The sequence below is a fragment of the Scyliorhinus torazame genome, chromosome 5, assembly GCF_047496885.1.
Source record: "Scyliorhinus torazame isolate Kashiwa2021f chromosome 5, sScyTor2.1, whole genome shotgun sequence".
Taxonomy (NCBI): Eukaryota; Metazoa; Chordata; class Chondrichthyes; order Carcharhiniformes; family Scyliorhinidae; genus Scyliorhinus; species Scyliorhinus torazame.
In genome coordinates, this window is record NC_092711.1 from 120,609,762 (window position 1) to 121,096,719 (window position 486,958).

Consider the following 486,958-nt stretch of genomic DNA (forward strand, 5'->3'; position numbering starts at 1 on the left):
TGCCAGTCTTCATCCAGGTACTTTTTAAAGGATGTGAGGCAACCCGCCTCTACCACCCTCCCAGGCAGTGCATTCCAGATTGTCCCCACCCTCTGGGTGAAAAGGTTTTTCCTCAAATCCCTCCTAAACCCCCTGCCCCTCACCATGAACTTGTGTCCCCTTCTGACTGACCCTTCAACTGAGGGGAACAGCTGCTCCCTACCCACCCTGTCCATGGCCCTCATAATCTTGTACACCTCGATCAGGTCGCCTCTCAGTCTTCTCTGCTCCAATGAAAATAACCCACGCCTATCCAACCTCGCTTCACAACTTAAATGTTCCATCCCAGGCAACATCCTGGAGAATCTCCTCTTCACCCCCCTCCAGTGCAATCACATCCTTCCTATAATGTGGCGACCAAAACTGTACACAGTACTCCAGCTAATAATAATAATGATAATCTTTATTAGTGTCACAAGTAGGTTTACATTAACACTGCAATGAACTGGGCAGCACGGTGGCGCAGCGGATTAGCACTGCTGCCTCACGGCACCGAGGTCCCAGGTTCAATCCTGGCTCTGGGTCACTGTCCGTGTGGAGTTTGCACATTCTCCCCGTGTTTGCGTGGGTTTCGCCCCCACAACCCAAAGATGCGCAAGGTAGGTGGATTGAACACGCTAAATTGCCCCATAATTGGAAAAAAATGAATTGGGTACACTAAATTTATTTAAAAAAAACACTGCAATGAAGTTACTGTGAAAATCTCCTCGTCGCCACAGTCCGGTGCCTATTCGGGTACACAGAGGGAGAATTCAGAATGTCCAATTCACCTAACAAGAAGTCGTTCCCCATTTAAAAAATAGTCTGCCTCGATTATTCTTTCCAAAGTGCATAACCTCACACTTTTCCATATTCTATTACATCTGCCACTTCTTTGCCCACTCTCCTAACCTGTCCAGGTCCTTCTGCAGCCTCCCCGCTTCCTCAACACTTACCTGTCCCTCTACACATCTTTCTATCATCTGCAAGCTTAGCAACAGTGCCCTCTGTTCCTTCTTCCAGATCGTTAATGTATTGAATAGTTGTGGTCCCAACACTCACCCCTGTGGAACACCAATAGTCCCCGGCTGCCATCCTGAAATAGACCCCTTTATCTCCGCCTGTCAACTAATCCTCTAACCATTCCAGTACCTTGCCCCGAACACCATGGGTTCTTATCTAATTTAGCAGCCTGTTGTACGGCACTTTGTCAAAGGTCTTCTGAAAACCGAAATGGATCACATCCACTGGCTCTCCTTTGTCTAACTTCCTTTTTACCTCCTCAAAGAATTCTAACAGGTTTGTCAGGCATGAACTCCCCTTGATGAAGCCGTGCTGACTCAGTCCTATTTTGCCATGCACTTCCAAGAACTCCGTAATCTCATTCTTAACAATGGACTCTAAAATCTTATCAATAGCCAAAGTCAGACTAACCAGCCTATAATTTCCCATCTTCGACCTCTTTCCTTTCTTAAACTGGGGTGTTACATTAGTCATTTTCCTGTCCCCTGGGAGCCCCTTGAACATAGAACATAGAAAAATACAGCACAGAACAGGTCCTTCGGCCCACGATGTTGTGCCGAACCTTTGTCCTAGATTAATCATAGATTATCATAGAATTTACAGTGCAGGAGGTCATTCGGCCCAGCAAGTCTGCACCGGCTCTTGGAAAGAGCACCCTACCCAAAGTCAACACCTCCACCCTTTCCCCATAACCCAGTAACCCCACCCAACACTAAAGGCAATTTTGGACACTAAGGGCAATTTATCATGGCCAATCCACCCGACCTGCACATCCCTGGACTGTGGGAGGAAACCGGAGCACCCGGAGGAAACCCACGCACACACTGGGAGGACATGCAGACTCCGCACAGACAGCGACCCAAGCCGGAATCGAACCCGGGACCCCGGAGCCACGAAGCAACTGTGCTATCCACAATGCTACCATGCTGCCCCCTAAGAACAAATTAATCTACACTGTATCATTCTACCGTGATCCATGTACCTGTCCAATAGCTGCTTGAAGGTCCCTAATGTTTCCGACTCAACTACTTCCACAGGCAGTGCATTCCATGCCCCCACTACTCTCTGGCATCCTACCTCTGACATCCCCCCTATATCTTCCACCATTCACCTTAAATTTATGTCCCCTTGTAATGGTTTGTTCCACCCGGGACAAAGTCTCTGACTATCTACTCTATCTATTCCCCTGGTCATTTTATAAACCTCTATCAAGTCGCCCCTCATCCTTCTCCGTTCTAATGAGAAAAGGCCGAGCACCCTCAACCTTTCCTCGTAAGACCTACTCTCCATTTCAGGCAACATCCTGGTAAATCACCTTTGCACCTTTTCCAAAGCTTCCACATCCTTCCTAAAATGAGGTGACCAGAACTGTACACAGTACTCCAAATGTGGCCTTACCAAAGTTTTGTACAGCTGCATCATCACCTCACAGCTCTTAAATTCAATCCCTCTGTTAATGAACGCTAGCACACCATAGGCCTTCTTCGCAGCTCTATCCACTTGAGTGGCAACTTTCAAAGATGTATGAACATAGACCCAAGCTCTCTCTGCTCCTCCACATTGCCAAGAACTCTACCGTTAACCCTGTATTCCGCATTCATATTTGTCCTTCCAAAATGGACAACCTCACACTTTTCAGGGTTAAACTCCATCTGCCACTTCTCAGCCCAGCTCTGCATCCTATCCATGTCTCTCTGCAGCCGACAACAGCCCTCCTCACTATCCACAACTCCACCAATCTTTGTATCGTCTGCAAATTTACTGACCCACCCTTCAACTCCCTCATCCAAATCATTAATGAAAATCACAAACCACAGAGGACCCAGAACTGACTCCAGTGAATCCTGAAGGATCACCATCAATGGCTCCACAACCTCCGCAGTTATCTCCTTCGGTACCCTGGGGTTAGTCCATCCAGTCTGGGTGATTTATCCACCTTAAGACCTTTCAGCTTCCCCGGCACCTTCTCCTTCAGTGATGGCCACTACACTCACCTCTGCCCCCCGACTTTCTTTCCTCCACTCCCAGTTTTCCCTTTCCCTCTCCTCTGTGGGACCGCCCTCCTTGCCCCTGGATTTGGAGCATCTTGGAGCACTGTTGGAAGTACTGCTCCAGTGCTTTTGAGGTGCCTCCTCGTGGTTTTTCAAGTTTCTGAAGCCTTTAGAGGGTAGAATGAGTGAGGGGTAGCCAAAAGCTCATGGAAAGCAATGGCATGCAGTTTCACCATTGCTGCAATTACAATTGATGACCCAAGCAGCCAATGGCCCATCCCACTGAGAGCAAAGTGTGGAGGGGAACTCATCAAGGACAGAGAGTCAGTCAGTGCTCACTGGAGGGAACATTCTGAAGAACCCCTCGACCGAGACTCTGTCTTTGACTTTAACGTCCTCAAATCCATTCCCCCGATCTGGAGCGGAGTGAAAAAGCCATTCAACAGCTGAAAAACAACAGGGCCTCTGGAGCAGAATGAATCCCTGCTGAAATTCTGAAGCATGGCGGTGTTACACTCCTGGCATAGCTACACAATCTCATATTCCTCACCTGGGAAGATGGATGCATGCCGGGGGATCTCAAAGACACTGTGACTATATTCAAGAGAGACCAGTCTGATTGTGGTTACTGCTGTCTGCCACAGAGAAGATCACTGCCAGGATCCTCCTCAAAGATCTCCTCTTCGTGGCCAAAGAGCTCCTTCCAGAGTCACAGTTAGGTTATCTTCCTTCACGAGGCACCAAAGACATGATCTACACTACTTGACAAATCCAAGGAAAATACAAGGAACAGCACCAATCGCAGTTCTTGGTCTTTTCTGACCTCACAAAAACGCTTTACACCGTCAAAGTGATTATTTATTCAGTATGTTCTTCAAATTTGGCTGTCCTCAGAAATTGGCCACCATCCTCCGCCTGCACAATGATGACACACAATCCATGATCCTCATCAATGGAAACACCCCAGACACTATCTCAGCGAAGACTGGGATCAGATAAGGCTGTGTCACTGCACCAACCCTCTTCCCCGTCACGGTAGCACAGTTGTTAGCACTGTTGCTTCACAGCACCAGGGACCTGGGTTCGATTCCTACTTGGATCACTGTGCGGAGTCTGCACGTTCTCCCCGTGTCTGTGTGGGTCTCCCACACGTCCTGAAAGATGTGAGGTGAATTGTAAGTGGAACTGGACATTCTGAATTTTCCCTCAATTTCCCCGAACAGGCGTCAGAGTGTTGCATTAGGGGATTTTCACAGTACTTCATTGTAGTGTTAATATAAGCCTACTTGTGACAATAATAAAGACTGTTATTATTATTCTGTATAAACTCCAACCCTGTTATAAGAAATTAAATTCTGAATAAAAATCAAGTCAAATCAGTTTGTGTTAATCATAGTTAATCGCTGCAGTGTTAATGTAAGGCGACTTGTGACACAAATAAAGACCATCTCACCTCCAGCAAATTACCCATGGGTGTGGAGATAATCGACAGGACAGGAAACCGACACCACCTTCAAAACAAAACCAGAATCAGTTCAACCTTAGACATTAAGCTCCAGTCTGCAGATGCCTGATCTGTTTTTCAATCCATCCATCTCCCTTGATTCTATAACCATTAATACACTTGTCTCACAAACTTCAATCAGTCTCAGTTTTTATAGTTTCTATTGACAGAATCTGAACAGATTTCCAGATTTCACTATATTTTCTGTGACGTGATTTCTGATATTGCTCCTGAACAGCCCAGTCTCAGTTAAACATAAGAACATAAGAACTAGGTACAGGAGTAGGCCATCTGGCCCCTCGAGCCTGCTCCGCCATTCAATGAGATCATGGCTGATCTTTGTGGACTCTGCTCCACTCTCCAGCCCGTACACCATATCCCCGAATCCCTTTATTTTTTAGAAAGGTATCTATCTTTTTCTTAAAAACGTTTAAAGAAGAAGCCTCAACTGCTTCACTGGGCAAGGAATTCCAGAGATTCTCAACCCTTTGGGTGAAGAGGTTCCTCCAAAACTCGGTCCTAAATCTACTTCCCCTTATTTTGAGGCTATGCCCCCTAGTTCTGCTTTCACCTGCCAGTGGAAACAACCTGCCTGCATCTATCCTATCTATTCCCTTCATAATTTTATATGTTTCAATAAGATCCCCCCGCATCCTTCTAAACTCCAATGAGTACAGTCCCAGTCTACTCAACCTCTCGTCATAATCTAATCCCCTCAACTCTGGGATCAACCTAGTGAATCTCCGCTGCACTCCCTCCAGTGCCAATATGTCCTTTCTCAGGTAAGGAGACCAAAACTGAACACAATACTCCAGATGTGGCCTCACCAACACCTTATACAATTGCAGCATAACTTCCCTAGTCTTGAACTCCATCCCTCTAGCAATGAAAGACAAAACTCGATTAGCCTTCTTAATCACCTGTTGCACCTGCACACCAACTTTTTGCGACTCGTGCACCAGCACACCCAGGTCCCTCTGCACAGCAGCATGTTTTAACATCTTACCGTTTAAGTAATAATCCATTCTGCTGTTATTCCTCCTAAAATGGATAGCCTCACACTTGGCAACATTGAATTCCATCTGCCAGACCCGAGCCCATTCACCTAACCTATCCAAATCCTTCTGCAGACTTCCGGTATCCTCTGCACTTTTTGCTTTACCACTCATCTTAGTGTCGTCTGCAAACTTTGCCACATTGCACTTGGTCCCCAACTCCAAATCATCTATGTAAATTGTGAACAACTGCGGGCCCAACACTGATCCTTGAGGGACCCCACTAGTTACAGGTTGCCAACCAGAGAAACACCCATTTATCCCCACTCTCTGCTTTCTGTTAGTTAACCAATCCTCTACCCATGCTACCACTTTACCCTTAATGCCATGCATCTTTAGTTTATGCAGCAACCTTTTGTGTGGCACCTTGTCAAAAGCTTTCTGGAAATCCAGATATACCACATCCATTGGCTCCCCGTTATCTACTGCACTGGTAACGTCCTCAAACAATTCTACCAAATTAGTCAGACACGACCTACCCTTTATGGACCCATGCTGCGTCTGCCCAATAGGACAATTTCCCTCCAGGTGCCCCGCTATTTCCTCCTTAATGATAGATTCCAGCATTTTCCCTACAACCGAAGTTAAGCTTACCGGCCTATAATTACCCGTTTTCTGCCGACCTCCTTTTTTAAACAGTGGTGTCACGTTTGCTACTTTCCAAACCTCTGGGACCACACCAGAGTCTTGTGAATTTTGATAAATTATCACTAGTGCGTTTACAATTTCCCTAGCCATCTCTTTTAACACTCTGGGATGCATCCCATCAGGGCCAGGAGACTTGTCTACCTTTAGCCCCATTAGCTTGCCCAATACTGCCTCCTTAGTGATTACAATCATCTCAAGGTCCTCACCTATCATATCTTTATTTCCATCAGTCACTGGCATGTTATTTGTGTCTTCCACTGTGAAGACTGACCCCAAAAACCTGTTCAGCTCCTCAGCCATTTCCCCGTCTCCTATTATTAAATCTCCCTTCTCATCTTCCAAAGGACCAATATTTACCTTAGCCACTCTTTTTTATCTTATATATTTGCAGAAGCTTTTACTATCTGCTTTAATGTTCTGAGCAAGTTTACTTTCATAGTCTACCTTACTCTTCTTTATAGTTTTTTTAGTAGCTTTCTGTTGTCCCCTAAAGACTTCCCAGTCCTCTCGTCTCCCACTAATTTTTGCCACTTTGTATGTTTTTTCCTTCAATTTGATACTCTCCCTCACCTCCTTAGATATCCACGGTTGATTTTTCCCCTTTCTACCGTCTTCCTTTTTTGTCGGTATGAACCTTTCCTGAACACTGTGAAAGATCGCTCGGAAGGTTCTCCACTGTTCCTCAACTGCTTCACCATGAAGTCTTTGCTCCCAGTCTACCTTAGCTAGTTCTTCTCTCATCCCATTGTAATCGCCTTTGTTTAAGCACAAAACACTCGTGTTTGATTTTACCTTGTCATCCTCCAACTGTATTTTAAATTCCACCATATTGTGGTCGCTCCTTCCAAGAGGATCCCGAACTATGAGATCATGAATCAATCCTGCCTCATTACACAGGACCAGATCTAGGACCGCTTGTTCCCTTGTAGGTTCAATTACATATTGTTCCAGGAAATTATCCCGGACACATTCTATAAACTCCTCCTCAAAGCTGCCTTTACCAACCTGGTTAAACCAATCGACATACAGATTAAAATCTCCCATGATAACCGCTGTACCATTTCTACATGCATCTGTTATTTCTTTGCTTATTGCCTGCCCTACCATCCTGTTACTATTTAGTGGCCTATAGACTACTCCTATCAGTGACCTTTTCGCCTTACTATTCCTGATTTCCACCCAAATTGATTCAACCTTGTCCTCCATAGCACCAATATCATCCCTTACTATTGCCCGGATGCCATCCTTAAACAACAAAGCTACACCACCGCCCTCACCGTCCATTCTATCCTTTCGTATAGTCTGATACCCTTGGATATTTAACTCCCAGTCGTGACCATCTTTTAACCATGTTTCATTAATGGTCACTAAATCATAGTCATTCACGATGATTTGCGCCATCAACTCATTCACCTTATTCCGTATACTACGAGCATTCAGGTAAAGTACACTTATGCTGTTTTTTATGTCTTTGTTATGAATCCTAACACCTTGATCAGTAACTTTTCACAAATTATTTTTCCTCTTACCCTTTCTCCTAATTTTCCTTGTCTTTGAACCCATATCTCTACATAATAACCTGTCACGTAACCTGCTGCCTTGCTCTCCATTAACTATTATACTGTCCATAGCGTTACCCTTCCCTTCCCCCCAACTTGCTAGTTTAAAGTCCTTGTGACCAACCTATTTATCCTATTCGCTAGAACACTGGTCCCAGAATGGTTCAGGTGAAGACCGTCCCAACGGTACAGGTCCCTCCTGCCCCAGTACTGATACCAATGCCCCATGAAATGGAATTCCTCTTTCCCGCACCACTCCTTTAGCCACCTGTTAACTTCCCTAATTTTCTCAACCCTATGCCAATTGGCACGTGGCTCGGGTAGTAATCCAGAGATTATAACCCTGGAGGACCTGTTCTTTAATTTAGTCCCTAGTGTTTGATAATCCCCAAACAGGTCCTCTTTCCTAGTCTTACCTATCTTGTTAGTCCCAACGTGGACCACAACAACTGGATCCTCCCCCTCCCTCTCCAAAATCCTTTCAAGCCGATCAGAGATGTCCCTCACCCTGCAACATACCATGTGGGACTCTCGATCTGGCTTACAAAGGATGCCATCAATCCCCCTAATTATAGAATCCCCTACAACTACCACTTGTCTTTTTGCTCCCCCCTCTTGAATGGCTTCCTGTACCACGGTGCAGTGGTCAGTCAACGCATCCTCCCTACTCTTCCTCATCCACACAGGGAGCAAGTACCTCATACCTGTTGGACAAGGTCAAGGGCTGAGGCTCCTCAACTCAGGATCCCCCTACATGCCTCCCTTGCAGTCACACCACTCTGTCCCTGACCACTGACCGAATGAACAGTACTTATTCTACCGGGTGTGACTGCCTCCTGAAACAAAGCGTCCAGGTAATGTTCCCCCTCCCTGATGTGCTGCAGTGTGTGTAGCTCGGTCTCCAGCTCATCAATTCTGAGCCGAAGTTCCTCGAGCAGCCAACACTTGCTGCAGATGTGGTCACTGACGGTATCAATGGGATCCACCAGTTCCATCATCATACTGCAACAGCACATCACCTGTCCAGCCATATTCAACTAGTTAATTAATTTAAATAAATTTTTTTTTTAATAGAACCTCAAGGATAGACCCGAAAACCAACCAAAACACAGCCCTCTCTCGCCACTCACCTAAACTCAGTCACTCACTGAGTTCCAATCAGCACTCAGTCACTCACCTAAGCTCAGATGCACTCTGTTCCAATCAGCACTCAGTCACTCACCTAAACTCAGATGCACTCTGTTCCAATCAGCACTCAGTCACTCACCTAAACTCAGATGCACTCTGTTCCAATCAGCACAGTCACTCACCTAAACTCAGTTGCACTCTGTTCCAATGAGCACTCAGTCACTCACCTAAACTCAGATGCACTCTGTTCCAATCAGCACTCAAGTCACTCACCTAAACTCAGATGCACTCTGTTCCAATCAGCACTCAGTCACTCACCTAAACTCAGATGCACTCTGTTCCAATCAGCACTCAGTCACTCACCTAAACTCAGATGCACTCTGTTCCAATCAGAACTCAGTCACTCACCTAAACTCAGATGCACTCTGTTCCAATCAGCACTCAGTCACTCACCTAAACTCAGATGCACTCTGTTCCAATCAGCACTCAGTCACTCGCCTAAACTCAGATGCACTCTGTTCCAATCAGCACTCAGTCACTCACCTAAACTCAGTTGCACTCTGTTCCAATCAGCACTCCGTGTCTAAAGGCACTCCTGCCACACCTTTTGTATCCTGCCTGATTTCCGATGAGCCAATAGGCCCGTTCCAGGAAGTGAAGTCTCCAACTGCCACTCGACCTGTAACTAAGCACTTTTAAATATGCACTCACCTCTCCCAGCAACCCTGCAGCCTGTGGCCTGCTCCAGGAACTGAAGTCTCTTTTAAATATGCACTCACCTCTCCCAGCAACCCTGCAGCCTGCTCCAGGAACTGAAGTCTCTTTTAAATATGCACTCACCTCTCCCAGCAACCCTGCAGCCTGTGGCCTGCTCCAGGAACTGAAGTCTCATTTAAATATGCACTCACCTCTCCCAGCAACCCTGGAGCCTGTGGCCTGCTCCAGGAACTGAAGTCTCTTTTAAATATGCACTCACCTCTCCCAGCACCTCTGCAGCCTGTGGCCTGCTCCAGGAACTGAAACAAATAAATATCACTGATTTGGACATTTAAATGGTGACAATTGTTTTACTCTTAACTGGTTATGTAACAACATTTCAAAAACATAATCATAATTTGAGTAAAACACTGCGGAAGCTGAAAATGTGAAGTGAAAACAGAAAGTTGTGGAAATCATCAGCATATTTGGCAGTTTCTGTGAAGAGAGAGAAAGAGAGTTAACATTTCCAATCCAATCTGATTCTTCTTCAGACTGAGAGTTTGCAACATTGTGATTTCATTTGACAAACATAATGAATGTGAACTTTGTGGTTCTTACAGATATCTGGCTGTAAATCTGATTTCAGACCTTCCTCTGAACACTTTTCAACCTCAGCTCCAGCATGTTGTCCTTCACGTAAGACCCGGATAGAGAATCCCGCCACAAGATGGCGACGGCCGCCGGGTGACCCAGGAGTTGTCACCGGGGAGGAAACCCGCCCACAGCTTCTTCCCGTACTAAGATGGCCGCCCAAGCGCTCCGCTCCAAGAACAAAAGACCCGACTTCCATTCCTAAAATGACGGAGATCGCCGGTTGCTCTCGGGCCTGTCACCGGGGAGGAGGTCCCGCCCACACCCTTCTTCCCGAACCAAGATGGCTGTCCCAGCGCACCGCGCCAGGAACAAAAGACCCGACTTCGTTTCCCAAGGTGGCGGCTGGTTGCAGGGTCAATCCAGACCCGGATTACCTTCTTCCTATTGGTCGTGACCCGCCGTCAATCACTCCCCAGCCATTGTGAGCTGGAGCACGCGCAGTGTGAAAATGAAGCTGGATTCAGGCGGGTGTGAAGGCCCCAAAAACCCCCAATAAGACCCGTTGATTTTATTGTCAGTCTGCAGACAGGAGCTGGAGAACTGAACCCAGGCAGAGGAGAGGGAGGGAGAAAACTGGGAGTGGAGGGAAGAGATGGTGAGATGGGTTTGGATTTCAGCCCAGGGAGGAGGGTGAGTGTGTGGGACGGGGATTTACAGCTTTGGGGGGAACAAGAGAGGGAAAATTGTTCCAGAGAAACTAGAATTGTCTGTTCTGAATTTATATCCTGGACTGACAGTGATGACTTTTGTAAACTCCTTTTATAGGATGTTACAAGCGGAGGATTGGCCGACAGAAAACTCAAACCAAACATCAAGATCTGACAGAGTCACTCAATTCTTTAGAACCTGAATATCTTTGAATGTGGAAGGAGTAATGTTTGTCTGTTCAGTTTGTGGGGAAAGATTTTAAACATCAGTGTTACTGGAAAAGCACCGAGACACACATACACAGTGAGTGTTCCAGTAAACTGACTGTGGAAAGAGATTTAACCAATTACATAGACAGAAAAACCATCACACCATTCACAGTGGGGAGAAACCATACATGAGTTCTGTGTGTGGACGAGAGTTCAACTTGGCATTCAACCTGGAGAGACACAAGGACACAGGCACCATGGAGAAACCGTGGAAATGTGGGGACTGTTGGAAGGGATTCAGTAACCCTTCTGAACTGGAAATGCATCGATGCAGTCACACTGTGGAGAGGCCATTCACCTGCTCCACCTGTGGGAAGGGATTCACTCATTCATCCAGCCTGCTGACACCACCAGTATGTTCACACTGATCAGACACCTTTCAAATGTTCTGACTGTGAGAAGAAAAGTATCTGTTAAGACACCAATGCATTCACAGTGAGGAGAAGTCTATATGGGTGGAACTGAAAAATAAGAAGGGAGAGATTACCTTGATAGGACTGTACTACAGGCCCCCAAATAGTCAGCGGGAAATTGAGGAGCAAATATGTAAGGCGATTACAGATAGCTGCAAGAAAAATAGGGTGGTAATATTAGGGGACTTTAACTTTCCCAACGTTGACTGGGACAGCCATAGCATTAGGGGCTTGGATGGAGGGAAATTTGTTGAGTGTATTCAGGAGGAATTTCTCATTCAGTATGTGGATGGACCGACTAGAGAGGGGGCAAAACTTGACCTCGTCTTGGGAAATAAGGAAGGGCAAGTGACAGAAGTGTTAGTGAGGGATCACTTTGGGACAAGTGACCATAACTCCATTAGTTTTAAGATAGCTATGGAGAATGATAGGTCTGGCCGAAGAGTTAAAATTCTTAATTGGGGCAAGGCCAATTTTGATGGTATCAGACAGGAACTTTCAGAGGTAGATTGGGGGAGACTGTTGGCAGGCAAAGGGACGGCTGGTAAATGGGAGGCTTTTAAAAATGTGTTAACCAGGGTTCAGGGTAAGCACATTCCCTTTAGAGTGAAGGGCAAGGCTGGTAGAAGTAGGGAACCCTGGATGACTCGAGATATTGAGACTCTGGTCAAAAAAAAGAAGGAGGCATATGACTTACATAAACAACTGGGATCAAGTGGATCCCTTGAAGAGTATAGAGATTGTCGAAATAGAGTTAAGAGGGAAATCAGGAGGGCAAAAAGGGGACATGAAATTGCTTTGGCAAATAATGCAAAGGAGAATCCAAAGAGCTTCTACAGATACATAAAGGGAAAAAGAGTAACTAGGGACAGAGTAGGGCCTCTTAAGGATCAACAAGGACATCTATGTGCAGAGCCACAAGAGTTGGGTGAGATCCTGAATGAATATTTCTCATTGGTATTCACGGTGGAGAAAGGCATGGATGTTAGGAAACTAAGGGAAATAAATAGTGATGTCTTGAGAAGTGTGCATATTACAGAGGAGGAGGTGCTGGAAGTCTTAAAGCGCATCAAGGTAGATAAATACCCGGGACCTGATGAAATGTATCCCAGGATGTTGAGGGAGGCTAGGGAGGAAATTGCGGGTCCCCTACCAGAGATATTTGAATGATCGGCAGCCACAGGTGAGGTGCCTGAAGATTAGAGAGTGGCGAATGTTGTGCCCTTGTTTAAGAAGGGCAGCAGGGAAAAGCCTGGGAACTACAGACCGGTGAGCCTAACGTCTGTAGTAGGTAAGTTGCTAGAAGGTATTCTGAGAGACAGGATCTGCAAGCATTTAGAGAGGCAAGGACTGATTCGGGGCAGTCAGCATGGCTTTGTGCGTGGAAAATCATGTCTCACAAATTTGATTGAGTTTTTTGAGGGGGTGACCAAGAAGGTAGATGAGGGCAGTGCAGTAGACGCTGTCTACATGGACTTTAGCAAAGCCTTTGACAAGGTACCGCATGGTAGGTTGTTGCAGAAGGTTAAAGCTCACGGGATCCAGGGTGAGGTTGCCAATTGGATTCAAAATTGGCTGGACGACAGAAGACAGAGGGTGGTTGTAGAGGGTTGTTTTTCAAACTGGAGGCCTGTGACCAGTGGTGTGCCTCAGGGATCGGTGCTGGGTCCACTGTTATTTGTGATTTATATAAATGATTTGGATGAGAATTTAGGAGGCATGATTAGTAAGTTTGCAGATGACACCAAGATTGGTGGCACAGTGGATAGTGAAGAAGGTTATCTAGGATTGCAACGGGATCTTGATCAATTAGGCCAGTGGGCCGACGAATGGCAGATGGAGTTTAATTTAGGTAAATGTGAGGTGATGCATTTTGGCAGATCAAATCAGGCCAGGACCTATTCAGTTAATGGTATGGCATTGGGGAGAGTTATAGAACAAAGAGATCTAGGAGTACAGGTTCATAGCTCCTTGAAGGTGGAGTCGCAGGTGGACAGGGTGGTGAAGAAGGCATTCGGCATGCTTGGTTTCATTGGTCAGAACATTGAATACAGGAGTTGGGACGTCTTGTTGAAGTTGTACAAGACATTGGTACGGCCACACTTGGAATACTGTGTGCAGTTCAGGTCACCCTATTATAGGAAGGATATTATTAAACTAGAAAGAGTGCAGAAAAGATTTACTAGGATGTTACCGGGACTTGATGGTTTGAGTTATAAAGAGAGGCTGGATAGACTGGGACTTTTTTCCCTGGAGCGTAGGAGGCTTAGGGGTGATCTTATAGAGGTCTATAAAATAATGAGGGGCATAGATAAGGTAGATAGTCAACATCTTTTCCCAAAGGTAGGGGAGTCTAAAACTAGAGGGCATAGGTTTAAGGTGAGAGGGGAGAGATTCAGAAGGGCCCAGAGGGGCAATTTCTTCACTCAGAGGGTAGTGAGTGTCTGGAATGTGCTGCCAGAGGTAGTAGTAGAGGCGGGTACAATTGTGTCTTTATAAAGCATTTAGATAGTTACATGGGTAAGATGGGTATAGAGGGTTATGGGCAACAGGGACTAGCTTAATGGTAAAAACTGGGCGGCATGGACTGGTTGGGCCGAAGGGCCTGTTTCCATGCTGTAAACTTCTATGATCTATGATTCTAAGAGCAGCACGGTAGCATGGTGGTTAGCACAATTGCTTCACAGCTCCAGGGTCCCAGGTTCGATTCCCGGCTTGGGTCAATGTCTGCGCGGAGTCTGCACGTTCTCCCCGTGTGTGCGTGGGTTTCCTCTGGGTGCTCCTGTTTCCTCCCACAGTCCAAAGATGTGCAGGTTAGGTGGATTGGCCATGCTAAATTGCCATTAGTGCCAAAAGTGCCCTTAGTGTTGGGTGGGGTTACTGGGTTATGGGGATAGGGTGGAGGTGTGGGCTTGGGTAGGGTGCTCTGTCAAAGAGCTGGTGCAGACTCGATGGGCCGAATGGCCTCCTTCTGCACTGTAAATTCTATGATTCTATGAAGCCATTCACCTGCTCTGTGTGGGAAGGGATTCATTCCGTCACATCACCGACTGAAACACCAATAAATTCACTGTGATATAAAACCTCTTCAATGTTTTGACTGTGGTCATAGCTTTAATAGCAGCAATGGACTGATGATACACCAGCGAATTCACACTGGGTCAGACCGTTCATCTGCCCCGAGTGTGGGAATGGCTTCACTGACTCACAATGTATGCTGAAACACCAGTGACTTCATGAGTGTCTGCGGGGATTGGATTTGGCTGTTTTTGCTGCTGTCAATCAGATCCAGGACTGAGATGTATGGGTTAATCCTGAGGTGTGTAAGAAACACACCCCAGTCACTCTCTTCCATGAATCAGAGCTTCTAGATAGAGTCAGAAGGCTCCTTTACAACTGTGGGATTAATGACGAATGCTGGAAACTTAAGATTTTAATCCGGGAGTCAGAGTTTACGCAAAAAGGGGGTCCAAGTCATTGGTGATTTTAAACCAGGTTATGAAAAAACAACAGTTTAGATACAGTACACCAGCTAAATTGACAGAAAAGACATGCGACCAATAACAGGTGAGAATTATTTACTGGTCCCGGATCAGGAGGATGCCGATCTCCGGGGCGGAGGTGACTGTCTCCTCAGAATGGTTTACTGATCCCGGAATCCGACACTGGGACAGATGGAGCTGATCTCCGGGCGGAGGTGACAGTCTCCTCGGAATGGTTTACTGATCCCGGAATCAGTCACTGGGACAGATGGAGCTGGAGGTGACAGTCTCCTCAGAATGGTTTACTGATCCCGGATCAGACACTCGGACAGATGGAGCTGATCTCCGGGGCTGAAGGTGACAGTCTCCTCGGAATGGTTTACTGATCCCGGATCAGTCACTCGGACAGATGGAGCTGATCTCCGGGGCTGGAGGTGACAGTCTCCTCGGAATGGTTTACTGATCCCGGATCAGACACTCGGACAGATGGAGCTGATCTCCGGGGCTGAAGGTGACAGTCTCCTCGGAATGGTTTACTGATCCCGGATCAGACACTCGGACAGATGGAGCTGATCTCCGGGGCTGGAGGTGACGGTCTCCTCGGAATGGTTTACTGATCCCGGATCAGACACTCGGACAGATGGAGCTGATCTCCGGGGCTGGAGGTGACCGTCTCCTCGGAATGGTTTACTGATCCCGGATCAGACACTGGGACAGATGAAGCTGATCTCCGGGGCTGGAGGTGACGTTCTCCTCGGAATGGTTTCCTGATCCCGGATCAGACACTGGGACAGATGGAGCTGATCTCCGGGGCTGGAGGTGACAGTCTCCTCGGAATGGTTTCCTGATCCCGGATCAGACACTGGGACAGATGGAGCTGATCTCCGGGGCTGGAGGTGACGTTCTCCTCAGAATGGTTTACTGATCCCGGATCAGACACTCGGACAGATGGAGCTGATCTCCGGGGCTGGAGGTGACGTTCTCCTCGGAATGGTTTACTGATCCCGGATCAGACACTCGGACAGATGAAGCTGATCTCCGGGGCTGGAGGTGACAGTCTCCTCGGAATGGTTTACTGATCCCGGATCAGTCACTCGGACAGATGGAGCTGATCACCGGGGCTGGAGGTGACAGTCTCCTCGGAATGGTTTACTGATCCCGGATCAGACACTGGGACAGATGAAGCTGATCTCCGGGGCTGGAGGTGACGGTCTCCTCGGAATGGTTTACTGATCCCGGATCAGACACTCGGACAGATGGAGCCGATCTCCGGGGCTGGAGGTGACAGTCTCCTCGGAATGGTTTACTGATCCCGGATCAATCACTCGGACAGATGGAGCTGATCCCCGGGGCTGGAGTCTCTTGTGTTCTCCTTCCTCTGGATCCAGTCAGTGTGTTTGGTGTTAGTCTGAATCCAGCACCGATCACTTTGAAAATCTTTCCTGTCCAAAGTGATTTTCCTGTCGAACCGTTTTAACCTTTACTCAGACAGTTGGTTTATATTTGGGTCGTCAGATCCAACCTTCTCCAGTTTAGAAATCTGGTTTCAGGGTTTGTGACAGAGAGAACAGGCCTGTGCTGTGTGTGTCACCCAGCAAGCTGCTGTGGAAGCTTTGTTACTGAGAGCCAGCGAGAGCTCATTCTATTCACAGTCAATGAATTTCTGACATTTTATAAACGTTATTGGATGGTGAATTTTTTTTACAATTTGCTGTCCAATCCGAGATTGGTGTAAAACTGTGATCTGTTCCTGACTGAAGGTGAAGTTTCCAGCTGAGAATCTTCGGTCTGAAGTTTCCGAGTGTTTTTGTGACATTCCTGACTTTTCCAATGTGAGGCAGTGACAACAACAACTGGCATTTACCCAGCAACAGGTTAAAATGTCGGAGACCCTTCACAGAGGGACAGAAGCTGGGTGGAAAAGGTAAGGAGACAGGTTTAGTGAGAGGCTTCCAGCCCTTAGGACCTCGGTGCCTCTGCCAATGGTGGAGTAAAGCTAGTTAGGGGTGCTGAAGTGGGGGGCGAGGATTTTTTCTTTGATTGTTTTATGGGATGTGGACGTCACTGGAAAGGCCGGGATTTGTTACCCATCCCTAATTGCCCTTCAGCTAAGTGGCCAGCTCGGTACAAGAGTTAACCACATTGCTGTGGGTCTGGTGTCACATGTAGGCCAGACCAGGTCAGGAGGGCAGATTTCCTTCACTGAAGGACATTTGTGAACCAGATGGGTTTTCCCAACAATCGATGATAATTGTATCGGCCGCTGAGACTAACTTTAGAATTCCGGGTTTATTCATTGGATTTGGGATTTGAAGCCGTGTCTCCAGAGCACTAGCCTGGGCCTCTGGATCACTAATCCAGTGACATTACCACGTTGCCACCTTCTCCCCTAATAGGAGGAGTGAGGGAGCTTGGAGGGTTGTAGGGCTGGAGGAGGTTCCAGAGACTGTGTCATGGAGAGAGTGGCTGCCTCCATGGAGCTTCAAGCACGGCTCTGAAATGGGTCGGTGTAGGGTAGGTCATGACCTCGGCCATGCAGGAGATGTCTGCTGCCTTGAACAGGATGACAGATACTGTCAACATGTCACTGATCTCCCCCAAGCTGGTCAGCAGCAGAGTGGGAGGAATGATGTGACGCTGGTCCAGAAGAGGGATGGTGGAGGAAGGAGACATGGATCTGGGAACTCCACTCAAAGAGATCCCACCTTAGACCCATTCCCCCCCCACCCCCCAAATCCACAGGCAGTACCCAACACGCCGCCCCGTCTCCAGCTGAATCTGCCCTGCACAGGTACAGATGGATCAGTCTGTCCCAGAACCCTCAGGGGCTCTGAAACCCAGAGGGTGGAGACCACAAGCCTCTGGACAGTGAGAGCAGGGATGTGAGCAGCCTGTCTCTACCTCTGCTGAAACCACACAGGATGCACCAAGTAGAAGCAACAGAAAGGGCCTGGCTCCAAATTGTAATTCACCAAGTGTCTGAAATGGGGGTTTGACAAGATATGAAGTTTCTTTATTTAATAATGATGCACAAACTGTATTGACTGGAACCACTTCCAGCTCTTGTCCGTTCTTACATCCCGGGGCCAGCTCAGCCTCTCACCGAGTTCATGCTGAATGTGAATCCAGGCTGGGGGCCATTGGCTGGCTGTGCAATGGGAGGATGAGTGGGTGAAGGAATGTTCAGTGAACAGGGAGGGGGAGGGGGGTTGGTGCTGCTGGTGGGAAGTGTTCATTCTGAAGGAGTCCCACTTGAAACAGAGACCATTCATTTCTCACTTTGAAATGATTGAGCTGCAGTCTTTCCCCATTCTTGTTCAGTTTTTCAATATTTATTTATTTAAATCTCGACTGAAACATATTCTTGTTATGACCCTGAGATCCAGAGGATTTTAAATCTGTTAAAGTCAATCCCCATCGAGTACACAGGACTCAACTGGTCCGAACTTTTTGTGTCATAAATTGTTTTTAAACTAAATTTAGCATACCCAATTCATTTTTTCCAATTAAGGGGAAATTTAGCGTGGCCAATCCACCTATCCTGCACATCTTTGGGGTGTGGGGGCAAAACACACGCAAACACGGGGACAATGTGCAAACTCCACAGACAGTGACCCAGAGCCGGGATCGAACCTGGGACCTCGGCGCCGTGAGGCAGCAGTACTAGCCACTGTGCTACCCCTTTTATGCCATAAATAAACAAAGATCTTACAAGATGTTTATCAGAGAATTGTTTTTATCTGAGACCAAGGATGGTCAAACTCTGTCCCAAAGTTTAGATATGGGACTTGAGCCTGGGCTATGGGGTCCACGAACATGGAGCATCATTCCCCGATGTCCTTCATCCCCGATTTTAATCACATCCCAAATGGGGCAGCCGTCAGCTGCCTGGATCCTAAGCTCGAGAATTTCGGCCATAAACATCTTCACTTTTCCACTTCATTTTCCACCTTTAAGACTCCCCTCATAACCAAACTCTCTCACCAAGACTTTGGTCATCTGACCCAATGTGTCCTCATGTTCCTGTGAAACTGCTTGGCACATTTTATTGTGTTAAAAATCTCAATGTGTACACAAGTTGTTATAGTTCAGTGAGATCTGATCACTTACTGAGAGTGAGTCTGTATAAATGTAACTCAGATAGACACAGTTTGTGTTATAGTTCAGTGAGATCTGATCACTGAGTGAGTGAGTGAGTCTGGAAAAATGTAACTGAGATACACCCAGCTTGTGTCATAGTTCAGTGAGTGAGTGCGTTATTTGTTAGAATGCGTGAGAGGAGTGCGATTGAGCCAAAGCCTGAGTCACCAGTTTAAGGCCAGGAGGAGAGAGAATCTGGAGAGGGGAAAAGAATCAGGAGGAGACTGGAGACTGAATCTGGAACAATGAGCAGAGAGGGAGGGGTGTGTGTCTGTGTGGGACAGAGATTCATAGATTTGGGAGAATGTACCATAGAAACTAGAATGGTCTGTTCTGAATTTCTATCCTGCATTTCCACCAAAAACCTCTGTAAACTCCTTTTATGGGAGTTAGAGGGAGAGGATTTGCAGACAGAAAATTCAAAGTCAAAATCTTGAGATCTTTCAGAATGATTTAATTTCATTATGAAAGCAGGAATGTTTGTTGTCTGTGGCAAATTATTTAAATCAGAATTGTGACTGAAAAATCACCGGGATACAAACACACACTAAAGAGACGGAAGTTCATCACAGGGTCAAACATGACATCAAGTCTGGTTTAGTGTCAGACGTTACCAGGGAGAGGAATGGAGTTGGTAGCTCGGGAATTCAAACAATGACTCCACAGAAGGGGAGAGAGCTGGTGGTGAGGTAGAGCTGGGAGCTATCAGTGTAAATGTGACAACTGACACTGTGTCCAGATGGTGCTATTGTGGGGAACATGTGGATGAGAAATAAGAAGAGAAACGTCTGGATCCTTTGGGAACACCAGAGGTAACTGTGGGAGTGGGAAGACATTACAAGTGATTCACTGGCTCTGATCAGATGCAGAAGAATGGACCCAGGAGAGAGCAGCCGCACCCAGCTGGGTGACAGTGGAGAGGTGACGGAGCAGAATGGTGTGGTCGACCTTGTCAAAGGCTGCAGACAGGCTGAGGACAGAGGGGAGAGTTTATCTTTGTCACAGTCACAGAGGATGTTATTTGTAACTTTGATAAGAGTTGTTTCAGCATGGTGACAGAGCAGAAACCTGATTGGAGGGATTCAAACATGGCATTCTGGGAAGAATGAACAGGGATTTGGGAGAGGTGAGGGGTGCAGGCGATGGGGCAGTAATTTGTAAGGATGGTGGAGTCAAGGGCTTGCTTTTTGACAAGGGTAGAATGATGGCAGAAGGGGAGGGACAGTACCTGATAGAGAAAAGATTCAACAAAGTCAGTGAACATGGGAAAGTTGGGTGATCAGTTTTGTGGGAATAGGGTCGATGGAGCAGGAGCTGGGTCTCATGGACAAGATGAGCTCTGAGAGGGCATGAGGGGAGATGGGAGAGAAACTAGAGAACGATGTGGATTCAGGGCTCGGGAAAGGATGAAATTTAGAGACAGTTTGGTCCGGTGGGCTCGTGGAAGGGAAGCAGCAGAGGCAGCTGATCGGATTTACTCAATCTCAGTCACAAAGAAGCTCCACAAGCTCCTCACTCTTCTTGTAGGAGGTGAGAATGGAAGAGACAGGGGAGAGCGAGAGAACGTCAAAAGGAGCAAACTTGTGTCAGAGATATTAAAAAGTTTCAACACACTGCGTATTTAACACAAATCTAATTTATTTGACTTTTAGCCAGAATATGAGTCCCTGTAAGTGGCTGCAGTTTATTTCCATCAGCAGAACCAGACCCCAATGAACACGGTCCAGTCCTGGGTGTGATTAACGGAAAATTGCAATCACTGTAGTTATTTATGAACTCGCTGATGTCTAAACAGGCTGGATGAGGTTGTGAAAGCGTTCCCACACTGGGAGCAGGTGAACGGCCTCTCCCCAGTGTGAACCCGCTGGTGGGTCAGCAGGTTGGATGACTGAGTGAATCCCTTCCCACACTCAGAGCAGGTGAAAGGTCTTGTGCCAGTGTGAATTCGGCGGTGGTCGGTGAGTTGTGATGATCGTCTGAACCCAGTCCCACAGTCAGAGCATCTCAATGGCTTCTCGTCAGTGCGAACACGTTGATGGTACATCAGTTCCCAGGAACTTTTAAAGCCCTTCCCACAGTCTGAACATTTAAAAGGTCTCTTGTCTGTGTGAACTAGGTGGTGTCTCAGCAGGGTGGATGAGGTAGTGAATCCCTTCCCACACTCTGAGCAGGTGCAAGGCTTCTCCCTAGTGTGAATTCGCTGGTGTGTCAACAGCTGTGACAACTGAGTGAATCCCTTCCGACACTCGGAGTAGGTGAAGGGTTTGTCCCCAGTGTGAATTCTCTTGTGCGCCAGCAGGTCAGATGACTGAGTGAATCCCCTTCCACACTTGGAGCAGATAAGCGGCCTCTCCCCGGTGTGAATCCTCTGGTGTACAGTGAGTTGGGATGATCGCCTGAACCCAGTCCCGCAGTGAGAGCACCTGAACGGTCTCTCGTCAGTGTGAACACGTTGATGGAGCATCAGTTCCTGGGAACTTTTATAGCATTTCCTGCAGTCTGAGCATTGAAATGGTCTGTCCTCTGTGTGAACTCGCTGGTGTCTCAGCAGGTTGGCTGAAATAGTAAAACTCTTCCCACACTTGGAGCAGGAGAACGGTTTCTCTCCAGTGTGACTGCGTCGATGTGTTTCCAGCTCTGATGGGGAAATGAATCCCCTCCCACAGTCCCCACATTTCCACGGCTTCTCCCCAGAGTGACTCCGCTTGTGTCGACAGGCCTGATGTTTGTCTGAAGCCTCGTCCACACACAGAACACGTGTACGGTTTCTCCCCACTGTGAATGGTACTGTTTCCTTCCATGTTCAAAGTATGATGATATTCACGTTACGGTAAATGGAGCAACTGGTGCTGATCCTGATGTGATGAAGTTTCCCGACTGCCAATCCTCCCCTTCCAATGACCTGTGAACCGGATTTAAAACGAAAAATAGGGAGTGAAAACACAAAGGCAGGTTGTGAAATTGAGTTGAATGAATCGGGTCATTTGTGGGGCTGGCACCAGGAAAATGTGACCATGAAAACTGCTGGATTATTGTAAATACACAACTGGTTCATTAATGTCCTTCAGGGAAGGGAACCTGCCAATTGGTCTGAATCTACGCTAGACTCTGACACTCTGCGAGAAGGAGAGAGAAAGGGAGTGGTAGAGGCTGAATGATTGAAACAAGTATTTAATATATCTTCAACATGAGCAGAACTTTGACAGAATCTCCCAAGCCATTCTCCACCACCTCGTAGGAGCAGGGTAGCAGGAATATGTGAACACCATGATTTCCAAGTTCCCCTCCAACTCGCACACTTATCTGACATACAGTACTGGATGGATAAAGCCATTGTCTTCATGCCCAGTTATAAACTCCACTCCCTCACCGCCGACTCCATCTCTCTCCCTGGGAACTGTCTGACGCTGAATCAGACTGTTCACAATCTCTGGCATATTTCACCCCAAGCTGTGTTTCTGTTCACACATCACTGTCACTGCCTATTTCCACTCAGTAACGTTGTCCAGTTGTGTCCCTGTATTAGTTCCTGTGCTGCTGAAACTCATCCATTCCTTTTGTTTCCTCTAAACTGGACTATTCGAATGTGGGTCTTGTCGATCTCCCAGATTCAACTTCACAGGAACTGGAGGTCATCCAAAGCTCAGCTGCTCCTGCCCTCACTCACACCAGGTCTTGTTCACCATCACCCCTGTGCTCCCTCACCTGCATCGTGGTAATTGCCAGTCCGACAGTCGTCTGGGCTCATTTAATTCTGACCCTCCCCCGGCTCCAGTTCCTCTCCTGTGCTCACAATCCCCTCTCTGAGCTGCCTGATCTCCTTCAGTCCATCTCCACCAGCTGCACTGAGCATGCTCAGAATACAGCACAGCCCTGCGTCCTCACCCTGGGTTCCATTAGTCACCGATAGGGGACTTTCTGACAGATTGGGAATTCTGGGTAATCTCACCGCCATCGAGATCAATCAGTGAACAGGCAAATGTTTTCTCCAGTTGATAAAAGGGAAGATCCATGGATGAGGGGGATAGTGGACAGGAAGCAGAATCAGAGGTTCAGACATTGTACTGAAAACTCACAGCATAAACACATTAATCTGATAGATCACTTCCACATGAGAAGACAGCAGTGGGAAGCCTCTTGAGATTCTGGTCCCTTCCCAGTCAGTAATTACTGGAGCTGGGATACAGAAAAGAGTCGGAATAAATTCAGGGATTTATTTGTTCAGTTTTACAAATGGGTCTGGAGTCACATTCAAAGTTTGTGCAGACTGTGAGTACCTGGCTTTATTAACCCTCCCTTTCCAGAACTTGGGGGAAGGTGTCTGGTATTCAGGTCAAATATTACAGGAACTAATTTAAAGCTTGTGTCATCATTTATGCTTTATAATTACGGGTCATGACTAAAGCATTCGTGGGAACTATTTCTTATAACAGGGGTTAGTTAATAAAGCAGACTGGGTCTGAGCTGCATAAACAGAGGTGTTCAGCACAAAAACAAGAAATTATAAAGTCCTGGTTAGAGCACAACATTATATCCAGCTCTGGTCACCAGTCCTCATGAAGGATATGAGGATCCTGAAATAGTGCTGAGGAGATTCAGGATGGTTCCAGGAGGGAAGTTAGCGGCAAGGTTAGGTTGGAGAAACTGGGCTGGTTCTACACAGAGCAAATGAGATTGGAGGTGTACAAAATTAATACAGGCATAGATCAGGTCGATAAAGAAAAGCTGTTCACATTAGCTGATGGTGCCCGAGATGCAGCGGGGAATATGAAGAAGACCTTTTTTTACACAGAGTGATAACCTGTATCTCACAGCCCTGGAGGGTGGTGGAAGTGGAAATGATTCATCACTTCACAAGAAGAAGGATGATATACTATGCGACTTTTATCAAGGATTTGGCTGCACGCTGGACGATTGCTTCATATTTTAATTATCTGTCCCACTCCCACACTGACCTCTCTGCCCTTGGCCTCCTGAACTGTTCCAATGAAGCTCAAAGGGAGCTTGGGGAACAGCAGCTCATCATTCCATTCAACACTTTACAACCTTCAGAACTCAGCAGTGAGTTCAGCAGTTTCTGCAGCAACAGAGGTTTCAACATCTGGAACTCTCTCCCTGAAAAGGTGCCAGAACCGGATTCTATGTTTAGAATGTGTCTGCTCGTCCGAGATTCCCCAACCAGTGGAAATGGTTCCTCTCTATCTACCTCGTCAGTTCCAATTAACATCCTGCACACTTTGATCAATTCCCTTTTAATCTTCTAAATTCAAAGGATTACAACCCTCATAATAAGGTGGCAAAGGGGTTAGGGAGGGGAAAGATATAATTAATAGCACAGTGCTAAAGATTGTGCAGGGACACAGGGGACTGGGGTTTCTAAGTGCTTTTATCTCTGAAGTGACAGGATATATTCAGAGAGTAGTTAGCAAAGCAGTTCTGTGGAAAGATAATTTAGATCCGAAAATTAACTCTGATATTCTCTCCTCCACATTGCTGGAGGATGTGCTGACGAAAGGGGGACTGGAGAAGGGGGTAGTGTCAGTGGTCTACTGAGCTATTTTGGAAGAGGAGAAGGCACCACTGGAAGGCAAAGTGATCAAAGCAAAGTGCAAGGAAGAGTTAGGAGAGGATATGGAGGAGGGGTTCTGGTGTGAGGTGCTCCGGAGGGTGAATGCCTCCACCTTGTGAGCAAGGTTGGAGCTGATACAGCTGAAATGAAAATGAAAAATTAAATGAAAATCGCTTATTGTCACAAGTAGGCTTCAAATGAAGTTACTGTGAAAAGCCCCTAGTCGCCACATTCCGGCGCCTGTTCGGGGAGACTGGTATGGTAGTATACAGAGCACACCTCACGAGGGCGAGGATGAGCCGATTCTTTGAAGGAGTTGAAGATGTGTGTGAACGCTGCGGAGAGGGGGGGGGGGGGGGGGGGGGGGGCACGTCGCCATATTTGGGGTAGGAGGCCATATTTGGGGTGTTGGACCGGCCAGAGTTGGAGGCACATGTTGTAGCCTTCGCCTCATTGATCGCCCGAAGACGGATCCTGATAGGTTGGAGAGCAGCCTCTCCACCCTGGCGTGGCGGGGGGTCTGTTGGAATTCTTGACTCTTGAGAAGGTTAAGTTTGATCTGAGGGGAAGGACATATAGGTTCGACAATTCATGGACATTATTCATTATGCACTTCCAAGAACTGGATAACATCAAACATTAGCTGGGAGGGGGGGGGGGGGCAATGGGTGTTAATGGGGGATTCCTGATTCCTTTTTGTCAGTTTGTGTGAACGTGTGGGTGAATGTTTTGGGTTTGGTGGGAGGATGGGATTGTTGTTATTGATATGGGGATTGACATATTTGTTACTGATTATTGTTTATTGTTGATGGGTGTAAATTTGGGAGAAAATGCGAAAAAGGAGAATAAAGAAATATTTTTTTAAAACTCTGATTCTCTCTTCACAGATGCTGTCAGATCTGCTGAGTTTATCCAGAATTGTCTGTTTTATCTCAGATTTCAAGAACCCACAGTATTTTGCTTTTATTAAATTAACTCTTGAGCTGATTAATGGTGTTAATGAGCACAAAATAGAAGTTTTACTGCTTTATAAAGCTCTGATAAGGCCACAATTTGAGTATTGCGTCCATTTTTGGTCACCACTCTTCAGGAAGAATGTGAAGGTCCTTGAGAAGGTGCAGAAGAGATTTTGCAGAATGGTTCCGGCAGAGGGGGTTGAGGAGATTTAATTCAGATGTAGAAGATTCTGATGGGTTTCGGTAAAATAAGACAGAAAATCTGTTCCCATTCACTGGTTGCACAATAACTCAGGGACATATTCAGGTTTTGTAAAAGATATGGGGGATGTGAAGGGGACCGATTTTACAGTCAATGGTAATGACCCTAAAGTTGCGGCTGAGGGGAGGGCAGAAATGGACACGATGAATATTTTCAAAAGGAAATTGGATAAATATTTAATGGAAACCTGCGAGGATTGAGGGATGGAACAGGGGAATGGGACTGACTGGACTGCTCTTGCGAACTAGCATAGACTCACTGGGCCGAATAGCCTCCGCTGTGCCACAATGACTATGACTACTTTCTGTAATCTCATTGTATAATTTAACTTTGGGATTCAGCAGCGGCACAGTGGTTAACACTGCTGCCTCAAAACGTCAGGGACCCGGGTTCAATTCCAGCCTTTGTTGGAGTTTATACATTCTCCACTTATCTGCATGGTGCTCCGGTTTCCTCACTGTTATAACCTGCCTACTGACGATTGGCTGGGGACTAATGATTATCCCACAATCCTATGGGAGTATGAACTTCCCCAATGAGGGGGGCGGAGAAACTCCTACTTTAAATAAGCTGGCCAGTCCAGGAACCAGGAGGAAGGAGAAGGTAGCAAGGGAAGTTACTGCTATGTATATATTGTTATAGTAAATAAACTTTATTATTTTGTATCCTTAAAACTCGTGCTGGATTCTTCATGGCCCTTACAAAACTGGCGACGAAGGTAAAAGTGAATAGCTGTCTACACTGCTGAAGCCACCTCCCTGGATTTTTGTTGGATACAGGTTGGAAGTTGTTTTCTATTATACCATGCCTCTGTACGGACGTTTGGATGTTTTTGATGCTGCGCTGGAAAGCTGGAACCAGTACACGCAACGGATGCGTTACTATTTCCGGGCAAACAACATCACTGAAAACGAGCGCCAGGTGGTCATATTGCTCACCGCCTGCGGGCCGCATACGTTTGGGGTGATTAGGAGCCTTACGTACCCAGCTGCGCCGGACACCAAAACGTTTGACGAACTTGTGAATATAGTGGGGCAACACTTTAACCCAACCCCGTCCACGATAGTCCAGCGTTACCGGTTTAATACCGCTGAGAGGACCCCTGGAGAATCCCTTGCCAATTTTTTATCCAGGCTACGCGGGATTGCGGAATACTGTGACTATGGTGAGACCTTGTCAGAAATGTTACGCGATCGTTTGGTTTGCGGTATTAACAATGCGGCCACCCAGAGAAAGTTGTTAGCGGAGCCAACATTGACTTTTCAACAGGCAATACAAATAGTCTTGTCCCGAGAGAGCGCAGAGCGAGGAGTACAGGAGCTACAGGGAATGGAAGTGCATGCCTTGGGGCGAAACCCTTTCCGCCCAAAAACGTCCCCCCGCACTCCTGCGGTACCTTGGGCGAGGCAACGACCAGACCGACGCCAGTGGCCATCGGACATTCCTCCCCAAAGGGAGCCTTCTCCAGAGCCAATGGATGAGGAGCCATGTCCGTGTCAGACTTGTAGGCGCCGACCCCGTCGCGGACGGCGGTCCTGGGGACGCCAGAGGAGCCGTCGTTCCGACCGAAACTGGGACCAGCCCAGGGGCCGTAACTGGGACCAGCCCGGAGGCCGTACCTTCCATGTGGATGAACCTGCGGCGACCACTCCTGAGGACGTGGAGACGGAGGACGACTGCCTGCAGCTGCATTGTGTGGCAGCTCCCCGTGTGGCCCCCATTAAGGTGACAGTACGGGTCAATGGCCACCCGCTGGAGATGGAGTTGGATACTGGCGCAGCGGTCTCCGTGATCGCCCAGAGGACATTCGACCGCATCAAGCAGGGTATACAGACCCTTACACTAACTGACTCACAGGCCAGGTTGGCCACCTACACGGGGGAACCACTGGACATTGCAGGAACTACAATGACCCCTGTGGTCTATGGACGCCAGGAGGGGCGTTTCCCACTTATCGTGGTGCGTGGCCATGGGCCCAGCCTGTTGGGTCGGGACTGGTTGCGCCATTTGCGGTTGCAATGGCAGCACATCCTCCAAACAGTTTCTGGAGGGTTGACTGAGGTGCTAGGACGATACCCAGAGGTATTCCAGCCTGGTCTGGGGAAAATAAAAGGGGCCGTAGCCCGTATCCAAGTTGAACCAGGAGCCACACCGCGCTATTTCCGGGCGCGCCCAGTGCCTTACGCTTTGCTCGAGAAGGTAGAAGGGGAGCTCACTCATTTGGAGAGTTTGGGTATTATCAGGCCTGTCCGTTTTGCTGACTGGGCAGCACCAATTGTGCCAGTAATGAAGCCAGATGCCACAGTTCGCTTGTGTGGCGACTATAAACTTACAGTGAATACAGTTTCCCGACTCGACCGATACCCAATGCCTCGCATAGAGGATCTCTACGCGAAACTTGCAGGCGGACTCTCATTCACAAAATTAGATATGAGTCACGCCTACCTGCAGTTGGAGCTGGACCCTGCCTCCCGACCATATGTAACAATTAACACACACCGGGGCCTGTATGAATATACACGGTTGCCCTTTGGAGTATCCTCTGCCTGCGCAATTTTCCAACGTGTTATGGAGGGCATTTTGAGAGGTTTACCACGTGTGGCTGTCTATCTAGATGACGTGTTGATTACAGGGACGTCGGAGCAAGAGCATTTGGAAAATCTGGAGGCTGTCCTTAAACGCCTTTCGGAGGCTGGAGTCCGTTTACGTCTCACACAGTGCATATTTCAGGCAAAAGAAGTAATCTACCTAGGTTATCGGGTGGATCGCGAGGGTCTGCACCCCGTCGCAGAGAAGGTGCGTGCAATTCAACATGCCCCCACCCCGACTGACGCTTCGCATCTTCGTTCTTTTCTCGGTCTCGTAAACTATTACGGGAAGTTCCTCCCCAATCTGGCAACTACGCTGGCCCCCTTACACCTGCTGCTAAAGAAAAATCACACCTGGGTTTGGGGTCAGCCGCAAGAAACCGCTTTCCGGCGGGTAAAGCAACAATTGTCGTTGTCTGGGTTACTAACCCACTATGATCCGGGAAAGCCTTTGCTCGTCACATGTGATGCATCCCCGTATGGTATTGGGGCTGTCCTGTCCCACAAGATGGAGAACGGGGCCGAGCGACCGATAGCTTTCACCTCCCGCACATTGACTGCAGCGGAGAAGAAGTACGCGCAGATCGAGAAGGAGGGCCTGGCAGTGGTTTTCGCGGTGAAACGCTTCCACCAGTATGTGTACGGCCGCCATTTCCCTATCGTGACTGATCATAAGCCCCTGCTGGGACTCTTCAGAGAGGATAAGCCGATACCGCCCATTGCTTCTGCACGGATCCAGCGCTGGGCTTTGTTGCTTGCTGCATATGAGTATTCTCTGGAGCACAAACCAGGTACGCAGATAGCAAATGCCGACGCACTGAGCCGATTGCCTTTATCGACCGGCCCCATGTCGACCCCCACGACCGGTGAGGTGGTCGCAACCCTAAATTTTATGGACACCTTGCCTGTCACGGCATCACAGATCCGTGAGTGGACCCAGACGGAGCCAGTCCTGTCAAAGGTTCGGCACATAGTCCTGTATGGTGGGCAGCATAGACAGCTCCCAGGCGAGTTACGGGCATTTTCCTCCAAGCTGTCAGAGTTCAGCGTGGAAGACGGCATCCTCTTGTGGGGGACGCGTGTGGTTGTCCCGGAAAAAGGCCAGGAGCTGATATTATCAGACTTGCACAATGGGCATCCGGGCGTGACCAAGATGAAAATGTTGGCCCGGAGTTATGTCTGGTGGCCAGGCCTCGACACCGACATTGAGAAGGTGGCCCAAAACTGCTCCATTTGCCAGGAGCATCAGAAGCTTCCGCCGGCCGCGCCCCTACATCACTGGGAATGGCCTTGGGCACGCTTACATGCAGATTTCGCAGGCCCTTTTCAGGGATCCATGTTCCTTCTACTAATTGACGCCCAGTCCAAATGGCTGGAGGTGCATAAGATGCAGGGGACAACGTCCTGCGCAACAATTGAGAAAATGCGTTTATCATTTAGCACGCATGGCCTCCCCGAGGTGCTGGTCACGGATAATGGCACTCCATTCACGAGTGAGGAGTTTGCTAGGTTTACAAAGATGAAAGGCATCCGCCATATCCGCACTGCCCCTTACCACCCGGCTTCAAATGGGTTGGCAGAGCGTGCAGTGCAAACATTCAAAAGAGGCCTAAAGAAGCAGTCTTCCGGATCAATGGACACGAGACTGGCTCGGTTTTTGTTTACGTACAGGACCACCCCCCATACAGTGACTGGGGTAGCTCCCGCAGAACTCCTAATGGGCCGGAGACTTCGCACCCGCCTTAGTATGGTCTTCCCGGACATTGGCGCAAAAGTACGCCGCACACAAGAACGGCAGGGACCGGGATTGTCTCAGCATCGTCCGATTCGGCAGTTTGCGCCCGGTGACCCAGTATTCGTGCGGAATTTTGCTGGTGGTGCCCAATGGGTTCCTGGGGTAATCTTTCGCCAAACGGGCCCTATATCGTACCAAGTGCAAGCCCAGGGTCGTCTCCAGCGAAAACATGTAGACCACGTCCGGTCCAGAAGATCATCCCCGCAAAAGATTCCCCGCCCCCGGAGCTCAGTTCAACAGCGGCAAAGACCAGAAACAAGGGAAGGTAGTCCTCCAAATCTTCCACTGGTGCCTCACTCAAAGCCTGCGCAGGTCATGACGGGACCGAATGGGGACAGAGACGCTGACATGACGGAGGCAGCAGACTCTGACTCCGAGATGGAGACACAGGATGAATCAGAGGGGGAATCCTCGGGTCCACAGGCCGTGGATGTACAACCGCGCCGTTCATCACGGAAGCGCCGGTCTCCGTCTCGTTATACGCCGCCTGATCCAGCGCCGCGTGCAAATGGCGTCCGGCCTGCGGCCAAACGAGTTTGACGCCTCCCTTCGCCAGGGCCTACGGTGGATTCCTTGGACTTTGGGGGGGAGGGATGTTATAACCTGCCTACTGACGATTGGCTGGGGACTAATGATTATCCCACAATCCTATGGGAGTATGAACTTCCCCAATGAGGGGGGCGGAGAAACTCCTACTATAAATAAGCTGGCCAGTCCAGGAACCAGGAGGAAGGAGAAGGTAGCAAGGGAAGTTACTGCTATGTATATATTGTTATAGTAAATAAACTTTATTATTTTGTATCCTTAAAACTCGTGCTGGATTCTTCGGGGCCCTTACAAAACTCACCATCCAAAGATGTGCAGGTTAGTGGATTGGCTATGCTAAATTGCCTCTTAATGTCCAAGGATGTGCAGTTCAAGTTCTGGGTTATGCGTATAGGGTGGGGTGGATGGAGGAAGCATAAATGGGTAGAGTGCTCATTTTGAAGGGTTGGTGCTGGCTGCCCGCCCCCCGCACTGTAGGGATTCTATGATCACTCAAGGAAATCTGTGCCCTGCACTCCCTCTGAGGCCATTCTATTCTCCCAAAGTTTGTTGCCCAGAGTTGAGTTTTCGAGGTGTGGTCGAACCAGGGTTTCTGAATCTCTGGGTTTTTCCAGTCACACTGGGACCTGGAATCTTCTTGCACAGACAGAACAGATAAATATTTTACCTTGCACACTCAGATGCTGCTAATATTCAGGTTCTGATGTATCACTGACTCTGTCAGATCACAATGTGATGCTTGGTTTGAGTTTCCCATCGATCAATGCTCCACTTTTAACTTCCTGAAAAAGAAAGTTACAAAAACCTTCAACTGTTAGTCGAAGATATAAATTGAGGAGACATAAAAATTGTCTTGGTTTGAGTTTGCTGTGTGTAAATCCTCCCCTTCTAACCCCGTGTAAAAGGAATTTCCAGAATCCATCACTGTCAGTTACAACATTCTCTCCTCCTGCTGACAGGCCGAGGAGGACTGCGCATGCGCCCTGCTGCAATATGGCTGCGGTTATTCTGGGTCTGTGATGCAGAGCAGCCCAACAACGTCCTTTGCAAACACAGGATCAGGAGCTTCTTATTCGGGGTTTGAGGCATTCATGCTGTGTTTATGAGGCCCCCCCCCCCCCCGGCACTCCTCTGTCTCTTCCCCCACACCTCGTGGCCCCGTGACTCAGTTCACCGGATCATTGCTCCCCTCGTCGCCCAAGTCCAGGCACGTACCGCACTGCGCATGCCCCAGTCAGAGACCGCACTGCGCATGCCCCAGTCAGAGACCGCACTGCGCATGCCCCAGTCAGAGACCGCACTGCGCATGCCCCAGTCAGAGACCGCACTGCGCATGCCCCAGTCAGAGACCGCACTGCGCATGCTCTAGTCAGAGACCGCACTGCGCGTTCTCCACTTACAGCTTGGTGGTGCGCCTGCGCAAGAAGCTCCAGCGGGCTGAATAGGACACAGTCTTCCACGCGGAGAATGCTGGGTCTTTATCCAACCATTAAAATGCAATATTGATCAATCGAATTTGTTGCTTTGTGATCCGATTTCGATTGGAGCCACATGCTAAGATGTCACATTATTAAATTAATTGATACAGCAACCAAAGTGCATGATACTAAATGGGCGGCACGGTGGCATAGTGGCTAGCATTGCTGCTTCACCGCGCCAGAGACCCGTGTTCAATTCCGGCCTCGGATAACTGTGGGAAGATTGCAGTTTCTCCCTGTGTCTGTTTCCTCCGGGTGCTCCGGTTTCCTCCCACAGTCCAAAGATGTGCAGGTTAGGTGGATTGGCCCTGATAAATTGGCGTCCAAAAGGTTAGGTGGGTCACCAGGTCGGGTGAAGGCGTGGAATTAACTGGGGTGCTCTTTCCAAGGGCTGGTGCAGACTTGAATAGCCTCCTGCTGCACTGTAGGTTCTATGATTCTTCCTCCAGTGTGACTGAGCTGTTATGTCAGCAAATAGGATGACGAGTGAATTCATTTCCACATTCGCCTTGGACCCAAGATGGCGCCGGAGCGTGGCGACTCTCTGTGAGCTCTACCAAACAGATCCTCTTTTTACATCTTTTATAATCGTACTAAAACTAATTGAACACTAACATTATCACTAATCTTTACTCCTGTATGCTTCACCCAATGCCCGTGTCTATATATTTACATTGTGGACCTTGTGTTGCCCTGTTGTCCCCTTTGGGGGCCTTCTACAGCAGGATTTAGATTGTCTGGAGACTTGGGCGGAGAGATGGCAGATGGAGTTTAACCTGGACAAATGTGAGGTAATGCATTTTGGAAGGGCTAATGCAGGTAGGGAATATACAGTGAATGGTAGAACCCTCAAGAGTATTGAAAGTCAAAGAGATCTAGGAGTACAGGTCCACAGATCACTGAAAGGGGCTACACAGGTGGAGAAGGTAGTCAAGAAGGCATACGGCATGCTTGCCTTCATTGGCCGGGGCATTGAGTATAAGAATTGGCAAGTCATGTTGCAGCTGTATAGAACCTTAGTTAGGCCACACTTGGAGTATAGTGTTCAATTCTGGTCGCCACACTACCAGAAGGATGTGGAGGCTTTAGAGAGGGTGCAGAAGAGATTTACCAGAATGTTGCCTGGTATGGAGGGCATAAGCTATGAGGAGCGATTGAATAAACTCGGTTTGTTCTCACTGGAACGAAGGAGGTTGAGGGGCGACCTGATAGAGGTATACAAAATTATGAGGGGCATGGACAGAGTGGATAGTCAGAGGCTTTTCCCCAGGGTAGAGGGGTCAATTACTAGGGGGCATAGGTTTAAGGTGAGAGGGGCAAAGTTTAGAGTAGATGTACGAGGCAAGTTTTTTACGCAGAGGGTAGTGGGTGCCTGGAACTCACTACCGGAGGAGGTAGTGGAGGCAGGGACGATAGGGACATTTAAGGGGCATCTTGACAAATATATGAATAGGATGGGAATAGAAGGATACGGACCCAGGAAGTGTAGAAGATTGTAGTTTAGTCGGGCAGTATGGTCGGCACGGGCTTGGAGGGCCGAAGGGCCTGTTCCTGTGCTGTACATTTCTTTGTTCTTTGTTCTTTTATGTATTTTTATTTTATTTTCTTTAATGTACTAAATGATCTGTTTCAGCTGCTCATAGAAAAATACTTTTCACTGTACCTCAGTACATGTGACAATAAACAAATCCAAATCCAAAGAACTTTGTGGTGGGATTTTACACCTGAGATTGAAGCTCAGTCAGTGATTTTAAACCCTTCTACTAATGAGTTCCACATTCTTAGCACTGTTCAGTTAAAGAAAAGCAAAAAAAACTACAGATAATGGAAATCTGAATTAACAACAAAAATAATAATCTAATAATAATATTTATTAGTGTCACAAGTAGGCTTACATTAACACTGCAACAAAGTTACTGTGAAAATCCCCTAGTCGCCACACTACGGCGCCTGTTTGGATACACTGGAGGAGAATTTAAAATGTCCAATTCACCTAACAAGCACGTCTTTTGGGACTTGTGGGAGGAAACCGGAGCACTCGGAGGACACCCATGCAGACACGGGGAGAACGTGCAGACTCTGCACAGACAGTGACCCAAGCCAGAATCGAAATACTCAGCAGATCTGCAGTGTCTGTGGAGAGGGAGACATGGTTTACATTTCATGTCCAAGGTCTTTCATCAGAACTACACTGCATCAGCACAGATCTGAAAGATCAACTGTTTCTGTTCAATTTTGGACACTAAGGGCAATTTATCATGGCCAATCCACCTAACCTGCACATCTTTGGACTGTGGGAGGAAACCGGAGCAGCCGAAGGAAACCCACGCACACACGGGGAGGATATGCAGACTCCGCACAGACAGTGACCCAGTGGGGAATCGAACCTGGGACCCTGGAGCTGTGAAGCAATTGTGCTATCCACAATGCTACCGTGCTGCCCTCGAATCTCGTGATTCGTAGTCAGGCGCGTTATCCATTGCGCTGCTGGCCCACAGGGGAATGACATCGTTACATCTGGTCCAATAGGTCACACAGACTGTTTATCCCAAAGTGTTTAACAACTCTCGGGATTCTCTCAGGACCCCCCTCCTCCCTCTCCCCTCCCCCCTCCCTCCCCTCCCCCCTCCCTCTGCCCCCCCTCCCCCCTCCCTCCCCCCCCTCCTCCCCCCCCTCCTCCCCCCCTCCTCCCCCCCCTCCTCCCCCCCTCCTCCTCCCCCCCTCCTCCTCCCCTCCTCCTCCCCCCCCTCCCCTCCCCTCCCCCCTACCCCGGCGGATTGGATCGGAGTCGCTGTTGAAATTTTTGGCAATGTAAAATACACCAATGCTGTTCCCAGCGTGGAAGGTCATTCCCGAAAAACAGAAAGAATGAGCTGCCAGTTCTGGGATCATGTCCAGCGTCTGTTTGTGGGGAAATGCAGTTGGTGAATGGCCACGCTTGGACAATACTTACCAGGACAAATAAGTTTAAGTTTAAATTTGGAAATTCCCAGCTCCTTTCTGTCTGCAGGTATTTCCCGCTCTGAGCTGCACAATGAACAACAAACCACACCGATAAAACTAACTTTTATTTCCTGTCCGTTCAACTGGTTTCGGTGCCGGCGATGTTTGTGGACAAACTGCAGCTTCTGTATATGTTTCCCCCGCTGCATTTATTCCCCTGGAATTGATACTCATTTTCTGTTTTCATCAAATGTCCGAACGGTGTAAAGTTGTGATGATGTCCACCAGACGGCGACATGGTCACATGTTTCCTCCTGATCAAATACCCGCCACAATATCCACATTAATGTGCTGTCTCAGTCAATGGTCCCTCTGTTTTCGAACATACGAACAGATTAAATAGAAGCAGAAGTTGGCCATTCGGCCCCTTCAGGCTGCTCTGCCATTCAATAAGATGTGGAGATGCCGGCGTTGGACTGGGGTGAGCACAGTAAGAAGTCTTACAACACCAGGTTAAAGTCCAACAGGGTTGTTTCGAATCACTAGCTTTGGGAGCACTGCTCCTTCATCGGGTGTGTAAAGAGGTGGGTTCCACAACCATATATATAGACACAGTCAATGATACAAAGACTCGCATTCAAAGTATCATCTTGCATCAGTGACTGTGTCTATATATGTGGTTGGGAAACCCACTTCTTCATTCACCTGAGGAAGGAGCGATGCTCCGAAAACTAGTAATTCGAAACAAACCTGTTGAAATTTGACCTGGTGTTGTAAGACTTCTTACTATTCAATAAGCTGGCTGACCTGTTTGTGTTTCGAATTCCACATTCCCATCATGCAAAGATACGAAATTTGATTCTGTGATACTAATTGGTCTGTTTTATAGAATGACACACACGGGAGCACATACTAATGGATGAGATAGAAGCAGAAGTCAGCCATTCGGTCCCTTCAGCCTGTTCTGCTATTCACTAAGACCACGGCTCATCTGTTTGTGTTTCCAATTCCACACTCCCATCATGCAAAGATACGAAATTTGATTCTGTGATACTAATTGGTCTGTTTTATAGAATGACACACACGGGAGCACATACTAATGGATGAGATAGAAGCAGAAGTCAGCCATTCGGTCCCTTCAGCCTGTTCTGCTATTCACTAAGACCACGGCTCATCTGTTTGTGTTTCCAATTCCACACTCCCATCATGCAAACATACAAAATAAGCTTCTGTGATACTGAATATTCTGTTTTCTAGAATGATACAGCACATGTGCAGAGTTCGAAAGAAGCTCAATAAACAGGAGAAACAGCAGCGCCTCTTTCCACTGGGCTCAATACAGCTTTCACACTCAGAGCGTGTTCAACAGTCTCGCACTGTAAATGCTGCCTCCAATTTGTTTGCCTTTACATCGCAGATTTGGGTTTGAATCTTGTTTCCACTTGTTCTTTGTGTCCAGGCGGCAGTTGTTGATCAATCTGCCATCGACAGCTCCTCCAGATACATAGAACATAGAACAGTACAGCACAGAACAGGCCCTTCAGCCCTCGATGTTGTGCCGAGATTGTCCGAAACCAAGATCAAGCTATCCCACTCCCTGTCATTCTGGTGTGCTCCATGTGCCTATCCAATAACCGCTTGAAAGTTCCTAAAGTGTCCGACTCCACTATCACAGCAGGCAGTCCATTCCACACCCTAACCACTCTCTGAGTAAAGAACCTACCTTGGACATCCCTCCTATATCTCCCATTCTGAACCTTATAGTTATGCCCCCTTGTAACAGCTACATCCACCTGAGGAAATAGTCTCTGAACGTCCACCTATCTATCCCCCTCATCATCTTATAAACCTCTATTAAGCCACCACTCACCCTCCTCCGCTCCAAAGAGAAAAGCCCTAGCTCCCTCAACCTTTCCTCATAAGACCTATCCTGCAAACCAGGCAGCATCCTGGTAAATCTCCTTTGCACCCTTTACAATGCTTCCACATCCTTCCGAGAGTGAGGTGACCAGAACTGCACACAATACTCCAAATGTGGTCTCACCAGGGTAATGTACAGTTGCAGCATAACCCTGCGGCTCTTAAACTCTTTAATAAATGTGAACACACTATAGGCCTTCTTCACGGCTCTATCCACTTGAGTGGCAATCTTCAGAGATCTGTGGACATGAACCCCAAGATCTCTCTGTTCCTCCACATTCCTCAGAACCCTGCCAGTGACCCTGTAATTCGCACACATCTTTTGTTTCTTTGTTTCTTCCATTGCTCTAACAGGGGGCTGGCACAGACACAGCGGCCCGAATGGCCTCATTCTGTGGTGTAATTATTCTCTGATTCGATGCTAACCTCACCCTGTGGCCAGGGAACCCTAGACCTTTTCTCAGTTAATCTCCTGACTCGCCCCCTATCAGAGCCCTTTCCTGTTGTTCTGTTTGCTCCCTCCGGGATTTCACTTGCTTCTAATTTTCTACATTTCTAACCTGTCCCGGTTTCAATGGAAGGTCATGGAGGTGAAAGATGAATTTTGTTTCCCTGTCCACAAATGCTGCCTGACTTCCCGAGTTTACCCAGCATTTTCCGCAGATATCTGATTGGCTGTGGATGACAATGAAAGTATATCTTGGTTCAATCAGCTCATTCTTACCAGCTCGTTGGTCTCGGGGTAAGATTCTCGCTTCGGGGGTTGTGCTGCACAAAAATGTGAGAGGTCCCGGGTTCAAATAGTGGACGAGCCCTTTGATATTATTTTCTGATGGTCAAGCGACACGTTTTGTTCATTACTTTGCGGCGCAGACGGCGGGATTCATTCACATTTGAGAAGCCGAGCTCACACTGCAGGGAGCCAATACGTTCCCGAGAAAATTGATACATTTTCGAAAAGCTTGACTATGTGAGTGGACATTCACTTATCTCCATTCACTAATCCAGGTGACTCCATGGTGGTGGATTCAGGCAGCTCTCTGTCTGTTTCATTTTATCCATTCGGGGATGTGAACCTCGCTGGCTGCTCCAGTATTTACTGCCCAGAACTATTTGCTATTGAGAAGGTGGTGGTGAGCTGCTTCTTGAACCGCTGCAGTCCATTGGTGTAGGTACACCCACTGTGCTGTTAGGGAGGGAGTTCCAGGACTCTGTCCCAGTGACAGTGAAGGAACAGCCGATATATTTCCCAGTCAGGATGGGGAGTGGCTTTCAGGGTGTCGGGTCTTGGGTTTGAAAGGCGCTGTCTAAGATGCCGTTGGTGAGTTCCTGCACCCATCCAGGCAAGCGGAGAGTATCCCATCACACTGCTGACTTGCGCCTTGTAGATGGTGGGCAGGTTTTGTGGAGTTAGGAGGTGAGTTACTCGCTGCAGTATTCCCAGCCTCTGGCCTGCATTTGTCGCCATTGAAGGAACTGTTAATATTTGTGCCGAGTCAAAATATGAGCATTTATATCCCTGCTCAGTGCGCCGGGAATTTTCAGCACTTCTGCTTCTCCTGAATGCATTTTGAGGTACATGTCAGAGCAAATGACACGTGCTTGTAAGATATTGTATTCACGTAATATTGGACAGTGGATTCACTGGGGGAGTGGTTGGTGGTTGAATAGTGTAATTGTCTCTGGACCAGTAAAGCAGAGAACCAGGCTGCAGCTCTGGGGACCGGGGGTCCACGCGGCAGATTAACTCAGTGACTCAATTCAAGGGCAATTCGGGATGGGTGTAAATGGATAATGAAAATGTCAATCATGTAACATTTCCACGCACGGAAACCAATGGGTTTTGACAATGTTTCTGTGCGGGTTTAAACCGAGGGCCTTCAAGCAAACCTGATAATCACTACACTACAGAAACAGGGAACAGCGCTCAGCGCACTGACCGAGAATAGTAAACTGTGCGTCCTTATTGCACTGAAGAACCTTCTATTGTCAGAGTACGATTCAACTGAAAACTTAGGCAAGTGGCAGAGAAATCGATCCGACATTCGAATCATAAAATGTCAGCACATTAGAAAACCATTCAGAGTTAACACGTGTGAACTCTCTGACTGCGATTCCTGTCAGTCTCCATCACAGAGTATTTTGCAGGGTATCATTTGAAACTTTGCGGGTGTAAGATAATGTATTCGCTTAACTATTGAACAACAAATAGCAAGGATACAACTCATCTGCAAATTTAGACGAGTAACGTCAATAATGTTTCGAATATGGGACATTTGGTGTGTGAGGGGAACGTGTTAACCAGTACACTGAAAAACAGCTGACTGACAATGAGCCCATTGGACTGGTGTTTGGAAAATGTGTTGTCTTGTCTGTAAACGTGATAAAACTCTAACAAAAATATAGACATTGAAATGAGCAAACCGATTAGTCTCAATGTCCTTTTCTCTTTCTGTGATCTTGAGGATTCTCTATTCCAATTATTCTTCCAATTTGCTTTTGAAAAAGGAGTTTCTGCAGAATCCTTGCTCAGTTTGATTTAATGACAACGTTCCCCTGGTCCAATGACCAGAAGATTTGGACACGAAGATGATAAAGATTGCGATATAAACATTACGGAATCATGCAATTGGTTTCATATGAAATTTACAAAAGTGTATTTTTCTGCTGAAGCATCTCATTATTATTTCTAAGTTGATAACAGAATCTAATTACATTTGATCTACATCCTGTTTACAGAGTCTGGCTATTAGAGAGGGAAAGGATTTGTGAAGCTGATGTCATGTGAGTGTGCCTTTAAGAATTGGATGCTGAAGAAATGTACCTTTAACAGATGAAGCTGATCATATTACTGAAGTGATGTCACGGGGGGGGGCGGGGAGATGAGCTCACTTCTGCTTTTGGTTTCAGTTTGAGAAAGCAGTTTGGGTGTGTCTGTGTGTTTCCAGAGAGCTGCAGGAAGAAAAGCAAGGTGCTGGAGCTGAAGTCAACCAAGCTGATATATCTCTGCCATCCAACAGAAAATATATATATTAACTGTGACCTGGTTTGTTACTGTTTTGAAGGTTTGAAGCCTTTTGGATGTTTGAAGGAACATTTTGAAGGATTATTTAGTGTTGTATTATTTTCGGGGTTATCTTTGAAGTAAGGGGTGTTAAGGGATCCAATGTTTATTTAAACGGTTAAGTTGAGTTCATGGAATAAACATTGTTTTGTGTTAAAAACCACGTGTCCATAATTGTTATATCACACCTGGGAAATAAGCTGGGTGCTTCAAAAGCAACAATCCATTAAAGGGGGAAGTTGGTTGAACTCCATGATACATTTTGGGGTTCTGAAAACACCTCGCCCATAACAATTGGGGCTCGAGGGGGATAAAAGCCTATCTATTGGATTGGCTTTTGTGAACTTAAAGACAGTGAAGGATTGTTGCTTTTTCGGTGTGGTATTTTAGTTTAAGTGGGGAGAGTGTTGTGAACAATTGCTCTTTTGGAGGCTTAGAGGTTTTGGGGGGTGGACACGGTGACACGTGATACCTTACGGACAGAGACTAAAAACAGACTGTTAGGTTTGGCAAAAGCATTGCAGTTAACACTGCCTAGCAAAATACGAAAAGATGAGATACTTAACGCGGTATCTGCGCATTTACATTTGCCTGTGATACATTCTGACTCATTAGATATGACAAAGCTCCAGTTGCAGATTAAGCAATTTGAACATAAAAAAGAATTAAAGCAACTTGAACATGAAAAAGAATTAAAGCGGCTTGAATATGCAATGAAAGAGAAAGAAAGAGACAGAGAGGAAAAAGAAAAGGAGAGAGAAGAAAGAAACAAAGAAAGAGATAGAGAGGAAAGGGAAAAAGAGAGTTTGAACTTCGGAAAATGTCTCTGAAACATGAAAATCAGGTAAAATTGGCAGACACAAAGGGACACGTACAGTTGGAGGAGATGGATAAGGATAATGAGACAGAGCATCATAGTCGAAGACGTGGTGGGGATCTATTTAAATATGTTCAAGCATTGGCAAGGTTTGACGAGAAGGAGGTAGAAGCCTTTTTCATTTCATTTGAGAAGGTAGCTAAACAAATGCAATGGCCACAGCACATGTGGGTATTAATGATTCAAACAAATCTGGGAGGTAGGGCTAGTGAAGTGTTTGCATCACTACTGGAGGAGGTATCTGGAACATATGAGGAGGTGAAGAAATCCATCTTAAGCGCATATGAGCTAGTGCCTGAAGCTTACAGGCAAAGGTTTAGAAATTTAAGGAAAGAATTTGGTCAAACATACATGGAGTTTGAAAGGCTCAAACAAAGTAATTTTGAGAGGTGGATAAGGGCTTTGAAAATAGACCAAAATAGAAAATAGCTCTCAGAGAAATTATACTTTTGGAGGAGTTTAAAAATTCAATTCCTGATGTAGTGAGAACTCATGTGGAAGAACAGAGGGGTAAAACTGCGAGATTAGCAGCAGAAATGGCAGATGATTATGAATTAGTTCATAAATCAAGGCTTGGTTTCCGACATCAGTTTTAGCCGGTGAGGGATAGAAACTGGGGACATGAGAAATACTCAAGTGGTAAAGGTAAAGGTGATCTGATGGGAAACAATAAAGAGAGTGTACCTCAGTGACTGGGGGGAACGGGACCGGGGCGGGGAAGTGAGGATTGTTTCCCGTGCTTAGAACGGCGGGGGAGAGCCTGTGAATGGGGAGCGGGAGAGGAGGGTGTGCCACACAATGGGAGGAGTCGAACGGGAGGTGGGAGTGGCCGGGGTCAGCAGGAGTCACCTGACTTGCGGAAGTGCAATGGGGGGAGTAAACCAGCTAGGATGGGTCCTAGCCGGGGGGGGGGGGGGGAATCGAGTTGCTGCTGCTAAGATCAAGGAGGAGCTGGAGCGAGTGGGGTGGGTCAAGACGGGGGTATGCCGCTGTGGGGAACGGGCCGGGTGTGGGGTGCGGGCGCGTGGCTGGCCGGGGAGGGGTCATGGCTAGTCGGCGGGGGAAGGGGCGGGTAGCCCCCTAATCCGGCTGATAACCTGGAATGTAAGGGGACTGAATGGGCCGGTTAAGTGGGCCCGCGTGTTCGCGCACCTGAAGGGGCTCAAGGCGGATGTGGTTATGCTCCAGGAGACACACCTGAAGGTGGCAGACCAGGTAAGACTGAGGAAAGGGTGGGTAGGTCAGGTGTTTCACTCGGGGCAAGATGCCAAAAATCGAGGGGTGGTGATCTTGGTGGGAAAGAAGGTTTTATTCGAGGCGTCGAGCATTGTGGCAGATAATGGCGGTAGGTACATAATGGTAAGTGGTAAATTGCAGGGAGAGAGGGTGGTACTGGTCAATGTGTATGCTCCGAACTGGGACGATGCAGGTTTTATGCGGTGTATGTTGGGTCGGATCCCAGACTTGGAAGTGGGGGGCCTGATAATGGGGGGAGATTTTAACACGGTGTTGGATCCAGCACTGGATTGCTCCAGGTCTAGGACGGGTAGGAAGCCGGCGGCGGCTAGAGTGTTGAGGGGATTTATGGATCAAATGGGAGGGGTGGACCCTTGGAGATTTGCAAGGCCGGGGGCTAGGGAATTTTCATTCTTCTCACATGTCCATAAGGCTTATTCTCGAATCGACTTTTTCATTTTGAGTAGGGCGCTGGTAGCGAGAGTAGAGGATACCTAGTATTCGGCAATAGCCATTTCGGACCACGCCCCACATTGGGTGGACTTGGAGATGGGGGAGGAGAGGGACCAGTGCCCGCTGTGGCGCTTGGAGGTGGGGCTGTTGGCGGACGATGAGGTGAGCGAGCGGGTCCGAGGAAGTATAGAGAGGTACTTGGAGACCAACGACAACGGGGAGGTCTGAGTGGGGATGGTGTGGGAGGCACTGAAGGCGGTGGTGAGGAGAGAGCTGATTTCCATCAGGGCCCACAAGGAGTGGAGGGCGCGGGGGGAGAGGGAGAGGCTGGTGGGGGAGATGGTGAGGGTAGACAGGAGGTATGCGGAAGAACCTGAGGAAGGATTGTTGAGGAAGAGGCGCAGCCTCCAAGCCAAATTCGACCTGGTGACCACCAGGAAGGCGGAGGTGCAGTGGAGGAAGGCCCAGGGGGCGGTCTACGAGTATGGGGAAAAGGCAAGCCGGATGCTGGCGCATCAGCTTCGGAAGCGGGACGCAGCTAGGGAGATCGGGGGAGTTAAGGACAGGGGAGGGAGCGTGGTGCGGAGTGGGGTTGGCATCAATGGGGTCTTCAGGGACTTTTATGAGGAATTGTACCGATCCGAGCCCCCACGGGAGGAGGGAGGGATGGGCCGTTTCCTGAACCAATTGAGGTTTCCAAAGGTGGAAGAGGGACTGGTGACGGGACTGGGGGCCCCGATTGGGCTGGAGGAGCTGATCAAAGGGATAGGAAGCATGCAGGCGGGGAAGGCACCGGGGCCGGACGGTTTCCCGGTCGAGTTCTATAGAAAATATATGGACCTGTTGGGCCCGCTGTTAGTTAGGACCTTTAATGAGGCAAGGGAGGGGGGGGCGTTACACCCGACGATGTCCCGGGCACTGATCTCCTTGATCCTGAAGCGGGACAAGGATCCCTGTAATGTGGGTCTTCCAGACCGATTTCCTTGCTAAATGTAGATGCCAAGGTGCTGGCGAAGGTCTTAGCCACGAGGATTGAGGATTGTGCGCCGCAGATCATCCATGAAGACCAGACGGGGTTTGTGAAGGGGAGACAGTTGAACGCGAATGTGCGGAGGCTTTTGAACGTTATCATGATGCCAGCGAGGGAGGGGGAGGTGGAGATAGTGGTGGCAATGGACGCTGAGAAAGCCTTCGATAGGGTAGAGTGGGGGTACCTGTGGGAGGTGCTGAAGAGATTCGGGTTTGGGGAGGGGTTTGTCAGGTGGGTCAGGCTGTTGTACGAGGTCCCGATCGCGGGTGTGGCCACAAATAGGAGGAGGTCCGCGTACTTTCGGTTGCACCGAGGGACGAGACATGGGTGTCCCCTGTCCCCCCTGCTCTTCGCACTGGCGATTGAACCCCTGGCTATGGCACTGAGAGAGTCGAGGAACTGGAGGGGATTGGTGCGGGGTGGGGAGGAGCACAGGGTGTCGCTTTATGCAGACGACCTGCTGCTGTATGTGGCGGACCCGGTGGGAGGAATGCCAGAGGTAATGAGGATGCTTAGGGAATTCGGGGACTTTTCGGGGTACAAGCTCAATATGGGGAAGAGCGAGCTGTTCGTAGTTCAGCTAGGGGACCAGGAGAGGGGGATTGGTGAGCTCCCACTAAAAAGGGCGGAGAGGAGTTTCAGATATTTTGGGGTCCAGGTGGCTAGGAGCTGGGGGGCCCTGCATAGGCTTAACTTTACAAGGCTGGTGGAGCAAATCGAGGAGGAGTGCAAGAGGTGGGACGCGTTGCCGCTGTCCCTGGCGGGTAGGGTGCAGTCAATCAAAATGACTGTGCTCCCAAGGTTTTGGTTCCTGTTCCAGTGCCTCCCCATGTTTATCCCGAAGGCTTTTTTTCAGGCGGGTTAACAGGAGTATAATGGGGTTTGTGTGGGCACGAGGGACTCCGAGGGTGAGAAGGGTGTTCCTGGAGCGGAGTAGAGATAGGGGGGGCTGGCACTTCCCAACCTCTGTGGGTACTACTGGGCCGCCAATGCGACAATGGTGCGCAAGTGGGTGATGGAGGGGGAGGGGGCTGCATGGAAGAGGCTGGAGACGGCGTCCTGTGTGGGTACGAGTCTGGGGGCGCTGGCGACGGCGCCGCTGCCGCTCCCTCCAAGGAGGTATACCACGAGCCCGGTAGTGGTGGCAGCCCTCAAAATTTGGGGGCAGTGGAGGCGGCATAGGGGGGAAGTTAGGGCCTCGGCGTGGACCCCATTACGGGGGAACCACCGGTTCGCCCCAGGAAGAACAGGTGGAGGGTTTTCGGGGTGGCACAGGGCAGGCATACGAAAGTTAGGGGACCTGTTTGTGGACGGGAAGTTCGCGAGCTTTGGTGAGCTGGAGGAGAAGTACGGGCTCCCCCCCGGGGAACACCTTCAGGTACTTACAGGTAAGGGTGTTTGCCAGACAGCAGGTGGTGGAATTCCCACGGCTACTGCCACACACAATACAGGACAGGGTGCTCTCGGGGGGGTGGGTGGGATTGGGGAAGATCTCGGAAATTTACCAGGTGATGCAGGAGGAGGAGGAGGCCTAGGTGGTGGAGTTGAAAGGGAAGTGGGAGGAGGGGTTGGGAGAGGAGATCGAAGAGGGGACGTGGGCAGATGCCCTAGGGAGGGTGAACTCATCCTCTTCATGCGCGAGGCTCAGCCTCATACAGTTTAAGGTGCTGCACAGGGCACACATGATCGGGACAAGGATGAGCAGGTTCTTTGGGGGTGAGGACAGGTGTGTTAGGTGCTGAGGGAGCCCAGCAAATCACACCCATATGTTCTGGGCATGCCCAGCGCTGGAGGAATTTTGGAAGGGCGTAGCGAGGACGGTGTCGAGGGTGGTAGGATCTAGGGTCAAACCGGGCTGGGGGCTCGCAATATTTGGGGTGGCAGAGCAGCCGGGAGTGCAGGAGGCGAAAGAGGCTGGAATTCTGGCCTTTGCGTCCCTGGTAGCCCGGCGGAGGATTCTCCTTCAGTGGAAAGATACGAGGCCCCCAAGTGTGGAATCCTGGATCAGCGATATGGCAGGGTTCATTAAATTGGAGAGGGTGAAATTCGCCTTGAGAGGGTCGGTACAAGGGTTCTTTAGGCGGTGGCAACCGTTCTTAGACTTTCTGGCTGAATGCTAGACATTGGTCAATGGCAGCAGCAGCTCGGGGGGTGGGGGTGGGGTTTACTTTATTTTTGTTTATGTTATTTACACTGTAAGGGTCTGAGGGGGTGTATACACCTGTTGTCTTAAGTCGGGGTGTTAATGTTAATTTATTATTTAGGTACGGGGGGAGGGGTTTGGGGGGTTGCTTTTTTAGATTGTGTTTTGTACTTACCCCTGTTGGGTTCTTTTTTCTTTCTCATTTTGTTATTGATATTTTATGAAAACCTTTAATAAAAATTATTTTATTAAAATAAAAATAATTTATTTGTATGGGTAAAGTTTACTCACGAAGAGCAGGTAAAGAGGTCACAATTTTAAGAGATACAGGGGCTAGTCAATCTTCAATGGTAAGAGATGAGGAATGATGTAGTTTGGGAAGAATGTTGCCAGAAAAGGTGGTGATATCTGGAATTCAGGGTGAGAGGAGGAGTGTTCCATTATATAAGGTAAGGTTGGAAAGTCCAGTGAAGATTGGTGAAGTGGTAGTAGGAGTAATAGATAAACTATCTTGTCCAGGAATACAATTTATCTTGGGTAATGACATAGCTGGATCGCTGGTGGGAGTGATGTCTACTGTGGTTGACAAGCCAGTGGAAAATCAGACAACTGAAGGGTTGAAGTCGAAAATCCAGGGATTTTTCCGGGTTGTGTAGTAACAAGGTCGCAAAGTCACAGGTTAAGACAAGAGGAGAAATCAAAGAGTGAAGATGAAGTTCAAGTGCAATTATCAGAAACGATTTTTGATCAGATGGTTGAAAAAGAACAAGAACAGGTGGAGAATGAGGTGGGTATTTTTAATTCAGGAAAATTGGCGGAGTTACAACAGAAAGATGTAGAAAAAAAACGGATATATCAGAAAGCATATACAGAAGAGGAATCTGAGAGTATACCAGAGTGTTATTACCGTAAAAATTATGTCTTGATGAGAAAATGGAGACCTGTACATATGTGGGTGGATCAAAAGTGGGCAGAGGTTCATCAAGTAGTATTGCCGGTAGGGTACAGACAGGAGGTGTTGCGAGTTGCACATGAGGTACCAGTGGGAGGTCATTTGGAATAAGGAAAACTCAAGCTAAAATCCAGAAACATTTTTGTTGGCCTGGACTACATAAAGATGTAGTTAAATGTTGTCAATCATGTCATACATGTCAAGTGATAGGAAAACCTCAAGTAGTGATAAAACCAGCACTTTTAATACCCATTCCAGCATTTGAGGAACCTTTTACGAGGGTCCTCGTCGATTGTGTAGGACGGCTTACTAAAACAAAAAGTGGGAATCAATATCTTTTGACTATAATGGATATATCCACTAGGTTTCCAGAGGTCATTCCAGTATGTAATATTACAGCTAAAAGGATTGTGGAGGAGTTACTTAAATTCTTTACTAGATATGGACTACCCACAGAAATTCAATCGGATCAAGGATCGAATTTTACTTCAGAGTTATTCAAAGAAGTTATGGATAGCTTAGGAATAAAACAACTTAAATCAACTGCGTACCATCCAGAATCGCAGGGAGTGTTAGAAAGGTGGCATCAGACATTAAAGACAATGTTGAGGGCATATTGTCAAGATTATCCAGAGGATTGGGATAAAGGAATCCCATTCGTATTGTTTGCAAATTTAGTCCTTTTGAACTAATTTTTGGTCATGAGGTAAGAAGACCACTTAAATTGATTGAGGAAAAATTGATGAGTGAGAAATCGGAAATTACACTATTGGATTACGTCTCAAATTTTAGGGAACGATTAAATAGAGCAGGTGAATTGGCTAGACAACATTTGAAAGTTGCACAAAATGTGATGAAACGGGTAGCGGTCAAGAAATCCAAAGTTCGTAGTTTTGCCAGTGGGGATAAAGTTTTAGTGTTATTACCAGTGGTAGGTGAGCCTTTAAAAGCTAGGTTTTGTGGACCATATCAGATTGAAAGGAGATTAAGTGAGGTGAATTATGTGGTAAAAACACCAGAAAGAAGGAAGATTCACCGAGTGTGTCATGTGAATATGCTTAAAAGGTACTTTGAAAGGGAAGGAAAGAAAAAGGAGGTTTTAATGATTCTAACTCAAAGTGACGAACCAAATCCAGATGACTGTGAATTTGACATACCTCAAATTAAATTGGAAAATGAGGATGTTCTTAAAAATTGGGATGAATTGTTAAGTTACCTTTCAGAGGAAAAAAGAACTGACCTGAAAGAGTTATTTATATCACATGGGCAAGTTTGTAGAGATAAATTGGGAAGTACTGAAATGGCTATACATGATGTAGATGTGGGAAATGCTGTTCCTATCAAACAACATCCATATAGACTTAATCCTTTAAAATTGGCACAGGTTACCAGATCGTCGATGTATACTGCACAATTGGGTAATCCTGAAACGACTGTATTAGTCTCTTAAATGTTGCTGGTGCGTTTTTCATGCCAAATGGCATAACTTTGAACTGGTATATACCATCTGGAGTTACAAAAGCTGAAATTTCCTTTGCCCTTTCAGATAAAGGTACTTGACAGTAACCTTTCAGTAAATCCAATTTGGAAATAAAAGCAGATTGTCCCACTTTCTCAATGCAATCCTCCAAATGTGGGATAGGATAAGAGTCCGTTCTTGTAACTGCATTTACCTTTCTATAGTCCACACACAACCGTTGGGTACCATATTACTGAAGTGATGCCACACAACGGAGCTGAGTTCACTTCTGCTTTTGGTTTCAGTTTGATAAAGCAGCTACGGTGTGTCTGTGGGTTTCCAGAGAGCTGCAGGAAGAAAAGCAAGGTGCTGGAGCTGAAGTCAACCAAGCTGATATATCTCTGCCATCCAACAGAAAATATATATATTCTGTGACCTGGTTTGTTACTGTTTTGAAGGTTTGAAGCCTTTTGGATGTTTGAAGGAACATTTTGAGGGATTATTTAGTGTTGTATTATTTTCGGGGTTATCTTTGAAGTAAGGGGTGTTAAGGGATCCAATGTTTATTTAAAATATTAAGTTGAGTTCATGAAATAAACATTGTTTTGTGTCAAAAACCACGTGTCCGAATCAGAAGACATGTTGTTGGCACGGACCATCCGTAACTTCAGCACTTCCTTGATCGGCAGGTCGCACTATGAGGAAGGCCCAGGAAAGAACTTGCCATTTTCTGTGGAGAACAAGTGGCGGCTGTTGGCAATGATGTCAGTATTCTTTGGCTCTGGCTTTGCTGCCCCATTTGTTTTAGTCTGGCACCAAATGCTCAAGAAATGAGACTACATTATTCAGTGGAACTCCATCTCAACTGTCATGTGATATCTGCTGAGCAGCTTAAATTGTCATGAGGGAATCTGCTGTCAATCTTTCCAGTGAGATGCTCTTGTAAATAACATTATAACAAATTTAAAAAAAAAACACGTGTCCATAATTGTAATATCACACCTGGGGAACAAGCCGGGTGCTTCAAAAGCAACAATCCATTAAAGGGGGAGGTTGGTTGAACTCTATGATACATTTTGGGGTTATGAAAACACCTCGCCCATAACACTGAACAAAGCCCTCTAGAGATCACTTTGCTGATTTACTTTATTAGATTTCAAATGAATTATGAAATGTAGAAAAGTCCGCCCAGCAAATATCTCAGGGTGAAATGATTTCCTCTCATTCAATAATAACATTATTCTTATGTTCCTCATCAAACACATTTAGTCAGTATTTGTTCCATTATTCAAAACTTGATATTATTTGATATTTATCTCCTCGTGTGTAATTGAGACTCTCTGAAATATACAACATTGAATTGCAAACATGAATGACGAAGAAAGTAAATCGAGTCACTGGGTAATACAAGTTCCCTTGTGTTCATCTGAGATTGACCACAGTCAGTTTTTAAACACAATCAAATATCTTCACAGGTAGGAGATTAAAGAATGATATGTTTATTATATTTGACCCTCTTTGTTCTGGGTATGAAACATTCTGCAGCCTAAATCCCGTTCGTGAAAGGAGGGATGACAACAAATCCATACTGAGCCTGGATTTCCTCATCTCCCTGAGTGGCTGTTCCTGTTTCTCCACCACAAAGCCCGATTTTCAAAAAGGTGTTTCAGTTAAATCTCTGCCATTTCCTCTAATTCAGTTAGAGTATCATTTGTCTCTGTCTGTATGAGCACACATTACTATTGGATCTATTTCAGATGGTGATTAAAAATGTTAATCTACACCCGTAAATCCATTAAATTCTGTTGTGAGATGAACACACAGCGAATGTCCGAACTGTGTCAAAATGGGATCATCTTTTTCTGATCTTTGCTTCTTCAATATTCACTACCTCCGACTTCTCTGAATGAAGTTTGAGGCCGAGATGAGACCAAATATATATCTAATATATGGGATTCAGATGACATGCAGAAACAATCGCATGTTATCCAAACTTCCCTCAAACTAAGTGGGAAATATTCAATGTTCCTGCCCAGTTTTGAACAGAGGACCTTTCGCGGGGTTAGATGAGCGTGATAACCACTACACTACAGAAACAGGCGGCAGCGGAGCAGCCAATGGACCTGTGCTATGTTCAACTGCAGTGACTTGCTGCAGCTTCTGATGGTTAGGCTGAGAGGCCATCTCACTTATTACTCTCCTCCACATGTTTATTTCTAGCAACATTTTCATTACTTCCTGTTAGGGGATATTTTCTGATACTGGACTATGATATAAATTATAGGTGGCCCTGTAACTATATTTGTGCTCCACTATTACTTTTGAATAGTTCTGATGAGACAAAAGGTGCTCATTGGCGTCAATGCCCGTTTATAAGAGGCGACTTGTAGAATTAGTGTATACACAATGCTTGTAAATATCAGAAAGGACACAAAATGACTGTGAGCTGATAAAGCAATACTAAAGACACAAAATGGCCGAACTAGCCACATTCCTGAACAATAAGTTACATACTGTGTAAACTGCCTCATGAGAGCCAAGCGTGAGTACTTATAGGGAGTATCTCAACAGCTGCTGATAACAGCTTCACAGAACAAGGAATGCAATATATGAAAAATGAAAATCGCTTGTCACAAGGAAGCTTCAAATGAAGTTACTGTGAAAAGCCCATAGTCGCCATATTCCGACACCTGTTCAGGGAGGCTGTTACAGGAATTGAACCATGCTGCTGGCCTGCCTTGGTCTTCTTTCAAAGCCAGCGATTTAGCCCTGTGCTAAACAGCCCCTGTTATATCCATAACAGATCAAGGTCTCCAGCTGTGGACAGGACATATCCTTGTGTTAGTTTTGAGCGACTTCTGAATTAAGTTAGGGGCGGGTAAGACAACACCCACTTTACCATATATGTGATAACTGGGATGCTAAGAAAATTGATTGACTGCATGTAATGAATTGTGACGCAAATATAGTTGATTGATTGCATGTAAATGAGAATACAACTAATTCCACCCCTTGAATCTGTGTATTAACCCAATGCGAACCAGAGCTCAAGTGAGAAAGAGTATTGCGAGGCTGCATAAGATCTTTCTCCTAGATCTGAAATAAGACTGTTTCTTTACTTACTCAAACAGGCCTTCGTGTGAATATTTTCACCTCTAACACTTCCATTGACCTCTCTACCCTCACCATTGTCTCCCCCCCCCCCCCCTCCCCACACACACACACACCACTTGGGCAATCTGCTCCCTGTTCCTCGTCTTCCTCTGACACACTGCTTACTTTAGTTCTGCCGTTAACACTATCTAATCTCTTAACATGCCACTATCAGCACCTTTCTTAGCCTTGTAAGAAGTCCCTCAACATCAGGTTAAAGTCCAACAGGTTTGTTTGGAGTCACTAGCTTTCAAAGCGCAGCTCCTTCATCAGGTGAGTTTCTTAGCCTTGATCACCCCCATTTACATTCCTTTTCTTTCTGTCCAAGACATTTTAGTCATTCTCCACCTATTGCTGGCCCTCTATCCAGTCCCAATTCTCCACAAAACCTCTGCTCCCCACACCATCCACCACCTCCGCCCCCGCCCCACCCACAATAGTCTAAATTATGACTCTGTTTCCAGTTCTCCAGCTTTCTCCAAAGCATCACCCACACTCAATGTCAGCTGCCATCTCTCTCCACAGAGGCTGTCAGACCTGCTGAGATTGTCCAGTATTTTCTGTTTTTGTTTCTGATTGAAGCATCCGCAGTAATTTGCTTTTATCTTACAATTAGACATGATTGACACAGTTATTATGTTCATCTGCATCTGTCAATCCATTATATACTGTTGTGGATGAACAAACTGCGAATCGCCGAACTGTCTTAAAGCAGGGAAAACTTTATCAGCTCATTGCTTCTTGAAAATTCAGTACTTCAGACTTTACTGAATCAATTTTTGTGGCTAATGTGAGACTAAATCTCCTATTCCTCCAACATACAAGATTCAGGTAATATTCAGGGACAAACATATGTGTGCAAAGTTTTCCTCAGACTAAATGAGAAGCATTTAATGCTTCTGGCAGTTTCGAACCAGGCACCTTTCACGTATTAGCTGATTATGATAACCTCTATGCTACAGAAACAGCTGGCAGCACAGTACCCAATGGACCTGTGCAACGTTCAACTGCACAGTATTGCCGCAGCTTTCAATGATTCGGCTGAGAGGCCAGGTCACTGATTACAAGAAGACAACTGTTTCTTTAAAACATGTGTCTCAACTTGTAAAACCATAAGATATAGAACTTATATTGAACTTTAGCATTTGTTCAGCAAATATCTAATGGAACATTGCTCTCTGTTCAATCATTAATGCCTCATTCTTATCTTCCTGCAGTAAACTTCCACCAATTTTATTCAATATTTGTTTCAGTATTCAATGTTGAACATCAGTATATTTATTTGTTCTATATGACTTCATTTTGAATTGAAGTCTCGCGTCTTCACTCTGAGTAACTCTGAAATGCACCATGGAATTGCAAACTTGACTCACCAAGAAACGTGGGTCACTGGGTCATACAAATCCCATGAATCTTTGTTGAGATTGTGGCCATGATATGGAGGGGCTGGCGTTGGACTGGGGTGGGCACAGTAAGAAGTCTTACAACACCAGGTTAAAGTTCAACAGGTTTGTTTTGAATCACTAGTTTTCAGAGTGTAGCTCCTTCCTCTTCACCTGAGGAAGGAGCTGTGCTCCGAAAGCTGGTGATTCTTAACAAACCTGTTTGACTTTAACCTGGTGTTGTAAGACTTCTTACTTTGTTGAGATTGACCGCAGACAGCTTTTGAATAAAGTCAAATATTGTTATATGGAAGATAATTCCAAATTATGTGTTGCTTATATTTGACCCCTCTGTGTTTTGGTGTGAAACATTCTGCAGCCTAAATACCGTTCATGTATAAGAAAGGAGGGGTGACAGCAAATCCGTACTGAGCCTGGATTTCCTCATCTCCCTGAGTGGCTTTTCCTGTTTCTCCATCATTAAGGCCGAATCTTTCAAAAATGTGGTTCAGTTAAATCTCTAATTCAGTTACAGTATCGTTTGTGTCTGTCTACATGAGCATACATTACAAGTAGATATGTTTGTACAGTGAGTAAAATATTAATCTACATCTACAAAGCCGTTAAATTCTTTTGTGAACTGAGCAAACTGCCAAGATCCACACTTTGTTTTTTCATGTATGGAACGATCTGTCTGGACTGTACGCAGAACAATACTTTTCACTGTACCTCGATACATGTGACAATAAATCAAACCAATCAAAGAGACAGTTTTGTACTAGTCTACAAATTGAACAGTGAGCCTTTTTAAACCTTATTCATTCTTTTTTTTTTTTAATGTAAAAAATTTAGAGTCCCCAATTCATTTTTTCCAATTAAGGGTCAATTTAGCGTGGCCAATCCACTTACCCTGCACATCTTTGGGTTGTGGGGTCAAAACCCACGCAATCACGGGGAGAATGTGCAAACTCCACACAGAGTGACCCAGAGCCGGGATCGAACCTGGGACCTCGGCACCATGAGGCATCAAGGCTAACCCACTGTGCCACCGTGCTGCCCAACCTTATTCACTCATGGGAGGTGGGTGTCACTGGCTGGTCCAGCATTTACTGCTCATTCCAATTGCCCTTGAACTGCGTGTCTTGCGAGGCAATTTCAGGGGGCACTTACAAATAAACCACAATATTGCTGTGGATCTGGAGTCACGTGTAGGCCAAGCCACGTAAGGAGAGCAGATTTCCTAAAGGACATCAGTGAACCAGATGGGTTTTTACAACAATTATAGAACATAGAATTTACAGTGCAGAAGGATCCCATTCAGCCCATCAAGTCTGTGCTGGCCCTTTTGGAAAGAGCACCCTGCCTAGGCCTACACTCCCACCCTATCCCCGTAACCCCACCCAATCTTTTTGGACACTAAGGGCAATTTAGCTTGGCCAATCCACCTGACCTGCATGTTTGGACTGTGGGAAGAAACCGGACCACCTGGAGGAAACCCACGCAGACACGGGGAGAACGTGCAGACAGTGACCCAAGCCGGGAATCGAACCTGGGACCTTGGAGCTGTAAAGCAACTATGCTAACCACTGTGCTACCGTACCCTCCGTTCGACTGTGTCAACATTAGACTTTTAATTCAAGACTTTTATTGAATTTCAATTTCAATATCTGTCATAGGCAAATTCGATCCCAAATCCCTAGAACATTAACCTGGGTCTCTGGATTACTAACCCAGTAACAATACCATTCCGCCACTGCCTATTCCACATACATTTGACAGAATACGACATCTAGTGTTGTGGTCTGTGATCTTGTCTACAGAACTGCTGGTGACGTAGCCAGAACAATGATTTATTAATGTACACGTGGTAATGCTATACAGATCAAGTTATCACAGAGTCACATTAGACTCTCTTGGAACTACCCTGATATGCGACTGTCCTCACGTACGCCTTACAACCTTCTGCTGGTAGCCGGATGTTCCCCGACTGATGTCTGACACCACCTGGTGGGAGGTCACACTGCTGAGTACATGTAATATTATATACAGGCTTATCACCACATCTCGTAACTTCTCGAAATTATCGAGTAATTTAGTTTTCAAACAAATTCTGATAGCTCTGCAGTTTCTGGAAACATTTTGGTTGATCGTGTTATTTTTCTAAACTAAACATCTCGTCTTTATAATATAATTACCTCATACACCAAGTCACTAATGATAATCAATGTTCATTACTGAATAATCATGAATTTAATTTATTTATTTTGCTATGAAATCGATACATTGTTAATATAGAAAAGGTACAGAAGGTGAACTGGCTGTCGGAAGCCACCTTAGAGGTATAAAAGGGCTTCCTTGACCTTGTTACTAATGACAGTGAATAACACTACGAAAATAACAATTTTAAAACTAAATGTGATTACAGATGCGCATTTACAGCTTCCTACATTACAACAGTGAATATGTTTCAAAAGTACTCCATTGGCTTTAAAACACTTTAAGAGGTCCAGTGAGAGGTTTTATAGAAATGTACATTTGTTCTAATTGTTTGCAAATTAGGAAATATTACACTCCGTGTCCTCACCAAAACCATTGATAAACATTGAGTCTTAATTTTGTGTAATAACCACGACACTGACACCATTTTAAATACTGTGAACCTCCAGATATAATATCCACAAAAATACAGCCAGTTGTTGCGGTTTGCAATGCACTGTCTATAAATGGTGCTGGAATCTCATTGGACTGTAACTTCCAAAGGGAATTTGATGCAGTCCGAAAAAGAAAACAAAATAGTCGAACTCTGGGATTAAATGGATCGCTGTACAAAGAGCTGACACGGGGAAAATGGGCCAAATAGACTCCTCGGTGCTCTAGCAGCCGTGTGTACATGTAAAGCGAGTAGTAATGACCTGGAACCTACTGCCTATGAGGGTAGGAGATGCAGAGATGATGGAAGGATTTCAATCGGAAATTGGACAGGCACTGAGAGAAATAAACCCACAGGGATTTGGGGAAAGAACGGGGCAATGGGCAGACTGGCTTCCTCCACAGGGAGACGACATGGTCCCAAAGGGCTGAATGGCCCCATTCCCCACCCTCCAGATGCTGTGATCTCAGGAGAGAAATTCAGCTGCTCCAGTCACTCCAACTAACTGGAGTCCCTCCTCTCTGGTGCCATTCTCGTAAATGTCCTCTACACCCTCTCGAAGAACTTCACATTTTTCCTAAAGTGTAGGGCCCATATATAGGCTTCCATTCCAGAGGGATAGAATTGAAAAGCACGGAGGAAATGTCCAACTTGTTTAGAACCAGGGTTCGACTACACTGGGAGCACTGTCAACATTGGTGATCTCCATTTAGAAAAAGGAAATAGAGGCACTGGAGAAGGTGCAACAAAGATTCATAATATACAGAACTGAGAGCATTTAACACTCAGGAAAGGCTGGGGCTGCTTTTTTCTGGAAAAGAGAAGACTGATGGGTGACCTGATGGAATCTTTAAGATTATGAAGGGATTCAATAATCCAACATGAATTTCAGGAGAAACCTCTTTACCAGCGAGTGGTGGGAATCGGGAACTCACTACCACAGCGAGTGATTGAGGTGGGAACTCACTACCACAGCGAGTGGTTGAGGTGAACAGCATGAATCCATTGAACAGGAAGCTAGATACATACATGAGAGAGAAAGAATAGAAGGAGATGCTGATGGGGGGGGAGCTATAGAGGGGTGAGTGGAGGATCATGTGGAGCATCAATACTGACACAGACCACGGCTAACCCCAGCCGGTATGGGAATTTAACCTGTCACTCAGCTCGAACCAGCCATCCAGCCAACTGAGCGAACCGATCCCAGTGTAAAACTGCAATAATTCCTTAAATATTGTTGATTGCCTGACTCCCACTATACTATTTAATGTAGTTTCCCAGTGCACCTCAGACAACGTGCCCCTCATACCCTGATAGTTTTCTTCTGTGAGAAGCTCCATGATAAATTAAACAAAAGAACCGTGTAACCAGCATAGCCCATCTTCATGGCAATAGGCATGATTTTGGCAGTTTCCAAACAGAAATGGTAATAAAACATCTTCTAACCTCCAAACCCCCTTTCACTTTTTGATCCTTGTGAAATGTGCAACCAGATATTCACAAGAAGGCTCAGAGAGAATCAGCCCAGTGGGAGTGAAGTCATGAGACAGGCCAGTCCAGCAGAAAGAAACCCTCTGACCCTCCCCATTGACCAACAGAATGAACAAAATGCAGTCCTGGATGTTATTGAGAACAGAAACAATAACAGCAGAATCCAATCCCTGTAATCAGTTGTGAACCTGTCGGTGTCTCAGAAAGTGCGATAAATTACAAAATCCCTTCGCACATCGAGAGCAGGTGAACGGCCTCCTCCCCAGTATGAACTCCCTGGTGTGACTGCAGACGGCATAACCGAGTGAATCGCGCAAATAGACGTAAACGGGTGTGAGATAATGGGGATTATGGAGACATGGCTGCAGGGTGACCAGGGATGGGAATTGAATATATTCAGTATTTGGGAAGGACAGACAAAAAGGAAAAGGCAGTGGAGTGGCAGTGCTGGTCAAAGAGGAAATTAATGCAATAGTGAGGAAGGATATTAGCTCCGACAACGTGGAATCTGTATGGGTAGAACTGAGAAACACCAAGGGGCAAATAGTTAGTGGGCGTCGTATACAGACCCCAAACTGCAGTGGTGATGTTGGGAATGGCATAAAACAGGAAATTAGGCTGATTGTAAAAGTTTCTATAGGAATGTAAAGAGAAAAAGATTGATGAAGACAAATGTAGGTTCCTCACAGTCAGAAACAGGAGAATGTATAATAGGGGACAAGGAAATGGCTGAGCAAATAAATACATAATTTGGTTCTGTCTTCACAAATCAGATACTAGAAATGTTAGGGAATGCAGGATTTAGTGAGAGGGAGGAACTGAAGGAGATCAATATGAGGAGAGAAATGGTGTTGGGGAAATTGATGGGATTGAAGGCTGATAAATCCCTAGGGCCTGATAATCTGCATCCCAAAGTTCTTAAAGAACTGGCTCTAGAAATAGTGGATGTATTGGTGGTCATCTTCCAGGATTCTATAGACTCTGGAACAGTTCCTGCAGATTGGAGGGTGGATTATGTAACTCACTATTTAAAAAGGAAGAGAGAGAAAACAGGGCATTATAGACCAGTAAGCCTGACATCGGCAGTGGGGAAAGTTCGAGAATCCATGATCAGCATGGATTTATGAAGGGGAAACCATGCTTGACAAATCCACTGGAATTCTTCGAGGGTGTAACAGGTAGAGTTGACGAGGGGGAGCCAGTGTATGTGGCATATTTGGACTTTCAGATGGCTTTTGACAAAGTCTCGCATAAGAGATTAATGCGTAAAATTAAAGCACATGGGATTAGGATATTGGGATGGATAGAAAACTGGTTGGCAGACAGGAAATAAAAGAGTCAGAATTAATGGGTCTTTTAAAAATTGGCAGGCAGTGACTAGTGGGGTACCGCAGGGATCGGTGCTAGGACCCCAGATATTCACAAGATATATTAATGATTTTTCTTTTTAAATTTAAAGTACCCAACTTTTTTTTCCAATTAAGGGGCAATTTAGTGCGGCCAATTCACCTACCCTGCACATCTTTGGGTTATGGGGGTGAGACCCGCGCACCGAAGGTTGACCAGACTGATTCCTGGGATGGTGGGACTGACGTATAAGAGATTGAATCAGTTAGGATTGTATTCACTGGAGTTCAGAAGAATGGGGGATCACATAGAAACCTATAATATTCTAACAGGACTTGACAGGGTAGATGTGGGAAAGATTTTCCCGATGGTGGCAGTGTACAGAACCAGAGGTCGCAGTCTAAGGATACGGGGTAGACCATTTAGGACAGAGATGAGGAGAAATTTCTTCAACCAGAAAGTGGTGAGCCTGTGGAATTTGTTACCACAGGAAATAGTTGAGGCCAATACATTATATGTTTTCAAGAAGCAGTTAGATACCAGCACTTAGGGCGAAGGGGATCAAAGGATATGGAGGGGGAAGCGGGATTGGGCTATTGAGTTGAATGATAAGCAATGATCATAATGAATGGCAGAGCAGGTGCTAAGGGCAAAATGGCCTCTTCCTGCTCCTATTTTCTATGTAATCCCTTCCCACACTAAGAGCAGGTGAATGGCTTCTCCCCAGTGTGAATTCGCTGGTGTGTCTGCAGACTGGTTAAATCACTGAATCCCTTCCCACACTGAGAGCAGGTGAATGACGTCTCCCCAATGTGAATTCGCTGATGGCTTCGCAGACTGGATAACCTAGTGAATCCCTTCCCACACTGGGAGCAGGTGAATGACGTCTCCCCAGTGTGAACTCGCTGATGGCTTCGCAGACTGGATAACTGTGTGAATCCCTTCCCACACTGAGAGCAGGTGAATGACGTCTCCCCAGTGTGAAGTCGCTGATGGTTCCGCAGGGTGGATGAAGTTCGGAATCTCTGCCCACACTGAGAGCAGGTAAATGGCTTCTCCCCAGTGTGAACTCGCTGGTGTGCCTGCAGGCTGGATAACTGAGTGAATCCCTTCCCACAATGAGAGCAGGTGAACGGCCTCTCCCCAGTGTGAACTCGCTGATGGATCCGCAGGTTGGGTAAATCACGGAATCCCTTCCCACACTGAGAGCAGGTGAATGGCCTCTCCCCAGTGTGAACTCGCTGGTGTGTCTGCAGGTTGGTTAACTGTGTGAATCCCTTCCCACACTGAGAGCAGGTGAATGGCCTCTCCCCAGTGTGAATTCGCTGATGTCTCTGCAGGCTGGATGAATCAATGAATCCCTTCCCACACTGAGAGCAGGTGAATGGTCTCTCCCCAGTGTGAACTCGCTGGTGTTTCCGCAGAGTGGATGAATCAAAAAATCCCTTCCCACACTGAGAACAGGTGAATGGTCTCTCCCCAGTGTGAACTTGCTGATGTCTCTGCAGGGTGAATGAATCAATGAATCCCTTCCCACACTGAGAGCAGGTGAATGGTCTCTCCCCAGTGTGAACTCGGTGATGTCGCCGCAGGGTGGTGGAATCAAAAAATCCCATCCCACACTGAGAACAGGTGAATGGTCTCTCCCTAGTGTGAACTCGCTGGTGTGACTGCAGGTTGGATAAAGTATGGAATCCCTTCCCACACTGAGAGCAGGTGAATGGCCTCTCCCCAGTGTGAAGTCGCTGATGTCTCCGCAGGTTGGATAAAGTATGGAATCTCTGCCCACACTGGGAGCAGGTGAATGGCTTCTCCCCAGTGTGAACTCGCTGGTGTGACTGCAGGCTGGATAAATCAATTAATCCCTTCCCACACTGAGAGCAGGTGAATGGTTTCTCCCCAGTGTGAACTCGCTGGTGTGCCTGCAGGTTAGATAACCGAGTGAATCCCTTCCCACACTGAGTGCAGGTGAACGGCCTCTCCCCAGTGTGACTGCGTCGATGAGTTTCCAGCTCAGATGGGAATCTGTATCCCTTCCCACAGTCAGCACATTTCCATGGTTTCTCCATGTTTTGCATCTCTTCGTGTCTCTCCAGATTGGACAATCAGTGGAAGCCTTGTCTACACACAGAACATGTGCACTGTCTCTCCTCACTGTGAATCTTGTGATGTTTTTTCAGGCTGTGTAATAGTTGAAGCTCTTTCCACAGTCAGTTCACTGGAACACTCTCACTCGGGTGTGTGTTGTGTGGGTCTCGGTGCTTTTCCAGTCACACTCACGTGTAAAATCTTTTGAAGCCGACAGATTGGACAAACATTTCTCCTTCTCGCCGATGATATTCAGAGCCCGATGATATTCAGATCAGAAGGAATCGTTTGAGTTTGTCCTGAGTTTGATGTAATGTTTGAGACTTCTGTCTGCAATTCCTCCTCTTCCAATATCCTTTAAAAACAATTTATAAAAATTATCATTGTTGGTGCAGGATAGAAATTCGGAGCAGACAATTCTAGTTTCGGTGGAACATTATTTCCTCTCTTGTGTTCGTGCTTCTGGGTTAGAACATAGAGCATACAGTGCAGAAGGCCATTCGGCCCATCAAGTCTGCACCGACCCACTTAAGCCCTCACTTCCACCCTATCCCCATAACTCAATAACCCCTTCTAACCTTTTTGGACACGAAGGGCAATTTAGCATGGCCAATCCACCTAATGTGCACGTCTTTGGACTGTAGGAGGAAACCCACGCAGACACAGGGAGAACGTGCAGACTCCACACAGACAGTGACCCAGCGGGGAATTGAACCTGGGACCCTGGCACTGTGAAGCCACAATGCTATCCATTTGTGTTACCGTGGTGCCCGTTGCTGTAGAATAAAGGAGGCAAGAGCTCTGCTTCTCCACAAACACCTTTGTTTCTTTGATCCAACTTCACACACACAAATCTCCAGGAACAAATAGTGCCACCTGTAACCCCTTTATGTATCAGTGACTTCTATTGGATAATTGACATCAAATTAGTATTTAATTGGAAAGTCCATTCCCAACATCTTGTTCGCTAAAGTCTGTAAATCTCCACCCCACACTCTCCCTCCAATCTCACTCTGCTGTATCAATTACTCACCCTCCCAATTCTCCTGAAGGTGCTGATTCATGTTGATTGACAGGTCCAAGCTCAGCTCACCTCACTGCTTCCTGTCCAGGACACAGAGATTATAATAGAAGCAAGAGTAGGCCATTCGGCCCACCGAGTCTGCTCAACCATCCAACACTGTTTAGCACAGGGCTAAATCGCTGGCTTTGAAAGCAGACCAAGGCAGGCCAGCAGCACGGTTCGATTCCCGTAACAGCCTCCCCAAACAGGCGCCGGAATGTGGCGACTAGGGGCTTATCACAGTAACTTCATTTGAAGCCTACTTGTGACAATAAGTGATTCTCATATCATTTCAATGAGACCCTTGGCTGATCTACCTCAGCACCATTTCCCACTGAGGCTCCACATTCCTCTGGGGTAGAGAATTTCAAAGCTTCACCACATCCTCGAGTGAAGAGATCCCTCCTCATCTCAGCTTTCTCTCTATTTTCCTACCTGTTCCCCATAACCCTTAACTCCATTGTCATTAAAACATCTCTGTCAAACTTGTGCTTCAATATATTCAATGACTCCCAGATACAACTGGTCCCTGTGGAAGAGAAATCCAAAGACTAACAACCCTCTGAGGGAAGAGATGACTGGAAATCTATAACGTAGCTACAGTCTTGTATTACAAGCCTGAAATAATAATATGTTTACTTTATTACAAAACGATAAATAATACATCTAATCTGTACCATATAACAACACTAGCCATATCTCTGTCCATTATTAATTGACTGTCCCCTGAAATGTCAGCCATCGCCTGGGGAACCCACCCTTTAATTGTGAACATGAGAAAAGAGACAATCCTTTTTTAAAATAAATTTCGAGTGACCAATTATTTTTTCCCAATTAAGGTGCAATTTAACGTGGCCAATCCACCTACCCTGCACATCTTTGGGTTGTGGAGGTGAGACCCACACAGATATGGGAAGAATGTGCAAACTCTACAAAGTGACCCGGGGCGGGCATCGATACCAAATCCTGTGCCATAGGCAACACCCCTGAGCACTGTGCCACCATGCTGCCCCTAGGGTTGTGTGTTTCTGACATGCGTCTTTGTGTGACTGGGTTGTGGAGGTGAGACCCACACAGATACGGGAAGAATGGGAGGTCAAGTACCCAGGACAAAGTAATGCAAGTTGTCTCCATTCTGAGCAATGTTGAATGAGCTTCCCCCAGTAATTGAAAATGTTGCCCCCTACAAACATGGCGGCTGCACATGCGCTCTACTGCACATTGTCCCGAGTAAAGATGGCGGTTGTTATCCCGAACCGATCACTGCATCCTCTCGGCCCCGCTCCGTGAAACGGGAGAACTAGGAAGTAATTTTTCCAGGTATGGGCTTGCACAACATGTTTAGAAAGCTTTTCACCCACCAGCCAGATCTATCGCTCCCGCGTTCCAGAATATTCCTCTTACCCTTTGTGGATCCGAAATAAAAGCTTCTCTCCATCACCATTACCTGCACTGCGCATGCTTCAATCGAAGTCCCACCCACCATCATGCACTCCGATTGCTTGGAGGACCATCCACTCCCGCTCGGTCCTCCAGTCCCGCCCCCTCTTCCTATTGGTCCGGAGCTGTTGTCAGTCACTCCCCGGGCATTGTGATGTGGAGCATGCGCAGTGTGGCTCATGTCAACGGACTGACGTTTGTTTGTCTCATCTTCAGGGGGAAGGAGGCGGATAAGCGGAGGCAGCATTAGGGGCAGTGGGTGGGAGGGGAGGGGAGGCCTCAACACCCCCAATAACAAACTAGCGGCACCGCCTCAACACCCAATACAACGGCAGCTGCCGCTTTCTCCCGGTGCCAGTCCCCAGTGGACAAATGTGGCTTCAGGAAGGAAATGCAGCAATGGATTTGTTCAGGAGAAATTATCTTTCACTCACTTTACTGATCCTGGAGCAGTAATTGATTTTGAAAACTCCTTTTACACTGGGTTAAAAGGGGAGGATTCACAAGAGGGGAAAGTCAAACGAAACATCACTGAGAGCAGGTCCAATTAATCAGGACCTGGGTATTATCGACCTTTGAGTTTAAGCATTGAGTTGTTACCACTGTGTTAAAAAAAAAGTTCTTCCCCACATTCCCTTGTATCTCTTTACATAATCTCAAATCCATGTCCCATAAACCTTTTGTGGGAACAGCTTTTCTTTACCTATCTCATCTAATCTATTAAGGATCCAGATCTTCAGAGCACCCTACGTGCTCTCATCCCACGTACTCCCCGCATTGAAGATCTCTACTGCCTCCCAAAAATGCACAAGGCCAACACACCAGGCTGTCCTATCATTTCAGACAATGGGACCCTGTGTGAGAATCTCTCTGGCTACATCGAGGGCATTTTGAAACCCATCGTACAAGGTACGCCCAGCTTCTGCCGCGACACGACGGACTTCCTACAGAAACTCAGCACCCATGGACCAGGAACATTCCTCGTCACAATGGACGTCTCGGCACTCTACACCAGCATCCATCATGACAACGGCATTGCTGCAACAGCCTCAGTACTCAACTCCAACAACTGCCAATCTCCAGACGCAATTCTGCAACTCATCCGCTTCATTCTGGATCACAACGTCTTCACCTTTGACAACAAGTTCTTCATCCAGACGCACGGAACAGCCATGGGGACCAAATTCGCACCCCAATACGCCAACTTCTTAATGCACAAGTTTGAACGACCTACTCATCGCACAGGACCTTCAACCAACGTTATACACCAGATACATCGATGACATTTTTTTCCTTTGGACCGAATCACTGAAATGACTACACAATGACATCAATAAGTTCCATCCAACCATCAGACTCACCATGGACTACTCTCCAAAATCAGTTGCATTCTTGGACACATTTGTCTCCATCAAGGACAGTCACCTCAGCACTTTGCTTTACCGCAAGCCCACGGATAACCTCACGATGCTCCACCTCTCCAGCTTCCACACTAAACACATTAAAGAAGCCATCCCCTCTCCGTATACACAGGATCTGCTCAGACGAGGAGGAGCGTAACAGACATCTACAGACGTTGAAAGATGCCCTCGTACGAACGGGATATGGCGCTCGACTCATCGATCGACAGTTCCAACGCGCCACAGCAAAAACCCGCACCGACCTCCTCAGAAGACAAACATGGGACACAACTGACAGAATACTCTTCGTCGTCCAGTACTTTCCCGGAGCGGAGAAACTACGACATCTTCTTCACAGCCTTCAACATGTCATCGATGAAGATGAACATCTTGCCAAGGTCATCCCCACACCCCCACTAATTGCTTTCAAACAACCGCGCAACCTCAAACAAACCATTGTTTGCAGCAAACTACCCAGTCTTCAGAACGGTGACCACGACACCACACAACCCTGCCATGGCAATCTTTGCAAGACGTACCAGATCATCGACATGTATACCACCATTACACGTGAGAACACCACCCACCAGGTACGCGGTACATACTCGTGCGACTCGGCCATAGGTGTCTACCTCATACGCTGCAGGAAAGGATGGCCTGAAGCGTGGTACATTGGCGAGACCATGCAGACGCTGTGACAACGAATGAACGGACATCACGCGACAATCACCAGGCAGGAATGATCCCTTCCAGTCGGGGAACACTTCAGCAGTCAAGGGCATTCAGACTCTGATCTCTGGGTAAGCGTTCTCCAAGGCGGCTTTCAGGACGCGCGACAATGCAGACTCGCCGAGAAGAAACTTATAGCCAAGTTCGGCACACATGAGTGCGGCCCTAACCGGGACCTGGGATTCATGTCACATTACATTCACCCCCACCATCTGGCCTGCAAAATCCTACCAATTGTCCTGGCTTGACACAATTCACACCTCTTTAACCTGGGGTTACCCCATCTCTGGATCTGTAAAGATTTAATCACCTGCTAATGCTCGCATTCCAAGCATTGTCTGGCATCTTTGAATCTGTCTATATGTATGTTTCTGGAACATACCTCTTCATTCACCTGAGGAAGGAGCAGCGCTCCGAAAGCTAGTGATATTTAAACAAACCTGTTGGACTTTAACCTGGTGTTGTAAGACTTCTTACTATGAGAAACTTGTACACCTCAATCAAATCTCCCCTCAATGTACTTCATCCGAAGTTTCTCCAACCTAACATTGCAACTATAATCCCTCATTCGTGGAATCATTCTGGTAAATCTCCTCTGCTCCCTCTCAAGGACCCTCCTATCCTGCGTACTGTGTGGTTATCACTGGTTTGCACAGATCCAGATGTTCTGTCTTCCTGTCCATGATGTCATCACGCACCAACAACTGCGCAGTGACATCACCCCCGTGCCTCAGGTACTTCTTCAACTAGGAGATTTTTCTCTGACTCCAGAGCTTCTGCTATCTTTCCAGCTGCGGGCTCCAGCAGGAGAGTTTAAAATTGAAAACTGAAATTGTTCTAATGGTGAGTATTTTTGTCCATTCCTCTATAATTTAGAACGTTTAGTGCTGTGCCCTGTTCTCTGTGAGAGTTTTCATAGCTCTGGGGCTGGTGTGACTCCTTTACTGTGTGTCTGAATCCATGTTCATCAATTGCTCAGATTCACCTCTGCCCTCCCTCACCAGCTCTCTGTCATGGTCGAACATCCTCTGTCTCTAATAATGAGTGTAATTTAGCTGTGTTCAGTATTTTACTGATACGCTAATGAGACAAACAAGCGTCTGTCCCTGGAGATGAGCCGCACTGCGCATACTCCAGATTACAAGGCCTCGGGAGTGATTGACGGCAGCTCCGGGCCAATAGGAAGACTGGAGGAATGAGCGGAATGGATGGTCCTCCAACCATTCGGAGTGAGTGAGGGTGGGTGGGACTTCGATTGAAACATGCGCAGTGCGGGCAATGGAGACGGAGAGGTTTTATCTCGGATCCACAAAGGGTAAGAGGAATATTGTGGAACGCGGGAGCGATGGATCTGGCTGGTGGGTGGAAAAGTTTTCTAAACATGTTGTGCAAGCCCATACCCGGAAAAACCACTTCCTAGTTCCCGTTTCACGGAGCAGGGCCGGGATGACGCAGTGATCGGTTCGGGATAACGACCGCCATCTTTACTCCAGACAGTGAACAGTAGAGCGCATGTGCGGTCGCCATGTTTGTTGGGGGCAACATTTTCAATGACTGGGAGAAGCTTATTCCACATTGCTCAGAATGGAGACAACTTGGCCAGCAAACTGCATTACCCTTTGTCCTGGGTACTTGACCTCCCATTACCCCGGTTTACACAGACCCAGATATCTAATTGCTGATCAGAGTAGCAACAGAGAAATAAAGAAACAAGCAAATTCTGCTCTCTGGATCCCACTAACCCAATGGATATCTGACCCCAAGTGCGGCTCTGTTCAGTCACACGGAGACCCATGTCAGAAACACAACCCTAGGGGCGGCACAGTGGTGTAGTGTTTAGCACTGTTGCCTGTGGTGCTGAGGATCTGGTATTGATGCCGTCCCTGGGTCACTGTCTGAGTGGAGTTTGAACATTCTTCCCGTGTCTGTGTGGGTCTCACCTCCACAACCCAAAGATGTTCAGGGTAGGTGGATTGGTCACGCTAAATTGCCCCTTAATTGGAAAAAAAAATTGCGTACTCTAAATTAATTTTTTTCAAAAGAAAATCTTTTCCTACACACAGAACAAACAACATTTCTTCTTCCACATTCACACGCCAATGATATTCAGGTCTGATGACTGTAAAATCTTGATGTGAAGTTTGATTTGAGTTTCTATCTGTAAATCCTCCCCTTGTAATATCCTGGAAAAAGAAGTTTATAAAAGTCATCACTAGGGGCAGGCACAGTGGCTCAGTGGTTAGCCGAGGACCCGGGTTTGATCCCGGCCCCGGGTCACTGTCCGTATGGAGTTTGCACATTCTCCCCGTGTCTGTGTGGGACTCACCCCACAATCCAAAAAGATGTGCAGGGTAGGTGAATTGGCCTTGCTAAAATTACGCCTCAATGAGGAGAAAGAAAATTGGGTAATCCTAACATTTTTTAACTAAAAATAAACAAAAGCCATCATTGTCAATCCAGGATAGAAATTCTGAACAGACAATCCTAGTTTCTCCGGAACATTTTTCCCCGTCCCACACTCTCCCTCCTCCCTGGGCTGAAATCCAAACCCATCTCACCATCTGCACCATTTCTTTCCTCCACTCCCAGTTTTCTCCCTCCCTCTCCTCTGCCTGGGTTCAGTTCTCCAGCTCCTGTCTGCAGACTGACAATAAAATCAATGGGTCTTATTGGGGGTTTGGTGCCTCCAGCGGGTGTTTGTGAATCCTCCCCGCCCACCTGCCAGGTTTTCCTTCCTTGCCAGAGATCAGAGTCCTCATTGATGATTTGAGCCCATACTGGAACCACACGAATTGGGAAAAAAATATTTTCATGCAGGTTAGGGGCTCCACAAAGTGTTTCCAACTCCTCCTACCCATCTCCTTAACAGGTTGACACATTTATTTGTCTGACACAAAGAATGGTCTCTGATCGCACCATGGTTAGCACTGCTGCCTCACGGTGCCTAGGACCCCGTGTTCGATCCCGGCCCTGGGTCACTGTCCGTGTGGAGTTTGCACATTCTCCCCGTGTTTGCATGCGACTCACATCCACAACCCAAAGATGTGCAGGGTAGGTGGATTGGCCACGCTAAATTGCACCTTAATTTGGAAAAAGTAATTGGTCACTCGAAATTTATTTTAAAAAAGGATTGTCTCTTTTCTCATGTTCACAATTAAAGGGGTGGGTTCCCCAGGAGATGGCTGACATTTCAGGGCAATTAAATTAATAATGGACAGAAATATGGCTAGTGTTGTTATATGGTACAGTTTAGATATATTATTTACTGTTCTGTACTAAAGGAAACAAATTTTTATTTCTCGACTTGTAATATCAGACTGTAGCTACGTTATAGATTTCCAGTCACCTCTTCCCTCAGAGGGTTGTTAGTCTTTGGATTTCTCTCCCACAGGGACCAGTTGTTCTGGGGGTCATTGAATATATTGAAGCACAAGTTTGACAGATATTTTATTGACAATGGAGTTAAGGGTTATGGGGAACAGGTAGAAAATAGAGTGAAAGCTGAGATGAGGCGGGATTTCTTCACCCGAGGATGTGGTGAAGCTTTGGAATTATCTACCCCAGAGGAATGTGGAGCCTCTGTCATCAAGTATGTTCAAGACAAATATTGAAAGATTTCTAGATATTGAAGATATAGAGGGATATGAATTGTGTGGGAAATGGGGTTGAGGTAGATCGGCCAAGTTTGAATGGTTGAGCAGACTCCGTGGGCCGAATGGCCTACTCTTGCTCCTGTTATAATCTGTGTCCTGGTCCGGAAGCAGTGAGCTGAGCTTGGATGTGTCAATCAACATGAATCAGCACCTTCAGGAGAATTGGGAGGGTGAATATTAGATACAGCAGAGTGAGAATGGAGGGAGATTGTGTGGGATGGAGATTTATAGACTTTGGAGAACAAGATGTTAGGAATGGACTTTCCAATTCAATACTAATTTGATGTCAATGATCCAGTTAGAAGCCACTGATACATAAAGGGATTACAGGTGGCACTATTTGTTCCTGGAGATTTGTGTGTGAAGTGGGATCAAAGAAACAAAGGTGTTTGTGGAGAAGCAGAGCTCTTGCCTCCTTTATTCCACAGCAACGGGCAGCACGGTAACACAAGTGGATAGCACTGTGGCTTCACAGTGCCAGGGTCCCAGGTTCAATTCCCTGCTGGGTCACTGTCTGCGTGGAGTCTGCACGTTCTCCCCGTGTCTGCGTGGGTTTCCTCCGGATGCTCCGGTTTCCTCCCACAGTCCAAAGACGTGCAGATTAGGTGGATTGGCCATGCTAAATTGCCCTTAGTGTCCAAAAGGGTTAGGAGGGATTATGGGGATAGGGTGGAAGTGAGGGCTTAAGTGGGTCGGTGCAGACTTGATGGGCCGAATGGCCTTCTGCACTGTATGTTCTATGTTCTAACGCAGAAGCTCGAACAGAAGAGAGGAAATAATGTTCCATCGAAACGAGAATTGTCTGCTCCGAATTTCTATCCTGTACCAAAAATGATAATTTTTATAAATTCTTTTTAAAGGATATTGTCAAACTCATGACAAACTCAAACGATTCCTTCTGATCTGAATATCATCGGGCTCTGAATATCATCGGCGAGAAGGAGAAATGTTTGTCCGATCTGTCGGCTTCAAAAGATTTTAAACGTGAGTGTGACTGGAAAAGCACCGAGACCCACACAACACACACCCGAGTGAGAGTGTTCCAGTGAACTGACTGTGGGAAGAGCTGCAACTATTACACAGCCTGAAAAACCATCACGCCATTCACAGTGAGGAGAGACAGTGCACATGTTCTGTGTGTAGACAAGGCTTCCACTGATTGTCCAATCTGGAGAGACACGAAGAGATGCAAAACATGGAGAAACCATGGAAATGTGGGGACTGTGGGAAGGGTTACAGATTCCCATCTGAGCTGGAAACTCATCGACGCAGTCACACTGGGGAGAGGCCGTTCACCTGCACTCAGTGTGGGCAGGGATTCACTCGGTTATCTCACCTGCAGGCACACCAGCGAGTTCACACTGGGGAGAAACCATTCACCTGCTCTCAGTGTGGGAAGGGATTAATTGATTTATCCAGCCTGCAGTCACACCAGCGAGTTCACACTGGGGAGAAGCCATTCACCTGCTCTCAGTGTGGGCAGAGATTCCGTGCTTTATCCAACCTGCGGAGACATCAGCGACTTCACACTGGGGAGAGGCCATTCACCTGCTCTCAGTGTGGGAAGGGATTCCATACTTTATCCAACCTGCAGTCACACCAGCGAGTTCACACTAGGGAGAGACCATTCACCTGTTCTCAGTGTGGGAAGGGATTTATTGATTCATTTACCCTGCGGAAACACCAGCGAGTTCATACTGGAGTGAGGCCATTCACCTGCTCTCAATGTGGGAAGGGATTCATTGATTCATCCACTCTGCGGAGACATCAGCGAGTTCACACTGGGGAGAGGCCGTTCATCTGCTCTCAGTGTGGGAAGGGATTCCTTGATTCATTCACCCTGCAGAGACATCAGCAAGTTCACACTGGGGAGAGGCCATTCACCTGCTCTCAGTGTGGGAAGGGATTCAGTGATTTATCCACCCTGCAGACACACCAGCGAATTCACACTGGGGAGAGACCGTTCACCTGCTCTCAGTGTGGGAAAGGATTTACTCAGTTATCCATCCTGCAGACACACCAGCGAGTTCACACAGGGGAGAGGCCATTCACCTGCTCTCAGTGTGGGAAGGGATTCCGTGATTTACCCAACCTGCGGATCCATCAGCGAGTTCACACTGGTGAGCGCCCGTTCACCTGCTCTCAGTGTGGGAAGGGATTCACTCAGTCATCCAGTCTGCAAACACACCAGCGAGTTCACACTGGGGAGAAGCCATTCACCTGCTCTCAGTGTGGGCAGAGATTCCGAGCTTCATCCAACCTAAGGAACCATCAGCGAGTTCACACTGGGGAGAAACTGTTCACCTGCTCTCACTGTGGGAACGCATTCAGTGATTTGTCCAGCCTGCAAACACACCAACGAATTCACACTGGGGAGAGGCCGTACACCTGCTCTCAGTGTGGGAAGGGATTTATTGATTCATCCATCCTGCAGAGACATCAGCGAGTTCACACTGGGGAGAAGCCATTCACCTGCTCCCTCTGTGGGAAGGGATTCACACAGTTATCCAGTCTGCAGACACACCAGCGAGTTCACACTGGGGAGAGGCCATTCACCTGCTCTTAGTGTGGGAAGGGATTACATCGCAAATAGGAGCAGGAAGAGGCCATTTGGCTCTTTGCGCCTGCTCCGCCATTCATTATGATCATTGCTTATCATCCATAGCCTAATCCCGCTTTCCCCTCCATATCCTTAATTAATAATCTTTCTTGTCACAAGTACTCTTACATTGAAATGAAGTTACTGTGAAAAGCCACATTCCGGCGCCTGTTTGGGTACACGGGACGAATTCAGAATGTCCAACTTACCTAACAGCACGTCGCTCGGGACTGGCCGGAGGAAACCGGAGCACCCGGAGGAAACCCACGCAGAAACGGGGGGAAAGTGCAGACTCCACACAGACAGTGACCCAACCTGGAATTAAACCTGGGATCCTGGTGCTGTGAAACCACAGTGCTAACCACTGTGCTACCATGCTGCCCTTTGATCCCCTTCGCTCTCAGTGTTATATCTAACTGCTTCTTGAAAGCATATAATGCTTACTATTTCCTGTGGTAACAAATTCCACAGGCTCACCACTCTGAAGACATTGCTCCTCATCTCTGTCCTAAATGGTCTACCCCGTATCCTCAGACTACAACCTCTCGTTCTGTACACTCCCACCATCGGGAAAATCTTTCCTGCATCTACCCTGTCAAGCCCTGTTGGAATATTATAGATTTCTATGAGATCCCCCATTCTTCTGAACTCCAGCGAATATAATCCTAACTGATTCAATCTCATACGTCAGTCCCACCATCCCAGGAATCAGTCTGGTAAACCTTCGCTGCACTCCCTCTAGAGCAAGAACATCCTTCCTCAGATAAGGAGACCAAAACTGCACACAATATTCCAGGTATGGCCTCGCCAAGGCCCTGTATAATTGCAGCAAGATATTCCTGCTCCTGTACTCTAATCCGCTCGCAATTAAGGCGAGCATATCATTTGCCTTCTTTACCGCCTGCTGTAGCTGCATGCTTACCTTCAGTGACTGGTGTACGAGGTTATCCAGGTCTCGTAGCACATTCCCCTCTCCTAATCTATGGTCATTCAGACAATAGTCTGCCTTCTTGTTTTTGGTATCAAAGTGGACAACCTTGCATTTCTACAAATTAAACTGCATCTGCCATTCATTTGCCTACTCACTAAACTTGCCCAAAACACACTGAAGGATCTATGCATCCTCCTCAGAGCTCACCCCGCCCCCACACGCAAAGTGGTGTCACCTGCAAATTTGGAGATATTGCATTTTGTTCCCTCATCTAAATCGTTAATATATACGGTGGTGCAGTGGTTAGCACTGCTGCCTCACTGTGCTGAGAACCAGGGTTCAATCCTGCCTGGATCACTGTCCGTCTGGATACAAGTGTCTCCGTGGGTCTCACCCCCATAACCCAGGATAGGTGAATGGGCCACGCTAAATTGCCCCTCAATTGGGAAAAAGGAATTGGGTACTTTAAATTTTTTAAAACATCATTAATATATCTTGTGAATACCTGGGGTCCTCGCACCGATCCCTGCGGTACCCCACTAGTCACTGCCTGCCAACTTGAAAAAGACACATTAATTCCTACTCTTTGTTTCCTGTCTGCCAACCAGTTTTCTATCTATCTCAACACACTACCCCTAATCCCATGTGCTTTGATTTTACACACCAATATCTTATGCGGGACTTTGGTCAAAAGCCATCTGAAAGTCCAAATATACCACATCCACTGGCTCCCCCTCATCAACTCTACCAGTTACACCCTCGAAGAATTCCAGTCGATTTGTCAAGCATGATTTCCCCTTCATCAATCCATGCCGACTATCCGATCCTGCCACTGGTTTCTAAGTGCTTTGCTATAAAATCTATGAGAATGGATTCTAGAATTTTCCCCACTGCCGATGTCAGGCTTACTGGTCTATAATTCCCTGTTTTCTCTCCATATCCCTTTTTAAATAGTGGAATTACATAAACCGCCCTCCAATCTGCAGGAATTGTTCCAGAGTCTCTAGAATCCTGGAAGATGACCACCAATGCATCCACTATTTCTGGAGCCACTTCTTTAAGTACTTTGGGTTGCAGATTATCAGGCCCTGGGGATTTATCAGCCTTCAATCCCATCAATTTCCCCAACACCATTTCTCGAATATTGATCTCCTTCAGTTCCTCCCTCTCACTAAATCCTGCGTTCCCCAACATTTCTAGTATCTGCTTTGTGAAGAAAGAAGCAAATTATGTATTTCCTTGCTCACCCATTTCTTTGTCCCCTATTATACAATCAGCCTAATTTCCTGTTTTATGCCATTCCCAACATCACCACTGCAGTTTGGGGTCTGTATACGATGCCCACTAATTATTTTGCCCCTTGGTGTTTCTCAGCTCTACCCATACAGATTCCACGTTGTCAGAGCTAATATCCTTCCTCACTATTGCATTAATTTCCTCTTTAACCAGCACTGCCACTCCACTGCCTTTTCCTTTTGGTCTGTCCTTCCTAAATACTGAATATATTCAATTCCCATCCCTGGTCATCCTGCAGCCATGTCTCCATAATCCCCATTATCTCACACCCGTTTATGTCTATTTGCGCAATTCACTCGATTATGCCGTCTGCAGTCACACCAGGGTGTTCATACTGGGGAGAGGCCGTTCACCTACCCTCAATGTGCGAAGGGGTTTTGTAATTCATCGCACTTTCTGAGACACCGACAGGTTCACAACTGATTACAGGGATTGGATTCGGCTATTATTGTTTCTGTTCTCAATTACATCCAGGACTGCATTTTGTTCATTCTGTTGGTCAATCAGGATGGACGGAGGGTTTCTTTCTGCTGGACTGGCCGGTCTCACGATTTTGTCTCCAGTGGGCTGATTCTTTCTGAGCCTTCTTGCGAATATCTGGTTGCACATTTTACAAGGATCAAAGAGCGAAAGCGTGTTTGGAGGTTTTAAGATGTTTCATTCTCTTTGGAAACCCCCCAAATCATGCCACATTGCCATGAAGATGGTCTATGGTGGTTACACAGTTCTTTTGTTTAATTTATCTTGGTGTTTCTCACAGAACAAAACTATCAGAGCATGAGGGGCAAGTTGTCTGAGGTACACTGGGAAACAACATTAAATAGTATGGTGGGAGACACGCAGTCACTAATATTTAAGGAATTATTACAGATTTACACGGTGATCGGTTAGCTCAGTTGGCTGGATGGCTGATTTGTGCTGAGTGACACCAACAGTTCAGGTTAAATTCCCATACTGGCTGAGGTTAGCCATGGTCTGTGTCGGTATTTATGCTTCACATGATCCTCCACCCACCCCTCTACATCTCCCCCATCAGCATCTCCCTCTATTTCTTTATCCCTCATGTATGTATCTAGCTTTACATATTCATGCAACTCGCTGTGGGAGTGAGTTCCACATTCTCACCACTCGCTGGGTAAAGAGGTTTCTATTGAAATTCCTATTGGATTATTGAATCCCTTCATAATCTTAAAGATTCCATCAGGTCACCCATCAGCCTTCTCTTTTCCAGAAAAAAGCAACCCCAGCCTTTTCTGAGTGTTAAATGCTCTCAGTTCTGTATATTATGAATCTTTGTTGCACCTTATCCAGTGCCTCTATTTCCTTTTTCTAAATGGAGATCACCAATGTTGACAGAGCTCCCAGTGTAGTCTAACCCTGGTTCTAAACAAGTTGAACATTTCCTCTGGGCTTTTCAATTCTATCCCTCTGGAATGGAAGCCTATATATGGGCCCCACACTTTAGGAAAGATGTGAAGTTCTTAGAGAGGGTGTAGAGGACATTTACAATAATAATCTTTATTATTGTCACAAGTAGGCTTACATTAACACTGCAATGAAGTAACTGCGAAAATCCACTAGTCGCTACACCCCGACGCCTGTTTGGGTACACAGGGAGAATTCAGAATGTCCAATTCACCTAACAAGCATATCATTCGGGAATTGTGGGAGCACCCGGAGGAAACCCACGCAGTCACAGGGAGAACGTGCAGTCTCCGCACAGACAGTGATCCAAACCGGGAATCAAATCTGGGACCCTGGTGCTCTGGAGCAACAGTGCTAACCATTGTGCTAGAATGGCACCAGGGATCAGTGACTCCAGTTAGTTGGAGTGACTGGAGCAGCTGAATTTCTCCCCTGAGATCACAGCATCTGGACTGTAGAGAATGAGGTCATTCGATTCTTTGAGACCATGTTGGCTCTCTGTGGAGCAATCCAGTCTGTCCATTGCTCCGTTCTATCCCCATATCTGTGCAGGTTTATTTCTCTCGGTGCCCGTCCAATTTCCGGTTGAAATCCTTCTGTCGTCGCTGCATCTCCCACCCTTCGAGGCAGTCGGTTCCAGGTTGTTACCACTCGCTTTACATGTACACAAGGCTCCTGGAGCACAGAGGCGTCAATTTGGCCCATTTTCCCCGTGCCAGCTCTTTGGACAGCGACCCATTTAATCCCAGAGTTCGACTATTTTGTTTTCTTTTTCAGAATGTATCAAATTATCTTTTTGAAGTTACAGTCCAATGAGACTCGAACACTATTTGTAGACGGTGTATTCCAAGTCACAATAATTCGCTGTATTTTTGAACAAATAGTTGTGCTTATGGTTTGTCTGGGGTTTCGCAGAGTATTCAAAATGGTGTCAATGACATGGTTATTACACAAAATTAAGACTCAATCTTTATCAATGATTCTGGTGAGGACACCGAGTGCAAGATATCCTAGTTTGCGGACAATTAGAACAAATGTACATTTCTATAAAACCTCATTTCCACTGGAGCTCCTAAAGTGTTTTAAAGCCAATGGAGTACTTTTGAAATATATTCACTGTTGTAATGTAGGAAGCTGTAAGTACGCATGTGGAATCATATTCAGTTTTAAAATTGTTATTTTCATAGTGTTTTCATTGCCATTGGTAACAAGGTCAAGGAAGCCCTTTTATGCCTCTAACATGTAGCTTCCTGCAGCCATTTCGCCTTCTGTACCTTTTCTATATTAACTATGTATTGATTTCATGGCAAAAATACAATAATTACATTCATGATTATTCAGTAGTGAACATTGATTATCATTAGTGAATTGGTGTATTAGTTAATTATATTGCAAAGACTAGATCTTTACTTTAAAAAATAATACTATCAACTAAAATGTTTCCAGAAACTGCAGAGCTATCAGAATTTGTTTGAAAAACTAAATTACCTGATAATTTTGAGAAGTTACAAGTTGTGATGATAAGCCTGTATATAATGTTACATGTACTGGTTTAGCTCCGTGGGCTAGACAGCTGGTTTGTAATGCAGAACAAGGCCAGCAGCACAGGTTCCTTTCCCATACCAGCTTACCCGAACAGGCGCCGGAATGTGGCGACTGGGGGCTTTTCACAGTAACTTCATACATGTGACAATAGAAGATTACTATTATTACTCAGCAGTGTGACCTCCCACCAGCAGGTGGCGTCAGACATCAGTCAGGTGATATCCATCTACCAGCAGAAGATTGTAAGGCGTAAACGAGGACAGTCGCATGTCAGTGTAGTTCCAAGAGAGTCTCATGTAACTCTATGATAACTTGGTCTGTATAGCATTCTGATCGTTACCTTACCACGTGTACATTAATAAATCATTGTTCTGGCTAAGTAACCAGCAGTTCTGTAGAATCATTGCAAGACAAGATCACAGAACACAACACTAGACATTATATTCTGCCAACACTGTGGGCTAGGCATTGGAGTAATGGTATTGTTACTGGGCGAGTAATCCAGAGACCCAGGTTAATGCTCTGGGGATCGGGGATCGAATCTGCCGATGACTGGTGGTGAAATTGAAATTTAATAAAAGTATCGATTTAAAAGTCTAATGATAACATTCTTGATTGTTGTAAAAACTCATCTGGTTCACTAATGTCCTTCAGGAAATCTGCTCTCATGTGGCCTGGCCTACACGTGACTCCAGATCCACAGCAATGTTGTGGTTGATTTGTAAGTGCCCTCTGAAATAGCCTCACAAGACACGCAGTTCAAGGGCAATTGGAATGAGCAGTAAATGCTGGCCCAGCCAGTGACCCCACCTCCCATGAATGGTTTTTAAGAAGACTCTTTTCAATTTGAAGATTAGTAAGAAACTGTCCCTTTGATTTGATTTGGTTTATTGTCACGTGTACCGAGTACAGTGAAAAGTATTGTTCTGCGTACAGTCCAGACAGATCGTTCCATACATGAAAACACAAAGTGTGGATCTTGGCAGTTTGCTCAGTTCACAAAATAATTTAATGGCTTTGTAGACGCAGATTCACATTTTAATCACCATCCGAAACATACCTAATGGTAATGTGTGCTCATATGGACAGACACAAATGATACAGGAACTGAATTAGAGGAAATGGCCGAGATTTAAATGAACCACGTTTTTGAAAAATTCGGTCTTCATAATGAAGAAACAGGAAAAGCCACTCGGGGAGATGAGGAAATCCAGGCTCAGTGCGGATTTGCTGTCACCCCTCCTTTCTTATACATGAATGGTATTTAGGCTGCAGAATGTTTTTTTTTAATTTAGAGTACCCAATTCATTTTTTCCAATTAAGGGGCAATTTAGCGTGGCCAATCCACTTACCCTGCACATCTTTGGGTTGTGGGGGTGAAACCCACGCAAACACGGGGAGAATGTGCAAACTCCACCGGACAGTGACCCAGAGCCGGGATTGAACCTGGGACCTCGGTGCCGTGAGGCAGCAGGGCTAACCCACTACACCACCATGCTGCCCCGGCTGCAGAAAGTTACACACCAAAACACAGAGGGATCAAATATAAGCAACACATAATTCTCAATTCACTTCCATTTAACTATATTTTACTTTGTTTAAAAGCTGTCTGTGGTCTAATCTCAACAAAGATTCATGGGATTTATATTACCCAGTGACACGCTTTCTTTTGTTGGTCAGTTACATTTGCAATTCAATGGTGTATATTTCAGAGTGAAGCATCGAGAGTTATTCAATTCAAAATGAAGTCATATATAAGAAATAAATATACTGAGGTTCAACGTTGAATAACGAAACAGGTATTGAGTAAAATTGGTGGAAAGTTTCTGTAGGAAGATAAGAATGATGCATTAATGATTAAACAGAGAGCATTGTTCTGTTAGATATTTGCTGAACAAATGCTTAAGTTCAATATAAGTTCTATATCTTACGGTCTTACAAGTTGAGACATCTGTTTTAAAGAAACAGACGTCTCCTTGTAATCAGAGACACGGTCTCCCAGCTGAACCATTGAAAGCTGCAGCAAGACTGTGCAGTTGAACATTGCACAGGGCCATTGGGTACTGTGCTGCAAAGAGGTAGGTTATCACAGTCAACTAATATATGAAAGGTCCCCGGTTTGAAACTGGCAGAAGCATAAATGCTTCTCATTTAGTCTGAGGAAAACTTTCCACACATACATTTGTCCCTGAATATTAACTGCATCTGGTATGTGAGAGGAATAGGAGATTTAGTCTCACATCAGGCACAAAAATTGATTCAGTAAGTCTGAAGTGCTGCATTTTCAAGAAGCAATGAAATGATAAAGATTTTCCTGCTTTGACACCGTTCCGATATCAGCAGTTTGTTCAACCACAACAGAATTTCATGTGTTTAAATATGCAGATGAACATAATAACTGTCTCAATCATGTCTAATTGTAAGATAAAAGCAACTTACTGCGGATGCTTCAATTGGAAACAAACAAGAAAATACTGGACAATCTCAGCAGGTCTGACAGCCTCTGTCGAGCGAGATGGCAGCTGTCGTTCCGAGTCTGGGTGACGCTATGTCAAAGCTGGAGACCTGGAAATAGGGTCAGATTCAGACTATTGTGGGTGGATGGGAAGGGGGTGGGAGGGGCGGGGGGGGCAGGGGATTCGTAGAGAAGTGGAGCTGGATAGTTGGCCAGCGATAGGTGGAGAATGACTAAAATGACTTGGACAGAAAGAAAAAGGGAATGTAAATGGGTAATAAAGGCTAAGAACAGTGCTGAGAGAGGCACGTTTAAGAGATTAGAATCTTAACAGCAGAATAAAAGTAAGCAGTGAGTGAAAGGAAGACTAGGAACAGGGAGCAGATTGTCCAAGTGGGGTGGAGGAGGAGGGGGGGGGGGGGACATTGGTGGGGGGAAAAACTGATCGATGGAAGAAATGAAAATAAGTTGCTAGAAATAAATATGTGGGGAAGGTAGGGGAGAGTAATAAGTGACATGGTCTCTCAGCCTAACCATCAGAAGCTGCAGCAAGACACTGCAGTTGAACATAGCACAGGTCCATTGGCTGCTCCGCTGCTGCCTGTTTCTGTAGTGTAGTGGTTATGTTCATCTAACGCCGCAAAAGGTCCTCCATTCAAAACTGGGCAGGAACATTGAATACTTCTCGCTTAGTTTGAGGGAAGTTTGGATAACATGCGTTTGTTTCTGCATGTCATCTGAATCCCATATATTAGATATATATTTGGTCTCATCTCGGCCTCAAACATCATTCAGAGAAGTCGGAGGTAGTGAATATTGAAGAAGCAAAGATCAGAAATGATTATCCCATTTTGACACAGTTTGGATATTCTCAGTTTGTTCAGTCCACAACAGAATTTAATGGATTTATGGATGTAGACTAACATTTTTAATCACCATCTGAAACATATCTAATGGTAATGTGTGCTCATACAGACAGAGACAAATGATACTCTAACTAAATTAGAGGAAATAGCAGAGATTTAACTAAAACACCGTTTTGAAAATCGGGCTTTGTGGTAGAGAAACAGGAAAAGCCATTGAGAGAGATGAGGAAATCCAGGCTCAGTGTGGACTTGCTGTCACCCCTCCTTTCTTATACATGAACGGGATTTAGGCTGCTGAATGTTTCATACCCAGAACAAAGAGGGTCAAATATAATAAACTTATCATTCTTTAACCTCCTACCTGTGAAGATATTTGACTGCGTTTAAAGACTGATGTTGCCAATCTCAAATGAACTCGACAGAACTTATATTACCCAGTGACTTGATTTATTTTCTTTGTCAGTCATGTTTGCAATTCAAGGTTGTATATCTCTAAGAGAGTCTCAATTTCAGACGAGGACATAAATATCAAATAATATCAAGTTTTGAGTAATGGAACAAATACGGAGTAAAATTGACGTTTTTCGAAGGAACATAAGAATGATATCACTGAATGAGAGGAAATATTTGCTGGATGGACATTTCTACATTTCATAATTCATTTGAAATCTAATAAAGTAAACTACTTCAGCAAAGTGATCTCTAGAGGGCTTTGTTAAGCTTCACAAATCCCTCTCTAATAATGATGTGGAGATGCCGGCGTTGGACTGGGGTGAGCACAGTACGAAGTCTTACAACACCAGGTTAAAGTCCAACAGGTTTGTTTCGATGTCACTAGCCTTCGGAGCGCTGCTCCTTCCTCAGGTGAATGAAGAGGTATGTTCCAGAAACATATATACAGACAAATTCAGTTGCCCTCTCTAATAGACAGACTGTAAACAGGATGTAGATCAAATTAATTAGATTTTATCAACTCAGAAATAATGACAAGATGCATCAGCAGAAAAATATACTTTTGTAAATTCAGTATGAAACAATTGCATGATTACATAATGTTTACATTGTAAACTACACCATCTTCATGTCCAAATCTTCTGGTCATTGGACCAGGGGAACGTTGTCAGTAAATCAAACTGAGCAAGGATTCTACAGAAATTCCTTTTACAAAAGCTAATTGGAATAGAGAAACTTCAACATCACAGAAACAGAGAAGGACATTGAGACAAATCGATTTGCTCTTTTTCAATCTATATTTTTATTCGACTTTTATCATTTTTACAGATAACACAACATATTTTCAAAACACCAGTCCAATGGGCTCATTGCCAATCAGCTGTTTTTCAGTGTACTGGTTATCACGTTCCCCTCACACACCAAATGTCCCATATTATTATTCAAAACATTATTGACGTTACACATCTAAATTTGCAGCTAAGTTGTATCATTGTTATTTATTGTTCAATAGTTAAACAAATGCATTACCTTACACCCACAAAGTTCCAAATGATACTCTGCAAAATACTCTGTGATGGAGAATGGCAGGAATCGCAGTCAGAGTTCACCCGTGTTAGTTGTGAATGGTTTTCTAATGTGCTGTGGCATTTTATGATTCTCATGTCAGACCAATTTCTTCACCAATTGCCTAATTTTCAGTCAAATTGTACTCCCACAATAGAAGGTTCTTCAGTGCAATGAGGACGCACATTTTACTATTCTCGGTCAGTGCGCTAAGCACTGTTCCCTGTTTCTGTAGTGTAGTGATTATCATGTTTGCTTAAAGGCACTTGGTTTAAAACTGCACAGAAACATTATCAAACCTCATTCATTTCCGTGTGTGGAAAAGTTACATTAATAACATTTTCTTTATTCATTTACACCCATCCTGAATTGCCCTTGAATTGGGTTGCTGAGTTAATCTGCTGTGTGGAACCCCAATCCCCAGAGCTTCAGTCTGGTTCTCTGCTTCACTAGTCTAGAGGTGGAGATGCCGGCATTGGACTGGGGTGGGCAGGGTAAGAAGTCTTACAACACCAGGTTAAAGTCCAACAGGTTTGTGTCGAATCACTAGCTTTCGGAGCGCAGCTCCTTCCTCAAGTGAATAAAGAGGTGGGTTGCATAACCACATAGAGACAAAGTAAATGAAGCATGACACTTTGAATGTGAGTCTTTGCAGGTAATTAAATCTTTACAGGTCCAGACAGTGCAACTGAAGAGAGGGATAACCACAGATTAAAGAGATCTGAATTGTCTCAAGCCAGCACAGTTAGTAGGATTTCGCAAACCCAGGCTAGTTGGGGGAGATGGGGGGGGGGGGGGCGGTGAATGTAATGCAACATGAATCCAAGGTCCCAGTTGAGGCTGAACCCATACATGCGGAACTTGGCGATACTGTGTTGTCGGGCGTCCTGAAGGCCGCGTACCTAAGCCCACACTCCACCCTATCCCTATTATCCAGTAACCCCACCTAACCTTTTTGGACACAAAGGCAATTTAGCATGTCCAATCCACCTAACCTGCACATCTTTGGACTCATGTCCGGGCTATCACTAAGACTGCCTGTTTCCACATACGTTACATTATCCAGCCTCCCTCCTGTGTCTGTGCGCCTGGGGCTGAAACCTCAGTCATGCCTTTGTCATGTCCCGATTCGGCAATTCCATTACACACCTGGCTGCTCTCCCACATTCTACCTCTGTAAACGTAAAGCCATCCAAAAGTCTGCTACCCATGTCTTAATATGCAGCCAGTTCCTTTCCCCAATGATCTCTGTGCTCCGAGACTTGCATTCACTCCCAGTCAATTCTGTTCCTCGTTTTCAAATCCCTCCATGGCCTCATCTCTCCCAATCTCTGCAATCTCCTCCAGCCCCAAAACCCCCTGAGATGTCTGTACAGCTCTGATCCTGGACTCTTGTAAACCCCCGATTCTAATTACTCCGCCATGGTTTGAAGTTCCCTCGGCTCCAAGCACTGAATTCCCGCCCTAAAGCTCTCTGTCTCCACCTCACTTACCTCATTTATGACTCTTTGAAACTCGCCTCTTTGTCCAAGTTTTTGGTCACCTGTCCGAATATCTCCTTTTGTGTCTGGGTGTCTCACTTTGTTTTATAATGTTGCTGTGAAGTTGACTGGGATGATTTATGATGTTAAAGGTGTTATATAAATAGAAGTTGTTGTTGTTGACTGTAACTCTGACCTCCTGCTTTACAAAATCCCATTGGTTTCACAACTAACTCTATCTCTGATGTTTTGCCCCCTGCGGATTTGCAGCTGCTATAAAGACGGCGGCCGTTAACTCAGGCCTGTCACCGGGAGCAGGCCGCAGCTGTCCCCCCCGCTCGATGCAAACCCGGGCCCGGAAACTCCTTGTTGGGGTTTGGAGTCTGCACCGGGTTTCTCTGAAACCTCCAAGCCTGGTACATCATCGGCATTGCGCATGCTCCAGTTCACAATGCCGGGGCGTGATTGACTGTTGCTCTGGACCAATTGCAAGAGAGGAGCCGATCTGGAGGACCCAGCAGATCAGTTGGTCCTCCAACCAATGGGAGTGAACGGGGGGCGGGGCTGAGCCCGGTCTTACACGTTGACTGGAGCATGCGCAGTGCCGATGACAGTTCAGAATTCAGGCGGTCGGGTGGAAATCCTCAGCCGGTCAGATCCCGTGCGGTAAGTCCTCAGGGAAGGATCGGGCCGGCGGGTAGATCGGGAGGCCTCATGAACACTCCGTGTCGACCCCAAGCTCCGAACACCAAGTTTGGATACGGCAGTTCAACCGGCGAAAACTGCTCGGGCTTTTCCCCGAGACAGGCCCGAGTGGCCGAAGAGAGCCCCGGCTTTGCTCCGCCTCCCATTCACTCTAATTGGTTGGAGGACCAGCCGCTCTTGTTCGGTCACCCAGCTCCGTCCCCTCTTCCTATTGGTCCGAACCCGCTGTCAATCAGTCCCCGGGCATTGTGAGCTGGAGCAAACCCTTCACCATCATTGTCAGCTCCCTGGTTTGCAGCTGCGGAGCTTCTCCCTCCCGGGAACAGGCCCAGGTTAACGGGCACCATCCTGCTTCAGACACTGGAGGATGGTTCACATCAGAGGATGGGGGAGGGGGGACAAGAAATAAGAACTTACACTTTGCACTCAAATCAATGAGGACTCTGATCTCTGGCAAGGAAGGAAATCCTGGTAGGTGGGTGGGGAGGATTTACAAACCCGCACTGGAAGCCGCAAACCCCCAATAAGACCCATTGGGTTTTATTGTCAGTCTGCAGACAGGAGCTGGAGAACTGACCCCAGACAGAGGAGAGGGAAGGAGAAAACTGGGAGTGGAGGAAAGAAATGGTGCAGATGGTGAGATGTGTTTGGATTTCAGCCCAGGGAGGAGGGAGAGTGTGTGGGACTGGGATTTACAGCTTTGGGGTACAAGAGAGGAAAAAATGTTCCAGAGAAATTAGAATTGCCTGTTCAGAATTTCAATCCTGGACTGACAGTGATGGCTTTTTTAAACTCCTTTTACAGGGGGTTGTAATTGTAGAATTTGCACACAACAAACTGAACCCAACAGAAAGGTTTGTCTCTTTGCGAATTCTATCCTGCATTGACAGTGATGTCTTTTGTAACATGAGAGATGACAGCAATCAGGAAAGATTAATTGGAGTGGGCCCTTTTTTCAATCGACAGCAAAAATTAAGCAGTGACCTGCTATAAATCTTTTAAATTATCAGTAGTTTGGAGAGGGGCGATGTGAGAGATTGACTATCAATAAACAACAATTCATAAATACAAGATAGTTACGAATAAATCCAAGCGGACAATACAGACAAAATTATTTATCACAGGTTCAGAATGTGCAACTCATTACCATGGAAATGAGTTGAGAAAAGTGCTGAGATGTTTTCAAAAGGAAACGGGACAAGCACATGAGAGAAAATGGAATCAAAAATCAGCTGAAAAGCTGCGATGAGATAGGTGTGTGACAGTCGGAGATGTGTGCCGAGTATTGAAAGCAGCAGAATCTGTGACAGAATGGCTTGTTTGTGTCTTATATATTCACAGTATTTCAATGTAATCTCCTTTTACAGAATATTTGCAGATGCAAACATCATGTCGAGATCTGACAGTCACTTGATTCATCAGGACCGGCCTTTCAACGTCTGTTTTGTCTTTCGGAAAAAAATTCAAAAATCACTGTGATTGGAAAAGCACCAAGACACAGACATCTAAGTAATTTTCCACAGGTAGCTGGAACTGAGCTTTAACCAATCACACAGCATGAAATTAAATTGCATCAGGGAGACACCGTACTCAGGCTTCAACTGATGATCCAAGTTGAAGAGACATAAGGACATTTGCACCAAAGGAATCAAGAAGCAGCAAAAGGACATTCAGCCCCGTGAGCCTGTTCCACCATTTAATAACATCACGGCTGATCTGATAGTGACCTCAAATCTGCATCCCACCTGCACCTGATAACTTGTCGATAACCATGGAGAAACCGTGGAAATGTGGGGACTGTGGGATGGGATTCAATTACCCATCTGAATTGGAAACTCATCGACGTATTCACACTGGGGAGAGGCCATTCACCTGCTCTGTGTGTGGGAAAGGATTCACTCGGTCATCACACCTCCTGACACACCAACTTGTTCATACGGATCAGAGACCGTTTAAATGTGCTGACTGTGAAAAGAGCTTTAAAAGCAGAAAGGATTTACTGTTACATCAACGCACTCACACTGGGGAGAGGCCATTCACCTGCTCCGTGTGTGGGAAGGGATTCACTCTGTCATCCGAACTCCTGAGACACCAACTTGTTCATAATGATGAGAGACCTTTTAAATGTGCTGACTGTGAAAAGAGCTTTAAAAGCAGAAAGGATTTACTGTTACATCAACGCACTCACACTGGGGAGAGGCCATTCACCTGTTTGGAATGTGGGAAGGGATTTCATGATTTGCCAAACCTCCGGGCTCACCATCAGATCCACTCTGACCAGAGACCGTTTAAATGTGGTGACTGTGAGAAGAGCTTTAAAAGCAGAAAGGATTTACTGAAACATCAACGCACTCACACTGGGGAGAGGCCATTCACCTGCTCCGTGTGTGGGAAGAGATTCACTCAGTCATCCCACCTCTGGACTCACCATCAGGTCCACTCTGACCAGAGACCGTTTAAATGTGCTGACTGTGAAAAGAGCTTTAAAAGCAGAAAGGATTTACTGTCACATCAACGCACTCACACTGGGGAGAGGCCATTCACCTGCTCCGTGTGTAGGAAGGGATTCACTCTGTCATCCCACCTCCTGACACACCAACTTGTTCACACTAACCAAAGACCGTTTAAATGTACTGACTGTGAGAAGAGCTTTAAAAGCAGAAAGGATTTACTGATACATCAACGCACTCACACTGGGGAGAGGCCATTCACCTGCTCTGTGTGTGGGAAGGGATTCACTCTGTCATCCTACCTCTTGACACACCAACTTGTTCATACTGATCAGAGACCGTTTACATGTTCTGACTGTGAGAAGAGCTTTAAAAGTAGAAAGAATTTACTGTCACATCAACGCACTCACACTGGGGAGAGGCCATTCACCTGCTCCTTGTGTGAGAAGAGATTCACATGTTCATCCTACCTTCTGATACACCAGCGAGTTCACACTGGGGAGAGACCGTACACTTGCCCCGTGTGTGAGAAGAAATTCACTCGGTCATCCTATCTGACTTCACACCAACTTGTTCACACTGATCAGAAACCTTTTAAATGTTCTGATTGTGAAAAGAGCTTTAAAAGTAAACTGAATCTGCTGAAACACCAGCGAGTTCACACGGAAACAGAATCATAGAATTTACTGTGCAGAAGGAGGGCATTTGGCCGATCGAGTGCACTGGCCCTTGGAACGAGCACCTTACTTAAGCCCATACCTCCAACCTAACCCATAACTCCACCTAACCTTTTTGGACACTAAGGGCAATTTAGCATGGCCAATCCATCTAACCTGCACATCTTTGGACTGTGGGGGGAAACCGGAGCACCCGGAGGAAACCCATGCAGACACTAGGACAACGTGCAGACTCCGCACAGACAGTGACACAAGCCGGGAATCAAACCTGGGACCCTGGAGCTGTGAAGCAACAGTGCTAACCACTGTGCTACTGTGTCACCCAAACATGGGAGCGGTACTTGGGAGAGGTTGTTCAACCACTCCGTGCGTGGGAGGAGATTCACTCAGTCAAACAACCTGAACAGACATCAGCAAGTTCACACACAACAGTAGGGTTTGGATTCAACTGTTGTTGCTGCTGTTAGTCACATCCAGGACTGAATGATGCCTGGACGTCTGTTTCCAGTGGGGCTCCACAGTTTCCGGTATATATCAATGATTTAGACTTAAATGTATGCACCACGATTATACAAAAGTTGCTCATGTGTTTTAGACAATGAGGGAGAAAGCCATGGACTGGGTCAGGTGGACAGAAAAATGGTGAATGGAAATTTAGATAATGAGGGGTTAGGAACACACTTCAGTTAACTCCCGATTAAAATAAGGTCACTTCACGATAATGGAACTGATTGGTGGGGAAGCTACAAATAATCCTTTTTTTTAAATAAAAAAATTCAAGAGTACCCAATTATTATTATTTTTTCCCAATTAAGGGGCAATTTAGCCTGGCCAATCCACCTAACCTGCACATCTTTGGGTTGTGGGGGTGAAGCCCATGCAGACACGTGGAGAATGTGCAAACTCCACACGGACAGTGACCCAGGGCCGGGATTCAAACCCGGGTCCTCAGCGCTGTAGTCCCACTGCTCCACGTGCTGCCCTAGCTACAAATAATTCTAATAACTTTATTGAACAGTTCTCAAATGGAAAGGCACTTGACCACATTAAAACTAAGGATTTGCAATAGATGTTTGATCTAGCAAGTCATATTGAAGGCAAGATTATAAACAGAGGGCATTCATTTAAAGTGATTAGAAAGAGACGCAATGCTGAGCAAGGCTAGGAGAGTGGGCAAAGAAGTGGTAGATGGAATATCATGTGGAAAAGTGTGAGGTTATGCACTTTGGAAGGAGAAATGGAGGCATAGACTATTTTCTAAATGGGAAAATGCTGAGGAAATCACAAGCACAAAGGGACTTGGGAGACCTTGTTCAAGATTCTCTTCCGGTTAATGTGCAGGTGCACTGCAGCCTCACGGCGCCGAGGTCCCAGGTTCGATCCCGGCTAGGGTCACTGTCCGTGTGGAGTTTGCACATTCTCCCCGTGTTTGCGTGGGTTTCGCCCCCACAACCCAAAGATGTGCAGGGTAGGTGGATTGGTCACGCTAAACTGCCTCTTAATTGGAAAAAATGAATTGGGTACTCTAAATTTAAAAAAAGTTTAATAAAAAAGGTTAACGTGCAGGTTCAGGCGGCAGTTAGAAAGGCAAATGCAATGTATTCATGTCGAGAGGGCTAGAATACAAGACCAGGGATGTACTTCAGAGGCTGTATAAGACTCTGATCACACACCATTTGGAGTATTATGAGCTGTTTTGGGCCGCATATTAAGAAGAATGTGTTGGCCTTGGAAAGGGTCCAGAGGAGGTTTACAAGAATGATCCCTGGAATGAAGAGCTTGTCATATGAGGAACGATTGGATTGGATTTGTTTATTGTCACGTATACCAAGGTACAGTGAAAAGTATTTTTCTGCGAGCAGCTCAACAGATCATTAAGTACATGGGAAGAAAAGGGAATACAAGAAAATACATAATAGGGCAACACAACATATACAATGTAACTACATAAGCACTGGCACCGGATGAAGGATACAGGGTGTAGTGTTCATGAGGTTGAGGACTCTGGGTCTGTACTCGTTGGAGTTTAGAAGAATATGGGGGGTTTCTTATTAAAACTTACAGGATATTGCGAGGCCTGGGTAGAGTGGACATGGACAAGATGTTTCCACTTGTCGGAAAAACTAGAAGCAGTGGACACAATCTCAGACTAAAGGGCGATCCTTTAAACAGAGTAAGAAGTCTCACAACACCAGGTTAAAGTCCAACAGGTTTGTTTCGACTCACTAGCTTTCGGGGCACAGTTACTTCCTCAGGTGATGAGGAGGAATTAAAACAGATGAGGAGGAATTTCTTCAGCCAGAGGGTGGTGAATCTGTGGAACTCTTTGCCACAAAATGCCGTGGAGGCCAAATCACTGAGTGTCTTTAAGACAGAGATAGATAGGTTCTTGATTAATAAGAGGATCAGCGGTTATGGGGAGATAGCAGGAGAATGGAGATGAGAAAAATATCAGCCATGATTGAAAGGTGGAGCAGATTCGATGGGCCGAGTGGCCTAATTCTGTTCCTACGTCTTATGATGCGAAGAAAAACATTCTGTGCTGCATGTGGGATCATGAATGCACTGCTCGAAAATGTGGTGGAGGCAGATTCAATTGATGCCTTGAAAAGAGAATTGGACAACTATCTGTTACTATCAGATCAGCCATGACCTTATTAAATGGTGGAGCAGACTGGGCTGAATAGCCAATTCCAGCTCCTTGCTCATCTGTTCGTATCTTTTGAGGAGAAAAATATCTGCAGAGTTCAGAGCCAATGACAGCGGATTGTGTCTGTTGCAGAAAGTTGGCACGATACAATTTGTTGAGTGCCTTTGTTTTGTGCTGTCACCTTTCTATGCCTCTGTGTTATGAGGGAAATGCAGTGCACCAATGCAAGAGAGGCAGATTGCTCTCTCGATTTGGATTGGATTTGACTTTTGTCACGTGTACCCAGGCACAGTGAAAAGTATTATTCTGCGAGCAGCTCAAACAGATCATTTCGTACATGAAAAGAAAGTAAACTAAGAAGAAAATACATAATAGGGCAACATAAGGTGCACAATGTAAATATATAGACAAAGTAAGAAGTCTTACAACACCTGGTTAAAGTCCCACAGGTTTGTTTCGAATCACAAGCTTTCAGAGCGCTGCTCCTTCCTTACGTGAATGGACAAAGGCATTGCGTGCAGCATACAGGATTGGATTGGATTTGTTTATTGTCACATGTACTTAGGTACAGTGAAAAGTATTTATCTGCGAGCAGCTCAACAGATCATTAAGTACATGAGAAGAAAAGGGAATAAAAGAAAATACATAATATGGCAACACAACATATACAATGTAACTACAAAAGCACTGGCATTGGATGAAGCATACAGGGTGTAGTGTTCATGAAATCAATCCATAAGAGGGTCATTTAGGAGTCTGGTGACAGTGGGGAAGAAGTTTTTGAGTCTGTTCGTGCGTGTTCTCAGACTTCTGTATCTCCTGCCCGATGGAAGAAGTTGGAAGAGTGAGTAAGCCGGGTGGGAGGGATCTTTGATTATACTGCCCGCTTTCCCCAGGCAGCGGGAGGTGTAGATGGAGTCAATGGATGGGAGGTAGGTTCGTGTGATGGACTGGGTGGTGTTCACGACTCTCTGAAGTTTCTTGCGGTCCTGGGCCGAGCAGTTGCCATACCAGGCTGTGATGCAGCCTGATAGCATGCTTTCTATGGTGCATCTGTAAAAGTTGGTAAGAGTCAATGTGGACATGCCGAATTTCCTTAGTTTCCTGAGGAAGTATAGGCGCTGTTGTGCTTTCTTGGTGGTAGCGTCGCCGTGGGTGGACCAGGACAGATTTTTGGAGATGTGCACCCCTAGGAATTTGAAACTGCTAACCATCTGCACCTTGGCCCCGTTGATGCTGACAGGGGTGTGTACAGTACTTTGCTTCCTGAAGTCAATTACCAGCTCTTTAGTTTTGCTGGCATTGCGGGAGAGATTGTTGTCGCTACACCACTCCACTAGGTTCTCTATCTCCCTCCTGTATTCGGACTCATCGTTATTCGAGATCCGGCCCACTATGGTCGTATCGTCAGCAAACTTGTAGATGGAGTTGGAACCAAGTTTTGCCACACAGTCGTGTGTGTACAGGGAGTAGAGTAGGGGGCTAAGTACGCAGCCTTGCGGGGCGCCGGTGTTGAGGACTATTGTGGAGGAGGTGTTGTTGTTCATTCTTACAGATTGTGGTCTGTTGGTCAGAAAATCGAGGATCCAGTTGCAGAGTGGGGAGCCAAGTCCTAGGTTTTGGAGCTTTGATATGAGCTTGGCTGGGATTATGGTGTTGAAGGCGGAGCTGTAGTCAATAAATAGGAGTCTAATGTAGGAGTCCTTGTTTTCGAGATGCTCTAGGGATGAGTGTAGGGCCAGGGAAATGGTGTCTGATGTGGACCCGATTGCAGCGGTATGCGAATTGCAGTGGATCAAGGCGTTCTGGGAGTATGGAGGTGATGCGCTTCATGATTAACCTCTCGAAGCACTTCATTACGACTGAAGTCAGGGCCACTGGTCGGCAGTCATTGAGGCACGTTGCCTGGTTCTTCTTTGGTACCGGTATGATGGTGGTCTTCTTGAAGCAGGTGGGGACCTCGGAGTGGAGTAGGGACAGGTTAAAGATGTCCGTGAATACCTCTGCCAGCTGGTCTGCGCAGGCTCTGAGTGCACGACCAGAGATCCCGTCTGGGCCCGTCGCCTTCCGAGGGTTCACTTTCAGGAAGGCCAATCTGACTTTGGAAGCTGTGATGGTGGGTATGGGTGAATTATGGGCTGCTGGGGCACTCGCCAGCGGATTGTTGGTTACCTGCTCGAACCGAGCATAGAATGCATTGAGTTCAGCGGGGAGTGGTGCGCTGCTGCCAGAGATACTGTTCGGCTTCGCTTTGTAGCCCGTTATGTTGTTTAGTCCTTGCCACAACCGCCGAGAGTCTGTCTGTGACTCTAGCTTGGTTTGATATTCTCTCTTGGCATTCCGGATGGCTTTGCGGAGGTCGTACCTGGATTTCTTGTATAGGTCAGGGTCGTCTGCCTTGAACGCCTCAGATCTGTCCTTCAGTAGGGAGTCAATCTCGTGATTGAGCCATGGTTTCCGGTTGGGGAATGCACGTACTGCTTTCTTTGGCACGCAGTCGTCCACACATTTGCTGATGAAGTCTATGACGGTGGTGGCATACTCATTTAAGTTGGTCGCTGAGTTCTTAAATATGGACCAGTCCACTGTCTCTAAGCAGTCACGTAAGAGCTCTTCTGTCTCCTCGGACCAGCACTGCACAACCTTCTTAGCTGGATTCTCCCACTTGAGTTTCTGCTTGTATGCCGGGAGGAGCACCGTCTTATGGTCTGAGTTCCCAAAGTGCGGCCGGGGGATGGAACGGTAGGCGCCCTTGATTTTTGAGTAGCAATGGTCAAGAGTGTTGTCGCCCCTGGTGGGACAGGAGATGTGCTGGTGGAATTTTGGCAGTACACTCTTGAGGTTGGCCTTGTTGAAGTCTCCAGCCACGATGAACAAGGCCTCCGGGTGTTCTGTTTCGTAGTTGTAGTATTAATGTAGTGTAGTGTAGTGTAATGGAGTGTAGTGTCAGACTTTTGTATCTCCTGCCCGATGGAAGAAGTTGGAAGAGTGAGTAAGCTGGGTGGGAGGGGTCTTTGATTATGCTGCCCACTTTCCCAAGGCAGCAGGAGTTGTGGATTGAGTCAATGGATGGTGTTGTTGAAAACTCACCACTATTCTTAGAATTCCCCCTATACCAAAAAGGGTCGATATTCTAAATGGTGAACAGGGATTCTCACTCCCTGACTCCGATGCAGGCTTCAGTCGGTGCTATTCAGGTCAAACTATGTTTTCAAGTTATCCCCCGGTATAACCCATGCCTTCACAGAAGATTTCATCTACTTACCACTTAGTAGCATCGATCCTGGGTCCTGCATTGCTAAGTAAGTAAAGTAGACTCTGGAATAACCATTGTTTCAGGTTAAAACTTTTAAGTTATTTTATTATTATATTTATTTCTTTTAAAAGCTGCAATGACTGTCTTCACAGAAAGGTAAAAAGATCTTGCTTCTGGATCCTTCTGGTTGTTTGAAGGGACCTTCAGGCCCACCTTGACAATCAGTCTTTTTACATTCTTTTGGTCTTCTTCAGATGTATTCGCTGTTCTGCTTGGTTGCTATGTCCTATCTTTCCCATGTACCGAGCTGTGAGATCTGGCTCTGCTGGCTGTGTCTGAGCTGACTCTGCCTCCTCTTTAAATTCTGGTCTTCCTTAGATGTATTAGCTGTTTTAGCTCGGCTACTTTGCTTTGTCCCTTTCCCATGACCGAGCTGACTGTAAGCTGACTCTGAGCTGCTTGTTGCTTCTCTCCTGGACTTCCTAATCTCCTGTCCCCTTTCTCAGGGTTTATATACATTTCTAACAGTTATTAAGTTTTTATGACTTTATTGTAAAGTAACTTTTATTTCACTTGGATTGTAAAAGGTACCTTTAATCTGAATTTTTCTAACACGACTAAGTATTCATTTTGGGCATGACCTCAGCTCATAGATCTGATTACAGTCTTCTTTTGTGATGTTCAAAATGCTTTGAGTTCAGGAGGTGTTACCTTTAATTCCTGTCATTTCTATAGTTTTATTTTCCAATTGTGTCCCCAGCTCATAATTTTGACTTTGATTTTGGCTTTAAATTATGTTTCTCGTAGACTGATAGTCTCCAATTTTCTTTAATTTACCTGGTGTTAGCAGAATTTCATACCTATATATTTTTCTATCTGCTGATTTTACTTCAATGAAGGTGTGAATGATTGCTTTTAGCTCTATGCTAAAATCCACTCGGTTATGACTTGAAAGGTTTACATTTATCACCTAACTCAACTGAAACCCTCATCCATGCTTTTCCAGATGCTTACTAAGATGGTTAATTTCAATGAAGGTGTGAGCCATTGTTTTTAGCTTCATACAAAAATCCTGTTTGTTTGGAAGAAGGAATCTGCATTTTATAATCCTGCTCTTTCCAGCTGTTGTTAACCCTTTGTGGGATCTTTCCCTGTATCCTCTCATGTTTCTCTCAGACCAGATATTGCCAGACTTCCATGTTTCAAATGACACATCTTTCCATATTTTCAATTACAATGCGAGGCAGGTTTTTGTGATGGACTGGGCTGTGTTCACTACTCTCTGAAGTTTCTTGCGGTCTTGGGTCGAGCAGTTGCCATACCAGGCTGTGATGCAGCCAGATAGGATGCTTTCTATGGTGCATCTGTAAAAGTTGGTAAGAGTCAATGTGGACATGCCGAATTTCCTTAGTTTCCTGAGGAAGTATAGGCACTGTTGTGCTTTCTTGGTGGTAGCGTCAATGTGCATGGACCAGGACAGATTTTTGGTGATGGAAACCCTGTGGCCCAGTGCAGGAGGGGCTGGTTGTTGGCCAGTGTGAGCTGAACATACAGGGCTGGATAAAAACTAAGGCAGATGTCAAGACCCTTGGAGTGAAAACAGGCCTGGAGGGAGTGGGTCAAAAAACCTGGAGAGTTGCATTTTGCATGAATCATGAGTGTGACCCAGTCACGATTATGAAAAGTAAACAAACCTATCACTGGTTTGATGAGATGATATACCGTGTCCCAGGTGTTGTAAATACTGTACATACTGTAGATCAGCCTGCTTGCTGCCCATGTCAAAGTGATATCAGAATAATGTGCTTCTGTATTAAATAAAGTATCCAAACCTCTCATTGTGCTTCATGCTGTTTTTCAGTTAAAAGTGCAGTGTAGATTAGTGTCTGATTGGCTGAAGCTGCCCCCACCCTAATTGCTGAGAGGCAGTTATCTGGCAGTCACCTGAGGCCTGTTTAGGGGCACAAAGGTACACATTGTATTCTTCTCTTTGAAGTTTTAGTGTGAGCCATCCTATAGTCTGTATAAAAGACAGACAGAAAGCGCACATTAGTAAGCATTGCGCTGGTCAAGGAGACACAGCCTGAGTGAGAGAGATACAGACCGAGTGAGAATTTGGTAATTTGGTGCAGTGAGGTAATTCTGTGAAGAGTGCGAGAAGGTGCTTTTTCCCGACTGTTTTGTTCTCTCTCTTTCTTCGGGCCTAATTTCGGGAGCCGTTCGGAGGAGGAGGAGCAGTCTCTGTGAGTATAAAAACCTAACGGTAACTTCCTGTTTTCCAGTTGTTTTTTTTTCTCCAAAAGTGATGTCAGAGGGAAGCTGTGATCTGAGTGGTTGATAGCAAATCTGCCCCAAATTTAAAGAAAAAACACAGCTAAACTCATAAACTTAAATTAAACTAATTAATTAATTAGTGATGGCTGGTCAGGTGATGTGCTTGAGCTGCTTGATGTGGGAGCTGGCAGATCCCATTGCGAGCTGCAGCGACCACATCTGCAGTAAGTGTTGGCTGCTCGAAGAGCTCCGGCTCAGAGTTGATGAGCTGGAGTCTGAGCTTCAAACACTGAGGCACATCCGGGAGGGGGAGACTTACCTGGACACTGTGTTTCAGGAGGCAGTCACACCTGTCAGAGTAAGTAGTTTAAATCCTGCCAGTGGCCAGGGACAGCAGGGTGTGACTGCAAGTCAGGCAGGTAAAGGGAACCAGCAGTCAGGAACTCAGGAGCCTCAGCCCTTGACTCTGTCCAACAGGTATGAGGCACTTGCTCCCTGTGTGGATGGCGAACAGGGCTGCAGGAAGGATGAGTCAGCTGACCAAGGCACCATGGTTCAGCAGGCCATTCAAGGGGAGAGAGTAAATAGGCAAGTTGTAGTTGTAGGGGATTCTATTATCAGGGGGATAGACAGTATCCTTTGTGAGCAGGATAAAGAGTCCCGCATGGTATGTTGCCTGCCCGGTGCTAGGGTGCGGGACCGGCTTGAAAGGATACTGGAGAGGGAGGGGGAGGATCCAGTTGTTGTGGTCCATGTCGGTACCAACAACATAGGCAAGTCTAGGAAAGAGGACCTGTTTAGAGATTATAAAGAGCTAGGATTCAAATTAAAAAACAGGTCCTCAAGGGTCATAATCTCCGGATTACTGCCCGAGCCACGTGCAAATTGGCATAGGGAGGCAAGAATCAGGGAAGTTAACACGTGGCTGAAAGAGTGGTGTGGGAAAGAGGGGTTCCTTTTCATGGGACACTGGCATCAGTTTTGGGACAGGGGGGACCTATACCGTTGGGATGGTCTCCACTTGAACCGAGCTGGGACCAGTGTTCTGGCGAAAAGAATAAATAGGGTGGTCAATAGGACTTTAAACTAAAGATTGGGGGGGAATGGAAAGTCAGGGAACCAAGAGGTGAAGTAATCAGTGGGAAGCGTAGCTGCTTAGGAATACAAAAAAGCACGAAAAGACAAAACTCAGGAGAAGTTACGATAGTCCCCATCCCACAAAATATGACAGTGTATGGAAAGGCTCAGTAAACCAAGGTCCACCACACTAAGAAAACAAAAAGGGACGGTCAATAAAGAATTAAAGGTGCTATATTTAAATGCGCGCAGTGTACGGAACAAGGTAGATGAGCTTGTGGCCCAGATTGTGACTGGCAGGTATGATGTGGTAGGCATCACAGAGACATGGTTGCAGGGGGTTCAGGACTGGCATTTAAACATCCAGGGATTCACAACCTATCGAAAAGACAGGGCGGTGGGCAGAGGGGGCAGGGTTGCCTTGTTAATTAGGAATGAAATTAAATCAATAGCACTAAATGACATAGGGTCAGATGATGTGGAGTCTGTGTGGGTAGAGTTGAGGAACCACAAAGGCAAAAAAACCATAATGGGAGTTATGTACAGGCCTCCTAACAGTGGCCAGGACCGGGGGCACAAAATGCACCACAAAATAGAAAGTGCATGTCAGAAAGGCAAGGTCACAGTGACCATGGGGGACTTCAATATGCAGGTGGACTGGGTAAATAATGCTGCCAGTGGACCCAAGGAAAGGGAATTCATTGAATGTTTACAGGAGGGCTTTTTGGAACAGCTTGTGATGGAGCCCACGAGGGAACAGGCCATTCTGGACTTAGTGTTATGTAATGAGCCAGACTTGATTAAAGATCTTAAAGTAAGGGAGCACTTAGGAGGGAGTGATCATAATATGGTCGAATTCAATCTCCAATTTGAAAGAAAGAAGGTAGAATCAGATGTAAAGGTGTTACAGTTAAATAAAGGTAACTACAGGGGCATGAGGGAGGAACTGACGAAAATCGACTGGGAGCAGAGCCTAGTGGGAAAGACAGTAGAACAGCAATGGCAGGAGTTTCTGGGAGTAATTGAGGACACAGTACAGAGGTTCATCCCAAAGAAAAGAAAGGTTATCAGAGGGGGGATTAGGCAGCCATGGCTGACAAAGGAAGTTAGGGAATGCATCAAAACAAAAGAGAAAGCCTACAATGTGGCAAAGAGTAGTGGGAAGTCAGAAGATTGGGAAGGCTACAAAAACAAACAGAGGATAACAAAGAGAGAAATAAGGAAAGAGAGGATCAAATATGAAGGTAGGCTAGCCAGTAATATTAGGAATGATAGTAAAAGTTTCTTTAAATACATTAAAAACAAACGGGAGCCAAAAGTTGACATTGGGCCGCTCCAAAATGACGCTGGTAATTTTGTGATGGGAGACAAGGAAATAGCTGAGGAACTAAATAAGTACTTTGCGTCAGTCTTCACAGTAGAAGACATGAGTAATATCCCAACAATTCCGGAGAGTCAGGGGGCAGAGTTGAATATGGTAGCCATCAAAAAGGAGAAAGTGCTAGAGAAACTAAGAGGTCTAAAAATTGATAAATCTCCAGGCCCAGATGGACTACATCCTAGAGTTCTAAAGGAGATAGCTGAAGAAATAGTGGAGGCGTTAGTTATGATCTTTCAAAAGTCACTGGAGTCAGGGAAAGTCCCAGAGGATTGGAAAATCGCTGTTGTAACCCCCCTGTTCAAGAAGGGAACAAGGAAAAAGATGGAAAATTATAGGCCAATTAGCCTAACCTCGGTTGTTGGCAAGATTCTAGAATCCATTGTTAAGGATGAGATTTCTAAATTTTTGGAAGTGCAGGGTCAGATTAGGACAAGTCAGCATGGATTTAGTAAGGGGAGGTCGTGCCTGACAAACCTGTTAGAGTTCTTTGAAGAGATAACAAATAGGTTAGACCAAGGAGAGCCAATGGATGTTATCTATCTTGACTTCCAAAAGGCCTTTGATAAGGTGCCTCACGGGAGACTGCTGAGTAAAATAAGGGCCCATGGTATTCGAGGCAAGGTACTAACATGGATTGACGATTGGCTGTCAGGCAGAAGGCAGAGAGTTGGGATAAAAGGTTCTTTTTCGGAATGGCAACCGGTGACGAGTGGTGTCCCGCAGGGTTCAGTGTTGGGGCCACAGCTGTTCTCTTTATATATTAACGATCTAGATGACGGGACTGGGGGCATTCTGGCTAAGTTTGCCGATGATACAAAGATAGGTGGAGGGGCAGGTAGTATGGAGGAGGTGGGGAGGCTGCAGAAAGATTTAGACAGTTTAGGAGAGTGGTCCAAGAAATGGCTGATGAAATTCAACGTGGGCAAGTGCACTTTGGAAAAAAGAATAGAGGCATGGACTATTTTCTAAACGGTGACAAAGTTCATAATGCTGAAGTGCAAAGGGACTTGGGAGTCCTAGTCCAGGATTCTCTAAAGGTAAACTTGCAGGTTGAGTCCGTAATAAAGAAAGCAAATGCAATGTTGTCATTCATCTCAAGAGGCTTGGAATATAAAAGCAGGGGTGTACTTCTGGAGCTTTATAAAGCATTAGTTAGGCCCCATTTAGAATACTGTGAGCAATTTTGGGCCCCACACCTCAGGAAGGACATACTGGCACTGGAGCGGGTCCAGCGGAGATTCACACGGATGATCCCAGGAATGGTAGGCCTAACATACGATGAACGTCTCAGGATCCTGGGATTATATTCATTGGAGTTTAGGAGGTTGAGGGGAGATCTAATAGAAACTTACAAGATAATGAATGGCTTAGATAGGGTGGATGTAGGGAAGTTGTTTCCATTAGCAGGGGAGACTAGGACCTGGGGGCACAGCCTTAGAATAAAAGGGAGTCACTTTAGAACAGAGATGAGGAGAAATTTCTTCAGCCAGAGAGTGGTGGGTCTGTGGAATTCATTGCCACAGAGGGCGGTGGAGGCCGGGACGTTGAGTGCCTTTAAGACAGAAATTGATAAATTCTTGATTTCTCGAGGAATTAAGGGCTATGGAGAGAGAGCGGGTAAATGGAGTTGAAATCAGCCATGATTGAATGGTGGAGTGGACTCGATGGGCCGAATGGCCTTACTTCCGCTCCTATGTCTTATGGTCTTATGCCCAGCATCTTGCCTAACTGTGGATCTTCTGTTTTGCTAACTGGGAAATAGAATCTTCCTGTTTACTAATTGCTCTCTATGGCGGCTGTGTTTCCCAGAATCCCCCACGCTGCAGAAAGTTCCCGATCAGTGAGTGTATGAGGCCAGTGCGCAGGTGCAGTGTGGGTGTGTGCTCTGAGCATGCTCAGTGTCAGTCATGGTGAGAGAGTGAGGAGGAGCTGGGTTGAACACAACAGTGAGCTGTACCCCTGTGAGAAGGGCATCTCCCAGTCTCTGTTTGACTCTCCTCCAGCTTCCTGTCATGGTTGAGTTGGACAAGGAACTCTCATCATTTGAGCTGGAAAAGGCCATTGCTGAGCAAGCAGAAAGGTGTCCGGCAAGGATGGAATTCCAGCTGAACTGCTCACACAGAAAGTCCCATCGACTGTCACACCTTCCTGCCCTCTCCTTTTGGGCTGTGAGTCTGGTCCACGGAACATGTGTGATGCAATAAAAACAGCAGTGACAGAGGAGACAGCATCAACTACAGGGACATCTCGCTCCTTAGAGTCAGGGGAAGACCTTCACTTGGGTGATGTTTAAAAGATTCATCTACTTGCAGACTGAGTGTATCCAGAAGCACAGTGCGGTTTCTGTGCTGACAGATCTACAGTGAACATGATCTTCTCCATACACCAGCTACAAGGGAAGAGAACAATTGGGATTTGATCTAAAGTGTCAGTGCTGAGGAAGTGAAATGTTCTAATTACTGAGTGAAAGTAAACCTTTCAGTGTGAATCACAATTTACTGGTACTATTGGAAAAGGCACCAAAACGTTTCAATCTCTGAAGATAAACTTCAGCCTTGAAGTTATGTTTCGGAGCTCACAAGCTGTGGGAAGCTTTGCGAATGTTTCCTCTTCCCTTTTGTAAACAAGCAGAGAAGTTAACCCTTTACCCTGACAGCACGGCAACAATTTGAAATAAAGACTTTGACTTTTAAAGATTTGGCTTCATCCCATTTGTCGGGGTCATATTCCCGCGCAGATCATTGCGGGCGGGATGGAAATTTGCCGAAATATTGTTTTTTACAATCCTAATCTTTGTCACAAGTAGTCTTACATTAACACTGCAATGAAGTTACCGTGAAAAGCCCCTTGTCAGCACATTCCGATGCCTGTTCAGGTACACAGAGGGAGAATTCAGAATTGTTATGTGAGTGTACCTTTAAGAACTGGGTGTTTATCAAATAGCTGTAGTGAAAGACAGACAGCCCAGCTCCACCCACACTCTGATATCACTGCAGCTATTTGATAAACACTCATTTCTTAAAGGTCGAGCTGGTCTTCCAACCAATCGGAGTGAATGAGGGGCGGGGCTGATCTCGGATCTCCCTCATTGGCTGAGACTATGTATCATTTTGAGTTCTTCCCATTGGCCACATGGGCGCGGGTTCCAAAATCTCATTTCCTGCCTGAGCGATGCCGACCAATGGGAGAATTTGGAAGACTGGATGGACTCTGGTCCTCCAGCCAATCAGACTGCGGGCTTTGTGTAAGTGAAGATTGAGCTTCACACAGACTAAAAGTTCTTCCTGTGTCAAACCTCTGAGTAAAACACTTTCCACTTCAATGGACTTTAAATTAGAGTCCATTCACCCTTCTACAGAACTGTTACAACAAGGAACAACAAACGTTAACTCTGTTTCTCTCACAACAGATGTGGCACAGTGGTTAGCACTGCTGCCTCATAGCGCCAGCCACCTGGGTTCAATTCCGGCCTTGGGTGACTGTGGAGTTTGCACATTCTCCCTGTGTCTGTGTGGGTTCCCTCCGGGTGCTCCAGTTTTCCCACAGTCCAAAGATGTGCCGGTTTGGTGGATTGGCTTTGCTAAATCGTTCCTTAAGAGTCTAATGATGAAGTGGGGTTATGGGGAGAGGTTGGGGGAAGTGCGCCTGGGTGTGGAGCTCTTGTGTAGCGTTGGTGCAAACTTGATGGGCCGAGTGGCCTCCTTCTGCACTAGGGATTCTATGATGCTGCCAGACCTGTTGAGTTAATCTAGCATATTCTGTTTTTACTCTATATTGCACACCTTTTCAATCCACTAATTATATTTATTGAACCACTGTACCATCAACTACCAGGAGCAGTGTGTTGATGTTTCAGCTATTCCGGCCTTGGGTGACTGTGTCGAGTTTGTACCTTCTCCCCGTGGCAGCGTGGGTTCCCTCCGGGTGCTCCAGTTTTCTCCCACTGTCCAAAGATGTGCAGGTTAGGTGGATTGGCCTCGCTAAATTGCCCCTTAGTGTCCAAAGAAATGATGTGGAGATGCCGGCGTTGGACTGGGGTGAGCACAATACGAAGTCTTACAACACCAGGTTAAAGTCCAACAGGTTTGTTTCAATGTCACTAGCTTTCTTTCCTCAGGTGAATGAAGAGGTATGTTCCAGAAACAAATATATAGACAAATTCAAAGATGCCAAACAATGCTTGGAATGCGACCATTAGCAGGTGATTAAATCTTTACAGATCCAGAGATGGGGTAACCCCAGGTTAAAGAGGTGTGAATTGTGTCACGTCCCGAAAGATGTGCTTGTTAGGTGAATTGGACATTCTGAATTCTCCCTCTGTGTACGCAAACAGGCGCCGGAGTATGTTGACTCGGGGCTTTTCACAGTAACTTCACGTAGTGTTAATATAAGCCTACTTGTGACAGTAATAAAAATTATTATTCTGTGTTTGGGTATTTTAAGGAGCAGGTAGAACCTCCTTGGTTCTACCTGTTGTCCCCTCAGATATTCCCATCTGTTTTTGGTTAATGTGTCTGGAGTCTGGGTTCTTCCAGTCCGTCTCCAATTCTCCTTCCTGTCTCGGGCATATGGGTCAAGGTAGTTTTGTGTTGTGAGTCATGTTGTTTGGTTGCCTGTCTGTCTCCAGCAGGTATTGTTGTCTCTCGATAATGACTGTGCTACTATCCTTGTCTTCTGGTTATGAACATATCCGTGTTGGAGCCAAGTTCCCGGATTGTCTGTCTTTCTCTCCGGGTGAGATTCTGATTGTCTCTTGTATTTCACGACTGTGACAGGGCAGACACCAGATTGAAGGGATTCAGACATGGGAGTTCTGGGAAAGATCGGCAAGGATTTGGGAGGTGACAACATGTTCAAAGAGTTTGGAGAGAGGTTGAAGATGGGGCAGTAATTTGTAAGGATGGCAGGGTCAAGGGTTTGTTTTATTGAGGAGGGGGTGATGATGGCAGATTTGAAGGACAGAGGGACAGTACCTGAAGAGAGGGAAATGTGGACAATATCCGTGGACACATGGTAGTTGACTGATCAGTAGTTCAATGGGAATAGGGTCCATGGAGCAGGAGCTGGGTCTCATGGACAAGATGAGCTCTGAGAGGTGTGTTAAACCTCCACTTCCAGTATCCTGTAAATTTACAGAAACCTCACTGTCAGTTTAGGATCGAAATTCACAACATTCTCTCCTCGCCAACTTTGATTAAATGTATTCCTGGAGGTTTGATCACATGACCTGCCCCCATCCTCCAGCCATTAATCGGTCAACACATCCATCCTTGTGACACACTGCCTTCCTCGGCCAATTGGGAAGCAAAAGGACTCATTACCTTACAGGACAGTGATTGACTGTCAGCCAATCAACCTTTATCCCATTTTCAATATTTTTATATCCACTGAAGAGAAATGTTCAAAAATCTTTACTGTCCCAATGATTTCCCAGACACCCAGACATGAATCTCACCAAGGCAGAAGGTAAAATTTGAATTCATTGAAAGTTTACTGATGACTATGAAACGATTGTCGATTGTTGAAAAGACCCATCTGGTTCACTCCTGTCCTTCAGTGCAGGAAATCTTCTATCCTTACCTGGTCTGGCCTACATGTGATTCCAGATCCACAGTCAGCTGGTTGACCCTTAAAATGCTCTCTGAGATGCCTTCAGTTCAAGGGCAATTAGTGCTGGGCAGTGAATGCTGGCCCAGCCAGCGACACCCACATCCCGTGAATGAAGAAAAACATCTGCCATCCTTACCTGGCCTGGCCAACACGATTCCAAACCACAGCAATGTGGTCGACTCTTTAAATGCCCTCCGAGATGGCCGAGCAAGCCACTCGGTTCCAGGGAAATTAGGGATGGGCAATAAATGTTGGCCCAGCCAGTCACTCCCGCAAATGAATAAAATAAAATCCTGGAGACTCCAGTCAGTCAATCCGGGAGAGTTGGCATCCGGTCCAGGCACACAGAGCACAATAATAATAATCACTTATTGTCACAAGTTGGCTTCAATGAAGTTCCTGTGAATAGCCCCTAGTCGCCAAATCCCGGCGCCTGTTCGGGGAGGCTGGAACAGCAATTGAACCCGCGCTGCTGGTCTTGTTCTGCATTTACAAGCCAGCTGTCTTAGCCCACTGTGCTAAACCAGCCCCTTCCCTGCGGCACCTTGTCCTCTGTAAAGATGGCGGCCGGTAACCCGGGCCTGTCACCGCTCAGCTCTCACTCTGTTCGGTGCTGTTTAAGACGGGACCATTAACATTTTACTCGGGAGTTGAAGCCTCCACGGGGTATTTCTGAAGCCTCCCGGCTCACTCCGCAGCTTCTATTGCTCCCCGGCCACCCACCGGCTCCAATCCTGGAAGTCGCTCGATTGTTTCTTTCCCGCTCCTCGCACCGTCAGCGACAATCTGAACTGTGTATGGGCCGGTCACAGCCCGAACAGCGCATGCTCCAGTCACAGCCGGACTCTGCGCTTGTGCGAGGAGCTTCTGTCATGTGGATAGAGCACATTCTCAGCTGCTACACATGTTGGGTAATAAACCCTTCCATTGAAATGGATATTTTTGATATAAATTATGCTTTGCGAACTGATTATGTAGCCACCTGGGTTGGCCACTTCCCTACTTAAAATGGAGATCCGCAAAGAATGCAGGGAAATTCAGTCAAGCCAGGAAACAAACTAGCAGGTGCAAAGTTTCCTGTGTAATAGAACTTGCAGAAACCAACAGCCATCTGCATATTAATGAGCGATCCCCGGGAACAATTGGAAACATTTAAGGGAAATAAGGCCAAGCCAGACTCCTCGGCGCCAGCAGGAGCCAAGTCAAAGGAAGGCCAACGGACACTCAGGAACCACCCAGCGATCAGGGTACAGCTCCAGTATGGAGAAATCGATCCAAATGATCGGAACGTAGTCCAATCACTTGTAACCAGGTACGGGGTCGGCCCCGAATGGCGCAAAGCCCCTGGGGACTATGAAGTAGGGTCCCCAAGTTCAATTCGTCCTTCTTGGCAGGGTCACTCAGCAGCTCAAAACAACCCTTGACCGTGACCTGCCTAGCTGCCACACCAACCAAGTAAGTCTCCAGTCAACGCACGCTACGAGATAGGCGCTCCTAGCTACCAGTCTATACCAGCTTTGACTCCTGCAGACTCAGAAACGAACGAAAGGCAATTTGTTCCCCTGACCTGGTGGGCCAGTTCCAAAGCTAAGTATAGGCCTCTTAGTGTTAGAGATAGTCTAGCAAGTAGAGTTTATGCATGAGTAGTGATTGACTGTGTGTAATAAATGTGTTTTGATTTGAAACTTACCAACTGGTGTATTGATTTATTGATCAGCACTTGAACTTGAACCTTGTGGCAGTATCATAAAGATACCTGGCGACTCTAGAGCAAACGTTATAGAAACAGCAAATTAAGTAAAGACACAACGGGCAACAAATTAAGAGCCAACCAAAGTTAGTAACATGATTACGATTCGCAACATTGGGCCAAGGCAACACCCACACCCCAAGAACAAATAAAGGAAAGTTGGCAGTTAGAAAGGCAAATGCAATGTTCGCATTCATTTCAAGAGAGCTACAACACAAGATGAATGGGGATGAGAAACATATCAGCCATGATCGAATGGCAGAGCAAACTCGAAAACACGATGGGCTGAATGGCCTAATTCTGCTTCTCTATCTTTTTTTTTTAATGAGGGGATCTCATAGAAACATTTGTAAATAAATTGTTGGAATCCAACCCAGACCTGGATACAGATTAATTGATTCTTGGAGGAGACTTCAATTGTGTTCTGGATCCTAAATAGACTGGTCCAAGCTGATTCAACCACAACAAAAACATGAAAAATTAATGAAACCAGACGGACCACCCGGCATCGACCCAGGCACCAGAAACGACAACGGCAAACCCAGCAAAAGATTTTTTTAAACTATTCCCATCAGTAGATTGTAAAAGGATTATGGGACACAGATTTAAGATTGTGAACAAGATCTACAGGGGAGATAGGAGGTAGACATTTTACGCAGTGAGTGATAATGATATGGAACTCAATGCTTACACACAAAGGTCGATAATCTCCAGGTCCTGGTAACTTGAACAGTGGTGTTCGAATTTGATGTGAGGACTGGTTGTGAGTTTGCTGTCTGCGAATCTCTTTCTAAGCCCCTGTGAAAGAACAGTAAGAAGTCTTACAACACCAGGTTGAAGTCCAACAGGTTTGTTTCAAACACTAGCTTTCGGAGCACTGCTCGTTCCACAGATGAATTAAGAGGTATGTTCCAGAAACACATGTGTAGACGAATTCAAAGATGCAAGACAATGCTTAGAATGTGAGCATTTGCAGGTAATTAAGACTTTACAGATCCAGAGATAGGTGAAAGAGGTTTACAGAGGCATCACTGTCAGTCCAGAAATAAAATTCAGGAAAGATAAACATTTCTCCTGGTTTGAGTTTGCTGTGTGTAACTCCTCCCCTACTAATCCCCTGTAAAAAGAGTTTCCAAAATTAATCACCGTCAGTCCAGGATAGAAATTCACAACATTCTCTCCTCCTGGTCCCTGGTCCAGTATGACTGCTCATGTCCCCCGCTGCACACTGACCCTCTTGTCATCAGCAGTCCCTTGATTTTGTGAATTTCTGCCCTGGGTCTTCATGTAGCCGAATAGAGCCGCAGAGCTTTGAATACATGGGACAGAATGTCTAATAAGACAGTGAAATCCGGAGAGCAGGATTGGCTTTCTTTCCTTTCCATCTCTGCCACCGCTTTGCATCATCAGTAAGACATTGGGACTCAAAGGCTAATGCAGTTTGATGGACAGGTTGTCTCCATTCTGAACAATGGGGAACAAGCTCCTCCCACTCATTGAAACATTACCCCGGCAAAGATGACAAATACGCGCATGCGCCCTGATGCACATCCAATAAAGATGGCGGCCATTAACCCGAGCCGAACATGAGGAGCTGCAGCCCCGCTCTGTACAAACTGGGTACCGGAAACTCTTTTCCGAGGTTTGCAGCTTACAACAACTTTACACAACGTTTCCGTCCACTCCCGCGATCTCTCGCTCCCTCCATATTGTTAAACGCCTCTCACCAATTTCGGATCTGAAGAAGACGCTCTTCTCCTTCGCTATGACCCACACTGCGCATGCTTCAATCACAGCGGGCCCCGCCCCTCGTTCACACCGATTGGTTGGAGGACCAGCCGCTCCCAGTCAGTCCTCCAGTCCCACCCTCCTCTTCCTATTGGTCCGGAGCTGCCGTCAATCACCCGGGCACTGTGACGGTTCCAGGTGGTGAGAGCGCCCACAGACTCAGGCCGCCTCGCGGAGCTTCCTGGATGGGGTGGAACAGCGGCTCGGTCCCCATCACTCCCGGTCCCCGAGGGAAGGGGAGAGGACTGGTTCCGAGTACTGCGACCAGTCGCACTTCAAGACAGCGGTCGAGCTGCAGAGATGCTGCATTAAACTGCAAAGCCTGCCGTCGGCGGTTGGAGTTTGCGGAATGGAGGAAGGAGGGCAGCTAGATATGCTGCTGGAAGCGGCAGGTCGGATTGGGGCCAGGGTTGGAATTCCCACGGACGACCCACCGCCTGCAGCCCGGGGTAGGTTGCTGCTGTTCCTGGAGTTTCTGGGGGTTTGACCCCCTTGGACGGTTGGGATAGACTCTGGGACTTTCCTGCCTTTTACTGACTGTTGCCTACTTTGGAGCGACCCTGGCCGTTGCCATTGGAGGACTTTGAGGACATGTTGCTCTTTGTGAATTTCGGCTAAGCCTCTTGGGCCGAAGGTCACGACATGGAACGTGTAATTTGATTAACTTTTTTGGATTTTATGATGTACTAATACTGAGCTTTTGTGATGGATTTTGTTTTATTTTCTAGTCTAGGACATACAATTCATTTTTCTTTTTCCTAATGTTAAACCTTTTCATTTTCCTAATGTTAAACTGCTCTGCCTCCGAATGGTCCCGTGCCGTTGGGCGGGGTCCAGGAAGGGGGGCCCTCTCTCCTCTGCCGTACCCGGATCTGGCTCTCTATGGTGGTCTGTGCTCCTAGCGGGGGAGCCTTTCCTCCGGTGTGTCGACTGCCGGGCGGGGTGGAGGGGGGTTGGTGAGCGGGGATTGGACTAGCTGCTTGCTGGCTTTCTGGCAAGTGGCTTAGCACGGTTGTTACAAGTTTTGACTGAGAACCCCTTGGGTAACAGGGGGTGATTACACACCTTTCTGGGTGGTTTCTTGTGTTTAGTGGGTGTTTCCGACATGATACTGGTTATTGTTGTATGACTGTACTGTTGTTGAATTGTTTTAGTGTTGTAAGACCAGGTTGGTTTACTATTGTTTGCTCTGATTGCGTTGTTGGACCGCCCAGCTTACCAATGGCCCCTTGCCGGTTGAGTGGGTTTTCTACCACGCCCGGATGTGACTCTTTCCAGCGGTCTGTGCTCCTTGCGGAGGGAGCCTTTCATCCGATGTGTAGACGGGGGAGGGGCAGCAGAGGTAGGGGTTGAACGAAGCAGCCACTTGCTGGACCTTTCTGGCAGGCGGCTTGGCCGTTGATTGCGTTGAACTGGGGACCCCTTCTTTGGGGGGGGGGTGACGAACAGGGGGGATTGAGTATGGACATGGGCGGTTCTCCGCAATCAGTAAATGTTTCTTTTCTGTTGGCTTTGTCTGTACTGTCTTTGTGTGTGGATGGATTTCTGGTAGTGTTTTCGTATCTTGTAATGGTTTTCCTTGTTATATCATGGTTGAAATGTGTCACATTTTGTGTTTGGTGATTGGTTTTACCCTGTTAATCTTTTAAGGCCTGGTGCCTGGTGATTGGTTTTGATATGTCACTGTTAAGATGTATTGAAGTCTTGTGCCCTGTGGGTCATATTTGTTCTAAAACGGCCGTATTGCATCGGGGCCTTGTGCCTCGTGACTGTTTGTGTTATGTGGCTGTTAGATTGTTACTTTGAACTGTACTTGGGCCTTGTGCCTTGCTGCTGGTTGTGTTCAGTGATTGTTAAATCGTTATCTCGAAATGTATTTCGGCCCTGTGCCTCGCAGCTGTTTGTGTTAAGCGACTGTTTGATCGTCAATTTGAAGTGTAATAAGGCCTGGAGCCTTGTAAATTGTCTTTGTCATAACTGTGACCAGAATAAAATATTCACAGGCTCAGGCTGACTCGCTGACTGTTCAATAATAACAGTGAGAGTCTCAGTGGGACAATCAGACAATAATAGTGGAGATGGGGCCCAGGGAATAAACAGCAAAGGATTCCCTCACGTTGAGAGGAACAAACACTGTGTCTGTTCCAATAGGTCAGGCTGCAGTGTGTGAGTGAACACATCTTTGGATCCAGTGTAGAATCATAGAATCCCTACAGTGCTGAGGGAGGCCATTTGGCCCAGTGAGTTTACACCGACACTCTGAAAGATCACCCTACCATGGCCAAACCCCCACCCTAACCCCGTAACCCCACCCAGGGACAATTTAGCACAGCCAATCCACCTAACCTGCACATCTTTGGACTGTGGGAGGAAATCTTCGCAGCCACGGGAAGAATGTGCAGACTCCACACAGACAGTGACCCAAGGTCAGAATCAAACCCAGGTACCTGGTGCTTGAGGCAACAGTGCTAACTACCGAGCCACCCCCATAACTCTGTCATGATTAGTCAATAACCTGCCTGTTATTCCAATTCTGATGTCTGTTACTGTCACTATTATTATTAGACAACAACCTATCTGATATTCTAATTCTGGTGTGTGTTACTCTGTTACTGTTATCATCAGACAATAATAGGATTTTCATTTCATTTCAACTGAGCAACAGCAGCAGCAACAGAGAGAGAGCAGCAGCCACTTTTCACCACAGCAACAACCTCACAACACCAAAGTCTGCACTGGGAGCCAGCTTCGGATTGGCCATGCTAAATTGCCCCTTAATTGGAAACAAATAATTGAGTACTCTAAATTTATAATTAATAATAATACTCACCTCTGTCACAATTTCAGTGTTTTCAAGTTTACAATCTCCTGCTGCAACCTTCGGCTGGAAAGATATCAGAAGCTTTAGAAGCAGCTGTCAAAGGAAATTACAATGGTCAGAAATGTTAGTCAAGGTTAGAAATTAAGATCAGACAAACATTTATCTTAGTTTGAGTTTACTGGGTGTAAATCCTCCCCTAACCCCCGGTAAAAGGAGTTTCCAAAATCCATCACACTTCGAGTCTAGGATAGAAATTCCAAACATTCGCTCCCCCTGTTGCCAGTCCCAGGATTATTTAATGTGGGTTCTACTTGCTTTGGAGGCAGTTCAGTGAAGTTTCACTAGTCTGATTCCTGGGATGGGAGAGTTTTGTTTTATGGAGCAAGATTGAGCCTGGAAGTTATCTTTGGCAGCACGGTAGCATAGTGGTTAGTACAATTGCTTCACAGCTCCAGGGTCCCAGGTTCGATTCCCAGCTTGGATCACTGTCTGTGTGGAGTCTGCATGTTCTCCCCGTGTGTACGTGGGTTTCCTCCTGGTGCTCCGGTTTCCTCCCACAGTCCAAAGATGTGTAGGTTAGGTGGATTGGCCATGCTAAATTGCGCTTCGTGTCCAAAATTTCCCTTAGTTTTGGATGGGGCTCCTGGGTTACGGGGATAGGGTGGGGATGTGGGCTTGGGTAGGGTGCTCTTTCCAAGAGCAGGTGCAGAGTCGATGGGCCGAATGGCCTCCTTCTGCACTGTAAATTCTATACATTGTATACAGTTTTACACTGAGATAAGGAGAAAGGAGCTGGTTTAGCACACTGGGCTAAATCGCTGGCTTTTAAAGCAGACCAAGGCAGGCCAGCAGCACAGTTCAATTCCTGAACCAGCCTCCCAGAACAGGTGCCAGAATGTGGCGACTAGGGGCTTTTTGCAGTAACTTCATTTGAAGCCTACTTGTGGCAATAAGTGATTTTCATTTCATTTCTCAACTGTCTTCTTTCAGAGGGTCATCAGTCTGTGGATAAAAGCAAATTACTGCGGATGCTGGAATCTGAAACAAAAACAGAAAATACTGGACAATCTCAGCAGGTCTGACAGTATCTGTGGAGAGAAAAGGGAGCTAACGTTTTGAGCCTGGATGACGCTTTGTCAAAGCTGAGTTTGTGGAATTTCTTTCCCAGAGAGCAGTGGCACTGGATCACTGAATATGCTCAAAGTTAAGTTAGTCCTTTTTTATACACTGGGTTGACAAGGTTTTTTGGGAAGGCAGGAAAATGTAATTAAGGGTACATTCGAATCAGCCAAGCCTTTATTGAAGGGCAGAGCAGGGTCAACAGGCTGAATTGCCTAATTCTGCTGCTAATTCTGATGTTATTATTCTTCTGTTCTTCAGATTGCCACACATGGTCCTCTGGAGGGGCCTGTCAATCATCGAGACAATGATTTTCTCTCCTGGTCACCAGGATACGGAAGCACCGCCTCTGTTACGTCATCAAGATGACCCCTCAGCCGCTCTGCTGAACAAAGATGGCGGCCGTGTAACTGGGCCTGATACAGGACAAAAGCTCCGCAGCTGCAAACGCAGGATTTGCAGGAGGTGTTTATGAAGCCTTCACTGCCTCCCCACCCCGACTCCCGGCTCCATTCCTCCCTCCGCCTCACCAACTCTCACCGCCCAAATCAACCACTCCCGCACTCGCAGACCTCCGAGCAAAGTGACATTGCGCATGCTCCAGATACGCCCAGCGTTGCGACTGCGCACTGGGCTCCTGTGGAGTGAATAGGGCACATTCACAGACGCAGGGAATGTTGGGTAAGAACCATTGACAACGCAAGCAGTTAATACAAAATAACGTGATTACCAATAAAATAATCAAACAAATTATCAATGCATATTCTGCTATTCTTCATTTCTCAAAATAATTAAATGCTGCTCTCCTGTGGAACAGTGCAGAACTTAAGGTTTTTTTCCCCAATGGATCCTTCCTCTCCTCCCCAGAAGATGCAAATTCTTGTTGGGTTCAATCCCAGAATCAGTATTTCCTCCATATTCTTCCCTCTTGCTCGTGATACTGAATGTTCAGTGTTATCTAAAATGATCCAGCACTGATGGAAGTCACCCGTACATCATGTCTGTACTGACTCTGTACAAGAGCTACCACTTTTCCTGGTTAAATTCAATCTGCCACTATTCTGCCCATATAACCAGCCCATCTGTATCATCCCATAATTTAAGGCTTTTGCCTCACTAGTTTCCACACCAACAATTTTCCATCTGCAAACTGATCGATTGTACCTTCACATATTTCAAATCCTCGATTTTATATATAATTACGATTGATGGCTGAGGATGCACGATGTCTCCATCAGCACCTGAACCTTGTTTCCTTCCTGTGAGACAATCAAAAGCTTTAATAACTCTGGAGAAACAATGCTGAAAAAGCTGATGTTCTGGCCAAGGCTAATAACTGGGTGCTGCCTTGCCTGTCTCTGAATGTACTCCACTCCTGCCTGTTCACTCCCCACTTATGTAATAAACATTGACCGTAATGACTGGCAAGAGTTTGCTGCCAATCAGTCACTATCATGACAGCGTGCCCATCAAACTGCATCACTATGACGGTACGATAGGACAGTGGTTAGCACTGTTGCTTCACAGCACCAGGGTCCCAGGTTCGATACCCGCTTGGTTTACTGTCTGTGCAGAGTCTGCACATTCTCCCCGAAAGACTTGCTTGTTAGGTGAATTGGTCATTCTGATTTCACCCGAACAGGCGCCGGAGTCTGGCGACTAGGGGATATTCACAGTAACTTCATTGCAGTGATAATGTAAGCCTACTTGTGACAATAATAAATATTGTTATTATTACTTTTGAATTCCAATGCCTCAATGAAGAGGCAGAGAGAGATCTCTGCCAAAGATTTGCGGGTCGAGAAACACCTTCTCCAATGTCAGAAAGACACACAAGAAAACACATGACCCTGAGTAGATGTCATCCTCGAAATGAGGTACAGCCGACAACCTAACAACAGAGGAGGAGCAGGTCATGAAGGTGTCTTTCAACAAGCAAGTCTTTCAGGGAGAATGTGCAGACTCTGCACAGACGGTAACCCAAGCGGGAATCAAACCTGGGACCCTGGCACTGTGAAGCAACGGTGCTAACCACTGTGCTACCGTGCCATCCTAATGGCAATGCTTATTACATAAGTGGGGAGTGAACAGGAGTGGAGTAAATTCAGAGACAGAGAAGGCAGCACCCAGTTATTAAATACATTTTAAAAAATAATCCATAATCAAAGGCAGTTCTTGATAAAAGCAAATTACTGCGGATGCTGGAATCTGAAACCAAAAGAAACATGAAACCATCTTTTGTTTCAGATTCCTAGATGTGGGCTGCTCCAGTGTTCATTTGCACAGCATCTCCATCTTTTACACAATGGTCTTGGCAATGTTCAAGTCCCAAGTGATGCACTGTTCTAGCTCTTGGGTTTATGATGGCATCGGGTAGGCTTTGCTTTTTGCTTCAACGACAGATGTCATCTCTGCTGAGTGGGTCTCAAACCAGTCTTTGTTGTGGGTTCCACCTTTACCAAATGTTGCTGCTGCTGTGTCAGAAATGATTCAACTGAGTGACTTCCAAACTTCATCAGTAACAATGTTGATTGATTAAATTTCTATTGATTAGCCTGTAAAATATTTTACGGTTTTATTTGAAAATGAAATTAAAATTAAAATGAAAATCACTTATTGTCACAAGTAGGCTTCAAATGAAGTTACTGTGAAAAGCCTGTGAAAAATCAACATCTGACATGTGGGAGGCTTTCAAGTGTTAGTTGAAAGGAATTCAGGACCGGCATGTTCCTGTGAGGAAGAAGGATAAATACGGCAAATTTCAGGAACCTTGGATGACGAAAAATATTGTAGGCCTCGTCAAAAAGAAAAAGGAGGCATTTGTCAGGGCTAGAAGGCTGGGAACAGACAAAGCCTGTGTGGAATATAAGGAAAGTAGGAAGGAACTTAAGCAAGAATTCAGGAGGGTTAGAAGGGGTCACGAAAAGTCATTGGCCAAGAGGGTTAAGGAAAATCCCAAGGCTTTTTACACGTACATAAAAAGCAAGAGGGTGGCCAGGAAAAAGGTTGGCCCACTGAAGGATCGGCAAGGGAATCTATGTGTGGAGCCGGAGGAAATGGGCCAGGTACTAAATGAATACTTTGCATCAGTATTCACCAAAGAGAAGGAATTGGTGGATGTTGAGTCTGGAGAAGGGTGTGTAGACAGCCTGGGTCACATTGAGATCCAAAAAGACGAGGTGTTGGGCATCTTGAAAAATATTAAGGTAGATAAGTCCCCAGGGCCGGATGGGATCTACCGTAGAATACTGAAGGAGGCGAGAGAGGGAATTGCTGAGGCCTTGACAGAAATGTTTGGATCCTCACTGTCTTCAGGTGATGACCCGGAGGACTGGAGAATAGCCAACGCTGTTCCTTTGTTTAAGAAGGGTAGCAATGATAATCCAGGGAACTATAGGCCAGTGAGCCTTATGTCAGTGGTAAGGAAATTACTGGAGACAATTCTTCAAGACAGGATCTACTCCCATTTGGAAGCAAATGGACATATTAGTGAGAGGCAGCATGGTTTTGTGAAGGGAAGGTCGTGTCTCACTAACTTGATAGAGTTTTTCGAAGAGGTCACAAAGATGATTGATGCAGGTAGGGTAGTGGATGTCGTCTATGGACTTCCCTCATGGTAGACTGGTACAAAAGGTGAAGTCACATGGGATCAGGGGTGAGCTGGCAAGGTGGATACAGAACTGGCATAGAAGGCAGAGAGTAGCAATGGAAGGGTGCTTTTTTAATTGGAGGGCGGTGACGAGTGGTGTTCCGCAGGGATCAGTGCTGGGACCTTTGCTGTTTGTAGTATATATAAATGATTTGGAGGAAAATGTAACTGGTCTGATTAGTAAGTTTGCAGGCCACACAAAGGTTGGTGGAATTCCGGATAGCGATGAGGACTGTCAGAGGATACAGCAGGATTTAGATTGTTTGGAGACTTGGACGGAGAGATGACCTGATAGAGGTCTACAAAATTATGAGGGGCATAGACAGAGTGGATAGTCAGAGGCTTTTTCCCAGGGTAGAGGGGTCAATTACTAGGGGGCATAGGTTTAAGGTGCGAGGGGCAAGGTATAGAGTAGATGTACGATGCAAGTTTTTTACACAGAGGGTAGTGGGTGCCTGGAACTCGCTACCGGAGGAGGTGGTGGAAGCAGGGACGATAGTGACATTTAAGGGGCATCTTGACAAATACATGAATAGAGGGATACGGACCCAGGAAGTGTAGGAGATTGTAGTTTAGTCGGGTAGCATGGTCGGCACGGGCTTGGAGGGCCGAAGGGCCTGTTCCGGTGCTGTACTTTTCTTTGCTCTTTGTTCAGTCTCGTCAGTCACCGATGAAGCTGTTGATGTGTCAAGAGGTTAAGTGACTGAGAGTATCTCTTCCCACATACAGAGCAGATGAATGGTGTCTCCCCTGTGGGAGTACATGTGTGTAACAAACAGCAGGTTGCCGGACTGAGTATCTCTTCCCACATACAGAGCAGATGAATGGTGTCTCCCCTGTGTGAGTACATGTGTGTAACAAACAGCAGGTTGCCGGACTGAGTATCTCTTCCCACATACAGAGCAGATGAACAGCCTTTCCCCAGTGTGAATATGTTGGTGTGCAATGAGAATGGATGACTGTCTGAAATTCTCCCCACACTGAGTACAAGTAAGTGGATTCTCCTCTGTGTGTATTTGCTTGTGTATCAGAAGGCTGGATGAATGAATGAATCTCTTCCCACACACGGAGCAAGTGAACGGTCTTTCCACAGTATGAACATGTTGGTGTACATTGAGGTTAGATGACCGCCTGAACCTCTTTTCACAGTGAGTGCAGCTGAATGGCTTTCCTCAGTGTGAATTTGCTGGTGTGACATGAGGCTGGCTGACCTACTGAATCCCTTCCCACACACAGCAGATGATTGGCTTCTCCCCAGTGTGACTGCGTCAATGATTTTCCAGCTGAGCTGAACATCTGAACCGTTTCCCACAGTCCCCACATTTCCACACTTTCTCCATGGTGCCGATGTCCTTGTGTCTCTCCAGGTTGGATGATCAGTTGAAGCCTTGTCCACACACAGAACACGTGCACGGTGTCTCCCTGCTGTGAATGGTGTGATTCTTTTTTAGGCTGTATAACTGGTTAAAGTTATTTGCACGGTCTGTTCACTGGATCAGACAGATGGGTGACTGCTAGAAAGGGAAGGCAGGCAGTGCAGGAATCCCCTATGACTGCCCCCCTCTCTAACAGGTGTACCGTTTTGGATACTGTTGGGGAGGGATAGCCCAGTGGGGAAAACAACAACAGCAGCCTGAACAGTGGCTCTGCTGCTCAGCAGGGGAGGGCAAAGTGCAGGAGAGCGATATTTATAGGGGACTCTATAGGAAGGGGCACAGACAGGTGCTTATCTGGACAGGAAAGAGACTCCAGGATGGTATGTTGCCTCCCTGGTGTCAGGGTCCAGGATGTCTCTGAGCGAACACAGGACATCCTGAAGGGGGAGGGTGAAAAGCCACTGGGATCTCCTCCGGGGCAGATGTGACCTGTACAAGAAGGACATGTTGCATCTTAACTGGAGGGGCACCAATATCCTGGTTCCGAGGTTTGCTAGAGTCACTCGGAAGGATTTAAACTAGTATGTCAGGGGGGTGGGAACCAGAGCGGTAGCGTAGAAGGTGTAATAACTGAAGGGGAATTGGAGAACAAAAATAAGAGAACTACATCACCCTGTCTGCTGAAACACAGTGGTTTGAAGTGTATTTGTTTCAACGCCAGATGTATAGTGGGGAGGCAGATGAACTTAGAGTACTTATTAGTGCTTGGAATTACGATGTTGTGGCTATCACAGAAACATGTTTAAAGGAAGGGCAGGATTGGCAGCTGAACGTTGGAGGATATAGATGCTTCAGGAGTGATAGAGGGGGATGTAAAAGGGGTGGGGGAGTAGCATTTCTGGTTAAGGGGAATATTATTACATTGAGGGGAAATATACCGTAAATGGCAAAACCCCTAGGAATATAGAAAGTCAGAGCGATCTGTGTGTGCATGTGCACAGATCTTTGACGTTGGCAGCACAAATGGACAAGGTACTCAAGAAAGCATATGGAATGCTTGCCTTCATTGGACGGGGCATCAAGTATAAAAACTGGCAAGTCGTGCTACGGTTGAATCGAACTTTGTTAAGGCAACACTTGGAATATTGTCCACAATTCTGGTCGCCACAGTACCAGAAGGATGCGGCGGCTTTGGAGAGGGTGCAGAGGAAGGTTTACCAGGATGTTGCCTAGTCAGGGGGGTGTTAGCGATGTGGAGAGGCTGAATAGACTCGGACGGTTTTCATTAGAACGACGGAGGTTGAGGGGTGACCTGAAAGAGGTCGACAAGATTATGAGGGTCATGGATAGAGTGGATAGGCAGGCACTCTTTCATCTGCCTCCCCGCTCTACTTCTGGCGTTGAAGCAAATACACTTCAAACCACTGTGTTTGAGCAGACAGGGTGATGTAGTTCTCTTATTTTTGTTCTCCAATTCCCCTTCAGTTATTACACCTTCTACGCTAGCGCTCTGGTTTCCACCCCCCTGCCATACTAGTTTAAATCCTCCCGAGTGACTCTAGCAAACCTCGGAACCAGGATATTGGTGCCCCTCCAGTTTAGATGCAACACGTCCTTCTTGTACAGGTCACACCTGCCCCGGAGGAGATCCCAGTGGCTGTTCACCCCCTTCAGGATGTCCTGTGTTCGCTCAGAGACATCCTGGACCCTGGCACCAGGGAGGCAACATACCATCCTGGAGTCTCTTTCCTGCCTGTCTGTGCCCCTTCCTCTAGAGTCCCCTATAACTATCGATCTCCTGCACTTTGCCCTCCCCTGCTGAGCAGCAGAGCCACTGTTCAGGCTGCTGTTGTTGTTTTCCCCACTGGGCTATCCCTCCCCAACAGTATCCAAAACGGTATACCTGTTAGAGAGGGGGGCAGCCATAGGGGATTCCTGCACCACCTGCCTACCCTTTCTAGCAGTCACCCATCTGTCTGATCCAGTGAACAGACTGTGGAAATAACTTTAACCAGTTATACAGCCTAAAAAAAGAATCATACCATTCACAGCAGGGAGACACCGTGCACTTGTTCTGTGTGTGGACAAGGCTTCAACTGATCATCCAACCTGGAGAGACACAAGGACACCGGCACCATGGAGAAAGTGTGGAAATGTGAGGGCTCTTTCCCAGGGTGGAGGGGTCAGTCACCAGGGGTCATAGGTTTAAGGTCCCTGGGGCAAAGTTAGTGGAGATGTGCGAGGCAGTTTATTTTACGCAGAGGGTGGTGAGTCCCTGGAATGCATTGCCACGGTGAGGTTGTGGAAGCAGATACCTTAACAGCGTTCAAAAGGCATCTTGACAAACACATGGCTAGGATGGATATAGAGGGATACAGCACAAGGATGTGCTGAGGGTTTTGGCAAAGGTTGGTATCATGACCTGTACAGGCTTGGAGGGCCGAAGGGCCTGTTTCCTGTGCTGTATTGTTCTTTGTTCAAAGACCCTGTTCAATGTGGGAGAAACAGTTCACGTGTTCGGAATGTGGATGACGTTTTAGCCGATGGTCTGACCTTTCGAACGATATGTAGTCTCGCTGGAAGAAACCTTGGAAATCTGGGGACTGTGGAATAGATTTAATCAGACCTGGAGATTCATCGACCTGTTCACACTGAGGAGCGACCGTTAATGTTCTCAGTGTGTGGGAGGGGAGTCACTCAGTTCACCAGCCTCACTTCTTCATGGTCAATCTGTACTGGACTGTTACCAAGTGCAATGTATCTTTCCTGAGGTTTGGTGCCCAGTACGGAACACAGTTCATGCAGCAAGTGAGGAAAAGACAGCAGGAATTTCTCTAATCTGTGGTTTACAAGGACACATTCTTGGTTCCCAGCAGTTACATTTCTTCAGTAATTTCCTCATTTTCCCTAAACTACCCTGCCTGTTAATTCTATTATTTCTGATAATTCCATTACTGTAGCTATAAACATCACACATTAGAATTTAATCTGTTCCATTGTGCACTCTGGTTTAAGTTTATGTTGAGGTTAATAACAGACAAACTCTGTCCTCTCCCCGATCCGATTAGTTTCCAATGAGTCGATTCTGTGGGATGGAATGTCTTATCAGCATTTCCACGGTGATCTGTCTGCAGTGATGCGCCTGCTTGAGTTTCGAACTCAAACTAAACTTCTCTCTCCCATAACACACATTATATCAGACATTGGATGTCAATGTATTTCAGCCATGTTATGTTAATGTCTCCAAAACCCTAAAAGGAGTTCAGATACACAAACTTTTAAATGTGGGAGGACAAGTTGATAAAGTGTTTAAAAAACACATGGGATCCAAGGTTTTATAATTCTAGGTGTGGGGTACAAAAGGACAGAGGTCATGTAAATCTGTTCAAATCATTGGTTAGGCTGCAGTTGGAATATCAGATCAGGATTTGGTGATCTTACACCAGGAAGGATGTCAAGGCCATGGAGAGGGTGTAGAAGAGATTCACTGAGATGATCCCAGGGAAGAGAGGCTTTAGTTACCAGGAGAGATTAGAGAAACTGGGGCTCTTTTCATTTGAACAGAGGCTGACTGGAGATCAGAGGGAGGGGGTTTGATTCCAGCCTTGGGTGACTCTGTAGAGTTTGCACTTTCTCCCAGTGTCTGCGTGGGTTCTTTCCGGGTATTCCGGTTTCCTCCCACAGTCCAAAGACACGCAGGTTAGGTGGATTGGCCATTCTAAAAGATTTCCCCTGAGTGTCCAAAGGTTAGGTGGGGTTACGGGGATAGGGTGGAGGAGTGGTCCTGAGTGGGGTGCCGTATTGGAGGGTCGCTGCAGACTCGATGGGCCAAATGGCCTCCTTCTGCACTATAGGGAGTCTATGAAACAGTAAAAGATGTATATGAAATATCAATCTGACTGTTCAACAATGTTCAGGACTCTCACTGTCCCTCTGGGCCTGTGGCGTGTGTGTGTGTGGGGGGGGGGGGGGGGGGGGGGGGGGGTGGGGGGGGAAACCGGTGATGGTTTCTCTTATCTCAGAATGAAATTTTATTTTTAAAGTGAAGGATGTCTGGACTGGAAAATCTGAGTACCAAGTGCCAACTTGAAACATTCTCCAATCAGTTACAGCACAGCTCCCTCTACATTGCCCCATGAAACACTCCCAAGGCAGATACAAAATAGTGTTAGAAACAGAGTAAATATCCCTCGATGCTGTCCCCATCAAACACTCCCACAATAGGTATAGCACAAGGTTAGATACAACATACATCCTCCTCTGCACTGTCCCCATCAAACACTCCCAGGACAGGTACAACACAGGGTTAGATACAGAGTATAGCTTCAGTTACTCTCTATCATCAAACACTGCCAGGTGCAGATACACAGGCAGGTTCGCAAAACCATCCCTGGATGCCAAGGCTAGTAGAGACAGTATGGAAGGTATGGGGAGCTGGGACTTAAAATTTGGTTTTGGGATCGCAGATTACCCACAAAGTGGAGTGGGGGAATGGGGTTAGATCAAGCTTAAAGCGCATCCAGGTAGATAAATCCCCGGGACCTGATAAAATGTATCCCAGGACGTTGTGGGAGGCTAGGGGGGGAAATTGCGGGTCCCCTAGCAGAGATATTTGAATTGTCGACAGCCACAGGTGAGGTGCCTGAAGATTGGAGGGTAGCAAATGTTGTGCCTTTGTTTAAGAAAGGCCAGAGGGAAAAGCCTGGGAACTACAGACCGGTGAACCTAACGTCTGTGGTGGATAAGTTGTTTGAAGGTATTCTGAGAGACAGGATCTACAGACATTTAGAGGCAAGGACTGATTAGGGACAGTCAGCATGGCTTGGAGTGGAAAATCACATCTCACGAATTTGATTTGAATTTTTGGAAGGTAGATGAGGGCAGTGCAGTCGACATAGTCTACATGGACTTTAGCACAGGCTTTGTCAAGGTACCGCATGGTAGGTTGTTGCACAAGTTAAATCTCGCGGGATCCAGGGCGAAGTAGGTTCAGGGGCTGGTTTGGCACAGGGCTAAATCGCTGGCTTTGAAAGCAGACCCAGGCAGGCCAGCAGCACGGTTCAATTCCCGTACCAGCCTCCCCGAACAGGCGACGGAATATGGTGACTAGGGACTTTTCACAGTAACTTCATTTGAAGCCTACCTGTGACAATAAGCGATTTTCATTTCAGTCAGGCCTCCAGCACCTTCCTGTCTCTATTAGCGACGCCCATGGTAGTTCCCCTGCTGGAGAACAGGCCCCGATATTCTCAGCTAAATTCACCCCTCAGCTCCATCACCTGGCTGTCGTTGACACGAGCAATAGAGACAGAAAGATCCCCGCCAGTCAAACAGGAAGACAAGACTTGTGTATTAGGATTTCTGTAAAGGTCAGCAACTTTTAATAAAAAATCAAATTCCCAGTCAACAAATTAAAGGATCATATGACGGGACTTCAGGTTATGACTTTTATGCAACAAAGAAATAAACTAGAAGCTACTTCAACTCGAAACCTACACATTAAACTATAAAATAGAAATTTGCCCTTTTACATGACCTGGAATCACACTCCACAATTATAGTTACTCTGTCCTGGAAGTTGAAACTCAATTGTTTCAGAACCTGTCCAAAGTGATTCATTCCTGAGGATTTACTTCAGTTCTTCGACCAAGACACTGAGGAAAAAAACGAGAGAATAGAATAGAAGCGAACTAGCAAAATACATAAAAATGGACTGTTAAAGCTTCTGTGGCTACGTAAAAAGGAAACGTTTGGCTCAGACAAAGGTTTGTCCGTTCCAGATAGAGTCAGGAGAATTTAGAATGAGGAATAGAGATCTCTGCAGCCACCTTGTTCAACACTCTGGGATGTAGATCATCAGCTTTTGGGGATTTATTCACTTTCAATCCGATTAATTTCTCCAGTACGACTTTTTCACCAATACTAATCTCTGCCAGTCCCTTGGTTCTCTGGTGTTTTGGGGACAATTTCTGTATCTTCCTCTGTGAAGACAGGCACACATTGTTTAGTTTCTCTGCCATTTCCTTACTCCCCATTATAAACTCTCCTGTCTCTGCCTGGAATGGACCCACATTGGTCTTTCCTAATCTTTTCCTTTTCACATTCCTGTCAAAGCTTTTCCAGTCGGTTTTTATGTTTCTCGCCTGTTTGCTCTCATCAGTTTCTTGATCCTCCTTTGCTGAATTATAGTGGTCTCATGGAATCTTTAACTTTTCTTGTTCGCTACAGTTGCATTATTTTTCCAGTTGGATTTTTATTCCTGAAAGGAATCTATATTTGTTGTATATGTGTGAAATAAAAGTTGCAAAAATCCCAGAGGACCTGCTCTCCTTTGACAGAGAGAGAGCTGACTGGAGGTGATTTAACCTGAGGGTCAGCACACCTCAGGCGAGGGGCCTGGTTGAGAAGGCGGGGCCTTCATGAATAAACTCAGCCTGTACAGGAGTTGAATCCTCACTGTTGGCCTTGCTCTGCATCACAAACCAGCCGTCCAGCCAACTGAGCTAACCAACCCCTGATAAATATGTAATAATTCCTTAAATATTAGGTGTTCCCTGTACCAATCAGTTCCCAGACCACCTCAGACAACTTGCCCCTCACATCCTGCTAGTTTTCTTCTGTGAGGAACACCCAGATAAATTAAACAAAAAGAAACATGTAACCACCAGGGCCCATCTCCATGGCAACATGACTTTGGGAGGGTTCAAAACATAAATGGAAACTAAATATCTTCAAACTTCCAAACACGCTTTCACTCTGTGATCCTTGTGCAATTTGAAGCCAGGTATTAGCAACAAGGCATCAGCCCGCTGGAGGCAAAGTGGTGAGACCGGCCAGTCCAGCAGAAAGAAACCCTCCGACCATCCCCACTGACCACCTGTCAGGATGAACAAAATGCAGTCCTGGGTGTAGAGCAGAAACAATAACAGCAGAATCCAACCCCTGTAATCAATTGTGAAATTGTTGGCGTCACAGCAGGTGTGGTGAAACATGAAATCCCGTCTCACATTGAGAGGTGGACGGCCTCTCCCCAGTGTGAACTCGCTGGTGTGTCTGCAGGTTGGATAACTGAGTAAATCCTTTCCCGCACTGAGAGCAGGTGAATGGCCTCTCCCCAGTGTGAACTCGCTGGTGTGTCTGCAGGTTGAATAACTGAGTAAATCCTTTCCCACACTGAGAGCAGGTGAACGGCCTTTCCCCAGTGTGAACTCGCTGGTGTCTCTGCAGGTTGGATAACTGAGTAAATCCTTTCCCACACTGAGAGCAGGTGAACGGCCTTTCCCCAGTGTGAACTCGCTGGTGATTCTGCAGGTTGGATAACCGAGTAAATCCCTTCCCACACTGAGAGCAGGTGAATGGCCTCTCCCCAGTGTGAACTCGCTGGTGTGTCCACAGGTTGGATGAATCACGGAACCCTTTCCCACACTGAGAGCAGGTGAACGGCCTCTCCCCAGTGTGAACCCGCTGGTGTGTCCGCAGGGTGGATGATTCAATGAATCCCTTCCCACACTGAGAGCAGGTGAACGGCCTCTCCCCCGTGTGACTGCGTCGATGAATCTCCAGCTGAGATGGGACTCGGTATCCCTTCCCACAGTCCCCACATTTCCACGGTTTCTCCATGTTTTGGGTCCCCACATGTCTCTCCAGGTTGGACAATCAGTTGAAGCCTGGTCCACAGACACAACAGGGGTACGGTCTCTTCCCGCTCCGAATGCTGTGATGTTTTTCAGGCCTCGGTGCTTTTCCAGTCACACTGATGTTTCCAGTCAGTTCACTGGAACTCTCTCACTCGGGTGTGTGTTGTGTGGGTCTCGGTGCTTTTCCAGTCACACTGATGTTTGAAATCTTTAGAAGACAGTTCGGGCAAACATTTCTCCTTCTTGATTCCAAGGCCGATGATATTCAGGTTCCAAGGATGGAAGTGACTGTCAGATCGAGACGTAACCTCTCAGATTACAGACTCTCAGAGTCTGTAATTCCTCCTCATCTAATACCCTGTAAAAACATTTTACAAAATTCATCACGGTCAGTACAGGATAGAAACTCAGAACAGACAATTCTAGTTTCTGTGTCACATTTTTTTCCTCTCTTATTCCCCAAAAGCGGTAAATCTCCACCCCACACACTCCCTCCATTCCCACTTTGCTGTATCTAATCATAATAATCTTTATTATTCTCACATCAACGCTTACATCAACACTACAATAAAGTTCCTGTGAAAATCCCCTGGTCGCCACACTACAGTATTCACCCTTCTCATTCTCCCGATGGTGCTGATTCAGGCTGATTGACAGATCCAAGCTCACAGCTTCCTGTCCAGGAGGTCACATCAAATATGAGCTGAAGTCGGCCATTCGGCCCATCGAGCCTGCTGCACCATTCAATGGGATCATTGGCCGATCTACCTCAGCACCGTTTTCCCCACACTATCCCCCATTTCTACAATATCTAGAAACCTATCAGTCTGTGTCTTGAAAATACTTGACGACTGAAGCTCCAGAATCCTCGGGGTAGAGAATTCCAAACCTTCACCACATCCTCGAGTAAAGAAATCCCCCTCATCATAGCTTTCTCTCCATTTACCTGTCAGTTCCCCATAACCCTCAATCAGAAGTCTGTCTGGGGGGGGGGCTGTCAGGTTTGTGATATGGGGGGTTCCGGGTGCGGCTATGCAGAGCTAGGCCGCATATTCGGTAGCTCCCGCTTTGAACGGACTTTTGGGCTCTTTTACAGGGCCCCCATGGCATTTGTTTGACATTTCCCGGTGTGGGAAGAAGACTGCAGCATTCCCCTGACGGTGTCCCCCAGGAATGTTGTGTCTTTTGGCTGCCAGACCCGGCAGAAACAGTGAAGGATTTGGCTTGAGCTGCAGCAATAGACAGAGGCCTCTTCCAGCATGCAGGCAGGGGAAGGGCAAGCTTAAAGCTGCAATCTGACTTGACTCTATCAAAGGTGAATTCTAGCAGCAGAGGGAACAACTGTGAAAAGATCTACCAAGGCCATTGAAGAAGCAGGGACGAGGCTTCCGGTGGCGGACATGGAGGAGTAGGTCGTGCATTCGGCAGCTCCCGTCTGGAACCGACTCTCAGACCTTTTTCAGGAGTTTCCATAGACTTTTTGGGGCAGACTGGTGAAGCAAACACTGCCAACTTCTATGAAACGGACCAGAAGTGTAACGGCCAAAGGAGCGGCACTGGAGCAACGGGAGAAGCGAGGGAAAGAAAACAAAATGGCGGCGGCCAGGGACAACGGGGAGCTGCAGGAGTTCATCAAGCGCTGCTTCGAGGAGCAGCGCGAGGAGATGCGCAGAGATGTTGGCGCCTATGCTTTCGGCAATTGAAGGACTTGGGATCACGCAGAAGGCCCACGAAGCTAAGATCCAGGAGGTACAGAAAAGAGTCAGTCAGAACGAGGACGCGCTCGTGGGCCTGGCGGTGAGAGTGGAGCTAAACGAGGCGCTACACAAGAGGTGGGCGGGAAGACTCGAAGACCTGGAGAACAGGTCGAGGAGAAAGAATCTGCAAATCCTGGGTCTCCCTGAGGGAGTGGAGAGGGCTGATGCCGGGGCATACGCGAGCACGATGCTCGAGACGATGATGGGCACGAAGGCCCCTTCGAGGCTGCTGGAGTTGGACGGGGCACATCGGGTGCTGGCGAAGAAGCCCCAGGCAAATGAGCCGCCAAGGGCGATGGTGGTGAGGTTCCACCGGTTCACGGACAGAGAGTGGGTCCTGAGATGGGCCAAGAAGGAGCAGAGCAGTAAGTGGGACAATGCAGAGATCCGAATATACCCGGACTGGAGAACGGAGGTTGCAAAGCGGAGAGCGGGTTTCAACCGGGCCAAAGCGGCGTTGTACCGGAAAGAAGTGAAATTCGGAATGCTGCAGCCAGCGCGACTGTGGGTCAAATACAAGGGCCAACACTATTACTTCAAAACGCCTGAGGAGGCGTGGACCTTTGTACAAGCCGAAAAGTTGTACTCTAACTGAGGGTTTGTGAGGGTCGCCGGGATGTTTTGGGGTTTGATGTGTGATGGTTGTTGTATATAGGGGGTCAATTACATGCAGGAAATGTTACATGGGCTGGGGGAGAGAGACAAGGCCGCGACAGGAGCTGCGCCAGAGGGGGCGGAGCGGGCTTTGGAAAGCACGGGGTTTTTTCCCGCACGCGGGAAGAATGGCGGGAAGGGGAACTTAGGAATGCATATGGATTGGGAGACTCCCACGCGGGGAGGTCAATGGGACGGCGGGGGAAGCCGGGGTCAGCAGGCGTCAGCTGACTTACGGGAGTGACATGGGGGGAGCAAAAAAGCTAGACAGGGGCAGGGGTCTAGCGGGGGGGGGGGGGGGGGGTGGGGGGGGGGAAAGAGGGTTGCTGCTGCACTGGCCGAAAGGGAATGGGACACACATCTGAAGGTGGCGGACCAGGTCAGGTTAAGAAAGGGATGGGTAGGACTGGTATTCCACTCGGGACTGGACGCGAAGAATAGAGGGGTGGCAATATTGGTGGGAAAGCGGGTGTCATTTGAGGCCAAGACTATTGTGGCGGACAATGGAGGGCGATATGTAATGGTGAGCGGTAGGCTGCAAGGGACGTGGGTGGTGTTGGTAAACGTAAATGCCCCGAACTGGGATGATGCAGGATTCATGAAGCGCATGTTGGGGCGCATTCCGGACCTGGAGATAGGAGGCCTGATAATCGGAGGGGACTTCAATGCAGTGTTGGATCCAGCACTGGACCGCTCCAAATCAAGGACTGGAAAGAGGCCGGTGGCGGCCAAGGTACTTAGGGGGTTTATGGATCAGATGGGGGGAGTGGACCCATGGCGGTTTGCAAGGCTGCAGGCCAGGGAATTTTCTTTCTTCTCCCATGTGCACAAAGCCTACTCCCGGATAGATTTCTTTGTTCTGGGTAGGGCGCTCATCCAGAGGGTGGAGGGGACGGAATATTCGGCTATAGCCGTTTCGGACCATGCCCCACACTGGGTGGAACTGGAGCTGGGAGAGGAGAGGGACCAACGCCCGTTGTGGCGGCTGGATGTGGGACTGCTGGCGGACGAGGTGGTGTGTGGGAAGGTGAGGGGGTGTATCGAAAGGTACTTGGAGGCCAACGACAACGGGGAGGTGCGGGTGGGGGTGGTATGGGAGGCGTTGAAGGCGGTGATCAGGGGAGAGCTAATTTCCATTAGGGCTCATAGGGAGAAGACAGAGGGTATGGAAAGGGAGTGGTTAGTGAGGGAGATTTTGATAGTGGACAGGAGATACGCAGAGGCCCCGGAGGAAAGATTACTTGGGGAAAGACAACGGCTCCAGACGGAGTTTGACCTGTTGACCACAGGGAAGGCGGAGGCACAGTGGAGGAATGCGCAGGGGGCGACCTACGAGTATGGGGAAAAGGCTAGTCGGATGCTGGCACACCAGCTCCGTAAGAGGATGGCAGCGAGGGAAATAGGGGGAGACAAAGATGGAAGGGGAGCCACGGTTCGGAGTGCGATGAAAATAAACGAGGTATTCAAGGCCTTTTATGAAGAGCTGTGCAGATCCCAGCCCCCAGCAGGGGAAGAGGGGATGAGACGATTCCTAGATCAGCTGAGATTCCCGAGGGTGGAGGAGCAAGAGGTGGCTGGTTTGGGGCACCATTTGGGTTGGAGGAGCTGAGCAAGGGTTTGGGGAGCATGCAGGCGGGGAAGGCCCCGGGACCGGACGGATTCCTGGTGGAGTTCTACAGGAAGTACGCAGACCTGTTGGCCCCGCTACTGGTGAGGACCTTTAATGAGGCAAGAGAGGAGGGGACCCTGCCCCCGACAAAGTCGGAAGCGACAATTTCTTTGATCCTAAAGTGGGACAAGGACCCACTGCAATGTGGATCGTACAGGCCGATCTCGTTCCTCAATGTGGATGCAAAAGTGCTGGCCTCGAGGATCGAGGACTGTGTCCCGGGGGTAATCCACGAGGACCAGACGGGATTTGTAAAGGACAGGCAACTAAACATCAATGTGCGGCGGCTCTTAAACATGATAATGATGCCATCGGAGGGGAGAGAGGCGGAGATAGTGGCAGCTATGGAGGCGGAGAAGGCCTTTGACCGAGTAGAGTGGGAGTACCTCTGGGAGGTGTTGCGTAGGTTTGGGTTCGGGGTAGGGTTAAGCTCCTTTACAGAGCCCCGATGGCGAGTGTAGTGACGAACCGGCGGAGGTCGGAGTACCTTCGACTGTACCGAGGGACGAGGCAGGGGTGCCCCCTGTCCCCCCTGTTGTTCGCATTGGCGATCGAACCATTGGCCATGTCATTGAGGGAGTCTAATAAATGGAGGGGGGTGGTCCGAGGGGTAGAAGAGCATCGGGTGTCGCTATATGCGGATGACCTGTTGCTGTAGGTGGCGGATCCAATGGAGGGGATGGTGGAGGTCATGCAGACTCTAAGGGAGTTTGGGGAGTTTTCGGGCGATAAGCTCAATGTAGGGCAGAGTGAGCTCTTTGTATTACAGGCGGGGACCAAGAAAGAGGGATAGGGGACCTACCGCTGAGGAGGGCGGAGGGGAGCTTTCGGTATCTGGGGATCCAGATAGCCAGGAGTTGGAGGACCCTACATAAACTGAATCTGACGAGGTTGGTGGAGCAAATGGAGGAGGATTTCAAAAGATGGGACATGTTACCGCTCTCGCTGGCGGGTAGAGTGCAGTCGGTCAAAATGGTGGTCCTTCCGAGGTTTCTGTTTGTGTTTCAGTGCCTTCCCATCGTGATCACCAAGGCCTTTTTTAAGAGAGTAGGCAGGAGTATTATGGGGTTTGTGTGGGCGAATAAGACCCCGAGAGTAAGGAGAAGGTTCCTGGAACGCAGTAGGGACCGAGGAGGGTTGGCGCTGCCAAACCTGGGGTGCTACTACTGGGCAGCAAATGTGGCGATGATCCGCAAGTGGGTTATGGAGGGAGAGGGGGCGGCATGGAAGAGGATGGAGATGGCGTCCTGTAAAGGAACGAGCCTGGGGGCGTTGGTGACGGCACCACTGCCGCTCTCGCCGACAAAGTATACCACGAGCCCGGTGGTGGCGGCAACGCTAAGGATCTGGGGCCAGTGGAGACGGCACCGGGGTGCAATGGGAGCATCGGTGTGGTCCCCGATCAGGGGTAACCACCGGTTTGTCCCGGGGAAGATGGACGGGGGTTTCCAGAGCTGGCATCGGGCAGGGATTGGAAGAATGGGGGACCTGTTCATCGACGGGACGTTTGCGAGCCTAGGGGCACTGGAGGAGAAGTTCGAGTTACCCCCGGGAAATGCCTTTAGATATATACAGGTGAGGGCTTTTATGAGGCGACAGGTGAGGGAATTCCCGTTGCTCCCGGCACAAGAAGTTCAAGATAAGGTGATCTCGGGTGTATGGGTCGGGGAGGGCAAGGTGTCGGAAATACACCAGGAGTTGAAAGAAGAGGGGGAAGCGCTGGTAGAAGAGTTGAAGGGTAAATGGGAGGAGGAGCTGGGGGAGGAGATCGAGGAAGGTTTGTGGGCTGATGCCCTAGGTAGGGTTATTTCCTCCTCCTCATGTGCCAGGCTCAGCCTGATACAATTTAAGGTGGTCCACAGAGCGCACTTGACGGGGGTGAGGTTGAGTAGGTTCTTTGGGGTAGAGGACAGATGTGGAAGGTGCTCAGCGAGCCCGGCGAACCATGTCCATATGTTTTGGTCATGCCCGGCACTGGAGGAGATCTCGAGAGGAGTGGCGGGAGCAATATCTCAGGTGGTGAAAGTCCGGGTCAAGCCAAGCTGGGGGCTAGCAATATTCAGAGTAGTGGACGAACCGGGAGTGCAGGAGGCGAAAGAGGCCGGCATTCTGGCCTTTGCGTCCCTAGTAGCCCGGCGAAGGATCTTGCTAATGTGGAAGGAGGCGAACACCCCAGCCTGGAGGCCTGGATAAATGATATGGCTGGGTTCATAAAGTTGGAGAGGATTAAGTTCGCCTTGAGAGGGTCTGCGCAGGGGTTCCACAGGCGGCGGCAACCGTTCCTAGACTATCTCGCGGAGCGTTAGAGGAGGGTCGGTCAGCAGCAGCAGCAACCTTGGGGGGTGGGGGGGTCGTCCTGGGAGGGGGGGGGGGGGGAGGGAAAAGGGGGGACTGCCTGGGAGGGTGGATGAGCAAGAGATTTTGCCATGTATATGTCTTGCTCTGCGCGATTTCTCGTTTTTTTTTGGTTACGGGGGGGGGGGGGTGTTATTGTTTGTAAGGGAGAAAAATTGTGTTAAAAAACGTTAATAAATATATATTTTTTAAAAAATGTTTGTGATATGGGTGCTGGTGCCACTCACCTATAATGACACCTATCCTGATTGCCTGGCACTCATCTACCTAATCCTTGAATTTATATTTGTTATCGTGTCCCTGGAAGACTTCAGGGTTCGGTTTGGTAGGATTATGCTGAAAAAAAAATCAAGAATCCGTTGATAAACAGCACAGGTGTTTTCAGCGGGAATGGAGCCACATTTTCAACATGGCGGCCTGACCCTCAGGAGGTCTCTCGACCCCGTGCTCTCTGGGGCTCTCTCGGATGTGGTGAAAATGATGACTGCCGACATTATCCGTGTTAGTGACCAGAGGCTGAGTGTGCTGACTCAATATCTGTTTGCTCAACCAGGAAGGCGGTACGCCAATTGAGATGAGCAAGGGGCGCAGTTTACGAGCATGGTGAGAAGACAGGTATGTTGGTGGGTCAGCTCCATAGGGTGACTGCGGCAAGGGAAATTATCCAGCTGCGGGACAGGGCAGGGAGGTTGGTGGTTGCTCCAGATCAGATTAACAAGGTCTTTAAGGAATTCTATGAGAGGTTGTACAGGTCAGAGCCTCCTGTGGGAGGCCGGGAGGCGCAAGAGTTTCTAGATGGGCTGGAGTACCCGAGGTTTGGGGAGGGGGACAGGGCTACATTAGAGGGGGGTTAGTGAAGCAGGAGATAAAAGATGAGATTGGGAGATGCAGTCTGGGAAGGTGGCTTCCGGTGGAATATTATAAAAAATTCAGAAGTAAGCTGGTACCGCTGATGGTGGGGATGTTTGAGGAGGCGATAGGGAGTGGGGCAGGTATATCGATTTCCCTGTTACTTAAGAAAAATACGGGTCCGGCGGAGTGTGGGTCGTATAGGCCCATATCACTGTTAAACGTGGACGCAAAGATATTGGCAAAGGTACTGGCAGGTAGGCTGGAGGAGTGCCTCCTGAAGGTGATAGGTGAAGATCAGGCGGGGTTTGAGAGAGGGAGGCAGCTCTTTTCGAACATTAGGAGGGTATTGAATGTGGTTATGGCACCGGCGGAGGGGAAGGAAACAGAGGTGGTTGTAGCATTGGATGCCGAGAAGGCGTTTGACCGGGTAGACCAGCCTCCGTACCAGCCTCCCCGTACAGGCGCCGGAATGTGGCGACTAGGGGCTTTTCACAGTAACTTCATTGAAGCCTACTCGTGACAATAAGCGATTTTCATTTCATAGAATGGGGGTACCTGATGGCAGTTCCAGAGCAGTTTGGAATGGGACCAGAATTGTGGGCTGGGTAAAGGAGCCGAGGGCCAGTGTCCGCACAAATAACTATGATGTGGAGATGCCGGCATTGGGCTGGGGTGAGCACAGTAAGAAGTCTTACAACACCAGGTTAAAGTCCAACAGGTTTGTTTCAAACACTGGCTTTCGGAGCACTGCTCCTTCCTCAGGTGAAAGGAATTCCTCAGCATTCACCGGAGGAAGGAGCAGTGCTCCGAAAGCCAGTGTTTGAAACAAACCTGTTGGACTTTAACCTGGTGTTGTAAGACTTGTTACTGTGCGCACAAATAACATCAGTTCAGAATACCTTCCTCTCCACCATGGGACGAGGCAGGGATGTCCTATGTCCCCCCCCTGCTGTTTGCCCTCGCGATTGAGCCAGTGGCCATCGCATTCAGAAGTTCGGAGGTATGGAAAGGGATAGTGCGGTGGGGGGGATAGAGCTTCGGGTATCCTGGTATGCCGATGACTTGTTATTATACGAGTCGGAACCGGGTGTGTCAATAGGGGGAAATACTGGAACTGCTTCGGGTGTTTGGGTCTTTCTCGGGGTACAAATTAAATCTAGACACAAATATTTTGTGGTGTCTCGGCCGGGGGTGGGGGGGGAGGGGGGGCTGCCATTCTGTAAGGCAGGGACTTACTTTAGATACCTGGGGGTGCAGGTTGCTCGGAATTGGGGGGGGGGGGGGGGGGCGCTCCGTAGATGCAACATTTCTAGTTTGGTGGGGAGGGTGAAAGCTGACCTAGCAAGGAGGGATGTGTGGTGATATGCGTCACTGTAAATACACAAGGGTTCATGTAAATATACTACGACTAAGTAAACACTAGGGGGAACATCAGAGACGTCATGACATGCAGACATACAGCTAATGAACACATAGAATAGGACACGACCAATGGGCAGTCAAGACACCCAGAGGTGACACTACCACAAGGGAGCATTACACAACCCATATACAAGGACAGGGCACACAAGCTCGGTCTCTTTCCACAGGTGACACTTAGCGAGTAGGTCAGGGACAGATCAGAAGCATCACACCCACCACGTGGTTTAGAGCAGACTGCTTAGTTAGACTGAGTTGCTATAGCAAGATTATCAGCAGAGTCAAACTCATAGAGAACTGTGCTGATGGTTCAATAAATCACATTGAACTTACTTCAAAGTCTGGAGTATCTTTTGGTCAAAGCTACATCGAGTTGCAGCCTGTGTTATCCTAGAGTATATAACACAACAGGATGGTCTCCCTCGGTCACTGACGGGTCGGGTAGAGGCAGTTAAAATGAATGTGCTGCCACAATTCCTGTTTATTTTTCAATGCCTGCCAATTTTCCTGCATTTTTCAGAGAGATTGAAGGGATGATTACCTCACTCATATGGGGAGGGAAGGTGGCCAGATTTTAAAAGGTGCTACTACAGAGAGAAAGGCAGGCAGGGGCTTTGGGTCTTCTGAACCTGATGTATTATTACTGGACGGCGAATGTGGAGAAGGTACAGAGCTGGGTCAGAGGGGTTGACTCCCAATGGGTCAGAATGGAGGAGAGTTTGGGTTGGGGGTCAGAATTGAAGGCGCTAGCGACAGCGCCGCTCCCGATGGCCCCGGGGAGATACTCAGGGAGTCCGGTAGTAATAGATTTATTGAGAATTTGGAGGCAGTTTCGACAGCACTTCAGGTTGGGGGCGGGGTCAAGCAAAATGCCAATGCGGGGGAACCATAGATTTGAGCAAAGGAAGTGGGATGTAAATTTTCAGAGATGGGAGGAGAAAGGAATCAGGACACTAAAAGATTTGTTTCTTGTGGGATTGCTGGATTGAAGGAGTTCGGAGCGAAGTATGGGCTGGAGCAGGGGGAAATATTTAGATACATGCAGGTTCGAGACTTTGCCAGAAAGGAGATGCAGAGCTTCCACATTGTTGGAGGAGGAGCTGACGACAGGGGACTGGAGAAGGGGTTAGTGTCAGTGGTTTACAGGGCTATTTTGGAGGAGGAGAAGACGCCACTGGAAGGGATCAAGGCAAAGTGGGAGGAAGAGTTGGGAGAGGATATAGAGGAGAGGTTCTGGTGTGAGGTGCTTTGGAGGGTGAACGCCTCCATCTCGAGTGAGAGGTTGGGGCTGATACAGCTGAAGGTGGTATATAGAGCGGATCTTACAAGGGCGAGGATGAGCCGGCTCTTTGAGGGGGTAGAAAATGTGTGTGAACGTTGCAGAGGGGTGCCGGGGGGGTCCCACAAACCACGTTCATATGTTTTGGTCCTGCCCAAAGCTGGAGGATTACTGGACAGAGGTTTTTAGGGTAATCTCTAAAGTGGTGCACGTGAAGCTGGACCTGGGCCCTCGGGAAGCCATATTCGGAGTGTCAGACCAGCCGGGGTTGGAAACGGGCGCGGAGGCAGATGCTGTAGCCTTCGCCTCGTTGATTGCCCGAATGAGGATCCTATTAGGGTTGAGAGATCTCCACCATGTGCCCTGGTGTGGCGGGGGGGACCTGCTGGAATTCCTGACGCTTGAATAGGTCAAATTTGAACTGAGGGGAAGGATGGAGGGGTTCTACAATTCATGGGCGTTATTCATTATGAATTGGATCACATCGAACAGTGGGGGGGGGGGGGGGGGGGGGGGGTGGTATGTGTTAATGGCGACTATGGGTGATTCCTGATCCTTTTTGCCAATTGTTTATGTTAACATGCGGCCTAATGTTTGGGGTTTGGTGGGAGGATGGGATCGTTGTTATTTATATGGGGATTGACATTACATTCATTATTGATTATTGTTCAATGTTGGGTGTGAATTTGGGAGAAAATGTGAAAAAGGAGAATTTAAAAAATTAAAAAAAAAAAAAAAAAGTATCTGTGTATTCATGAGGACCAGCTGCAAAACGCCATGAAGAGGCTCAACGATCCGGAGGAGAGAACCTGAACGTTCAGCAAGATGTCTCTGTCGAAATTCAGTCCTTTGAAAACCAGCCGAGTGGCTGGCGGAGGTCCTGGAGGATTTGGAGGACCGAGGGTCGGACAAAGAACATCCGATTCGTCGGCCTTTCAGAAAGTGTGGAGGGTAAGGCTCCCGTTAGGGTCTTCGGGACTGGCTGCCATGCTGGGCGCCACAGTAGCGCAGTGGCTAGCACTGTTGCTTCACAGCATCAGTGACTCTGGTTCAATTTTTGGCTTGGGTCACTGTCTATGCGGAGTCTGCACGTTCTCCCGTGTCTGCGTGGGTCTCCTCTGGGTGCTCCGGTTTCCTCCCACTGGTCCCAAAAAACATGCTTGTTAGGCGAATTGGACATTCTGAATTCTCCCTCAGTCCATCCGAACAGGCGCCAGAGTGTGGCGACTAGGGGATTTTCACAGTAACCTCATTACAGTGTGAACTTGTGAAAATAATAAAGATTATTATTATTTTCTCAAGCTGGATGTGAAGCCTGGGTGTTTCAAATTAGAAAGGGTGCATCGTATCCTGTCTTTGAGGCTGAGGGATATTTTTCATCCCAGGCCTGAAATCATTCACTTCCACAACTGGAAAGATCGCCAGAAGGTCCTGGAGATGGGTACGGTGAGGTGGCAGCTGGCCCCAGGAGGGAGGGAGGATTCAAGACTTTTCAGCAACACAAACGAAGCGTCGAGGCTTCAATGAAGTTCAAAGACAGCTCAAGGCTGTGGGGAGTGAATTCCGTTATGCTTTATCCTGAGACCTGAAAAATAGTATCCAACAATTCAGTCAAGTCTTTCAATAATCCAACTATTGCCTTGGCCTTCATTAAATCCATGAAGGGCAATGATCTGGAGGGATGGTTTGCAGCTCGGACTAACTCAGATCTAATCCAAACTCTTTCCCTTTCATGGTGTTGTCTGAATTTCAGAATCACAGAAATACACATGAAAATGAAATGAAATGAAAATCGCTTATTGTCACAAGTAGGCTTCAATGAAGTTACTGTGAAATTCCGGCGCCTGTTCGGGGAGGCTGTTACGGGAATTGAACCGTGCTGCTGGCCTGCCTTGGTGTGCTTTCAAAAGCCAGCGATTTAGCCCTGTGCTAAACAGCCCCCTAAACATCGGGACAGGAGTAGGCCATTCAGCCCCTCGAGTCTGTCCTGCCATTTAGTGAGATCATGGCTGATCTGTGACCTAACTCCATATCCCTGAATATCTTTGCTGAACAAAACTCAGATTTAAACTTAACAACTGAACCAGCTTCACCTGCTGTTTGTGGGAGAGAGTTCCAAACCTCTCCCACACTGTATGTGAAGAGGTTCTTCCCAACATCTCTCCTGAACAGTCGAGTCCTAATTTTTAGACAATGATCCCGAGTTTTAGAATCTCCAACCAGTGGAAATAGGTTATCTTTATTTACCCTGTCTTTCCCTGTTAATATCATAAATACTTCAATCAGATTACACCTTAACCTTCTAAATTCTAGCAAAAACAGGCCCAATTTGTGTAATCTCTCCTCTTAACTTAAGCCCCGTAATCCAGATATTGTGGGATATTGTTTTAATAAACCTGTGTTGCACTCCCTCCAAGGCCAAAATATCCTTCCTGAGGTTTGGTGTCCAGAACTGCTCACAGCCCCCAAGTGGGGTCTTCCCAGGGTTTTGTATAACTGGAGCATAACTTGTGACTTTATACTCCAATCCTCTAGCCATAAATGCCACCATTTCATTAGCCTTTTTGAATACAGCGCAGGGTAGCACAGTGGTTAGCACTGTTGCTTCACAGCCACAGGTTCCCGGGTCCGATTCCTGGCTTGGGTCATTGTCTGTGCGGAGTCTGCACGTTCTCCCCGTGTCTGCGTAGGTTTCCGCTGGGTGCGCCAGTTTCAGCCGGGTGCACTGGTTTCCTCCCACAAGTCCTAAAAGACATGCTTTGTCCACTTTTAAGACTGCCAATACCTCCAATTCTATGTCACTCCCCAAGTCAATTTGCTCAGGAACCTCAGTCTCTCTGCCCGAGTTCCATATCTACCTCCTCATTCTCTTGGGTGAAGACAGATGTGAAGTATTTGTTCAACACCTGACCACGGTCCTCTGGCTCCGCCCACAGATTTCCCCCTTTGTCCCTAATGGGGACACTATTCTTGATCTATGAAAGATCATGCTGACCTGAAACATTAACTCTGTATCTCTCCAGAGACTTTGCCCAATATGCTGCAGATTTCCAGCATTTAAAAAAAAAAAATGACAGCAGTCCAGGTGGTGCCTAACCAGGATTTTATGTATCTCAGCGATTCTCCAGTCACACAGATTCCGGAAATCTTTACCAACAAACAGAACAGAAAAAATAGGGACAGGAGTCAGCCGTTCAGCCCTTTGAGCTGCTCCACCATTTAATAAGATCACAGCTGATCTCACACTCACTAAATCCACTTTCCTATCTTCTCTCTATTACCTTTAATTCCACAAACCATTAAAAACCTATTGATCTCAGCCTTGCAACTGATCAAAGACTCAGCCTCCACATTTCCTGGGGTAAATAATTCCAAGATTCACCACTATTTGAGAGAAGAAATTCTTTCCTCATTTGGCAGTCCCTCCATGCCCAGAGCATCCCCGTAAACCTCCTCTGTACTGCCTCCAATGATAATATACCTTAAATAAGGGGACCAAGACTGTGTACAGTGTTCTATATGTGGCCTCTCCGGTAGCTTGTACAGTTGCAGCAACACCACTTTGCTTTTAGACTCCAGCCTCTTTGAAATAAAACATAAGAACTAGGAGCAGGAGTAGGCAATTCAGGCCCTCGAGCTCAATCCATCATTCAATATGATCATGGTTGATCTCAACTGGGCCTGATCTCCACCTTCCTGCCGATTCCCCATAACCCTTTGTTCCTCTACTAATTAAAAACTTATCTAACTTCTCCTTTATATATATTTAATGTTCCGGCATCCACTGCACTCTGGGGTAGAGAATTCCACAGATTCACAACCCCTGGGGTGAAGTTACTCCTTCTGATTTCGGTTTTAAATCTGTCACCCTTTAGCCTCTCCGTCTAGAATGTCTAACAAGGGGAAACATTGGCTCTACATGTACCCCGTCAATCCCATTTCGCATCTTATGTACCTCAATTATATCTCCTCTCATTCTTCCAAACTCCAGCGAGTATAGGCCTAAACTGCCCAAATCTGTCTTCACAAGACAACTTGTTCATCCTCGGAATCAATGCAGTGAACATTCTCATGTTGTTGTCCAAGGGAGCAGTTCTGTGTGCAGTACTCCAGATGTGCTCTCACCACACCCTATACAGTTACAACAGCACTGCCCTACTTTATACTCTATCCCATTAGCAATGAACGCCAACATTCCATTTGTCTTACCTGCTGCACCTGCAGACTGTCTGCGATTCGTGCACGAGGGCACCCAGATCCCTCTGTACAAAAGCATTTTGAAATGTCTCTCCATTTAGATAATAAGTTGCCTTTTTATTTCTCTGACCAAAATGGATAACCACACACTTATGCACGTTAAATTCCATCTGACAAATTTTGATCCACTCACCTGACCTATCCATATGTTTGTTTCTTATCCTCATTGCAACTTGCTTCCCCACATATTTCAGTGTTAGCTGCAAATTTGGCTCTCGTGCATTCTATCTGTCCCATGGTCATTAATATAGGTTGTAAATAGGTGGGGCCGAGGGCCAAACCCTGGGGCACACCACAAGTTACAGCTGGCCAACCTGAAAAAAAACAGATTCATCCCCACGCTCTGCTGTCTGTTGGTTAGCCAATCCTCTATCCAAGCTGATATATTACCTCTCAATCCCGTGGGATCTTTCTTGTCTATTACCTTTTGTGTGACACCTTATCAAATGCATTCTGGAAGTCCAAATACAATCAACAGGACCCCCATTATCCACTTGCCTTGTTACATCTTCCAAGAACACCAACAAATGAGGCAGACACTATTTTCCCTTCATAAAACCTTTCTGACTTGCAGATTGACTTTCCAAATGTCCAGTAATGATAATAAATAATCTTTATTGTCACAAGTAGGCTTACATTAACACTGCAATGAAGTCACTGTGAAAATCCCCTAGTTGGGGTACATCATAGAATCTACAGTGCAGAAGAAGGCCATTCGGCCCATCGAGTCTGCACTAGCCCTTGGAAAGAGTACCCTACCTAAGCCCACACATCCACCATATCCCCACCTAACCTTTTTGGACATTAAGGGCAATTTAGCATGGCCAATTCACCTAACCTGCATATTTATGGACTTTGGGAGGAAACCAGAGTACCCGGAGGAAACTCACACAGACACGGGGAGAAAGTGCAAGTGCAAACGCCACACAGTCAGTGACCCAAGCCAGGAATCGAACCTGGGACCCTTGAGCTGTGCAGCAACTATGTACCACAGTGCTACCGTGCCCACGTGCATGGAGGGAGAATTTAGAATGTCCAATCCACCCAACAGCACGTCTTTCGGGACTTGTGGGAGGAAACCCACACAGCCACATGGAGGACGTGCAGACTCTACACAGTGACCCAGCCTGGAATCGAACCTGGGACCCTGGAGCTGTGAAGCAACAGAGCTAACCACTGTAGTTACCCAACAACAGGCGTTAAACTAACTAATTTCCTACTTTCTGCCTTTTGGAACAGGAGGAGTTACATTAAACTTTCCCACTAATGCAGTGACATTGTCACTGGGTCAGTCCCAGTTCCCAGTCCCCCCCCGCCCCCGGGGCTCTGTGAGGTTGCTTTTGGAGAGAAGACGAAAGCGGCAGCTAGTGAGCGTGGAGAATGTTTATTGTTTCACATTCGGCCTGGGCCGCACTGGGGATTTGTAAACCCCGCCCCCCGTCAGTGACCTCTCACCTGACACCTCACAATGCCAGGGCAATGATTGATGGCAGGAGCGGACGAGGGGGCGGGGCCGGTGAACCGGATAAGGCGGAGTGAAGCATGCGCAGTGTGACTAATGGCGACGCAGAAAAGGTTCTTTCTCGGATCCATAATCCGTAAAGGTGGGAATGGCATGACGGAGGGAGAGATGGATCAGGAGAGTCGTTGAACACACTTCCAATATATGTTATACAAACCGAAAACTCAGAAAAATCACCTACCGGTACCCGGGAACCTGAGCGGGGTCTGCAACTTTCTCTCACACACGATACTATGCGGCCGCCATTTTCTCTTGCTCACCTGCAGCGGTGCACAGACGCGGCCGCCATCTTTATTGGGTCACCAACAGCAGAGCGCAGGCTCAGTCGCCATCATTGTTGGGGGCAACATTTTTTGAAGTGTTTCTCTAAGTCAGAATGTCCATCAAACTGTTTCACTCTGAGTTACAAATTCTTATTTATGAGACACGACAATGATACATGTCTAGAGCAGTGACAATAATTCGTATTTATATTGTGCCTTGAACAAAATAAAACTTAAAAATAACAATTGGCACTGAGCCACATGAGGAGATATTAATTTTTAAGGAGAATCTTAATGGAGGAAAGTGAGTTAGATAGTCAGAGAGTTTTTAGGAGGAAACTCCAGAGCTTTTGGCCAACTCAAATCATAAAAGGCCAGTAATGGTGGAGCGATTTCATAAAATTTACAGAATATAGAATGGGCCATTCGGCCCATCGAGTCTGCACCGGCTCTGTGAAAAAGCACCCTACCCAAAACCACACCTCCACCCTATCCCCATAACCCAGTATCCCCACCCAACACTAAGGGCAATTTTGGACACGAAGGGCAATTTAGCATAGCCAATCCACCTAACCTGCACATCTTTGGACTGTGGGAGCACCCGGAGAAAATCCACGCACACACGGGGAGAACATGCAGACTCCGCACAGACAGTGACCCAAGCTGGGAATCGAATCTGGGACCCTGGAGCTGTGAAGCAATTGTGCTAGCCACTAACCATTAAACTCAGGAATGCTATAGTGCCCAGTATTAAATGACTGCTGAGATCTCAAAGGAGTATGTTTGGAAGAGATTACAGAGATCAGGATGATCACAACTATAGGAAAAGAAGAATGGGAAATTTCATCTTTCAGTGCTTCTTAAAAGGAATCGTTTGTAGGTCAGTGAGCACAGGGGATGGGTAAACAAGATTTGGTGTTAGTAAACACATGGGTAGCAGAGTTTTGGATGGGCTGGAGCAGGTTGTTTAATGTTGGAGGTCGGCTGGGAGTGTGTTAGAATAATTTGGTCGAGAGGTAACAAAAGAATGAATGATAGTTTCTGCAGCAGATAAAAAGACAATAAGACGGAGTCGGGCTATGTTACTGAGGTGGAAATAGATGATATTGGTGGTAATGTTAGTATGTGTTTGGAAACTCATCAGGGGTGAAATATTTCACCAGGGTTGTCAACAGTCTGCTTCAGCATCAGACATTTGGCAGGGACAGGAATGGAGTTTGTAGAGGGGACGGAAGAGAATGGGTTTAGTGTTCTCAATATTTAAATCGAGGCAACTTCTGCTCCTCCAGTGTTATATATTTCCGATTACCATCTCATTTGCCTTGCATCCCTTTCACCATTTAATCTCTCCTGCATTTCAGAGACCTCTCATAGCCTACTTGTGATAATAATGATTATTATTATTACACAATCGAGTTCAGGCCAGATTCATGACTCAGGAACATTAAAAGACCCCTGGATAGAAAGAACCACTGGCTTATGTGTAATAATAATAATCATCATTATTATTGCCACAAGTAGGCTTACATTACACTGCAATGAAGTTACTGTGAAAATCTCCTATGTCGCCACACTCCGGCGCCTGTTCAGGTACAGAGAGGGAAAATTCAGAATGTCCAAATTACCTGAAGGAAAGGTTTACTTGGGTAGCTGTGAAATTTGGTTCTTAATTTTATTGATTCCCGCCCCAGCGCACCCATTCGTCAAATGATATCAAAAAAATTCACTGTTCACTGGTTTTAACTTTCAATAGCAATGCTTATACCCAGTATCCCCCACGGTGGGGAATGTCCTCTATTCACACCACAGGAGAGCAGTACCGCCCGGTCTTTGGAGCATGCGCAGTGATAGCGATGGTGAGTCTTGTTTGTCATATCTCCAAACTGGTGAAGATGCGGAAGAGCGACATGTTGTGAGTGTGGGCGAGGCTTCAGCCGATCAGGGCGAGACCTTTCACCTGCTCTTTCTGTGGGAAAGGTTTCACTTGGATATCCACTTAATCACCAGTGGAGTCAAACTGGGGAGAGGCTGTTCATCTGCTCAGTGTGTGAGAAGACACAAGGGGAAACTGCTGATTGTCAATAGATTGTTTTAATTTTTTCATGGGATGAAAGCATTGTTGAAAAAACAGCATTTGTTGTTAATCCCTAATTGTCCGTCCAAAGTTGGGGGTGAACTTCCTTCATTAATCGTTGCAGTCTCAATACTGTTGGTGTACCCATAGTGCTGCTAGGAAAGGAATTCTAGGACTTTAGCCCAGAGACAGTGAAGGCATGGCAAAATACCTCCAAGTCAGAATGGTGTATGGCTTGGAAGGGTAATTGCAGGTTGTAATGTTCCCATGTTCCTGCTGTCCATATCCTTGTAAATTGGGGGGTTTGGAAGGTATTTTCAGATGAGGCTTGGTGAGTTACTGGTCATGTTAGTGATGCCCTTGTTCCAATAATTAACTTTGTTTATTTGTTCATGGGACGTGGGCGCCGCAGGCAGTGTCAGCATTTATTGCCCATCCCTCGGGGGACAGTTAAGAGTCAACCACATTGCTGTGGTCTGGAGTCACATATAGGCCAGACCAGGTAAGGATGACAGATTTCCTTCCCTAAAGGACATGCGTGAACCAGATGGCTTTTTAGAACTATCGAGAATGGTTTCATGGTCATCACTTTTTTAATTTCATATTTTTACTGAATTTAAATTTCACCATCCGCAGTGGCAGGATTTAGACATAGACATAGAACATACAGTGCAGAAGGAGGCCATTCGGCCCATCGAGTCTGCACCGACACACTTAAGCCCTCACTTCCACCCTATCCCCGTAACCCAATAACCCCTCCTAACCTTTTTTGGTCACTAAGGGCAATTTATCACGGCCAATCCACCTAACCTGCACGTCTTTGGACTGTGGGAGGAAACCCACGCAGACACGGGGAGAACGTGCAGACTCCACACAGACAGTGACCCAGCAGGGAATCGAACCTGGGACCCTGGCGCTGTGAAGTGACAGTGCTATCCACTTGTGCTACCGTGCTGCCCTAAACCCGGGATGCCAGAGTACTCTGGGTTTCTAGTTCAGTAACAATATCACTATGCCACCACCTCCCCCATTTTAAAATATTGTAGACGTAAAAAGGATTAAAAAGTCTCAACAGAAATAGTTTTGCTGACTTTAAACACAGCCTTTAATTGGTCTGTGTTTCTCGACTCTGTTCTGTGAGCAACATCTGTAATAAAACACTATAAAAATCTTGGGGGGGTTACCATTGACCAGAACCTGAATTGGACTAGCCATATAAATACCATTGCGACAAGAACAGGTCAGAAGCTAGGAATCCAGTGGCAAGTAACCTTCCTTCTGACTGCCCAAAGACTGTCCGATATCTACAAGGCATAAGTCAGGGGTGTAACGGAATACTCTCCACTTGCCTGGATGAGTGCAGCTCCAACAACACTCAAGAAGCTTGATACCATCCAGGACAAAGCAGCCCTTTTGCTTGGCACCCAATCCAGAAACATTCACTCCCTCCGGCACAGTGGCAGCAGTGTGTACCATCTACAAGATGCATTCTAGGAACTCACCAAGGCTCCTTACGCAGCACTTTCCAAACCCACAACCATGAAGGATAACAGCACATTTGAGCCAGGGAAGTGGGATGGAAATTTTCAGAAATGGGAGGAGAGGGGGATTAAGACACTAAAAGATTTGTTTCTTAGGGGTCGGTTTTCAGGATTGAAGGAGCTGGAAGCGACGTATGGACTGGAGCAGGGGGAAATGTTTAGATACATGCAGGTTCGAGATTTTGCCAGAAAGGAGATACAGAGATTCCCAGTGGAGCCGGCCTCCACATTGCTGGAGGAGGTGCTGAAGACAGGGGGACTGGAGAAGGGGGTAGTGTCGGCGGTTTACAGAGCTATTTTGGAAGAGGAGAAGGCACCACTGGAAGGGATCAAAGCAAAGTGTTGGGAGAGGATATGGAGGAGGGGTTCTGGTGTGAGGTGCTCCGGACAGTGAACGCCTCCACCTCGTGTGCAAGGTTGGGGCTGATACAGCTGAAGGTGGTATACAGAGCACACCTCACGAGGGTGAGGATGAGCCTATTCTTTGAAGGAGTAGAAGATGTGTGTAAATGTTGCGAGGGGGCCCTGCTAATCATGTTCATATGTTTTGGTCCTGTCCAAAGCTGGAGGATTACTGGAAGGAGGTTTTTAGGGTAATCTCTAAAGTGGTGCACGTGAAACTGGACCCGGGCGCCCGGGAGGCCATATTCGGGGTGTCGGACCAGCCAGGGTTGGAAACAGGTGCGTAGGAAGATGTTGTAGCTTTCGCCATGTTGATCGCCCGAAGGTGGATCCTGATGGATTGGAGAGCAACCTCTCCATCCTGTGCCCTGGCGTGGAGGGGGGACTTGTTGGAATTCTTGACTCTTGAGAAGGTTAAGTTTGAACTGAGGGGAAGGATGGAGGGGTTCTTCAATTCATGGGCATTTTTCATTATGTCCTTTCAAGAATTGGATTACATCGAACATTTCTTGGGGGGGGGGGGGGGGGGGGGAGGTTTGGGGGGAGGGGGACTGTGTGTGTTTGTGGTGACTATGGGTAATTCCTGATTTCTTTTTGTCATTTGTTTATGTGAACATGCGGGCTAATGTTTGGGGTTTGGTGGGAGGATAGGATCGTTGTTATTGATATGGGGATTGACATATTTGTTACTGATTATTGTTTATTTTTGGTGGGATACCAAATTTGGGAGAAAATGTGAAAAAGGAGAATAAAAATATATTTTTAAAAAAGGATAACGGCAACAGGTACGTAGAAATCCCACTGCCTGGAGGCTTCCCTCCAAACCACTCACCATCCTGAATTGGATATATAATGCCGTTCCTTCACTGTCGCTGGGTCAAAACAGGAACTCTCTCCCTAATATCACTGTGGCTGTACCTACATCACATGAGCTGTAGCTGTTCACCAATGCAGCTCGCCACCACCTGCTCAAGGCAGTTATGAATGGCAATAAATACTGGCCTAGCCAGCGACTCCAGCATAAACAGTGCCGATGTTGACATATCAAAATATGAAGAGCAAATGTTGGACATACTAATTACATAGAATTTACAGAAGGAGGCCATTCGGCCCATCGAGTCTGCACCGGCTCTTGGAAAGAGCACCCTACCCAAGTCCACACCTCCACCCTATCCCCATAACCCAGTAACCACACCCAGCACTAAGGGCAATTTTGGACACTAAGGGCAATTTAGCTTGGCCAATCCACCTAACTTGCACATCTTTGGACTGTGGGAGGAAACCGGAGCACCCGGAGGAAACCCACGCACACACTGAGAGAACGTGCAGACTCCACACAGACAGTGACCCAGCGGGGAATCGAACCTGGGACCCTGGAGCTGTGAAGCAATTGTGCTAACCACCATGCTACCGTGCTGCCCAAATCAGATTAGACCGCATCTGTAGAGAGAAAGGAACAGAATTATTGGTTCAGGCCTGATTTGCGGGCAGCCTCCAATAAAACACTTGACTTCCTGCAGCTGATGAATGGTGGCCATAATCCCCACAATCCTCCGCGGACCAGAAACCGCGCGATCCAACTCTCATTGCCCAGGTGCTGAGTGCGCATGCTCCAGGGCCAGCCAACCGCGGGGCACTCTGGGTGGATCCTCTGTTCCGAGTCGGAGGGAATTGGGAAGAGTCGGTGCAGATGGGCTGCAGTAAACTGGTAAGGATATGGAATCCCAGGGGGAGTGATGGAGTCACCTCTGGACGGGGAGAGTTTATCAACTCCCCAGTGAAGGCCGCAAATCCTAAATAAGACCCTGCGGTAGCGAGTGTGTGACTGGGATCCGGCCCGGGTGAACGGCCGCCATGATGGTCCAGCCAGGAGAAGAGCGCTGGCGTCTGGGTGACGTAAGAGAATGGGCAGGACTTTCAGGGTTTCATAGAACATAGAACGATGCAGCGCAGTACAGGCCCTTCGGCCCACGATGTTGCACCGACATGGGAAGTCAAAAAACAAAAGCCATCTAACCTACACTATGCCATTATCATCGATATGCTTATCCAATAAACTTTTAAATGCCCTCAATGTTGGCGAGTTCACTACTGTTGCAGGTAGGGCATTCCACGGCCTCACCACTCTTTGCGTAAAGAACCTACCTCTGACCTCTGTCCTATATCTATTACCCCTCAGTTTAAGGCTATGTCCCCTCGTGCTAGCCATTTCCATCCGCGGGAGAAGGCTCTCACTGTCCACCCTATCTAACCCCCTGATCATTTTGTATGCCTGCCTTTTCCAACTGGGTCCTAGTGCCCGGAAACACATCAATTCATAATAGTTTAAAATTGTTAATTAGCGGTACTGTGGTTGGCACTGCTGCCTCTCAGCGACAGAGTCCTGGATTCGAATTATAGTTTGGGTGGCTGTCGTTGTGACACATTTTCCCTGTGTCTGCGTGGGTTTCTTCCGGTGTTCTGCTGTCCTCCCAAAACCCAAAGATCTGCAGGTTATTGGCGTTGTGGGGATTGGGGGGGGGGCTCAGGCAGGATGCTCTTTCAGAAGGTCGGCTTTGCTGTACAGAGGGGTCTGGGCCAGTCGGAGCGTAGGGTCTGCTCCTGATCTGTTTAAAACACCAATTTGTAGATCCAGATGGGTGAGCCCTGTGGGGGAGAATGTGGGGATTCCTCTGGCTGCTGGCCTCTCTTCCGTGGTCTTGTCCATGTTCAGGTGGCCCTGGTGTGGGACCACGAGGTGTCCACCAGTACGCTTGACACCTTCCACAACTGTTGTTACCTCAGGGTGCAGAGTGTTTCTGAGACACTGAAAGCAATATTCTGGTTTAGTTAAAAAAACTTTCCTTTGATTTTTGTTCCAAATTTAAAATACCCAATTCTTTTTTTCCATTAAGGGGAAATTTAATGCATCCAATCCACCTACCCTCCACATCTTTTTTGGGTTGTGGGGGTGAGACCCACGCAGACACGGGGAATATGTACAAACTCCACATGGACAGTGACCCGGGGCCGGGATTGATCCTGGGTCCTCAGCGCTATGAGGCAGCATTGTTAACCACCGTGCCCGAGCTTTCTTTGTTTTTGGGGGATTTTGCTTTCTTTTACTTTGATTGGGCAGCACGGTAGCACACAGTGGTTAGCACAGTTACTTCACAGCTCCAACGTCCCAGATTCGATTCCAGGCTTGGGTCACTGACTGTGTGGAGTCTGTACGTTCTCCCGGTGTCAGTCTAGAGATGTGCAGGTTAGGTGGATTGGCCATGAAAAATTGCCCTTAGTGTCCAAAAAAGGTTTGGTGGGATTACGGGGATAGTGTGGGGTGCACTTTCCAGGGGCCGGTGCAGACTCGGTGGGCCGAATGGCCTCCTTCTGCACTGTAAATTCTATGGTGATATTTAGGGAAATAAGAGAGGGAAGAATATTCCATAGAAATTAGAATTATTTGTTCTGAATGTCTATCCTTGAAGAAAGTGATCCTGACACTGTTGATTCCTTTTACAGGGGATTGGAGGGAGAGGATTTGACACGTTCATCAGGATCTGAATAGCATCAGCCTTTGAATGTGCAAGGAGAAATATTTGTCTGTTCTATCGGTGGGAAAGGATCTGAAACATCAGTGTGACTGGAAAAGCACCGAGACCCACACAACACGCATCCGAGTGAGAGTGTCCCAGTGAACTGACTGTGGAAAGAGCTTTAAGCAGCCTGAAAAAACATCGCACCGTTCATAGTGGGGAGAGACAGTGCACATGTTCTCTGTGTAGACAAGGCTTCCACTGATTGTCCAGCCTGTTTTTTTTTAAAAATTTGTTCATGGGATGTGGGCATCGCTGGTTGTGGAAGCATTTATTGCCCATCCCTGAGGGCATTTCAGAATCAAGCACATTGCTATGGATCTGGAGTCATATGTAGGCCAGACCTGAAGGACGTCAGTGATCCAGATGGGTTTTTACAACAAACGATAATGATTTCATGGTCATCATTAGACTTTGAATTCCAGATCTTTATTGAATTCAATTTTCACCATCTGCCGCGGTGGGATTTGAACCTGGGTCCCTAGATTATTAGTCCAGTGACAATACCACTACGTCACTGCCTTGGTAACACAAGGACGCCGGCAGCATGGGGAAACCGTGGCAATGTGGGGACTGTGGGAAGGGACTCAGATCCCCGTCAGAGCTGGAAATTCATCGACGCAGTCACACCAGGGAGAGGACTTTCAACTGCTCTGACTGTGGGAAAAGCTATAAGAATGCTGGGGGTCTAATTAATCATCAACGTGTTCACACGAGAGAGAAGCTGTTTACCTGCTCCACCTGTGGAAAGGAATTCACCTGGGAATCCAGCCTAACGACACACCAGCGGGTTCACACTGGTGAGAAACCGTACGTTTGCCCTCAGTGTGGGAAGAGCTTCCGGTGTTCATCCAATCTCACTGAACATCTACGGGTTCACACTGGGGAGAGACCATTCCACTGCTCTGAGTGTGGGCAGAGATTCACTTGTTCTTCCCATCTCACTCATCACAAGCTTGTCCACACTCGTGAGAGGCCGTTCGTCTGCTCCGTGTGTGGGAAGGGATTTATTAGATCAACATTCCTTCTTAGTCACCAGCAAGTTCACACTGCAGAGAAAGCATTCACCTGCACAGAATGTGGGAAGAGTTTCACTCGTCCATCTAATCTTTGGAATCACCAGCGAGTTCACACTGGGGAGAAACCCTTTACCTGCACTGAGTGTGGGAAGGGGTTCACTTTGAAATCGCAGCTTCGGTCACATAAACTTGTTCACACTGATGAGAGACCATTTCAATGTTCTGACTGTGAAAAGAGGTTTAAAAGCAGAAGGGAATTGATGAGCCACCAGCGAATCCACTCCGGGGAGAAGCCGTTTACCTGCCCCGTGTGCGATAGAGGATTCACTCAGCAATCCGCTCGTCTGAAACACCAGAGAGTTCACATGTGATTACAGGGATTGGATTCCTACACCCAGGAATGAACCATGTCCATTCTGACAGTTCAGATTTATTTCCATTGATGTTAAACACCAGCCCAGTTAAAGGGATTAATAGAGTGGACATGAATTGCATTAAACATAGTGTTCACTTCGATGGGTGAGGAGCTGTGGAGGGTGGCGGATGTGAACAAAGGGGCCCAGAGCCAAGGTGTAGGACCTGGAGAAAGGTCGAGAAGGCAAAATTTGAGAATGTGGGCCTGCCCAAGGGGTGGAGGGCCTGAGACCGATCGTGTACTTTGTGAGGGTGTTTGAGGAGTTGATGGGGGTGGGGGAAGATCCCTCCCGCTACGGGTTGGACAGGGCACATTGGTCGCTCAGGCCGAAGCCTAAAGCGCATGAGCCACCAAGGGCAGGTATATTCTGCTTCCACAGCGACCACGTGAAGGAGAGGGTTTTGAGCTGGGTGAAGCAGAGGTGTGGTGTGGGAAGACATTGGCATATGAATATACCAAGACCTGATGGCGGAGCTGCAGAGAAGGTGGGCGGCCTTTATGGATGAAGGCGGCATTGTATGGCAGCGGAGTGAGATTCGGAGTGGTCTAACCTGCACGTTGAGAGTGACTCACAATTTGAGGGATTTTTATTTATTTCGAGGCGTTCGTTTAAGGCTGAAGGACTGGGATGAGCGTTGGTATTCGGTTGGTGGGGGCGGGAATGGCGTTTGTCTTCGGGAGGGTTTTCTATTTGATTGGGGGTTTTGTTTTCTGCATCTTGAATGGGGGGAGGTTTTGTTTCCATGTGTTTTGGGTTTTGCTTTTTGTTTCTTTCTGGGTGAGGTTCAGTATTGTTCTTTGGTTTAAGGAAAGTGGGTTTTTGGGCATGTGGGAGGTTACTGAGGAAGGGGGTGGGGAGAAGGGAGGGGCTCTGGTGGGGGTCATCGCACCAACTAACGATGGTTGGCTAGCGAATGGGAGTGGTGTGGAGAGGGGCCGTGTTGTTGGAGCCTGGTTGAGCAGATTTCGATGGACCTGGGAGATGTGAATGGTGGGGGGGAGGGGATCGATACTGGGTGAGTTGTTTGCAAGAGGAAGTGAATGGGGGTTTCTGGGAGGGGGGAGCCCCCCCAACCTTCCATCATAGTACTGATGTGGAGCATGAGGGAGTTTGGGGGTCTGGGGAACAGAGAGAGAGTTTTTGCACACTTGAAGAGTTTAAAATCTGATGTGGTGATGCTGCAGGAGACCCATTTGAGGGTGAAGGATCAGGTGAGGTTTAGGAAAGGTCGGGTGAGTCAGTTGTTTCATTCGGGGTCGATAGTCATAGATTCATCCGGCCTACTGATACACCGGCGAGTTCATACTGAGGAGAAACTGTTCACCTGCTCAGTGTGTGAGAAGAGATTTATTCATTCATCCAAGCTGCAGACACACTGGGGAGAAGCCGTTTACCTGCGCCGTGTGTGCGAAGGAATTTGTTAATTCATCCAACCTGCTGACACACCAGCGACTTCACACTGGGGAGAGACCATTCACCTGCTCTGTATGTGGGCGAGATTTATTAATTCATCCACCCTCTGTGAGAGTAGTTCCTTCTCATCTCGGTTCTAAATCCAACGCCCCTCGACCTATATCCATGACCTCTCATTCTAGATTACCCCACAAGGACGAACATTTGGTCTACGTTTACTTTATCAATCCCATTTAGTATTTTATACACCTCGATCAGTTCCCCTCTCATCCTTCTAAACTCCGGCGTGTATAAGCCCAAACTGTTTAATCTCTCCTCGTATGTCAACCCCATCATCCCTGGAATCAATCTGGTGAACCTCCTCTGAACTGTCTCCAAGGCCACCACATCCTTCCTCAAATCAGAAGACCAAAACTGGACACAATACTCCTGATGTGGTCTCACTAACACCCTACAATTGCAACAACACTTCTCTACTTTTATACTCCAGTCCTTTTGCAATAAACACAAACATCCCATTTGCCTTTTTAATTACAAGCTGTACCTGCAGACCGACTTTCTACGATTCATGAACAAAGGCACCCAGATCCCTCTGTCCAATGCATCTTGAATCTGCTTACCATTTAGATAATTTACCTTTCTGTTTTTTTCGGCCTAAATGGATAACCTCACACTTTACATTAAACTCCATCTGCCAAATTTTGGCCCAATCTCCTAGACTATCTATATCCGTCTGTAAATCTTTATCTCCTCTTCACTGCCTTCTCTCCCACTTATTCTAGTGTCATTTGCAAATTTTGCTATGTTACACTGTCTCCCCCCCCTTGCAGATCATTTATTATAGATTGTAAACAGTTGAGGTCTGAGGACTGAAACCCTGTGGCACCCCGCTAGTTACATTTCACCAGCTAGAGAAGGACCCATTTACCCCAACCTCTGTTTTCTGTCAGTCAGCCAATCCTCAATCAAATCTACCCCCCCCAGTAAATAGTCTTTTTCCCACCACTACAGGTATCTTGTCTTGTGTTTTATCCGTCCTTGTTCTGAGTGTTGGCCTCACTCTGGACAATCTTTCTCCACTGATTTCTCTACTGCTCTCACTGCCTGTCCCATCGAAAGGCCAGTCCACGTTCTGATATTATCCATCCATGCGATCTTAGACCGTCATTGTGCACAATTTCCAGGTGTTTTGCCTGGCATTCCTTTTTTTTCAACCACTTGTTGTGATCTCTGTATATGTAAATACATGAAGGGTTAATGTGCAGTCTGTATAGTCAGATGATCACTAGAGGGCAACACTAACAGGGAGTATATAAACCAGCTCAATCTGTTTTTCTGTTATCTTCGGGTGTGTTGTAGCTAGAGAACAGAAGTATAGTAAACTCAGTGTATGGTATAATATTCATAGTTAATCTAATTTTATCTTGTTTAATTTGACAACTAGTAAAAGTATTGAAGAATCAAACTCGCAAGTAAATTGATTATTCAATAAATAATTTGTTATCACTGGAAGACTTTGAGTATTCATCATCAGTTAAGTTCAACTCAGCATAAACAAATGAGTATCATATATTATTCCCAAGTAATATAACACCACTCCCTTCCTATCATCACAACACATGTCCAAAATACGTGAGCTTCCTCGATATCACTGCTCAAACAGGTTCCTCTGAACACCAGCTTTCTCCAGCACCCACTCATTCGTCCACTTTGCCGTCCGTGACACACGGAATATTCGTCCTGAGTCCGTTCATTTCAAACACTTTTATTGGAGCCTCGTTGCTCTTCTTGATGATGCAGCTTTCACAGCCACACATTGTCACTGGCCACACAAGGGCTTTCAGAAGATGAATGTTCATTGTAGCCGCAGTCACATAGAAAACAGAGAGTTGGAATAAATGGGTCCTTTTCAGAGTGTAAAGATGTAACTAGTGGAGTATCGCAGGGATCAGTTCTTGGCCCTCAACAATATTTCCATTAATGATCTGGAGGAAGGAGGTCTCCAAATTTGGACCGCAGTTTAATTTAAATGGTCAATTCTTTAATTTAAGATATCCAATTTAATTGGGCTCAAAACTAGGCCCTGCCAGGTTCCGACAATGGAAACTGCCTTATCAGATCGAGTTGTTCATTGGAAACCAGTCTATCATCAGTAGTGGAAATTAAAAATCGTCTAAGGGTTACGTTGAGTGACTTAGAAAATTGTTTGCGGATGTAAAACACCCTGATCATGGGTCTGACTGAGGGGATGGAGGGCAACCCCTTCACGGAATATTTCACGAACATGATTTCCAAAATGGTGGGTGAACATGTGCTCACTGCCACATCCTACCCCCCTCCTCGGAGCAAGATCATGCTCATTGCGACCGAGACCTCGTGCTGGGGAACCCCCGCGTGCGGTTTATTGTTCAGTTCCATCATCTTTAAGAAGGAGGCCAGGGAGCACCGGGAAGGCCTCTCCGTTCGGTTATACCAAGGCGTAAGTGCGGACCTGGCGAAGAAAAAGGCAGCCTTTAACGGGGGTGAAATCCGTTTTATATAAATGTTTCTCCAGTTTGGCTTGATCTATCCAGCCCACCTCTGTGTGTCTGTCAGGGAAAAGGATCAATTCTTCAACTCTCCTGAAGAGGGAAACAAAATTTATTCAGAATCTCAATTTGAACTCTTGTTTGATTCTCCTTACTGGAGTTATTCTGCGTTGTGACGTTCAGGAGTTCTTACTGTGTCTGTATATATTTGAGTTACTGTGCTTTGAGGTTCAGGAGTTTATACATTGTCTGTATAAAATTTAGGATGAAGTTCTTGTTGGGTTTTACACGTGATGTACTTTTTCGTCTTCGCACTCTGGTTGCATTGTGAATTATATCAGCGTAAGAGTTTTTCTTTGAGTCTATGGTTGAGTGGAGAGCCTCCCAGCTCAGGATGAGCTTGGCTGACGGGAGGGACAAAAGTGGGTGTGCTGCAGCTCCTCGTCCCAAACACCTTGTGAATAGGAGCTCAGAATATTGTGGTCGGATTATGTTGTGTAGAGATTTAGAGATAAGGGATTGTTGGGTAATATTACTGATGGGTGTGTTGTTGGGTTAGGGAGGGATGGGGAGGTGTTGTTTGACGGTGTCCACTATTCTGTGTCTGTCTGGCCACTGGCCGGGCTTGGTTGCTGTCCTGGATGGATCTCCTCACCTTTGGCTTGTCAAGATCCCTTGCTTGATATTCTTCAGACGTTATGGCTGACACCAGTGTAGGAATTAATGGTAGATCTCCACTTGGCCTTGTGGACGACAAAGGCTGGTGGATTCCATTTTGGGAGTTGACCGTCAATACTCACTTGCCCCAATGCTGGATCTACTGATGCACAGAACAAATTTACAGCTCCAATTTGAATTGATATTTAAGGATACGGCCTACATCAGTTACGGCGTTCCAGGTTACCATTTTTGAACATGCGGAGGAGGCGGGTTGATTTCCTGCACATCAGCTCGAGGCAGACTGCCTCTCGAGAAACCCCTTTGGTTCAGAACAAGGAAGGTAACTTGGGTTTCAGCTCCTCTCCAGGTTAATGCTGCTTTCAGCTCGTATTACCCTGAGCTGTATGAGTCAGAACCTTCTCCAAACACTTCAGGGGCGTCATTCTCCGACCCCCCAGCGGGTCGGAGAATGGCCGTTGGCCGCCGTGAATCCCGCCCCCGCCGGTTGCCGAAGTCTCCGAAGGGAGAAAAGTCGGCGGGGGCGTTAATGGCGCCGCTGCTGTCGGAGAATGTCACGGGTCTGCGCAAGGCAGCCGATTTTGGGCCTGCCGATATTCTCCCTTCCGGATGGGCCGAAGTCCCGTCGACGTAAATCAAACCTCCTTTTCATCGGCGTGAACCTGTGCTCCAGGTTCACGCCGACCAGTGTGGAGGTGAGTGACGGCCTGGGGGGTTGGCCGCTGGGCAGGTGATGGCGTGGCCGCAGTCTGAATGTGTGGGGGAGAGGTGTGTCTCGGGTTGTGTGTGTGTGTGTGTGTGTGCGGCGGAGGGGGGTGGTTAGAGTGGGCTGGGCTCCGGGGGAGTGCCGGGAGGGGGGTCCGTGCCGGGAGGGGGAGATGGGGGGGGGGTCCGTGCCGGGGATGGGGGGGGGGGGTCCGTGCCGGGGATGGGGGGGGGGTCCGGCCGGGGATGGGGGGGGGGGGGGTCCCGTGCCGGGGATGGGGGGGGGGGTCCGTGCCGGGGATGGGGGGTGGGGTCCGTGCCGGGGATGGGGGGGGGGGTCCGTGCCGGGGATGGGGGGGGGGGTCCGTGCCGGGATGGGGGGGGGGTCCGTGCCGGGGATGGGGGGGGGTCCGTGCCGGGGAGGGGGATGGGGGGGGGACCGTGCGGGGAGGGGGATGGGGGGGGTCCGTGCCGGGGAGGGGATGGGGGGGGGTCCGTGCCGGGGAGGGGGATGGGGGGGGTCTGTGCCGGGGAGGGGGATGGGGGGGACCGTGCCGGGAGAGGGGATGGGGGGGGGTCTGTGCCGGAGAGGGGGATGGGGGGGACGTGCCGGGGAGAGGGGATGGGGGGGGTCTGTGCCGGGGAGAGGGGATGGGGGGGGGTCTGTGCCGGGGAGAGGGGATGGGGGGGGGTCTGTGCGCGGGAGGGGGATGGGGGGGGGTCTGTGCCGGGGAGGGGGATGGGGGGGACCGTGCCGGGGAGAGGGATGGGGGGGGTCCGTGCGGGGAGAGGGATTGGGGGGGGTCCGTGCCGGGAGAGGGATGGGGGGGTCCGGGAGGGGGATGGGGGGGGTCCCTGCCGGGGAGGGGGTGGGGGGGTCTGTGCCAGGGAGGGGGATTGGGGGGGGTCTGTGCCGGGGAGGGGGATGGAGGGGGATGGGGGGGGGGGTCTGTGCCGGGAGGGGGATGGGGGGGGGTCTGTGCCGGGGAGGGGGATGGGTGGGGGGTCTGTGCCGGGGATGGGGGGGGGAGTCCTGTGCCGGGGAGGGGGATGGGGGAGGGGTCTGTGCCGGGGAGGGGATGGGGGGGGGTCTGTGCCGGGGAGGGGGATGGGGGGGGTCTGTGCCGGGGAGGGGGGGATGGGGGGGGGGTCTGTGCCGGGGGCGGTCCGTGCCGGGGAGGGGGATGGGGGGGGGTCTGTGCCGGGGGGGGTCCGTACCGGGAGGGGGATGGGGGGTCTGTGCCGGGGAGGGGGATGGGGGGGGGGGTCTGTGCCGGGGAGGGGAATGGGGGGGGGAGTCCATGCCGGGGAGGTGGATGGGGGGGACTGTGCCGGGGAGGGGGATTGGGGCGGGGGTCCGTGCCGGGGAGGGGAATGGGGGGGGGGTCCTTGCCGGGGAGGGGGATGGGGATGGGGGGGTCCTTGCCGGGAGGGGATGGGATGGGGGGGTCCTTGCCGGGGAGGGGGATGGGGATGGTGGGGGTCCGTGCCGGGGAGGGGGATGAGGGGGGTTCCGTGCCGGGGAGGGGGGGTGCGAGGGCAAGTGAGTTGGTCCACCTGGCCAGGTGCCAGCCTCCAACAGTTGGACCCCATGCGGTCCATGCCACCTGGCTGGGGGGAGGAGGGGATATGGGCAATGATGACATGTCGTCATTCCCCCCCCCCCCCCCCCCCCCCCCCCCAGGCCGTCATGTTTTCGATCGATCTCCAGCGATGTTGGCTGCCGTAGCGGCAGGGCACTAATGTCCATGTTGCCCTGGATGAGGAGGAGGAGGAGCGTGCAGAGAGGCGGCGCAGGCTGCCCAGGCTGGAGGGTCACCTGACCGACAGGACGAGGAGGGGGAGGAGGAGGGGGAGGAGGACGTCGCGGCCCCACGGTAACGGAGGCACCCGAGGGCGCCCCGTGTGTACCGGCCCCGGCAGTCATACCAGGACCTCACGGACCGGGAATGCAGGAGGGAGACTCCGGATGAGGCGGGGAAACCGTGGCACACATCTGCCACCTGCTGGCACACCTGTCACCGTGTGGCACTGGCGGGGGACACCCTCTCCCCGTGTCCGTCAAGGTTACGGTGGCCCTGAACCTTTATGCAACAGGGTCATTCCAGGCACCGATTGGGGACCTGTCCGGCATATCGCAGACATCGGTGCATCCGGGCAGTGACAATGCCCTATATGCCATGGCGCACCGCTACATCCGCTTCCCTGTGGACCGGGCCAGCCAAGATGCCTGGGCCGTGGGCTTCTCTGCCGTGGCCGGGTTCCCCATGGTCCCAGGGCGCGATTGATGGGATGCACGTCGCTGTGCGGCCACCTGCAGATAACAGGGCCGTGTTCACCAATAGGAAGGGGACCTATTCGATGAACGTACAGGTGGTCTGCGACCACCGCATGATGATCCTGCAAGTCTGCGCCCGTTACCCAGGCAGTGTACACACCTCATGCGTGTTGTCGCGGTCATCCATCCCCAGCATGTACGAGGGACGCCATCCCCGGCTGAGGGGCTGGTTGCTGGGTGACAGGGGCTACCCATTGCGATCGTGGCTGACGACGCTTATACGGAGGCCGCGCAATGAGGCGGAGAACCGCTACAATGATGCCCATGTAGCGACAAGGGGAGTGATAGAGAGGTGCTTTGGCGTGCTGGAGATGCGTTTCAGGTGCCTGGACCTCTCTGGGGGGCGCCCTCCAGTATCGGTCAGATAGGGTCGGCCGCATCATTGTGGTGTGCTGCATCCTGCACAACATAGCCCAGCAGAGGGGCGATGTGCCGCAGGCAGAGGAGAGCGGAGTGGAGGAGCAGCAGGAAGAGGCGCAGTCCTCCCCAGATGAGGGGGATAGGGGCAATGGTCAGGGCAGACGGGGTAGACACAGGCGGGTGGCTGTCCACCGTTACCGGCTGGCCCAGCGGGCACGGGACAGACTGATAGCCGCCCGCTTCCTGACTAGATGGGCGTGGGAATCGGGTAGTATGGCCACAGACCGCACACCATGGCAACAGCCGACCACCCACACCCCCCACCCACCCAGCACCCCCACCCACCCCACCCGCATGCACACCACCCCCCCCCCCCCCATTGCCGATCCACCTGCGCACAACGGCCGGGCTCTCACAGTTGCGGGGTGGACGCGTGTCTATTGCAGGCCATGGAGGATGATGATAACCCGCCCTGCGGTGAGCTCCTGGCTCCACATCGTTGGACTATGTCTGACCCATGGCCACAGTACCACCATCCACCCGGACCATCCCTGCATGCGGCTGTGACACTGCAGCGCACGGTCCCGTCCTCTGCCCGGGGGATGTTGATGGCGGCCCAGGGGGGAAGGAGGCAGACTCACCTTGGGCTGAGGTAAAACCACCCCTCACACACACACTTGCGCTCAACGTACATGACACCCCCCGCACGCTTTGGACAGAGCACAAAGGCAGCCTCTGTAGGTGTAACATTGACTTTAATAACCAAAGGTGTTCATGCACGTGCCCTAGCCCCTAAAACTCATCTGTGCCCTGCACCCGTGCCAACTTACTCAGTGTCTAATTGTTTGGCCTTACGGGCCCTTTGACTACGTCTACGTGGTTCCCCAGACAGTACAGCAGAACTGGAGGTGGACTCCTGTGATTCCTGCCCTCTGACACTGGATCGCTTTGGCGGCTGTTTCCTGGGGGCGTCCTGGCCTAGATGGGCCAGGCTGCGGCCCGGGCGACTGGGATGGCGAGCTGCCAGCCTGTCCTGCCCGTTGCCCACCCGATGCACCTGGGACGGAAGGGGGGGGGGGGAGTCCGAGGTGTTGCGGTGTTCCGGGACCTCCCCTACAGGGGGAGCCGGGACGGACCACACCACCTCCTCCTCCCTCGGGGTGCCCGATGGCCCCCAGGCCTCTACATGGGTGGGGGATGCGAATGGACTGGCCATCCAACGCCTCCCCGACATCTGGCGCTGCCAGTCCTGGAGGCCCGTGCTGGTATCGACAGGGGTCTGCAGGTTTGCAGCCATGGAGCCCAGGGGGGTTGGCAAACCCTGTCTGTGACAGTGCGACGCCGGCTCGCACATGGCCACTGGCGCCGATGCCCTCAGCGATGGCCTGCAGAGACTGGGCCATGGCCTGCAGAGACTGGGCCATGGCCTGCTGAGACTGGGGTATGGTGTTGAGCGCCTCTGCCATCTGGCGCTGGCACTGGGCTCATGGCCTCCTGTGAGAGGGAAGCCATGTCCTGGGCCACAGACGCCGCCTGCACGGAAAGCCCCAGGCCTCGCAAACCGTTCCCCGTCTGACACCGTCGCACCCATTGCCTCCACCGCGGACGCCACCCATGCGGTGTCGCCTGGGAGGCACGCATGACCGGCACCACTTCCAGCTCCTGGACGCGGGTGGACTCCTCCACCTGTGACTGCAGCCGCCGCAAGCCGGCCGTCACCCTCTTCGCTCGTCTCCGGGTCGGTGGTTGCATCGGATCTATGTGTGGGTGTGGAAACTCCAGGAACCCGGGATCCATCTTGGGGGGGGGGGGGGAGGGGTAAAAGGCAACACTGTTAGGCAGGTATATGAATGCACGCCATCGGTTGCGCGTGCATTGCAGAGGTTAAGGTTAGGGCTGGATTCACTTGGGATATGGAGGGGGGGATATGGGGGGAGGGGGGATATGAGGAGGGGGGATATGCGGAAGGGGGGATATGAGGAGGGGGATATGGGAGGGGGGATATGGGGGAGGGGGGATATGGGGGGAGTGGGGGGATATGGGGGAGGGGGATGTGCGGGAGGGGGATATGAGGAGGGGGGATATGGGGAGGGGGGGATATGCGGGAATGGGGGGATATGCGGGAATGGGGATATGAGGAGGGGGATATGGGGGAGGGGGGGATATGGGGGAGGCTCACCCTGCCTGCTCTGGCGAGGTCGTTCACCTTCTTGTGGCACTGGGTGCCTGTCCATGGTGTCAGGGCCACAGCGGTGATGGCCTCTGCCACTTCCCTCCACAGACGCCGGCTGTGGCGTGGGGCAACTCTGCGGCCGTGCCCGGGATACAGGGCGTCCCTCCTCTGCTCCACTGTGTCCAGGAGCGCCTCCACATCCCGTGACTCGAACCTCGGGCTGAGTGGCGGCCAGCCATCCAGTCGGGTGTTCCAGTTGGGTGGGGGGGAGCAGCGCGGCCTTATGAGCCGTCACGCCGTGCGGCGCGTATGGCACGGCGTCAACCACATGCGCAAGCGCGGATCCCGTTACGTCCCTGCTAGCCCATTTCGGGCAGGAGACTTTCGACCCATTTTTCCGACGTGACGCAAGTCGGATTTGCGCCGGTTTTTTGCGCCGATCGGCGGACTTTGCGCCGATAACGGAGAATTTCGCCCCAGGTGTGCAGAGTTTTCTGGATGGTCTACACATCCCGACCATAGAGGAAGGCAGGAGTCGGGAATTGGACTCCCCGTTATTCCCAGGAGAAACACTGAAATGTATTGGCGGTTGCAATTTGGAGAAGGGACCCAGTAGAGTGTGGGTCAAACTGACCCATTTCACTTCTTCACACAGATGTTAAACTGCTGGCTCAGGTCCTGGCTTCCCGAATGGAGCCCTGTCTCCCAGTTATCGTGTCTGAAGATTGGACAGGCTTTATTAAAGGCTGACATTTGCCTGCCAATGTCCGACACCTCTTAAACATTGTCCTTTTCCCCGCCACTGCTCAGGGACCTGAAGTCATCGTCTCTTTGGATGCAGAGAAAGTATTGGATAGGGTGGAATGGAACTACCTCGGGAGATTTGGGGAAGAATTGTTTTGGTTTGAAATTTACCTCTTGGATTCCTCTGATGTACAATGTCCCTGAAGCCAACATCTGTACGAATATGGTATCTTCAGAATACTTTCCATGAGGCAGAGATATTACAGATGGCCAACCCCATTTCCCCGCTGTTCTTTGCTATTTAGCTATTGAGCCTCTGTCGATAGTATTGAGGTCATCTGATGAGTGGAAGGGTATCTGCCGGGATGGAGTGGAGCACCGGGTTTCTACTTCTACGCCGATGATCTACTTCTGTATATTTTAGTTCCGGTCTTCTCTGTAGACAACAGTGAGGATACTCACAACATTTGGCACCTTGCTATCTACTGGTTTCGTTTTTTATACAATATATAAGATTTTACGGTGGCCCGAGAACCTTGCCCACTGGCAGCAATATTTGGAGTCTCTGACTTAACGGCATTCCATTCGGGGGTTGGGGCGGACGTTCTCACCTTTGCTTCTTTGATAGTCAGGAGGTGAATATTGCTCAGTTCGAGATCTCCCACTCCATCTAAAGCATCCGCAGGTTGGAGGATATGATATTGTTCCTATATCTGGAGAAGACCAAATATACCATTAGGGGCTCAGAGGTTCTACCAGAGGTGGCTGCCATTCATCTCAATCTTTAAAAAGCTGAACACGGTCGAGGGTTAAGGGGGTTAGGGGTAAAATGGGGATAGTTTGATTGTTGTTATAAAGACCTATGTATATGTAGAAGACTTTTCTGAATCTTTACCTATATATTCTGTATACTTGTGTGTTGATATTGTTGTTATTGTTCATCTTTGGAAATTCAATAAATATATTTTTCAAAAGCGAAGTACTTTCTATCAGGGAGAAGGACATGATGGATGTTGAGGTCAGGGATCGGTGTGTGAACTCTCTTGAGAATGTCAATTTATCAAAGGAGGAAGTGTTGAGTATCCTAAATTGCATTAAGATAGACAGGTTCCCCGGGACCGGGTGGCATCTATCCCAGGTTACTGCGGGAGGCAAGGGAAGAAATAGCTGGGACCTTAACAGATATCTTCACATCCTCTTTGACCACAGGCGAGGTACCAGAGGACTGGAGAATAGCCAATGATGTTCCCTTGTTCAAGAACGGAAGCAGGGATGATCCAGCAAATTATAGACTGGCGAGCCTGACATCAGTGATGGAGAAGCTTTTGGAAAAGATACTGGGGGACAGAATATATGCATATTTGGAGGAAAATGGATCAGTTAATGACGGGCAGCATGGTTTTGTGTGGGGAATGTCATGTCTCACCAATTTGATTGAGTTTTTTTAAGAGGTGACAAAGAATATTGATGGAGTGGATGTAGTTTATATGGACTTTAGTAAGGCGTTTGACAAGGCCACATGGCAGACTGGTGCAAAAACTAAAATCACATGGGTTTTGGGGTGGGCTGGCTGGATGGATGCAGAACTGGCTTTGTTATAGAAGACAGAGTAGCAGTGCAAGAGTGTTTTTAAGAATGGAGATCTGTAGCTAGTGGTGTTCCACAGGGATCAGTGCTGGGACCTCTGTTGTCTGGTATATATAAATAATCTGGAGGGAAATATGGGTGGTCTGATTAGTAAATTTGCGGATGGCAGGATGATTGGCGGAGTTGCTGATAAGTGCTGAGGATTGTCAGAGGATACATAGATTGGCGACTTGAGCACAGAAATGGCAGGTGGAGTTTAATCTGAACAAAAGCGAGGTGATGCTATTTGGAGCATCAAATCTAGGTAAGAATTATACTGTAAATGGCAGAACCCTGAGGAACATTAACATACAGAGGGATCTGAGTGAATCTCTTCCCACAATCTGAGCAGGTGAATGCCCTCTCCCCAGTGTGAATGTGCTGGTGTCTCTGGAGGTTGTGTGAGTGAGTGAATCCCTTCCCACACTTGGAGCAGGTGAATGGCCTCTCCCCAGTGTGAACCCGCTGATGTCTCAGTAAGTAGGTTGTACAATTGAATCCCCACACTCAGAGCAGGTGAACGGCCTCTCTCTGGCGCGACTGCAATGATGTACAGTCAGATCAGATGATCGCCTGAACCCAGTCCCACAGTCAGAGCACCTGAATGGTCTCTCGTCCGTGTGAACACGTTGATGGGACATCAGTTCCCCAGAACCTTTACAGTGCTTCCTGCAGTCTGGGTATTTAAAAGGTGTCTCGTGAGTGTGAACTCGCTGGTGTCTCAGCGGGTTGGCTGAGTGAGCTAATCCCTTCCCACACTCGGAGAACGGTCTCTTCCCAGTGTGGACTCATTGGTGTCAATAGGTGGGATGAGGTAGTGAATGCCTTCCCACACTCCGTGCAAGTGAACGGTCTGTCCCCTGTGTGAGTGCCACTATGAATTTCCACTTCAATGCCTTTCCACAGTCCGCATGTTTCTGCATTCTCTCTCTGCTGTAACTGCGTTTGTCTCAACAGGACGGATGATCAGCTGAAAACTCATCCACACACAGACCCTGTGCACAGATTCTCTCCACTGTGAATGGTGTTTGTTCCTTCCATGTTCAAAATCCGACAGTATTTGGATAATGATGAATTAGGCGACTGTACGATTCTGATGTGATATTGAGTTTCAATTTCCCAATGTCCAACCTCCTGTGAAATTGACTGAAAACAGAAAAGAGCGAGTGTGAGAGAGAAATTGAGCTGAATGAATTTGGTCATTTGTGGCGCCGACACTGGGAAAAAGTGACCATGAAAACTGCTGGATTGTCATAAAACCCAACTGTTTCACTTATGTCCTTCAGGGAAGGGACTCGCTAACTGGTCTGGGCAACACAAGACTCAGACTTTAATAGAAAGAGGGAGAGTGGAAGAGAGAGTGAGAGAGAGCGAGTGATAGAGAAGAGAGGTAGGGAATGAAGGAAAGGGTTTTTATACATCTACAGCTTGACCAGATGTTTACAAATCTCTCAAACCTTCAGCCTCCATCACCATAAAGGACCAGGGCAGCATGTGTATGAGAACGCATTCACCTACAAATTCCTCTCCCAGTCACACACTGTACTGACATCCTGTACTGGATGAGCAAACATTTACTGCATTTAAACATTGCAAAAAATGATCCCATTGTCTTTGCTACTCTTCTATGAACTCCATTTCCTCAGCACTGACTCCACCCATCTCCCTGATAACAGACTGAGACTGAACCGTGGTTCATACATATCCCAAAATATTTTGTCACAAGTAGAGGTGTCAATCACATATCTACATCATCACCAAGACCGCCTATTTCCACTTCAGTAACATCGCGCGACTCTCTGCACATCTGCTGCACGAATGCACTCCCGGCTGGTCTCCCACATTAAACCTCCTATGAACCTGAGATCTTTATTGCTTAATCACACCAAGTTTCATTCATGCTCACAGACCTACAAAGGTTCCCAGTTAAGAAGCAGATACATTTAGAAATTCTCATCCTTGTTTTCAAATTTCTTCATGCTCTTTTTCCACTCTCTGTAATCTCACCCATGCTCTTGTCTCTCTGTAATCTCCTCCATGGTCTTTTTTCTCTCTGTAATCTCCTCCATGCCTTTATCGCTCCCAATCTCTGAAATCTGCTCCAGCCTCACAACCGCCCATTCTGGCTTCCTGACCATTCCTGATTTTAATCACTCCATGTTTGGTATCCATGCCTCGAGCTAAGGTCACAAACTCTGGAATTTCCTCCCCAAACCTCTTGACTTCTAGATCTTCCTGTACTCCTTCACGTGACTCCTTAAATCCTACTTCTGACCATCTGCCCTGCCCTCTTAATTCCTTACATGACTGTGTCAAATATTGATTTTTAAACCACCTATGGAGCACCTCAGAATGATCCATTACATGAAGGGTGCTATATAAATACATAGTGTTATTGATTTGGTCATGTATCACTGTTCATTCATCATCACTGGGTGAATGACCTGTAACTCCAGCATTGTGGGAGCACCTTCACCACACAGACTGCAGTGGTTCAAGAAGGTCAAACATCATCTTCTCCACAGGTAACTAGGGATGGGGAATATTTGCTGCTGGTCTTGTTGGTGAAAGGACAGGGGAGTAGGAGGAACTGATTTGCTCTGGCAGAGAGAGCCAGCACAGACAGGACGGGCTGAATGGCCTCAGTCTGTATTGTAACCATTCAATGATTCACTGATAAAGAAGCGACGCTGGAGACCAGGAAACAACCTCTGGAACCAATGGCCAACCTGATACAAAGCTGCTCTTCATTGACCTGGGAGCTGCGGCCCTGCTCGGTGTAAACAGGGGGGATCCGCTCAGTTTATTCCCGGGGTTGCCGGATCCTCTCCGTCCACCCGCCGGACCCTCCGTCCCGCAATTCCCCCCCCCCCCCCCCTTTTACCCATTGTGGACCCGTCTGTCCATCACCCGCACTGCGCATGCTTCACTCCCAGTCCAGCCCCTCATTCACTCCCATTGGCTGGAGGGCCAGCTGCTCCCGTCCGGTCCTCCAGACCCGCCTCCTCTGTTCCTATTGGTCCGGAGCTGCCGCCAATCACTCGCCGGGCATTGTGACCGTTCGGGCTGTGACTGGCGCATGCACAGTTCATGTTGACGCTGACGGTGCGAGAAGCGGGAAAGAAGCAATCAAACGACTTTCAGGATTGGAGCCGGTGGGTGGCCGGGGAGCGATAGAAGCTGTGGAGTGAGCCGGGAGGCTTCATAAATACCCCGTGGAGGCTTCAACTCCCGAGTAAAATGTTAATGGTCCTGTCTTAAACAGCACCGAACAGAGTGAGAGCTGAACGGTGACAGGCCCGGGTTACCGGCCGCCATCTTTACAGAGGACAAGGTGCCGCAGGGCGCATGCGCCGCGAGTCTGGACCGGATGCCAACTCTCCCGGATTGACTGACTGGAGTCTCCAGGATTTTATTTTAATCATTTGTGGGAGTCACTGGCTGGACCAACATTTATTGCCCATCCCTAATTTCCCTAGAACCGAGTGGCTTGCTCGGCCATCTCGGAGGGCATTTAAAGAGTCAACCATATTGTTGTGGTTTGGAATTGTGTCGGCCAGTCCAGGTAAGGATGGCAGATTTTCTTTCCTGTTCATTCACGGGATGTGGGTGTCGCTGGCTGGGCCAGCATTCACTGCCCAGCACTAATTGCCCTTGAACTGAGTGTATCTCAGAGAGCATTTTAAGAGTCAGCCAGCTGACTGTGGATCTGGAATCACATGTAGGCCAGACCAGGTAAGGATAGAAGATTTCCTTCACTGAAGGACATGAGTGAACCAGATGGAAATTTACAATAATCGACAATTGTTTCATGGTCATCAGTAGACTTTCAATTTATTCATATTTTACCTTCTGCCTTGGTGAGATTCATGTCTGGGTCTCTGGAAAATCATTTGGACAGTAAAAAAGATTTTTGGGTCTCTGAAAAAAGTAGTCGCCCCTTCGAGCCTGCTCCTTACATACAAACTAGGAGTCGGCCCCTAGAGCCTGCTCCAACATTCAATGATTTTAACCTCCACTCCACATTCCTGCCGACCCCTATAACCTTTCACCCCCTTGCTTATTGAGAATCTATCCAGCTCTGCCGTAGGAATATTCATGCACTCTACTTCCACTGCATTTTAAGGACGGAAGTTCAAAAGTCATAGGATCCCTATAGTGCAGAAGGAGCCCATTCGGCCCATCAGGTCTGCATCAACCCTATGAAAGAGCACCCCACCCAAGCCCACCCCATCCCACCCACCTCATCACCTCACAAAACGTCCACATCCTTGAAGACAAAAGCGCAATTTAGCATGACCAATCCACCAAACCTGCACATCTTTGAACTGTGTGAGCAAACTGGAGAACCCGGAGGAAACCCACGCAGACACGGGTAGAACTTGCAAACTCCACACAGTCACCCAGGGTCAGAATTAAACCTGGGTCCCTGGTGCTGTGAGGCAGCAGTGCTAACCACTGTGCCACCCCCCCTGTCTTACAACCCACAAGAGAAAATTAAATCCTTAACCCCATCTGAAATGGATGACCCCTTATTTTGCACAGTGACCCCCTTGTTCTCGATTCTCCCACAAGAGGAAACATCCTCTCCACATCCACCCTGTCAAGACCCCTCAGGATCTTATATAGTTCAATCCAGGTTTTGCCCAAAACTTTAAATCTGTGTCCCAACTGCTTGTACGATCAGTGAATGGAAACAGAGTTTCTTTGTCCACCTGATGGAAATCTGGCATAATCCTGTGTCCCTGAATCAAATCTCCCCTCCACCACCTTTGCTGGAACCATTCTGGTAAATCTCCTCTGCACCTTCTCCAAGAACCTTCCCATTCTTCCTGAAGAGTGGTGACCAGAGCTTTAGAAAGATTCATAGAATAGAATTAGAACCATAGAATTCCTACAGTGCAGAAGGAGGCCATTCGGCCCATCAAGTCTGCACTGATTCCCTGAAAGGGCACCCTGCCTAGGCCCACACCCCTACCCTGGCCCTGTAACACCATAGCCCCACCTAACCTGCACATTCCTGGAGACTAAAGGGCCAATCCACCTAACTTTCCCTTCTTTGGACTGTTGGAGGAAACCTGAGCACCGGGTGGTAGCCCACGCAGACACTGGGAGAAAGTGCAAACTCCACACAGACATCACCAAAGCCGGAATTGAACCCGGGTCCCTGGTGCTGTGAGGCAGTAGTGCTAATCACTGTGCCACCAGAAGCATAGTTTTAGTATCAATATTTCTATTTATGAAGCTCAAGGTCGAATATGCTTTGCCAACTACTCTCTTAATATGTCTTGTAGATATACACAATCCCTCTTCACCTCCTTCTCTCTCCTCACAAAGAGGCCAGTTGGGTTTTATGAAAAAAAAACATTTTTAATTTAAATTTTGAGTACCCAATTCAGTTTTCCAATTAAGGGGCAATTTAGCATGGCTAATTCACCTACCGTGCACATCTTTTGGGTTGTGGGGGCGAAACCCACGCAAACACGGGGAGAATGTGCAAACTCCTCATGGACAGTGACCCAGAGCTGGGATCGAACCTGGGATCTCGGCACCGTGAGGCTGCAGTGCTACCACTGCGCCACCGTGCTGCCCTTTATGACAATTTTCAGCAGTTTTCATGGTCACTTTTTCCCAGTGCCGGCCGTACACATGACCAGATTCATTCAGCTCAATTTCACAACCTGCCTTTGTGTTTTCGTGAGTTCTCTCTCACTCCCTATTTTCTGTTTTCATAGAATTTACAGTGCAGAAGGAGGCCATTCGGCCCATCGAGTCTGCACCGGCTCTTGGAAAGAGCACCCTACCCAAGGGCAACACCTCCACCTTATCCCCTATAACCCAATAACCCCACCCAACACTCAGGGCAATTTTGAACACTAAGGGCAATTTATCATGGCCAATCCACCTAACCTGCACATCTTTGGACTGTGGGAGGAAACCGGAGCACCCGGAGGAAACCCACGCACACACGGGGAGGTGTGCAGACTCCGCACAGACAATGACCCAAGCCGGAATCGAACCTGGGACCCTGGAGCTGTGAAGCAATTGTGCTATCCACAATGCTACCGTTCACCTGCCATTCAATCAGTTTCACCGGGTATTCGAAGGGGAGGCTTCAAATTCCAGAAACTCAAACCACACATCACATCAGGATCTGACAGAGTCCTCAATTTATCATATCCTGAATATCATTGGGTTATGAACATGGAAGGAAAAAGCATCGTTCACAGTGCGGGGAAACCGTACACGTGTTGTGTGAGTGGCGGAGGATTCACTCGATCATCAGGCCTCACAAGCCACAAATGCAGTCACACTGAGGAGAAACCGTGGAAATGTGCGGACTGTGGGAAAGGATTCACTTCCCCATCCAAGCTGGAAACTCATTGATGCAGTCTCACTGCGGAGAGACCATTCACCTGCTCAAGAGTGTGGGGAGGGATTCACTCAGTCATCTGCTCTGTCCACACACCAGGGAGTTCACTCCAGGGAGAGACCATTCACCTGCTCAGTGTGTGAGAAGGGCTTTACTATTTCAGCCCACCTGCTTAGTCACCAGCGAGTTCACACTGATGAGAAACCGTTTCAATGTCCAGACTGCGGGAAGTGCTATAAAAGTTCTGGAGAACTGATGCGCCATCAACGTGTTCACACTGACGAAAGACCGTTTAGGTGCTCTCACTGTGGGACTGGGTTCAGGCGATCATCTGAACTCATTGTACATCAGCAAATTCACACTGGGGAGAGGCCATTCACCTGCTCCAAGTGTGGGAAAAGATTCACTCAGTTATCCGCCCTGCAGAAACACCAGCGAATTTACACTGATGAGAGACCGTTTCAATGTCCAGACTGCGGGATATACTAGAAAAGTTCTGGGGATTTGATGTACCGTCAACGTCTTTACACTGACGAGAGAGACCGTTTAGATGCTCTCACTGCGGGACTGGGTTCAGGCGATCTCACCTCACTGTACATCAGCAAATTCACACTGGGGAGATACCGTTCACCTGCTCCAAGTGTGGGAAGGGATTCACTCAGTCATCCGCTCTGCAGAAGCACCTGTGGGTTCACACTGGGGAGAGACCGTTCACTTGCACCATTTGTGGGAAGGGATTCACCGCTTCGTCCCACCTGCTGACACACCAACGAGGCCACAAGTAACTACAGTGACTGGATTTTCCTGTTACTCGCATTCAGGACTGAACAATGTTCATTTGGGTCTCTTTCTGCTGATAACAAACTCTATCCCATTTACAGAGGCTAATATTCTGGCTTAAAGTCAAATAAATTAGATTTGTGTAAATACGCAGTGTGTTGAAACTTTTTAATATCTTTGACACAAGTTAGTTCCTTTTGAAGTTCTCTCGCTCTCCCCTGTCTCGTCCATCCTCACCTCCAACAAGAAGTGTGAGAAGGGCAACTGTGTGCACGAACAGGGTGAGGTCGGAATACTTTAGGCTCCACCGGGGGACAAGGTAGGGGTGCCCCTCTTCCCATTATTATTCGCCCTTGCGATAGAGCCGCTGGCTATAGCGCTGCGGACTTCAACGAACTGGCGAGGGTTGGTTCGGTAGGGGGGGGGGGAGGAGCATCGGGTCTCGCTTTATGCGGTTGATCTGCTCCTGTATATTTCAGACCCACTAGAGGGGATGGGGGAGGCATGCAGATTCAGAGGAACTTTGGCAATTTCTCGGGGTACAAACTAAACAAGAAGTAAAGCGAGACGTTCGTGATCCAAGCTAAGGGGCAGGAAAAGGGACTGGGAGAGCTTCCACTGAAATTGGTCGAGAAGAGCTTTCGGTACCGAGGGATACAGGTGGCTCGAAAGTGGGATGCCCTCCACAAGCTTAATGTATCTCGGCTGGTAGAGCAGATGGAGGGGGACTTCAAAAGGTGGGACATGCTCCCGCTATCTAGCGGGGAGGGTGCAGACCGTTAAGATGACGGTCCTCCCCAGATTTCTGTTCGTCTTCCAGTGCCTTCCCAGCTTCATCCCTAAGTCCTTCTTTAAGCAGGTGAACAAGATCATCTCTGGATTCGTATGGGCAAATAAGACCCCGCGAGTAAAAAGCCTGTACCTGGAGCGCAGTCGGAGGGGGGGTGGGGGGGGCGGCACTGACGAACCTTTGCAGCTACTATTGGGCGGCTAACTTAGCCATGATTAGGAAATGGGTATTGGGGGAGGGGTCAGCTTGGGAGCGGTTTGAGGCGGCCTCATGTAAAGGTACCAGCCTAGGGGCACTTGCAACAGCACCTCTGCTGTTCTCGACGGCCCGCTACTCCTCAAGTCCGGTGATGGTGGCGGCATTAAAGATCTGGGGTCAGTGGAGAAGGCACAGGTGGGTGGAGGGAGCCTCAGTCTGGACCCTGATATGCAACAATCACAGATTTGTCCTGGGCAGGATAGACGGAGGGTTTCAAAGCTGGCATTGGGCAGGCATTAAAAGGATGGGGGACCTGTTCATAGACGGGGCCTTCCCCAGCCTGAAAACGCTGGAGGAGAAATTCAGTTTGCTCCCTGGAGACTCAGATACCTTCAGGTACACACCTTTCTGAAAAAGCAGGTGGTATCATTTCCGCTGCTACCCACATGCAGGATACAGGATAGGGTGGTCTCTGGCACCTGGGTAGGGGATGGGTAGATTTCGGACATTTATCGGGAACTTCAGGAGCGGAGGAAGCCCCAGTGGAGGAGCTTAAGGGCAAATGGGAGGAGGAGCTAGGTGGGCCTGTGGGCGGACGCCCAAAACCGGGTCAATTCCTCCTCATCATGTGCCAGGCTTAGCTTAATCCAGTTTAAGGTGGTCCACGGGGCACACACGACGGCAACCAGGATGAGCAAGCTCTTTAGGGTTGAAGATAAATGTGCGAGGTGTACGGGAAGCCCTGCAGATCATGTCCATATGTTCTGGGCATGCCAGGCTCTTAAGGGATTCTGGCAGGGATTTGCTACGGCAATGTCCAAGATTTTAGGCATGGGGGTGGTGCCGAGTCCAGAGGTAGCGATCTTTGGTGTGTCAGACAATCTGGGAGTTCAGAAAGCGAAAGAGGCTGACGTATTGGCCTTTGCCTCCCTGGTAGCCCAGAGACGGATCCTTTTAATGTGGAGGGACCTGGGTTAGTGACATGGCTGGGTTTCTCAGTCTCGAGAAAATAAAGTTTGCCTTGAGAAGGTCCATGGTGGGGTTCTCTTGGAGGTGGCAGCCGTTCCTCGACTTTCGAGGAGAACAGTAAAGGTCAGCAGCAGCATCCCGTGCGGGGGGGGGGGGGGGGGGGTAAATCATTACGTTGTATTGTTCTTTTCTTTGTACATACGGTTAACATTTTTTTTCTCTTTGTTCTGTTGATTGTTGCTTACGGTCATGCAAACATTATGGTGTTTTTTTTTTGACAAATTTGAATAAAAATAATTTTTTTAAAAAAGTATGAGAAGCTTGTGGAGCTTCTTTGTGACTGAGATTGAGTAAATCCGATGAGTTCCTGCTCCATCGACCCTATTCCCACTCAGCTACTGATCAGCCAACTGTCCCTCTGTCCTTCAAATCTGCCATCATCACCCCCTCCTCAATAAAACAATCCCTTGACCCTGCCATCCTTACAAATTACTGCCCCATCTTCAACCTCCCTCTCCTCTCCAAACTATTTGAACATGTTGTCACCTCCCAAATCCTTGTCCATCTTTCCCAGAATTCCCATGTTTGAATCCCTTCAATCAGGTCTCTGCCCTGTCACAGTGAAATACAAGAGACAAACAGAATCTTACCCGGAGAGAAGACAGACAATCTGGGAGCTTGGATGCAAGGGGGGCACGGTAGCACCGTGGTTAGTACTGTTGATTTACAGCTCCAGGGACCCGGGTTCGATTCCCAGCTTGGGCCACTGTCTGTGCGGAGTCTGCAAGTTCTCCCCGTATCTGCGTGGGTTTCCTCCCACACTCCAAAGATGTGCAGGTTAGGTGGATTGACTATGCTAAATTGCCCTTTGCATCCAAAAAGGTTAGGTGGGGTTACTGGGATAGGGTGGAGATGTGGGCTTAAGTAGGATGCTCTTTCCAAGTGCTGGTACAGACACGATGGGCCGAATGGCCTCCTGCACTGTAAATTCTCTGATTCTATGAGGTGAGATTGTGCTTTCTGAGCTCCAGCCAGGTGATGTTAAACACTCAGGCGGGAAAGACAAAAATCTACAATGTGTTTAAAACAGCTGATTTATTTCACCAATATCGAGAATGTTAAACTCCAGTCCCTTCGAGGTTATTATCATCAGAAACAAACTCCAACTATCAGAGTAAAAACCTCAACGTTCTGGTACAGATAGAGGCCATTTGGCCCATTGTGTGTGTGCTGGCTGGGAGCTATTCAGCTTAATCCCAATTTACAGATCTCAGTCGATTGCCCTGCATGTCCCAGTCCTTCAATTGGATATCCAAGACATTTATTTTAAAGTGATCGGGATTTCTGCTTCTATGACCCTATCAGACAGTGAGTTCTAGACTCCCACCACTGAAATGATTTCCCCCTTCGACTCCCAACGCTATGCGAATTACTTTAGATCTAAACCCCTTGGTTATTGATCTGTTAATGAAATAGATCCCTCTTATCCATTCTATCCGGGCCCCTCATAATGTTAAACACCCCAGTTAATCTCTCCTCCGTGTTCTCTGTTCCACAGAAAACCACCTCAGCCTCTCCAATCTTTCCTCATTGTTAAAATTCTCCATTTGTGTCAACATCCTCATCAATCTCCTCTGCATCTTCTATGGTATGAACACAGCCTTCCTGTCATGTGGTGACCAGAACTGTACTCAGTAATGCAGCTGTGGTTTAACTAGTATTTTGGACAGCTCCAGTATAACCTCCCTGATCTTATAATGAAAACAGAAAATGCTGGAAATACTCAGCAGCTGTGGCAGCATCTGTGGAGAGAGGGGTTTCAGGTCTTTCCTCTAATAGAAATTGCTGGGAATATTCCCTGCTCCAGTACTCTATGTCCCCGTGAATAACAAAGTATCCTCTCTGCCTTTACAAGCACCGTATCTACCTCTCCTGTCACCTTCAGGGATCTGTGGACATGCACTCTTACGCCCATCTGTCCCTCTACACCTCACTATCATGCCATTCATATTCTTTCCCTTTGCCGTGTTTGTCCTCCCCAAATGTATTTATTACCCCCGGTTCTCTGGATTGACCTCAGTTTGCTACTTTTCTGGCCCGCTGATCAGTCTATTGATGTCTTCCTGCAGTCATTACACCATTGGTTCAAACATGCACAAAAGTGCTGAATGCCAGTGAGGTGAATGTGTCTGCCCTTGCCATCAAGGCAGAATTTGACCGAGTATGGCATCAAGGAGCCCTAGTTAATCTGGAGTCAATGGGAATCAGGGTCAAAACTCTCTGCTGGTTGGAGTCGGACCTGGCACAAAGGAAGGTGGTTGTGGTGAATTGAGGCCAACCATTTCAGCTCCAGGACATCACTGCAGGAGTTCCTCAGGGTAGTGTCCTCGGCCCAACCATCTTCAGCTGCTTCATCAATGATCTGCCTTCATCATGATGTCAGAAGTGGGGATGTTTGCGGATGACTGCACAATGTTCAGCACCATTCGCAACTCCTCAGATAATGAAGCAGTCTGTGTCCAAATGCAGCAAGACCTGGACAATATCCAGGCTTGGGCTGATAAGTGGCAAGTTACATTCATGCCACACAAGTGTCAGGCAATGACCATCTCCTCCAAGAGAGGATCTATCCATCGTCCCTTGACATTCAATGGCATTCCATCGCTGAATCCCCACAATCAACATCCTGGGGGGTGCCATTGATCAGAAACTGAACTGGACGTGCCACATTAATACTGCGGCTACCAGGGCAGGTCAAAGGCTAGGAATCCTACGGTGAATAACTCCCCTCCTGACCCCCCCAAAGCCCGTAAACCATCCACAAGGTACAAGTCAGAAGTGTAATGGAACACTCTCCACTTGCCTGGATGAGTGCAGCTCCAACAACACTCAAAAAGCTCAACACCATCCAAGACAAAGCTGCCAGCTTCATTGCTCCCCCTTTTAGAAACATTCACTCCCTCCACCACCAACGAACAGTGGCAGCCATGTGCACCATCAAGATGCACTGCAGTAACTCACCAATGTTCCTTATATAGCACCTTCCAAACCCTCGACCACTACCATCTCGAAGGACAAGAGCAGCAGAGAGCTGGGAACGTCACCACCTGGAGGTTCCCCTCCAAGTGACTCACCACCCTGACTTGGAAATATATCAGCCGTTCCTTCACTGACGCTGGGGCAAATTCCTGGAACTCCCTCCCTAACAGCCCTGTGAGTGTACCTACACCGCAAGGACTGCAGCAGTTCAATAAAGCCACTCACCACCACCTTCTGAAGGGCAACCAGGGATTGGTAATAAATGCTGGCCCAGCCGGTGACACCCGCATCCTGTACATTACTTCAAAAAATTTTTAACGCCTGTCCCCATTTTAGAATCTCTGCAAGTCAGAGCTTCCCAAACTGAGGGTCATGACCCCCAATGGGGTTGGCAAGATGGGATGTTGGCCTTGGGAGCTCTCAAACAGCAATGGCTGCCGTGAGGTTCCTTTAAAGCCTCTCAGTTTTTATTTTTGTTGGTGGGTGTAGCCAATTGGAGGACTCTCTGGGGACCAATTGCTGCAAAAAAAGAAGCTTCTGAAAAGGTCAGTGTTCGTTTTTATCTGGAAAGTCGATTTCTTCAATAATCAGGATCTTCCTGTATTCATAATCTGGAGCACAATGCATTCATTGTAAGAATGATAAAGTATTAATAATCAGGATCATAATGTACAAATAATTAAGATACTATCACATTAATAATCAGAATCTTACTTCATCAACAATGAGGATCCTGCTACATTAATAATCAGACTCCTATCTCTTTAAGATTCAGGATACCTACACATTAACAATCAAGATACCATTGCATTAACAGTCTCAAGCCTATTGCATCAACAATCAGGATCTTATTGTGTAAATAATCAATGATGGTGGGGGGTCCAGAACGCCGGGTCGCAGTTTGACGATAAGGGTAAACCTTTCAGGACTGAGGTGAGGAGAAGTTTCTTCACCCAGAGAGAGACCAACACGTTGTGTAATTTCAGGAAGGAATTAGATACAGCTCTTGGAGCCAATGGGATCCAGGGATTTGAGGGGTAGGCGGGATCAGGGTATTGATCAGCCATGGTCATAATTAATGACTCGTTGGGCTGAATGGCCTCGACCTGCTTCTATTTCCTATGTTTGTTTCTATGTAAGATCATGTTCACTGTAGATCCGCCAGCACAGAAACTGCACTGTGCTTCTGGATACACAGTCTGCAAATAGATGGAGCCGTTTATTTTTAATTCTCCTTCTTTTTCACATTTTCTCCCACATTTACATCCATCAACAATAAACAATAATCAGCAAGATATGTCAGTCCCCATAATAACAACGATCTCATCTACCCACCAACCCCCGAACCTCAACCCGCATGTTTACATAAACAAACGACAAAAAGGAATCAGGGATTACCTGTAGTCATCCTTAATCTTACACAGCTCCCCCCCCCGCTCATTCATGAGTCTGGTAACAGTGGGTAAGAAGCTGTTTTTGAATCTGTTAGTGCGCGTTCTCAAACTTCTGTATCTCCTGCCCGATGCAAGAGATTGGAAGAGAGAATGACCTGGATGGGAGGGGTCTTCGATTCTGCTGCTCACTTTCCCAAGACAGCGGGAGGTGTAGACAGAGTCAATGAATGGGAGGAGGGTTCGCGTGATGGACTGGGCTGTGCTCACAACTCTCTGTAGTTTCTTACGGTCTTGGGCCGAGCAGTTGCCATACCAGGCTGTGATGCAGCCAGATAGGATGCTTTCTAAGGTACATCTGTAAAAATTAGTAAGAGTCAATGTGGACATGCGATCATCGTTGTTCGAAATCAAACCCACTATGGTCGTGTCATCAGCAAACTTGTAGATAGAGTTGGAGCCAAATTTTGCCACACAGCCATGTGTGTACAGGAAGTATAGTAGCTGTATATTGTGATGATTTTTGCATCACATGTCCTGGAGGTCATGTAAGTGTGACAGTCGATGGGACTTTCTGTGTTTGATCAGTTCAGCTGGAATTCCATCTTTGCCGGGTGCTCCAATGACAGATATCATCTCTGCTGAGTGGGTCTCAAACCAGTCTTTGTTGTGGGTTCCACCTTTGCCAAATGTTGCTGCTGCTGTGTCAAACAATTCAACTCAGCGACTTCCAAACCATCAATATCAATGTTGATTGTTGAAGCTTTTATTGATGTGTCTGTGAAAAATGTTACTGTTTTGTTTACCATTTCTCAATCATTTAATTACATTTAATTGACAGAGGTATCACTGTGTGCAATGTGTAAGTCAGTAAGAACTGTCAGCATGAATTAATCAGCACTTTCTAATTGGAAATGTTAGTCAGTGGAGCCTTTCAGATTTGATTTGTAGATTTTACATCAATTAGGTTGAAGTAAAAGTTTATAATTTTATTATTTGGATTTCGGCGGGAGCGGTGCGCAAGTGATTTCTGGGAGGTAAGTTTCTCCTTTAAAAACACTTACTTTCACAGGAGCAGGCCATTGGATTTCGGCGGGAGCGGTGCGCAAGTGATTTCTGAGAGGTAAGTTTCTCCTTTAAAAACACTAAGGCACTTTTCTGTTTTATTTTTTTCGACCCGCGGACTTCTGGGAAGGCCCCCCCACCCCCAACCAATAAATTCTGGTGGAGAGAAAACCCGAGACACTACACGTGTAGTGTCTCCCACCCACCCTCCTCCTCTAACCTAATAATAAGATCCATTGGTGTGAGGTAAGTGCCACATTATATTATTATTTTTTCTTTTTTAAAAAAAATTTACTGATTAGCCAGATTTTGTTTGGAAGTCAGAGGGATGGCAGGGAAGGGAGTGCAATGTTCCTCCTGCAGGATGTTTGAGGTGAGGGATGCCCTTAGTGTCCCTGCTGATTTTACCTGCAGGAAGTGCTGCCATCTCCAGCTCCTCCAAGACCGAGTTAGGGAAATGGAGCTGGAGTTGGATGAACTTCGGATCATTCGGGAGGCAGAGGGGGTCATAGATAGCAGCTTCAGGGAATTAGTTACACCAAAGATTGGAGATAGATGGGTAACTGTAAGAGGGACTGGGAAGAAGCAGTCAGTGCAGGGATCCCCTGCGGTCGTTCCCCTGAGTAACAAGTATACCGTTTTGGATACTTGTGGGGGGGGGGGGAGACTTACCAGGGGTAAGCCATTGGGTACAGGCCTCTGGCACAGAGTCTGTCCCTGTTGCTCAGAAGGGAAGGGGGAAGAGGAGCAGAGCATTAGTAATTGGGGACTCGATAGTCAGGGGCACAGATAGGAGATTTTGTGGGAGCGAGAGAGACTCACGTTTGGTATGTTGCCTCCCAGGTGCAAGGGTACGTGATGTCTCGGATCGTGTTTTCCGGGTCCTTAAGGGGGAGGAGGGGCAGCCCCAAGTCGTGGTCCACATTGGCACTAACGACATAGGTAGGTAAGGGGACAAGGATGTCAGGCAGGCTTTCAGGGAGCTAGGATGGAAGCTCAGAACGAGAACAAACAGAGTTGTTATCTCTGGGTTGTTGCCCGTGCCACGTGATAATGAGATGAGGAATAGGGAGAGAGAGCAATTAAACACGTGGCTACAGGGATGGTGCAGGCGGGAGGGATTCAGATTTCTGGATAACTGGGGCTCTTTCTGGGGAAGGTGGGAGCTCGTCAGACAGGATGGTCTACGTCTGAACCCGAGGGGCACAAATATCCTGGGGGGGAGATTTGTTAGTGCTCTTTGGGGGGGTTTAAACTAATGCAGCAGGGGCATGGGAACCTGGATTGTAGTTTTAGGGTACGGGAGAATGAGAGTATAGAGGTCAGGAGCACAGATTTGACTTCGCAGGAGGGGGCCAGTGTTCAGGTAGGTGGTTTGAAGTGTTTCTACTTCAATGCCAGGAGTATACGAAATAAGGTAGGGGAACTGGCAGCATGGGTTGGTACCTGGGACTTCGATGTTGTGGCCATTTCGGAGACATGGATAGAGCAGGGACGGGAATGGATGTTGCAGGTTCCGGGGTTTAGGTGTTTTAGTAAGCTCAGAGAAGGAGGCAAAAGAGGGGGAGGTGTGGCGCTGCTAGTCAAGAGCAGTATTACGGTGGCGGAGAGGATGCTAGATGGGGACTCTTCTTCCGAGGTAGTATGGGCTGAGGTTAGAAACAGGAAAGGAGAGGTCACCCTGTTGGGAGTTTTCTATAGGCCTCCAAATAGTTCTAGGGATGTAGAGGAAAGGATGGCGAAGATGATTCTGGATAAGAGCAAAAGTAACAGGGTAGTTATTATGGGAGACTTTAGCTTTCCAAATATTGACTGGAAAAGATATAGTTTGAGTACATTAGATTGGTCGTTTTTTGTACAATGTGTGCAGGAGGGTTTCCTGACACAATATGTTGACAGGCCAACAAGAGGCGAGGCCACGTTGGATTTGGTTTTGGGTAATGAACCAGGCCAGGTGTTGGATTTGGAGGTAGGAGAGCACTTTGGGGACAGTGACCACAATTCGGTGACGTTTACGTTAGTGATGGAAAGGGATAAGTATACACCGCAGGGCAAGAGTTATAGCTGGGGGAAGGGCAATTATGATGCCATTAGACATGACTTAGGGGGGATAGGTTGGAGAAGTAGGCTGCAAGTGTTGGGCACACTGGATAAGTGGAGCTTGATCAAGGAACAGCTACTGCGTGTTCTTGATAAGTACGTACCGGCCAGGCAGGGAGGAAGGCGTCGAGCGAGGGAACCGTGGTTTACCAAAGAAGTGGAATCTCTTGTTAAGAGGAAGAAGGAGGCCTATGTGAAGATGAGGTGTGAAGTTTCAGTTGGGGCGATGGATAGTTACAAGGTAGCGAGGAAGGATCTAAAGAGAGAGCTAAGACGAGCAAGGAGGGGACATGAGAAGTATTTGGCAGGTAGGATCAAGGAAAACCCAAAAGCTTTCTATGGGTATGTCAGGAATAAGCGAATGACTAGGGAAAGAGTAGGACCAGTCAAGGACAGGGATGGGAAATTGTGTGTGGAGTCTGAAGAGATAGGCGAGATACTAAATGAATATTTTTCGTCAGTATTCACTCAGGAAAAAGATAATGTTGTGGAGGAGAATGCTGAGACCCAGCCTATTAGAATAGATGGCATTGAGGTACGTAGGGAAGAAGTGTTGGCAATTCTGGACAGGCTGAAAATAGATAGGTCCCCGGGGCCTGATGGGATTTATCCTAGGATTCTCTGGGAGGCCAGGGAAGAGATTGCTGGACCTTTGGCTTTGATTTTTATGTCATCATTGGCTACAGGAATAGTGCCAGAGGACTGGAGGATAGCAAATGTGGTCCCTTTGTTCAAAAAGGGGAGTAGAGACAACCCCGGCAACTATAGACCGGTGAGCCTCACGTCTGTTGTGGGTAAAGTCTTGGAGGGGATTATAAGAGACAAGATTTATAATCATCTAGATAGGAATAATATGATCAGGGATAGTCAGCATGGCTTTGTGAAGGGTAGGTCATGCCTCACAAACCTTATTGAGTTCTTTGAGAAGGTGACTGAACAGGTAGACGAGGGTAGAGCAGTTGATGTGGTGTATATGGATCTCAGTAAAGCGTTTGAACAAAGAACAAAGAAATGTACAGCACAGGAACAGGCCCTTCGGCCCTCCAAGCCCGTGCCGACCATGCTGCCCGACTAAACTACAATCTTCTACACTTCCTGTGTCCGTATCCCTCTATTCCCATCCTATTCATGTATTGTCAAGATGCCCCTTAAATGTCACTATCGTCCCTGCTTCCACCACCACCTCCAGCAGCGTGTTCCAGGCACCCACTACCCTCTGTGTAAAAAAAACTTGCCTCGTACATCTCCTCTAAACCTTGCCCCTCTCACCTTAAACCTATGCCCCCTAGTAATTGACCCCTCTGCCCTGGGGAAAAGCCTCTGACTATCCACGCTGTCTATGCCCCTCATAATTTTGTAGACCTCTATCAGGTCTCCCCTCAACCTCCTTCGTTCCAGTGAGAACAAACCGAGTTTATTCAACCGCTCCTCATAGCTAATGCCCTCCATACCAGGCAACATTCTGGTAAATCTCTTCTGCACCCTCTCTAAAGCCTCCACATCCTTCTGGTAGTGTGGCGACCAGAATTGAACACTATACTCCAAGTGTGGCCTAACTAAGGTTCTATACAGCTGCAACATGACTTGCCAATTCTTATACTCAATGCCCCGGCCAATGAAGGCAAGCATACCGTATGCCTTCTTGACTACCTTCTCCACCTGTGTTGCCCCTTTCAATGACCTGTGGACCTGTACTCCTAGATCTCTTTGACTTTCAATACTCTTGAGGGTTCTACCATTCACTGTATATTCCCTACCTGCATTAGACCTTCCAAAATGCATTACCTCACATTTGTCCGGATTAAACTCCATCTGCCATCTCTCCGCCCAAGTCTCCAAACAATCTAAATCCTGCTGTATCCTCTGACAGTCCTCATCGCTATCAGCAATTCCACCAACCTTTGTGTCGTCTGCAAACTTACTAATCAGACCAGTTACATTTTCCTCCAAATCATTTATATATACTACAAAGAGCAAAGGTCCCAGCACTGATCCCTGTGGAACACCACTGGTCACAGCCCTCCAATTAGAAAAGCATCCTTCCATTGCTACTCTCTGCCTTCTATGACCTAGCCAGTTCTGTATCCACCTTGCCAGCTCACCCCTGATCCCGGGTGACTTCACCTTTTGTACTAGTCTACCATGAGGGACCTTGTCAAAGGCCTTACTGAAGTCCATATAGACAACATCCACTGCCCTACCTGCATCCATCATCTTAGTGACCTCCTCGAAAAACTCTATCAAGTTAGTGAGACACGACCTCCCCTTCACAAAACCATGCTGCCTCTCACTAATACGTCCATTTGCTTCCAAATGGGAGTAGATCCTGTCTCAAAGAATTCTCTCCAGTAATTTCCCTACCACTGAAGTAAGGCTCACCGGCCTGTAGTTCCCTGGATTATCCTTGCTACCCTTCTTAAACAGAGGAACAACATTGGCTATTCTCCAGTCCTCCGGGATATCCCCTGAAGACAGTGAGGATCCAAAGATTTCTGTCAAGGCCTCAGCAATTTCCTCTCCAGCCTCCTTCAGTATTCTGGGGAGATCCCATCAGGCCCTGGGGACGTATCTACCTTAATATTTTTTAAGACGCCCAACACCTCGTCTTTTTGGATCTCAATGTGACCCAGGCTATCTACACACCCTTCTCCAGACTTAACATCTACCAATTTCTTCTCTTTGGTGAATACTGATGCAAAGTATTCATTTAGTACCTCGCCCATTTTCTCTGGCTCCACACATAGATTCCCTTGCCTATCCTTCAGTGGGCCAACCCTTTCCCTGGCTACCCTCTTGCTTTTTATGTACGTGTAAAAAGCCTTGGGATTTTCCTTAACCCTATTTGCCAATGACTTTTCGTGACCCCTTCTAGCCCTCCTGACTCCTTGCTTAAGTTCCTTCCTACTTTCCTTATATTCCACGCAGGCTTCGTCTGTTCCCAGCCTTTTAGCCCTGACAAATGCCTCCTTTTTCTTTTTGACGAGGCCTGCAATATCTCTCGTTATCCAAGGTTCCCGAAAATTGCCGTATTTATCCTTCTTCCTCACAGGGACATGCCGGTCCTGAATTCCTTTCAACTGACACTTGAAAGCCTCCCACATGTCAGATGTTGATTTGCCCTCAAACATCCGCCCCCAATCTATGTTCTTCAGTTCCCACCTAATATTGTTATAATTAGCCTTCCCCCAATTTAGCACATTCATCCTAGGACCACTCTTATCCTTGTCCACCAGTACTTTAAAACTTACTGAATTGTGGTCACTGTTACTGAAATGCTCCCCGACTGAAACATCTACCACCTGGCCGGGCTCATTCCCCAATACCAGGTCCAGTACCGCCCCTTCACTAGTTGGACTGTCTACATATTGTTTTAAGAAGCCCTCCTGGATGCTCCTTACAAACTCCGCCCCGTCTAAGCCCCTGGCACTAAGTGAGTCCCAGTCAATATTGGGGAAGTTGAAGTCTCCCATCACCACAACCCTGTTGTTTTTACTCTTTTCCAAAATCTGTCTACCTATCTGCTCCTCTATCTCCCGCTGGCTGTTGGGAGGCCTGTAGTAAACCCCCAACATTGTGACTGCACCCTTCTTATTCCTGATCTCTACCCATATAGCCTCACTGCCCTCTGAGGTGTCCTCCCGCAGTACAGCTGTGATATTCTCCCGAACCAGTAGCGCAACTCCGCCTCCCCTTTTACATCCCCCTCTATCCCGCCTGAAACATCTAAATCCTGGAACGTTTAGCTGCCAATCCTGCCCTTCCCTCAACCAGGTCTCTGTAATGGCAACAACATCATAGTTCCAAGTACTAATCCAAGCTCTAAGTTCATCTGCCTTACCCGTAATACTTCTTGCATTAAAACATATGCACTTCAGGCCACCAGACCTGCTGTGTTCAGCAACTTCTCCCTGTCTGCTCTGCCTCAGAGCCCCACTGTCCCTATTCCCTAGTTCTCCCTCAATGCTCTCACCTTCTGACCTATTGCTCCCGTGCCCACCCCCCTGCCATACTAGTTTAAACCCTCCCGTGTGACACTAGCAAACCTCGCGGCCAGGATATTTATGCCTCTCCGGTTTAGATGCAACCCGTCCTTCTTATATAGGTCACACCTGCCCCGGAGGTGCTCCCAGTGGTCCAGATAACGGAAACCCTCCCTCCTACACCAGCTGTTTAGCCACGTGTTTAGCTGCTCTATCTTCCTATTTCTAGCCTCACTGGCACGTGGCACAGGGAGTAATCCCGAGATTACAACCCTAGAGGTCCTGTCTTTTAACTTTCTGCCTAGCTCCCTGAACTCCTGCTGCAGGACCTCATGCCCCTTCCTGCCTATGTCGTTAGTACCAATATGTACAACGACTTCTGCCTGTTTGCCCTCCCCCTTCAGGATGCCCTCTACCCGTTCGGAGACATCCTGGACCCTGGCACCAGGGAGGCAACATACCATCCTGGAGTCTCTTTCACGTCCACTGAAGCGCCTATCTGTGCCCCTGACTATAGAGTCCCCTATTACTATTGCTCTTCTGCGCTTTGACCCTCCCTTCTGAACATCAGAGCCAGCCGTGGTGCCACTGCTCTGGCTGCTGCTGTTTTCCCCTGATAGGCTATCCCCCCCGACAGTATCCAAAGGGGTATACCTGTTCGAGAGGGGGACAACCACAGGGGATTCCTGCACTGACTGCCTGCCCTTTCTGGTGGTCACCCATTTCTCTGCCTGCACCTTGGGTGTGACCACATTTACATAACTGCGATCTATGACGCTTTCCGCCACCTGCATGCTCCTAAGTGCATGCAATTGCTGCTCCAACCGAACCATGCGGTCTGTGAGTAGCTCCAGTTGGGTGCACTTTCTGCAGATGAAGACATCCGGGACGCTGGAAGCCTCCCGGACCTGCCACATCTCACAGTCAGAGCACTGCACCGCACTGCACCCCTCTAACTGACATTGCATCAATTAATTAAAATTTTTTAAAAATGTTTTAAAAAATATATATATTTTTTTAAATTTCAAAGTTATTGCTAACTATCTGTTTCCTAGCACTAGATTTCTAATAGAAATGCGAAAGCTAAATATTGTACTCTCCGATCTCTGGCTTCGATACCCCTCTGAATTATAATTAAGTAATTATGTTTAATTAGTTACCGATGCTTAATTTTTAAAATTAAGTGTAGATTCCCAACCAGCCACTCAGGTCACAGCTTTTCTGTGATGTCACTTCAGTTTCCCCCGACACACACAATTTAAAAAAGGTATAAAAGTAAAAATGAGTAAAAATCACTTACCTACCTTCTTACCTTCTGAGTGTCTTAGATGTTCTCAGGTTCTCTCCCTGACAGAGACTGTTCCTCCACCTCCGAACCTTGACCTGCACAATGCTAATAATATATAATATAATATGGCACTTACCTCACACCAATGGGTCTTATTATTAGGTTAGAGGAGGAGGGTGGGTGGGAGAGTGTCTCGGGTTTCCTCTCCACCAGAATTTATTGGTTGGGGGGGGGGTCTTCCCAGAAGTCCGCGGGTTGAAAAAAATAAAACAGAAAAGAAGTGTTTTTTTGTTAAAAGGATACACTTACCTCCCAGAAATTACTTGCCCACCGCTCCCGCTGAAATCGACTGGCCTGTTCCTGTGAAGGTAAGGGTTTTTAAAGGATACACTTACCTTCCAGAAATCACTTGCCCACCGCTCCCGCTGAAATCGACTGGCCTGTTCCTGTGAAGGTAAGAGTTTTTAAAGGATACACTTACCTCCCAGAAATCACTTGCCCACCGCTCCCGCTGAAATCGACTGGCCTGTTCCTGTGAAGGTAAGGGTTTTTAAAGGATACACTTACCTTCCAGAAATCACTTGCCCACCGCTCCCGCTGAAATCGACTGGCCTGTTCCTGTGAAGGTAAGAGTTTTTAAAGGATACACTTACCTCCCAGAAATCACTTGCCCACCGCTCCCGCTGAAATCGACTGGCCTGTTCCTGTGAAGGTAAGAGTTTTTAAAGGATACACTTACCTCCCTGAAATCACTTGCCCACCGCTCCCGCTGATAAGGTTCCCCACGGTAGGCTATTGCAGAAAATACAGAGGCTGGGGATTGAGGGTGATTTAGAGATGTGGATCAGAAATTGGCTAGCTGAAAGAAGACAGAGGGTGGTGGTTGATGGGAAATGTTCAGAATGGAGTTCAGTAACAAGTGGCGTACCACAAGGATCTGTTCTGGGGCCGTTGCTGTTTGTCATTTTTATCAATGACCTAGAGGAGGGCGCAGAAGGGTGGGTGAGTAAATTTGCAGACGACACTAAAGTCGGTGGTGTTGTCGACAGTGCGGAAGGATGTAGCAGGTTACAGAGGGACATAGATAAGCTGCAGAGCTGGGCTGAGAGGTGGCAAATGGAGTTTAATGTAGAGAAGTGTGAGGTGATTCACTTTGGAAGGAATAACGGGAATGCGGAATATTTGGCTAATGGTAAAGTTCTTGGAAGTGTGGATGAGCAGAGGGATCTAGGTGTCCATGTACATAGATCCCTGAAAGTTGCCACCCAGGTTGATAGGGTTGTGAAGAAGGCCTATGGAGTGTTGGCCTTTATTGGTAGAGGGATTGAGTTCCGGAGTCATGAGGTCATGTTGCAGCTGTACAAAACTCTGGTACGGCCGCATTTGGACTATTGCGTACAGTTCTGGTCAACGCATTATAGGAAGGACGTGGAGGCTTTGGAGCGGGTGCAGAGGAGATTTACCAGGATGTTGCCTGGTATGGAGGGAAAATCTTATGAGGAAAGGCTGATGGACTTGAGGTTGTTTTCGTTAGAGAGAAGAAGGTTAAGAGGAGACCTAATAGAGGCATACAAAATGATCAGGGAGTTAGATAGGGTGGACAGTGAGAGCCTTCTCCCGCGGATGGAAATGGCTAGCACGAGGGGACATAGCTTTAAACTGAGGGGTAATAGATATAGGACAGAGGTCAGAGGTAGGTTCTTTACGCAAAGAGTGGTGAGGCTGTGGAATGCCCTACCTGCAACAGTAGTGAACTCGCCAACATTGAGGGCATTTAAAAGTTTATTGGATAAGCATATGGATGATAATGGCATAGTGTAGGTTAGATGGCTTTTGTTTCGGTGCAACATCGTGGGCCGAAGGGCCTGTACTGCGCTGTTTCGTTCTATGTTCTATGTTCTATATTATAAACAGGATCCTGTTGAGAGTTCTGATCACAGATGGTGCTTTTAAAAAGAGACACTGCAAGTCTCGAAAACCAGTGACACGTCCAGTATATGAAACTCCATCTAGCTCTAAGGGTTGTTAACATTAGCAAAAACAAACACAGTATTGTCAGACTATCAATCCTGGATGTGATTAACAGCAGTAATAAGAGCAGAACCCAACCCCTGCAGTTATTTATGAACTCGCTGATGTGTCAGCAGGCTGGATAGCCAATGGAACCCTTTGCCACACACGGAGCAGGTGAACGGTCTCTCTCCAGTGTGAACCCGCTGGTGTGCTTTGAGGGCACCCGAATGATTGAACCTCTTTCCACAGGAAGAGCAGGTGAACGGCCTCTCCTCAGTGTGAACCCGCTGGTGTGTCAGGCAGTGGGATGACTGAGCAAATCTCTTCCCACACACAGAGCAAGTGAATGGTTTCTCCCCTGTGTGAACTTGCTGATGTGCAGTGAGTTCAGATGACGACCTTAACCTCTTTCCACAGGAATTGCAGCTAAATGGCTTTTCCCCAGTATGAGTTCGCTTGTGTACCACCAGGTTGGCTGACTCAGTGAATCCCTTCGCACATACTGAGCAGGTGAATGGCCTCTCCCCAGTGTGAATTCGCTGGTGTTTCAGCAGGTCAGAGGATACGGTGAATCGCTTCCCACAATCTGAACACGTGAACAGTCTCTCTCCTGTGTGAAAACGTTGGTGTTTACTGAGGTGGGATGAATGCCTGAGCCTCTGTCCACAGTCAGTGCAGCTGAAGGGCCTCTCCTCCGTGTGAAACTGCTGGTGTGACATGAAACAGGCTGACTGGGTAAATCCCTTCCCACACAGAGAACAGGTGAATGGCCTCTCCCCAGCGTGACTGCGTTGACCAGTGTGACCAGCTGGTATTGAGAATTGAATCATTTACCACAATCCCCACAATTCCACAGCTTCTCCCCAATTTGAGTGCGTCGATGGTATTCCAGCCGGAATGTATAATTGTATCCCTTTCCACATTTCCACGGTTTCTCCATGGTGCCTGTATCTTTTGTGTCTTTCCAGGTTGGATGATCAATTGAAGTCTCATCAACAGAGAACTGTACCAACTGGTTAAAGCTCTTTCCACAGTCAGTTCACTGGTACACTCTCACTCAGTGTGCCTGTGTCCTGGTTCTTTTCCAGTCACACTTATGTTTGAAATCTTCTCCCACAGACAGACTAGGCAAACATTTCTCCTTCCACATTCAAAGGCTGATGATATTCAGATTCTGATTAATCTTGTCAGACTTTGCAATGATATCCCTTTCTGTCCTCTTCTATTCATCCTCTTTTTTTAAAGCCTGGAAAGGAGATTGCAAAACTTTTCATTACAAGAGCAGAGGATAGAAACACAGAACAGACAAGTCTAGTTTCTATGGAACATTTTTCCCCAAAGCTGCAATTGTCGCGCGCACACACTCTCCTCTCTGGGCTGAAATTCAAGCCCATCTCACCATTTCTTTCCTCCATTCCAATATTTTCCCCCCTTCCTCCCCTCTGCCTGAATGTAGTCCTGGGCAGAGCGAGAACAAAATCAGCGACACAATCATTTTCTCTCCTGGTCACTGGGGCCCAGAAGCCCCGCCCACTCTCTGTGTCACCACGATGGTCCCTCAGGCGCCATATTCGCCAAGGAACCAAGAAGGTGGCCTTTAACCGGGGCCTATTTCCAGGCAAAAGTCTCGGAGCTGGAACCGCGGGACCTGCAGGTTGTTATTCGGGGTTTGTGGCCCACACGGAATGTTAATTAACCCGCTCCACCCACCCGCCGCTTCCCCTCCGCCGGTGGGAGGATAAGTGGACGTATTAGCGAGAGGCAACATGGTTTTATGAAGGGGAGGTCGTGTCTCACTAACTTGATTGAGTTTTTCGAGGAAGTGACGAAGATAACTGATGAGGGGAGGGCAGTGGATGTTGTCTACATGGACTACATGGGCAGCATGGCAGCACAAGTGACTAGCACTGTGGCTTCACAGCTCCAGGTCCCAGGTTCGATTCCCCGCTGGGTCACTGTATGTGCGGAGTCTGCACATTCTCTCAGTGTCTGCGTGGGTTTCCTCCACGTGCTCCGGTTTCCTCCCACAGTCCAAAGACTTGCAGGTTAGGTGGATTGGCCAAGATAAATTGCCCTTAGTGTCCCGCCAAAAAAAGGTTAGGAGGGGTTATTGGGTTACGGGGATAGGGTGGAAGTGAGGGCTGAAGTACGTCAGTGCAGACTGAATGGGCCGAATGGCCTCCTTCTGCACTGTATGCTCTATGTTCAGTAAAGCCTTTGTAAGGTCCCTCATGGCAGACTGGTACAAAAGGTGAAGTCACACTAGATCAGAGGTGAGCTGGCAAGATGGATACAGAACTGGCTCAGTCAGAGAAGACAGAGGGTAGCAGTGCAAGGGTACGTTTCTGATGGAGAGCTGTGACAGTGGCATGCCTCAGGGATCAGTGCCTCAGGGATCAGTGCTGGGACCTTTGCTGTTTGTAATATATATATAAATGTTTTGGAGGAAAATGTAACTGGTTTGATTAGTAAGTTTGCAGACGACACAAAGGTTGGTGGAATTGCGGATAGCGATGAGGACCGTTAGAGGATACAGCAGGATATAGATTGGTTGGAGACTTGGGCGTAGAGATGGCAGATGGAGTTTAATCCGGACAAATGTGAGGTAATGCATTTTGGACGGTCTAATATAGATGGGAAATATACAGTAAATGGCAGAACCCTCAAGAGTATTGATAAGCAGAGGGATCTGGGTATACAGGTACACAGGTCACTGAAAGTGGCAGCACAGGTGGAGAAGGTAGTCAAGAAGGTATACAACATGCATGCCTTCATCGGCCAGGGCATTGAGTTTAAAAATTGGCATATTATGTTGCAGCTGTATAGAATCTTAGTTAGGCCGCACTTGGAATATAGTGTTCAATTCTGGTTGCCAGACTACCAGAAGGATGTGGAGGCTTTGGAGAGGATACAGAAAAGATTTACCAGCGTGATGCCTGGTATGGAGGGATTGGCTATGAGGAGAGGTTGGAGAAACTTGGTTTGTTCTTACTGGAACAGCGGAGGTTGAGGTGCGATCTGATAGAAGTCTACAAGATTATGAGGGGCATGGACAGAGTGGATAGTCAGAAGTTTTTTCTCAGAGTGGAAGAGTGAATTACTAGGGAGCATAGGTTTAAGGTGTGTAGGGCAAGCTTTGAAGGAGATGTACGAGGCATGTTTGTTTGCACAGAGGGTGGTGGGAGCCTGGAACTCGCTGCCGGGGGAGGTAGTGGAAGCCGGGGCGATAGTGACTTTTAAGGAGCGTCTTGAAAAATACATGAATAGGATGGGAATAGAGGGATATGGTCCCCGGAACGGTAGGGGGTTTTAGTTCAGAAGAACAGCATGGTTGGTGCAGGCTTGGAGGGCTGAAGGCCTGTTCCTGTGCTGTACTTTTCTTTGTTCTTTGTGACCATTAAACTGCATTACCGTTGATCTGGGTAATTTGACATCCACGATCCTGGTTTGTAGAGACCCAGGTGCCTGACTGATGAAGCAGAACAGCAGCAGAGGAAAGAAATTAAGCAAATTCTGCTCTCTGGATCCCACTGTCTGATGGGATGTCCTGTCCCATGTGTCCAAAAATCTGCAGCTCTGTTCAGTCTCATGAAGACCCAGGGCAGAAACACACAAACCTGAGTAGACGCCATCCTCGAATTAAGCGACTGCTGATGACAACACGGGTCAATGCGCAGCAGGGAGCATGAGCGGTCATCCTGGATCAGGGAGCAGGAGTGGTCATCCTGGACCAGGGTGCACGAGGGGTCATCCTGGACCACGACGCAGGAGCGGTCATCCTTGACCAGGAGCGGCCATCCTGGACCAGGGAGCAGGAGCGGCCATCCTGGACCAGGGAGCAGGAGCGGTCATCCTGGACCAGGAAGCAGGAGTGCTCATTCTGGACCAGGGAGCACGAGCAGTCATCCTGGACCAGGGAACAGGAGCGGTCATCCTGGACCAGGGAGCAGGAGCAGTCATCCTGGACCAGGGAGCAGCAGTGGTCATCCTGGTCCAAGGAGCAGAAGCAGTCATCCTGGACCAGGGAGCACGAGTGGTCATCCTGGACCAGGGAGCAGGAGTGGTCATCCTGGACCAGGGAGCACGAGTGGTCATCCTGGACCAGGGAGCAGGAGCGGTCACCTGGACCAGGGAGCAGGAGCGGTCACCTGGACCAGGGAGCAGGAGCGGTCATCCTGGACCAGGGAGCAGGAGCGGTCATCCTGGACCAGGGAGCAGGAGCGGTCATCCTGGACCAGGGAGCAGGAGCGGTCATCCTGGACCAGGGGGCAGGAGCGGTCATCCTGGACCAGGGGGCAGGAGCGGTCATCCTGGACCAGGGGGCAGGAGTGGTCATCCTGGACCAGAGAGCAGCAGTGGTCATCCTGGACCAGGGAGCAGGAGCGGCCATCCTGGACCAGGGAGCAGGAGCGGTCAACCTGGACCAGGGAGCAGGAGCGGTCATCCTGGAGCAGGGGGCAGGTGGAGAGAATGCTGTGGATGTCTATCCTGGACTGTGTAAAGGGGAAATAAATAGTACATGTTAAGGTTATAATATGATTTAAGAATGAGGTTTCAGACGGAATAAAGTAACAGAAACGGGGTTACAGATTGTTACTAAAATTCTAATTGACCTTTGTAAAACTGAACGCACAAGTCAGCAGAATTTGCAGCTGTGTTCTCGCAAGGACAGCGAGCTTCAATAACAAGGTAACTGCTATCTCAGTAACAGTTAGGGACAGTGGACAATAACAAGATAAGCGGTGCCTGCAAGGGTAGGTGAGAGTGCGTGTTTATATATACCAGATTGAAACTTTAAACAATGACTGTGCATGTGTTCAAAAAGTTAGAACTGTGCTACTTTGTGTAAACAATAAAATTAGTTCAGCGAGAATGCTTGTTGAGCTACCTCTCGTAAATCTGCTCTTATGCTCCTGTGAATCATTTGTTAGGAGAAGTTAACTGTGACAGGTGATGGTACTGTACATTTGCAGGATACTGGAAGTGGAGGATTGACAGACGGGAAACTCAAACCAGACATCACATCGCGATCTGACAGAGTCACTCGATTCATCAGAACCTGAATATCAGCAGCATCTGGGTGTGGAAGGTAAAAGTTAGCACAGATTTACCTGAGTGATATCTGAACGCCCAGAGTTAAATTACAAGGTACAATTACAGGAAAGGCTGTGTGGATTCTCCCCAGTCTGTGTGGGTTTCCTCCGGGTGCTCCAGTTACCTCCCACAAAAATGTGTAGGTTAGGTGGATTGGCCGTGCTAAATTGTCCCTTTGTGTACAAAAGGCGAGGTTGTGTTATGGGAATAGGGTGGGAAAGTAGACCTCGGTAGGGTGTTCTTTCAGAGGGTCAGTACAGACTCGATGGACCGAATGGGCTCCTTCTGCACTGTAAGGATTTAAGGATTTCTTGGAAAGAGCCATAGAGTCAGAATGGTACAGAGGAGGCCATTCCACCCATTGAACCATGCCAGCTCACTACAGCAATCCAGTCAATCCCATTCTCCTGCTCTATCCTGTGTCCTTGCAGCTTTATTTCCCTCCAGTGTCTCTCCAATGTCCTTCAAAATCATTCATCGTGTTATTTCCACCCCCTCGTGGGCAGCAGGTTTTGGGTCATTATCACTCACTGTGTAAAAATATTCTCCCCCACATCCCCCTCTATTTCTTATCCAAAAATGTAAATCTCTGTCCCAGATTGTTTTGTCTACCTTATCCAAACCAGTCAGAATCTTGAGAACCTGAATGAAATCTCCCCTCAGCTTCTTTTGCTCAAACTATTCTGGTAAATCTGCAACTTCTCAGAATCTTCACATCCTTCCTAAAGTCTGGTTACCGGATCCGGACACACTACTCGAGATGTCACCTAACCAGAGCTTTATAAAGATTCAGCATAACTTCCCGGTTTTTCTATCAGTATTCCTGCTTATGAAGCTCAACACCTCATTTGCTTTACTAACTAATCTCTCAATATATCTTGCAAATATACAAAATCATTTTCCTTCACCTCCATCTCTCTCCTTTCGTAGAGGCCAGAGTCCTGTGTAGGTCCAGATCAGGTGGCAGGTTCCCTCCCTGAAGGATATTGGTGAACCAGTTGAGTTTTCACAATAATCGAGTAACTTTCATCATCACTTCTTCCTAGTCTCCGGTAGCACGGTGGTTAGCACTGTTGCTTTATGGTGATGGAGGCTGAAGGTTTGAGAGATTTGTCAAACTTCTGGTCAAGTTGTCCTTCGGGGAGGAAACCTTCCACCTGGTCTCCGAAAGGAGAGAGATAGAGGTGGGAGGTGAAGGAAAATGATTTTGTATATCTGCAAGACATATTGAGAGATTAGTTAGTAAAGCAAATGGGGTGTTGTGGCGCGGCCACAGGCTCAGCCTGACTGGCTGATTCTTGGCAGCATTTTGTGTTTGCGAATTAGAGCTGGAGATGGATGGTCAGTTCCCCTCTGTCCGGGGTGGGGGGGATGGTCATTTCCCCTCTGTCCGGGGTTGGGGGGGGGGTGGTCAGTTCCCCTCTGTCCGGGGGCGGGGGGATGGTCAGTTCCCCTCTGTCTGGGGTGGGGGGGAGGATTCAAACTCATTTCCCCAGTGTGCTGTTGATCAACTTTACTTTACATGAGAAATTCCCGCTTCAATCCCGCCTGGAAACTTTGTGTTTAAAATTGTTACTGATAAGGAACTAACAGTGAGTTTAGTTTCATGTTGGACAGGGTGAGAGTTCATGTGTCTCATTCTTGAAAAACTCTTTCTTCACCTTTAAACAGGGAACAGTAGGGTGGCATGTGGCGCAGTGGTTAGCACTGGGACTATGGCGCATGAGGACCCGGCTTCAAATCCCCGCCCTGGGTCACTGTCCGTGTGGAGTTTGCACATTCTCCCCATGTCTGCGTGGGTTTCACCCCCACAACCCAAAGATGTGCAGGTTAGATGGATTGGCCACGCTAACTTGCCCATTAATTGGAAAAAAAATAATTGGGTACTCTAAATTTAAAAAAATAATAATAAGGACTCGGAGAGTCCACACTGAGTAAAGAACTAGATTCATTTACAAAATGGTATATACACTGCCTGCTCGCTCCCTCCCGGGTTCCTCTCATGATTGGTGCCTTACCGACCATTTTACCGTTTGTAGCGAGAGAGCTAATGTAATGGTGTCACAGTTTGAGCCTGGCTAAACAAGTCAAGAGACCATAAGAACAAAAGATAAGGCAGCAGAATTAGGCCATTTGATCATGGCTGATATGTATCTCATCCCCATTCACCTGCTTTCTTCCTATAATACCTGATCCCCTTATTAATCAAGTACCTATTTATCTCTATCTTAAAAACACTCAGTGACTGACATCACGTGGTGGCACATGGTTAGTACTACTACCTCACAGTGCCAGGAACCCAGGTTAATTCCAGCCTTGGGTCACTGTCTGTGTGGAGTTTGCACTTTCTCCCCGTGTCTGCGTGGGTTTCCTCCGGATGCTCCACTTTCCTCCCACAGTCCAAAGATGTGCAGGTTAGGTGGATTGCCTATGCTAAATTGCCTTTGGTGTCCGGGGATGTGTTGCTTAGGTGGGGTTAAGGGGATAGGGCGGGAGAGTGGATCTGAGTAGGGTGCTCTTTCAGAGGGTCGGTGCATACTTGATGGGGCAAATGGCATCTTTCTGCACTATCAAGTTCGCTGTTTATGTGACTTGGCCTCCACAACCTTCTGCAGCGAAGAGTTCCTCCTCCTCTCAGTTTTAAATGATTGTCCCTTCAGTCTGAGGCTGTGCCCTCGGGTTCTAATCTCTCCTACCAGTGGAAACATTTTCTCCACATCCACTCTATCTGGGTATTTGTAGGTTTCAATAAGATTCCCATTCATCCTTCTGAACTCCATCGAGTACAGACCCAGAGTCCTCAATCGCTCCTCATATGACAAATCTTTCAGTCCAGGGATCATTCTTGTGAACCTCCTCAGGACCCTCTCCAAGACCAGCACATCCTTCCTTAGACACGGGGCCCAAAACTGCTCACACTACTCCAAACATGGTCTGACCAGAGCCATGGCAGTACATCCCTGCTCTTGCATTGTAGCTCTCTTGAAATGAATGTGAACATTGCATTTGCCTTTCTAACTGCCGACTTCCCTTTATTTGTTCTTGGGATGTGGGTGTCGCCGGCTGAGCCGGCATTTGTTGCCCACCCCTCCTTGCCCTTGAACTGAGTGGCTTGCTGGGCCATTTCAGAGGGGGCAGTTTGGGAGGATGTGAGGCTGAAGTGATTAAATGACAAAGGGGATAATGGTGCAAGACAAAACTGGGAGACAATGAGATAAGTAAATAAACTAATAGGATAAGAGAAGAAATAAAAGACAGGTCCTGGTGAGGTATAAATGGCAACAGCAGACCCGTTACAAATGTCTACTGACTAAAAATATAGGAGTAATAATCTGAAATTACTGAAATGAATGTTGTGTCTGGAAGGTCAGAAGTTGCCTGATCAAGGATGAGGTTCTGTTCCTCGAGTTTCCTTTGAGCTTTATTGGAGTAGTGCAGGAGGCCGAGGACAGAGTGGGAATGGGGCAGGGAATTAAAATATTAAATGATCAGAAGCTCAGGATTATGCTTGCAGACTGAATGGTGATGTTCACAGTCACCCAATCCAGATTTAATCTTCTCCGTGTGGGGGAGAGCAAATCATGAGCAGTGAATACACAATACTGGATCGCAAGAAGTACAAATAAATCACTGTCACCTGGAAAGTGTGTTTTTAAATCCTGGAATATGGGAGGGATGGCGATGAACTGGTGGCTGTTGCATCTGTTGTGTGTGCATGGAATGATTTACAGTGATGTTCATAATAACACAAGAAATGGGGGCGGGGGGAGACCATATGGCTCATCGAGCCTCTGCGTTTTTTTGCTGGCTGTAACCTGCCCATTCAGGCATCATTCTGGGACACTTTCCTGTATCTTCCCCAGTCCTTCCAGATCCATTTTATGATATGGAGACATTAGGTCAACAATCCTATGAACTAAACTTTAGTCTGGCCGAGTGTCACCAAGCTGAAATCCAGTCTTTCTCTGACCCATTCTTAATACCATAGCTGACAGGTTAAGAGTGAGAAAAACAACTGTTTAGCAGTACAAGCAAGAGGCAAGTTTGTGGATGTTCTACAGTGTTACAGACTGGCTCGTTGGATCTTATTCTGTCCCATCTTACATTCAGCTAATGGTAAAATGTCTAAAATACTGCAACATACAGGCATTTGGGGACAACGGTGAGTTTGCTGTTCAGATTAGGTAAAGTCTCCATATCGCAAAATAGATCGAGAAGGACTGGAGAAGATGCAGGAAAAGATATTTGAATTATGCCTGAACTGGCAGGTTATACCCAGCAAGAAAGATTGGACAGGGTGCAAACCGTTTCTCTGGAAAAGATAATGAAGAATGACCTGATCCTGTAAGATTATGAACAGATTTGACATGATAGACAAGTGGAAGATGTTTCCACTGGATGAGAATAAATATGAATTCATCATTAGTTAATCTAATGTGCAGTTCAGAGGGAGACCACTCACACACTTCACATGTGCAAAAGGATTTCCTCAGTTTTCCCACTGGTTAACACTCCAACTTTAAAAGTCCAAACCATTTGATCCAATATCAACACATTGTTATTGGCGAGGGGCAGTTTGTCTGTTCTGTCCAGGAAGACAAAAATTACTGTTCACCTGAACCTGCTCAGACCCCAAACCTTAACATCTCACTGGCCGTGTTTATTCTGTTGTCAATCACAACCAGGACAGAACTGTGGTGGAGGGCCCAGACTATTTAGTTGCTGAATTAATTGATTTAATATATCTGTAACCTTGGCCCAATGTTACCAATCGTAATCGGTTCGCAAAGCATAATTTCTGTCAGGAATATTGGTTTCAATGGCGGGGTTATTACCCAACATGCACTGCGGCTGGAATGTGCACGATCCACATGACAGAAGCTCATCGCACAAGCGCAGAGTCCGGCTGTGACTGGAGCATGTGCGGTTCGGGCTGTGACCGGCGCATGCACAGTTCAGGTTGTCGCTGACAGTGCGAGGAGCGGGAAAGAAACAGTCGAGCGACTTTCAGGATTGGAGCCGGTGGGTGACCGGGGAGCAATAGAAGCTGCGGAGTGAGCCGGGAGGCTTCAGAAATACCCCATGGAAGCTTCAACTCCCGAGTAAAATGTTAACGGTCCCGTCTTAAACAGCACTGAACAGAGTGAGAGCTGAGCGGTGACAGGCCCGGGTTACCGGCCGCCATCTTTACAGAGGACAAGGTGCCGCTGGGCGCATGCACTGCGAGCCTGGACCGGATGCCAACTCTCCCGGATTGACTGACTGGAGTCTCCAGGATTTTATTTTATTCGGAGTCACTGGCTGGTCCAACATTTATTGCCCATCCCTAATTTCCCTCAAACCGAGTGGCTTGCTCGGCCATCTCGGAGGGCATTTAAAGAGTCGACCACATTGCTGTGGTTTGGAATCATGCCGACCAGACCAGGTAAGGATGGCAGATTTTCTTTTCTATTCATTCACGGGATGTGGGTGTCGCTGGCTGGGCCAGCATTCACTGCCCAGCACTAATTGCCCTTGAACTGAGGGCATCTCAAGAGAGCATTTTAAGGGTCAACCGGCTGACTGTGGATCTGGAGTCACATGTAGGCCAGACAAGGCAAGGATTGATTTCCTTCACTGAAGGACATGAGTGAACCAACAATCGATAATGGTTTCAGCGTCTTCGGTAGACTTTAAATGAATTCAAATTTTACCTTCTGTCTTGGTGAGATTCATCTTTGGGAAATCATGAGGACAGTTAAAAAGATTTTTTTTGTAATTTTCTTTGAACATTTCTCTTCAGCGGATATAAAAATATTGAAAATGGATAAAGGTTGTTTGGCTGACAGTCAATCACTGTCCTGTAAGGTAATGAGTCCTTTTGCTTCCCAATTGGCCTCCAGGAATACATTTAATCAAAGTTGGCGAGGAGAGAATGTTGTGAATTTCTATCCTAAACTGACAGTGAGGTTTCTGTAAATTTACAGGATACTGGAAGTGCCGGTTGAACAGACGGGACATGCAAACCAAACGTCACATCGCGATCTGACAGAGTCACTCGATTCACCAGAACCTGAATATCAGCAGCATCTGGGTGTGGAAGGTAAAAGGTTTGTCTGTTCTGTCTGTGAGGGAAGATTTCAGGTCTCAGTGTGACTGGAAAAGCCCCGAGATTCACAAACCCTGGTTAGACCAAACCTGGAGAACTGTGTTCAGTTCTGGGCAGCAAACCTGAGGAAGGACAGAATGGCCTCGGAGGGAGTGTAGCACAGATTTACCTGAGTGATATCTGAACACCCCGGGGTTAAATTACAAAACTAGATTACACAAAAGAGTCAGAGACATGATGGCACAAGGAAGGTCATTCGGCCCATTGAGTCCATGCTAGCTCTCTGGAGCAATCCAGTCAGTCCCATTCTCCTGCTCTCTCCCTGTATCCTCGCAGGATTATTTCCCTCAAATGTCTATCCGATTTCCATTTGAAATCAAATCATTCATTGTGTCTATTTTCAAACTCCCTCATAGGCAGCGAGTTTCAGGTCTTTGTCATTCGCTGTGTAAAAACATATTGAACATAGAACAGTACAGCACAGTACAGGCCCTTCGGCCCACGATGTTGTGCCGACTATTTATCCTAATCTAAGATCAACCAAACCTACACCCCTTCAATTTACTGCAGTCCATGTGCCTGTCCAAGAGTCGCTTAAGTGTCCCTAATGACTCCGACTCCACCACCTCTGCTGGCAGTGTATTCCACGCAGCCACCACTCTGTGTAAAGAACCTACCTCTGACATCTCCCCGTACCTTCCTCCAATCACCTTAAAATTATGTCCCCTCGTGACAGCCATTTCCGCCCTGGGGAAAGTCTCTGGCTCTCCACTCTATCCATGCCTCTCATCACCTTGTACACCTCTATCAAGTCACCTCTCTTCCTTCTTCGCTTCAGTGAGAAAAGCCCTAGCTCCCTCAACCTTTCTTCATAAGACATACCCTCCAGTCCAGGCAGCATCTTTGTAAATCTCCTCTGTACCCGCTCCAAAGCATCCACATCCTTCCTATAATGAGGCGACCAGAACGGGACACAATATTCCAAGTTTGGTCCAACTAGAGTTTTATAAAGCTTCAGCAAAACCTCACGGCTCTGAAACTCAATCCCCCTGTTAATGAAAGCCAACGCACCATACGCCTTCTTAACAACCCTATCAACCTGGGTGGCAACTTTGCGGGATCTATGTACGTAGACAACAAGATCGCTCTGTTCCTCCACACTTCCAAGAATCCTGCCTTTAACCCTGTATTCAGCTTTCAAATTCGACCTTCCAAAATGAATCACTTCACATTTATCTAGGTTGAACTCCATCTGCCACTTCTCAGCCCAGCTCTGCGTCCTGTCAATGTCCTGTTGTAACCTGCAATAGCCCTCAACACTAGCTAAAACGCTACCAACCTTTGTGTCTTCGGCAAATTTATTAACCCACCCTTCCACTTCCTCATCCAAGTCATTTATAAAAACCACAAAGAGCAGAGGTCCCAGAACGGATCCCTGCGGGACACCACTGGTCACCGACGTCCAGGCGGAATACTTTCCATCCACTACCACTCGCTGTCTTCTTTCGGCCAGCCAATTCTGTCTCCAGGCAGCCAAATTTCCCTGTATCCCATGTCGCCTAACTTTCTGAATGAGCCTACCATGGGGAACCTTATCAAATGCCTTACTGAAATCCCACATCCACTGCCCCACCTTCATCAATGTGTCTCGTCACATCCTCAAAGAATTCAATGAGGCTTGTGAGGCATGACCTACCCCTCACAAAGCCATGCTGACTATCTTTAATCAAACTATGTTTTTCTAAATAATCATCAAATCCTATTTCTCAGAATCCTCTCCAACATTTTGCTCACCACAGACGTAAGACTGATGGGTCTGTAATTCCCAGGGATTACCCTATTCCCTTTCTTGAACAGGGGAACAACATTCGCCTCCCTACAATCATCCGGTACTACTCCAGTGGAGAGTGAGGACACAAAGACCATCGCTAACGGCTCAGCAATCTCCTCCCTCGCTTCCCGTAGTATCCTTGGGTATATCCCATCAGGCCCAGGGGACTTATCTATCCTGATGCTTTTCAAAATTTCACATCCTCCTTCTTAATATCAACCTGTTTGAGTCTATTAACCTGGTTCACATTGTTCTCATGAGCAACAAGGTTCCTCTTGTGAATATTGAAGCAAAGTATTCATTTAGTGCCTCCCCCATCTCCTCCGTCTCGAGGCACAAGTTCCCTCCACTATCCCTGATTGGCCCAACTCCCACTCTGATCATCCTCTTACTTCTCAAATAAGCATAGAACGCCTTGGGGTTTTCCCTAATCCTTCCCGCCAGGGCTTTTTCATGCCCCCTTCTAGCTCTCCTAAGTCCATTTTTCAGTTCCTTCCTGGCTACCTTTTAACCCTCGAGAGCTGTGCCAGATCCTTGCTTCCTCAACCTTACATAAGCTTCCTTCTTCCTCTTGACTAGAAGCTCCACTTCTCTTGTCATCCAAGGCTCCTTCATCTGACCATTCCTTCCTCGTCTCAGTGGGACAAAACAATTCAGCACTCGCAGCAAGTGCTCCTTAAACATCCCCCACGTTACTGTTGTGCATTTCCCCAAGAACAATTGTTCCCACTTTATGCTCCTCAGCTCCTGTCTAATAGCAGTATAATTTCCCCTCCCCCAATTAAATACCTTCCCATATTGTCTGTTCCTATCCCTCTCCATGACTATGGTAAAGGTCAAGGAGTTGTGGTCACTGTCACTTAAATGCTGTCCCACTAAGACATCTGACACCTGGCCTGGTTCGTTGCCGAGCACCAAGTCCAATATGGCCTCCCCCCCCCCCCCCCCCCCACCCCCAGTTGGCCTATCTACATATTGAGTCAGGAATCCTTCCTGTACATACCTGACAAAATCTGTCCCATCCAAACCATTTGCACTAAGGAGGTTCCAGTCAATATTAGGGAAGTTGAAGTCACCCATGACAACTCTGTTACTTCTGCACCTTTCCAAGATCTGCTGCAGTAATGTTTCCGTAATGGCCACAACATCGCCGATCAACGATGCTCTAAGTTCACCTCCCTTATTCCTGACACTCCTTGCATTGAAACAGACACACTTTAACCCATTCCACTGAGTGCAACTTTGCCCTATCAGCTGTCTATCCTTCCTCACCGACTCGCTGCATACGATTTCTGCCTGTTCAAAAGCTACCCTGTCCTCTGATCCATAGCGCTGGTTCCCATCCCCCTGCCAAACTAGTTTAAACCCTCCTGAACAGCTCCAGAAAACCACCCACCCAAGACAGTTTATGTGCAATCCGTCCTTCATGCACAAGTCCCACCTTCCCCAGAAGCTATCCCAGTGATCCACATATCTGAAGCCTTCCCTCCTGCACCAGCCTTGTAGCCACGTGTTCAGCTGCACTCGCTCTCTGTTCCTTGCCTCACTTGCACGTGCACCAGTAGCAATTCTGAGATCACTACTCTGCTTGTCCTGCTCTTTAGCTGTGAACCTAACTCCCTAAAATCACTTTTTAAATCCTCATCCCTTTTCTCAGCTATGTCATTGGTGCCTATGTGCACCACGACTTCTGGTTGCTCCCCCTTCCCCTTAAGAATCCTGTAGACTCGATCCAAGACATCCCTGGCCCCCGGGAGGCAACATACCTTCCGGGAGTCTCGTTCATGACCACAGAATCTCCTATCAGTTCCCCTAACCATTGAGTCTCCTACCACTATTGCTTTTCTATTCTCCCCCTTCCCTTCTGAGCCACAGAGGCGGGCTCAGTGGCAGAGACCTGGCTGCTAGGGCCTCCCCTGGTAGCATCCAAAACGTTATACTTGTTTTGAACGCACGAGGGATCCCTGCATTGTCTGCCCGTTCCTTTTCCTTCCCCTGACTGTAACCCAGCTACTCTTGTCCTGCACCTTGGGTGTGGCTACCTCCCTGTAACTCCTCTCTATCACCCACTCTGCCTCCCGGACGATCCAAAGTTCATCCAGCTCCAGTTCCCTAACGCAGTCTCTGAGGAGCTGGAGTTGGGTGCACTTCCCGCAGGTGTAGTCAGCAGGGACACCGGTGGTGTCCCTCACCACCCACATCCTACAGGAGGAGCAAACAACTGCCCTAGCTTCCATCCCCTCTGATCTGAATTCCCAAAGAGATTTAAAGGGGGAAAAAAAGATTAAACATGCGTTAGGCCCTTAAAAAAAAACATATATACTGCTGCTACTCTCTCAAGTGATGCCTCTAAAATTGGTGATTCTGCTAAACGATACAAAGATAGCTTGCTGCCCCCAAAAAACAAAACAAACACAAAAATAAAATAATTAAAAAAAATTAAAATCCCAAAATCGAACAACTGTTATCTTCTGGAATGTCGCTGCCCTGTGAACCAACTGGAACTCTGCCCTCCGACGCTGCTCCCAGGCAGCTGCTCTCTCTGTAAACTCCCAGCTCCCTTCACACATTTTGAGGAAATGTAGGAAATTAAATGAAAGGAGCACCTTGCTCCCTCCTCACCGAACTCCCTCACTCACCAAACTCTCACTTTAACTCCACATACCTGTCTACCCCTGATGCACGCGACCTGGTTCAGTGGACGAATGTAATGTCCTTCCAGCAGTTCCATGGCTTTATCATAGTTCGCCGCCCCTTCGATCAGGGGGTAGATCGCCGGGCTGAACCGCGAGCGTAGGAGGTGTATCTTCTGCCTTTCCGTGGGGGTGTCGGCAGCCGTATCGAGGTAGCTCTGGAAGCATGCCAGCCAATGCTTAAAAATCGCGGCAGAGCTTTCTGCGTGAGGGCAGAGCTGAAGGCACGCCGGCTTGATGCGGAGGTCCATCCTTCAAAAGTACTTATCTGATTAAATTGATGCACAATCAATACTCTTGAGACCACGAGGAGTCATATCGATTCAGCTTTAATCAGATAGAACTGTACCCAGCAGCGAAGTTACAGAAGTGGAGGCTGCTGGGATGGCATTGGTTCTTATACCCCGCCTCTCAGGGCGGGGCTATGTACATTGCACAATGGTAGACCCCGCGGTCTAGCCAATGGTCATTCCTCTCTCAGGTACTGCAATACCTGGTATTACCACAACCCCGATAACCTTTCACCCCCTTGCTCATCAAGAATCTATCCAGATCTGCCTTAAAAATATTCAAGGTCTCTGCTTCCACTGCCTTTTAAGGACGTGATTTCCAAAGTCCTACAACCCTCAAGAGAATAAAAAAATCCTCATCTCCAACTGAAATGGGTGACCCCTTATTTTCCACAGTGATGCCCTCGTTCTAGATTCTCCCACAAGAGAAACATCCTCTCCACATCCACCCTGTCAAGATCCCTCAGGATCTTATATCGTTCAATCTAGGTTTTACCCAAAACTTTAAATCTGTGTCCCGGCTGCTTGTACGATCAGTGAATGGAAACAGAGTTTCTTTGTCCACCCGATGGAAATCTGGCATAATCTTGTGTCTCTGAATCAAATCTCCCCTCAACCTCCTTTGCTGGAACAATTCTGGTAAATCTCCTCTGCACCTTCTCCAAGAACCTTCACATTCTTCCTGAAGAGTGGTGACCAGAGCTTTATAAAGATTCATAGAATAGAATTAGAACCATAGAATTCCTACAGTGCAGAAGGCCATTTGGCCCATTGAGGCTGCACTGATTCTCTGAATGGGTACCCTGCCTAGGCCCACACCCCGACCCTGTCCCTGTAACCCCATAGCCCCACCGAACCTGCACATCCCTGGACAGTAAGGGGCAATTTATCAAGGCCAATCCACCTAACTGTCCCTTCTTTGGACTGTTGGAGCAAACCTGAGCACCGGGTGGAAACCCACGCAGACACGGGGAGAAAGTGCAAACTCCACACAGACAGTCACCAAGGTCGGAATTGAACCCGGGTCCCTCGCGCTGTGAGGTAGCAGTGCTAACTACCGTGCCACCAGAAGCAAAGTTTTGGTATCAAGATTACTGTTTATGAATAAACGCAAATTACTGCGGATGCTGGAATCTGAAACCAAGAGAAAATGCTGGAAAATCTCAGCAGGTCTGGCAGCATCTGTTGGGAGAGAAAAGAGCTAACAAAGGGTCATTGGACTCGAAACGTGAGGTCTTTTCTCTCCCTACAGATGCTGCCAGACCTGCTGAGGTTTTCCAACATTTTCTCTTTGGTTACTGTTTATGAAGCTCAAGATCGAATTTGCATTGCCAACTGCTCTCTTAATATGACCTGTAGATATACAAAATCCCTCTTCACCTCTATCTCTCTCCTCCCAAAGAGGCCAGTTGGGTTTTTATGACAATCCAGCAGTTTTCATGGTCACTTTTCCCAGAGCCGGCCCCACAAATTACCAGATTCATTCAGCTCAATTTCACAACCTGCCTTTGTGTTTTGTGGGTTCTCTCTCATTCCCTATTTTCTGTTTTAAATCAGTTTCACAGGGTGTTCGAAGGGGAAGATTCAAAGTCCGGAAACCCACATCACATCAGTATCTGGCAATCCTCAATTGATCATATCCTGAATATCATCGTACTTTGAACATGGAAGGAAAAAGCATCGTTCACAGTGGGGAGAAACCGTACACGTGTTGTGTGTGTGTGTGGACGAGGATACAGTCAATCATCAGGTCTCACAAGCCACAAACGCAGTCACACTGAGGAGAAACCGTGGAAATGTGCGGATTGTGGGAAAGGATTCACTTCCCCATCCAAGCTGGAAATTCATCGACGCAGTCACACTGGGGAAAGACCATTCACCTGCTCCAAGTGTGGGAAGGGATTCACTCAGTCATCCAACCTGCAGAAGCACCAGCGAGTTCACACTGGGGAGAGGCCGTTCACCTGCGCCAAGTGTGGAAAGGGATTCACTCAGTCATCCCACCTGCAGAAGCACCAGAGAGTTCACACTGATGAGAGACCGTTTCAATGTCCAGACTGCGGGAAGTACTATAAAAGTTCTGGGGAACTGATGAGCCATCAACGTGTTCACACTGACGAGAAACCGTTCAGGTGCTCTCACTGCGGGACTGGGTTCAGACACTCATCTCAGCTCACTGTACACCAGCGAATTCACACTGGGGAGAGGCCATTCGTCTGCTCCAAGTGTGGGAAGGGATTCACCACTTCACCCCACCTGCTGAGACACCAATGAGGCCACAAGTAACCACAGTGATTGGATTTTGCTGTTCCTCACATTCAGGACTGAACCATGTTCATTTGGGTCTCTTTCTGCTGATAACAAACTCCAGCCCATTTACAAGGGCTAATATTCTGGCTAAAAGTCAGATAAATTAGACTTGTGTTAAATACGCAGAGTGCTGAAATTTTTTAATTACTCTGACACAAGTTAGTTCCTTTGAAGTACTCCCGCTCTCCCCTGTCTCTTCCATCCTCACCTCCAACAAGACATGTGAGGAGCTTGTGTTCCTTCTTTGTGACTGAGATTGAGTAAATCCGATCAGCTGCCTCTGCTGCTTCCCTCCCTCCCACGAGCCTTTAATTTTCCTGATATTGAGTGGAGATCCGTTAGGGCGAGCGGTCTGGATGGTGAGGAATTTGTTAAGTGTGTCCAAGATGGTTTTTTGGAGCAATATGTGGGTAGTCCGACTGGAGAGGGGGCTGTTTGGACCTAGTACTAGGGAACGAGCCTGGCCATGTCATCAAAGTTGTAGTGGGAGAACATGTGGCGAACAGTGACCAAAATTCCGTAAGCTTTTGGATATTCATGGAAAAGGACGAGTGTTGTCCTCGGGTTAAGGTGCTAAATTGGGATCAGCCTAACTACAACCAGATTAGGCAGGATTTGGATGCTGTTCTTTGGGAGAGGCTGTTTGAGGGTAAATCCACATTTGACATGTGGGAGTCTCTTAAGGAGCAGCAGATGGGAGTGCAGGACAGGCATGTGTCGGTAAAAATGAAGGACAGGAAAGGCAGGGGGCGCGATTCTCCACTCCCGCGCCGGTTGGGAGAATCGCCTGGGCCGCCAAAATTTCCTGCGTCGCCGGTCCGACGCCCTCCCGCGATTCTCCCAAGTGGCGGGAACGGCCCCGTCGAGTTCCGCGGGCCGCAGGCCGGAGAATCGCCCGAGACACCCAAAATGGCGATTCTCCGTCACCCCTGCTATTCTCAGGCCTGGATGGGCTGAGCGGCCAGGCCAAAACGGCGGGTTCCCCCCGGCGCCGTCCACACCTGGTCGCTGCCGTCGGGAACAGCGCGGGAACGCTTGGGGGGGGGGGGGTGGATCCTGCACCGGGGGGTACCTCAAATGTGGGGTGGCCCGCGATCGGTGCCCACCGATCGTCGGGCCATCCTCTCTGAAGGAGGACCTCCTTCCTTCCGCAGCCCCACAAGATCCGTCCGCCATCTTCTTGCGGGGCGGACTCGGGGAGGACAGCAACGACGCATGCGCAGGTGACGCCAGTTATGCGGCGCCGGCCGCGTCATGTATGCGGCGCCGCCTTTACGCGACGACAAGGCCTGGCGCGTGTAGATGACGCGGCCCCGCTCCTAGCCCATTATCGGGCCCTGAATCGGTCGGGATAGGGGCCGTTTCGCGCCGTCGTGAACCTCAACGCCGTTCACGACGGCGTGGGCACTTCGGCGAGGGAGTGGAGAATCCTGCCCAGGATTCGGGAACCATGGATGACCAGGGAAATTGAGAATCTTGTCAAAATGAAAAAAATGCATATGTGAGGTAAAGGCAACTAAAAACAGATGAAGCACTTGAGGAATACAAGGAAAGTAGAAAAGAGCTCGAGCAGGGAGTTAGGAGGGGAAGAAGGGGTCACGAAATGTCCTTGGCAGATAGGATTAGGGAGAATCCCAAGGCATTTATACATATATTAGGAACAAGAGGGTAGGTAGAGAAAGAGTTGGTCCACTCAAGGACAAAGGAGGGAAATTATGTGTAGAATCAGAGGAAGTAGGTGTGGTCCTTAATGAGTATTTTGCATCGGTATTCACAAAGGAGAGGGACATGCTGATTGGTGGTGTCTCAGAGATGTGTAAACACTTTAGAACAGGTCGTTATTATGATTGAGGAAGTGTTACGTCTGTTAAAAAGCATTAAGGAAGACTAATCCCCATGGCCAGATGGCATCTATCCCAGATTACTGAGGGACATAAGAGATGAAATCGCTGGGTCTCGAACATAAATCTTTGTGTCCTCATTGGTCACAGGTGAGATGCCAGAGGATTGGACCAATGTTGTACCGTTATTTAAGAAGAGTTGCAAGGATAATGCAGGTACTAATGGGCCAGTGAGCTTGACTTCAGTGATAGTGGAATTGTTGGAAAAGATTCTCAGAGATAGGATCAATGCACATTTGGATGCAAATGGTTTTATTAGCGACAGACAGCATGGTTTTGTGCGAGGGAGATCATGTCTCACTAATTTAATTGGGTTTTTTGAGGAGGTGACAAAAATGATTGACGAGGGAAGTCTACATGGACTTTAGTAAAGCATTTGATAAGGTCCCTCATGACAGGCTGGTGCAAAAACATAGATCACATGGGGTCGGGGTAAACTAGCTGGATGGATCCAGAACTGGTTTGGCCATAGAGGGTAGCAGCAGAAGGGTGTTTTTCCGAATGGAGGTCTGTAACTAGTGGTGTTCCACAGGGATCAGTACTGGGACCTCTGCTCTTTGTAATATATATATAAACGACTTGGAAGAAAACATAGCGGGTCTGATTAGCAAGTTTGCGGATGATACTAAGATTGCAGGAGTTGCGGATGGTGATGAAGATTGTCAGAGAATAGAACTGCAGAGATAGGCTGCAAAATTAGCTAGAGAAATGGCAGATAAAATTTAACCCGGACAAATGCAAGGTGATGCAGTTTGGTAGATCCAATTCAGGTGGGACCTATAAAATAAATGGCAGAACCATCAGGAGCAGAAACACCGAGAGATCTGGGCATGTAGGTCCACAGATTCTTAAAAGTGGCAGCACAGGTGGAAATGGTGGTAAAGAAAGCATATGGCATGCTTGCTTGCCTTCATAGGACGGGTATCGAGTAAAAGCTCGAAAATTATGTTACAGTTATATTGAACTCTCGCCCACACACAGAACACGTGTAGGGTTTCTCTCCGCTGTAAATGGCGTGATGGTTTTCCTGTCTGTGTAACTGCTTAAAGCTCTTTCCACACTCAGTTTACTGGAACACTCACTGTGTATGTGCGTCTCGGTGCTTTTCCAGTTACACTGATGTTTGAAATCTTTTCCCACAAACAGAACAGACAAACATTACTCCTTCCACATTCAAAGACCGATGATATTCAGGTTCGAAAAATTGAGTGACTCTGTCAGAACTTGATGTTTAGTTTGAGTTTTCTGTCAGCCAATCCTCCACTTCTAATATCCTGTAAAAGGTGTTTATAAAAGTCATCACTGTCTGTCCAGGATAGAAATCCAGAACAGACAATTCTAGTTTCTCTGGAACATTTTTTCCTCTCTTGTTCCCCCAAAGCTGTAAATCCCCGTCCCACACACTCTCCCTCCTTCCTGGGCTGAAATCCAAACCCATTCCACCATCTGCACCATTTCTTTCCTCCACTCCCAGTTTTCTCCCTCCCTCTCCTCTGCCTGGGTTCAGTTCTCCAGCTCCTGGCTTCAGACTGACAACAAATCAATGGGTCTTATTGGGGGGTTTGGGGCCTCTACTCACCCGTCTGAGTCCAGCTTCACACCCGCACTGTGTCTGCTCCAACTCATAATGGCTGGGGAGTGATTGACGCCGATAGGAAGAAAGTAATCCGGGTCTGGATTTTCCCTGCAACCGGTCGCCATCTTGGGAAAGGACGTCGGGTCTTTTGTTCTTGGAGCGGAGCGCTGGGGCGGCCATCTTAGTATGGGAAGAGGGAGTGGGCAGGGCTTCCTCCACTGTGACAGGCGCGGGTCAACCGGCGACCACCACCATCTTGGGAATGGAAGTCGGGTCTTTTCCTGGCGCGGAGCGCTGGGACAGCCATCTTGGTTAGGGAAGACGGGGTGGGCGGGACTTCTCCCCGGTGACAGGCCCCGGATCAACCGGCGAATGCCGCCATCGTGGGAATGGAAGTCGGGTCTTTTGTTCTTGGAGCAGTGCGCTTGGGCAGCCATCTTAGTACGGGAAGAGGGAGTGGGCGGGACTTCCTCCCCGGTGACATCGCCCAGCGGCCGCCATCTTGTGGCGGTGATTCTCTATCCGGGTCTTTAGTGAAGGACAATGAGCTGGAGCTGAGGTTGAAAAGTGTTCAGAGGAAGGTCTGAAATCAGATTTACAGCCAGATATCTGTAAGAACCACAAAGTTCACATTCAGTATGTTTGGAAAATACAATCACAATGCTGCAAACACTCAGTTGTGAAGAAGAATCAGGTTGCATTGGAAATGTTAACTCTCTTTCTCTCTCTTCACAGAAGCTGCCAAATCTGCTGAGGATTTCCACAACTTTCTGTTTTCACTTCACATTTCCAGCTTCTGCAGAGTTTTACTCAAATTATTATTATGGTTTTGAAATTGTGTTACATTACCAGTTCAGAGTAATATAATTGTCACCATTTAAATGTCCAAATCAATAATTATTTGTTTAACTGAGACTGGGCTGTTCAGCAGCAATGTCAGAAATCACTTAACAAAATATCGTGAAATCTGGAATTCTGTTCAGATTCAGTCAACAGAAACTATAAAAACTGAGATTGATTGAAGTTGTGAGACAAGAGTATTAATGGTTATAGAATCAAGGGAGATGGATGGATTTAACAAACAGATCAGGCATCTGCAAACTGGAGCTCAATGTCTGAGGTTGAACCGATTCTGGTTTTGTTTTGAAGGTGGTGTTAGTTTCCTGACCTGTCGATTATCTCCACACCCATGGGTAATTTGCTGGAGGTGGGATAATAACCTTTATAGGTGTCACAAGTAGGCTTTCATTAAGTAACCTTGCAGACCCAGGCAGGCCAGCAGCACGGGTCAAATCCCGTACCAGCCACCCCGAACAGGCGCCGGAATGTGGCGACTAGGGGCTTTTCACAGTAACTTCATTTGAAGCCTACTTGTGACAATAAGCAATTTTCATTCATTTCATTTCCAGTAACTTGCAAGCTCGAAGGGCCAAAAGGCCTCCTCCTGCTGCTATCTTCTATGTATCTTCTATGTAACACTGAAATGAAGTTACTGTGAAAATCCCCCAATTGCCACACTCCAGCGCCTGTTTGGGTAAATTGAGGGAAAATTCAGAATAATAATGAATGTCCAATTCAATTTACAACTGACCTCACGTCTTTTGGGACTTGTGGGAGACCCAGACAGACACGGGGAGAACGTGCAGACTCCGCACAGACAGGGACCCAAGGTCCCTGGTGCTGTGAAGCAACAATGCTAACCACTGTGCTACCGTGAAGGGGGAGAGGGTTGGTGCAGTGACACAGTCTTGTCTGATCCCAGTCTTCACTGAGATAGTGTCTGGGGTGTTTCCATTGATGAGAATCATGGCTTGTGTGTCATCGTGGTGGAGGATGGTGGACAAGTTCTGAGGACAGCCACATTTGAGGAACATACTGAATGAAAGATCACTTTGACAGTGTGAAGTGTTTTTGTGATGTCAGAAAAGACCTGTGAGGGGCAGCATGTGGCACAGCGGTTAGCACTGGGACTGCTGCGCTGAGGACCCAGGTTCGCATCCCAGCCCTGGGTCACTGTCCGTGTGGAGTTTGCACATTCTCCCCATGTCTGCGTGGGTTTCACCCCCACAACCCAAAGATATGCAGGATATATCTGTTAATTTATTCACTTCAGAGAATGTTTTTTTCTGATATGGGATAGCAGTGAGCTAGGGTTAAGTTGTAGTGTTGTGGGTTTCTGAGGGTTAGACAGTGGTTAATATTTAGGGGTATGGTCCGGGATAATGTTTTGATGCGCGATCAATTACACTCAAGACGAAGTGATTTCATAACTGAAGGCTTTAATCGACTAGAACTTGTTCCCCAACAGCTTGGATACAGAAAGTGAAGGCTGCTGGGATGGCACCGTTTCTTATACTCCGCCTGTCAGGGCGGAGCTACGTACAACAGCCAATGGTAGACTCCTGGGTCTAACCAATGATCATCAGCCTCTTAGGTACCGCAATACCTGGTACTACCACATTCACCCCCTGTTAAAAAAAGAGTCCGGCGGGGGTGGTGGCCAGTGGTAACAGTCGCCTTTAGCATGGTATGACCAGGTATGGAGGTACCGTGGTGTCAAGGACATTTACAAAGTGTTCACAGTGAAGCAATCAGTCGATCGGGTGGCCTGGTCGTCCTTCTGGAGCGTCTGGGCTTCGGTGGTGATTCTGGTGGGGGTCCCGGTGATTGCGACTCCGGGAGCATGGTTTTGGCCTCCCTGGCAGCTTTGTCAACCCTAGGTGGCGCTGTTGGGGCAAACGGTTGACACCGGGGGAGGAGGGGGGGCCTGTAGGGGGCGTTGGTGGGTGGACGGGCCTCGGCAGGAGTGGCGGGAGTACTGACCCCTCCCACTGCTGTGGGGGGGGGTAATGGTTCGGGTGCGCGTGGGGTTCCAGCGGGCGGCAGGTCCCGAAGGGAGACTGTATCTTGCCGGCCATCAGGGAACGCCACGTAGGCGTACTGGAGGTTAGCGTGCAGCAGGTGGACCCTCTCGACCAACGGTTCCGACTTGTGCACCCGCACGTGCTTCCGAAGCAGGATGGGTCCGTGTGTCGCTAGCCAGGTTGGGAGCGAGGTCCCGGAGGAGGACTTCCTGGGGAAAACAAGGAGACGTTCATGAGGTGTCTGATTTGTGGTTGTACAGAGCAGTAACCGGATGAAGTGGAGGGCCATCGGGAGGACTTCGTGCCAGCGGGAGATTGGGAGATTCCTGGACCATAGGGCCAGCAGGACGGTCTTCCAGACCGTTCCGTTCTCCCTCTCTACCTGCCCGTTTACCCGGGGGTTGTAACTGGTCGTCCTGCTCGAGGCGATGCCCTTGCTGAGCAGGAATTGACGCAGTTCGTCGCTCATAAAGGAGGACCCCCTATCACTGTGTATGTACGCGGGGAAACCGAACAGTGTAAAGGTACCCTGGAGGGCCTTGATGACGGTGGTTGTGGTCATGTCTGGGCAGGGGATGGCGAATGGGTTTGCAATCCGGGGTGAGGTTCACAAGCAGGGAAGGTGGGTCGACCTTAAAGGTCGCGAGGCCGCAGACAGTAAGGGGAGGTATAGGGCCGCCGAATTTAAAGGTCAGGCTTTGCAAATGGCATTGTAAGTCCAGCCCCAGGAAGGTAGCCGCGCAGAGGTGCGGCAGGACATACAGGCGGAAATTGTCGAATTTCCTGCCTTGGACAGTGAGGTTTGCGAGGCAGAACCCCTTTATCTCCACCGAGTGTGACCCGGAGGCCAGGGAGATCCTTTGGTTTACAGGGTGGGTTACAAGCGAACAGCGCCGTGTCGGGGTGAACAAAGCTTTCCGTGTTCCCAGAGTCAATCAGGCAAGACGTCTCGTGGCCGTTGATGAAGACCGTCGTTGTAGCTGTTGCGAGTGTCCGGGGTCGACTTTGGTCCAGTGTCACCGAGGCCAGATGAAGCAGTTGCGAGTTCTGATCGGGCAGCGTGTAGTCGGCCGTGCTGGGGGCCTGGGGCCCCATCCAAGATGGCGTCACCCATGGGTCGCAAATGGTGTCCGGGGATGAACAAGATGGCGGCAGCGATGGACAAAATGGCGGCGCCCATCCGTCCAGTGTGGTGTCCGGGGGGCAAGATGGCTGCGCTCGTGGGTCGCACGTGGCCCTAGGATAGGGGGGTGGCGGTGAGCGCTGGCCGGTCGGGGCCTGAAGGGGGGTTGCCGCGGCACTCTGGAGTCGCTGGAGACCGCAACCACGGCGCGGGCGAGGCAGACCCCCACAAAGTGGCCCTTCTTGCCGCACCCTTTGCAGGTGGCGGTGTGGGCCGGGCAGCGCGGGCGTGGATGATTCGCCTGCCCACAGAAGAAACAGCAGGGCCTGGCGGCGTTAGCGGGCTGTCTCGTAGCGCAGGCCTGCGGGGTCAGGGAGAAGGTCTGTGGGGTGCCACGCAGCCCAGGGGGCCGCCGCGCGGTCGGGCGCATAGGACTGCGCGTTTTTGTAGGCAACGTGCATGGACCCTGCCAGGGCCCGTGCCTCTCTAAGTCCCAGGGTGTCCCTTTCTAGAAGTCTTCGGCGGATATCTGAGGAGCTCATACCTGCTACGAAAGCAACTCTGATTTAAAGTTCCGTGTGCTTGCCCCCCAAAACCTGCGGGCAGCCACAGTTTCGGCCCAGCACCAGTAGCGCCCGGTAGAAATCTTCCAACAATTCCCCGGGGCATTGCCGTCTAGTTGCCAGCAGGTGACGTGCTTAGACCTGATTTACAGGGCGGATATAATGTCCTTTTAGCAGTTCGATCGCGGCATCATAGTTCTCCGCCTCCTCGATAAGTGGGTAGATCCCAGGGCTGACCCTTGAGCGCAGGAGATGCATTTTCTGTCCTTCTGTGGGGGTGCCTCCGGCCGTCTCGAGGTAGCCTTTAAAGCACGCCAGCCAGTGTTTAAATATTGCAGCCGAGTTCTCCGTGTGGGGGCTGAGTTGAAGGCACTCCGGTTTGATTCGGAGATCCATCCTGCCAGCTTAAGTCTAGTAGATTAAATTGATGCGCGATCAATTACACTCAAGATGAAGTGATTTCATAACTGAAGGCTTTAATCTACTAGACCTTGTTACCCAGCAGCTTGGATACAGAAAGTGAAGGCTGCTGGGATGGCACCGTTTCTTATACTCCGCCTGCCAGGGCGGAGCTACGTACAACGGCCAATGGTAGACTCCTGGGTCTAACCAATGGTCATCAGCCTTTTGGGTACCGCAATACCTGGTACTACCACAGTTCCCAGTAAGGGACTTGGGGTTAGGGTGTAGGGTGTGGATTGATGGTCTAAAAGTTGTAATTGAAGCACCAGGTTAGGATCCGAATAAATATACCCCTCAAGGAACGTAGGGTTAGGTTTTAGGGTGTGGATAGGTGATGTAAAAGTTGTTGTTGTAATTTTAGGGTGAGGGAAGAAATTACGGTTAGGGTTAGCCAAGAATTGGGGTTAGGTTAGGTTAGGGTTATGGTTAGGCTGATTATGGTCAGGTTCGGGTTGGGATTAGGGTCAGGTCTTAGGGTGTGGATAGGTAATGTAAAGGTTGTTGTAATCCAGGGTTAGGCTCAGTGTCTGGATAAATGTATCCCTCAAGGGGCTTCGGGATAGGTTTTAGGGTGTGGATAGGTGATGTAAAGGCTGTTGTAATTTAGGGTTCGAGTCTGGATAAATGTACCCCTCAAGGGACTTAGGGTTGTGTTTTAGGGTGTTGGATAGGTGATGTATAAGTTGTTGTTGTATTAGGGTTAGGGTTAGCGTATGTCATATAACATACATATGAACATATATTCTGGTGTTATGAAAAGATCATAATTTATCTTGTTTTTGTTCCCTGTCCCCTACCTGGGGCTACAACTTCAAGCAACCAGGTTTTTTTTTGGGGGGGGGTGTGGTTTAGGGATAGATTTGTGTTTACTATACCCTAGTTAGGGTTAAGATTAGGGTGAGGTCCAAGGTACAAAGCTCAAGGCCCAAGGTGTTCGGGTGGGGATTAAGGGCCGGGGTCAGGGTTTAAGGTTCAGGGTTTAAGGTTAAGGTCGAGACTCGGGGTCAGGGTATGATGAAAGACTGAATAAGCGTTGTTATCAAGGGAATATGTATTCATGTTTGAAAATTCTGTTCAGTTTTCATTTAGACCGTTCGGGGACTTTGTTCTAAGATCTAGAATCCAATGTCTTTCACGTCTTTTTCTTTGTGGAGTTGACCATTTGCTATTTGCTTCTTAGCCTATAATTTGTAATGCATCAAGGCCAAGCTCTATAAAATGTATGTTGATTAATTTATGTATTTTCTAAGTACGGATCTCACTGCAATGTCCCGTCAGTCTGTTTCGCCGATGTACAAAATGTCACACCTTTTACTGTATAGCATAGACCAAATTTTTATGTTGGCATGCTATTTTTTGTTTTATTGAGGTACTTTTCCTACTCTGGGATTGTGAATTATAGATGTGATTTTTAAACATTTACAGCTTGTGCAGTTGGTATGTCTGCAATTGTAGGTCTTTTCCAAGGGTAGTTTGCTCTCGACCTAAAGGTCTTTTAGGTTCTTGCTTCTCGGCAGAGACTATATCCCAATGGGCTAATGGAACAATGTCCTGTTTAAATTTCTCAAAATATTTTTTGATGAGTTTATTTATTTGTGTGGTTTTACTGTTGTACTGTATTACAAAAGGTATTTTTGAGGACAAAGTTTCATTGCTGCAGGGGTTATGTAATTCTGCTAGAAAGTTTGATTTAATATATCTAAGAAATCTTTTTGTGTATCCTCTATGTTGTAAAGCTGTAAATAAAGTATGTACTGCAGTCTCAAAATCTGAGTTTTCTGAGCAAATGCGGTGGAACCTTGTCAATTGCGATTTAATGAGGCCCCGAAAAACGTGTTTCGGGTGATGGTTGTTCGTGTGCAGAAGTGCGTGAGTGTCTGTAGGTTTAAAGAAAACTTTAGGAGCTAATTTGTATTCACCATTTGCCTTTGTATACAGTGGTGTCCAAAACATCGATTGTGTGTTCATGTGTAATGACTTTGATTTTAATAGATGGGTGATGATTGTTCAGGATATGTACAAATTGGTCAAATTCCAGTTGTGTGTGTGTCCAAATGCCCCACATATCATCCAGATATCTGCAGCAGCATAATGGTGTCTTGGGGCACTTTTTGAGGACAGTTTCTTCCCATTCGGCCATGTAGATATTGGCATAAACCGGTGCAAATTTTTTGCCCATTGCTGTACCCTTAATCTGTAGATAATGTTTGTTATTGAATTGAAAGTCATTTGTTGTCAGTCCTAAGTGTAATAGTTGAACAAGGATTGCATCCGGTCTATCAGGTTGCCAGTATTTCTTGAAAATATTTCTCACCGCCTCAATTCCTCTATCCGTCTCAATGTTGGTGTAGAGGTTATCAACATCCATGGTGAATAGTATTGTGTTAGAAGTGATAGTTAGGGATCTAATAATTTCAATGAAATGATATGTGTCTTTAATGTAACTCGGATGTTTTGGGGCTAAGGGGTTTAAAAATGAGTCAATGTATTCCGCGATCCAATAGGACTTGCTCCCACAGTCTGAAACTGTGGGTCGGGGAATTTTATGTGGTACAGTCCATGTTTCCGGATTTTTATGTATTTTTGGGAGGAGGTAAAATATTCGTGGTAAAGGTTGAAATTGTTTAAAATAGTCCATTTGTTTCTCAGTAATACAGTGTAAATTGTATAATTGTACTAACAAGTCTGTGATCTGCTCATATGTTTGGTGGTATATTGGTGCTGGTAATTTAGTATAATATTCAGTGTTGTTGAGTTGCCGATAAGCTTCAAAAAGGTATTGTTGCCGATTCATAATAACAATATTATTCCCTTTGTCTGCTGGTTTTATAATGATATCTTGAGTTAGATTTAAGCTGCATGATTGCTTGCCTCTATTCTTGTTATGTTTTGTTTATCGTTTACTTGTTTGATCTTTGTAATGTCTGAGTTAATGTTTTGGATAAAACTTTGCATTTTCGGGTCGATTTTCTGTTCCGGTGGGTTCCAATCTGATTGGGGTAGGAAGGGTTGTTCATCCTCTGATGTTGAGTATTCAAAGAAACTCAGAATTTTAATTCTTCTGTAAAATCTTTCAAGATCTATTTGAATTTGTGTATTGTCTGGCTTTTGTACTGGGACGAAGGTTAAACCTTTATTTAAAATATTTTCTTGTATGGTGGTGAGTTTGAATGTGTTTGATATGTTAACTATTGTATTGTCGTGATTAAGTGGTTCTTTTTGCAGGCTTGTTTTGTTATCGTGTAAATAGAACAAAGAACAAAGAAAAGTACAGCACAGGAACAGGCCCTTCGGCCCTACAAGCCCATGCCGACCATGCTGCCTGACTAAACTACAATCTTCTACACTTCCTGGGTCCATATCCCTCTATTCCCATCCTATTCATGTATTTGTCAAGATGCCCCTTAAATGTCACTATCGTCCCTGCTTCCACCACCTCCTCCGCCAGTGAGTTCCAGGCACCCACTACCCTCTGTGTAAAAAAAACTTGCCTCGTACATCTCCTCTAAACCTTGCCCCTCGCACCTTAAACCTATGCCCCCCAGTAATGATCTACGAGGTGGCTAGTTTTACCGTGTCCTGTAGATCAATGGCCCCGTTTTCCAGCAGTCGCTGCCGAACGTAGTTAGACCGGACCCCAGCCACGTAGGTGTCCCGGATCATCAGTTTCATGTGCCCATCGGCCTTCACATCCCTGTAGTTGCAGTTGCAGGCGAGTAGTGTCAGGTTCTCTAGATACTCGTCCCGCGATTCCCCGGCGCATTGACGGCGGGCAGTGAGGAGGTGCCGCGCGAACACTTCGTTCACGGGCTTCACAAAATGTCTCTTTAGAATCGCGACCGCCGCTTCGTGTGTGACTGCGTCCTCAATCATACCCGAGATTTGGTGGCTCACCCGGGCGTGGGGGAGGCGCAGCTTGAGGGCGTCGGACGGAGGCGTTTCAGAGGAGTCGAGGTAGGCCTCAAAACAGTGGAGCCAGTGGGTGAAGATTTCTTTAGCTTCTGCTGCTTGTGCGACAAGTTCATCAGGCTTCAGAGCGGCTTCCATCGTGATGTCTTTGGATAATAAATTGAGGTACCATCAATTCACTACAAGACGATGAGAACGAGTGAACATAGGCTTTATTAGCCAAGAACTTTCCTGCCTGTGACTGCTGTAACAATGAGCACCACCCACAGGTGGCAGGTCTATATACCTCCCCGGGGGGGCGGAGCCAGAGGCAGAGCCCACCAGGGTTCCATAACAATACGTGGAAGGAGATCATATTACCATTCCCTGGCCAGAGGCCACAGTACAATACAGACAATTTATATTATGGTGAATACATTCACCACATTTGATATACGTGGGATAAAACATTTTTTTCTAATAAATTCATTTAGGGTGATAATTGTCTGTATTTGACTTTTTGGAAGACTCTGGCTACAATTAATTTCCGTGATAAAGATTTTAGTTTTGGGGAATTTTTGTGTGGCTACTTTTAAAAGAATTTGTAATTGTTTGAATGCAGTGGTAGCTCTCTGCGTACAGTTAAAATGCCAATTGAAAATATAATTGTGTTTACTATGGGATGGAATTTTAATTTATTTAGAATGGAAGTAATGTGGGTGAATTTAGCTCGGGGAAAACTGTCAACTTGAATGTTAGGGATTGGACAACTCTTAATTGTGGACAGATTGGAGTCTCCTATGATTAGAATGGTTTTTTTTGGGACTAAGCCATTTTTAATATGTATGGGATATGTGTGGTTGTGTTGTTTGTGGTAGTGGGTAAAGTCCTTTTTTGGTGTTTGTATAGCATTGGTTTTCTTTTCAATTGGGCTATCAATTGTGTCGATCCATGATTGTGCCTGGACCGGAGCTGTTAATGGGTTCAGATATGTGGGGTTGAGATATGCGGTACAAGTTGGAACTACTGGTGAGGGTGAAATCCTGTTGTTGTGACTAGGCATTGTATGCTGGAAATCTGAATCCATGTCCTGTGTCTTAGGTGAATCAATGATGTCAGTATCCTTGGGTGATACGTTTATTTTTGAGTTGAAAATGAAGTTTTGGGTTTTTTGAATTATATCGAATTTAGCATTTTCCTTAAAGTTTTTTGTGTACCATCTTTTTGCTGTGCAGAATGCTTCTTGTGGTCTCTCCTTATTATCAATTTTTTCTAATTTATTAAGTAGTATTTTTAAATTTGTTACATAATGGTCCATTAGATTCATTTGAGTATTTTGGGCCCAATTGTTTGCATTAGTAATCAATTTTGTACTTATTTCAGGAGTGACTCCTATGGGTCGGATTGAATTAATTAATGTTTTTGACAATTTTTTGATACTTTTGGGGATATCTCCTATTATTGTAAGATGATGCATAGATTGTAGCATTTTATATATAATTTTGGTTGTTGAACCAATATTTTCTTCAGTAGGAAGAGTGGTGGTATTCATCCTTTGAAGAAAACAGAAAAAATTAAATTCTTATATAATTTTAAACGTTTTATATATGAGTAATAATTACCTATAAATTATTTTTGAAAAAACCGAGAATGAATGCAATCTAAAATCAGAATAATTTTTTAGTAAACATAAATGAAAAATGATTTGTTTTTAAAAAATATATCAAAATATTAATGCAATTATTATTATTACACTTTAAACTATTTTAATGTGATAAAGATAGAGAGCCTGAGATCAATCAGATGTGAGACTGTAAAGGAACTTTAAGAAACAAATTAATAAATATAAGATGATCAAAGAGGAGTTTTTCTCTAACAAATTGTGACATACCTGGAAAGTGGTCCTGTTGAAATTTTGGATCTGATGGTAGTCTTACACTCGACTGTCTAGCAGAAGGAATCGTTTTTTGTTTTAGACTTTATTTTTATTTTTATTAAAAATATATGAATTGAAAAATGCTACCTGAAGAGTTGTCCTGTTGAAATTTCGAATCGGATGGTAGACTAACCCTCGATTGTTTAGCGATGGGAATCGCCCTTTGTAAATGTTCAAGTTTTTTTAATATTAAAAAAACGACAGAGTTTAAAAATGTGCTATCTGCATCAAAGTAGAGAGTACAGTTCTTTATGTGGGCTACTAAAACCTGTTTTTTAGGCAAACATTGGTCCCTACATGTTTCACAGACAATACTGCTCCTCAGGGGACTGTTTTTCGTCCACTAAGAGCCTTCCTCTCACTAAGTGTGTAACACCAATTTCCAAATTCCCCCGCCCGCCCAAATAACCGCCCCCCCCCCCCAAAAGAGACACCCCCTCCACTCCCCTGGGTTGCTGCTGCTGCTAACCAACCTCATTCTAACGCTCCGCGAGATAGTCTAGGAACGGTTGCCACCGCCTGAAGAACCCCTGCGCAGACCCTCTCAAGGCAAACTTTATCCTCTCCAGCTTAATGAACCCTGCCATGTCATTTATCCAGGCTTCCACACTGGGGGGCTTCACGTCCTTCCACATGAGCAAGATCCTCCGCCGGGCTACCAAGGACGCAAAGGCCAGAATACCGGCCTCTTTCGCCTCCTGCACTCCCGGCTCGTCCGCCACCCCAAATAATGCCCGCCCCCAACGTGGCTTGACCTGGACTTTCACTACCTTGGACATAGTCTTTATGAAACTCCTCCAGAACCCATCCAGTGCCGGGCACGACCAGAACATATGGGCGTGATTCGCCGGGCTTCCTGAGCACCTCCCGCATCTGTCCTCCATCCCAAAGAACCTACTCAGCCTCGTCCCTGTCATATGCGCTCTGTGAATAACCTTAAACTGTATCAGGCTGAGCCTGGCACATGAGGAAGAGGAATTAACCCTACTCAGGGTATTGAATCCCAAGTTTCTTTACCTGTCAGTCTGGCCTCAATAAAAGTCGAGATGGATTTGCAGGTACAGCATTAGTTATTTTATTAGACTTGCCAGTCTGTCTCAGTTCACAGCGGTACAGAACACATCCTGCTTTTTGCACCTCCGGAATCAAGTGAGGATATAAGACAAAGGGATCTGTACTGATACATTCAAATGGCATCAAGTTTCACATACTCGACGCCCATAGATCATCCTATATCCCTCCTGACCTGTTTGATCTATTCTGATTAGCTCACTTCCAATCCCTTCCTCTGGCCCCTATTACTCAGCATCCTTTTCTCCTGCTTTGGTGGACACACCTCTTCCTGCTTTTCCATGCGGTCTGAAATCCTTTGTCTGTGAACTAACCAGAATTAAACTGGCCTATCTCTACATTACATTAACTAATATCTCTAAAGTAACTATTTTATATCACATTCGTCATTCCCTCCTTTTATCATTCCATGATAACCGAACTATCCAATCCATAGCTACGGTTCCTCATCTAAAAAGATCCGTCGCTGCATTTCCAATTCCTGGCTTAGCCCCCCCTCATCTGCTGCACCCTCATGGATTTTAACAGTTAAGTTTTTAGGGGCGTTTATCTGATCCAGTGCACCCCGCATTCTACCCATCACACATTTAAGGATGGCCAGGCCCACAAAGATGCAGCCGATAGCCACCACTAAATACATGGCCATATTTATCAACCAGTCCTTCCAACTCCCAATTACCTCAAGAGCCAGGATCCTGCATTCCGTCCAGGTGATCCCGTATGTGATCCATAAATTTAGTGATGTTAGCGGTCAAGTCCTGAACTCCCATGATACACTTGCCCTGCACTATGGCGCATACCCCACCCTCACGGGCCAGAAGATAGTCAAGAGCATACCGGTTCTGCATTGCAAACAACCGTAGCTGAGACAATTCCTTGGTTATTGCCCCGAGGGCTCCCAAGGTTTCATTTCCCAAGATGGTAAGGCCACAAATAAAATAATTCCTATCGCTGACAGCCAAGGAACCCCCCACACCTCCCAGTGTCAAGACGCTCAGAATGCCCCACCCGGCTGAGTGGCCCCGGTTGGGTGCAAGAACCTGAGGTTTTTTCCAGTTCTCGCAAAATTCGGCAGAGACTGCCCGGCGTGCTAACTGATTATGCAGCTTCCACGCCGAAGGGCAGGGGACTGTGGTAGGGACTAGAGTCCGTATAGCAATTTGGCGGGGAAATGGGGGTGACAAAACGTTGGTCGCTGTGCCATTAAATAAAAAGTATCCTTGCTCCGTGTGCAGGCTAGCATCACAATCAGTATATCGGTTGCGTAAGGACCCCCCAGTAGCCCAGTTTATCCAGCTTTGAAACGCCCATTCGGGCCGCCTGGCAATGCGGAAAGCCCTAGTCCCAACAGTGATATGAGAGACATTCCCCCAGCCACAAAGGAGCTGGAGGCCGGCGTTCAATGGAACGCAAGTGGTGTTGTAACAAACGCATTGGCCAGACGCCTGGGTGATATGGCACCTCCTGTCCGTACAGGTGGGGAACAGACATGTTATATTCGTGTCCACCTCTACCAGCAAACAGCCGTATCCTTCACTGCTGAAACAATTCTCGTACGACCGGGAATCCTTATTGGGAGTGAAGTGGCTAGGTATGTACGCCCTCCACCGTTGCAGCCTATCATACTGTGAATGGGAATTATCCCGAGGAAGGGGAAGGCAAATAGCCGGTGGTGCTGAATCCGGATCGTAAGGAAGAGTGACTTGCTCGGGCAGTGGCTCGGAATGCTGACAATGAACCACCGTTTGGGGAGTGCCCCAAAGCGGTGAAACAGAAAATAACCTAGACACCGCTGCGGGGTTCGGGTAGCAGACAACCCGTCCCTGGCCATACAAGCGGTGGTAAATCTGGTAAAAGAGATTCATACTACCCGAGTTTTCCTCAGTTTGGCCTTTAACTAACTTAAGTGTATCTCCCGGTAACTTACGTTCTAGCTGTACTTCCCTTCTCACACGCCCCGTCCTCTCTCTAGTCCCTTTCTCTTTCTCATAGCCTCTTCCTACGCTCTCCTGACGGCCTGATGTTACCTTTATTGCACCAATCTTAACACATCCAAAATCGAATTTACATGTATTCCAAAAACAAGGCAGTGTCCATATAATATTCCCTTCCCATCGCCGGGACCGGTGCAATTGCTTCATGAGTCCTGCATTCTCCTTAACTTTGACGACCTTCCATGAGTCGATACCATGTCCTCGTATATGGGGGCAGCGAAGAACATCACCTTTGCATAAGTGAAATATCCTTGTAGATTGGTTGGGGTTACAAATATAAATAATATTCCCCTTTTCCATGTCCGTCGCCAATAACACGCCAAACGAAGTGAGGCCAAATATCAGACAGACGATGCGTAGCCACTCCATCATGCTCCACACCTGTAAAATAGCATTGGAGAAGGGAGGCAGGTTAGTATCCAACCTTTTACAGGAGTGGAGATGGACTCAATTTACAGTGATGAAGGTGGACCCAAGCACTTCGCCCCTCCACTTTAACTGCTGTGGGGGTGGTAAGGAGAACTTGGAAGGGCCCGTCCCATCGCGGCTCCGACCCCTTCCTAGTCCAATTTTTGACCATGACATAGCTGCCGGGCTGGACTGAAAGTGAGCTAGGTACTGGGGGCGATGGCTGGTGAGCCGCGCGGACCTGGCTATGGAGTTCCTTGAGCACTTGCGTAAGGGCTAGAACATAGGTGGTCATCTCTTCAGTCATATGGTGAAACTGAACCAGTCTGGGAATCTGCAGGCTCCAGGGAGTTCTAAGAGGCCTGGCATAAAGAATCTCGGCAGGAGAGAGCCGGGCCGGTCCCACAGGTGTAACCCGCAGCTGGAAGAGGGCAACGGGGAGCAACTTAAGCCATGTCAGTCCCGTGTCTGCTCTTAATTTAGCCAATTTAGTTTTGAGGGTCTGATTGTGTCTCTCAACCAACCCGGCCGCCGCGGTCTATAAGCACAGTGTAACTGCTGGCGTATGCCCAACTGGGAGCAAAACTCCTTGTTAATTTGTCCAATAAAATGAGGCCCATTATCAGAACTTAACTGAGCTGGTATACCGTACCGGGGAATGATTTCCCGCATCAAGACTTTAACCACAGTAGCAGCTTTATTATCGATAGTCGGATACGCCTCGACCCATCTGCTGAACACATCCACAATGACCAAAACATATTTATAACATTGACACCTTTCCAACTCAATGTAATCCATTTGGAGCGTCTCAAAGGGACCACTGGGCAACAGGGTTTGCCCCATCCCACAAGGGATACCTTTTCCGGTGTTATATTGCTGACAAATCAAACACCGATTACTGATACTCTGGGCCAACCCCTGCATTTTAGGGTGCCACCAAGTGTCCAGCAACAAATCACTAGTCCGTCGAGCCCCACAATGAGTTGCAAAGTGTACACATTCAATGACCCATAAAGCCAGCACATCAGACATACAAGTCTGATGTGCAGGCGTGGTCCATAAAGAGGAAACAGAATCATATGTACAACCTAACCGTTTCCACATTTGTTTATCACTCTCAGGAGCGTCCCCCTGTAACCTTATGACGTCTTGGATGGTTGGCATTGACTTGTCAGAAGCAGACATATTTATAGTAGATCGTTTAGTCTGACTTAACATTTTAGGCACCATCACTTGCTGAATTTGCGCGGCTGTCCGCGCTGCACAATCTGCTCGTTCATTACCAACGTCAACTGGGGTCTTACCATTTGTGTGGGCAGCGCATTTAATAACGGAAATCTGCGCGGGCATAAGAAGGACCTGCAGTAGGTCATTAACTAAACCCCGGTGGGATATTTGACCACACATAATCATGTCAGGTTGTTCTGACGAAATGTCACTCAAATCGCCCCTTATTGTGGTAGTTTCCTGAATCAAGGCTAAACAGTCGTGGCCAGGTGCGTCTTCATGGACAGGGGGACCGCTAAGAAAACAGGCTGGATTGATAGTGGTACAGTATTTAAATGTCAGACGTGGATTGTTCAAAAGGTATACCTCATACCTATTCTGACGAGCTGCAGTAAGATGCTGAGTCTGCAGTTGCCTCAGTAGTGCGATGACCGAGTGGGAGCTATACACCGTAATATCCTGTTGGAGGGTGAGAGCATGTAACGGCTATGCGATGGCATTGATTGAACGTAAATCCTGTACTAATCGGTACTGGTCTGGTTTGGCTGGTTTAGGCATAGCAAGTATGGGGGTGTTACATTCTGATTGGCAAGGGACCAAAATACCCTGTTGCAACAGCTCTTGAATTAATTTGTCTATTGACAGAGCAGCTTGGGATTTCAGGGGGTATTGCCGAATGGAAGGTAGCTTTACATGATCCTTAATCATTACCTTTATAGGTGTAACATTTGTCTTTCCCACTTGTGATGGGTATTCCGCCCAGACCTGTGGATTGACATATTCCAACACATCATGTCCCCAGTGATGCTGCAGTCGAGTGTTAATTGTTTCAGGGACCTCAAAATATTTTATGGTAGTGCCATCCGGCATGACTTGAAGTGCGTACTTCTGTTGGATCCGAATGATCCACTGCCCTCCTTACCATTCGCCCCATATCCCTGGCATGGTACTGGTCATGGACCTGACGTGTAATATGAGGGCTTACCGAAGCTGACTGTGGCCATAAATGTGGTGATATTGTAACAAAATCGGCTGTACCTTCTTTTCCTGTGACTGTGGCTGTAACCTTGACTGGCCATTCGGTCCCAATTAATGGCCGGTATTTGTCCTCCAACTCCCTGTTTCGTCCAGTTCTGTCATAGGCCAGGGTAACGTGATGCAGTGACTGTTCAATGTCTAACGTCCACCACTGGGGGGTGATAGAAATATAGCACTGTTATCTCATCCTCCATGATTTAACCGTTACCCCCTCGTCTCCGCACTCTAGCTGTAGCTGGAAGATGCACAGTAAATCTCGGGCCAACAAGTTACAGTCCAATCCAGTAGTCACTACAAACTGATGATCTGCAGACTTATTCTCGTAAGTGACTGTCACAGGTTCAGAAATAGGATACTCACACACCTGTCCTTGGTACCCCGACAATTGCTGCGTGTGGTTGGATAGTGGTAGTCGAAGTTCTGATTGCACAGAAGACATGGCTGCTCCAGTGTCGATTACAAATGAGTGATGTTGATCTCCTATCTGCAGAGAGATAATAGGTTCCCTGTCCGATTGGAGAGTCCTTATGACTAAATTAGCTCGTCAATCCTGTGTTGGGAAAGGGTTTTCCTGGGAGACGTCAGTGTATCTCGTCTGTCCTCCCCTTGGTGGGTACCCCCTCCTTTGGGTCGGATAATCTCCTTCTACTGCCTGTCTTTTAAAGGGGCATTCCTGTAGCCAGTGATCTGCACGGCCGCAATTAAAACATGCATTGTCCCTCTATATCTGCCTCGTCCTCTTCTCCCAGTAGACCAATGGCCCCTCAGAGGGGGCGGCGGTTGTACAGCTGTTGATGCATACGGTGGGCCATAAAAAGGAGCTGAGGGTCCCTTTGGGTGGGTTTGGTATCTTCCTAATCGGCAACTGTCTCCGAATCTCACCAGGGGGCACTCTCGCTATTTCCCCTGGTTGTTCGACGTCTCTCCCTGTCACTAGAGGGAGTTCTTTCTCTTCAAAATCATCTGTTGCAGCTTCCTTTGTTCTACAACCCTTGCGGTTTCTCCTTAGTTTGGAGGGACTTAGGTGGTATACTTAATTGTTTCTGGTGAGGATCAAGCCCCTCTCTCGCTGTCCGAGATCTTGTCCTAGAGCTAACTGGGCTTGTGGAACAGAGCTCCTCTTTCTCTACTGATCGTGAAGATGGTAAATCAGGACCCATACTATCACCCAAAAGGGCTTGAGTTACTGGCATAATTGGAATCTGGGAGCAGTGACTGGATATCAATTATTATACTCTGGTGGTTCTGGAATTAGTGCAGACAATGCTACAGGTGCAGTCGGAACTTTTAGTGAACATTTTCTAAATTATTGAATTTATCATTTTCTGTCAATTCAAGGCCAGCCATTGAACTACGTAGCTCATCTTTTGTTTCACCCGTGCCTTTCCTGTCTCTACTTGCGCGTTTTTTTTTTCTTGGCAAAGCGATTGAAAAGGTTCTAACAGTGGTTTTTTAAAAACTTCTTACATTCACAAAAATGTTGGCACAGTCACTATCATCTCCAGATTTACACTTTTTAAAATGGTGTCCGTGATCTTCTTTAAGTTTCTATTAATCTCCAGATAAAATGAGATAAACATTATTTCAAGTAAGTAAAACTTAAGATTCTGGCAATTTCAATCAATTGCTTTCGAAAATAATAACTTTTATCAAAGAGGTGGAGAAACCCACTGGTTTCCTTTAATTAATTCAAAACGTAACTTTGCTGGAGTTCACTGACTCAAAGGAAGGGTATCCGATTACACTACAGGCTGCTGCTGTTATCTCAAGGCCTGTGTGAGAAGCACTGTCTGTAGTCTTTAACTTTGGCTGCTGGTGTTAACCCTTTGAGAGACTTCTGCTTCAACCAATATGCAGCATTCCCCACAATCTCAACTAGTCCTCAGAACTGCGCCCTTCGCCCACAGTCCAATTTTAGCTTAATCAACTATATATTTAAAACACTCACACATAGAGTTGAACCATTTTCAATTTCAAATGTCCCATCAACTCCATAACCTAACCAAGCCAAATCAGAACTCACACATGGAGTTGAACCATTTTCAATTTCAAATGTCTCATCAACTCCATAACCTAACCCAAGCCAAATCAGAACTCACACATGGAGTTGAACCATTTTCAACTTCAAATGTCTCATCAACTCCATAACCTAACCCAAGCCGAATTAACAATATGAAATCCCATCAATTAAATTGCTAATCCCCAGACTGACCTTTGATTTCGTCGAGACGATCTTTCCGTACCAACCGCGAGTGACCAGACTAATCAGACGATAAGAAGAGGGGAAAAATCAATGCGTGGTCATTTTCCAGTTCTGCATTGTGGGCCCTCTTTCCCCATCCTCCTGTTCATAATCAGTCTAATTCTGATTTCGCAGTTGGTCAGAACTGTCTTGAGAAATCCGGGTTTTCGGCACCAAATGTTGAATCCCAAGTTTCTTTACCCGTCAGTCTGGCCTCAATAAAAATCGAGATGGATTTGCAGGTACAGCATTAGTTATTTTATTAGACTTGCAAGTCTGTCTCAGTTCACAGCGGTACAGAACACATCCTGCTTTTTGCACCTCCGGAATCAAGTGAGGATATAAGACAAAGGGATCTCTACTGATACATTCAAATGGCATCAAGTTTCACATACTCGACACCCATAGGTCATCCGATATCCCTCCTGACCTGTTTGATCTATTTTGATTAGCTCACTTCCAATCCCTTCCTCTGGCCCCTATTACTCAGCATCCTTTTCTCCTGCTTTGGTGGACACACCTCTTCCTGCTTTTCCATGCGGTCTGAAATCCTTTGTCTGTGAACTAACCAGAATTAAACTGGCCTATCTCTACATTACATTAACTAATATCTCTAAAGTAACTATTTTATATCACATTCGTCAAGGGCACCAGCCCACAGACCCTCTTCAATCTCCTCCCCCAACTCCTCCTCCCACTTGCCCTTCAGCTCCTCTAGCGAAGCCTCCTCCTCTTCTTTCATCTCCTGATATATCGCCGAAACCTTGCCTTCTCCGACCCATACACCCGAAATCACCCTGTCCTGAATCCCCTGTGCCGGGAGCAGCGGGAATTCCCTCACCTGTCGCCTCACAAACGCCCTCGCTTGCCTATACCTGAACGCATTTCCTGGGGGTAACCCAAACTTCTCCTCCAGCGCCCCTAGGCTCGCAAACATCCCGTCTATAAACAGGTCCCCCATGCTTCTGATCCCTGCCCGATGCCAGCTCCGAAACCCCCCATCCATCCTTCCTGGGACGAACCGATGGTTCTCCCGGATCGGGGACCACACCGAGGCTCCCATCGCACCCCTATGTCGTCTCCACTGCCCCCAAATCTTTAGCGTTGCCGCCACCACCGGACTTGTGGTGTACCTTGTCGGCGAGAGTGGCAGCAGTGCCGTCACCAGCGCCCTCAGGCTCGTTCCTTTGCAGGACGCCATCTCCAACCTCTTCCATGCCGCCCCCTCTCCCTCTATTACCCACTTACGGCTCATTGCCACGTTGGCTGCCCAATAATAGCCACCCAGATTCGGCAACGCCAGCCCTCCTCTGTCCCTACTACGCTCCAGAAACCCCCTCCTTACCCTCGGGGTCTTGTTTGCCCACACAAAACCCATGATGCTCCTACCTACCCGCTTAAAAAAGGCCTTGGTAATCATAATAGGAAGGCACTGGAACACAAAAGGAAACCTCGGGAGGACCATCATTTTAATCGACTGTACCCTGCCCGCTAGCAAGAGTGGCAACACATCCCCTCTTTTGAAGTCCTCCTCCATCTGCTCCACCAGCCGTGTCAAATTAAGTTTGTGCAGGGCCCCCCAGCTCCGAGCTACCTGGATCCCCAAGTACCGAAAGCTCCTTTCCGCCCTCCTCAATGGCAGGTCGTCTATCCCTCTTCCCTGGTCCCCTGGATGCACCATAAAGAGCTCACTTTTCCCTACATTGAGCTTATAGCCCGAGAAGTCCCCAAACTCCCTTAGGATCCGCATGACCTCCACCATCCCCTCCACTGGATCTGCCACATACAGCAACAGGTCGTCCACATACAGCGACACCCGATGCTCCTCTCCCCCTCGAACCACCCCCCGCCATTTCCTGGACTCCCTGAATGCCATGGCCAAAGGCTCAATTGCTAATGCAAACAACATGGGGCACCCCTGCCTCGTCCCTCGATACAGCTGAAAATACTCCGACCTCCGCCGATTCGTAGCCACACTCGCCACCGGGGCTCTATAAAGGAGCTTAACCCAACTGATAAACTCCTCCCCAAACCCAAACCTCCGCAACATTTCCCAGAGATACTCCCACTCCACCCGGTCAAAGGCCTTCTCCGCGTCCATAGCTGCCACTACCTCCGCCTCTCCCTCCACCGATGGCATCATAATCACGTTTAGGAGCCTCCGCACATTGGTGTTTAGCTGCCTGCCCTTTACAAATCCCGTCTGGTCCTCATGAATCACCCCCCGGGACACAATCCTCAATTCTCGTAGCCAGCACTTTTGCCAGCAACTTAGCATCCACATTGAGGAGCGAAATCGGCCTATACGACCCACATTGCAGTGGGTCCTTGTCCTGCTTCAGGATCAGAGAAATCAGCGCCCCGGACATTGTCGGGGGCAGGGTCCCCCCCTCCCTTGCCTCATTGAAAGTCCTCACTAGCAACGGGGCTAACAGGTCCGCATACTTCCTGTAAATCTCAACCGGGAACCCATCTGGCCCCGGGGCCTTCCCCGCCTGCATGCTCCCCAGTCCTTTAACCAGCTCCTCCAACCCAATTGGCACCCCCAAACCAGCCACCTCCTGCTCCTCCACCCTCGGGAACCTCAGTTGATCTAGAAATTCTCGCATCCCCTCTTCCCCCGCTGGGGGCTGAGATCTGTACAGCTCCTCATAAAAGTCCTTAAATGCCTCATTTACTTTCACCGCACTCCGCACCGTAGTTCCCCTGCTATCCTTGACTCCACCTATCTCCCTCTCTGCCATCCTCTTACGGAGCTGATGTGCCAGCATCCGGCTCGCCTTCTCCCCATACTTGTACGTCGCCCCCTGTGCTTTCCTCCACTGTGCCTCTGCCTTCCCCGTGGTCAACAGGTCGAATTCCGTCTGGAGACTTTGCCGCTCCCTAAGTAGTCCCTCCTCGGGGGCCTCTGCATATCTCCTGTCCACCCTTAGGATCTCCCCCACTAACCTCTCCCTTTCCCTGCCCTCTCTCTTCTCCCTGTGAGCCCTGATGGAGATTTAACTCTCCCCTGACCACCGCCTTCAGCACCTCCCATACTACCCCCACCTGCACCTCCCCGTTGTCGTTGGCCTCCAAATACCTTTCAATGCACCCCCGCACCCTCCCGCACACCTCCTCATCCGCCAGTAATCCCATATCCAGACGCCCCAGCGGGCGTTGGTCCCTCTCCTAACTCTAGCTCCACCCAGTGCGGGGCGTGGTCTGAGATGGCTATGGCCGAGTACTCCGTTCTCTCCACTTTCGGGATCAGCGCCCTACTCAAAACAAAAAAACCTATCCGGGAGTAGGCTCTGTGTACGTGAGAAAAAAAAGAAAATTCCCTGGCCAAGGGCCTAGCAAATCTCCACGGATCTACTCCCCCCCCCATCTGGTCCATGAACCCCCTAAGCACCTTGGCCGCAGCCGGCCTCTTCCCCGTCTTGGATCTGGAGCGATCTAATGCTGGGCCCAACACCGTGTTGAAATCCCCCCTCCCCCATTATCAAGCTTCCTGCCTCCAGATCCGGAATCCGCCCCAACATGCGCTTCATAAATCCAGCATCATCCCAGTTCGGGGCGTATACATTTACCAATACCACCCACGCCCCCTGCAACCTACCGCTCACCATCACGTATCGACCTCCATTGTCCACTACAATCTTCTTGGCCTCAAACGACACCCGCTTCCCCACCAGTATTGCCACACCTCTGTTCTTTGCATCCAGCCCCGAATGGAATACCTGTCCTACCCATCCCTTTCTTAACCTGACCTGGTCTGCCACCTTCAAATGTGTCTCCTGAAACATGACCACGTCTGCCTTCAGTCCCTTTAAGTGCGGGAACACTCGGGCCCTCTTAACTGGCCCATTCAGGCCCCTCACATTTCAAGTTATCAGCTGGATTGGGGGACTTCTCCCCCCCCCCCCCCCACACCCCCTGCCGACTAGCCATCTCCTTTTCTAGGCCAGTCCCGTGTCCGCGCCTCCCGCACTCTCCAGTCCCCCAGACGGGGGACCCCCGTCCCGACCACCTCTTCTGTTTCTAGTTCCCCATCGGCCAATGCAGCAGCAAACCTATACCCCCCTCCCCCCGCTCGATCCGTATCAAGCTCTTTTGCTCCCCCTATAACACTCCCGTAAGTCAGCTGACCCCGCCCTCCCCCTGACCCCCCACGTGTGGGAATCCCTCCTCCCCAGCAATCAGTGTGCGCTCCTTCAACCCCCCCCCCCCCCTCCGTCCTTCTCTAGCGCGGGAAAAAGCCTGCGCTTTCCTGAGCCGGCCCCGCCCCCTCTGGCGCCGCTCGTGTTGCGACCTTATCCCAATTCCCCCATCCCAGGGCCTCCCCTCCCTCCAGCACCGGCGCCCACACACTCTCACAGTCTCCCCATCAGATCTCTTCCCCCATCCCCATCCATCACCCAACCCGTGGAACATTCCCGACGCATAGTTAAAACCCTGTGTACAACCGACATCCCCCCAACCACAAACCCTCAGTTTGAGTCCAACTTTTCAGTTTGTATAAACGTCCAAGCCTCCTCAGGCGTTTCGAAGTAGTGGTGTCGATCCTTAAATGTGACCTACAATCGTGCTGGCTGCAGCATTCCAAACCTCACCCCCTTCCGATGGAGCACCGCCTTGGTCCGATTAAAACTAGCTCTCTTCTTTGCCACCTCGCACTCCAGTCCTGATAGATTTGAATCTCCGTGTTCTCCCACCTGCTGCTCCGCTCTTTCTTGGCCCATCTCAAGATACACTCTCTATCCACGAAACGGTGAAACCTCACCACTACTGCCCTTGGCGGCTCGTTGGCCTTGGGTCTCCTCGCCAGGACACGATGAGCCCCATCTAGCCCCCGCCCCCATCAGCGAGTTGAGCATCGTGCTCACATATGCCCCGGTATCGGGCCCCTCCACTCCTTCAGGGAGACCCAGAATCCAAAGATTCTTCCTCCTCGACCTGTTCTCCAGGTCCTCGAATCTTTCCGCCCACCTCTTGTGCAGCGCCTCGTGTGCCTCCATCTTCACCAACAGGCCCAAGATCTCATCCTCGTTCTCCGAGGCTTTTTCCCGCACCTCCTGGATCGCCGCCCCTTGGGCCTTCTGGGTCTCCACTAACCCCTCGATCGCCGTCAGCATTGGCGCCAGCACCTCTTTCTTCAGCTCCTCAAAGCAGCGCCTGAGAAACTCCTGCTGCTCCTGCACCCATGCCGCTTGATCTCCGCCCGCCGCCATCTTGTTTTTTCTCCCTCGCACGTTTCGCTGCTCCAAAAACGCTTTTTTGACCGCTCCGCTCCTGGTCCAATCCATATACTATGGAGGGGGGACCTTGCTCACCTTCCCACACTGGAAGTCGTCGAAAAAATTGCCGTTGGGGCTCCTCTGGAGAGCCCAAAAGTCAGTTTTAGCGGGAGCCGCCGAATGTGCAGCTTAGTCCCGCATAGCCGCAACCGCAAGTCTTTAACCAATTATTAAGGATAGCTGTGGCCGTGTCATCTGTCCAGGTTACCTTGTTATGTGATACATTAAAAACTTTGTTTGATATACATGGGATAAAACATTTTTTTCGAATAAATTCTTTGAGGGTGATAATCGTTTGTATTTGTATTTTTGGAAGACTCTGGCTATAATTAATTTCCGTAATAAAGATTTTAGTTTTGAGGGAATTTTTGTGTGGCTACTTTTAAAATAATTTGTAATTGTTTGAATGCAGTGGTAGCTCTCTGCGTACGGTTAAAATGCCAATTGAAAATATAATTGTGTTTACCATGGGATGGAATTTTAATTTATTTAGAATGGAAGTAATGTGGGTGAATTTAGCTCGGGGAAAACTGTCAAATTGAATGTTAGGGATTGGACAACTCTTAATTGTGGACAGATTGGAGTCTCCTATGATTAGAATAGATTTTTTTGGGACTAAGCCATTTTTTATTTTTGTAGTATGTATGGGGGTGTTGCGATATATGTGTGGTTGTGTTATTTGTGGTAGTGGGTAAGTCCTTTTTTGGTGTTTGTATAGCATTGGTTTTCTTTTCAATTGGGCTATCAATTGTGTCGATCCATGATTGTGCCTGGACCGGAGCTGTTAATGGGTTGAGATATGTGGGGTTGAGATATGTGGTGCAAGTTGGAACTACTGGTGAGGGTGAAATCCTGTTGTGACCAGGCATTGTATGCTGGAAATCTGAATTATATCGAATTTAGCATTTTCCTTAAAGTTTTTTTTGTACCATCTTTTAGCTGTGCAGAATGCTTCTTGTGATCTATCCTTATTATCATTTTTTTCTAATTTATTAAGTAGTATTTTTAAATTTGTTATATAATGGTCCATTAGATTTATTTGAGTATTTTGGGCCCAATTGTTTGCATTAGTAATCAATTTTGTACTTATTTCAGGGGTGACTCCTATGGGTCGGATTGAATTAATTAATGTTTTTGACAATTTTTTGATACTTTTGGGGATATCTCCTTCTATTATTGTAAGATGATGCATAGATTGTAGCATTTTATATATCATTTTGGTTGTTGAACCAATATTTTCTTCAGTAGGAAGAGTGGTGGTATTCATCCTTCGAAGAAAACAGAAAAAATTAAATTCTTATATAATTTTAAACGTTTTATATATGAGTAATAATTACCTATAATTTTTTTTTGATAAAACCGAGAATGAATGCAATCTAAAACCTGTTTTTTAGGCAAACATTGGTCCCTACATGTTTCGCAGATAATATTGCTCCTCAGGGAACTGTTTTTCGTCCACTAAGAGCCTTCCGCTCACTAAGTGTGTAGCACCAATTTCCAAATTTTAGTTCCCCATCCCAGAGTCTCACCTCCCTCCAGCACCGACGCCCACATTTCCCACAATCTTGTCAACAGAAAAAAAAAATTTAACAAGAACTCTTCCCACATCCCTATCCATCATCCCACCCATGAAACATTCTTTACCCATATTTACAACCCCGTATACAGTCAACATCCCCCCCAGAACCACAGCCCCTCAGTTCGAGTCCAATTTTTCCGTTTGGATAAAGGTCCAAGCCTCTTCTGGCGTTTCGAAATAGTGGTGTCGGTCCTGATAAGTGACCCACAGTCGCGCAGGCTGCAGCATTCCGAACCTGAATCTTTTTTTGTGCAGCATCGCCTTGGCCCGGTTGAAGCCAGCTCTCCTCTTTGCCACCTCCGCACTCCAGTCCTGGTAGACTCGGATCACCGCATTCTCCCATCTACTGCTCCGCACCTTCTTGGCCCATCTCAGGACACTTTCTTTGTCCGCGAAGCGATGGAACCTCGCCACTATCGCCCTTGGCGGCTCATCAGCCTTGGGTCTCCTCGCCAGGACCCGGTGAGCCCCTTCTAGCTCCAGGGGGCTCGGAGAGACCTCCGCATGCATCAGCGAATGGAGCACCGTGCTCGCGTTCGCCCCGGCATCAGCTCCCTCCACTCCTTCGGGGAGACCCAGAATCTGGAGATTCTTCCTCCTCGACCTGTTCTCCAGGACCTCGAGTCTCTCGGCCCACCTCCTGTGCACCGCCTCGTGCGCCTCCATCTTTACCGCCAGGCCCAGGATCTCGTCCTCGTTCTCATTAGTTTTATCCCTCACCTCACGGTGCTCCACCGCCTGGGCCTTCTGGGTCTCCTTCAGCCCCTCGATCGCCAACAGCATTGGCGCCAGCACCTCCTTTTTAAGCTCCTCCACACAGCGCCTGAGGAATTCCTGCTGGTCTGGCCCCCACGGTGCTCGCTCTCCGCCCTCCGCCATCTTGTTTTTTCCCCCTCGTTTTTGCCCCTGCTCCAAAGCCTCTTTCTCCGACGCTCCACCACTAATCCCTGCCATACAACGTAAGGGGGACCTTACTTCACCTTCCGACATGGGATTCAATCAAAAAATTTCCGTTGGGGCTCCTCTGGAGATCCCAAAAGTCCGTGATAGCGAGAGCTGCCGAAATGTGCGGCTTAGCTCCGCATCGCCGCAACCGGAAGTCTGTTGTGGGTTTCTGAGGGTTAGACTGTGATTAATGCTTAAGGGTAGGGTCCGGGAAAATGTAATATAAATATATACATATTCTTGTTCCCCGTTTTTTACCTCCGGTTACTATGTCAAGTAGCTAGGTTTTCTTCCATTGGGGGATGATTTCTATTTACTGTTACTTAATTAAGATTGCAATATAAAGCGGTTGTTTTTACCAATGGTTACTTGTATATTCCTATACTTGTGTATAATATTGTTACTTTAAAGAACACTATGTCCCATGGAAAGTAGAAGGGGATTGGGGGTTAGTTTAAGAGTCAGATTGGGGTTAAAGAATAAATTATTTGTTTTTGGGTTGTATGTTTATTGATTTAAATATATTTTAACCAATTATTAAGGATAGCTGTGGCCGTGTCATCTGTCCAGGTTACCTTGTTATGTGATACATTAAAAACTTTGTTTGATATACGTGGGATAAAACATTTTTTTCCAATAAATTCTTTGAGGGTGATAATTGTTTGTATTTGTTTTTTTGGAAGACTCTGGTTATAATTAATTTCCGTAATAAAGATTTTAGTTTTGGGGAATTTTTGTGTGGCTACTTTTAAAAGAATATGTAATTGTTTGAATGCAGTGGTAGCGCTCTGCGTACAGTTAAAATGCCAATTGAAAATATAATTGTGTTTACTATGGGATGGAATTTTACTTTATTAAGAATGGAAGTAATGTAGGTGAATTTAGATCGGGGAAAACTGTCAAATTGAATGTTAGGGATTGGACAACTCTTAATTGTGGACAGATTGGAGTCTCCTATGATTAGAATAGATTTTTTTGGGACTAAGCCATTTTTTTATTTTTGTAGTATGTATGGGGGTGTTGCGATATATGTGTGGTTGTGTTCTTTGTGGTAGTGGGTAAGTCCTTTTTTGGTGTTTGTATAGCATTGATTTTCTTTTCAATTGGGCTATCAATTGTGTCGATCCATGATTGTGCCTGGACCGGAGCTGTTAATGGGTTGAGATATGCGGGGTTGAGATATGCGGTGCAAGTTGGGACTACTGGTGAGGGTGAAATCCTGTTGTTGTGACGAGGCGTTGTATGCTGGAAATCTGAATCCATGTCCTGTGTCTTAGGTGAATCAATGATGTCAGTATCCTTGGGTGATACGTTTATTTTTGAGTTGAAAATGAAGTTTTAGGTTTTTTGAATTATATCTAATGCATTTTCCTTAAAGTTTTTTTTGTACCATCTTTTTGCTGTGCAGAATGCTTCTTGTGATCTCTCCTTATTATCAATTTTTTCTAATTTATTAAGTAGTATTTTTAAATTTGTTATATAATGGTCCATTAGATTCATTTGAGTATTTTGGGCCCAATTGTTTGCATTAGTAATCAATTTTGTACTTATTTCAGGGGTGACTCCTATGGGTCGGATTGAATTAATTAATGTTTTTGACAATTTTTTGATACTTTTGGGGATATCTCCTTCTATTATTGTAAGATGATGCATAGATTGTAGCATTTTATATATAATTTTGGTTGTTGAACCAATATTTTCTTCAGTAGGAAGAGTGGTGGTATTCATCCTTAGAAGAAAACAGAAAAAAATAATTTCTTATATAATTTTCAACGTTTTATATGTGAGTAATAATTACCTATAAATTATTTTTTAACCCGAGAATGAATGCAATCTAAAATCAGAACAATTTTTTTTTTAAATGAAAAATGATTTGTTTTTTAAAAATATATCAAAATATTAATGCAATTATTATTACACTTTAAACTATTTTAATGTGATAAAGATAGAGAGCCTGAGATCAATCAGATGTGAGACTGTAAAGGAACTTTAAGAAACAAATTAATAAATATAAGATGATCAAAGAGGAGTTTTTCTCTAACAAATTGTGACATACCTGGAAAGTGGTCCTGTTGAAATTTTGGATCAGATAGTAGTCTAATACTCGACTGTCTAGCGGAAGGAATCGTTTTTTGTTTTAGACTTTATTTTTATTTTTATTAAAAATATTTGAATTGAAAAATGCTACCTGAAGAGTTGTCCTGTTGAAATTTCGAATCGGATGGTCGACTAACCCTCGATTGTTTAGCGATGGGAATCGTCCTTTGTAAATGTTCAAGTTTTTTTTATATTAAAAAAATGACAGAATTTAAAAATGTGCTATCTGCATCAAAGTAGAGAGTACAGTTCTTTATGTGGGCTACTAAAACCTGTTTTTTAGGCAAATATTGGTCCCTACATGTTTCGCAGATAATACTGCTCGTCAGGGGACTGTTTTTTGTCCACTAAGAGCCTTCCTCTCACTAAGTGTGTAGCACCAATTTCCAAATTTAAAAAATCCTTATAAAAAATCAAATTACGTGAGTAAATCTTACAACTATGAAAAAATATTCAATTATTGAAATGGTTTTACCTCAAAAAAGTCAAAAATAGCAAAGCTGTTCTGAGAAATGTCTCAAATTGTGGACAACTTGAACAAAGCAAGTGGCTCCTGATTGTGTCTGGCACCTGCTGGCAAACTGCCAATCAGCAGCTGCAGAAAACCGCTTGTTACAACTGTCTTTGCCAATGGTTACCGTAAAAGCCTCCTATACCTTTGTGCTATATTGCCACCCTGGAAAACTATGTATATCCCATGGAAAGTAATAGGTTAAAAATTCAAAACACAAAATTAAAATTTGAAAAAAAAATTTAGCATTAAGCCAACTAAACCGTAGAGATATATTAAATAAGGGGTTAAACTAAATTAGGACAAAGGTTGGAGTCATTGAGGTTTGGGATAGGGTCGGAACCACTGATACCATCAGGGGACTGAGGGCTAGTCCCTGGGTCAGGTTAGGGTTAAAAATAATTTAATTGTTGTTTGTTTTCGGGTTGTATGTTATTTTATCCAGTTGTTTAAGATTGCAATGGCAGTGTCACTTGTCCAATGTATATTGTTATGTGACACTCTGAAAAGCTCATTTGGTATACTTGGGATGAACATTTTCCTCCTGATGAATTGATTTGGACGACAATTGTCTCCATTTGTTTTTTTGGGGAGACTCTGGCTGTAATTTAGTTCAGTGATGACGAGTTTTGTTTTTGGGAATTTCTGTTTTGCTACTTTTAATAGTATTTAGACCATAAGACATAGGAGCGGAAGTAAGGCCATTCGGCCCATCGAGTCCACTCCACCATTCAATCATGGCTGATTTGGAGTTGTTTAATCGCAGTAGTAGCTCTCTGTGTCCGGTTAAAAATACCAATTGAAAATATTATCCTGTGTATTTTGGGATAATGTTTTAGTTTATTTAAAATGGATGTAATATGGATAAATTTGGCTCTAGGGAAACAGTCGAATTGGATGTTGGGGACTGAGCAACTGTTAATTGTGGAGAGATTGGAGTCCCCTATGGCCAGTGTGGATTTCTTTGGAACCAATATCCATTTTTTATTTTTGTAGTATGTATGAGGGTGTTGAGACATCATCAATGTGGTTTTCTTCTGTGTGGTAGAAGATACGTCCATTTTGGGTGTTTGTACAGGACTGATTTTATTTTCAACTGGGCCGTCAGCTGTGTGGAGCCATGGGAGGAATTTCCCCCCCCCCACGCCGGGTCGGAGAATCGCCAGGGCACAGCGCGAGTCCCGCCACACCGCCCCGACACCTGTACTCGATTCTCTCACCCACCCCCCCCACGCCGGGTGGGAGAATCGCCGGGGCGCCGCGCGAGTCCCGCCACACCGCCCCGACACCTGCACGCGATTCTCCCCCCCCACCCCCACCCCCAAACCAGCACCGCGGGAATCACGCCTGGCCGCTCGGAGAATCGCCGCTCGCCTATTGCAAAAGGCGAGCGGTGATTCTCCGGCCCGGATGGGCTGAGCGGCCGGCCCAACACAACAGGTTCCCGCTGGCGCTGGCCACACAAGGTCGCTGCCGGCAGGAACTGCGCGGGAATGCTGGGGGGGGGGGGGGCGGCCTGTGGCGGGGGAGGGGGGTTCCTGCACCGGGGGAGGCCTCCGATGGCGCCGGCCAACCCGCGCATGTGCGGGTGATGTCGTTTGCACAGCGCCAAGGCCCAGCGCGCGTAAAATACGCGACGCCTCTCCTAGCCCCCCCCCCGGGGACGGGTGAATAGGGGGCTGGGAGCGGGCGCTGACGCCGGAGTGAAACACTCCGGTTTTCACTCTGGCGTCGGCACTTAGACTCCCGTTGGGAGAATCGCGCCCCATGTTTGTGCCTGGACCGGGGCTGCCAGTCGGGTCATATCTGCGGTACAGGTTGGTGCACCTGATGGTGGTGAAACTATGTGACTGTGACCAGTAATTGAATTCAAAGAATTAAATGAGGCCATCACATTCGGTATTAAATGTATTGGTGTTTTGTTCGCCATTTTCAATGATGTTGCTGAATTCTTAGGAATTATGTTTTTTGAGGAATTGTTGTGAAATCCTCAAATTCTGAGCTACTGTAGAACACAGAACATTACAGCGCAGTACAGGCCCTTCGATCCTCGATATTGTGCCGACCTGTGAAACCACTCTAAAGCTCTTCTACACTATTCCCTTATCGTCCATATGTCTATCCAATGACCATTTGAATGCCCTTAGTGTTGGCGAGTCCACTACTGTTGCAGGCAGGGCATTCCACACCCTTACTACTCTCTGAGTAAAGAACCTACCTCTGACATCTGTCTTATATCTATCTCCCCTCAATTTAAAGCTGTGTCCCCTCGTGCAAGACATTACCATCCGAGGAAAAAGGCTCTCACTGTCCACCCTATCCAATCCTCTGATCATCTTGTATGCCTCAATTAAGTCACCTCTTAACCTTCTTCTCTCTAACGAAAACAGCCTCAAGTCCCTCAGCCTTTCCTCATAAGATCTTCCCTCCATACCAGGCAACATTCTGGTAAATCTCCTCTGCACCCTTTCCAATACTTCCACATCCTTCCTATAATGCGGCGACCAGAATTGCACGCAATACTCCAACTGCGGCCGCACCAGAGTTTTGTACAGCTGCAACATGACCTCATGGCTCCTAAACTCAATCCCTCTACCAATAAAAGTTAACACACCGTACGCCTTCTTAACAACCCTCTCAACCTGGGTGGCAACTTTCAGGGATCTATGTACATGGACACCGAGATCTCTCTGCTCATCCACACTGCCAAGAATCTTACCATTAGCCCAGTACTCTGTCTTCCTGTTATTCCTTCCAAAATGAATCACCTCACACTTTTCTGCATTAAACTCCATTTGCCACCTCTCAGCCCAGCGCTGCAGCTTATCTATGTCCCTCTGTACCTTGTAACATCCTTCCGCACTGTCCACAACTCCACCGACTTTAGTGTAATCTGCAAATTTACTTACCCATCCTTCTACGCCCTCCTCCAGGTCATTTATAAAAATGACAAACAGCAGTGGCCCCAAAACAGATCCTTGTGGTACACCACTAGTAACTGGACTCCAGTCTGAACATTTCCCATCAACCACCACCCTTTGTCTTCTGCCAGCTAGCCAATTTCTGATCCAAACTGCTAAATCTCCCTGAATCCCTTGCCTCCGTATTTTCTGCAGTAGCCTACCGTGGGGAACCTGTTGGAATCTTTAATTGAAGTATCTTAACCTGCCGAACTACGCCAAGTTGGGGGAAGCTTAGTTGATGAATTAAAGTCCTGGCGCACTACGACAAGTTGAAAGATCTGTAATATTTCTGGACTACGCCAAGTTGATGGATTCCTAGTATTATTTGACTGTGTAAAGTTGAAGGAATTTATAGTATTCCTACTATTCGGTTACCAGTAGCACTTTGCGATTACTGGGACTCAGCAGAAATTTGCAGTTAAAACTTCTCAGGTGCCAAAAGGAATTATTTTATTTTGTCTTCTATTGATTACAATTTGAAAGTCATTTAAAAGGCAATTCGTAGACAATTTGAAGCTTTCAGAGAATTACAGAGAGAAAGCTAATCTTCAGCTAAACTCAAACTCAAAGTACTAAACAGACTAACAGACTGACAGAATCAAAGACTGAACCCCCAAAATTAAAGAAAACTAAAGACAAACTATTAAGGACAGACTGTTAAGGACAGACAATTAAGGACAGACAGACAGACTAACACTCTGACAGACTACATCACTGACACAGACTAACACCCGAAAAAAGACTAAAATGGCGGGCGGAAACTATTCAGTTATACACTTTCATATCTGTCTTAAGTCATCTAATCACACCCCAATATAATCCGAATTGGTTTGAGTTAGACACAAACACATTTGATTTGATGGCAAGCCGTCCATCTTCAATGTGCAACATTAGCTTTTAATTGTTTCATGTCTGCATGTTATGGAATGTGATATTCTGCTAATCTTTACCAGCAGGAAACTGGTTTTAAGCTAGCTTGGCTAATGTAACAATGGAGACTTCATATCAAGAAAGATTGAGTAAAATATATATTTGATTCAATGCTCTACAAGCTGCACTGGACTCCTGCCACCTCGTTGCCATGGAACTCAGCCCTTGTCCTTGACAATTAGCACAAGCAGTGTCAAATCATCTTGCAACTGTGCTGCTTTAATCTATGATGGAATTTTACGCTGTTTCATGTATCTATTGACCTGAATTTATGGGTGCTGAAATTCTCATTTTTAAATGAGTATTTAAAACTGGGGCTTAATATTTATGCTTAAATAGCTATCTTTTACCTATACGTGTTGTATTCGAAATACCTGGCTTCTACAGAACCTTATCAAACGCTTTACTGAATTCCATATACACCACATCAACTGCTTTACCCTCATTCCCCTGTTTGGTCACCTTCTCAAAGAACTCAATAAGGTTTGTGAGGCACGACCTACCCTTCACAAAACCGTGTTGACTATCTCTAATCAAATTATTCCTTTCCAGATGATTATACACCCTGGGCACGATTCTCCACTCCCACGCCGGTTGGGAGAATCGCCTGGGCCGCCGAAATTTCCGGGGACGATGGTCCAACGCCCTCCCGCGATTCTCCCAAGCGGCGGGAACGGCCCGGTCGAGTTTCGCAGGCCGGAGAATCGCCGGAGACACCGAAAATGGCGATTCTCCGGCACTCCCGCGATTCTGTAGCCCGGATGGGCCGAGCAGCCAGGCCAAAACGGCGGGTTCCCCCCAGCGCCGTCCACACCTGGTCTCTACAGTCGTGGGCGGTTCGTGAACGCTGGGGGGGGCGGCCTGTGAGGGGAGATCCTGCACCGGGGGGTACCTTAAATGTGGGGTGGCCCGCAATCGGTGCCCACCGATCGTCGGGCCGTCCTCTCTGAAGGAGGACCTCCTTCCATCCGCCGCCCTGCAAGATCCGTCCGCCATCTTCTTGCGGGGCGGATTTGGACAGGACGGCAACCACGCATGCGCGGGTTGGCGCCGGCCAACCCACGCATGCGCGGATGACGTCCGTTATGCGGCGCTGGCCATGTCATCTATGCGCCACCGCTTTTACGCGGGCAACAAGGCCTGTCGCGGGTAGATGACGCGGCCCCGATACTGGCCCATTGTCAGGGCCTGAATCGGTTGGGACCGGGGCCGTTCCGCGCCGTCGTGAACCTCAACGGCGTTCACGACGGCGCGGCCACTTCGGCGTGGGGGTGGAGAATCCCGCCCTCTATCTCTTATAAACCGTTCCAAGATTTTTCCCACAACAGAAGTAAGGCTCACTGGTCTATAGTTACCGGGGTTGTCTCTACTCTCCTTCTTGAACAAGGGGACAACATTTGCTATCCTCCACTCTTCAGGCACTATTCCTGTAGACAAAGAAGACTTAAAGATCAAAGCCAAAGGCTCAGCTATCTCCTAAATTCCATCTGGCCCAGGTGACTTATCTATTTTCACACTATCCAGAATTGCTAATACCTCCTCCTTATGAACCTCAAGCCCTTCTAGTCTAGTAGCCTGAATCTCAGTATTCTCCTTGACAACATTGTCTTTTTCTTGTGTGAATACTGACAAAAAATATTCATTTAGCACCTCTCCTATCTCCTTGGACTCCAAGCACAACTTCCCACTACTGTCCTTGACTGGCCCTACTCTTACCCTAGTCATTCTTTTATTCCTGACATATCTATAGAAAGCTTTAGGGTTATCCTTGATCCTACCTGCCAAAGACTTCTCATGTCCCCTCCTGGCTCTTCTTAGCTCTCTAGGTTCTTCCTAGCTAACTTCCTAGCTACTGTGTTGTGTCATAGGAGAAGTCATGGTTTGTGTTTGTCTACTGAGGTGGTAGGTCCAATTTTGAATTGAAAATGTATTTTTTGATTTTTTAAAATTATTTTGAATTTGGAATTCTCTTTAAAGTTTATTTTATACCAGTTTTTTGCTCTGGAGAATGCTTCTTGTAATTTGTCCCTATTGTCAATTTTTTCTAATTTATCGAGCAATATTTTTAAATTTGTTGTGTCATGATCAATTGGAATCATTTTAGTGTTTCGGGCCCAATTGTTTGTGTTAATAATTCGAACATAGAACATAGAACAGGACAGGCCCTTCAGCCCACGATGTTGTGCCGACCATTTATCGTAATCTCAGATCAACCTAACCTACACCCCTTCAATTTACTGCTGTCCATGTGCCTGTCGAAGAGTCGCTTAAATGTCCCTAATGACTCTGACTCTACCACCTCTGCTGGCAGTGCATTCCACACACCCATCACTCTCTGTGTAAAGAACTTACCTCTGACATCTCCCCTATACCTTCCTCCAATTGCCTTAAAATTATGTCCCCTCGTGACAGCCATTTCTACCCTGGGGAAAAGTCTCTGGCTATCCACTCTATCCATGCCTCTCATCACCTTATACACCTTTACCAAGTAACCTCGCTGCCTTCTTCGCTCCAGTGAGAAAAGCCCTAGCTCTCTCAACCTTTCTTCATTAGACATGCCCTCCAGTCCAGGCAGCAACCTGGTAAATCTCCTCTGTACCCTCTCCAAAGCATCCACATCCTTCCTATAATGAGGTGACCAGAACTGGACACAATATTCCAAGTGTGGTCTAACTAGGGTTTTATAAAGCTGCAGCAAAACCTCGCGGCTCTTAAACTCAATCCCCCTGTTAATGAAAGCTAACACACCATACGCCTTCTTAACAAACCTATCAACCTGGGTGGCAACTTTTGAGGGATCTATAGGTCCCCAAGATCCCTCTGTTCCTCCACACTTCCAAGAATCCTGCCTTTAATCCTGTATTCAGCATTCAAATTCGACCTTACAAAATGAATCACTTCACATTTTATCAAGGTTGAACTCCATCTGCCATTTCTCAGCCCAGCTCTGCATCCTGTCAATGTCCTGTTGTAACCTGTAACAACCCTCAACACTATCTGCAACTCCACCAACCTTCGTGTCTTCGGCAAACCTACTAACGCACCCTTCCACTTCCTCATCCAAGTCATTTATAAAAACCACAAAGAGCAGAGGTCCCAGAACAGATCCTTGCGGGACACCACTGGTCACCGACCTCCAGGCGGAATACTTTCCATCCACTACCACTCGCTGTCTTCTTTCGGCCAGCCAATTCTGTATCCAGACAGCCAAATTTCCCTGTATCCCATGCCCCCTAACTTTCTGAATGAGCCTACCATGGGGAACCTTATCAAATGCCTTACTGAAAACCATAAACACCACATCCACTGCCCGACCTTCATCAATGTGTCTCGTCACATCCTCAAAGAATTCAATGAGGCTTGTGAGGCATGACATGCCCCTCACAAAGCCATACTGTCTATCTTTAATCAAACTGTTTTTTTAAATAATCAGAAATCCTATCTCTCAGAATCCTTTCCAGTATTTTGCTCACCACAGCCGTAAGACTGATGGGTCTGTAATTCCCAGGGATTTCCCTATTCCCTTTCTTGAACAGGGGAACAACATTCGCCTCCCTACAATCATCCGGTACTACTCCAGTGGAGAGTGAGGACACAAAGATCATCGCCAACGGCACAGCAATCTTCTCCCTCGCTTCCCGTAGTAACCTTGGGTATATCCCGTCAGGCCCAGGGGACTTATCGATCCTGATGTTTTTCAAAATTTCCAGCACATCCTCCTTTTTAATATCAACCTGTTTGAGTCTATTAACCTGGTTCACATTGTTCTCATGGGCAACAAGGTCCTTCTCTCTCATGAATACTGAAGCAAAATATTCATTTGGGGCCTCCCCCATCTCCTCCGTCTCGAGGCACAAGTTCCCTCCACTATCCCTGATTGGCCCTACTCTCACTGTGATCATCCTCTTATTTCTCACGTAAGTGTAGAACGCCTTGGGATTTTCCCTAATCCTTGCAGCACGGTAGCATTGTGGATAGCACAAATGCTTCACAGCTCCAGGGTCCCAGGTTCGATTCCGGCTTGGGTCACTGTCTGTGCGGAGTCTGCACATCCTCCCCGTGTGTGCGTGGGTTTCCTCCGGGTGCTCCGGTTTCCTCCCACAGTCCCAAGATGTGCGGGTTAGGTGGATTGGCCATGCTAAGTTGCCCATAGTGTCCAAAATTGCCCTTAGTGTTGGGTGGGGTTACTGGGTTATGGGGATAGGGTGGAGGTGTGGACCTTGGGTGGGGTGCTCTTTCCAAGAGCCGGTGCAGACTCGATGGGCCGAATGGCCTCCTTCTGCACTGTAAATTCTATGATTCCCGCCAGGGCTTTTTCATGCCCCCTTCTAGCTCTCCTCAGTCCATTTTTGAGTTATTTCCTGGAGTTCCTTCCTGCTACCTTGTAACCCTCAAGAGCCGAGTCAGATCCTTGCTTCCTCAACCTTATGTAAGCTTCCTTCTTCCTCTTGATTAGAAGCTCCACTACTCTTGTCATCCAAGGCTCCTTCACCTAACCATTCCTTCCTCGCCTCAGTGGGACAAAACTATCCAGCACTCGCAGCAAGTGAACATAAACATAAGAACATAAGAACTAGGAGCAGGAGTAGGCCATCTGGCCCCTCGAGCCTGCTCCACCATTCAATGAGATTATGGCTGATCTTTTGTGGACTCAGCTCCACTTTCCGGCCCGAACATCATAACCCTTAATCCCTTTATTCTTCAAAAAACTATCTATCTTTATCTTTAAAACATTTAATGAAGGAGCCTCTACTGCTTCACTGGGCAAGGAATTCCATAGATTCACAACCCTTTGGGTGAAGAAGTTTCTCCTAAACTCAGTCCTAAATCTACTTCCCCTTATTTTGAGGCTATGCCCCCTAGTTCTGCTTTCACCCGCCAGTGGAAACAACCTGCCCGCATCTATCCTGTCTATTCCCTTCATAATCTTGTATGTTTCTATAAGATCCCCCCTCATCCTTCTAAATTCCAATGAGTACAGTCCCAGTCTACTCAACCTCTCCTCGTAATCCAACCCCTTCAGCTCTGGGATTAACCTAGTGAATCTCCTCTGCACATCCTCCAGTGCCAGTACGTCCTTTCTCAAGTAAGGAGACCAAAACTGAATACAATACTCCAGGTGTGGCCTCACTAACACCTTATACAATTGCAGCAGAACCTCCCTAGTCTTAAACCCCATCCCTCTAGCAATGAAGGACAAAATTCCATTTGCCTTCTTAATCACCTGTTGCACCTGTAAACCAACTTTTTGCGACTCATGCACTAGCACACCCAGGTCTCTCTGCACAGCAGCATGTTTTAATATTTTATCATTTAAATAATAATCCCTTTTGCTGTTATTCCTACCAAAATGGATAACCTCACATTTGTCAACATTGTATTCCATCTGCCAGACCCTAGCCCATTCACTTAGCCTATCCAAATCCCTCTGCAGACTTCCAGTATCCTCTGCACTTTTTGCTTTACCACTTATCTTAGTGTCGTCTGCAAACTTGGACACATTGCCCTTGGTCCCCAACTCCGGCCCGGGGTCAGGGTATTAGGGTTCTTTATAAAGTTATGTTAGGATTAGGGTCGGAGTCATTCGGGTCAGGTTTAGGGTCAGTGTTGCCATCAGGACACTTGAGGTTAGGGTTAGGGTTGGGTGAGTTCAGGGGTCTGAGGGTTTTTTAAAAGTTTAAGTTAGGATTAGGGTTGGGGTCACTAGGGTTAGGGTTAGGGTCTCGTGGCAATAAACAAATCCAATCCATCAGGCTTAGGGTTATTCGGATTAGGGTCAGGGTTAGAGTTAGGATCAGGTCCTCGGGGTTAGGGTCATGTCATGACTGGGGGACTTAGGATTAGGGTGGGGGTTCGGGGTCCTAAGGTTAGGGTCAGGGTCATTAGGGCCGGGGTAAGGGTTGGGGAAGAACAAACAATCCTATAGGGATCTCTAGGGATATGCGTGCATTAACATTTGTTTATATTCGTAATGTTCTTGAAGTTATTAACCAATATTAGTCTCGTATTCATATTGAATGTTTTTGTAAATTTTAATTGAAACTGTTCGGGAACTTTGTCCTTAGATTTATAATCAAGTGCCTTTAGCATAGTGGTTAGCAGGGAGGCTTCACAGCAACAGGATCTCAGGTCTGATTCCCGGCTTGGATCACTGTCTGTCTGGAGTCTGCACGTTCTCCCCATGTATGCGTGCGTTTCCTCTGGGTGTCCTAGATGTTTACAGCCTGAAAACAGGTCCTTCGGCCCAGCTTGTCTGTGCCGCCCAGTTTCTATCACTAAGCTAGTCCCACTTGCCCGTATTTGGCCCATATCCCTCTGTACCCACCCTGCCCATGTAACTGTCTAACTTTTAAAAAGAAAAACATTGTACCCGCCTCTACCACTGCCTCTCGCAGCCCATTCCAGATGCTCACCACCCTCTGTGTGAAAGAATTTCCCCTCTGGTCTCTTTTGTGGCTCTCCCCTCTCACCTTATACCTATGCCCTCTATTTCTAGACTACTCTACCTTTGGGAAAAGATGGTGACTATCTACCTTATCTAGATTCCTCTATATTTTATAGATCTCTGTAACATCACCCCTAAGCCTTCTACAGGGAAAAAAGTCCCAGCCTATCCAGCCTCTCCTTATAACTCAGACCATCAAGTCCTGGCAGCATCCTCATAAATCTCTCTGCACTCTTTCTAGTTTAACAATATCCTTCCTATAATAGGATGACCAGAACTGAACACCGTGTTCCAAATGTGGTCTCACCAATGTCTTGTACAACTTCAACAAGACATCCCAACTTCTGTATTCAATATTCTGACCAATAATACTTTGCATGCTGAATGCCTTCTTCACCACCCTGTCCACCTGCGACTCCACCTTCAAGGAGCTATGAACCTGTACCCCTTGATCTCTTTGTCCTCTAACTCTCCCCAACTCCCTACCATTAACTGAGTAGTCCTGCCATGATTTGATCTACCAAAATGTATCACCTCACATTTCTCCAAATTAAACTCCATCTGCCATTCATCGGCCCACTGGCCCAATTGGTCAAGATCCTGTTGTAATCTTATAGAACCTTCTTCCCTATCCACCATGCCACCAATCTTGGTGTCACCTGCAAACTTACTAACCATGCCTCCTGCATTCTCATCCAAATCATTAATAACAGATCAATAACAGTGGACCCAGCACCGATCCCTGAGGCACACCGCTGGTCACAGGCCTCCATTTTGAAAAACAACCCTCCACAACCACCCTTTGACTTTGGTCGCCAAGCCAATTTTGTATCCAATTGGCTACCTCACCCTGGATCCCGTGAGATTTAACCTTTTGCAACTACCGACCATGCGGTACCGCGTCAATATTGGTGCTGGTAATTTATAATATTCAGTATTGTTGAGTTACCGATAAGCTTCAAAAAGGTATTGTTGCCGATCCATAGTAATAATATTATTCCCTTTGCTGGTTTTATAATGTTATGTGAGTTTGATTTTAGCTGCGTGATTGCTTGTCTCTCTATTCTTGTTAGGTTTTGTTTATCTCTTGTTTGATCTTAGTAATGGGTCTGCCTGGGGGAATTTCATGTGGTACAGTCCATGTTTTGAGATTCTCATGTATTTTTGGGAGGGGGTAAAATTTTCTGGATGAAGGTTAAAATTCGGTAAAATAGTTCATTTGTTTTTCATTAATGTAGTGTGAATTGTATAATTGTATTAATAACTCTGAGATTTGTTCATGCGTTTGGAGGAATATTGGTGCTGGTAATTTAATATAGTGTTCAGTATTATTAAGTTGTCGATTTGTTTGATTTGAATAGTGTCTGAGTCAATTGTTCGGATGAAATTTAGTGGTTGGGATTCTCCACTCCCACGCCGAAGTGGCCGCGCCGTCGTGAACGCCGTCGAGGTTCACGACGGCGCGGAACGGCCCCGGTCCCGACCGATTCAGGCCCTGACAATGGGCCAGGATCGGGGCTGCGTCATCTACACGCGCCAGGCCTTGTCGCCCGCGTAAAAGCGGCGCCGCATAACGGACGTCATCCGGCGCCAACCCGCGCATGCGTGGTTGCCGTCCTCTCTAAGTCCGCCCCGCAAGAAGATGGGGGACGGATCTTGCGGGGCCACGGAAGAAAGGAGGTCCTCCTTCAGAGAGGACGGCCCGACGATCGGTGGGCACCGATCGCGGGCCACCCCACATTCCAGGTGAAGCCCGGTGCAGGATCCCCCCTCGCCCCCCCCACAGGCCGCCCCCCCCCCAGCGTTCACGCACCGCCCACGACTGCAGCGACCAGGTGTGGACGGCGCCGGGGGGAACCCGCCGTTTTGGCCGGGCCGCTCGGCCCATCCGGGCCTCAGAATAGCTGGGGTGCCGGAGAATCGCCATTTTCGGTGTCTCCGGCGATTCTCCGGCCTGCGGCCCGCGAAACTCGACCGGGCCGTTCCCGCTGCTTGGGAGAATTGCGGGAGGGCGTCGGACCGGCCTCCCCGGAAATTTTGGCGGCCCAGGCGATTCTCCCAACCGGCGTGGGAGTGGAGAATCGCGCCCAGTATTTTTGGGTGTATTTTCTCTTCTGGTCGGGTCTAATCGGATTGGGGGAGGAATGGTTATTTGTCTGATGTCGTATATCCAAAGAAACTCAAAATTTCAATTCTTCTATAAAATTTATCAAGATCTATTTGGATCTGTGTTGTTTGCTTTTTGTACTGGGACGAATGTTAAACCTTCATTTGAAATTGTTTTGCAGCTGTCTTGCGTTTAGAAGACTTTTCTTGTAGATGTCTTAGGTTTTAAGTCTCTGCCGTGGTTTAATCGACCTATTCCTCAGCTTCTGAGTGCTTAGAAGCCAATTTACTGCGCTAAACCTCCCTCTAAAGCAGTGTGGAGCGCACAACTTTCGAATAATCCTTATTAAAAAAAATGATGATGACAATTTTTTAACAATAAAAATACTCTTTAACAGTGAAAAAAGAAGAAACAGAAACCCGCGATGGGCCGAAGTCCCGCTGCTGTAATGCAGGTCCCATCGGCATGAATTAAACCACCTCCCTTACCGGTGGGACCAGGCGGCGCGAGCGGGCTCCAGGGTCCTGGGGGGGGGGTGCAATCTGGCCCTGGGGGGTGCCCCCACGGTGGCCTGGCCCGCGATTGGGGCCCACCGATCCGCGGGCAGGCCTGTGCCGTGGGGGCACTCTTTTACTACGCATCGGCCATGTAGGTCTCCGGGATGGCCAATGCGTAGGTGACCCCCCCCCCCCCCCTCGCATGCGCGGGGATGATGTCAGCAGCCGCTGATGCTCCCGCACATGCGCGGACTTCTGGCGCCAAAGGCGTTCTACGCCAGCTGGCGGGACAGCAACTCCTCCGGCGCGGGCCTAGCCCCTAAAGGTGAGGGCTTGGCACCTTTGGAGCGGCCCAACGCCGGAGTGGTTCTCGCCACTCCATCCCGCCGGGACCCCCCGCCTCGCTGGGTAGGGGAGAATCCCGCCCCGTTCTGAAAAGTTGCCTCAGAACTTCGAGGTTAACTCAAGACAGGTCAGTGCAGAATTTCTCTGGAACCTTCCGATCACATCGGTCAGGTGTAAACAAGTGAAGCTAATCCTTTGTAATGTCAGCAAATGTCAAAACTCCTTGGAAAATTAAAATATTTAAATTAGGATATGCAAATTCAGGAATTTTAAATCAAATTTAGAATAGTGGACATTAGTTTTTAATCTGTTTTTAATTTGTCAAATCTGTTTGAAACCTAAATGTGAATGACAATTAAAAATAGTTTTACAAATGTAATGAATATATTTCCCAAAGAGTAACCCTCGTTAAATCACATACCCCATTGCCATCAAGCTCTCCATCCATGTCCCCAAACCCAAAATATAATATGTATATGCATATATACCTACACACGGAAACGATACAAATATGCATACATACATACACATCCATACAAACAGTACACAGATCTACACAGAGATAAAAAAACTTTTGAAATTAAAAAATAATTAAAAACAAAATGAATGGGTTAATCTAGTTTATTATGATGTTTTGTATTCTATGTTGGAAAATCATAAACAGGGGGACCGTCTGGTTACGGACCCCGGTGAAAATGGCAAGTGCGTTTTTTAAATTCCGAGTCTTAAAACCAAAAGTGTATTTCGGGAAAAATGTGTTTAAAAGGGTCGGGTGTCGGACTATCCTGGGGAGTGGAAATATTAAATATAAAACCGTCAGTTTGAAACTTTGTGTTTAAAATGGCGGATCACGAACAGCAGTTGAGGTTGCCGAAAGAACCGGTGTTATGGAGTGAATTCTGTGTGTTCCAAGAAGACAAAACGAAAGAAACCCAAGTCGAGAAAATATGTCAGAGAATCAGTGTTATAGAACCATTAGTTGGGAGATCTTTAACCAGGAGCTGGTATACCGGATGGTCACAAAATGGAGGATTGCGTATTGTGAAGCAGTGATTTAAAAAGTCATGAGTTGGGATGCATCGTAACTGAGAGTCTGTGAATTTGTGTGTTGGATCACTAATTAGGAGACAGTGAAATATGGGATTGTCTTTGATGTGAATTTGAATATGAAGTAAAAATGTTGAATATTGTGTGGGGTAAATGACAATATTTTTATGATTTAAATATGTAAAAGAGAAGAGGGAGTTTTGTTAAAAAGGGGTGTCTGAGAGTAGGAGGAGGGTTTTGCTTTTATTAAAGGGTTGAAAATTCTATCAATATTCTGTTTTAAGATCTTTTCCTATATGGGAGTGAGTTTGAAAGTGTTCGGAATGCCCACTACTGTCCTGGCAAATTTAAATCTTTCTTTTTTGTCGGGTCCTATGCGTCACAATTTAAATGTTTTATCCAATTGTTCAGGATTGCAATGGATTTGGATTGGTTTATTGTCACGTGTACCGAGCTACAGTGAAAAGTATTTTTCTGCGAGCAGCTCAACAGATCATTAAGTACATGGAAAGAAAAGAAAGCAAAAATAAAAATACATAATAGGGCAACACAAGGTACACAATGGAAATACACAGACACAGGCATCGGGTGAAGCATACAGGGGTGTAGTATTAATCAGGTCAGTCCACAAGAGGGTCATTTAGGAGTCTCGTAACAGTGGGGAAGAAGCTGTTTTTGAGTCTGTTCGTGCGTGTTCTCAGACTTTTGTATCTCCTGGGGGATGGAAGAGGTTGAAAGAGTGAGCCGGGTGGGAGGGGTCTTTGATTATACTGCCCGCTTTCCCCAGGCAGAAGGAGGTGTAGTTGGAGCCAGTGGATGGGAGGCATAATTGTGTGATGGACTGGGCTGTGTTCATGACTCTCTGAAGTTTCTTGCGGTCTTGGGCCAAGCAGTTGCCATACCAGACTGTGATGCAGCCAGATAGGATGTTTTCTATGGTGCATCTGTAAAAGTTGGTAAGAGTTAGTGTGGACATGCCGATTTTCCGTAGTTTCCTGAGGAAGTATAGGCGCTGTTGTGCTTTCTTGGTGGTAGCGTCAACGTTGGTGGACCAGGACAGATTTTTGGTGATGTGCACGCCTACGAATTTGAAACTGCTAACCATCTCTACCTCGGCCCCGTTGATGCTGACAGGGGTGTGTACAGTACTTTGCTTCCTGAAGTCAATGACCAGCTCTTTAGTTTTGCTGGCATTGAGGGATAGATCATTGTTGTTGCACCACTCTACTAGGTTCTCTATCTCCCTCCTGTATTCTGACTCGTCGTTATTCGAGATTCGACCCACTATGGTCGTGACATCAGCAAACTTGTCGATGCAGTTGGAACCAAATTTTGCCACACAGTTGTGTGTGTACAGAGACTATAGTAGGGGACTAAGTACCCAGCCTTGTAGGGCCCCGGGTATTGAGGACTATTGTGGAGGAGGTGTTGTTGTTTGGCGATATGTAGGTTCCGGTAATTTTGTGTAATATTCGGTATTGTTCAATTGTCAGTAAGTCTCAAAACGATATCGTTGTCGATCCATGAGAACAATATTGTTGCCTTTATCCGCTGATTTTATTATGATATTCAAATTTGATTTGAATTGTCTGATTGCCTGTCATTCCGCTCGTGTGTGATTTTGTTTGTCTCGTATTTGTTTAATCTTACCAGTGTCTAAATCGATTGTTGGGATAAAGTTCAGTATTTTTCGATCTATTCTCTTTTCGGGTGGAAGCTAATTCGATTGGGGTGTGAACGGTTCCTTGTTCGGTGTCTTATACTCAAAGAAACTCCAGTTTGATTTTTCTGTAAAATTTATCGAGCTCCATTTGGATCTGTGTATTTTCTTGCTTTTGCACTGGGATAAATATCAAGCCCCTGTTTAAAACCCTTTCCTGAATGGGAGTGAGTTTAAAGGTAGTAGAGATGTTGACTATTGTCTCAGCTAATTTTAATGGCTCCTTTACTAGGGTTTCCATGTCTCTCCGTTTAAATAGTTCATGCAATTGTTCATAATAGATGTAGCCGTGTCATTTATCCAGTGTATGTTATCATGTTCCACTGGGAAAAATAGGCCTGGTATTGCCGGAATAAAAGTCTGTTGTTTGATGTATTGGTTTAAGTCAGAATTGTTTCCTTCTGTTCTTGTAAAAGACTTTCTTCATAATTTAGTTCAGCGACCCAGAGTTGGGCCTTTGGGAATTTATATTTGGCTGTTTTTAATATTTGAAGTTGTTTAATTGCAGTAAAAGGTTTTTGCGTATGATTATTTATTCCGATTGAGAATATTGCCATCTCCACATTCGGATGATGTTGCAATTTATTTAAGATGGCAGTGATGTGAATCTATTTTGCTCCAGGAAAACAGTCAAATTGAATTTTTGCATTGGGGGCAATTCTTAGTTTTTGAAAGATTGGAATCTCCTATTCGGAGTGTAGATTTTGTCTGGAAAAGTGACCGGTTTTTATTTTTCTGACTTGTATTGGGGTGTTGTGTCACCGTATTGTTTTTTAAATTCTGTATAGTGGGTCTTGTAATAAAAAATGGTAAAATGTGCCACGGGTGTTGTCCTGGGAGGACTTTGGTTCCCCAAACAAAAACCCAGGTTGGGCGAAGGGAGCGGATGACCAACTTGAGCTGGTGTCTTTAGAGGAATGGGATGTCACCAGTCAGTGCCTTGAAGCTCATCTGCCTGCTACTCAATTAAAAATCATGTTTGACCATGTTGTGGGGGAGAAAAAAAGATAGTCGGCCACTATTTTTAATCTGCGGGTGTGTGTGGAATCGACCCCAGTGGGAGTTTTTGTTGTTTATGAAAAAAAAATGTTTTCTATTGGAAAGGGGCGTGTGCTGGGACTCACGGGAGCCGTTGCTGTTTAAAGAAAGGTGGCAGTTGACAGCAGTCAGTTGAACAAAGGCAGCCGGAGAGGAAGGCAGCCGACGACCCTTCGTGGTTTAGTGGGAGATTTATTTTTGGTGATATCTCGATCCTTTGTGGTTTTGGGGGAGAAATCTTGGTGTAATTAACTTCATGGCGCCCAAGGTAAGGGCCTTGGATACTAGAAATTCCTAGGTAAGACGCGACTAGAATACTAGAAATTCCTGGGTAAGACGCGACTAGAATACTAGAAATTCCGGGGTGAGTGGAGTGGAGGTTAGAAGGGAAGCTTCTAACCGGCATATAGACTAAGATATTGGAAATTTTTGGTCTATGTGTGGGACGAACTTTACCAGCTGCGTTTAGTTCAGAAAGTCATGGGTGATTGACTTTGGGAAAGATATTCTGTGGATCGGGGGGGGACATAAAACTCAGTTGGGTGCGAGTGTTAGTAAATGGAAAATACTAACCCCGAGTAAAAGTCTGCAGGACATCTTCCTCCCAAGTGTTGAGTGTCCTGCATCCATTTCTAGTATCCTAGGCCCTTACCTGCATCCATTACTGGTAGAAGTTGGCCAAAGTATCATCCTTAAAGTAAGGCAGATTGTGAGGGAGAATCTGGGGAAATAGGGACGCCTATAAACCTTTGGAGACCAATCAATTGACCCTTAACTAAAACAGGAAGATCGTGCCTTAGGTACCTTTGTGATAACTGCCCACGACGGGTACTTATTCCTTAATTTCAGATTGCGACTGAAAGGGACCGCCAGGAACAGAAATCAATAAACAGGCAATTAGGGTAGTCCTCTTGCCTTGGAATATGGGTAAGAGAGACAAAGCAGTAGAAGGAGAATGGAAGAAATTAAAAGAGGAAAAAAAATTCCTGGGTAAGAGAAACTTATCAAAATGGAAGGGTCTCAATTTTGTTAGAATACCTAAAGCCAGGGGCAGCACGGTGGCGCAGTGGGTTAGCACTGCGGCTTCACGGCGCCGAGGTCCCAGGTTCGATCCCGGCTCTGGGTCACTGTCCGTGTGGAGTTTGCACATTCTCCCCGTGTTTGCGTGGGTTTTGCCCCCACAACCCAAAGATGTGCAGGGTAGGTGGATTGGCCATGCTAAATTGCCCCTTAATTGCAAAAAAAATGAATTGAGTACTCTAAATTTATTTTAAAAAAGAATACCTAAAGCCCTGTAACAAAGAGATCCACTTGAGATTCTTAAAGCACTGTGTGAATTTGCATTCAAAAATGAAGCTGAAGCATTAATCGTGTCTGGACACAGATAGAAGCGGCTGCTCAAATGGGCAAAGTCTGCTCTGGAATGGTAAAAATCTTAGATTGTGTAAATATGAAAGAGATAACTCAGATTCCTGGTGAATACAAAAAGTCAAAAATAGCAAAAGATTATAGAAAACAGTTGCAAAACAATGAAACGTTAAAAATACAGGAGGATGAGGAATCAGTCTTAGAATCCAAAGACAACATAAAAACATCAGGACAAAGGCAGCAGTCTGAACGACAATTAGGACAAGTACAAGCATCCCTGTCAGAGACCGAAGAAATACATCCCAGTGCGCAGACAACAAAGAATATCAGAGTCCCTTTCAAGCCTTTTCAGAAGGATACCAGCATCAATGCGCAGATTTAGCACAGTCTAGAGAGGATAATTGGCCTAGACAACCTAACACATGTGGAGAAGGAGTTTTCTTGGATTACTTTGATCCACATGAAAATGAGGAGGAACAAAGCAGAGATGGGATTGTTACGCTCTCTTTGATGGAACAGGATGAATCATCATCTTCCTCAGAGGATGAAGAAAAAATAAAACCCAGAAAAAGAACCGGGAATAGAAGAAATTCTAAACAGTAGACATTGGGGATTATGGCGATTTCTGGAATCTGCAGCAGCCTCCCACATATCAACCAGTAAATAAGGAATTACCGTATTATACATATAATCCGGCAGCAAAAAAGCAGCAGAGATCAGGAAGGATGGAGTAGGGAAGTTATATCGAGGGGACTTAATAGGAGAAATATTAGGAGGAAGTCAACAGATTGATTCTAAGCAATTACCAGGGTTACCATGCGTTACTCCCAAGGCAAAATTATAGCAAATGAGCAAAGGATATGACACATTTGGAAAAGCCACTACTAGAGTGAGAAACAGGACAGAAACACAAGGCCAGATAATGGCAGCATTAAGACCACAAGAAAGGAGACAGAACCTCCCAACACCCAGAATGGCTGCCCCCCCCCCCTCGACGGGGGGTTCCAGAGCTGGCATCAGGCGGGGATTGGAAGAATGGGGGACCTGGTCATCGACGGGACGTTTGCGAGCCTAGGGGCACTGGAGGAGAAGTTCGAGTTACCCCCGGGAAATGCCTTTAGATATATGCAGGTGAGGGCTTTTGTGAGGCGACAGGTGAGGGAATTCCCGTTGCTCCCGGCACAAGAAGTTCAAGATAGGGTGATCTCGGGTGTCGGGGAGGGCAAGGTGTCGGAAATACACCAGGAGTTTAAAGAAGAGGGGGAAGCGCTGGTAGAAGAGTTGAAGGGTAAATGGGAGGAGGAGCTGGGGGAGGAGATTGAGGAAGGTCTGTGGGCTGATGCCCTAGGTAGGGTTAATTCCTACTCCTCGTGTGCCAGGCTCAGCCTGATACAATTTAAGGTGGTTCACGGAGCGCACTTGACAGGGGCGAGGTTGAGTAGGTTCTTTGGGGTGGAGGACAGATGTGGAAGGTGCTCAGGGAGCCCGGCGAACCATGTCCACATATTTTGGTCATGCCCGGCACTGGAGGGGTTCTCGAGAGGAGTGGGGGGAGCAATATCTCAGGTGGTGGAAGTCCGGGTCAAGCCAAGCTAGGGGCCAGCAATATTTGGAGTAGTGGACGAGCCGGGAGTGCAGGAGGCGAAAGAGGCCGGCATTCTGGCCTTTGCGTCCCGAGTAGCCCGGCGAAGGATCCTGCTAATGTGGAAGGAGGCAAGGCCCCCCAGCCTGGAGGCCTGGATAAATGATATGGCTGGGTTCATAAAGCTGGAGAGGATTAAGTTCGCCTTGAGAGGGTCTGCGCAGGGGTTCTACAGGCGGTGGCAACCGTTCCTAGACTATCTCGCGGAGCGTTAGAGGAAGGTCGGTCAGCAGCAGCAGCAACCTTGGGGGAGGGGGGTGGGGGGCGTCCTGGGACGGGGGACAGGGGGGGGGGGGAGAAGGGGGGATTGCCTGGGAGAATTGTGTTTAAAAAACTTTAATAAATATATTAAAAACAAAAGGAAAGCTGCCCCTACTCCCGTTAACGGGGTAGGTTCTGCGCCATGGAATAGCCAAGTACCAATTGCAAGTTCCAATAGATATAGGGAACCGGTAGAAGATTTTGTACAACATCATACCCCATATTTTGAAGAAGAACAATACGACAGATACGTTTTTCAGGAAGTAGAGAGCCCGATAGAAGAGAGGCCCTTTACAGTGCCCCTTTAAGAACATCATTCTCTCGGAGTGAGAAAGTAGTCCGGTTGTTTACGCCAGGTCCAGAGGCAGGACAAGGAGGTATGGTACAGTTTAAAATAGCAGCAGCAGTGATGAAGACAGCAGGCCCGAAGAGAGAAGGGGAGGCTAAAATTGAGTATTCACAGAGGGTTAAGCAATTAGCACGGAAAATGGGGGCATCCGAACAATCCACCAAACGAATTGAGCTACATACAGTGGGAGACATTGTTACAGGAGAAGTATCGGATTTAATAGATGAGTTGGATTTGGGAAATGAAAGAGCCAAATTAATGCAAGAAATGACAGAAGCAGCATCTGCAGGGAACACCTCACCTCATATATTCATCAGATATATGAGGTTAATAAGGCAGAGGGGGCTGAAGTAGTCAGATTGCTGAGGGAATTGGGACCGAAACTTCCCAGAGGAAGTAATTTCTCTACGGTAATGCTAACAGCCTCAAGAAGAGAGTTTGGGAAATAATTGGTCAAATTTGATTTGGCGGGATAGGCAATAAAGGATAAACAAGTTAAAGGAGAACACAGACAAACAGCATCTGCCCAAACTGACGTTTCGACACGAGGCGTTCAAACCCAATTTCCTAATAGACAAGTATCGAATAGAGAGGAACACAACTTAGCCCAATCATCAATGCAACAACCTAGGTATAATCTGCGGTCACAAGGACCACCCCTGCCACAAAACCCAAATTACCTACCAAAGGAACAATTCCGAGCCCTCAGTCGGGAGGAAAGATTTAGATTTATGGACGATAGGAGAAGAAGAGAAGCTAATCAGAGGAGGATTGAGCAAGGTAAATACCAACCACCAGAACGGTACTCGAGACCCTCGAGCGGGGGATTCTGAGGAAGAGGCAGAGGAGGTCCAAGTGCAAATTGAACAGATGCGGCTTCTCCCCTAAAACTGGCAATCCAAAACCAAACAAGAGAAACTGAAAAAGGGGAATTAGCGTATGGTGGAGAAAGATTTGTGGTGGACACAGGGGCTTGAGGTGTCAATGATCAGTGAAGAAGCTGGAAATCCAACAGGGAAAGATTACATAATTGAGGGAGTCTTAGGAAATAGAAATATTGGACCAGAAGTTAGATTGGGTGAGTTGCTTGCAGTATCAGGAAAAGAGAATTGGATGGCAGGGAAAGATTTAATAAAAATAGATACTAAAAAAATTAGGATATTAAAACCGATTGATAACATGGAGGAAATCAGGAAACAGAAAGAGAAAGTATTCTGAGTGATGAGGCATGGAGGAAGATGGAAAAAGTATTAATGGGAGTAAACCTAGCAACAGGAAAAAAATGATAAAGGGTTAATTGGCACAGAATTCCAACACACGATTCAAGGAGGTCAGCATAAACCGCAAAAACAATATCCTTTGACCCGAGGGGCAAAATACGAGCTGGAGATAACGATCAAGGAATTAGAATAGCATATTGGAAAAAACACTTAGCGACAGGAGAATTTGTGAACGATGTATGTCCTGTGGAGGCCAGAAAAAGAATAAAACGTATGGAAGTATAAAAACTGAAAGACCAATAGAGGAGTGGACGTTGGATTATGCAAGGCCGCTTTTCCCTAGAAGCAGCAGAGGTAATCTATTTTTTTAGTCAAAGCTGACAGCTGTAGGGGAAAATTGATCTTAGAGCTACCAGCAAAGCAAATGGAGTCACTACCAAAAGAGTATTAGCAGAAATGATGACCTCGGGAGGTAGGCCAAAGTCACTTTGAATGGACAATGCGTTGCACTTTAAAAATAATACCGTTATTAACTTTTGCGCAGACAGGGGAATAATGATTAATTGGGCAGTAAAATATGTGCCTGAGAGTAAGGGAATGGCTGAGAGATCTGTAAGAAAAGTAAAAGATTGGATAATCAAAAATCAGAATGATAAAAGTTGGGATAAAGACATTGAAAGAATAGTATTTGATCTGAATAGTAATCTTGGAACCCCTATCTCTAAGGGACCAGAGGAACTGAGTGTATCAGGCCATTACCAAGTAGGAGAGGAAGTGTGGGTGAAGCTACCAACTAAAACCACAGGAAAAGTAATTTGTGAAACCGTAAAACAGAAAGACATGATCATTCAGGATTTGGGGGGTCATACAGTTCAGTTAGAAAAGAATGGAATTTGGAGTAAAAGGAACTGTATTGGAACTAAGACATCTAACCCAGTCAAACAATAAAATAATTGTGATACTCCATAGAAAACTATGGACAGCGAGGGAAAGAAGAGGAGTTTGAGATTCTTCGAATCTAACTCAGGGGTACAATAATAGAAAGAAAAGGCTTAAACTACCTTAAATTATATTATGTACATACATGAGAAAAAAATCCAAGCCAGTAAAGAAAGAAAGAAAAATGAAGAGATGATGGCGAAGGAAATCTGGAAGTCCTGGAGAGGGCACCTCTGGAATACCCAGACAAGAATAGAAAACATAAATTAAGAATTAGGGCCCTCTCCAATCTTGACCTGTTTGAACATAGAACATAGAACAATACAGCGCAGTACAGGCCCTTCGGCCCACGATGTTGCACCGAAACAAAAGCCATCTAACCTACACTATGCCATTATCATCCATATGTTTATCCAATAAACTTTTAAATGCCCTCAATGCTCGACATAGATCGGAGTATTTCCGACTATATAGGGGAACAAGACAGGGATGCCCGCTGTCTCCATTGTTGTTCGCGTTGGCAATTGAACCTCTGGCCATGGCGTTGAGAGACTCCAGGAAATGGAGAGGGGTGATTAGAGGGGGAGAAGAACACCGAGTCTCGTTATATGCGGATGACCTATTGTTATACGTGTCGGACCCAGCGGGGGGAATGATAGAGGTTATGCGAATTTTGAGGGGGTTCGGGGATTTCTCGGGGTATAGGCTAAACATGGGAAAGAGTGAATTATTTGTGATACATCCAGGGGACCAGAGTAGAGAGATAGAAGGCTTGCCTCTAAGGAAAGTGGAAAGAAACTTCCGATACCTGGGGATTCAGATCGCTAGGAGCTGGGGAACCTTGCACAGACTTAATCTGACACGGTTGGTAGAACAAATGGAGGAGGACTTCAAGAGGTGGGACATGCAGCCTCTATCGCTGGCGGGCAGGGTGCAAGCAATTAAGATGATGGTCCTCCCGAGGTTCTTATTTGTATTTCAATGTCTCCCTGTACTAATCACTAAGACCTTTTTTAATAAAATAGACAGGAGCATCACGAGCTTCGTGTGGGCAGGGAAAGTTCCGAGAGTAAGGAGGGGGTTCCTTCAGCGTAGTAGGGACAGAGGAGGATTGGCACTACCGAACTTGGGCGATTACTATTGGGCCGCCAATGTGGCAATGATACGTAAATGGATGATGGAGGGTGAGGGAGCGGCGTGGGAAAGACTGGAGAGAAAGTCCTGTAAAGGGACGAGTTTAGAGGCGCTGGTGACGGCGCCGCTACCGATCTCACCTAAAAAGTTTACCACGAACCCGGTGGTGGCGGCAACATTGAATATCTGGGGACAGTGGAGGCGACAGAGAGGGGTGCGGGGAGCCCTGGTGGGGTCCCCAATCAGGAACAACCATAGGTTCGCCCCAGGAAGAATGGATGGAGGATTTCAGAGCTGGTTCCAGTTGGGAATTAGGAGGGTGGGAGATTTATTTATAGATGGGACTTTTGCGAGCTTGGGAGCATTGGAGGAAAAGTATAAGTTGCCCCGGGGAAATTTCTTGAGATATATGCAGGTGAGGGCATTTACTAGACAACAGGTGAGGGAATTTCCATTGCTCCCGACACAGGGGATACAGGACAGGGTGCTTTCAGGGGTGTGGGTCGGAGAGGGCAAGGTGTCAGAGATTTACCGAGAGATGAGGGAAGAGGGGGAGGAGTCGGTGGGCGAACTAAAAGGAAAGTGGGAAGAAGAACTAGGGGAGGAGATAGAGGAGGGTATGTGGGCTGATGCCCTAAGCAGGGTAAATTCCTCTTCCTCATGCGCCAGGCTTAGCCTGATTCAATTTAAGGTGCTACATAGAGCACACATAACGGGAGCAAGATTGAGCAGGTTCTTTGGAGTGGAGGACAAATGTGGGAGGTGTGGCGGGAGCCCGGCAAACCACGCACATATGTTTTGGGCATGCCCGGCACTGGAAGGGTATTGGAAGGGAGTGACGGGAGTGATTTCGCGGGTGGTGAAGGCCCGGGTCAAACCAGGCTGGGGGTTAGCTCTATTTGGAGTTGCGGAAGAGCCGGGAGTGCAGGAGGCGAAAGAGGCCGACGTTGTGGCCTTTGCGTCCCTAGTAGCCCGGCGCAGGATCCTACTCATGTGGAAGGAGGCGAAACCCCCCGGACTGGAGGCCTGGGTAAATGATATGGCGGGGTTCATTAAACTGGAGCAGATAAAGTTTGCCCTGAGAGGATCGGCTCAAGGGTTCACCAGGCGGTGGCAGCCATTTCTCGACTACCTAGGGGAACGTTAGAGGGAAGACAGATGACCAGCAGCAGCAACCCAGGGGGAGGGGGGGGGGGGGGGAGGGGGGGTTTAGTTTAGGTCAAAGATAAAGGGGTTTTGTTACTTGTGTATTGTTTAAAATTTCTGTATTGTTATTGTTGCGTTTGCTTTGTAAGAGGGGAAAAATTGTTGTTTGGGAAAAAATTTTCAATAAAACATTTATAAAAAAAAAAAAAAAAATGCCCTCAATGTTGGCGAGTTCACTACTGTAGCAGGTAGGGCATTCCACGGCCTCACTACTCTTTGCGTAAAGAACCTACCTCTGACCTCTGTCCTATATCTATTACCCCTCAGTTTAAAGTTATGTCCCCTCGTGCCAGCCATATCCATCCGCGGGAGAAGGCTCTCACTGTCCACCCTATCCAACCCCCTAATCATTTTGTATGCCTCTATTAAGTCTCCTCTTAACCTTCTTCTCTCCAACGAAAACAACCTCAAGTCCATCAGCCTTTCCTCATAAGATTTTCCCTCCATACCAGGCAACATCCTGGTAAATCTCCTCTGCACCCGCTCCAAAGCCTCCACGTCCTTCCTATAATGCGGTGACCAGAACTGTACGCAATACTCCAAATGCGGCCGTACCAGAGTTCTGTACAGCTGCAACATGACCTCCCGACTCCGGAACTCAATCCCTCTACCAATAAAGGCCAACACTCCATAGGCCTTCTTCACAACCCTATCAACCTGGGTGGCAACTTTCAGGGATCTATGTACATGGACACCTAGATCCCTCTGCTCATCCACACTTTCAAGAACTTTACCATTAGCCAAATATTCCGCATTCCTATTATTCCTTCCAAAGTGAATCACCTCACACTTCTCTACATTAAACTCAATTTGCCACCTCTCAGCCCAGCTCTGCAGCTTATCTATATCCCCTGTAACCTGCTACATCCTTCCACACTATCGACAACACCACCGACTTTAGTATCGTCTGCAAATTTACTCACCCACCCTTCTGCGCCTTCCTCTAGGTCATTGATAAAAATGACAAACAGCAACGGCCCCAGAAGATCCTTGTGGTACTCCACTTGTGACTGTACTCCATTCTGAACATTTCCCATTAACCACCACCCTCTGTCTTCTTTCAGCTAGCCAATTTCTGATCCACATCTCTAAATCACCCTCAATCCCCAGCCTCCATATTTTTTGCAATAGCCTACCGTGGGGAACCTTATCAAACGCTTTGCTGAAATCCATATACACCACATCAACTGCTCTACCCTCGTCTACCTGTTCAGTCACCTTCTCAAAGAACTCAATAAGGTTTGTGAGGCATGACCTACCCTTCACAAAGCCATGCTGACTATCCCTGATCATATTATTCCTATCTAGATGATTATAAATCTTGTCTCTTATAATCCCCTCCAAGACTTTACCCACTACAGACGTGAGGCTCACCGGTCTATAGTTGCCGGGGTTGTCTCTGCTCCCCTTTTTGAACAAAGGGACCACATTTGCTGTCCTCCAGTCCTCTGGCACTATTCCTGTAGCCAATGATGACATAAAAATCAAAGCCAAAGGTCCAGCAATCTCTTCCCTGGCCTCCCAGAGAATCCTAGGATAAATCCCATCAGGTCCCGGTGACTTATCTATTTTCAGCCTGTCCAGAATTGCCAACACCTCTTCCCTACGTACCTCAATGCCATCTATTCTATTAGCCTGGGGCTCAGCATTCTCCTCCACAACATTATCTTTTTCCTGAGTGAATACTGACGAAAAATATTCATTTAGTATCTCGCCTATCTCTTCAGACTCCACACACAATTTCCCATCCCTGTCCTTGACTGGTCCTACTCTTTCCCTAGTCATTCGCTTATTCCTGACATACCTATAGAAAGCTTTTGGGTTTTCCTTGATCCTTCCTGCCAAATATGTTTGATTTTCAGATGGAGAGAATGATACAAACCTATTTGTTTGAAGGGAGAGAACGGACTCCAATCAAGAGGGAAATTAGGATCAGGGTTGAAGAAGGAATGGAAGTAATTAGGACAGAGAGTAGACTAGATTGTTTAAAATGGAGGGCAACAATTTTAATGGGGATTACAGGAATTAGTTTGGGAATATCAGTCAGGAATTAGTTTGGGAATATCAGTATGGTTAATCGCATTAGGCAAATCAGGTGAAGTAATGAGATATGGAAAGATAAGACACCAGGTTGAATCATATCGAACATAATAACAATAAGAATAAACAAATTTTAAAATCATTAATTTTCAGGAGACAGAACTTAATTCTAAAGGATTAAGAGAGAGAGCGCCAGTTAACAACATGCTCAGTAAAATGTAGGGAGGACTTACAAACAGCCTGAGATACATACTGAACCTATCTGATAGATTGAAGATTGTAAACAGTATGCGGGGAAAACTGATGATACTCGATGGAACCCCGGGAAAGGGCAAGTCAAAATAGGAAATGCATTGCAAAGTAAAACCAATAGTAGGAAAATGAAAAATTTGGCTAAATATTTGAAGAGAAGTCAATAACAAAGCCAGAAAAAAAACTTCTCAATTTGGGAATAAACCTAAGCAGCAAATTACTTCTAAAGAATGAAACCTCCGATCACCCATCTTTGACATGTGTCCTAAATACCAACTGATGGATGATCTGTGGTCTCCATGGGACGTGTACAAAGTGATACATTAATTAAGGGTCTCGACAGACAGCAATCTCTGACGAGGAACCCCCACAGCTAAAGAGTATTGAAGACATTTTTGTTGTTGGTTGTTGTTTAAACTTAATGTTGCAGCGTGAAATTTAAAAACAATGTATTAAACAAAGAAGCCTTGAGGCCGTATCAGTTCTTTAAAAAAAAAAGTTATGTATCTTTTAAGAATTGTTATGTATGTACGGGAAAGAACTTAACATGGCTTGATATAAGAGATGCCAATTGATTGATGCTGTTCATACTGTGTGTGATTTGTACATGTGGATTAATGATTATAAGTGCTGGCTCATAAAGCACTTTAGTAAGACCATGAAATAATGTGTAAATATTGTACTTATTTGTTGTTGAAGTTGTAAGGATTGATCGAAATGCGGAAAGCTGTAACACACAAGCTGTTTGTATAATTAACTACCAAGCAATGTATTGAGGAAAGATTTTTTTTTTCTTTTGACTTTGTATTTGTAATGGTTTAATGTGAGGACAATGAGTTCCATTGGGATAAACACCAAACAACTGGATGTGTTAAATATTTCAGGGTTAGTGGTAGGAACGAATGTGAGTTGTAAATACATGACATAGTTATCTATGAGACCAATAAATAAACAACTTTTATGGTCACTGTTGAGTTGAGTGGCTTACTAATCCTAAGGGATACGAGGAGGCTTCTCCGGTGCTGCTATCCTGAGGAATTAATATGCCTTAGAGATAGTGGAACACGCGGCAAATGGCTGTTGTGTTACCTTTCTGGACAGCTGCCACTATGATTCAAGGTGATTGCAAATAAGGCATAAGAATCAAAATAAGATGTCATGTTTCAAATGCCAAGAGGGGTGGAATGGAAAATTGAGAAATGTGGCATTTGATCATGTAGCCTCAATATATTCAGTCACTTGCCCACTTATTTAACACGTGGTGTTGTTTTGGTTATTTTTATTAACCATAAGCAGTATTTTTCTTCATTTAAATCCTGGAGTTTTTAACCTTGTTGTGGGAGAGAAAAAAGATGTTTGACCAATATTTTGTCTGTGGGTGTGTATGGGATCAACCCCAATGGCAGTTTTTTATGTTTATAAGATGAAAGTTTTGTGCTTGGAAAGGACAAAAGGACATGCGCTGGGACTCGCGGGGAGCCATTGTTCTTTAAAGAAAAACGTCAGTTAGCACCTGCAGGGGCAGTTATTTAAAAAAATAACGGCTGTTAAGGGCAGTTGAAGCTGCTGAGGAGATTCAATTGGAAGAAGGCAGCCGGAGGGGAAGGTAGCCAGCGACTGAAGAAGGAGAGAAAAGCCAAAGGCAGGCGGAGGCTGAGTGAACGGCTCCACTGATTGAACGAGGTGCCACAGGCTAAGAAGAACAAAGTCGTGAAGAAACAAATAAAGTGCAGGAGGAAGAAAGGAGAAAAAACTGTGAGGCTGGCTTTAAAAAATAAGCAGCCCAGAAGATAAATCTTCCCCACACACCAGCTACAAGAGAAGTGAACAATTGGCATTTGATCTACAATGCTGCCAGCTCCTGTGCTGTGAAAAGTGAAATGCTACAGTTACTGAGTGGAAGTAAACCTTTCAGTGTGAATCACAATTTACTGGTATTATTAGAAAAGGCACTAAAATGTTTGATTACCTGAAGATATATTTCAGCGTTTAAGTTATGTTTTGGAGTTATTTGTTTACAATTGGGAAAAACTAGGAAAAATACCAAAATCAATGGAAAAACAGATCAAAATGGTGTCTTGTTCATCTTTAATCTGGAAATAAAGGTATGTAAAGTGACACAATTATGCCCATTTGTGAATGTTTGCGCCACCCTTTTACAATCAAGCAGCGTGGTGAGAATTTAATCTAAAGATTCTGGTTTTTAAAGATTTGGCTTCATCCCATTTGTTATAGTCCAAGACAAATTGCCTGAAAATGGGAGATGTGAGAGTTACCCCCAAACCGATCTGTACCTCTGTCTCTGATCTAAAAATACCGGACGATGTGAGTGTTTAATTGGACAGTAAAGATTCCGCAGACTCTTGTGGGAAACCCCGTTTTCAAATAAAAGAAATCACACCAGCGATTGGGAATTGGAATCATTCACTCTGGATCTAGTTCAATGGAACAGACAAACTGGATATCCACGTACATGCTAGAGGAAGTCAGAAAAGTGTAGAGGAGACAATAATTGATAGTTTTCTCTTGATAGAACATACAGTGCAGAAGGAGGCCATTCGGCCCATCGAATCTACACCAACCCAAATTAAGCCCTCACTTCCACCCTATCCCCGTAACCCAATAGCCCCATCTAACCTTTTTTGGGCACGAAGGGCAATTTGGCATAGCCAATCCACCTAACCTCTATGTCTTTGGCCTGTGACCGGAAACCGGAGCACCCGGAGGAAACCCATGCAGACACTGGGAGAACGTGCAGACTCCGCACAGACAGTGACCCAGCGGGGAATCGAACCTGGGACTCTGGCGCTGTGAAACAGTGCTAGCCACTTGTGCTACCGTGCTGCCCCTGATGTCTGTGACCTTCCTTCTGCACTTAAAAATAACGGAATCTGACAGTCTGGTCACTACCTGACAGCATTGGAACCATAGAGAGACAGGCAAACATCTTCATGGAGACGCGTCTGTCATCTTTTTAATAACGTGAAAATCCATGAGTGGGTTGTAACAGATGGTAGATGAAACATCTTTTTTTTAAAAAATGTTTTACAGTATCCAATTCATCTTTTCCAAGGGGCAATTTAGCGTGGCCAATCCACCTAACCTGCATATCTTTGGGTTGTGGGGGCGAAACCCACACAAACACGGGGAGAATGTGCAAACTCCACACGGACAGTGACCCAGAGCTGGGATCAAACCTGGGACCTCGGCGCCGGTGAGGCAGCAGTGCTAACCATTGTACCAACATGCTGCCCTGGATGGAACATCCTTTTGGGATACAGATGTGAGTGTGCAGATGTGATATGTTACATGTGTCAGTAATTTGTGGAAACACAAGGTGACCCTGCAGTGGAGACATGTCCCAGACATGAGAGAGCAAAAGAGGCATCGTGGCACAGTGGTTAGCAGCGCTGCCTCAATGAGCAGCACGGTGGCATCGTGGTTAGCACAGCTGCCTCAATGAGCAGCACGGTGGCATAGTGGTTAGCACCGCTGCCTCATGGCACCAAGGACCCGGGTCACTGTCCATATGGAGTTTGCACATTCTCCCCCTTTTCTGCGTGGGTCTCACCCCCACAACCCAAAGATGTGCAGGGAAAGTGGATTGGCCACGCTAAATTGCCCCTTAATTGGGAAAAAAGAATTGGGTACTCTAAATTTATTTTTAAAAAGAATGTGAGAACATTTAAAGTTATCAAGAATTTGACATATCTTGCACAGAGAATCTGCCTTTGAAACAATCAGGACAGAATTTAACTCACTGGAATCTATCAGAGGGAGTGAAATTGAAGTGAAGAGAGATCTCGAACCTGGATTTAGAAAATATCCACAGGGTGAATGAAGATGAAGATCTTTGAAGTTTGTGCCTGAACCTTTGTTTGAGCCAGATGTTTTTACGATGCCAATAATTTAGAATTGTGAGAGATGGAGTGCAGGTGGGGAAGATGAATCTAGTCAATAATGTTCACATTTTGCTGGAAAAGATTTTACATTTATTCTCAGTGGCAGCTCAAGGGTTTGTGTTGCTAATTCTGATCATTCCAGGAGCTTCAGAATATTATCTCTGGAATGTAACAAGAATTTCGGAAAAGAAGCTTGTAGTTTAGAAATAGCTGGGTTAATCAGAAATCAGATTGTGAGACGTCAATAAGGATAATCTCTATTCAAGATGGGGAGATCTGTAAGAAATTAGTAATAACCGAATAAAATCTTCAGAAATGTATTGATTATTGGAATAGCTGTGTGTGTGTCTCTCTCTTGCTTAGAAATAAAGATTCCTGGCTTGACAAACACAGGGAACTGTATCCCAGTATTAGCTCATAGGGATGGAGTTAGGGAATGGAATTTGCAGTAAGGACTGAAGACAATGGTTTTGGTCAAGTTTTAATGGGAGGAAGTTCTGGATGTGAAATAAGCAGTTTGATAATTTAGTAACAGTGGAGGAATGGAGAGGGATGGGGGTGAGGTAGAGCTGGGTGTTGTCAGTGTCCATGTGAAAACTAACACGGTGCTTTTGGATGATGTCACCCACTGGCAGCTTGTAGATGAGAAATAGGAGGGGCCGAGGATAGACCCTTTTTTAAGATGGGTGATGACGGTGGATTTAATGGTGAGAGGGACAGTACCAGAAGAGAGAGACCCGTTGACATAATCAGCTAACACGGGGAAGTTGGGTGATCAGTAGTTCAGTCAGTGAGAATAGGGTCAAAGCAGCAGAAGGTGGGTCTCATGGGCAAGATGAGCACTGAGAGGGCACGAGAGAAGATGGCAGAGAAACTGGAGAAAGGTGTGAGCTCAGGGCTCAGAAACAAAGGTCTGGCCCTGATGGGTTAGTGGAGCGTAGTGAAGCAGAAGCGGCAACAGATCGGATTGGCTCAATCTCAGTGAGCTCCTCACACTTGTTGGGGTTGAGGATGTCGGAGCCGGGGACACTTCAAAAGGAACTAATTCAGGTTCGAGATCAGAAAAAGACTCAACACATTGTTTAACACAAAGGTGATTTATTTGGCTTTATGCAAGATATAAACCCTATAACTGGACCCCAAAATACATGGTTCAGTCCTGGATGTAATTAACAGCAAAATCCCATCACTGTAGTTACTTGTGACCTCGCTGGTGTCTCAGTAGATTGGATGACTGAGTAAATCCCTTCCCACACTCGGAGCAGGTGAACGGCCTCTCCCCAGTGTGAGTGCGCTGGTGCAGAACAATCTCAAATAATCGCCTGAATCCCGCCCCACAGTGAGAGCATCTGAAGGGTCTCTCGTCAGTGTGACCATGTTGATGGTGCATCAGAACCCCAGAACTTTTATAGCACTTCCCACAGTCTGTGCATTTAAATGGTCTCTCCACAGTGTGAACTCGCTGGTGTGTCACCAGGCTGGGTGAATCTGTGAATCCCTTGCCACACTCAAGAGCAGACAAATTGTCTTTCATTGGCATGATGCCGCTGGTGTGTTCGCAGTGAAGAAGACTGATTAAATCCTTTCCCACACTCGGAGCAGGTGAACGGCCTCTCCCCAGTGTGAGTGCGCTGGTGTATTGTGAGTGCAGTTGATCGCTTGAACCCAGTCCCACAGTGAGGGCACCTGAATGGTCTCTCGTCAGTGTGAACACGCTGATGGTATACCAGTTCCTGGAAATTTACATAGCCATTTCCACAATCTGGGCATTTAAAATGTCTCTCATCAGTGTGAACTCGCTGATGGTGTGTCAGGAGGTTGGATGATTGAGTGAATCCCTTTCCACACACAGAGCAGGTGAATGGCCTCTCCCCACTGTGAACTCGCTGGTGTCTCAGCAGATCAGATGACTGAGTGAATCCCTTCCCACATGTGGAGCAGGTGAATGGCCTCCCCAGTGTGAGTCCGTCGATGAGTTTCCAGTGTAGACGGGTAAATGAATCCCTTCCCACAGTCTCCACATCTCCATGGTTTCTCCTCACTGTGAACTGTGCTTTTTATTTCCATCTTCAAAATACGATGATATTCAGGTTGTGAAAAATTGGACAAACTCTGTCAGATCCTGATGTGATATTTGGTTTCAATTTCCTGACTGCAAATCCTCCCCTTCTATTGCCCTGTGCAATAGATTTAAAACAGAAAAAAGGGAGTGAAAGAGAAGCCACAAAAAGACAAAGGCAGGTTGTGAAATTGAGCTGCATAAATCTGGTCACTGGCACCATGAAAACTGCTGGATTGTTGTAAAATACCAACTGGTTCACTGATGCTCTTCAGGGAAGAGATCCTGCCAAACGGTCTGGGCCGATACGAGACACTAGCCTCTATCGGGAAAGAGAGATGGGAGCAGAATGGGTGAGTGGATCGTATATATCTAAAACTCAGCCAGAACTTTGACAGAATCTCCCATACCGAGGTTGGAGGTTGAATCCACCACCTCGAAAGACCAGGGTGGCAGGCGTATGTGAACAGCATCATATTCAAGTTACAATCCAAGTCACACCATCCTGACTTGTCTGACATCCAGTACTGGGTTAACAGAAATTTCCTCCATTTAAATATGGAAAGATCTCAGTCAGTCTTCAGTCCCCACGACAAACTCCACTCCCGACCCACTGACTGCATGAACTCTCCATGAAAACAGTGCAAGGCTGAACCAGGCAGTTCATAATCATGGAAAAATACTTCACTAAAATAAAAGCAAAATAGAGTCATAGAATTTACAGAGCAGAAGAAGGCCATTCGGCCCATCGAGTCTGCACCGACCCTTGGAAAGAGCACCCTACCTCAGGCAACACATCCACCCTATCCCCATAACCCAGTAACCCCACTTAAATTTTTTGGACACTAAAGGCAATTTTGCATTGGCAACCCACATAACCTGCACATCTTTGGACTGTGGGAGGAAACCCACGCAGACACGGCGAGAAAGTGCAACCTTCAGACAGACAGTGACCCAAGCCGGGAATCGAACCTGGGACCCTGGAGCTGTGAAGCAACTGTGCTACCCATTGTGCTACCAGATTCTCGAAATCTGAAATAAGAATAGAAAATGCTGAATAAACTCAATAGATTGGGCAGTATCTGTGGAGAAAGAAACAGAGTTAACGTTTTCGAGTCCATTTGACTTCTTCAGAGCCGCCAGCTAAGTTTCGGATCACATATCTCTGCCAGCTCCTCGAATGAGTTTCCATCTCATTCCGACCGCCGGACTTGGTCCTGTCTCAGATTTGTGAAACTGATCGATTCGGTTATTACCTCGAGACTTCACTATTTCTGCACACTCATGACCAGCCTCCGACATTCAACCAGTGATGAGCTTGAGTTGATCCCAATCTCTGCTGCCTCTGTCCTCTGCACTAATTCCATTCACTCACTCATCACCCTGTCCTCATTGATCAACACAGGCTCCTGGTTAAACAGCAACTCATTTCAAATCTGGGGCTGGTTTAGCACAGGGCTAAATAGCTGGCTTTTAAACAGACCAAGGCAGGCCAGCAGCACGGTTCAATTCCAGTACCAGCCTTCCCGAACAGGCACCGGAATGTGGCGACTAGGGGCTTTTCACAGTAATTTCATTTGAATCCTACTTGTGACAAAAAGCGATTTTCATTTCACTTCATAAGACCATAAGACAGAGGAGCGGAAATAAGGCCATTCGGCCCATCGAGTCCACTCCACCATTCAATCATTGCTGATTTCAACTCCATTTACCCGCTCTCTCTCTCCATAGCCCTTAATTCCTCGAGAAATCAAGAATTTAACAACTTCTGTCTTAAAGACACGCAATGTCCCGGCCTCCTTCGCCCTCTGTGGCAATGAATTCCACAGACCCACCACTCTCTGGCTGAAGAAATTTCTCCTCATCTCTGTTCTAAAGTGACTCCCTTTTATTCTAAGGCTGTGCCCCTGGGTCCTAGTCTCCCCTGCTAATGGAAACAACTTCCCGACGTCCATCCAATCTAAGCCATTCATTATCTTGTAAGTTTCTATTAGATCTCCCCTCAACCTCCTAAACTCCAATGAATATAATCCCAGGATCCTCAGACGTTCATCGTATGTTAGACCTACCATTCCTGGGATCATCCGTGTGAATCTCCGCTGGACCCGCTCCAGTGCCAGTATGTCCTTCCTGAGGTGTGGGGCCCAAAATTGCTCACAGTATTCTAAATGGGGCCTAACTAATGCTTTATAAAGCTTCAGACGCACATCCCTGCTTTTATATTCCAAGCCTCTTGAGATAAATGACAACATTGCATTTGCTTTCTTTATTATGGACTCAACCTGCAAGTTTACCTTTAGAGAATCCTGGACTAGGACTCCCAAGTCCCTTTGCACTTCAGCATTATGAATTTTGCCACCGTTTAGAAAATAGTCCATGCCTCTATTCTTTTTTCCAAAGTGCAAGACCTCGCACTTGCCCACGTTGAATTTCATCAGCCATTTCTTGGACCACTCTCCTAAACTGTCTAAATCTTTCTGCAGCCTCCCCACCTCCTTAATACTACCTGCCCCTCCACCTATCTTTGTATCATCGGCAAACTTAGCCAGAATGCCCCCAGTCCCGTCATCTAGATCGTTAATATATAAAGAGAACAGCTGTGGCCCCAACACTGAACCCTGCGGGACACCACTCGTCACCGGTTGCCATTCCGAAAAAGAACCTTTTATCCCAACTCTCTGCCTTCTGCCTGACAGCCAATCGTCAATCCATGTTAGTACCTTGCCTCGAATACCATGGGCCCTTATTTTACTCAGCAGTCTCCCGTGAGGCACCTTATCAAAGGCCTTTTGGAAATCAAGATAGATAACATCCATTGGCTCTCCTTGGACTAACCTGTTTGTTATCTCTTCAAAGAACTCTAACAGGTTTGTCAGGCACGACCTCCCCTTACTAAATCCATGCTGACTTGTCCTAATCCGACCCTGCACTTCCAAGAATTTAGAAATCTCATCCTTAACGATGGATTCTAGAATCTTGCCAACAACCGAGGTTAGGCTAATTGGCCTATAATTTTCCAACATTTTTCTTGTTCCCTTCTTGAACAGGGGTGTTACAACAGCGATTTTCCAATCCTCTGGGACTTTCCCTGACTCCAGTGACTTTTGAAAGATCATAACTAACGCCTCCACTATTTCTTCAGCTATCTCCTTTAGAACTCTAGGATGTAGCCCATCTGGGCCCGGAGATTTATCAATTTTTAGACCTCTTAGTTTCTCTAGCACTTTCTCCTTTGTGATGGCTACCATATTCAACTCTGCCCCCTGACTCTCCTGAATTGTTGGGATATTACTCATGTCTTCTACTGTGAAGACTGACGCAAAGTACTTATTTAGTTCCTCAGCTATTTCCTTGTCTCCCATCACTAGATTACCAGCGTCATTTTGGAGCGGCCCAATGTCTACTTTTGCCTCCCGTTTGTTTTTAATGTATTTAAAGAAACTTTTACTATCATTCCTAATGTTACTGGCTAGCCTACCTTCATATTTGATCCTCTCTTTGTTATCCTCTGTTTGTTTTTGTAGCCTTCCCAATCTTCTGACTTCCCACTACTCTTTGCCACATTATAGGCTTTCTCTTTTGCTTTGATGCATTCCCTAACTTCCTTTGTCAGCCATGGCTGCCTAATCCCCCCTCTGATAACCTTTCTTTTCTTTGGGATGAACTTCTGTACTGTGTCCTCAATTACTCCCAGAAACTCCTGCCATTGCTGTTCTACTGTCTTTCCCACTAGGCTCTGCTCCCAGTCGATTTAAGTCAGTTCCTCCCTCATGCCCCTGTAGTTACCTTTATTTAACTGTAACACCTTTACATCTGATTCTACCTTCTTTCTTTCAAATTGCAGATTGAATTCTACCATATTATGATCACTGCCTCCTAAGTGTTCCCTTACTTTAAGATCTTTAATCAAGTCTGGCTCATTACATAACACTAAGTCCAGAATGGCCTGTTCCCTCGTGGGCTCCATCACAAGCTGTTCCAAAAAGTCCTCCTGTAAACATTCAATGAATTCCCTTTCCTTGGGTCCACTGGCAGTATTATTTACCCAGTCCACCTGCATATTGAAGTCCCCCATGATCACTGTGACCTTGCCTTTCTGACATGCACTTTCTATTTCGTGGTGCATTTTGTGCCCCTGGTCCTGACCACTGTTAGGAGGCCTGTACATAACTCCCATTATGGTTTTTTTGCCTTTGTGGTTCCTCAACTCTACCCACACAGACTCCACATCATCTGACCCTATGTCGTTTATCATAGATTATCATAGAATTTACAGTGCAGAAGGAGGCCATTCGGCCCATCGAGTCTGCACCGGCTCTTGGAAAGAGCACCCTACCCAAAGTCAACACCTCCACCCTATCCCCATAACCCAGTAACCCCACCCAACACTAAGGGCAATTTTGGACACTAAGGGCAATTTATCATGGCCAATCCACCTAACCTGCACATCTTTGGACTGTGGGAGGAAACCGGAGCACCCGGAGGAAACCCAGTGCTATTGATTTAATTTCATTCCTAATTAACAAGGCAACCCCGCCCCCTCTGCCCACCTCTCTGTCTTTTCGATAAGTTGTGAATCCCTGGATGTTTAAATGCGAGTCCTGAACCCGCTGCAACCACGTCTCTGTGATGCCTACCACATCATACCTGCCAGTCACAATCTGGGCCACAAGCTCATCTACCTTGTTCCGTACACTGCGCGCATTTAAATATAGCACCTTTAATTCTCTATTGACCGTCCCTTTTTGTTTTCTTAGTGTGGTGGACCTTGGTTTGCTGAGCCTTTCCATACACTGGGTCATATTTTGTGAGATGGGGACTATCGTAACCTCGCCTGAGTTCTGTCTTTTCGTGCTTTTTGTATTCCTAAGCAGCTCGGCTTCCCACTGATTACTTCACCTCTTGGTTCCCTGACTTTCCCTTCCCTCCCCAATCTCTAGTTTAAAGTCCTATTGACCACCCTATTTACTCTTTTCGCCAGGACACTGGTCCCAGCTCGGTTCAGGTGGAGACCATCCCAACGGTACAGGTGCCCCCTGTCCCAAAACTGATGCCAGTGTCCCATGAAAAGGAACCTCTCTTTCCCACACCACTCTTTTAGTCACGTGTTAACTTCCCTTATTCTTGCCTCCCTATGCCAATTTGCACGTGGCTCGGGCAGTAATCTGGAGATTATGACCCTTGAGGACCTGTTTTTTTAATTTGAATCCTAACTCTTTATAATCTCTAAACAGGTTCTCGTTCCTAGACTTGCCTATGTTGTTGGTACCGACATGGACCACAACAACTGGATCCTCCCCCTCCCTCTCCAGTATCCTTTCAAGCCGGTCAGAGATGTCCTGCACCCTAGCACCAGGCAGGCAACATACCATGCGGGACTCTTTATCCTGCTCACAAAGGATACTATCTATCCCCCTGATAATAGAATCCCCTACAACTACAACTTGCCTATTTACTCCCTCCCCTTGAATGGCCTGCTGAACCATGGTGCCTTGGTCAGCTGACTTATCCTTCCTGCAGCCCTGTTCGCCATCCACACAGGGAGCAAGTGCCTCGTTCCTGTTGGACAGGGTCAAGGGCTGAGGCTCCTGAGTTTCTGACTGCTGGTTCCCTTTACCTGCCTGACTTGCAGTCACACCCTGCTGTCCCTGGCCACTGGCAGGATTTAAACTACTTACTCTCCAGGTGTGACAGCCTCCTGAAACACAGTGTCCAGGTAAGTCTCCCCCTCCCGGATGTGTCTCAGTGTTTGAAGCTCAGATTCCAGCTCATCAACTCTGAGCCGGAGCTCTTCGAGCAGCCAACACTTACTGCAGATGTGGTCGCTGTCGCTCGCAATGGGATCTGCCAGCTCCCACATCAAGCAGCTCAAGAACATCACCTGACCAGCCATCTCTAATTAATTAATTCGTTTAATTTAAGTTTACGAGTTTAGCTGTGTTTTTTTGAAATTTGGGGCAGATTTGCTATCAACCAATCAGATCACAGCTTCCCTCTGACGTCACTTTTGAAAACAAAAGTGGAAAAAGGGAAGTTACCGTTAGGTTTTTATACTCACACAGAGACTGCTCCTCCTCCTCCGAACGGCCCCCGAAACTAGGCCGCGAAGAAAGAGAGAGAACAAAACAGTCAGGAAAAAGCACCTTCTCCCACTCGGCACCGAATTACCTCACTGCACCAAATTACCAAGTTTCAAATTCTCACTCTGTCTGTGTCTCACTCACTCAGGATATGTCTCTTTGACCTTACTGAATGCGCTTTCTGTCTGTCTTTTATACAGACTTCAGGATGACTCACACTAAAACTTCAAGAGAAGAATACAATGTGTACCTTTGTGCCCCTAAACAGGCCTCAGGTGACTGCCAGATAACTGCCTCTCAGCAATTAGGGTGGGGGCAGCTTCAACCAACCAGACACTAATCTACACTGCACTTTTAACTGAAAAACAGCACAATTAGATTAACCACTCAGGCGCCGGAATGTGGCGACTAGGGTCTTTTCACAGTAACTTCATTGAAGCCTACTTGTGACAATAAGCGATTTTCATTTCATTTTTTTTTAGGGGCTGTTTAACACAGGGCTAAATCGCTGGCTTTGAAAGCAGACTAACGCAGGCCAGCAGCACGGTTCAATTCCCGTAACAGCCTCCCCGAACAGGCGCCGGAATGTGGCGACTAGGGGCTTTTCACAGTAACTTCATTTGAAGTCTACTTGTGACAATAAGCGATTTTCATTTCATTCCTGGTTACCTCTGCACCAAATTACCAAGTTTCAAATTCTCACTGTCTGTGTCTCACTCACGCAGGATATGTCTCTTTGACCTGCGCAATGCTTCATGTCTCTATGATATTGCTCATCCCCATTTCCAGTCACACAGATGTTTGAATATTTTTTTCCACAGACTTACATTTTGTTTCCGATTAATCGAGTGACTGTCACATTTTGATCTGATGTTTGGTTTGTGTTTTCTGTCTTCAAATTCTGCTCTTCCAAAGTCCTGTAAACAGAAGTCATCACACTGTCAGTCCAAGATTAAACATTGAGAAGAGACAAACATTTCTCTTGGTTTGAGTTTGCTGTGTGTAAATCCTCCCCTTCCAACCCCCTGTAAAAGGAGTTTGCAGAATCCATCCCTGTCAGTCCAGGAGAGAAATTCACAACATTCTCTCCTTCTGCTGACAGATCAGGGCTACCGCGCATGCGCACTGCTTCACATGATTAAAGCTGGTGGAAATGGTTTCGGGCCTTTTTAAAAAAAATATTTTATTAAAATTTTTCAAACAAAAATGTTTCCGTTTTTACAACTCAACAAGGGATTATACATTAACTGGTTGTGGTGATACACCACTGTACTTCCCTAGCATTGTACATAGTTATATAATAGTTGTGTGTAACGTGGCCCTGTAATCCTGTGTATGGTACTGTGTATTGTACTCTAGCTCTGTAGAGGTTCGGTCACCTGTATGTAACCAGACCTGGCCACGGAGAGCTCCGCCTTAGCCACTCCCCCGGGAGTTAAGTATAAGACCCAACTTCTGGGACCGGCCCCATTTTGTCTGGGGTCATCTGTGTCGGGTAAGCTTCCTATGTAGTGTATTAAAGCCTTAGTTAAAGTCTCACATGTCTTTGTGGTTCTTGACGCTTAGTGCATCAATTTAATACACTACAGTTATAATGGAGGCTGCTCTGAAACCCGACAGGCTCTCGCTCGACCCGCACGCTCCACGCGCGGATCACCTTTTCACCTGCTGGCTCCGGTGTTTCGAGGCCTACCTGGAAGCATCCTCCGCCTTCGTCAAAACGGACGCTGACCGACTCAACCTCCTGTGCTCACGGCTCGACTACGGCCTTTTCGACCTCATCACGGGAACTACGACCTACGCCGACGCCATCGTGAAGCTCAAAAGCCGGTATGCACGAACTGTTCATTCTATTTACGCCCGCCACCGCCTCGCCTCCCGGCACCAGCAGCCGGGTGAACCCCTATCCGTGTTCGTTCGGGACCTCCGTGCCCTCGCGCTCACCTGCAACGCGCCAGCAGTCTCCGCTGAGCAGAGCACTGAGGCCCTGGCACTCGATGCCTTTGTAGCTGGCATCGCTTCCGTCCCAATTCGCCAACTCCTACTGGCACAAACTACCCTGACTCTGGACACGGCAGTCACTATGGCAGAGGCCCAACAGGCAGCCTATGACAATAATGTGTCCTACACGCCAGCACAAACTTCCTATGCGCCTGCCCACGTTCCCTACGTGGCCGCTACCTCCCAGCAACAACCCCTGCAAGTCATGGCCCACCCAGCCACACCAGCAGTAAAAATAATGCCTGGGCCCCAGTGTTACTTTTGTGGCCAGGCAAAACACCCCAGGAAACGCTGCCCTGCTAGAGATGCTACCTGTTCAGCCTGTGGCAAGAAAGGCCATTTTTCAAATGTCTGCTGCTCCACTGCTGCCTCGGGGTCCAACACCGCGGCCTGCTACTCCTGGGTGCCGCCATCCTCCGTTCCCGGCTCGATATTCGACATGTGCGACGCATGGGCGCTGCCATCTTTGATTATCCCCGGCCCGGCTCCCTTCACTTCCGGTCCGCCGCACGTCACTTCCGGTCCGCTGCCGATCGTCGCTTCCGGGTCCGCCCCGCCGCCGATCGTCACTTTCGGACCTGCACACTCGACCTCTGGCCCCCCCTCCACGTGGTCTGCATGGGCGCCGCCCGGAACCCCGACTTACGTCACTTCCGGTCCACCGCCGATCGTCACTTCCGGTCCTGCGCACTCGACCGAAATGCTGCAAACAACTGAGATGCAGCCAGCGACAGCAACCTGCCCTCCAACAGCAGCCTACGACGCCTGGGCGCCGCCACCTTCTTCCGCAGGCCGCTCCCCGGATCCGGCACCCTTCTCCAACAGCTCCACCATCGCATCCATCGTCCTCGACCAGGACCGACCGCATCAGCTCGCCAGATCCACCATGGAGGTTCAGGTAAATCGTTTCACTGTTACCTGCCTCTTCGACAGCGGCAGCACGGAGAGCTTCCTCCACCCGGACACCGTGCGCTGCTGATCCCTCAATGTACTACCCACGCGCAGGCATATTTCCATGGCCTCCAACTCCCAGTCGGCCGAGGTTTCGGGCTACTGCATCGTCACCCTCTCAGTGAACGGCGCGGTGGTCCAGGATTTCAAATTCATGGTCCTCCCTCACCTCTGCGCCGCCGTGATCCTCGGCCTGGACTTCCAATGCCACCTGCGCAGCCTCACCTTGCGTTTTAACGGCCCCCTCCCCTCCCCTCCCGGTCTCCAACCCCCAGTTCTTCCCTGATCCCCCCCCGGGTCCCACCTGTAGTCTCTCCACGCTCAGGATCCCCCCCCTTCACGGTTTGCTAATCTCACCCCCGACTGCAAGCCCGTGGCTACTAAAAGTTGGCGTTACAGTTTCGGGGACCGCCAATTCATTCGAGCGGAGATTAAACGCCTTCTCTCGGAAAAGATCATTGCTCACAGCACCAGCCCCTGGCGAGCCCAAGTGGTGGTAGTCAAGTCTAGCGAGAAACACCGCATAGTCATTGACTACAGTCAGACCATCAACCGGTACACGCTGCTTGATGCGTATCCCCTCCCCCACATATCTGACATGGTCAACTGGATTGCACAGTACCGGGTGTTCTCCACCATAGACACCTATGTAGTGTATTAAAGCCTTAGTTAAAGTCTCACATGTCTTTGTGGTTCTTGACGCTTAGTGCATCAATTTAATACACTACAGTTATAATGGAGGCTGCTCTGAAACCCGACAAGCTCTCGCTCGACCCCCACGCTCCACGCGCGGTCACCTTTTCACCTGCTGGCTCCGGTGTTTCGAGGCCTACCTGGAAGCATCCTCCGCCTTCGCCAAAACGGACGCTGACCGACTCAACCTCCTGTGCTCACGGCTCGACTACGGCCTTTTCGACCTCATCACGGGAACTACGACCTACGCCGACGCCATCGTGAAGCTCAAAAGCTGGTATGCACGAACTGTTCATTCTATTTACGCCCGCCACCGCCTCGCCTCCCGGCACCAGCAGCCGGGTGAACCCTGATCCGTCATCGTTCGGGACCTCCGTGCTCTCGTGCTCACCTGCAACGCGCCAGCAGTCACCGCTGAGCACCGCTGAGCCTGCTGAGCAGGCCCTGGCACTCGATGCCTTTGTAGCTGGCATCGCTTCCGTCCCAATTCGCCAACTCCTACTGGCACAAACTACCCTGACTCTGGACACGGCAGTCACTATGGCAGAGGCCCAACAGGCAGCCTATGACAATAATGTGTCCTACACGCCAGCACAAACTTCCTATGCGCCTGCCCACGTTCCCTACGTGGCCGCTACCTCCCAGCAACAACCCCTGCAAGTCATGGCCCACCCAGCCACACCAGCAGTAAAAATAATGCCTGGGCCCCAGTGTTACTTTTGTGGCCAGGCAAAACACCCCAGGAAACGCTGCCCTGCTAGAGATGCTACCTGTTCAGCCTGTGGCAAGAAAGGCCATTTTTCAAATGTCTGCTGCTCCACTGCTGCCTCGGGGTCCAACACCGCGGCCTGCTACTCCTGGGTGCCGCCATCCTCCGTTCCCGGCTCGATATTCGACATGTGCGACGCATGGGCGCTGCCATCTTTGATTATCCCCGGCCCGGCTCCCTTCACTTCCGGTCCGCCGCACGTCACTTCCGGTCCGCCTCCGATCGTCGCTTCCGGGTCCGCCCCGCCGCCGATCGTCACTTTCGGACCTGTGCACTCGACCTCTGGCCCCCCCTCCACGTGGTCTGCATGGGCGCCGCCCGGAACCCCGACTTACGTCACTTCCGGTCCACCGCCGATCGTCACTTCCGGTCCTGCGCACTCGACCGAAATGCTGCAAACAACTGAGATGCAGCCAGCGACAGCAACCTGCCCTCCAACAGCAGCCTACGACGCCTGGGCGCCGCCACCTTCTTCCGCAGGCCGCTCCCCGGATCCGGCACCCTTCTCCAACAGTTCCACCATCGCATCATCGTCCTCGACCAGGACCAACCGCATCAGCTCGCCAGATCCACCATGGAGGTTCAGGTAAATCATTTCACTGTTACCTGCCTCTTCGACAGCGGCAGCACGGAGAGCTTCCTCCACCCGGACACCGTGCGCTGCTGATCCCTCAATGTACTACCCACGCACAGGCATATTTCCATGGCCTCCAACTCCCAGTCGGCCGAGGTTTCGGGCTACTGCATCGTCACCCTCTCAGTGAACGGCGCGGTGGTCCAGGATTTCAAATTCATGGTCCTCCCTCACCTCTGCGCCGCCGTGATCCTCGGCCTGGACTTCCAATGCCACCTGCGCAGCCTCACCTTGCATTTTAACGGGCCCCTCCCCTCCCCTCACGGTCTCCAACCCCCAGTTCTTCCCTGATCCCCCCCGGGTCCCACCTGTAGTCTCTCCACGCTCAGGATCCCCCCCCTTCACGGTTTGCTAATCTCACCCCCGACTGCAAGCCCGTGGCTACTAAAAGTTGGCGTTACAGTTTCGGGGACCGCCAATTCATTCGAGCGGAGATTAAACGCCTTCTCTCGGAAAAGATCATTGCTCACAGCACCAGCCCCTGGCGAGCCCAAGTGGTGGTAGTCAAGTCTAGCGAGAAACACCGCATGGTCATTGACTACAGTCAGACCATCAACCGGTACACGCTGCTTGATGCGTATTCCCTCCCCCGCATATCTGACATGGTCAACTGGATTGCACAGTACCGGGTGTTCTCCACCATAGACTTGAAATCCGCCTACCACCAGCTCCCTATCCGCCTGGAGGACCGTAACTTCACGGCCTTCGAGGCGGACGGCCGCCTCTACCACTTTCTTAGGGTACCCTTTGGCGTCACCAATGGAGTCTCGGTCTTCCAACGGGAGATGGACCGAATGGTGGACCAGAACAGACTGCGGGCTACCTTCCCGTATCTGGACAACGTCACCATCTGCGGCCACAACCAGCAGGACCATGACATCAACCTCACTAAATTCCTCCAAACTGCCAAACGCCTCAATCTCACATACAACGAGGCAAAATGTGTTTTCGGCACCACCCGCCTCGCCATACTCGGCTACGTGGTGGAGAACGGTGTCCTCGGCCCCGATCCCGACCATCTGCGCCCCCTTCTCGAACTCCCCATTCCCACCTGCCCCAAAGAACTGAGGCGATTCCTCGGGTTCTTTGCCTACTATGCCCAGTGGGTGCCCGAGTACGCTGACAAGGCCCGACCCCTCCTCCGTTCCCCCTCATTCCCCCTCCCGCCCGAGGCCTGCCAGGCCTTCCACCTCCTAAAAACCGCTATCGCCAAAGCCGCCATGCATGCGGTAGACAAGTCTGCACCATTCCAAGTCGAGAGCGATGCCTCCGACTTTGCCCTGGGTGCCACCCTCAACCAGGCGGGCAGGCCCATCGCCTTCTTTTCCCGCACACTCCAAGGCCCCGAGATCCGCCACTTCTCTGTTGAGAAGGAGGCACAAGCCATAGTGGAAGCCGTCCGGCACTGGAGGCACTACCTGGCCGGAAAACCATTTATCTCGTTACTGACCAACGATCAGTTGCGTTCATGTTCGACAACAAACAACGAGGTAAAATCAAAAATAATAAGATATTACGATGGAGGATCGAACTCTCCACCTACAATTATACTATCTTATACCGGCCAGGTAAGCTCAATGATCATCCTGATGCCCTGTCCCGTAGTACTTGTGCCAACGCACAGGATGACCGACTGCGGGCACTACATAATGACCTCTGTCACCCGGGCGTCAGGCGGCTCTACCACTACACCAAGGGCCACAACCTGCCCTTCTCAGTCGAGGAGGTCAAGGCCATGACTAGGGACTGCCAAGTCTGTGTGGAGTGCAAGCCGCAATTCTACAAGCCAGACAAGGCGCACCTAATCAAGGCTACCCGCCCCTTTGAACGTCTCAGCATTGACTTCGAAGGGCCCCTTCCCACCCACAACCGCAACACGTACTTCCTCAACGTCATCGACGAGTACTCGCGGTTCCCCTTCGCCATTCCCTGCCCAGACATGACCTCCGCCACCGTCATCAAAGCATTGCACGACCTCTTCATGCTGTTCGGTTATCCCAATTACATTCACAGTGACCGGGGCTCCTCCTTCATGAGTGAGGAGCTGCGTCGGTACCTGCTCGCCAGGGGCGTTGCCTCGAGCAGGACGACCAGTTACAACTCCCGGGGGAACGGACAGGTGGAGAGGGAGAACGCAACAGTTTGGAAGGCCGTGCTGCTAGCCCTCAAGTCCAAAGGCCTACCAGTCTCCCGTTGGCAGGAGGCCCTCCCTGCCGCACTCCACTCCATCCGGTCCCTTTTGTGTACTGCAACGAATGCTACCCCTCATGAGCGGATGTTTCTCTTCTCCAGATCGGCATCCGTGACATCGCTTCCATCCTGGCTCCTGTCCCCGGGAGACGTCCTGCTCCGCAAGCACGTGCGGACCTCTAAGGCGGAGCCCCTGATGGAGAGAGTCCGTCTCCTCCACGCCAACCCACAGTACGCGTACATAGCGTACCCCGATGGGCGTGAGGAGACCGTCTCCATCAAGGACCTGGCCCCCTCTGGGGCCCCTGCCGCCCCCGCCCCGCAACCTCCACCCCGCTCCCTCTCTGCTCCCGTCGATCCCTCGGCCTGTTAGTACTCCGTGCCAGCCGCTGTCATCCCGCAGTTTCGCCTTGAGCCAGCCGAAGCGGTGGGGGACGTCATGCCGCCTCGCGACCCAGCACCACCGAACGCACAGATACCGCCGGACACTACCTCAGCGCCGCAGCTCCGACGTTCAAAGAGACCGACCAAACCCATCGTTCGTCTCGACCTCTGACGACACGGAACCTCCTGATGGACTCTGTTCGTTACTCCCTGTTCACTGTGTTTGCTACTCCATATTTTCACCCCGGACTTCCTTCTAAACAAGGGGTGATACACCACTGTACTTCCCTAGCATTGTACATAGTTATATAATAGTTGTGTGTAACGTGGCCCTGTAATCCTGTGTATGGTACTGTGTATTGTACTCTAGCTCTGTAGAGGTTCGGTCACCTGTATGTAACCAGACCTGGCCACGGAGAGCTCCGCCTTAGCCACTCCCCCGGGAGTTAAGTATAAGACCCAACTTCTGAGACCGGACCCATTTTGTCTGGGGTCGTCTGTGTCGGGTAAGCTTCCTATGTAGTGTATTAAAGCCTTAGTTAAAGTCTCACATGTCTTTGTGGTTCTTGACGCTTAGTGCATCACTGGTAAATAACATTATTTAAACAATATATTGAACTTACAACAAAAACTAAAAAAGAAAAACAAATAGCAAAATCACAGAATAGTGCTCCCCCCCTCCCCCTCCCCCTGGGTTGCTGCTGCTGTCATTTCTATCTTTTCATTATCGTTCCGCGAGATAGTCAAGGAACGGTTGCCACCGCCTGGAGAACCCCTGAGCCGATCCTCTCAACGCAAATTTTATTCGTTCCAATCTTATGAACCCTGCCATGTCGTTTATCCAGGCCTCCACGCCCGGGGGCTTCGCTTCATTCCACATGAGTAGAATCCTACGCCGGGCTACTAGGGACGCAAAGGCCAAAATATCGGCCTCTTTCGCCTCCTGCACTCCCGGTTCTTCCGCAACCCCAAATATAGCTAACCCCCAGCCTGGCTTGACCCGGACCTTCACCACCTTTGAAATTACCCTTGCCACACACCCCCAGAACTCATGCAGTGCCGGACACGACCAGAACATGTGTGTGTGGTTCGCCGAGCTTCCTGAGCACCTCCCACACCTGTCCTCGACCCCGAAAAACCTGCTCAGTCTTGCTCCCATCATATGTGCTCTATGTAGAACCTTAAATTGAATCAGGCTAAGCCTGGCACATGAGGACGAGGAATTTACCCTACTTAGGGCATCCGCCCATAGCCCCTCCTCAATCTCTTCCCCCAGCTCTTCTTCCCATTTACCCTTCAGCTCCTCTATCATCGCCTCCCCCTCGTCCCTCATCTCCCGGTATATTTCGGACACTTTGCCCTCTCCAACCCATGCCCCCGAAATCACTCTATCTTGGATCCCCTGCATCAGGAGCTGCGGAAATTCCCTCACCTGTTGCCTCGTAAATGCCCTCACTTGCATATATCGGAAGGCGTTCTCTGGGGGCAACTTATATTTTTCTTCTAGCGCTCCCAGACTTGCAAACGTCCCGTCTATAAACAGGTCCCTCAGCTTCCTAATTCCTGCTCGTTGCCAACACTGGAACCCCCCATCCATCCTCCCTGGGATAAACCTGTGGTTATTCCTTATCGGGGACCACACCGAGGCACCCATCACTCCCCTGTGTCGCCTCCACTGCCCCCAGATCCTCAAGGTTGCCACCACCACTGGGTTTGTGGTGTACCTTTTCGGGCAGAATGGCAGCGGCGCCATCACCAGCGCTTTTAGGATCGTTCCCTTACAGGACGCCATCTCCAGCTTCTTCCACGCTGCTCCCTCTTCCTCCCTCATCCACTTACAGACCATCGACACATTGGCGGCCCAATAGTAGTCGCTCAAACTCGGCAGCGCCAGTCCCCCTCTGTCCCTGTTACGCTGCAGGAACCCCCTCTTTACTCTCGGGGTCTTTCCTGCCCACACAAAGCTCGTAATGCTCCTATCTATTTTTTAAAAAAAGGCCTTTGTGATCAGAATGGGGAGGCACTGAAACACGAAAAGAAACCTCGGGAGGACCACCATTTTAACTGCCTGCACTCTGCCCGCCAGCGACAGCGGCACCATATCCCACCTCTTAAAGTCCTCCTCCATCTGCTCCACCAGTCGCGTCAGGTTAAGTCTGTGCAGGGTTCCCCAGTTCCTGGCCACCTGGATCCCCAGGTATCGGAAGTTCCTTACCACTCTCCTCAGCGGCAGAGCATCTATCCCCCTACCCTGTTCCCCGGGGTGCATTACAAAAAGCTCGCTCTTCCCTATATTTAGTTTGTATCCCGAGAACTCTCCAAACTCCCTAAGTATCTGCATTACTTCTGGCATCCCCTCTACTGGGTCCGGAACGTATAGCAGTAGATCATCTGCGTAGAGCGACACTCGGTGCTCCTCCCCCCCTCTAAGCACCCCCCTCCACTTCTTAGAGTCCCTCAGCGCTATGGCCAATGGTTCAATTGCCAACGCGAACAGTAACGGGGACAGGGGGCACCCTTGTCTTGTACCCCTATGTAGCCAAAAATACCCCGATTTTTGCCGGTTTGTGACTACGCTTGCCATCGGGGCCCCATATATGAGTCTGACCCATCTAATAAACCCCTCACCGAACCCAAACCTCTTCAGCACCTCCCACAGATAGTCCCACTCCACCCTATCGAATGCCTTCTCTGCATCCATCGCCGACACTATCTCTGCCTCCCCCTCCGGTGGGGGCGTCATCATCACCCCCAGCAACCTTCGTACATTAACATTCAGTTGTCTCCCCTTTACAAACCGTCTGATCGTCATGCACCACCCCTGGGACGCAATCCTCTATCCTTGTCGCCATCACTTTGGCCAGCAGTTTGAAATCTACATTTAGGAGTGAGATAGGCCTGTATGACCCGCATTGCAGCGGGTCTTTATCTCGTTTCAGGATGAGCGATATCGTCGCCTCCGACATTGTCGGGGGTAGCATCCCCTTTTCCTTAGCCTCATTAAAGATTCTCGCCAAGAGCGGGGCCAACAGATCCATATACTTCCTGTAGAATTCCACCGGAAACCCGCCTGGTCCCGGGGCCTTCCCTGCCTGCATGTTCCCCAGTCCTTTAATCACCTCATCCACCTCGATTGGCGTCCCCGGACCTGCCACCTCCTGCCCCTTCACCTTCGGGAACCTTAGCTGGTCCAGAAAGTGTAGCATGCCTTCTTTTCCCCCCGGGGGTTGGGACTTATATAGCCTCTCATAAAAGGCCTTGAACACCTCGATCACTTTCCCTGCTCTCTGCTCCATATTTCCCGTTTCGTCCCTAACTCCCCCGATCTCTCTCGCCGCCATCCTCTTCCGAAGGTGGTGGGCCAACTGCCGGCTCGCCTTTTCCCCATACTCATATTGCATCCCCTGTGCCTTCCTCCACTGTGCCTCTGCCTTTCCCGTGGTCAGCAGGTCATACTCCGTCTGTAGTCTTCGTCTTTCTCTATATAGCCCTTCGTCTGGGGCCTCCGCATATTTTTTATCCACCCTCAAAATTTGCCCCACTTATCTCTCTCTTTCTTTGCCCTCTTGTTTCCCCTTGTGGGCTGTGATGGAGATCAGCTCTCCTCTAACCACTGCCTTCAGCGCTTCCCGTACTACCTCCACCTGACCCTCCCCATCATCGTTGACCTCCAGGTATCGCTCAATACACCCCCTCACCCTTCCGCAGACCCCCTCGTCCGCCAGTAGTCCCATATCTAGTCGCCAGAGTGGGCGCTGCTCCCTCTCCTAGTTCCAGATCCACCCAATGCGGGGCGTGGGCTGTAACGGCTATGGCCGAGTACTCCGTTCCTGCCACTTTCAGGATCAGTGCCCTTCCCAAAATGAAAAAGTCTATCCGGGAGTATACCTTATGGACGTGGGAGAAGAAAGAGAACTCTTTAGCCATCGGCCTGGCGAATCTCCACGGATCCACTCCCCCCATTTGTTCCATAAATCCCTTAAGCACCTTGGCCGCTGCCGGCCTTCTCCCGGTCCTGGATCTGGACCGGTCTAGATCCAGCACTGTGTTAAAATCCCCCCCCCCATTACCAAATTTCCCACCTCCAGGTCCGGGATACGTCCCAGCATTCGCTTCATGAATCCCGCGTCATCCCAGTTCGGGGCATACACATTCACCAGCACAACCGCCTCTCCCTGCAGTCTGCCACTCACCATCACATATCTGCCCCCACTGTCCACCACTATATTCTTAGCCTCGAATGATACACGTTTCCCCACCAATATTGTCACCCCTCTGTTTTTCGTGTCCAACCCTGAGTGGGCTACCTGTCCCACCCATCCTTTCCTTAGTCTAACCTGATCCGCCAACTTCAGGTGCGTCTCCTGGAGCATGACTATGTCCGCCTTCAGTCTCTTTAAGTGCGCAAACACCCGTGCCCTCTTAATCGGCCCATTTAAACCTCTCGCATTCCACGTGATCAGCCGGATTGGGGGGCCATTCCCCCCCCCCCCCCCCCCTCGTCGACTAGCCATCCCCTTTTTTAGGCCATCTCCTCATCCAGGTCCCGCGCACCCGTCTGTCCCCAGGCAGCGCCTTCCCACCCCGACCACCTCATCTCTAACCAGCTCCCCCTTGCACTCAGTAGCAGCAACCCAGTTAATCCCCCCCCCCCCCCCCCCGCTAGATGCCCCTCTAGCTTGGTTACTCCCCCAATATTGCTTCCGGAAGTCAGCTAAGTCTGGCTGACCTCGGCTTCCCCCGTTCACTCGTTGACCTCCCTGCGTGTGGGGCTCACTTCCTTCCTGCGCCTGTTTTCCCGCTATAATTTCCATAGCGCAGGAAAATACCCGCGCTTTCCTCTCGGCCCCGCCCCCTATGGCGCAGTTCCCTCATTCCCCTTCCCTGTCCCTTTTCCCACCGGCGCCCACATTTCTTCGCGTCCCCCCCCATCGGGGGGAGAAAAATTCCCCATCCAACATTGCTGTACACTAGCCCTCCCCTTTCCCCACTTTACATTTCTGTACCACCACCTCACTGTTTCTCTCCAAACATCAAACTCTCAAATCTAGTCCAGTTTCTCTTCTTGGATGAATGTCTATGCCTCATCCGCCGTCTCAAAGTAGTGGTGCTTGCCCTGATGCGTGACCCACAATCGCGCCGGCTGCAACATCCCAAATTTTATTTTCTTCCTATGGAGCACCGCCTTGGCCCGGTTAAAGCTCGCCCTCCTTCTCGCCACCTCCGCACTCCAGTCCTGATACACACGTATCACCGCATTCTCCCATTTGCTACTCCAAGCCTTCTTGGCCCAGCTCAGGGCCATCTCTCTGTCCCTGTAGCGATGGAACTTCACCACTATTGCTCTTGGTGTTTCCCCTGCCTTTGGTCTTCTCACGAGGACCCGGTACGCTCCCTCCACTTCCAGGGGGCCCGTTGGGGCCTCAGCTCCCATTAGTGTGTGGAGCATCGTACTCACATAAGCCCCAACATCAGCTCCCTCTGCTCCTTCGGGGAGACCTAGAATCCGTAGGTTTTTCCTCCTCGAGCTGTTCTCCAGGGCTTCCAGCCTTTCTATGCACCTCTTGTGTAGTGCCTCGTGTGTCTCCGTTTTTACCACCAGGCCCTGTATCTCATCTTAGAACATAGAACATAGAACAATACAGCGCAGTACAGGCCCTTCGGCCCACGATGTTGCACCGAAACAAAAGCCATCCAACCTACACTATGCCATTATCATCCATATGTTTATCCAATAAACTTTTAAATGCCCTCAATGTTGGCGAGTTCACCACTGTAGCAGGTAGGGCATTCCACGGCCTCACTACTCTTTGCGTAAAGAACCTACCTCTGACCTCTGTCCTATATCTATTACCCCTCAGTTTAAAGCTCTGTCCCCTCGTGTCAGCCATATCCATCCGCGGGAGAAGGCTCTCACTGTCCACCCTATCCAACCCCCTGATCATTTTGTATGCCTCTATTAAGTCTCCTCTTAACCTTCTTCTCTCCAACGAAAACAACCTCAAGTCCATCAGCCTTTCCTCATAAGATTTTCCCTCCATACCAGGCAACATCCTGGTAAATCTCCTCTGCACCCGCTCCAAAGCCTCCACGTCCTTCCTATAATGCGGTGACCAGAACTGTACGCAATACTCCAAATGCGGCCGTACCAGAGTTCTGTACAGCTGCAACATGACCTCCCGACTCCGGAACTCAATCCCTCTACCAATAAAGGCCAACACTCCATAGGCCTTCTTCACAACCCTATCAACCTGGGTGGCAACTTTCAGGGATCTATGTACATGGACACCTAGATCCCTCTGCTCATCCACACTTTCAAGAACTTTACCATTAGCCAAATATTCCGCATTCCTGTTATTCCTTCCAAAGTGAATCACCTCACACTTCTCTACATTAAACTCCATTTGCCACCTCTCGGCCCAGCTCTGCAGCTTATCTATATCCCTCTGTAACCTGCTACATCCTTCCACACTATCGACAACACCACCGACTTTAGTATCGTCTGCAAATTTACTCACCCACCCTTCTGCGCCTACCTCTAGGTCATTGATAAAAATGACAAACAGCAACGGCCCCAGAACAGATCCTTGTGGTACTCCACTTGTGACTGTACTCCATTCTGAACATTTCCCATCAACCACCACCCTCTGTCTTCTTTCAGCTAGCCAATTTCTGATCCACATCTCTAAATCACCCTCAATCCCCAGCCTCCGTATTTTTTGCAATAGCCTACCGTGGGGAACCTTATCAAACGCTTTGCTGAAATCCATATACACCACATCAACTGCTCTACCCTCGTCTACCTGTTTAGTCACCTTCTCAAAGAACTCAATAAGGTTTGTGAGGCATGACCTACCCTTCACAAAGCCATGCTGACTATCCCTGATCATATTATTCCTATCTAGATGATTATAAATCTTGTCTCTTATAATCCCCTCCAAGATCTTCATTCTCGGCTGCCTTTGCCTTCACTCCACGGAGCTCCATCGCCTGGACTTTTGTGTTTCCTGATTCAGTCCCTCGATTGCCAGTAGCATCGGCGCCAGCACCTCTTTCTTGAGCTCCTCCACACACCGTCGGAGAAACTCCTGCTATTCCGGGCCCCATACCATCCGGGGTCCATCCGCCGCCATCTTGCTTCTCCCTTCTCTTCTCTGCCGCTGCTCCAAAGGATCCTTCGCAATCTGGCCACGACCGCCACTCCTTTCCATACACACCCGGGGGGACTCCTTCCTTCGTCACCCCACACTGGGTTAGGTCGGGGAAAAAATTCCGTTGGGGCTCCCGATAAGAGCCCAAAAGTCCGTTGGAACGGGAGCTGCCGAAACATGCGGCTTAGCAGTGCATCACCGCAACCGGAAGTCGGTTTCGGGCCTTTTGGCAGCTGCTGCCGCCGCCCCGTTTGGGGCGAATGCGGGATCAATCGGTTCTTATTTGGGTTTTCAGTCCTGCACTGAGTGTTTATGAAGCCTCAGCACCCAATCCGCCACCTCCATTACCCGGCCACAAGCGGCTGTTTCTGTCTAATCGTGGAATCCAAATGATCTCCTCCCTGCGGCGGCGGCGGCACCCACACTGCGCATGCGGCGACCGGAGTCCATACTGCGCATGCGGCTACCGGAGTCCATACTGCGCATGCAGCTGGCGAGCCCACTGCGCATGCAACAATCGAAGTCACACTGCGCATGTCCAATACTGAGAGTGGAGAATATTCATTGATTCACATTTGGCTCTGGGGCCGCACTCAGGATTTGTAAACCCCGCCCCCGCCACTGACCTCTCCCCGACACCTCACAATGCCCAGGTAATGATTGACGGCAGCTCCGGACCAATAGGAGGAGAAGGGAACGAGGCAGGGCGACATCGGAGTTGGGAGCAGGAGGCGGCCACTCAGCCCCTCGAGCCTGCTGCACCATTCAATACCATCATGGCTGATCTGATTGGAATCTCATTCCACATTGCCGCCCACCACCGATTAAAAAAAAAAAAAAAAAAAAAAAAAAAAAAAATATCTACCTCTGGCTGAAAAATATTCAGGGCCTGCATCCACCACCCAAGATTTCCAAAGACTCACGACCTTCAGAGTGAAAAATAATTCTCATCTCAATTCTAACCGGTGATCCCTTATTGTTAAACAGTGACCCCGAGTTCTAGATTCTCTGACAAGAGGAAACATCCTCCACACATCCAGTTTTGTCAAGACCCTTCAGAGTCTTATATGATTCAATATAGTCACCCCTCACTCTTCTAAACTGGAGAGTATACAAGCCTGGCCTATCCAGCCTTTCCTCATAAGCCAACCCGTCCATTCCAGGTATTAATCTCGTAAACTTTCTCTGAATGGCCTCCAACACACTTACATCCTTTCTTAAATAAGGAGATCTGTCTGAAGTGAAGTTTGCACATTCTCCCCGTGTCTGCGTGGGTCTCGTCTCGCCCCCACAACCTAAAGATGTGAAGGGCAGGTAGATTGGCCACGCTAAATTGCCCCTCAATTGGATTTAAAAAAAAATAAGACCAACACTGTACCCTGTGCTCCACGTGCAGTCTCACTAATATAACCTCCCCAGTTTGTATTCAATTCCCCTCACAATAAATATTCTATTGACATTCAAATAACATTCTATTAGCTTTCCTAACTATTTGCTGTACCTGCATGCTAGCCTTTTGTGATTAATGCACAATAACACCTTTGTCCCTCTGTATCTCAGAACTCTAAAAGTCTCTCACCATTTGGACAATATGCCTATTTTATTCACCCTAACAAAATGGGCATTTTCACATTTTCCCACATTATACTCCATTTGCCAGACCTTTGCCCACTCACTTAACCTCCCTATGTGACTGTCGTGCATCCCCTCACAATTTACTGTCCCACTTATCTTTGTGTTATCAGCAAATTTAACAACAGAAGCTTCAGTATCTTCATCCAAGTCATTTATATAAATTATAATAAGTTGACTCTCCAGTGCTGATCCCTGTGGCACACCACTCATCACATCCCACCAATCACAAAAATACCCATTTATGTCCACTCTTTGTTTCCCAATGGTTAGCCAATCTTCAGTCCAAGCCAGTATGTTACCCCTTACATCCTGAGTTTTTATTTTCTACAATAACCTTTGATATGACAACTTATCAAACGCCTTCTGGAAATCTAAGGACAGTACATTCACCCGTTCCCCTTTATCCACAGTCACGTGGTCCATCAAGTAACTCTGATAAATTGGTTAAACGTGATTTTCCTTTCACAAAGCCATGTTGACTCTGCCTGATTGCCTTGACTTTTTCCTGAGAGATCTGACATAGCATCTTTTTTTTTTTTTTAAATTTATTCTCCTTTTTCACATTTTCTCCCACACTTACACCCATCACCAATAAACAATAATCAGCAAGATATGTCAATCCCCATAATAACAACGATCCCATCCGTCCACCAACCCCCAAACCTCAACCTGCATGTTCACATAAACAAATGACAAAAAGGAATCAGGGATTACACGTAGTCACCCTTAATCTACACAGCCCCCCTCCCCCCCACCCCCCCCAACCAACACCATCCAGCCTCTGAAAGAGTACCGTACATGATACCCCAGAGTTGTACCCCCCCCCCCCCAAGCTCCAGCTCCTCCCGTCCACTGCCTCTTGTAAAACTACTCATCCCAACCTCGGTTCCTTCCCCCCAACTTTCCACCCCGGCTAGACCACTCGGACCCTGTTCTGTCAGGCTCCGATGGCCGCAGCCCCTCCCCCCAAACAAAGAACAAAGAAATGTACAGCACAGGAACAGGCCCTTCGGCCCTCCAAGCCCGTGCCGACCATGCTGCCCGACTAAACTACAATCTTCTACACTTCCTGGGTCCGTATCCTTCTATTCCCATCCTATTCATATATTTGTCAAGATGCCCCTTAAATGTCCCTATCGTCCCTGCTTCCACTACCTCCTCCGGTAGCGAGTTCCAGGCACCCACTACCCTCTGCGTAAAAAACTTGCCTCGTACATCTACTCTAAACCTTGCCCCTCTCACCTTAAACCTATGCCCCCTAGTAATTGACCCCTCTACCCTGGGGAAAAGCCTCTGACTATCCCCACCTTGAACCGGCCAGCGTGGAGGCCCCCGCCCAGGTCCCTTTCCCCCTTGCCCGGCCCTAGGAAAGCCCAAAGATCCCCTTTCAGCACACAAACCCCGCATATCCACCTACACCCCAAAGAGCCCTAATTTCGAGTGACAGTCCCGTCCCTTCCCTTGTCCAAATATATACAACATTGGCTCCTTTAGCCCCTACACCCGCGCGCAGTGATACAAAAAAGAAGAAAATACAGTCATGAGGTTACATCGGCACATGCCCATTCCTCAATTTGTCAGTTCTGCCACAGTCCTTCTGCCTTTGCAAACTCCTCCGCTGCTTCCGCCGTTCCAAAATAAATGTCCCTGAGCTTATAAGTCACCCTCAGCTTCGCTGGATATACAATGCCGCACTGCACCTTGCTAATGTACAGTGCCCTCTTCACCCGGTTGAAGACAGCCCGCCTCCTCGCCAGCTCCACCGTAAAGTCCTGGTATACACGTATACCAGCTCCAGCCCACTGCACCGCCCACTTCTGCTTGGCCGAGCTCAGGACCTTCTCCTTCACACTGTACCTACGGAAGCACAGAGTCACTGTCCTTGGCGGCTCACGCGCCTTTGGTGCAGGCCTCCACGACCGATGAGCCCGATCCAGCTCATATCGGGAGGGATCCTCCCCCTCCCACGGCAAAATACTCAGTCGGCTTCGGTCCTTCAACTCCTTCGGGCAGCCCCACAATCCTCAAATTCTGTCGCCTGGATCTGTTTTCCAGGTCTTCCATTTTTCCTCGCAGATCCTTGTTAGTGTCCATCACCTTCCACATCTCCTTCCCCATCGAGGCAAGTTGATCACCGTGCTGCAATAACGTCTCCTTCACTTCCTTCAGCGCCTCCCCTTGCTCTCGCACCTCTGCCACTGCGCTCGCCACCATCACCAGGGAAACCGCCTCCTCCACCAGTGCACTCAAAACCTCCCTCATCTCCTTCCTCACTGTCTCCATGCATTTCGCAATCTGCGCCAACTGCTTTTCGAATTCCGCAGCCATCACCTTAGCTGGTGCTCCAGCCTCCATTTTCTTTACTGAGCCCGCGGTGACCTTTCCACTCCCCAACGGACTTTCAGCCGCTTTTTTCACAGCCGTTGTTTTGCTGTTCTTCGACATTCTTCTCCTCTGTACTGTCTCCCGACTTTTACTGCCTTCGCTGGCCCTAGGACCGGGCGTTAATCCCCGACAGTGCCGTTCCCGAACGGGAGCCCTCCAACGCACGGCTGCCTCCCGCCCGCCGTCACCGGAAGTCCCTGACATAGCATCTTTAATGATAGCTTCTAACATGTTCCTTATGACTAATATTAGGCTAACTGGCCTGTAGTTTCCAGCCATCTGCCCCCTCCCTTTGTGAATAAAGGAGTTACATTATTTTCCAATTTAATGGAATCTTCCTTGTATCTAGTGAATTTTGGACAATGAAACGAGTGCATCAACTCCCTCTTTAGCTGCTTCTTTCAAGACATTATGGTGAAGTCCGCCTGCAGACTCAAACCATTGCTCATTACCTCTTCCCTGGTGGTTGTAATTTTCTTTCCATTCCGTCCTGATTTACGGATATTTCTGGGATGTCATTTGATTCCTCCATACCTGATCAGTTCATTTGCCAAAACCTTACTTTTTATTGTTAATTTCCCAGACGAGCTTTCTGGAGAATCAACACTCACGTGAATCATTTACTTACACAAATATCTACAGAAACTCTGTCTTTATATTTCTAGCCAGCTTTCTCTGGTAATCTAATAATAATAATCGCTTATTGTCACAAGTAGGCTTCAATGAAGTTTCTGTGAAGAGCCTCTAGTCACCACATTCCGGCGCCTGTTCGGGGAGGCTGGTACGGGAACTGAACCCGCGCTGCTGGCCTTGTTCTGAATTACAAGCCAGCTGTTTAGCCCAATTATTCTCTCCTTATTAATATTTTTGTGTTTATATTCTATGCTTTATATTCTGCCCAATGTTCTGACCTGAAATCTGCCTTTGCGCTGGTACATGCTTTTTAAAAAACATTGATATGTCTTTAACTTTTTTAGTTACAGACAGATGCTGGGTCCTCCCCTTGGAATTTTCCATTCTCATGAGAATGTATCTATTCTGTGTGTACTGAAATATCCCTTTCAATGTCTGCTACTGAATCTCTATTGACCTGACACACAAGCTTATTTGAAAGTTCATTTTAAGCTAGCTCTGCTTTGATGCCCTCATAATTGCTCTTATTTAAGCTTAACTTACTCGTTTTGGACTCAATCTTCTTCCCCTCAAACTGCATGTCAAATTCAATCATATTATGATCGCTGTTACCTGGAGATGTCTTCACCGTGAGGTTATCAATTAATCCTATCTTGTTGCACAATAGCCAGTCTAGTATAACCAGCCCTCTGGTTAGCTCCAAAATGTGCTGATTGTAGAAACTATCGCAAAAACATTCAGTGAACTCCTCACCTATGCTACCTTTGACCATCTGATTTTTACAGTCTAAGTAGACTAAAATCCCCCTTGATTATTGCTGTACATTTTCTGACAAACTCCCATTATCTCTTCCTTTACACTCTGTTCTACTGTGTACTTACAATTAGGAGGCCTGCACACCACTCCCAGAAGTAAATTCTTGCCTTTACCATTTTTCATCTCAAACCAAACCACTCCTACATCCTGATTTCCTGAACTTCGCTCACCCGTCTAATGTGCTAACTCCATCAACAATTAACAGAGCCGCTCTTCCACCTTTTCCGAGATTTCTATCCTTCCTTAATTTCACATACACTACAATATTCAGCTCACCGCCACCTTTTGAAGGGAAATGAGGGATGGGCAATAAATGTTGGACTAGCCAGTGACACCGATATGCCATGAATGAATATAAAAAATGTTCAGGTCCCAAGCTATGTCTCTGCAATGGCCATCAGATCGTACTTACTAACTTCTATAGGTGCTGCCAATTCATCAGTTTTGTTTCAAATGCTACTTGTGATTTGATACAGAGTCTTTAGTTTTTTCCTTTTATTATTTTTGTAGCGATTATCTGATATAATCTTAAATGTGTTCTCTCTGTCTCTTCCTTCCAGAGTCTGTTTTTCATTTCCCATTTTCTTATCTTTCTCTCTGGTCTTACGCTTTGCTTTACCACATCATACAAAACAAATCAAAAAAGATACAATGGAACAGTCGGTAACAGGACATTGGCAGTCCCCTCCTGTATATTCTGTAATATACAGAATATTAAACACCGGCCAAGTCACAGGGACGATTAACATCAACTGAAACAAACTCCAACTCTCAGAATGAACACGGTTCAGTCGTGGATGTGATTCACAGCAGCAATAACAGAATTCCCTGTAATCGCTTGTGAACTCGCTGGTGTTTCTGCAGGGTGAATGAACGAGTGAATCCCTTCCCATACACAGGGCAGATAAATAATGTCTCTCTGGTGTGAATGCGCTGGTGTTTCAGCCGGAGGGACTGCTGAGTGAATCCCTTCCCACACACGGAGCAAGTGAGCGGCCTCTCCCCAGTGTGAACTCACTGGTGTGTCAGAAGATTAAATTTGTTTTTAAAGCTCTTCTCACAATCGGAACATTTGAAAGGTCTCATGTCAGAGTGAACAAGTTGGTGTGCAGTCAGATGTGTGAGTCTAGTGAATCCCTTTCCACACTCGGAACAGGTGAATGGTCTCTCCCCGGTGTGACTGCGGTAATGAGTTTCCAGTTCAGAAGGGTAACTGAATCCCTTCACACAATCCCCACATTTCCAGTTTCTCAATGGTGCTGGCGTCCTTGTGTCTCTCCATTTTGGATGATCAGTTGAAGCTTCCTCCACACACAGGACACATGTACAGTTTATCCTCACTGTCAGGGTGTGGTGTTTTTCAGGCGGTGCAACTGGTTAAAGCTCTTTCCACAGTAAGTTCACTGGAACACTCTCACTCGGGTGTGCGTCTCGGGTGTGCTTTTCCAGTCACACTGATGTTTGAAATCTTTTCCCACAGACAGAACAGACAAGCATTTCTCCTTCCACATTCAAAAGCCAATGATATTCAGATCCTGATGAATTGAGTGACTGTCAGACCTTGATGTGATGATTGATTTGAGTTTCCTGTCTGTCAATCCATTCCTTGCAACCCTGTAAAACCAGTTTACACAGGTCAGAAATTCAGAACAGATAATTCTCGTTCCTGGGGAGCAATTGTTTCTCTCATTTCCCAACGCTGCAAATCCCAGTCCCACACTTTCCCCTTCCGATAAACTCACCACAATGGTTTCAAGGTCATTAATGCTGAGTACAGCTTTGAATTCCACTTTATCCCTTGAATCTAAATTCTACCATCTGCATTAACAAATCCATCAGTGTGGGTGCAGGATGGAAATCCTCCCCACTCTCTCCTCCTGCTCCAGGATCAGTAAAGTGAGTTAAAGTTAATTTCTCCTGAACAAATCCATTGCTGCATTTCCTTCCTGAAGCCACATTTGTTAACTGGGGCCTGGCACCGGGAGAAAGCGGCAGCTGCCGTTGTGTTGGGCGTTGAGGCGGTGCGGCTAGTTGGTTATTGGGGGTGTTGAGGCCTCCACTGGGTGTTTGTGAAGCCTCCCCTCCCACCCACTGCCCCTAACGCTGCCTCCGCTTATCCGCCTGAAGATGAGACAAACAAGCGCCTGTCCCTGGACATGGGCTGCACTGCGCATGCTCCAGATCACAATGCCCGGGAAGTGATTGACGGCAGCTGCGGGCCAAAGGAAGACTGGAGGACCGAGCGGGACTGGATGGTCCTCCAACCAATCAGAGTGAACGAGAGTGGGTGGGACTTCGACTGAAGCATGCGCAGTGCAGATAATGGCGACGGTGAGCTTTTATCTCGGATCCACAAAGGGTAAGAGGAATATTGTGGAACGCGGGAGCGATGGATCTGGCTGGTGGGTGAAAAAGTTTTCTAAACATGTTGTGCAAGCCCATACCCGGAAAAAATACTTCCTAGTTCGCTTGTTTCACGGAGCGGGACCGAGAGGGTCCAGTGATCGGTTCGGGAGAACGACCGCCATCTTTACTCGGCACAATGAGCAGTAGAGCGCATGTGCAGCCGTCATGTTTGTTGGGGGCAACATTTTCAATGACAGGGAGAAGCTTATTCCACATTGCTCAGAATGGAGACAACTTGGCCAGCAAACTGTATTACCCTTTGTCCTGGGTACTTGACCACCCATTACCCCAGTTTGCACAGACCCAGATATCTAATTGCTGATCAGTAGCAACACAGAAATAAAGAAACAAGCAAATTCTGCTCTCTGGATCCCACTAACTCAATGGATATCTGACCCCATGTGCTGTTCTGTTCAGTCACACAGAGACACATGTCAGAAATACAATCCGAGGGGTGGCACGGTGGCGTAGTGTTTAGCACTGTTGCCTCTGGCGCTGAGGATCTGGTATCGATGCCGGCCCTGGGTCACTGTCTGTGTGGAGTTTGCACATTCTTCCCGTATCTGTGTGGGTCTCACCTCCACAATCCAAAAATGTTCAGGGTAGGTGGATTAGGCACGCTAAATTGCCCCTTGGAAAAAATAATTGGGTCCTCTAAATTTATTTTTTTTTCAAAAGAAAATCTTTTCCTACACACAGAACAGACAAACATTTCTTCTTCCACATTCACAGGCCAATGATATTCAGGTCCTGATGAATGGAGTGACTGTTAAATCTTGATGTGAAGTCTGATTTGTGTTTCCATCTCAAAATCCTCCTCTTGTAACATTCTGTAAAAGAAGTTTACAAAAGTCATCACTAGGGGCAGGAACGGTGGCTCAGTGGTTAGCCGAGGATCCGGGTTTGATCCCTGTCCTGTGTTTGATCCCGGGTCACTGTCCGTATGGAGTTTGCACATTCTCCCCATGTCTGTGTGGGACTCACCCCCGCAATCCAAAAAGATGTGCAGGGTAGGTGAATTGGCCTCGCAAAAATTACGCCTCAATTGGGAGAAAGAAAATTGGGTAATTTCAAATTTTTAAAATTAAAAATAAACAAATGCCATCACTGTCAATCCAGGATAGAAATTCTGAACAGACAATTCTAGTTTCTCTGGAACATTTTCCCCTTCCCACACACTCTCCCTCCTCCTTGGGCTTAAATCCAAACCCATCTCACCATCTGCACCATCTCTTTCCTCCACTCCCAGTTTTCTCCCTCCCTCCCCTCTGCCTGGATTCAGTTCTCCAGCTCACGTCTGCAGACTGACAATAAAATCAATGGGTCTTATTGGGGGGTTTCGGGCCTCCAGCGGGTGTTGGTGAATCCTCCCCGTCCATGTCCCAGGGTTTCCTTCCTCCCCTGAGATCAGAGACCTCATTGATGATTTGAGCCCAAACTGGAACCACATTAATTGGGAAAAAAATATTTTGATGTAGGTTCGCGTCTCCACAAAGTGTTTCCAACTCCTCCCACCCATCATAGAATTTACAGTGCAGAAGGAGGCCATTCGGCCCATCGAGTCTGCACCGGCTCTTGGAAAGAGCACCCTACCCAAAGTCAACACCTCCACTCTGTCCCCATAACCCAGTAACCCCACCCAACACTAAGGGCAATTTTGGACACTAAGGGCAATTTATCATGGCCAAACCACCTAACCTGCACATCTTTGGACTGTGGGAGGAAACCCACGCACACACGGGGAGGATGTGCAGACTCCACACAGACAGTGACCCAAGCCGGAATCGAACCTGGGACCCTGGAGCTGTGAAGCAATTGTGCTATCCACAATGCTACCGTGCTGCCCACGATGCTGCCCATCTCCTTAACAGGTTGATGCATTTATTTGTCTGACGAAAAGAATGGCCTCTGATCGCACCATGGTTAGCACTGCTGCCTCATGGCGCCAAGGACACGTGTTCTATCCCGGCCCTGGGTCACTGTCCGTGTGGAGTTTGCACATTCTCCCCGTGTCTGCATGCGTCTCACATCCACAACCCAAAGATGTGCAGGGTAGGTGGATTGGCCACGTTAAATTGAACATTAATTGGAAAAAATAATTGGTCACTCGAAATTTATTTTAAAAAAGGATTGTCTCTTCCCTAATGTTCACAATTAAAGGGGTGGGTTCCCCAAGAGATGGCTGACATTTCAGGGGACAGTAAATTAATAATGGACAGAGATATGGCTCGTGGTGTTACATGGTACAGATTAGATATATTATTTACCGTTCTGTAATAAAGTAAACATATTATTATTTCTCACCTTGTAATATACGACTGTAACTACGTTATAGATTTCCAGTCATCTCTTCCCTCAGAGCGTTGTTAATCTTTGGATTTCTCTTCCACAGGGACCAGTTGTATCTGGGGGTCATTGAATATATTGAAGCACAAGTCTGACATGTTTTATTGTCAATGCAATTCAGGGTTATGGGGAACAGGTAGGAAAATAAAGTGAAAGCTGAGATGAGGAGGGATCTCGTCACTTGAGGATGTGGTGAACCTTTGGAATTCTCTATCCCAGAGGAATGTGCAGCATCAGTCAATAAGTATGTTCAAGACAAATATTGATAGGTTTCTAGATATTGAAGATATTGAGGGATCATGTGGGAAAATCGCCTTGATGCTCTTAGCTGAGTGTCCTGGTGGTCCAAAGCTCCAAACGTTACTTGGATAACTGTGGTAATTCTAGAGGTAGATCGGCTAAGGATCTCATTCAACGGTTGAGCAGACTCAGTGAGCCGAATGGCCTAATCCTATAAGAATCTCTGTGTCCTGGTCAGGAAGCAGTGAGATGAGCTTGGATCTGTCAATCAGCACAAATCAGCACCTTCAGGAGAATTGGGAGGGTGAATGTTAGATCAGCAGAGTGCGAATGGAGGCAGAGTGTGTGGGATGGAGATTTACAGCTTTTGGAGAATGAGAGGGGAAATAATGTTTCCCAGGAACTAGAATTGTTCTGAATTTCGTTCCTGTACTAACCATGACTTTTGTAAATTGTTTTTAAAGGATATTGGAAGAGGAGGAATTATAGACAGAAATCTCAAACATCACGTCTTGATGTGACAAACTCACGCGATTCCTTCTGACCTGAATATCATCGGGCTCTGAATATCATCGGCGAGAAGGAGAAATGTTTATCCGATGTGTCGGATTCAAAAGATTTTAAACGTGAATGTGACTGGAAAAGCACCGAGACCCACACAACACACACCCGAGTGAGAGAGTTCCAGTGAACTGACTGAGGAAACATCAGTGTGACTGGAAAAGCACCGAGACCCACACAACACACACCCGAGTGAGAGTGTTCCAGTGAACTGATGTGGAAAGAGCTTCAACTAGTTACACAGCCTGAAAAACCATCACACCATTCACAGTGAGGAGAGACAGTGCACATGTTCTGTGTGTACACAAGGAATCCGCTGATTGTCCAATCTGGAGCGACTCGAGGAGACCCAAAACATGGAGAAACCGTGGAAATGTGGTGATTGTGGGAGGAAATACAAAGTCCCATCTAAGCTGGAGATTCATCGACGCAGTCACACTGGAGAGAGGCCATTCACCTGCTCTCAGTGTAGGAAGGGATTCACTCAGTTATCTCATCTGCAGGCACACCAGCGAGTTCACACTGGAGAGAAGCCATTCACCTGCTCTCAGTGTGGGAAGGGGTTCACTCAGTTATCTTACCTGCAGTCACACCAGCGAGTTCATACTGGGGAGAAGCCATTTACCTGCCCTCAGTGTGGGAAGGGATTCCGTGCTCTATTCATCCTGCGGAGGCATCAGCGGGTTCACACTGGGGAGAGGCCATTCACCTGCTCTCAGTGTGGGAAGGGATTTATTGATTCATCCAGCCTACGGAAACATCAGCGAATTCACACGGGGGAGAGGCCATTCTCCTGCTCTCAGTGTGGGAAGGGATTTATTGATTCATCCACCTTGCAGTCACACCAGCGAGTTCACACTGGGGAGAAGCCATTCACCTGCTCTCAGTGTGGGCAGAGATTCCGTGCTTCATTCACCCTGCGGAAACATCAGCGAGTTCACACTCGGGAGAGGCCATTCACCTGTTCTCAATGTGGGAAGGGATTCATCGATTCATCTGCCCTGCGAAGACATCAGCGCGTTCACAGTGGGGAAAGGCCATTCATCTGCTCTCAGTGTGGGAAGGGATTTATTGATTCATCCGTCCTGCGGAAACATCAACGAATTCACACTGGGGAGAGGCCATTCATTTGCTCTCAGTGTGGGAAGGGATTCATTGATTCATCCACCCTGCAGAGACATCAGCGAGTTCACACAGGGGAGAGGCCATTCACCTGCTCTCAGTGTGGGAAGGGATTCAGTGATTCATCCACCCTGCAGAGACATCAGCGAGTTCACACTGGGGAGAGGCCATTCATCTGCTCTCAGTGTGGGAAGGGACTCATTGATGCATCCACCCTGCGGAAACATCAGCGAATTCACACAGGGGAGAAGCCATTCACCTGCTCTCAGTGTGGGAAGGGGTTTATCGATTCATCCACCCTGCGGAAACATCAGCGAGTTCACACTGGGGTGAGGCCGTTCACCTGCTCTCAGTGTGGGAAGGGATTCACTCGGTTATCCACCCTGCAGACACACCAGCGAATTCACACTGGGACAAAGCCATTCACCTGCTCTCAGTGTGGGAAGGGATTTATTGATTCAAACATCCTGCAAAGACATCAGCGAGTTCACACTGGGGAGAAGCCATTTACCTGCTCCCTCTGTGGGAATGGATTCACACAGTTAACCAGTCTGCAGACACATCAGCGAGTTCACACTGGGGAGAGGCCGTTCACCTGCTCTTAGTCTGGGAAAGGATTACATAGAAACATAGAAAATAGGAGCAGGAAGAGGCCATTTGGCCCTTTGCGCCTGCTCTGCCATTCGTTATATATTGCCTTATCATCCAACTTAATAGCCTAATCCCTAAGAGGGGCAATCCATGGTTTACAAAGGAAATTAGAAATAGTATCCGATCCAAGGAAGAAGCATACAGATTGGCCAAGCAAAATAATCGGTCTGAGGATTGGAAGCAGTTTAGAAGTCAGCAAAGAAGGACAAAGGGATTGATTATGAAGGGGAAAGTACAGTATGAAAGTAAGCTTGCAGGGAACAGAAAGACTGACACTGAGAGTTTCATACGTGAAGAGAAAGAGATTGGTAAAGAGAAATGTAGGCCTCCTACAGACAGAAACGGGAATGCATAATAACGGACAAAGGAATGGCTGAGCAATTGAATACATACTTTGGTTCTGGAGAGCGGTAGAGAGAAAGCAGGGAATTATAGACCAGTAAGCCGAGTGTGGAAAATTCTTGAATCCATTATCAAGGGCTTTTCAGCGGAACATTTAGAAAGCAGTGGCAGGATCAGTGTTGGAATCTGTAATTGATGGATCTTAACTTGCCGAACTATGCCAAGTTGGGGGAAGCTTAGTTGATGAATCAAAGTCCTGGCGCACTACGACAAGTTATAAGATTTGTAATATTTCTAGACTATGCCAAGTTGTTGGATTCCTAGTATTATTCGACTGTGTAAAGTTGAAGGAATTTATATTATTTCTACTATTCGGTTACCAGTAGCACTTTGCGATTACTGGGACTCAGCAGAAATTTAAGTTAAAACTTCTCAGGTGCCAAAAAGAATTGTTTTATTTGTAGTCGCTTGATTACAATTTGAAAGTCATTTAAAAGGCAATTCGTAGACAATTCGAAGCTTTCAGAGAATTACAGACATTATCTTTTTTGCTTAGGCAGACTGCTCGAAAGTAACTTTTAAAAGGTCAAAGTCTGGCAATGAAACATGAAGAGAGAGCTAATCTTCAGCTAAACTCAAACTCAAAGTCAAAAGCAGACTGACAGAATCAAAAATAGAAAGACAGAACCCCCAAAAGACAACTCTAAAATGGCCGGCGGAAACTTTTCAGTTATACACTTTCATATCTGTCTTAAGTCATCTAATCACACCCCAATATAATCCGAATTGGTTTGGGTTAGACTCAAACACATTTGATTTGATGGCAAGCAACTGTGCTGTTATAATTTATGATGGAATTTTATGCTGTTTCATGTACCTATTGAAGTCCTGAATTTATGTGTGCTGAAATTCTCATTTTTAAATGAGTATTTAAAACTAGGGCTTAATATTTATGCTTATCTTAATATTTACAGCTATCTTTTACCTACACTAGTTGTATTCGAAATACCTGGCTTCTACAATCAGTCAGAGTCAGCATGGATTTATGAAGGGGAAATCATGCTTGACAAATCTTTTGGAATTCTTTGAAGATGTAACCAGTACAGTTGACAAGGGGAGCCAGTCGATGTGGTATATTTGAACTTTCAGAAGGCGTTTGACAAAGTCCTGCCTCAGAGATTATTGTGCAAAATTGAAGTGCATGGGATTGGGGGAAGTGTATTGAGGTGGATAGAAAACTGGTTGGCAGAGAGGAAACAAAGAGTAGGAATTAACTGGTCCTTTTCAAATTGGCAGGCAGTAACTAGTGGGGTGCCACAGGAATCGGTGCTGGGACCCCAGCTATTCACAATATATATTAATATTTGGATGAGGGAACAAAATGTAACATCTCAAAGTTTGCAGAGGATACCAAATTGGGTCAGAGGGTGAACTGTGACGAGGATGCAGGGATCCTACAGCATGATCTGGACAGGTTGGGCGAGTGGGCAAATCAATGGCAGATGCAGTATAATTTGGATAAGTGTGAGGTTATTCAGTTTGGGAGCAAAAACAGGGAGGCAGATTACTACCTGAATGGTTGTAAATTGGGAGAGGGAAGTGTGCAGCGGGACCTGGGTGTCCTTGTGCACCAGTTGCTGAAGGTAAGCATGCAGGTGCAGCAGGCGGTTAACAAGGCTAATGGTATGTTTTTTAAAAATATAAATAGAGTACTCAATTATTTTTTCTCGAATTAAGGGGCAATTTAGCATGGCCAATCGACCTAGCCTGCACATCTTTGGGTTGTGGGGGTGAAACCCAAGTAGACATGGGGAGAATGTGCAAACTCCACACGGACAGTGACACGGGGCCGGGATTCGAACCTGGGTCCTGAGTGCCGCAGTCCCAGTGCTAACCACTGCGCCACATGCTGCCCTGGCTAATAGTATGTTGGCCTTCATTGCGAGAGGTTTCGAGTACAGAAGCAGGGATGTGTTGCTGCAATTGTACAGGGCCTTGATGAGGCCACACCTAGAATATTGTGTGCAGTTTTGGTCTCCTCTGAGGAAGGATGTTCTTGCTTTCGAGGGAGTGCAGCGAATGTTTACCAAACTGATTCCAGGGATGGCAGGACTGTCATATGAGGAGAGATTGACGAGGTTGGGATTGTTCTCGCTGGAGTTCAGAAGAATATGGGGGGATCTCATAGAGACTTTTAACATTCTAACAGGACTAGACAGGGTAGATGCAGGGAAGATGTTACCAATGATGGGCGTGTCCAGAGCCAGATGTCACAGTCTGAGGTTTCAGGGTAAACCATTTCGGACAGAGAGGAGGAGACATTTCTTCACCAAAAGAGTGGTGAGCTTGTGGAATTCATTACCACAGGAAGTAGTTGATGCTAAAACACTGAATATATTCAAGAGGCGGCTAGATATAGCACTTGGGGAGAATGGGATCGAAGGCTTTGGGGAAAATAGGATTAGGCTATTGAGTTGGATGATCAGCCAGGATCGTGATAAATGGCGGAGCAGGCTCGAAGGGCCAAAAGACCTCCTCCTGCCTTCTATGTATCTATATGTATTATAGGTTTCTATGAGATCCCCCCTCATTCTTCTGAACGCCAGAGAATATAATCCTAACTGATTTAATCTCTCAAACGTCAGTCCCACCATCCCAGGAATCAGTCTGGTAAACCTTTGCTGCACTCCCTCTAGAGCAAGAACATCCTTCCTCCGATAAGGAGACCAAAACTGCACACAATATTCCAGGTATGGCCTCGCCAAGGCCCTGTATAATTGCAGCAAGATATCCCTGCTCCTGTACTCGAATCCGCTCGCAATGAAAGCTAACGTATCATTTGCCTTCTTTACCGCCTGCTGTAGCATGCTGACCTTCTGTGACCGGTGTACGAGGATACCCAGGTCTCGTTGCACATTCCCCTCTCGTAATTTATGGCCATTCAGCTCTCCTTATGTGGCCTGGCCTACACGTGACTCCAGATCCACAGCGATGTTGTGGTTGATTTGTAAGTGTCCCCTGAAATAGCCTCACAAGACACGCAGTCAGGGGCAATTGGAATGAGCAGTAAATTCTGGTCCAGCCAGTGAAGCCCACCTCCCATGAATGAATATTTTTTGAGAAGGCTCAATGTTCAATCTGAATATTAGTAAGAAACTGTCTCTGATTGATTTGATTTATTGTCACATGTACCGAGGTACAGTGAAAAGTATTGTTCTGCGTACAGACCAGACAGATCGTTCCATACATGAAACAATCTAGGACATACGATAAATACACAATGTAAATACATAGACACCAGGTAAAGCATACGGAGTGTAGTACTTTTTTTTTCATAGATTATTTCATAGAATTTACAGTGCAGGAGGCCATTCGGCCCATCGAGTCTGCACCTGCTCTTGGAAAGAGCACCCTACCCAAGGTCCACACCGCCACCCTATCCCCATAACCCAGTAACCCCACCCAACACTAAGGGCAATTTTGGACACTAAGGGCAATTTATCATGGCCAATCCACCTAACCTGCACATCTTTGGACTGGGAGGAAACCGGAGCACCCGGAGGAAACGCACGCACACACGGGGAGGATGTGCAGACTCCGCACAGACCACTCAGTAGATAACCAGTGTATGTATAAACCAAATGTATTAATTAAATATTACTGTATTAATTAGCTACCAGTCTGTAACATGATTAAATAAGCAGTGATCCTTAATTGGGTTACAATTAATGAAACAATAATGAATCAGTAGTTCTAGTAAAAGTCTTGAGTTTTATTTGTTGTAAAAATATAAAAGCTTCATTGCTGTGTATATAAAGAATGTGCAATGAGGATAAATGTACCGGCAAGGGAGACCTACCAACTCTGATTAGCCTCAACATTTGAAACTGTATGAATAAGGGATTGTACAGAATCAGATAAAGGGATAGTATGAAACAGTTCAATTGTATTCCTGTCAAAGGTAATGAGAGACGGTGGTGTCAGTAATTAAAGATCCAATTAAATTAAACTAGTGCCCAATTGACCAATGGTCATGTTACCACAGGTCTAACTCTGACATGAGATAATGGTCACTTTGGGGGTAAAAGTAGAGGTTTCGAAGGTCTTCCTTGCTGGCCAAGTACTGAAGACTCCCGAGGCCGAGTTCCAAGGAAATTACTGTCAAAGGAGCCAGAGAGGGTTACGCTTCTACAGACTGATCACCTGCATGAAGTTGTCAACGTCTTCAAGTTGTTCAGTAAAGCTTTTCTTTAAAAAAACTTGTTTTTAAATTTACTGTCCAGAATTCTGCCTTTGCTTTAATTGGTTAAAGTCTTGTCTGAACCAAAGCAAATCTATTAATTGGGGATGTCTGAAATCAATTAAGGATCAGAAAGCATCAATCTTCAATTTAAAACTTGCACTTCTGTAGCGCCTTTCACAACCACAGCATGTCCCAAAGACCTTCTGAAGTGTGGTCACTGTTTTACGGAAATGCAGCAGCCAATTTCCACAAAGCAAGATGCCACAAACAGCAATGTGACAATGAGCAGATGATCGGATTTTGGTGATGTTGATTTAAAAAAAAACATTTTATTAAGGTTTTTGTAATTTTATAATAACAAGTGACAACAACAGTAAACAATGTAAATCCAACCATAAAACATCGTGTATAAATCATCTCCATCCCTAAAAGGTCCCCTCTACCCTCAATAGAAAATAGCCTAACTACCCCCCTCCCCTTTAAGTTTTTTGCCTCTGTTGACAGTTAATTTTCTCTAAAGTAGTCGACAAACGGCTGCCACCTCCGGACGAACCAGAGCGTTGACCCTCTTCGGGCAAACGGAATTTTTTTTCAAGACTGAGAAACCCAGCCATATCGCTAACCCAGATCTCTGATTTCTGGGGCTTCGAGTCCCTTCACGCTAGCAATATCCGTCTCCGGGCCACCAGGGAGGCAAAGGCCAAGACATCAGCCTCTCTCGCCCACTGGACTCCCAACACTCCAAAATTCACCACCTCTGGACTCGGCCCCATCCGTGTTTTTAGTACCGTGACATCTGCAAAACCCTGCCAGAATCCCCCAAGCTTCGGGCATGCCCAGAACATATGGACATGATTTGCTGCCCCCCCGCACACCTGTCCTCTACCCAGAAAGACCTGCTCTCCGGGCCACCGGCATGTGTGCCCGGTGAACGGGGCAGCATGGTGGCACAGTGGTTATCATTGCTGCCTCACGGCACCGAGGTCCCAGGTTCAATCCCGGCTCTGGGTCACTCCGTGTGGAGTTTGCACATTCTCCCCGTGTTTGCGTGGGTTTCGCCCCCACAACCCAAAGATGTGCAGGCTAGGTGGATTGGCCACGCTAAATTGCCCCTTAATTGGAAAAAATTAATTGGGTACTCTAAAAAATTTTTTTAAAACGTCTGCCCGGTGAATGACCTTAAATTGTATCAGGCTGAGCCTGGCACATGATGAGGACGTATTGACTCTGCTCAAGGCATCCACCCACAGACCTTCCTCTATCTCTCCCCATAGCTCCTCTTCCCATTTGCCCTTTAGCTCCTCTATCTGAGTTACCTCCGACGCCATGAGTTCTTTGTAGATATCCGATACCTATCCCTCTCCCAGCCCCATTCTAGAAACTGCCCTGTCCTGTATCCCCCGTGGTGGTAGGAGCGGAAAGGTTGAAACCTGCCTTTGCAAAAAGTCCTGTACCTACAGATACCTGAATCCGTTTCCTGCTGGCAATTCAAATTTCTCCTCTAAATCCTTCAGACAGGGGAAGCTCCCATCTATGAATAAATCTCCCATCCTCTCGATCCTTGCTCTCTGCCACCTCTGGAACCCCCCATCCAGCCTTCCCGGTACAAACCGATGGTTGTTACAAATCGGGGCCCAGCCCGATACTCCCTCCACTCTCATGTGCTTCCTCCACTGCCCCCAGACTCTCAGGGCCGCCACCACCACCCGGCTTGTGAGTACCGGGCCGCCGAGAACGGCAGAGGTGCCATTATCAATGCTCCCAGACTTCTGTCCTTACATGATGCCACCTCTACTCGCTCCCACACCAACTCTCCCCCCCCACCACTTCCTAACCATGGCTATATTAGCCGGCCAATAATAGTTGCTAACGTTCGGCAGCACCAGCCGACCCGACCCTCGACTACGCTCCAGCAACACTTGCTTCACTCGCGGCGTTTTACCCGCCCACACAAAACCCAAAATCACCTTGTTTACCGGTTTTAAAAAAGGCCCTTGGGATGAAGAAGGGAAGGCACTGGAAAACAAACAGAAATCTCGGGAGAATCGTCATTTTCACGGTGTGCACCCTCCCCGCCAGCGACAGCATGTCCCACCTTCTAAAGTCCTCCTTCATTTGCTCTACTAGCTGGGTCTGATTTAACTTATGTAATGTCTCCCGTGCCACCTGGATTCCCAGATAGTGAAAGCTCCCTCCCACCATTCTAAACGGCAGCTCTTCCAGTCTCTTCTCCTGCCCCCTCCTCTGGATTGCAAACATCTCACTTTTCCCCATATTTAATTTATACCCCGTAAACCGGCCAAATTCCCCGAGGATCTGCATAATCTCCCCCATACCCCTTAACGGGTCGGAAATATACAGGAGCAGGTAGTCAGCGTAAAGCAAGACCCTGTGTTCCACTCCCCCCGGACCAACCCTTTCCAGTTCCTGGATGCTCTTTAACGCCATCGCCAATGGCTCTATGGCCAGAGCAAACAACAGCGGGGAGAGAGAACACCATTGCCTCCTCCCTCGGTGCAACTTAAAATAACCCAACATCAGCCGATTCGTTCGTACGCTTGCTACTGGTGCCTGGTACAGCAGCCGAACCCAGTCAATGAAGTCCTGCCCAAACCCGAACCTTCCTAACCTCCCACAAATATTTCCACTCCACCCGGTCAAAGGCCTTCTCCGCGTCCATCGCAACCACCACCTCCCCCACCCCCCTCTGAGGGCATCATAATAACGTTTAAGAGCCTTCTGACATTGGCCGTGAGTTGCCTGCCCTTCACAAACCCCGTCTGGTCTTCCCCGATCACCTTAGGGACACAGTCCTCTATCCTTGAGGCCAATATTCTGGCCAACAGTTTGGCATCCAGATTCGATAGGGAGATTGGCCTATATGACCCGCATAGCTCAGAATCGAGGCCTGCGACATTGTTGGGGGAAGGGCACCCCGCTCCCTTGCCTCATTAAATGCCCTCACCAGCAGCGAGCCCAGCATCTCCGAGAACGTCTTATAAAATTCCACTGGGTAGCCGTTCGGTCCCGGGCCTTACCCGATGTTTGGCCTCCAGCCCTTCTACTATTTCTTCAATTCCAATCGGGGCTCCCAACCTTTCCACCAGTCCTTCCTCCACCTTCGAGAACTTCAACTCACCCAGGAACTGCCTCATCCCCTCTACCCCTGCTATAAAACTCCTTAAACACCCCGTTCACCCCTGCTGGGTCCAAGACTGCGTTCCCACTTCTGTCCTTCACTCTTCCCATCTCCCTGGCCACCTCCCTTTTCTTCAGTTCATGCGATAGCATCGTACTGGCCTTCTCACCATACTCATATACCGCCTTCCTCAGTTGCTCCACCGCCTTCCCTGCAGGTAACAGCCCAAACTCCATCTGTAGCTTCTGCCGTTCCTTCAATAACTCCGCCTCCGGGGCCTCCGAATATCTCCTGTCCACCTGGAGTATTTCCCCAACCAACCTATCCATCTCTGCTCACTCCACCTTTTCCCCATGGGCCCGGATCGAGATTAACTCCCCCCTAACCACTGCCTTCAGCGCTTCCCAAACCGTTGCTGCCGGACTTCCCCTGTGTCATTTATTTCCAAATAGTTCTGGATGGACTCCCTCACCCGCCCGCACAGCCCCTCATCCGCTAACAGTCCCACATCCAACCTCCATTGCGGGCGCTGCCCTCTCTCCTTACTCACCCATAAATCCACCCAATGTGGGGCATGGTCCAACACAGCAATCGTCGAATTTCGGTGTCAACCACCCCCGCCAGTAGAACCATGCTCAGAATAAAAAAGTCGATCCGGGATATGCTTTGTGCACATGGGAGAAAAAAGAAAACTCCTTCACACTTGGCCTTCCGAACCTCCATGGGTCTACCTCCCCCTGCATCTGCTCCATGAACCCCTTTAGTTCCTTTGCTACTGCTGGCACCCTCCCTGTCCTTGACCTCGGGATCTTACTCAACGCCCTCATGAATTCCACATCGTCCCAGTTTGGTGCATATATATTCACAAGTACCACCAGCATCCCCTCAAGCTTCCCACTCACCAGGGTGTACCTGCCCCCCCCACGTCCGCCACTATTTTCCTGCCTCAAATGCCACCCGTTTGTTGATCAGTATAGCGACCCCCCTAGCTTAAGAGTCCAGCCCTGAATGAAATACTTGGCCGCCCCATCCCTTTCTCAATCTGGTCTGATCTATTACTCTCAGGTGTGTCTCCTGTAACATTGCCACGTCCGCCTTCAATCCCCTCAAATGCGTGAACACACGAGCCCTCTTACCGGCCCATTCAGCTTTCTAATGTTCCATGTGGTCAGCCCAGTCGGGAGGCTTCCCGCCCCCACCCCACCCCCCGATCACCCTTCTTAGGCCAGCCTCCAGCTCACGTCCCTCGCCTCTGTGGGCCCACCTTCGGGTATCCACTGTCCTCGACCTCCCTTTTGTCTCCCAGCAACAGTTTCTCCCCTGTCAGCAAAGCAGCTCCCCCCCCCCCCTTCCCCACTATTAACAGCACCACAACCCCAACCCCACTTAACAAACTTACCACCTGCTCACCCCCCACTGCACTTCCGTGAGCTAGCCCACCTAGCTAGCCTGGTAACCCCCGCCCATGGCGCCAGACATCCTATCCCCTATTGTTCTCGCCCCCCCACCCCCGGCCGAACATACACATTCAAAACATCACAGTCCCCAATCAACACACAGTAGAAAAAATCCCTCCCCCTGAAACAAAGTTAACTTACAAATCTGAGCAACGTCCCAAAAAACTGTTACAGAGATCACTGCATATACAGATCAAAACTAAGAAAACTTTAACAGAATCGATACCGCAATACCCTCCCCCAAGGTTCAACGTCCTCAAACCCCTGCCAGCCTTTTGTCTTTGTTAAAGTCCATCGCTTCGTCCGCCAATTCAAAGTAAAGTTCCTGGCCCTCATACGTGACCCACAGACGTGCTGGGTATAACATCCCAAACTTCATCCCCTTCTTGAAGAGGGCCGATTTTACCCTATTGAATCCAGCTCGTCTTTTGGCCAGTTCCGCGCCCAGGTCCTGGTAAATGCGCAACTCACAGTTCTCCCACTTGCAGCTCCGTGTCTGCTTGGCCCACCGCAAAATCTGTTCCTTGTCCAGGAACCGGTGCAGTTGCACCCGGATCGGCCTCGGCGGTTCATATCGCTCGCGGCTTCCTCGCAAACGCTCGATGCGCCGTCCACTTCCAAGGGTCGAGAAAACGACCCATCTCCCATCAGCTTTTCCAGCAAACTTGTCACACATGCCCTTGCGTCCGACCCCTCACTGCCCCCCGGGAGGCCGACGATCCTCAGGTTCTGTCTCCAGGACCTGTTCTCCAGGTCCTCCTGCAACCTTTTCTGCTGGTCCCTCATCAGCCCCACTTCCGCCTCCAACGCGGTTAAATGGTCCTTGTGCTCGGACACCTTCTGGATCGCCAGTCCGTGGGCTTCCAGCCCCTGTTCCACCCGATCAATCGTTGCCTTAATCAGGTCTAACCCTTCCTTCATGTGCTTGGCGAAGCTCTCCTGAATGAACTCCACCAGCTGTACCATTGACCACTGTGCCACCAAACCGGAATCCTGCGCCTCCGCCATGCTTTCCCGTGCTGCAGGTTCTACAGTCACCTTCGCTGCTCAACTAATTCTTCTTATACAAACACGTCTGGTCCACGGCTCCATATACTGGTGGGGGATTTCTCCTCACTGCCTCACTCTCCACTGATGTTTCTCGTAGAATTCTGAAACAAATCGGGAGAAAGGGTTCAAAAGCTCCGTCACAAGCGGGAGTTACCAAATGCCCGACCTACTACTCCATGGCCGCCACCAGAAATCAAAAGGATGAAATTTAGAGACAGTTTGGTCCGGTGGGCTCGTAGAAGGGAGGGAAGCAGCAGAGGCAGCTGATCAGATTTACTCAATCTCAGTCACAAGGAAGCTCCACAAGCTCCTCACACTTCTTGTTGGAGCTGACGATGGAAGAGACAGGGGACAGCGAGAGTACTTCTAAAGGAACTAACTTGTGTCAGAGATATTAAAAAGTTTCAACACACTGAGTATTTCACACAAATCTAATTTATTTGCCTTCAGCCAAAATATTAGCCCCTGTAAATGGGCTGGAGTTTGTTATCAGCAGAAAGAGACCCAAATGAACATGGTTCAGTCCTGAATGTGAGAACAGGAAAATGGAATCACTTTAGTTACTTGTGGCCTCGTTGGTGTCTCAGCACGTGGGATGATGTGGTGAATCCCTTCCCACACTCGGAGCAGGTGAATGGCCGCTCCCCAGTGTGAGTTCGCTGGTGTTTCTCCAGGTCGGATGGCTGAGTGAATCCTTTCCCACACTCGGAGCAGGCGAACGGTCTCTCCCCAGTGTGACTTCGCTGGTGTCTCAGCAGGTGGAATGAATGAGTGTATCCCTTCCCACACTTGGCGCAGATGAACGGTCTCTCCTCAGTATGAATTCGCTGGTGTGTCTGCAGGTTGGATGACTGAGTGAATCCCTTCCCACACTTGGTGCAGACGAATGGCTCCTCCCCAGTGTGAATTCGCTGGTGTGTCAGCAGGTAGGATGAGGTTGTAAATCCTTTCCCACACACAGAGCAGGTGAATGGCCTCTCCCCAGTGTGAATTCGCTGATGTATAGTGAGGTGAGATGATCGTCTGAACCCAGTCCCACAGTGAGAGCATGTAAACGGTCTCTCGTCAGTGTGAACACGTTGATGGCGAATCAGATGCCCAGAACTTTTATAGCACTTCCCGCAGTCTGGACATTGGAACGGTCTCTCATCAGTGTGAACTCGCTGGTGTATCTTCAGGGACCATGATTCAGTGAATTTCTTCCCACACTTGGAGCAAGTGAACGGCCTCTCTCCAGTGTGAACTGGCTGGTGTTTCTGCAGGGTCGCTAACTGAATAAATCCCATCCCACACTTGGAGCAGATGAATGGTCTCTCCCCAGTGTGAATTCGTTGGTGTGTGGACAGAGTGGATAACCGAGTGAATCCCTTCCCACACGTGGAGCAGGTGAATGGTCTCTCCCCAGTGTGACTGTGTCGATGAGTTTCCAGCTTGGATGGGGAAGTGAATCCTTTCCCACAGTCCGCACATTTCCACGGTTTCTCCTCAGTGTGACTGCATTTGTGTCTCGTGAGGCCTGATGATCGATTGAATCCTCGTCCACACACAGAACACGTGTACGGTTTCTCCCCACTGTGAACGGTGCTTTTTCCTTCCATGTTCAAAGTACGATGATATTCATGATATGATAAATTGAGGACTCTCAGATCCTGATGTGATGCTTGGTTTGAGTTTCCGGACTTTGAAGCCTCCTCTTCGAACACCCTGTGAAACTGATTGAAAACAGAAAATAGGGAGTGAGAGAGAACCCACAAAAACACAAAGGCAGGTTGTGAAATTGAGCTGAATGAATCTGGTCATTTGTGGGACCGGCACTGGGGAAAAATGACCATGAAAACTGCTGGATTGTCATAAAAACCAAACTGACCTCTGGGAGGAGAGAGAAAGAGGTGAAGAGGGTTTTTGTATCTCTACAAGACATAGTAAGAGAGTAGTTGGCAAATCAATTTCGATCTTGAGCTTCATAAACAGTAATATTGACACCAAAACTATGCTTCTGGTGGCAGTGATTGGCACTGCTGCCGAACAGTGCCAGGGACCCGGGTTCAATTCCGGCCTTGGTGACTGTGTGGAGTTTGCACTTTCTCCCCGTTTCTGCGTGGGTTTCCTCCAGGTGCTCAGTTTTCCTCCCACGGTCCAAAGAAGGGAATGTTAGGTGGATTGGCCTTATTAAATTGCCCGTTAGTGTCCAGGGATGTGCAGGTTTGGTGGGGCTATGGGGTTACAGGGACAGGATAGGAGTGTGGGCCGAGGCAGGGTGCCCTTTCAGAGAATCAGTGCAGACTCAATGGGCCGAATGGCCTCCTTCTGCACTGTAGAAATTCTATGGTTCTAATTCTATTCTATGAATCTTTAATGAAGCTCTTGTCACCACCCTTCAGGAAGAATGTGAAGGTTCTTGAGAAGGTGAAGAGGAGATTTACCAGAATGGTTCTGGCAAAGGAGGTTGAGGGGAAATTAACGATATTCAGTTCTTTCTGGTCTCAGTCAAACCCCGAGTCGGATTTGTAGGTATTAATTTATTTTATTTCAAATAGCTTGCAAGCTACACTCACTCTGATAACCCAGGACACCAACACAGTCCCCGAGATTCTCAGAGCAAGTGAACAAAGGGAGCACAGCATCTGGTTTCATATACATTCATGTAGCATCAAGTTTCACATGTACGACCAAATAAGGCAACGGCGGCAAATGGAAAGCTCACATAGGCTTTCCCCACATTCCTTAACCAGACCTGAGGCCCCTTTTCCCAGTATCCCCTGCAACAAAGAAATGGTCCCAGTGGCTGCCCATCCCCCTCTTCATGCTTTGCGAAATACCAGTTACAGGCAATTACAGACTGCTACCCATTTTATCAAGCCTAAGCTAGAGATGTTTAAAAGTCCGCTAACCTAACTCCTTATTCTACTGTAGTAAGGATTTTACTCTAATTTGGCCTAACTACCCATTGAAGGGCAGCACGGTAGCATTGTGGATAGCACAATTGCTTCACAGCTCCAGGGTCCCAGATTCGATTCCGGCTTGGGTCACTGTCTGTGCGGAGTCTGCACATCCTCCCAGTGTGTGCGTGGGTTTCCTCCGGGTGCTCCGGTTTCCTTCCACAGTCCAAAGATGTGCGGGTTAGGTGGATTGGCCATGATAAATTGCCCTTAGTGTCCAAAATTGCCCTTTGTGTTGGGTGGGGTTACTGGGTTATGGGGATAGGGTGGAGCTGTTCACCTTGGGTAGGGTGCTCTTTCCAAGAGCCGGTGCAGACTCGATGGGCCAAATGGCTTCCTTCTGCACTGTAAATTCTATGATCATGTCTTTCTGTTCATTTTCTCAAACTTTGATTTAGGTCCACAAGATTATGCCAGATTTCCAACGGGTGTGCAAAGAAACTCTGTTTCCATTCACTGATCGTACAAGCAGTCAGGACACAGATTTAAAGTTTTGTGTAAAGCCTGGATTGAACGATATAAGTTTGTAAAATACAGATGGAGGATGAGAAGGTAAAATCAAACACTAGTGTTTTGTGCTTAAACAAAGGAGATTACAATGGGATGAAAGAAGAACTAGCTAAGGTAGACTGGGAGCAAAGACTTTATGGTGAAACAGTTGAGGAACAGTGGAGAACCTTCCAAGTGATTTTTCACAGTGCTCAAAAAAGGTTTATACCAACAAAAAGGAAGGACGTTAGAAAGAGGGAAAATCGACCGTGGATATCTAAGAAAATAAGGGAGAATATCAAATTGAAGGAAAAAGCATACAAAGTGGCAAAGATTAGTGGGAGACTAGAGGACTGGGACATCTTTACGGGGCAACAGAAAGCTACTAAAAAAGCTATAAAGAAGAGTAAGATAGATTATGAGAGTAAACTTGCTCAGAATATTAAAAGATAGTAAAAGTTTCTACAAATATAAAAAACAAAAAAGAGTGGCTAAGGTAAATATTGGTCCTTTAGAGGATGAGAAGGGAGATGTAATAATGGGAGATGAGGAAATGGCTGAGGAATTAAACAGGTTTTTTGGGTCGTTCTTCACAATTAATATGCCAGTGACTGATAGAAATGAGGCTATGACAGGTGAGGACCTTGAAAGGATTGTTATGACTAAGGAGGTAGTGATGGGCAAGCTAATGGGGCTAAAGGTAGACAAGTCTCCTGGCCCTGATGGAATGCATCCCAGAGTGCTAAAAGAGATGGCATGGGAAATTGCAAATGCACTTGAGATAATTTACCAAAATTCACTAGACTCTGGGGTGGTCCCGGCGGATTGGAAATTAGCAAACGTGACACCACTGTTTGAAAAAGGAAGCAGGCAGAAAGCGGATAATTAGAGGCCAGTGAGCTTAACTTCGGTAGTAGGGAAGATGCTGGAATCTATCATCAAGGAAGAAATAGCGAGGCATCTGGATGGAAATTGTCCCATTGGGCAGGCACAGCATGGGTTCATAAAGGGCAGGTCATGCCTAACTAATTTAGTGGAATTTTCTGAGGACATTCCCAGAGCGGTAGATATCAGGGAGCCAATGGATGTGGTATATCTGGATTTCCAGAAAGCCTTTGACAAGGTGCCACACAAAAGTTTGCTGCATAAGATAAAGATGCATGGCATTAAGGGGAAAGTAGTAGCATGGATAGAGGATTGGTTAATTAATAGAAAGCAAAGAGTGGGGATTAATGGGTGTTTCTCTGGTTGGCAATCAGTAGCTAGCGGTGTCCCTCAGGGATCAGTGTTGGGCCCACAATTGTTCACAATTTACACAGATGATTTGGAGTTGGGGACCAAGGACAATGTGTCCAAGTTTGCAGACGACACCAAGATGAGTGGTAAAGCAAAAAGTGCAGAGGATACCGGACGTCTGCAGAGGGATTTGGATAGGTTAAGTGAATGGGCTAGGGTCTGGTCGATGGAATACAATGTTGACAAATGTGAGGTTATCCATTTTGGCAAGAATAACAGCAAAAGGGATTATTATTTAAATGATAAAATATTAAAACATGCTGCTTTGCAGAGAGATCTGGATGTGCTGGTGCATGAGTCGCAAAAAGTTGGTTTACAGGTGGAACAGGTGACTAAGAAGGCAAATGGAATTTTGTCCTTCACTGCTAGAGGAATGGAGTTTAAGACTAGGGAGGTTATGCTGCAATTGTATAAGGTGTTAGTGAGGCCACACCTGGAGTATTGTGTTCAGTTTTGGTCTCCTTACCTGAGAAAGGACGTACTGGCACTGGAGGGTGTGCAGAGGAGATTCACAAGGTTAATCTCAGAACTGAAGGGGTTGGATTACGAGGAGAGGTTGAGTAGACTGGGACTGTACTCGTTGGAATTTAGAAGGATGAGGGGGGGATCTTATAAAAACATATTAAATTATGAAGGGAATACATAGCATAGATGCGGGCAGGTTGTTTCCACTGGCGGGTGAAAGCAGAACTAGGGGGCACAGCCTCAAAATAAGGGGAAGTAGATTTAGGACTGAGTTTAGGAAGAACTTCTTCACCCAAAGGGTTGTGAATCTATGGAATTCCTTGCCCAGTGAAGCAGTTGAGGCTCCTTCATTAAATGCTGTTAAGATAAAGATAGATAGTTTTTTGAAGAATAAAGGGATTAAGGGTTATGGTGTTCGGGCCGGAAAGTGGAGCTGAGTCCACAAATGATCAGCCATGAATGGCGGAGCAGGCTCGAGGGGCTAGATGGCCTATTCCTGCTCCTAGTTCTTATGTTCTGAGGGGTCTTTCCAGGGTGGATGTGGAGAGGATGTTTCCTCTTGTGGGAACAAGGGGGTCACTGTTGCAAAATAAGGGATCACCCATTTCAGATGGGGATAAGGATTTTTTTTTCTCGAGGTTGTAAAAGAGGGGGCTGCACAGTGGTTAGCACTGCTGCACCATAGCACTAGGGACCCAGGTTCACGTCCGACCCTGGGTGACTGTGTGGAGTTTGCACATTCTCCCCGTGTCTGTGTGCGTTTCCTCCGGGTGCTCCGCGGAGTTTCCTCACACAGTTCAAAGATTTGCAGGTTAGGTGCTAAATTGCCTCTTCATCTCCGAGGATGTGCACGTTGGGTGGGATATGTGGATGGTGTAAGGTGGTATTGGGGGGGGGGGGGGGGGGGGGGGGGGGGGCTGGGGGGTTGGAGGATTGGTGCTGACTTGGGCTCCTTCTGCACTGCAGGGATTCTATGACTTAGAACTTCCATCCTTAAAATGTAGTGGAAGTCGAGTCCTTGAATATTTTGAAGGCAGAGATGGATAGATTCTCTTTTTAAAAAAAAAAATGTTTATTAAGAATTTTTCAACAAAATTTTCAACCATACAAACCCCCCCCCCCCCCCCACCCCGTAACAAAAAAGGAAAAAAAAGTTGCATAGCCAAGCATAAACATATCAAATCAACATAATACAGAACTTTGTACATTGGATTCCTCTCGCACATATCGACTTTCCCAAACGTTTATGTATTTTCTTGCTCACGTGCCCCTAGGAAAAAACCCCTTCCCCGTCCACCCTTCTAAACCCCCCCCGAAAGAGATGCCCCCCCCCCCCCTCCCCTCCCTGGGTTGCTGCTGCTGACTGAATTTCATCTAACGCTCCGCGAGATAGTCTAGGAACGGTTGCCACTGCCTGGAGAACCCCTGCACAGACCCTCTCAAGGCAAACTTTATTCTCTCCAACTTGATAAACCCTGCCATGTCATTTATCCAGGCTTCCACACTGGGGGGCATCGCATCTTTCCAGACTAACAAGATCCTCCGCCGGGCTACCAGGGACACAAAGGCCAGAATGCCGGCCTCTTTCGCCTCCTGCATTCCCGGCTCGTCCACCACTCCAAATAGTGCTAGCCCCCAACTTGGCTTGACCTGGACTTTCACCACCTTAGATATAGTTCTCGCAACACCCCTCCAGAACCCATCCAGTGCCGGGCACGACCAGAACATATGGGCGTGGTTCGCCGGGCTTCCTGAGCACCTCCCACATCTGTCCTCCACCCCAAAGAACCTACTCAGCCTCGCCCCTGTCATATGCGCTCTGTGAATAACCTTAAACTGTATCAGGCTAAGCCTGGCACATGAGGAAGAAGAGTTAACCCTACTCAGGGCATCAGCCCTCAGACCCTCTTAAATCTCCTCCCCCAACTCCTCCTCCCATTTACCCTTCACCTCCTCTACCAAAGCCTCCCACTCTTCTTTCATCTCCTGGTATATCGCCGACACCTTGCCCTCTCCAACCCATACACCCGTAATCACCCTGTCTTGAATCCCCTGTGCCGGGAGCAACGGAAATACCCTCATCTGTCGCCTCACAAACGCCCTCACTTGCATGTACCTGAACGCGTTTCCCGGGGGTAGCCCAAACTTCTCCTCCAGCGCCCCTAGGCTCGCAAACGTCCCATCAATGAACAGGTCCCCCATTCTTCTAATCCCTGCCCGATGCCAGCTCTGAAAGCCCCCGTCCATCCTTCCTGGGACAAACCGATGGTTACCCCTGATCGGGGACCACATCGCACCCCTGTGTCGTCTCCACTGGCCCCAGATCTTTAGCGTTGCCGCCACCACCGGGCTCGTGGTGTACCTTGTCGACGAAAGCGGCAGCGGTGCCGTCACCAGTGCCCCCAGGCTCGTTCCTTTGCAGGACGCCATCTCCAACCTCTTCCATGCCGCCCACTCTCCCTCCATCACCCACTTACGGATCATCGCCGCATTGGCTGCCCAGTAGTAGCCACCCAGATTCGGCAACGCCAGCCTTCCTCTATCTCTACTACGCTCCAGAAACCCCCTCCTTACCCTCGGGGTCTTATTCACCCACACAAAATCCATAATGCTCCTGCCTACCCTCTTAAAAAAGGCCTTGGTGATCACAATTGGAAGGCACTGGAACACAAAAAGAAACCTCGGGAGGACCACCATTTTAATCTACTGTACTCTGCCCGCTAGCGAGAGTGGCAACATGTCCCATCGTTTGAAGTCCTCCTCCATCTGCTCCATCAACCGCGTTAAATGAAGTTTATGCAGGGCCCCCCAACTCCTAGCTACTTGGATCCCCAAGTACCGAAAGCTCCTTTCCGCCCTCCTCAACGGTAGATTGTCTATCCCTCTTCCCTGGTCCCCTGGATGCACCACAAAGAGCTCACTTTTCCCTACATTGAGCTTGTAGCCCGAAAAGTCCCCAAACTCCCTGAGAATCTGCATGACCTCCACCATCCCCTCCACTGGATCCGCCACATACAGCAACAGGTCGTCTGCATACAGCGACACTCGATGCTCCTCTCCCCCTCGGACCACCCTCCTCCATTTCCTGGACTCCCTTAATGCCATGGCCAAAGGTTCAATTGCTAATGCAAACAACAGGGGGGACAGGGGGCACCCCTGCCTCGTCCCTCGATACAGCCGAAAATACTCCGACCTCCGCCGATTCGTAACCACAGTCGCCACCGGGGCTCTATATAGGAGCTTAACCCAGCTAATAAACCCAAACCTCCGCAACACTTCCCAGAGATACGCCCACTCTACTCGGTCAAAGGCCTTCTCCGCGTCCATAGCTGCCACTATCTCCGCCTCTCCCTCCACCGATGGCATCATTATCACGTTTAGGAGCCTCCGCACATTGGTGTTTAGCTGCCTGCCCTTTACAAATCCCGTATGGTCCTCGTGAATCACCCCCGGGCCACACGCCTCGATCCTCGTAGCCAGCACTTTTGCCAGCAACGTAGCATCCACGTTGAGGAGCGAGATCGGCCTGTACGACCCACATTGCAGTGGGTCCTTATCCCGCTTCAGGATCAAAGAGATCATCGCGCCCCCCCTTCCCTTGCCTCATTGAAAGTCCTCACCAGCAACGGGGCTAACAGGTCTATGTACTTCCTATAGAACTCAACCGGGAACCCATCCGGTCCCGGGGCCTTCCTCCGCACCATAGTTCCCCTTCCATCCATCTCCCTCGCTGCCATCCTCTTGCAGAGCTGGTGTGCCAGCATCCGGCTCGCCTTCTCCCCATACTCATACGTCCCCCCCTGTGCTTTCCTCCACTGTGCCTCTGCCTTCCCTGTGGTCAACAGGTCGAACTCCGTCTGGAGACTTCGCCTCTCCCTGAGGGGTCCCTCTTCAGGGGCCTCTGCATATCTCCTGTCCACTCTTAAAATCTCCCCCACTAACCTCTCCCTTTCCCTGCCCTCTCTCTTCTCCCTATGAGCCCTGATGGAGAGTAACTCTCCCCTGACCACCGCCTTCAGCGCCTCCCATACTACCCCCACCTGCACCTCCCCGTTGCCGTTGGCCTCCAAATATCTTTCAATGGACCCCCGCACCCCTCCTCATCTGCCAGCAGTCCCACATCCAACCGCCACAACGGGCGTTGGTCCCTCTCCTCTCCCAACTCCAGTTCCACCCAGTGCGGGGCGTGGTCTGAAATGGCAATGGCCGAATACTCCGTTCCCTCCACTTTCGGGATCAGCGCCCTACCCAGAACAAAAAAATCTATCCGGGAGTAGGCTTTGTGGACTTGGGAGAAAAAATAAAATTCTCTGGCCAAAGGCCTGGCAAATCTCCACGGATCCACTCCCCCCATCTTGTCCATAAACCCCCTAAGCACCTTGGCCGCAGCCGACCTCTTTCCGGTCCTAGATCTGGAGCGATCCAGTGCTGGGTCCAACACCGTGTTAAAATCCCCACCCATTATCAAGCTTCCTACCTCCAGGTCTGGAATGCGCCCCAACATCCGCTTCATGAATCCAGCAGCGTCCCAGTTCGGGGCGTATACATTTACCAATACCACCCACGTCCCCTGCAACCTACCGCTCACCATCACGTGTCGATCTCCATTGTCCGCTACTATGTTCTTGGCCTCAAATGACACCCGCTTCCCCACCAGTATTGCCACCCCTCTGTTCTTCGCATCCAGCCCCGAATGGAATACCTGTCCTACCCATCCCTTTCTTAATCTGACCTGGTCTGCCACCTTCAGATGTGTCTCCTGAAGCATGACCACGTCTGCCTTCAGTCCCTTTAGGTGCGCGAACACTCGGGCCCTCTTAACCGGCCCATTTAGGCCCCTCTCATTCCACGTTTTCAGCCGGATTGGGGGGCTTCCCAACCACCTCTTCCGTTTTCAGTTCCCCCTCGGCCAATGCAGCAGCAACCCTATTTTCCCCCCTCCCCCCTGCTAGATCCGGATCTAGCTCTTTTGCTCCCCCCATAATACTTCCGTAAGTCAGCTGACTCCTGCTGACCCCGGCTTCCCCCGCCTTCTCGTTGACCCCCCCCCGCCGTGTGGAAATCCCTCCTCCACTTGCGCTTCCCCCCCCCCCCCCCTCCAAGCCTCTTCTGGCGTTTCAAAATAGTGGTGTCGATCCTAAAATGTGACCCACAGTCGCGCTGGCTGCAGCATTCCGAATCTCACCCTCTTTCTATGCAGCACCTCCTTGGCCCGATTGAAACCAGCTCTCCTCTTTGCCACCTCCGCGCTCCAGTGCTGGTAGACTCGGATCACCGCATTCTCCCATCTACTGCTCCGCTCTTTCTTGGCCCATCTCAGGACACTCTCTCTGTCCGCGAAACGATGGAACCTCACCACTATCGACCTTGGCGGCTCGCCGGCCTTGGGTCTCCTCGCCAGGACCCGGTGAGCCCCTTCTCGCTCCAGGGGGCTCAGAGAGGCCTCCGCACCCATCAGAGAATGGAGCATCGTGCTCACATACGCCCTGGCATCGGCCCCCTCCAGAGAGACCCAGAATCCGGAGATTCTTCCTCCTTGACCTGTTCTCCAGGTCCTCGAATCTTTCGGCCCACCTCTTGTGCAGCGCCTCCATCTTCACCGCCAGGCCCAAGATCTCGTCCTCGTTCTCGTTGGTTTTGTCCCTCACCTCCCGGAGCTCTATCTCCTGGGTCTCCTTCAGCCCCTCGATCGCCGTCAGCAGTGGCGCCACCACCTCCTTTTTAAGCTCCTCCACGCAGCGCCTGAGAAACCCCTGCTGATCCGGCCCCCATGCTGCTCGATCTCCGCCCTCCGCCAAGGGGGTGAAATGTATTGAGGTCGGCAGGAATGTGGAGTTGAGGTTAAAATTATTGAATGATGGAGCAGGCTCGAGGGGCCGACTCCTAGTTTGTGTGTATGGAGCAGGCTCGAGGGGCTGACTCCTAGTTTGTATGTAAGGAGCAAGGTTGAGGGGCCGAGTGGCCTGCTCCTAGTTTGTATGGATGCATGCAAATACAGCAGGCGGTAAAGAAGGCAAATGGTTTGTTGGCCTTCATAGTAAGAGGATTTGAGTCGAGGAGCAGGGATGTCTTGCTGCAAGATTGGTGGAGTAGTGGATGAGGTGGAGGGTTGTTGTAGGCTGCAAAGAGACATTGATAGGATGCAGAGCTGGGCCGAAAAATGGCAGATGGAGTTTAACCCTGATAAGTGCGAGGTGATTCATTTGGTAGGATAAATTTGAATGCGGATTACAGGGCAACGGCAGGGTTCGGAGTAATGTGGAGGTACAGAGAGATCTTGGGGTTCATGTCCACAGATCTCTGAAGGTTGCCACTCAAGTGGATAGAGCCGTGAAGAAGGCCTATAGTGTGTTAGCGTTTATTTACAGGGGACTTGAGTTTAAGAGCCGTGGGGGTATGCTGCGACTGTACAGGACCCTGGTGAGACCACATTTAGAGTATTGTGGGCAGTTCTGGTCACCTCACTATAGGAAGGATGTGGAAGCATTGGAAAGGGAGCAAAGGAGATTTACCAGGATGCTGCCTGGATTGGAGGGTAGGTCTTATGAGGAAAGGTTGAGGGAGCTAGGGCTTTTCTCTTTGGAGCGGAGGAGGATGAGAGGTGACTTAATAGAGGTTTATAAGATGATGAGGGGGATAGATAGAGTGGATGTTCAGAGACTATTTCCTCGGGTGGATGTAGCCGTTACAAGGGGGCTTAACTATAAGGTTCGGGGTGGGAGATATAGGAGGGATGTTTGAGGTAGGTTCTTTGCTCAGAGAGTGGTTAGAGTGTGGAATGGACTGCCTTCTGTGATAGTGGAGTCAGACACTTCAGGAACTTTCAAGCGGTTATTGGCACAAGTGGGATAGCTTGATCTTGGTTTTGGACAAGGCGCGGCACAACATCGAGGGGCGAAGGACCTTTTCTGTGCTGTACTGTTCTATGTTCTATTGTGTGTAGTATTGGCGTCCTTATCCGAGGAAAGATGATCTTGCTAAAGAGGAAGTGCTGCAAAGTTTTGCCAGACTGATTCCTGGAATGGGAGGGACTGGCGTATGAGAGATTGAATTAGTTAGGATTGTATTCGCTGCAGTTCAGAAGAATGAGGGGGAACCTCATAGAAACCATTAGAATGTGGGCTGCACGATGGCGCAGTGGTTAGCACTGTTGCCTCACGTCACCAAGGACATAAGTTCAATCCCAGGTCAATGTCCACGTAAAGTTTGCGCATTCTCCCGGTGTCTGTGTGGGTCTCACCCCCACAACCCAAAGATGTGCAGAGTAGGTAGATTGGCCATGCTAAAATTACCCCTTAATTGGGAAAAAAAAGAATCGGACACTCTAAATTTATATTAAAAAAAAGAAACCTATCAAATTCTAACAGAGCGAGACAGAGTAGATTCGGCAAGGATGTTCCCGATGGTGGGTGTGTCCAGAACCCGGGGTCACAGTCTGAGTATGCGCGATAGCAAGGACAGCACGGTAGCACAAGTGGCTAGCACTGTGGCTTCACAGTGCCAAGGTCCCAGGTTCGATTCCCCGCTGAGTCACTGTCTGTGTGGAGTCTGCACGTTCTCGCCCTGTCTGCGTGGGTTTCCTCCGGGTGCTCCGGTTCCCTCCCACAGTCCAAAGATGTGCAGGTTAGGTGGATTTCCCTTAGTGTCCAAAACGATTAGGAGGGGTTATTGGGTTAGGGGGATAGGGTGGAAGTGAGGACTTAAGTGAGTCGGTGCAGACTTGTTGGGCCGAATGGCCTCCTTCTGCACTGTATGTTCTATGTTCTATGATAGACCATTTAGGACAGAGCTGAGGAGGAATCTCTTCACCCAGAGAATGGTGAGCCGATGGAATTCGTTGCCACAGGAAGTGATTGAGACCAAAACATTTCATGTTTTCAAGAAGCAGTTAGATACAGCACTTAGGATGAAGATGATCAAAGGATATGGAGGGAAAGCGGGGTTAGGCGATTGAGCCTAATCTGCTTATATCGTAATGAATGGTGGAGCAGGCTCGAAGGGCCAAATAAGAACATAAGAACTAGGAGCAGGAGTAGGCCATCTGGCCCCTCGAGCCTGCTCCACCATTCAATGAGATCATGGCTGATCTTTTGTGGACCCAGCTCCACTGTCCGGCCCGAACACCATAACCCTTAATCCCTTTATTCTTCAAAAAACTATCTATCTTTATCTTAAAAACATTGAATGAAGGAGCCTCTACTGCTTCACTGGACAAGGAATTCCATAGATTCACAACCCTTTGGGTGAAGAAGTTCCTCCTAAACTCAGTCCTAAATCTACTTCCCCTTATTTTGAGGCTATGCCCCCTAGTTCTGCTTTCACCCGCCAGTGGAAACAACCTGCCCGCATCTATCCGATCTATTCCCTTCAGAATCTTACTTGTTTCTATAAGATGCCCCCCCATCCTTCTAAATTCCAACGAGTACAGTCCCAGTCTACTCAACCTCTCCTCGTAATCCAACCCTTCAGCTCTGGGATTAACCTAGTGGATCTCCTCTGCACACCCTCCAGTGCCAGTACTTCCTTTCTCAAGTAAGGAGACCAAAACTGAACACAATACTCCGGGTGTGGCCTCACTAACACCTTATACAATTGCAGCAGAGCCTCCCTAGTCATAAACTCCATCCCTCTAGCAATGAAGGACAAAATTCCATTTGCCTTCTTAATCACCTGTTGCACCTGAAAACCAACTTTTTGGGACTCATGCACTAGCACACACAGGTCTCTCTGCACAGCAGCATGTATTAATATTTTATCATTTAAATAATAATCCCTTTTGCTGTTATTCCTACCAAAATGGATAACCTCACATTTGTCAACACTGTATTCCATCTGCCAGACCCTAGCCCATTCACTTAACCTATCCAAATCCCTCTGCAGACTTCCAGTATCCTCTGCACTTTTTGCTTTACCACTCATCTTAGTGTCGTCTGCAAACTTGGACACATTGCCCTTCGTTCTCCAACTCCAAATCATCTATGTAAATTGTGAACAGTTGTGGGCCCAACACTGATCCTTGAGGAACACCACTAGCTACTGATTGCCAACCAGAGAAACACTCATGAAACCCCACTCTTTGCTTTCTATTAATTAACCAATCCTCTATCCATGCTACTACTTTCCCCTTAATGCCATGCATCTTTATCTTATGCAACAACCTTTTGTGAGGCACCTTGTCAAAGGCTTTCTGGAAATCCAGATTTCCCACATCCATTGGCTCCCCGTTATCTACCGCACTGTTAATGTCCTCAAAAAATTCCACTAAATTAGTTAGGCACGACCTGCCCTTTATGAACCCATGCTGCGTCTGCCCAATGGGACAATTTCCATCCAGATGCCTCGCTATTTCTTCCTTGATGATAGATTTCAGCATCTTCCCTACTACCGAAGTTAAGCTCACTGGCCTATAATTACCCGCTTTCTGCCTACCTCCTTTTTTAAACAGTGGTATCACGTTTGCTAATTTCCAATCCGCCGGGACCACCCCAGAGTCTAGTGAATTTTGGTAAATTATCACTAGTGCATTTGCAATTTCCCTAGCCATCTCTTTTAGCACTCTGGGATGCATTCCATCAGGTCCAGGAGACTTGTCTACCTTTAGCCCCATTAGCTTGCCCATCACTACCTCCTTGGTGATAACAATCCTCTCAAGGTCCTCACCTGTTATAGCCTCATTTCCATCAGTCACTGGCATGTTATTTGTGTCTTCCACTGTGAAGACCGACCCCAAAAACCTGTTCAGTTCCTCAGCCATTTCCTCATCTCCCATTATTAAATCTCCCTTCTCATCCTCTAAAGGACCAATATTTACCTTAGCCACTCTTTTTTGTTTTATGTATTTGTAGAAACTTTTACTCTCTGTTTTTATATTCTGAGCAAGTTTACTCTCATAATCTATCTTATGCTTCTTTATAGCTTTTTTAGTAGCTTTCTGTTGCCCCCTAAAGATTTCCCAGTCCTCTAGTCGCCCACTGATCTTTGCCACTTTGTATGTTTTTTCCTTCAATTTGATATTCTCCCTTATTTCCTTAGATATCCACGGTCGATTTTCCCTCTTTTTACCGTCCTTCCTTTTTGTTGGTATAAACCTTTGCTGAGCACTGTGAAAAATCACTTGGCAGGTTCTCCACTGTTCCTCAACTGTTTCACTATAAAGTCTTTGCTCCCAGTCTACCTTAGCTAGTTCTTCTCTCATCCCATTGTAATTTAAGCACAAAACACTAGTGCTTGATTTTATCTTCTCACCCTCCATCGGTATTTTAAATTCCACCATATTGTGATCGCTCCTTCCGAGAGGATCCCTAACTATGAGATCCTGAATCAATCCTGTCTCATTACACAGGACCACATCTAGGACCGCTTGTTCCCTCGTAGGTTCCATTACATACTGTTCTAGGAAACTATCGCGGATACATTCTATAAACCCCTCCTCAAGGCTGCCTTGACCGACCTGGTTAAACCAATCAACATGTAGATTAAAATCCCCCATGATAAATGCTGTACCATTTCTACATGCATCTGTTATTTCTTTGTTTATTGCCTGCCCCACCATAATGTTACTATTTGGTGGCCTATAGATTACTCCTATCAGTGACTTTTTCGCCTTACTATTCCTGATTTCCACCCAAATGGATTCAACCATATCCTCCATAGCACCGATGTCATTACTTACTGTTGCCCGGATGTCATCCTTAAATAACAGAGCTACACCACCTTCCTTACCATCCACTCTGTCCTTCCGAAAAGTTTGATACCCTCGGATATTTAACTCCCAGTCGTGACCATCCTTTAACCATGTTTCATTAATGGCCACTAAATCATAGTCATTCACGATGATTTGCGCTAAAAACTCATTTACCTTATTCCGAATACTACGAGCATTCAGGTAAAGTACACTAATGTTGGCTTTTTTACCTCTGTTCTGAATCTTAACACCTTGATCAGTAACCTCTCCTAAGTTATATTTCCTCTTAACCTTTCTCCTAATTTTCCAAATGGCCTCCTGCTCCTATTTTCTATGTTGCTCGGTATCTATGCAAGTAAATAGTACAGGAGGTAGGAGGAAGAATGTTTTTACACAGCCAGTGGCAATTACCTAAACCTTGCTGCCTATGACGGAGTTTGGAAATAGACACCAATGAATGATTTTTTTTTAAATTGGATAGAAACCCGAGAGAAATAAAGCTGTTAGGATACAGAGATAGAGGGGAATGAGACTGACTGGATTGCTCCAGATAATAATAGTAATCTTCATTAGTATCACAAGTAGGCTTACATTAACACTGCAATGAAGTTCCTGTGAAAAGCCCCGAGTTGCCACATTCCGGCGCCAGTTTGGATACACGGACCAAGAATTCAGAATGACCAATTCACCTAGCAAGCACATCTTCCGGGACTTGTGGGAAAAAAACTGCAGCACCCGGAGGAAACCCACGCAGACACGGGGAGAACGTGCAGACTCCACACAAACAGTGACCCAAGCCAGGAAACAAACCCGGGTCCCTGGCGCTGTGAAGCAACAGTGCTAACCACTGTGCTACCGTGTCAATTAGAGAGCTGGCATGGACTCAATGGACCTAATGCTTTTCTCTGTTCCATAATGACCGATTTTTTTGTGTAATCTAGTTTTGTAATTTAACCCCGGGGGGGGTTCAGATATCACTCAGGTAAATCTGTGCTACACTCCCTCCGAGGCCATTCTATCCTTCCTCAGGTTTGTTGCCCAGAATTGATCACAGTTCTCCAGATTTGGTCTAACCAGGGTTTGTGAATCTCGGGGCTTTTCCAGTCACACTGGGAGGTGGGGGTCACTGGCTGGGCCAGCATTCATTGTTCATTCCAATTGCCCTTGAACTGCGTGTCTTGTGAGGCTATTTCAGGGGGCACGTTCAAGTCAACCACAACATTGCTGTGGATCTGGAGTCACGTGTAGGTCACGCCATGGAAGGAGAGCAGATTTCCAAACGGACATGAATGAACTAGATGGGTTTTTACAGCAATCCACAATGTCATCATTAGACTTTTAATTTGAGATTTTATTCAATTTCAATATCTGCCGTAGCCAGGTTCGATCCCAGATCCCGAGAGCATTAACCTGGGTCTCTGGATTATGAGCCCAGTAACAATACCATTACACCACTGCCGAGCCCACAGAGACTTGGCAGAATATGATGTCTAGTAACTTCTCAAAATTATAAAGTAATTTATTTTTTCAAACAAATTCTGATAGCTCTTCAGTTTCTGGAAACATTTTGGTTGAAAGTGTTATTTTTTTAAAATAAAGATCTAGTCTTTACAACATAATTACCTAATACACTAATTCACTAATGATGATCAATGTTCACTACAGAATAATCATAAATGTAATTATTGTTTTTTGCTATGAAATCAATACATAATTAATATAGAAAAGGTACAGAAAGTGAAATGGCTGCAGGAAGCCAAGTGTTAGAGGTATAAAAGGGCTTTCTTGACTTTGTTACTAATGACAGTGAATACACTATGAAGATAACAATTTTTAAACTAAATGTGATTACACATGCGTACTTACAGCATCTTACATTACAACAGTGAACATGTTTCAAAAGTACTCCATTGGCTTTAAAAGACTTCAGAAGGTCCAGTGACAGTGCGAGGTTTTATAGAAATGTACATTTGTTCTAATTGTCTGCAAACTAGAATATACATACCCCCGTCTCTGGATCTGTAAAGACTTAATTACCTGCAAATGCTCGCATTCAAAGCCTTGTCTTGCTTTTTGACTTTGTCTGTATATATGTTTCTAGAACCTACCACTTCATTCACCTGAGGAAGGAGCAGTGCTTCGAAAGCTAATGATTTGAAACAAACCTGTTGGACTTTAACCTGGTGTTGCAAGACGTCCATCAAATGGTCATTGGATAGACATATTGATTATAAGGGAATAGTGTAGATGGTCTTTAAAGTGGTTTCACATGTCTGCGCAACATCGAGGGCCGAAGGGCCTGTACTGCCTGTAATGTTCTATGTCGGATGATTCTGAAGTTTGCTCTAGCTCAGGGGGCGGGGCTGGAGGACTGACCGAGAGCGGCTGGTCCTCCAACCAATCAGAGTGAATGGGAGGCGGAGCAAAGCCGGGGCTCTCACACCCTCCACATGCGCCCCACAGCACACTTCACTCACCCGGGCCTGTATCGGGGAAAAGCCCGAGCAGCTTTCGTCGCTTCAACTGCCGTACCCGAGCTTCGTATTCGGCTTGGGGCGACACGGAGTGTTTATCAAGCCTCCCGACCCATCAACCGTCTCTATCTATGCCTCATAACTCACCGAGCGAGATCTGACTCGGGGACGATTTCTATCCAACCGCCTGAATCCTGAACTGTCATCGGCACTGCGCATGCTCCAGCTCACGTGGGAGACCGGGCTCAGCCCCGCCCCTCATTCACTCCGATTGGTTGGAGGATCAGCGTCGGTCCCTCTCTTCCTATTGGACCAGAGCTGCCGTCAATCGCTCCCTGGCATTGTGAGCTGAAGCATGCGCAGTGCCGATGCTGGTCTCGGCCGGGAGGTTTCACTGAAACCCGGTGGAAGCTCCAAACCCCAATAAGAAGTTTCCGGGCCCGGGTTTGCATCGAGCGGGGGGACAGCTGCGGCCTGCTCCCGGTGACAGGCCTGAGTTAACGGCCGCCGTCTTTATAGAGGCTGCAAACCCGCAGGGGGCAAAACATCAGAGATAGAGTTAGTTGTGAAACCAATGGGATTTTGTAAAGCAGGAGGTCAGGGTTACAGTCAACAACAACAACTTCTATTTATATAACACCTTTAACATCATAAATCATCCCAGTCAACTGCACAGGAACATTATAAAACAAAGTGAGACACCCAGACACAAAAGGAGATATTAGGGCAGGTGACCAAAAACTTGGTCAAAGAGGTGAGTTTTAAAGAGAGTCTTAAATAAGGTATGTGAGGTGGAGACGGGAAGGTTTAGAGAGAGAATTCAGTGCTTGGGGCCGAGGGAACTTAAAACCATGGCGGAGTAATTGGAATCGGGAATGTACAAGAGTCAAGGATCAGCACAGGGCTAAATCGCTGGCTTTGAAAGCAGACCAAGGCAGGCCAGCAGCACGGTTCAATTCCCGTAACAGCCTCCCCGAACAGGCGCCGGAATGTGGCGACTAGGGGCTTTTCACAGTAACTTCATTTGAAGCCTACTTGTGACAATAAGCAATTTTCATTTCATTTCAGATCTGTGCAGATATCCCAGGGGGTTGTGGGGCTGGAGGAGATTCCAGAGAAATGGAGGGATTTGAAAACAAGGATGAGAAATGACTGGGAGCGAATGCAAGTCTCGGAGCACAGGGATCATAGGGGAAAGGAACTTGCTGTGAATTAAGATATGGGTACCAGACTTTTATATCGCTTGAAGTTTCCGGAGGTAGAATATGGGAGAGCAGCCAGGCGTGTGATGGAATTGTCAAATCAGGAGGTGACGATGGCATATCTGAGGTTTCAGCCCCAGGCGCACAGACACAGGAGAGAGGCCAGATAATGTAATGCAAATGGAAACAGCTGGTCTTAGTGAGAGTACAGACATGAGTGCAAAGATGTGCAGGTTAGGTAGATTGGCCATGCTAAATTGCCTTAGTGTCCAAAAAAGGTTAGGTGGGGTTACGGGGATAGGATGGGGGTGTGGGCTTAGGTAGGGTGCTGTTTCCAAGGGCTGGTGCAGACTCAATGGGCCGAATGGCCTCCTTCTGCACTGTAAATTCTATGAAGTCAGAAGCTCATATTGGGATCGAATGTGAAACCAAGTTTTCAAAGAGACTGGCGAAGTCTCAGACTGTTGCCAGGGAGAGGGATAGAGTCGGGTATGCCAGGAATGGAGATTGGAGCAGGGACCGAACAGTGGATTCAGTCTTCTCCATATTTGATTGAAGTTATTTAGTCAGCAGGAAGAGAACCAGAATGGACCCTGAGTCTGATATCCAGTATAACTTAGTTTGAGAGGGAGAGGAAGAACAAAGGAAACCTTGGAAGATTTGGAGAAACAACCTTCGCGATTGCTCATTAAATCTCCACACAGTCAGTTCTGGACACAAGGTTAACATCTGTTATTCAGTCTGCTCAGTCAGGGTGATTCAGATTAACGTCTGTCACAAGTCATGAATGAAGTGACTTATAAAGCATATTCTTACCTCTAATTATATAACTTAGGTAAAAATGTACAGAAATAGTGATCTAACATTTTATTTGGATTTCAGCCCCAGGGAGGAGGGAGAGTGTGTGGGACGGGGATTTACAACTTTGGGGAAAGAAGAGAAAAAAAATGTTCCCCAGAAACTGGAATTGTCTGTTCTGAATTTCTATCCTGTACTGATAGTGTGACCTTTGACAGGAAACACCAAATATCACATTAAGATCCGACAATGTCACTTAATTGATCAGGACCTGAATATCCTTCGACTATGAATGTGGAATGAAAAATATTTGTTCTATTTGTGAGAAAATATTTCAAACATCAGTGTGACTGGAAAAGCACCGAGACATACACGCACCCGAGTGAGTGTGTTCCAGTGAACTGATTGTGGAAAGAACTTTAACCAGTTACAGCCTGAAGAAACACCACATCATTCACTAAGGGGAGAAACCATACACGTGTTCTGTGTGAGGACGAAGCTTCACTTGACTGTCTAAAGAGGAAGTGCACAAAGACACTGGCTCCATGGAGATACCATGGAAATATGGAAGTTGGATGTTCAAAAGTTTAATGAGAATTGAGCCAAAGGAGCAAAGGGTAAGTATCAGAGACACGATGAGCTCTGAGAGAGCATGATGGGAGATAGCAGGAAAAGAGGGGAAAGATGTGAGTTCAGAATTTGGACAAGAAAGGACTTTTGAAGCAGTTTTGCTGAGTGGTTTCGTGGAAGAGGAGCTGTAGAATCAGCTGATCGGATTGTGTCAATGGGATTGGTTTTCCAGTCCTTCCAGCTGGCTGGATCTTCCAGTCCCACAGATCTCTCAGTCTGCTGTTCCGGTTCACTGGTTGTCTCATTGGGTTCGCTGTATGCCTCCTGGGGTCTGTGGAAGAACTCCCGGAACCTCATTCGCCTGATGAATTCTCTGGAGCGGAAAAACTACGACATCATCTTTGCAGCCTTCAACATGTCATCGATGACGACGAACATCTTGCCAAGGCCATCCCCACACCCCCACTACTTGCTTTCAAACAACCGCGCAACCTCAAACAGACCATTGTTTGCAGCAAACTACCCAGCCTTCAGGAGAACAGCAACCACGACACCACACAACCCTGCCATGGCAACCTCTGCAAGATGTGCCAGATCATCAACATGGGTACCAGCATTACACGCGACCACCATCCACCAGGTACACGGTACATACTAGTGCGACTCGGCCAACATTGTCTACCTCATATGCTGCAGGAAAGTATGTCCTGAGGCGTGGTACATTGGCGAGACCATGCAGACGCTGTATGAAGTTACTGTGAAAAGCCCCTAGTCGCCTCATTCTGGTGCCTCTTTGGCTAAGCTGGCACAGGAATTGAACCCAAGCTGCTGCCTTGTTCTGCATCACAAACTAGCTGTCTAGCCCACTGAGCAAAATCATCGCGCAACATTCGCCAGGCAGGAATGTTCCCTTCCATTCGGGGAAAACTTCAACAGTCTGATCTTTGGGTAAGCATTCTTCAAGGCAGCCTTCAGGACGCACGGCAATGCAGAATCGCTGAGCAGAAACTGATAGCCAAGTTCAGCACACATGACTACAGCCTCAACCGGGACCTTGGATTAATTTTGCATTAAATTCACCCCCCCACCATCTGGCCTGGGCTTACAAAATTCTACCAACTGTCCTGGCTTGAGACAATTCACACCTCTCTAACCTGTGATTATCCCTCTCTCCAGTCGCACCATCTGGACCTGTAAAGACTTAAATTACCTGCAAAGACTCTCATTCAAAGTACCATCTCGCATCATTGAATTTTTCTATATATGTGGTTGTGGAACCCACATCTTCATTCACCTGTGGAAGGAGCTGTGCTCCGAAAGCTAGTGATTCGAAACAATTTTGATGGACTTTAACCTGGTGTTGTAAGACTTCTTACCGTGCCCACCCCAGTCCAACGCCAGCATCGCCACATCATAAATGGGAAGCAGTTAGGGCGGCACGTGGCACAGTGGTTAGCATTGCAGCCTACAGCGCTGATCCCCTGGGTTAGAATCCCGGCCCTGGGTCACTGTCCGTGTGGAGTTTGCACATTCTCCCCGTGTCTGCATGGGTTTCATCCCCACAACCCAAAGATACGCAAGTTAGGTGGATTGGCCACGCTAAATTGCCCCCTCAAAATTTTTTTTAACGATAATAAAAAAAAGAGAAGCATTTAATGCTTCTGCAAGTTTTGAACCACGCACCTTTCGCACATTAGGCAAATGTGATGACTGCTACACTACAGAAACAGCTGGCAGCACAGTACCCAATGGCCCTGTGCAACGTTCAACTGCACAGTCTTGCTGCAGCTTTCAATGGTTCGGCTTGGAGGCCAGGTCACTGACTACAAGAAGACAGCTGTTCCTTTAAAACATATCTCAACTTGTAAGACTATAAGATATAGAACTTGTATTGAACTTTAGCATTTGTTCAGCAAATATCTAACAGAACATTGTTTTCTGTTCAATCATTAATACATCATTTTTATCTTCCTACAGAAAATTTCCACCAATTTTACTCAATATGATTTGTTATTCCATGTTGAATGTCAGTATATTTATTTGTTATAGATGACTACATTTTGAATTGAATCGGTCTCAAGTCTTCACTCTGAAACATACACCATTGAATTGCAAACATGACTGATAAAGAAAAGCGTGGCACTGGGTAATACTCATCCCATGAATCTTTGTTCAGTTTGACCTCAGACAGCTTTTGAACAAAATCAAATATAGTTAAATGGAAGTGAATTGAGAATTATGTGTTGCTTATATTTGACCCCTCTGTGTTTTGGTGTGAAATATTCTGCACCCTAAATACCGTTCATGCACAAGAAAGGAGGGCTGACAGCAAATCCGCACTGAACCTGGATTTCCTCATCTCCCTGAGTGGCTTTTCCTGTTACTCCACCATTAAGGCCGAACCTTTCAAAAATGTGGTTCAGTTAAATCTCTGCCATTTCCTCTAATTCAGTTACAGTATCGTTTGTGTCTGGCTGTATGAGCTGTCCAGATATGTTTCGGATGGTAATTAAAATCTTAATCTACGTCTACAAAGCCATTAAATTCTTTTGTGAACTGAGCAAACTGCCAAGATCCGCACTTTGTTTCTTCATGTATGGAACGATCTGTCTGGACTGTACACAGAACAATACTTTTCACTGTATCTCGGTACACGTGACAATAAATCAAATCCAATCAAAGAGACAGTTTCTTACTCATCTTCAAATTGAAAAGAGTCTTCTTAAAAATTATTCATTCAAGGGAGGTGGGCATCACTGGCTGGGCCAGCATTTACTGCTCATTCCAATTGCCCTTGAACTGCGTGTCTTGTGAGGCTATTTCAGAGGGCACTGACAAATCAACCACAACATTGCTGTGGATCTGGAGTCACGTGTATGCCAGGCCACATAAGGAGAGCAGATTTCTTGAAGGACATTAGTGAACAAGATGAGTTTTCACAACAATCAAGAGTGTTATCATTAGACTTATATTCAATTTCAGCATCTGTCATATAGAACATAGAACATAGTGCAGAAGGAGGCCATTCGGCCCATCGAGTCTGCACCGACCCACTTAAGCCCTCAATTCCGCCCTATCCCCGTAACCCAATAACCCCTCCTAACCTTTTTGGACACAGGCAGATTCAATCCCAGATCCCCAGAGCATTAACCTGGGTCGCTGGATTATTCACCCAGTAACAATGCCATTAATCCAATGCCTAGCCCACATATTCTTGGCAGAATATGGTGTCTCGTGTTGTGATCTTGTCTTGCAATGATTTTACAGAACTGCTGGTGAATTAGCCAGAACGATGATTTATTAATGTACACATGGTAAGGTAATGATCAGAATGCTATACAGACGAAGTTATCACAGAGTTATATTAGAACGCCTGGAACTACCCTTATGTGCGTCTGGCCTCGTGTATGCCTGACAACCTTCTGGTTGTCGGATGTCACCGGACTGATGCCTGACACCACCTACTGGTGGGAGGTCACACTGCTGAGTACATGTAATATTATATACAGGCTTATCACCACATCTTGTAACTTCTCAAAATTATAGAGTAATTTATTTTTTCAAACAAATTCTGATAGCTCTGCAGTTTCTGGAAACATTTTGGTTGATCGTGTTATTTTTTAAAATAAAGATCTAGTCTTTACAATATAATTACCCAATACAACAATTCACTAATCATAATCAATGTTCACTAATGAATAAACTTGAATTTAATTATTGTTTTTTTGCAATGAAATCAATATAGTTAATATAGAAAAGGTACAGAAGGTGAAATGGCTGCAGAAAGGCACATGTTAGAGGTATAAAAGGGCTTCCTAGCTTATTACTAAGGCCTGTGAATACACTATGAAAATAACAATTTACGGGCAGCAAGGTGGCACAATGGTGAGCACTGCTGCCTCACGGCGCCGAGGTCCTAGGTTTGATCCCCACCCTGGTCACTGCCGTGTGGAGTTTGCACATTCTTCCCGTGGTTTTGTTGGTCTCACCCCCACAAGCCAAAGATGTGCAGGGTAGGTGGATTGGCCACGCTAAATTGTTCCTTAATTGGAAAAACTGAATTGGTGTACTCTAAAGTTTGTGATTACACATGCGTACTTACAGCTTCCTACATTACAACAGTGAATATATTTCAAAAGTACTCCATTGGCTTTAAAACACTTTAGGGGGTCCAGTGGGAGTGAGAGGTTTTATAGAAATGTATAATTGTTCTGATAGTCCCCAAACGAGGATATATTACACTTGGTGGCCTCACCAATTTATTGATAAAGGTTGAGTCTTAATTTTGTGTAGTAACCACGCCATTGATATCATTTTGAATATTCTGTGAAATTCCAGACACACCATATATATGCACAATTATTTGTTGTAAAACACAGCGAGTTGTTGTGATTTGGAATGCACGGTCCATAAATTAGACTGTAACTTCCAAAAGTAAGTTTCGTACATTCTGAAAAAGAAAACAAAATAGTTGAACTATGGGATTAAATGGGTCACTGTACAAAGAGCTGGCATGGGAAAAATGGGCCAACCAGACTCCTCTGTGCTCCAGCAGCCTTGTGTACATGTAAAGCGAGTGGTAACAACCTGGAACCTACTGCCTATGAGGATAGGAGATGCAGAGATGACGGAAGGATTTCAATAGGAAATTAGACAGGCACTGAGAGAAATAAACCCACAGGGATTCGGGGACAGAACGTAAATGGACAGACTGGCTTCCTCCACAGGGAGCCGACACGGTCTCAAAGGGCTGAATGGCCCCATTCCCCACTCTCCAGATGCTGTGATCTCAGGAGAGAAATTCAGCTGCTCCAGTCACTCCAACTAACTGGAGTCCCTTATCTCTGGTGACATTCTTGTAAATGTCCTCTACACCATCTCTAAGAACTTCACATCTTTCCTAAAATGTGGGACCCATATATAGGGTTCCATTCTAGAGGGATAGAATTGAAAAGCACGGAGGAAATGTTCAATTTGTTTAAAACGATGGTTCGACTACATTGGGAGCTCTGTCAACATTGATGATCTCCATTTAGAAAAAGGAAATAGAGGCACTGAATAAGGTGCAACAAAGATTCATAATATACAGAACTGACAGCATTTAACACTAAGGAAAGGCTGGGACTGCTTTTTTTCTGGAAAAGAGAAGACTGATGGGTGACCTGATGGAAGTCTTTCAGATTATGAAGGGATTCAATAATCCAATAGGAATTTCAATAGACACCTCTTTACCCAGCGAGTGGTGAGAATGTGGAACTCGTTACCACAGCGAGTGGTTGAGGTGAACAGCATGAATCCATTGAATGTAAAGCTAGATACATACATGAGGGAAGAAGGAATAGAAGGAGATGCTGATGGGGAGTGGGGTGGGGGGTGGAGGGGGGGGGAGATATAGAGGGGTGGGTGGAGGATGTGGAGCATAAATACCGACACAGATCATGACGAACCTCAGCCGGTATGGGAATTTAACCTGTGGTGTTGGTGTCACTCAGCACGAACCAGCCATCCAGCCAACTGAGCTAACCGATCCCCGTGTAAATCTGTAATAATTCCTTAAATATTAGTGATTGCCTGTCTCCCACCATACTATTTAATGTAGTTTCCAAGTGCACCTCAGATAACTTGCCCCTCATACAGTAATAATTTTCTTCTGTGAGAAGCACCAAGATAAATTATGCAAAAGAACCATGTAACCACCACAGCCCATCTTCAATGCAATGTGGCATGATTTTGGGGGTTTCCAAACAGAAATGGGAATGAAACATCTTCTAACCTCCAAACACCCTTTCACTCTTTGATCCTTGTGAAATGTGAAACCAGATATTTGCAAGAAGGCTCAGAGAGAATCAGACCATTGGAGACGAAGCCATGAGACCAGCCAGTCCAGCAGAAAGAAACCCTCTGACCATCCCCATTGACCAACAGAATGAACAAAATGCAGTCCTGGATGTAATTGAGAACAGAAACAATAACAGCAGAATCCAATCCCTGTAATCAGTTGTGAACTTGTTGGTCTCAGGAAGTGCGATGAATTACAAAATCCCTTCGCACATTGAGAGCAGGTGAATGGCCTCTCCCCAGTATGAACTCCCTGGTGTGACTGCAGACAGCATAACCGAGTGAATCGCGCAAAAAGAGGTAAACATCTTTGAGTTATGGGGGTGACACCCATGCAGACACTTGGAGAACATGTCTCCACGCAGACAGTGACCTGGGGCCATGATTGAACACTTGTCCTCAGCTCTGTGAGACCGCAGTGCTAACCACTGTGTCGCCTAACTATATAGAGGGAACAAAATGCAATATTTCCAAATTTGCAGATGACACAAGTTGCTTGGGAGGGTGAGCTGTGAGGAGGTTGCAGAAATCCTTCAGTGTGATTTGGACAAGTTGAGTGAGTGGGCAAATGAATGGCAGAGACAGTATAATTTGGAGAAATGAGAGGTTATCCACCTTGGTAGCAAAAACAAGGCAGACTATTAGCTGAATGGCCATAAATTAGGAGAGGGGAATGTGCAACGAGACCTGGGTATCCTCGTACACGAGTCACTGAAGGTAAACATGCAGCTACAGCAGGCGGTAAAGAAGGCAAATGATATGCTAGCCTTCATTGCGAGCGGATTAGAGTACAGCAGCAGGAATATCTTGCTTTAATTATACAGGGCCTTGGCGAGGCCATACCTGGAATATTGTGTGCAGTTTTGGTCTCCTTATCTGAGGAAGGATATTCTTGCTCTAGAGGGAGTGCAGCGAAGGTTTACCAGACTGATTCCTGGGATGGTGGGACTGATGTATGAGAGATTGAATCAGTTAGGATTGTATTCGCTGGAGTTCAGAAGAATGAGGGGGAATCTCATAGAAACCTATAATATTCTAACAGGACTTGACAGGGTAGATGCAGGAAAGATTTTCCCGATGGTGGGAGTGTACAGAACGAGTGGTTGTAGTCTGAGGATACGGGGTAGACCATTTAGGACAGAGATGAGTAATTTCTTCATCAGAGAGTGGTGAGCTTGTGAAATTTGTTACCACAGAAAATAGTTGAGGCCAATACATTGTATGTTTTCAGGAAGCAGTTAGATATAGCACTTAGGGCGAAGGGAATCAAAGGATATGGAGGGGAAATCGGGATTAAGCTATTAAGTTGGATGATAAGCCATGATCATAATGAATGGCAGAGCAGGCGCGAAGGGCCAAATCGCGAAGGGCCAAATGGTCTCATCCTGCTCCTATTTTCTATGTTTCTATGTAATCCCTTCCCACACAGAGCAGGTGAATGGCTTCTCCCCAGTGTGAACTCGCTGGTGTGTCTGCAGGATAAGCTGGCACCCCTGATGATGGAGATATTTGAGGAGGAGATAGGGAAGGGGGTGTTACCACAAACCTTGGGGCAGGCATCGGTTTCCCTGTTGCTTAAAAAGATAAGGATCCGACGGAGTGTGGGTTGTATCGGCCCATATCACAAAGGTATTAGCGAAGGTACTGGCAGGTAGGCAGGAGTGCCTCCTGAAGGTGATAGGTGAAGATCAGACGGGGTTTGTGTGAGGGAGGCAGCTCTTTTCAAACGTTAAGAGGGTACCAGCAGAAGGGAAGGAAACAGGTGGTTGTGGCACTGGACGCCGAGAAAGCGTTTGACCGAGTAGAATGGGACACTTGATAGCAGTTCTGGAGCGGTTTGGGATTGGTCCACGATTTGTGGACTGGGTAAAGCTACTGTATAAGGAGCCGGGGCCAGTGTCCGCACAAAAAACATCAGCTCGAGATACTTTTCTCACCATCATGGGAATAGGCAGGGATGCCCAAAACTGCTCTTAATACTCCAAATGGGGTCTGATCAGAGCCTTTTCTAGCCTCAGAAGTACATCCCTGGTCCTGTATTCCAGCCCTCTCGACCAGACTACATTGCATTTGCCTTCCTATCTGCCGTCTGAACCTGCACGTTAAACTTTTTTTAAAATTTGGAGTACCCAATTAAGTTTTTCCAATTAAGGGGAAGTTTAGTGTGGCCAATCCACCTACCCTGCACATCTTTGGGTTGTGGGGGTGAAACCCAGGCAAACACGGGGAGAATGTGCAAACTCCACACGGACAGTGACCCAGAGCCAGGATCGAACCTGGGACCTCGGCGCCGTGAGGCTACAGTGCGCCTGCACGTTAACCTGAAGAGAATCGTGAACAAGGACTCCCAAGTCCCTTTGTGCTTGTGATTTCCTCAGCATTTTCCCATTTAGAAAATAGTCTATGCCTCCATTTCTCCTTCCAAAGTGCTCACACTTTTCCACATTGTATTCCATCTGCCACTTCTTTGCCCACTCTCCTAGCCTTGCTCAGCATTGTTTCTTTTCACTTTAAATGAATGCCCTCTGTTTATAATCTTGCCCTAAATATGATTTGCTAGATCAAACATCTATTGCAGAGCCTTAGTTTTAATGTGGCCAAGTGTCTTTCCGTTTGAGAACTGTTCAATAAAGTTATTAGAACTATTTGTAGCTAGGGCAGCACGTGGAGCAGTGGGAGTATAGCGCTGAGGACCCGGGTTTGAATCCCGGCCCTGGGTCACTGTCCTTGTGGAGTTTGCACATTCTCCCCATGTCTGCATGGGTTTCACCCCCACAACCCAAAGATGTGAAGGTCAGTTGGATTGGCCAGGCTAAATTGCCCCTTAATTGGAAACAATAATAATAATAATTGGGTATTCTGAATTTTAAAAAAAAAATTTTTAAGGATTATTTGTAGCTTCCCCACCAATCAGTTTTTTCCATTTTCCTGAAGTGACCTTATTTTTATCGGAAGTTAACTGAAGTGTGTTCCTAACCTCTCATTATCTAAAGTTCCATTTACCATTTTTCTGTCCACCTGACCCAGTCCATAGCTTCCTCCCTCATCGTCTAAAACACATCAGCAACATTTGTGTAATCCTGCTGCATACAGTTAAGTCTAAATCATTGATATATACCGGAAACTGTGGAGCCCCACTGGGAACAGACGTCCAGTCATCATTCAGTCTTGGGTGTGACTAACAGCAGCAACAACAGCTGAATCCAAACCCTGCTGTTGCCTGTGAACTTGCTGATGTCTGTGCAGGTTGTTTGACTGAGTGAATCTCCTCCCACACACGGAGCAGTTAAACAGCCTCTCCCCAGTACCGCTCCCACACGTGGGTGACACAGTAGCACAGTGGTTAGCACTGTTGCTTCAAAGCTCCAGGGTCCCAGGTTTGATGCCCGGCTTGGCTCGCTGGCTGTGTGGAGTCTGCGCGTTGCCCCCAGTGTCTGCGTGGGTTTGCTCCGGTTTCCCTCCAGTCCAAAAATGTGCAGATTAGGTGGATTGGACATGCTAAATTGCCCTCAGTGTCCAAAAAGGTGAGGTGGGGTTATGGGTTCGGTTGGAGGTATGGGCTTAAGTAAGGTGCTCTTTGCAAGGGCCGGTGCACTCGATGGGCCAAATGCCCTCCTTCTGCACTGTAAATGCTATGATTCTGTTTCAGTGTGAACTCGCTGGTGTTTCCGCAGACTTGGTTTTCTTTTAAATCTCTTTTCACAGTCAGAACAGTTAAAAGGTTTCTGATCAATGTGAACAAGTTGGTTTGAAGTCAGGTGGGATGACCGAGTGAATTTCTTGTCACACACTGGTCAAGTGTACAGTCTCTGTCCAGTGTGAACTCGTTGGTGTTGCAGAAGCTGAGTGCATTTGTGTTTCCGCAAATTGCTTTTCCTTTTAAAGCTCTTCTCACAGTCAGAACATTTAAAAGGTCTCTGGTCAGTATGAACAGGTTGGTGTGCCAGGAGGTGGGATGACTGAGTGAATCCCTTCCCACACACGGAGCAGGTGAATGGCCTCTCCCCAGTGTGAGTGCGTTGGTGTCTCAGTAAATCCATTCTGCTTTTAAAGCTCTTCTCACAGTCAGCACATTTAAAAGGTCTCTGATCAGTATGAACCAGTTGGTGCGTCAGGAGGTGGGATGACAGAGTGAATCCCTTCCCACACACGGAGCAGGTGAATGGCCTCTCCCCAGTGTGAGTGCGTTGATGTGTCAGTAATTCATTTCTGCTTTTAAAGCTCTTCTCACAGTCAGCACATTTAAACGGTCTCTGATCCGTATGAACAAGTTGGTGTGTCAGGAGGATTGATGACCGAGTGAATCCCTTCCCACACACCGAGCAGGTGAACGGCCTTTCCCCAGTGTGAATACGTTGGTGAGTTTCCAATTCAGACGGGGAATTGAATCCTTTCCCACAGTCCCCACATTTCCACGGTTTCTTCATAGTTATTGACAGGTTATCAGGTGTAGGTAGGATGCAGATTTGACGTCGCTGTCAGATCAGCCGTGATGTTATTAAATGGTGGAACAGGCTCACGGGGCTGAATGTCCAATTGCTGCTTCTTGATTCCTATGGTGCGAATGTCCTTATGTCTCTCCAACTTGGATCATCAGTTGAAGCCTGAGTACGGTGTCTCCCTGATGTAAATGCTGCAATTTCATTTCATGCTGTGTGATTGACTAAAACTCAGTTCCAACTAACTGTGAAAAATTACTGAGATGTCTGTGTCTCGGTGCTTTTCCAATAACAGTGATTTTTGCATTTTTTTCCGAAAGACAAAACAGACAAACATTTCTCCTTCCATGTTGAAAGGCCGGTCCTAATGAATCAAGTGACTGTCAGATCTCGACATGATGTTTGCATCTGCAAATATTCTGTAAAAGGAGATTACATTGAAATACTGTGAATATATGAGACATAAACAGGCCATTCTGTCACACATTCTGCTGCTGTCCATATTCGGCACACATCTCTGACTCTCACACCTATCAAATCTCAGCCTTTCAGCTGATTTTCGATTCCATTTTCTCTCATGTGCTTGTCCCGTTTCCTTTTGAAAACATTTCAGCACTTTCCTCAACTCCTTTCCATGGTAATGAGTTGCACATTCTGAACCTGTGATAAATTATTTTGTCTGTATTGTCCCCTTGGATTCATTCGTAACTATCTTGTATTTACGACTTGTTTATTGATGGTCACTCTCTCACATCGCCCCTCTCCAAACTGATAATTTAAAAGATTTACAGTAGGTCACTGCTTAATTTGTTGTTGTCGATAGAAAAAAGGACCCACTCCAATTAATCTTTCCTGAGAGCTGTAATCTCTCATGTTACAAAAGTCATCATTGTCAATGCAGGATAGAATTCGCAAACCTTTCTGTTGGGTTCAGTTTGTGTGCAAATTCTACAATTCTAGCCCCCTGTAAAAGGAGTTTACAAAAGCCATCACTGTCAGTCCAGGATAGAAATTCTGAACAGGCAATTCTAGTTTCTCTGGAACATTTTTTCCTCTCTTGTTCCCCCAAAGCTGCCAATCCCCGTCCCACACACTCTCCCTCCTCTCTGGGCTGAAATCCAAATCCATCTCACCATCTGCACCATTTCTTTCCTCCACTCCTAGTTTTCTCCCTCCCTCTCCTCTGACAGGATTCAGTTCTCCAGCTCCTGTCTGCAGACTGACAATAAAATCAATGGGTCTTATTGGGGGTTTGGGGCCTCCAGAAGGTATTTGTGAATCCTCCCCACCCACCTGCCAGGGTTTCCTTCCTTGCCAGAGATCAGAGTCCACATTGATTTGAGTGCCAAGTGTAAGCTCTTATTTATTTCCTCCCCTCCTCTGATGTGAACCATCCTCCAGTATCTGAAGCAGGATGGGGCCCGTTAACCTGGGCCTGTTCCCGGGAGGGAGAAGCCCCGCAGCTGCAAACCAGGGAGCTGACAATGATGGTGAAGGGTTTGCTCCACCTCACAATGCCCGGGGACTGATTGACAGCGGGTTCGAACCAATAGGAAAAGGGGGCGGAGCTGGAAGACCTAAGAAGAGCATTTGGTCCTCCAGCCAATCAAACTGAATGAGAGGCGGAGCAAAGCCTCTCGCTCGCTCCGCATGTACCCGGCTACCCGGGCCTGTCTCGGGGAAAAGCCTGAGCAGCTTTCGCCGGTTCAGCTGCTGTATCCTAGCTTCGTATTCGGGGCTTCGCCTGCACGGAGTGTTTATGAAGCCTCCAGACCCATCCGCTGGTTCCATCCCTCCCTCAGGACTCATCCACCGAATTTGACCGGCTAAGGATTTCCACCCGACCCCCTGAATCCTGAGTTGTCATCAGTGCTGCGCATGCTTCAGCTCACGTGGGAGACCGGGCTCAGCCCCGCCCCTCATTCACTCCGATTGGTTGGAGGCCCGCCAGGCCCACCTCTCTCTCCCTATTGGTCCAGAGCCGCCGTCAATCATTCCCTGGGAATTGTGGGCTGGAGCATGCGCAGTGCCGATGCTGGACTCGGCCGGGAGGTTTCACTGAAACCCGGTGGAGGCTCCAAACCCCAATAAGACGTTTCCGGGTCCGGGTTTGCATCGAGCGGCGGGACAGCTGCGGCCTGCTCCCGGTGACAGGCCTGAGTTAACGGCCGCCGTCTTTATAGAGGCTGCAAACCCGCAGGGGGCAAAACATCAGAGAGAGAGTTTGTTGTGAAACCAATGGGATTTTGTAAAGCAGGAGGTCAGGGTGACAGTCAACAACAACAACTTCTATTTATATAACACCTTTAACATCATAAATCATCCCAGTCAACTTCACAGGAACATTATAAAACAAAGTGAGACACCCAGACACAAAAGGAGATATTAGGGCAGGTGACCAAAAACTTGGTCAAAGAGGTGAGTTTGAAAGAGTCTGAAAGGAGGTGAGTGAGGTGGAGACTGGGAGGTTTAGGGAGGGAATTCAGTGCTTGGAGCCGAGGGAACTTAAAACCATGGCGGAGTAATTAGAATCGGGGGTGTACAAGAGTCCAGGATCAGAGCTGTGCAGATATCTCAGGGGGTTGTGGAGCTGGAGGAGATGACAGACACAGGGAGAGATGAGGCCATGGAGGGATTTGAAAATACGGGTGAGAATTGACTGGGAGTGAATGCAAGTCTCGGAGCACAGGGATCTTAGGGGGAAGGAACTTGCTGTGAATTAAGACATGGGGAGCAGACTTTTGGATGGCTTTAAGTTTCCAGAGGTAGAATGTGGGAGAGCAGCCAGGTGTGTAATGGAATTGTCGAATCGGGAGGTTACGATGGTAAATTGCCTTCGTATCTAAAAAAGTTATGTGGGGTTAGGGGGATAGGTGGAGGTGTGGGCTTAGTTAGGGTGCTCTTTCCACGAGCCAGTGCCGATTAGATGGGCCGAATGGCCTCGTTCTGCATTGTAAATTCTATGAGGTCAGAAGGTCATATTGGATCTATATGAAACCAAATTTACAAAGAGACTGGCTAAGTCTCAAACTGTTGCCAGGAAGAGGGATGTAGTCGGTATATCAGGAATAGAGATTGGAGCATGGACCAAACAGTGGATTCAGTCTTCTCCATACTTGATTGAAGTTATTTCGTCAGCAGCAAGAGAACCGGAATGGACCCTGAGTCTGATATCCGGTATAACTTAGTTCGAGAGGGAGAGGAAGAACAAAGGGGTTCCTTTTCATGGGACACTGGCATCAGTTTTGGGACAGGGGGGACCTATACCGTTGGGATGGTCTCCACCTGAACCGAGCTGGGACCAGTGTTCTGGCGAAAAGAATAAATAGGGTGGTCAATAGGACTTTAAACTAAAGATTGGGGGGGAAGGGAAAGTCAGGGAACCAAGAGGTGAAGTAATCAGTGGGAAGCGTAGCTGCTTAGGAATATAAAAAAGCACGAAAAGACAAAACTCAGGAGAGGTTACGATATCCCCATCCCACAAAATATGACAGTGTATGGAAAGGCTCAGTAAACCAAGGTCCACCACACTAAGAAAACAAAAAGGGACGGTCAATAGAGAATTAAAGGTGCTATATTTAAATGCGCGCAGTGTACCGAACAAGGTAGATGAGCTGGTGGCCCAGATTGTGACTGGCAGGTATGATGTGGTAGGCATCACAGAGACATTGTTGCAGGGGGTTCAGGACTGGCATTTAAACATCCAGGGATTCACAACCTATCGAAAAGACTGGGAGGTGGGCGGGGTTGCCTTGTTAATTAGGAATGAAATTAAATCAATAGCACTAAATGACATAGGGTCAGATGATGTGGAGTCTGTGTGGGTAGAGTTGAGGAACCACAGGCAAAAAAACCATAATGGGAGTTATGTACAGGCCTCCTAACAGTGGCCAGGACCGGGGGCACAAAATGCACCACAAAATAGAAAGTGCATGTCAGAAAGGCAAGGTCACAGTGATCATGGGGGACTTCAATATGCAGGTGGACTGGGTAAATAATGCTGCCAGTGGACCCAAGGAAAGGGAATTCATTGAATGTTTACAGGAGGGCTTTTTGGAACAGCTTGTGATGGAGCCCACGAGGGAACAGGCCATTCTGGACTTAGTGTTATGTAATGAGCCAGACTTGATTAAAGATCTTAAAGTAAGGGAGCACTTAGGAGGCAGAGATCATAATATGGTAGAATTCACTCTCCAATTTGAAAGAAAGAAGGTAGAATCAGATGTAAAGGTGTTACAGTTAAATAAAGGTAACTACAGGGGCATGAGGGAGGAACTGACGAAAATCGACTGGGAGCAGAGCCGAGTGGGAAAGACAGTAGAACAGCAATGGCAGGAGTTTCTGGGAGTAATTCAGGACACAGTACAGAGGTTCATCCCAAAGAAAAGAAAGGTTATCAGAGGGGGGATTAGGCAGCCATGGCTGACAAAGGAAGTTAGGGAATGCATCAAAGCAAAAGAGAAAGCCTATAATGTGGCAAAGAGTAGTGGGAAGTCAGAAGATTGGGAAGGCTACAAAAACAAACAGAGGATAACAAAGAGAGAAATAAGGAAAGAGAGGATCAAATATGAAGGTAGGCTAGCCAGTAACATTAGGAATGATAGTAAAAGTTTCTTTAAATACATTAAAAACAAACGGGAGGCAAAAGTTGACATTGGGCCGCTCCAAAATGACGCTGGTAATTTTCTGATGGGAGACAAGGAAATAGCTGAGGAACTAAATAAGTACTTTGCATCAGTCTACACAGTAGAAGACATGAGTAATATCCCAACAATTCCGGAGAGTCAGGGGGCAGAGTTGAATATGGTAGCCATCACAAAGGAGAAAGTGCTAGAGAAACTAAGAGGTCTAAAAATTGATAAATCTCCGGGCCCAGATGGACTACATCCTAGAGTTCTAAAGGAGATAGCTGAAGAAATAGTGGAGGCGTTAGTTATGATCTTTCAAAAGTCACTGGAGTCAGGGAAAGTCCCAGAGGATTGGAAAATCGCTGTTGTAACCCCCCTGTTCAAGAAGGGAACAAGGAAAAAGATGGAAAATTATAGGCCAATTAGCCTAACCTCGGTTGTTGGCAAGATTCTAGAATCCATTGTTAAGGATGAGATTTCTAAATTCTTGGAAGTGCAGGGTCGGATTAGGACAAGTCAGCATGGATTTAGTAAGGGGAGGTCGTGCCTGACAAACCTGTTAGAGTTCTTTGAAGAGATAACAAATAGGTTAGACCAAGGAGAGCCAATGGATGTTATCTATCTTGACTTCCAAAAGGCCTTTGATAAGGTGCCTCACGGGAGACTGCTGAGTAAAATAAGGGCCCATGGTATTCGAGGCAAGGTACTAACATGGATTGACGATTGGCTGTCAGGCAGAAGGCAGAGAGTTGGGATAAAAGGTTCTTTTTCGGAATGGCAACCGGTGACGAGTGGTGTCCCGCAGGGTTCAGTGTTGGGGCCACAGCTGTTCTCTTTATATATTAACGATCTAGATGACGGGACTGGGGCATTCTGGCTAAGTTTGCCGATGATACAAAGGTAGGTGGAGGGGCAGGTAGTATGGAGGAGGTGGGGAGGCTGCAGAAAGATTTAGACAGTTTAGGAGAGTGGTCCAAGAAATGGCTGATGAAATTCAACGTGGTCAAGTGCGGGGTCTTGCACTTTGGAAAAAAGAATAGAGGCATGGACTATTTTCTAAACGGTGACAAAATTCATAATGCTGAAGTGCAAAGGGATTTGGGAGTCCTAGTCCAGGATTCTCTAAAGGTAAACTTGCAGGTTGAGTCCGTAATTAAGAAAGCAAATGCAATGTTGTCATTCATCTCAAGAGGCTTGGAATATAAAAGCAGGGATGTACTTCTGAAGCTTTATAAAGCATTAGTTAGGCCCCATTTAGAATACTGTGAGCAATTTTGGGCCCCACACCTCAGGAAGGACATACTGGCACTGGAGCGGGTCCAGCGGAGATTCACACGGATGATCCCAGGAATGGTAGGCCTAACATACGATGAACGTCTGAGGATCCTGGGATTATATTCATTGGAGTTTAGGAGGTTGAGGGGAGATCTAATAGAAACTTACAAGATAATGAATGGCTTAGATAGGGTGGATGTAGGGAAGTTGTTTCCATTAGCAGGGGAGACTAGGACCCGGGGGCACAGCCTTAGAATAAAAGGGAGTCACTTTAGAACAGAGATGAGGAGAAATTTCTTCAGCCAGAGAGTGGTGGGTCTGTGGAATTCATTGCCACAGAGGGTGGTGGAGGCCAGGACGTTGAGTGTCTTTAAGACAGAAGTTGATAAATTCTTGATTTCTCGAGGAATTAAGGGCTATGGAGAGAGAGCGGGTAAATGGAGTTGAAATCAGCCATGATTGAATGGTGGAGTGGACTCGATGGGCCGAATGGCCTTACTTCCGCTCCTATGTCTTATGGTCTCATGGAAACCCTGGAAGATTTGGAGAAATGACCTTCCCGATTGCTCATCAGATCTCCACAGTCAGTTCTGGACACCAGGTTCACATCTGTTATTCTGTCTGCTCAGTCAGGGTGATTCAGATTAATGTCTGTCACAATTTAATAGAATTTACAGTGCAGAAGGAGGCCATTCGGCCCATTGAGTCTGCACCGGCTCTTGGAAAGAGCACCCTATCCAAGGTCCACACCTCCACCCTATCCCCATAACCCAGTAACCCCACCCAGTACGAAAGCCAATTTTGGACACTATGGGTAATTTAGCATGGCCAATTCTCCTAACCACATCTTTGGACTGTGGGAGGAAACCGGAGCACCCGGAGGAAACACAGGCACACACGGGGAGAATGTGCAGACTCCGCACAGACAGTTACCCATGCCGCGAATCGAACCTCGGACCCTGGAGCTGTGAAGCAATTGTGCTATCCACAATGCTACCGTGCTGCCAAAGTCATGAATGAAGTGACTTGTAAAGCATATTCTTCCCTCTAATTATATAACTTTGGTAAAAGGAAACAGAAATAATGATCTAATACTTTATTTGGATTTCAGCCTTAGGCAGAAGGGAGAGTGTGTGGGACGGGGATTCACAGCTTTGGGGAAAGAAGAGACAAAAATGTTCCGCAGAAACTGGAATTAACTGTTCTGAATTTCTATCCTGTAATGATAGTGTGACATTTGTAAACTCCTTTTACATTGCATGAGGGAGGATTTTCAGACACCAAACACAAACCAAATATCACATTACGATCCAACAGTGTCACTCGGTTGGTGTGGACCTGAATATCCTCAGACTATAAATTGGAATGAAAAATGTTTGTTCTGTTTGTGGGAAAATGTTTCAAACATCAAGGCAATTTTACTGAGTGGGTTAGTGGAAGACGAGCTGTATAATCAGGTGATCAGATTGTTTCAATGGGTGGGGTTTTCCAGGCCTGCCTGCTGGCTGGATCTTCCAGTCCCACAGATCTCTCGGTCTGTTGTTCCAGTTCATTGGTTGTCTCATTGGGTTCGCTGTATGCTTCCTGGTGTCTGTGGAAGAACTCCCGGAGCCTCATACGCCTGATGAATTCCCTGGAGCGGAGGAACTACGACATCTTCGCAGCCTTCAACACGTCATCGATGAAGCCGAACATCTTGCCAAGGCCATCCCCACTACTTTCCTTCAAACAACCGCGCAACCTCAAACAGACCATTGATTGCAGCAAACTACCCAGCGTTCAGGAGAACAGCGACCACGACACCAAACAACCCTGCCATGGCAACGTCTGCAAGACGTGTCAGATCATCACCATGGGTACCATCATTACACGTGAGAACACCACCCAGCCAAGTATGCGGTATATTCTTATGTAACCCGGCCAACGTTATCTACCTGATATGCTGCAGCAAAGGATGTCCCGAGGCGTGGTACATTGGCGAGGCCATGCAAATGCTGCGACAACGGACATCGCGCAACAATCGCCAGGCAGGAATGTTCCCTTCTAGTCGGAGAACACTTCAGCAGTCAAGGGCATTCAGCCTCTGATCTTCGGGTAAGCGTTCTCCAAGGCGGCCTTCAGCACTCACGACAACGCAGAATCGCCAAGCAGAAACTGCTAGCCAGATTCCGCACACATGAGTACGTCCTCAACCGGGAGCCTGGATTCATGTCACATTACATGCGCTTGCAAAATCCTACCAACTGTCCTGGCTTCAGACAATTCACACCTCTTTAACCTGTGACTATCTCTCTCTCCAGTCGCACCGTATTGACCAGTAAAGACTTAATTACTTGCAAAGACTCTCATTCAAAGTATGATTTTGCTTCATTGAATTTTTCTACATATAGAACAGACAGTTCACAAGGAGGGCATTCGGTCCATCGATTCTGATTCAAAATTGGCAGAAGCATTAAATGCTTCTAATTTATGATGTGGAGATGCCGCCGTTGGACTGGGTTGCACAGTAAGAAGTCTTACAACACCATGTTAAAGTCCAACAGGTTTGTTTAGAATCACTGGCTTTCGGAGCACCTTTCGCACGTTAGGTGAATGTGATAACCTCTACGCTACAGAAAGAGCTGGCAGCACAGTACCCAATGGCCCTGTGCAACGTTCAACTGCACAGTCTTGCAGCAGCTTTCAATGGTTCAGCTGAGAGGCCAAGTCACTGATTACATGAAGACAACTGTTCCTTTAAATGTTCTTTTTAGATGTCTCAACTCATAAGGCCAGAAGATATAGAACTTATATTGAACTTCAGCATTTGTTCAGCAAATATCTAATGGAACAATGCTCTTTGTTCAACCATTAATGCATCATTCTTAACTTCCTACAGAAAATTTCCACCAATTTTACCAAATATTTGTTTTATTATTCAATGTTGAACATCAGTATATTTATGTGTTATATATGATTTCATTTTGAATTGAATAGCTCTCGAGTCTTCACTCTGAAATACACACCAATGAATTCAAACATGACTGACCAAGAAAAGAAAGCGTTTCACTGGGTATCAGAAATCCCATGAATCTTTGTTCAGTTTGACCACAGTCAACCTTTAAACAAAGTCAAATATCGTTAAATGGAAGTGAATTGAGAATTATGTGTTACTTATATTTGATCCCTCTGTGTTTTGGTGTGAAACATTCTGCAGCCTAAATCCCGTTCATGTATAAGAAAGGAGGGCTGACAGCAAATCCGCACTGAACCTGGATTTCCTCATCTCCCTGAGTGGCTTTTCCTGTTTCTCCATCATTAAGGCCAAATTGTTCAAAAAGATGATTCAGTTAAATCTCTGCTATTTCCTCGAATTCAATTACAGTATCGTTTGTGTCTGTCTATATGAGCACACATTACCATTAGGTATGTTTCGGATGGTGATTAAAATATTAATCTGCGTCTACAAACTGCCAAGATCCGCACTTCGTTTTTTCATGTATGGAACGATCTGTCTGGACTGTACACAGAACAATACTTTTCGCTGTACCTCGGGACACGTGACAATAAATCAAATCCAATCAAAGAGAGTTTCTTACTCGTCTTCAGATTGAACAATGAGCCGCCTTAAAAATTATTCATTCACGGGAGGTGGGCGTCACTGGCTGGACCAGCATTTACTGCTCATTCCAATTGCCCTTGAACTGCGTGTCTTGTGAGGCTATTTCAGAGGGCACTTACAAATCAACCACAACATTGCTGTGGATCTGGAGCCACGTGTAGGCCAGGCCACGTAAGGAGAGCAGATTTCTTGAAGGACATTAGTGAACCAGATGAGTTTTCACAACAATCAAGAATGTTATCATCAGACTTTTAATTCAATACTGTTATTCAATTTCACCATGTGTCATTTGCAGATTCAATCCCAGATCCCCAGAGCATTAACCTGGGTCTCTGGATTACTCGCACAGTAACAATACCATTCCTCCAATGCCTAGCCCACATAGTCTTGGCAGAATATGGTGTCGATGTGCAACTGGCCTCGTGCACGCTTTACAACCTTCTGTTGGCAGCTGGATGTCACCTGACTGATGCCTGACGCCACCTACTGGTGGGAGGTCACACTGCTGAGTACATGTAATATTATGTACAGACTTATCACCACATCTCGTAACTTCTCAAAATTATCGAGTAATTTATTTTTTCAAACAAATTCTGATAGCTCTGCAGTTCCTGGAAACATTTTGGTTGATCGTGTTATTTTTAAATATAAAGATCTAGTCTTTACAATATAATTACCTAACACACCAATTCACTAATGATGATCAATGTTCACGACTGAATAATCATTTTTTTAAAAAAAATAATTTTTATTAAAGGTTTTCATAAAATATCAATAACAAAATGAGAAAGAAAAAAGAACCCAACAGGGTTAAGTACAAAACACAATCTAAAAAAGCAACCCCTCAAACCCCCCCCCCCCCCGTACCTAAATAATAAATTAACATGAACACCCCAACTTAAGACAACGGGTGTATACACCCCCTCAGACCCTTCCAGTGTAAATAACATAAACAAAAATAAAGTAAACCCCCCCCCCCACCCCCCGAGCTGCTGCTGCTATTGACCAATGTCTATCGTTCTGCCAGAAAGTCTAAGAACGGTTGCCACCGCCTAAAGAACCCTTGTACCGACCCTCTCAAGGCGAATTTCACCCTCTCCTATTGAATGAACCCTGCCATATCGCTGATCCAGGATTCCACGCTTGGGGGCCTCGCATCTTTCCACTGAAGGAGAATCCTTCGCCGGGCTACCAGGAACGCAAAGGCCAGAATTCCGGCCTCTTTCGCCTCCTGCACTCCCGGCTCCTCTGCCACCCCAAATATTGCGAGTCCCCAGCCCGGTTTGACCCTGTATCCTACCACGCTCGACACCGTCCTCGCTACGCCCTTCCAAAATTCCTCCAGCGCTGGGCATGCCCAGAACATATGGGTGTGATTTGCTGGGCTCCCTGAGCACCTAACACACCTGTCCTCACCCCCAAAGAACCTGCTCATCCTTGTCCCGGTCATGTGTGCCCTATGCAGCACCTTAAACTGTATGAGGCTGAGCCTCACGCATGAAGAGGAAGAGTTCACTCTCCCTAGGGCATCTGCCCACGTCCCCTCTTCGATCTCCTCTCCCAACTCCTCCTCCCACTTACCTTTCAACTCCACCACTGAGGCCTCCTCCTCCTCCTGCATCACCTGGTAAGTTTCCGAGATCTTCCCCACTCCCCCCCGAGAGCACCCTGTCCTGTACTGTGTGTGGCAGTAGCCGTGGAAATTCCACCACCTGCCGTCTGGCAAACGCCCTTACCTGTAAGTACCTGAAGGAGTTCCCCAGGGGGAGCCCGTACTTCTCCTCCAGCTCACCCAAGCTCGCGAACTTCCCATCCACAGACAGGTCCCCCAACTTTCTATGCCTGCCCTGTGCCACCCCGAAAACCCTCCACCTGTTCTTCCTGGGGCGAACCGGTGGTTCCCCCGTAATGGGGTCCACGCCGAGGCCCTAACTTCCCCCCTATGCCGCCTCCACTGCCCCCAAATTTTGAGGGCCGCCACCACCACCGGGCTCGTGGTATACCTCCTTGAAGGGAGCGGCAGCGGCGCTGTTGCCAGCGCCCCCGGACTTGTACCCACACAGGACGCCGTCTCCAGCCCCTTCCATGCAGCCCCCTGCCCCTCCATCACCCACTTGCGCACCATTGTCGCATTGGCGGCCCAGTAGTACCCACAGAGGTTGGGCAGCGCCAGCCGCCCCCCCTATCTCTACTCCGCTCCAGGAACACCCTTCTCACCCTCGGAGTCCCTCGCACCCACACAAACCCCATTATACTCCTGTTAACCCGCCTGAAAAAAGCCTTCGGGATAAACACGGGGAGGCACTGGAACAGGAACAAAAACCTTGGGAGCACCGTCATTTTGATTGACTGCACCCTACCCGCCAAGGACAGCGGCAACGCGTCCCACCTCTGGAACTCCTCCGTCATTTGCTCCACCAGCCTTGTTAAGTTAAGCCTATGCAGGGCCCCCCAGCTCCTGGACCCCCAAATATCTGAAGCTCCTCTCCGCCCTTTTTAGTGGGAGCTCGCCAATCCCCCTCTCCTGGTCCCCTAGCTGAACTACGAACAGCTCGCTCTTCCCCATATTGAGCTTGTACCCCGAAAAGTCCCCGAATTCCCTAAGCATCCTCATTACCTCTGGCATTCCTCCCACCGGGTCTGCCACATACAGCAGCAGGTCGTCCGCATAAAGCGACACCCTATGCTCCTCCCCACCCCGCACCAACCCCCTCCAGTTCCTCGACTGCAGGGGATCCTTGTCCCGCTTCAGGATCAAGGAGATCAGTGCCCGGGACATCGTCGGGGGTAAAGCCCCCCCCCCTCCCTTACCTCATTGAAGGTCCTAACTAACAGCGGGCCCAACAGGCCCATATATTTTTTATAGAACTCGAACGGGGAAACCGTCCAGCCCCGGTGCCTTCCCCGCCTGCATGCTTCCTATCCCTTTGATCAGCTCCTCCAGCCCAATCGGGGCCCCCAGTCCCGCCACCAGTCCCTCTTCCACCTTTGGAAACCTCAATTGGTCCAGGAAACGGCCCATCCCTCCCTCCTCCCGTGTGGGCTCGGATCGGTACAATTCCTCGTAGAAGTCCCTGAAGACCCCATTGATGCCAACCCCACTCCGCACCACGCTCCCTGGGAGAGGAGAGGGACCAACGCCCGCTGTGGCGGCTGGATGTGGGACTGTTGGCGGACGAGGTGGTGTGTGGGAAGGTGAGGGGGTGTATCGAAAGGTACTTGGAGGCCAACGACAACGGGGAGTTGCGGGTGGGGGTGGTATGGGAGGCGTTGAAGGCGATGATCAGGGGAGAGCTAATCTCCATTAGGGCTCATACGGAGAAGACAGAGGGCATGGAAAGGGAGAGGTTAGTGGGGGAGATTTTGAGGGTGGACAGGAGATACGCAGAGGCCCCGGAGGAGAGATTACTTGGGGAAAGACGACGGCTCCAGACGGAGTTTGACCTGTTGACCACAGGGAAGGCGGAGACACAGTGGAGGAAAGCGCAGGGGGCGACCTATGAGTATGGGGAAAAGGCTAGTCGGATGCTGACACACCAGCTCCGTAAAAGGATGGCAGCGAGGGAAATAGGGGGAGTCAAAGATGGAAGGGGAGCCACGGTTCGGAGTGCGACGAAAATAAACGAGGTATTCAAGGCCTTCTATGAAGAGCTGTACAGATCTCAGCCCCCAGCGGGGGAAGAGGGTATGAGACAATTCCTAGACCAACTGAGATTCCCGAGGGTGGAGGAGCAAGAGGTGGCTGGTCTGGGGGCACCAATTTGGTTGGAGGAGCTGAGCAAGGGTTTGGGGAGCATGCAGGCGGGGAAGGCCCCGGGACCGGACGGGTTCCCGGTGGAGTTCTACAGGAAGTACGCAGACCTGTTGGCCCCGCTACTAGTGAGGACCTTTAATGAGGCAAGAGAGGAGGGGACCCTGCCCCCGACAATGTCGGAAGCGACAATTTCTTTGATCCTAAAGCGGGCCAAGGACCCACTGCAATGTGGATCGTACAGGCCGATCTCGCTCCTTAATGTGGATGCAAAGTTGCTGGCAAAAGTGCTGGCCACGAGGATCGAGGACTATGTCCCGGGGGTGATTCATGAGGGCCAGACGGGATTTGTAAAGGGCAGGCAGCTGAACACCAATGTGCGGAGGCTCTTAAACGTGATAATGATGCCATCGGTGGAGGGAGAAGCGGAGATAGTGGCAGCTATGGACGCGGAGAAGGAGTAGGTTTGGGTTCGGGGGAGGGTTTATCAATTGGGTTAAGCTCCTTTACAGAGCCCCGGTGGCGAGTGTAGTGACGAACCGGCGGAGGTCGGAGTACTTTCGACTGAACCGAGGGACGAGGTAGGGGTGCCCCCTGTCCCCCCTGTTGTTCACATTGGCGATCGAACCATTGGCCATGTCATTGAGGGAGTCTAATAAATGGAGGGGGGTGGTCCGAGGGGGAGTAGAGCATCGGGTGTCGCTATATGCGGATGACCTGTTGCTGTACGTGGCGGATCCAATGGAGGGGATGGTGGAGGTCATGCAGACTTTAATGGAGTTTGGGGAGTTTTCAGGCTATAAACTCAATGTAGGGAAGAGTGAGCTCTTTGTATTACAGGCGGGGGACCAAGAAAGGGGGATAGGGGACATACCGCTGAGGTGGGCGGAGGGGAGCTTTCGGTATCTGGGAATCCAGATAGCCAGGAGTTGGGGGGCCCTACATAAACTGAATCTGACGAGGTTGGTGGAGCAAATGGAGGAGGATTTTAAAAGATGGAACATGCTACCGCTCTCGCTGGCGTGTAGAGTGCAGTCTGTCAAAATGGTGGTCCTTCCGAGGTTTCTGTTTGTGTTTCAGTGCCTTCCGATCGTGATCACTAAGGCCTTTTTTAAGAGAGTAGGCAGGAATATTATGGGGTTTGTGTGGGCGAATAAGACCCCGAGAGTAAGGAGAGGGTTCCTGGAACGCAGTAGGGACCGAGGAGGGTTGGCGCTGCCAAACCTGGGGAGCTACTATTGGGCAGCAAATGTGGCGATGATCCGCAAGTGGGTTATGGAGGGAGAGGGGGCGGCATGGAAGAGGATGGAGGTGGCGTCCTGCAAAGGAACGAGCCTGGGGGCATTGGTGACGGCACCGCTGCCGCTCTCGCCGACAAAGCATACCACGAGCCCGGTGGTGGCGGCAACGCTAAGGATCTGCGGCCAGTGGAGACAGCACAGGGGTGCATTGGGAGCATCGGTGTGGTCCCCAATCAGGGGTAACCATCGGTTTGTCCCGGGGAAGATGGACGGGGGGTTCCAGAGCTGGCATCGGGCGGGGATCAGAAGAATGGGGGACCTGTTCATTGACGGAACGTTTGCGAGCCTAGGGGCACTGGAGGAGAAGTTTGAGTTACCCCCGGGAAATGCCTTTAGATATATGCAAGTGAGGGCTTTTGTGAGGCGACAGGTGAGGGAATTCCCGTTGCTCCCGGCACAAGAAATTCAAGACAGGGTGAGCTCGGGTGCATGGGTCGGGGAGGGCAAGGGGTCGGCAATACACCAGGAGATGAAAGAAGAGGGGGAAGCGCTAGTAGAAGAGTTGAAGGGTAAATGGGAGGAGGAGCTGGGGGAGGAGATAGAGGAAGGTCTGTGGGCTGATGCCCTAGGTAGGGTTAATTCCTCCTCCTCGTGTGCCAGGCTCAGCCTGATACAATTTAAGGTGGTTCACAGAGCTCACTTGACGGGGGCGAGGTTAAGCAGATTCTTTGGGGTAGAGGACAGATGTGGAAGGTGCTCAGGGAGCCCGGCGAACCATGTCCATATGTTTTGGTCATGCCCGGCACTGGAGGGGTTCTGGAGAGGAGTGGCGGGAGCAATATCTCAGGTGGTGAAAGTCCGGGTCATGCCAAGCTGGGGGCTAGCAATATTCGGAGTAGTGGACGAACCGGGAGTGCAGGAGGCAAAGAGGCCGGTATTCTGGCCTTTGCGTCCCTCGTAGCCCAGCGAAGGATCTTGCTAATGTGGAAGGAGGCGAAGCCCCCCAGCGTGGAGGCCTGGATAAACGATATGGCTGGGTTCATAAAGTTGGAGAGGATCAAGTTCGCCTTGAGAGGGTCACCGCAGGGTTCTGCAGGCGGCGGCAACCGTTCCTAGACTATCTCGCGGAGCGTTAGAGGAAGGTCGGTCAGCAGCAGCAGCAACCTGGGGGGAGGGGGTGGGGGGGGATGGGGGGGATGGGAGGGGGGGGGAGTGTGGGGGGGGGGCGTCCGGGGAGTGGGGGGGGGGGGAGTTGGGGAGCTGCATAGGGGGGTGGATGAGCAAGTGATAACATGAAGGGTTGGGGAAACTGGCATGTACGGGAGAGAGCCAGTGTACAAGCTATGTAAATATACTATTTTGTCATGTATATATCTTGCTCCGCGCAATTTCTTGTTTCTTTTTTTTTTACTGGCGGGGGGGGGGGGGGTTATTGTTTGTAAGGGAGAAAAATTGTGTTAAAAACTTTAATAAATATATTTTTTTTAAAAAGAAAGTGAAATGGCTGCAGGAAGCCACATGCTAGAGGTATAAAAGGGCTTCTTGACCTTGTGAATGCACTGTGAAAATGACAATTTTATAACTAAATGTGATTACACATGCGTACTTACAACCTCCTACATTGCAACAGTGAATATGATTCAAAAGTACCCAATTGGCTTTAAAACACTTTAGGAGGTCCAGTGGTAGTGAGAAGTTTTATAGAAATGTACATTTATTCTATTTGTCCGCAAACTAAGCTATATTCCACTCGGTGTCCTCACCAGAATCATTGATGAAGACTGAGTCTTAATTTTGTGTAATAACCACGGCGTTGCCACAGTTTGAATACTCTGTGAACCTCCAGACACACCATAAGCACAATCATTTGTTGTAAAACACAGCGAGTTGTTGTGATTTGGAATACAGTCTGTAAATGGTGGTCGAGCCTCATTAAACTGTCATTTGATATATTCCAAAAAAGAAAACAAAATAGTCGAACTCTGGGATTAAATGGTTTGCTGTACAAAGAGCTGGCACGGGGAAAATGGGCCAAATAGACTCCTCTGTGCTCTAGGAGCCTTATGTCCATGTACAACGAGTGGTAATGACCTGGAACCTACTGCCTATGAGGGAGATGCAGAGATGACAGAAGGATTTCAATCGGAAATTGGACAGGCACTGAGAGAAATAAACCTGCATAGATTTGGGGATAGAACAAGGCAATGGACAGACTGACTTGCTCCACAGAGAGCCAACACAGTCTCAGAGGGCTGTATGGCCCCATTCTCCACCCTCCAGATGCTGTGATCTCAGGAGAGAAGTTCAACTGCTCCAGTCACTCCAACTAACTGGAGTTCCCTATCCCTGGGGCCATTCTAGCACAATGGTTAGCACTGTGGCTTCACAGCTCCAGGGTCCCAGATTCGATTCCCGGTCTGGGTCACTGTCTGCGCGGAGTCTGCACGTTCTCCCCGTGTCTGCGTGGGTTTCCTCCGGGTGCTCCAGTTTCCTACCACAAGTCCCGAAAGATGTGCTTGTTAGGTAAATTGGAGATTCTGAATTCTCCCTCAGTGTTACCGAACAGGTGCCGGAGTGTGGCGACTGGGGGATTTTCACAGTAACTTCATTGCAGTGTTAATGTAAGCCCACCTGTGACAATAATAAAGATTATTATTATTGTAAATGTCTCTACACCCTCGCTAAGAACTTCACATGTTTCTTAAAGTGTGGGGGCCCATATCTAGGGTCCCATTCCAGAGGGATACAATTGAAAAGCACGGAGGAAATGTCCAACTTGTTTAGAACCAGGGTTAGACTACACTGGGAGCACTGTCAACATTGGTGATCTCCATTTAGAAAAAGGAAATAGAGGCTTTGGATAAAGTGCAAGATTCCTAATATACAGAACTGAGAGCATTTAACACTCATGATGTGGAGATGCCGACCATCAGGAGCATAGAGACACAGAGAGATCTGGCTGTGCAGGTCCACAGATACTTAAATGTGGCAGCACAGGTGGAAATGGTGGTGAAGAAAGCATATGGCATGCTTGCCCTCAGAGGACGGGATATCGAGTATAACAGCTCGAAAATTATGTTACAATTACATAGAATGTTGGTGAGGCCACATTTGGAATACTGTGTCCCAATTCTGGTCACTGCACTACCAGAAGGACGTGGAGGCTTTGGAGAGAGTACAGAAAAGGTTTACCAGGATGTTGCCTGGGATGGAGGGTATTAGCTATGAGGAGAGATTGAATAAACGGGGTTGTTATCCCGAGAGAGACGGAGGCTGAGGGACGACCTGATAGAAGTTTATAAAATTATGAGGGGTATAGATAGGGTGAACAGTTGGAGGCTTTTTCCCAGGGTGGAAATGACAATTACAAGGGGGCACAAGTTCAAGGTGAGGGGGGAAAGGTTCAGTGGAGATGTGCGGGGGAAGTTTTTTTACACGGTGGGTGGTGGTTTTTTCCATAGTTTTTACAGTGCAGAAGGAGGCCATTCAGCCCATCGAGTCTGCACCGGCTCCTGGAAAGAGCACCCTACCCAAGGTCAACACCTCCACCCTATCCCCATAACCCAGTAACCCCACCCAACACTAAGGGCAATTTTGGACACTAAGGGCAATTTATCATGGCCAATCCACCTAACCCGCACATCTTTGGACTGTGGGAGGAAACCGGAGCACCCGGAGGAAACCCACGCACACACGGGGAGGATGTACAGACTCCGCACAGACAGTGACCCCAGCCAGAATCGAATCTGGGACCCTGGAGCTGTGAAGCAATTGTGCTATCCACAAGGCTACCGTGCTGCCCCCCAGAGATGGGACTCTGAATCCCTTCCCACAGTCCCCACATTTCCACGGTTTCTCCATGTTTTGGGTCTCCTCGTGTCTCTCCAGATTGGACAATCAGTGGAAGCCTTGTCTACACACAGAACACGTGTATGGTTTCTCCTCACTGTGAGTAGTGTGATGTTTTTTCAGGCTGTGTAATAGTTGAAGCTCTTTTCACAGTTAGTTCACTGGAACACTCTCACTCGGGTGTGTGTTCTGTGGGTCTTGGTGCTTTTCCAGTCACACTCACGTTTAATATCTTTTGAAGCCGACAGATCGGACAAACATTTCTCCTTCTCACCGATGATATTCAGATCAAAAGAACATAAGAACGAGGAGCAGGAGTAGGCCATCTGGCCCCTCGAGCCTGCTCCACCATTCAATGAGATCATGGCTGATCTTTTGTGGACTCAGCTCCACTTTCCGGCCCGAACACCATAACCCTTACTCCCTTTATTCTTCAAAAAACTATCTATCTTTATATTAAAAACATTTAATGAAGGAGCCTCTACTGCTTCACTGGGCAAGGAATTCCATAGATTCACAACCCTTTGGGTGAAGAAGTTTCTCCTAAACTCAGTCCTAAATCTACTTCCCCTTATTTTGAGGCTATGCCCCCTAGTTCTGCTTTCACCCGCCAGTGGAAACAACCTGCCCGCATCTATCCTGTTTATTCCCTTCATAATCTTATATGTTTCTTTAAGATCCCCTCTCATCCTTCTAAATTCCAACGAATACAGTCCCAGTCTACTCAACCTCTCCTCGTAATCCAACCCCTTCAGCTCTGGGATTAACCTAGTGAATCTCCTCTGCACACCCTCCAGTGCCAGTACGTCCTTTCTCAAGTAAGGAGACCAAAACTGAACACAATACTCCAGGTGTGGCCTCACTAGCACCTTATACAATTACAGCATAACATCCCTAGTCTTAAACTCCAACCCTCTAGCAATGAAGGACAAAATTCCATTTGCCTTCTTAGTCACCTGTTGCACCTGTAAACCAATTTTATGCGATTCATGCACTAGCACACCCAGGTCTCTCTGCACAGCAGCATGTTTTAATATTTTATCATTTAAACAATAATCCCTTTTGCTGTTATTCCTACCAAAATGGATAACCTCACATTTGTCAACATTGTATTCCATCTACCAGACCCTTGCCCATTCACTTAGCCTATCCAAATCCCTCTGCAGACTTCCAGTATCCTCTGCACTTTTTGCTTTACCACTTAGTGTCGTCTGCAAACGTGAACACATTTCCCTTGGTCCCCAACTCCAAATCATCTATGTAAATTATGAACAGTTGTGGGCCCAACACTGATCCCTGAGGGACACCACTAGCTACAGATTGCCACCCAGAGAAACACCCATTAATCCCCACTCTTTGCTTTCTATTAATTAACCAATCCTCTATCCATGCTACTACTTTCCCCTTAATGCCATGCATCTTTATCTTATGCAGCAACCTTTTGTGTGGCACCTTGTCAAAGGCTTTCTGGAAATCCAGATATACCACATCCATTGGCTCCCCGTTATCTACCGCACTGTTAATGTCCTCAAAAAATTCCACTAAATTAGTTAGGCATGACCTGTCCTTTATGAACCCATGCTGTGCCTGCCCAATGGGACAATTTCCATCCAGATGCCTCGCTATTTCTTCCTTGATGATAGATTCCAGCATCTTCCCTACTACCGAAGTTAAGCTCACTGGCCTATAATTACCCGCTTTCTGCCTACCTCCTTTTTTAAACAGTGGTGTCACGTTTGCTAATTTCCAATCCGCTGGGACTACCCCAGAGTCTAGTGAATTTTGGTACATTATCACTAGTGCATTTGCAATTTCCCTAGCCATCTCTTTTAGCACTCTGGGATGCATTCCATCAGGTCCAGGAGACTTGTCTACCTTTAGCCCCATTAGCTTGCCCATCACTACCTCCTGGTGATAAAAATCCTCTCAAGGTCCTCACCTGTCATAGCCTCATTTCCATCAGTCACTGGCATGTTATTTGTGTCTTCCACTGTGAAGACCGACCCAATAAACCTGTTCAGTTCCTCAGCCATTTCCTCATCTCCCTTTATTAAATCTCCCTTCTCATCCTCTAAAGGACCAATATTTACCTTAGCCACTCTTTTTTGTTTGATGTATTTGTAGAAATTTTTACTATCTGTTTTTATCAGAAGGAATCGAGTGAGTTTGTCACATCGAGACGTGATGTTTGAGATTTCTGTCTGTAATTCCTCCTCTTCCAATATCCTTTAAAAACAATTTACAAAAGTCATCAGTTAGTACAGGATAGAAATTCAGAACAGACAATTCTAATTCCTATGAAATATTATTTCCTCTATTCTTCTTCAAAAGCTGTAAATCTACACAATCACCCTCCATTCTCACTCTGCTGTATCTAATATTCACCCTCCCAATTCTCCTGAAGGTGCTGATTCATGTTGATTGACAGATCCAAGCTCAGCTCACTGCTTCCTGACCAGGACACAGAGATTATAACAGGAGCAAGAGTAGACCATTCGGCCCACCGAGTCTGCTCAACCATTCAATGCGATCCTTGGCCGATCTACCTCAGCACTATCTTCCCACACGATCTCCATATCTCTCAATATCTTCAATATCGAGAAACCTAGCAACATTTGTCTTGAACTTACCTGATGACTGAGGCTCCACATTCCTCTGGGGTAGAGAATTCCAAAGCTTCACCACATCCTCGAGTGAAGAAATCCCTCCTCATCTCAGCTTTCTCTCTATTTTCCTACCTGTTCCCCATAACCCTTAATTCCATTGTCAATAAAATATTTGTCCAACTTGTGCTTCAATATATTCAATGGCCCCCCGATACAACTGGTCCCTGTGGAAGAGAAATCGAAAGACTAACAACCCTCTGAGGGAAGAGATGACTGGAAATCTATAACAGAGTTACAGTCTTATATTACAAGACGAGAAATAATAATACATTTACTTTATTACAGAACAGTAAATAATATATCTAACCAATACCATGTAACAACACTGGGCATATCACTCCATTATTAATTTTTTTTTAATAATCAATTTTAATGAGGTATTTTTGGCTTAATATACAACAATAGTATAAAACAATGTACAAAGAACAATAAATATAGTGCAATCACCACATCCCATCCCACCAATACCTGCCTAACTAACCCCCTATTCTATGCTACCCTAACCACCCCCCCCCCCTCCCCGCCCCGCTGACGATTAATTCTCCTCCAAGAAGTTGACGAACGGTTGCCACCTCCGGGCGAACCCTAGCAGCGACCCTCTCAAAGCGAACTTGATTTTCTCCAAGCCGAGAAAGCTCGCCATGTCCGAAAGCGAGGTCTCCGGCTTTGTGGGCTTTGAATCTCTTCAGGCTAGCAGTATCCGTCTCCAGGCTACCAGGGAAGCAAAGGCCAAAACATCGGCCTCTTTCTCCTCCTGGACTCCCGGGCCCTCTGAGACCCCCAAAATCGGCACCTCTGGACTCATCGCCACCCTTGTTTTCAAAACTCTGGACATGCGTCCGTAAACCCCTGCCAAAATCCCTTGAGTTTTGGACACGACTAGAACGTGTGGACATGGTTCGCTGGTCCTCCCGCAGATTTTGCGTACCCGTCCTCTATCCCAAAGAATCTACACATCCGGGCCACTGTCATGTGGGCCCGGTGAACAACCTTGAATTGAATCAGACCAAGCCTGGCGCACGTTGCGGTCGCTTTGACCCTGCTCAGCGTGTCCGCCCACAGGCCCTCCACTATCTTCCCCCCAAGCTCCTCCTCCCACGTATGCTTCAGCTCCTCGGTCTGCATCCCCTCTGCCCCCATGAGTTCTTTGTAGATGCCAGAGACGCTTCCCTCCCCCACCCATCCTCTGGAAACTACCCTGTCCTGGAAACCCCTTAGTGGCAGGAGTGGGAAGGAAGATACCTGCCTATGCAGAAGCCCCGCACCTGTAAATATCTCGCCAAACCGAACTTCTCCTCCAGCGCCCACAAGCTAGGAAAGCTCCCTTCTAAAAACAGGTCCCCCATCCTCTCAATTCCCGCCCTCCTCCATATTCGGAATCCCCCAATCCAAGCTCCCCGGGGCAAACCGGTGATTTGTCGCATATTGGGGACCATACCGATGCCCCCATTGCTCCCACGTGCTTCCTCCACTGACCCCAGACCCACCACCACTACAGGGCTGGTGGAGTACCGTGCTGGCGGGTACCGGCAGATGCGCCATTACCAGCGCCCCCAGACTGGTGCCCCTACACGATGCTGCCTCCATCCACTCCCAGGCCGACCCCACCCCCCACTTCCTTGTTATGGCTATGTTGGCCGCCCAATAATAATTGCTAAAATTCGGCAGCGCAAGCCCCCCTTTCCCCCGGTTCCACTCCAGCATCACCTTCTTCACTCACAGGGACTTACCCGCCCATACAAAGCCCAGGATAATTTTATTGACCCTCAGGTCAGCACGGTGGCGCAGTGGTAGCACTGCAATCTCACGGCGCCGAGGTCCCAGTTCTGAGTCACTGCCTGTGTGGAGTTTGCACATTCTCCCCGTGTTTGCGTGGGTTTCGGCCCCACACCCCAAAGATGTGCAAGGTAGGTGGATGGATCATGCTAAATTGCCCCTTAATTGGAAAAAAATGAATTGGGTACGCAGAATGAAAATGCGGAGACACTGAAACACGAACAAAAATTTAGGGAGGACAGTCATTTTAACCGTCTGCACTCTCCCAGCTAACGACAACGGGAGCGCATCCAACCTCCGAAACTCGCCCCTCATTTGTTCAACCAACCAGGACAGGTTCAACTTGTGTAACCGGCCCCAGGCCCGTGCCACTTGTATCCCTAGATATCTGAAGCTGTCCCCAACCGACCTAAACGGCAGCTCCCTTAGCCGATTCTCCTGACCCCTCGCCTGGACTACGAACATCTCACTCTTTGCCATGTTCAATTTATACCCCGAAAACTGGCCAAATTCCCGCAAGATCTCCACGATTTTGCCCATTCCTGCCACCGCATCTGAAATGTTGGGAGGTCGCCTGCGTACAGCGAGACTCTATGTTCCACCCGTCCCCCCGGACCAGCCCCTTCCAGACCTTTGAAGCCCTCAGAACAATTGCCAGCGGCTCTATAGCTAACGCAAACAGCAGTGGGGAGAGGGGGCACCCCTGTCTTGTCCCCCGGTACAGTCTAAGTAGTCAGAAGTTGTCCTATTCATCCTCACACTAGCCTCTGGGGCCTAGTACAACAGCCTAACCCAGTCAATAAAGCCCTTCCCGAACCCAAAAAGTCCCAGCACCTCCCATAAATAGTCCCACTCCACCCGGTCGAACGCCTTTTCTGCATCCATCGCCACAACTACTTCAACCTCCCTTCTTTCCTGGGGCATCATGATCACATTGAACAGCCTTCTTATATACGCCACCAGCTGCCTGCCCTTAACAAACCCGGTTTGGTCCTCCATAATAAGTCCATTATTAATTTAATTGTCATGAAATGTCAGCCTTCGCCTGGGGAACCCACCCCTTTAATTCTGAACATTAGAAAAGAGGCAATCCATTTTTGAAATAAATTTAGACTACCCAATTCTTTTTTTCCCCCCCGATTAAGGAGTAATTTTAGCGTGGCCAATTCACCTACCCACACATCGTTTTGGATTGTGGGGGCCAGACCCACGCAGACATGGGGAGAATGTGCAAACTCCATACGGACAGTGACCCGGGGCTGGGATCAAACCCGGGTCCTCGGCTAACCACTGAGCCATTGTGCCTGCCCCAAGTGATGACTTTTGTAAACTCCCTTTACAGGATATTACAAGGGGAGAATTTACAGATGAAAACTCAAATCAAACTTCACATCAAGATTTAACAGAGTCACTCCATTCGCCAGGACCTGAATATCATTGGCCTGTGAATGTGGAAGAAGAAATGTTTGTCTGTTCTGTCTGTAGGAAAACGTTTTCAAGATCAGTGTGACTGAAAAAAAACCCGATACACACACACGACTTGCGTGAGTGTTCCTGTGAACTGACTGTGGAAAGAGCTTTTAACCAGTTACACAGTCTGAAAAAACATCACACCATTCAGAGTGAGGAGAGACAGTACACATGCTCTCTGTGGGGACAAGACTTCAACTGATCGTCAAACGTGGAAAGCGACAAGGACACTAGCAGCTTGCTGTAACCGTGGAAATATGGGGACTGTGGGAAAGGATTCAGATCCCCATGTGAGCTGGAGACTGATCACCATAGTCATACTGGCGACAGACCATTCACCTGTTCTGAGTGTGGGAAGGGATTCACCCAGTTATCCCAGTGAGGATTTATCCTCGAGGTAGGCAATACCATCATTCTTTTTCTTTTTGTTCTGAAAGGGGCTGCCCTGCCAGAAGTAAGCTGGTGAATGAGAGTGAGGTGGGGGCTGCAGTTGTTGAACTAGTTTTGGCTGGTTTTGTCTGGGTCAGAGCCGGGGGGGGCGGGGTTTGGTTTCAATTTGTGTATCTGGGTGGAGCGTTGGGAGGAAATGGCGGTGGGAGAGAGGGGTTAGCTTGCTGGCGATGACTACAGAACTGTTTTTGTTCAGGGTGTGTGTGGCGGCCATCTTGTGTGGACCATTGGCCTGTACTTATTGAAGATTGACTCGATCGTCCCTCACGATGGAAATGGCTGATTCCATGATGGGGAAGTGGGGGTGGGAGACTCCGGATTCGGCTGGTCATCTAGAATGTAAGGGAATTGGGTGGAACAGTGAAGAGGTCGAGTGTTTTCACTCAATGAAAGAATCTAAATGCTGGTGTGGTGTTCTTGCAAGAGACTCACTTGCGGGTTAGAGATCAGACCAGGTTGGCACAGTGGTTAGCACTGCTGCCTCACGACGCCGAGGTCCCAGGTTCGATCCTGGCCCCGTGTCATTGGCTGTGTGGAGTTTGCTCATTCTCCCCATGTCTGCATGGGCTTCGCCCCACAACCCAAAGCTGTGCAGGTTAGGTGGATTGGCCACGTGAAATTGCCCCTTAATTGGAAAAAAAAGAAGTAATTGGGTGCTCCTAATACTTAGAAGAGCGCTGTCCGCCTGCCTTTCACCACCTGTGGCGGGTGTGGGGCAGCCTGGGACATTGTTTTAGGCCCCTCCAGGGCTGAAGAACGCTGCCCCGCTCTGCTGTTGCCCTGCAGCACCTTCCCTTGTGGCATCTGCTGTTGTGGTGCCATGTCCATCCGTCCTCCCCCACCCTTTCCCTACTACCCTGGTCTTAGATACACGGCCGGACCGTACCAGGGGTGGCCATGGCCAATACCCCAGGGGCATCCTCCACTCTGCCGGACGCAGGGCATCCAAGAACCTACGTGGGGACGGAAGCCTCTCGACTCTCCGCGGCCCCCTCGTCTTTCCGCCTACTAACACGGCAACTTAGGGTCAAATGTTATGCCCACCCCACCATGACCATCGAGGCATGCACGCGTGCGATGGCCGGGGTCTTCGGCCCCTCGGCCATCGTAGCCGCCTTCAGGATGTATGGCAACGTCGTATTTTTCGTGTGGGCTGAGCAGGTGGTCCACCATGTCCTGGATAGGGGGCCCACGGTGAGCGGGAGACACGTGGCGGTGGACCCGCTGGAGGTCACCGCCGGACATGTGGTTCTTTCAAATGTCCCGTCCTACCACCCCACCGAGCTCCTCCTCCCCCATCTCAACCTACTGGGGAGTTCAGATCCGGGGTGGAGCCGCTGACACTCAGCCTGCAGGACCTCTCCCTCCGCCTTGCATACTCCTTCCGGCGTCAGGTTTCTGTCCGCCTGACCCGGGAGGAGGTCACAGAGGGAGGATTTGCGGTCTCCCACCAAGGGGAGAACCGTAAAGTGTTCTGAGGTAAAGTGAGGGCTGGGGCATATTCCCCGGAACTGTCTCACCCTAATGGCCACCACCATGGCGGCCGCGGCTGGCACTGCCGCCCCTCTCCTCTGCCATCTCTTCATCTGCCCAGCAACTGGCCCCTGGCTACACTGCGGCTGCTGGCAGGGGGGAGAGTGAGCCTCTGCTAGACCAGAGATAGCCTGAAAAGACCAAACGGAAGACGGCACGACGGTCGGACCGGGCCCATCCACACCTTGGCCCCATCCCGACTACTCACCCCGTGTCTGTCCCAACCAACCCGGATGCCGCAGCCTCACCTCGGGACAGCGCCTCGCAACAACCTGAGGTGCCTGGAGAGACCACCACATGGGCTCCGCAGGGCCCCGAGCTGGAGGCTGTTCCAGCCTCGCCACAATCCCAGGGTCTGGCTGATGCGGGGAGGGGTGGGACACTGCCGAGGGCCCTCTAGCGTTGGAGACCCCGCAGCAAGGTGAGCCTGCCCCCCGCAAGCTCCGCCTGCCTCGGCTGGAGAAGTTGGTGGATCTCGCTACCCCCTCCCCAGGCGAGCGGGGTTGGGTATCTCCTGTGTTTATTCCCATCACCCTGATGCCCAGCCCCATTAAAAAGAAGGTCAAGGCGGTCTCCCAGGCCGCCAAGGTGCACGTTCTGCCATCGTCCCCCAAGCAGGGAGGCCCATGGCCAGGTGGAGACGTGACCCCCGAGGGCTCGTTCCACCCGGTAGTTTTACTCCCCGGTCACCTCCTTTTGTTCATCGCCGGGGGCCAGTGGCAGCCACCAGTGTCCTTATATATTCGGGTCATGGGCGGGCGACGGCGAGGAAGGCTCCCCACTCTCAACACCCAAGCAGATGATGCCAGGTTCCATCCCGGAGCTGTTCCCGGGGGGGTCTTCTGGGGTCTCTCCGAGGGCCCGGCATCGACGGCGGAGGTGAGGTTGGAGCCGCCGCCGTCCATGGACCCTGAATCGTGGGGGGAGCCTGCAAGGAACCTGCCTGAGGACGATCCTGGGGGTGAGATGAAATGAAAATCGCTTATTGTCACAAGTAGGCTTCAAATGAAGTTACTGTGAAAAGCCCCTAGTTACCACATTCCAGCACCTGTTCGGGGACGCTGGTACGGGAATTGAACCGTGCTGCTGGCCTGCCTTGATCTGCTTTAAAAGCCAGCTATTTAGCCCTGTGCCAAACCAGCCCTGGATCAACTCGGGCCAAGGGCTAGCCGATGGGCCCATGGCACCAGCCACGGGGGTGCGGGCTCAGGCAGTGACCATTCGGAGGAGGACGGCTGCTCGGTGACGGGCGAGGAGGAGGATTTAGACGCTCTCTGCAGCGAGGCAGAAGGTGCCCTCATGCCCGGCATCGAGTCTCCCCTCATCTCCTGTGGCCATTTTTGAAGAGCATCATGGTCACCGGGACTGCGTGCGGCTGGCCCTGGAGAGCTGGGGAAATCTGGGGCTGCTTTCATGTCCAAAGCAGAGATTTGGTATGTCGAGCGCCTTCCTGTCTCTTGACTGGGAGAAGGCGTTCGACAGGGTGGGGCACGAGTATTTGCTCAGGACTTTGCGAGCTTTCAGGTTCGGGACGCACTTTGTCGCCTGGATCCGATTACTGTACACTGCCTCGGCGTGTCTGATTAAGGTTAACAGGTCCCTGACGGTGCCCCTTCGCTTTGGGAGAGCAGTGCATCAGGGCTGCGCCTTGTCCGGCCAGTTTTATTCTATTTGCGTGGAGCCTTTCCTGCGCCTCTTGCGGAGGAGGTTGTCTGAGCTGGTTCTGCACGAACTGGGCATGGCGGTGGTCCTTTCGGCTTATGCTGATGACGTGCTCCTCATGTTCACTGATCCCGGTGACCTGCGGAGGATGCGAGAGTGCCTGTGTACTTCGCCGCGTCTTCTGCTGGGATTAACTGGGCTAAATGTTCCGGATTCCTGGTCGGTCCATGGCAAATGGACCCCCTCCCAGAGGAGCTCAGGCCCTTCAGCTGGAGCCGGACCAACATCCTCTACCCAGGAGTCCATCTTTGCCCGGCAGAGGAAGCCTGGCCGGCGAACTGGCAGGAGTTTGAGACCGAGGTCACCGCTCGCATGGGACGCTGGACAGGACTGCTCCGAGTGCTGTCCCACAGGGGTCGAGTTCTCGTCATAAACCAGCTGGTTGCCTCCATGTTGTGCTACCGGCTGGTCACTTTGACTCCTCCCCCTGACTTTGTCACACGCATCCAGAGAATTCTGATTCAGTTCTTCTGGGTCACTGCAGAGGCCTTGAATCTCCCGATTGCGGAGGGCGGTTTGGCGCTGGTGTGCCTTCGCACCCAGGGAGCGACTTTCCGCCTTCAGAGTCTGCAGCGTTACCTGTACGTTGAGCCTCCTCCATGATGGTGTGCCCTTGCGACGTATTTCTTCTGCCAGGTGTATGGCCTGAACTAAGATGTGCAGTTCCTGTTTGTTGACCAGCAAGGTCTTCGGCATTCTTTGTTGGCACTGCCCGTCTTGTACCAGACCTTTCTCAAAGTCTGGAACATGATTGCCATGCACCGCAGCTCTCCCCAGTTAGGAGTAATGGCTAACGTAAGGGAGCCGCTGCTCAGGAATCCGCACCTCTGCCAATACCCCTCCAGTTCCTCGAATCTCTCAGTGCCATAGCCAGGGGTTAAATCGCCAGTGTGAAGAGCAGGGGGGACAGGGGACACCCCTGTCTCGTCCCTCGGTGCAACCGAAAGTACTCGGACCTCCTCCTATTTGTGGCCACACTCGCCCATCGGGACCTCATACAACAGCCTAACCTGATGAATGTGATTTAAAATAGTTACTTTAGAGATATTAGTTACTGTAATGTAGAGATAGGCCAGCCTCATTCTGGTGAGTTCACAGACAAAGGATTTCGGACCGCATGGCAAAGCAAGGAGGAGGTGTGTCCACCAAAGGAGGAGAAAAGGATGCTGGGTAATAGGGGCCAGAGGAAGGGATTGGAAGTGAGCCAATTAGAGTGAATGGATAGGTCAGGAGGGGTATAGGATAACCTATGGGAATCGTGTATGTGAAACTTGATGCCAGTTGTGTGAGTAGTAGCGATCCCTTTGTCCTACAGACTCACTTGCTTCCTGAGGTGTACGGAGCAAGATGTGCTTTGTACTTGCTGTGAATTGAGAAAGGCTTGCAAGCCAAATAAAATAACTAATGCTGTACCTGCAAATCCATCTCGACTTTTATTGAGGCCAGACTGATGGGTAAAGAAATTTGTATTTTGTCATTTGGTGCCGAAAACCCGGGATTTCTCAAGACGGTTCTGACCAACCGCAAAATCAGAATTAGACTGATTATGAACAGGGAGAGTGGGAAGAAGGGGCCCACAATGTATAGCTGGAAAATGACCGCGCATTGCTTTTTCCCCTCTTCTTATCGTCTGATTAGTCTGGTCACTCGCGGTTGGTACGGAAAGATCGTCTCGACGAAATCAAAGGTCAGTCTGGGGATTAGAAAATTAAACTGATGGGATATCATAATTGATAGTTCAGTTTTGGGTTAATTGTGTTGTTGACCACTGATGTGACTTCAGCAGATGAGGGTTCAGTTAAATAAGTGTTTTTAAATCTGAAGGTGGTTCAACTCCATGTGTGAGTTCTGATTCGGCTTGGGTTAGGTTTTGGGTTGATGGGACATCTAAAACGATGATTCAATTCCATGAAAAAGTGTTTTTAAGGCTGATGTGACTTCAGTAGATGAAGGTTCAGTTCAATAAGTGTTTTTAAATCTGAAGGTGATTCAATTCCATGTGTGAGTGTTTTAAATCTATAGTTGATTAAGCTAAAATTGTACCCTTGGACTGTAGTGGTGAAAAACGCAGTTCTGAGGACTAGTTGAGATTGTGGGGAATTGCTTGGATAAATTTCAAGACAAAGAACATCCATAGAGCTGGATGCTGCATGTTGGTTGAAGCAGAAGTCTCTCAAAGGGTTAACAGCAGCAGCCAAAGTTAAAGACGACAGACAGTGCTTCTCACTCAGGCCTTGAGATAACAGCAGCAGCCTGTAGTGTAATCGGATACCTTTCCTTTGAGTCAGTGAACTCCAGCAAAGTTACGTTTTGAATTAATTAAAGGAAACCAGTGGGTTTCTCCACTTCTTTGATAAAAGTTATTATTTTCGAAAGCAATTGATTGAAATTGCCAGAATCTTAAGTTTTACTTACTTGAAATAATGTTTATCATTTTATTTGTGAATTAATAGAAACTTAAAGAAACTCACTGATACCATTTTAAAAAGTGTAAATCTGGAGATGACAGTTGACTTTGCTCCGGTATACATCACCGCAGCTAACTGCTCCCTCATTGATAGCAGCCAACATTTTTGAGAATGTAAGAAAAACTTGTTAAAAGAAAAATTGTTAAGATAAAAAATTAATTAAGTTGTAAGTATTATACAAGTTTGTGTTAAGCAAATCGTAAATTTAGTTCTGAGTTGAGATCAGAGCTAAGCTTCCAAGTTGCAGTAATTCAATTTGAATTTTCAAACATTTTAAGTTTTAAAAGAACACTGTTAGAACCTTTTCAATCATTTTGCCAAGGAGGAAAAATTGTCATTGGTTATAAATAAGCAAATTTAAAAAATATATATAATTAAAAAAAAGAAAGAGCCAAAGTAATTTTCGGGAACCTTGGATGACGAGTGATATTGTAGGCCTCGTCAAAAAGAAAAAGGAGGCATTTGTCAGGGCTAAAAGGCTGGGAACAGACGAAGCCTGTGTGGCATATAAGGAAAGTAGGAAGGAACTTAAGCAAGGAGTCAGGAGGGCTAGAAGGGGTCATGAAAAGGCATTGGCAAATAGGGTTAAGGAAAATCCCAAGGCTTTTTACACTTACATAAAAAGTAAGAGGGTAGCCAGGGAAAGGGTTGGCCCACTGAAGGATAGGCAAGGGAATCTATGTGTGGAGCCAGAGGAAATGGGCGAGGTACTAAATGAATACTTTGCATCAGTATTCACCAAAGAGAAGGAATTGGTAGATGTTGAGTCTGGAGAAGGGGGTGTAGATAGCCTGGGTCACATTGTGATCCAAAAAGATGAGGTGTTGGGTGTCTTAAAAAATATTAAGGTAGATAAGTCCCCAGGGCCGGATGGGATCTACCCCAGAATACTGAAGGAGGCTGGAGAGGAAATTGCTGAGGCCTTGACAGAAATCTTTGGATCCTCGCTGTCTTCAGGGGATGTCCCGGAGGACTGGAGAATAGCCAATGTTGTTCCTCTGTTTAAGAAGGGTGGCAGGGATAATCCCGGGAACTACAGGCCGGTGAGCCTTACTTCAGTGGTAGGGAAATTACTGGAGAGAATTCTTCGAGACAGGATCTACTCCCATTTGGAAGCAAATGGACGTATTAGTGAGAGGCAGCACGGTTTTGTGAAGGGGAGGTCGTGTCTCACTAACTTGATAGAGTTTTTCGAGGAGGTCACTAAGATGATTGATGCAGGTAGGGCAGTAGATGTTGTCTATATGGACTTCAGTAAGGCCTTTGACAAGGTCCCTCATGGTAGACTGGTACAAAAGGTGAAGTCACACGGGATCAGGGGTGAACTGGCAAGGTGGATACAGAACTGGCTAGGCCATAGAAGGCAGAGGGTAGCAATGGAGGGATGCTTTTCTAATTGGAGGGCTGTGACCAGTGGTGTTCCACAGGGATCAGTGCTGGGACCTTTGCTCTTTGTAGTATATATAAATGATTTGGAGGAAAATGTAACTGGTCTGATTAGTAAGTTTGCAGACGACACAAAGGTTGGTGGAATTGCGGATAGCAATGAGGACTGTCTGAGGATACAGCAGGATTTAGATTGTCTGGAGACTTGGGCGGAGAGATGGCAGATGGAGTTTAACCTGGACAAATGTGAGGTAATGCATTTTGGAAGGGCTAATGCAGGTAGGGAATATACAGTGAATGGTAGAACCCTCAAGAGTATTGAAAGTCAAAGAGATCTAGGAGTACAGGTCCACAGATCACTGAAACGGGCTACACAGGTGGAGAAGGTAGTCAAGAAGGCATACGGCATGCTTGCCTTCATTGGCCGGGGCATTGAGTATAAGAATTGGCAAGTCATGTTGCAGCTGTATAGAACCTTAGTTAGGCCACACTTGGAGTATAGTGTTCAATTCTGGTCGCCACACTACCAGAAGGATGTGGAGGCTTTAGAGAGGGTGCAGAAGAGATTTACCAGAATGTTGCCTGGTATGGAGGGCATAAGCTATGAGGAGCGATTGAATAAACTCGGTTTGTTCTCACTGGAACGAAGGAGGTTGAGGGGCGACCTGATAGAGGTATACAAAATTATGAGGGGCATAGACAGAGTGGATAGTCAGAGGCTTTTCCCCAGGGTAGAGGGGTCAATTACTAGGGGGCATAGGTTTAAGGTGAGAGGGGCAAAGTTTAGAGTAGATGTACGAGGCAAGTTTTTTACGCAGAGGGTAGTGGGTGCCTGGAACTCACTACCGGAGGAGGTAGTGGAGGCAGGGACGATAGGGACATTTAAGGGGCATCTTGACAAATATATGAATAGGATGGGAATAGAAGGATACGGACCCAGGAAGTGTAGAAGATTGTAGTTTAGTCGGGCAGTATGGTCGGCACGGGCTTGGAGGGCCGAAGGGCCTGTTCCTGTGCTGTACATTTCTTTGTTCTTTGTTCTTTGTATGAAAGCTAAAGAGTTAATTAGATTATGGAGACAATATTGTCAAGAGGAAAGAGATAGGATCATGTTATCGAGTTGGCAGGACAATGCCCTTAAAATGGGAATTCCAATTAGTGAACAGGGTAAAAAAAACATTACAGGTCTTGAAAAAGGAATGTGCATTCAAAAAAAAACGCGCAAGTAAAGACAGGAAAGGCTCGGGTCAAACAAAAGATGGGCTACGTAGTTCAATGGCTGGCCTTGAATTGACAGAAAATGATCAATTCGATGATTTAAAAATGTCAGTAAAAGTTCCGACTGCACCTGTAGCATTGTCTGCACTAATTCCAGAACCACCAGAGTATAATAATTTATATCCAGTCACTGCTCCCCAGATTCCAATCATGCCAGTAACTCCAGCCCTTTTGGTTGATAGCGTGGATCCCGGTTTACCATCTTCACGATCAGTAGGGGAAGAGGAGCTCTGTTCCGCAAGCCCAGTTAGCTCTAGGACCCGATCTCGGACAGCGAGAGAAGGGCTTGATCCTAACCAGAAACAATTAAGCATACCACCTAAATCCCTTCAGACCAAGGGGAAACCGCAAATTTCGAGAACAAAGGGAGATGCCAGGATTGAAAGAGAAAGAACTCCCTCTAGTGACAGGGAGGGACGTCAAAGTCTTGGAAGAACCAGAGGAAATAGCTAGAGTGCCCCCTGGTGAGACTCGGAGACAGTTGCCGATTAGGAAGATACCAAACCTTGACGCCGGAGCCCAGCCCACGATAGACGTTTATTTCCCATGGACACCCAGTGAGATGATGGCTATTATGGCTACAATCCCAGATAAAAAAGAATCTCCTGCTGCTTTCGTGGATTCCCTGAGAACTACTATCTCAATTTATCAAGCTGATTCTAGGGACCTCTGGGCCCTAGTCCAGCAGGTTTTAACCCCAGCAGAGTACCGCAATCATCTTAATCACTTGAATTATGCTCGCCACGCCGCACTTCAGCAAGCCCATGCGTTAGACTACGATAGAGGGACACAAATCCTGAATGCGTTGAATAGCACATTTCAAAAGCCCATAAATATTTCTGCTATCTTGGACCTAAAACCTAAGAAGATTGAAGAGCCAGAGGAATTTCTGGAACGTTTTAATGAAATCTACCGTGGGCAGTCAGGCGACTTGCCATATCAAAATGGTCAGAATTCCCCTCAATATTGTGCTATGTTAATGCATTGCCTACCACCTTCCGTGGCTACTGCTGTGAAATGTAATAACATGAATTGGACAGAGAACGACCCTTCCCAGATGGCAAGGGCAGTCAGATTTTATTGGAAGGAGGGTGTAGGCCAGGAAGGAGGCTCAGTTACAAAGATTAAGACTGAGTATGTAATGAAAAAGGATGATCTGCGACCCCAACAAGTGGCAGAAATGGTAGCTTACCAGCTGGAGCCCCAATATTGTGACTTTGGGTGGGTGGATCAGCGAGGGGGAGGATATCAAACCCACCCAAAGGGACCCTCAGCTCCTTTTTATGGCCCACCGTATGCACCAACAGCTTTACAACCGCCGCCCCCTCTGAGGGGCCATTGGTCTACTGGGAGAAGAGGACGGGGCAGATATAGAGGGAGCAATGCATGTTTTAATTGCGGCCGTGCAGATCACTGGCAACAGGAATGCCCCTTTAAAAGATAGGCAGCAGAAGGAGGGGGTACCCACCAAGGGGAGGACAGACGAGATACACTGACCCTTTCCCAACACAGGATTGACTAGCTAATTTAGTCATAAGGACTCTCCAATCGGACAGGGAACCTATTATCTCTCTGCAGATAGGAGATGAACATGTGGCGAATGTTGTGCCCTTGTTTAAGAAGGGCAGCAGGGAAAAGCCTGGGAACTACAGACCGGTGAGCCTAACGTCTGTAGTAGGTAAGTTGCTAGAAGGTATTCTGAGAGACAGGATCTACAAGCATTTAGAGAGGCAAGGACTGATTCGGGGCAGTCAGCATGGCTTTGTGCGTGGAAAATCATGTCTCACAAATTTGATTGAGTTTTTTGAGGGAGTGACCAAGAAGGTAGATGAGGGTAGTGCAGTAGACGTTGTCTACATGGACTTTAGCAAAGCCTTTGACAAGGTACCGCATGGTAGGTTGTTGCAGAAGGTTAAAGCTCACGGGATCCAGGGTGAGGTTGCCAATTGGATTCAAAATTGGCTGGACGACAGAAGGCAGAGGGTGGTTGTAGAGGGTTGTTTTTCAAACTGGAGGCCTGTGACCAGTGGTGTGCCTCAGGGATCGGTGCTGGGTCCACTGTTATTTGTGATTTATATTAATGATTTGGATGAGAATTTAGGAGGCATGGTTAGTAAGTTTGCAGATGACACCAAGATTGGTGGCACAGTGGATAGTGAAGAAGGTTATCTAGGATTGCAACGGGATCTTGATCAATTAGGCCAGTGGGCCGACGAATGGCAGATGGAGTTTAATTTAGATAAATGTGAGGTGATGCATTTTGGCAGATCGAATCAGGCCAGGACCTACTCAGTTAATGGTATGGCGTTGGGGAGAGTTATAGAACAAAGAGATCTAGGAGTACAGGTTCATAGCTCCTTGAAGGTGGAGTCGCAGGTGGACAGGGTGGTGAAGAAGGCATTCGGCATGCTTGGTTTCATTGGTCAGAACATTGAATATAGGAGTTGGGACGTCTTGTTGAAGTTGTACAAGACATTGGTACGGCCACACTTGGAATACTGTGTGCAGTTCTGGTCACCCTATTATAGAAAGGATATTATTAAACTAGAAAGAGTGCAGAAAAGATTTACTAGGATGTTGCCGGGACTTGATGGTTTGAGTTATAAGGAGAGGCTGGATAGACTGGGACTTTTTTCCCTGGAGCGTAGGAGGCTTAGGGGTGATCTTATAGAGGTCTATAAAATAATGAGGGGCATAGATAAGGTAGATAGTCAACATCTTTTCCCAAAGGTAGGGGAGTCTAAAACTAGAGGGCATAGGTTTAAGGTGAGAGGGGAGAGATTCAGAAGGGCCCAGAGGGGCAATTTCTTCACTCAGAGGGTAGTGAGTGTCTGGAATGGGCTGCCAGAGGTAGTAGTAGAAGCGGGTACAATTGTGTCTTTCAAAAAGCATTTAGATGGTTACATGGGTAAGATGGGTATAGAGGGTTATGGGCCAAGTGCGGGCAACTGGGACTAGCTTAATGGTAAAAAAACTGGGCGGCATGGACTGGTTGGGCCGAAGGGCCTGTTTCCATGCTGTAAACTTCTATGATTCTATGATTCTATGATCACCCATTTGTAATCGACACTGGAGCAGCCATGTCTTCTCTGCAATCAGAACTTCGCCTACCACTATCTGACCACACCCAGCATTTGTCGGGGTTCCAAGGACAGGTGTGTGAGTATCCTATTTCTGAACCTGTGACAGTCACTTACGAGAATAAGTCTGCAGATCATCAGTTTGTAGTGACTACTGGATTGGACTGTAACTTGTTGGCCCGAGATTTACTGTGTATCTTCCAGCTACAGCTAAAGTACGGAGATGAAGGGGTAACGGTCCAATCATGAGGATGAGATAACAGTGCTATATTTCTATCACCCCCAGTGGTGGACGTTAGACATTGAACATTCACTGCATCACGTTACCCTGGCCTATGACAGAACCGGACAAAACAGGGAGTTGGAGGACAAATACCGGCTGTTAATTGGGACCGAATGGCCAGTCAAAGTTACAGCCACAGTCACGGGAAAAGAAGGTACAGCCGATTTTGTTACAATACCACCACATTTATGGCCACAGTCAGCTTCGGTAAGCCCTCATATTACACGTCAGGTCCACGACCAGTACCATGCCAGGGATATGGGGCGAATGGTAAGGAGGGCAGTGGATCATTCAGATCCAACAGAGTACGCACTTCACGTCACGCCAGATGGCACTGCCATAAAATATTTTGAGGTCCCTGAAACGATTAACACTCAACTGCAGCCCCGTCTATGGACAAATTAATCTGAGAGCTGTTGCAACAGGGTATTTTGGCCCCTTGCCAATCAGAATGTAACACCCCCATACTTGCTGTGCCTAAACCAGCCAAGCCAGACCAGTACTGATTAGTATAGGATTTACGTTCAATCAATGCCATCGCATAGCCGTTACATGCTCTCACTCTCCAACAGGATATTACGGTGTATAGCTCCCACTCGGTCATCGCACTACTGAGGCAACTGCAGACTCAGCATCTTACTGCAGCTCGTCAGAATAGGTATGAGATATACCTTTTGAACAATCCACGTCTGACATTTAAACACTGTACCACTATCAATCCAGCCTGTTTTCTTAGTGGTCCCCCTGTCCATGAAGACGCACCTGGCCACGACTGTTTAGCCTTGATTCAGGAAACTACCACAATAAGGGACGATTTGAGTGATATTTCGTCAGAACAACCTGACATGATTATGTGTGGTCAAATATCCCACCGGGGTTTAGTTAATGACTTACTGCAGGTCCTTCTTATGCCCGCGCAGATTTCCGTTATTAAATGCGCTGCCCACACAAATGGTAAGACCCCAGTTGACGTTGGTAATGAACAAGCAGATTGTGCAGCGCGGACAGCCGCGCAAATTCAGCAAGAAATGGTGCCTAAAATGTTAAGTCAGACTAAACGATCTACTATAAATATGTCTGCTTCTGACAAGTCAATGCCAACCATCCAAGACGTCATAAGGTTACAGGAGGACGCTCCTGAGAGTGATAAACAAATGTGGAAACGGTTAGGTTGTACATATGATTCTGTTTCCTCTTTATGGACCACGCCAGCACATCAGACTTGTATGTCTGATGTGCTGGCTTTATGGGTCATTGAATGTGTACACTTTGCAACGCATTGTGGGGCTCGAGGGACTAGTGATTTGTTGCTGGACACTTGGTGGCACCCTGAAATGCAGGGGTTGGCCCAGAGTATCAGTAATCGGTGTTTGATTTGTCAGCAATATAACACCGGCAAAGGTATCCCTTGTGGGATGGGGCAAACCCCGTTGCCCAGTGGTCCCTTTGAGATGCTACAAATGGATTACATTGAGCTAGAAAGGTGTCAATGTTATAAATATGTTTTGGTCATTGTGGATGGGTTCAGCAGATGGGTTGAGGCGTATCCGACTACCGATAATAAAGCTGCTACTGTGGTTAAAGTTCTGATGCGGGAAATCATTCCCTGGTACAGTATACCAGCTCAGTTGGGTTCTGATAACGGGCCTCATTTTCTTGGACAGAGTAACCTGCCTCCCTTCCCCAGTGCTATTTTACAGGTGTGGAGCATGATGGGGTGGCTACGCACCGTCTGTGTGATATTCGGCCTCACCTCACTTGGAGTGTTATTGGCGACGGACATGGAAAAGGGAAATATTATCTACATTTGTAACCCCAACCAAACTACAAGGACATTTCGTTTATGCAGAGGTGATGTTCTTCGCTGCCCCCATATACGAGGACATGGTATCGACTCATGGAAGGTCATCAGGATAACGGAAAATGCAGGAGTCATGAAGCAATTGCACCGGTCCCGGCGATGGGAAGGGAACATTATATGGACATTGCCTTGTTTTTGGAGTACATGTAAATTTGATTTTGGATGTGTTAAGATTGGTGCGATAAAGGTAACATCAGACCATCAGGAGAGCGTAGGAAGAGGCTGTGAGAGAGAGAGAGGGACTAGAGAGAGAACGGGGCGTGTGAGAAGGGAAGTACAGCTAGAACGTAGGTTATCGGGAGATACACTTAATTTAGTTAAAGGCCACACTGAGGAAAACCTGGGTAGTATGAATCTCTTCTACCAGATTTACCACCGCTTGTATGGCCACGGACGGGTTGTCTGCTACCCAAACCCCGCAGCGGTGTCTAGGTTATTTCTGCTTCACCGCTTTGGGGCACTCCCTCAACGGTGGTTCATTGTCAGCGTTCCGATTCACCGCCCGAGCAAGTCACTCTTCCTTACGATCCGGGTTCAGCACCACCGGCTATTTGCCTTCCCCTTCCTCGGGATAATTCCCACTCACAGTATGATAGGCTGCAACAGTGGAGGGCGTATATACCTAGCCACTTCACTCCCAATAGGGATTCCCGGTCGTACGAGAATTGTTTCAGCAGTGAAGGATACGGCTGTTTGCTGGTAGAGGTGGAAACGAATATAACATGTCTGTTCCCCACCTGTACGGACAGGAGGTGTCATATCACCCAGGCGTCTGGCCAATGCGTTTGTTACAACACCACTGGCGTTCTATTGAACGCCGGCATCCAGCTCCTTTGTGGCTGGGCGAATGTCTCTCACATCACTGTTGGGACTAGGGCTTTCCGCATTATTAGGCGGCCCGAATGGGCGTTCCAAAGCTGGATAAACTGGGCTACTGGGGGATCCCTACGCACCGATATACTGATTGTGATGCTCACCTGTACACGGAACAAGGATACTACTTTAAAAAAAAAATGGTACAGCAACTAATGTTTTGTCACCCCCATTTCCCCGCCAAATTGCTATTGGGACTCTAGTCCCTACCACAGTCCCCTGCCCTTCGGCGTGGAAGCTGCATAATCACTTAGCACGCCGGGCAGTCTCAGCTGAATTCTGCGAGAACTGGAAAAAACCTCAGGTTCTTGCACCCAACCGGGGCCACTCAGCCGGGTGGGGGATTCTGAGCGTCTTGACACTGGGAGGTGTGGGGGGTTCCTTGGCTGTCAGCGATAGGAATTATTTTATTTGTGGCCTTACCATCTTGGGAAATGAAACCTTGGGAGCCCTCGGGGCAATAACCAAGGAATTGTCTCAGCTACGGTTGTTTGCAATGCAGAACCGGTATGCTCTTGACTATCTTCTGGCCCGTGAGGGTGGGGTATGCGTCATAGTACAGGGCAAGTGTATCATGGGAGTTCAAGACTTAACCGCTAACATCACTAAATTTATGGATCGCATACGGGATCACCTGGACGGAATGCAGGATCCTGGCTCTTGGGGTAACTGGGGATTTGGAGGTTGGAAGGACTGGTTGATAAATATGGCCATGTATTTAGCAGTGGCTATTGGCTGCATCTTTGTGGGCCCAGCCATCCTTAAATGTGTGATGGGTAGAATGCGGGGTGCACTGGATCAGATCAACGCCCCTAAAATCTTAGCTGTCAGAATCCATGAGGGTGCAGCAGATGAAGGGGGGCTACGCCAGGAATTGCAAATGCAGCGACGGATCTTTTTAGATGAGGGACCGTAGCTATGGATTGGATAGTTCGGTTATCATGGAATGATAAAAGGAGGGAATGACAAATGTGATATAAAATAATTACTTTAGAGATATTAGTTACTGTAATGTAGAGATAGGCCAGTCTCATTCTGGTGAGTTCACAGACAAAGGATTTCAGACCGCATGGCAAAGCAAGGAGGAGGTGTGTCCACCCAAGGAGGAGAAATGGATGCTGGGTAATAGGGGCCAGAGGAAGGGATTGGAAGTGAGCCAATTAGAGTGTATGGATAGGTCAGGAGGGGTATAGGATGACCTATGGGAATCGTGTATGTGAAACTTGATGCCAGTTGTGTGAGTAGTAGAGATCCCTTTGTCCCACAGACTCACTTGCTTCCTGAGGTGTACGAAGCAAGATGTGCTTTGTACTTGCTGTGAATTGAGAAAGGCTTGCAAGCCAAATAAAATAACTAATGCTGTACCTGCAAATCCATCTCGACTTTTATTGAGGCCAGACTGACGGGTAAAGAAATTTGTATTTTGTCAAACCCACCTGACAAACCCCTCCCCAAACCCGAACCTCTTCAGCACCTCCCACAGGTACCCCAACTCTACCCTATCGAAGGCTTTCTCAGCGTCCATCGCCACCACTATCTCCGCCTCCCCCTCCCTCGCCGGCATCATGATAACATTCAAAAGCCTCCGCACATTCGCGTTCAACTGTCTCCCCTTCACAAACCCAGTCTGGTCTTCATGGATGATCTGCGGCACACAATCCTCAATCCTCGTGGCTAAGACCTTCGCCAGCACCTTGGCATCTACATTTAGCAAGGAAATCGGTCTGTAAGACCCACATTGCAGGGGATCCTTGTCCCGCTTCAGGATCAAGGAGATCAGTGCCCGGGACATTGTCGGGGGTAAAGCCCCCCGCTCCCTTGCCTCATTAAAGGTCCTAACTAACAGCGGGCCCAACAGGTCCATATATTTTTTATAGAATTCGACCGGGAAACCGTCCGGCCCCGGTGCCTTCCCCGCCTGCATGCTCCCTATCCCTTTGATCAGCTCCTCCAGCCCAATCGGGGCCCCCAGTCCCGCCACCAGTCCCTCTTCCACCTTTGGAAACCTCAATTGGTCCAGGAAATGGCTCATTCCTCCCTCCTCCCGTGGGGGCTCGGATCGGTACAATTCCTTGTAGAAGTCCCTGAAAACCCCATTGATGCCAACCCCACTCCGCACCACGCTCCCTCCCCTGTCCTTAGCTCCCCCGATCTCCCTAGCTGCGTCCCGCTTCCGAAGCTGATGCACCAGCATCCGGCTTGCCTTTTCCCCATACTCGTACACTGCCCCCTGGGCCTTCCTCCACTGCACCTCCGCCTTCCTGGTGGTCACCAGGTCTAATTTGGCCTGGAGGCTGCGCCTCTTCCTCAACAATCCTTCCTCAGGTTCTTCCGCATACCTCCTGTCTACCCTCACCATCTCCCCCACCAGATCCTCCCTCTCCCCCCGCTCCCTCCGCTCCTTGTGGGCCCTGATGGAGATCAGCTCTCCCCTCACCACCGCCTTCAGTGCCTCCCATACCATCCCCACTCGGACCTCCCCGTTGTTGTTGGTCTCCAAGTACCTCTCTATACTTCCTCGGACCCGCTCGCTCACCTCCTCGTCCGCCAACAGCCCCACCTCCAAGCGCCACAGCGGGCGCTGTGGGGTTTTCAGGGACTTCTACGAGGAATTGTACCGATCCGAGCCCCCACAGGAGGTCCCTCTCCTCCCCCATCTCCAAGTCCACCCAATGCGGGGCGTGGTCCGAAATGGCTATTGCCGAATACTCGGTATCCTCTACTCTCGCTATCAGCGCCCTACTCAAAATGAAAAAGTCGATTCGAGAATAAGCCTTATGGACATGTGAGAAGAATGAAAATTCCCTAGCCCCCGGCCTTGCAAATCTCCAAGGGTCCACCCCTCCCATTTGGTCCATAAATCCCCTCAACACTCTAGCCGCCGCCGGCTTCCTACCCGTCCTAGACCTGGAGCGATCCAGTGCTGGATCCAACACCGTGTTAAAGTCTCCCCCCATTATCAGGCCCCCCACTTCCAAGTCTGGGATCCGATCCAACGTACGCCGCATAAAACCCGCATCGTCCCAGTTCGGAGCATACACATTGACCAGTACCACCCTCTCTCCCTGCAACTTACCACTTACCATTATGTACCTACCGCCATTATCTGCCACAATGCTCAACACCTCGAATGACACCTTCTTTCCCACCAAGATCGCCACCCCTCGATTTTTGGCATTTAGCCCAGAGTGAAACACCTGACCTACCCACCCTTTCCTCAGTCTTACCTGGTCTGCCACCTTCAGGTGTGTCTCCTGGAGCATAACCACATCCGCCTTAATCCCCTTCAGGTCCGCGAACACCCGAGCCCGCTTAACCGGCCCATTCAGTCCCCTTACATTCCAGGTTATCAGCCGGATCAGGGGGCTACCCGCCCCCTCCCCCGCCGACTAGCCATGACCCCTCCTCGGCCAGCCACGCGCCCGCACCCCACACCAGGCCCGTTCCCCACAGCGGCATACCCCAGTCTCAACCCACCCCACTCGCTCCAGCTCCTCCTTGATCTTAGCAGCAGCAACTCAATCCCCCCCCCCCCCCCCCACCCCCCCCCCCCACCGGGCTAGGACCCATCCTAGCTGGTTTACTCCCCCCATTGCACTTCCGCAAGTCAGCTGACTCCTGCTGACCCCGGCCACACCCGCCTCCCCTTCGACTCCTCCCATTGTGTGGCACACCCTCCTCTCCCGCTCCCCATCGACAGGCTCTCCCCCTCCCCCTTCCGTTCTAAGCGCGGGAAACAATCCTCGCTTCCCCGCCCCGGTCCCGCCCCCCCCAGTCTTCGGCGCTGGAAAAAAGCCCGCGCTCTCCACCTACCAGGCCCCGCCACCAACCACAACAGTGCCCAACCCGCCCCATCCACCCTCCCCAACCCGAAAGAGAAAAACACAGAGAAAAAGAAACGCAAAACAATGCAAAGCCCCCCCCCCCCCCCCCCCCCCCGAACCAAAAATAGGCATAACATATCCACCGCAGTCCCCAATCGCCCATCCCGACCCTCAGTCTGTGTCCAGCTTCTCGGCCTGAACAAAGGCCCACGCCTCCTCCGGAGACTCAAAATAATGGTGCCGGTCCTTGTAGGTAACCCACAGTCGCGCCGGCTGCAGCATGCCAAACTTCACTCCCTTCCTGTGCAGGACCGCCTTCGCTCGATTGTACCCGGCCCTCCTCTTCGCCACCTCCGCACTCCAGTCCTGATATATCCGAACCTCCGCGTTCTCCCACCTGCTGCTCCTCTCCTTCTTGGCCCACCTGAGCACACACTCCCGCTCGACGAACCGATGGAACCGCACCAGCACCGCCCGCGGAGGCTCGTTAGCCTTGGGCCTCCTCGCCAACACTCTATGGGCCCCTTCCAGCTCCAGGGGCCCCTGGAAAGACCCCGCTCCCATCAGCGAGTTCAACATGGTGACCACATAGGCCCCCACGTCCGGCCCCTCCGGGAGGCCCAGAATCCGCAGATTCTTCTGCCTCGACCGATTCTCCATCTCCTCGAACCGCTCCTGCCGTTTCTTGTGGAGCGCCTCGTGCGCCTCCACCTTTACCGCCAGGCCTAAGATCTCGTCCTCATTGTCAGGGATCTTTTGTCGAGCCTCTCGGATCGCCACCCCCTGAGCTGTCTGTGTCTCCAGCAGCTTATCAATAGAAGCCTTCATCGGCTCAAGCAGGTCCGTTTTAATCTCTCTGAGGCAGCGCTGGATACCCTCCTGTTGCTCCTCCGCCCACTGCCTCCACGCTGCCTGGTCTCCACCCGCCGCCATTTTGTCCTTCTTCCCTCCCTTCTTCTGGTCCATCACCACCTTTTCTGTCATCCCGCTCCTAGTTAAAGCCATATACTGACGGGGAGCTATTATTAACTCCTTCCCACACCGGGAAATGTCGAAAAAGTGCCCTTGAGGGCCCTGAAAAGAGCCCAAAAGTCCGTTTTTGCGGGAGCCGTCGAATGTGCGACTTAGCTCCGCGTTGCCGCAACCGGAAGTCTCGAGAGGGAATCCTTTTGGCAGTGTTCGCTTCACCAATCGGCCCCAAAATGTCTGTGGAAACTCCTGAAAAAGGTCTAAGAGTCCGTTCCAGACGGGAGCTGCCGAATGCGCGACCTACTCCTTCATGGCCGCCACCGGAAGCCTCGTCCCCGCTTCTTCAGTGGCCTTGGTGAGATCTTTTCAGTTGTTTCCTCTGCTGCTAGAATTCACCTTTGATAAAGGCCCTCAGGTCAGCTTGCAGCTTTAAGCTTGCCCTTCCCCCGCCTGCATGCTGGAAGAGGCTCTGTTTATCCTGCAGTTGCAGCCAAATTCTTTACTGTTTCTGCCGGGTCTGGTAACCAAAAGACATTGGGGAATGTTGCAGTCTTCTTCCCACACCGGGAAATGTCAAACAAATGCCGTGGGGGCCCTGTAAAAGAGCCCAAAAGTCCGTTCCAAGCGGGAGCTACCGTATATGTGACCTAGCTCTGCATAGCCGCACCCGGAAGTCCAATGTTTTTACTCATGGTGCACACTCATTCTAAGTGGCTGGAAGTCCATCGGATGTCACCCACCACGTCAAAGGCCATGGTTGAGAGTCATTGCTCTCTTTCAGCACACACGGAATCCCAGAGTGCGAGCCACAGACAATGTCACCCTGTTCACTAGCGACAGGATTGAGTGTTTTATGAAGGCAACGGGGTGCAGAACATCCAAATGGACCCGCCCTCCCCCCTTCTCAAATGCGCTGGCTGAGCGAGCGGCGCAGACCTTCAAGAGAATGATGAAGAAACAGACCACAAGATCCAGAGATGCGACTAGCAAGATTTTTGCTCTGCTATCTGACCACGCTGTGTACCATGACCAGCACAGCACCGGAGGAACTATTGATGGGCCAGAGGCTCAATTCCCGCTTCAGCCTCGTGTTTCTCCTCCCCCCCCCCCCCCCCCACCAAACAAATAAGCTTGGCTGACTGAACCTTGTTCAAGCAGGTCCCCTCTCCCCACCTCATTCCGTTCACTCGCTGAAACTTTAGTTAGCAAAGGTAACCCCCCACCCACGGTGGAAGCTCAAATAACAAAAACAAACTACACCTCCCAGCCCATACCGGCTAGGGATGAGCTACCAAAACCCAGACAACACTTTAACCCCCCCAGGGGACCATATATTCCCCATTCCGTTGCCCTGACCACCCCCCCCCCCTTCCCCAGCCACCTCAATCCCAAACATACAAGACACGAACTGCAACCCCTCTCAAACCAGCCCCTCCCAACCATCCCCATTAAAATGCCATCAATTCAATTTAATCAAGTCTCAGTCCAGGGACCTGAGGACAAAATCACATCCAATATTCCTCGTCCCAGCACTGAGGGAGTGCTGCACTGTCAGAGGGTCAGCACTGAGGGAGTGCTGCACTGTCAGAGGGTCAGCACTGAGGGAGTGCTGCACTGTCAGAGGGTCAGCACTGAGGGAGTGCTGCACTGTCAGAGGGTCAGCACTGAGAGAGTGCTGCACTGTCAGAGGGTCAGCACTGAGTAAGTGCTGCACTGTCAGAGGGTCAGTGCTGAGAGAGTGCTGCACTCTCAGAGGGTCAGCACTGAGGGAGTGCTGCACTGTCAGAGGGTCAGCACTGAGGGAGTGCTGCACTGTCAGAGGGTCAGCACTGAGGGAGTGCTGCACAGTCAGAAGGTCAGCACTGAGTAAGTGCTGCACTATCAGAGGGTCAGCACTGAGGGAGTGCTGCACTGTCAGAGGGTCAGCACTGAGAGAGTGCTGCACTGTCAGAGGGTCAGCACTGAGTAAGTGCTGCACTGTCAGACGGTCAGTGCTGAGAGAGTGCTGCACTGTCAGAGGGTCAGCACTGAGGGAGTGCTGCACTGTAAGAGGGTACAGCACTGAGGGAGTGCTGCACTGTCAGAGGGTCAGCACTGAGTAAGTGCTGCACTGTCAGAGGGTCAGCACTGAGAGAGTGCTGCACTGTCAGAGGGTCAGCACTGAGGAAATGCTGCACTGTCAGAGGGTCAGCACTGAGAGAGTGCTGCACTGTCAGAGGGTCAGCACTGAGGAAGTGCTGCACTGTCAGAGGGTCAGCACTGAGTAAGTGCTGCACTGTCATAGGGTCAGCACTGAGTAAGTGCTGCACTATCAGAGGGTCAGCACTGAGGGAGTGCTGCACTGTCAGAGGGTCAGCACTGAGTAAGTGCTGCACTGTCAGAGGGTCAGCACTGAGTAAGTGCTGCACTATCAGAGGGTCAGCACTGAGAGAGTGCTGCACGGCCAGAGGGTCAGCACGGAGTAAGTGCTGCACTGTCAGAGGGTCAGCACTGAGAGAGTGCTGCACTATCAGAGGGTCAGCACTGAGAGAGTGCTGCACTGTCAGAGGTTCAGCACTGAGGGAGTGCTGCACTGTCAGAGGGTCAGCACTGAGGGAGTGCTGCACTGTCAGAGGGTCAGCACTGAGAGTGCTGCACTGTCAGAGGGTCAGCACTAAGGGAGTGCTGCACTGTCAGAGGGTCAGCACTGAGGGAGTGCTGCACTCTCAGAGGGTCAGCACTGAGGGAGTGCTGCACTGTCAGAGGGTCAGCACTGAGGGAGTGCTGCACTCTCAGAGGGTCAGCACTGAGGGAGTGCTGCACTCTCAGAGGGTCAGCACTGAGGGAGTGCTGCACTGTCAGAGGGTCAGCACTGAGGGAGTGCTGCACTGTCAGAGGGTCAGCACTGAGGGAGTGCTGCACTGTCGGAGGGTCAGCACTGAGGGAGTGCTGCACTGTTGGAGTTTCCTTCTTTCAAAATGTTCATCTGAAGTCCTGTCTATTCCTCTCAGGTCCTGTAAAAGTTCCCGTGGCCACTATTGTGACGAGTTGGGGACTTATCCAGGTGTCGACAAATATTTATCCCTCAATCAACATCACCAAAATCCGATCATCTGCTCATTGTCACATTGCTGTATGTGGGATCTTGCTGTGTATAAATTTACTGCTGCATTTCCCATAACGGTGACGGCACTTCAGAAGCCCTTTGGGATATGTTGTGGTTATGAAAGGCGCTACGGAAGTGCATGTTTTAAATTGAAGATTTCTGTTATCTGATCCTTCATTGATTTTAGCCACTCCCAACTTACCATTTAATAAATTTGCTTTGGTTCGGATGAGAATTTTAACCAATTAAAGAAAAGGCAGTTTTCTGGACAGTAAATGTAAAAAGGAGTCTATTAAAAGAAAAGGTTTACTGAACGACTTGGCGACATTGACGTTTACACCTTCATGCAGGTGATCAGTCTGTAGAAGCGTAACCCTCCCTGGCTCCTTCTTTGACAGTAATTTCCTTGGAACCCGGCCTCGGGAGTCTCACTACTTGGCCAGCAAGGAAGACCTTTGGAACGTCGACTTTTATCCCCAAAGTGACCATTACCTCATGTCAGCGCTGGGCCTGTTGTAACATGACCATTGGTCAATTGGGCTCTAGTTTAATTTAATTGGATCTTTAATTACGGACACCACCTTCTCTCATTACCTTTGACAGGAATACAATTGAACTGTTTCTTACTATCCCTTTATCTGATTCTGTACAATTCCTTATTCATACAGTTTCAAATGCTGAGGCTAATCAGAGTTGGAAGGTCCCTCTTGCCGGTACATTTATCCTCATTGCACATTCTTTATATACACAGCAATGAAGCTTTTACACTTTTACAACAAATAAAATTCAAGACTTTTACTCTAACTACTGATTCATTATTGTTTCATTAATTGTAACTTAATTAAGGATCACTACGTATTTCTCATCTGTTACAGACTCATATCTAATTGATGCAATAATATTTAATTAATACATTTGACTGATACAAGATACACTGGTTCTTTACTGAGTAGTACGACACTCCGCATGCTTCACCCGGTATCTGTGTCTATGTATTTATATTGTGTATTTATCGTATGTCCAGTTTTTTCTTTTTTAAAAAAAATATATTTATTAAAGTTTTTTAACACAATTTTTCTCCCTTACAAACAATAACCACCCCCCCCCCCCCCCCGTAACAAAAAAAAACGAGAAATCGCGCAGAGCAAGATATATACATGGCAAAATGATATATTTACACAGCTTTGTACACTGGCCCTCACCCGTACGTGCCAGTTTCCCCAACCCTTCATGTTATCTCTTGCTCATCCACCCTCCCAGGCAGTCCCCCCTCCCAGGACATCTCCCCCATTCCCCCAAGGTTTCTGCTGCTGCTGACCGACCTTCCTCTAACGCTCCGCGAGATAGTCTAGGAACGGTTGCCACCGCCTGCAGAACCCCTGCGCAGACCCTCTCAAGGCAAACTTAATCCTCTCCAGCTTTATGAACCCAGCCATATCATTTATCCAGGCCTCCAGGCTGGGCGGCTTTGCCTCCTTCCACATTAGCAAGATCCTTCGCTGGGCTACTAGGGACGCAAAGGCCAGAATGCCGGCCTCTTTCGCCTCCTGCACTCCCGGTTCGTCCACTACTCCAAATATTGCTAGCCCCCAGCTTGGCTTGACCCGGACTTTCACCACCTGAGATATTGCTCCCGCCATTCCTCTCCAGAACCCCTCCAATGCCGGGCATGACCAAAACATATGGACATGGTTCGCCGGACTCCCTGAGCACCTTCCACATCTGTCCTCTACCCCAAAGAACCTACTCAACATCGCACCCGTCAGTGCGCTCTGTGGACCACCTTAAATTGTATCAGGCTGAGCCTGGCACACGAGGAGGAGGAATTAACCCTACCTAGGGCATCAGCCCACAGACCTTCCTCGATCTCCTCCCCCAGCTCCTCCTCCCATTTACCCTTCAACTCTTCTACCAGCGCTTCCCCCTCTTCTTTCAAATCCTGGTGTATTTCCGACACCTTGCCCTCCCCGACACCCGAGATCACCCTATCTTGAACTTCTTGTGCCGGGAGCAACGGGAATTCCCTCACCTGTCACCTCACAAAAGCCCTCACCTGCACATATCTAAAGGCATTTCCCGGGGGTAACTCGAACTTCTCCTCCAGTGCCCCTAGGCTCGCAAACGTCCCGTCGATGAACAGGTCCCCCATTCTTCCAATCCCCGCCCGATGCCAGCTCTGGAACCCCCCGTCCATCTTCCCTGGGACAAACCGGTAGTTACCCCTGATCGGGGACCACACCGATGCTCCCATTGCTCCCCGGTGCCGTCTCCACTGGCCCCAGATCCTTAGCGTTGCGGCCACCACCGGGCTCGTGGTATACTTTGTCGGCGAGAGCGGCAGCGGTGCCGTCACCAACGCCCCCAGGCTTGTTCCTTTACAGGACGCCATCTCCATCCTCTTCCATGCCGCCCCCTCTCCCTCCATAACCCACTTGGTGATCATCGCCACATTTGCTGCCCAGTAGTAGCTCCCCAGCTTTGGCAGCGCCAACCCTCCTCGGTCCCTACTGCGTTCCAGGAACCCTCTCCTTACTCTCGGGGTCTTATTCGCCCACACAAACCCCATAATACTCCTGCCTACTCTCTTAAAAAAGGCCTTAGTGATCACGATGGGAAGGCACTGAAATACAAACAGAAACCTCGGAAGGACCACCATTTTGACCGACTGCACTCTACCCGCCAGCGAGAATGTCCTGTTTTTTCATGTATGGAACGATCTGTCTGGACTGTACGTAGAACAATACTTTTCACTGTACCTCGGTACACGTGACAATAAACCAAATCCAATCAAAGAGAGTTTCTTACTCGTCTTCAAATTGAACAATGAGCCACCTTAAAAATTATTCATTCATGGGAGGTGGGCGTCACTGGCTGGGCCAGCATTTACTGCTCATTCCAATTGCCCTTGAACTGCGTGACTTGTGAGGCTATTTCAGAGGGCACTGACAAATCAACCACAACATTGCTGTGGATCTGGAGTCACGTGTAGGCCAGGCCACATGAGGAGAGCAGATTTCCTAAAGGACATTAGTGAACGAGACGGCTTTTTACAACAATCGACAGTGTCATCACTAGACTTTTAATTTGAGACTTTTATTCAATTTCAATATCTGTCGTAACCTGGGTCTCTGGATTACTAGCCCAGTGACAATACCATTATGCCACTGCCTAGCCCACAGAGACTTGGCAGAATATGATGTCTTGCAACTTCTCAAAATTATAAAGTAATTTATTTTTTCAAACAAATTCTGATAGCTCTGCAGTTTCTGGAAACATTTTGGTCAATGGCGTTATTTTTTGAAATAAAGATCTAGTCTTTACAATATAATTACTCAATACACCAATTCATTAATGATAATCAATGTTCCTACTGAACAATCATTAATTTAATTATTGTTTTTTGCTACAAAGTCAATACATAGTAAATATAGTAAAGGTACAGAAGGTGAAATGGCTGGAAGAAGCCACATGTTAGAGGTATAAAAGGGCTTCCTTGACCTTGTTACTAATGACAATGAATGCACTATGAAAATAGCAATTTTAGAACTAAATGTGAGTACACATGCGCACTTACAGCTTCCTACATTACAACAGTGAATACGTTTCAAAAGGACTCCCATTGGCTTTAAGACACTTTAGGGGGTCCAGTGGTAGTGAGAGGTTTGATAGAAATGTACATTTGTTCTAATTGTCCGCAAACTCGGATATATTCGATTTCCTCACCAAAATCATTGATAAAGATTGAGTCTTAATTTTGTGTAATAACGTCGTTTACACCACTTTGAATACCCTGTGAAACCCCAGACACACCATATGCACAATTTTGTTGTTGTTGTGACTTGGAATGCAGTTTATAAATGGTGCTGAAATCTCATTGGACTGTAACTTCCAAAAGGGAATTTGATGCATTCTTAAAAAAAAGTGGAACAATGAGATTAAATGGATCACCAAGTAGACTGCTCTGTGCTCTCGGAGCCTTGTGTACATGTAAAATGAGTGGTAACGACCTGGAACCTACTGCCTACGAGGGTGGGAGATGCAGAAATGAGGGAAGGATTACAACATGAAATTGAATGGGCACTGAGAAATAAACCTACAGGGATTCGGGGACAGAACGGGGCAATGGACAGACCGGCTTCCTCCACAATAGGGGACAAAGAAATGGCTGACAATAAATACATAATTTGGTTGTTTTCACAAATGAGGGCACAAATCAGATACGAGAAATGTTGGGGAACGCAGGATTTAGTGAGAGGGAGGAACTGAAAGAGATCAATATTAGCAGAGAAATAGTGTTGGGGAAATTGATGGGATTGAAGGCTGATAAATCCCCAGGGCCTGATAATCTGCATCCCAAAGTACTTAAGGAGGTGGCTCTAGAAATAGTGGATGCATTGGTGGTCATCTTCCAGGATTCTATAGACTCTGGAACAGTTCCTGCAGATTGGAGGGTGACTTACGTAACTCCACGATTTAAAAAGTGAGATAGAGAGAAAACAGGGAATTATCGACCAGTAAGCCTGACACGGCAAAATTACAGAATCCATTGTCAAGATTTTATAGCAAAGCAGTTTGAACTAGTGGCAGGATCGGACAGAATCAGCATGGAATTATGAAGGGGAAATCATGCTTGACAAATCTACTGGAATTCTTCAAGGGTGTAACTGGTAGAGTTGATGAGGGGGAGACAGTGGATGTGGTATATTTGGATTTTCAGATGGCTTTTGACAAAGTCCTGCATCAGAGATTAGCATGTAAAATTAAAGCACATGGGATTAGGGGTAGTGTGTTGAGACAGGTAGAAAATTGGTTGGCAGACAGGAAACAAAGAGTAGGAATTAATGGGTCTTTTTCAAATTGGAAGGCAGTGACTAGTGGAGCACCGCAGGGATTGGTACTCGGGCCCCAGATATTCACAAGATATATTAATGATTTACAAAAAAATTTAAAGAACCCAATTATTTTTTTCCAATTAAGGTGCAATTTAGCGTGGCCAATTCACTTACCCTGCACATCTTTGGTTTATGGGGGTGAGACTCACGCAGACACGGGGAGAACCTGTCTCCACACAGACAGCGATACAGATTGAACCCTAGTCCTCAGCTCTGTGAGGCAGCAGTTCTAACCACTGCACACCCAATATATTAACGATTTAGATGAGGGAACAACATGCAATATCTCCAAATTTGCAGATGCCAGCAAGTTGCATGGGTGGGTGAGCTGTGAGGAGGATGCAGAGCTCCTTCAGTGTGATTTGCACAAGTTAGGTGAGTGGACAAATGAATGGCAGATACAGTATAATTTGGAGAAATGCGAGGTTATTCACTTTGGTAGCAAAAACAAGAAGGCAGACTATTAGCTGAATGGCCATAAATTAGGAGAGGGAATGTGCAACAAGACCTGGGTATCCTCACTGAAGGTAAGCATGCAGCTACAGCAGGCGGTAAAGAAGGCAAATGATATGCTAGCCTTCATTGCGAGCGGATTCGAGTACAGCAGCAGGAATATCTTGCTGCAATTATACAGGGCCTTGGCGAGGCCATACCTGGAATATTGTGTGCAGTTTTGGTCTCCTTATCTGAGGAAGGATGTTTTTGCTCGAGAGGGAGTGCAGCGAAGGTTTACCAAACTGATTCCTGGGATGGTGGGACTGATGTATGAGAGATTGAATCAGTTAGGATTGTATTCGCTGGAGTTCAGAAGAATGGGGGATCTCATAGAAATCTATAATATTCTAACAGGACTTGACAGGGTAGATGCAGGAAAGATTTTCCCGATGGTGGGAGTGTACAGAACGAGAGGTTGTAGTCTGAGGATACGGGGTAGACCATATAGGACAGAGATGAGGAGTAATTTCTTCAACCAGAGAGTGGTGAGCCTGTGGAATTTGTTACCACAGGAAATAGTTGAGGCCAATACATTGTATGTTTTCTTTTTTTTTATTAAATATTTTATTGAAAATTTTTGGTCAACCAACACAGTACATTGTGCATCCTTTACACAATATTATAACAACACAAATAACAATGACCTATTTTATAAACAAAAAATGAATAAATAATAAATAACAAAAATGAAAACTAGCCCTAATTGGCAACTGCCTTGTCACAAGTAACACTCTCCAAAAATATAATTTAACAGTCCAATATATAATTATCTGTAGCAACGACCTATACATACTATACAGTATATATTAACAACCCTGAGAGTCCTTCTGGTTCCTCCCCCCCCCCCCCCCCGATCCTGGGCTGCTGCTGCTGCCTTCTTTTTCCCATTCCGTCTATCTTTCTGCGAGGTATTTGACGAACGGTTGCCACCGCCTGGTGAACCCTTGAGCCGACCCCCTTAGGACGAACTTAATCCGCTCTAGCTTTATAAACCCCGCCATGTCATTTATCCAGGTCTCCACCCCCGGGGGCTTGGCTTCTTTCCACATTAGCAATATCCTGCGCCGGGCTACTAGGGACGCAAAGGCCAAAACATCGGCCTCTCTCGTCTCCTGCACTCCCGGCTCTTGTGCAACCCCAAATATAGCCAACCCCCAGCTTGGTTCGACCCGGACTCCTACTACTTTTGAAAGCACCTTTGTCACCCCCATCCAAAACCCCTGTAGTGCCGGGCATGACCAAAACATATGGGTATGATTCGCTGGGCTTCTCGAGCACCTCGCACACCTATCCTCCACCCCAAAAAATTTACTGAGCCGTGCTCCAGTCATATGTGCCCTGTGTAATACCTTAAACTGAATCAGGCTTAGCCTGGCACACGAGGACGACGAGTTTACCCTGCTTAGGGCATCTGCCCACAGCCCCTCCTCGATCTCCTCCCCCAGCTCTTCTTCCCATTTCCCTTTTAGTTCATCTACCATAGTCTCCCCTTCGTCCCTCATTTCCCTATATATATCTGACACCTTACCATCCCCCACCCATGTCTTTGAGATCACTCTGTCCTGCACCTCTTGTGTCGGGAGCTGCGGGAATTCCCTCACCTGTTGCCTCGCAAAAGCCCTCAGTTGCATATACCTGAATGCATTCCCTTGGGGCAACCCATATTTCTCGGTCAGCGCTCCCAGACTCGCGAACTTCCCATCCACAAACAGACCTTTCAGCTGCGTTATTCCTGCTCTTTGCCACATTCCATATCCCCCATCCATTCCCCCCGGGGCAAACCTATGGTTGTTTCTTATCGGGGACCCCCCCAAGGCTCCAGTCTTTCCCCAATGCTGTCTCCACTGTCCCCAAATCTTCAGTGTAGCCACCACCACCGGGCTTGTGGCGTAGTTCCTCGGTGAGAACAGCAATGGGGCTGTCACCATAGCCTGTAGGCTAGTCCCCCTACAGGACGCCCTCTCTAATCTCTTCCACGCCGCTCCCTCCTCCTCTCCCATCCACTTACTCACCATTGAAATATTAGCGGCCCAATAATACTCACTTAGGCTCGGTAGTGCCAGCCCCCCCCTATCCCTGCTACGCTGTAAGAATCCCTTCCTCACTCTCGGGGTCTTCCCGGCCCACACAAAACCCATGATGCTCTTTTCAATCCTTTTTAAAAAAGCCTTCGTAATCACCACCGGGAGGCACTGAAACACAAAGAGGAATCTCGGGAGGACCACCATCTTAACCGCCTGCACCCTCCCTGCCAGTGACAGGGATACCATATCCCATCTCTTGAAATCCTCCTCCATCTGTTCCACCAACCGCGTTAAATTTAACCTATGCAATGTGCCCCAATTCTTAGCTATCTGGATCCCCAGGTAACGAAAGTCCCTTGTTACCTTCCTCAACGGTAGGTCCTCTATTTCTCTACTCTGCTCACCTGGATGCACCACAAACAACTCACTTTTCCCCATGGTCAATTTATACCCTGAAAAATCCCCAAACTCCCCAAGTATCCGCATTATTTCTGGCATCCCCTCCGCCGGGTCCGCCACGTATAGTAGCAAATCGTCCGCATACAAAGATACCCGGTGCTCTTCTCCTCCCCTAAGTACTCCCCTCCACTTCTTGGAACCCCTCAACGCTATCGCCAGGGGCTCAATCGCCAGTGCAAACAATAATGGGGACAGAGGGCATCCCTGCCTTGTCCCTCTATGGAGCCGAAAATATGCAGATCCCCGTCCATTCGTGACCACGCTCGCCACTGGGGCCCTATACAACAGCTGCACCCATCTAACATACCCCTCTCCAAAACCAAATCTCCTCAACACCTCCCACAAATAATCCCACTCCACTCTATCAAATGCTTTCTCGGCATCCATCGCCACTACTATCTCCGTTTCTCCCTCTGGTGAGGCCATCATCATTACCCCTAACAACCTCCGTATATTCGTGTTCAGCTGTCTCCCCTTCACAAACCCAGTTTGGTCCTCGTGGACCACCCCCGGGACACATTCCTCTATTCTCATTGCCATTACCTTGGCCAGGACCTTGGCATCTACATTTAGGAGGGAAATAGGTCTATAGGACCCGCATTGTAGCGGGTCCTTTTCCTTCTTTAAGAGAAGCGATATCGTTGCTTCAGACATAGTCGGGGGCAGTTGTCCCCTTTCCTTTGCCTCATTAAAGGTCCTCGTCAGTACCGGGGCGAGCAAGTCCACATATTTTCTATAGAATTCGACTGGGAATCCATCCGGTCCCGGGGCCTTTCCCGCCTGCATGCTCCTAATTCCTTTCACCACTTCTTCTACCTCGATCTGTGCTCCCAGTCCCACCCTTTCCTGCTCTTCCACCTTGGGAAATTCCAGCCGATCCAAGAAGCCCATCATTCTCTCCCTCCCATCCGGGGGTTGAGCTTCATATAATTTTTTATAAAATGTCTTGAACACTCCATTCACTCTCTCCGCTCCCCGCTCCATCTCTCCTTCCTCATCCCTCACTCCCCCTATTTCCCTCGCTGCTCCCCTTTTCCTCAATTGGTGTGCCAGCAACCTGCTCGCCTTCTCCCCATATTCGTACTGTACACCCTGTGCCTTCCTCCATTGTGCCTCTGCAGTGCCTGTAGTCAGCAAGTCAAATTCTACATGTAGCCTTTGCCTTTCCCTGTACAGTCCCTCCTCCGGTGCTTCCGCATATTGTCTGTCCACCCTCAAAAGTTCTTGCAGCAACCGCTCCCGTTCCTTACTCTCCTGCTTCCCTTTATGTGCCCTTATTGATATCAGCTCCCCTCTAACCACCGCCTTCAACGCCTCCCAGACCACTCCCACCTGGACCTCCCCATTATCATTGAGTTCCAAGTACTTTTCAATGCACCCCCTCACCCTTAGACACACACCCTCATCTGCCATTAGTCCCATGTCCATTCTCCAGGGTGGGCGCCCTCCTGTTTCCTCCCCTATCTCCAAGTCTACCCAGTGTGGAGCGTGATCCGAAATGGCTATAGCCGTATACTCCGTTCCCCTCACCTTCGGGATCAATGCCCTACCCAGCACAAAAAAGTCTATTCGCGAGTAGACTTTATGGACATAGGAGAAAAACGAGAACTCCTTACTCCTAGGTCTGCTAAATCTCCACGGGTCTACACCTCCCATCTGCTCCATAAAATCTTTAAGTACCTTGGCTGCTGCCGGCCTCCTTCCAGTCCTGGACTTCGACCTATCCAGCCCTGGTTCCAACACCGTATTAAAATCTCCCCCCATTATCAGCTTTCCCATCTCTAGGTCCGGATGCGTCCTAGCATCCGCCTCATAAAATTGGCATCATCCCAGTTCGGGGCATATACGTTTACCAAAACCACCGTCTCCCCCTGTAGTTTGCCACTCACCATCACGTATCTGCCCCCGTTATCCGCCACTATAATCTTTGCCTCGAACATTACCCGCTCCCCCACTAATATAGCCACCCCCCTGTTTTTCGCATCTAGCCCCGAATGGAACACCTGCCCCACCCATCCTTTGCGTAGCCTAACCTGGTCTACCAGTTTCAGGTGCGTTTCCTGTAACATAACCACATCTGCCTTAAGTTTCTTAAGGTGTGCGAGTACCCGTGCCCTCTTTATCGGCCCGTTCAGCCCTCTCACGTTCCACGTGATTAGCCGAGTTGAGGGGCTTCCTACCACCCCCCCTTGTCGATTAGCCATCACCTTTTTCCAGCTCCTCACCCGGTTCCCACGCAGCTGTATCTCCCCCAGGCGGTGCCCCCCCGCCCATCCCCTCCCATACCAGCTCCCCCCTCTCCCCAGCAGCAGCAACCCAGTAATTCCCCCCTCCCACCCCCCCCCGCTAGATCCCCCGCTAGCGTAATTACTCCCCCCATGTTGCTCCCAGAAGTCAGCAAACTCTGGCTGACCTCGGCTTCCCCCCGTGACCTCGGCTTGCACCGTGCGACGCCCCCTCCTTCCTGCTTCTCTATTCCCGCCATGATTATCATAGCGCGGGAACCAAGCCCGCGCTTCTCCCTTGGCCCCGCCCCCAATGGCCAACGCCCCATCTCCTCCACCTCCCCTCCTCCCCCCATCACCACCTGCGGGAGAGAGAAAAGTTACCACATCGCAGGATTAGTACATAAAACCCCTCTTTGCCCCCCACATTCGCCCCACCACTTTGTTCGAATGTTCTTTTTAATAACCCGCTCATTCCAGTTTTTCTTCCACAATAAAAGTCCACGCTTCATCCGCCGTCTCAAAGTAGTGGTGCCTCTCTCGATATGTGACCCACAGTCTTGCCGGTTGCAGCATTCCAAATTTTATCTTCTTTTTATGAAGCACCGCCTTGGCCCGATTAAAGCTCGCCCTCCTTCTCGCCACCTCCGCACTCCAGTCTTGATAAACGCGGATCACCGCGTTCTCCCATTTACTGCTCCGAGTTTTCTTCGCCCATCTAAGGACCATTTCTCTCTCCTTAAAACGGAGGAATCTCACCACTATGGCTCTGGGAATTTTTCCTGCTCTCGGTCCTCGCGCCATCACTCGGTATGCTCCCTCCACCTCCAACGGACCCGCCGGGGCCTCCGCTCCCATTAACGAGTGCAGCATCGTGCTCACATATGCCCCGACGTCCGCTCCCTCCACACCTTCAGGAAGACCAAGAATCCTCAGGTTGTTCCTCCTTGCGTTGTTTTCCAGTGCCTCCAACCTTTCCGCACATCATTTCTGATGTGCCTCCTGCGTCTCTGTCTTCACCACCAGGCCCTGTATATCGTCCTCATTCTCGGCTGCCTTTGCCTTCACGACCCGAAGCTCCCGCTCCTGGGTCTTTTGTTCCTCCTTTAGCCCTTCGATCGCCTGTAGTATCGGGGCCAACAGCTCTTTCTTCATTTCCTTTTTGATCTCTTCCACACAGCATTTCAAGAACTCTTGTTGTTCAGGGCCCCATGTTAAACTGCCACCTTCCGACGCCATCTTGGTTTTTGCTTGCCTTCCTTGCCGCTGTTCTAAAGGATCCACTGCAATCTGGCCACTTCCCTCTCCTTTTTCCATCCGTATCCAGGGGGGGATTCCCTTCTGGTTTACCGCACAGTGTTTTTAGCCGTCAAAATTGCCGTTGGGGCTCCTATCAAGAGCCCAAAAGTCCGTTTCACAGGGAGCTGCCGAAACGTGCGACTCAGCTGGTCATCGCCGCACCCGGAAGTCCACATTGTATGTTTTCAAGAAGCAGTTAGATATAGCACTTAGGGCGAAGGGGATCAAAGGATATGGAGGGGAAAGTGGGATTAGGATATTGAGTTGGATGATAAGCCATGATCTGAATGAATGGAGGAGCAGGCGCAAAGGGCCAAATGGTCTCTTCCTGCTCCTATTTTCTATGTTTCTATGTAATCCCTTTCCACACTAAGAACAGGTGAATGACCTCTCTCCAGTGTGAACTCGCTGGTGTTTCTGCAGACTGGAGAACTGTGTGAATCCTTTCCCACAGAGGGAGCAGGTGAATGGTTTCCCCCCAGTGTGAACTTGCTCGTGTTTCTGCAGGTTGGACGAATTAACAAATCCCTTCCCACACTGAGAGCAGGTGAATGGTTTCTCCCCAGAGTGAACTCGCTGGTGTGTCCGCAGGTTGGACGAATCACTGAATCCCTTCCCACACTGAGAGCAGGTGAATGGCCTCTCCCCAGTGTGAACTCGCTGGTGTGCCTGCAGGTTGGATAACCGAGTGAAACACTTCTCACAGTGAGAGCAGGTGAACGGCCTCTCTCCAGTGTGAATGCGTCGATGAGTCTCCAGCTCAGATGGAACTGAGTATCCCTTCCCACAGCCCCCACATTTCCACGGTTTCTCCATGTTTTGGGACTCCTTGTGTCTCTCAAGTTTGGACAATAAGTGGAAGCCTTGTCTACACACAGAACATGTGTACTGTCTCTCCTGACTGTGAATGGTGTGATGTTTTTTCAGGCTGTGTAATAGTTGAAGCTCTTTCCACAGTCAGTTCATTAGAACTCTCTCACTCGGGTGTGTGTTGTGTGGGTCTTGGTGCTTTTCCAGTCACACTGATGTTTCCACAGTCAGTTCACTGGAACACTCTCACTCGGGTGTGTGTTGTGTGGGTCTTGGTGCTTTTCCAGTCACACTGATGTTTCCACAGTCAGTTCACTGAAACACTCTCACTCGGGTATGTGCTGTGTAGGTTTCGGTGCTTTTCCAGTCACACTCACGTTTAAAATCTTTTGAAGGCAACAGATCTGACAAACATTTCTCCTTCTTGCCGATGATATTCAGAGCACGATGATATTCAGATCAGAAGGAATTGTTTGAGTTTGTCATGAGTTTGACGTGATGTTTGAGATTTCTGTCTGCAATTCCTCCTCTTCCAATATCCTTTAAAAATAATTTATACAAATTATCATTGTTGGTGCAGGATAGAAATTCGGCGCAGACAATTCTAGTTTCTATGGAACATTATTTCCTCCCTTGTTCGAGCTTCTTGGTTGGAACATACAGTGCAGAAGGAGGCCATTTGGCCCATCGAGTCTGCACCGACCCACTTAAGCCCTCACTTCCCCCTATCTCAATAACCCCTTCTACCCCTTTTGGACACGAAGGGAAATTTAGCATGGCCAATCCACCTAACCTGCACGTCTTTTGACAGTGGGAGGAAACCAGAGCATCCGGAGGAAACCCACGCAGACATGGGGAGAACGTGCAGACTCCGCACAGACAGTGACCCAGCGGGGAATCGAACCTGGGACCCTGGCACTATCCACTTGTGCTACCGTGCTGCCCTTTTGCTGTGGAATAAAGGAGGCAAGAGCTCTGCTTCTCCACAAACACCTTTGTTTCTTTGATCTCACTTCACACACAAATCTCCATGAATAAATAGTGCCACCTGTAACCCCTTTATGTATCAGTGGCTCCTATTGGATAATTGACATCAAATTAGTATTGAATTGGAAAGTCCATTCCTAACATCTTGTTCTCCAAAGTCTGTAAATCTCCATCCCACACAATCTCCCTCCATTCTCACTCTGCTGTATCTAATATTCACCCTCCCAATTCTCCTGAAGGTGCTGATTCATGTTGATTGATAGATCCAAGCTCAGTTCACTGCTTCCTGACCAGAACACAGAGATTAGAATAGGAGCAAGAGTAGGCCATTCGGCCCACCGAGTCTGCTCAAATATTCAATGAGTTCTTTGGCCGATCTACCTCAGCACCATTTTCCTACACAATCCCCATATCCCTCGATATCTCATGTACCAGCCTCCCCGAACAGGCGCCGGAATGTGGCGACTAGGGGCTTTTCACAGTAACTTCATTTGAAGCCTACTTGTGACAATAAGCGATTTTCATTTCATTTCATTTTCAATATCTAGAAACCTGTCAATATCTGTCTTGAACGTACCTGATGACTGAGGCTCCACATTCATCTGGGGTAGAGAATTCCAAAGCTTCACCACATCCTCGAGTGAAGAAATCCCTCCTCATCTCAGCTTTCTCTCTATTTTCCTACCTGTTCCCCATAACCCTTAACTCCATTGTCAATAAAACATCTGTCAGACTTGTGCTTCAATATATTCAATGACCCCCAGGTACAACTGATCTCTGTGGAAGAGAAATCCAAAGACTAACAACCCTCTGAGGGAAGAGATGACTGGAAATCTATAACGTAGCTACAGTCTTATATTACAAGGTGAGAAATAATAATACGTTCACTGTATTACAGAACGGTAAATAATATATCTAATCTGTACCATGTAACAACACGAGCCATATCTCTGTCAATTATTAATTTACTGTCCCCTGAAATGTCAGCCATCTCCTGGGGAACCCACCCCTTTAATTGTGAACATTAGGAAAGAGACAATCGGGCAGCACGGTGGCGCAGTGGTTAGCATTGCTGCCTCACGGCACCGAGGTCCCAGGCTCGATCTCGGCTCTGGGTCACTGTCCTTGTGGAGTTGGCACATTCTCCCCGTGTTTGCGTGGGTTTCACCCCCACAACCCAAAAGTGCAGGGTAGGTGGATTGGCCACGCTAAATTGCCCACTAATTGTAAAAAAAATGAATTGGGCACTCTAAATTTATATTTAAAAAAAAGAAAAGAGACAATCCTTTTTTGAAATAAATTTTGAGTGACCAGTTATTTTTTTCCAATTAATGTGCAATTTATCGTGGCCAATCCACCTACCCTGCACATCTTTGGGTTGTGGATGTGAGACACACGCAAACACGGGAAGAATGTGCAAACTCCACACGGACAGTGACCCAGGGCTGGGATTGAACACGGGTCCTTGGCACCGTGAGGCAGCAGTGCTAACCATGGTGTGAGCAGAGATCATTCTTTTTGTCAGACAAATAAATGCGTCAACCTGTTGAAATGGGTGGGAGGTGTTGGAAACACTTTGTGGAGCCACAAACCTACATGAACATATTTTTTTCCCAATTAATGTGGTTCACGTTTCGGCTCAAATCATCAATGAGGACTCTGATCTCTGGCAAGGAAGGAAACCCTGACAGGAGGGCAGGGAGGATTCACAAACACCCGCTGGAGGCCCCAAACCCCCAATAAGACCCATTGGTTTTATTGTCAGTCTGCAGACAGGAGTTGGAGAACTGAACCCAGGCAGAGGAGAGGGAGGGAGAAAACTGGGAGTGGAGAAAAGAAATGGTGCAGATGGTGAGATGGGTTTGGATTTCAGCCCAGGGAGGATGGAGAGTGTGTGGAACGGGGAAAAATGTTCCAGAGAAACTAGAATAGTTTGTTCAGAATTTCTATCCTGGATTGACAGTGATGGCATTTGTTTATTTTGAATTTTAAAAATTTAAGATTATCCAATTTTCTTTCTCTCAATTGAGGCGTAATTTTAGTGACGCCAATTCACCGACCGTGCACACCTTTTTGGATTGTGGGGGTGAGTCCCACACAGAATCGGGGAGAATGTGCAAACTCCATACGGAGAGTGACCAGGGGCCAGGATCAAACCCAGGTCCTTGGCTAACCACTGAGCCACCGTTCCTGCCCCTAGTGATGACTTTTGTAAACTCCTTTTACAGGATATTACAAGGGGAGGATTTACAGATGGAAACTCAAATCAAACTTCACATCAGGATTTAACAGTCACTCCAATCATCGGGACCTGAATATCATTGGCCTGTGAATGTGGAAGAAGAAATGTTTGTCTGTTCTGTCTGTAGGAAAAGATTTTCTTCTGAAAAAAAATTAATTTAGATTACCGAATTTATTTTTCCAATTAAGGGGCAATTTTAGCATGGCCAATCCACCTACCCTGAACATCTTTGGGTTGTGGAGGTCCTCCAACCAATCAGAGTGAATGAGGGGCAGGGCTGAGCGCGGATCTCCCTCATAGGCTGAAACTCTGCATTATTTTGATTGAGATTTGTCTCAACTCCAGAAGAAAACTGGACCTTTCTGTTTGTGGCTTTAAACAGATTCTTCATGTTGTTCCAGGAAAGTGGGGCCTGTGGAATGTTAGGTTTTACACAGCACACCGTCAGCCTGCAGTTTCACGCTGGGTAAAGAATTTGCAAACAAGAGAATCAACAATTCATGGTAGGACCCGAGAGGATCAGAGGGACCTTGGTAGGCATATCCATAGGTCTCTGAAGACAGGAGGCCAGATAGATAGGGTGATTAAAAAGGAATATGGAATGCTTGCCTTTATTAACTGAGGCATAGAATATAAGAACAGGGAGGTTATAATGGAGCGGTATAAAATGCTTGTTAGACCACAGCTGGAGTCGTGTGTGCAGTTCTGGAAGGAAGTGATTGCACTTGAGAGGATGCAGAGTAGATTCACCAGGATGTCCTGGGCTGGAGTATTTCGCTATCAAGAGAGACTGGATCGGCTGGGATTGTTTTCCTTGGAGCAGAGAAGGCTGAAGGGGACCTGATTGAGGTATATAAAATTATTGAGTGAATTAGTGGTGAATAGATGGGGTGAATAGGAAGGAACCTTTTCCCTGAGCAGAAGAGTCAATAACCAGTGGGCATAGGAGGAAACTTTCCCCTTACCGGAGGTGTCAATAAGCAGGGGCATAGATTTTGGGTAATGGCAGGAGGTTTATAGGAGATGCGAAGAAAAACTTTTTCACCCAGAGGGTCGTGGGAATCTGGAACTCACAACCTGAAAGTGTGGTAGAGAATGTAAACTTCACAACATTTAAGAAGTATTTAGATGAACATTTCAAATGCCATTGCATGGAAGGCAACGGACTAAGTGCTGGAAAATGGGATTAGAGTAAATAGATGCTTGATGGCTGGTGGAGACACGATGGGTTAAAGCGCCCTTTCACTCCTGGAAAAACTCTCTGACTCTAATCGTACCATTCAAATCACTCAATGGAATTCTCAGGAACCACATTGGGGAGGAAGGTTGCTTACACCTAATGATGAGCAGCACACGCACAAGCAGCAAGACACATAACTTTGGTCAGACAAGATTTTCCCATTTGAAATCTATATTGACTATTCTTTGTTATGTTTATCTTTCCCAGATTTTAAAAATGCCCTCCTTTACTCGGGATTCGATTATTTACCAATGTGAAGCTAATTGCTTCATAATTTCCTGGGCATGTTCTGTCCACCATTTCAAATATAGGAATTACATTACTGAGCTGCCAGTCTTTTAGAACTGAACCTTTTTAATGAATTATTAAATTTGAGCAGTAATGTCTCTCCCTTAGAATCTTTTAAAATACGTGGATGTAATCCATTCGGATCAGGGGCTTTATCCTCTTTGAGTTTGATTAGTGTAATCAATAATCACCTCATCATTCGATGTCCTGTTGACCTGTTCTATCTCCTTGGGAAACAATGATGCAAAGTAATTATTTAATATTTCTGTTATTTCTCTATCGTTCCTAGTGGTATTATACTGTCTGAACCTTAATGCTCCCTTAATGCTCCTGAATGCTTCACAGCGCCAGGGTCCCTGGTTCGATTCCTGGCTTGGGTCACTGTCTGTGCGGAGTCTGCACGTTCTCCCTGTGTCTGTGTGGGTTTCCTCCGGATGCTCCGGTTTCCTCCCACAAGTCCTGAAAGACATACTGTTGGCAATTTGGACATTCTGAATTCTCCCTCAGTGTACCCGAACAGGCTCCAAAATGTGGCGACGAGGGGCATTTCACAGTCATTCATTGCAGTGTAAGCCTCTATGTGACAATAAAGATTATTATTATTTACTTTCCTCCTAACATTAACTGGCTGGAGTTTAATCTTCAAGATATATGTTGGTTTTTGTGATGGCAGGGTCCCTTTTTAAATCATCATCTGTGATCTTATCCTTCGATTTAAGAACTCCCAAAGAAACTGGTGAACAATAAAATTATGAATTATTACTTCAGTCCTAAGTTTTTGTAAAAAAACTCTACAATTCAGTGTCTGAGTGCTTCCTCTGATTAACATCTCCAATTAGAAAATGCTGATTAATCCTCACTGACTGACACATTCTTCACAGTGACACCTCCATTATGAAAGTAGATTATCAATTAAATTAAAGCAGGTCAATATTTTGCAAGAACATCAATAAAAATTAAAAAATCATCTTTATTGTCATAAGTAGGCTTACAGTAACACTGCAATGAAGTTACTGTGAAAATCCCCTAGTCGCCACACTCCAGCACCTGTTCAGGTGAATGTTCAATTCACCTAACAAGCACGTCTTTCGGGGAGAAAGTGCAGATTCTACACAGGCAGTGACCCAAGCGGGAATTGAACCCGGGACCCTGGTGCTGTGAAGCAATAGTGCTAACCACTGTGCTACCATGCCACCCCAGTGATGCTGTTTGATGCGCACGTTGTCATGATAGTGACTAATTGGCAGCAAACTCTTGCCAGTCATTATGGTCAATGCTTATCACATAAGTGGGGAGTGAACTGGAGTCGAGTAAATTCAGAGACTGAGAAGGCAGCATGCAGTTATTAGCCTTCACCAGAACATCAGCTTTTTCAGCATTGTTTCTCCAGAGCTATTAAATCTCGATTGTCTCACAGGAAAGAAACACAGGTTGAGGTGCTGTTGGAGATCCTGGTGCATCCTCAGCCACCAATAGTAATTATATATAAAATAGAGGACTTGAAATACATGAAGGTAGGTGATATGATCAATAAGTTTGCAGATGGAAAATTGTTGGTGTGATAACTGGTGAGGAGAAAGCCTTAAATTACGGGATGAAACAGATGGGTAGGTGATATGGACAGAACAGTGGCAAATGGAATTTAACCAGAAAAGTGGTAGCTCTTGTACAGAATCAGTACAGACATGGTGTGCCGAGTGACTTCCATCTGTGCTGGATCATTCCAGAAAACACTGAACATTAAGTACCATGAGCAAGAGGGAAGAAGAAGAAAGAATTACTGATTCTGGAATTGAACCCAACAAGAGTTTGCATCTTCTGGGGAGGAGAGAGGAAGGGCCCATTGGGGGGAAAAAACTTAAGTTCTGCATTGTTCCACAGGACAGCAGCATTTAATCATTTTGAGAAATGAAGATCAGCAGAATAACCATTGACAATTTTTTTGATTATTTTTAGAAATTGGTAACCAAGTCATTTTGTATTGACTGCAGTTTCATTGGTGCGGCGATTACCCAACATTCCCTGCAGCTGAGAATGTGCCCGATTCACTCCACAGGAGTCCACTGCGCAAACGCAATGTTGGGCTGTATCTGGAGCATGCGCAGTGTCACTTTGTTCGGAAGTCTGCGAGTGCGGGAGCGGCTGTTTGGGGCGATGAGAGTCGGTGAGGCGGAGGGAGGAATAGAGCCGGGAGTCGGGGTGGGGAGGGAGTGAAGGCTTCATAAACACCCCCTGCTGGTCACAAGGCCGGAATAAGACCCTGCAAATCCCGCGTTTGCAGCTGCGGAGCTTTTATCCGGCATGAGGCCCAGTTCCACGGCCGCCATCTTTGTTTAGCGGCGCGGCTGAGGGGCCACCTTGATGACGTAACAGAAGCGGTGCTTCAGGATCCCGGTGACCAGAAGAGAAAATCATTGTCTCGATGATTGACAGGCCCCTCCAGAGAGGAAAGGTGCTACTGGCATGTGTGGCAATCCGCTGAACAGACTAATAATAACATCAGAATTAGCAGCAGGAGTAGGCCATTCGCCATTCAATAAAGGCATGGCTGATACGAATGTGCCCTTAATTAAATTTTCCTGCCTTCCCCAAAAAATGTTGTCACCCCAGTATATAAAAAAAGACTAACTCCGCTTTGAGCATATTCAGTGATCCAGCGCCACTGCTCTCTGGAAAGAGAATTCCACAAACTCAGCTTTGACAAAGAGTCATCCAGACTCAAAACGTTAGCTCCCTTTTCTCTCCACAGATACTGTCAAATCTGCTGAGATTGTCCAGTATTTTCTGTTTTTGTTTCAGATTCCAGCATCCACAGTAATTTGCTTTTATCCACAGACTGATGAGCCTCTGAGGGAAGACATTTCTCCTTACCTCAGTGTCAAATTGGAGAACTCTCATCTTTAAACTGTGCCCCTTAGTTCCTGAATCCCCATGTGGGAAAATATTCTTTCATCAAAACCCCTCAGAATCTTAGATGTTTCAATAAGATCACCTCTCATTCTTCTAAACTCCATTGGGTACAGACCAATCAGGCTCAATCTTGCTCCATAAAACAAACTCCCATCCCAGAAATCAGACTAGTGAAACTTCACTGAACTGCCTCCAAAGCAAGTATAACCCTCATTAAATAATCCTGGGACTGGCAACAAGGGGAGAGAATGTTTGGAACTTCTATCCTGGACTCGAAGAGTGGTGGATTTTGGAAACTCCTTTTACCGTGGGTTAGGGGAGGATTTACACCCAGCAAACTCAAACCAAGATAAATGTTTGTCTGTTCTTAATTTCTAACCTCGACTAACATTTCTGACCATTATAATTTCCTTTTACAGCTGCTTCCAAAGCTTCTGATATCTTTCCAGCCGAAGGTTGCAGCAGGAGATTGTAAACTTGAAAACACCAAAATAGCGACAGAGGTGAGTATTATTATTATTAATTATAAATTTAGAGTCCCCAATTATTTGCTTCCAATTAAGGGGCAATTTAGCATGGCCAATCCGAAGCTGGCACTCCCAGTGCAAACTTTGGTGTTGTGAGGTTGTTGCTGTGGTCGAGAGTGGCTGCTGCTGATCTCTCTCTCTGTTGCTGCTCTCTCTCGCTCTCTGTCTGTTGCTGCTCTCTCTCTCTCTCTCTCTCTCTCTCTGTCTGTTGCTGCTGCTGCTGTTCCTTCTCTCTCTCTCTCTCTCTCTGTTGCTGTTGCCGTTGCTCAGTTTGCTGCCTGTTTCCAGTGCTGGTTGCGGCTGAGCTGCCTGGAGGAAGGAGAGGTGAGAGAAGGAAGGCGAGGGGAGAGATGGACAACAACAAGGATGTAACTTCAAAACAAGATGGGAGTAAAGCCCTTTGGACTGCTTGTTTGCTGGGCCCCTCCCGGGTTGAGGACCCGGCCCAGTCCTCCCAACTGATAACATCTGCCTTCAGCAAGGACAAAACCTTCCTTATTCGATCCGGTGTGCTTGTTCCGGGGCAGGGAGAATCGAGTGGGCAGTGTGTTTGCTGAGCCCCCTCCCGGACTGAAGACTCCACATACCAGCAGGGAGGAGGTGGATTCCATTGGGTGGTTTTTCAAGGGTGGGAGCATGGACTGTGTTTTTGCTGAGTCCTACTTGGGCCGAAGACCTCGCGAACCAGCAGCACTTACCTCCTTGTGAACCTGCTTCTGGGCCTGGCGAAGAGCGTCATTTATAGGTCCAGTCAGCGGGTAACTGAGGGGGCCATCCGACCAGACTGTTTGCTATTTTTCTGCGGCTACATTCACGGCTGGGTGTCCCTAGTAAAGGAGCATGCAGTGTCCATGGGCACCATCAAAGCCTTCCGTGCCCGGCGGGCACCGCAGGGGTTGGGGTGCTTTATTGACCCCTTTAAATGCACTCTCATTCGATGTTTGTAAGTTTCTGCTGATCTTTGTTACGTTCCGGCAGTGCCCCTAACGGGAGCGGCCCTTTTTGCTTTGTCCCCAAGTTTGTTTTCTTTGTTCTATTTTGTTGGTGGACCTCAAAAGCGTGGCCAATACACCTAACCGCACATCTTTGGGTTGTGGGGGTGAGACCCACGGAGACACAGGGAGAATGTGCAAACTCCACACAGCCAGTGATCCAGGGCTGAGATCGAACCTGGGTCCTCAGCACCGTGAGGCAGCAGTGCTAACCACTGCCACCGTGCCACCCTTTGTCATGATGTTTCCATTCCTATTTTATCACACACCTCCCAGTGACACTCATTGTAACACAGAAATTTCAAAATATCAATGCTACCTTGCATCTTGCCGTCCTATTATTGTCTAATGATAACAGTAACAGAGGAGCACACATCAGAATTGGAATATCAGGCAGGTTAATGTCTAATGTTGAGAGTAACAGAGTAACACACACCAAAATTGGAATAACAGGCAGGTTATTGTCTCATCATGACAGAGTTACGGGGGTGGCTCGGTAGTTAGCACTGTTGCCTCAAGCACCAGGTACCTGGGTTCGATTCCGACCTTGGGTCACTGTCTGTGTGGAGTTTGCACATTCTTCCCGTGGCTGCGAAGGTTTCCTCCCACAGTCCAAAGATGTGCAGGTTAGGTGGATTGGCTGTGCTAAATTATCCCTGGGTGGGGTTACGGGGTTAGGATGGCGGAATGGCCAAGGTAGGGTGACCTTTCAGAGGGTCGGTGTAGATTCACTGGGCCGAATGGCCTCCTCCAGCACTGAGGGGATTCTATAATTCTACACTGGATCCAAAGATGCGTTCACTCACACACTGCAGCCTGACTTATTGGAACAGACACTGTGTTTGTTACTCTCAAAGTGAGTGAATCCTTTGCTGTTTCTCCTCTGGGCCCCATCTCCACTATTATTATCTGATTGTCCCACTGAGACTCTCACTTATTATTGCACAATCAGCGAGTCAGCCTGAGCCTGTGGCCGCTCTCACCATCTGAAACCATCACAATGCCCGGGTGATTGATGGCAGCTCCGGACCAATAGGAAGAGGAAGGACCGATCTGGAGCGGCTGGTCCTCCAGCAATCGGAGTGAATGAAGGGCGGGGTCCGCTGTGATTGAAGCATGCGCAGTATTGGTAATGGCGAAGGAGAAGAGCATCTTCTTCAGATCCGAAATTTGTAACAGGCGTTTAACAATATGGAGGGAGCGAGAGATCGCGGAGGTGGGCGGAAACCTTGTGTAAAGCTGTTGTCAGCTGCAATCCTCGGAAAAGAGTTTCCGGGACCCCGTTTGTACCGAGCGGAGCTGCAGCTCCTCATGTTCAGCTCGGGTCACCGGCCGCCATCTTTATAGGATGTGCATCAGGGCGCATGCGCGTTTGTCATCTTTGTCGAGGCGATGTTTCAATGAGTGGGAGGAGCTTGTTCCCCATTGTTCAGAATGGAGACAACTTGTCCATCAAACTGGATTAGTCTTTAAGTCCCAATGTCTTATTGATGATGCAAAGCAGTGGCAGAGAGAGAAAGAAAAGAAAGTAAGTCCTGCTCTCCGGATTTCACTGTCTTATTAGACATCCTGCCCCATGTGTCCAATGCTCTGCGGCTCTGTTCAGCCACATGAAGACCCAGGGCAGAAACTCACAACCCTGAGTAGATGTCACCCTCAAATCAGGGGACTGCTGATGACAAGAGGGACAGTGTGCAGCGGGGGGCATGAGCGGTCATCCTGGACCAGGAAGCAGGAGGGGAGAATGTTGTGAATTTCTATCCTGGACTGACCACGATTAATTTTGGAAACTCCTTTTCCAGGGGATTGGTAGGGGAGGATTTACACACAGCAAATTCAAACCAGGAGAAATGTTTATCTTTCCTGAATGTTATTTCTGGACTGACAGTGATGCTTTGTAAACTTCTTTCACAGGGGCTCAGAAAGGGATTTGCAGACAGGAAACTCACAACCAATCCTCACATCGAATTCTAACACCACTGTTCGAGATTATTGACCTTTGTGTGTAAGCATTGAGTTCCATTTCATTATCACTCACTGTATAAAATGTCTACCTCCTATCTCCCCTGTAGATCTTGTTCACAATCTTAAATCTGTGTCCCGTAAACCTTTTACAATCTACTGATGGGAACAGTTTAAAAAAATCTTTTGCTGGGTTTGCCATTGTCGTTTCTGGTGCCTGGGTCGATGCCGGGTGGTCCGTCTGGTTTCATTCCTTTTTCATGTTTTTGTTGTGGTTGAATCAGCTTGGACCAGTCCATTTAGGATCCAGAACACAATTGAAGTCTCCTCCAAGAATCAATTGATCTGTATCCAGGTCTGGAATGGATTCCAACAATCTTTTTGCAAATGTTTCTATGAGATCCCCTCATTAAAAAAAGATAGAGAAGCAGAATTAGGTCATTCAGCCCATCGAGTTTTCGAGTTTGCTCTGCCATTCGATCCTGGCTGATATGTTTCTCATCCCCATTCATCTTGTATTGTAGCTCTCTTGAAATGAATGCGAACATTGCATTTGCCTTTCTAACTGCCGACTTTCCGTTATGTGTTCTTGGGATGTGGGTGTTGCCTTGGCCCAATGTTACGAATCGTAATCAGTTCGCAAAGCATAATTTGTATCAAAAATATCCATTTCAATGGTGGGTTTATTACCCAACATGCGTAGCAGTTGAGAATGTGCTCTATCCACATGACAGAAGTTCCTCGCACATGCGCAGAGTCCGGCTGTGACTGGAGCATGCGCTGTTCGGACTGTGATCGGCGCATGTACAGTTCAGGTTGTCACTGATGGTGCGAGGAGCGGGAAAGAAAGTCGAGCGACTTCCAGGATTGGAGCCGGTGGTGTCCGGGGAGCAATAGAAGCTGCGCAGTGAGCCGGGAGGCTTCATAAATACCCCGTGGAGGCTTCAACTCCCGAGGAAAATGTTAACGGTCCCGTCTTAAACAGCACCGAACAGAGTGAGAGCTGAGCAGTGACAGGCCCGGGTTACCGGCTGCCATCTTTACAGAGGACAAGGTGCCGCTGGGAAGGGGCTGGTTTAGCACAGTGGGCTAAGGCAGCTGGCTTGTAATGCAGAACAAGACCAGCAGCGCGGGTTCAATTCCCGTAACAGCCTCCCCGAACAGGGCGCCGGAATGTGGCGACTAGGGGCTTTTCACAGTAACTTCGTTGAAGCCGACTTGTGACAGAAAGTGATTATTATTATTATTTTGCGCTGCGAGTCTGGACCGGATGCCAACTCTCCCGGATTAACTGAGACTGGAGTCTCTGGGATTTTATTTTAATCATTTGTGGGAGTCACTGGCTGGGCCAACATTTATTGCCCATCCTTAATTTTCCTTAAACCGAGTGGCTTGCTCGGCCATCTCGGAGGGCATTTAAAGAGTCAACCACATTGCTGTGGTTTGGAATCGTGTCAGCCAGACCAGGTAAGGATGGCAGATTTTATTTTCCATTCTTCAGGGCAGCACGGTAGCACAATGGCACACGGTGGTTAGCACAGTTGCTTCACAGCTCCAGGGTCCCAGGTTCGATTCCCGGCTTGGGTCACTGTCTGTGTGGAGTCTGCACATTCTCCCTGCGTCTGCGTGGGATTCCTCCGGGTGCTCCGGTTTCCTCCCACAGTCCAAAGATGTGCAGGTTAGGTGGATTGGCCATGCTAAATTGCCCTTAGTGTCCAAAAAGGTTGGGTGGGGTTAATGGGTTACGGGAGGGTGGATGTGTGAGCTTGGGTAGGATGCCCTTTCCTAGGGCCGGTGCAGACTCAACGGGCCGAATGGCCTTCTTCTGCACTGTTAATTCTATGATTCTATGAAATCTGATATTGTTGTGGTCACAGCCCCTCAAACATTTACCGACAGATTCATTCTGTATTCCGAAAGCTGCTTTGCTTCCTCAGTGAAAACCTACCTCTCTGGGAGAAAGAAACACAGCTTCTCCACAGCAGAAAGGAAATCATTCGCCCACTCCAATCTATAACATAGGATGAGAATAGAGGGATATGGACCCAAGAAGTGTAGAAGATTTTAGTTTAGACGGGCAGCATGGTCGGTGCAGGCTGGGAGGGCCGCAGGGCCTGTTCCTGTGCTGTACTTTTCTTTGTTCTTTGTTCATCCACGGGATGTGGGTGTCGCTGGCTGGGCCAGCCATCACTGCCCATCCCTAATTGTCCTTGAACTGAGGGCATCTCAGAGAGCATTTTAAGTGTCAACCAGCTGACTGTGGATCTGGGGTCACATGTAGGCCAGACCAGGTAAGGATAGAAGATTTCCTTCACTGAAGGACAGGCGTGAACCAGATGGGTCTTTTCAACAATCGACAATGGTTTCATGGTCATCAGAAAACTTTCAATGAATTCAAATTTTACCTTCTGCCTTGGTGAGATTCATGTCTGGGTGTCTGGAAAATCATTGGGACAGTCAAAAATATTTTTGAACATTTCTCTTCAGCGGATATAAAAATATTGAAAATGGGATGATGGTTGATTGACTGACAGTCAATCACTGTCCTTTTTAAAAATAAATTTAGAGTGCACAATTCACTTTTTCCAATTCGGGGACAATTCAGCATGCCCAATGCACCTAACCTGTGCATAAGAACATAAGAACTAGGAGTAGAAGTAGGCCATCTGGCCCCTCGAGCCTGCTCCACCATTCAATGAGATCATGGCTGATCTTTTGTGGACTCAAGTCCACTTTCCAGCCCGAACACCATAACCCTTAATCCCTTTATTCTTCAAAAAAACTATCTATCTTTATCTTAAAAACATTTAATGAAGGAGCCTCTACTGCTTCACTGGGCAAGGAAATCCATAGATTCACAACCCTTTGGGTGAAGAGGTTCCTCCGAGGAGGCTATGCCCCCTAGTTCTGCTTTCACCCGTCAGTGGAAACAACCTACCCGCATCTATCCTATCATATTTCCTTCATAATTTTATATGTATCTATAAGATCCCCCCGCATTCTTCTAAACTCCAACGAGTACAGTCCCAGTCTATTCAACCTCTCTTCGTAATCCAACCCCCTCAACTCTGGGATTAACCTAGTGAATCTCCTCTGCACACCCTCCAGTGCCAGTACGTCCTTTCTCAAGTTAGGAGACCAAAACTGAACACAATACTCCAGGTGTGGCCTCACGAACACCTTATACAATTGCAGCATAACCTCCCTAGTCTTGAACTCCATCCCTCTCGCAATGAGGGACAAAACTCCATTTGCCTTCTTAATCACCTGTTGCACCTGTAAACTGTTTGCGACTCATGCACGAGCACACCTAGGTCTCTCTGCACAGCAGCATGTTTTAATATTTTATCATTTAAATAATCCCTTTTGCTGTTATTCCTACCAAAATGGATAACCTCACATTTGGCAACATTGTATTCCATCTGCCAGACCCTAGCCCATTCACTTAACCTATCCAAATCCCTCTGCAGACTTCCGGTATCCTCTGCACTTGTTGCTTTGCCACTCATCTTAGTGTTGTCTGCAAACTTGGACACATTGCACTTGGTCCTCAACTCCAAATCATCTCTGTAAATTGTGAACAATTGTGGGCCCAACACTGATCTCTTTGGGTTGTGGGGGTGAAACCCACACAAACACTGGGAGAAGTGCAAACTCCACACGGACAGTGATCCAGAGCCGGGATTGAACCTGTGACCTCGGCGCAGTGAGACTGCAGTGCTAACTACTGCACCGCCGTGCTGCACTAGTCAAACACTGTCCTGTACGGTAATGAGGCCTTTTGCTTCCCAGTTGGCCGAGGAAGGCAGTGTGTCACAAGGATGGATGTGTTGACCGATTAATGGCTGGAGGATGGGGGCAGGTCATGTGATCAAACCTCCAGGAATACATTTAATCAAAGTTGGTGAGAAGAGAATGTTGTGAATTTCTATCCTAAACTGACAATGAGGTTTCTGTAAATTTACAGGATATTGGAAATGGAGGTTTAACAGACGGGAAATTCAAACCAAACGTCACATCGTGATCTGACAGAGTCACTTGATTCATTAGAAACTGAACATCAGCAGCATCTGGGTGTGGAAGGTAAAAGGTTTGTCTGTTCTGTCTGTGAGGGAAGATTTCAGGTCTCAGTGTGACTGAAAAAGCCCCGAGATTCACAAACCCTGGTTAGACCAAACCTGGAGAACTGTGTTCAGTTCTCGGCAACAAACCTGCGGAAGGATAGAATGGCCTCGGAGGGAGTGTAGCACAGATTAATCTGAACCCCCCGGGGTTAAATTACAAGGCGAGATTAGACAAAAATGTCAGAGTCAGCTGGCAGCACGGTGGCGTAGTAAGTAGCACTGCTGCCTCACGGTGCCGAGGTTCGATCCCGGCTCTGGGTCACTGTCCATGTGGAGTCTGCACATTCTCCCCATGTTTGCGTGGGTTTCGCCCCTACAGCCCAAAGATGTGCAGGTTAGGTGGATTGACAACGCTAAATTGCTCCTTAATTGGAAAAAAATGAATTGGGCACTCTAAATTTATTTTTTTAAATGTAAAAGACCAAAAAATGTCAGAGTCATTATGGGCAGAGAAGCGCATTCGGTCCATTGAGTCCATGCTAGCTCTCTAATCGGCACGGTGGTTAGCACTGTTGCTTCACAGCGCCAGGGACCCGGGTTCGATTCCCGGCTTGGGTCACTGTCTGTGCGGAGTCTACACGTTCTCCCCGTGTCTGTTGTGGGTTTCCTCCAGGTGCTGCGGTTTCCTCCCACAAGTCCCGAAAGACATGCTTGTTAGGTGAATTGGACATTCTGAATTCTCCCTCTGTGCACCCGAACAGATGCCCGGAGTGTGGCGACTTGGGGATTTTCACAGTAATTTCATTGCAGTGTTAATGTAAGTTTACTTGTGACACTAATAAAGATTATTATTATTATCTGGAGCAATCCAGTCAGAGTCATTCTCCTGCTCTGTCTCTGTATCCTCACAGCTTTATTTCTCTCAGGTTTCTATCCAACTAAAAAAAAAAAATCATTTCTTGTGTCTATTTCCAAACTCCGTCATCGGCAACAAGTTTAAGGTCATTGCCACTGGCTGTGGAAAAACATTCTTCCTCATACCTCCTGGACCATTTACATGCATAGATACGGAGCAACGTAGAAAATAGGAGCAGGAGGGGACCATTTGGCCCTTCGAGCCTGCTCCACCATTCATTATGACCAGAGCTGATTAGGCTCAATAGCCTAATCCCACTTTCCCCCCATATCCTTTGATCCCCTTCACCCTAAGTGTTGTATCTAACTACTTCTTGAAAATATACAATGTTTTGGCCTTAATTAGTTCCTGTGGCGACGAATTCCATAGGCTCACCACTCTCTGGGTGAAGAAATTTCACCTCATCTCTGTCCGAAATGGTCTACCCCGTATCCTCAAACTGTGACCCCTATTTCTGGACACACCCACTCTCAGGAATATCCTTCCTGAATCTACTCTGTCTCACCCTGCTTTTTGTTAGAGTGCCCAATTCTTTTTTTTCAATTAAGGGGCAATTTTAGTGTGGCCAGTTGTAGGAATCTTAATTGAAGGATCTTAACCTGCCGAACTACGACAAGTTGAAAGATCTAAAAATATTTTTGGACTACGCCAAGTTGTTGGATTCCTAGTATTATTCGACTGTGTAAAGTTGAAGGAATTTATATTATTTCTACTAGTCGGTTACCAGTAGCACTTTCCGATTACTGGAACTCAGCAGCAATTTGCAGTTTAAACTTCTCAGGTGCCAAAAATAATTCTTTTATTTGTCTTCTATTGATTACAATTTGAAAGTCATTTAAAAGGCAATTCGTAGACAATTTGAAGCTTTCAGAGAATCAAAGACATTATCTTTTTGCTTCGGCAGACAGCTCGAAAGTAACTTTTAAAAGATTAAAATCTGGAAATGAAACATGAAGAGAGAGAGAGAGCTAATCTTCAGCTAAACTCTAACTCAAAGTCAGAAACACTACATCACTTCAAAGACAGACTGACAGACAAACAGCCTCAGAGAATTAAAGACAGAACATTAAGGACAGACTTACTAAGGACAGACTTAAAGACAGTTACTAAACAGACAGACTAAGAGAATTAAAGACAGACTATTAAGGACAGACTGACTAACAGACAGACAGACTAACACTCTTGACAGACTAAAACAGCGGGCGGAAACCTTTTATTTATACACTTTCCTATCTGTCTTAAGTCATCTAATCACACCCCAATATAATCCTAATTGGTTTGGGTTAGACTCAAACACATTTGATTTGACCGCAAGCCGTCCATCTTCAATGTGCAACATTAGCTTTTAATTGTTTCATGTCTGCATGTTATGGAATGTGATATTCTGCTAATCTTTACCAGCAATAAACTGGTGTTAAGCTAGCTTGGCTAATGTAACAATGGAGACTTCATATCGAGAAAGCTAGAATCAAATATATATTTGATTCAATGCTCTACAAACTGCACTGGACTCCTGCCACCTCGTTGCCATGGAATTCAGCCCTTGTCCTTGACAGTAGCACATGCAGTGTCAAATCATCTTGCAACTGTGCTGTTTTAATCTATGATGGAATTATGCTGTTTCATGTATCTATTGAAGCCATATGTTTTGTCATGACCTGAGGTTATGGGTACTGAAATTCTCATTTTAAAATGGGTATTTAAAACTGGGGCTTAATATTTATGCTGAAATAGCTATCTTTTACCTATATTAGTTGTATTAGAAATACCTGGCTTCTACACCAATCTACCTACCCTGCACATCTTTGGATTTGTGGGGGTGAGACCCACGCAGACACAGGGAGAATGTGCAAACTCCACACAGACAGTGACCTGGGGCCGGGATCGAACCCGGGTCCTCGGTGACATGAGGCAGTTAACCACTGTGCCATTGATCCCCCCCTCATTCTTCTGAACTCCAGCGAATACAATCCTAACCGATTCAACCTAATCTGCACATCTTTGAACAGTGGGAGGAAACCAGAGCACCTGGAGGAATTATCACACGTACACGGAGAGAAAGTGCAAACTCCACACAGTCAGGGTGGGAATTGAACCCGGGTCCCTGGTGCTGTGAGGCAGCAATGCTAAGCACTATGCCATCCCCTGTCTTACAAAGAACAAAGAAAATTACAGCACAGGAACAGGCCCTTCGGCCCTCCCAGCCTGCGCCGATCCAGATCCTTTGTCTAAACCTGTCTTCTATTTTCCAAGGATCTACTTTTCTCTGTTCCCCACCCTCAAGAGAACGAAAAAATCCTTGTCCCCATCTGAAATGGGTGACCCCTCATTTTGCAACAGTGACCCCCTTGTTCCAAATTCTCCCACAAGAGGAAACATCCTCTCCACATCCACCCTGTCAAGACCCCTCAGGATCTTATATCGTTCAATCCAGATTTTACCCAAAACTTTAAATCGTGTCCCGACTGCTTGTACGATCAGCGAATGGAAACAGAGTTTCTTTGTCCACCCAATGGAAATCTGGCATAATCTTGTGTCCCTGAATCAAATCTCCCCTCAACCTCCTTTGCTGGAACCATTCTGGTAAATCTACTCTGCACCTTCTCCAAGAACCTTCACATTCTTCCTGAAGAGTGGTGACCAGAGCTCTATAAAGATTCATAGAATAGAATTAGAACCATAGAATTCTTGCAGAGCAGAAGGAGGCCATTCGGCCCATCCGGTCGGCACTGATTCCCTGAAAGGGCAGCCTGCCTAGGCCCACACCCCTAATCTAACCCTGCAGCCCCATAGCCCACCTAACCTGGACATGAACGGGCAATTTATCAAGGTCAATCCACCTAGCTTGCCGCCCTTTAGACTGTGGGAGGAAACCTGAGCACCGGGTGGAAACCCACGCAGACACGGAGAGAAAGTGCAAACTCCACACAGTCACCAAAGCCGGAATTGAACCCGGTCCCTGGTGCTGTGAGGCAGCAGTGCTAACCACTGTGCCACCAGAATCATAGCTTCCCTGTTGCAATATCAATATTACTATTTATGAAGCTCAAGATCGAACTTTCTTTGCCAACTACTCTCTTAATATGTCTTGTAGATATACAAAATCCCTCTTCACCTCTTTCTCTCTCCTCCCAAAGAGGTCAGTTGGGGTTTGAATGACAATCCAGCAGTTTTCATGGTCACTTTTTCCCAGTGCCGGCCCCACAAATGACCAGATTCATTCAGCTCAATTTCACAACCTGCCTTTGTGTTTTTGTGGGTTCTCTCTCACCCCCTATTTTCTGTTTTAAATCAGTTTCACAGGGTGTTCGAAGGGGAGGCTTCAAAGTCCAGAAACTCAAACCACACATCACATCAGGATCTGACAGAGTCCTCAATTTATCATATCCTGAATATCATCGTACTTTGAACATGGAAGGAAAAAGCATTGTTCCCAGTGGGGAGAAACCGTACAAGTGTTGTGTGTGTGGACGAGGATTTGCTCGATCATCAGGCCTCATAAGCCACAAATGCAGTCACATGGAGGAGAAACCGTGGAAATGTGGGGACTGTGGGAAAGGATTCTCTGCTCCATCCCAGCTGGAAATTCATCGGCGCAATCACACTGGGGAGAGACCATTCACCTGCTTAGAGTGTGGGAAGGGATTTACTAAGTTATCCCACCTGCTGAGTCACCAGCGGGTTCACACTGATGAGAGACCGTTTCAATGTCCAGACTGCGGGAAGTGCTATAAAAGTTCTGGGAATCTGATGAGCCATCAACGTGTTCACACTGACGAGAGACCGTTTAGGTGCTCTCACTGCGGGACTGGGTTCAGACAATCATCTCACCTCACTGAACACCAGCGAACTCACACTGGGGAGAGGCCATTCACCTGCTCCGAGTGTGGGAAGGGATTCGCTCGGTCATCCCACGTGCTGAGTCACCAGCGAGGCCACAAATAACGACTGATTGGATTTTGCTGTTCCTCACATTCAGGACTGAACCATGTTCATTTGGGTCTATTTCTGCTGATAACAAACTCCAGCCCATTTACAGGGGCTAATATTCTGGCTAAAAGTCAAATAAATTAGATTTGTGTGAAATACGCAGTGTTGAAACTTTTTAATATCTCTGATATAAGTTAGTTCCTTTTGAAGTACTCTCGCTCTCCCCTGTCTCTTCCATCCTCAACTCCAACAAGAAGTGTGAGGAGCTTGTGGAGCTTCTTTGTGACTGAGATTCAGTAAATCCGATCAGCTGCCTCTGCTGCTTCCCTCCCTTCCACGAGCCCACCGGACCAAACTGTCTCTAAATTTCATCCTTTCCCGAGCCCTGAACCCACATCTTTCTTGAGTTTCTCTCCCATCTTCCCTCATGCCCTCTCAGAGCTCATCTTGTCCATGAGACCCAGCTCCTGCTCCATCGACCCTATTCTCACTGAGCTACTGATCAGCCAACTACCCTGTGTCCATGGATATAGTCAACATTGCTCTCCCTTCAGGTACTGTCCCTGTGTCCTTCAAATCTGCCATTATCGCCCCCTCCTCAATAAAACAAACCCTTGACCCTGCCATCCTTACAAATTTCTGCCCCATCTTCAACCTCACTCTCCTCTCCAAACTGTATGAACATGTTGCCACCTCCCAAATTCTTGCCCATCTTTCCCAGAACTCCCTTCAATCAGGTCTCTGCCCTGTCACAGTGAAATACAAGAGACAAACAGAATCTCACCCGGAGAGAAAGACAGACAATCCGGAAGCTTGGATGCAAGGGCGGCAAGGTAGCACAGTGGTTAGCACTGTTGATTCACAGCACCAGGGACCCGGGTTCGATTCCCGGCTTGGGTCACTGTCTGCGCAGAGTCTGGAAGTTCTCCCCGTGTCTGCATGGGTTTCGTCCGGGTGCTCCGCTTTCCTCCCATAGGCCAAAGATGTGCAGGTTAGGTGGATTGACTATGCTAAGTTGCCCTTCGTGTCCAAAAGGTTTACGTGGGGTTACGGGGATAGGGTGGAGGTGTGGGCTTAAGTAGGATGCTCTTTCCCAGGGCTGGTACAGACTCGATGGGCCGAATGGCCTCCTTCTGCACTGTAAATTCTCTGATTCTATGAGGTGAGATTGTCCTTTCTGAGCTCCAGCCAGGTGATGTAAAAACACTCAGGCGGGAAAGACAAAAATCTACAATGTGTTTAAAACAGCTGATTTATTTCACCAATATCTAAATGTTAAACTCCAGTCCCTTCGAGGTTATTATCATCAGAAACAAACTCCAACTATCAGAGTAAAAACCTGAAAGTTCTGGTACAGATAGAGGCCATTTGGCCCATTGTGTGTGTGCTGGCTGGGAGCTATTCAGCTTAATCCCATTTTGCAGATCTCAGTCGATTGCCCTGTATGTCCCAGTCCTTCAATTGGATATCCAAGACATTTATTTTAAAGAGATCAGGATTTCTGCTTCAATGACCTATCAGCCAGTGAGTTCTAGACTCCCACCACTGAAATAATGACCTCCCAGAAGCCATAGCTTTGCCAAAAGAAGTATCCATTCTGAAGTGTAAGGCCCATACTCAAGACAACACTATAGAAGCACAAGGAAACACCCTTGCAGACCGAGTAGCAAAGGAAGCTGCCTCCCAGTGGGATTCTTCAGCAGAACCAAGACACATCTACAAATTGGGAGTGACCAATTTATTACAAGATCTACGTGAAATGCAACATGACTCTACACAAGAAGAGAAATGGTCATGGTTAGACTCAGGTATCCAGTTGTATGATGATGATATTTGGAGACAAGTTCAGACTGATAAACCAGTTGCACCACAGGCACTGATGCCATTTCTGGCCCAGCAGATCCATTCATGGGGACATTTCGCCCCAGGATAGATGATGGCTCGATTCCAGAAACGTTGGTGTGGCAAAGGATTCAAAAAACATGCAGAATTGGTATCAAACCGCTGTGTAACCTGTCAAAAGAACAACTTACGACCTATAACATCAATGCCTAGCTAAAATCTCCTGCCCCTGCAGGACCATTCCAGAACGTACAGGTCAATTCCTACACCCTTCCTACATGTCAAAGATACACCGGCGTCCTTGTAATAGTGGATAAGTTCTCCAGATGGGAAGAGGCTGCTCCAGCCAGGGCTACAGCCACCCATACAGCCAAAGTCCAATGCAAAAACTATATTCCCAGATGGAGAGTACCAGCTAGCATTGATTCAGACAATGGAACCCACTTTACAGGTGCTGTTTGCCAGGAGGTGTGCAGGTTACTGAACATCGATTGGAATCTACACTGCCCTTATCATCCAGAATCATCAGGACAAGTGGAACGCATGAACCGGACTTTAAAAGAACGATTGTCCAAATACAACCAAAAAGGCAGGAATTGGATTCAAGCCTTGCCACTAGCTTTGTGCAGTACCAGAGCAACCCCAAACAACCACAGGCCTAAGCCCATTTGAGGTCATCACTGGCAGACCCATGTCCCTGCCAGGAACTATTGACTTAAGAAAGCCAGACTTTCATCTGATGAGTGATGCTTTACTTAGTTATTGTCAAAACTTAACAAATGTTGTCAGGTGTCGGCTGCGTGGGACAATCCTCCTGAGGGGGGCCACGACTTGATGCCCGGAGAATCCGTATACGTAAAAAAAATTCAGCGTGAAACGTTAGGAGCCAAGTGGGAAGGCCCCTACCAGACATTACTCACAACCCAGTCAGCCGTGAAACTCCAAGGAAAGAAATCATGGATTCACGTGTCACACTTACGTCATGCTTATCTACGGGCAGCACGATAGCATTGTGGTTCGCACAATTGCTTCACAGCTCCAGGGTCCCAGGTTCGATTCCCAGTTTGGGTCACTGCCTGTGCGGAGTCTGCACGTTCTCGCCGTGTGTGCGTGGGATTCCTCCGGGTGCTCCGGTTTCCTCCCACAGTCCAAAGATGTGCGGGTTAGGTGGATTGGCCAGGATAAATTGCCCTTAGTGTCCAAAATTGCCCTTAGTGTTGGGTGGGGTTACTGGGTTATGGGGATAGGGTGGAGGTGTGGGCTTGGGTAGGGTGCTCTTTCCAAGAGCCGGTGCAGACTCGATGGGCCGAATGGCCGCCTCCTGCACTGTAAATTCTATGAAATGTGAAGCGCGCGTACCAAAACCAGAATCTGTAAAAATGTATGCCATAATATTGATTTTCAGTTACGTGTTTGGCCCAGCAGGCCTTACCCAGGAGTTCAATGTTAACACTTTCCTTTACATGTCCTATACCTATGCCAGAGACTTTAACGTCTCTAAGTGCTGGGTGTGTTCTTCTATCCCGACCAATTCCCAAGCATGTATCCCACGACAGCCTGTTCCTTTTTCTTTATCCCAAATGGCAGAATGGTACATTTTCCAAAATCCCGACTCTTCCCTTCCCCAATGTGGAGACACCAGAACCAAAGAAACGATAAACCATGAGGTTCAGAGATGGCGATCTGCAGGCCACCCATTAAACACTTTCAAGGGATGGTTTCAACATGTCTATGATCGGAAACAGAAACCAGCCCAAGTAACCTTCCCAACTGGTCATCACCATACTGGGACCATATGCTTAATTGGCTATAATCATAGAGCAGGGAATGCGGGATACAGTAAATGTGAATATTATTTGGATGCGAGTGCCAGTACACAGTGCACTCATGACACAAGAAAGGTCTATGGACATGAAGGGAATCCCATCGACTTTAAAGGGATACCTAATCACACCGATGGGACAGATTTACAGAACGTTGGTCCCCACAAGGGGTTGCCCAATATTCGACCTATAATGGCACCTATTACATCTGCGCGAATACTGCATACCCTTGGCTCCCAGTGAGCTGGAGAGGAGCGTGCTATTTAGGATTCATTGTCCCCTTCATCTGCCATTCCCTTTCCCTTGCCAATGCTATAAACGCAGACTCAAAACATGGACCTCTCATCCCACAGTTTGAGAAATATCAACCTACCACTATCATCACGAGGTCTAAACGCGAGATCACAGGGGCTGCAAAATTATTTTCTGCTCTCATCCCTGCCTATGGCATCATCATATTGACCAGAGAATACATTAAATTGGCTGCAGCCTTAGAGAAAATAGCCAATGACACTGCCCGAGCCCAAAGTAGCATTTCAGCTGAGATGCTAGCCATTTGAACTGCGGCTTCACAGAATCAGATGGCACTTGACTGTTTGATAGCCGAAAAAGGTGGCACCTGTGCCCTGATTGGTGCAGTGTTGCACCTACATCCCAGTAATTCAGAAGAAATCAAAAGCTTGTCAGCAGATATTCAAGACGTTGTTCAGAACTTAACCGACCCTCTGACACCACTCTCTGGGGATGGCTCTCTGGATGGGTGGGTGGCACAGGAATATCATTCAGGGACTTCTCTTATTTTTCATTTTTGGGCTTGTCATTTAGGTAGTGATCATGCTGATCAGATGCATTGGCCAACGTATGGCTACCCATAATGCCCCAACAATCAAAGTGGTTCGTAGTGGTCCAACTGCACCAACAGCCCATGACATTGTAGAAGGATCCTACTATTGAACTTTTATTACTGCATTATTGCATTATTACACAATTATTACTCCATTATTACTGAATTGTTATTGTACTGTATAATTACTTTTTTGAATAAAATACTTCCCGAATGCTTGTAACGCTTGCAAAGCTTTGCCCGCTCCAGTGTTGAAGGCTGTTCTCAAACAAGTGAACCACTCAAGACAATCTGAATGAGTTTCTCCCCATGCTTACTTCTATCCTGTCGCATTTCTTCCTTAATTTCTATGCGCTATTTTGACTTGTCTTATTAATCTTTAGACGAATCAAAAGGGGGGACTGACAGAAATTAGCTTCTAGTTAGCTATAGATGATAAAGGTAAAAAGGTTAAATGAGAACTCATTCAGCATATTAAGCATTATTTGAGTGCAACAATAGCTGGAAACTCGTTAAGGGTTAATCCAGATCATACACTTTAATTTTCTTTCATTACACCTAGATTTTAACATTTGCAAATTGCTTGAGACAAGCAAGGTCAGTGATGCCAACTAGCTAATAGACCCCATTGTGTGCTGCTGCTTTTCCAGCACAGGCAGTCCTGTTTCCATGGTAATAGACAGTCTAATGTCATAATGCCCTGAAGGCTGTGTTTTTTCTAATTAATGTTGAGATGCAGGTGTCGATAATTTGTAAAATTAGCAAGCGATGGAATGGGAAAATTACATAAACATATTCAAATACCTATATCTCTTAAATTGATGGACAGACACTTTGGTCGAATTGATTAATAATAAATTAGTTAAAGCCAATCAGCAGTAAAAAGGCCAGACTTTGAGACAACAATTCTCTTAAGAATCGCTTACCGGAATGGAAAAGTTCTTCTGTTGCTCTGTTCTGTTTCTCTTCTTGCTCACTCCACCTATATTTCTGAAACCTTTGCTGTTCGCTTTGCTAATCGCAATTACCCAGTTATTTTATCTGGCGTATTATGATTTGAATGAAAACTCACCTTTTGTATTCGCTAAAGACAATTAATCTGACCAGCTTACTGCAGGGCTAGTTGTTGATTCTAAATTATGTACTAAAACAAGTTTTCCAGTGGCACAGCTGACAAATAAAGTTCAACTGGACTTTGCCAAAAAGCACAGACTCGACCTCTGTTATTTGGGAACTGAGAAGGGATAACGCATATCCAGGGTTCCGAATAGACACAGAGATCCATTATCCCCCTTCCACTCCCAATCCTCTGCTAATTATTTTGAATCTCTTGGGTATTGATCTGTGAATGAAATAGATCCTTCTTATCCATTCTATCCGGGCCCCTCATAATGTTAAAACACCTCAGTTAATCTCTCCTCAGCATTCTCTGTTCCACAGAAAACAACCTCGGCCTCTCCGATCTTTCCTCATTGTAAAAATTCTGCATTTCTGTCAGTATCCTCGTCAATCTCCTCTGCATCCTCTCTGATATGCACACTTCCTTCCTGTAATGTGACCAGAACTGTACTCCGTAATGCAGCTGTGGTTTAACTAGTGTTTTGGACAGCTCCAGTGTCACCTTCCTGATCTTATAATAAAACAGAAAATGCTGCAAACACTCAGCAGCTCTGGCAGCATCTGTGGAGAGAGGGGTTTCAGGTCTTTCCTGGGAAGAGACATTGCTGGGAATATTTCCTGCTCTGGTACTCCATGTCCCCGTGAATAACAAAGTATCCTCTCTGCCTTTACAATCACCGTATCTATCTCTCCTGTCACCTTCGGGATCTGTGTACATGCACTCTAACGTCCCTCTGTCCCTCTACACCTCACTATCATACCATTCATATTCTTTCCCTTTACCGTGTTTGTCCTCCCCAAATGTATTTATTACCCCCGGTTCTCTGGATTGACCTCAGTTTGCTACTTTTCTGGCCCGCTGATCAGTCTATTGATGTCTTCCCGACATCACTTGACCGAGTATGGCATCAAGGAGCCCTAGCTAAAATAGCCCTAGCAAGTGTGGACTTGGGTAGGGTGCTCTTTCCAAGAGCCGGTGCAGACTCGATGGGCCGAATGGCCTCCTTCTACACTGTAAATTCTATGTCTATGTCTAATCTGGAATCAATGGGAATCAGTGTGAAAACTCTCCGCTGGTTGGAGTCGTACCTGGCACAAAGGAAGATGGTTGTGGTGGTTGGAGACCAACCATTTCAGCTCCAGGACATCACTGCAGGAGTTCCTCAGGGTAGTGTCCTCGGCCCAACCATCTTCAGCTGCTTCAACAATGACCCGCGTTCATCGTAAGGTCAGAAGTGGGGATGTTTGCGGATGACTGCACAAAGTTCAGCACCATTTGTGACTCCTTAGATAATGAAGCAGCCTTTGTCCAAATGCAGCAAGACGTAGACAATATCCAGGCTTGAGCTGACAAGTGGCAAGTTACATTCGTGCCACACAAGTGTCAGGCAATGACCATCTCCTCCAAGAGAGGATCTAACCATCGCCCCTTGACATTCAATGACATTACCATCGCTGAATCCCCCACAATCAACATGCTGGGGGGTGCCATTGGTCAAAAACTGAACTGGACGAACCACATTAATACTGCGGCGACCAGGGGAGGTCAAAGACTAGGAATCCTACGAAGGGTAACTCATCTCTTGACCCCCCCCCCAAAGCGCCTAGCCGCCATCTACAATGCACATGTCAGGAGTGCAATGGAATACTCTCCACTTGCCTGGATGAGTGCAGCTCCAACAACACTCAAGAAGCTCAACAGCAGACTTCCGGTTGCGGTGATGCCCTGCTAGCCGCACGTTTCGGCGGCTCCAGCTCTAACGGACCTTCGGGCTCTTTTAAGAGCCCCAACGGGAAATTTTCGCACGACGAAACCCGGTGTGGGGTGAGTGAATAGGGAATCCCCCACAACGAAAGAGGAAAGTATCGGCGGCCGCGACTACATCGCGAGGAATCCTCGACCATAGGGACAGAAAGGAAAAAAAGCAAGATGGTGGCGGAGAAAGCCCAGGCGACATGGGGGCCCGATCAAGACGAATTTTTAAGACGGTGTGTGGAGCTACTAAAGAAGGAGGTGCTGACCCCGATGCTACAGGCAATTGAGGGGCTTAAGGGGGCACAAAGGACCCAGGAGACAGAGCTCCGCGTGGTGGAACAGATGGTGACGGATAATGAGGACGAGATCCTGGGCCTGGCGGTCAAAACACAGACGCACGAGGCGCTCCACAAAAAGTGCATTGAAAGGATTGAGGCCCTAGAAAACAGAGCACGAAGGAAGAACCTTCGGATCCTGGGTCTCCCTGAGGGAGTGGAAGGAGCGGACTGCGGGGCTTACGTGAGCACGATGCTAAGCTCGCTGATGGGAGCTGAGGCCCCTGCGGACCCCTTAGAAGTGGAGGGGGCGCATCGGGTCCCGGCGAGGAGACCAAAGGCGGGAGAACCACCTAGGGCGACAATCGTGCGATTTCACCGCTTTAATGATAGAGAAGTGGTTCTGAGATGGGCCAAAAAGGTACGGAGTAGTAGATGGGAGAATGCAGTGGTACGGGTGTACCAGGATTGGAGTGCGGAGGTGGCGAGAAGGAGGGCGAGTTTTAATCGAGCCAAGGAGGTGTTACACAAGAAGAAGGTGAAGTTCGGGATGCTGCAGCCGGCGCGACTATGGGTCACGTACCAGGAGAGACATCACTACTTCGAAACGGCGGAAGAAGCATGGACCTTTATTAAAGATGAGAAATTGGATCGGAACTGAGGGACTGATATTACAGGGAAATGTCACTGTCGATGTATATAGAGATGTAAATTGGGAAGGGGGAGACACTAAGAAATGTGGGCGCCGGTGGGGGGGGGGAAAGAAGAGACATAGGCGGAGGATGAGGAATGGGAGTGGGGTAGGAGAGGCACCTGAGGAACGAGTGGGAGCGCGGAATCGGGACGTGGGACTGGCCTAGAGAGGGTGATGGCTAGTCGACACGGGAAGGGGGCAGGTAGCCCCCTAGTGAGGCTGATCACGTGGAATGGACCGATTAAAAGGGCCCGAGTGCGGACTTCCGGGTGCGGCGATGACCAGCTGAGTCGCACGTTTCGGCAGCTCCCGGTGAAACGGACTTTTGGGCTCTTGATAGGAGCCCCAACGGCAATTTTGACGGCTAAAAACACTGTGCGGTAAACCAGAAGGGAATCCCCCCTGGATACGGATGGAAAAAGGAGGAGAAATTGGCCAGATTGCAGTGGATCCTTTAGAACAGCGGCAAGGAAGGCAAGCAAAAACCAAGATGGCGTCGGAAGGTGGCAGTTTAACATGGGGCCCTGAACAACAAGAGTTCTTGAAATGCTGTGTGGAAGAGATCAAAAAGGAAATGAAGAAAGAGCTGTTGGCCCCGATACTACAGGCGATCGAAGGGCTAAAGGAGGAACAAAAGACCCAGGAGCGGGAGCTTCGGGTCGTGAAGGCAAAGGCAGCCGAGAATGAGGACGACATACAGGGCCTGGTGGTGAAGACGGAGACGCAGGAGGCACATCAGAAACGATGTGTGGAAAGGTTGGAGGCACTGGAAAACAACGCAAGGAGGAACAACCTGAGGATTCTTGGTCTTCCTGAAGGTGTGGAGGGAGCGGACGTCGGGGCATATGTGAGCACGATGCTGCACTCGTTAATGGGAGCGGAGGCCCCGGCGGGTCCGTTGGAGGTGGAGGGAGCATACCGAGTGATGGCGCGAGGACCGAGAGCAGGAGAAATTCTCAGAGCCATAGTGGTGAGATTCCTCCGTTTTAAGGATAGAGAAATGGTCCTTAGATGGGCGAAGAAAACTCGGAGCAGTAAATGGGAGAACGTGGTGATCCGCGTTTATCAAGACTGGAGTGCGGAGGTGGCGAGAAGGAGGGCGAGCTTTAATCGGGCCAAGGCGGTGCTTCATAAAAAGAAGATAAAATTTGGAATGCTGCAACCAGCAAGACTGTGGGTCACATATCGAGGGAGGCACCACTACTTTGAGACGGCGGATGAAGCGTGGACTTTTATTGTGGAAGAAAAACTGGAATGAGCGGGTTATTAAAAAGAACGTTCGAACAAAGTGGTGGGGCGAATGTGGGGGGCAAAGAGGGGTTTTATGTACTAATTCTGCGATGTGGTAACTTTTCTCTCTCCCACAGGTGGTGATGGGGGGAGGAGGGGAGGTGGAGGAGATGGGGCGTTGGCCATTGGGGGCGGGGCCAAGGGAGAAGCGCGGGCTTGGTTCCCGCGCTATGATAATCATGGCGGGAATAGAGAAGCAGGAAGGAGGGGGCGTCGCACGGTGCGAGCCGAGGTCACGGGGGGAAGCCGAGGTCAGCCAGAGTTTGCTGACTTCTGGGAGCAACATGGGGGGAGTAATTACGCTAGCGGGGGATCTAGCGGGGGGGTGGGAGGGGGGAATTACTGGGTTGCTGCTGCTGGGGAGAGGGGGGAGCTGGTATGGGAGAGGATGGGCGGGGGGGCACCGCCTGGGGGAGATACAGCTGCGTGGGAACCGGGTGAGGAGCTGGAAAAAGGTGATGGCTAATCGACAAGGGGGGGGGGGTAGGAAGCCCCCCAACTCGGCTGATCACGTGGAACGTGAGAGGGCTGAACGGGCCGATAAAGAGGGCACGGGCACTCGCACACCTTAAGAAACTTAAGGCAGATGTGGTTATGTTACAGGAAACGCACCTGAAACTGATAGACCAGGTTAGGCTACGCAAAGGATGGGTGGGGCAGGTGTTCCATTCGGGGCTAGATGCGAAAAACAGGGGGGTGGCTATATTAGTGGGGAAGCGGGTAATGTTCGAGGCAAAGACTATAGTGGCGGATAACGGGGGCAGATACGTGATGGTGAGTGGCAAACTACAGGGGGAGACGGTGGTTTTGGTAAACGTATATGCCCCGAACTGGGATGATGCCAATTTTATGAGGCGGATGCTAGGACGCATTCCGGACCTAGCGATGGGAAAGCTGATAATGGGGGGAGATTTTAATACGGTGTTGGAACCAGGGCTGGATAGGTCGAAGTCCAGGACTGGAAGGAGGCCGGCAGCAGCCAAGGTACTTAAAGATTTTATGGAGCAGATGGGAGGTGTAGACCCGTGGAGATTTAGCAGACCTAGGAGTAAGGAGTTCTCGTTTTTCTCCTATGTCCATAAAGTCTACTCGCGAATAGACTTTTTTGTGCTGGGTAGGGCATTGATCCCGAAGGTGAGGGGAACAGAGTATACGGCTATAGCCATTTCGGATCACGCTCCACACTGGGTGGACTTGGAGATAGGGGAGGAAACAGGAGGGCGCCCACCCTGGAGAATGGACATGGGACTAATGGCAGATGAGGGGGTGTGTCTAAGGGTGAGGGGGTGCATTGAAAAGTACTTGGAACTCAATGATAATGGGGAGGTCCAGGTGGGAGTGGTCTGGGAGGCGTTGAAGGCGGTGGTTAGAGGGGAGCTGATATCAATAAGGGCACATAAAGGGAAGCAGGAGAGTAAGGAACGGGAGCGGTTGCTGCAAGAACTTTTGAGGGTGGACAGACAATATGCGGAAGCACCGGAGGAGGGACTGTACAGGGAAAGGCAAAGGCTACATGTAGAATTTGACTTGCTGACTACAGGCACTGCAGAGGCACAATGGAGGAAGGCACAGGGTGTACAGTACGAATATGGGGAGAAGGCGAGCAGGTTGCTGGCACACCAATTGAGGAAAAGGGGAGCAGCGAGGGAAATAGGGGGAGTGAGGGATGAGGAAGGAGAGATGGAGCGGGGAGCGGAGAGAGTGAATGGAGTGTTCAAGACATTTTATAAAAAATTATATGAAGCTCAACCCCCGGATGGGAGGGAGAGAATGATGGGCTTCTTGGATCGGCTGGAATTTCCCAAGGTGGAAGAGCAGGAAAGGGTGGGACTGGGAGCACAGATCGAGGTAGAAGAAGTGGTGAAAGGAATTAGGAGCATGCAGGCGGGAAAGGCCCCGGGACCGGATGGATTCCCAGTCGAATTCTATAGAAAATATGTGGACTTGCTCGCCCTGGTACTGACGAGGACCTTTAATGAGGCAAAGGAAAGGGGACAACTGCCCCCGACTATGTCTGAAGCAACGATATCGCTTCTCTTAAAGAAGGAAAAGGACCCGCTACAATGCGGGTCCTATAGACCTATTTCCCTCCTAAATGTAGATGCCAAGGTCCTGGCCAAGGTAATGGCAATGAGAATAGAGGAATGTGTCCCGGGGGTGGTCCACGAGGACCAAACTGGGTTTGTGAAGGGGAGACAGCTGAACACGAATATACGGAGGTTGTTAGGGGTAATGATGATGGCCCCACCAGAGGGAGAAACGGAGATAGTAGTGGCGATGGATGCCGAGAAAGCATTTGATAGCGTGGAGTGGGATTATTTGTGGGAGGTGTTGAGGAGATTTGGTTTTGGAGAGGGGTATGTTAGATGGGTGCAGCTGTTGTATAGGGCCCCAGTGGCGAGCGTGGTCACGAATGGACGGGGATCTGCATATTTTCGGCTCCATAGAGGGACAAGGCAGGGATGCCCTCTGTCCCCATTATTGTTTGCACTGGCGATTGAGCCCCTGGCGATAGCGTTGAGGGGTTCCAAGAAGTGGAGGGGAGTACTTAGGGGAGGAGAAGAGCACCGGGTATCTTTGTATGCGGACGATTTGCTACTATACGTGGCGGACCCGGCGGAGGGGATGCCAGAAATAATGCGGATACTTGGGGAGTTTGGGGATTTTTCAGGGTATAAATTGAACATGGGGAAAAGTGAGTTGTTTGTGGTGCATCCAGGGGAGCAGAGTAGAGAAATAGAGGACCTACCGTTGAGGAAGGTAACAAGGGGGGGGGGGGGGGTGCGGGGGGGGGGGAGGAACCAGAAGGACTCTCAGGGTTGTTAATATATACTGTATAATATGTATAGGCCGTTGCTACAGATAATTATATATTGGACTGTTAAATTATATTTTTGGAGAGTGTTACTTGTGATAAGGCAGTTGCCAATTAGGGCTAGTTTTCATTTTTGTTATTTATTATTTATTCATTTTTTGTTTATAAAATAGGTCATTATTATCTGTATTGTTACAATGTTGTGTAAAGGATGCACAATGTACTGTGTTGGTTGACCAAAAATTTTCAATAAAATATTTAATAAAAATAAAAATAAAAGGCCCGAGTGCTCGCGCACTTGAAAGGACTGAGGCCAGACGTGGCTATGCTCCAGGAGACGCACCTGAAGATGGCGGACCAAGTTAGGTTAAGGAAAGGTTGGGTGGGACAGATGCAAAGAATAGAGGGGTGGCCATACTGGTGGGGAAACGGGTATCATTCGAAGCAAGGAGCACTGTAGCAGATAGTGGAGGCAGATATGTAATGGTGAGTGGCAGGCTGGAGGGAATGGAGGTTGTGTTGGTTAACGTATATGCCCCGAATTGGGACGATGCGGGATTTATGAGGCGAATGCTGGGACGTATACCGGACCTGGAGGTAGGAAACTTGATAATGGGGGGGAGACTTCAACACCGTGCTGGACCCAGGGTTAGATAGATCCAGATCTAAGACCGGAAGAAGGCCGGCAGCGGCCAAGGTGCTTAAGGGGTTTATGGACCAAATGGGGGGAGTGGATCCATGGCGATTTCTTAGACCAAGGGCCAGGGAGTTCTCCTTCTTCTCCCATGTTCATAAGGTGTACTCCCGGATATATTTCTTTGTTTTGGGAAGGTCGTTGATCTCGAGGGTGGAAGAAACTGAGTATTCAGCCATAGCTATCTCGGACCATGCCCCACATTGGGTGGACCTGGAACTAGGAGAGGAGAGGGAGCAGCGAGCACTCTGGCGATTAGATGTGGGATTGTTGGCGGATGAGGGAGTCTGTGGAAGAGTGCGGGGATGTATCGAGAGGTACCTGGAGGCCAATGACGACGGGGAGGTCCGAGTGGGAGTGGTATGGGAAGCACTAAAGGCGGTGGTCAGAGGAGAGCTGATCTCCATCAGGGCCCACAAAGTGAAAACAGAGGCCAAGGAAAGGGAAAGACTACTGGGGGAGATCTTCAGGGTGGACAGGGAATTTGCGGAGACCCCGGAGGAGGGACTGTACAGGGAGAGACGACGACTCCAGACGGAGTTCGACCTTCTGACCACCAGGAGGGCGGAGGTGCTGTGGAGGAAGGCACAGGGGGTGAGGTATGAATATGGGGAAAAGGCTAGTCGCCTATTGGCCCATCAGCTGCGAAAGAGGACAGCGGCGAGGGAGATAGGGGGAATTAGAGATGAAAAGGGAGCTACAGTGCGGAGAGCAGGGAAGATAAACGGGGTGTTTAAGACCTTTTACAAAAGACTTTATAGGTCCCAACCCCCGGAGGGAAAAGAGGAGATGCGGCAGTTCCTGGACCAATTCAGGTTCCCGAGGGTGGAGGAGCAGGAGGCGGAAGGCCTGGGGGCACCAATTGGGGTGGACGAGGTTACTAAGGGGCTGGGGAATATGCAGGCAGGGAAGGCTCCGGGACCAGATGGGTTCCCGGTGGAATTTTATAGAAAATATGTGGACCTGCTGGCCCCGCTGTTGGTGAGGACTTTTAACGAGGCCAGGGAAGGGGGGACTCTACCCCCGACAATGTCGGAGGCGACGATATCGCTAATTTTGAAGCGGGATAAAGATCCGCTGCAGTGCGGGTCCTATAGGCCTATTTCACTATTAAATGTGGACGCCAAATTGCTAGCAAAGGTGCTGGCATCGAGGATAGAGGACTGTGTCCCGGGGGTGGTGCACGAAGACCAGACAGGATTCGTAAAGGGGAGACAACAAAATGTCAACGTGTGACGGCTATTAGGGGTGATAATGATGCCCCCAGTAGAGGGGGAGGCAGAGATAGTGGCGGCAATGGATGCAGAGAAGGCATTTGACAGGGTGGAGTGAGAGTACCTATGGGAGGTGCTAAGGAGGTTCGGGTTCGGAAACGGGTTTATTAGCTGGGTCAAACTCCTTTATGGGGCCCCAACGGCAAGTGTGGTCACGGGTCGGCAAAGATCGGAGTATTTCCGACTATACAGGGGAACAAGACAGGGATGCCCGCTATCTCCATTACTGTTCGCGTTGGCAATTGAACCACTGGCCATGGCGCTGAGAGACTCCAGGAAATGGAGAGGGGTGATTAGAGGGGGAGAAGAACACCGAGTGTCACTCTACGCGGATGACCTACTGTTGTATGTGACGGACCCAGTGGGGGGGGTGACAGAGGTCATGCAGATATTGAGGGAGTTCGGAGATTTCTCGGGATATAGGCTTAACATGGGAAAGAGTGAGCTTTTTGTGATACACCCTGGGGACCAGAGTAGAGGGATAGATGGCCTACCGCTAAGGAGAGTGGAAAGAAACTTCCGATACCTGGGGATTCAGATAGCCAGGAGCTGGGGAACCTTACACAGACTTAATCTGACACGACTGGTAGAACAAATGGAAGAGGACTTCAAGAGGTGGGACATGCAGCCACTGTCACTGGCGGGCAGAGTGCAGGCAATTAAGATGATGGTCCTCCCGAGGTTCCTATTTGTATTCCAATGACTCCCTATATTGATCACTAAGGCCTTCTTTAAAAAAAGACAGGAGCATCACGAGCTTCGTGTGGGCAGGGAAAGTCCCGAGGGTAAGGAGGGGGTTCTTACAACGTAGCAGAGACAGAGGGGGGCTGGAGCTGCCCAATTTGGGCGACTACTATTGAGCCGCCAATGTGGGGATGATACGTAAATGGATGATAGAGGGAGAGGGAGCGGCGTGGAAAAGACTAGAGAGAAAGTCCTGTAAAGGGACGAGTCTAGAGGCGCTGGTGATGGCGCCACTACCGCTCTCACCAAAACAATTTACCACAAACCCAGTGGTGGCGCCAACATTAAATATCTGGGGACAATGGAGGCGACAGAGAGGTGTGCTGGGAGCCCTGGTGGGGTCCCCAATCAGGAACAACCATAGGTTTGCCCCAGGGAGGATAGATGGAGGATTCCAGAGCTGGCACCAGTTGGGAATTAGGAGGGTGGGAGATTTATTTCTCGATGGGACGTTTGCGAGCTTGGGAGCGTTGGAGGAAAAGTATAAGCTGCCCCGGGGAAATTTCTTTAGGTATATGCAGGTGAGGGCGTTCACAAGACAACAGGTGAGGGAATTTCCATTGCTCCCGACACAGGGGATCCAGGATAGAATGCTCTCGGGGGTGTGGGTCGGGGAGGGCAAGGTGTCAGAGATATACCGAGAGATGAGAGAAGAGGGGGAGGAGCTGGTGGGCGAACTAAAAGGAAAGTGGGAAGAAGAGCTCGGGGAGGAGATACAGGAGGGTCTGTGGGCTGATGCCCTAAGCAGGGTAAATTCCTCTTCCTCGTGCGCCAGGCTTAGCCTGATTCAATTTAAGGTGCTACATAGAGCACACATAACGGGAGAAAGGTTGAGCAGGTTCTTCGGAGTGGAGGACAAGTGTGGGAGGTGCGGCGGAAGCCCGGCAAACCACACACATATGTTTTGGTTGTGCCCGGCACTGGAGGGGTATTGGAGGGGAGTGACGGGAGTGATTTCAAAGGTGGTGAAGGTCCGGGTCAAACCAGGCTGGGGGTTAGCTTTATTTGGAGTTGCGGATGAGCCGGGAGTGCAGGAGGCGAAAGAGGCCGACGTCGTGGCCTTTGCGTCCCTAGTAGCCCGGCGTAGGATTTTACTCATGTGGAAGGAAGCGAACCCCCCGGACTGGAGGCCTGGATAAACGATATGGCGGGGTTCATAAAACTGGAGCAGATGAAGTTTGCGCTGAGAGGATCGGCTCAAGGGTTCACCAGGCGGTGGCAGCCATTCCTCGACTACCTAGCGGAACGTTAGAGGGAAGATGGATGACCAGCAGTAGCAACCGAGGGGGGGGGGGGGGGGCGGGGGGGAAGGGGGAGGGGAAAGTTTCATTTTATGTTAATTGATTAGTTCATCATGTTGGTTAGTTACCTTTTATTAGACTGTGGTTAACATGTTACATGTACCGTTAAATTTTTCTTTTTGTTTTTATGTTTGATTTGTAAAGGGAAAAATTGTGATCAAAAAATTTCAATAAAATATATTTTTTTTTAAAAGCTCAACAGCATCCAAGACAAAGCAGCCCGCTTGATTGCTCCCCCTTCCACAAACATTCAACCGTCCATCACCTACGAACAGTGGCAGCCGTGTGCACCATCTACAAGATGCACTGCAGTAACTCATCAATGTTCCTTAGTCAGCACCTTCCAAACTCATGACCACTGCCATCTAGAAGGCCAAGAGCAGTAGATCACTGGGAACTCCACCACCTGGAGGCTCCGCTCCAAGTCACTCACCACCCTGACTGGGAAATATATCACCGTTTCTTCCTGTCGTTGGGAAAAAATCCTGGAACTCTCTCCCTAACAGCACAGTGAATGTACCTACACCTGAAGGACTGCAGCGGTTCAAGAAGGAAACTCCCCACCACGTTCTGAATGGCATCTAAGGATGGGCAATAAATGCTGACCTAACCAGTGAAGCCCACATCCCATAAATGAATAATAAAAGTATGTAGCTTTCTTTCTCAGTGTCAAAAAGAGGACCGCAAATGACTTAATCCTGTCCCCATGTTAAAGTCTAAAGCATTGATATAGAACTCAAGAAGCATGGAATCATGTCCTGGGAAATCTAGAATCCCACTGGAAATATTCCACCAATCACAAACATACCTCTCGACCACTGCTTCTTGCTGCTCCAGCTGATGTCACTTCCTGCACTTGTGATTGTTCTGGACATGAGAAGAATCCTGGTTTCCCCACGTGGAGCAGGACTGGAATCCCGGCCATGTCTTTAGTTATTTGATTAGTTGACTTAAGCAAATTAAACTTAAGATTAAAATAAATAAAGATTCATCAGCTTCTCACCAATCAGTTTCTTCCATTGAACTGAAGTCACCTTTTATCAGGAATTAACTGAAATGTTTTTGATAATCGTTTTTTAAAAATAAATTTAAAGTACCCAATTCTTTTTTTTCCAATTAAGGGACAATTTAGCATAGCCAATTCAAAGGGCAGCACGGTGGAACAGTGGTAGCACTGCAGTCTCAAGGCGCTGAGATCCCAGGTTTGATCCCAGCTCTGGGTCACTGTCCGTGTGGAGCTTGCACATTCTCCCCGTGTTTGCGTGGGTTTCACCCCCACAACCCAAAAGATGTGCAAGGTCGGTGGATTGAACACGCTAAATTGCCCCATAATTGGAAAAAATGAATTGGGTTTTCTAAATTTATTTTAAAAAACAGCATAGCCAATTCACCTCCCCTGCGCATCTTTGGGTTGTGGGGGTAAGACACAAGCAGACACAGGGAGAATGTACAAACTCCACATGCACAGTGATCCGTGGCCCGGATCGAAACCAGGTCCTCAGCGCCTTCAGGCAGCAGTGCTAACCAGTGTGCCATCGTGCCACAAGTTTTTGTTGATTATTAATATCTAAACCTCTCAAATGGTTAATTGACTGAAAAATTCAGACGTCTTCACTCTTACAATGCCAACTTCATCTTTATCCCCTGGATTTGATCAATGGACCACGATTCTATGAACGATGATCAGATTGATTTCAGTTTTGTGATAATAATGAATCGTCTCACTTTATAATTGACGAATGCAGTGACCAGGATGTGCTCTCCACAGGACTGGGATGCCCTGTCATTGCCTTTATTTATTCCATCATTAACTGACTGAAGCAACAATAAACTGGAGGTTAAAATAAATAAAGATACAACAGCCACACACGGATCAGCTCGTTCCATTTGCATGAATTCATGTTATTTTTATCAGGAATTAACTGAAATGATTTTCTTCATTCTTATTACCTAAACAGCTTGGATTTTAACTTACTGAAGAATTCAGACTTTTTCACTGTTACAATCGCTTGTCATTCAGCTTCAACTTTATCCTCTCGATTTGAAATGAAATGAAAATCACTTATTGGCACGAGTAGGCTTCAATTAAGTTATTGTGAAAAGCCCCTAGTCGCCACATTCCGGCGCCTGTTCGGGGAGGCTGGTATGGGAATTGAACCGTGCTGCTGTCCTGCCTTGGTCTGCTTTCAAAGCCAGCGATTTAGCCCAGTGCGCGAAACCAGCCCCTGTAGATTTGATCAACAGAACACTGACTGCAATTATATAAATGATCAAATTGACTTCAGGTTTATACTAATTAATGAATCATGACTTACAGTTCATTAATACAGTGACCAGAACGCTTCTCACATAATCTCCTTGCTCTTATATTCCAGGCCTCATCCAAGAAAGGATTCTTGGCTGCCTGATCGATCTCTCCAGCTACCTGTGGATAGGGACTCCAATGCCTCTCTGTTGCTCGACGTTCTCAGTATCATTCTATTTATAGTTCATTTCCTTGTCTTGTTTTCACTCTGAAATTCATTATCTCTCACTGTTTGTAGCACAGCGGTTAACATTGTTCACAGCGTTAGGGTCCCAGGTTTGATTCCCAGGTTTGGTCACTGGTCTGTGCGGAGTCTGCACATTCTCTCCATGGCTGCCTGGGTTTCCTCCGGTGCTCCGGTTTCCTCCCATAATTCCTGAAAAACATGCTTGTTAGGTAAATTGGACATTCTGAACTCTCCATCTCTGTACCTGAACAGGCACCGGAATGTGGCGACTAGGGGATTTTCACAGTCACTTCATTGCAGTGTTAACGTTAGCCTACTTATGACAATAATAAAGATTATTATTAAATTGAATTCCGGAGCGGCAGGTTGGCGCAGTGATTAGCATTGATGTCTCTTGACGCTGAGGTCCCAGGTTTGATGCTGGCCCTGGGTCACTGTCCATGTGGAGTTTGCACATTCTCCCCACGTCTGCGTGGGTCTCACCCTAAGTTAAAAGATGTGCAGGGTAGGTGGATTGGTCACGCTAAATTGCCCCTTAATTGGAAAAAAATTGGGTACTCTAAAAAAAATTTTTTTAATTGAATTCCATTTGTAATTGTTTTGCCCATATGACCAGTCCACTGATATCTTCCTGCTGTCCACGGCTTTCTCCCTCAATGTCAACCATACGTACAATTGTTGTATCATCTGCAAATTTCATAATTATTCATATATACCAGAAAACTGTGAAGCCCCACTGGAAACAGGCACCGAGACATCATTCTAACCTGGATGTGATTCACAGCAGCAATAACAGCAGAATCCATCCCCTGTTGTCGCCTGTGAACTTGCTGCTGTCGCAGCAGGTTGTTTGACTGAGCAAATCCCCTCCCACACACAGAGCAGGTGTATGGCCTCTCCCCACTGTGAACTCGCTGGTGTTTCAGCAAATTCCATTTACTTTTAAATCCCTTCTCGCAATCAGAGGATTTGAAAGGTCTCTGATCAATTTGAATAAGTTGGTGTGTAGTCAGGTGGGATGACTGAGTGAGTTTCTTGTCAGACACGGGGCAAGTGTACGGTCTCTGTCCAGTGTGAACCCGCTGGTGTATCAGAAGGTCGGATGAATCAATGAATTGCTGCCCACACACACGGCAGGTGAATGGCCTCTCTCCAGTGTGAATGCGTTGGTGTTTCAGAAGATCCCTTTTACTTTTAAATGTTTTCACACATTCAGAACAATTAAAAGGTCTCTGATCAGTGTGAACAAATTGGTGTGTCTGGAGGTTCGATGCACAAGTGAATCTCTTCCCACACACGGAGCAGGTGAATGGCCTCTCCTCAGTGTGAGTGCGTTGATGTATCAATAAATAACTTTTACTTTTAAAGCTCTTCTCACACTCAGGACAATTAAAAGATCTCTGATCAGTGTGAAGATGTTGGTGTGTCCGCAGGCTCGATGACTGAGTGAATTCTTTCCCACACATGGAGCAGGTGAATGGCCTCTCCCCAGTGTGAGTGCGTTGGTGTAACAGTAAATTATTTCTGCTTTTAAAATTATTTTCACAGTCAGCACATCAAATGGTCTCTGGTCAGAGTGGACCTGATAGTGAGTCCAGAGGTTTGATAAAGTATTAAATCCCTTCCCACATTCCAGACAGGTGAAAGGCCATTCACCAGTAGTGTGAACATGCTGGTGTGTGATGAGGTGTGATAACTGAGTGAATCCCTTCCCACACACGGAGCAGGTGAATGGCCTCTCCCCAGTGTGAATACGTCGATGAGTTTCCAATTCAGATGGGTAATTGAATCCCATCCCACAGTCCCCACATTTCCATGGTTTCTCCATGGTTATTGACAGGTTCTCAGGTGTAGGTGGGATGCAGATTTGAGGTCACTATCAGATCAGCCGTGACGTTATTAAATGGTGGAACAGGCTCACGGGGCTGAATGTCCAATTGCTGCTTCTTGATTCCTATTGTGCGAATGTCCTTTTGTCTCTTCAGCTTGGATTCAGTTTGTTATGTGCAAAGTCTCCACTTCTAACCCCTACTAAAAGGAGTTTACAAAAGTCATCAATGTCAGTCCAGGATAGAAATTCTCAAAGAGACAATTCGAGTTTATCTGGAACACTTTTTCCTCTCTTGTTCCCCCAAAGCTTTCAATCCCCGCCCCACACACTCTCCCTTCTTCCTGGGCTGAAATCCAAACCCATCTCACCATTTCTTTCCTCCACTGCCAGTTTTCTCCCTCCCTCTCCTCTGCCTGGGTTCAGTTCTCCAGCTCTTGTCTGCAGACTAACAATACAATCAATGGGTCTTATTGGGGGTTTGGAGCCTCCAGCGGGTGTTTGTGAATCCTCCCCACCCACCTGCCAGGGTTTCCTTCCTTGCCAGAGATCAGGGTCCTCATTGATTTGAGTGCAAAGTGTAAGCTCTTATTTATTATCCTCCCTCCCCCATCCTCTGATGTGAACCATCCTCCAGTGTCTGAAGCAGGATGGTGCCCGTTAACCTGGGCCTGTTCCCGGGAGGGAGAAGCTCCGCAGCTGCAAACCAGGGAGCTGACAATGATGGTGAAGGGTTTGCTCCAGCTCACAATGCCCGGGGAGTGATTGACGGCAGGTTCGGACCAATAGGAAGAGGGGGCTGGAGGACCGCACGAGAGCAGGTGGTCATCCAACCAATCAGAGTGAATGGGAGGCGGGACAGAGCCTCAGTGGGCGGTTAATCTGCGCCTGTCTGGGATAAAATCCCGAGCAACTTTTGCCGTCAATTGTCGTATCCGAGGTTCTTATTCGGGGCTTGGGGCCTGCACAGTGTGTTTATGAAGCCACCCGCCGGCTCCCTCCCTCCTGACCTACCCAGCGGTGTTTGAATGGATGAGAATTTCCAAACGATCACCTGAACCGGAGTTACTCTCAATACTGCGCATGCTCCACTCACCATGCCCCGGGGAGTGATTGACGGCAGCTACAGACCAATAGGAACAGGAGGTAGGACTGGAGGACCGAGTGGGAGCAGCTGGTCCTCCAACCAATCGGACTGAATGAGGGGTGGGGCTGAGCCCGGACCTCCCTCATTGGCTGAAACTCTGCAGCATTTTGAAAGCTGATTTGTCTCAAACACCAGGAGAAAACTGGACCTTTCTGTGGCTTTAAACAGATGACAGGAAATGAAGGGATCTGGAAAGCAGCAGATTCTTCATGTTGTTCCAGGAAAGTGGGGCCTGTGGAATGTCAGGTTTTACACAGCACAAGGTCAGCCTGTGGTTTCACGCTAGGTAAAGAATCTGCAAACAAGGCAAGGGAATAAACAATTAATGGTCGGACCTGAGGAAGGGCAGAGGATCAGAGGGGCCATTGGCGGACAGGTAGATAGGGTGGTTAAATAAAGAATATGGAATACTTGATATAAATACTTGAATAAAATATGATATAATACTTACAACCGACAGAATACCCTTCGTCGTCCAGTACTTCCCCGGAGCGGAGAAACTACGTCATCTTCTTCACAGCCTTCAACACGTCATTGATGACGATGAACATCTTGCCAAGGTCATCCCCACACCCCCACTACTTGCCTTCAAACAACCGCGCAACCTCAAATGAACCATTGTTTGCAGCAAACTACCCAGTCTTCAGAACAGTGACCACGACACCACACAACCCTGTCATGGCAATCTCTGCAAGACGTGCCAGATCATCGACATGGATACCACTATTACACGTGAGAACACCACCCACCAGGTACGCGGTACATACTCGTGCGACTCGGCCAACGTTGTCTACCTCATACGCTGCAGGAAAGGATGTCCCGAAGCGTGGTACATTGGCGAGACCATGCAGATGCTGCGACAACGAATGAACGGACATCGCGCAACAATCACCAGGCAGGAATGTTCCCTTCCAGTCGGGGAACACTTCAGCAGTCAAGGGCATTGAGCCTCTGATCTCCGGGTAAGCGTTCTCCAAGGCGGCCTTCAGGACCCGCGACAACGCAGAATCGCCAAGCAGAAACTTATAGCCAAGTTCCGCACACATGAGTGCGGCCTCAACCGGGACCTGGGATTCATGTCACATTACATTCATCCCCCACCATCTGGCCTGCAAAATCCTACCAACTGTCCATGCTTGAGACAATTCACACCTCTTTAACCTGGGGTTACCCCATCTCTGGATCTGTAAAGATTTAATCACCTGCTAATGCTCGCATTCCTAGCATTGTTTGGCATCTTTGAATTTGTCTATATATGTGTTTCTGGAACAGACCTCTTCATTCACCTGAGGAAGGAGCAGCGCTCCGAAAGCCAGTGACATCGAAGCAAACCTGTTGGACTTTGACCTGGTGTTGTAAGACTTCGTATTGAATAAAAGAGGCCTGGACAATTCCCATCCACCACCACTCTCCTCCGCCTGGCTGAACTCGTTCAAAAACTTCTCCTTTAATTCATCCCACTTTCTCCAACTCCAAGGTAGCAATAGGTACCCTGTATGGGTCCTAGCTATGCTTGCCTTTTTAATTGGGTATGTGGAACATTCCTTGTTCCAGGCCTACCCGGGTCCCCTCCCACAACTCATGTACTGGTACATAGATGACTATTTTGGTGCTGCTTCATGCTGTCGTCCGGACCTGGAAAAATTCATCAACTTTTCTTCCAGTTTCCACCCCTTCATCACTTTCACCTGGTCCATCTCAGACTCCTCCCCTCCCTTCCCTTCCTTGACCTTGCTGGCTGCATTTCTGGCAATAGACTATCTACTAATATCTATTACAATCCCACTGACTCCCAAAGCTATCTTCACACCCTACAACCTGTAAGCACTCCCTTCCTTTCTCTCAGCTCCTCTGTCTCTTTCGCATTTGTTCCGATAATGCCACTTACCAAAGTGGTGCTTCAAATGTGTTTCTTCTTCCTCAACCATCATTTATCACCTACATCTGTTGACAGGTCCCCTCGACAGTGTGCGGTCCATCTCCCACAACACTACCCTCGCCCCGTCCCCTCCCTCCAAGAACAAGGATAGAATCCCCCTCATTCTCACATTTCACCCCACCAGCCACCGTATGTAAAGATAATCCTCTGCTATCTTCGCCAACTCCAGCGTGATGTCACCACCAAACACATCTTCCCTTCACTCCCTCTGTTAGCATTCCACAAAGACCATTCCCTCCGAGATAATCTAGTCCACTCCTCCATCATACCCAACACCTCTCCCATCACCCATGGCACCTTACCATGCAATTGCAGAAGGTGCAACACCTGCCCTTTTATCTCTTCCATGCTTAACATCTCAGACCCAAAACACTGATTCCAGGTTAAGCAGCGTTTCACTTGCACCTCTTTCAATTTGGTCTATTGCATTCACTACTCCCAATGTGGTCTCCGCTATATCAGAGAGACCAAACGTAGATCTTCGGTCTGTGCGCTTTCTGGTCCCTGACCTTTCCGTTGCTTGCCATTTTAACACAAGACCCTGTTCCCATGCCCACATGTCTGTCCTTGGCCTGCTGCAATGTTCCAGTGCAGCTTAACGCAAACTGGAGGAACAGCATCTCATCTTCCGGTTAGGCACGATACAGCCTTCCAGTCTGAAAATCGAATTCAACAACTTCAGATGATTAGCTTGAGCCCACCTCGAGCCCTTTATTTTCATTCCATTTCATTTTAACTGTCTTTTACCTTTTATTTCTTTGTCTTTCTTTATATATATTTCCCCCCACACCCCACTCTTTCCCATCTGATCCTCCCTTTCCCGCTGTTACCAGACTCCTAAATGACCCTCTTCTGGACTGACCTCAGTAACACTACACCCTTGTATGCTTCATCCGATGCAAGTTATATTGTGCACCTTGTGTTGCCCTATTATGTATTTTCTTTTATTTCCTTTTCTTTTCATGTACTTAATGATCTGTTAAGCTGCTCGCAGAAAAATACATTTCACTGTACCTCGGTACACGTGACAATAAACTAATCCAATCCAATCCTTCCCCCCTTCATCTCATTTTACCTTTCTCCCAGCCATGTCTCCCCTCCCCCAACATCTACATCTGTCACAGCTTACCCTCTGATTTTAGTTTCTCTGCTATTTGGCCTTTTGTTCTCTCTGGGGACTGCCATTATCATAGAATTTGCAGTGCAGAAGAAGGCGATTTAGCCCATCGAGTCTGCACCAGCCCTTGAAAAGAGCACCCTAATTAAGCCCATGCCTCCAACCTATCCCCATAACCCGACTAACCTTTTGGACACGAAGGGGCAATGAGCATAACCAATCCACCTCACCTTAACATTTTAGCACTCTTTTCCCTTGGTTTCTGTGGCTATGACTCATCTGGATTTCCAGAAAGCCTTTGACAAGGTGCCACACAAAAGGTTGTTGCATAAGATAAAGATGCATGGCATTAAGGGGAAAGTAGTAGCATGGATAGAGGATTGGTTAATTAATAGAAAGCAAAGAGTGGGGATTAATGGGTGTTTCTCTGGTTGGCAATCAGTAGCTAGTGGTGTCCCTCAGGGATCAGTGTTGGGCCCACAACTGTTCACAATTTACATAGATGATTTGGAGTTGGGGACCAAGGGCAATGTGTCCAAGTTTGCAGACGACACTAAGATAAGTGGTAAAGCAAAAAGTGCAGAGGATACTGGAAGTCTGCAGAGGGATTTGGATAGGCTAAGTGAATGAGCTAGGGTCTGGCAGATGGAATACAATGTTGACAAATGTGAGGTTATCCATTTTGGTAGGAATAACAGCAAAAGGGATTATTATTTAAATGATAAAATATTAAAACATGCTGCTGTGCAGAGAGACCTGGGTGTGCTAGTGCATGAGTCGCAAAAAGTTGGTTTTCAGGTGCAACAGGTGATTAAGAAGGCAAATGCAATTTTGTCCTTCACTGCTAGAGGGATGGAGTTTAAGACTAGGGAGGTTCTGCTGCAATTGTATAAGGTGTTAGTGAGGCCACACCTGGAATATTGTGTTCAGTTTTGGTCTCCTTACTTGAGAAAGGACGTACTGGCACTGGAGGGTGTGCGGAGGAGATTCACTAGGTTAATCCCAGAGCTGAAGGGGTTGGATTATGAGGAGAGGTTGCGTAGACTGGGACTGGACTCGTTGGAATTTAGAAGGATGAGGGGGGATCTTATAGAAACATATAAGATTATGAAGGGAATAGATAGGATAGATGCGGGCAGGTTGTTTCCACTGGCGGGTGAAAGCAGAACTAGGGGGCATAGCCTCAAAATAAGGGGAAGTAGATTTAGGACTGAGTTTAGGAGGAACTTCTTCACCCAAAGGGTTGTGAATCTATGGAATTCCTTGCCCAGTGAAGCAGTAGAGGCTCCTTCATTAAATGTTTTTAAGATAAAGATAGATAGTTTTTTGAAGAATAAAGGGATTAAGGGTTATGGTGTTCGGGCCGGAAAGTGGAGCTGAGTCCACAAAAGATCAGCCATGATCTCATTGAATGGTGGAGCAGGCCCGAGGGGCCAGATGGCCTACTCCTGCTCCTAGTTCTTATGTTCTTATGTTCTTTCATTCCCTCACCCTACAGTATAAATATCTCCCACTTTCTACGCCTTTTAGCTTTGACAAAGGGTCATCTAGGCTCGAAACATCAGCTCTTTTTTCTCCTTACACATGCTGCCAGACCTGCTGAGATTTTCCAACATTTTCCCTTTTAGTTTCAGATTCCAGGATCCGCAGCAATGTGCTTTTGTTTAGAACAGCCATTTAAATCACTTTGGCAAATAGAACATAACACAACACCCATTTACCCGAATTTGTGTTTCATTTCAACTCGGTAGCAAAATATATTTTCCACTGCCTATTCGGAGTTTCAATGGTGCTGTTATTACCCAACAAAACCAGCGTTTGTGAATCAGCCTGTTCACCCCACAGGAGCCCAGTACGCAGGCGCAGAGTTGTATATAGAGCATGCGCAGTGTCACTTTGCTCGGAGTCCTGCGAGTGCGGGAGAGGTTTTTTCGGCAGGTGAAGGTCACTGGGGCAGGGGGGAGGAATGGAGCCGGGGGTTGGGGTGCGTTGAGCTTCATAAACACCTGGTGCAGGCTGCAAGCTCCGACAGGAGCCTGCCGGTCCCCTGCTTTCTGCTTCAGGGCCTTTTCCTGGGAAAAGGCCCGAGTTAATGGCCGCCATCTTGTTTCAGCGGGCAGCGGAGCGCATGCGCACATTCTGCCCAACGTGTGGGCGGGGCCTCAGGGTCCCAGTGACCCGGATGGTGACAACAATCCAAACAAAACAGCTGGAGGACATTCCACTGAGCTGACTGGGTGGCCTTTCGGTCAGAAGGTTCAAATTAGAGCAAAATACTGCGGATGCTGGAAATCGGGAGTAAAGACATAAAAATGTGGACAAATGTTCAGGTCTGTCAGCTTCTGTGGAGAGAAACAATTAATGTTTTGGATCTAAATTATCACAGCCGCAGGGACTGAGCATGGGGAGGGGAGGTTGGGGAAACTAGATTGTGAGTGAGCAGGGTAGTTGGAGTGGGGTAAGGAGGTCTGAAGACAGGAACCTGTGAGTGAGATGGGGAGGGGGGTTGAGAGAAAGGCTTCTGACTGAGTTGGGGGAGGAAGTTTGATGAGCGCGACCTGAGTGGGCAATGGTAGTTAGGATTAGGGGAACAGGCTTCTGTCTGTCAAGGGAGGGGATATTGACAGAAGTTTTGTGTTTATATGTTGGGACCAGCATGGAGTGTCTGGGAGCAGCCTAAGATCCAAGGGAACTGTGTACACACTGTTGGTGGGTAGAACAGACAGAGTGTAAGTCAAATATTTTATATATTGAATGTTACAAGGGAATATTTTTGGTTTGATTTGATTTATTGTCACATGTACCGAAGTACAGTGAAAAGTATTTTTCTGCGGCTGAGGGAACGAACACAGTACGTACATAGTAGACAAAAGACTAATCAACAGACCCGATTGACAAATGGTACATCGACATACAGTGATTAGTTACAGTGCAGGACAAGGGGGCAAACAAAGCAAATACATGAGCAAGAGCAGCATAGGGCGTCGTGAATAGTGTTCTTATAGGGAACAGATCACTCTGAGGGGGAGTGGTTGAGGAGTCTTGTAGCTGTGGGGAACAAGCTGCTCTATGTCTGGATGTGTGGGTCTTCAGACTTCTGTCTGATGGAAGGATCTAGAAGAAGGAATTGCCTGGGTGGGACGAGTCTCTGATAATGCTGTCTGCCTTCCTGAGGCAGCGGGAGGTGTGGACAGAATCAATGTGGGGGTGGAAAGCTTGTGTGATGTGTTGGGCCGAGTTCACCACACTGCAGTTTCTTGCGATCTGGACCGAGCAGTTGCCATGCCAAGCTGTGATGCAGGACAACTCTTGGGCCTCCTTTACCATGTAAATAAGACCATAAGACACAGGAGCAGAAGTAAGGCCATTCGGCCCATCGAGTCCACTCCACCATTCAATCATGGCTGATTTCAACTCCATTTACCCGCTCTCTCCATAGCCCTTAATTCCTCGAAAAATCAAGAATTTATCAACTTCTGTCTTAAAGACACTCAACGTCCTGGCCTCCACCGCCCTCTGTGGCAATGAATTCCACAGACCCACCACTCTCTGGCTGAAGAAATGTCTCTTTATTTCTGTTCTAAAGTGACTCCCTTTTATTCTAAGGCTGTGCCCCCGGGTCCTAATCTCCCCTGCTAATGGAAACAACTTCCCTACGGCCACCCTATCTAAGCCATTCATTATCTTGTAAGTTTCTATTAGATCTCCCCTCAACCTCCTAAACTCCAATGAATATAATCCCAGGATCCTCAGACGTTCATCGTATGTTAGGCCTACCATTCCTGGGATCATCCGTGTGAATCTCCGCTGATCCCGCTCCACTGCCAGTATGTCCTTCCTGAGGTGTGGGGCCCAAAATTGCTCACAGTATTCTAAATGGGGCCTAACTAATGCTTTATAAAGCTTCAGACGTACATCCCTGCTTTTATATTCCAAGCCTCTTGAGATAAATGACAACATTGCATTTGCTTTCTTAATTACGGACTCAACCTGCAAGTTTACCTTTAGAGAATCCTGGACCAGGACTCCCAAGTCCCTTTGCAATTCAGCATTATGAATTTTGTCACCATTTAGAAAATAGTTCATGCCTCTATTCTTTTTTCCAAAGTGCAAGACCTCGCACTTGCCCACATTGAATTTCATCAGCCATTTCTTGGACCACTCTCCTAAACTGTCTAAATCTTTCTGCAGCCTCCCCACCTCCTCAATACTACCTGCCCCTCCACCTATCTTTGTATCATCGGCAAACTTAGCCAGAATGCCCCCAGTCCCGTCATCTAGATCGTTAATATATAACGAGAACAGCTGTGGACTCAACACTGAACCCTGCGGGACACCACTCGTCACCGGTTGCCATTCCGAAAAATAACCTTTTATCCCAACCTTCCGCCTTCTGCCTGACAGCCAATCGTCAATCCATGTTAGTACCTTGCCTCGGATACCATGGGCCCTTATTTTACTCAGCAGTCTCCCGTGAGGCACTTTATCAAAGGCCTTTTGGAAGTCAAGATAGATAACATCCATTGGCTCTCCTTGGTCTAACATATTTGTTATCTCTTCAAAGAATTCTAACAGGTTTGTCAGGCACGACCTCCCCTTACTAAATCCACACTGACTTGTCCTAATCCGACCCTGCACTTCCAAGAATTTAGAAATCTCATCCTTAACGATGGATTCTAGAATCTTGCCAACAACCGAGGTTAGGCTAATTGGCCTATAATTTTCCATCTTTTCTCTTGTTCCCTTCTTGAACAGGGGGTTACAACAGCGATTTTCCAATCATCTGGGACTTTCCCTGACTCCAGTGACTTTTGAAAGATCATAACTAACGCCTCCACTATTTCTTCAGCTATCTTCAGAACCTAGGATGTAGCCCATCTGGGCCCGGAGATTTATCAATTTTTAAACCTCTTAGTTTCTCTAGCATTTTCTCCTTTGTGATGGCTACCATATTCAACTCTGCCCCCTGACTCTCCTGAATTGTTGGGCTATTACTCATGTCCTCTACTTTGAACACTGATGCAAAGTACTTATTTAGTTCCTCATCTATTTCCTTGTCTCCCATCACTAGATTACCAGCATCATTTTGGAGCGGCCCAATGTCTACTTTTGCCTCCCGTTTGTTTTTAATGTATTTAAAGAAACTTTTACGATCATTCCTAATGTTACTGGCTAGCCTACCTTCATATTTGATCCTCTCTTTCCTTATTTCTCTCTTTGTTATCCTCTGTTTGTTTTTGAAGCCTTCCCACTACTGTTTGCCACATTATAGGCTTTCTCTTTTGCTTTGATGCATTCCCTAACTTCCTTTGTCAGCCATGGCTGCCTAATCCCCCCTCTGATAACCTTTCTTTTCTTTGGGATGAACCTCTGTACTGTGTCCTCAATTACTCCCAGAAACTCCTGCCATTGCTGTTCTACTGTCTTTCCCACTAGGCTCTGCTCCCAGTCGATTTTCGTCAGTTCCTCCCTCATGCCCCTGTAGTTACCTTTATTTAACTGTAACACCTTTACATCTGATTCTACCTTCTTTCTTTCAAATTGCAGACTGAATTCTACCATATTATGATCACTGCCTCCTAAGTGTTCCCTTACTCTAAGATCTTTTATCAAGTCTGGCTCATTACATAACACTAAGACCAGAATGGCCTGTCCCCTCGTGGGCTCCATCACAAGCTGTTCCAAAAAGCCCTCCTGTAAACATTCAATTAATTCCCTTTCTTTGGGTCCACTGGCAACATTATTTACCCAGTCCACCTGCATATTGAAGTCCCCCATGATCACTGTGACCTTGCCTTTCTGAAATGCCCTTTCTATTTTGTGGTGCATTTTGTGCCCCTGGTCCTGACCACTGTTAGGAGGCCTGTACATAACTCCCATTATGTTTTTTTTGCCTTTGTGGTTCCTCAACTCTACCCACACGGACTCCACATCATCTGACCCTATTTCGTTTAGTGCTATTGATTTAATTTAATTCCTAATTAACAAGACAACCCCGCCCCCTCGGCCCACCTCTCTCTCTTTTCGATAGGTTGTGAATCCCTGGATGTTTAAATGCCAGTCCTGAACACCCTGCAACCACGTCTCTGTGATGCCTACCACATCATACCTGCCAGTCACAATCTGGGCCACAAGCTCATCTACCTTATTCCGTACATTGCGCGCATGTAAATGGTGTGCGCTTGATACCCCTGATAAACCCACATGTCTCCAGTTTCCACAATCTTCAGTCTCAACAGGTTTCTCCCATTCCCCCATCAATGGTTTTGTCATCAACACCTCCCACCCCAAGATGTCCCATTTTCTCCAGTGGAATAGGTCACTTCTGGTGTTGGGCGAACAGGTATTAGTGTGAATGCGCACACAAGCAGCAGATTTTGACATGACCTTGTGTGGAGTTGAATCTGAGAGGCTGGCAAGGGGAACTTTGTGTAGTTAAGGTTTGAGGTGACAAAGGAATGAATGAATTTCAATAAGTGTTGAGGGTTATGGGAAACTGGCAGGAAAATGGAGAGAAAGCTGAGATGAGGAGGGATTTCTTTACTCGAGGATGCGTTGAAGCTTTGGACCACTACCCCTGAGGATTCTGGAGCTTCAGTCATCAAGTATGTTCAAGACACAGATTGATAGGTTTCTAGACATTGAAGATGTCGAGGGATAGTGTGGGAAAACGGTGCTGAGGAGATCGGCCAATGATCCCATTGAATGGTTCAGGTTCGATGGGCCGAATGGCCACTGCAGCTCATATTTGTTATGATCTCCTGGACAGGAAGCTGTGAGCATGGATCTGTCAATCAGCCTGAATCAGCACCTTCAGGAGAATAGGGAGCATGAATATTAGATACAGCAGAGTGAGAATGGAGGAGTGTGTGGGATGGAGATTTACAGCTTTCGGGGATGAGAAAGAGGTGAAAATGTGACACAGAAACTAGAATTGTCTGTTCTGAGGTTCTATCCTCTACTGACAGTGATGAATCTTGTAAATTGTTTTTACAGGATATTAAATGAGGAGGAATTACAGATAGAAATCTCAAACATCACGGGCGAAATTCTCCGGAAACGGCGTGATGTCCGCCGACTGGCACCCAAAACGGCGCAAATCAGACGGGCATCGCGCCGCCCCAAAGGTGCGGAATGCTCCGCATCTTTGGGGGCCAAGCCCCAACATTGAGGGGCTAGGCCGACGCCGGAGGAATTTCCGCCCCGCCAGCTGGCGGAAAAGGCCTTTGGTGCCCCGCCAGCTGGCGCGGAAATGACATCTCCAGGCAGCGCATGCGCGGGAGCGTCAGCGGCCGCTGACAGTTTCCCACGCATGCGCAGTGGAGGGAGTCTCTTCCGCCTCCGCCATGGTGGAGACCGTGGCGGAAGCGGAAGGGAAAGAGTGCCCCCACGGCACAGGCCCGCCCGTGGATCGGTGGGCCCCGATCGCGGGCCAGGCCACCGTGGGGGCACCCCCCGGGGCCAGATCGCCCCCCCAGGCCCGCCCGCGCCGCTTTGTCCCGCCGGTAAGGTAGGTGGTTCAATTTACGCCGGCGGGACAGGCAATTTATCGGCGGGACTTCGGCCCATCCGGGCCGGAGAATCGAGCGGGGGGGCCCGCCAACCAGCGCGGCGCGATTCCCGCCCCCGCCGAATCTCCGGTGCCGGAGACTTCGGCAACCGGCGGGGGCGGGATTCACGCCAGCCCCCGGCGATTCTCCGACCCGGCGGGGGGTCGGAGAATTTCGCCCCACGTCTCGATCTGACAGTCACCCCCTTTCTTGGAACCTGAATATCATCGGCCTTTGAATCTAGAAGGAGAAATGTTTACCCGAACTGTCAGCTTCTAAAGATTTCAAACATCAGTGTGACTGGAAAAGCACCGAGACCCACACAACACACACCCGAGTGAGAGAGTTCATATAATCACCGAATCTACAGTGCAGAAGGAGGCCATTTGGCCCATCGAGTCTGCACCGGCCCTTGGAAAGAACACCCGCCCACACCTCCACCCTATCCCCAATAACCCCACCCAACCTTTTTCGACACTAAGGGCAATTTAGCCTGGCCAATCCACCTAACCTGCACATCTTTGGAATGTGAGAGGAAACCAGAGCACCCGGAGGAAACCCACGCAGACATGGGGAGAAAGTACAGACTCCGCACAGACAGTTCCAGTGAACCTACTGTGGAAAAAGCTTTAACCAGTTACACAGCCTGAATAAACATAACATTCACAGCGGGGAGAGACGGTACCCGTGTTGTGTCTGTGGAAGAGGCTTCAGCTGTTCATACAACCTGGAGAGACAAAACATGGAGAAACCGTGGAAATGTGGAGACTGTGGGAAGGGATTCAGAGCCCCATCTCAGCTGGAAACTCATCGATGCAGTCACACTAGGGTGAGGCCTTTCACTTGCTCTCAGTGTGGGAAAGGATTTACTCGGTTATCCACCCTGCAGATACATCAGCAAGTTCACACTGGGGAGAGGCCATTCACATGCTCCCAATGTGGGAAAGGATTCTGTGATTTGTCCCACCTATTGAGACACCAGCGAATTCACACTGGGGAGAGGCCGTTCACCTGCTTCCATTGCAAATATAAGCAACACATAATTCTCAATTTGCTTCATTTAACTATATTTGACTTTGTTTAAAAGCTGACTGTGGTCAAACTGAACAAAGATTGATGGGATTTCTGTTACCCAGTGAAACGCTTTCTTTTCTTGGTCAGTCATGTTTGCAATTCAATGGTGTATATTCAGTTATTCAGAGTGAAGACTCGAGATCTATTCAATTCAAAATGAAGTCATATATAACAAATAAATATACTGATGTTCAACATTGAATAATAAAACAGATGTGGAGTAAAATTGGTGGAAATTTTCTGTAGGAAGATAAGAATGATGCATTAATGATTGAACAGAGAGCATTATTCTGTTAGATATTTACTGAACAAATGCTAAAGTTCAGTATAAGTTCTATATCTTATGGTCTTATCAGTTGAGACATCTGTTTTAAAGGAACAGCTGTCTTCAGCTGGCCTCCCAGCCAAACCATTGAAAGCTGCAGCAAGACTGTGCAGGGTTGAACGTTGCACAGGTCCATTGGTACTGTGCTTCCAGCTGTTTCGGTAGCATGGAGGTTATCACATTCACCTAACACGCAAAAGGTGCCTGGTTCGAAACTGGCAGAAGTATTTAATGCTTCTTATTTATGATGTGGAGATGCCAGCGTTGGACTGGGGTGGGCACAGTAAAAAGTCTTACAACACCAGGTTAAAGTCTAACAGGTTTGTTTAGAATCACTAGCTTTCAGAGCGCAGCTCCTTCCTCAGGTGAATTAAGATGTGGGTTCCACAAACACATATGTAGAAAAATTCAATTATGCCAAATGGTACTTTGAATGTGAGTCTTTGCAGGTAATTAAGTTTTTACCAGTCCATATGGTGTGACTAGAAAGAGGGATAATCACAGGTTAAAGACGTGTGAATTGTCTCAAGCCAGGACAGTTGGTAGGATTTCGCAAGCACATGTAATGCGACATGAATCCAGGGTCCCAGTTGAGGCCGTACTCATGTGTGCGGAACTTGGCTATCAGTTTCTGCTCGGCCATTCAGTGTTGTCGCCTGTCCTGAAGGCCGAAGGCTTACCCGAAGATCAGAGGCTGAATGCCCTTGACTGCTGAAGTGTTCCCCGACTGAAAGGGAACATTCCTGCCTGGCGATTGTTGCGTGATGTCCGTTCGTCCGTTGTCACAGCGTCTGCATAGTCTCGCCAATGTACCACGCCTCGGGACATCCTTTGCTGCAGAGTATGAAGTAGATAACGTTGGCCGAGTCGCACCATTAAACGTGTTCTCACGCATAATGGTGGTACCCATGTTGATGATCTGGCACATCTTGCAGAGGTTGCCATGGCAGGGTTGTGTGGTGTCATGATCGCTGTTCTGAATGCTGCGTAGTATGCTGCAATCAATGGTCTGTTTGAGGTTGCGCGGTTTCTTGGAGGCAAGCATTGTTGATGGACATGGCAAGATGTTCGTCTTCATCGATGACGTGTTGAAGGCTGCGAAGAAGATGTCGTAGTTTCTCCGCTCCAGGGAATTCATCAAGCAAATGGGGCACGGGGAGTTTTTCCACAGACCCCAAGAGGTCGACAGCGAACCCAATGAGACATCCAATGAACCGGAACAGCAGACCGAGAGATCTGTTGGACTGGACGATCCAGCCAACAGGAAGGACTGGAAAACCTCACCCATTGAAACAATCCAATCAGCTGATTCTACAGCTCCTCTTCCACTAAACCACTCAGTGAAACTGCCTTGAAGACCTTTCTTGTCCAAATTCTGAACTCACATCTTTCACCTCTTTTCCTGCTGTCTCCCATCATGCTCTCTCAGCGCTCATCTTGTCTGTGAGATTGACCCTTTGCTCCTTTGACCCAATTCTCACTGAACTGTTTAACATCCAACTTCCACAATCATATAATTTACAGTGCAGAACAGGCCATTCAGCACATCGAGTCTGCACTGGCCCTTGGAAAGAGCACCCATGTCAAGCCCACACCTCCACCCTATCCCCATAACCCAGTAACCCCACTTAACACTTTTGGACACTAAGAGCAATTTAGCATGGCCACTCCACCGAACCTGCACATCTTTGGACTGGTGGAAAACCAGAGCAACCGGAGTAAACCCACGCAGACACGAGGAGAGCATGCAGACTCAGCACAGACTGTGGCCCAAGTGGGAATCGAACCTGGGACAGTGGAGCTGTGAAACAACTGTGCTAACCAGTGTGCTACCCCTGATTTATTGGATCCAAGTTCAAATACAAGCCACCATGAAGCATCTGCCGTGGTGGGGTTTGAACCTGCATTCTCAGAGAATTGTGCTGGGTCTCAGAATTACTCATCCAGTGACAATACCACTACACCATCACCTCCCCAGTCAAGCACTTTACAGAGCTCGTCCGGGAAATGAACCCGGGACCTCTCGCATTTTGGAAACCCCTAAGCGAAAATCAGACCCCACGGTTTCAACGGTATCTCCATGGAATCAGTGTCTTTGTCTGTTTCCCATTTGACAATTAAGTGAAGCTTGGTCCTCACACAGAACACAACAAAGAACAAAGAAATGTACAGCACAGGAACAGGCCCTTCGGCCCTCCAAGTCTGTGTGGACCATGCTACCCGACTAAACTACAATCTTCTACACTTCCTGGGTCCATATCCCACTATTCCCATCCTATTCATGTATTTGTCAAGATGCCCCTTAAATGTCACTATCGTCCCTGCTTCCACCACCTCCTCCGGTAGCGAGTTCCAGGCACCCACTACCCTCTGTGTAAAAAACTTGCCTCGTACATCTACTCTAAACCTTGCCCCTCGCACCTTAAACCTATGCTCCCCAGTAATTGACCCCTCTAGCCTGGGGAAAAGCCTCTGACTATCCACTCTGTCTGTGCCCCACATAATTTTGTAGACCTCTATCAGGTCGCCCCTCAACCTTCGTCGTTCCAGTGAGAACAAACCAAGTTTATTCAACCGCTCCTCATCAGCCCTTCGAGTCTGCACCGGCTCTTGGAAAGAGAATCCTACCTAAACCGACATCTCCACCCTATGTCTGTAACCCCACTTAACCTTTTTGGACACTAAGGTAATTTAGCATGGCCAATCCACATAACCTGCACATCTTTGGACTCCTGCCTGTGCTATCACTAAGACTTCATGTTTCCACCTACGTTACATTATCCAGCCTCTCTCCTGTGTCTGTGCGTCTGGGGCTGAAACCTCGGTTATGCCATTGTCACCTCCCGATTCGACAATTCCATTACACACCTGGCTGCTCTCCCACATTCTACCTCTGTGAACTTAAAGCCATCCAAAAGTCTGCTACCCATGTCTTAATTCACAGCAAGTTTCTTCCCCCTATGATCCCTGTGCTCCGAGACTTGCATTCGCTCCCAGTCAATTCTCACCCTTGTTTTCAAATCCCTCCATGGCCTCATCTCTCCCTGTGTCTGTATCTCCTCCAGCTCCACAACCCCCTGAGATATCTGCAGAGCTCTGATCCTGAACTCCTGTGCACCCCCGATTCTAATTACTCCGCCATGGTTTTAAGTTCCTTCGGCCCCAAGCACTGAATTCCCTCCCGAAACCTCCCCGTCTCCACCTCACTCACCTCCTTTCAGACTCTTTAAAACTCACCTCTTTGACCAAGTTTTTGGTCACCTGCCCTAATATCTCCTTTTGTGTCTGGGTCTCACTTTGTTTTATAATGTTCCTGTGAGGTTGACTGGGATGACTTATGATGTTAAAGGTGTTATGAAAATAGAAGTTGTTGTTGTTGACTGTAACCCTGACCTCCTGTTTTATAAAAACCCATTGGTTTCACAACAAACTCTATCTCTGATGTTTTGCCTCCTGCGGGTTTGCAGCCTCTATAAAGACAGCGGCCGTTAACTCAGGCCTGTCACCGGGAGCAGGCCGCAGCTGTCTCCATCGAGCTCGATGTAAACCCGAGCCCGGAAACTTCCTGTTAGGGTTTGGAGTCTCCACTGGGTTTCAGTGAAACTTCCTAACCTGGTGCATCATCGGCACTGCGCATGCTCCAGTTCACAATGCCCGGGTGGTGATTGACTGCAGCTCTGGACCAATTGCAAGAGATGGGCGGATCTGGAGGCCCGAGGGGAGCAGCTGGTCCTCCAACCAATCGGACTGAATGAGGGGCGGGGCTGAGTCCCGGTCTCACACATGAACTGGAGCATGCGCAGTGCCGATGACAGTTCAGGATTAAGGCGATCGGGTGGAAATCCTCAGCCGGTCACATCCCGTTCGGTGAGTCCTCAGGGGGGGGATGGAGCTGGCGGGTGCGTCGGGAGGCTTCATAAACACTCCGTGTAGCCCGAAGCCCCGAACACGATGCTCCGATACGGCAGTTGAACCGGTGAAAGCTGCTCAGGCTTTTCCTCGAGACAGGCCCGGATGGACGAAGAATGTGGCCGGGCGCATGCGCAGAAAGCGAGAGCACCGGCTTTGCTCTGCCTCCCATTCACTCTGAGTGGCTGGAGGACCAGCTGCTCTCGTTCGGTCCTTCAGCACCGTCCCTCTTCCTATTGGCCCGAACCTGCCGTCAATCAGTCCCCAGGCATTGTGAGCTGGAGCAAACCCTTCACAATCATTGTCAGCTCCCTGGTTTGCAGTTGCGGGGCTTCTCCCTCCCGGAAACAGGCCCAGGTTAACGGGCACCATCCTGCTTCAGACACTGGAGGATGGTTCACATCAGAGGATGGGGGAGGGGGGATAATAAATAAGAGCTTACACTTTGCACTCAAATCAATGAGGACTCTGATCTCTGGCAAGGAAGGAAACCCTGGCAGGTGGGCGGGGAGGATTCACAAACACCCGCTGGAGGCCCCAACCCCCCAATAAGACCCATTGATTTTATTGTCAGTCTGCAGACAGGAGCTGGAGAACTGAACCCAGGCACAGGAGAGGGAGGGAGAAAACTGGAAGTGGAGGAAAGAAATGGTGCAGATGGTGAGATGGGTTTGGATTTCAGCCCAGGGAGGAGGGAGAGTGTGTGAGACGGGGATTTACAGCTTTGGGGGAACAAGAGAGGAACAAATGTTCCAGAGAAACTAGAATTGCCTGTTCAGAATTTCTATCCTGGACTGACAGTGATGGCTTTTATAAACTCCTTTTACAGGGGTTAGAATTGGAGAATTTACACACAACAAACTGAACCCAACAGAAAGGTTTGTTTCTTTGCGATTTCTATCCTGTATTGGCAGTGATGACTTTGTAAAATGAGAGATGACAACTCTCAGGAAAAATTAAATGGAGTGGGGCCTTTTTTCTATCAAAAACAACAAATTAAACAGTAGCCTGATAGAAATCTTTAAAATTATCAGTAGTTTCGAGAGAAGCAATGTGAGAGAGTGACCATAATAAAGAACAAGTCATAAATACAAGATAGTTACGAAAAAAATCAAAGGGGGCAATACTGACAAATTTATTCATCACAGGTTTAGAATGTGTTATTCATTACCATGGAAATGAGCTGAGGAAAGTGCTGAGATGTTTTCAAAAGGAAGAAATGGAATCGAAAATCAGCTGAACAGCTGAGGTGAAATCGGGGGACAGTCGGAGATGTGTGCCGAGTATGGACAGCAGCAGAATCAGTGACAGAATGGCCTGTTTGTGTCTTATATATTCACAGTAATTCAATGTAATCTCCTTTTACAGAATATTTGCAGATGCAAACATCGTGTCGAGATCTGACAGAGTTACTTGATTCATCAGGATCGGCCTTTCAACGTGGAAGGAGAAATGTTTGTCTGTTTTGTCTTTCTGAAAAAATGTCAAAAATCACTGTGATTGGAAAAGCACCGAGACACAGACATCGAAGTAATTTTCCACAGTTAGCTGGAACTGAGCTTTAACCAATCACACAGCCTGAAATTAAATTGCAGCATTTTCATCAGGGAGACACCGTACTGTGGCTTCAACTGATGATCCAAGTTGGAGAGACATAAGGACATTCGCACCAAAGGAATCAAGAAGCAGCAATAGGACATTCAGCCCCGTGAGCATGTTCCACCATTTACTAACATCACGGCTGATCTGATAGTGACGTCAAATCTGCATCCCACCTACACCTGATAACTTGTCGATAACCATGGAGAAACAGTGGAAATGTGGGGACTGTGGGATGGGATTCAATTCCCCGTCTGAATTGGAAACTCATCGACGTATTCACACTGGGGAAAGGCCGTTCACCTGCTTCGTGTGTGGGAAGGGATTCACTCGGTCATCACACCTCCTGACACACCAACTTGTTCATACTGATCAGAAACCTTTTAAATGTGCTGACTGTGAGAAGAGCTTTAAAAGCAGATATGATTTACTGACACATCAACGCACTCACACTGGAGAGAGGCCATTCACCTGCTCCGTGTGTGGGAAGGGATTCACTCTGTCATCAATCCTCCTGAGACACCAACTTGTTCATACTGATCAGAGACCTTTTAAATGTGCTGACTGTGAGACAAGCTTTAAAAGTAAACAGTATTTACTGAGACACCAAAGCACTCACAAAGGGGAGAGGCCATTTGCCTGCTGTGTGTGTGGGGAGGGATTCACTCAGTCATCACTCCTCCTGAGCCATCAACTTGTTCATATTGATCAGAGACCTTTTAAATGTGCTGACTGTGAGAAGAGCTTTAAAAGTAAAAAGAATTTACTGACACATCAACGCACTCACACTGGGGGAGGCCGTTCACCTGCTCCGTGTGTGAAAAGAGATTCACTTGTTCATCCCAGCTTCTGAGACCAGCGAGTTCACACTGGACAGAGACCGTTCACCTGCCCCGTGTGTGACAAGAAATTTACTGAGTCATCCCACCTGACTAGACACCAACTTGTTCACACTGATCAGAAATCTTTTAAATGTTCTGACTGTGAAAACAGATTTAAAAGTAAATCAAATCTGCTGAAACACCAGCGAGTTCACACGGAAACAGAATCATAGCATTTACAGTGCAGAAGGAGAGCATTTGGCCCATCGAGTGCACCGGCCCTTGCAAAGAGCACCCGACTTAAGCCCATACCTCCAACCTAACCCATAACCCCACTTCACCTTTTTGGACACTAAGGGCAATTTAGCATGGCCAACCCATCTAACCTCACATCTTTGGACTGTGGAGGGAAACCGGAGCACCCAGAGGAAACCCACACAGACACTGGGACAACGCGTAGACTCCGCACAGACAGTGACCCAAGCCGGGAATCAAACCTGGGACCCTGGTGCTGTGAGGCAACAGTGCTAGCCACTGTGCTACCGTGGGAGCGATACTGGGGAGAGGCTGTTTAACTGCTCCGTGTGTGGGAGGAGATTCACTCAGTCAAACATCAGCAGGTTCACAGGCAACAGCAGGGTTTGGATTCAGCTGTTGTCGCTGCTGTTGGTCACATCCAGGGCTGAATGATGCCTGGACGTCTGTTTCCAGTGGGGCGTCACAGTTTTCCGGTATTTATCAATGATTTAGACTTAAATGTATGCACCAGGATTATACAAAAGGTGCTGATGTGTTTTAGACAATGAGGGAGGAAGCCATGGACTGGGTCAGGTGGACAGAAAAATGGTAAATGGAAATTTAGATAATGAGAGGTGAGGAACACACTTCAGTTAACTCACGATAAAAATAAGGTCACTTCAGGATATTGGAAAAAACTGATTGGTGGGGAAGCACGCAGATGTGCGGCCTGAAATGCGGATGTTCACCGTAAGAAGGGTTGCGCATGTGCGACGGTTTGCGCTTTCTATTGGTCAACATTGAGTGTGATTTGGAGTCATTAAAGTGTCTCCCAGCCGTACCTTCCCCTTTCCCATTGTCTTCGTGCGGGGCATCATCCAATGGAAATTGTCGGGGGATCGGAAGAACTTTATTCGTCCAGCCAATCAGAGCACGGCTTTGGGTGCATTCAGATTGAGCTTCACAGAAGAGTAAACCTCCTCATGTCTCCAAATCTGTGAGTGAAACACTGTCTTTTCTCCCCCTTTCCATTTATTCATTCTGGGGTTAAATTGTGGCTTGCAGGAACTGAAGGGAAAGGAAGTGAATCCAGGGAAGGTGCAGACTCTGGGAAGGTTGGGCCAGGTCTCTCTCCCTCAGCTTGACACATCTATTTGCCTGGCGAAAAGGATGGTCTCTTTCCTAATGTTCACAAGGGCTGGCATCCACACAGATGGCTGATGTTTAAGGGGACAGTAATTTTTTTTAAATTTAGGAGGCGCAATTCTTTTTTTTCCAATTAAAGGACAATTTAGCATGGCCAATTCATCTACCCTGCACTTTGTTTTGGGTTGTGGTGGCGAAACCCACGCAGACACGGGGAGAATATGCAAACCCAACACAGACAGTGACCCGGGGCTGGGATTGAACCTGGGTCCTCGGCACTGTGAGGCAGCAGTGCTAACATTGCACCACCATGTTGCCTGGTATGGAGGGCATTAGCGATGAGGAGCGGTTGAATAAACTCGGTTTGTTCTCACTGGAACGAAGGAGGTTGAGGGGAGACCTGATAGAGGTATACAAAATTATGAGGGGCATAGACAGAGTGGATAGTCAGAGGCTTTTCCCCAGGGTAGAGGGGTCAATTACTAGGGGGCATAGGTTTAAGGTGAGAGGGGCAAGGTTTAGAGTAGATGTACGAGGCAAGTTTTTTTACGCAGAGGGTAGTGGGTGCCTGGAACTCGCTACCAGAGGAGGTGGTGGAAGCAGGGACGATAGTGACATTTAAGGGGCATCTTGACAAATACATGAATAGGATGGGAATAGAGGGATACGGACCCAGGAAGTGTAGAAGATTGTAGTTTAGTCGGGCAGCATGGTCGGCACGGGCTTGGAGGGCCGAAGGGCCTGTTCCTGTGCTGTACATTTCTTTGTTCTTTGTTTGTTCATGCTGCGCCTAGGGGATAGTAAATCAATGTAGGACACAGATATGCCCAGTTTTGTAATTATGGTACATATTAAATAGAGTATTTAGGGTTAAGTAATAAAGTGCTAATTATTTCTAGTCTTGAGATATAATGCTGTAACTAACTTATACATTTACAATCATAGTGAGAGTGCGGGAAGAATGTGTGGGATGGAGATAACCGATTCAGGGGAAAGGAAGAGGAATATTATACAGAAACTAGCATTGTCTGCTCTGAATTTCTGTCCTGTACTTTGTGAAGACTTTTGTAAACTCCTTTTCCAGGATGTCAGAAGGGGAGGATTTGCAGCCAGAAATCTCAAAATGCATCAAGCCTTAACAGCGTCACTCGAATGACCAGAACTACCAGAACCTGAATGCCATCAGTCTCTGAATCTCGAAGGATAAATTGTCTGTTTTGGCCGTCACATCAGTATGACTGGAAAGGCACTAAGAAACACAGATCTGAGTGAGAGTGTCCATTGCACTGACTGTGGAAAGGGCTTTAACCAATTAAATAGACTGCAGAAATATCACACCATTTACAGCGAGGGAGAGACTGTACACATGCTGTGTGTGTGGGAAGGGATTCACTCAGTCATCCTACCTGCTGACACACCAGCAGGTTCACACCGGGGAGAAGCTGTTCACCTGCTCTAAGTGTGGGAAATAATTTAATCATTCATCTGACCTTCTGAATCACCAACAGGTTCACACCAGGGAGTGACCGTTCACCTGCCCCGAGTGTGGAAAGGGTTTCACTCAGTCATCCCACACTAGGCCGTTGAACTGCTCCAAGTGTGGGAAGTGTTTTATTCAATCCTCACTCCAGTGACACATCAGGGAATCCGTTTTATTCAATCATCCCACCTAGCATCACATCAGGGGGTTTGCAGCAGAGAGAGGCCTTTCACCTGCTCCGAGTGTGGGAAGCGGTTTATTCAATCATCTCACTAGTGTCACACCGGGAGAGGTTAACACCAGGGAGAGGACATTCATCTGTCCTGAGTGTGGGAGGGGTTTCATTCAATTATCGGACCTGCAGAATCACCAGCAAGTTCACACTGGGGAGAGGCCATTCTCCTGCAGAGTGTGGGAAGGGATTTATTTGTTCAGCCAACCTGCAGGCACACCAATGCATTCACACCAGGGAGAGACCATTCAGTTGCTCTGAGTGTGGGAAGGGATTTGCTCTTTCATCCGATCTGCAGAGTCACCAGCAAGTTCACACCGGGGAGAGGCCATTCATCTGCTCTGAGTGTGGGAAGAGATTCATTCAGTCATCCCACCAACAGACACACCAGAAAGTTCACAAAGGGATTTACTCAGTCATCCCGCGTGCTGAGACACCAGCAAGTCAATAAGTGATGACAGGGATTAGATTCTGCTGTTTTTGCTGCTGTTAATTACATCCAGGACTGAACCATGTTCATTCTGACACTTGCTGAAGTGGGAGAGTTGGAGGGTTTCTTTCTGCTGGACTGGCTAGTGTCAAACTTTGCTTCCAGTGGCCTGATGCTGAGCCTGGGAGAGCACATTTCCACTGAAATGATTCTCAAAAGCTGCTGAAGGACATTTATTTTATCCTGGACAGTAAATAGTGTTACTAAAACTACAGGTAGATCTAAAATTAATATATTTCTCTCTGTTCCATTGAGTCTACAGCACAGGGCCAGGCCAGTCGGCTCAATTGATCTGTATCAGTATTTAGCTCCACATGAGCCTCCACCCACCCCGCTTCATCTCCCCCATGAGCATCTCCTTTTTTTCCTTTGTCCCTCATGTATGTATCCAGTTTCCCCTTCAATGTATTCACGCTGTTCATCTCAACCTCTTTTTTTTTTTAATTTAGAGTACCCAATTCATTTTTCCCACTTAAGGGGTAATTTAGCGTGGCCAATCCACCTACCCTGCCCATCTTTGGGTTCTGGGGGCAAAACCCACGCGAACAAGGGGAGAATGTGCAAACTCCACACGGATAGTGACCCAGAGCCGGGATCGAACCTGGGACCTCGGCGCCATGAGGCAGCAGTGCTAACCACTGCGCCACAGTGCTGCCCTAGGTTAAAGAGGTTTCTACTGAAATTATTGAATGCTTGCATCATCTTAAAGACTCCCATCAGATCACCCTTCAGTGGTCCCCTTTCCAGTGAAAGGCAGCCGTAACATAGAACATCGAACATTACAGCGCAGTACAGGCCCTTCGGCCCTCGATGTTGCGCCGACCTGTGAAACCACTCTAAAGCCCATCTACACTATTCTCTTATCATCCATATGTCTATTAGTGTTGGCGAGTCCGCTACTGTTGCAGGCAGGGCATTCCACGCCCTTACTACTCTCTGAGTAAAGAACCTACCTCTGACATCTGTCTTATATCTATCTCCCCTCAATTTAAAGCTATGTCCCCTCGTGCTAGACATCACCATCCGAGGAAAAAAATCTCTCACTGTCCACCCTATCCAATCCTCTGGTCATCTTGTATGCCTCAATTAAGTCACCTCTTAACCTTCTTCTCTCTAACGAAAACAGCCTCAAGTCCCTCAGCCTTTCCTCATAAGATCTTCCCTCCATACCAGGCAACATTCTGGTAAATCTCCTCTGCACCCTTTCCAATGCTTCCACATCCTTCTTATAATGCGGCGACCAGAATTGCACCAGAGTTTTGTACAGTGGCAACATGACCTCATGGCTCCGAAACTCAATCCCTCTACCAATAAAAGCTAACATGCCATACACCTTCTTAACAACCCTCTCAACCTGGGTGGCAACTTTCAGGGATCTATGTACATGGACACCGAGGTCTCTCTGCTCATCCACACTGCCAAGAATCTTACCATTAGCCCAGTACTCTGTCTTCCTGTTAATCCTTCCAAAATGAATCACCTCACACTTTTCTGCATTAAACTCCATTTGCCACCTCTCAGCCCAGCGCTGCAGCTTATCTATGTCCCTCTGTAATTTGTGACATCCTTCCGCACTGTCCGCAACTCCACCGACTTTAGTGTCATCTGGAAATTTACTCACCCATCCTTCTACGCCCTCCTCCAGGTCATTTATAAAAATGACAAACAGCAGTGGCCCCAAAACAGATCCTTGTGGTACACCACTAGTAACTCCAGTCTGAACATTTCCCATCAACCACTACCCTTTGTCTTCTTCCAGCTAGCCAATTTCTGATCCAAAATGCTAAATCACCCTGAATCCCATGCCTCCGTATTTTCTGCAGTAGCCTACCGTGGGGAACCTTATCAAACGCTTTAATGAAATCCATATACACCACATCAACTGCTTTACCCTCATCCACCTGTTTGGTCACCTTCTCAAAGAACTCAATAAGGTTTGTGAGGCACGACCTACCATTCACAAAACCGTGTTGACTATCTCTAATCAAATTATTCCTTTCCAGATGATTATACATCCTATTTCTTATAAGCCTTTCCAAGATTTTGCCCAAAACAGAAGTAAGGCTCACTGGTCTATAGTTACCGGGGTTGTCTCTACTTCCCTTCTTGAACAAGGGAACAACATTCGCTATCCTCCAGTCTTCTGGCACTATTCCTGTAGACAAAGATGACTTAAAGATCAAAGCCAAAGGCTCAACAATCTCCTCCCTAGCTTCCCAGAGAATCCTAGGATAAATCCCATCTGGCCCAGGGGACTTAGCTATTTTCACACTTTCCAGAATTGCTAACACCTCCTCCTTATGAACCTCAAGCCCTTCTAGTCTAGTAGCCTGAATCTCCGTATTCTCCTCGACAACACTATCTTTTTCCTGTGTGAATACTGACGAAAAATATTCATTTAGCACCTCTCCTATCTCCTCGGACACCACGCACAACATCCCGCTACTGTCCTTGACTGGCCCTACTCTTACCCGAATCATTGTTTTATTCCTGACCTATCTATAGAAAGCTTTAGGGTTATCCTTGATCCTACCTGCCAAAGACTTCTCATGTCCCCTCCTGGCTCTTCTTAGCTCTCTCTTTAGGTCCTTCCTAGCTAGCTTGTAACTCTCGAGTGCCCTAACTGAACCTTCATGTCTCATCTTTACACAAGCCTCCTACTTCCTCTTGACAAGTGTTTCGACTGCTTTAGTAAACCACGGTTCCCTTGCTCGACCACTTCCTCCCTGCCTGACAGGTACATACTTATCAAGGACACGCAGTAGCTGTTCCTTGAACAAGCTCCACATTTCCATTGTGCCCATCCCCTGCAGTTTTCCTCTCCATCCGATGCATCCTAAGTCTTGCCTCATCGCATCATAATTGCCTTTCCCCCAGATATAACTCTTGCCCTGCGGTATATACCTATCCCTTTCCAGCACTAAAGTAAACGTAATCGAATTGTGGTCACTATCACCAAAGTGCACACCTACCTCCAAATCTAACACCTTTCCAGTACCAAATCCAAAATGGCCTCGCCTCTCGTTGGCCTATCTACATACTGTGTCAGGTAACCCTCCTGCACACATTGGACAAAAACGAACCCATCTAAAGTACTCGAACCATAGCGTTTCCAGTCAATATTTGGAAAGTTAAAGTCCCCCATAACAACTACCCTGTTGCTTTCGCTCCTATCCAGAAGCATCTTTGCAATCCTTTCCTCTACATCTCTGGAACTTTTCAGAGGCCTATAGAAAACCCCTAACAGGGTGACCGCTCCTTTCCTGTTTCTAACCTCAGCCCATACTACCTCAGTAGACGAGTCCTCATCAAACGTCCTTTCTGCAACCGTAATACTGTTCTTGACGAACAGTGCCACCCTTCCCTCCTCTTTTACCACCTTTCCTGAGCTTACTGAAATATCTAAACCCTGGCACCTGCAACAACCGTTCCTGTCTCTGCTCTATCCATGTCTCCGAAATGGTCACAACATCGAAGTCCCATGTACCAACCCATGCCGCAAGTTCACCCACCTTATTCCGGATGCTCCTGGCATTGAAGAAGACACACTTTAAACCACCTTCCTGCCTGCCGGTACACTCCTGCAACTTTGAAACCTTACTCATGACCTCACTACACTCAACCTCCTGTATACTGGAGCTACAATTCAGGTTTCCAAGCCCCTGCTGAACTAGTTTAAACCCTCCCGAAGGTCATTAGCAAATTTCCCCCCCAGGATATTGGTACCCCTCTGGTCCAGGTGTAGACCATCCCGTTTGTAGAGGTCCCACCGACCCCAGAATGAGCCCCAATTACCCAGAAATCTGAAACCCTCCCTCCTGCACCATCCCTGTCGCCACGTGTTCAACTCCTCTCTCTCCCTATTCATCGTCTCGCTAGCACGTGGCACGGGTAACAACCCAGAGATAATAACTCTGTTTGTCCTAGATCTAAGTTTCCACCCTTCCTCCCTGAATTCCTGCCTTCCATCTTTCCTACCTATATCGTTGGTACCTATGTGGACCACGACTTGGGGCTTAAGAATCACGATCAGAGACATCCCCCTCCCCCTTAAGAATCACAATCAGAGACATCACGGACCATGGCACCTGGGAGGCAACACACCAACCGCGAGTCTCTCTCGTTCCCACAGAATCTCCTATCTGTCCCCCTAACTATGGAGTCTCCAATGACTAATGCTCTGCTCCTCTTCCCCCCTGCCCTTCTGAGCAACAGGGACAGTCTCTGTGCCAGAGACCTGTACCCCATGGCTTACCCCTGGTAAGTCCCCCCCCCCCCCCCCAACAGTATCCAAAGTGGTATACGTGTTACTAAGGGGAACGACCACAGGGGATCCCTGTACTGACTGCTTCCTCCCAGCCCCTCTCACCGTCACCCATCTATCTTTATTCTTCGGAGCAACTACATCCCTGAAGCTTCTATCCATGACCACCTCTGCCTCCCGAATGATTTGAAGTTCATCCAGCTCCAGCTCCCTAATGCGGTATCCTTTTTTTTTTGCGTACATAATAGTTTATAATGATTGTCCAGTGCTCTCCATCACGCGGTGCAAGTTGCATTTTTGTATACAATTCATCCCTAATAATACCAACACGTAGTTTTCACATAAAACCAACGATGCTTAAAAGAAAGACAATGTCCACAATAACGAAAAGGAACCATTGGCATAGTACTGGCGTCTTGCGTCAGGAACACGTGCAGAACTCCTTCTCCATTATTCAGGCAAATGGCGTTCCATGAGTAGCTCCTCAGTTTCTCTCAGAAGAACCACCTGAAAGCTTCTCCTCCACCAGGGACGATTACCTTCTCTGGTGAAGAATCTGGCTTTTTCTTCAGCTCTTCACACTTCCGCAGCTTGCTGATCCGGTGGCCGGTTTTGCGGTTCCGGCAGTTGCTGCACTCGCCGCAGTTGATGAGCCTCCTGCAGGGTGCGCTTGGCCCGCACCCTTTCCTCTTCTTCTTGGCTGGCTGGCTCGCGGCAGCGGTGGGCGGGGCCTGCTGAGGTAGGGCGGTGCAGTCCAGCAGGGCGGTCCGCCATGGCAGCCAGAGTGGCGGCAGGCGAGTGCAGGGCGGTCATGATGATGATGCCGGGGGGCAGGGAGATGGCGCCCAGGACGGGAGGCAGTGCGTCCAGACTCTGCGGCTCACTGGGCCAGGCGCAGGGCAGCCGGCTGTGGGGGGTGCACATGGCGGCCACCCACCTCTCCCACAGCCGCTCGCCGCGCCGTTCACGCCGTAACCTTTCCTGAGGGTTAAATATTATTCTTGTAAACATTTGTTGCACCTTCTCCAGTGTCTCTATTTCCTTTTTCTAAATTGAGATTTACCTTTCGTTTTGTATGCCCTATGTTTTTTCCATCTGTGAAAAGATCTGTCTGGACTGTACGCAGAACAATACTTTTCACTGTACCTCAGTACACGTGACAATAAATCCAATCGAATCTCCAACAAAAGAATATCTGACCATTACCCCTTGACATTCAATGGCTGAATCCCCCACCACACCTTGGAGGTTACCATTAATCAGAAGCTGAACTGGACTAGCCACATAAATACTATGGCTGCAAGAGCAGGTCACAGGCTAGCAATCCTGTGGTGACTATCTCACCTCCTGACTCCTCAAAGCCTGTCCGGCATCTACAAGGAAGAAGTCAGGAGTGTGAAGGAATACTCTCCACTTGCCTGGGTGAGTGCAGCTCCAACTACACTCAAGAAGCTTGGCACAACTCATAACAAATCAACCCGCTTGATTGGCATCTTTCCACATTCACTGCCCTCATCACTGATGCACAATAGTAGCTGCGTGTACCATCGACAAGATGTGCTGCAGAAACTCTCCAAGGCTCCTTTGGCAGCACCTTCCAAACTCACAACATCTGCTAATTAATGATCAAAATCTTTATTAGTGTCCCAAGTAGGCTTACATTAACACTGCAATGAAGTTACTGTGAAAATCCCCTAGTCGCCGCATTCCGGTGACTGTTCGGGTACTGAGGGAGAATTCAGAATGTTCAATTCACTGGACAGCACATCGTTCCGGACTTGTGGGAGGAAACTGGACCACCAGAAGGAAACCCACGCAGACACAGGGAGAACGTGCAGATTCCGCACAGTGACCCAAGACGGGAATCGAACCTGGGACCCTGGCGCTGTGAAGCAACAGTGCTAACCACTGTGCTACCGTGCCACCCAATTAGAAGGTAGAAATACAAGGACAGCAGATACACGAGAACACCTCCACCTGGGAATTCACCTCCAAGTCACTCATGTCAGGAAAACAGAGGTAGTTTTAAGTGATCTTTATTTGTGTTGTTAAATATTAAAATTGAGTATAGATTACAGTGGGTTTGATTTAGTATTTCTGTGTAGGAAGAGTAGAATTCAACTCTGGTTGGATTCATGTTGAAACAAAGTTGTTTGCATGTGCCGGTGGGGAAGGTTTCAGTTCAAACTGTTCCTATTGAACTGGGGAGTTTGCTGCATGAAAAGTAAACATCAGGTTGGAGAAATAATGAATTGTTGCTCAGCAACCAGGAGCAGCACCCTTTAGGTGGAAGCCTTTTTGAGGGAAGTTTTACGTGAATTAATCGCATTTGGGGCGAGGAAGTGAGAGAGTGAACAGCTCTCAGCTCTGCTAGAAGCAGGAGAGCAATAGAATGGAGTAATGTGCACGAAAGCAAGCTCGAGGGGAACTAGATCTATAAAACAGGGAATGGAAAAGCTCCAGGAATATTGAAGTGAGAAGGAGCACAGAGGAACTGTCTTTGGAACAGGCTATTGTTCATGGAAATGAAAGTAAGACCTGGGAAGAGAAGAGCTGATGAGGTTGGCTGCGGACAAGCCCCATATCTGAAGCAACGTAAGGTTTGGTGTCTTTACTTCCAATTTTTGAAGCAATAATATTCTGTTGGGGACTGAGTACCTGAGTTGTGTAGACTTTCGATGCATGTTGCAAGTCAAGACAAAGGAATGCCGAACAGAGAGTTGGAAAACCTGGAGGCAGGAAAACCTGCTACAACAGCAGAGAGGAAGCCTTGTTTGAAAGGATAGTTAGAACATCTGGAGGTGGATCTTTGGTGGAAGCAGCTGAGAGAAAGCATTGATTTGGAAGAAGTTTTTAAAGCGTATCTGTTTGAAAGTCGAGGTTGGAAACATTTGTGACAATCATCTGGGGGGAAATTGAGGAGGAATCCACAGATGGATTGAATTGCACCTGCCACTTGGTTTCAGAATGGAGGGGGGGGGGGCGGTGCTGCCTGATCATGGTCAACCTATGGGTTTAAAGGGACTGTGTGTCCACTGAGAACATTATAGCAAAATATATGTAGTAACCTGTGTTGTCCTTCAAAACTATGCACGTTTGTGAAGATAAGTAGGAGTGAAGGAATATTGTATCATAGACAGACTTTTTATGCTTAATAAATGTTTGTTTTTGTTGAAAGCTAATTGCCAATCCTGTGACTCTGTTCCTCGACATTTTCTAAACAAAGTTAGTCTTTTAAGCCAGGGTTCCATTCTGGGATCTTCCCATCCAGTTATTACATCACTGGGATTGTAATACTCACCATCTTGCTGTGGAAATATATCTCCATTCCTTCACGGTCCCTGGGTCAGAATCCTGGTACTTCCTCCCTAACCGCACTGTGGGTGACACCATAGGGACTGCAGCAGTTCAAGAAGTCAGCTCACCACCACCTTCTCAAGGGCAATTAGGGATGGGCAATAAATGGTGACTTAGACAGAGGCACACACTTTTGTTTTATTCATTAACGGGATGTGGACTTTGATTTCCGTGAAGGAATAAAAAATATTAGGTAAGACCTGTTTGTAGCCCATTTAATTGGTTTTCAATGACATCATTGCCTTCTCCCTTGTTCCTATGTCCTGGGCCTCTTACAAGGTGATGTCTGAACGAATCAAGCCAGCCTGACTCCACTTTGTAACCTCCGACACAGTGATCAATCCCCAGACTGCTACAACCACCTTTATCACGTCAAACAAACACATCTTTCTCACAGGTTGAGGCTGGTTCTCCTGCACAATTCAACTCATTTTGCAGCCATTGCTAATTCTGGCAAGGCTGTGACTTGACTAAATTGTCCATCATACTTTGCACTTTGAGCCCACAATGCAGTTCTTCAGATATCCACGGTCTGGGTTCTTCTATCACCTTGATGTTCCATGTTACCACCATGAGACAAACTCCAAACACAGGGTTACACCACAGCCCGCCTACATTGATTAATATTAAAGAAATAAAGAGAGTTAAAAATTGATTGCTCATTAACAAGGTGGATATTAATAATAATCTTTATTAGTGTCACAAGTCGGCTTACATTAACACTGCAATGAAGTTACTGTGAAAATCCCCTCGTCGCCACATACCGGCGCCTGTCCGGGTACACTGAGGAAGAATTCAGAATGTCTAATTCACCTAAGAAGCACATCTTTTGGGACTTTTGGAAGGAAATCGGAACACGCGGAAGAAACCCACGCAGACACGGATAACATGTAGCCTTCCAGTAGAGTCGTTCAGTTAAAAGCAGGTAAGGTGGGCAGCACGGTGGCACAGTGGTTAGCACTTCTGCCTCACGGTGCTCAGGTCCCAGGTTCGATCCCAGCTCTGGGTCACTGTCCGTGTGGAGTTTGCACATTCTCCCCGTGTCTGCGTGGGTTATTCCCCCACAACCCAAGATGTGCATGGTAGGTGGATTGGCCACGCTAAATTGCCCCTTAATTGGTAAAAATGAGTTGGGTACTCTAAATGAATTTTTTTTAAAGCAGGTAAGTTATGCTGAACATTTATCAATCACTGTTTAAATCACAATGGTACGCCGCGCGCGCCATGTATCGATGGCCTCCTGATGCTCCGCCCCCGACCAGCCAAGTTCCCGATGGTGTGGGTCGCGTGTGGTCCCATCCTGTCGAGAACTCGGCAAGCCGGCTGCGGACTCAGTCCAGCGCCGCCACAGTCGGGGGAGGGCTGATCCGTGGGCAGGGGGTTATTAGGGGCTGGGGGCACTGTGGGGGTGGTCCGGGGCATGCGAGCCAGCCAAAGGGGGGGGCATTATTTTGCAGGCCGGGTCCACGAGTGGCCTCTGCCGTGTAGCGCGGCGCGGCCGCTCAGGCCGTCGCCGTGCACATGTGCGGCCACATACCCGGCAATTCTCCAGGGCATATTTGCAGCTAGAGCCGGGTGCTCTACGCAGCCGACATGCTAGCCCCCAGCAAAACAGGGAATCGGTAGCCGTTTTACACCACCGTTCCCATGCCGGCGTGGGGATATAATCCCAGAATGGGAGAATCCAGCCCCATATGTTTCAATCAGATCCTCTCTCATTCTTTCAAACTCAAGTGGATACAGGCACAGCCTGTCCAAGTTTTCCTCCTATGATAACCCCCTCATCCAGTCAAGTGAACCTTTTCTGACCAGTTTCAAATGAAATTATGTCCTTTCTTAAATAAGGAGACCAAAATCGTACAGAGTACTTTGGATAGGGTAGTGGGTGCCTGGAACTCGCTACCGGAGGAGGTGGTGGAAGCAGGGACGAGTGACATTTAAGGGGCATCTTGACAAATACATGAATCGGGTGGGAATAGAGGGATACGGACCCAGGAAGTGTAGAAGATTGTAGTTTAGTCGGGCAGCATGGTCGGCATGGGCTTGGAGGGCCGAAGGGCCTGTTCCTGTGCTGTACATTTCTTTGTTCTTTGTTCTGTACAACTGCAGTACTTTCCCCTTGCAATAAACAGCAACATTCCCTTTACCTTCCCAATCGTGTACTGTATCTGCAGAGTAACTGGTCCTGATTCATGCACCAGTACACCTCGATCCCTCTGTACCTCGGAGCTGCAATCTCTGTGCATTTAAATAAGCAATGCAAGATGGCGCCGGAACGGGGCGACTCTCTGCGAGCTCTCTCACAGATCCTCTTCTTACATCTCCGATAATCATACTAATCTCTTAAAAGTTAATTCTAATACTAACACTATGACTAACCTTTCTCTTTTACATTCTCTTCACACAGCTTTCTGAATGAGTATGCTTCACCCGATGTCTGTGTCTATAAATTCTACATTGTGTATTTTATGTTTGCCCTATGTATTTTCTTTTCATGTATGGAATGATCTGCCTGAGCTGTGCACAGAGCAATATTTTTCACTGTACCTCGTTACGCGTGACAATAAATGAATTCAATCCAATGTTGCTTTTCTATTCTTCCTGCCAAAGTGGACAGGTTCACATTTCCCCACACTATGCTCAAATTGCCAAATTGTTGCTCACTTATTTTGCCTATCTGCACCCTTTACAGACTCCTTATGGTCACTCACAACTTATCTTCCTCCATACCTTTACAGCAACAGCAAATTTTGCAACCATACTTTTGATCATGTCAACCAAGCCCTCAAACCAGGGTCGAGGCAACATTCACACTGCGCATGCTCTAAATTCTTTGCCAATGGGCCTTCGCACTGTTGTCCAGATCCAGCAGCAACACTGCGCATGCTTCAAGTTGCCGGGAAGTGATTGACTGCAGATCTGGACCAATAGGAGGCGGGGAAGAGCTGGAAGACCGAAAGGGAGCGGCTGGACCTCCAACCAATCAGAGCGATGAAGGGGCGGGACTATGCTGGGAGATGGGAATGCGCAGTGTGCGTAATGGCGCTGGTCAGATGTTTGTTTCTCCGATCCTCAATCGGTGCGGCTGTTCAGAGGGAGCAAAGGACCCAGTGGGTGGGCTAAGCGGCTTTCTAAATATGTTGTGCAAACCGCAAATCCTAAAAAAGAACCCATCAACCCCCTCTTCCCCCATTTGTATGGGGCTCCCACTGATTGGGCGTGTTGACGGCGGCCATCGTAATTGGGGCAATGCGCATGTGTGGTCGCCATCTTTGTAGGGGGCAATGTTTCAACGACTGGGAGGAGCTTGCTACCCATTGTTCAGAATGGAGACACAGTATTCGCCTTTAGTCCCAATGTCTCATTGACGAGGAAAATGCAGAAGCAAGAGGAAGCAAATCCTGCTGTCCAGATCTGACTACCTCATGGAGTTAAAAGCATTTTACTGCGGATGCTGGAATCTGAAACAAAAACAGAAAATACAGGACAATCTCAGCACATCTGACAGCATCTGTGGAGAGAGAAGGGAGCTAATGTTGAGTCTGGATGGCTCTTTGTCAAAGCTAGAGAACTGGAAATAGGGTCAAATTTATACTGTGTGGCTGGCGTGGAGCGGTGGGGCTGTATAGCGGGCCAGCGATTGGAGTGTGTCCAAAGATCTGTGGTCACAGTTCAGTCACATGGAGATCCATAGCAGAAAAACACGACCATGAGGATATGTCATCCTTGAGTCAAGGGACTGCTGATGATGATGACAAGGGGCAAAGTGCAGCAGGAAGCATGCATTGTCAGCAGGAGGAGAAAATGTAGTGAATTTCTATCCTCGACTGACAGTGATAGATTTTGGAAACTCCTTTTACAGGGGATTACAAGGGGAGGATTTAAACATACAAAACTCCAACCAAGAGAAATATTTGTCTTCTGAATTTCATTTTTGGACTGACAGTGATGGCTTTTGTAAATTTATTTTACAGGATATTTGAAGATGATTTGCAGATGGGAAATTCAAACCAAATCTCACATTTCAGTCTGGCTGCATCGTTTGATTCACCAGGAGTTGAATATTGTTTCCCTTTGAGTGTAAGCATTGAGTTCAGGTTTTACCCCTCACTGAGTAAAATGTCTTCCTCTTTCCTGCCTTCTCTCTGTAACCCTTCATTCCCCAACTGATTAAAAATCCATCGATCTTGGCCTTGACAGTGCTCTCTCGTTGGTTCCTCGACATATTGGTCGAGAAAACCATCCCTTAAACATTCCAGGAAATGCTCCTCCATCGCATTGCTACCAGTTTGATTAGCCAAATCAATATGCAGAATGAAGTCACCCATAATCACAGATGTTCCCTGATCACATGCATCTCTGATTTCCTGTTTAATGCTATTTCAACATTATCAGTGCAGTTTGGTGGTCTGTATACCACCCCATGAATACTTTTTGCCCCTTGGTGTTTCTTAACTCGATCCATACAGATTCCACACTATCGGTGCTAATATCTTCCCTCAATATGATATCAATATCTTCTTTAATCAATTATACAACTGCACCACCTTTTCCTTTCTGCCTGTCCTTCCTAAAAACTGAATAGCCCTCAATGTTTAGTTCCCATCCTTGGTCACCTTGGAGCCATGTCTCTGTAATCCTAACTGTACATAGTCCTTCACATCTATCTGCGCAACTAATTCATCCATTTTATTTCCAGTGCTCCGAGCATTCAGGTACAAAACCGTAAACATTCCTTGACCGGTCCCTGCTGTTTGTTTTTTTATAAATTTAGTGTACCCAATTCATTTTTTCCAATTAAGGGGCAATTTAGCGTGGCCAATCCACCTAGCCTGCACATCTTTGGGTTGTGAGGGCGAAACCCACGCAAACACGGGGAGAATGTGCAAACTCCATACGGACAGTGACCCAGAGCCGGGATTGAACCTGGGATCTTGGCGCTGTGAGGCTGCAGGGCTAACCCACTGTGCCACCGTGCTGCCCCTCCCTACTATTTTTTTACTGTGTTCTTATCTGATTCTGGCCCTTGATTTATCTGCCCATCTCTTTTCTCATTTTTTGTTCTGTCTTTTCCCTTGTTCTTGATTTCTCTCTGCTCTGAATCCTTACATAGGTTCCCATCCCCATGCCATATTAGTTTAAACCCCCCCACCTCCCACTACCACTCTAGCAAGTACCATGTCCTTCATAATTTTTTTACACCTCAATCAGTTCCCCCTCAGCCTTGCTGCTCTCAGGAAAACAACCCCAGTCTATCCAGCCGCTCCTCATAACTGAAACACTCCAGCCCCGGCAACATCCTGATAAATCTCCTCTATAGTGCCTATCCTGTGGCGACCAGAACTGCACACAGTTCTCTAGCTGTGGCCCAACCAGTGTTTTATACAGCTCCATCATAACGTCCCTGCTCTTATATTCTCAATCTCAGCTAATAGAGACAATAAAGCCTTCTTAACTCCCTTCTCCACCTGTTCTGCTGCCTTCAGGTCCCTCTGGTCCTCTGTGCTTCCTCGTGCCCTACCGTTCAGTGTGTACATCCTTATCTTGTTCCTCCTCGCAAAATGCATCACATCACACTTTTCAGAGTGAAATTCCATTTGCTACTGTTCTACCCATCTAACCAGCCCGACTATATCGTCCTGTATTCTAAGGTTTGCCTCCTTGCTATTTACCACACAACCAATTTCCGTGCCATCTGCAAACTTACTGATCATACCTCCCACATTCACATCCAGATCATTAATGTACAGTACAAACAGCAAGGGACCCAGCACTGATCAGAACAGTACACCATTGGACACAGTGATCCAGTCACAAAAACAACCTTCAACCCTCTGCCCCTCAACCAATTTTGGGTCCAATTTGCCGAATTGCTCTGGATTCCATGGGCTTCTTCACCAGTCTCCTAGAGAGGACGTCCATATAGACTATGTCATCTACACACCTAGTCACCTCCTCAAAACATTCAATCAAATTTGTTAAACATGATCGCCCTCTGACAAAGCCATGATGACTATCCTTGATTAATCCTTGCCTCTCCAAGTGGAGATTAATTCTGTCCCTCAGAATTCTTTCCTATATATTCCCTACCATTGTTGTATGACTCACTTTTATGCCCGCTAAAACACTAACTCTTCCTCCCTCTCTGTGCTAATCTGTTCAATTACATCACAGTGCCTCTCCCTGATTTCAATATCTACATCGTCCTTCTCCGCAGTGAACACAGATGCAAAATACTAATTTAAAATCTCACCCTCATCTTCCGGCGCCACACACACATTACCACTTTGGTCCTTAATGGGCCCTTCTCTTTCCCTGGTTACCCTCTTGCCCTTAATATACTTCTAAAACACTTTGGAATTCTCCTTTATTTTGTCCGCCAGCGTTTTCCATGTCACCTCTTTGCTCTCCGAATTTATTTTTTTAAGTACTCCTCTGCACTTTCCACACTCCTCGGGCATCCACTGTCTTGGGTCTCCTGCCTTCCTTTTTTTCCTGATCCAATTCGGTGTATCCCTTGACCCCCAGGGTACTCTGGACATTTTGGTCCCAGCCTTTACCTTTATGAGAGCATGTTGGCCCTGTACTCTCTCTATTTCCTTTCTGAATGACGCCCACTGCTGTATAAGATTTCCCTGTAAGTAGCTGCTGCCAGTTTGCTTTGGTCAGATCTTGTTGTATCACATTGAAATCAGCCTTCACCCAATTCAGAACCTTTATTTCCAGTGAAGTCTTTTCCTTTTCCATAACTACCTGAAACCTTACCAGTTATGGTCACAACCACTGATACCTCTACCATTTCCCTGACTATTAATACCCTATTATTTTACACTTCTCTGGGATTTGCCTACATATCTGCTCTTCCACCTCTCCCTCACTGTTTGTTTTGGGGACCTATGACGCACTCCCGGAAACATGATTGTCCCCTTTTTGTTCTTGTGTTCCACCCGGATGGCCTCAGTTGAGGTGTCTGCTAAGATATCATCCTTCCTCACTGCAGTAATTGGCTCCTTGATCAATATTGCAGCTCACATCGTCTTTTACATCTCCGCCTTTATCACCTGATGATTCTATACCTTGGACAGCTGCCAATCCTGTTCCTCCCTCAACCACGTCTCTGTATTCCCTTGCCTTGTTAGTCCTCCCAAAATGCATGGCCTCATACTTTCAGGGTTAAATTCCATTTGCCTCTATTCTGCTCATCTAACCAGCCCGCCTATCTATATCATCCTGTAATCTGAGGTTTCCTCCTCACTGTTTACCACACCGACAATTTTCATGTCATCTGCAAACTTACTGATCATGCCTCCCACATTCACACCCAGATCATTAATGTACAGCACAAACAGCACCGATTCCTCTGGTCCACCACTGGACACAGGCTTCCAGTCACAAAAACAGCCTTCGACCATCACACTCTGCATTCTGCCATTTAACCCATTTTGTATCCAATTTTCCAAATTGTCGAGAAACTGAACTGAGCTAGTCATATAAATACTGCGGCTACAAGTAACTCACCACCTGGGACTGAAGACAGCGGCTTCAGTCTCTCCGATCTGTAAATGGAGGAAAATTGTGCTCATTCAGTACTGGATGTTGGACAAATCAGGACGGTGTGTGACTTGGAGAGCGTGGAGGTGATGGTGTTCGTGTTCACACACACCTGACACACTGCTCCTTCAAGGAGATGATGGTTGAGGGTTTGGGAGATTCTGGTAAAGTCCTGATTGATTTGTACAAATATAAAATCCCTCTCTTGCTTCTGCTCCCAATCCTCCCTCACTCCCCTCCCCCCATAGAGGCCAGAGTCTTGTGTAGGCCCAGACAGAGGAGGCGGGGGAGGGGCAGGTTCCCTTCACTGAAGGACAGTAAGAAGTCTTACAACACCAGGTTAAAGTCCAACAGGTTTGTTTCAAATCACTAACTTTCGGAGCACTGCTCCTTCCTCAGGTGAATTCTTACTTTGCTCACCCCAGTCCAACGCCGCCATCTCCACATCATCACTGAAGGATATCAGTGAATCAGCTGGGTTTTTCTGACAATCCAGCAGTTTTCATGGTCACTTTTTCCCAGTGCCGGCCCCATAAATGACCAGATTCATTCAGCTCAATTTCACAAGCTGCCTTTGTGTTTTTGTGGGGTCTCTCTCACTGTTTTTCTGTTTTAAATCAGTTTCACAGGGCATTAGACGGGGAGGATTTGCAGTCAGGAAACTCAAACCACATTGGGAGCTGACAGTTGTCCAATTTATCCTGCCCTGAATATCATCGAGTTTGAACATGGAAGAAAAAAGCACCAATTATACTGGGGAGAAACCGTACAGGTGCTCTGTGGGTGGACAAGGCTTCAGTCAATCGTCAGGCCTGAGGAGGCACAAACACGTTCACAGTGGGAAGAAACGGTGGAAATGTGGGGACTGCGAGGAGGCATTTCGTTCCCCATCTGAGCTGGAAACTCATCGATGCACTCACACCGGGGAGAGACCATTCACCTGCTCCACGTGTGGGAAGGGATTCACTCAGTCATCCAACTTGCTGGCACACCAGAGAATTCACACTGGTGATAAACCATTCAACTGCTCCGAGTGCGGGAGGGAATTCGCTCATTTATCTAGCCTGCTGAGACATCAGCGAATTCACTCTGGGGAGAGGCCATTCACCTGCTCCACATGTGGGAAAGGATTCAATGATTTATCCAACCTATCGAAACACCAGCGAGTTCACACTTGGGAGAAGACATTCACCTGCTCCGAGTGTGGAAAAGGATTCACTGATTCATCCAACCTGTTGAGACACCAGCAAGTTCACACGGACAAGAGACCGTTTAAATGTCAGAACTGTGGGAAGAGCTTTAAAGGTTCTGGGGAACTGATGTCCCATCAGCGAGTTCACACTGATGAGAGACCTTTTAAATGTCCAGACTGCGGGAAATGTTACAAAAGGACCTGGGATCTGGTATTCCATCAACGTGTTCACACTGACGAGAGACCATTCGGGTGCTCTCACTGCGGGAATGGGTTCAGACGATCATCTGAACTCACTATGCATCAGCGAATTCACACTGGGGAGAGACCGTTCACCTGCTCCGAGTGTGGGAAGGGATTCATTCGGATATCTAACCTGCTGAGACACAAGCAAGTTCACGAGTAACGACAGTGATTGGATCTTGCTGTGAATCACATCCAGGACTCAATCATGTTCATTGGAGTCTGTTTCTGTTCATGTTCATAAACCCCAGATCTGTCACAGTTGTTACTATTACCAATGAAAGAAAAATAAATCAGCTTTGACTTTTTAATATCTCTAAGTCACGTGAATTCCTTTTGAAGTGGTCTTCAATCACAGAATCATCACAGAATCCCTTCAGTGCAGAAGGAGGCTAGTCAGCCCATCAAGTCTGTACCGGCCCTCTGAAAAAGCACAATTCCCCACCCTATCCCTGTAACCTCACCTAGGGACAAGTTAGCTGCTGCTTCCCTCACTCCACGAACCCATCGAACCAAACTGCGTCTAAAGTTCCTCATCCAAGTCCTACTCGCACATTTTATAGAAGACCATAAGATATAGGCCCAGAATTCGGTCATTCAGCCCATCGAATCTGCTCCACCAGTTAATTATGTCTGGTATGTTTCTCATTTCCATTCTCCTGCCTTCTCCCCATAACCCCTGATCCCCTTATTAATCAAGAACCTATCTATCTCTATCTCAAAGACACTCAGTGATTTGGCCTCCACAGCCTTCTGCAGCAGAGTTCCACAGATTCACAACCCTTTGGCTGAAGAAATTCCTCCTCATCTCTGTTTTAAAGGATCGTCCTTCAGTCTGAGATTGTGCCCTCTGGTTATAGGTCTTCATACCAGTGGAAACAGCCTCTCCACGTCCACTCTATCCAGGCCTCTCAGTATTCTGTAAGTTTCAATTAGATCCCCTCTCATTCTTCTAAACTGCATCGCGTACAGACCCAGAGTCCTCAACTGCTCCTCATATGACAAGTCCTTCATTTCTGGGATCATTCTTGTAAACATCCTCTCGACTCCATCCAAGGCCAGCACATTCTTCCTTAGAGACGTGCCCAAATATGCTCACAATATTCCAAATGTAGTCTGACCAGAGATTTATACTGTCGCAACAGTACATCCCTGCTCCTGTATTCTGGCCCTCTTGAAGTGAATGCTAACATTGCATTTGCCTTCCTGGCTGCCAACTGAACCTGCAGGTTAACCTTAAGAGAATCCCACAAGACTCCCAAGACTCTTTGTGTATCTGATTTCTGAAGCCTTTTCCCATTTACAAAATAGTCTATACCTCTATTCTTCCTGGCAAAGTGCATAACCTCACACTTTCCCAAATCGTATTCCATCTGCCACTTCTTTGCCCACTCTCCTAGTCTGTACAAATCCTTCTACAGCCTCCCTGCTTTCTCAAGACTACCTGTCCCTCTTACATATCTTTGTATCATCTGCAAACTTAGCAACAATGCTCTCAGTTCCTTCTGCCAGAGCATTAATGTATATCATATAAACATTTTCCAGTTTCTCTCCTGTATTTCACTTTATACTAATAATCTATTGTCACAAGTAGGTTTACATTAACACTGCAATGAAGTTACTGTGAAAACCCCCTCGTCACCACATTCCGGCGCCTGTTCGGGTCACAGAGGGAGAATTCAGAATGTCCAAATTACCTAACAAGACATCTTTCAGGACTTGTGGGAGGAAACTGGAGCACCCGGAGGAAACCCACGCAGACACGGGGAGAACGTACAGACTCCGCACAGACAGTGACCCAAGCCGGGAATCGAACCTGGGACCCTGGATCTGTGAAGCAACAGTGCTAACCATTGTCCCAGCGTGCCACCCTCTCAGAGCTCATACTGTCCATGAGACCTGCCTTCTGCTGTATTTTTTTTTCCTTTAAAAAAAAAATTTTGAGTACCCAAAACATTTTTCCCAATTAAGGGTCAATTTAGCGTGGCCAATCCACCTACCCTGCACATCTTTTTGGTTGTGGGGGAGGAACCCATGCAAACACAGGGAGAATGCACAAACTCCACACGGACAGTGACCCAGAGCTGGGATCGAACCTGGGACCTTGGTGCCGTGAGGCAGCAGTGCTAAACACCGTGCTGCGCTCGCCTTCTGCTGTATTGACCCTATTCCTACTAAAGTATTGAGCACCCAACTTCCCCATGTTAGCTGATACTGTTTCCAGTTCTCTATCTCTTTTGATCCTCTCGCTCTCGACTTTAAATTCACCGTCATCGCCCATCCTAAAAAAACATTGACCAACCCGTCGTCGCCAACTACCATCCATCTCATATCACTTTCCTCTCCAAAGTCCTTGTACTTGGCGTCCCCCAAAGATCTGTCCTCAGCCCCTCCTATTTCTCATCTACACGCTGCCACTAGGTGACATCATCCAAAAGCACCGAGTTAGTTTTCACATGGACACTGACAACACCCAGCTCTACCTCACCCCCATCCCTCTCCATTCCTCCACTGTTACTAAATTATCAAACTGCTTATCCCACAGCCAGTACTGGATGAGCAGAAATTTCCTCCAATTAAAAACTGGGAAGACAAAAGCCATTGTCTTCAGTCACCATTAGAAATTCCATTCCCTAACTCCCGAGTCCATCCCTCTCCCTGGGAACTGTCTGAGGCTGAACCGCACTCTTGGTCCACATTGTCACTAATACCAGATATTTCAGTCTCCACAATGTCACCTGTCTCCAGCCCACCTGCTACTAAAACCCTCATCC

At 47.7% G+C, this 486,958-nt stretch overlaps 8 protein-coding genes, 6 long non-coding RNA genes and 1 pseudogene across 19 annotated transcripts in view; 8 read left to right on the forward strand and 7 right to left on the reverse strand.

The window, feature by feature from the left end:
• The window catches only part of LOC140417896 (uncharacterized), a gene marked incomplete at its 5' end in the record, with an annotated part of 46,211 nt that extends 24,180 nt beyond the window's left edge, over positions 1-22,031 (reverse strand). Inside the window, one exon of the mRNA XM_072501327.1 lies at positions 21,069-22,031. Within this exon, the coding sequence (XP_072357428.1) occupies positions 21,069-22,031 (963 nt within the window). The remainder of the gene's footprint in view (positions 1-21,068) is intronic.
• Positions 22,032-49,132: 27,101 nt separating this feature from the next.
• LOC140421769 (cytochrome c oxidase subunit 7C, mitochondrial pseudogene) lies at positions 49,133-49,432 on the forward strand (annotated as a pseudogene).
• A 5,836-nt stretch (positions 49,433-55,268) lies between these two features.
• Positions 55,269-63,135, reverse strand: LOC140421741 (uncharacterized). The gene is made up of 2 exons (XM_072506584.1): positions 63,081-63,135; positions 55,269-60,968 (listed from the first exon to the last, which is right to left on the reverse strand). The coding sequence occupies exon 2, from the start codon at positions 60,601-60,603 to the stop codon at positions 59,224-59,226; it is 1,380 nt and encodes a 459-aa protein (XP_072362685.1). The 5' UTR covers positions 60,604-60,968; positions 63,081-63,135; the 3' UTR covers positions 55,269-59,223.
• Positions 63,136-63,394: 259 nt separating this feature from the next.
• Positions 63,395-77,077, forward strand: LOC140421743 (uncharacterized). 3 transcript variants are annotated; one of them, XM_072506588.1, is made up of 2 exons: positions 63,395-66,088; positions 69,759-77,077. In XM_072506588.1, the coding sequence occupies exon 2, from the start codon at positions 70,085-70,087 to the stop codon at positions 71,462-71,464; it is 1,380 nt and encodes a 459-aa protein (XP_072362689.1). In that variant the 5' UTR covers positions 63,395-66,088; positions 69,759-70,084; the 3' UTR covers positions 71,465-77,077. The 3 variants fall into 3 exon arrangements, with proteins under 3 accessions (XP_072362689.1, XP_072362687.1, XP_072362688.1); XM_072506586.1 differs by lacking the exon at positions 63,395-66,088 and adding an exon at positions 66,515-66,560; XM_072506587.1 differs by lacking the exon at positions 63,395-66,088 and adding an exon at positions 66,531-66,603.
• LOC140421746 (uncharacterized) lies at positions 66,614-304,203 on the forward strand. Of its 3 annotated transcripts, none has more exons than XM_072506599.1 (2): positions 66,614-69,068; positions 301,095-304,203. In XM_072506599.1, exon 2 carries the CDS (start codon positions 301,548-301,550, stop codon positions 302,916-302,918), a length of 1,371 nt encoding a protein of 456 aa, XP_072362700.1. In that variant the 5' UTR covers positions 66,614-69,068; positions 301,095-301,547; the 3' UTR covers positions 302,919-304,203. The 3 variants fall into 3 exon arrangements, with proteins under 3 accessions (XP_072362700.1, XP_072362699.1, XP_072362698.1); XM_072506598.1 differs by lacking the exon at positions 66,614-69,068 and adding an exon at positions 297,915-297,997; XM_072506597.1 differs by lacking the exon at positions 66,614-69,068 and adding an exon at positions 297,924-298,040.
• LOC140421750 (uncharacterized) lies at positions 83,612-94,588 on the forward strand. Its single transcript, XM_072506602.1, has 2 exons — positions 83,612-83,680; positions 85,087-94,588. The coding sequence occupies exon 2, from the start codon at positions 85,491-85,493 to the stop codon at positions 86,847-86,849; it is 1,359 nt and encodes a 452-aa protein (XP_072362703.1). The 5' UTR covers positions 83,612-83,680; positions 85,087-85,490; the 3' UTR covers positions 86,850-94,588.
• LOC140421766 (uncharacterized) lies at positions 120,976-123,533 on the reverse strand. Its single transcript, XM_072506631.1, has one exon. It carries the CDS (start codon positions 123,215-123,217, stop codon positions 122,567-122,569), a length of 651 nt encoding a protein of 216 aa, XP_072362732.1. The 5' UTR covers positions 123,218-123,533; the 3' UTR covers positions 120,976-122,566.
• Positions 146,781-149,124, forward strand: LOC140421761 (uncharacterized). Its single transcript, XM_072506622.1, has one exon. It carries the CDS (start codon positions 147,401-147,403, stop codon positions 148,241-148,243), a length of 843 nt encoding a protein of 280 aa, XP_072362723.1. The 5' UTR covers positions 146,781-147,400; the 3' UTR covers positions 148,244-149,124.
• LOC140417897 (uncharacterized) lies at positions 183,142-331,791 on the reverse strand. Its single transcript, XM_072501328.1, is given in 7 exon segments — positions 183,142-185,661; positions 294,724-294,781; positions 295,366-295,544; positions 296,447-297,015; positions 297,199-297,252; positions 313,759-314,907; positions 331,690-331,791. Coding segments are annotated over 7 exon segments (2,799 nt in total). The 5' UTR covers positions 331,762-331,791; the 3' UTR covers positions 183,142-184,943.
• Positions 185,665-206,885, reverse strand: LOC140421783 (uncharacterized). Its single transcript, XR_011947069.1, has 3 exons — positions 206,626-206,885; positions 200,518-200,813; positions 185,665-186,085 (listed from the first exon to the last, which is right to left on the reverse strand). It is a non-coding gene; the product is annotated as an uncharacterized lncRNA (long non-coding RNA).
• Positions 268,336-290,599, reverse strand: LOC140421776 (uncharacterized). Its single transcript, XR_011947063.1, has 3 exons — positions 290,518-290,599; positions 276,224-276,313; positions 268,336-269,434 (listed from the first exon to the last, which is right to left on the reverse strand). It is a non-coding gene; the product is annotated as an uncharacterized lncRNA (long non-coding RNA).
• Positions 331,792-410,509: 78,718 nt separating the features above from the next.
• On the forward strand, positions 410,510-423,876 carry LOC140421770 (uncharacterized). 2 transcript variants are annotated; one of them, XR_011947056.1, is made up of 5 exons: positions 410,510-410,583; positions 411,749-411,832; positions 414,763-414,853; positions 418,778-418,893; positions 423,086-423,876. It is a non-coding gene; the product is annotated as an uncharacterized lncRNA (long non-coding RNA). The 2 variants fall into 2 exon arrangements; XR_011947057.1 differs by lacking the exon at positions 410,510-410,583 and adding an exon at positions 410,635-410,871.
• An 18,071-nt stretch (positions 423,877-441,947) lies between these two features.
• On the reverse strand, positions 441,948-477,992 carry LOC140421785 (uncharacterized). The gene is made up of 3 exons (XR_011947071.1): positions 477,929-477,992; positions 475,143-475,809; positions 441,948-442,872 (listed from the first exon to the last, which is right to left on the reverse strand). It is a non-coding gene; the product is annotated as an uncharacterized lncRNA (long non-coding RNA).
• On the forward strand, positions 461,427-469,090 carry LOC140421781 (uncharacterized). The gene is made up of 3 exons (XR_011947067.1): positions 461,427-461,530; positions 462,941-465,226; positions 466,460-469,090. It is a non-coding gene; the product is annotated as an uncharacterized lncRNA (long non-coding RNA).
• Positions 477,993-478,190: 198 nt separating the features above from the next.
• LOC140421774 (uncharacterized) lies at positions 478,191-484,495 on the forward strand. The gene is made up of 3 exons (XR_011947060.1): positions 478,191-478,312; positions 479,173-479,278; positions 483,371-484,495. It is a non-coding gene; the product is annotated as an uncharacterized lncRNA (long non-coding RNA).
• The last annotated feature ends 2,463 nt before the right edge of the window (positions 484,496-486,958 follow it).

Bases quoted from the DNA above. Each gene is read 5' to 3' on its own strand.
- LOC140421750 (XM_072506602.1), top strand. From the start codon at position 85,491: ATGGAGAAACCGTGGAAATGTGGGGACTGTGGGATGGGATTCAATTAC.
- LOC140421761 (XM_072506622.1), top strand. From the start codon at position 147,401: ATGGGGAAACCGTGGCAATGTGGGGACTGTGGGAAGGGACTCAGATCC.
- LOC140421746 (XM_072506599.1), top strand. From the start codon at position 301,548: ATGGAGAAACCGTGGAAATGTGGTGATTGTGGGAGGAAATACAAAGTC.
- LOC140421766 (XM_072506631.1), bottom strand. From the start codon at position 123,217: ATGGAGAAACCGTGGAAATGTGGGGACTGTGGGAAGGGATACCGAGTC.
- LOC140421743 (XM_072506588.1), top strand. From the start codon at position 70,085: ATGCAAAACATGGAGAAACCATGGAAATGTGGGGACTGTGGGAAGGGT.
- LOC140421741 (XM_072506584.1), bottom strand. From the start codon at position 60,603: ATGCAAAACATGGAGAAACCATGGAAATGTGCTGACTGTGGGAAGGGA.